At 37.7% G+C, this 576,716-nt stretch overlaps 2 protein-coding genes and 1 long non-coding RNA gene across 3 annotated transcripts; 1 reads left to right on the forward strand and 2 right to left on the reverse strand.

Moving 5' to 3' along the window:
* The first annotated feature begins 63,968 nt into the window (after nt 1–63,968).
* Nucleotides 63,969–451,672, forward strand: CACNA2D3 (calcium voltage-gated channel auxiliary subunit alpha2delta 3). The gene is made up of 37 exons (XM_088061797.1): nt 63,969–64,923; nt 65,531–65,612; nt 150,266–150,382; nt 186,898–186,957; nt 220,902–221,064; nt 238,785–238,916; nt 240,284–240,344; nt 240,431–240,581; nt 247,483–247,557; nt 258,214–258,303; nt 261,972–262,085; nt 310,550–310,628; nt 315,101–315,234; nt 343,544–343,615; nt 344,402–344,482; nt 348,333–348,407; nt 358,710–358,793; nt 363,748–363,819; nt 364,055–364,116; nt 365,965–366,032; nt 367,734–367,779; nt 367,930–368,021; nt 368,840–368,933; nt 370,529–370,624; nt 371,750–371,871; nt 372,424–372,504; nt 410,298–410,359; nt 411,230–411,274; nt 414,552–414,614; nt 417,146–417,216; nt 425,458–425,533; nt 428,932–428,984; nt 430,548–430,603; nt 433,947–434,058; nt 449,577–449,689; nt 450,459–450,541; nt 451,374–451,672. Exons 1-37 carry the CDS (start codon nt 64,805–64,807, stop codon nt 451,464–451,466), a joined length of 3,249 nt encoding a protein of 1,082 aa, XP_087917923.1. The 5' UTR covers nt 63,969–64,804; the 3' UTR covers nt 451,467–451,672.
* Nucleotides 383,859–388,966, reverse strand: LRTM1 (leucine rich repeat transmembrane protein 1). Its single transcript, XM_088061796.1, has 3 exons — nt 388,839–388,966; nt 386,840–387,436; nt 383,859–384,292 (listed from the first exon to the last, which is right to left on the reverse strand). Exons 1-3 carry the CDS (start codon nt 388,843–388,845, stop codon nt 383,859–383,861), a joined length of 1,038 nt encoding a protein of 345 aa, XP_087917922.1. The 5' UTR covers nt 388,846–388,966.
* On the reverse strand, nt 412,989–415,192 carry LOC148183220 (uncharacterized). Its single transcript, XR_015773657.1, has 3 exons — nt 415,135–415,192; nt 414,113–414,247; nt 412,989–413,280 (listed from the first exon to the last, which is right to left on the reverse strand). It is a non-coding gene; the product is annotated as an uncharacterized LOC148183220 (long non-coding RNA).
* Nucleotides 451,673–576,716: the final 125,044 nt, after the last annotated feature.

The following is a 576,716-nucleotide window of genomic DNA, read 5'->3' on the forward strand; positions in this document are numbered from 1 at the left end:
GCTGTTCAAAACATGCTCCTGGGAGCAAGAGAAAAAGAAAAAATAAATCAATAGAGAGCAGTTTTGGCTATCACTTGCTTTTCTGCTGCAATGTGACTGATCCCATCAGAATTCACTTGTTCAATGCTGAGAAGCAGAATGCAGGTTCTGGAACCATGAGCTGTGTTTTTTCAGGTTGCTTTCTTTTGTCAATTACAGCTGTTTTGAAGACACAGAAACTTCACTAATAGCCTAAAGTTCCTTCTGGTACTTTGGGTTAGTAGCTTTCCATATGTGGAAAACTGACACTGTTGCCTTCAAATTTAAGCTGTGTTCCATTGTTTGACAGTTTCATGTGTTGATTTTGAGATTTCTTATTTTTTTCCTCCCATGGCTTGTTTTTTAAATCTCTTTTTCAGATGACACCTGATTACACTAATAAATCTTTTTTAAAAAATAAACATTCAATAGAAGCTCATGCAACCTATGCTTTTGCATGGAAATGGCATAATTGGACAGTAAATAACCTGATTTGCATAGAAGTCGCAGATTCTTGATAAACTACTGAAAGCATGTGTCCTTTGGGAACACAAATGCAGAGATTGCTTCTGAGTGTTTTCTTACCAACAATGCAAAATGTGGAGGTCTCTCCCAATGGGTAAATTGCTTATATGGTTCTGTATCTTCCTTGCTTCAGTAATTTCTGGTCCATTTACAAATGCTGCAGTGATAACATATCCAGGGGGTGATTATATCCAGTGTTTGGGTATCCAGAAAGTGATGTGTCTGCAAAGTGATCAAGCACAGAGGAGTAATTTGTTATTGAACTTATATAAAAGAAAAACTAGAAGACAACTTCTTCCTTTGAGTCTCTGAAGCCATTATGTGAATCTCTTAATGTTAATATCTCAGTCTTTTTCTAGTCATTCTTTCTGTTTGATGGACTTGAGACAACTCTTGATGCTTTTACAGACAGAAGCAGGGACAGTGTGCAGACTTGAAGATGTGAGTGCATTTCAAGATCTGAGTTTTTGGTCACAGCATTCTTCACTCCCTTTCCATTAACTTTCTGATTAGATTTACATTACAGTTTTCATTATTACTATCACTGAAATGCCTATAGTCAGCTCAAGCTATGTATAAAATAAAGACAGAATATTTAACTACACTGCATATTTCATTTTAAGCATGAAACTGAATAAACTTGATACTTCTGGCAAAACCAGTTCCCTTAATAAGAATAATCAATTACATTTTCCTTTCTGCCACATGGCCAGACATGCAGAGCGATTCTTTCCACCTGGGTTCTTCATGTCATTTGAAAAGCCAGAATTAAAAGGGACAGAGCAGGGATTGCAGCCCCCTCCATGTCATTACATAAACTTTCCATCTGTGCAGCTGGTACACTGAAAACAAAACTGCTTCAGGATAGACTCAACAGATCTTAACTGTGAAAGCAAAAGAACTTTAATTCTACACTGTGATTTTTGTCCTAGAGAATTAGTATTAATGTTATTGTGGGAATCCATAATCACCTCAGTACATCAATGTGAAATGCACCTATATTTTTCTGTAAGTTTTGTGGTTGTTCTTCCCCTCCCTCTTGCTGCCCTCCCTGAACCTGCCATCCCCTGGCTGTGTAGATTTTCTTTTTGCAATATGTGGTCTGTAGTAAGAAAAACCCTGAAAATAATGCACTTACCCTCATCACAGCAATTAATTCCTTCAGTATTTTATGGCATCTCTACAGCCACTGGTAAGTTCAAAATAGTTGGGATAAGCAGGAATTAGAGGAAGTATATAAATAAGCAATTAAATATAGAAACAAGGGAGAAAAGTGTTTTCTGTGCAAGTGGGTTTTTATGTACAAGCTGCAGCTACTTGTTTCCTTGCTGAGAAAACTCAGATCATCTTCAGAGGTGTGAAGACCCTACTTAGGAAGGAAATGTCTTTGTGACTCTTTCTCTAATGCTGTGTTGTTGCTTCTACCAGCTAGAGCAAGGCAGAAGCCTCTCTCTAGGCTCAAGAGGTTACTGTATGTGTTGTACACAAAGAGTTTTCCCAACCTGTATTCTGAAGCCAGTTTAATTTCACTGATTCATAAATCTTCATGCATAGTCTTTACAGAGCTTCTTGAGCTTGGCCAGTCCTTTATTAGAATTTATTGTATTTGAAATTATCAGGTTCTTTGAGGTCCTAGGCCTGCTGTGACTCTGCAAAATTTCAACAGATCGTTGCTAATTTTTTTGCAGGAGCTTTCCTATTCTTTGCATATTGATACACTGTGCTCATCTCTCATATAACTAGTGCAGCATTTTGTTGTAAAATATTATTGTAAATCACTTTTATGTTTTAAAATGTCTTTGCAAGGTGGTGGAATGACTTAGCAGAAAATATTGCAGCTGCTGACAGCAGATTCTTTCCCTTAAGAGATAATGCTTGCAAATAAAAAAAAAAAGAAAAAAAAAAAGATAGTGTAAGCAGAAAAAAAAAAAGGGAGTCTCATTGTCCACTTTGGTTCCATGACCTTGGATGTAATTAGAAGACTTCTTAGCTTTGTTGCTCAAGCAATGTGTAGATAGCCCTATACACAAACTTGACTTATTTTATGGAAGAAAATTATCTAATCTAGGAGCTTGAAATTAAGGGTAACTAAATTGATTTTCCTTTTCCTAAGAAATTTTTATTAAAAATTGATCTCTCTGAGATCTGAACAAATACAGATTCTTTAGGTTTTTTATGTTAGTTCCATCTACTAAGGAAAAAAAAGTTGGTTTTTTTCCCCTGAAAACCTTTATCTAATTAAAAAGGTGTGACTATTGCCTTTATTCTGCAAGGTTATTTTATTAATTATATGGTCTATTTTACTAGAGAATATGGTCCTTAGACATTTTTGAATGAAAATAGGACTTTTAAATCTGACTGTATTCATTGCATCACAGGAAATCCTATTCCAGTTTTTTATCTTTCTCTTTTGTCAATGATCCTGTTTTAAATATCTGATGTCTGTGATAGCAGCTGTTATGTGAATTCTGATTTTTGTAACACACATCCTTTTTTACATCCCTTTATTTTATTATTGTTAACCAGTCAGACTGATGATGTGTTTTATAGCATCCTGTCTTAGTTCACGTCTTTCTTGCCATGTTTGTCTTTTCTATTGCTTGTGTAGAAGTGAGAAAGACAGTGTGACAGTGCTGTATATTTATTTATTTATATTTTCTTTAGTCTACTTATTCCCTGTTTCTGGACCTCTGGAGGAATAATGGGAAGGCTTATGCATTGCCAGCCAGTTGTGAGGGAGGGATGTCTGAGGGCCAATGAATTAACTGATGTACTTAGACTGAGACTGTGGGAAAAAGAGCCCCCCCCAGCCCAGCAGAGGCTGTTCAGGTGGCTGTGAGCAGCATGAGACTGCAGTGGCACTTGGACTGCTCTAGAAGCACAGTGCAGCTACTCTTCATCACCTTGAAACTTCACATAAAAAAAGGCTCTGTCAACTTCCCAGGCTCCTGACCATGGCAGAGCTGAGGTTACTTTTGGGGGAATGGCTGTTGGTGCTTTCTGACAAGTCCAGTTCCTTCCTGGTGAATTTTTTTAGGAAAGGGAAGAGGACACATACTGAAAACTGAGTGCCAATCATCTTAGGGCAGTAGCACCAGATGACATTCTCTCTCCTCACCATTTTATCCTCAAACCGGTAATAGTCTTTGACATGCATTGCTGTGATTAAGTAAAGAGAGAGATTGCCTTGTTAAAGGAACTTCACAGAGTAGGAAAAAAATACTTTGAAGACTGATTAGATTAATAATTCATAGTTAGCTGATGTAGCAGGACAAACAAAGTACACTCAAAGTTCCAGTTACTTGGAGATCATGAATGTCACTGCATCCTTAACAAAATGGACAAGATGCTGCTTCAGGACTTCCAGGGACAATGTATTCATTGTTCTCCACTTTGTCCAATGTGGCAATTAATGTGATTAAGCTAGCGCCAAATCTGTTTTAAATACTATTGCGCTGGGTCGTTAACTTTAACACTGTCATCATGTTCTCCCTAGTGCATTTGCCTTATTTAAGGAGGTATTAATGCTTAGCATTCACTTGAATCAAGTCTATATTAATGCTTCTCTAGTTTTCAAGATATTACTCAGTGTTCCTGTATTAGGAATTATATTGGAATAACAGGAAAAAAATTCAGCCCTATATCCCTAAACCTCTTGAAACTCCCACTGGCATAACAGCAAGCATCTTTATACCCATAGTCTGGAAACCTATTGGTGTTTAGCTAGTTGTGTGTGTTGTTTTTATCTTTTATCTTTAATCTTCAAGGCTACCTAGAATAAAAGAAAACTGAAGCTGTTCATAGGTCCTATAAAGGACGTGATGCAGTGCAGCTAAGCATTACTTGGTAATATTCAAGGAGTTCCTTTTATTCAAAAGATCCATCAAGCTGTGCTGGATTTTCTAGGGAGTGCTATTGGGATTGGCTGGACACTACTACAAGGGCTGCCTGAAGATGTGGCAGTAGATCTAGACACCAGTGAAGTGGCTTTTAGAAATAACTTAAATAGAGGCACAAACTGCATGTAAAACTGGTCAGGTTTGGAGAACTGACTTATGTTTAAAAGAGTCCCAGTGATCAGAGTGAAGTAAAATGCATACTGCAGAGACTTGAGAAAAGGTTCTGGTGCCAGTTCCACAGCCATGAACCCACAGAAACACTTATTCAGGCAGCAGTTGGTGCAGGTGGCTTCTAGCGTTTTCTTGAAATTCCTCATATACTTGAAACAATGAAGTGATTTAATATCACATGTAACAGTATCTCTGTGCTAGCAACTTAATGGAACAAAAGAAGAAAAAAGAACGCATGGATTTTTTTTATTAAAGGTATCAGTCTGTCACTGCGCTCATTGTTCACTTGTGGGAGCAAGGGTAAGAAAAATGTCTAAAATAAATTCTTATTATGTAATTGTCAAGTATTTGACTTTAGGAGAATGAGTCCTTGGCCTTGAGCTTAAAGTGAAGAGGAAATGCACTCATGTGGGTCTATGTCTGAAAAATTCCTAGAGAAGTGTTGAATAAACACATGTATCTGCTTCAGACATGCTTTTTAAATGTTCATGTTGCTTTACTTGGGAGAGTTTTAAAAGTAGTCAGGTATTAAATTGCAACCATGTTGGGTTCACCAACACGTGAAAGTGATATGTGAAAGTCTGTTAGGAGCTATGGTAGAAACTGATCTGTGAACTCAGTTCCAGTGAGATTAGAATACATTCACAACTTAGGGTGCACAGTTCCATGTGCAGAAAAGCATGTGGCTGTCCAAGGGCTTGTATACCTAGGAACAATTACTGAATTAAGGTAACTTTGCTGAATAAAGTTAAGACCTCCATTAAGTGAGATTTGAACCACACTAAATACAAGAGGGGCTCTCATCAAAGTGTAAATGTTAAAACATTTATTTTTACTTTTGTGACTACTTTTTAAAGATGTGCAACCTTCTCTGAAGTATATAAAGCACTCAGAGCTCTCTTTCTGGAACAGGCAATGCTGTATTTTTATGAACCAATCTATATGAACAGCTACATGTCCATAATTATGCTTGCTTTTAACCTCTTGGTTATTCTTTTCTTCTGAGTTCTTGTAATTTTCAGAACAATTCTCTATGCTTTGCAGTTTGACCTGAAAGGTCAACCTGAAAGTAGCAAGCTACTCCTATAGAGCTGCTAAAGAATGTAGTGGATTCCATCTCCCTCGAGTACAGCAGGAGCTGTGTTGTATTAATTAACTCTTTTCATTGCTGCATCATTTCCTAAAAGAAGTTTTGGAGAACTGGTTGTGGCTGTGGATAGAAGTTAACTTCTTCATTTTCAGTCCTGGTACATGCCATAAACTGAATTACCTCTAATAGCCCTTCTGTTCCAAAATTGTTAAATTTTTGTCTCGGCAGCCTTTGAAAGCATATGTCTGCAGCACTTGCTATCTTGAAATAAACTGAGGGAACTTTCACACTACTGAAGAATCATCTGACTTGATAAGTACCAAGGAAGATGGAATTTTTCTTGTGCACTAAGCAGATGGATCCCACAGATTCCATACTGCACAGTCTGGTCCATAGTCTTGGCAATAGTTAGTTGCTAATGTACCTTTGAGCTTCATTGTTTAATTTGTGGTGACCTTCACTTCATTAGTAAATGATTTTAAAGTGTGTAATCCACTACCTGTTTTTCTTTTATTCAATAGCCATGAACTTCTTGAAATTGCTTCCCAACAGAGTCTCTTAGGAGGGTGGCTGGGAAGACCACTTCTTCCTTCTTGGACACTTTCAGAATTTTTACAAAGTTGGGGTTGAGAATGTATAATGCTTAAGAAAATTTCCTTTTAATGACCTAGTCAACTTCCTTGTGAGAAAATTAGACCTCCTCTGTGCAAAATCCTACACAAAATATAATTTTGGGCATTGCAGTGTATCTGCACTTCCATCCTTTGCATCTTCCTCAAATACTGATTATTTTTTCTATTTTTAAAATGGTAAAACACAGTCAATGTTCTTTGGACATTCCCTTTTCCAGGTACTTGGGAAGATACATGCCTGTTTATCAGCTGTTTTATGTGTGCATTGCTCCTGCCCAGTTCCCCAGAGGATTTCCTAACTTGACCTCACACTCTTATTATGGTGTGTGCCTGTCAGGAGGAACTTAGGGGGCAGGTGGGAGGTGAGAAGATACTTCTCTAAATAAGGCACCCTGTGAAATCCTCACCTGAGATGAAAGAAAGACAGATTTGTGTGAAGCTACCGTGGGATTTGTTTATGGATGAAAAGAGGGGAATCGTTTCAAAATGTATCCCTCCAAGATAAAATGGTAGCAGCCTGTTCTGACTGCATTCCAAAGGACTTGTGGCATATTATATCAACTCAAGGAAGAGGGAACCCAAGAGCCTTAGGTGTTATTTCATGTAGGCTCATGTAAAAAAGTTCCAAATTTTGTGGTTGTATTTTTTCCATATATGATGGACTCATTTGTTCCTCAGAGAAAACAGAGCTATCTGAGGATAAGAAATGTTAGCTCCCAAACTGGTGTAAAATAATTCCCAGGATGACTTTTTCAATCCTTTCAGATGAAAATCATACAAATTTAAAAACAAAAAAGTGCATTTCAAAGTTAAGAGATTATTGCAATGAGATGAATATACAAGAACATGCATAAATGATGCCTATTAGATGAAACCTTTTAAGCTATTATTCTTACAAGTGTTGCATTCAGTATTTGTAATATAGAATCTAAGGAATTCTGCCTGATTATTGGTATTTAAATTAAGGTGGAGTAGTTTATAAGCAGAATAAAATGCTCAGTGTTTTGTATTAACAAGTAAAATAAAATATCTGCCATAAAAGGGGATGAAAGAGACATAGAATCTAAATTGTGTACATTGTCCCTTCATTGGGAAGATCATCACTCCTTAGGGGATTTGCTTAGTTCACAGCAATTGCTAGCACTTTGAACTGCATTTTGACTTTGGTATAAAATATATTGGACTATTTAGAGCTTAGTGACCATGTCATGTAAAACCTACATTCAGTAAATGGCATGCAAGGACAGTATAAATATCAGTGTGTATGTATAGATAGCTAGCACATAATTATCAGTAAGCTGTCATCATGAATACAAAATTACGGTGATTACGAGAACAGAAAATAACTACCTTTCTGCGTCTCTTTTTAATACTAGTACATATTCTCATGTCAAAGACACTCAAAACCACAAGTTCTTTTCCAGGTCACTTCTGTGTGTGCTGTTCCTTTCTGTGAAAATCTTGAGAAAAAAGAATTCTGAAAAATGGAGATTTTTTTCAAGCCCTCTTGGACTATCCAAATTTGACATTTTCCAGCAAGATAATCTCCTTTGCAAAGCAGATTCATTATTGATTAGACAGTTTTAAGCATGAAATACAGTAAAGCCAGTGCAGAATCTATAATAGGTTTCCAGAAAATTAGCAAGAGAGGGGTAGCGTGAAACAAATCAAGTACACCTTGTGGTCATTTGTTGCTTTTCCAAAGAAGAAATAGATATTTTTTTTTTGCAGTAATGGAAAATTCTCCCATAGCATGGCTTGCCTAGCATGTGTTTCCAGAGGATATCATTACAGGTAATTGACTTTGGTTTGCCCTTCCTTGGGATGCCAGAATTTTGCAGAGCTCCAAATTTGATTGCTACATTCTCAGTTCATCCTTGAAAAGTTCATGATCAAAGCAGTATCAAAACTGTCAAAAGACCCAAGGAAACAAAACTCATAACAAGTGTTAAAAGGCAAAGTATGTGTTTGTGTAAGTGATACTGAACTTCAGGATTTCATCTGCAAAATATCCTGCTGCTTGTGGGCTGTAATGCAGAATAACAGTTACAGAAAAATTGCAGAATGGTCAGTAAGGCAAAATTGTCAGCCCTTGGTGTTATTTGAACAGGCCTGTTGTAATGATGCTCTTTCATGAAGCATTTAGATGTAACGTGAAGCACTTGTGGATGTTGGATATACATTACAAACATGAATATCCTCTTCCTTATCTACTCTGAAATGACCTTTCACACTATCCTAATCTCATTAGTCTTTTTGCTGAAAGGATTTGCAGGATTTGCTGAAATACATCTCTGTATTTCAGACTGTGGTTAATGCATATGCATTACCTGCTTTGGCAGGTGCAGGTGCAGTTCCCGATCTCAAGGACAGTGATCCAGTTATGTGCTAAATGTGCAGGTCAGCTGTGGCACCACTTATCCAACTGAGTCCTGGCAGATTCTGTACAACAGGTTTTCATTGCAGAGATCATCTCCAGATTACTGATTGAAAATTTGTGTATGGTACATGCTGTAATAGTTCCATTATAATATACACTGCAGAAGGAACTCCAATCAGTTTCAGGTTTTTGGCACAGAAGAGCTGCAAAGCTGTATGTGGTTCTCACCATGGAATTAGGCTGTGGAGCCCTTCTACCATGTTGTAGATTCTCTGTGAATTCAAAAAGTGGCTATGGAAATTTGTGAAAGTAAAGTTCTTGAAGAATGGGGAAGCACAAATATATCAACTCTGTGTCAAGATGTCTAAGGTGCAAGCTGGTGGAAGTTGTGAGAATATACTCTAGTGTTATCATTCCAAGTTATTTTTCTTTTTTTTTTTCCTTTACCTTCACACTTGGTATCTGTTGGAGCTGGAGCACTGAGTCGGGCTGGCTGGCTTAATGAAGAGATACTTATAATAAGTTGTTAAAATCTTTAAGGATTTTTTCACTAGAAAAAATGATTTAGCAACAGTCTTTTTCAAAAGTCTTAAGGGTGCTTCAGCCCTTTTCAGATAGGGGGGAGTTGATGATAACCTCCAAACTGAGGTCAAATATGTTTGTATCTTCTTGAACCTAAATCTCTTTGTTGCTGTCTCCCTGATGGCTGTGCCTGCTAGGGTTCTAGCAGCAAGCTTAGGCTACCTGTTAAAACTGATGTTCTCCTGTTTTTAAAGTGGTAGATGAGTTACTACCCTGGTGTGGGATGGGAAATAATGTGAATAATTCACTGTATTATGTAGAAAAACCAAAAAATTGTAACACAGATGGAACTCAACTATATCATTCCATTTCATTCCCTATAGGTGCTTGGACTTGTCTCAGCATATTGCCTGGTTTCATCAGAGTAACAAATCCAAAAAACTGTCAGGTTTCCATTATCACCATGTCTTTGGCACATGAGGTAGATTTTAAGTAGATGATTCATGAGAATACATTGTTGGAAAGAGCTCTGCTGAAATGTGTGTGACAGATGTCAAAGAAATATTGCTGATATATTTTAAGTGCTGCTCCCAATTGAGGCATTCCCAAAAGTGTAAATATCCTATAGCAACAAGGAAAAAATCCTTATGTTCTCATCAGGAAGTGCTTTGTATATGGTTTTCTGGAGCCAGGCTGAACATTTATGATGTTGACAATAGACAGATACAGAACAACAATATTAAAGTCATCCTTCAGGATAGCATTCTGGGACACATGGCTGTGCTCCCATGCTACTTTCCAGCTTTGTGTAAAGGTGGTTTCCTCTTCACTGCCTTTTGTAATTTCTTAGTGCTGTAAACAGAACACTTATTTTTCAGCTTGCAAAAAAGTTTGTGTAAAATGCACAAAAATTCACGAGTGCCTTGTAAATGGCAATTACAATAGCAGATATGCAAGCACATCAGCGGAATTTCCTTGTGTGTGAGTAGGACCAGCTTGGGAGAGTTATTCAGGGGGAAAATTTGCCACAGATGCAAATGGAGCATTGGCATGCAGGGGAGTGCGTGCCAAGCTTAGGACAAGGACAGCCTCTTGCTCTTGTGGCTGCTCTCTAAGAACCATGAGAGGAAAAAACTGAAATTAATAATTTTGACCAGAAAGATGCGAATGGCTGTGAGACCACAGCTGTTGGCAAGGATGTTCCCAGGAAATCTAACAGCATCTAAGGAAAGTGGCAATAAAAGGGAAAGAGCCACCAAAACTCTGCCAAGACTTTGTGACTCCATGAACTGAGTGTGTTCAGTTTCTGTTTTTATTGCAAGACATCCTTGCAAGTTAACAGATCTGAAATTTTTTTATACTTAACAATATTTACCAATCATTTTGGCTGAAATGACACTGAAATTAAACTTTTGTTTTGTTTTGTTTTCTGAGTCAAATAAAGTTGCTGGGAATTTTTTTTGCACTGCAAAGTATTGAGGGACTTTAGTGGACTGAAATACAAAACTACTTTCAACTGCAGTGATACCAAGGAGAAAATATGAATAAAGATGTATTAAAGTGAAAATAAGCATAATAACCAGATACTAAAAAATCCCCAATTAAATATACAGTTAAATCACAATTGAAATTTTAAAAAGTATTTTCCTGATTATAATTTATGTTAACAACTTGGTATCTTTACTCTGTGCTACAGAATCAGGTTTGTCTCAGGACAACAAGCAAATGACAAATTTGAGATGTGTTAGTCCCCCTCCTAAGGAAAATCAGAAATGTGGCTTTGTCATCTGAAATTTTCCTCTTCTGCACAAATTATAAATGATATAAAGAAATATGTGCCTTAAGCACAGGGAACTTAAGCATATACTAACATCAGAATCAATGATTTCTGCCTAGAGAAGTGACCTTTTCTACAGCAGCCAGTGTTCTGTTTTATAAATATTTGATGAAACACTTTAGATTGTGCTTGTTGTTAACAGAGGGGATAAGTGGGGTAAGTGTGCTGTGCTCACTGTGGGCTCGCTGAGCAGAGCTGTCCTTACCAGCTGCTGGACTTTCTAAGAGGCCGTGTGAGGCTGTGAATTTGGCTTACACACCTTGCTGTAGCAGTAAAATAACCAGTGAAAAATATATGTGTGTGCCTATGTGTGTGTCTATTTCTATTCAGAAGACTTAATTTTGGCTTTGTGTCTGATTCTATAACTATGGAGTTAAAAATCCATTTCTGTGTTTGCATCCAGTATAGGCCATGCTCCAAGCAATGGCCACAGAAATTGTCTTTCCTCTTGGTCTGTCTGCAGGTTCAAATGAATTCCATGATGTGATACTGTCTGCTAGTTCTGTGCTTTCATGTATTTGCTCAAAAAGAAGTGCACTTTTGATGTTGTTCTACTTATGTCTCATCAAAGGTTTCGTAGCAGCTGCATTTCATGGTTCTGTGCAAAACCACCTGGAAAACATCCATCGTCTGAAAGTGATATTCTTAAGAGCGCCTTGCAGACTCAGATTTGCAGGTTGCTGAATGCTGGTAAATTGAAAACGACCCTATTTGAAAGGAAATGGATGCCGTCAATCCTTTAAGAATATCAAAAGCTACAGTACAAACAGCTCACAAAATGTAATGGGTGTCTTGAGATCCAACTGTAAAGCTGCAGTGTAGTACAATCTGTTAAATTTTAGTTATATAGAGTAAGATTTTGCATATCTCTCCTAAAATGATTTTATAGTGAATGGCTATTTTAAACATTTACTGAATATATGATTACCTGTGCTTATTGAAAGAGACAAGACCTATATTTAAAGGAATTGTAGTTAAATTCCCTGTTACCTTCATGTCTTCCCCTATCAAGTTGTCAAAGGGAAAAAGCATGTGCTTTATGTCTGCCTATCCAAAAGTAAATGCATTTAAAGATAATTGAAAAAGGGTCATTGCTGCAGTTCTGAAATGGTTAGAAGAGTACTTGAAATACTATTTTTAAAAGAGAGATGAGAAATAAATTATGCATGTTCATGATGAAGTTACCCTTGAGGTCCTCAAGGAACTGTTTGTGTACTTGTGCTGGTTTATATATTCTATATATGCATAAATTATTAATAAAAAAGGTAAATAGTACTATCAACAACAAATTTTGTTTCCTCAATGATCTTAAACAGTGAAAAACTTAATTGGACAGCAGAGAGTTTGAGAAGGATCTTTTAGAATTGTATGGTGCAGTAATATGATAACAATTTTTAAAAACATGCCAGATAGTAAGCAGAGGAAGTTTTAATATGATTCTACAGTGATCTCTCAATTGGCTATTGCTATTTAGAGGAAAAAAAAAATCTCAGACATATTCTTGATGGTTCTCTAGGAATGCCAGCTGAAGGTTTACACTGGATTATTCCAAGTGACTTTGGAAAATATGCATTTTTTTAGCAAATCCATTTTGAAAAAAAAATCTTTATTAAAAATGTTCTCATGTCCACCTTGTTCCTTTGAAGTAGATCAGTCAGATGAAATTAAGATCCTTAAGGAACCAAAATAACAGAAAATACTAAGTTAAAGGAGAAGCTCTGTTGTCCCTTTTTATTTGTTGATTGCTATTATTCTGTAGCAATCTGCTATCCCTTTCTATCAATAATTTGTAGTGGCAGCTAATGCTGTGATTCATACCATTAATTTATTCCAAGAGTTACATAGCTAGTGTGCAATTATTAACTACTACATGCTGTAGTATGGGTTTTACTAAGTGCTACATGGAAGGACAGATATCTCCATAGTGGTCTGACATTTTTTGCTGTTCAGGTGAAACAGAGGAGCCAGATGCTGGTTGTAATTAATCAGGAGAGAATTGTTCTGTTGATGGAGAGCTCTCAGCTGGAATAAAGCACTCAGAACTGACTTGTGCACCAAACACTTCTGCCTCTCTGACATCAGAAGAGGGAGAACATTTTGATCCATTAATCCATCTGATATGTAATGTTTTATGGAAAACATGTGTTTCTAGGACATTAGGTTGCTGTTGGCTTGCCTGCAGAATTGTGGAGCTGTAATTATTTCCTTGTTTTTCATCTGCTGCACTGGTCAGATGAAAAATTTCAGGAGATAGCATAATGAAAGAAGAATTTGGACTCTAGAATTTTTTTTGAGTAATGGTTATCCTCTTAAAAACAATTCCAAGAGGTATTAGAATGATGTGAAACTAAGTCCTTTAAACTATTTTCCCTACTACATTGACAAAGATTTGTCAGGATCTCATTAGTCACAAGAAGTACAATAAAAGAGTACTCACTCAAAGAAAAATGTTTCTTTAAAAAAGAGAATTTATTGTTTCGGATTTACACAAGCAGCAGAGGGTGAGGTGCCCTTCTCTCAGGGTCACTCATGTAAGTAGCATGCATGTTTTTTGTTGAGCTGCTTCCCCTGTTTCTGCACTTATAGTATATTTTAAGGAAAGGAAGATAAATTAGTACCAAGAAATAGAATACAAAATGAAGTCTTTATTCAAAGTATAAAACCAAAATATTTTGTGGAGATTTTTTTTATGATTGCTAAAAATTTGCTAAAAAAGGAAATTACGGGTTTTAACTCTTCCTTAGTTTTGTATAATCTCCTATTCCATCCAAATCACAGCAAAAACGAAATCTCCGAGAAGAAATCTCCACGGGGACGACGCAGACGGGTGTTTTTGTGGGGTTTAGGGGGTAATGATGCGCGTTTGTGTGCGGAGCGAGGGCCGCGCTTGTGTGCGGTACACGCTGGAACACACCCGGGGTGCCCGGGCCGCGCCCGCGCTGCGCCCCGCGCTCCACCAGGGGGCGCCGCAGTACGCGGGAAGCGCCGGCCGTGAGGGCGGCTCGGGAACGGGCCGGGAGGGCGGGCCGGGAGCGGTCGGGAACGGGCCCCGCGGCACAGCCCGGAACGGGAGTCCCTAAAGCTGCCCTCCCTCCCTCCCAGAGCTGAGCTTTCTGCCGCTCACCCGGGAGTTCAAAAATACGTGCTGATAATTATTCTTTCTGTGCCGATCCAGCGCTGGGGAGTGCCAGTCCCAGTGGAGTACCGAAGTGGCTAGGGCTGGTGGGAAGAGAAATAGGGAAATTCACAAATCCTGCTTTCTCTCTCTCCCCGCCCCCTCCCCCCCTTTATTATTTTTTTATTTTATTTTATTTTTATTTTTTTCTTAATCCTCTGTACATTAGTTACAGAATTTCGGTCCGGACCCATCTTTTGAATTTGCTTGTGCTTTCTGAACTTGTTTCACCTTTGGCTACACAGTCACTCCCGCTTCACAGTCCAGTGACAATGACCGATTGCTTTGAAATGAAGCAAACACCTGCACCCCGTTTCTCCCAGGTATAGGTGCTGACCACATTTAACCGCAGTCCTCATGCCTACACCAGCACTGCTCTTTAATGTTCTCTAGAGATCCATGGAAGAGAGACTGCTGATTTTTTTTCTCTTGGCATCAACACCATCAGGACTCACAGCATCCTTATGCTGGCCACAGGGAGGTGCCAAACCACCTACCACGTTATTCATCCACTTCAGCTTTTCGCTTGGGATCACAAAAAGTTGGCATTGCCTCTTCAGGATGTGGTGAAACCGAAGTGCATGGGTGTGGCAAACAGGATGCTGTTGTAATCCAGTTTCTCTTTGTGGTAATCAATAATTCTGGTCATTAGAAAAGGTATAATTTCATTATAGTTGCCAAACACAGTGGAATTCTTACAGACTTTCCTGATGGGTTTGACCCTGGCATCAGCTGGGTTACTGTTGATATAGTGAATTTCACAGTCAGTGAAACACTTTGCACCTGGGAATCCCTCCAGCCCTGTGATGAAAGGGGGCAGCTGTGTCCTGGAAGGCCTCTTAAAGCAGCATTAATCCCCACTGCACCTTGAGGACATTTTTGGGCAAAAGAGCCCACTCAAAACACCTGTGTGGATAAGAAGCTTATGCCAAACACCTCTGAGGAGAGTAAATCTTTCCATGTCTTGATGTATTCATATGAGTACTGGATGCTTTTAAAAAAATTGTGATTTTTTTTTTTTTTTAGCTATAATTAGAGCTCCTTAAAGAGCTAAGTGGATCAAAACCTATGGGCTATGATACACTTACAGACCATGTGTGTGGTAGTCTAAGAATCTATATTCAGTTCTTGACTACACAGACTCAACAGTTTCTGTGCTTTCACTCCCACTTGCTATAAATACACAATGGAAAAATCTAAGTGTTAGATTTCCCAGGCTGTTCCTGCCATGAAATGAATGTGCCAAAGTGGGTCACAGGTGAGAGTGGAGAATGGGCTCTGCTGTTCTATGATCTTACTGGCTTGTAGTAATGTTAAAGGTCAGTGTTGTCACAGTGATACTTCACATCCTGACAGGCCAAACAAGTGAGAGCAGTGCAAAGAAAACCACAACTCATTTCATTATTGAGATTTAAAAAGTATTAAAAGTAGGGTTTTGTTTTTTTAAATTGAAAGGTTTTTGAACTGCCTTTGTAGTTATTTCAATTTTGTTTTATACATTTACCTACCTGCCAAGCAGCTCACAGATGTAGGGGCACAGCTGGGCAGCACTTTTGGTTTTGCCTCTGAGGAAAGTCTGTCTTAGAGCTGGCAAAGCAGTAAACCCTTGAGTAGCTATTGAACATTTGAACTTCTAATACTGAGCAAAGGAATCCTTCAGTTCTGCAGGACTTTGTCCATAGTTTCTGCATGGAATTTCATGTTTTAAAAAAATCTACTAGAAGAAGAAGGTTATCTCTACATGACTCCCCATAAGAAGAACAAATGATTTCTGATGTAGGTGTTTTCCTCATCCCTTGTTGACCAGTTTTCATCAGCCTTTTTTGTAATAGACAATCTGCTATGTATTAACTTCCCTTTGGGGTCTGCCATCTTTCCCCCTCCCTAATGCCAGGTACAAATTTAATGTGTAGAGGTGCTCCCACAGTCCAATGGAACTTGCAACAGAGTTGGTGGTAAGAAATGTCCAATCCTCTCTCTTACAAGTATACATTATGTGTTTTTCATTATCTATTTTTGCAAGGATGGTAAAATACAGTTTAAAAATTACTTGCTCAGCACAAAATCACTTCCCTATTGATTTGGTTACTTTCTAGCTGCTGTTGCCATGCAGGCCAGCAAGCAGTTTTGTTTCCTTTCATGAACTTAATCAATGAGGAGAGAGAACATGGAAGAAAATATACTTGTTCATATCAAAAAACTTCCCATGCGTTTCAGCAATGTTCATACAAAAACAATTACTCTTCTTTTTCATGAATATTCCTGTAGGAAAAAAGCAGTTTTCATCTAATCATGATTATTGATCTTCCTCATGAAAGTTTGGAATACATTTATCAGGAATATTCAAAGATATGCAACTGGTAGTAGTGTTGTGAACCATTGGGAAGCCCTTAATGATTGGTTCCTGAGAGAGGAATCTCTGTGCTGTGAATTGGCATGGGTGAGAATAATTATTGGTTTCAGTGCAATGTGTACCAGTGCCCTTTTGAGCAGAGGGTTCAGGATGCAGTGTGTAAAGCTGGATAGATGGATTTATAGTGAGTTGTGGTCTACAGGGCACAACTCTTACCTGGCACACCACCCCTGCTTCTGCACAGCTCTGCAGCTGCATGCTCCCAACTTTATTTTTACAGAAGTTGGATGCTGCCATTCTCTGAATGAATCAAAAAGGAAAAAAAAACTTGCCATTAGTCCCATTATTAGTTTCTGACTCTCTTATTTGATACACTGGAATTATTTTAAGCTTTTTTTTTTTTCCCAAGATACTTTTTTGCCCATATTCAGTTCAGAGTCCCACAAGACACCTTAAATGCAAAAACTTTTATGTACTTCAGAGTGTCAATAAGGCTTTGTTTATTACTGTATCACTTTGTTATCTCACCAAGAACGTGTTATGACATTTTACATGCCTGGTATTTTCTAAAAATATAGAAATACATCTGAAGAATAATTTTTTAATTCCCCTTTCTCAGATAGGAAAGCTGAAGCATAAAACCAGAAAGATTCACTCAGGGTCCACAAAAAGGCTGCTGTTAAGATAGAAATAACCTGAAGTCTGGGCTCTTAGAATCCTACTTTTTTATTCATTACTGATCCATATCATGCCCTATTTGAATTATATGGGAATCAGGATTTCATTTTCTGTTACTTTAAACAGAAAATATTTCTCCTAATAGAGGACCCTGTGCTAAATACAAATGATTGTAAGTTACTGAATCCACAGCAACTGAGTTCTTTCCTTGTTTGGTTTGGAATGATTTTTTTTTTTTGTTCCATGAAATTACAAATGATTTGATATGTACATGTTCATAAAAAAGCATTCTCCCTTAAATAGTTCTTGTTTGCATTTCGCTGTTAATTAATGTGAAATGCTTATATTAGTCTTTAAACAGCTGTTTCCTCAAGTCTTTTTTGCATACCTCCACATTTTTATGATGTGCTCATAAAGTGTTTGAGGTTACAGGTAACTGTCATGTTAGATCTTGAATCTTCAGTTTCTGACAGCACCGTGCAGTCAGCTGCCAGCTTTTATTAATTATTTCAATTTATTCTTTCCTTAATATTTCAGCTTTCTCAGCTTATAGCTCAAACTTCTGAGAAAGTTTGGTTTGCAACTCCAGCAAGTTCTTCAAAAGCTGCTGCTGGTTAGTCAGCATTTTATAGGTGATTGTCATTGTATAGTACAACAATAAAAATGCTGTACTGAATAATACCATATATTTAATAAACTTAAAATTTTTGCAAGCAACATAAACCTTAAAATTATTCCTAAAAGAGGGATCTTTCTTAATACCTTTTCATCTGTAATACCTAGAAAATATAGTGCATAGTATTTTCTGAGGCTTCTTTTAGAAATTTCTGTGGTCAACAACCATAACGGTGAAGTTCTGCTTTGCTGGGTATGAAGCTGCTCTGTGTTGAGGTGAGAATGCTTTCATTTCCAGCTTTTATCATGGGGCAGGGTTTTATTTCACAAGAAGGTTATTTGTGTGGTGCTTCCGTAATGAGCTGTGAAAGTAACTCTGAAATTTCTCTTTGAGAGCTTTCTTTTCCCAACCTTAGGATCTGATCTGACAACGCCTTGGCCCTAGTCCTGACTGCACTGCAGGCTCTTTGCACCATCCAGAGCACAAGGTGACTCTGGAGCCGGTTTAATTGGCCATGGAGGGATGTGCACAACAGAAGGAGCCTCCCTGGAGGCTCTGCTCTGTGTGGCTGGGCCATGCTCAGGTAGCTGCCAAGCTGATGGTGCAGAAGCCTTTGGGAATGTTGGCAGCCAGGGAAAATCCGATTAGACTTTGGACAGCTATGATTTATGTGAAAAGACTACACCAATAAATGTGCAGCCAGTCCACTTGCCAGCCAGGGTGTGGGGAAAAGTGTTTACAGTGAACTCGTGTTCACAGACTGGTTTGCAGTTTTAATGTATCTCATGTATCTCATAAAGACATGATAGTTTCAGTTAAAAGTCTAAGACAAATAATTTAATCAATGTACTTATGGTATTTTTTTTCCTGCATAATTATCATTGTGACAGAAATGTCCCAGGCTGTGGATTTAACTTTATGCCTAGGCTCATGTATGACCCAGTGTAAAGAGCTCCTCATGGTACTGGAAAGGGTTAACAGGAGATGAAGAATAAGGGATGTGCAGTTAAGGTATTTGCATGAAATTGTTAGGGGAGTTGTGGGAAGCATTTTAATCTTCTAATTTTTCACCAATTATTCCTTTTTTAAAATAACATCACAAATTTGAACACAGCTAAAAGGCCCCAGGCTTTACCACACATCCCAACTTTTGCAATCACAAGAGAAAATGTACCCTTTCAGATTTTTATGTTTTCTACAGCCATCTCTTCACTTAAAAAGTAAAGGGAAATAATATATAAGCTTTTCTCTTTTCTTTCTCATTGTCCTACCCTAGAAAATGATGGTACTGAGTCAGGTGGGTAATTCAGAATAAAAGGAATAGCTCTTGTTTACATTCTTGCATCTAGTTTTCAGAGCTCTTTTTATATTTCAAAATTATTTTCTCTGATAGTTCTGGGTGTAAATTTGGCAGACTATTCACACTGATTCAATACTAATTGTCCTCTGAGAAGGTAGCAATGATTTTTCATGCTTTTTCTTCTTTCTTTTGCCCTTTTTTTTTTTAATATTCAAATCCTGGCAACAATTGCATCATTTCTCCACTAAATTTTGAAAAATATTCATTACCATAAGGGAACTATAGTTAAGGATCCCTTTGTGACTTTTTATAATAGAAATGCACAAAAATAATAGGGCTATTACATGTGTAAAAGGCTATGTTCATCCTGTATGTGTCTTAGAATTTGAATAGATGAAGTATCTATGATGACTCAATGAGTTGTCATCTTCCCCACTACTGAGTCAAAATAGCAACAATGGAATTTTTGGGATGGCCATAGGATACCCAGGATGCCACTGTTTGAACTGCTTTTACTTTGGCTTGAGTTGGGCACTGGCTCACTGGAGTGTCAAGTAATAACCAAATCGGTGGTTTGCACCACACTGTGGCAAAAAGAGAAAATCCTTTGGATTACCAAATCCTTTTTGCATTAGGCAAATTACATGTTTATTTTAGCAGAAAGAGCAAGTAATTAAATAGGCTCAGAGACACAGTTACCCTGGGTAACTTGCTACTCAAAGTACCTCTAGTATAATTTATGTTTGTATTTTTTAAAAGTTTATTTATTACTGAGAAAAAGAAAATTGTTAGATATTGTATATTTAGGAAAAACAAGGGCTTAACCACATTGGAATATTTGCTAATCATCAAATGGTCAGTATTTTACATCCCTGCTTGAGTAAAGATGTGAAATATGCTTTCTGCAAGAGGTACAAAGGCAGACATGAGGTGGAGAGCAGGTGATGTTTAAAGAAACAAATTCATAAAAAGGCGTTTGAGAATAGCCTGTGTTATTTACATATCATGTTATGTAACATTTCAAAGCCAAGTGATATAGATATTTCTTGTCTTTTTTAGAAGTGTCCTGTCAAAAACTTTGTTTCACAACTTTGTGTTTCAACTATATGCTTGTGACTGTAGTTGGAAATTTTTAAATTTGAGTGTCCTAACATGAAGGATTATTTCTGTGATTGCAGTGATGGCACTGTATCCCTTTGGTATTTCTGCTATTGTCATAGGTTTCTTAAGCAGTCTTGTTCTGTGTATTTTGTCATTTTCATAGGAAAACCTAACACATTTCTGGAAGTTTTGATACTATACTAAGATATATATATATATGTATGTATGTATGTGTGTTTGTGTGTTAAAACATGTATTTTGTTGATTTCTGTATAAAGGACATATAGTACCTTTTGCCATTTTGTTCTGGTTTTGACTTCTGCCAGAAAAAAAATTTGTCGAGGTTTCTCTCATGTATTTACCATGTGTCTTATTTGTTAGTTCAATTCAGAAAATTAATTTATCTGCTGGACAAAAAATAAATGATGGTAGCAATGGTGCTTAGCATTATGAGATTAAAAACAGCCTCCAATGAAAGTGTCCCATTCAAACAGCTCGGCTAACATTTCTTCTCTCATCCCAAATGCTAATTGGACTTCAATCTGGAGCAAATAGTCCAGCAAAACAATGTAACATCACATGAAAAATATGCCCCTGCAACATTTCACAGTGGGGGACGCAGCCATGCTTGGCATGTGAAATTAGAGGTATGTCACATCCTGGCACATCAGCCGTGTCATTTCACCCACGCCGTAGCAGTGCAGACTCGAGGTGACACGCCACAGCTGAAAAGCCAGTGTATGACAAGCTCTTCACTTAAACGGGGTGCCAGATGCCAGGAAATTCTGCAGTCTCCACTGATGTTCTGTAAAATCAATCTTCAAGTCACTGTGCTCTCTCCAGTGTGGTATTTTGAAGCAGCACTTAGGCAGAACAATGATTATCTACACTTTAGGTGTGCATTTGGAATAAAATAATGGCAATAACCCTCTCCCCACTATCCTGCCCCTATGTCTGTAAATCATTTAAATATAGCCCTTTATTTCAGAACTCCACATTTGCCAAGGAATATCAGAATTCCACATAAAGTCCCAAGTGCCAGATTTTGTGTCTGGATCTCTGATTTAGATGAATAATGTGTAAAAGTTCATGAGGTGTGAAACTGCATATAGATAGCTCCTACTGCTTTATGCACATGAGGACATTAAGGTTTCTTCCAAGGTCAGTTTAATTTATGCTCACCAAATCCTATCAGAAATGTCACCTGCCTTCAGACAAAGCAGATGACTAAGAATTTTGTTAATATTAGATTACTGTCCCACCATACTCACTTTTGAAACCCTCATATTGAAAGGGGGATGATGTGAAGACCATACCTTCTTAAAGATGTCATAATATATTGTAATTGTAATTAAAAAGTAAGGACTGCTAGCTACTCTCACAATCTTCATCTTCCATATGCTTAAGAGCTATGAGCTAGGTTTAATATTAAATTTGGTTCTAAGACTTGTTTAAAAAATAACCACAATGGCTGCAGATGTACCTATATTTTTTTTACAAGTTTCAAATATACTTACCTATTATTTATTTGGACTCATCCATTCCATTATTGGAAATCATGTTTACAACAAAATGTTTTTTTTTCCCCTTTCAAAACAATTAGTTGATATTATAAATTGGGCAGTGAAATTTTTTACTAAAAGTTGTATTGCAATTAATAGAACTGTCAGTCCTTGTAACTGTGAATTGTTGATAACTGCAGGCTATTGTTAATGCCACAAAAGAGTTGTTTTTACAGCATACAGCTACATGCTAAAGAACTTACTGGATTTGATTAAACTGTTTTGGATAAAGAGTAGGCTTACGCAAAAAGGAAACTGACCAGAAGGTGTGATCACTGAAAAACATGAGATAAATAAAACTACCTGTTAGAGTGGTCCAAGGTGAAGAATTCATACCTGTTATTTAATGTTTATTTATTATTTATTATATTTCATTTATAGCTCATTTGTTCAAATATATTCCAGAAACAGAAAGTTATTTACATTTGAAAATGTCGAGCTATACAGTGCAAAATGATGCCTCTGTTCATGTGCTTTGTGTCATAATAACTCCCACATTTAAGTTTTAGAGCCGGTAGCTCATCAAAAAGTGTAAGGATTAGCATGAGTAATACAGATTTATGTCTACCGTGATCCAGGAATGTTCTTTTGTGGAAGAGGATAAGACATGTCATGTCTTACTTTCCATCAAAGCTTTTCTTTGTACCCAATCAGGTCTGGGTGTTACTGAACCTGAATACTAGCAGAATTCTAAAATGATACTCTTAATCCTTAGTCACTCATTCTTCTTTGTGACTGCTAATAACTTGCAAAATTAACTGTTAGTCTTTGCTACGTTAGGATTAAATCAGTAGCTAACACAACAAATGACCAAATGAGGCATTATTTATATCTTGTGTTGACATAAAGATAAGCTGCTACCTGCTGTATTATTTCTGCACTGGAATTTCTACAGCACTTTCAAACCCACACTAAAGTGAGGAGCCATAGATATGGAAACTTTAAAGTCCAACACAATCCATGACTTGATAATAAGTACCCTTGAAGTGCTTCAACTTTAGGGTAAGACAAAAAATCGTAATCATGGTGGTTAGACAAATTTACTTCACTTTTAGTGCTATTTGGATAGTCAGGGAGCTGTAAGCTGCATAACTTCCTAGAAGCCATAAGGCAACAGTGGATTGAGAGAACTTTCCTGTTCCAGTTATTGGTGTGGCCCATCCCTTATGTGCAGTACTTATGAGTAAGGTCCACCAGGCACACTTGAAGACAGGAAGTTTTCCATGTATCTGTGATCCCGATTTTTCAGATTTATCTATGGATTCTTTCTGGGCTTTTCTTCCCCTCCCTGAAAGTGTCTTTGTATTTCTAAAGCACAAATATACTATATTTCTAGTCAGGAGATTAAAAATGTAAATGTGTTGTTCCCTGAGATGTTCCTATCTTTTTGTAGGTTTACTGGTGGTAGAGAAAAGCTGCCTAGAGTTTTAAGAAATATTTACATATGTGAGTTGAAATGTTGCTAACTACTTGAAGAGAGACTCTGCTTTCAGCTTACAAGAGACATTTTAAAAGCCAACTTTAAGTACATTTTGCAAATGCTATATTACTAAGGAACACAAGTTTCTGATAAGAGGGAAAGTTTTTTAAGGCTGGAATGATTCTTTAAAGTCTTCAACATTTGAATAATTAGTAAAACATATATTGTTACAAAATAAGTATCAGTGCTGTCCCTTTGAAGATCACAACAAGAAATATCTTCAAATTCCTGCAAAAGTAAAGCATACTTCTTTTGATCAGAAAATATATATGCATAGACTTTGTTTAATAAATAATATCTGTGCTAACCACAGTGAATTTAGAGCTGTCAGAATTTCTGCAAAAAACCCCAACATTGGCTCTACTTGCTTGACCATTTGAATGAAATTTCAGATATGTATTTCCTGTTATAGCTGTATAGGATATAAACTTTTCCCGTTTTACCTTAAGTCAAATTTCACAAGGATGAGCTTTGCATGCCTAATTAAGAACAGCTCAGAAGATTAGGAACAAAGCATTTTTGTAGAACTAACACAAACTTCAGATATGTGAGTGCAGAAACTGTTGCTTAGCCACAAATGGTTTCTGTCAGATTTAACTTTTATCTTGGATATTCCTGAAGGAATCTGGATTAATATACTGAAAATGTTCATGAACCATCTCATCATAATTTTAGAAATTTCAGTGCTGAATAGTACACTAGGCTTCATTATAAAACTTTGTGACTGAGTCTTTTTATTTTATAAAATACATTTGCCCTGTACAGTTTCATTTTTATTTATTTTTCTGTTTGTCAGCTATTTTTTTGTTGTCTAGAATTTGAAAAAAGGAGACAAAGTACCTGTAAAATTCTGATCACCAATGTTGATGATTATATCATCCAAAATGGCAAACAGGCAATACAGGTTCTCTGTCTTTCCAGTGCCCTTTGTACTGGACCTGTCTAAGGGGATGTTCATTACATAATTTGGGAGTTACAAGTATTTACAATTAATTCCAAGAATTAATGGATGGAATTGAAAATATTCTTCATCTGGATTTAGTGTAGGATGAGAAGCTGTGCATCACTTTTAAATTTGGCAATCAAAAGAAATCAATCATAAAGGAGTAAGCACATATAATATGCATTAGTCTTTGATGAAACTATCTGGAAGGAAGTGTTTTTAAAATATGAAATATTTGCAGTGATACAGAAAATCTGCTAAGATTTTTCATAGACAGGCTTTTTTCCTTTCCCACATCAAAAACACAGAGCAAATGTGATATAGTTGAAGAACTGATGATAAAGGGGTTTTTCTGTTTCATTCAAGTTATTGACAGCTTCTATTGCAGCTTTATATCTCTACATGAGTGTGCAGCATTTCTCTTTATTCTTGCTCTTCTGATAGCTTTTAAGCTATTTTCCTTCATGTAGGCTATGATTCCACTACTCTTCTAAAGGTGGAGACTGATCCTTCACAAGGGAAGCAGGGTTTTTTTATTACAATTTCTTTAAATGTTTCTGTTAGTAATATTAAAAATATTTTCTATAAAAGAGTTTATTTTGTGAAAGAACTCTTTTGGAAATTCATCTGTCCTCCAGCTCAAATATGTCCTTACCTCCTTTTCTTATTTATAGAGGAATTGTAACTCACCTTTCTCTAGGCCCTTGTGGATAAAAGTAGCATTACTTGTTGCTGATTTTTTTGAATGATGTTGTGGATTTAAACAAAACAAACTCTCTCTGAAACATTTAAGAATTTACAGGGCATGGAGGGGTTTTAATTCTTACCTTGACTTGTGTATCTCAGCAGAAACAATGTATTTAATGAAGATGTCAACATGATTTGCACAGACAGCAGTGAAGTAGATTTTTCCCATTGTGAAACTGATGGCAAGTCCTTCCTCCTTGCTGTCGTCTGCAAATTACTCCCCCTTCCTAAACCCTTGATTCTTCTTGCTGTGAGAAATGTATGACGTTACTTACCTAATATTTAGTGACATGGATAAAAGCACACATGGAATTTTGGAGGTGTAGGTGAGCTCTGTCACAGACACAGCGGGAAGAGAGGAGCCTCAGAAAGCAGAGTATGCTGTAACACAAGTCTATGAAATTATGTCCTTAGAGTATTAAAGGTCTGTGGTGACTGAATTTTTGAATTTCTTTAGTAATTATACTAGTTGGCAAGGATATTAAGGGGACATTGGTGAATATTGAAGTAAATTTAAATTTGGAAGTCTGAAATCTGTTCCAAGTCCATAGATAGGTGCATAAATATAACTGGCCTGATTTTTAAGAGGATGAATATCAGGTAAGTCATACTGAAGCAATGGGAATTGTTCCCAAGGGATGGACACCAGAGACTGGTTTTAGATGTCAGTTTGGAAAACAGACTTTGGGCTTTAAATTCTAAAATGTATACAACAACTCTTTTTTGTCACATCTAAATTTTACTATTGATCTTTGTTAAATGCTGTGAATGAGAAGTTGTTAATGAACTTTTTATGTACTTTTGAATTGTGTAACTGAAATTCCTGTTCTCAGATGACCAGGTGTTTAAATCCAGGTGCTCTGTAAGTGCCACTTTACTGAATATTTATGAATTTCTCAAGATGTAAACTGAGCTAAATGGAATAAATGCCAGTTTGGCTTAGCACACAAGTAAATCTGGACAGGAATTGTCTCATATATCCCTATTCTGTTGGAAAATGCTTAGTAATGAAATGATACACCATAATTTAGTGATTTAATATTATTGTTACTGTGCAAAGACTTAAAATGTTAGTCACTGTTGTGGTTCCATATTTTACAAAATACAAATTACAAAACATAAAACATACAATGCTGCACCAGTTTCTATCCATCCATTTTCATCTAGAATTTTCTAGGTTTTTTTCTTAGCAAGATTTTGGGAGCAAAGAAAAGATCATACATAGAAAATCCTTTCTGAATTTTAACTTAGTCTGATGGCTCTTGAAAGCAAGCTTTGAGAGGTTAATGAGGGTTCTGTGACTTTTCACAGAGTGATAGCCATTAAAAAGATGACAACTGATGTGTAATTATATCTTTTTATGGAAAATTCTCTCTGCTTATCTGATCATTACAGAATTCATAAGTTTCTGAACCTCAGATCAAGAAGGTTTTAGAAGCTGAGGACCCATGACTGAATGCCTTGTTCCTGTTGCATTGTCTCCAATGCTTGCATTTTTCAGTGAGTACCTGCACAGCAATGGAAAAGCATATTATTGTTTTATCCTTTAATAGTTGCTTCTCCAGAAATTTGTGTTAAGTTGGAAATATGCTAATTTGATGTATCTTTTGGGCATATGCAGGCAACTCTGTGGAAGTTTGGGAGGCTGTGGAAAAATAGAAATTTTGAAAAAAATAGATTTATAATGTGAGCACAACACATGGAGATTTCACCCAACCCCCAGCTTCCCCCCTGCCCCACCAAAGTTTTCCTGCACAAGTTTAAAAATACTTGAATGCAGATATTATTAACTATCTATTCAGTATTTGGCTGCATTTTTCCCCTTGCTGTTGTGAAACAGTCACATGTAATGAAACCCAGCCAAACAGTACAGGGAGGTTGCTAGAAAATGGAGGTCTTTACATAAGTAACATATGTAGATGAATATGTAATTATTTAAGAGTGTATGAGAGGCTACATCCTCCGTAAATCTGCAATATATTATTCATTTTTGTTTGCCTTTTCATTAGTTAACCTATTACTGTAATTATCACTCATCTTTTGTGGCAAGCTTTTTATATTAGTGTTACTCTAAAAACAATGCAGTCACCTAAAATATTCACATCATCTAAGATGAATTCCTTTCGTGGTGCTGCAACCTGATACATCTTGGTGAAAATTTGTAGATGTGGCATTTTATATACGTTAGGGAAAAACAGGCTGACTGCATGAGAAAAGGAGTGGTGAGTCAGAGGAGGGAGATAGGAGTGACCTTTTCCTTTTTTGTTCTTTGTCTTCGTCTTGCACTTGTGGTAGGTAGTCATCATTTTCAGAGCAGAAAAAAATGCCAGGCTAATTAATTCAGTATAATGTATGAATGCTTTCTGAAGTTAATCAACAATATTATGTCATTTTAAAAAATAATTGGGATGCAAGATCTTTATCTGTATTCAGATTATCAACAAATAATATTCACAAGTCACATAAAAATTCCTCCTTAGTGTCTGTCAATCAGTTATCCAACAGTTTTTGGCCAAGAAGTTGTCTGATGTTCTTTGAATTGAGTTTCTGCAGTATCCAAATGTACAAAAAAACCCCTAAGTGATGCAAAATATGTCTGCATTTCCTTCTCATTTTTTCTTGTAGTGGTATAATGTTGTGCTCTCAAGAAGTCATTATGACATCTGAGACTGGATTTAGAGGTGTAAAAGCCCTAAATTAACATTACTTGTAAAAAGGGACTGAGGACTGTATGTAATTTTCTTCTGTGTTAATTCTTTTAGAAGGTGGGTGAGTGAATCAGCCCCAGTTGGAGAGGTCAGCCTTGCAATGTTTCCACCATCACTTGCACTTGGAATACTTGTGACAAGAGAAGTGGTTTACGTGGAAAAATATTGGAAGGAAATTATTTTGGATCATATAGCGTGATATCTTTGTGCATGATGGGTAATCCTGGTGAGTGGGCTGTCAGCCAGGAATTCTTTTCCACTGCTGAAGCTTCAGACTGTGGCAGGACTTGAATTAGGTGCAGTCTACAGAAATATGATTTAAGATTAGATTTTCAGCTGTTTGCCCAGTGGAAGAAAGATCTTTCACATTTACAACTCTCTCATATCCAACAGGTCACAGCTTCCCCAGGGAGGAAGAAACATGGCCAACCTCTTTTCTTTTATCAAAGGTGCCATCAACGAGCTAATTGTCTAATTTGATTAACACTTTTATTGTGTCTGTTTGTGCCAGCTTTTATGTCCAGCTGGGAAATAAGACACTTGTCCTTTTTCAAGTTGCTTTGGAAAAGTCAGCAGAAGACAAGTTCTAATTTGAGCTCCTGTTCATCTTATATTTAAGAGCAGAGCAGGACACTTCCCGTATATCCTTGTCACAGCACCTCCCAGTCTGTTGGCCTGCAGACACAAACACTCTATAGAAAAGTGTAGGTAATTAATGCAAGTAGTGAAAGTTGTTCTCTGATTTGCCTTTATATCAATCATTTCAAGTTCAATCACCTCAGTAAACATTGCAAAATGGCAGATTTTTAAAAACTCTTCTGTGTGATGACTAAAGTGGTAGAACAACTTTGAATTCCTGGTAGTTGTAGTAGTACTTGCCTTTCTAAATATTGCATATTCCACATTAGGAATAACTTAGAGAAGGTATTTGGTATGAGTAAGTCAATCTGTAGAAAAAGATGTAAGAGGTGAGGTATCAGGTTCAAGGTAAATTTATGAAGCCTTTACTTGCTCATGTTTCAGCAGGAATCCACAGGGGTAGATTTTTTGTAGCATGCATTAAATTAGTTTTTTGCCTTAGTGCAATGAAAGATTGTTCAAATCATTGTTAATAAACCATCTGTCCCTGTGTAACTGTAAATGTTTGGTCATGAAATCTTTTGCAAAATCGTCTAGCTGCATCATTTGATGATTATGACAGAACTCTTTCACTGGTGCCTCTGATTTCTGTGGCAGCAGTTTGTATCCAAATCCATCATCAAAATATCTGTCCTGTGTCTCTTACTGACCTAATCAATCTGACTAATTTTGACCATGTTATTTCTTCTTAATATCTGTGAATATTCTATTTTCTAGAAGAGAAAAGCAGCTGCTTGGTACTTGTTTTGCTCCAAATGGATGTTTGAGTAGTGTAGTTCAGGCATATTGGCCCTGGAGGTTTTAACTTATTTTGAAATCAGGCAGATTTCCAAAACTGAATTTCTTTTCATTTAGACACAACTTTCAGTATAAGAGATGAAATAACAAGGTGAGAAAGAATAAATGTTGATAGGTGAATTGATGTATTTTTCCCTTGCTTAGGGACAAAAGGGAAATGTAAGGAAATAAAAGTTACCATTTGCCATGTCTCAGGAAAATGAAGCATTTCATGTTCACCTGTTCACAGACTCATCTACAATACCATTTGCAGTGTGTGAAAGGTGCTTGGAGGCCTTTTCCTATGAAATGCACTAGCTTTTACTACTCCTAGTGAAGAGGTAGGTAATGAAGAGAAAGTTTGGAACAATTAAATGAACTGCAGCCCCTTGTTCCCTTATCCATTAAGGAAAGAGTATTACAGGAAGCAACTATGGTGAATAATAACTCTGGAAAACTCAGAAGAGAGCTGACATTAGTGATAATGCACTTTCTGCCTCTGGAAGGTAATATGTCTGCAAAGCAAACAATTTGAAATACACTCAAAAGCAAGGGAATACTGAGAGTGGAAATGCTGGATAGCAGATTGAAGTAAAACATGGGTTTGAAATGCAGTCATTGACAGTAGGAAAAGACATCAATTGGTATATAAGTGCTACTGGGATTTTCATAGAACATGAAAAAGTTTGGGAAAAGCAAAAAAGCATAGCTCATATGTCAAAAACATTGGAAACAATTTACAGAAGAAAACAATGCAGCTATTGATTCCCCAAAATGCCGTGTAAAACTTTAGGGTACTGGAATTTGAATGGGAACATTCAAATGGTTCTGTAGGCTGGATTTTGTCCTGCATTCAGTTCTTTGGGCTTTATGGTCACCTCTAAATTTACAAACAGGTCAGGCTAAATCTTACTACACCTGCTTCTGTAGAATTGAAGTTGCAAAGGGGGAATGACAGAATGGCTGCATATGAATGACCAAAATGACACACCTGAATGGTCTACTGAAGGAAAGCAGGAAATGCTGAATACATTTATGTCCTGATCATGGAGATTAGATTATATTCCCTGTAACAGTGGATTTTTGATTTTACAATTATTTAATACACCAGAAATAAGTAGATGACTGAAACAAACTTTAAAACTTAGGTACTTCAGAAATGAATTTTTGCTGGATAGTTGCATCCTCTAATTAATTGCAAATCTAATGTAACAGCAATTCACATCTGTGTTCTGTGTGTGTGTTTATCTATTTCTGTTTCTCATTTTCTCAGTTACTCTGAATGCAGAAAGTGAATTACTGTCACAATGTTGCCTCTATTCTGTAAGTTGTTTCCCAAGCTACCATAAGGCTATGTTTTTTTGATAACTCACATGGAACTCCACATTTCTGTGGATGCAGCTAATACACGCAGGGTATGCATGTGTTCATGTCTACCTCTGCACATAGCACACACTGAGACATCCAGGGGAGCATCTGAAGTATGTGTGAATAACTCATTCGATCTTTCAAACAGTATAGCTGCTGTATTCTGACTAGCTTGAATGTTTAATTTAGAAAGAACTGATTAATTTTTTAAATTGATATAGTAATTTTCCTTTTAAGTGTGTGTTTTGTATTCATAGGGAAATACATGGAGTTGCCAGGGTTACCATGACTTTTCTTGAAGTCCTAGGGTGATTAAACACCTACAGTTCATGGATATGTGTTTCTGTGTTGGGTGAAAAGGTTTCTGTCCAGGGCCATTTTGACAAAGTTGGGATGAATGGCATCTGGTATCCCAGGGAAGCCTTTAACTAGAACTGACCTTGGGATTCCTTTTACAAGCTTGTGCAGCACACACAGGAACCACTTTACTGTGCAGCAGCATTTATCACTTGCAGGGAAAAAGTAAAGACAACACTAAAGGTGCCTGGGTGGTGAAGACTCAATGCCAGAAATTGTGACCCATAAATGTGTCTTGCCACCGGAGCAGTAAGTCAGGATCACAACTCTCCTTGACTGGGAGCTGTGATGCAGATGTGGCTGTGAATTCAGGGACAGGCTGCAGCCAGTAAATATAAGATCAACTGCTGCTGTAGATCTTCCTGATAATTAATCCCACAGAGACGATGAGACTTTCCACATTCCATAATATTAGGTTTCCCCAAACCATATAGAGATTAAGCTTGTAACATTTACATATGGATGTATGAAGTTATACCTGTAGCAGGTATAACTATGTTTGCAACTTCTGCCTAAGAAACATAGACATAGTTATTTAAAAGTCAAATGTTATTATATATCATCACAAAAAAAGCTCTGTAGAAGTAAAAATCAAGGCTAAGAAAGGTAATATTTAATATATTATAAAAATTTGCTTTATTTTTTGTGGCTTTAACAAAAATATCCATCATGAAGCTTTACACTGAGTACATGTGAGTAACTGTTCTCATTATCTCTGGTTATCATGTACTAAGGTTGCAAGTTGGAGATGTAGACCCAAGCTCAGTTTTTTAAGAGTGAAATGAGTACTATTTATAATATATATTTCTATGTATATATGTATATATAAATACATAAAATATTAGTTGCACTTAGACTCAAGTATGATATGATTCTATGGTCTAGACGAAGGGAATTATTTTATTTATTTTAATGAAAAATTTGTCTCAAGCTGATGTGAATTCTTCTGTTTGTCTCATTCTCTTCAAACAGCTTCATTGTGCCTAGGTTAGAAACTAATTTACTGTTTTGTTCAAACCTTAAAACTACAGTGGTGCTGTTTTACTGTTATTTTCCTTGCTTTTTTCCTCTTTCTTTTGAGGGATGGAAGTCTTTTTCTCTGCTGCTAAGCAATGAATGACACTGACAAAACATGGCTATTTTCAATAAAATAGAACAAGGTCAATTTGAATGAAGAATATCTTATGCTAGTCAAAATGCTCAAGGACAGTGGAGAAGGGGAAAGAAACTGGGTGGAGAAAGGAATTCAGTTACACTTTGTTCAGGGAAAGTCCAGTACCTCTGCAAGTCTAAAATTAGAAATTTGTGCTGTATTAAGAAATTAGTAGTAAGAAAGGTGGACAATCTAACAGAACTGTAATAAAATTATTTGTCAAGATCTTAATTTAATGCTGCTTGAAATATCTGTAAAGTACCTAAGTGAAGCTGTGTGCAAATCTGAAAACACTTCAGTCCCACAGTGAAGATTTTACAGTGAAACAGAAGATCAGCCAGTGGGAGAAAGCACATCATGAAGAACATGTATAGAACATAGTTGTGGATTTTTATGGCTGGAACATGTAGTGAGTACTAGGAGGACCTGATAAAAAGGAACCTTCTCTTTAGATGTTCTCAGTTCCCAAGCTGGTTTTGCATGACTGGTTCCAATGGCTATTACATTCAAACACTTTCAGGTGTTTGGGCTGAACCTGAAGTCCACTGATGCAGCACTTAACTGAATTCTGTCACAGGTGGTCATGCAATTAAATGCAGACCTTTACTCAAGAGATTCCACCTGTGTTCACTCCTGGGTCATTCACTCTCTGTGAGCTTGTACATGAACTTAATGCCGTAATTGCATGCACTTCTTATCATAATATAAACATAAAATAAATATTTTGCACTGTCACAGGATCGTGCTCTCAAGAAACTTCAAAACAATAGATTGAAGTCAGGTTAAATGGATGTGTTCCCTGAGCAGCTGAATATAATGCAGTGAATGCCATCCAGGCTGATAACTCTTCATAGAGCAGGACAGGGTGAAGGTTTTGTTTCCACTACTAATCTAAACTCCTTGTTGAGACCAACCACCTTGCAGTATGCCAGTAGAGCTGATGAAAGTCCTGGGAGAGATCTCAGGTGGAACTTTTGATTGGGAGTTGTTTCTTTGCATGCCTGGTGCTCAGAATTCTTTGGATATGTGGGATTCTCTTGGACAGTCCCTGGATTAAATCACAATATTGATGTGAATAAGTAGACACAAATCCCTGTTTTGACTAATTTGATGTCAAGAAATTGACCCTACAATAAGAAACGTCAGACTGCAGTATCTGTGTTTCCTTTCAGGATTTCCTTGCAAACGGAGGTAAACAGTGTAACCATGAGAGAAGTTTTGGGTCTGTGTATCCTACAAAGAGGAAAGACAAAAGTGTTTGTCTTTGGACACCTTAGCACATAAACCTCGCAGGGATTTCTTTAGTTTAGTGGGTTCACAAGAAAGATGGTCATCAGGGAAATCTTGCTGCCACCTGCTCATGCTCAGAGAGTTGAGAGTTTTCTCAGAGTACAGACTTCTTTCTCCAAGCTGGTTCTTCTTACCAATGTCATGTTTGCTAAGCAGCTGAAGGCACCTGTGCTAAATGTACCTCCTCAGCTCCTTCAAGGCCACCAAAGCAGTTTGATTTAGATCATTACTTCAGGGAAGAAAATGCCCTATTAGTTTGCCAATGTAATCCTGGTTTCAACAGCACAGAGCATGAGTATTAAAACATACCAATGCCCATTTAAGTTTAGATATAAGTGTGAAAAAGAAGGGAAATTGCATGGGGGACAGAGACATGGACCTCCTTATGAATCTGAAAAAGATCTTTTATTGTAGAAATCAGCTCCCTTTATACCTTTAACCTCAACCAGACAAAACCAAAACTCAACAGAAGAAGGGCACCCACGGGCTGGCTGAGCTGCAGTGCTGCTCTCCACGAGTCACAATTGCCTCTCACCCCCAGCCCACTGCCAACCATCCAGCCTGCAGCTGTGCCCTCCCACAGGGCCTTCTGGTGAGCATGAACCTTAACAACTTCAACAATTATAGCCCATATCCCACAGAAAATGAGGATAAAATATACTTCTATATATTTAACAAACAGTGCCTGTTGATTTGTGTCGCTCATCTGGAGCACCTTGGGCATATCTTCCAAGCCTAGAGTTTGTAGAAATCACAAAATAAAAGCTGAAATTACTTTTAAGATCTGGTTGAATTCATTCCCATTTATGTTACCATTTATCCCTCAAGGAGTTAGATTTTGGATACAAATGGAAATGCCCTGGCTGCTATGCCTGACTAGGGGCAGAACGCAAACAAAAATTAAAACACATTGGAAAGAATGAAGGATTTCCAAAATCTTCCCCCACAAAGGATTTAGTGGACAAAAGGAGGAGAAATAATGTGGGAGATTTAATTCCTCAGTAACTTCTGTCTCTGCCTTCTCTCCTATGACACAGGGTAGGTGTTGGCTTCTGGCACTCTAGCCTGCAGTATCTCCTGAGGAACCAAAGGCTACAAAGCCTTGTGTAAGAAACTGAGAGCAGACTAGTGTAGCACGTGCACCCCTTTCATCTGGCTCAGGTCAATCCCTCACCCATCCCTTTGGTCAAACATTTTTTCAGTGTTTACATCAAAGTACCTGAATATCGTATTTTAACAAATATTTTCCAAGGATGGGTTAAAATTATGGCCACTGATATTATAGGTCTCTCGTGTTTCATGAAGTGCATGAGACTAACTGTGATATAATCAGATCTTTCTTTCCTAATGCATTGGTTTGCGCAGAGATAGTTCCCATCTGTGCATCTTTTATTTTTGCCTTAGGGAATTTAGCAGGAAACCTAGTACACAGTCAAACAGTGCAGCATAGTTTAGTGATTTGTATTCTGGTCACTTCATAAATAATCCTCCCAATGCTTGTTCCAATATGTAGTAAACACATTTGGGAAAAAATACACACAACTGTGTTGAGTGGAGTTGATTTGGGATCACTAAAGTAGTATTAGACCAGTATGTTGGTAGTTCCTTCTTGAAATTTTAACCATGTGGGAGAGATTTCTGAAACTATCTGATAGATAATAGTGAGCACTAATATTTCTTTTCCTTGAATAGACAATCCTTTTTTTGATATTGTAAATTAATTTTATTTCTTATCTTTGTGCCTTGCAAGCAGACAAAGAAGCCATAAACTGAAGCAGCAAAAAGAATCAAGTGCTTGAACACATTCTGAAAAGGCAAATACATTGTTCATAACAACAGCCAGAGCTGAGCAGTAAAAGTCTCCATACTTTTTGAAAAGCAAGGCTGTTAACAAAGAATTTAAAATTTGTTTTTAGTACCTTTAATTACAGGTAGGTTTTTTAATGTCAAACCCATTAGCTGATCAAAGAGTAAAGTAAGTCAGAGGGAATTAAATGAAGATTCCTTATGCTGTCATGGGCCCAGCCAGCTAAACAACTTAAATGTTTGTACCTGACTATCTTGAGAGAAGCATGAAAGCCACTGTAACCTCAAATTCCTTCCTTTCACATCCTGCTCCAGATAGAAGACTCAATCCTGTTTCCAATGCCATGTACTTGTTGCCAGTACAATGTGGTTTCCTATCTACTCATGACCACTGTTTCACACTTGTTCCTCTGGATATCTTGATTCACCAGGAATTTGCAAGGGTATAAAATCCCTGAAATGCCAAAGGTGTTTTTTAGTTGCTGAAGGCTGATTAGGTTCTTAGAAATCAACTTCTTACTTTAAAAAAAGGTGGAAAAATGTCTATTACCTCCAAGATATGTTGCAATTATGTGTGCCATACATGGTAATTATTTTAATGCTTAATAAAAAATAGAGATATAAGTTAATATATGAAGAAGACTAGGCAGCATGGGGCAGATAGCAAGGCAGCTGCAAGACCAAGTAGTCCTCAATTCAAATCAAGGCTGGATTGAACCTCTCTATTTTATGGACAAAAATATAGTTTTTTGAGCCAGAACCTTACAAAAACATCTCATTTATAGATCTATTCAATAGATGAACAGTATTTTTGCAATGTCATTTTGAATACTTACACTCCATTGGATGTCCTTCTGTGCAGGGCAGGTCTCTTCTAAAATCCATGACAACATTTTGAAAAAAAACCAACCAAATAATCTTTACAGCAAATATCTTTTCTTCTAAAACCAGACATGAAAGGAGAACAAAGAAGAAGAAGCAAAGAGGCGCAGGCTTGAATAACTCCAAATGCCTCTTGGCAGCTGAAATATTCAAGTGTTTAACAGAATCATAGAATAATTTATGTTGGAATGGACCTTTAAAGATTATCCAGTCCAAAGCCCCTGCCATGGGCTGGAGCATCTTTCAGCAGAGTAGGTTGATAGATGTAAATACTTTGTGATGTTTAAGGTCTTGCTTTAATGGTTCTGGCAGTTGCATTTGGAAGACTGAGCCTTATTAAGGGTCAGAGCAGTGGCTTTGGGCAGGTGCTTGTTCTCTGACCTTTTCCTCACAGACATGCATCTCTCTGGATCTAAATAAACTAGTTAACTCCTGCATTTCCTTTACAATAAGCCTCAGAAAGAAATGAAAAATTTATTCTGTAAGGTGACCAGCATTTGCTAAAACAATAAGCTTGTTTTAATGCAATAGTACTTCGGAGAGAATTGTGGAAGATTTAGGGTAGGACACGCATGTAAACTTGTGCTTAGGCAACTTGTAATGTTGCTTAACATTCACATGTTGCACAGAAAGGCTTCTTATTCAAGCCAGGAGACCTGAACACTGCTGAAATATTGGGACATGCATGTTGTGTGTTTAGACATGGGGCTCTGTGCTGACATACAGCAATAATGGCTTCAGATATTTTAATTAGAACACCCACAGCTGAAAAGTATTTACAATTTACTCAGTTTATTTGGACCCAATCTGTATCTGTTATGCATTTTTAGCACTTCCCATTATCACATGGTGATGTGTTGGGATAATCCACATTCTCAAGCTCAGATTACTTATGTCTATGACAATAGTGCCTAGGGAACAACACAAATCAGGGGTAATGGTAGAGATAATGTATTTTGATATTTTATCACACATAACAGTTGTCTGTCTATGCCCCCAAAGCACCTCATCTGTCTCTTCTGTGAGACATAAGTTTTTTTTTAGTAAAGAAATAGGAGAGATCTAATTTTGCAGGACAGTCCAATTACACTTCTCTGGAGTCATAAAATGAAACACTATTACAAACAAAATCATCACCTAAAGAAAAAATAACAATAAAAATGTTTTTTTAAAACCAAAAGCAATTCTTCTTTGTTGTAAATCATGGATGCAGTAATTCCTGAAGGTTAATGCGTAATTTCTTGAGCACTCACAGTAACATATTCATTTATGTATTGGTTTTGCACGTCCTGGTTTTTGGTAGCGGGGGCCACAGCGGTGGCTCCTGTGAGGAGCTGCTGAAAGCTTCCACCATGTCCAGCAGAGCCAAGCCCTGATGGCTCTGAAGTTGGACATGCTGCTGGCCAAGGCTGGGCCAATGAGAGAGGTTGGTGATGCCTCTGTGGTGACTTATTTAAGAAGAAAATCAAAACTAAGTCTCAGTTTTGCTCCTAGTCAAGAGGAGAGGAGGAGGTGAGAATGTGTGAGGGAAACAACATGGAGACACCAAGGTCTGTGGAGAAGGAGGGGCAGGAAGTGCTCCAGGTGCCAGAGCTGAGGTTCCTCTGCAGGTGAGGACCATGGCAAAGCAGCTGTGCCCTGCAGCAGGGATGCAGAGATCCACCCACAGCCCGTGGGGGAGGTGCCCATCTGAAAATGACTGATCTAAACAATAATGCACCTGTGTGAACTTCCTCTGTAACTTCTTCATAACCCCTTGTATGCTGCTTGGCTTAGATCAGAATCCCTGAGGGGATCTTGTCCTCCTGCCTGTAACATTCCTGCTGAATCATGTAAGTGCTTGTTTTCTGACTTAGCAGTCAATGCCCTTCTGGTCTCCAAATTCAGTTCTGAGACCTTTTTTTTCCTCCTTTACAAAGCTTTTGTATGGCAGGTTTGCTCTGAAGGTCTGAGGCCCATCCAGATGGTTATGTGGTTACTCCCTTGGAGTTCCAATATGAAAAACTTGTCTTGCAATTAGTGGGAATGACTTGCACAGTGGCATCTTGCTGGAATACATCACTCAAGATTTAAGAACTGAAGTCAAGTCTTGGTTGCTTATAGCAATCTCTTGTGTCACTATGAAGATGAGTGTTTTTCACTCCTTTTTGTGATGTTTAGTAAGTCTGCAGTCAGACATGGGCACACCTGAATTCCAAGTGTTTGAAAATTTCAGTGGTATAACAACTTCAAGTTCATCACAAGCCATACAATGCAGTTGGGGAAGAAGCTGTTTTCTCCCCTCATCCCCATGCTAATTATGTCTCCTCCTAGAAAGATCTATTCCATTTTGGGTCCTACTGATGTGGCAATTCAGCCTGGATTGCTGCGTTATTGTTACGTTCAGTTATTATCCTCTGACTCTGTACTGCTGAATCACCCTATCTCACCTCAGAGTGTCTTTGCTTGTGATCAGGTGGTTTAGTGACCTTGGTACCTACAAGAGTTTGCTTTGGGTTGCTGTAAGAAATATGATGTTAAATAGATGTTAAAGGTTCTTCAGAACAAAACTGTAAAGCTGTGACTCACTGAGCAATACAGACTGGACAAAGAATAGGATTTGAAAACAAGGTTTAATAATACCTTGTTTATGCCTGGCATTTCACTCCAGCCCTTAGATAAATATGACTTATCTTTGGCATCCCTTGCCCAGTTCTCTTGGGGCCCAAATTACAATCTGCTTGCTGCAGCCTCTGCCTCTGTGAGATTGCTGCAGCTGACAGCTGCAGAACTCAGCACTGGCCAGCGAGCCAACAGCAGTGAGTTTGCAGACGTGCTTGTGCTCTGCCTCTTGCAAACTTAAAATAAAATTCTGTGGGCAGATGATACTGGTGGTGACTGAGTTTACACATATCTGCTTTTGGTATGTCAGATAAATGCATCTATATACATCTATATAGATTTAATAACCTGTTAAAAGAAAAGTGATGCTGATTTTGTCTTGTTTTCCCTTGCCCTTTTATTGTTGTCTCTTTTCTGTTATATGAAAGAATGGCTTGGGGGGACCATGGGGGGAGACAAACAAGAAAAGTATGATTTTTTTAAAGTTATGGCAGTAACTTTAGGAGTACATGCTAACATATTTCGCTGTCTTAACTCCTCTCTATTGACCCTCTACTGCTCAGAAATCAACGGTGACATTCCACATGTCTAAAATTGTAGATAAAAGCCCACCTGGAGCACAACCAGCAATTGCAAGAACTAGATTTAATAATATGCTTCAAACCTATGGATTTTCTTTGCTGACTGTATTGGAGTATTTATCAAGTCCTGTTTTTGTAAGGTTGATCTTCAGCTCTTGTGCCTCTGGAAATGTGTAAACCACAGGCGTTACTGACTTTTAAATTACAAAGTAGTAAAATACTTTTGTTCTACTTCAGGGCTTGAATAGTTGTGTGTGTGCTGAAAGTATGGTGAGCAGCTTTGTTGAAGAAACCTTTGGCTTGCTTGAAAAGAAAACAAGACATATTAATAAATGCAATGAAACTTTGCAGACTAAACCTTTATATTGTTTAGCCATGTAGTGGTGGAGCCATTAGCTTTTTTTTTCCTTTTCAGGAACCATCACATTTTGTAGAGCAGGATAGTACTTTTCCAGGTGCAAAAATGACTGGCTAGTTTTATTCCATTGCTTCCAATTTTTTGCTACCCAGAAAATACTCTTCAATTTTTATTTTTTTTAATAAGTGGTAGTCTATGGACCAACATTAACCAGAGCTGAAAAAGTGATTTTTTTTTTAAGTACAAGAGGGAAAAAGTGTTATAGGCTGTAATTTTCTTTGAAAAGCAAGTAGGTTAAAAAAGTTACAATATGCTCTTTTATTGTCACTCATAAAAGCTAAATTGTTACTGGGAGTTATGTGAAAAATCATGTTTTAGTTTGGCAAACAGTATTATCAATTTGTTGAGGTTTTGCAAAAATTTTTCTGGGTCATAATTAACCAGATTAATTAATATTAATCTTGGCAACCTTGCACATATATAGCTTCATTTTTATTTTTGTGTCTATTTTTAAAGTAAAAGCGTCATCTGCAGTGCTGGTAGCCTGCTTTTCTTTAATCTAGACCTGGGACACAGGATGCACAGACATCACACTTTGGTGGTGGGTAAATATTTTTGGTCTACAGTACTCATGAGAAATTTCTACTTGTTAGAATTTTGTGAATAAAAATTGGGGTGTACCTCCTTAACAAGGAATTATAAAAAGAGAATGAAAACAAAGAAGACTGGGAAAAGGAATTAGGGCATATCTTCAAATGTCTTTGGGGATTTCTCAAGACTAATATGTAAAGACCCCACATAATAAACAGTGCCTTTTGTAAAGCTCTTGGACCTGCAAGTGTCAGCATAGTTGTGTTTCCCACTCAGTTAAACAGTGTATTCCTGAAATTGCTCTTTATGCAGAGAAGAGAGCAATGGCCAATAACTGTAATTATTATAATTAACATTATTTCAAAGCCCCCATGGCTGCTGTTACTGATACAAATTTACAAATTCTTTTATATGTACAGCATTATACTATTAACACCACCTGCTCGATATTCCTATTTATAGTCTGCATACTGTATGGTGTGATAGGTGATAACAGGGCTGTGTCCCTTCACAGAAAGAAACTGTGAGATGGTTTTGTTTGGGAAGTTCCACATAATTTATGTAATTGGTTAATATGTGGAAACTACAGCCTTATACCAAGAACTGTGTTGAATCATTCAAGACCCTTGGTCATTAATAAAGATAGTTAGAGCTAAACTATTAATGGCCAGTATAGAACAAAAAAAAAAAACAAAACAAGAAATATAGTAGTATTTTATGCTAACTCCTTGGAACTAATGATTGAAAACAGAGTTTGCAGATGGCACTGAAACAGAAAGAAATATTGAGCAATGCAACGAGACATGAGAAGGTTTTTGTTCACAACCACCATGTGTGGACTGTTCATTTGATACAAATGCAACAACAGATGCTGAAAATGTCTCTCTATTATGGGATTATCACAATGAAACAATATTTTTAGTCTTGGTGTGTGCAAATGACTTGCATTTTAATAATTATAATTTGTATCATGGTGAGTTATTACAATACACAATCCTCACGTTCCTTCAGTACCCACAAATTTTTAGTTCCATTGATATCAATGTATTAATAGTGCTTGAAATTTTACAGCAGCTCAAAAAGCCCCTTGTCATTCTGAAAGATGACTCTAATTTGCATGAATTCTGTTCTTTGGTTCAATGTGTTACTTGGAGACATTGTATCTTGACATTTTATTTCTTAAATCCACAAAATCAAAGAAATCAAGGACTCTTAGCTAATCATAATTATTTTTAATATATATATATATATTGTTTTGAGTGCAATTAAACAGTATAATTTGTGTTTAAGAGCCTGAGGATAAAAAAATCCTTGCTCCACATTAGGTATTTTCACTTGTTATAACCCAGTGGCATTGTGCAGATCTTCTGCTGGGTGGCTTTTTTGTTTAACTGCTTGATATAAGATACCCATTTAAATATCAACTGCTTCTGGAGCTACCTCTTGCTCATGTCTGACTACTTGAAGCTTGCCTGTTTTCAAGTTCTTGTATTGCTGTAACTCACAGAAATAACAACAGAACTAATGTTGTCTATTAATTTTCTGTTTTGCATATACTATTATATTTAATACAAAAATGCTATATATGAACCGTGTTGCTTACAGAACACTTGTTCTATAAATAACCATTTGTTCTTTGACTGGAATAGATGCTGTTCCAGACTTTGCCAGTTCATTTGAGGTCTAGAGTAAAGTTTTAAGGGAAGCTGAATGACATCCTGAAATCCATCACTGATTTCTATGTTAAATGTGCAAGGCGATATTAAAACAAGAGCTGGCACCTTCTGACCTCCCTTATGCAGCTACATTAACAGTTTAAATTAAAAAGATTTACCATTAGTGTCAGTCTTTGGGCTGGAGGCAATGGGTCACAACACTCTGTATCTGCCTTGCAGAAAGAGACAGAAAAGACATTGATATTGAAAAACTGCTTTTAAATTCCTGCATCTGGATGGTGGCAATCTAAAAAAAAAACTAAAATGAAACACAGTGTAAGAGCTGTGGGGCCAAGGTTACCAAAGTGACATGTTTTGTCCATTTCCTACACAGAAAATGAAGCCAAGAGAATTGGTTGCTTACCTCGTTTTTCTTCCAGCTGCAGTTTTGAGTTTCTCTTATCCCTGCTTTTGTTTTGTACACTGTAGAGATTCTTCCCAGATGAAATGGTTCTGATTTTTCAATAGGGCTTACTTTTGCTTCTGAGATTACTGCTGTTCAAAAATGAATGCACCTGGTAACTTTTATGACTGCTGTCTTTAATTTGAACTCAAAGTTAACTGCTCTTAAATTAGTAATTCCACTGCAAACTTGAAGAGTCTTTTTGAAGCTATGAATAAGTGAAAATGGCAGGAAATGAAGTGTGGGCTTGTGCTTGGAGATAACAGCACTGTTTTTCTTGCAATCCCAGGTTTTGGGTCCTTGCTCCTAAATTCTATTTCCCATTTTGCACAAATTATAGACCTCAGTTCTGAAGTCTTTAAGTTGGTGATAAGAATTTCTGCCTAAATAAAATATCTCTGATCTTCTTCCTCCCTCTGAGTGTTATGGGAATGTAATAAGGGCTATTAAAATAAATTAGATCACATTTTTGATTAAAGTTTCTGTTTTGAATACTCAATAGTCCCAATGTCCTTTTGAATGATCACAGAAGCTGCTTGTTTGATGTCTCCTCAGAGGTATAATCTCAGCCACCACCTCTTGCCCAAGAAAGGGACACTAAGCCACCATTTGATGGAGAAATGAAGGATTTTGTGTTATGCAGTTGTTGTGTGACAACAAGAGCATGTCCTGTTCCAGATACCACTGAGGTGTGGTGTGACTTGTGCTGCCTGTTTTTGCCTTTCCCTGCTCCCTTTTAAAATTTTGCCCTTGTCCAGTGTCCAGTGACCTCTAGTAGCCTCTTGTTTCAGTAGCCCTATTTAAAATTAAGAAAAAGGTTTCAAAATATGGTGTGACTACAAATGGAAAGTACTGATTTTTGTTTATATTTCTTAATGCTCTTTGTGACAAAGGTTCTGAAATATGTTTAAAAAACTCCAGTGACAAGCACACGTTAACAATACAGTGAATCACTAAGCGTTTTCTAATGGTACAGATTGTCAGTGATTACTGAATTTTCTGGCTCCTGCTGCTTTGGACAATTCCTGCTTTGTGTTATCAAGGGCCAGGAGAAAATGGTGGTGTTTCTTTTGTGCTGCTGAACAAAGTGCCATGTTTCTTGACTTCTGAAATTAAATCATTTTAAATTGTCTTTTTTTTTTTTCCTTCATTTCTTCTTATTCACCTTCTTTTGCACAGTAGTTCAAATTCCCACTAGAGAAAAGAACGTTACTAACAGGCTTTCAGCTTCCCAGCACTTGCAAGGCAATCATTAATGGAGGTATTTTGATATACTTCTTGCCATGACAACCTTAAGCTACAGCCACAAATAGCTTTTCAGACTTATTTGAACTCTTGTCTTTAGTTTTCATGTTTTTGATGAATGGATGCTACCTTTAAAGTTTCTAAATGTATGTTGGACATATGAAAACATATTCAAGGTCTCTTAAGTGAAAAGAAAGAGTAAAGCCCATAAATAAACCATCAGAGCATTGCTTTCAGAGACATGTCACACCTGTTGTAGAATTAGCATTCTGAATCTTCAGAATGTCAGACTGTTTTTGGAAATATTCTTCCTAATGAAGAGAAAAAAAAAATAAAAGAAAAACAAGGAAGAAAAAATATGACTTCAAAGAGCTACTTGCCTGATTGAGTTGGGGTGAAAAAATGACTTGATGGCTTTGATCCTTCCATCAAATGAAGCAACATGAGGGAGGAGGGGGGAGGAAAATGTGTGGCTTTGCAGAGTAATGTTATGCTATCAGCAAGGACCACTAAAGATATTGATTGGCTTCAGCAGTCTGTATCATTTTCAGTCAGAAAAAGAATTTTCAGTCACTGTAGGGCTACCAATTTCCTCTGCATAAAAATTTGGTGGCAGAATGTTAATAAATCAACAGTGGTTATCTAACCAACACTAGGTGAGTGGAGATTGATTCAGCATTACTCTCCAAAGAATAAGGGCTGACTACTATGCAAGGCTTATTTCCAGTATAAACAAACATTGTATTGGATAAATATAAACACATTCGTCTAAATATGCTGTGAATATTTTATGCATAGCTCCTACTGGGGAAGGAAAAAAATCTATCAGACCTACAGTCTGAATTTCATTGAAGAAAAATGCTACAATTTCCATATCTGCCAGCAAACTTGAGCTAAGTCTTACTGAGAACAATTGCGGGGGGAGAGGGATTGATCTTGGGCATCTGGTTGGTGTTTTACATCCTGTATTCACCATTTATGATTTGCATGAAACAACTGAGGACTTTGAGGACGGATGGGTTGTAGGAAGGATAACAACATGAATTGGTTGGGAGAGGAACCCCTGGGTGCTGAGTGGTGTCAGGAGCTGGCAGCTGTCACAGGAGAGGTGTCAGCACAGGGTGTGAGCACTCAGAGCTCTGGTGAGAGAGCCACAGGCGGTGAGCAGGGAAAATGCGTCCTGTTCCTTAGTTCTTGCTATCTTCAGGGAAATGGGACTTTATTCTGTCTCACTGAAGATGGGCAGGGTTGCATCAGGAGATATTTGGCTCTATCATCAGTTTTACCTGAAAACAATCATCTCCAGGATTCTGTGCTCATTTCTGGCCCAGGAATAGTTATTTCCGTTCTCTGATGTTGTGATTGTGAGCTGCTTTTGAAGCCAAGCTTTGCAGCTGACCTTTCAAATGTGAAGTGCTATCTCCTGTAGCAGAATACAACACTGTTTTCCAAGTAATGCTAGAGCATTCAAGGTCTGCTTTTTTCTATTTTGAGACTTTGTTTTTCCAACCTTCCTTTTAGTCTTCCATAAAGATGATAGAAAAAGGAGGAGGGAAGAGAATAGTAGCAAATGTTTTAAAGATTCAAAGAAACAGCAATGCAAAATTATTTTTAAGGGGTAGTCAAATCTAGGCACAATTGCTTTCTCCTCATCTTTATTGTAAGGCTGTAATAAATAATTAAGTTGGATGCACTACTTATGGACAGGTTGGTATAAAGTATAAACAGCTGCTCTCTGGTATTTCAATCTCATTTTATTTACTCCCTTTAGTGAAAATGCTGACCTAGAAATTGTCATCTCTGACTGGAGCAGTGCTGCTTCTGCTCCACTACCTACATCTGATAGTGATCAGTGGCAGCTGTTTGGGAAAAAAAGTAGGATAAAAAAAGTCTATACTGGGAATATGTAGAATAACTTTTGCATTTGGAGAACATTTCTGTATACGATGGTGTGGGAAACAAAAGAAGACCCTACAGAGTCAAGTAGCAAGATGTGTTCTCATGCCAAACAATAAAACATTGATTTAAAAAATAAACTAATAAAATTTGTGAAAGATCTGGTTATTGGATTATGGTAAACTTTTTTCTTTTTTTACAATCCAGTTACTATTTAGCTAAAACTAGTGCATAATTGGTACACCTTGCAATCAAAATCTTAGTATAAGATCAAGATTCAAATCTTTAGTACTTTCAGAGGTTGATCCTGGTAACATACAAATTTGGCTCACTGTTAGTAAGGTAATAGCTCTGTCATTACATGCTCTGGGAACATCTCATGCTGACTCAGTTACTTGTCTAAAAGATGTATGAGTGAATAAATGTATTTTCCTGCATTATGTGGGTACAGGATGTACAGGACATGCAGGTCTGGAAGTGGAGGCTGGTACAGTTTGTGGTTGGGGCTGCTCAGATGTGTTTTGTATGTTCAAAACATTTCATTCATGCCAGTGTATTGTTTTGGAAATGGATATTGACTTTAGAGCCTGTTACTGTTTTTGTGTAGCACTTCAGATGAATAGAATATGAATTATTACTCTGTTGGGTTGGAAATGCTGGCTGCTGGTTTTGAGTGGAAAGCAATTGTAGCCAGTTCTAGCCAAGCCAGGCATCTGAAGTGCTAGATGCTTTTGAAAACTCTAGCAGATGTCTTACTCTATTTTTAGGTGCTTGAACAACATTTTGGAATCTGGTCTGAAAAAGTGGAAAACCTCCTGTAGCTAGCACTAGGATTTTCATGGCAGATTCAGGTACATAGATTATCTGGCTTATTAATATATTTTCTGTGAATGCTTTGCAAGACTTGTAGGATGTTTTACTTGTGAGATCACCAGACACCTTCTGTTCACTGAAATAGTAATAAAGGTCCTTTTTCATGGCATTGATGGATATAAACACTCATAAAAGTGATTTCTGATTTTACTTTGATTTTTACCTTTGGTGCCACCACCAAAGAAGCTCTGGCTCTTCCTGCATGTTACCTGTCTAGGCTATGTGTACCTTCTTTGAGTAAAAAGTAGGTCTTCATTTTTATCATGATAGAAGTGTGAACCTTAAAGCCTCAGACATTTTTCTTTCCTTGACAGCTCTTTCCATGAGCATCTTGTGAGGCTTTTTGCATTCTTTTTCTATGAGAAAAATAATTAGGGTATTTTCAGAAATGCTTCTGAACTTAAAAAAAAAAAAAATTAATCAAAGCCTGCTTGAGTCTAGGTTTTCTTATTATGCTGGAAACTTCGGATAGAATATCTCCAAAGAGGTTTGTCCAGGACCAGAAAGATCTTATTACAGAATCACAGAATATGCTGAGTTGGAAGGGATCCACAAGGATCATTGTGTCCAACTGCAGGCCCTGCACAGAACCATCCCCAGGGGTCACACCATGTGCCTGACAGTATTTTCCAAAGGCTGCTTGAGCTTTGTCAGACTTTGGTGCTGTGACCACTGCCCTGGGGAGCCTGTTCCAGTGCCCAAAGGTTAGGGAACTTTCTCCAATATCCAGCCTAAACTCCCCTGACACAAATTCAGGCCATTCCCTTGGGTCCTGTCACTCACCACTAGAAAAGAGCTGTGAGTCTGTCCACTTTCTCTGTTTTGGTTAGCAGAGATTTAAAGAGGAATTCTGGAATGAGGGTAAAAGTGCCAAGCATCTACAATATAAATGTAAGTTAGTGAATATTTCAAATGGTGGTTGTAACTCCCGAGCCTTTTTTACTAACTCTATTTTCTCTTTTCCTATTGAGGGTTTCTCAAAATAATTTCTGTACTTAATCTTCCCGTAGATGCTCTTGGTTATATTTGGGGACTAAGAGTGGTTAGGTGACAGCTGAAAGACTTTTGTTTTTGTTTGGAGGGGTGTTTTTTATTCTTCCTTAAATTCACAGAGAAAGTGGTAAGGAATAACTGAGGAAGTACTTACAGCATAATTTGGGAAGGTATTTTGGCAGATACATTCTTTGTTTCTTTAGCTGAAACTCCTTTTTGGGATGTGAAAGAAGGCTTATCAGTGAAATGGAAAATTTCTGGATCTTGGCATGTGGTGACTCTGACCTTTATGATGACATTGATTGATGTTCTGGATGACACTCTCCAGAACACTCTGCCAAGCAACCTTGGCCATTGTTCCCCAGAAGAAAAAGCCAGAAAAAATGTGGGGGTTGGGTTGGAGCAGTGAGCTTGGTTAGCCAAGAGACAGCCCTGAAGCTGCTGCTCACCTCTATACCGGGGGCTCAAAGCTTTGGGCCCTCAGTGATGTCTGTACTACAGTAATTATTTGTTTTAAGCCCTTTTTCTGGGAGATTAACAAAATAATTATGTGTTTATCCAGACAGATCAATTGAGAATCTGGAGGGGGGATGAGGCCTTCAAGTGAGCTGCTGTTCAGCATCTGTTTCCATCTTATTCCCTCCACATTCACTTGTTAACTTGTTTAAATTCTATCCCACCAGCACTGTTGGCCATTCAGATGTGCTGCCACCTGGACTTCTCATTCTTAATAGAATAATTGGTTTACCCATGGAGATTAAAGTCTGGGTTAGTGCAACTTGTCTTGAGAAGGTAGGAATGGCCTGAGCTCTCCTTGCTACTGTGCTGCCATCAAAGCACACTTGTGGGGTACCCCTGGCTGTTATTTCCCCAGAGTCTCCTGCAAACCTGGTGCACAGCTGCATGGCCAGAAGTTTGATGCCCTAAAAAGAGCAGAGTTATCTGTGTGGTGTGGAAAAGACATAGACAAAGCTAAGGCAATTTGCCTGGCTGATGTGATATCAGATGTTAGCAGGTTGTTCTTGAGCAGAAATGAAGAGTTAATGACTGTGTTACACACAGGTTTGTGGTACCTAGGTTTAAAGAACTCTAGAACTCTTTGTTATGAAGACATTTTCTTGGGAAGATGATTATTTATTAAAAGTAGCAGAGATTCTTGTGTTTTGTTTTCAGTTTCTTCTGGGTTTCTCTGTAGTGTTTGGAGCAGAGACGCTGCATTGTTTGAGTGCTCTACTGCGGAGACAATTTAATGATTCAATTGTGTTTTGTTCCTGTGAAAATGTGGAAATCTGGGAAAAAAAGTCACTTAGTCATGTTAAAAGTGTTTTTGATAAATATTTACTGTCTTGTAAAAAAGCTGGCCTCATCTAGGACTTTTCTCTACCTTTACTTCCAATAAAGGAAGGGGAATGTTGAGGCAGACTTTATAAATAAAAATGGATTTTGGTTACACTAGAAGCAGCTCCTTTCAAGCATCCTTTGTTCAGCAGCTTCATATAATATGGAGCTACAGTTTCTAGTTCTAGCTTGGTGTTTTTTAATAGAAAGTCTATTATTATATTGTTTAATATAGTTAAATCAGAGTCCACAAATTGGCAAGTTTTGGAATGAACATTATATGTGGAAAACACAAACTGGCTATATACCCTTAAAACCACAACAAGCTGGTGTCAAATAATCTGTACTCCTCCCCTTTGGCTTGCTCAGTTTGTAGGAAGAATCTGATTTACAAGCTGTGCTTATAACCAGCTGATTTCTAAAGGTCTTGTAGTGTAATATTTTTTGCTTGTGACTGTTTGCATGACTTAACAGTGAATGAGATAATCTTTACAGGTTGTTAAAAGTATATAATGGATTTTGTGTTTTATATTTTAGAAGGAATTTTCCCAGTATAGCATGTGAAACTAACAGCTTGGTAGTTAAATAATCTGCAAGGAGCTTAGTGTGTGTTGGGTGGTGGTTTGTGGGCTAGGTTTTTTTGTAGCTGTAGTAAACAGAGAAGATCTGAAACAGACTGAAATAGGGAGGAGCATGCAGATGATAATAGATCAAAGCTTTTTCAAAATACTGTTTAATTTTCCAAAAGTATTCTTTGAACACATTGTCTCAGCAGAAAAGGGAAAACCACATTGTACAGCAGGAAAAATTGAACAAAAGTCTAGGTAATTAAAAGTGTAGCCAGATTATTTGATAACAAGTTAGGTAGCATATAGGAAAAACAGAGAAGAATCTTGCACCAAAAGATGAGTGGTGGATCCAGGGGTTAATAAAACAATCCAATGTCTGAGAAGTAGGAAAGCTGGTAGGAATGATGCAGCTGGTTCAGTTAAAACCAAGACTCTGAGCATGTCCTGTGCAGTGTGCTGAGCCAGGTGATGATATGGACTTACCCTGGCAGAAAGCATTTCAGCGAGGTTTGGCTGTTACTGGATCTCGAGAGCTGCTGTTGCTCTGTGTCAATTCATTTTCCTCAATCCTGACAGGTTGGGTTCTCTGTGCACGAGGAATTTGCTGTGAAGGGTTGAACTCTGTGCCCCTTCAGTGCCCAGAGGTGGGGATTTTGTTGGGCAACCTGTTAAGTAAATATTTCTTAATCTTCCCAGTATACACCATCAGGAAAGAGATATTTTCACAAACAAAAGCCAGCCACAGCTCTCCAAGCCATCCTGTAGCACAGATGGGCACTTGGCATGGAGGCAGTGATGTTTAACGGGCAAATTTGTATCCTGGAGATTTGAATGCCCTTTCCCAAAAGGTTCATATGGTATAATTATTTTTTATTTTTTTTTCCATGCTGGGAGTGGGGGGATGGTTAGGGAACAGGCTGTGGTGCCTCCCTGAGGGCCTGTGAGCTACTGTTCTTTTGATGCCTTACTGGATCTACTGTGCTGTAGGATGGGTGCTGTCTGGAACATGGGTGTGCACAGAACTCTTCCTGCTTTTAACAGGATTTTCCTACATTGCACAGTATTTCCTTTTTCTATTTCACTCCCAGAATAGGTGTGAAAACATCTACAAAGCATGCATTCTCTTTCTGAGTCTTTGGTACCAAAAGTTTGAAATAAATCACAGGTAATGTGAGGAAAGAATAACTTAATCTTTCTATGCAAGTCCTGGGGGACTGTACTAATATCTCAGTAATTACAGAGCAAGTATAATATGGCACAGAATAAAATCTGAAATCCATGAAAAAGAATCAAATAGCTCTTTTTTAGTTTGCTGCCTTGCTTGGATTTTACCTTGTAATGGCAAGTTTTCCAGCAGTAAAGATCTTTTCAATTAGTGGCTTCAAAGCCTTGCAAGTTTTAAATAATATTTCCTTTTTATTGATATGTGAACTCCTGCTTACACAATAAAATGTTTATCCTAAGTAGCTGTGTATTGATCTGGCACTTCTGGTTCACATATTTAACACGAACTGAGAGGTTATTCTATATCTTTTATAGTCTCATTCTAGAATAATTCCATTCTGAAGGGACTCAGCTGTTGAAACTGGAAAGTACAGCATATTTCTGACTAGGAAGTAATAGGCTTTTCTTGATTTGAAGGTTTACCAGCCTGCTTCCTTAGAGACTGACACGTTTGATTTGTCTCCTGTGGGCATGTAACTCTTACTAGTACTGCTATTTGCCACTTTACAATTTAATTAACTCATAGTTGCCAAGTTTTTTTTTGAAGTAGCCTAAGGCTTCAGCTAAGAAACATGTAAAATATGCTCTGCTAATGCCACCTGCTGATGCTGAGAGTACATATCTGCCTGCAGTTTCATTTTATGCAAAGTTTTTCTGTCCCATCCTGTATACATGCAATGAATAACTTCTCATATGCTTTGTCAGAGTGTTATTTTAGATCCATAATAATGAATTAGTTCTGGCTCTTACTCCTGTGTGCAGTAATTTCACTTTAACTCTTGTCCAACTCATAAAGTGCAATTCTTGTTGCTAAAAACAAACAAAAGAACCCAACTTAGTCCTTGTTCTCACTGTTGTGTACTAGTTCCATGCACAGTTAAACTGCAGATTGAAAATAAGTCATTCTTTACATTTTAATAAAATGTGTCTTACTGTCTCAAAAATTTCATGTGTCTGTGGAGGTATAAACTCTTGGGCTTGTGTGTCCCACAGTGCAGTTGAACTTCATTTTTCTGCCCCAACTTCTTGCTGCCTTTCTCTGCTGCAGAGAACACGTGTACACAGTGACCCTGGTGATGAGGATCAAAGGGGAGGTAAATAAACCTCCTTTGCTGGAAGAAATCTTCACTTTTCTCATTGATGGCAGGCAGGCTTGCCAGCAGCACTGAGAGACAGGGTGCACGTATGCTCCCCACTTTTTGGATGGGTTTAGCAGTGGATCATTTTTGTTTCAAGCCTTGTGTTTGGTTTTCCCTCCTTGTTCAGTGGGATGCAAACAACTGAAATAATCAGTGCTGGAATAACTTTGTGCCAACCTGTACATAAACAGTAATTGAGTGATTTTGAACAGGGCAGTGCAAAAGCAGGGGGACATTGAAAGTTTAAGTTACTGAAAACGTGCTTTTCCCATTCCCCTCCACTAAAGGCATGGTTTGGGAGTTGGGGAGGGAGAATTGCATTAGACTAGAGCGTGCCAGGCATGAGCTCTGAACTGCTGAAACAGAACTAATACCACTTCAGGGAAGAAGAAAAAAAAAAAGCTGAGTTATTAGCACCATTAATTTCTTTCTGCAGTAGCATCTCCTCCTTTGACAGACAGCTCTGTATATTTTGTATCTGCTTGTTTCATTCCCAATCATATCCTCACCTTTGTAATTATGGACATAGCACCTGGAGCAAGGTCTGCTTTTTGGGTTTAGTGGGATTTAAAAAATATTTAATTACTGTTTATGATTACATTTTCTCTGGTCAGTCTTAATTGTGTGCTCTGTTCCTCTCATAGGACCCATTTCTTTAGCTCAACTGATTCAAATAGTTGTCATCAAAATAATTGTGGATTTAATGTTTATATAATTTTTTTTCACTGTGTGTTTTTACTCAGAGTTGCAAACATCCCAAATTTCTCTTTATCCATAAGAAAAGAATGGATCTCTCTCACCTTCTCCCTGTGTTCCTTTGTGGGTATCAGGGCAGGTATCTTTGCCTTCCCTCAGGCACTGTGCTCCAACCCTGTGGGACAGTCCATTTGTTGTTTTGGGATCCTGGCTCTTATCTCCCATGGCTGTGACAAAATTCTGTTCCTGTAGAATGTAATTCCTTTTGATTGTTCCTCATCGTTCTTGCTCTGTGTTAGTTTTTTCACTAATTTACAGTAAGAAAAATGTTCGGACTCCTGACTTTTCTTATGTATTATTTCAGAAATACTTGTTTTGTGGTTTAAAGTAAAAAAACTGAGTCAGGACCTCTGACTGGCATTGTACAAACCCCTTCAGCAAATGCAATTGCTCTTACATAGATTGGTCTTCCTATGCAGAAAGGTGGGTCTATTTAGCAGGGATGATGAAGTTGCTTATATTATTTATGTACTTATGAAAGTGAAAAATGTCACTGACAAAAAATGCATCATTCATTTAATTGTTCGTATGCAAATTGTAATTTACTTTGTTGGGTATTTTTTGAGAAAAGTGAATTTTTTTTAACTGAAGGTATTGTGAACAAAGATGAACTTTTATTTTGGTAGACAAGTGCTTATCTGTAAGTTAAATTTTAAAGTCATCTTTTAATCCCTGAAAAAGAAGCAGCTAAGGAAAGGAAGACTGATGAGTTGAAGCTGTTTATCTTGTGTGTGCAGGGGATTTGAGAATGTGATTCTGATGCATTTTAATTTTTGAAATTGTTGCTGCAGTAATGCTTTTCTATTTTTAATTTTGGATGGTGCATGTGTACATAGAACCAACAGAGTAAGTTTCTGAATTTAAAAGTCCCTGGTTGCAGCTTCTTGAAGTCCACTTTGCTTTGTAATAAAACAGGTGCTTAACTTGTCTGTCTGCCTCTTATCCTGTCCTCCACCCCACATGGCTCTGAAGTGGACTGTGAAATGCTGTAGCAGCAGTTGAATATAGTTGTTAAAGGAAATGTAAGGAGAGAGACTCTTGCTTTAGCACAGCAGGAATCTTTATATGTTGTGGAGACCTGCTGTACTCACACAGCTACCATGCAAAGATCACGTATTTTAAAATACCATCATAAAGGAAAATAGTCCTAAATGATGGACTTTGCTAATATTGAGGAGTAGAAATAAGAAATGTTACAAAAGATCTAAACATACCTGGGTTTTTATTTCAGTCTAATAGGGGCTGATTATTGTTGTTTTGGGGCACTTAAGAACAGTCCCATTCTGACAAGTCAAATGAATGGGTTTTGTAGTTTCCCAATATTTAATTTTGAGGAGAAAGGCTCAAAAGTGTGGTGCAGATCTGACATGCAAGTACTCCTCCTGAGTGATACTTCATGTATGAATGTACTATTAGAAGTCTAAGGTGTAGCAAAAATGTGCATACCTGAAACTGACAACGTTCAGATGCGTGCAAAAATCAATCAAATTCCTTCTAATCCAGAAATCAGGGTCCAGTTTGCTGGCTGCTCTTGTAGGCATTTTTGAATGTTGCATGCTCACCAACACAAGGCTCAGCCAGCCTCACTTAGCCTGTGAACTCTGAACTCAGTAAGTAGAGCAGACTTTTCATCTGTCAAGTTTTCATTAAATTTTAAAATACATATGCAGGTTTGTGCTGTCAGCAAAGAAGAGAATTTCTTCTGGCAGGATTCAGCTCCAGGACTTTGTGCTCTAGGATAACCCTTGAGCAGGGAGCTTGAGCCACTGCAGTCCCTTCTAGCCTGACCCATTCTGCGACTCCAGAACTTCAGTACCTGTGTTGGTACACTGCAACTTTCTGTGGTGTTATTTCTATAACATGAAACCTGTTAGCCAGGAGCTGAGGGCCCTGCTGCAGTGAAGGCAGATTTAGTGTGTGCATACACTGTAAACCTTGTGACGATCATTGTCACAGCCCTTTCAACACAAAGGGTTTCCCTGCCCGCAACAAACCACTCAAGCTCGCTGCACATCTCTTCCTAACCTCTTGCTGAGCCTTGACAGTCTGGCACAATGGCAGATTCTGCAGCTGGTTTCCTTTAATGAACTGGAAATGGCATTACAGGGGTGCAGGCTTGGTGTTAACCCATGATTGATGTGTTATTTCACCAGGTAACTTCCTCTGTGCGTGTATTAGTGCAGAGCAGACACGTTCCACTGCACACAATGGGTTCATTCTTCACTAGATAAATATAATGTGAGTAATTGCAGTTCATTATGCAAATACCTCTGTATGAGACTTTTATGGGGTAGTAATGGATTTTGCAGAATCTTTTTCTCCTACATAGAATGCTGTTTTTAAAAACAATGTAACAGTGTCCATCAGGAAGGAGGCTTCTAAACCTGCAATTTAGAACATTTTGTTATAACTTAGTCTGACTTGACTTGGAGAGAACAATCCTGACTATACAAATGTCTTACTACCTACTACTGAAAGGTGAAAGGCTGTTTGGTAACTGTATTGTTATTTTGCTGTTTATTAAGCATCTACATCATAGAAAGGGAACATGTGTGGAATTTAAAAAGAAAGAAGCATGCAGCCCTAAATAAAGGGAAAGAGATGGGAGGGTTAAGAGGATTTAAAGGAAAAGAGGAGAAATTGAGGTCTAGAGGCACCATTGCTTGTGCTACTACTGGAAAAATGTCTAAAACATAGGAAACCTCTTGGTAAATCCTACATTTATAGTGTTTATTATAAGTATCTCTCTCCCTGTGTGTGTTAGTACTGGTACAGAGATAACAACAAATATTTGAATGTAATAATAGAAGAGCATTCTAGTGTGAAAAATAGGAACAGATCTTCTGTTGGTAAAGGATCATTAAGAATGAAATATTAAAGAACTGAAAGATATCCCTGTTAACTTGATATTATTTTTTTTCTGTCAGTATGGTTTAAATCCCATCTTATATTTGACTGCAGATTTCTGCCTAAGTTTTGCATCCTGGCATGTAGAAAAAAACCCAAATGAATAAAGGAGCTGGCAACTCTTATGCCTCCGATTGCAGGAGGTTTTAATGAATCTTTTCTATTTGGACTAATGTGGAATGCCCTTTCTTTCTGGGAAATAATACCTGAATGTGTGAAAATCCTGCATTTTATTTCTGTTGGGCTATTCTGTTTTGCAAATAGAGGAGAGAGTCTTTGATCCTTACATTGACTGATAACACCAAGATGTAGTCGTGTCAGTGAGCTCTGTGGAAAAATGGTTGTCCAAGTTTGTGAAGTCAGATCTTTCTGTTGTGTCCTGGTGAATTCCAGCCAATACTGTAACATATCTGGAGGGCCCTGACAGGCTTCCAATCTAACAATGTCCCTAAAATATTGACATATACAGGATGGAAACCTTTGTGTATTTCTGCTATAGCTGAGTTCCCTGCATACTGAACAAATCCTGTTAATGAGGGAAATAGTTTCAACATAGAAAACCAGCTCAATTCTATAAATGAATGAAAGGAAAAGCCAGATAACACAGCTGCTCTATGTAATGGCTAGCCTGTCTTCAAACAACTCGACTGTGAAATGATGCAAGCCTTGAGATTATTACTTTTCCCCGTTGGCAATTTGTATGCCTGAGCAGCCTGTGCTCTACTGTATTTCAGTCTCAGGATGGGGGTGGCAGGATGCTGGGGGGTGCATATTTTGCCAGTTGTGGTAAAAAAAGGGCAATTAGGGCACTCAATTTTTAAAAAATAAATCCCTAGTCACTTCATCTACAATTCTTCAAAATGCATAACACCGGCTCTCTGGGTAGTACAGCTAAGGCAAGATGCCCAGAAAGATGACATGTGTTGTCTTCAACTACTGCAGTTTCCTGGTCTTACTGCTTCAAGAAATATGCAACTGCTGCTCTAAAAAGTGCTCCTTGAAGTGTTGGCTGTTGTCAGATCTGCCTCTCGCTGCCAACAGGCTGTGGGATCAGATGTTACCCAGGGTGCTGTGGAAGAGTTCAGCTTGGCTGAAGGACTGCAGTTGACTCTGTGCATCAGTAGGTTAAAGACTGGGCATGTCCTGATTGTGTGCAGAGTAGCTAAATGTTGTCTTGGGAAGCTGAAGTTTTTTATTTACTCGGTTTGGGAGTATCTCTTCAGAGCTCTACAATTTCTCAGCTGTGTGTTATGACTGTCTTGCTTTGCTTGGGAGTAATTAGTTTGGTTCAGCAAACCTACCAGACTACTGACTACTAGGACAAAGCTGTTAAAAAGAAGAGCCATTGAACTGTTGCAGTTTTCCTTGATAACAAAAATATCATAGCATTGCTTTCCCTTCATAACTAAAAAAAGGTCTGACTTTAGATTTTAAAGCTTGAAACAAAGTAAGGAGCTTCTTAGAACAGCTGCTTGGGAAGAGGATTTTAAGCAGTGAGAGTAGATGACACCTCAGGTGGGATTCCCTGGGGAGAAGTAACACCCCAGAGGATCAGCAGTGCTCTGGTGAGTGGGTCAGGGGGCTCATGGTTGATGGATGGATGGCAGTGGTGCCCTCAGGGGCTTGTGGCTGCACCCCTTGATTGTGAGGGAAGTGTCACAGGAGCACAGGCCACTTCAGATGGCTTCTCATGGAGTTCTGGCACCTCCTGTTATGCAGGCTGAGCAGCTTTTGCAGTTCAGGGTTATGGCAATTTGTAGCAGAATAGATTGTGAGAAATTAAAAATGGGGCTGTGGCCGAGACTTGTTCCTAATGGAAGATTAAGCAAAAGTATTTTCACAGCAAAAGGCCCTGAATCAAACCAAACCCCCAAACTCCAGCCCACAAAACCACAAAAATATTGGGGTGAGAAAAATGTGATGACAAGTTTGACTCAGAACTTTTCTTCTTTTTTCTGTGTTTTTCTAAAATCCTTCTCATATTGTGTGTTAATAAGTGAAACTGTAGTATGAACTGGCATTTGGGTGGCAATTTTTTCCTTTTATTTTATGGATAGGAAGGATGACTATATTATAGCCTGAACTTGTTAGTATTAATGTTTAAAATGGAGTGATGCATTAAAAAGTAATAAGCACAGCAGTGTGAGTGTGTCTGTTGCAATGTTAGTGACACTATGATGGATTAACAGCCTGTAAAATAGAAATGCATGCTCTGGCAAATATTTTACCTAACACTTATTAGTATATTTATGGGTATCAATTTTGCTTTTATTTTGCATCTTTTAAGCATAATCATGCTTTAATCTATTTTAAAAACCCACAAGCCTATAAATCTGCTATTTTTCTGCAGGTGTGAACTTTGATTACATGATATTTAATGTTAAGTTATATTATTAAAGCAGAAGTAGAATTTGAGCATTATACACAAGCCAGAATTTGAAACCCTAGAATAAGAAACTGTCTTCTTGTTTTGGTGTTTTTTCCTGTGGTGGCATATTTTGTGTGATGTAGGAATCATTCATTATGCCCAAATCCAAGTCTCCACTTTAGAATGTTATAGAAGTGCCCTGATAATAGATGGTTTCATCTGTCTACATCAACCAGGTTTCAATTAATGCTCACCAGAACAAGAAGGCACTTGCACTGGGAAAAAAATGCAGTCTTAAATTTGATTCTTACCCAAGGTGACAGTAACCCCTTAAGAAATGAAACTTGATTTGCATAAACCAGCAACTCTTAAATAGGTTTATCAGGTTGCTATTGTGACCTTAAGACAAATAATGACTTGCTTACATTCTTCTTGAAGTTAAATCAATTTCAAACTCTGAAAAGTCAAGAAATTTGCTTAGTGCTTCCTGGTATTATTTTAGACCTTATTGAAATCTGTTTGCCTTTTGGTAGTTCCTGGTGGCCTTTCTCTGCAATTGAGATCCGATATGGCAGTCTAATAACTTCACAGGATGCTTTATTCTGTTGATATATATTATTTTTCCTTATGCAAAAATTTAATGGAATTCATTACCACAGTGCATTACTTTTTAATACATGCTATTTCCAATTTGAGATAACTTTGATTTTCAGGATCAGTCAATCTTCACAATAAATGAAAAGGGCTCAACAAAGTGATAGAGCAGAGGTGGATCTCAGGTTAGCAACTGCTGCCATGGAATTATACAAAATTCATTTTTTGTTACATCAAGAAGCAGAACTATGGTGAATATCAGATCAAGAAACTGGCATTTTAGTCAAGACTTCATAAAAGTCACATTCCCACCACAAAATTCATACTTGTGATGTAGGAATTTATTGGAGAGTGACAGAATTATGGGCCTCTGAAGTACGTTATTGCTCTATGTAATTACTTGACATGGCACTATTTCTTGGATTAAAAGCCATGTTGTATTTTCCACTCGGCAACAAGGATGTTATTTTGAAAATAATTGCATGCCAATTTAAAGTGTGCAGGTTGCTTTCAGCTGAGTGGCTGGAACCTTGACCTCCCTGATGACTGTGGGTCCACAGATGTCCCTTCATCTCCTGCTGCAGAAGGTGTCCCTTTGACAGTGGCTGCTCAGGACTGTTGCTTCTCCTTCCCCCATTGAATACAACATTTTTGGCACCCAGTGTTTGTGACACCAAGCCTGCCAAGGTCAGAAGTAAAGGCAATGCATTCCCTAACCCTTGAAGTCTGTGCTTAGAGCTGCAACAAGGATCCCTTCAAGTGACTCTGAGGAATTTGTTAGTTTTGGGGTAAACATTCACAGGCCATTATAGACGTGACCAGGGGTTCATTCTAGAGTGTAGACAGTAATAGATAATAGTAATAGAACACTTAAATACTCTGTGACCTCTAGTCATGTTTTTCTTTTTTATTGTCAGAGAAAGAATACTAGATAGGTTTGTTTCCATAGCATTCTGTCCATTATATCAGAGCTCTTAATTACAGTTTCTCATTTTTAAATTTTATCTTCAGTTTGCAGGTATTTTGAATTCATTGAAAGCATTAACATTTAAAACCTAGCATCAGCTTTGGGAGTAAAAAAAATAGTTTATTTGCTTAGAGAAGTGTTCATTTCCCAGCATGAAACTCTTGAAAGAAACCAAAGGCAGACTTTGTCTTAATAGTTGAAAATTCAAAATAAATGAAGCTTATGTTAAATGGCAGTAACAGACTAGATCTACAGTGGACTGCTGAAATTGGATTTGGGTAGCTATAAACATAATTAGCTTAAAGCATTCTAGCTTGCCATGCAGTGTGAGCTCTCATAGGCTGGGATGTGATAATGCTTTGCTCTTTTGCATTTTAACTCCTTGTGGAGATTCAAAAGCCAGCTGATCTTAGGCTTTGTGGAAGCGAAATTAACCACGCGTTCCTTGGGGGGTTATGGCAAACTGTGAGGTTTATTGGCTGTTGAAGTGTGCTGAAGATAACGTGACAGTAACCTAAAATGCTGTATTCCCAACATACTAATTAGGATTGTATATTAGTATTTTTAAAAATCTTTAGAGATTTGTATTTCTAGTTGTGTAAATGACTGATTATATGTAAACATTGGTTGTGTATGCTCTTAACACTCTCATGGATAAAATACTAGTGCTTGATTTGACCTGAACAATATACACAAACAAGATGATAATACTGTAAAGTTGCATATAGAAAATACTGATGTGGTTCAGAATTTCTGCAGGACTTTTTTTGCTCCAGGACACTAGCTCATGCCCATTATGTGAAGTTGTGTTCATTTAAGCCAGTGAGTAATGTAACCTCAATCTTTGCTGCAAGTGGGTTGGAATCGGTCGATAACTTGGCATTCCCACACCAGTGGAACACAGATTTATACACCTGAGACCTCCATAAAATTCTAGGGATACATGTTCAGCCTCTCCAGAACAGGCTGCATGTGCATTCTCCTGCTCTTCCTCAGATGTACAGATCACTTGAAACAAGTGAGCCTGTGTTCTCACAGCAGGCAAATTGATGAGTGCTTCCACCAGTGGGTTGTTTCCAAATAATAAATTCAGAACCTTCAGATTTTGCCTTTTATCTGAAAGTCTCAAGCTTTGCAAGCTGTGATAACTTTTGTTATCCCTCTACTTCTCCTGTTTCTATTTTCCATGAGTAAGTGTATGTGAAACATTATGCTTGCACAGAAATAAGGAAAAGTTTCATAGAGTTGTTAAAAGCTGGAAGGATTTTCACCATGGGACATTATATTGAATTGTTTACTGTATGAGGTGACTCTATATCCTTTCACATTTTCCTTTTTATTCTCCTACTGCCTTTATTTAAGGGAGATTTTTTTAAAATGAAGTATTTCAAACAAGAGTGAGAATGGACAGTTTAGTCTGTTAAATACTAAAAAAAAAAACACTGTGGAGAACACATCTGAGAATTATAATCTCAGTATTTAGAAGTGCAGAGGAATGAAGTACAAAGCAAATATTAACACCACATCATGCAGAGTAGTTACAGCTTTTCTATTTTTGCAGTATCTGAATCTTCTAATATGTGTGGAATACAGATAAACTGACATATTTCCTTTATTGCGTTCTTTTTTAAATATTAATTTCCAGTGGAGGTGGCTTACATCTTCAGCAAGGCTTTTAGTACTTCAGCCTTCTGCATTTATTACTTCTGTTTAGAACTCATTGTAGATAAGCATTTGAAGAAAGAAATACAATAAACATTTGTGTTAATTAAATATAATTCCTTCCTACCCTTCTCCCATGCACCATATTTTCTCTTCTCTGTATGCTTCTCAATTGACTTTTATTAGGGTTTGATACATGTCTAATCAGAGACCTCGAAGTACAGGCAATTGTGACCCTATTTCTGCACCCTTTCATAAGTGTAAATATACCTGGAGGTAGAAGAAAAGAACAATGGGATTAATTAATCAGGTTGGTTATTATGTATATTTATATGTGGGGCTTTGCCTTAGTCTGTACTTGCTGTTTCAGCCTTTGTGTCATATCTCATGTTACCCTTGACCTGGATTTTTTGTTTGTTTATTTGTGGGTTGGTTTGATTGGATTTTTTCCTCCAATGCCTTGGTTATTTTACTGAATGTGGTTCTGAAAAACCTTGGGGGATTCATCAAGTTTCTCTGCCCCTGTCTGTGACTTTGTTACAAGATTTTATTCACATATCCAAATTTTATTTTTGCTTTCATGGGGAAAACAGCTTCTTTCATTTTCTGTGAGATACTGAAATGCACCATTGCGCTTGATCATCAAGGACACAGCAGAAAATTAGTTGCCATTTTTTATCCCTTAAAAACGAGAGGCCAGAAGCAGGGAAATGCAGCTTAATACACTTCTATGGGGAGCTCTGCTTCAAAGACCAGTGGCATGTAAGGAACTTACCTGCACTTTCTGCTGAGATGCACTTTGGTTTCAGAATGTATTTTTGCTATGTGTATAAATGCTTTCCTTCTCTGGTCAGTTATCTGTGCATACACTTTTCTAGTGGGACCAGAAATTATTCCAGAGTCAGCAGTTGTCTATAATAGCATAAGGACATGATAGAAATGCCACATTACTTCCAAAAGATAAATTTATTACTATGCTTTGAAACTTAGCTTTCTTCTGCCTTTGGTCCAGGACATCACAAGGTGTAGCAAATAATGAAATACACAGCTCTATCCCCAGTAAAAAGGACTGAAACTCTTCAGCAAAACTTACCACTTCTTTTTCCTGTGTTTTCCTTGGTCCTTCATTATGCAATACCACTCAGGAAAAGTTTCTGCATCCGATGGGAGCAACATGGGAGAAATGCTGACATGAATTTTGAATCGGGTGTCACGGCTGCAGCGATCTGCATAGCAGGAATAGTCAGCAGTGGCCAGGCCAGGCCACAGCTGCAGACAGATTGTGGTGTCACCTGTAGTGGTTTGTGAATGTTATGGTTCAGCCTTGCTTTCCATTCACAGAATGGTCGGGAGGAGGTGATTTCCTGCTCGGACATACCCAGTGTGCATTAATGAAATCTGCTGAGAGCACTCTGTGGTATGGTGTACACAAGTGTTTGTTAACACAAAAGAAGATTGTTCTTTCAAGCAAAAATTTCTTTTCCAAGTGAATTTAGTTTCTTAGACTAGCAATAGTACAAATACAATTTTTATATTGAGCAAGTGTGCGTGTCCAGTTTTGGACAGACCGGATGCATAAACTGCAGGTCTGATATAGTGTTGAATGATAAATGTAAATAAAACCAAGGTTTGATGAATTACTTTATCATCTTTTCTTACCAATTATTAAGAATGGGTTAAATCTATTTTAGATTTTGCTGGCCTCTTGAACATAAGCATACTGTGTGCTTTCACAAAGTTTCTAGGGCTTCCAGGATTGCTCTCAAAAATGAAGGTAACTGTTACTTGTCCACCAGGTCACTTGAAGCAGCTAAGAATCTTTGTTAACATAAGAAGTGTTTGAATCTCACAAAATGAGCTTATGAATTTACTGCCTAACACTGTTTGGCTTGTAAAAAGAAGTAAAGAGCACAAGTATTGAGACAATCAACCATTTCTGTTTCATTCCTGGCTTTGGAAAGATACTATTGTTTATGTAATATGTTCAAAGGAGCACATAATTGATTATATACTGTTAGTCAGCCATGTGCATTTTTACATTTCTGCCTGTAGGTAAGCTGAACACCTGGTGACATGGTAGCGTGTTTAAAACACTGCTTAGGAAACCCACAGTAACAGCAGATAACATGACTTTCAAAATGGTTCAGTAATACACAAAATAAATGTTCCTTTTAAGAAATTTTTTATTTATTGTCTTCATAAAAAGGTATTAGTACAGAGAGAAATATGATCTATTTACTGTTCCTGATGGGGATGCCTGGTGGGTGGTGAAAGTTGCAGGGTGCTGTGCTACTCTGTTCTCCACAGTTCCCCTGTTAGTCTTTCTATCTTTAAACTTCTCGTTTCTTCTGAGAAAGCAGGAAGCTTTTGTCAGCTAGGTATTGAATAGAGGTTTTGATATTTAAAGCAAACTGTTCAGTGCTCTTAGAGATGCTAATGTGCAAAGAAATACAGGTACTACATCTCGAGCTTCGAGACAGAAAATGTTAAGATAAGAACAGTGTACAAAGGCAGAGCGAATATTTTGAGGTCTTAATTATAACTACTGAGGGAAGAAACTAGAATTCTGGAGCGGACACCGGAGCTATATTGTAGGATGCAAGGATGACTCAGCCCATGCTCAGATCATGGTCTTGCCATACTTGTTTACATTAAAGTTCACTTGCTATTTTAAGTCTGCACATTTAGTGGAGAAGAAGGTGAGAAAAAAGCACAGGGAGAAGAATAAAAGCAAAAGAGGGGTGGGGTATATTTTAAAATGCAACAACAAAAAATACCTGGACCAATCCCTCCTGCTCGGTACGCTGCTCTCTCAGTGGAGGAGCTTGTAATCCTATATTTGCTATATCAAGAGGATTCTTCTTTGAGCACAAATTAATAATTTATTCATAGGCTGGAGTCAGCCCGCATTGATTTACTTATGCTGCATTTCTTTTCATTCATAAGCCTTTGCTGGTCCCGAGCTCTCGGCGAGTGACTTGCTGCAGTGCTCCGGCGTGGGAGGAAGCAGCAAACGTGCCTTTATGCCCAAGGACGCGCTCGCCAGGAGCCGGTGAAATGTGCGAGCCTGGCCGAGAGCCGGGGCTCGCTGCCGCTGCCGCCCGATGCTCCGGGAGCCGGGGCCGCCGCTCCGCTCCCTCCGCCCGCCCCGGGATGCTGCTGCCGGCAGCCGAGCTCCGGCCAGCCCTCGCCTCTCCGGGCTGTGTGACAGACAGGTGCTTGTCACCAGCTCTGCCCTGCCCGAAGCTGGCTCCGGTGGGTGTGCGCGGCCCCACGCCCCCGCCCCTGCCAGCCCCGCCGAGCCCTCCCAGGCTCAGCCCCCGGCAATGTGCAGCGCTCTCTTCTCGCCTCCCTGGAAGGGCTCAACTACACTTTCAGCTCCTCCAGACTTTCTCTGCTTTTGCCGTGCCCTCCCTCTGGTCCAGCTCCTCCCGTGCCTGCCTCTCTGTCTCGGCGCTATCCCGTTAAAAGGCTGCTGCTCCCGCTCCGCCGAACCAATGCACTGGCTGCCTGCACCCGGGATGAAGGCTGGAGCTTATCGGCGAGGGAAAGGAGAACTCTAGGCAGCTTTCCATTTGCAAAGTGAGCAGTAATTGCAAGAAGACAGCCTCCCCAGTTGGAATCAATAGTCTGCTTTCTTGCTGCTAAGGGCACTTTGGAGCAGCAGTAGGTCACTGAAGTAACTTCAGCACACTGCTGACTGCGGAGTTGTAAAGAACTACATGCAAGTGGCTGCAGTAGTGCTGGAAAACGCTTTGCTGTTACCAGGGACACAATAGTTTTCAAGTCATTAGAGCTTCGCTTCTGGTCTGCTCCTTCCATTACACAGAGAGGGTCATACTTTGGAGGAATGAGGATGGAGCTTTGAATTTTTCTTTTCCGGTGTTCCAGTGTCCCCTTCTAGTGGAAGAGGGTAGGAGTGGGGGAAAAGAAGCTTTTAAAAGCAAAATCCCACTGCTGCTGAACTCAGCTTCACTTGAATTTCCCCAAACCTTTCCAGGCACAGAGAGGCACAATGCCAGAGAACCTAAATCTTCTTCGGGCTTTTGGGGGTTTTTTCTTGATCTTCTGGACAGCTTTTAACACAGCCTTAGTGGATGTGGTTGGATCGGAGCAGCAGATCCCCTTGTCAGTGTAAGTGCTTTCATGCTATTCCTCTCAGGACCACGTTCAAGGATGAGAACTTGGCTGCTCAAGTTCTCCTGTTTTTGTACTGCAGATATTTGACTGTTCCAGGGCGCCTTTGCTCCTCTGTCAGCTGTGTTTGAAGTGGTTGTCTCCAAGATGCTTGGCACTACTTTGATTTTATTGTAGGAGCATGTGTTGGTGGAGCATGTGGCCACTGAGTTTTAAGTGCTTGCATTTACTGAAATTGATGCTGTTAACTCTTTATCATGTGGGAACTGATCATTCAGAACTGTTTTGCCATTTTATCTGCTGTTTTCCTTTCAATTGATATGTGTCACGTTGTACCAAAGGACATTTCTGTGCAAGTTAATTCCTTAAATTTTAATGGTTCAGGTTGGTAGTTTCATATCAGAGGCCTTACCTTAGCATGGGGTCTAGTTTGTGCTTATACTTGTACAGCTTCACTGATCTTTTGCTGTGCTTAGGTTCCTTAGTGAGCTCTCTAATGCAAAATTGCTCGGCTCCTTCTGAGTGCAGCTGAAGCTGTTACAGTCTCTGTTGCTTGCTATGACATGTGTATTACATTTCTTCCTGTCTCTTTTTTTCTTCACAGTGTAAAGCTCTGGGCCTCAGCATTTGGTGGAGAGATCAAATCTATTGCAGCCAAATACTCAGGTTCCCAGCTCCTACAGAAGGTAAGGATTTCTTCGGTTGTAATAAGGAAGGTTTTAACAGAGAAAATGGAGGCAGATTTAATTTTTTAAATGAACAAGAAAGCAGTGCTGTACGTGCTTTTGTCCATGATCTATTTTTGTATGGCATACTAGTCCCTGATGACTCTTTGCATTGCACTGCACTATCTGTAGAGTCCTTGCTTAACCTGATATTTTTCTGTTTGGATGACTGTTTTTTTTCTCTGGAAAGTAAACTCCAACACTCATTTCTTGTAGCCTAGGCTTCAGCCCAGGTTGCGGGTGTTCAGTCTGGTTGCTGCATTGTGGTGATGATGATGATGATGTTTCTGTGCAGAAACAGCTGTTTCTTATGAAAAATGTTAACTTCATCCAAGGAGCAGAATTAGTGCATATTGTATTATTTTCACCCTGGGCTGTGTGTACACAATGCACTGTATCAGGAGAAGGCGGCTGCACTGCTGTTTGCCATCTCTGCAGTTTTTACAATGCTATTATTCCCCCAATCATCTCAACCCAGTGCTGAGATGTATTACATCATTACAGATAAGAGGAATGAATGTGGTTATCTTCCTGCTCAGCTGCACAGCTGGGTAATAAGGTAGTGAAGTATAGCAAAAAACTTGAGAAATTGGTATAAGTCTGAATAACTGGGGCAGAGGGTAATGAAAAAGCAGATTTGAGTATTAGCTATATATCAAGGACTCTGTTTAATTTAAATATGCAACCTAGAGTAAACTTTTGTATTGTGGACAGTTTATTTTTACAACAGTTACAAAAAAAATGAAAGACTAAATAATATGTTAGATTGAGACTGCAATTTTGGGACATTTATTATACGGGATTCTCAAAATGCAATATGTAAATGGAAAAACATTGAGACATTCACTGATCAAAACACTCATTCAAGCCATGTATTAAATTTCTGCTGAATTTTGTAGACGTGATTTTTATTTCTGAGTAGCACTAATTTTATTTTTTGTCTGATTGTGAAAGAAATTATTCCTTGAGCTTGTAGCATTTATTTCGGAAGGCTTATATATGTGTGAAATTATATAACTGTACGTGTAGCAGCTGAAATAAAAAGCTTGTGCTATCCTTTAAAATGAAACCAACTGGCTTTAGTAATTACTAAAGACATAAGAGTTCTATAGCAGCTTATCTTTTCAGATTTGTATACCCAGGACTGTAAAATATGAATTTCACTAAGCGAAAATACAGAGCTATTAAGAACAAAAATATTTGCGGTTTCTTACTGCCTTTCAAGGCCTTTAAATGGCTTCACTTCAGTATGTTGGGAAAACTTTGATTTTATTATGAAAATCTGGACACTCAATATTTATTATACTTCCAGCTCACATTCTTCAAAGTCTGTGTAGTCTTACATTGTCACTGTTTTTTATGAGCACCTTAAATTCATAAAGCAGATGGAGCTTTCAGTTTGAATTAATTTGTAATCAAGTATTATTAAAAAGCTTTTTTTTTTTTTATTTTTATTGGGCCATAACAAACTAGCATCTTTATTTAACTTTGGAACTATTCCATGCGCAGCCATTTTTGCACAAAAATGGCTTTAGGACTGAAACCTACCCAGCACTGAGCCCAACACTTGCTGGAAGAATATGGAATGTACTGTATGTGGCAATTGAGCTAAAATCCACAAAGAATCAATATGGAATCCTTAATCCTCCTTCTCTTCCTCATAGTAGATGCTGCTGTCATCCCTTCTGTAATGTGTTTTTTCCCTCTGAAGTAGCAAGATTGCTTCCTATTGGTTGTTATAATTGTAGCTAATTGGAAGCTATTCATTTTACCTTTTCATCAGCATCCTTTCTGTTTCACTAACCAGTCTGTGCTCCTGTTTTTGAAGGTGCACAGTGTATGTTCTTTCCAAGCTATTTTGTTTTTCTTTCTTGCTTATATTATATTTCATTATTTAATGAAAAAGAAAAGACAAAACACAGGTTTGACAGGTATTTAGAGCATTTTTATTACTCTGTCACATAGGCTATTTTTTTTTTTTTTCTTCTTTCTGGTTACAGTAGTTTTTATGTCTGTCACTTTTTCTTTTATTTAGAATTCCAAAATGTCTCTGTCCATTTAAGCTTGCTGTATCCTGGTGCTGATTGTGGCAAACAAGCCTGGATGACAGCTGACTTTAGCATGTACTATTTTGTATTGTTATAAAGTATATTTCTTCTGTGAGCTTCTGTGAATAGAAGCATACCAAACTTCAAGAGTGCAAGTATTTTTAACATGCAAAGTCAGTGACAGAGGTTGTCACAACAGTTAAGGAGGTGATAGCACAGGAGAACTCTAAAAACAAATGCCTTTCTTTCCCACCCTCTCCCTCCCCACTAGCCAGGCATCAAGAATATGTTTGGTATTTACTATGATCTCTGGGTGATCAGAATCCATGCCATTTTAAAGTCAAGATTCCACTTTTAGAAGCAGTGAGACTTCTGATATTACCGGAGGAGCCCACATTTCCTGATTATGAATTAAGCATCCTTAAAGAAGTGAAGATGTAAAATGTGTGTATGATTATGGATCTGGGCAGTATAGATTCCTCAACTGTCAACTGCTTGGGAGTGCCATTTAGCTTAATACAGGCTTGCTAAATGAAAAATTAATGTAAAGGTTACTTGATTCATTTTGTCAGCACACACGGTGAGTTCCGCTTTCAGAGGGATGCGCTCACAGTCGAGGCGTGATTGACAGTCTCTACTGCCCAAATGTTTTGCACATTGAGTCACTTGACCCACGCTAAAATTTCATTGAGCAAATTAATTCAAGTGAGATACTCAGTAAAGAATTTTTTTGCCAGTTTACAGTTGTGAATATTGATGGAGCTATTGCAATTCTTAAGGTCTTTCTGTACTGTGACCATCAAATGGGTGACCAGCACCGGTGTCCTCTTGAGTTTGTAAAAGATGTATAAGAATATTTTGGTTACTTTTTAAAAGTATTTTTTTTTAAAATCCACCACTTCCCATATCTTAATTGAATGTTTCATTATTTTATGTCATTTTGATAATCTTATTCAAGTATTTTGTTATGCCTCCTAGAAGTATCCGGGGTATAGGACTTTTCCCAAAACTGACTTTAGATGAAATACAGATGCTTCAAATTGCTTGGAAAATAATAGTTCAGTAAGTTATTTCAGAAATTGTGATGAGGTTTTATGCAAAATTAGCACTTAAAAAATGTTCTACTCCTTGCTTTCTAAGAAATGGAACACCGTTAAGTGTACAAGAAAACATCCAGAAGCAAATTGGACTGTATTATTCTTAATTTGCCTGGTTTCTGGAGGCTTTACAGTTTCCATATAGATTTGGAGAAACTCCTTGATGCTGTAGAGATGTTCATACTCTTCACCTACTTAGCAAATACTACTGGGGCCTAAGAATTAATTTTAATCCTCTCTTAGGTGCTGTTTTTTTGCTTAGACTGTCAAAAGACATCTGCCTTATTTGAATCCTGAAATCTTAGATTTTTTTTTTTTTGTTTTGTAGACACTCTGTGCTTAGTGGTCCTGTACTGAATGTGAGAGTGTAGCCCACTGGCAAAGCCAGGCTTCTAATATGGGATGCAAAACAAGGGTTAGGTGCCAGGAACACATTCACTTCAGCTGCTGCAATTAGAGTTTTGGAAAACAGGCTTTGGGGAATGCTGTTGTGATACAGGAAAGCTCTTAAATCAGTGCTGTGTCTGTTTGTGTGAAAGTGCAGCGTGGTCTGTGCTTTCTCAGGTTCCTTTTGATGAGACTACTCTTCTTAAAAAAATATTCTGAGCTATGATAATACTTCATTTCCTCCTGAATCATCAATATTATTTATTGCAAATGTAGGAATGGTTTCCAGGTGAAAATACCCTTAATTTCTTGGGTCTTCCACAGTGGTTTAATCCTGATGAGAAGCTTGTTTAAGGCCCCTTCAGATTTTCCTTATGTAAGCTGTCTGCTGGAGCCCTCAGTGTTATGTAAGCACTGCCTGCCTTGGTCTGAAGCAGGCTGGAGTCTGCATCTGCCTGCCTCTCTCAACACATCCTTCCTTGTGTTGGGGGTCCTCAAACCATTGTTTTCCCAGAGCAGGTTTTCCAGGCAGGAGAGCATTCCTGTTTTTAAAGATGCAGAATTGCATTTTATCTCCCTGAGTAGGATGGGGTGCTGGATCTTGGTAGTTTCTTGCAACTGTGGAAATGTCAGCACAAAATTAATCTAATGGGGTGATTTAGATCAATTAGCATTCAGCTGGTGGATCTGATTCATACAGTACATCTATCTTTAGTTTAAATTGTATAATAGTGACTTAAATTCTTAGGCAAGTTTAGTGCAATCATCTTGACATTAATTGCCTTTCTTTTATTCAGCCTTATGTTGGTTTTGGTTTTTGTAGGTTGTTTTTTCACTTGAGACACTGCAATGACTGCTTTGAAGGAAGGGTCAAGTAGGACTGAGACATGCAGGTTAAAGGATAGGCATGGACCATTTTTTTGATATCAGTTTAAACTTTTGCCAGCTGAACAATTCTGAATAGCAAAAATAATACATTCTATCAAAAAGGGAAAAATTATCAATGAAATCTATAGGCATATGGCTGTAAATCAAAAATACAAAAAAACCCATCAAAGGAAATGCCACCACCCCCTGCAAAGAAACCAAATCAACAGCAACAACCCCCTTCTCCCCACCAACCAAAGCTGACACCTACCCCAAAACCCAAATTCAAAACCTACCACCCAGGTAAATGGTGTAGAACTTACCAAAAACTGTATTCAGAGTTAATTCATCATAATTTGGACTCCTGAAGTCTGGTTTATGCAATATGTATCTCCTAGCACTGACTTAAAACCAAACCTTAGAAAATAAAATAAATATATGTCTGAGAATCCTAAGCCAGTGTAATTCTGATGATTAATGGAAATGATGTTTTAGAACTTGCAGAGCTTGAATCTCCATCCCCTTTAATTCCTACAGATCTTTGGGCTACATGAATGACAAGATTATTCTCCATGCCAAACTAGGTACAGAACATTTCAGTGTGCTTTGAAATGTTTATTGTTATCTGCAGACGTAAAGATGTGCAAATTATTCTGGACAGATATTTTAACTTTGTTCAAGAATTAAAGAAATCAAACACATTGTTATGTTAATAATGCATTTGGTGGGAAAACCTGGTGGGTTCCATGCTAATGTGCAGGTAGTAGGTTGATCTGTAAAGGAAAGGGTTAGTTTTATCAAACTTTGAATGCTATATTCTCTCTTTCTCCTTGGCTTTCTTTTTTTATAATAAATTTCTGCCTTTTCTGGAGGTACTTGAAAATTTTATTTCTCTTCTGTGAAGCTAGAACTGGACCTTGAATTGTACTCTTCCCTCCTGTTTGAACGTTATGGCAGGAGTAATAATTTTTTTGGTGTTGGTAATGGTTTTAAAATGTAGTCAAAGCAGCTTGAATGTCAAACATCATGTTTTAGATTTTACTTAGTCTAAAAGGAAAGCAATGCTGGATTCATGTTTTGTTTCCTTCAGCACTCTCTATTTTGCACTGTGCTCTGTGTCTTTCTGGGTTTTGCAAGCAGAGTGTTATCCTCTTGTATTATTGAAAGTAAAAAAGTTCTGTTGTTAGTATGTGAGAAGAATACGAGATGGCTTTAGTAAGTTCGTGATACCTGCATTACACTTTCAGTAATGTCTTTTAATATGGAAATTATTGAGCAGACAATCCAACTGGAAAACGTCAGATCTTGGAAGGAGGTGAATGCTAATTCCCTTGCTTAATGCATTTATGGTTGTTTGTTTTCACACCCTGTACTGGAAAAATGCTTACGTTTCAAGGTGAAAGGAGCTGCTCTCCATGCAAATTATCTCGACAGTGAAGGTATGTAGAGCATGAATAGATGCTGTATGGTAGTGGTGATTCACTCTTAACTGCTAATCAATACTCCACACTTTCAAATGTCATTACTGTTCTGTAGGGGACAGTTTTTTGTTGCTGATAATAAGTGCTAACACATTTTACAGCACAAATTATATATTGATAGGGTAGATGGTATTTTACTTTCTGTAGAAGCTTCACTGACAGGTTTTAATGAAATACAATAATTAAAATGTAGTTCTTGTGAAGTTCCATCTTGCTTTTTTTACATATAATGTTTTTGCAAAATTACATGGATGTTTTTATGATCCTGCTTAGCATCCACCAAGTTAATTTGTGTAAAGCTGGAGTACTTTTTTAGAGTGTGTGATCAAATAATTGCAAGATTTGTATTTAAAAAGGAAATCTTTGCAAAGCCACTTCTTTTAAAATCATAGTTGGAAAGAAGTCTATAAGGGTCTTGGTAGCCTAAGTGATTAATTCCAGAGACACATAATTATGAAAATATCCTGCCCTCAGTTCTCCCAGGAGTTTCCACGAGAAGTTACCCATGTAATAAATGAGAACCAGAACACTGGTTTTAAAGACAATGATATAAGACATGAGGGGATTGTGACTGCTCAAGACACCCCATATAGGAGTGTACAGATTCTGCATCCAGCATATCAAAAATAGGGCAGTAAATATTTGTTCTCCATATCCATGGTAGATGACCAAGAACTGGTCTTAAAACACAAGATTAATTTTTCTGCTACTATCACTTTATTTATTTATTGATTTGATTTAATTAATTAATTTATTTATTTTACTGAGAGAAAACCCTAGAACAGTGTGGATCTCTTGCAGGTTGGCTGTTCAGAACAGGTTCCTGGCCGTTATGTAGACTGTGATGAACTGCCTTATGTTAGGAAGATGAGCTACATCCTTGATTTTGGACTATCATCAATAACAGTAGTTGTATATCTTCTTTGATGTCTGTATCTACGTGCTATTAATCTTTGTGTCTATATCTCCTTAAGGCATAGCTGGGGTGTCCTTCACTTTTCAGAGCAGAAACAGGTTATAAACACTGTTGTCAGTGCTGTACAGGGTAGCCAGGGAGCCAGGCTGGATGAAGGTTTGCTGGTTTTCCCCTCCCCTTTTAAGCACACAAACAAATGATCTTAATAAAATACAATTTTACCACAGAGGAATAAATATGTCAGCTATAATAGACGGAAATGATCAGAGGTAAACTTCTGGTTGATTCCTTATGTACCTGCCACAGCTTCTAGTGCTTTGTTAGCAGCAGCTGATACTTGTTGGTTTGTTCTTCACTGTTTTTATTCTTGAGAATTTTCCTGAAGGATTGCTTTTCTTTGTGGAGCCTGGTTGGTTGGTTGGATGGAGTCTTCAAAGCATATAGGCTCTTGTAGTGATTCTTCATGAAAAGAGTTTGACAAGTGATTTCTTCTAAACATATTTTCTGTCTGTCAAGATTTCCGAAAGAACTGTAGAGTCAAACCAATGCATTTCACTGAGGTGATAAAAAAAAATTTATGAACTCTCAGAAGGTGTTTTCTTTCTCAAAGTACCTACCCCTACTTGTGTATTTTGCTTTAACTTTTCTTAACTTGACACATTTAATTGTTGTCTTTGTTTCTCTCCCTCTTTCTGAACCACCTTATTTATCTTTCATTTTAATTTTTCTGTTTTTATATGGGCATGTTTTCTAGAGAGAAATGTTTTCTTCTGAACCTGATGCCAAATGTTTTGCATAAATAATTTCATAGCACAGGAGGCACTTAGAGACAGTTATTTGTATTTATCCTTCTTGATTGAGATCTTAGAGCACCAAAGTTAAGGATTTAAAAGATAAAGGAAAAAATTGTTCTCAGGTCCATTAACAAACCAAACTAAAAGGTGGCTTAATCTACATCATAAGATTGGGGATATAAAGTGAGAAGTGTGTGTGTAATTAATTCAGAATATCAGGGCTTAATGTGTGGATCCTGTGGATTAGTAAAGTTTCTCATATGTATGGCTGACAGTAATTTCCTTGAAGCATTCCTCTTAGTTTTTAGGAAAGGGTGGAAGAGCTTCTAATAGTCTTATAAAATGTTTTTCCTCGGTGCTCTCAAAATGTGGATTTGACAGGCTTCCCTGAATTTTGTGCAGCTGATGGATTATATGTCCTGTTGATACCATGCCTCTACAGTGTGCAAGTTGAGTAGATTTCTTTTGGTTAATGTTGTTCTGAATATAGTGATACTGAATTAAAAAATTCTAATTATGCTCTAAGAATTGAGACTTTTGCATTGGACACTAATGACTCCACAAAACTGGTTCTGGAAACCAACACCCATCATCCTCTCTATACAAAGTCTTCCTGACTTCCACCATGGAACTCTGTTTTTCATTATTTCTGGACTCATGGAACAACTACTTCTGGAACAGGATTTACAAGGTCTTTTAACTTGGATTCCTGTTCAAAGTAGGGTCAAAGCTAAAATCAACGTGGATTTCTTGGGTCTTTGAGTCTGATCTTCAAAACCCTCAAGGACAGCATCACCACAACCTCTTTGGTTCCAATGCTTGTCTCTAGCCTGGACAAGAAGTTACTTGAGCTGGAACTTCCCATTTTGATTTGACTGCTGAGTGTCACTTCTACCTCCCTAAATATCGTTGGCTTATCGTCTTCATAATCTCCTGGAAGGCAGGGAAAGGCACAGCCCTTTGTCAGGCATTCCTCAGGCCCCAGTCATAGACAACATTATGGAATTTTTTAGTTGCTTCATCCGGTCTCAACACTTTTTCTGACCTATTATTTAAAAATAGTTCTCAGTAGCTTTATGGACTCTTAAACTGAGCTCTCTGCTGTTTGACATTCAGGTGGGCTTTTTAACACTCACAATAGGAATATGTAACAGTTCTCATAATTATGAAGTCTCAAGAGTAATTTCCACTTAGCTGATTGCATGAATAGGAGAAGACTTTTTAATTTGTCGTGGTAACACAGGAATTTATTTTCTAATCTAGGGCTAAGAAAAGCCATTTAGCTCCCAGTTGCTTTATTAGCCAGTTCTTTTATTATCTTTATCCCCTCCCTGTATCTTAAGTGAACTTACTATTGTACAGGAGGAGTCTGTCAGCTGGCAAAAGGTTTTATGTCTTATTGTCTATTTTAACTTTCTTCTACAGTGGCTGTCAAGGGATTTCTTTGTGCTTTCATACACAAACAAGGATTTGACTTGCTTTCATAAAAAGTGGGATTCAAAATTATGCAGTCATAATACGTGTAGCCTGTTAGGTAATAGCACAGTGAAAATGCTGTTTGGATGCATTGTGAAAACTCTGGTCAGGGCCCCAGCATGTAGTGCTCTTATTGTTCCTCCAGGTCCCATTTTAATACTTGGCTATTCAATATACTTTGAAGATTTTGTCTCAAGCTATCTAAAATTGCTAACTTTCAAAACACACACAAAAAAATATCTGCATACTATGGGTATTAAAATTTGATGTGTTGTGAGCACATCATTGGTCACAAAATTAGATAATTATCTTCTAAAGTAACAAAGCTTCAGAGATAAAAAGCAGGAACATTCAAACTTTGGCTTTACCTTGAAGCTAAATGTCTATCATCTTCTGACAGCTGTATGAAATGTATGAGTGCAGAGCTGTTTGGACATGATGCTATCGAATTACATTAATAGCAATTTTCACTGATAATGAAAACTGGTAGGAGGCTAAGAGCAAAGCTTTAGATTATGACTTGCAGCCATTGACTATCTGCATCCAGCAGATTTATTACCCCCTACGCACATTGTGCCTTTTATAATGTTTTCTGCCGTTTCTTCATCAAAGTACAACAAGAAAGAGATTATAGATGGCATGAAACGGAAAAAATCTGGGTACTCACTTCACATTTCAGACATACACTGCCATTACAAACTGCAATGCAGTTTTACAGTACAAGCAGGAATAAATTCTGGCATCCCCCATGAAACCTTTGTGAGGGAGAGGAGTGCAAATGAAAGAAAACTGGAGCATTTCTGTTTGTCAACTCTAATTTCCAATGTATAGATATATCTGGCTTTTATCCTGGGACTGTGATAACTATTTCTTGATGGTCTGCTTAAGTCCTGTAATCTTGGTGGCCAAAACTCAGTGCAGTCCTTAAGCACAATGCTAATTTAACCTGTAACGTGCATGCAGTGGTGGCAGGATTTCATGGACAGTGACAGAAACCTTAAATTGAAAATGAAAACTGCAAGTGAAACTCTCCTCTCTCCCCAACTGCAGGCATCTTTTCCTAATTTTTTGTGTAAAATGGGCCTAGTAATACTTCCTTTTCCCTCAAATTTTAAAACTTTGAGATTAGAATTAGGGGCAGTGCTTCATTATAGAGAGTTTAGCATATAGAGGGAATTGGCTGGTGAAGAACACCCTTAGCATATGGATATGGAAATAGAGGGAAGTGGAACGGAATGGATCAGCTCTGAGAGATACGAGGCATTAATTTTAACACATTATTTAGATATAACTTCATGCACTACTGAAAAATAAGTGGTTTCCTGTAACAGCCAGCCCTCAAAAACTACAAAATTGATAAAATCTCGCTTATTCCTGTTGTTGATATTTGGTGTCTGTAGCTGGCAATAAATCTCCATATGGCATTGCACTGGCAAGTGAGATTGAGCCCTTTTTTGTCAGAAGATGAATCCCTCCTGTGGTTTGAATATAAGGTGATATGCTCTGCTGATATCAGAAAGTAATTTGCAAATTTGCAAGCCTTTTCTTCTTTCCCTTATAATCTTTTCCATGCTGGTATTTCTCTCTTATTCTCCATTTTCCACATAACTACAGTTCTGCACTACTTTTCCCGTCTAGATCCTTCAGATGTTTTCTGACCTATTCTGGTTTTCTTCCAAGTAAATCCAACCAACAAGACTCTCATTAGAGTAAAATTCACAATTGTTAAATGCAGCTAAATTGGGAATTGAGCAATTTTATTTATCATTTTATGAGTGTCTGATTATTTCTGTCTACATTTCAATTACCATAGAAATTTATTTTCATGTGTTCTTTGTCACTTTGTCCTTAACTTTCCTCCCACTTGTTTATAGCCATTGCTTTTTTCCTTTGGAAATTTTTGCCGTTAATGTGATTTTTCTGTTCCTTCAGCAGCTGTAATCATAATGCTGCAGTAAGGATCTGATCACCTAAGAAAATGATGCAGAAATAAAATGGGTAATAGCCTAGTAATACTTCTATACCTAAGAATGGGAGAAGAAGCTGCTTTTCTTAAAATCTTTTAATTAAATTATGATGCATGAGCCCTTAAAAAAGGAAGAATAAATAGATTAGGATCTATTGGTGCACTGTATACATTGTGTATGTTGTTGGAAAGAGAGGGTGGTTATTTCCCCACTAACAGCCAATATAATGTGTTGTGCCTTGGATGACATGTGCAGGAAATGGGGTGGGAGGGACAGAATTCCCTCCAAAACCAAAGGGAAATTCTGTCATGGAGTGGGAGGCAAGTTTTGCAGAAAGCAGAGTCAGCATCAGGAAGCTGCTGCAGGCTCAAAAACCAGGGACACATGAAGGTAGCAAAATGAAGAGGAATGGAACACATTGGGAGCAAAGAAGCAGAATGACAGAAGAATGTTGGTTTTTACTCTGTATTTTAAGACAATTGGAAAATAAATACATTTGTATGAAATGCAGGCAATATCTGTATTCTGGTGATTATTTTTGACAAATGTACTAAATAAATAACATATTAAAAATATATGTCATAGAAGGTCAAGCTTACTTTTTTGAGTGCATGAGTACCACATGATTTAAAACTTTAGCCAAGAACTAAAAATAAGAAGAAATTATATTCTAAGAAATGTAAAATTCAATTCAGGAAAGGCACCTGAAATTAAACTGGATTTAGTAATGGTGTAATTCTGACTTCTGTAGTTTGCTTCTCAGATGCTTAAAATTGGAATGCTTAAACATTTTAAAAAATTTGTAGTTTGCTTTGCCAAAGTCCTTTATTCTGTAAAACCCCAGTGTAATAGGAATATAGTTCAGCTACCTTCATTAATTGGCACTGCTCCTGTCCAGTCCACCTTAAGCATGATATTAATGTAGATATATATTTGTTCAGTAGAACTTCCTCAGCATTGCAAGATGTCTAGGGAATTTTGTCTGGAAAAGGATGGCAGAACACAGCATTGTATGAGGGACCTATACTTGTATAGGGACCTATATTTATGTGTTGGAATAATTCAAACTTTAGTGTATAGTATTATGTCATGTGGAGCATATTTATCTGATTGCATGCTGCTTATTTATCTTGGTTTATAAATATACAGGAGTCGAATTACTGAAAGCTCTAATTATTCTGAACATGATTTGTCAGACAAAACCAGCTGCTAACTCAGCTCTTCTCAAGAATCTTCAGTAAAATGCACAACCTAAATAATGGTGTCTTGAAAAGTACAGAATTCCCATTCTTCACACAAATCACCTCTGCCTGTTGGGGACCTTCCTCTCCAGAGTCTAGTAAAAGCCTGGGTGTTTCTGATGTGGCTGAAAGGACAAGAAATCCAGGCAGACTCTACTGTGGCTTGCATGGCCTGGACTTCACTCACAGCAAATTTTTCAACATTATTTAACCTGTAGGTTGGCAGAGATGATTCTTTCCCATCTTGGCTGAAATGTTGATGTGTTCATTGTCTAGTGCAGCCATTAAGCTGAATTAAATCATTCTCCTGCTTTCAAAGCCTTCAAAAAACCTACAGTTCTAGTTTGCCCCTGACCTGGTGATTAACCTTATGCAATTCCATTCTGAAATGTATTTTTCCATGTGTATAAAGATGTGGAAAGTCCTCCTTTCTGTCTGCAGTTTAAAAATGTTTTGATGGGAATTTCCGTGCAAAGTTTGCTTCTGTGGGGTGTGTTTTAATAGGTGTGGTACTCTTTGTTTTGTAAGTTGGGTTTTATTTTAATAAAGTGGGGTCAAATATCATTAGTAGGTATGGATGAATGATTGATCTAGTTGACTAAACAGGTCAATTATCTGTAATTTTGCATATATAACAATGCTGTCAAAAAAAGGGAACCATCTACGTGGCATTTATAGCACCTGTTTCCAAAGGCTTAGGAGCTTGAATGAAAATAAGGTGTGTGCAGGATTAATGTTATTATTTCAGTCTCATTTGGAAGTAAACTAATTACCATAACATTTGAATGCACAACAGTTCAGGGTCGATTAAGGCCAACGCAGATGGGAGTGTGATGTGAGTGGCACCTCTGCAGCAGACTTGTGCCTGAAGTAAGGTCGTTTTGGGGTAGCTTTTAATGAAAAGTTTTTTCCTAAAGTGTTGTGGACTCAATTATTGTCAAAAAATTGCAGGTTCTCTGTTGAGGGTCTAGGGCTAAAATCATCACTGTTGATGAGAAATTATGTAAAGAAGAAAATAAAGAAAAGAATTGCTGTTGACTGGCAGGTAGTTAAGGCAGAAAAACAAAATCTGCATATATCTAGGATATATGAGCAGGTCTGCATCTCCTGTGGCTGTATGCTGCCTTGTAAGCCTTTAAACCAGTTCTTGGAATGCTGAATTTTGTATAAATTTAAACAGAATTGGATCTGCAGTCTGGTAGTTTTCTTTTATATTCACAATAGTCATACACAATAATGAGACTGTTATCTGTAATGAAACCGTATTCTCTTGGAAAAGAGATGGAGAATGTTTGAGGGGGCAATGTTCTTCAGACTAGAAAAACATTATGGTTTAAATATGAAAAGTAATTATAAATCTTCTTGATGGCTTCACATTAAGTCGAGCTGTAATTTATTTCACTGCAAAAGGGTATGTACTTCACTGATTACTATTTTTCTTCTTGGTGGGTAGGAGGTTAGAATTAAAAATGGTTTTTGTTTCCTTGTTTAGTTGCCTAAAAGGAAAAGTGACTGGAATAGAATCCCGTTTCTTGTAGGGGAACAATAAAATGATATTCTCTCACCTACTGATTTCAAAATATGCACTTCTTAATTCTTCTGCTCATTGCCTCTCACAGGAGCTGGCAATCCTTCTGTGACATCAACTCTTCTCTGTCCTTGTGTCACGTAGAAGGAATTGCTTTTTTCCCTTTTTAATGAGTGGCTTGATATACAGCATATCTTGTGCCTTAAGCATTTAGTTCTATTCTCCTTTCTAATACATTTAATTTCCTTTCCCCCACAACCCTCTGCCCTTGCTTCAGCCTTCTGATATTATTTGATAATTGGCTTTTTCATAATGCAGTTTATTTAATCCTGTTTTCAGATTTACTTCCGTGTATTAACTTAAAATTTTTGATATACATACACATATAGTAAAGCTGTTAGTACCTTCTCAGCCTGTGGAAATACCCCAATACCTATCTCTGAAGAAATTTATGTACATAAATTCTCTATGGGTGTGGTGACTCCACCCTGGACACCCTGTGCCAGTGCTTGACCACCCTTTCAGTGATGAAATTTTTCCTATTATCCAATCTAGCCCTCCCTTGGTGCAACTTGAGGCTGTTTCCTTTTGCCTTATCACTTGTTAACATGGACCTCTCTGTCTCTGCCAGTGTCATTCAGCCTCTTAAATGTCCCTTGGCTTTGACTGCATTCAGTCTAGAACTTCTCCTTGGTTGTAGAATGTGATTTCACCTGGAAAGTGTAAATTATTCTCTGCTTGTTCATTGTGCATGAAACAGCTCAAGGTCATGATTTGCTATAGTTGCAGAAAGAAACTGATCTAGTTGGCTGTTTTTTAATGGCAACCATCTTAGAGGGAGACACTCTGTAGAGGATTTTAAAACTGCAAGCTAACTACTGTGCTAGAAAGGGGTAACAACAGCATTTGTGTAGTTTTTATGTCTCTTTTTTGACTGCATGTTTAAAATTCCATTTTTACGACCTTTTACCTGTTCCATCTTAACTTTTCTCTCATTGCTGTTGATAGATTTTACAAGATATGTTCTATATATAAATACATAGTCATATGACATCCTTAAAAAAAAAACCTCCCCAAAAACTCAGAAAACCTTGTATTACATTTGACTGTACTATGGAGCTGTATGAAGCATTATGAGGCTTGGTAAACAAAAGGTGCAGAACCATTTGAATACACCTTATTGTCTGAGATGGTGAAATTTATCCCTAGGGAGTTATACACTGTGTTGTCTATTCTTTGTTTACTCTGTCTAAATAGTCCTTAAAAATCATATAGTAGAATTGTGATATGGTTCCAAGTCTGGATAAGGTTGAGAGGGTAAACTTTTTTAATTTTCATAACATGGTTCTCCAGGAGAACAAGAAAAAGGCTGATAAGAAAAAAACCACCCGTACAGATCCCCCCTGCCACGTATTCATTATACATTCAAGGATTGCACTACCTGTGCAGAGATAAAAATACCCAAGCACTGCAGCAAGATGTTGTATTGCAGGTGGTGTTTGTCCAGGCATGAAAAAACCCTTCCTTACTCTGGTTTTCTGAAACGTGGAAAAACTGTGAACAGAGATTGACTTTGTTGTGCTACACAAGTATTAAATTGTCTATTATGAATTAGAGAGGTGAAGGAGGAAGACAGTAGGTGAAGTTGGATGCCATTGTTCATTCTCCTAAACAAGCCAAGACTCTTGTCTGATGTTCTAAGAGTTGGATTTTTTTGGTAAGATGCCATCTGGATTATTTCTTGACCTTTCAAAGAAACGAATCCTTTCCATATAAAAGTATCCTTTGCAACTTCCTTACCATAAAGTTGTTGCATACTTGTAAAAGAAAAATAGAAAGAATGAGAGTTAAAAAATAAACTTCACCCCCAAGGACATCTGATTTGCCCAGAGCATGCTGTGAATGAGATCTTAGCTTTACCTAGTTATTTTTGGTGTGTGTTTCTTTTGTTTGAGGTTTATTTTTGTTTTAACCCAAAGTTTAATAAGCTATTGGCCAAAGTAGTGATTTGGTACTTAAACCATGTACATAGACACTTCTACAGTCCCATGTAGAAGTGATATTTTAGTAGTGCTTGGCTGCTGTCTGGGGAACTGCATAGCCCAGAGCTGCTGTTATGTCAGGTGTTCAGGAGGAAAGAACACTAAAAATAGAAATCCTAAAAACAATCACTGGTATATTTTGGGGGAGGACTGGGTATAGGTATAAAAAGCTCTCACTTTGTTTGGTGTGGTTAAAGAAATACAAAGCAAACCAGAAAACTGCTGAGGAAACTTGACTTGTGGAATCGTCTTATTACTAAGGTTGGGTGTGTAACTGACACCACAGGGAAAATAATGGAATAGAGCTGGAAATGAAGGAGTTTGTGGGTTGGCCTGGGAGCCAGGTGTAGAGGCAGCTGTGTCACGGTGACCATGTCTTGCCTCAAATCTGCTGAGCTGCCTTCTGAGGAGTCTTTGCCACAAATGCTTTTGAAACAGAATATAAAGCAACTGCTCAAAGGGAAGTAACTATTGATTAAAACTTTAATAAAATTAAGATTGAAGTTTTAATCAAAGGGGGATTTTTTAATGATGTATCCCATATCTTTTGATGTGTGCTGGCTATTGTGTGTCAGACACGTAGACAAATGTGTTTCTGAAGATCAGTGTTGCTTGGGTGCTCATTGCCTCAGCTTTTCTGTTCTGGGACTGGCAGCACAGCAAGAAAACTGTAGTTGTTTATCCCTTTGTCTAGGCATAGAGCAGTCCCTTTTTTTTTTTGTTTTTCCTCTCACCAAAGGTAAATTTATTCCTGTTGCAAGCAATTGGTTTTATTAGTTGGCTGATACTAAAAAATAAACTGCCAAAGTGCCAGAGGTCATTAAGTCACACTGGGAATCTCGGTTGTATGGGCTAAAAGTCCCAGCAAGGAATCTTTGGGGCACAGCTCAGTCCAGACCACACTTGTTCTGTGAGCAGATCCTTACCTGGACTTCATTAAGTTTAATTCTTCCTACCTGGAATTAAATTAATAACAAACCCCTCCTCCCCACCACCCACTTCAGCCCTGCTTCTTTGTGGGTAAGCTGCCTGAAAAGCTCCTGTATTCAGATTCCACTCTCTTATGTGTTTCTCTGCTTTCTTTGTGTTTCTTTCTCATCTGGTTGGAATAATAAGCTATTAGATATTTTTTAACAAGCAAATTAGAGCAATTGCAAACAGGCAAAATACACTGATCAATATTTCATTTTCTACCATTTTATTAACGTGTTTGGGTTGCTGATGATAATTTGCCCTCCTCCTCCAGCTAAGAGGATGCAAATATTCAGGCAAATGATTCCACCCTTCAGAAGGTTCTCTTTAACCAGTGCCATGTGCAACCCAGAGCTTTTTGGTGATCTAGCTCAACTCTTAAAAATAAAGCTTTTGACATTCCTGCCTAAATGTATCTATGGCATATGCTTTCTTAATAAATTTATTGCCCTATTTCACACAATAAACTTGGTCAACACAGAAAAAAACAACCAAATCTCATGAAGCTCTCTTATCTTTCTGGGATTTATTACCCTTAGGAATAATTGAAACACCTTGAGGATATTCAGTCGAGCTTTGACTCTGTATGCTTCTGTCCTCAAGAGTGCTCAGCGTAATGAGGGGATTTTCCAGTTCCATCTCATTTTATGTGTTATGGGTACTTCATTTCATCAGGTCAGGAGAAGCATTTTAACCTCCTGATACCCTGCCACGAGGCAGGATGTTTCAAGAAAATTCTACCTCTTACATTGTTATAGCAGACAAAAAAAAATAATCATACTAGATCCATAATAAGATTTTATTAGCTTGACCTATTTAGTAGTTTTTCTTCCTTTTTGTGACAATTTCTGTAATAGAGATCAGGAGAAGTGTCAGTTTTTCATGTCAAAATGGTAAAGCAATTACACACACCTTTAAGGCATTGCATTTTGAAGTTTTATGTTTAATGCAAGACTTTCTTCTAAGCTTTAAAAATGGGAAAGAATTTCACAAGTGTTTTGATAACGGTCTGGGATTTTTCTGAGGAACTTTTTTCTTGCGTTTACTGCTTTTTGTCACAGGATGGCAGCATGAGTAAGACCCTAAGAAGGTACAGCAGGGAGTCCTTTTGGATGTATTTTATAGATTTCTAGAGGGTTAGATTTGTTGTCCTTCAAAGGGAGACATCAGCTATTATTTTGCATCCTAAGGACTGATTAACTAACTTTGCAATGCTAGTGCATCACCTTATGATCTGGAGAGCAAACTATTTGAATAGTATTGACTTTTATACAATAGCCTTTTATTTTCCAGATTAGAATCCAGGGCTCATTTTTAGCATTCTTGTATATGACTTGGAAATGTTTTCTTTTTTTACTGGACTAACAACTTTTGGCTTGTCAGAGTATTTCACAAAACATATACTTGAGGCTGAACCAAATGCCTGGATCCCTAAACCATGATGCATCTTAGCTATTAGAACTTTGTAGGCCAAACCCATTTTTAAAATGAGTTATTTGATGATTGGTTTAACCAGATCCTGGACAAGATCTCTCACAAAATGACTGGTTTTTGCAGGACAGCTACTATGACTAGACATCCCTCTGTCAAGTGAAGTGATTGTGTCTCAAATATCTCACCTGGAAAAGTACCTGTTTTTCAGATTAAGTGGTTCTCAAACATGTACATATGTTCTCATTTGTACAAAATTATGGATTGACTTTTCTTGCCATGTGTTGCCTTTATCCTCAAGACTATTTGCTTAAAAAGGTAGAATATAAATGGAGAAAACCCAACTTCTATTTGTGATCTAATGCTTTCACATTTTATTTCTGTTACTCAAATCTAAACTCTCCAAATTTTACAGCCTTAGTTTCCCCTGAATTACATTCTCTGATAGTTTCGTGTCCTGCTCCACTGTTATATTTAGGAATTTTTAAACTGATGATTCAGACTTTCAGTACTTGTTCCAACACTGAGAGATATGAAGAAAAATCTTTTCTTACTGAAGACTCTCTGCGTGGTAGACTGAATTCTTCACTCTCTTTCCCTAGGTTAATTTGATACAAAAATCCTAGGATGTATCTTCATGACCAACTGCTAAGCCTTGGAAGTTTATGGCTTGGGTACCGAGAGCAGTTTGGTTTCAGATAGGAAGCAAAAAATTTCAGTCTGAGATAAACCCAGTATTAGCCACCATATTTATACAACTTACAGCTATTAGTAGTAAATGCAGAATGGTCAGAGGCAATACATGGAGACTTATTCAATATTTTTCTGTTTAACAAGAATTGTTATTATAGGGCATTGCCAATAGAAAGGCAGAATACAAGAGGAGGGGGGATGAGTTTTGGGTGGCACATGTGCTGAGGTATCACTTGGTGTGATTCTGACCATGTAATCTCTCTTTCCCTGCAGACTTCTTTCATTTTGGATCTTAATTTGCCACTGCAGATAATTCTGTTATAAACCACTTAGAGTCATCATATGCTCTCACATAATGCGATGTCAACCACAAAGCCAGCAATGTCTTTGATCACTTCTATGGTGTTTATTAGTCACTTTCCTTTCAGGAATTTCTGGGCCCTTTTGAAAGCTTCAAAGAATTCTACTCCAATCCTGCATCAAACCAAGACACCCTTCAGCTGAAGAGGGCTCTGCATTATCCCTGCAGATGCCATTAGTGCTGGTTCTGAGTCTGCAGAGAAGTTCATGAACAGCAGTGTAGTGCTTTTCTGCTACTGCTGGGGAGCTAAGCAAACTTATGCTGTAGTGCTCCCAGCTGCCAGTAATTTTAGAGGCTTTAAGTATAATGCTCACTATGCAGATTTACATTTACAAATTCTATTACTTTGTCCATTTTATTCTGTGAGTGGTTCGTGTCCTTCCTATTCATTTTGCTGTGTATCGAGTGTTATTTCAGCTCTAATTTGTTTGACATTCTTGGTAGTAGTATATTTGTATTCACAGGAAAGCATGTGAACAATTTCATCTATTGATGCTGTACAATGTGCCTATTAGATATACAAGTAGCAGTTGAATATATCCCCCGACCATTGTTAGGCCTCTTCAAATGATAATGTGCCCACGTTCCTCTGTGAGGCTGATGCAGCATAAGAATGAGTCTGCAATCTTCAAGGACCTGTATGTTGTGCTAGCAGTGACCAGAAATCGAAAGTAATTACTTCCATTACTTATGCAGTGAATAGCAGGGAATATGTGTAGTTTCATTATGTTCATTAGTTTTACTTGTAGTTCGCAGCCATTAGCAAATCACAGTGTTGCTGTTCACCTGGCTCAGCTGGGAGCTCATCCCGTTCCCGTGGTGGCCTCATGAGTAGAAATAGAGTGAAGGGTTCTTGGTTGTTCTCCAGATATTTCCACATGAAGTGTGGAATCAGCCAGAGAGTGACTTTTAAAATCTCTAGTTATTCAATACCAGCTCCTTCAATAAAAATGCCTTTGTAGAGTGAGACTTATGCAATGATAAAAATACATACAAAATCTCCTTATTGGCCTCTTTCTACATATTTGGCCTATTTCTGCATATTTGGAAGAAGTATGAGCATAAGGAGATTTGCTTTCAATATCCCAGGAAAGAGAAATTCTGCTTATTTTGTCCTTTTTGGTTAAAGGTTCTAATAGTAATAAGTGATATTACATAAAGGGATCTCAGCGTAGCATAACTAGAGAGCTGTCAATTCCATGTTCTAAGATCCCCTTGAAGGCAAGAATTAAGAATGACAACTTGTTAACATTTATTTCCTGAGTTGAGTTTTAGGCAAGTCTACGTGTTTTACACAAGCAACTGTATAGAACAGTGAGCATGTGGGTGTTCTCAGCAGGATCACAGTGTGCTGCTACCAGCAATCTCACTAAAAAATAGTAATGAAACAAGAAGGAAAACAAGTATCTGCTAGTAATGTATATGCTAGTGAATGAGCTGCTTGATATAAATAGCTCAAATACATCACAGTTGCAAAATGGAGCAAGATCATCCTAAAGTGGAATGTTAATCGGGCAGCTTCTTTAGGCTTTGTAGCTTCTCACTCTTCAGAGAGAACTGGGGAAATTCATGATGCAGAGTTCTTGAAATGTCTGCTTTGACGTGGTTCTGGCTTAATGCATTCTTTGGAAAAGATAAACTTAATAGAGAAGGCAAGCTCATGGGTGGCTGAATATGGGACTTTGTCATGCTATTTTGGCATGACAGCATTTTTTAAGCACTTACGGACTTCAAGAAGCAAAGTGAGTAGAAATCATGTGACTTCTTTGCGTCAGGCTTTTTGAATTTTCTGTCAAACTCAGAATTTGCATAGAAAAAATGTTATTTGGTTTGAATTACTGAAACAGCATGCTCAGCTAATCATAAAAATAATAAATGGTGCAGTAGGTCCTTGCTGTGCTGTTGAGGGTAGAAGCACTGGATTGCCATCTCTGTTAACTACTGCATAAATGATCCGAAGTGTAGAGGTGAATGAAAGTTCTGTGCATGAATAGAGTTTGCACTGACCATCTTTTATTCCAAAGGGCACGCACAAGGTTGGAAAAATCATTTCTTGGTACCATGTGTGTGTCCCACGGACCACTGGCAGGACTTTTTTATTGTGTTTGTTCACCCATATGTCCTGTGAGGAATTACAGCACCAAACTGTTATACTTTGCATTCAATACCATCAATCTAAAGTGTGTTATTTAACTTATTCTGGGCTATTAGCTTGTAACCTTGAAAAGCAGTGAATGAAAAATGAAAAGTGTCCTGAAGCCAAACATTATTTCTTGAAAATGCAGTGCTTGGATTCAGTAATTATCATTAACAACAGAAAGGAGACAATTCCAGCTAAAGTATCGGTCTAGATCACCTGTTTTGTAGTAAACAAAGTAAATAATAATATTATACAATCTGGGAGCTTGAAGGACTTTCTGCCTCCTACTTTTTTTTCCCCCCTCATCCTCACACACACCAAGATACTTTGGGGTTTAATTAGCAAGTGGGCCTCCCCCCCACAGCCACCATTCTCTTTGTTTATCATAGTACTGTAGCTTGGATTCTGGAAATTAAATGTTTACCGAATTCAGGCTGTTAGGAAAAGGATTTTTGACTCTTATGTGTGTATTGCTTAGTTGTGGGCACAGGAAGAGTTTATCATTGTCATTATCAACCTTCAAATTTTTCTTTGGAAAGAATGAATTGGGGTTATGTGCACCTGACATGCCTATTGATTCAAAGCATGATGGGGAATTCTGATAAGATAATTGATTTCTTAATATGGCAGGTAATTGAAAAGGGGAACCCATCAAGCAAGATGGGCTTTGCATTAAACAAAATGTCTTGCTATGTATAATTTTAATTATTTTACACATATCTTTTCAAAGTAACTTTTTCTGAGGTTTTTATTTAAATCTAGAAGTGGCTTTTTTAAAACGAATTTTAACTTTGGAGCTATGATTTTTTTGGTTTTTAATTAAAACTTTGAATTTAAAAGGTCTTGTGTTTTCTCTATTTGCAGTTTAATTTCTGTCAAACTGTGTAATGTCTTTCACATAATTTAAATTCATGAGTTCTGAAACTCATGATCATGTGAATCTTTCAGTAATATGGTCTATAACTGTACTGAAATAACTGCATAAAGGAATAGGAACTCTGAGCTTACAGTCTTTAAATAAGTGAGAAAAAATTAATGTTTGAAGAGCAGGGGGGTTTTTGTTTCTCTGTTTTGGGAGAGTAGGAAATGGTGAAGGAAAGAGATTCAAGTATGGTGCTACATCCCACACCTCCATCCATTATTTCTCTCCCATCATGAGAATGCACTCTCTTGGCTACTCCTTGTCATTATGTACTCTGTCTTGAGGCAGAAAAATAGAATATCTCTTGGCTGGCATTATGGCAGTGACTGCAGTTAGTGGACACCAGCTTCAGCTGGAAGGATTTTGTAAAAGCTATTTATTTAAGGTTATTAAATTTTTTTCTTATCTGTTTTGTGGATATGGGCACATTAATGTTCATAAAATACTTTCTGAAAATTGAGGGAAGGTGTGTTTGAAAAGCATAAAGCAGAGCCTGTCTCCTGTTCTCTGCCATAGTTTTCAAAAGGGATTAAACTTAAAGGCTGCCTGGTAGGATCAGTTCTGGGAAAGTAGCACGGTCCTTCAGCTCGTTTCACATGGCTCAAAACTGGGGAGAGGCTTTTAAAATCAGTTGTATTTGCAGAGCCAGGCTTAGCCATATTTGTTTGCTGTCTTTTACACCGAGCCATAAAATATTCTTTCACCATAGAGAGTTGACACACAATTTCATATTTTTGAGTATAAGAAGGGTCTGTTATCACTAATAAAACTAAATTCCAACTTTTTGCAAAATGTCATTCTCCTGAAAAGTTTTCCCTAATGGATACCATTCCATTTCTGTAAAGCAATTTTTTTGTTATTTCTGAATACATTCTATTCCCACAGAATAGTCTGATGACCTGGGGGTGCTGAGAATCCTCCCAAGATGACCTGGAAGTTATTACTATTTTGCCCTCTTTGGAAAGAAGTTTCTGGTGTACTCTAGGCCTAGTATTTGGTACGTTGTAGGTCAAGTTAGTGGTTTAAGTTTTTTCAAAGAAAAGTGGGACTAAATATAGAGAATATCTAGAATATGTAGAATATTATGGGAAGAAAACTGATTTTGAAGCACAGGGTTGGGGTTTCTAAAAATCACCCCCAACCTCCCCATTCTGGTGAGAGTTATGGGTCCTCTGTAAAGTGGATTATGTTGTAAGAAGGAAACTACTAGTGCTCGGAAAAACTTTCCTTTTCAGGATTCCTACTTGCCATGAAGTCAGAGCCCTTCCAGGACAGGCACTATAGGTGAAAAAAGAGGTTTACACTTAATAGTTGTTGGTGAACCCAAGGAAACATGACTGTGCTGCTGGCATTGCAGATGGATGGCTACAGGATATAGGAAATGTAGCTTGAAATTTCCAGGCAGAATACAGACTGTGCATTTGGGTTATCCTGTTGGTGTTCTTCACTTGCCAATGGAATCTATGCTTTCTGAAAATATTTATATATTTTTAAGAAAAGCTTGTGATACAGTGGTTGAGATATGTTGCTACAGCAATTTAAATAGTTTGGACATCTGAGGAAAATGGTGTAACAATTATGGATAGTGTTGGGCAAACTTTAATGCAAGCAAGCTTTTGTATGGTACAGATAACTCTGCTAGGGATATGTTCTCAAAGTGGTGTTTTTGTGGTTTCTCTTCAAGATGGAAAGTGCTTCAAAGGCACTTCTTTAGTAGGATTTCCTAAAACTTATCTTGCATCAATTGGGAATTTGCCCCAAAATATTATTCTACTCCAAAATGTAGTTACACTATTTTTGTTCTTTGTGTTGTGTATCAGAAACTGATAAAACTTGCTGAGTTTGATTAAAATGAGAAAATCTTTGCTAGGGCAAAAGCTGTTTAGGCATTTAATGGAATGTGTGCAGGGAATGTTGCAGCTGAAACATCTGAGAACTTTTACCAGGCCGTCAGGCTGAGACTTTGAGAAGCCCTGCACAATTTAAATAATTCTGAGGACAATCAGTTGTTCCTTTGTTTTTGCCCTTCTTAAACCAAATTTTTCTGTTTAAAAAAGAAAATGTGTTGATTTTCTTTTTCCTAGTCACTTGATGTAATGTTTTCATTTTTTTTCCTTAAATTTGTAATGTAGCCTCTGTCAAAGAGCAGGGAACTGTCCATGGTACTGACACACCAGTACAACTTAAAGCAGCAGTTCCCAGGACTGCTGTCTGTTTTCAGACTTCTATCTTTAGCTGTATCAGCCATTGAATTTGAGTGGTACTGTGGGAATAAAGCACTGCTTGCACAAATCAGACATTCTGTATTCAGTCATAATCATAGTGGTCCTGTTCTGGTTCCAGCTTCATATTATTAGTTCTTCTTATTTCTTCTTTATTGTCTGCTCTAGAAGTGAGATCCAGTCAGATGTGGACCATGTGCAGGAAAGAATCAGGCTTATTTTATGTAATATTTTAAATCTTTTGCTATTTTTTCTGGATTCAAGATATGCCTCTATAGAAATGGAAATAAGGCCCAGCAACTGAGTGGTATTGTGGAGTGAGTTCCATCAGCTGCATGAGTAAGTGAATGAAAAGATGAGAAAATATGAAATGAGCTTAAAAATATCTCTTCCTATTACTTTGTCCCTTCTAGTTTTGAAATCTGTCATATTTTATATTTAAAAACTGAATTAAAACAGTACTCTTCCTTAGGATGGTACATTTTAGTGGATTCTTAAATTTGAAAGATTTAAAAGGCAAATGGTTTTCTTTTGTGAGCTTAAGATTACTCTTGAAAGCAGTAACTCCTTCAAGAAATGTAGTTAAATGGATAATATTCATGTGACCAGGAGCAATTTTAAATGTGCAATTGGTTATATGCCTTACAGTTGGAAAGGAGAATAATACAGAAATTTTACAATCCACCAGTATATCCTAATACATTCAGCATGACCTAATTCATATAGCTACAATTTCTTAGAGTCCAGGAACTTGCTGAAAAACCAGAGTAGTGGAGTGCTACATTGCAGTTGTATTTGGCTTAATCTCAGTGTTGGCTTTCTAGCACTGAGCTGGATCTTGCAGGCTTTGTGCTGCTCCATTCAATAAATGACATGACCAGTCTTGGTCTCTGCATTCTTATAAAAAGCATCTCTATTTTACAGCAAAACAGCAAGATTGGTGGTACGACTGGGTCCTGTAGAATCATGCTTTGTGCAGAGTGGAAGTCCAAATTGAAAAAGAGAACAGTAAGAATTGCTGGGTACGGAACGGAATGAAACCAATTTTTATGCTAGGCTATTAATGCATTTTGGTCTCAAATCTTGAATAAATATGCAGGGCTGATTTTCCATACCAAAAAGGTTGCAGTAGGATGAGAAAAGGTAGAGGCAAATCTTTAATATGCTGAAATGTACAAGACACCTTTGCAGGGTAGAATTAAGACCAGCATACGAAAGAAATGAAAAGCAGAGAAAGGTTTGAAAGCTGTGTAAAATCACTGGTGACATGAAAGAAGTGATGAAGAAATTATTCACAGTTTCTTTTAACAAAGGAGTTGACAAGCATCATATGAAATTCAGTTAAAAGTTTTGATATAAAGGAGATGTTGTTTTCATTAGACATAATTAATATATGCAATTCATTGTCATGGGATATTATAAATACCAAAGTATAAATAAGTTCAAAAAGCAATTAAGCAAGTGCACAGAGGAAAGGTTTACCAAAGAGCATGAAAAATTAAGTGTTGCAGATGCTACTTTTGTCTTGAAGTTCTTACATCACAGGTTTTTAATGCCTGGGAGAATATATGTGGAGCATATTAACACCTACGTCTTTCCTCTTTATAGCATTTAAGCATCTGCTGCTGGACACCGTAGCAGTGAATATTGTGTTCATCCAATGTGACTATTCTTGTGTCCATAATGATTATTGTAGGCTACATAAAGCATACCTTGTTCATTTATGCTAATTAAGGGTGACAGAATAAATCGTGGTGGCTTCAGGGCGATGAAGTTTAGGCATAACTTCCTGTGCTGAACAGAAAATATCAGATGTGTCATCAGAGCTCTCACAAATAACCTGGCTGTTTTGCTTTCCATTGTGGGCGTGTTTTGTGTGTTACTTCCTTGTTGAATACAGTGTGTGACTTCAGCTCGGTGCTGTGAGTTTTGGTACCATTCTAGGAGAAGTAATCTTTGATCTCTGCACACTAGGCTAAAGGAATGATTTATTTACAGTGCTTGTCTCCTGAACTGGATGTGGCATCTTCAATACACATAAAAGGAAGACAGTAAAAGAGGTACCTGACAGCAATATCAACCACACCAAACAGTTTCCTCCTGCTGGTTCCTCACATAATTTGCTGTGTCATTGTAGATTATATTTGTTAGTTCAATTACTATTAAATGCCTTGATAAAATAATTTGTTAGTGTGACTATTTATAAAGGTCAATTAAAATTGCTTAGCCCAGAGAAACCAATTTGCGTCAGGAAAAATGTTTGAAGACACCATTAAGTGCCTGATTCACTGACAAAACTGGATATGCAGTTAGATTTGAACTCCAGATGTGGGGGCCTCCCATCTACAATGAACTTGCACTTTTAAGTATGAATGCTGAAGTATATGAAAGACTTAATGAGTTAGGAGTTCCATGGCTGAATGTTTGCTCTTGTGCCATTTCACTACAGTTCCTTCTTATTTATTGCTTTCAATTAATTTTTTTTTTGTTGTAAAACAGCTAAAAAGAAAATGAGAAACATAACCTGTCATAGTAAATCTTTGCTACACAGTCAGCGTGGCTTGTAGTCTATTGCAGTAAATAAACTGTTCAACTGATTAGGCATCAGTAGCTTCTTTGTGTTTTGTCTTTACAGCTAAAATAGCAGAAATGGGAACAGCTAAAATTAATTTTAAAAGAACACATTACAATATATACACCTCCTTCTCACCTCTTTTACCCTTTGTTAATGGTGAAGAGCAGTAAATTGACTTGAAATTGGGCCGAACTGACACCTACAATTCTTATGCTACTTATTGTGTGAGAAACTAACTGTAGCATCATTAATCAAGCTGTCAGGTACAATGTGAAAGTCCTACATTCATTACATAAAGAGGAACTCCACGAAGAAATGGAACCCCTATGATGAATAGTCACTGGACACCAATTATTGTGGTGCTATTAATCATTACAACCAAAGTTAACATAGACTGGGGACTGCAAACTTAAACCACTGAGGGGAAGAAATGCACATATGCTCACATTCATATATATGGTTTTGTGAGCTTTATAATCTTAAACATTCACTTGATGAGATGACAACTAGGAGTGTTGCCAAGTTAACTTAGAAACACTTCTAAAGGCAAGTATGATGGATGAGGAATGTTCTTGCCACGCATGCTCTGGGAACACATGAATCACACTGACTGTTGCTGCCTCTCACGGTCTTCCTCGGAGCTTGGATGTGATTTCCCAGAGAGATTTCTTATATTTAACCTTAAGGTGATTTTCTTGCTTCTAGAGCTGGAAAGTTTCTCATCATATGAGACTATGAAGAGGATACACTTGCAAATGACAGGAGTGGTGTGTAATATCTAAAGAATGTGTTCCCACTGATGGAAGTCTTTGCACATCTATGTAATGAATATCTATGATTGAAGTATCTAAAAAAATGTTTCCTTGGATGGCAGACATCATCCTGATTTACAGTTTTTCACATAAGTTTCTGTAAGTAGTTTTGTGGCAGGTACTTTTTGGGGGTATTATTCCTACTTCCTGTAATTCCTGAAATTTTCTGTCTGAAATCAAACTTAATGAATTTGATGCAAGTGTGAAAAAAAGCAAACCCTAAAACTGTAGAGGCAGTGGATCTCAAAGTACTTTATTGCTGTGTAGCACCTGTGCAAAGCAGCATCTGTCATTGAAGTGATGTGCAGCATGAACAGTGTACACTCCTATTGGGGCTGCAAAAAAAAATTCAGTCAAATTGAAGGTTTTTTAGAAAATGCTGTAAAATCATTAATTTTTTTTTTTTTTGGAAAATAGAGACTTCCCTCTGGAATAGAAACTAGAAAATGGGTTTGATCCTATATGTATTTGAAGCTCTTAATGAAATTATTGAATCTACAAAATAGTATTTCTTTTATAGTCTTTTGCTTCAACTTACCTTTTGAAAGTATTCTTTTGTGTTAATTCCCATCTCTGGATTAATTCTCATCTCTCATTCATTTCAGATGTTTTGAACACAAAGTAGATATAGTTATTTGGTTGATCAGTGACTTAAACCGAATAGTGAGAATTAAACTCTTCAGCTCATCTGCTTTACCATTCTCTTGCATTTTCATAGATAATACTAAGCTGTGGCAGAAATCTAAAGTTCATTTTTACCCTGATTCATAAGAGAACTGTACTCTTCCATTCTTTCTTTTTCAGTAGAATTTGAGTGGAAACCCTGCCTGCTGCTTTGCTTGGACTTCTCAAATTATCACTTGAATCCTAAAGAGCCTTAAGGATTTCTTGACCTTTTTTTAGGCTGAGAGCAAATGTTGCCATCTCAATGTTTCACTGTAGAGAGGAAAGGAATTGCATGAGGCCACTTTCTGTACAATCATCACAGAACATTCAATCAGAATTAATTGCTAAAATTATATAATTACAGCTGCAATGAATGAGACTAGACCACAGCATCTGTTCCAGTCCCAACTGCATTTGCTCTCGCTTTTGGGGGAAAAGTGAAAATTAGGATATTGCCTTTTCTGTGCCATTTTATGAATACCTAAATAAAATAGTGGTTTATTTAATGGGATACTTTAAAGTGAAATATATATTTTAAAACCATCATATGGTAATAATGTTACCATCAGAAGACAAGAATTATGACTTACAATATGAATTAAATCCTGAAGGGTTTTTAGGTTTGGTTTTCTTATCTTATGGTAAGCTATCTGAAGAATTATCATAAAAGAAAACAGTAACTTGAATGGAAGCTCTCTACATTAAGTCCAAATAAATTGTGTTAATGAATGCATGAGAAACAGTAAGCTTACCTCTAAACATCAAGCAATCTTTAGAAGGGGAAGGTGTACAGGTTTTGACAAAGCAGGAAGAGGAATTGAAGCTTCAAAAGACACAGTGTGAAAGGTAAAAGTCACATTAGAGTTTCTTGCTCGTGTAACTGGTCTTGGTGTCCTGTCCACTGAATTTACTTCTATTGGCTATTGATGAAACAGCAAGGAAATATTTCCTTTTTGCCACTTCTAAGCCATCAAAATTGTTGAGACAGTCGCCTTAAAACAAGAGATGGGCTTGAACAGAGAGAGAACCAATACATTCCATCTACTTGCTCCACAAGTTCGTATTCTTGAAGTTGACCAACTTTCAAAATTTACTCTAAAATCATGAAATTGGTATAGATACTTTTTCATCAGAACTCAATTTGTATGTAATAACTTTTCCCTCAGAAAATAAACATTTAAAAAAGCATAAACAGCTTGAGATTTGCAATCATGAGTAAGGAAATGTAGCAGACACTGTTCTGTTATGGATATTCTAGGAGTTCAGGGTTATAACTGAGCATTTATTAAAGCTAATTTACTGTCAAACATTTCAGAAAACTTAGATACATCAGAATGACAAGGAAAATAAGAGTCATATTCCAGACTAAAAGGTATCTCTGTGTGTATTTCACAAACATTTAGTTCATAAATTGTGTTCTTTGGTATCTCATCCTTTTCAGAAATCTAGTAGCACATCACTGAATCCTTGCTGCTCCCCCTTTTTATCTATAAGTCACTAGTTTTGAGCATGTTCTTTGCACATATTAGATTTGTTAATACATAAGAATGATTTAAATGTTCTTTCCTAAAACAACCAGGCATCATGTCTGAGGCTTTTATTGAATACAAAATATCAACTAAAAACTGCTGCATGCATCAGTCCTGTAAGTTCATTTACTGCTCTGTCTTTGCTAAGAAGGTAGGGTTGGGTTTTTTTCATATTTCACAGATATAATAAATGTTGACAATTTTTGTAGATCTTTTTATTAAATGAGACAGAGATAAAATTGGATTTCATGATAAAAAGAGCACTCAAACAATTTCATTTAGAACGTGTAGTCTTTTTTGCAGTACCAGTCTGCAAAGCTGTTTGGTGATGAGTTCTGGTTTTATGAACAAAATATTTTACTGATTGAATTGTTAATGTGCTTAATTTCCAGCAGCCTTTGCAGATGCATGGAAGCATATTGTGATAATTGCTAAAATGACATTATAACATATTTTCTTGTTTCAGAACTTATTTTATGTTCAAGTGTTAACTTCTGTCTTCGCTCTGAGTAAGACCACATTTATTTATGACCAGCTGTTATACAACAACACAACTTAAACTGAAGTCAGAAAGTAATATTAAGGTGATGAATAAACAAGAGGTTTAATATAGTAATAATATTTCTATGTTTTTCCTTCCTCGTTCTAACTACTATACCTGGTATGTGCATGTGGTTTCCGTGTAAGGGGTAAAGGCACATGAAATCAGGTTTTATGTGGACTGGACAACCTGACAGTAGGAATTTCTACTGGAAAAGTGGTTTCTTTCTTGGTCAGGAGACTGAAGCTGGATATGGGCCTTTGACTTAGTAAAATGCCATGATAGAAAAATGAAATTTGTATTGTTTTGCATGTACTAACTTAGGTGTCTGCAGTTTAATTTGGTTCATAATAGTAGCTTCAGATGAAATAGAGGTATTCAAGGAAGTATTTTCTGCATTGTAAATACCTAGTAGTTAAACTTCAGATGCAGCTCCTTAATTGGCATTGATAATTAAAGGTAAATCAAATAAGGAAGTGTTAAGGAACTGCTTACAACTAACTGGGATTTTTGTGCTGTTGAGGTTCATGGCTGAAAGATATTTTGATGAAAACCTTGCTATGGCATTATGTGTGATTAAATTACACAGTGTCAGCTGAGCACTTCAACAGTATCTCTATAAATTACCTTTATGCTCTTTGCTCTGAGAGTTTTTGGAGCACTGTATTTATGCTGCTGTCTGTTCTTAAGGGTCCTTCTTTCATAATGAAGATGCAGCTCTCCTCACATGGTGTTTGATGCAGGCATGATTACAGACAGGATTCAGAAGGCTCATATGATTTGCTTTATTTATTCTACTGCTAAAGATACATATTTCCATTTTAAAGATATCCTCTTGTGGTTTCTTTATGGAAACTTAAAGATTTCAGTAAGCAAGTATAATTTGAATTTCTTTCCAATTCAAACAGTGATATTCCTGTTGGTGGGTGTTTTTTTTAAAAGTGTGTCTGGTGGTTATTACATGCCAGTGCTCCCATGTATATATTTAACCAGGTTGAATTCAAGTCTCCTTGACCTGGGGTCTTAACACACTGAAGACTCTGGCTTTGGTCCTACAAAACTTTATTACCTTGATGTCAAAAGGAAAATTTCCGGTGTTGAGCAGCAGGAAAAGCAGGGATAGGGAATATCAGGGTAAGCAGGCAATTTTTGTTCATGCATTCCTTTTGTAACTGGAACAGGTTGTGCAAGGAAGGTCTTCTCCATCCTGCTGAGCTGCCACTGAGGCTTTGTCCTCTGTTGAGTTGCTGATGTGTCACTGGGGGGTTTGCTCAGCAGCATTCTGGTGCCCTGCTCTGTGCAGTCTGAGTCATGTTAAAGTGACCTGTCTGCACCTAAGCTTTGAAGAAACTGAGACACATTTGGAAAGCACAGATATTTAACTTTTTCATGGTCTGTCAACATGCAGGTAAATAGAAAAGAAAAATTTATTATGACAATTTGCACTGGCATTTTTTTTTTTAAGCTAATTTAGATGGTTAGTATAGTGATTTAATGTGTAAGAAGCAACTGTTCTTGAAATCGTTCTTGTAGGCTGGCTCATTTCACAGGAGATATGTAAAGTGCTACTATTTGGGACACGAGACTTAACAAAAGCATCATACAAGAAGATATGCTGTAATTAAAGTGAGACATTCTAACTACTTTTACAACTAAAAATCTCTCTTTTGAATGGTGAAATGATGAAATAAGACTAGGAGGTGAGTGAAGAAATATGTGGCTGTGGTGTGTACTGGTGTTATACCTGCACAGGGAATAAAGGTAATCTAAACAAATTAACATAAACGTGCTTGAAAATTACAGAAAATCCTTCTGAATGCGCTCCAAGCTTAATGTAAGCTTCTTGGACATCTCAGATAGCACTTGTTAAGGAGTGTGACATTAGGTCACTTAATTTAGCTGCTTAATGTCCTGGATTTCTGTGAGAAAATATGATCTTGATTTCACTCAAATCATTCATATAAAACCTTATATTTAAGTACATATATTTCAGAATGTGAGAATTGTGTAGCAAAGCCCTGGGCATGCCCAAAACTAAAAATCCATATGAAGAAGTGCCCAGTGTTTTCAAGGATTCTGCTTATGTTATTTTGATTATGTGTTAAACGCATTGCAAAAAGTTGGGAAAAAACCCAAACAAACAGGGAAGTGAGCTGTAAAATAGCTGTAGAACCAGTAATCCTCCCTTTAAGCACATATTGTACACTGTATACTGTATTCTGTATTCTTACTGGCAGGTGAGGTCCAGATGTGGCTGATCAGTCAGTGTAGTTGCACTAGAGTGTTCCTTAATTCTGGGGAGATGTATTTGTGACAAATACAAATTCTCTGTTATTAGAAAATGTGCAAGTTTCAGAAGAGTTTAAATAATTTCAGATTTAAGAGGCAACACCAGGAAATAATTGAAAGCTTAGAGAAAATCCCATTGCCTGGCTATGTCTGTGTATATGGTGCCATTTACTGGGAACTGGGAGCTGCCGGTGTGGAAGAAAGGGACCGTGGTGCTTCAGGCAAACCTGCAAACAAAAGCACCCTGAGCCTGGACAGCACCAGAACTCACATTTCTGTCCTGCCAAGGTAGCTGCAGTGGTTTCAGTGTAATGGTGGGTGATTTCTTGAAAATGTTAGCAAAGAGAAGGCTTTTGAGATGTTAATTTGCTCTTATGCAAATTAACCTGTCAATGGCACACTGAATGTGGAAGACCCAACTTCTTTTCCTAGAGTGGTTCCTATGGTTTCAGAGGTATGCCTTCTCGGTTGGGAAGATATGAATATTTATGGTACACAAAAAACCCTCATCTGTGTTGCAGTTTCTATGATTTTTATTTAATTTTACATTAAAAGATGTCGTTTCTATCCATTGCATAGGTAAATGGCTTCATCAGCAATCATTTTATGCATGCAAGAGCTGGCCTGATTTACAGAATGCTAAACACAGATGGGTTTGTTCCTAATGCTCTCTAGTAGCTACTGTAGGAAAGAGTGCACAGTATATGCCTAATACATTATTTACTGAAGATAAATGCCAGACATGATTATGGTAAATTAGACCTTTTGAATTATTTATGAGACTCAGTGCTAAATGTTTTTCTCCTCCTTGTGTTACTATAAAAGCTGTTATATAATTGTTGGTAAACACTTTTTTTGTTAATTATTCAAGATACAGGAAATAAAATGTTTGGTTAAGTGAATCTCTTATTCACTTAAAGCCATCTGTTTTGTTTTGTTTTGTTTTTTCCAAATGTATTTCAACATTTATCTCTGCTTTCTGAGGTAAAAAATTCATGCGTTTTCAGATAACATACCTTGTAGTCCTTTTGTTACCTAGGTGGAGAAACTGAAAAGCAGAGTATGTATGGAAAAACTTGTTATTATTATTATTATTATTACTTTTTTTGCCATCACACTTCACTTTCTAATATTTCCCAAATACCTGAGTGGAAATGTGTCCCATGATATGTGGCTATTCTCAACTGAGTGGATTTGTGGCTAAAGTTGGATATTTTAGCTCATGCCCTGACTTGCACAATGACTGTTCTCTTTCCTATTGAAATATTTGAGTTTCTGAGGAGAGCAGGTCTGTGCACTACTGGTGTAATATTTTGTATGGTCCAATCTCTAGCTTTTTCATTGGTTTCTGGTAAAACACCAAATAAAAAAAATCTGAACCTGAATTAAGTATTCTATACAAGGAATTCCTCCTCCAGCCATTTTAATGTTTGTGGAGTTCTTTTTTTTTTTCTAATTATATTTTGAAATTGAAATTCTAAGATGCTGTCATTCCCAAAGGCCAAATGAACATAATCTATTTGACAGCAGACTGGCTTTTGGCAGGGAGGAACACACTGACAATGTGGGCATATACATCTTTTGTCAGTTTTTATTTAGCATGCAAAATATATTTCCCATGCTGTGAGATACTGCACCAGTTTTAAAGCTGTGCTGGCAATTATGTGTTAAACTCTCCTTCTGCATTTTTCACAGAGACAATGCCCATTTATTTATTCCAACTGGAGAATCTTTGAAGCAATTAGTATTTATTTTGATACATTTTCTCTATTACTTTTTTCACTCAGTTGGGTTAGCAAAACCTCTAGATTGTAGTTGTTGGGGCAGCACATTTGAATGTGATGTAAAACATAGCAGTTCTTAGACAAGGAGATGTCATGTGGTTTTGGGAGAATTAATTCCAGGAAGATTTTCTCCGTGCTTTGTGTGTGCCTTCTGAAACACCTTGTTGAACTGAGATGTATGAATGGAGAAATGCTGGAAACACATTCAAGACTGTTCTGTAATATGTGCCCAGTTTCACCCTGTTTCTCACATGTTTCTGAGCCTGGAAATGAAAACAGTGAATTTGTGGAAGGTGGAGAAAGTTTGGTTAGGAAATTTTAAGGATAATGCACTTCTGCCATCATGTATTTCTTAACAGTCTTTCTTACAAAATTAAGAATTAGACGACTTTCTTATCAACTGGGATATTTTGGAAAGCTGTTACCATTTCTTCTTTCTTGCAGTGGATCAAATTTCTCTCCTCCACACATCTCTCTTGGATTCAGCAAGAAAAAAATAATGCTATTTTGTGTTACCTTTTACTGACAACTGTTTTTTGAATTGTTTCACTTTCCTCTATTTATAGAGCTTTATGAGAACTGTGGTTTGTTTGTTTTGTTAGTTTTTTCTGGAAAGTTTATTCTTCTGTAAAAGGAGAATGGACAATTCAGGCCCAAATCAAAGCTATACTTTTGTTTCAGGAAAGCTTTTGTCAATAATGTTAATATATGCATTTTGTTCCATTAAAGGGGTAAAGTATAAAATTCTTAGCACTTAAATCTGTGAGGAAGAAAGGAAAAAAGCAGCTTTAATTTAAATTAAATAAATTTTAAGATAAATTTCTACATGGGTTCAAATTCTATCTGTTTGGTTTTCCACCTATAAACTGATGAGTTTAAGGAAGCAGCCCCAGTGTGGTTTGGCCTAATCCTGTGTGCACATTTCTTCAGAGTGCTTTTCGATGTGTGAGTCAAGGCAAGCTGGCTCAGAACATGCTGAGCACTGATTTATGTTTCTCCTCTACCCATTTACCAAAGGAATAGGAGAAGAACAGATAACCGTTTGTCCATGCATATTCACATCACTTGACCTATTCAAATTTTTTCATTCCCTGTGATCTTTTCATAAATGCAGGGAGTTGAATTTCAGATGTAATTAAAAAGAATAGTTATAAACCCTCAGCTAATATACAGTAGAGAACAAAATACCTGCAAGGCTATAGAAACATTTCATATCACTCCTGAAAAGCAAACTCAGACAGCCAGGGTTAAAAGTTGTTGCTAGTGAGGTAGTAATTAGTGTTAGAAAAAAAAATCTGAAAGCACTGTAATGGGTAGAGCACTGGATTTCAGTTTCAAATGGTGTGATGGACTATTTATCATCTCTAACACTGCTTGTTTAGGTATCAAAGCCCAAGATTCTGCTCCAGCTTTTACAATTTCTTAATTTCTATTTCCAAGGTAAATATAATTGTGGGGCTGGTGTGGGTGCAAGTAGTGAAACAGGTGTCAGCTTAAAAATTTCTGATGACGACCTTTGAAGAAGGCATATGAAAATGTTGCTACAGTATAAAAAATGCAGTTGAATACTACTGGCCCAAGTTTCACTGAATTTCATGCCAGATGTGCCTGATTTACCGGAAGAAAATAAAAAGGGGTTTGGGACTGTATAATTCCCTTGGTTTGTGGCCTTTCTTTCTCAAACAACAGTTTTATACATCCTGACACAGTAAAAACCACTGTATTTATAATTTCATTGGTATAATTTCATTAATTTCATAAAAACTATGAATTCAAATGATTTCTAGATTTTCACTCTACAGTTAGCTGTAGGAAAAAGCTGAAAAAATCCTGTTATAAAGTAAATATTCTGAGCAAAAGTCAGTTTGGAATCCATACTGTATTTTAAGATAATTAGTCACATTTCAATATTTGCTTATTAGAATTTGTATTTTGTCATAAAAATTAGTTTGGAAAATGTCCTCATTCATTCCATTTAAATTTTGATCCTATGGAGAAAAATTAAGCGTAACTTTTCATTAAAATTTTTCATAAAAATTTTTTGCCCTTTGAGTTCTATCAAGTGGAATTAAATATGGCCCCTTTGTTTTCTCCTAATCCACTGGCAGTCTGCAGTTTTCTGATAAACAATTAGACTAATGATTTATCTAGAGGGAAAACTCAAACATTTAAAAGTTACATTATCTGGAAAATTATTTTAAAACTAAATGGTGAAGCAATGGACCCAGAGGGCATGATGATTCAAAACACCACCGAGGAATACTTACAGTGAGGTTTGTAAACTAAACAGCCATCAATATTTACAGGTTCAGACAAATGGTGATTTATTGTACACAATTAACTTGTGCTGTAGCAGAAACCCAGTTGCCAAGACAAAAAGGGACTCTGTGTGCCATTTTATTGAAATAGGACAAATGAAATTTTTATGGCTGAGAATTACAAAAATGTCTGCAAAATTTGGATAGCTCATCTCTAGCTTGAAAAAACCAACCAAACAAACCCACCACGTGCTTAAAAACAACCCCAAAATAAAACAAACTTGAATTAACCAATCAACAACCCCAAAAGACCAAAACCCAGGGACTGTGTAGCGAGATACTGAGGATCACACATGAGAGGCTGATTTTTCTAAACTTTCTTATATTTAACAAGATGTTGCAGGCACCCAGCATGGTGTGTGTTTGGAAACACAGGTATTGATGGCTAGCAACAAATTAACAAGTATTTTGAATTGGAAAACCATTATAATGCACTGGAATACTGTTTATTGATACTCCTGCTTACCCCAAAGGGTTAACATCTTTACACCCCCAGCCCTCCCCGAAGTACATCAATAACGCATTTAAAATTCATTACTGGTAATTTTATCATGGGTAGCCCTTTACTGTGCTTTAATGGGAGTGTTGATAAGAGCCTGTCTGCAGATGATAACAGACTTTTCCCTTTCCTGTCCCCGTGCCCGGAATCAGGGCTGTGTTTGTTTACTCGCAGCTCAGGAGTCTCAGCCGAATTCAGGAGCTCCTGGAGCTGAGCAGCAGCTCTCACCCGCAGCCCCAATCCAGCTGGTATTCCATGAACTGACTGCAGGAATTAGGATTTAGTTCTCAGTGTTCCCCAAATCCTAGGGAAAAAATGGCTTTGGGAGCATCCTGTTGTAACAGGGTTGGCACAGAAATGGTTTGTAGATGAATAGAGTTGGGTACTTTCAGAAAACACTTTTGCAAGGGTATTTCACCTATAGAGCAGCATAAAACAAATTTTATGAAAAAGCCAAATTATTTTGCGAGATATTTTAATCCTAATGTTGTGATTTCCACCTGCTCATAGGAGACAGGCTTGGGCAGGTAATGGCCTTACAGAGTCACCAGAATCCCAAGCATCCCTTTGCTGCCTGCAGGTGCCCACTGGCTGCTGTGCAGGGGGATGATGAAGGCTGCTGGGAGCACAGGCAGCAGCAGCTCTTTGTCTCCCTGGTGCTCCATTCATCATTTCCTAAGAAAGGAATGAGCTTCCTAATTCTCTTGCAGTCCATGTGGCAAAACATTTTCCTTGTCATATGGGGTCCTTCCTTGGGAAACAAATGCTCTGCCTCTGCCTCTCCTGTGCTATGAGAGAGGAGGTAGAAAAGGTTTTTAAGCAGGGGTGAGTTCGACACAGTTCTGCTTCAGTAGTGGCTTCTGCTGGCTGTTGCAGGGAAAAATTGTTGTGGATTCTTTATTACTCTGAGACCTCAATGCCTCAAACTTCTAAGCAAGTGCTGCTGCACAGTGGGCACTGTTTAGCTCTGGCAGACTCTGAGTTTTTCCCTATCTGATATTCAAGCACAAGTTTGGAACCAGCATCAGGAAGGGTGGTTCTTGTGCAGAGCCTGAGAACGCAATAGAACCGAGGGCAGCCTGGCTGTGACTCTACTAACACTCTGCTTCATGACTTTCATCTTTTAGCTGCTCACGGTGTACTTTTGTAGGGTGGCAAAGCCTGCCTTTGGCTATTTTTAAGTGCTGATTTGTGTTTTGGCTATATCCAAGTATAAAACATATGTCAATGGAAGAACTGCATGTGTCATATATTCTATGATTCAAATTAATTTAATTAAATATGTCAAAGTGCCAGTGTAAACAAATCTCTAGATGTATTTGGAATGCTTCTTCTTCAATGAGAGGAAAATTGGGCTGCTGTGTATTAAGTTCTGTTTCTTAAACAGTCATGGAAATGCACAATTTTCTGAACATAAACAGTCTCATTGGCCTCAGCAGAAATGTTTAAAGTGACTAAACTGATTAGGAGCTGACTGATAAAACTGGAAGGCTACAGGCACTACAGAGGTCTATGCTTGGTCCTGAAAAACCTGCTGGCAAGCATTGTCAGCTCTCTAAGAGCATCTGTATTCTGGCATTCTGAACCCATTGCAGTATTAAATAAGTTGCAGATCAACCTAAACCCTAAAAATCTAAGATAGCAAAAAAAATATTTGTACTATAGAAACAGGACTCAAGCTGGCAAGACACATCAAGTGCCCTGTAGTTTAACACAGATGAGAATATGTGGAAAACGTGCACAGCCTATCAAGAGGAATGGGAACATAAAATAAGAAGAGACAAGACCTTTCCTACTATGTCTTGAATTGATTTCAACAAAATGAACCTATTATAGAATTACCTTTGGGGTTTATTAATTGCATGCTTTCATTTCTATGTAAATACAAAAATGTGTGAGAAAAGAAAAAATAAATCCCAAATCTCTTTAGGGAGATTCATCTCAGGCTTCCCAGATTTCCTCAGTGTGCTCAGCTTTTCATAGCTGGTCAGTGGCCCCTGTGTGGAATTGGCCGTAGCTGCAGTACCAGCACAGTGCCAGGCAGATGGGGGTCTCTGTGCCAGTGGGCAGTGCTGGACCTTTAACATCAGATATCCCTTTGAAGTGTTCTTATGGAAAAGATTGAAACCTGCAGAAAGAAGCTGCTGGTGATAAAACACTACCTGCAAGGTGGCCTGTAGGGACAGCAGGATGAATAAAATATACTATGATGTCCATGCAAAATGTGCTCTAATAGAAACACAATTTAAAAAAAATATTTTTTTTGAACTTATATTTTTGCTAAAATATTATCAGTGTGATGCAATGGTAGCATTTGAAGATCTTCTTAAATTGTGCCTGGTATTTTTAGCAATGTGCAATGTTTTCTTTAATCCCTTTTAATAGGATTTGCAGTCCTTTTTTTTGATCAGAAGCTTCAAGCCTTTCTGAAGCTTTACTAAAGCAATAATTGTGGTAAAGCCAACAGGGTGGTATGAATTTGGCTTGCAGTCTCTTGATGCAATTTATATACATTCTTACTAAGGGAAAAAGCCCAACACAATATCTGTAGTCTGGGTCACACCTGTTGTAAATCAGTGGTCTTTTGTAGAGGTTTACAGTTAACATATTTTCTATATACTTGTATTATATCCTTAGAGAGTTTATTTAAAAACATTTTGAGATTCATCAGTATATAAAATTCATTTCCAGGTCTGAAGCACCAAAACTGGATCCTCTTCAGTGCACTTTGTTGTATCACACATAATGAAGTGTTAGCCAAATATTTTCTTTCACCATTACCTTGTTTTAAATCTGCTTAATCTGGTGTGAGCACACAGTCCCCTTTCAAGCCAGGTGACTGGACCACATGCAGACCCCTCCCATCAGTGAAATCAGAGGCAATTAGATCATTTTAGAAATAAGGCACAGAATCAATAGTCCTGATGATCAGATTTGCACAGTACATAAACTTGCAATTGTTATATAGATGTATTAGCAAAAATATGCTCTCAATATCATGCAAAACTATCCCAGCCATGTGGTTATATAACTTGATCTCAACACGTTTCTTTTTACACAGTTTGCTTGGTGTAGAAAATGGGTTTTTTAAAGCAAGGATTAGTAGTAGTGTTTAAAGAATGCATTTTTCACCCTTTTGCTCACAAAGAGGATTATATTTAAGATATCTGACTTGACCTGATTTTCCTACATGGGAGAAGCAAGCCTTCTTTTCCTGAAATGCTGTGAAGATGTCTTTGGCCCTTCACCCACATAGGACAACCTTGGTCTAAATGGTAAGTCCTGTGGAGTCCTCTTTCCACAGAGCCTGCTGGAATTATGTTTAGAATCTTAAATAATTTTCTCTTTGTATACTTATTTCTCTTATCCCCTTAAATATTTTTCCCTGTTCTATCTGAGAAAAACACAAAGTATTACAACTGAGCTTTCCTTATTAGCTGATTAAAATCTTAGTTTTTTGTAATTATGTCTGTCAAAGTTGATCACTGATAACATCAGAACAGCAAAAGCAGAGAATTTATTATAACTCTCTGCTTCCTCTGAAATGCACTAAGTAGCAGAGACAGAGGCTTTGGAACAGCAGTAGTGCAAGAAAAAGATATGGTAATTACAGTGGTGATGGTTTATAAAACTACTTTCTGCTATTATTTTCTGCATATCCTTGGGCTGAAAAAGCACTGAGATGAATGTCATTAAAGACAGTGTATTCCCAGCTGTGCCAAGTACAGTGTTCAGGAAATTCCTCCTGTGCCTTTTGAAAAGTGTTTCAACTTGTATAAAATCTATTTACAGAAAGGATGAACCAGAAGACTGAGTGAGGGAAATACTTTGGGAAAAAAAAGATTGTAAACAAAAATGAATACCTATTTTCCAAAGAATTTTAGAATATCTGCAAGGTAATTACAATAGTTCAGACAGAAAAGTGTCTACTCTGAAATAGGGCTTTACTCTGACCTGTCCTATTTATCAATTTTAGGGGAAAAGTTAAATAGGTAATCACTGAGAGGGTTTTTTTTTTAATCTGGACTCTGTAAAGTGCATTCTTGTATTGCAGGTCACTGCAATAAATTAGAAATTCCCTGTACCTTTTGACATATTTCCTGTTGAGCTCTAGTCACATGAAGGCTGGGTATGTTAGGTATTTTTTTAGTTGAAGCCATGTTAAAATTCCATGAATGACAGATATCTGATACAATTGAATTTTATTGCATATTTAGGTAAATCCATCCACAGTATGTTGTGCTTTAAAGTATTTTTCTTACTGATGGTAGAAGAGACTACAGACATTTGACCTCATTAAACATGTGTTAGTTGAGAATAGCCTGTGTGAAAGAATGGCATTCAATACCTGGCATTGTATCGTCTCAAAAAATTTCCCTTTTTGCAAAGGAAGGAGTTCTAGATTGTCACTGCACTCAAGGTTCTATTTTTCACAGTTATAGTATTGTGTATCTATTACTTTTTAATGTGCTATTTATCCACTTTGTAAAATTCTATAGTCAAATGTTTTAATTTGCCATCCTGTTTAAAAATCATAAATTGAATAATTGCAGAATATAACCCAGTGTAGAATTGGATAATCTTGGTTTAAAAGGTCTATTTTATACTGCCCGTGATTACTGAAAAGTTTTTTAGAAAAGGTAAATGCTGAGAAATTCCAAATTCTGAATCAGTAAAATGGCAGTCAAAGCAGTGTCCACCCCCACCCCGATCCCAGAGCCAGAATAAAACTGAATAAATGGGTCTGCAGGATTCTATTGGGAAGGCAATTAATCCCTTGAGAGAGAGATCTATTAATATGCAAATGAAGATCATGACACGGTCAGCATATTTTAAAGGGTTTTGTGTCACTGACAGGCATTTACATTGAAACAAAGCAATTTTCAAGAATTTGCAGGAAAAATAGTTTTTAAAAGGTCTGAAAAAAGGAGTTTTTAGAGGGTTATAGTTCTATTAGTGCCCCTTTGCCGCTGGTTTCTGACAGAAGCTGCAGCAGCGCAGGCCCCGAGGCCTGAGGCGCCGCAGCCCAGGGCGCTGCGCGTTGGCCACCACAGCAGCGGGCACTGGACATCCCGAGGTCTCTCCGTGTGTTTCTGTCATGGCAGGGCACAGACCATGCTGTTCCAAGGGCCAGCACATCTCCAGGCAGCTGTGGGAGGGAGCCAGGGACGCCGTGCAGAGCGATCAGGGCGTTTGCAGCGCAGGCAGACAGAACAGGCACCTGCCCGTGGTTTTGGCTGGCAGTGGCAGTGCCTCATCCCTCTGCTCTCCTCTGCTCTCCTCTCCTCTCCTCTCCTCCATCCCCACAATGCTTTCCTCTGCACTGGGCTTTAGTTTTCCTCTGGATAATTCCTGTCCCAGACCCTCATAGCTATCTTTGCAGCGTGCTTTTCCTCTGTAGTGCATGTTCTGCCCCTTATTTTCATCCAGAAATTTGAGGCAAACATCCTTCCCCCAAATATGTGACCCAGAACAGGAGCATCAACTGCCTTTTAAAGAGGGTTTGACCCCAGCTCTTGAGAACCTCAGTGTTCCTGAGCCAGTCTTCCAAAATCACCAAAATGTTCTTAATCTAGATTGTTATGAAGGGGCTCTGATGTATTCTGGCAGTTGAATCCTCTATAAATTTCACTAAAGGGAGGCGGTCCCTCTCAGCGTTATCCTTGCTTAGGCTGGAGGCCACCGGATCTTTGCTGAAACCACCTTGGGCCTCCACTCACAACCTCCTACACAGTGAGGGTAGCAGAGCTGCTTTTGGCTTTCCTGAGAGGAACCACCCCATGTCTGCAGGATGTGTCTCCCTAAGAGGAACCACCCCATGTCTGCAGGATGTGTCTCCCTAAGAGGAACCACCCCATGTCTGCAGGATGTGTCTCCCTAAGAGGAACCACCCCATGTCTGCAGGATGTGTCTCCCTAAGAGGAACCACCCCATGTCTGCAGGATGTGTCTCCCACTGTCTGGAGGGTCAGTTGTGCTGACAGAGGACCCACCCAAGGACCACTGGCCCTTGCAGAAGAGACAGTGCTGGAGTGCAGTGCTGGGGAGAGAGTGCTGGACAGAGAACCTGTTCGGAGTGTGCAGTGGGAGTGCTGGACTGCAAATCTTTGAGGAAGTGTCGCCCTGAGAATCAGGCCTTTTGATATTGTTTTCATAATTTCTAGCCACTTTCCCAGGAAAGTAACTATAAACATAGGTGTTTATACATTCCATTAAAGATATGCCTTTTGATGGATGTCTCTCACGGCCAGTGTGGTTGGGAAGGTGGTGACCTGACTATCCAATCCCTGGTTGTTGTCAAAAATCTATAAATACTGAAAGGACAGAATGAACCTTCTTCTTCTTTCATCACACTTCGAGCTGTGTCTGTGTGAATCATTTTGTGTCTGACAGTGACAAGTAAGCATTGAAAATTATTTTAAAATGCTGGATCTAGTACTGCAGACCAGGAGTCAGGCCAGATCCTTTGATAGATAAACACTCAAAGAGACTCTAAGGCTGGAAGAAAATTGAGTTGCTAGTGGTCTCTTAAAAGGCTTTGACCTACTTAAAATCTTTGTGGAAACAAACACATAGTTGTGGGATGTTATGTTTTGTTTCATTTGTAAATTTATTTTATATTTATGGCTCCAAGGCACTTTCTGAAAAGCAAGGGAAAAAACTTACTGTGTGAGGTATGAAAGACATTGTTTTTGTGTGGAAAATCCCAGTGCTTCTAGTAAGCATGGCAAAGCAGAAAGTAATAGCACATGAAGGATTTTAAGTTGAGAGATTAAAGAAAATAACCATTCTGTGCTGCAATACACTAACAGTAATAGTTTTGCTCATAATAAAACACTTTTTGCTAAAGTAGCACTGCAAGAAACTCAGTACATTTTAAATTCTTCAGAGAAAATGTCATGAGAGAATGAAATATTGAGATTGTGCAAATTAGCATTGGAAAATAGTTTGTCAACCTGATTTTATGATTATAAAATAACAAAAATATTTTTGTGATAGCCTGCAGCTTACATTGGGACTAGAGTCTCAGGAAAAAAGACACCAATACTTCAAGTATCTCTTTAGCTTGTGAACAGCAGCAAAACTAACTTTTTATTATGAAAATAAGGGAGGTGCTGAGAAACTATTGAGTGTCCAAAAGTGCTTGACCCAGTACAATAGTTGTGAATTTGTGTAAAATGCAAAAATTTGTGTAAATTGGGCTAATTATTTACTAGGGGCTTACAAAAACCTTGTTTGTGACATAAAGTACTTAATGTGCTTATTTTGTAGGTTAGACATAACATTTATTTTCAAATCCTCAAAAGTTGGAGAGTCTTTGAAAAGGTTTTCATAAAGATCAGTTTTTAATGAGAGAAAATTCTTCCCTGTGAGGGTGGGCAGGCCCTGGCCCCGGCTGCCCAGAGAAGCTGAGTGCCCCATTCCTGGAGGCATTCCTGTTCTAGGCCAGGTTGGATGGGGCTTTGAGCACTCTGGGATGGTGGAAGCTGTCCCTGCCCATGGCAGTGGGGCTGGAACAAGATTATCTTAAAGGTCCTTTCCAGCCCAAACCTCTGTGAGGTTTTTAAAGCGGTGCATAACTAATGTAAAAGATTTGATTTCATTTTCCCTTAACACTTGCCTTTTGATTTTTTTCTTTGCCTTGCTGTTTAAGTCATATTTTGATATGAAATGACAATTTTGTGACAGAACATAGTTCAATAATACTCAGCCATATCTAGTTGAGGAATATTGCTTATTTAATATGCTATTTGATGAACATTTGCCACTATTCCTATGTTTTATAAAAGGAACAGAGGTATTTTAGTTTATCAAACAATGAAAATGTAAGAAGGAAGAAAAAGTCATTTGAATTATAATGAAGTGGTATAAAATTCACAGCACATTAGTTTTCATCTGTGGGATCTTATAATGAGTATTATTCTGCCAGGCTAAAAATTAATGTTGTGAGGAACTCCCCTCAAGTGCTTTGTGATGTTTCATATCTTTTCACTGTGTTAACCATCATAGGGTTTGACCCTGAGTTCCCAAATGTATCTCATTAACACAGAGATTTCTGCTTTAGCTTAGATAATAAAATCGCTGTAGCTGATTTTCTCTGTCAGTTTGTCAGTGGGATGGAAATCTCTAAACCTCTACTTTCTATAAAAGTACCTCGAGAGCACCAATACTTGCCAAAGAACCTTTGCTGACATTTCCTGTGGTATTGTACAAATATAACAGTTTCAAGCTGCATTTTCTGCAGCCCTATGAGCACAAATCTACTTGACAGAACTGGGAGCCTGCACCAGAAAACAAATCACTGTCAGGTTGCACGTTAAGTGTTGGATTAGAAGAGCACAGAAACATTTTTTTGGCTACTTCTACATTCTTGGATTAGTTGTGCATGCTATCTTTTGAAACTGAAGTACAACCCCTTTACCTTCACACAGGTTGTAGAAGGCTCTTTTTCTGAAAGTCACAATTGATTTTAGGGGATGATCTCAGTGGGTAGAATCAAAACACTAAGCATTTCTTTTTCAAACCAAAGATGCAAAGGCAAGTCTTTTTAGGAGTGTATTTTCTTAAGAGGTTTATAGGAATGCATAGGATGCAGCTTTTGCTTTTATTCACACTGTTTCAGCTGTTGGATTTAGTGTCTGGTGTTCTGAGGTTCAGTTAATGATTCAGATCTACATCTGGAGTTATAAAATGCTGCTGCATCCATAGAAATGTTTCCTTGATGTAAAACATTAGAACTGAATAGAAATAAAATAGCAATTAAATATAATAATTTTGCATAAAAAGCATCATCACAATTGCAAAATTGCACATTTGAAATCTTAATTTGTGAGACTGGGAGACCATCCTGTGCACTGGAAGTCACTGATCTCATGAAGAAAGTTAAGTTTACATCATAAAGTGTTTGAACATGCAAGCTAAAATGCCTTTGCTTTTGAAACTGTAAATCGAGTTTCTTTTAGTTTACAAATGCTTGAGTTTGTCAGATAAATTGTTTTACTTAGCATAACTTGTTCATTTGTTACTCCCTTGAGGGTTTTTGTTTGTTTGTTTTTAAAGACAAAGCCTCAAAGAGCTTCTGGTGTTTCTAGTTGCGAACATCCTTGGGGATGGGTGGATCCGAATGCTGCTGTGGCTGTGAGCACTTCATCTTTGGGGCTGAGGGTGGTGGCCCATGGCTTGAGAGGGTGATGAGCCTAGGAAACAGATGGATGGGATGTTACCTGGGCATTAAAACTGCCCCTGGCCTCTGCCTGCCCTTCTTCAGCTGCCCTGGTGCCTCCCAAATGTTTCCACCCCTTTGTGGCAGTGCTGATGCTGTTGGCAATGATCTCAGTGGCCACTGCCCAAGAGCTGTGCAGTTCTCATCTCCTGGTGTCAGCTTTGGTAGGGTAACAAAGCAAATGCTCCTGAAAATCCAAGAAAGTGAAAGGAGAAGCTCTTCCCATATTACTAACACAAAGTATATCAGTGAAAACAAGCACTTATAGACTGTTTTCTTGTCCTTTGAGAATATTAACAGTTTTGGCAGCAGAAAAAATGCTGTTCTAACAGAAAAGATCAAGCTGAACATAGGGGTTGCTGTCTTTTTCCCCTCCACAGACTTGGATTTTGTTTGTACTATCTCCTATTTGTACCCAGGAGATTATTAATTCAGTAATGGTATAGTGTCCTAGAAATGTAATATATTTAATTGTTGCATTTTCAGAATCTTTTTGAAAGTCAAAATTCAAACTCTGAGCTGTCTCTGGACTCCACTTCTGTTTCCCAATTGACACCTCTTTTTTCTTTTCAAAATGAAAGGGCATAGCTGCTCTTGACAAAAGCTAAAGTAATTTATTTATCCACTGGGATAAGAAGTCTAGTGTTTTTATAATTTCTGTAATATAAATAACAATACTGGCAACAAATCTGGGGGAGAATGAAAATCAAACTTTTCACACTGTGTACGTTTTACTGAGTAATTTTTCCTTCTTTATTTTAGAACATCCCAGCATTCAATTGTGTATAGTTACATGTGGGCAATGAAAAGACAATTGCAGCCCAAGAAGTCTGCAGTGTAAATACAGCATGAGAGAACAGCTGGACACTGCAGCAGCACAGGTGCTCTAGGAATGAGTGAAATAATTGGGATTGCTGTAATAAGGGGTGGTCACAGCACACCAGCTGTCTCACCAACGTGAAGCAAACTTTCAACTGGATCAGGTATTCATGAGTTTAGCTTCTCTGCTTTACTCTCCTGAGGCCTGCAAGTAAATTTTTTACTTGTCAGAGAGGTAAATTATTATTGGCTGAAATAACAAGAGGATGTATCTTGGCAATGTGGTTGAGAAGAGGCTGAATATAAGAGGATGACAACAAATAAAACTGTTTTTAGAAGAAGTGTGATCTTTAAACTAGTTTAGTTAATCTGCATTTATGTGTGCTTCATGGTAAAAACATGGTAACAAACATGGTAAAAACTGGAATGGGAGAGATTTAGAGTAAAATTAAGGGAACAGCTTATTTAACATAATGCTCTGGGTATGGAAGGATTAACAAAATACTTTCCAGACAAAGCTTTGTTGCCATTCAGGGTTCAGCTTGCAGTGCAGTGCTTGCAGGTTCCTTGGTTGGCCATGTCCTGTACAATTGATGCTGGAATAAATTGTATTTGTCTATGTCAGATGAAGGCTAAATTTAGTACTGAATTAGTCTAATTCTCTGTCTCCCCTGTCTGATCTGCAAACACCCATATGTAATCAGAGTTAAATGCAGTGCAGAACCATGTCTTTTGTGTCACGGAGAGCGATTATTAGTTTTTGCTTTCACAATTTTTGAGACAATCTTTGTATAGCAGACGAATAAGACTCATAAATCCAGAATATAGCACCAGGTAACTTGCTTAACTATTCCTGGAAGTGTTTAACTTTAGGCATCTTATTTATTTACTATTAGTTTAGTAATTTAATTACTTTAATGAGTAAAATGCCTTAAATTTTATGATTGCATGTCTAATGAGGCATTTGGATGAAGAAGTCTTGCAGTCTTCTGAAAGCACAGACACTTCTGTCTCTCATGTCTGCAAATAATGTTGCATCTACAGTCTTAGAGAGGTATTAATTTATTTCCTTTCAAATAACTCTGATTCAACAGACAAAATATTTTGTGGCAAGTGCATATTAGAAGACAAACGGAATGTGGATTTTTTGGTGTGTTTTTTTCTTTTTGTTTTGTTTTTTGTTTGTTTTTTTTTAACAGCCGTTTTAGGACAAGATATTTCAGCCTCAAACCCTTGAATTTATTCAGATAAGTCTCATGCCTTAAAAATGAACACTGACATTTATCTTATAAATTTCAGTAGATTATTTGACCATTCTAATATCATACAATTTGAAGTGTAAAACATTAACACAAGCATTCCAAACAAAAATCCTGAATTACAATGTTTGCTTCTCTCAAACTAAAAGTTGTAAAGACTTCATGTGACTGTAGGGATAAAAAGCAGAACACTTAACTGCTACAAGCTATTTCTACTGAAGACTGTTATTTTCCTCTTGTAAGTCAAAGCAAGCAAGACTGCAGATCCCTCAGTGAAATCTGAATTCCAGGGATCTACAGCTTTCTAATGCACCTCTCCTTTAACCAAAAGGAGGAAGGCAGGAACATTGTGGTAAAGGGCAAGGTCTTGGTGGACAGAGAATTTCTCATGATGTGGCTGAGTTGGGAGAGTAACCTGTTTTATTCCAAATACTTTTGAAAAGTTTTATAAAAAAACTCATTATTTTAATAATATGGAAAATCAGGCTATGACTGGTTGAGTGTGCATTCCTGCTATCCTGAATTCTAAAATTTTTGTACTGATTGTGGTAAACAAGTTAATAAAGTTAAGCCTTTCACTGTAAACTTTCAGACATTTTCAATTTTAACTTCCCTGGGTTTGCTACTCTGTATTTTTCAATGATTTTCAAAATGCTGTGACATTTGAGAACAGTTGGAGGAAAAAAGTATTATGTTGCCCTTTATTCCAAACCAGTAATTTTGCACTTTTGCTTATGTTTATGTTTGTGTTAAGAGAAATGTTAATGCTTACATTGAAAGCTGGACCATTCTGAAACTGCAAATGCACTGTAAGCAGGAGAGAAAGATTATATAACTGGACAGAAAAGGGAGAAATGGCTTTGAAATTGCAGGTGCACTGAAGAGGTGAAGCTTCCAAACTGAAATTGTATTGACATTTAGCAGTGGAACAATGGGCTTGCATCATGATTTGCTTTTATATAAGCAGACTTTAAAGTTATTTCTCTGAATCTTTTTTCTAAAATTGGATTTGATGGCCCCCTTATTTATAAACATAAACTGCCTTAATAACTGAAGAGTAATTAATGGAGTGAGCAGATCCTCCCAAACTTTATACAAAACTTCAGCAGTTCCAATGAAATTGTTTGAATTGAGGCTATCATCTTTCTTAGATACTTGACTGATGGAGAAACAAACATCCCAGCAGGCAGTTTAAGAAGAGAAAAATATTTGTTTTATAATAATTATTGTATTAAAAAACTAAAAGTAAATTTTACCCCTCTTTATTGGTTTGGTTCCTCTGTAGATTAGTGTGCTGTCCTTAAAAAGGGAAAAGTTTCTGTGAGGATCAAGTGAAATGGGAAACTAGAAGATGGTGTTTAATATATTTCAGGGCAGAATAAAATATTGTAGAACTTCATCATTTTTTCTGCATAAAAACTCCTGATAGGTTTCAGTCTCTTGTAACTGTTATCAATATCTGACAGCTGTATTTACTGCACACTCTTCTGCTTAATTTTCATGAAGGTAAGGTATAAAATCTGTATATCTCCTCCATTCAGTGCGTTTTTCCAACAAGGCTTGCTCCATGCATGTGAAGCAAGAATCCTTAAAAAACATACAAAACCACAAATTTCTTTGCACTTGTTAGTATAAATATAGTTTAAAAAAAAAATTGAGTGTATGAAGATCTATGTTAAATCTGCCAAAATGCATTAACCATACTGGCAGGAGCACAAATGCTAAAGAACTTAATGCTGGTTGCAATAATTGGCTAATTAGGTGTGCAGCCTCAGCTCTGGGAAATGGTTGAGAGTGGTTTGCAATTATCAGTAGGTTTCTGTGCGTGTACTACGTGTTACTTGCACACAGAGTAGCTACTCTGCCTTTGATCTCCATGTTTCTGATGGAGAGAAAGCTGGTTGCAATGGTAAATGTTTATGTAAAAGCTGACACTTGTTTAAATACAGTACATTTTTGCTGACTTTAATGGTGACTCTACTATAAAATGCTGGTGACATTGCATTTTAGCATTTGTGTATGGTTAAATAATAATTTATGGTTTTAATATTCAGGCTCTTTATATCTTACCTGGTCATCCATTTAAACTCTCTCTTGCCTCTTTGTCCCTTCCTGGTATACCTGGACATATGAAACAAGACCTTGGAAGATATTTTTACTCTGATGTAACAGTGCCACATCTGCTGTGCCAAGTCTTTAACCTTTTACCACAACTTAGTTCTCATATAAGAGGCATTTTATGCCCATTTTACAAGAGATTAATTTTGCTCTGCTTGTTGTCAGAGAACTGTTGGGTCTCACAGTGCTTGCAGTCACAGTGCCAGCAAATTTCTCAGTTTTGAAAGTTGCTTATGCTATGGCTGAGCAGAGATGTGTCACACATCCTGCCTTGCTGTAACAACATGATGTGTTTATTACAACACAGAGTTGTGTTGTGAGGCTCGAGCCTCAAGGAAGCAGTTTTTACCAACTCCATTCATGCAGTGCTGTGGATTTTCTTGTGTATGTAATAGGCTGCTGTTTAATCAGCATGAAATCCAAATCAGCAGTCAGTGTTAGTGTGTGTGCCTCCACAGGAACTGTGTCATTAAACAAAGGTTAAATCAACAAAATATGGGAAGAGAAAATCACAATTATTAAACATTGTCTGTTTTGGCCAGAGCAATAATATGAAACTGAATCTATAACATGAAATCCATAGAAGCAAGACAATAATTTGGAATAATATTCAATCCAAAATGCCTAAAAACTCTTAAATATTTTCCTGGCTATTTGTTACAAATTCTGCATATCTGTGCGTAGGTGGGAGTTTCTCAGAGCATATCCTTTGATGTGTTACAGGAGACTCAGCAGCTGGATTGCTTCCTGTTGGTAAAATCTTCAGGTAGGAAAGTGTAAATAGGTGGCTTGTAACCTGCTTACAAGCCGTGGTCTAAGCTGAACTGCAGTCCAGCAGGAGGTTTTAACACCAGCAAATTGTCTCTAAGCATAAAGTACCTACAAAGGTTTCTGGTCCTTTGAAGGGAGCCCAAACTGGGAACATCATGGCAGAAAGAGTTGCTTCAAATCTATAGAGAAAAACTGAATTCCTTTGCCACTTTTTAGTGAAGGTGGTTGATTATCAGAGTAAAATGTTCAAATAATTGCAAATTATTGAAAGTCTCTCTCCTTGCTTAATAACATTTTCTGTCTTTATCAAGAATAAATGTCACTTTCAACATTTTAATGATTGTTAATATGTAGCTTTAAATGATAGTCATGTAAACAATGCAGAGGATTGAGATGCGCTTTCTTTTTTTTTCCTATGGTTTATCAAGCAACTATCTCACTGGCATTTTAAAATTCTATTTCAAAAGCATGATTTGTTGAAATAGAATGGACTAGCTCAGTGTTAATGGTGGCACACAGGCACCTCAGGCAGTATTGGCTATTTTACTCTGTCAGCTATTTTCAGAGGGCAAGGGTTTTATGACATTTCATTCACCAGCTGTGCATAGCTTTTGCTCAAGGAAGTTTTCTAAAACAGATAATATTATGATGAATTAAAATTATAAATTATGAAGATATAAGGATGTATATCCTGAGTGCAGACCATGCATTTGGTTTAGAGGAGCTCTGCCTCTGTGGGAATTTTCCTGTAGGCTCTAAGTGACCTATAATTTATAGTTATCTCATAAATACTCTTCACTGTAATATTTTAAAAACATACTGTCATAAAAATTCACTTGCATTTTCAGAATACACAATTCTGTTTAGGCTGCTTTTATTCCTGTATCTGGATCCTGGGCTTGTAGTAGCTTGTCCTGTTATGCTCCTTAGCACAGGATAAAAATATTTGTATGGAAGGAAACCACCTGTTCTCTAAAGATGTGCAATCTACTTTGTCTGTTTTTGTTTTCTGGCATTATGTGGGTAGTTTTTAACCTCAGTTTTGTAAATTTTAGACATACTGTTTGGAAAATCTTTTCCCCAAGATTTCCTTTTTTGGAAGATGCAAAATGTGCAGTAACAGTACAAGCTGCTGGTCATTCACCCCTCATGGATGAATCCATCATTCATCATGCTGGTGATGGGTTAAAATACGTTGGGGCACATCAAGAAGTCAGTATTTATCAGAAGTGGTTTGGTAGTATCTGGTGATTGTAGTTCTTTCATGATTAAACTTTACAAAACTCTGACAGTCATAGTGTCAGGTGGCTCGTGCGCCAAGATTTCTTGAGCTTTAGGATAACTTCATTTGACAGACTTTTCCAGCTGTTAATCCAAGTAATGATTAAAGCATCTTGGATGAGCATAGATAAACTTTCTGATGATATCATTAGTGTGGAAATGTAATCCCCTTGGGGAAAAAAACCATGGCAGCATTAGTGACATGGAATTATGTCGTGCACAGCTTAGAGAGTATAGACAATATAGAGAAAAATATTTTGCTATCTAAAGGCTTAAAATATTTGATGTTCTCATTCTGTTGGTATTCATGAAGACCTCTGGATTATGAGACCTGATCCAAAATATAGCAGGGTAAAAAAGAAAGTTTTTCTTGTCTTCAGAGGGGTGTGAAACAGGTTGTATATCAACTTCTGGAGTTTCCTCATTACTACAGATCACAGAATAAATATGGGTTGTTATTTAATATAATAATTGTTCCTTGTTTTTCTTACTCTGCAAAATTTCATTTCTTTTGCCCTAAGCTTTTGTCTTCAAAATGTTCCATATGATTAAGTCTGGTTCTGAGACCTTCAAGGATTTGTAAAATATATTCTTAGCAATTAGACTGTGGTAGTCAGGATTCAACCACACTGTTTTCATGTTTCAGCTTACCTTTTCATCTGAGATACCCAAATATTTATGCTAATCTAATCAGGAAAATAATTTTTAAAAATTCTTCCAGTTGACTGTTTACCATTGAGGATACTGTAGCACTGAACTCAGCCTCTGTGTTTAGCCAGAGCAAAAGTGGAATGTTTAAGGTCGACCGCTGTATCAGATTCTGGGAAATCTATTATCAGACAGAACATTTCACACTTCAGTAAACTCCAAATTAATTGCATTGATGGTACATGAATACCAAAAGAATTTGAGCGTAATTAATGCTACTTCAGCAAACATCAGAGGAAATATTAGAGATTTCCAATTGATGAGAATGCTAATGTGTTACATAAAAGCATTTTATTAGAAATGGTATAATGCTGTCTCTTGCAGTGCCTGTGTAATGTGCCAGGTTATTAATTTAAACATGTTTTTATTGGCAATTTAAGATTATATCAGCATGCAAATATATTTTAATATAGTCCTAATTACAAGCAGTTCCCTTGCAGGACAGTTTAGGTGTGACAAATCTGAAATGAAACAGGAACATGTATGAAGATACTGGAAGACAGCAAACCTGCTGCCTTAGACTCATGAAGGGCAGACTTTGGCCTCTTTTGGAGACTGGTTGATGCATGGAAGGCATTGGAATGCTTTGGAAGGCATTCCTGAAGGACAAGGAAGTCCAGGAAGGCTGGACATTCTTCAAGAAGGAAATCTTAAAGGCTCAGGAGCTGGCAGACCCCATGTGCTAAAAGATGGGCGAGTGGGGAAGAATGTCCTGGCTGAAGAGAGAGCTTTGGCTGGAATGAAGGAAAAAGTAATAAAAGAGGGTTTATGACCTTTGGAAAATGGGATAGCAAACTCAGGAGAACTGCAAGGAATGTCATGAGGTTATGCAGGGAGAAAATTGATGGGTCAAATCCTAATCTGGCTACTGCCATAAAAGATAATTAAAGCATGTTTCTGTAAAGATGTTGACTACAAAAAGGAAGAACCTCCATCCTTTACTGCCCTTGGGGAGAACACAGTGAACAAGTGTGAGGAAAAGCAGAAGTACTGAATGCCTTCTTTGCCTGTCTTTAATAATAAGACCATTTGTTCCCCACGTACCCAGGCCCCTGAGCTGGAAAAGAGGGTTGGGGAACAGAGTGAAGTGCCCATAATCCAAGGGAAATGTTCAGCAACCAGCAACCTCCCACACCCCTGAAACACACAGGTCCAGGTGGGACCAAGGGAATGGAGAGAGCTGGTGGAAGCAGTCATTGGGCTGTTTCCATTTTTTATCAGGGACAGGACAGGTCCTAGTCGAGTGCAAGTTGCCAAATGTGATGCCCATCCACAAGATGGGTAGGAATGAGGATCCCAGGAAGGTCAGGATTGTCAGTGTGACCTTGGAGCTGGGGAAGGTCATAGAGCAGATCATCTCAAACATCCTCACATGGCACATTCAGGACAACCAGGGATCAGGACCAGTCAGCGTGGGCCAGGTTATACAAGGAGGTCCTGCTTGACCAACCAGATCTCCTTCTGTGACAAAGCAGTTCCTTAGTGAATGAGGGAAAGGTGGTGGTTGTTGTCTCTCTGGACTTCAGGAAAGCCTTTGACACCATTTCCTGTGGAATTCTCCTGGACAAACTGTCTGCTCTCAGCTAGGAAGGGTGTATTCTTTGCTCGAAAAACTGGCTGCGTGGCTGGGCCCAGAAGGGGTGGGAATGGAGTTACCTCCAGCTGGGGCTGGTCACCAGTGCTGTGTTCCAGGGATCTGTGGTGCAGCCAGTCATTTATCAATGATCTAATGAGAGGGCTGAGGGTACCTCAGTCAGTTGCAGATGACTCCAGGGTGGGTGGGAATGTTGGTTTTCTGGAGGGCAGGAGGCTCTGCAGAGGGGTCTGGTGAAGGAGCACAAGTCTTATAGGGGAGCTGGGGGTGTTTAACCTGAAGAAAAGGAAACTCAGGGGGGACCTTATGGCTCTCTACAACTACTTGACAGGACGGTGTAGCCAAGTGGGCATTGGTATTTTATCTTCTCTCATGTGACAAGAGACAGAATGAGAGGAAATGGCTTCAAGTGGTGGTGTGGGAGGTTTAGATGGCTATTAGGAAAAATTTCTTCAGTAAAAGGGCTGCAAAGCTCCCTGGGATCAGGTTGCCCATGGAAAAGATGGAGTTGCCATTCCTGGAGGTATTTAAAGGATGTGTAGATGTGGCACCGAGGGATGTGCATTAGTGGTGGCTTGGACAGTACTGGGTTAATGGTTGGACTCAATGACATTAAAAGTATTTTGCAACCTAAACTATTCTATGATTCTCTATCTTCTAGGGTTTATAGTGCAACATTAAGAGCTGATGCTATCTCAAAACACCATCTGTAATTCAGTGACATTTACACAAAAATATGCCATTAATGGTATTATGCCTTCTATTGTTTACAATCTGAGCTGTAATGAATTCCACCCTGCCTATTGTAGAGTACTGTAAGAGCAGCCACTGTAAAACAAGCTGTCGGCATCCAGAATGCAGTTTCTCACCCAGAAACAATGTAATAAGAAAAATAATTAGATTCTGTGATTAACAGAACACAGTGAAATTATATAAGGTGGTTTTGAATTTTTTTGCAGATGTTAGCACTTTATAAATTTGCATTGGAATCTTATTTCAGCCACTAAGACTGACTTTCAGGCAACAGTAAGCAGGCTATAGTTAACCACTGAAGCAGAAATTTAGTCAATGAGTAATTATTAAGAGCTTTCCAGAATATTAGCTGTTTCAGTTGCTGCAGTGATGGAATAGTCCATTAGATATTTCTGTTTCTGGCAACTCCTGAGAATTGATTCTGATATGAAACAACGAGCCATTTTGATCAATACTGTAATTACTCTTATTGATGGATTGTTTTACAATGATAGTCATCATTGCAATGTGTCTGCTCAGGAGGCATCAGGGCTGTCCGCTGCATGCAGTAATGCACCACAAATATCGGATTCAAATCAACACACTATTGAGACTGGGCTGACAACCGTGAAATTAATTGTTCCACTTCATGTAAGACCTGCATTCTTCTTTTGAGAGAGTAATTTGTTGCTGTGTGTAGCCTGGGAACAGTACAGCTTCGGTGCCATGTTAGGTGTGGCTTTCTTGGTCTTTGTCTTTTCCCTGCAAGATCAATTCTTTTACCCTTTTTAAGCAAAATCAAAGGAATTTGTGACTAAAGGGTTCTGGCAAAGTTCATATTCTTTCAAGTTTGTGAGGATGGAATTGCATATCTTGGTAAGAGAAAAATAGGCTTTATCATCCAAGCTATGGGAAGGTTTTAAAGAGGCAAGGAAATTCAAAATCCTTGTATATGAAAGTATAGTAGAACAAGATAATGTTTCAAAAGCTGAAGTTGTTTGTTTGTTTGTTTTTTTAAAATCTGAAATGTTGCATCATTACTAGTGTGGTTTTTTTTAATAGATATTTATACTGAAAATGTTACTTCAAATTGCCTTGGTGGAAAAAAAGAGACTACTTTCAGGGAGAGAAAATATTTAGAAATATTAATATAGACGTACTGTGCCACTCTACTACGGTCTGTTCATGGTTGGTTGGACAAATGGCTTATTAATAAATGAAAATTAAGTAATTAATGTATTGTGATAATGATGTGACAGTTATTAGCACAGTTCCCAAAACTGTGTTACCCTTACACTTGCGTGTTTGTACTTTGAGGATGTTAACTTTCACCTTCAGGTTTCTTAAAAGAATATTCATGATAATAAAATACTTAAAGGTTTTTAACTAGCCTATTCTGCTTTGTCATTTTCTTCTCTTTTGTATGAGCTTTTCTTTTTCAAATTAAAGGCAAGGATTGTTTGTTGCCAACTGGCATGGCATGTGTGCACCCATGCATGTGTAATTTGACTGCATCTGTGTAAGTTATAACAAAATAAATTCATAGTTGGCTATGAGTATACTGGTTTGAATATGGAAAATAGAGAAATAGCTGTGGAACTGAATGGACATTTCTCAATCTACTATTCTGTCCAATAGTGTCTGACTTAAATATTTGAGGATGATATTTCTGTTGTGAACAGCTGAGAATAACCTTCTTGCAGGAGTGAAGAGCCTAGCACAGAGTCCCTGATATTTCATAAATAGAAAGGCTCCTGTCACTTGCTGAGAAAGAGTCCTGCCCTAGAGCCTCTATTCTCTCATCAGCACAGGAGACTGTCAATCTTTTTAAATACTGCTTATCTAGTTGACTGCAGTGGGTTTTTTGTGATGGCAATTTCAGGGCTTTAGAGATACCTTGTGTAAAGTGATGGCGCTGAGAGGATTTTACTTCTGAAGGGACCTGTTCATTCTGTCTGTGTTACAACTGCTTTCTTAAGCTCTTCCCAGGGAATCTTCCAGTGATGGAACACTACCAACAGGTTTTTAGTGTACCCTAAGCAGATGCACAGATGGTTTATTTTTCAAGAATACCACTTAACAGACAAACATTTGCCTCTTGCCCGAAAAGAATCTGTTGAAGGGCTTGAATTGTACTCTGACAGGATTTATCTCACTGATATCATATCTCCTCTGTGTCCCATGTTTCACGTTTGGGACATTTCTTCGAGAATCACAGAATGGTTTGGGTGGGGAGGAACCTTAAAGACCGTCCTGGTCCAACCCCATTGCCATGGGCAGGGAGACCTCCCACTAGCCCAGGCTGCCCCAAGCACTGCCCAGCCTGGCCTGGCTTTATGCTTTGGTGCAGAGCAGGAGCACAGAGCAGTACCACACAGTGCTTGTCTACTGTACTGATTACCAAAATTCTTAGCCAGTGATAATCTCAGTATTATCTGTCAACAAACATCACAGATCCTGTGTCCCTGAATCACTCTGGCCTCACCTTGTACCATGTAGGTGTTAGTAGTGTGTATCAGCAAGACTAAATAATCAGGTATCATTTAGAAGTGGAAAAAGTGCTTTTTTTTTTAAAATAAACTTTCCCATATGGAAATAAAGAAATATTTTGAGTTGAATAAAATAACAGAAAAAAAATTCAAATCTTTAATGAAACTTTTGGCTCAAGATCTGTCCTGTGCTAATTGAGGTTTGTTTTTGTTTTTTTTTAACTTGTTTGGATGTTTGGTTCTTTTCCACCTGAACCACATGAAGTTTATACTGTGATCTGAATTTCAAGTTGCATTTCCAGGATGAAAGCATGAATCAAACACAAATGAAGGAAGCCCTGGTCCAGTTGTGGCTCAACTCTAGCAAATACAAAAAACCTGTCAGGGATATTTAGCTTTGTTTTCTCTTTTTCTCATGTATCTGTACTACAGCTGACAGCAGGGAGCTTACTTAAGCTTTCAAATATATCTTGAGACAAAACTCTTGAATTTCAATTGATTTTTTTACTTTGTTACAAAATTCACATTTATATATCTATCAAAAATAATGCACAAAAGTTTGCATACAAATTCATCAACTACAGTGTTTCTTCCATGAATTAAAACAAAAAATGGAAGACACCTTCCCCCTAAACACCAAACTTTCTTTTTTTGAAGCTCATAATTTTTTTGTTGAGTTTTGATTTGTTCTTTGAAATTGTTTTTTGCAATGAACTCACTGAAATCTAGCATTTATCTTTAATCCATCCCTAGGCAAAACATACAACAAAGCTCTTTGCTGAAGATAGGTCATGCCAGAACAACAGAAATGTATCAGACAGTTCTCTAGGTCAGAAACTCAAAGAATTGCTACTTGCTGACTTTCCAAAATATAACAGATATTTTAATGATCTGTCTCCTTCTTAATTACTATAATCCTGTCTGCTTTATTGCTATTATGGTGTGTGATCTGTGATCACTCGAGTTTGATTTTATCTAGGGTATCAAATATAATACACCCTCAGTCACAGTTTTGAGATTGTTTCTACATGTATTGATTTTTCAGCTTGTTTTATTAAATTGCAAGGAGAATAAACTCCAAAGCTTGCTTGCTTGATAGATGTTTACAAGCTTAGTTTCTTGTAGGACAGAAATCTCAGTGACACAAAGAAGGAAAAGACAATGACAGTGCATGGTTTGCTTTTAGAGGTGAAAGGAGGGAGGGCAGAGTAGTGGGTTGGTAGGACCAGGCATCCTGAGGTGTGCTGCTGTTGCCCCACAAATGTAGATAACAGCTACTTATCTTCAGTCTGGACAGCTTCACCTGAGCCAGAAGTTTTCTGGGCAGAGAACATAATCCCCCTGATTGAATTTCAAGCAATGCTTTCCATTTCTGAATGGCAGAAATAAGTTTTCTTCTTAAAACTCTCTGAGATGCTTGATTTGGTGGCTCTTATTTGCTCCACAGCTCATTTGCTACTTCTCTTTTGTGTAAGGTTTTGTGCTGGTGTGTGTGTGGAGAAGTTGATGAACCCAGGGTTTTTTTTTTCAGTATTCTTTTAAAAACAAAATATTGTATTATTTTATGCCTAAACATTGATATGTACAGTTTTTAAAAAAATAAAATGGTTAATTATTCTTAATTAAAATCAAACCAAATTTAGAAGAAAAAAACTCTAGAGCTTGCTTTTTTCTGAGTCTTAGCAGGCAAATGCATTTACCTTCGTGCTGATTTTTAAAAGAAAAAAAGTATTAAAAAGTACTAAAACATTAAAACTTCCATTTATTTGATGCTCTTTGCTAGGTAAAAATTCCATTATCATTTGTAGCTAGTGTTAATGTAACTACTGTTAGGAAAATATTTATGCAGACTTTCATGGGATAAATCACCCAATATTTTATAGACTTAACAATGATTCTTTTTATTTGCTAATGTTTTGTATCTGTTCTATAGTGAAGGCTATGTATTTATCTGCTTAACATCATAAAAAAAAAAATATTACATGAACCTGAATTTGTGAGTGGTTATTTTTTTTGTGTACTGCCCAAATCTTATTGATAATTTAAAGAAATAAAGATTCTCTGTCCAAGAGGTTTTCCAGGTGTACCTTGGCTCTTTTTCCCTTTGCAATGTTATTCTACAGCTGAAGTCTATTTTACACTTTGTTGCACAGTGGAAATTCACCCTTGCATAAAAAATTGCCTACTTGGAGCAGGTTGCTTTAAAAAAAATAAAGGAAGGAAGCAGCTACAAAGAAAAACAGCAGAGTACTTCTGAGTGGGAGATACTTGGACAGAGGGAAGTTGTGGCTATTGACACCCTGGATCTGGTACATTTTGAACCTGAGTGTATTACTGAAACTGAACCAAATGCTGCCTTTAAAACCAGAATTTTTTCTCCATTCCCAGCAGACATATCTGAAGTAGCAAGTGCTCAGTATATAAATGCTTTGATTGGATTAGCAGATTTGAGGATTAAGTTTGTCTGTTTCAGGAATGGAAATCACTTTTTCTAAAAAACTTATATATCTGCATATGTATGCTAGTTTTCAGAAATTCTCCTTTCTTTCCTTATTTATACTTTAATCCTGAATAAGATAAATGTAGGCACATATAACACATTGTATGATTAAGACTTGTGAGAAAAATTGATAAAAAGTCTGCTTTCATTCACTTGAGTCAATGGTGCTAAATTTGTCTCTCACAGGTACTGGTTATTCATCTGACATGGTCACAAAATACCCCCTGTCAGCTGACAATTGTCTGCCTAAAGCTTAGTCTATAAGTAGGAATTACTTTATTCCTCCTCCTGCCCCTTTTGGGGGATAAAGCTGAATTGACTTAATTTTGAAAATCTGGAGTGCTTGCTGAAAGCAATTGGGCATGTTAGGACTGTAAAACGAAATGGACACTGGAGTGTTCTGCTGGCATTTGCTCTGTCCACAGTAGGAATTCATTTTCCTCGCTGTTTTATTCCAGGGCTTTGTCCTTGGGCTCTCTCTAAGATGGATTGTGGCCCTGGTGCGCTGCGGATCCCGGCTGGGAGAGCCGGGAGTTATCCCGTGAGCACCGTGCTGAGACCAAAGCCCTCAAAGGCATCACCACAGCTCCTGTGTGCCCAAAGCACTCAGCACACAGCCTCAGCCTTATGCTAGAAAATTCCTGGTTGGATTTCCTGAGTCAGAGCTAGTGGATGGTATAACCTGTCAGGGGCCAAGGAGCGGTGAGCAGCTGGAGCACAACTGCAGGAGGGAGCTGCTGGGCAGATGGGCCAGCTGTGGCTGGCTGGCTGAGCTCTGCTCACCACACACTGACCCAGGCTGAGGGCTCCTTGCCTTGTCTGACCCACCAAGACAGCAGGACAGAGCTGTCTTGGCTCTCCTGGCTCCACAAGAGCTCCTGGGCTGCCTTTGGCTGGGATGGACCCGCACAGGTGGGACAGCCACAGGTGCAGTTACGGTGACACGGGGCCCAGTCAGCAGCTGGGAGAGCCTGGGTAGAATGGCAATGCTCTGTGCCACAGAAGTATATCAAGATTTGATATGCTTTTATTTTCATCCTCCTGATTCAGTTTACCACTGACATTCCTGAATCTGATTGATTTATATGTGGATAGCTGAAGGTAATCCATAATACCTAATGTTCTGCTCTATGTAATTTGTAAATCTTTAATGGACTTAGTGTCAGACTTGAAAATAATAGTGAAACAGGTTCATGTGTGTGTATACACACACACACACATACACATATATATATATACTGCATTATGTGTCTGTAGTTTTCAAAACATTTCAAAACTGAGACCACCATTTCTCCTTTTTTGTGGGAAAGCATAAAGATTTAGTACACAAAATGGACAATTTACACAGGAAGGATGAGGAAATACATAAAAAACTGTATGTGGAAATGAATCTGGTGGTTGTGGTTTGAAAAGCGGCCATCCTGCCTGTGTGTGGATTTGTTTCCAACAAGAAAGTTTCAGTGGCAGATTTATGGAGCAGGTAACCAAATTGTCATGGTAAAGTATAGTCACTCTGGATCTGGATCAAGACTCCACAGGGTAAATACAGATTAATTTCTGTATACAGATGACTGAAATTTCAAGCTAGAATTTAAAGATTCTGTATTTTCAGAGGTTTTTCAAGGAGAAATGGGTTTGGTGCACTTTCAGACTTGTAGCTCTCAAGCAAAATTGCAAGTGAGAGGACTGCAGCTTGTATAGCAATTGGAAATGCAGTATCAGCTCCTAAAAAAGTGCATGATTTCCACTAGATTTATAACTGTTGGATGAATTCTTAAAATAATAATAAAACTGATTTTTATGTTTTGATTAAATAGAACACGTCTGAAATAAATAGTTCAGTGAAGGTTTCTTAATGTATTATATTTTTAGATTAATAGGAATTGATGACAGCAGTTAAGTCAAATTACTGTCCTCTGCTTATAGGATTTTATAGGAGACCTGTGTTTTGAAACCTCTTACCTTTTTCATAAACTGCAGTAAGTAAAAACTTCAGATGGGGTCAATTGTATTTTAAAGATTTAGCAAATAAAAGCAATATTAAGCATTCTCATTATCCCTCAGTGAAGTGCTATGGAATGCTGTTTGCTGTAGTACCTCTGCAGGTTTGGGGCTTCATGTAGATCACTCACAGCCTTTATTTGGTTTCAGTAGCATCCTCCTCTCTCTATATTATATCTTATATTGCATTTGGATTGTATACAAATCTGATACTTGCTGATGCTTGAATTACAGATTATTGTATTTCACACTATAACTGTTGTGGACTTTTTATTTTGTGCTATCTACATAGGCTTTAAAGTGTAATATCCTTTTCTAGCAACTGCTCCTCCTGTGATCACTGTTTGCACAAGTAGGAGCTGCACTGATGGCAGTTTGATCAAGTAGGTGAAGGAGGATTTGCAGGAATGTTTCATGTACTGTATGCAAATTTCTTTTGGTTTAAAATTATTTGGAACACTTGCATACAATGCACTGAGCCATTACCCTCAGATTTATGGGGGAAAAAACTCTAAAAAAAGATTCATCCATTCCTACCCGAAGGTTTTTTTGGGCTAATTAAATGCCTTTTTTTCAGGTCCCTTCCCCTCTCCCCCCACATTAGCATTATGAAAGAGGTTAGTAAAGTCACGGTTTCTTTCAAGCTATTTTAATAACATTAACTTTACTTTGGTACCTCATTTTCACAGAGGTTTTTGCTGCGGTTAATAAAAAAGTTTGATCTGTTAATATTGTGGCTTGATTTGGTAGACAACGTGAATATTTTGTCCCTTTTTGGTTTGTTTATTACAACTTCCAAGAAACTGAATATTGACATTTTGTACTTCTGAATGGAGAATTGAAGGAGAAGCAAACAGTTTGTGTGGAACTCTCTGTATTATTTTTGGACTAGAGGAACCTGACATCCAAGAAAATTGCTTATGCAGTTAGATTTTGTTGTTTTTCCATTGGGGTAGATTACACACTCAGCTTTAGAACAAAAGAAATGATGATTTATGCTGTACATAATGGTCCAGAGGTAATGAGTGTGTCAGTGCATGCTTTGTGAAAAGGAAATTCGAGGAACCATAATGTATAGAATAAATAGTGACAACTGTGAATTAGAGACCCATAAATCCACTGAGGAGTTCTGAGCATGACATAAACTTCAGATGCGAAGCTTGGGTGGTTTCTGGTGCTCCATCACTGGAGCTCAGAAGAATTAATTCCTGTTCGAGCTCCCTAATTCCAAATTCATGAGATTTTCTTTTCTTGTTCAACACGTGAACCTTACCTTCTTTACCATTTTAATCAGTGTGTCCCCACATCTTTCTATCAGGACACCTCTTGTGCTCCCAGTATGTTCCCTCTTTCTTGCAAGCTTATGGAAAGGAGAAATAACACCTTTCATTTTCAAACTACTGCAAACTGACATCTGAGCCGTACTTAGAATGGTTTTATTGTTGTCTTGTTTAAATGTCCAAAGCTGCTTATCAGTCAGGCTTCAAATCCATGACCTTGTGTTAGATAAAGGCTCTTAGCTCGATATGTGTATGCTTTTATGGAATTTAAAAAGAAAAAAAAGTGTGTTGTGCAGTTAATTTCTTGTGGAGTTGTGTGCAGCTTTTAAATAAAGAGTTGGAAATTGTTTTTTTATGCAGCTCATCTCTTAAGAGTTCTTTGGGAAAAATAAAAATAAGGGGATTTAAACAGAAAAGTTTTCTTTTTTATTTTTAAGTTATAGAAAGTACTTGTGATGCTTTATGATAAATATTTATCATAGGCTGAGAAGTGGTTAACTTTTTACAAATTGAGTAACAGATTATGTACATAAGCATTTCATGGAAGATAATAAAGATTTTCTTATGTTCATTTCAATGTATCAGCTCTTCAGGATCACAGATATGCAGTGCTCTTGCTACATGAAGAATGTTGCTTCTTAGGCTGTGTATGTCTCTCTTGCATATGAATTATGAAAAGTACATTTTATTTAATCAGATTCAAGTTTTAATCAAAATTCTGTATTATTTCAATTTTTAAAACCTGTATACACACAGAGTGTATGTGGTGAAACTACAGTAATGTATTATAAAAATCCCAACTTGTATTTTTTTATTAGATTTGAAGTTTGCTTGTGTTGTTTTAACAATCAATGTTAAAATAGCATAGCCTTTTATGCTATTTAGCCTTTGTCTTTTATGCAGATACAGTACAGATGACACAAATATTATTGCTGGCATTCTATTATTATTGATTCTTTTTTTACTGTAGTTCCGAGGATTTTTGGTGTTTGGGATCCCACAATGCAAACTGAGACTGATGCCAAGGCTTTGGAACAGAAACTTAGTCCTGAAACAAATTATTCTTGGGGCTAAACTACTGGGGTCTTTCACAGTTTTTTGTTTTCTTCCTGATTTTACAGAAAACAAGGTGAAGCTGACCATGGAAATATTATTATCTGTGTTTAATACCTTGAGAAGAGAAGCACCAAGTAATTAAGTGACTAATTCAAGGTTATGCAAAACTCTGTGACAAAGCTGGGACTTGAGCCCAGTTCTTTCAAGTCCAAGGTTAATATCTCAACCACCAGACTGTTCTTCCTCTAAAAATGTAGCTTTCATTTTTACCCAAAATTTCGCTTATGCTAATTTTACTGCAAAACCAAAACCCCTTTGACTTAAATTTTCTGTAGTTAATCTCAAGTAACAAGGGACTTAAAAGCTGCTTCTGCAAAGTCTGGCTGTTATTAAGGTGTATTTGTTGGTAAAATAACTGATATTTGAAAACATGTTTAAGCTTATATAGTAAGACATTTCATGCTTTCTTTGAGTTTTTCTTTCCTCTGCCACCTAATACTATAGATAATTTTATTATTTACTATAACTGTTTCTGGCAACTAGACAGATTATGTCTATCTCAGCAATATTTGAACTACAAAGCATAGTTGTTATATTTCTTATCTCTCTCAAAATATATTTATAAAATAGAAGCTGAATTCTGAAGGAATTATTAATAATGTGACAGTTCAATGTTCTAAAATTTAAAGCTGCTGTAGAGGGATAATTGACATCACACTCGATTTATATTGTAGCTCTCACTTTAAAGAATTAAAAGTATAGTATTCAAGACAAAAAAATGAAGTATGAGTATGTGCTGCCTGTCTAGAAGATGTTTTATCATAGAGGAAAATGATTTCTTCTAATGCAACTTGTGAAACTCCATCTGGAATAATATGGGAATTGTTTTATTGTTCAGCCCTGAAAAAGCGTGACAAACCAGGACCAGTAAGTGGAAGAGCAATAAATAATTAGGAGTGTAATCATGGATGCTATAAATTATTGGGAAAGAAATGGAACATTAGAGAAGTCTGAAGTACTGTATATCTAATGTGTGTGCTGCTTTAGGAAAGACATGAGCCTTTTATTTGCCAAAATATTTTCAGGGAAACTCAATCTTCAGATGCAGCTTCAATGATCTGGTTTGTTAAGGTGACAACTGGGGTAGAAATAGTGACAACTGGGGTAGAAATAAATGTGATGGTACTTTAGGATATTATTAATTCTATTCAGTTTCCTCTGTGCTTTATGGTAATACCTGGTCCTCTTAAACTAATTCAGAAGATTCCGTAAATATTTTACTGAATGAACAAATAATGCATTATAAAGGTTTATGCATCTTATCTATACAAGGATATTGAAGAATGATAACAATTTCAGCATCAAACTACTCCTGAAACATAAATTTAATTTTTTTTATGAGTGAAGAAATGAAGACACAGAGAAGTTAAAATAATTCCATCAGACGCCTGCTGCAGTGCAGGGAAGACAGCTGCAGTGCTCAGGAGATTTGTGTTGTCTTCCCAATTGTCATTTAGCAAGTGCTTTGTTCTGACTCAGTGTACTGTGCAAAAGAGGACCTTTTTATCCTTTCTCCTGGTGCAGATATACAACCTTTAAACACACCTATACCTTCTTACCACAGAAGGGAATGTTGAAATTTTATGGAAAATATGCAAAAGTTAGGCTCTAATAGTCATGGAATTGTATATATTTTCTAAACCTATTGATACTTTCATATGCTGTTAACTGATAATATAGAATTTGGGTTATGGAAGAATTCCAAGGAAAGGCAGAGATGGCCAGCTGATTATGACCTTTACTCATTTGTTGTTATAAAATATGTGAAATGTTTCTGCTTGTTAGTGAAATTATTATCTAGGAACAAAGACTTTTTCTGGGCAGGATTATAGCCATTGCATGCTAATTAATGGAACAAAGGGATGAGGATTACAGAAGCAATAACAGTAAAATATCCAGGAACAGTTGCACTGGGACATTATCTTTCTGTCAGCTGTGCTGTTGTGTGCTTTGGCACATCTCCTCTTGTCATCCCACAGTAACCAGAGACTTTTAGGAGGGCCTCACAGAAACATGCCTCGTTCCATCCATGTGGCTTTTCTTTTCCAGAAGAAATCCTACCCACTGGGTCAGCAGAACCAGATGGGGAGGAGAAAATAATCTGATGCTGGCATTCAGAGTGAGATGTCAATGGTTCACCAAAAGGAATAGAGGATGGGTGATTTCTGTAACCACTAATTGTGAGAGAAATTGTTTAGGGTAAAATGATTCACTCTTCAAAAAATACATGGTGGCAATTTGAGAATCCTCAGTCTCTTCTGGAATGAGATCCTAACGTATAGAGAGATTTTCTCAAGCTGTCAGGGTCATCAAAGAGTTCTAAATCTGGTAACTGATAGTTAAGTTTTTACTGGAAAGCATGGCAGTATGATAAAAGGTTAGTTTGCTGAAGAATGTTTTCATTTCTAGTACTGAGTACAAGAGATCAGATATTCTTAGTATGTTCTCTAGATATTCTGCATTTTCTTCAATTTCTACTCTGGTGTTTTATTTAGAAATATTGTCTTGTCAGGGCTTCTAGTGGTTCTTTTTAAAATTTATCCTATCCCTCACCTTGAGGTCCCTAAACCCTGATTTTTAGATAGTTTTGATAGTTAACCAAGTGGGTTCATTTGTGATTTTTCTATTTGTTGTTTTGGGAAGAAGTTTCTGCTAACTAAAAATCTCTTCTAAAGCAATCACAAAGTACTCTTCATTTTAACCAAGACTATAAAAGGGCTAGGGGTGTGACTGGAATATTTTATGCCTATTTCTTGACCTTTTTTTTTCAAATGCAGTATTGACAGAAAAGCTGTAAAACTGACAAAAATCAAAGTAACATTCTTTAATGTAAATGTTGAAAAAATTTCTAATTTATTGCAATAAACGCTCCCTTTCACTGTTCCCTATAAATGCATAATTTTATTTTTCTGACTTGCATGGGTGTACTGATGAAGTGATTGGCAGTATTTTTGTGGTTTGACTTTTCATCACCAGTTGGAACAGGAAAACTTTGAAGAACGATCCAGAAGCAAATTATGAGCAGTGCAGTTTTTTGTTTGTTTTGAAGGCTGGAAAACATTCCCTTATCAGCTAAGGCATCATTCAGCATCCATCTGATTAGGGTGTTCTAGAGACTTCTAGAGAGGTATGATGGCACCATTAAAGCCAAAAAATAAAGCTCAGGAATCCACACAAGCTATGTGTTATTGAAATATTGCAGGCAGGCTTGGGCTGTTGTTGTAAAATGATCTTTTCCATGTTCAAAGGAGCTTTAGGAGAATTTGGGTGTAGGTATCTGTTATGTTCCACTGTGGGAAACTGCGAGGAGTTATTTTAAAAATGGATGGTTGGGAATGAAATTAAGCCAAACGAGGCAAACGTATCTGAGAACTGTTTGAGGGTAACGAAAATGAGAAGGAAAGGGGATTTCCCAAATGAAAGAGGTCTAGAAAAGAGAGAAAAGAAGGAAAGAAGAGAGACAAGAGAGAGAAGACAGACAAAGGGCATTAGCAGCAGAGGCTGGGGAGCGCCACCCGTGTCCCCAGGCAGGGCTGTCCCCGCTGCCGGCCTGCAGACAGCACCCAGCCTGCCGGACATGAGGTGAGGCTGCTCGGGCCACCAGCCTGGGCAGGGGCACGGTGAGGATCATGGCCATGGGCTGGCTTGGACACAGGTGGCTCAGGCAGGGACACAGAGACGGAGCAGGCAGGGCTCTGGTCAGGGACACAGGGAGGCAGGACAGATATGAGGACAAGCAGGAGCCAGCGAGGGCAGGAGAGCCAAAAGAGAGGCTGGCGCCAGGGCAGGACGCGTAGGATTCAAAAAGCCCCCCAAAAGACGAAAGCATAATGTCCAAAAGCTCCAAAAGCCCTAATCCAAAAGCCCACACTCAAAAAGTAAGTTCAAAAAAGCTCCCAAGGCTTGTGATGCAGTTACTTTTTATGCCCCTGTTGCTTCCCAAAGTCTGTCTGCTGACAGGAGACCATTGGCCCAATGTTCCTCTGCAATCCATGGGAGGAGACCTTTGGCCATCGATTGCAGACTGTCTCTGGAGGGCTCAGTGTCTTTAGTGTTCCCCTGCTGACTGCCTGTCCCATGGGAGACATGAACTGGCTGCCAGGCAAAGTCACCTGTCTTAGTTTAGGGCAAATTAGGAAGGAAAACTCTAAATGGGGATTTTCCCAGGGAAATGCCCCTCCTCACTAACTGGTCCGGGAAAAAAAAAAATTCCTTGGAGAGAAGTGGAAAAAGCTGTTTATTTAACAGAAATTGAGTAATATTAAATAATAAAACCTCTTGCTGTTCGATGGGATGGTAAATCTAGGAAGAAAAAGTCCTTTTCATGTGGTGTAGCTCGGCTCGCTCAGGTTCTTATCAGTCCCTCTGGCGCTGGAAAGTGCCGAGGCCCAGGCCCCGGTGGGCCACAGGCGTGAGCTCCCGGGGCTTGGCTGGGTGTTCAGTCCAGAGCAGGCTTGCACAGATCCAAGGAAATTGGGAAAAAAACAAACAAAGTTCCAGGGAACTCCTCTGCCTCAGCTAGCTAAAACTAACTAAAAGCCAGAGAGAAGCTCTGTCTTGCTGTCTGTCCGTGCTGCAGACACCACAGTCCAGGAGTGAGATGTGGGGGAGTGATGTTTTTCTTTAACACAAACTGCGCGCTTCTTCTTTCCCCTCTCTTGCTCTCAAAGCCAGTCTTAAAGGTGCAGAACTTAATATATAACATAAACCAGACGATTGGGGATACCAGTATCATAAAGTCACCCCAGGACATCACCCCAGAGACAAAGTCTCCCTCCATCTAATCCTGGCTGCCCCCTGGCCATGGCACACGTGCAGCCCCTCCCCACATGCCTCTGACAGCCAGGCTTGAGACAAATAAATTGGCTCCTCATGGTATGGAGGTTAGTTTGGGTGTAGGTACCAGAGGTGCTGCTCTGTTTGTGCAGGGCTGTGTGGGGATAAGCAATGTTCTGCTTGTGCTTTGGCAGCACACCAGAGACTGAGTGCAGCTGGAATGGGTCTGTTCCCTGTTTGTGCTGCCAGCTATCTGTGACCACAGCTCTGCAGTGATATCCCTGTCTCCTCATGCACCTCAGAGGTACCTGCACAGTCTCTGCAGGGTATGTTAAAGCAGGAGGAGATGGGGTGCCTGCCTTGCTCACAATCTAATCAAACTGGCTCACCTGTCCTCCCACCACAGCTGGGGGTGACGGGAGGTGTCTCCTTCAGCTGCGGACTAGGAACCTCCTGAAATCAGCAGCATGACTTGGATCTGAAGGCATTCGAGCCAGCCCAGAGGCTTAGATGTCCTGTGGGTGCAGTTGCTCATCTGTAAAGTTTTGCACCTTATTCCTGAAATAAAAATTCATAAGGTATCATGGTTTTGAAAACATGGTTGTGTTACTAAAAACAAATGGTTAAAAAGGGAGTGTATTTTGAATGAATTAAAGGCAACCTTTTTTGATTAATTCTTTAAAGGCACTGAAGATTAATCCTTATTTTGACACTGAAACAAAACTGTTCATTTGCTTGATGATGCCCAAAATGAACAGTTGAATATATAGTTGGTTTTATTATGCTGTAGGATTTTCAGTTATCAAAACCCTTCCCGATTTTGATACTGTGATAGGAATACAAGCTTTCTCAGAGTCAGGAATTTCTATGCAAACATTGAGAGTAAATATAAAATAAATTAATAGCACTATATAACAGATTATGTGGTGATAGTACAAGTTAAAATTCTAGAGCAAGAAGAAATGCATGTAGCACATCCCATGATTAAAATGGTCCTTGTGAATTGTTTCCAGCCTGTGTTTAAAAAAAATTGTAGGTGGTGTTCTATTGAAGTCTTTAAAGATATCTTGCATCTTTTGCCAGTGGCTATTATGCATTCAGGCACCTCAGGAACAAAGAAATGACAGAGAAATGGATGGCCTGGGTTTAACTAAGTAGGTGATGGTACAGATGAGGCCTGATAAGCTTAACACTCCATCTCTGTGCTGCCACTGTGGTTTGCAAGGAGATTAGAACTGTCTGACTGTGAGGAGGGCAAGCTCCACAAATTCACTCATACATGGCAGTTCTGTAATGAGGTGATACTTCATTCCTTAAACTACTGAACTAGAACTGCACAAACAGATGTGTGCCTCTGGCAGTGCTCTGCAGGCGGCACAGGCTCTGCCCTGCCTCCAAATGCAAACACAATGTCCACTCACCACAACTGTATTTTATTGGTGTACACTATTCTTTGTATGTTTGTAATAATAAGGGACAAATTATGTTGTTGTGAAAAAGGGAAAGTAAATATAAGGGTGTTTATAATGCATGGTAGAGTATGAAGAGGATCTAAATAATTATTATGATTTTCAGTATGTTAACATGGCAAGGTTTGGTGTTGGAAATTGAGAGTACCTTTCCCTTGGTTATTTGCATTATGTTGTTTCACAGCAAAACTTTCAGAAAGCTCACAAGATGGAGATGTGGCCTCACTTTGAGTGTTTTACACGGTGAAAAGCCCAAGGTCAGCTCAGACTCAGAACTCAGCTTTTCTGTGATTGGGGGCAGCAGTTTTGCAGAACCAGGGAAGGATGTGAAATGACCACTGAGACCCTAATTCACTTAGAGTTATCTTTATGTGCTGACTTGTTCTGCCTGCTTTAATAGCACCACTTGTGATTTTAACTTCAGTATATGTTAATTACTCTGCTGCTTAGAGGACTGAATGCAGTTCACCAAGGTCATTGCTTTGTGGTGTGCACTGAGGAATTTATCAATAGGTCGCCTTGCAGTGATGACCAGTGATTGTGGTGCCTTAGTTTGATGGTCTGAGGTTTAGTGAAATTGTGTATTTTTATTAAGCAATGAAATAGCAGCAATCTGCTGATGGCAGTTTTCTGAACATTGTCATGAAGAATATATTTTAAAAATGGAAACTTTAATTTCCATGTCTGTGAAAATGCACTGTTAATTATAGCAGCCTAAGGTTTACTTTATACAAAAATAGTACTTAGAAGAATTTTAACAAAATGAATATTAAAATTATGCTCTTTAGAAAGCAGCAGCACTCTCTTTAAAACCAGTGAACTAGTAACTTTGTTTCCTCTCCTAGAAGCTTGCTGGCCCAGAGACAGTCCAGCAGATTAACAAGACCTCCAAATATTTTTTTTCCTAAGAAGGGGACATCAGTATTAGACACTGATCACTTAAACCTTGCCTTTTTTTTTCAATTGCAAGGAAAGGGCATTATTTAATTAACAGTGGAGTTGAATTAAAAAAACTAATCTTCAGCATAAGCAAATGTAGTTTTCAGTGATAAGGCTTTCTATTATATGGGGTATTGAACCACACAAGGCTTAGAACATTTCTATAGGCACATTCACTAGGAGAGTATTTACACTGCAGAAACATGATTTTAGGCATTGGTCATTTATACTAATGAACAACCCAACCAGAGCAAGATCTCTTATTTAAGAAACAAACTTCCAAATTGCAGTACTTGAAAATATCAGCTGGTGCATGCATATGCTCCCAAAAACACAAGCTGTTTTCTGTATGTGCAAATAAAGTAATATTTTTTAAGTGCTCTAAACATATGAACAGAAAGGATACAGTAAGGAGATAATATGTGTTCATTTTATAATTAATAATTTTTATGTGATTACCTTTTTCTTCTACTTCCTTCCTCTCATGTGTGAAGACAGCAAAAGTAAATTAATTACCATTAGCCTGAAGGAGAGCACACTGTATTCTTTACAACTTCATAGTATTGATTTGGCTGTTATTCATGGCTTCTATTCTCTGCTATGCAGATTGATGCATCTTTAATTCATAGATACATTATCATTAATGGTGGTTTATTGACCAAGCAAAACAAAGCTGTTGTTGGGTTCTTTCTAGTGCCAAAGCACTGGACTTTTCTGATAAATGTATTAGTTTGTGCAGTTTATTACAGACTCTGCAGTTAGAAGGTTTATTTCTATACACTAGGGTGATGATCTGGTGTGGTGCTATAGGTAATATGCATTTTTTTGTGAGATGAACTCTGTTAGTAATGTAATGAATTCCTAACTTACAAAAAACCCTTTCTGGTCCTTTGGAGAATCAGAAAAAAGCTGAATGAGCATCTCCATGTTTGTGTATGTATTTTGCAGCTAACTGAACATAGCAACTCTCTAAGTAATATAAAAAAAGAATGTGCCCTGCAATTTTAACTTGAAATAGGTTTGGTTCAGATTTAATTTGGGCAAATTTCTTTAAAGTTTTCAAAAACAGCATTAAACTGATGGTTTGTTGCAATGCTTCCAATCTGATCAGATACTGACAGGTGGGATACACAAAAATAAATCTACTCTAGCTTGGTAGCCAACTTATTTTGTTGTTACGTTTTGTGGGATTTTTGAGAGAGGAAAAAAATACAGGTTTGTAATACAGGCATGAGATTATACAAATTTCTCAGTAGAGGGTCTGAATCTGGTTCATTTTTGATGATAGGTTTTGATGAAGGTGGTATCATTAGGCATCTATGTAAACTTAATAAAAATGTTTTGAGTTTTCAGTTTTGGAGGAAATAAAGGCAGATCTCTATTGGGGCTGCTGCAACATTTGAAATTGCTCAGTGTTTATTTACTCTTTGCAGTGATGTTTGAGCATACCTATGTGTGGGTACAATATGGTACCAAGTTTATTATTGTCTAGATTATTCATCCAATTTTCATAAAAACCCAAAACAAAACTAAACAAACCCACAAAAAGAACCCCACAAAAAACCACAACCAACAAACCAAGCAAAAACCACCCCAAAACAAAAAACAACAAAAACCCACAAACAAACAAACAAACAACCCAACAAAGAAAGAGCTACAAACAGAACTCTGGCTGGGATTTTGATGCTCAGGACTTTTCCTTAACGAAGTTTCAAGTGTCATTTTTAAAAGTGTGAGAGAGAAAAAACCCTGCTGGGGGAAAAACATATTGAGAGCCAGCATGCCAGATGCCAGTCTAAGACTCTCATAGCCAAATGGTCCAAAGAGAAAAGGATCTGCACATGTTCTGCTGTGCAGGGCATTAGTTTCTATCATATTACAGCCTTTCTAAGGCAGTTATTAAACATTGGATTAAGGGTGGTTTGGCAGTTGAACTTTGACCCTTTGTTTGTCCTTGGCTGTTCACCAGTTTGTTTTAGGAAGCTTTGAAGGAAATCACGATGGAGATATGCTCTCCAGAGGGTACAGAAAGGCTGGCCATCCTCTACTCTTTCTTGTGAAGTTTTCTAAGTGACTGGGAATCACATATGGAAGTGAAAAGCATTAGCTTGTGTGGCAAAACCACAAATATGTTTTCACACTTCCAGGCAGTGCCAAACGCTATAGTTAGGTTTCCAAAGTTTTATTTTTTTTTTTATTTTTTTTTAATGGGTAATTTGCTGAATTCTTCTCAAGACATCTGCACTCAGACCACATGCAGGTGGTCTGATTTTCAGAGATGCTGAGACTGGACTGACATTACGGGCTTTGATGTGACTAAGGGGAGTTCAGATTTCTGAAAACATTATAATTTTTAACGTTCAGTGGTGAGATGAAGTATTGGGAGCCTAATTTAGGTGCCCAAATTCAGGTATTCAGATGTTATGCTTTTTCTTGTTATTACAAGTCCCCTTTGATCTGTAGTGTTCTGACACTCGTCTGGAACCCTAAATCAATATAAATACTTTTATCAGGTGAGTACAGAAAAGCGCAGTGATGAGCCAGAGCAGAAAGGATCAATGCCATGTCCTTCAGAGTGACAAACAATGGAATATAAAGCTCATTGAAGAGTTAATGAGTTAACTCTAAGAGTTAAACACAAAGGTTTAGAGGTATCCAAGCAGACAAATGTTCATGATAGAGAACATTGCAAAACATAATTTGTGTCCTGAGGAGACTATGTTTCTTTTTCTGAGGAACAAAACCCATTAGTGATTCTTAAAAGCAGTGCTTTTGGACCTTCTCAAAAGGCATGGATATTGCTAAGCAAAGATTTGTCTTGGAACACATTTCTTTTTTTCTTTTTTTCCCAGCATACATTCCACTTTATTTCAAGTTTTCTTGGCTGCTCATTTTATTTTATTGCTCATTTAGGAGCAACCATGAAGGATGGAAAGACAATTGTGTAATTTTTCTTAGATGGAAAATAAGTGTTGTCTAATAAAGTCTATAGAAATAGCAAAACCCAGTACAAGAGCTGGGTATAAGGCAGGCATAGGTTGAGGGGGAACAATAAGGAGAGAAGGAGACATTCAGTGATAAGAGGAGTGTAAAGACAAAAAAAAAAAACATTACCAGAATGTCTGATTTTAAAATTAGTTTGTGGCTGTATCCTGTGACCTTACAGCACAAAGTAAGCTGTCTCTTTTGGCTGTTCTTGTTTCCAGCCACCATAGAGGCTTTTGGAGAAGACTAATTCAGCTTTGAGTACAAAAGAAAATGTTGTAGTATCTTATCCCTGCTGAGAACTGGTGATAGCAGTGAGTTGTCAGGTTCCTTCCTTCTGAGTCTTCAGTGGCTTAGAATAAGTGTCCAGGGCAAAAAGATTGCATTCTCAGATTGCTTCAGTGTTTTGGAAGGAGCAGATTAGTTGTACATGCTTTTAATATACTTACTTTCACCTGAAAGTACAGTGAAGGCTTTACCTTGGATGAACATGCCCTCTGGATCATGTTTAATTCTGCAGATTTATACTGATAGGTGTTCTGTTCCTCATGTAAAGCGGTTCATATGAAATACTGTTAGTGAGTTTTCAAGAGTATTGAGAACAGCCTTATCGAAAAAGGAGTCTCCAGGGCAGTTCCAGAACGTTCTTTTTCAGTTTAAATGAGGGCTTTATGTTCTTTTCTAAAATAGAAGCAAAAGTGTGGGTAATTGTATAGAGAGTTTCTGTGAAATATATTTCCAAAGCAGCTTTTAATAGCCTTTGTTAACTGGCTTTTGAAACATCCTTGCTGGCCTGTGGAGATGTTTCAGGTGTCTGAAAGAATTTGCAAGACAATAGTTTGCTTTTTCAGCTGTTTTAAATTATGATTAAATTAATATTCAGGAAAGCTGGTGAGGTGACCCTCCTGCAAAAGTCCTAAGTGCCCTTGGCCTCTGCCATGGGGCTCTGGAGGCAGCAGCCAGGCAAACCTTCCCAAACATTTGTTACTCTGCTTACCACTGACCAAAGCAACTTTGTTAAAGGGAAAGGTGACAATGTATTTCCAATTTCTGTTTGCTTGGAATTAGATTGCCTAACTAGTTATTTGGATCACCCTTTTGTGGTGATTTTTTTTTTTTGTTAGCTACTTAGAGTAAAATTTAAAATACCTAATTAATCTCAGAGAGCACGCATTTGTACCTCCTGGAGTGTACTTCTTTATATTTTTTATTTATTAGCTGTTATAATTTATGCATTGCCAATGTGAATGCTTTTCTAAAATTGTATTTGTCATGAGAAATACTCTGTGGTAGAGTAGCTTTTATCTTCTGCACTAGCTCAGCTGTTTTAACCAGGCTTGTATTGAGGACTCCTCCAATTTATGCTGTTTACATTCTCGGTTATTTAGATGCTATATATGTTTATATATAGATAGATATAAACATATCTAGTTGTGAAAGGTTCAAGGAGACACCTTGTGTGGCATTTCACATGGGGCAGAGGAATATTGCTGAATCAGGAGTTGGGTTGTTTGGTTTTGATGATCATTCAGCTTAATGTTTTAATGGATTTGATTTAGTAGAATTAACATATATAGCCATGAGGTAAAAATAGGTCAGAAGTAAATATCTTTGTAAAGATTAAATATGCTGGGGGTATAGTGCCCTTGCAGTGATTTTAATGTGTAAATTATTTTGCAAGGAAAGCAGTAACTATCCTTGTCAAGTCTGCTGATGTTAACAAATTTCCCAGGACAGCTGATCTTTGGCTACAGTATACCAAGTACAGAGTTGAGTAGCTAATCACAGTAAAATAGTATGCAAAAAATATTTCAATATTTTGTTTTTAAAGTGTATTTTGTGAAGTAATCAAGCTGGGCTTTGAGGCGACAGGAATTCCTCAGACACCAGTGTGTGCAAGAGTCAAGTGCGACAGGCTAATCCAGAGCTCCTAGGAGCTGTTTGATGAAGTGAGTGAGAATTTCTCTGCAGAAAATGAGTGTGCCATCACTGTGGGCATTGCTGATGGATTTCATCAACACAAAGAGGTTCAGGAAAGGTTAATAGGAGTGTGTAATGTGGTGTAACACAAACTCTCAATTACTAAGGAGTTCTGTAATGTCAAGGTGAGGAGAAGTGTGCTGTTGTGACTCATCTTGCCATGCAGATCAAGAGTTAGTTATCTCAGTTGTCTGTGGTTTATTGAGCAGGGCACTGGAAGAATAAACCAAGAGAGCTTGTTCTCATTGTGGTTCTGAACTGTTGTGTGACATTGGGCACATGAATTTAAGGATAGCCCAATATCCTCTTCCACATGAAGATTTTGATAGATATATGCTTTATAAAGTCTTTGAAACTCTGTGGATGAAAAACTTTATACCAACTCTAAACTAAAATAACTTCATTCAACAGCAACAAAATAAAAACCCCATAGTTGTTTATTTTGTTAAAGTTGCTCCACTGAATGGATACATTTTGGAGTCAGGAGGACCAGACAGCAGCATAACAGTGGCACTCTAACAAAACCACCCCACCATGGGGTCAGTGTGATAAGGGGAAAAGACAAATCTTGTAGGAATAAGAGATTCACAGATGAGTCTATCGGAGGCGTGCACCATCTGTATTTGATATCTCTGCTGTGTCTGTGCCATCTGAGTACCCTTCTGCTCAGTGGAAAAGCTCCCACTCACAGGCACATGTGATGCTGGAGAAGGTTTCTTATTTGGCTTCAGTCAGGTTTATTCCAGCAGTGCATACATGGTTAGTGACCCCTCAGCTCTAATGAGGCATTCAGAGGCTGTGCTGGATAGTTTTAAATCTTCTGCTGGGAATTGCTCTACCATCTCCCACATGCAGAAGGGACGTGTGCTGTACTGTAAAGCACTGCAAAGCCACGTAAGCTTTGACCGGTCACCGCTTTTGTACCATCGATTTGAACATAGATATTGGCTTATAAAATGCTGTGATAGACTTTCCAGATGAAGAGTAATTTATATTTGTTTTGATTCAAAAACTCAAAGCCATGTTGTCTATAGTCCCTGCTATGTGCAAAGCTTTTTAAATTTCAATAGAACTTAATGGGGTAAGGCAGCAACTAATGAGATATTTTGAGTTTGCTCCATGTATATGGCAGGTTTTGGGTTTTATAATTTAAAAAGCCCACAAAACTGAAACCTACATAAAGTGCAAAGAGGAAGAGGTATTTTTTTAAACACTCTGAATGAATTACATTTAAAAAAAATTTGTGCAGTTGTGCTAAAAAAAAGTACATGTAAAAAATCATTATATGGTGCAGTAGTAAGCTGGTGGGACTCAGTTTCTTCATGCAGGAAAAGACAATTCTTTATTCACATAACTAATTTTTATGGAGTTTTCAAAGACTTCGTGTTTAACTCTAATTGGATAGTAGTTTTTCTTGGCATTCAATTTATTGGTTAGTAAATGGTATTTCACATGTCCATCAAGTTTCTCTATTCTTGGATTGTTTACATATCTTCTTCACTGATTCTTGTGGGATTAATTTTTTGTTTTTGCAGGTGCAAACTTATTTTCCTCACAAGAATAACTCGTTGTGCTGACTGACTTTAATTTTTACTATTTTTTCTCATGGGAACAAACAGATTAACTGTTAGCGGCACCTAGCCAAATTAGCAGGCCTAAGCCATGATATTATAAGGCCTTTCTTTTACAAGATTTTTGCCTATATGTAGCAGTTATACATTAAGAGAAGCAAAGAAAAATGAAGGGGCTTAATGTTAGATTGCCATGAAGAATAAATTATTGAAAGAAAAAAAGAATTTCTTCATGCATAGAAAAGTAGTTTATTATCAACCTTCTGATCCCTACAATTTAAAAGAACTTGACATAAAAATTCAAGGCTACTTCAGTTAGGAAAGTCAACTTGAGTGATAAATTAATGTGTTTAGGGGTAAAGAATATGGTCAGAACTGTGGCATAACTTTTGACTCGGTAACTAAAGAAACTGCTTTAAGAGCTGCAAATTGTACCAGCTGCGAGCTTTTTTGCAGCCTTTCAGTCTCATTAATTACATCTGATTGTTGGGGCATCTCAAGTATAGAATCAAAATAATTCTAATCAGTTTATTAACTCCTGTGGCCCTTCAGTCCAGCACTGAAGGGAGTCACTGTTAGGAGTTGCATGGCAGAGGGAGTGAAACGAGTCTAAACAGTTCAACCACTGCACAGCACAGCCTTTCTACTGGGCCAGAGATATTAATTGAAATCAAAAGTTGATGATTTAATCAAAAGTGTATGTTTCTGTAATCTCACTTTACATTCACAATGTTGAGGCTTGAACATCTGAAAGTGGTTTTTTGAAAATGGCATGGAGTAAACACACATTTAATTTTTTCATGGAAACAATGGAGAGATTGGATATTTGATCTGCCATATGCATGCTGGTTCTGCTTTTTCATTATAAAACATAAAATGTATATATGCACATATAGTTTTAGCATGCCTCTGACAAAATCTCTCAACCAGCAACATTTGAAATGTCTGCAATAGAGCTATGAATGCACCTTGGAGGCAAATAACCGTTCCAAATACGCAACACAGAGAGATGACTTTTAAAGTATTATTACAAGATTCCTGTTGAATTCCTTTCTTTAATCAGGATGGTAGTGGTATTTACTGGCTCTGAAAATCCCAGGGAGTGGGAAGAATTTTCATCATAAATGAGTGTAGTGTTCTGCAGATGTACAGAGCAACCAGAGCCCTTTTGAAAGACTGAGACTGAGGACGATGTGCACACGTGTAAGTAACTTGAAATATTTTTGTATACAGCACTAAGGTGAATATCTTGATTTTGATAAAACTTGATAGAAGTAGATACAAATAGGAACACAAAGATCATGTTTCTCTTTAGACTAAAAACAAAGAGAAAAAAATTCGACACGTAGCCAACAGTCTTGCTTCGAGAGTGGACTTCTTTTCCTGCCTTGTTCGCTCAAACTCTGTGGGTTTTGGTGTGGTTTGGCTTTGTTTTGCTTTTGTTTGTTTGGGGGGTTCTCTGGGTTTCTTTTGCTAGCACTTTTTGGTTTGTGTGTGTTTGTGTTGTTATTTCAGTGCCAAATATTTAGATTGCATTAAACACTTCTGATCTGAGTTTTGTACAGATTGCTTTTTGGTTTGTTATTTCTAGATGATCATTTACCAAGAAAAAACCCCCACACCTAAACCAGTGGAAAACATAAAAGCATTAAGGGTTCTGACAGTGAAATACTGTCTGTCTTCCCCCAGTGCTTATGTGAAATGATCTGGCAAAACAGATACTGAAGAAATAATGTATTTTTTGTGGGCTTTCTCAAATGATAAATGTTCTTGTCTCTCTAGAGAATTTTTTACCAAATGCTGATTTTTGCAAGCAGACAGAATCAGCATTTCAAGTATTTTTTTTTTATAATGCAGGAAATCAGAAGTTGTATCTGCTTCATCATCTAGACAATTGGAAATTCAATTATCAGAAGAAATTTCCAACTATGACTCTAATATTTCATGCTCTTTTTTAAGCAAGTAAATTGTTTACAGCAAAGTTAGAGCTGTTTTCTCTCCTTTTAATAACAAGACACATGTATTATTGCCTATGTTACAAATGATGAGAATTATCAGTATCTTTTAATGAAGTAAAATTAGGGAATATTAAAAAAACTTAAGGGTTGAATTTTTTTATTTAATAAAACAAAATAACAGCTTTAACATCAGCTTCATTATTGTTACAGGGAAGGGAAATGGCAATTTAAGGCATTGCTTGTATGAGCACCTTCACAGTAGCAGTACAACAAAGCAGTTTGCAACTCTTGCAAGAACCTGGCCCAAAAGCTTGTTTTTTTCACCACTCATTTTGGTTAACTGGAACAATAGTGTCATGCTGCTTTCTCAAGATGACATCAAAATAAAATATATTCATTTAAAAACAAATTCAAATTTATTTCAAAGGGACTATGTCTTTGCTGTTTTAATTTATTGAAACTAAATCCAAATTTAATATGTAAAAATTTAGTGGTGGGGAAAGGATGCAAGTCTGGAGGTTAGACAGCCTCTGCAGTGAAAGGAAGAGAATGCAGTATTAATGATTGCCTTTGTTGTGGTTTTATTGTGGTTTTGTGTTGTTTCACTATCCTGTGTGGTTCAGGTTTCTTGCATTGAGAGCTGTTACAAAATCAGGTTCTTTATAGATGGAATTGAAATCCCCAGCATCCTGCAGAGTGAGAGCAGGGCACAGACACACCCAGTCAGGCTTGCACCTCTCCCCTCCAGGCACGAGGAGAGCAAAAACAGCTGGAAGTTTTTTCCAACCACATAATTTTCCTGTTTTGGAAACTTCCAATGATGGCTGAAAAAATGAGAGAAGTACTTTTTTATGACAATGGAATGCCAAATATAAAATACATATTACATAAACCTCTTCGTTGCCAGGGTCTTGCAGGCCGAGCTCTCCTAGTTTTGTTGCAAATGTTCTTGAAGTTTTCCAGCAAGTGAGTAGACTTGCATCATGCAAGATGTGGGGTCTTTTCAAATGGATCTGAAATAATATCTTCTGTTTATTCCAATGTATTCTTTTGTGTTGGAACTTTGGCATTTGATTTATGAAGAAATGTGTTTATTTACTATAAACTAGCATAATTATAAGATCATAAATTATGAGTTAAGAAATCATTCACATCTATTTTGAGTGCAAGATATTTTTAGCTTTCAAAAGCACCAGTTACTCAACATTGAGAAGCGTGGCTTTTTAATATGCTTTCACAAGAGCCTAATAGACCACGTGGTAGGATTCTGCGTGCCTAGAAAATGTGGATTTCAACAGCACCATTCAGTTTTCAGGCAAACACAGTGAATAATTGCCTGGCTTTCTTCACTCGATGGCAAAGCTTAAATCAATAAATCTGATGACCTGAAAGCTGTCTCTTCAAGTGATGCATTTTAGAATACTTTCTAAAAACTCAAAGGTCAAGTCTAAAGGAAATATTTTTATCAAGAGGTGATATGTTGAACATGATCTGGGCAGCTGGAAATAAGTGATTCAAATTTGTACTTGATTTGTTTTAAATTCTCCAAAGCTTCAAATCCTGTGGGATGTGGACAGACATTGACATCATTAATTAACTTGCTGTGTTTTCAATTTACTGATCATTTACTGCATTTTATCATGGTATTTGTTACAATAGTGTTTGCCTCTATTGTCTCTTGTTTTCTTTTATTTTCTCCAGTGAATAAAAAATAAAAGTGTATTTTTCTATTTTAGAAAAATCACTTTTATCTCTAGTAATGACATAAATGGACTTCAAGAATTGAAATCAGAACTCTGTTATTGGTATCTAAGTGCAGATCAAAGAGGGCAAAAACCCCAAATCTCCCTGCCTGTCTCGAGGGAGAAAAATGCAAGGGGTTTGTTTGAGGTTTCTTAGGTTGCTATATTGCTACTGAGGTCTCAGACTAGAGGCTCATGAGAGGTAATAATGTGGAAAAATTCAATTATTGCTGAAATTACATAGATATATATATAAAATGCTATAAATATTAACTGACAACTTTGTCTTTTTAACTTTGTTCTGAAATTGTCTGCAAATTATGTTTTATTAAATACTGTTTCATTATCAAAACAAGTTTTTACAGAGAAGTGTAAATTTTAAAGGAAGTATGAAGTGTCAGTCTACCTTGAAAATTAGTTTTATTAGGGGAAATGGGTACAACATGTGCAGGCATTCTCTTAACAAAAGAGTTCTTGCATCACCAGCCAGGACATAACTGGTCCTGACTTATTCACTGTTTTGAACATTTAAATATTCACCCAGGTGCTTTGAACCACTGTTTTTGGTCACCTTACTCTTCATTTTCTCTCTGGGGTTCTATAAGAATCATCATTCTGCAGGCAAATTTCAATGATTTTTTTTTTTTTTTTTAATGATACCATTTAATTTTCTTCACTCAAATACTGTGGGTTGACCCAAGAGTCTCCTGTAGAGGTTTGGGAGATACTTTTGGCACACAGGGCTAATTGGCAGGAGGCAGGTGTGCCTTCCTTCTCCCTTACTGTGTCGTGGAGGTGCAGGGTTGTGATGAGGTGAGGGGTTTGGTGATGGACAGTGATTAGTTCAACACAACTGTGCATGTTTTAGAGAGAGAGAAGCAAACGACAGCCAGAGTGGAAGCCAACATTTCTTAGAGTAGAGGCTGCAGTGGAATAATGTGGGGAAGAAGAATGTCCTCAGCATTAAATTCTTTTTAATAATTAATTTTTACAAAGCTTCCTTGTAAACACTAATGAGGAAAAAAGAAAGTACTGATGTGCAAAAAATAGAGGGTAAAAATTGTTTTGAATATATTTTTAGTTCTTAGGCATTCTGAGTTATTCGCATTGTGAAATGCAGCACTCATCACATTGGATAAAGGATGCTTTGATGCTTGTGTTTGGATGAAGGCTCATGTTCTTGTGCTTTTCTTAGGCTTTTCCTTGCATGAAAAGTTAAGCATGTCTAGATAAGCTTGTAGTGTAAGTATTCATAATGTAAGCATTGTATAAAGCTTGTGAAATAGGCATCTACAGGAAGTTCAGCTGAGGAGGAGGAGGATTCTAGGTTGCTAAGGCACAGGGATTGCCAATTGTATCACTGTTTTTACATGATTTTTGGAGGAGATATAAGATTTTGTTACTTTTTTTTGGCTCTTGTTTAGTTGTGGGGAAAAGTAATTTAAACATTGTGAAGGGGAGCTATCGTTTTCCTACAGTGCATGAGATAAATATTTTTATTATTTTTTAAACAGAGTTCTGGTTCTAATCCAGTTGTTCTCTCCCCATGACAGCATCTTGGCACAAAGCAGCCTTCTGTCACGCAAATAAAGATCAAATAAATGAAGAATGTCAGCAAAGTGTAATATAAAACGAATAATTAGTTGTCAAAATTTCAGCTGGTTCCCTGTGAGTAACTTTTCCCTATTTTTCTTTTCCTCTTCCAGAAATACAAAGAATATGAGAAGGATGTTGCAATAGAAGAAATTGATGGCCTTCAGCTTGTGAAAAAGTTAGCAAAGAATATGGAAGAAATGTTTCATAAGAAGTCTGAAGCCGTACGGGTAAGCAGCAGATCAATCTGCTATTTCCTTCCGTGATGTAAAATTAAATATATAGTTTAGGCTCTGCTCTGAAGGCTGTACTAGCAATTGAAGGTGCTGAAGTGGAAATGCTAAAGCATTCAGAAGTAGTTTAGGATCACTGTTCAAGAGAATAGATTTATATTATTTATACCATCAATAGATAAAGGTAAGGGTGTGCAACGAGATTAGGACTGCCAAGTTCCAATATGAGTTTGTAACATATCACTTGTGTGCAGTAAAACCTAACTACATATGGTTAAGATGGTAGATTTTAAAATATCCAACCAAAGCAGACTTAATTTCAGTGCTCACTATTATAAAAATAGTGTTGCAGGGAAATGTCTGAGTTCAGTAACTGTCCTTTAGTTCGGAAAAAGATGCGAACACTTCAAATGGTAAACACTTTAATTGTGGTAAGTACTACATCATTCTTCAGGCAGCTTATTAATGATCACTGAATAACTAGACAGCTCTCTGGATGTCTGTAAATTTTTGTGCTTTTCTGTTTTTTTTTCTCCCATCTCCATTCTGATCCTTCTTTTGTAATAGCTTTGGTGTCTATTAGACTTACTATAAAACCTAGAAAAAGTTCAGAATTTTATGTTTATTATATCAAATAGGAGTTTGCTGTAACACGTGTTCTAAAGAGTAACAAATCTTCCTTTTGCATTATTCTTTGCTTGAAATTGAGGTGACTGCCTGGAACAATAGCTCCTGTGGCATCACCCCTGTCAGCAAACTCACAGGACATTATAGTGATGCTGTTTACCATCAGCTGCTCTATTTCAGCCAGACTGATCTGCTCAGTTGAGTTGAAGATCCTCATGTCTCCACCGTGGAGCTGGAGGTATCACCCGAGGACAGGGATTCCTTTTGTGTGGCTGAGGCTACAATTCTGCCTTCAGCCTTGTATTATTTGTTATGGTGCAAAGGGAGGAAAGAATTTGGCTACGTTTAAGAGGTTGAATTTTCAGGGTTGGCAGTGAAGTAAAACATTTCAGCTTGTAAAACTGAGCACACTTGGCAGGGAAGCAGAGAAAGACAATAAACATGGAACCCCGCAATGCTATTTTTACAGTGTGTTTTTCAGAGGAAAAACTACACTTTAATATGTGTGCAACAGCTTCCAGAAGCCTGAAGAATATTGACTGGGGGAAGGGGGAGGACTCTTTTCCTTGTTTCTTAACAGAGAAAACTGCTCCCCTGAGATGATAATGGGAACAAAGCATTTTGGAGCAGCACTTGTTTAGAGCTAGAAGTGACCAGCGAGCTGCACACTTGGCTGGTGAGGGAATAGAATTCCATCAATGAGGAGTGCAGGTGGGGAAGAGCAGTTTGAGTCTCAATTAGAGCTTCATAACAAATGTTTAGAACAGGTTTCGTCTCTCTTCATACAGATTGTGTTTTTATCTAAGGAGGAAAATACAGGATCAATATAGACCACCATGCTCTGAGTAAAAACAAGCCCGAATTCTGTGAAGTTAAATCGTGCATGTAATCTTGAGTGAATGGATTTTAGTGCCAGAAAAAGTTACTGAAATCCAGAGCCTTCCCTGGAAGGTTTCCATCTTTGGAAAGGAAGCTAAAAGTGTGGTTTGGACAGGTCACTTCTTTTAAGAAATGATCTTAAATGATGTTTAGTATACTTTCCAATTAAGTTCTTAATTTTTGCATAATTTTATAAATTGGTCCTTTTTGATGCTAGAGATGTAATGAATGACCTGTTCTGTTCTGGTACGATGTAGTGCTTAGTAATTTGCATTCTGAGAAGGACAAAATCCTTTTGTACAATGCAGGTTTTGTATAAATTTCATCCTTGGTTTGTCATAACTAATTTCCCCCTTGTATCTGGGGAGGTGAGATGGGAATTAGTAAAATCGTGTACACTTAAGAGCTCTGTTCCATCCTGATACTGGATCATCTTGTCTCTAAAATAACTGAATTTTGACAAAAGTTTTTGATGGAAATTTGTGCAAGAGCACTGAAACATAGAATACAGAGTTATGTCAGGTGGTGATGTTGGAGGAAGTACTAAATGAAGAATAACTTAAAAAATACCCCTCAACCTTAGAAATAATGGGAACATTGTTGTGAGGCTGCAAATCCAAGGACTCAGAAAATGTGTTCCAATATTAACCCAAATTGTTACCCTACACCACTGAGTGAATTAGTTTCAAATGGACATCAAAATCCATGGTTGATTAAAATGTTTTATCCAAATGCGTTTTGGATTAAAAATACTTCTTCAACATCTGCTAGAAGTTCAGAAATTCATAGTACATAAAGTGTTTGATTTGTAGAATAGGCCAAGAAGAATTATCTGGATTTATAAAAATAGGACAGCTGGGATAGGCCTCAGTTGGCTTTTTTTTGTTTGGTTTTTTTTTTTTTTTTGTGGTTCTGCTTGATGCTTTCAAACATATGAACTTATTTGAAGGTACTAATCATATGTGAACTCTTTTCCCTCCTCCCCCTTAATATTCTGGATGAATTTTTATCTTTCTGTCTCATCGCTTTTCATAGTGATTAGTTGGTTCAGTGTGATTTTTATCATATTCATTCCCTGTTTGAATTACCCTTCAGTATGCAATTATCCTATCACAGATTGTCCTATTTTTGTTCTGTCAGATACATATGATAAATGGAAAACTGAAAGTACTAAACCAATTATATAACCTTTTGTCATCTACTTACTGATGGAAAACCTTGCAAGCAACATTTTTCCTCCCCTCCTTCTCCCAGTGTTCACTATTTACCTTGGGTTTATATCAGTTCAGGATATTCCTGTTAACCATTTCCTTCCTAATGCTGCCCTACCTGATTGAATTTCAGGCAGGCAACTTTGTATTTTATTTTGAAGTACTTGTGACATGAATTAAGTTAAAATCCCTGATCTATGGTTTTGATTCAATGCTGCTGGTGTTTTGTTTCTATCTGTGACAAAGGTAAATGTATCCATTTACTTTTAATATGATGATGCTTGAGATGGGAAAAATTTTACTGCCCATAAGGTGACAGACACAGAAATGTTTCCTGCACCGTTCAGTAGTTGTTTTAATTTTACAGCCAAACACAAATAATCCCTTTGAGACCCTTGTGTAGTCTGCTGTCACTTGAGGTATTGCTGCTTTTCCTGGACTTTCAGTTATTTCATTCATAGGAAGTTTGCTTGAACAGTCTTAAAGTTATCTGTGATTTTTTTTTAATATAATTTTTAGAAGGTTTTATGATACTTCAGTGACCTGAGTAATTTGAAACTGAACGGGAATGAAGCACTGTGACAATGCTCAGTAACAAATGACCACGGCAACAAACCTGATAGTGAAAAAGAGGTGGAGTTAAAATTGTCCATTTGGTGCTTTTACTTTTCCTAGTTATTGGCATATTGGTAAATAATTGAATCCTAGGGAGAAGAGAAAGATAGCAAAATGAAAGATAACCAACTTATTAGGTAATATTTGAAAAGCAATTATTATAACTTTAGCTTTCTACTAAAATTTTGATTTTCATTAATATTTCCTTGCAAATAAAGAGGTGCTATAAAAATGATTGTTGATTCACTGCTATGATGGCAAATCAAGTGTTAAGGATGGTTTTTCTTTAAGGCAACTACACTTGCTGCAGTGGAAAATGCAAATAAGAGGCTTCTTTTTATTAACTTTTCCTTCTATAGCTACCTGGTGTTCATTGTGAAGCTGATTCTCATTATAACTGTACTGTGAAAAGTAATTGCTGTTGTACAGTAATTCAATTTCAGTGCATTCATGCATCAGTAAACCAGTGGGGTTTATCTAGAGAAACCTGGGACTCTAAAGCTTTTTATCATGAAATTCCACATGCGGACAAATGTTCTTCTAAGGAGTAGAATATCAGCATTTACATTTAACAAACATTTGCAATGAAGAGAAATGGATTTTTTTTTCCAATGATGATTTTTACACCAGTCTTTAAGCTTTTTTCAGATACTATTAAGATGATACTGTTTATGCACAGTTAAAATAATGTATGTGTTTGAGATGTTTGAGCTTAGTAATATGCATATGCAATTTTTTACTGTTTTTCTGCACATATATGTACATATATATGTAAGCAAAATATTAAACAACATGTACTGCATTCAGATATTTCCAAGAAAATATTGGTAAATTTGTGTTCTGGCCAATAAATTAATTTTTATTTAAAGTGATGTGTTAATGAGTGAAAAATTAACTTGATTTGATGAGCACAAAGATCGGGGCAAGTAATTCAAAGCTGAGAGTGAAAGTTGCTAAAGAGTACTTCTGTATTCAGAGCACTAAAAAATATTTCCATAGGGTGTATGAAAGCTCAGTAAAAAATTCATACAGAATACTGTAGTCAAGAATTGTAGCCTTTATTTACAAACCACCTCCAAGTACTTTAATGTTTCCTTGAGTGTACCTGGAATTTAACTCATTTTAGTGTGTAACTTAGTGGTGAGTCCATTCCTATTCAAGGCAATAGTGAGGAATATTCCAGGTGAATTTTGAACTGTTTTTTTTTTTTTTTTTGAGACTGTTTTAAATGTGCACTGACTTGAATGCCCACTGTGTTTTTTGTTGCACTGTATTTTCATTCTGATTTTATATCACTTTGATCAAGGCTAGATCGGGAATGGCATTCTTGAGAAGAGAAGCAAACAATCATTCATATTTTATATTCATATAATTTAATAGAAATAGATCTTTAATGTCAAAACATATTACTTTTCTAGGCTCACTATGTCAGAGACAAAATAAATGAAGTTCCTTCATCGAGCTAATTTGCATCTGAAGAATTAGAAGAAAAATGAATATCAGTGTTCACTCTTTACAGCTGCAGCTCAATGGGGGCTGTATTGACCCCTGTTTTTTTTTTTTTATAAATATAGTGTGAAAGATTTTTTTTAATCTGCAGATGGAAATGAGAAAAAAAAAAGAACCTCAACATTAAGTTTATAAAATTACTGAGGGAAAAAATTATAGATGGTTGTGGGTGGAAGGAAATTATGGTGAATCAACCCAGTATCACTATAAATAGTTTTAACTGACAGAATAAAGACATAATGAATAAAGCAGAGATGGCTACAGTTGTGTTAATTACTGCTAACAAATTAAAGGTTTTCAGCAATATTTTTGTATTCACATTTAGTATTTTAACTGTAATTGTTGCTATTTAATTTTGGTGTCATTTAAACTTGCTCATAGGTTTACTTGTCTCCTTCATGTGTCAGTAATAAATTTGTGTTCTTGAAAGTGTGAAGAGCTTTATTTTTACTTTCTTGAAAATTAGAATACACTGGAAAATGAAAAGATGGATAGAAATCCACCGGCAGTGAAGTATTCAATAGCATAATATATAACTTTGATAGTCATAATTTGGGGAATATTTAAAGGCACAGTAAATATCTTTCTTCTTTATTGCTATTGGGCTTGAAGACTGCTTTTGGTAAATGTGTAGAATTTAAGATTTCAAGAAATGAGGGATTGGCAAACCTATTCTAGTGTGGATCAACTAAATCCTACATTGCTACTTTGTTTTTTAGTTCTTTGAGCTTGCCAAGAAATTTGTGTATTTATAAACAGATAGTGCTGTGAGCTCTGAAAGGGGGAAAAAAGTCCATTTTTATTGGAGTGTGGGTGGGATTCTTTTCTCCTTAACCTTCATTCCCATCCCATGGCTGTGGTGGGAGAGCTCAGACTGTCCTCAAGTGCATTTTCTGGTCAACAGGAGGAATGAATGAAATAGGGACAACCAGTTTACCTCACACCTGCTCTGTGTGTGTAATGGGAGAAATATGGAATAGACAGCTTTAATGGAAGTTAGTTTTTCTGTCTGTAGACCTCTCTGAATCACTGCAGGGAGCCCAAGTGCATTGATTCTGTATTTAACTCTCATATGTCCTAAAACCCAGGTTAGCTGAGTTATCAGAACAGGTCCTGGTAGGGGTGAAGAGGTGAAACTTAGAAAAGCTCAGTGGGAGAGAATGAAAAGAAAACCAGTGAAAACTTCAGGGAGATGTTTCAAGGGATGTGTGTTTGCCAGAATTTCCAGGGAGTCATGTACAGGATATGCAGTATCCAGGAATTCCTGCTCCCAGCTCATCACTGCTGTAGCACACTCTGCTACAGCTCTGCAAACGTGGAGCTTTCATTGTCTGGGTACAATGGGAAATAAGTATCTACAAAAAATAAAGCAATTTGAACCATCTTTGAATTTTGTCTGTCTTTAAAACATTGGAATGTTTGTATGCTGAAAGAAAAAAAAGTCCATGATCTAGTCATTCTTAGGAAATTTAGTGAATTTCCTGAAGTTCAAATTTAGAAAAAAAGAAAAAAATACTCATAAGATAAAAAGGAGGAAAATTAGGACTTGTAGAGAAAACTTCAAAGAATTTGCTGCTGGAGACAATTACAATGATCTCACCTCCAGTGCCAAGAAAAGTAGGAAAAAGTATTTAAAGATAGTGCATTCAACTGTGAAGCATTTATGTGAAAATACAGCGAGGTAATCCAGCCACTTCACAGATTAGTTCCTGTATTGGACTTCACTGCAGCAGTACATAATATTCAGATTTTGCAATCAACATATAATAGTTTTTCAGACAGCAGGAAAAAAAACAGTAAAGTAATTTTGGAAGAATGAAGTCGGATAAATTAGTTTCATTTGTCCTTTCTTATCAGTGTTTTAAGCTACTAGCATATTTTAGTGCTTTACATTAACATTAATTATTTTAATAAAATTAGTCATATTGTCCAACTTTCTTTTCAGTGTGGTATTCAAACTAGTCACTTCAAATAGTAATGTTTTAATTGAAACTTAATTTCACTTGCACAACTGTCATCTTCTCAATTTTCAATTAGGATTCTGATCTCATGTTGTAAATAAGGATAATTGAATCTATTTGTTGGAATTATAAAAATAAATACTGGTACTTTTATGTCAAAGAAACGATAGATGTTCAGTGTCATATCAATTTTAGAGGGTTTATTGATACTTATTTTTAATTGATTATAAATATTCTTTTGAGAAGATGTGCTGTAACTTGCTGTTCATGTAACAGTAGCCTGTTTTCTGAAACCTTGAGTTCATTTACTTTAATGCTTAGGTAATAAAAAAGACCTCTTCCTTTAGAGATTGCTCAGCCTGCATCTGTGCAGAGCAGGTTTCCATTCTGCTGCCTCCTTTTGCCATTCCATGAACGATGCCAGCTCCTGTGCTCTGTGTGTGGAGCGTGAGGGAGCACCAGGAGCAGCAGCCAGGAGGAGCCTGTTAATAGCATTCTTGGAGGGATTTAATGAATAGTCATTTATCAATATTTTGAGGAGGAGAGACTATAATCTCTGTGTGATTCTTCATTTTGAAGTGCTCAGAAGCATTTCAATGAAAAGAGGTGTAAAGAGAACTCATTAATGTTTTTTATGAGCATTAACTCTTCCCTCATCTGTGTGATGGAGCCTCCAGCAGGGACCGTGCTCAGTCAGGTGTGCTGGCTCAGCCTGACCTGCCACTGCACCAGAAGAGCCTCCTGCACAGATAACTGAGGGCAAATACCCCATTTATCCTCTTCACTCCCACCTTTCTTGAGTTTGACTCTAGTGGAATTAGGTAGGAAGAGGCCTGTTTAATCTAAAATACTTCTAGCTTAGTTGAGTTTTTATGTCTCTAAAAATTATGTATTCCATACGTGACAAACAGTGGTCAGAGCGTTTCCTTGCTCTGCCACCTTTTGGATTTTTAACACCTATTGCTTCAAAAGTTATTCTTCCTCATCTTGCTTTCTCTGGACACTAGTTTATCTCCTAATTTGAATAGAATTATAATTTAAAGGTTTATAAAATAAACCCACCATGCTCCTCCCAGCTGAACATTTTCTTTAAGACTGGAGAGCTGCACAACCTCCACAGTGTGCTCTTTCAGCTCATGGGTTCTCTGATCATTCCAGGGAGCTGCTGACATGGGTGGGGGTAAAGAAACTCTTCCCAGAAGCATTGAATATCAGGTGGCCACAATTTCTGCTGGAATTAAATCAGAACATCAGGATTATCACTACTGGTGGTATGTGAAACTGTTTTGGGAGACAAAAGCAGACCAAGAATGAGATAAGCTGCTTTCTTTTCTTTTTTTCCCCTGGAAAAAGCCAGGGTTTATTATTTTTTCCCTGGAAAAGCCAGGGAGAGTGAATTAACCACACATTTAGTTAATGTTTTTGTTTTGAACTGTATTTTAACAGCTGTCGAAATACAACTGCAATAAAACATCAGATTCGATACTGTAACTAGAATTTCAGTTCAAAATTAATCTTCCTTTTGATAAAAGGCTGAAGTTTTTTTTGCTAATATTAGATTTCTGGATTGTCCTGGTCTGTAATTTGATGGGCTTACAAACTGGCAATGGCTCTTAAAAAAGAAATCTCTCTTCTGGCTTCCACAGGTACTTGCTAACCTCTCTTTTCTCCTTTACTTTTGCTCCACTGAGCTGTGGCAAAGCTGTGCAGAACAGTCTGAGAATTTTAAGACCGAAGAATTATCCAGTTCAGAAACCCCAAAACAAAACGCTAAGAGAAGCTTTCTTTCCCTTAGATTAATTAGGATCTGATTCATTGCATGACATGAAAAACACTTGTTTAGGCCCGGGAAAGAGATGGGAGACAGGAATGAGCTGGATCTTATGATGGACATTACTCTTTTTATTTTCTCCTGGGAGGGGTGGTGATGACTTAGGACTATATTGAACTGTCTCCCCATTTGTATGATTTTTTTAAATTCTGGTGACTCTGCAGCTGTTTAGGGAAATTGTCTAATTACTTATAGGTTACTTCAGGTCTCGTATTTTGTATGTTGCTGGGCTAAATGTGCTTTGCTGTTGCATGCTGTACTAGAGAGTGAGAATCTCTTCCTCTGCCTGTAGGTGATCAGTTCCTTATTGCATGGTAGCTGCAGAAAGCTGAGCTCCTTGCTCAAGCTGTGGGTGTCTGAGGAAAAATGTTTCAAATCAGTAACCTGAATCTCTAGAGCTTCAGTAAAATATAAACTTCATTTTCCTAGGGAATAAGGCAAGGTGGCTCACACATTGCACATATTGATAGATTTGAGATTTTGCTGGACAAAAAGGCTCATCCTGAGTCCTCTGCACAAATTCTCTGGTACTTCAGTCTGTGACACTGGAGACCAACCAGCTTTAGGGCTGATAGGAAGGGTGGAAAGACTCTTACTAAAATACTAGTCTTGCTGTTGATCAATTTAACTAATTGATCAAATTATGCTGAAAATTAAAATGTTAATGGATTTCAAACTATTTCCAAAGATGGACTCTGAATGTGAGGTTTCACAAAAATGTCTAGGCAAAGGTTTCCATGTACACAGCCAAAAGTATCCTAACACATTTCTGTTGTAGATTTAGGATTTGTGGCAGGAACAGCTGAGGCCCACAGCTCTGGCAAGAACCGCAGCACACTTGGGTGAGAGCAGGTGCAGAGCCTGACACCTGGGCTGGAGTTTGTTTTTCTCTTTTGAGAAGACACAAAGTTAAAAATCACTGTGTGGGGGAGAAAAAGTGGCACCTTTGATTTTATTTTATGTTTGGAAGGAAGAATATTGTGTGGCTCACATTATCCTAATCACTGTGTCATTTGGTGCTGGGGCCACGGTAAGAACAAGTGTAGTCATTTATTTTGTGAGCATCTTGATTTCAATGCCATGTAATTATGCCACGTTACCTTTGGTACGTATTTTAAAATTATTTGCAGTGAAGGGAACAAACAATAAATTATAGAGGTCACTTTATAATTTCTTTTACTTTCACATAAGTAGATACACAGCCATGTATTCTTGGCCCAAATGCTCTGCCATTTAAGCTAGCACAGCATCTCTTGGATGATTGCTTCTTGTGCTGTGCAAGTACTCCAGGAGGACAAATTGTTTGAGTAAATTGTAACCAAAAAGGTGTTTCATGTAAGAAATAAACAGTTCCAAACTAACACTATGAATTGAAATGTTATTGATTTGTCTGTTTGGTTTTTTTTTAATATAAAGTTTAAATTACAGCAATCATTGTGGCACAAAGCACTACAGAAATGCTACATTATAGAAAAATCTTGTGCCCTGTATTTTCAATGGGTCATTTAAAAGCAATAGTTTTGCAAGCAAAAAAGAAAGTATGGCTCTGTACCCATGAGTCTTTGTTTTAAAAAGAAGCTGGAACTGGAGAAGCAAGGTATGTTGCAGCAAAAGGCACAGCAAAATCTGTGTGCAGAAAAAGAGTTAAGGGAGCATTTAGAGATTTCACGTAGCTTCACATCACCCTTGCCAGGTGTATCAGAACATGGACTGTACACTACAGCCTCCCCAAGAGGATTACAGGGCAACTTTCTAGACCTCAGAAAAAAGTTCAGGGACATCTCAGGTTAATTCTTCCATTCTGAAGTGTGAGGATAAGAGAGTGTTTAAAACCACTGTAACTGGTAAAGCTTTGGCACAGGATAAGGGAGAACCCTGGTAAACATCTTTATTTGCTGGTTTATACCTTGGTTTCTTTCATCAATGGGGTTTCTGGTTTTGATACCCCTTGGGGCTAGCACAACACAGGGATTTTCTCCTTTTTTAACACAACTGAGCAGGCTAGAATGACATCTATTATTAAAAAAGATTGGCTTATATTTACATATAATTTTCCATTATATTGAAAAAACTGGGTTTTTTCAGTAAAATAATACTTTTATCACGCATTTCCCACAACTTGTAGTAAGACAGTAATTTAGCACTTTGTAAATGTGCCAGTAAATTAGTAATTCTTGAGTCATTAATTTTGCATTTATCTTAATTGTGTTACATCTATGGATATTTATGGAGTTTCACTTCTTTACACTTGAAAAAATCACTACGGTGTTACTTTTGAGATGGTTTTACGAAAACTAAATTATCTTAATGGAAATATTTTTGACATATAAAAATGGAAATTTTGCCTTGATTTGCAAGTTAAGCAATTTTCATTTAAATGTCACTATGAATCGTTATAGAAATGGGAATAGCTATTTTCCTTTTGCTTTTAGATAACTCCATGCTCATGATCTAGTAATTAAATCCCTAACCTCTTGATCTTTATTTATGACTGAAGTTCAATAAGGAATTGGATAAATTCATAAAAGATGAGTCCATAGGTGGCTAATTAATATACTAATGGACAATCTTTAAATCAGGAAGCCCAGAAAGCGCTGATTGCCATAAGCTGAAATAATTTACTGGGAAAACAGACAAAGGCTTTCATCCTATTTCTCATATTCTTTCCTCCAGCAATCACTGCTGGCCACTGCTGGAGAAAGTTTGGGAGCTCTCTTGTGTCTCTCTGTGCTGACAATCTCATCTCTGAGATTCTGTTAACGACTTGAAGAGTTGAACTCTAGAAAGTTATTAGATGAAAGCCATGTTTTTGAAAGATCAGGTAGTTTGAGCTTATGACACAGTTCTTTGGGTGTTGCTGTATTCTTATTTTAAAAATGGTATTTTATTTGAAAAAATGCTGCATGCTCATGGATTTTTTTTCTCCTTATCTATCACCTTGTTTTCCCAGCTCGAAGAGTGAACCATGCAGGTGGCACTGGCCAGGCTGCCTTGTGCAAACCCAAAGCAATGTTTAGGAGAAACTCAGAGCTTTGCATGATAAAAGTGAAATAAAAGTCCCTCAGAAGTAGGTCAACACAACCCCAAAACATAAAAAAAAATTAATAAACCCCTAGAGAGATGCCTTGGGTTTAAAATAGTCTGGGGTCTTCAGTGGATATTTTACTGTCTTCTCTTTGCATGTTGAAAGAACTTTGTTACATGTGAATGTTGATGGATGTGAGCAGAAAGAAAAGAGGTGAATTTTACTCCAATAACAATCAAATAATGCTCACCTCTTTTGGCAGGATCTACATCTCTGTAGTAGTACAGAGATACAGGCAGTACCCTGCATTCTGTTCCTGGCTGCAGGTGGCAGTTTTGAACTCTTCCCCAGTACCTCGTCCTCCACTGGAGGACACGATTAATTGGGAGAAATACATTTTATTGCCTCATTTCTCTCCTGATGATATAATGCTATATATCAAAAAACTACTCCAACAAATGGCTTGCAGTTTTTCATGGTGAAGGAGTAGGCCTGTGTGGCTAGGAAGCTGCAGCAATGGGGATTAGTTAATTGTTGTAGGCAATTCCAAGTGAGAGTGAGCACCAAAGGGATTATCAGTGCCTTGATAGAACTTTTGAAGCCAGAATCTATTGTAACTCTTGCTTTTGGAGTTTCATTGAAATTATTTAATTACCTTGCTTCTTTATTTTTTATTATTTTTTAAGCATATGTTCTCATTAAAAACACTATAAAATTCCTGATCACTGCTTTGTAGCTTTTGTTCTGAACTCTGAGACAATTAATTTGCTTGTTCCATGCTGTATCAATACTGCCTGACCCTTCCCATATCTTGTGTGGTCTGGCTGTCTTCTTGCCATTTGCTACTTCAAAAGAATTTCTCCTGCTTTTCTAATATTTTATTGCATGTTTTAATTTTGCTTCTTGAGTTTCTTCCCTCTTTATGTTTAATCCTTTGTAAATTATGTTTCCTTAATCATGGTTAAGTCTACTTTGCACTGCTGGGTTATTCATCGTGTGGTGCTTCATCTTGCATTCTACTGTTCAGCCTCTGCCTTGCTCCTGAGATAATTTTAAACTGTGATGGTGGATTTTTTTTTATTTTCTCCCATAATTAAATTATTTATCTTTGCCATTGGAAACCCGTTGAAATCAATATTGACCTGATTTCACCTTTCAATTGTACATTTATCAATGTAACATATCAGACTTACATGCTCATTGTGAGCATGTAAGGAAAACACAAAGGGATTGTTTTGTGATTGACTTGAGGTGAAATTCCAGGAACATTTTCCATTTCTCTTGTCTGAGTGTGCAGTTTGCTGAAGAGCCAATGGCTGTAAGCCCTTATGGGCTCTGCTTCCAGCACAAGGGTTTTCTGGGACCTTTCCTTGGAAGAAAAAAAGACAAAGGGAACTTTACAGCTGTCAGTAACAATGAAAGAGATAGAAGGTCACAAGATACAGTGTGGGTATAAATGAGGTATTTATTTTGAAGGTAAGGATTTGAAAACAAGACTCCTACTCTTTCAGAATGCCAGAAATTATTGAAATAAAACAAGTTAAATTAATCAATTGTAGCTAAAGCTACTGGCATTTTCTTCTACAAAATACTCAAAATGAAGGTATAGCAGTTTGGTTTAGTCTGGTATAACTAGCTTTTATATTTTATCTATCCCCTAAGAGAGCAAGAAATTTGCAATGATTCCAGTCCTTCCCCATGGCTAGAACCAGGTTGCTTTAATTTTCTTTTGCACTCTGAATTTATGAATACACATTTTAAGCATCAATTACTTAAGAGTTGTGTTACCACACTGAAAAAGCTTTGGTGAAAAAAGTCATTCTGAAGAAATATTAAGAATTATTATGTTGCAATAAAGGAAGGAAGAACAGAGCAGTTTACTAGAAGATCTTAAAAAAATAATTTTCTAATGACTGGATTTGAAGTCAGTTTTTGTCATGCAGGTACAACACTGAGTTTTGCAAGACTTCTTTCTGTATATATATATAGAATATGAGTGGAACATGTGAGAGAATGTAGTTGCATCTCCATAATCTCTAATGATACAGTCAGGTGATGGCACAGAAAGGATGTGGTTTTATTACAATACCAGCAGAGAAATAGAGCACACTTTAAAAATAATTAAAAAGTGAAGTACAGAACAATGACTTTTATATTATATGTTCTTAAAACATTTTTATAACACATATTATTGTGACAATCTGTAGGCCTATGTGTTTTTACTGTTGGCAGCTCATTAGAATGTGGCAGGTGAAGGAGAAACATGATCTTCTGTAATTGCAAAATTGTAAAAGTCCAGCTGCCCCTGCTGAGGATTCCCCAAATTAAAGGGAATAGGATGCAGTGAACACAAACTCTAGGTTTTCTAAATGACATAACTAAAATGTTTCATCTAAAATGGCAGAGCTAAGACAAACATAGATATAGCCTTTCATATATTATGCATGAATGAATGGACTCTTTAATAGCTTCACTCTGCAGCAAAGATGAGAATTGTGGTGTAACGTGGTGCTTCCTCTCATAGACACAAATTGATCTTGCATTATTCTGACTGTGCTGCAGAGCAGGACTCAGGAGGATGTTCAGCATTTCAGGTGGAAGTATAACGTTGTTCTGGAATTCAGAGACTTGGCATTTATAAGTAGGCATACACACTGCATTTCTTCCAGGAGAATTTCGTGCCAGTCCTGGGCCAGATGCTCCATTGGTGTAGCCCTACACTTACTGTGCTCCCACACAAGATAATTCCATGCTGTTCATGCAAATCTTGAAAGGCAGGGACCCCTGTGCGTGCTGATGTGGATTGTACACTTGATTTCTGGTGAATTTTAATTTGTTGAAGTAAGTCTTCCAAGGCACTTACAGGACAAGTTAAACTCACAGTCACTCATTGCAACCCTGTAAAAGTTTAAAGCTGTGATGTAGAAAAACTTGTGATGCCATATGTAAAATATATTCAAATAAAAAAACCCTCAAACAATTAAAAGGGTTTTTTCTTTATATCACATAAAATGCTTTTTTTGTGTCATCATTGCTGTTGGTACAAAGGAAAACATCTTGGACATAAATTTGGCTGTTTTTCTTTCAATCTACGTGTGTGGTGACAAAAATAATTTAGTTTCAAAACCTGCTTAATCCCCTGCATTCAGTCTGTCACAGTTAACATATTGACTGAGACATCCTGATTGCAATAGGGACCTTTGTCCAGACAGAAATTATTAGCACCAGCAACTGAATTCACAGAAAGCTTGGACCAGCCTGCAACGGCACATTTGAATTATTGCTAATGGGACTGAATTTAAGAAAGAGTTTTGCAGGACAAATGTCTTCATTAACTGTTATAAATGTCTGTTATTTATTTCCCCTTATTTGTGTTACAAAGCACTAATGCTTTAAGAAATGAAATGAGAAAGTGCTGTGGTGATTTTTACTCCAGAAATTAATTGTACTGCAATCCTCAGTGACTGAACATTTAATTTCAGACCAAAGTAAAAGAACATAAAATTAAATCCTGGATGAAATTTCATTCAGTCTGATTTCAGTATTAGTTTCTTATAATGCTTTTTGGGAGACAAACAAGCATTACCTACTGGCATGAAAAGAGCCTATAAAATTTTAAAAAAACACAAAGTGGTTAATATACTTTTTTAATGGGGTAAGACTTCATTTTGTTCTTGTATTTATTTTATTTCTATTTTTCCTTCAAAAAGGGCATTTTAAACTCAGTATTTCCTTCTGTACAATTCTGCTTCTTTTGAAAATACAGCCTTCCTTTTCTAGTAGTTTTCTTATGTTGTTAATTTATGAAGAGTTGAGAATAGACAAATCAAACATGACTTTTATTCCTTTCTCTAAGTGCTGTAATGTTAGTAAGCTAGTTTAGGCTGCTGATATATTACATCATATATGAATTAGATAATGAAAATAATTTTAACTTTTTTATGCAGTAATCATAATAAAATTAAAATGGATAGGAAAATGATAATTGAATATCCTAAATCAAATAAATGTTTGATTTAAAATAAAAAAGAAAAATGTAGCTGAACACTTTTAATGTGCAGTGTTGTATTTCACTTGCCTACTCTCACTTCTACACAGCTCCCAATATATTTTCAAATGTTTTACATATTATCACATTTATGGCTAAAAGCTGTGAAATTGTTCCCCTTTCCCTTTCTCTCACTGGGGAATTCGAGTACTCTGAGCCAAAATTAGCGTTCAGGTCATTACAAAGACACTGCTGATATTGTATTTCATACTTAATGAATCTTTATTGGCATCTGGGTCTAACCTTGACTCTGCTTAGTGAATCATAACTTGGCAGTCTCTGAGTAGGTGCTCCACTGTCCTATCAAATTCCAGCAGAGATAACTTGGTCTTTCCCAGCGATTTCATTATAAATGCAGCACTGTGATTTAAAAATAATAATAATGATAAAAGCAAACTAAAAATAAATGCAAAATAAAACTTGAAAATAAAAGTTATATTAGATTTAAACTTTGTAAACTTAATATGATCATATTGTTAATAAAGGTGATCTCATCTTTTATAATATTCTGCTAAAACCAAGCTTCTCCATCTCATCATCCCTAAGGATCTCAAGCTTGGTATGAACCTCAGAGGTAGAAGAGAATAGAGAAACTCAAGCATCCTCTATGTGCAACAACTGAGAAGGAGCTCATTTCCAAGTCTTAACTTCTAGTATCTTAAGGCAGATCTGGAGAGCTCCCCATCCCCTTCATGGGGTGTGGAAAGCCCTTTCAGTGTTTCAGGTGTCTTAACCAGTGCTCTCTCCTGCAGCTGCTTCTCCTCCTTGCCCAGTAATGCTATATGGCACTTCCAGTATTTCTGTTCTAATTCCTTTTCATCACAAAATAAGTAGTACAGAAGAGGAAAATCAATTAAAAAAAAAAATTATGCTGGGATTCTGAACTGATAGTAAATAGAGAGTCAAATATGTTTTTAAAATGTAAAAAACACTGAGAAGAATCCAATTTTTATATAAGTAGAAACTCAGGGAAGGCATTTGCAATCCTTGAACACAGATTAATATTTTTCATCAAAAAGCATGTATCTACCTGGTAGCTGAGTGCAAATGATACTGTGATGTGTAATGATTGGCACCAGGAAATATCATGAGCTTTTACCTGGTGGTGACCAAAATCTCATGGTCCAGGCAAGTGGTGCAGCAGGAGCAGCCACCTGGCTCAGGTGTTCACCCTTCAGCCTTTATCACATCTCATCTGAGGCCTCAAAGCCTCACTCATGGTTTGGTAGCTGAATTCAGGTTCATGCTGAGGATTTTCACTTTGTGCTTTTGGGTGTAATAAAGGCCCCCGTGAACTCTCTCATTTCTGTGTCAGCTGTTTGCTAGTATCATCCACAGCACAGCTGCAACTTCAGCAGTGCGGGGCTCAGGTCTGAGGAAAGCAATAATGGACTTAAAAAGCTCAGAGAAGAGAAGCAAAGACAATTGCAGGTTGGAATGTCTTTGCTGCATGAGGATTCTATGCATGTGAGTTCCTCTTTCTTGAGAAAAAGAGCCAAGGGTGGGAGTGAGGAGCATCACAAACAGTGGGGAGGACTGGAGAGCAAGCAGCTGCTCTGTTTTCCATTGCAATGCCTAAGGGAGGCTGCTCAGCTCCTGTGAAGTCCCAGAGCTGCAGGCTGGAAGCTTGGCAAGGTACCCCTGGAATGTTATAATCTATACTGGATGGTTACTTTGTATTTGGATTTTCTGTGAGACAGCTGTGGTCGAGATGGGCTCTGTGCTCGGAATGCACACACCTGCTCTCAGGTGTAGGAAGGGAATTCCAGACTAGCTCTGGAGTGAGTGCTTAGAGCCTGAAAAGGACAGACTCAGCAACTTCCTAGCATGGGGAGAGATTTCTGTGTAGAAAGCTAATTAAACAAAACTGAAGTAAGAAAATGTCAGTGCTCAACAGTTTCTGTTGAAGGGAGGCTGTTTTTTAAGGTCAGCTCAAATCTAGAATCCATCTATCCAAATAAAGGTTTATCAATGCAGTTACCCAGATCTTCGGCTGTCATGTATTCAGAGGTCTCTCTCACTTGTACCAGACTTGGCCTTCTCTCCTGGCACACACACACAAAAGCCTGACAAGTTTTTAATCTAGCTAATCTTTGAAAAATAGCTTTGTGCTTTTTGTTTCTATTTGAAATCACGCTCTATTTCTAAACCTGAGGGCCATTTAGTTTTCTTAGTTTTGATGTATGTGCAGCTCTTGCACTGACAGTTTTGAGGGTTCATAAAGGACCATCTTTTTGCTCAGAAACTTGCCTTTGGCAAGAGACACTGTTGCAAAGTGGTCCCCAAGCAGTGTTTTTTTATCTCTTTCTCATTTTAGCAATTAATCTGAATTTTGCCATAGGGAATACCTGGTATTTCTGCTCTGTGGATGCTCCTCACAATTCAAAATATGTCGTGATAGGTACTGTGTGATATAGGAGGAAAAGGTTGAGAGCAATGGATTTTGTGGGATGTAGGTGAAATGTGGAACACTGCAATCGAGAGAGAATATTTAAATGTCTCACTTAAACTGTCAGGCTAAGTAGATATGCAGTGAATGCATATGTTCTGAGAATATCAAATCTGCTTATCTGCTACCTTCAAAGAGAGACTTTGAAATAGGAATTGCAGTTGAAATTAATTCTGTATGGCATTTTCCCCATCTTCTGGAATTGGCATCAAATTTGCCTCAGAACAAGACAAAAACTAGTTAGACATATAGAGAGCTTCTGGAAATGGTAAAATTCTCACTGGAATTGTGGAACAGAAAAACTAGTAATAAGATTTGGTGTATGCTTTAATTTTAATACTTCTGTCTACTCTATCTGGATGCCACTTAATTAAAAAAGAAGGAATGGAACACCACTAAGGCATTTATTAATTTTGGGGTAAGCTGTGTGAAATCTGTCAATCTTAGTTCACCGTATCCCTGAGATTCATTTTCTTTGGATTTGAAAATAAACCTTAAACCTCAAGGATGAAATGCCACTATGGCTCATTTCATTACATCCAGCAGACAATAAACCAGCCCAGAATCAGCTTCCCCCCACAGCTGTGCCCCTCTCCCCTGTAGCCTTCTGTGCAGGGAGGTTGATGAGCAGAGGTCTCTCCCATTTCTGTAGCTCTCTGGCTGGTTTAGCCCTTTTATGCCCAGGAAGGATCTACAGACCTTGGCACTCAGTCTCTGGCTGGTCCCTGATAATTCCATGAACGCAAATACAGAGATGTACCTGGGATATTAATCTTCCTGCATGTTAACAAGCAAGGCAGAGTATTCCTAAACCTCCCCCCTCCCCAGTGCACTTCCTCTATCACCTGAAGGAGCAGCTTGTTTGATTTTGTTTTCCTCTCTCCGTGGTCAGGCTGTAGACACAGTAAGCTTTGTGGTTCTCTCAGACTGAAGGACAGAATTAATTGGCTTTGAAGTTTCCAAATCTGTGTTTCTGAAGAGGTTTGCAACGAGTGACTGTGAAAGGGAGCTTCTGTGGAAGCCAAATCACTCTGGAACCAGAGCAGTGCTGGCTGGGTCAGACACCTGCTCTAAAATCCTCTGTTAGCACTTGATGTGAAATTGAAATTGGAATGATTTCCATCCCTCTGATGAAACTGGCTTCTCTCGCTGCTGTTCAAGCATCTGTGCAGATGATGATTTTTTTCCTGGTATCTCTTAGAAAGTACTCTGAAATTGAAGAGTATTTGCTTATTACCTTCTTAGGAAACCAAAATGAACAAAGCAACCCAAACACCACTGATTTCTCCAAAAAGACTTGCCAGCAGTGTCTGTGCTCAGACAGCATGTGCTGATTCCTTGTGCCAGGGGCTGCCCAGCCCTGGTGATACACAACTCTCTGCTGCCCATCAGACAAATTCCTTCCCTGTTACTCTACATAAGTTGGGAACTTGTAAAAACCAAAGATTTGCAATAATTTTTGAGAGAGTGGTATTAAGTTTGGCTTTCTTGAGCAAAGATTTTTAATCAGTAGGCAATATGAATAATGGGAAGGGACTCATTCTCTTGATCCCAGAGCAAGGGGGTTCTTGGTGGTGTTTTGTCTGGTGCTCCAAAACTTCTAAATTCTGATTTGCTAAAGGATGAATTTAAACTTCTTGAATGAACATGTGCTGTAGCTGATCCTGACCACTTTCTACTTGCCCTTTAAACTCTTGGAATGGCAAAGTACAGGTTCTACTGGATACCATTCCTGAGATCCATTCTTGGGGACCCTGGCAGAAATAGCTATTGGAGACCTGAAATGGGTTTGAGTGAATTTGTGATTCCATTGTGAAGAGCATCATTAATTGCTTCCTTTCTGTGGTGCAGTGGGACATTCCCCAGCCTGTGGAAGGTAGGTTTACCTTTCACAGGATTAGAATGAACTCTAACAGGAATGCACAGCAAATAACATCACATTTTCCCTTTGGCCTCTCCACATAAAAAGCACATTCCTTCTTTCTTGCTCTCCCCACGCATGCAACATTAATATATAGGATAAAAAATATTATTGACTGAAGAGTAATAGTTAAAAATCAACACCTTCTCAGGCAACATTACTAAAATTAAAAATAAGCAGTGCATATTTATCATCTTTTGGGACAAATAAAAGGTTTTATTTGTGACAAGATGGAGACTGGTACACTGCTGACACTCCTGAATAGTGTCAGGGCTGGCAAAGTCTCGAGTCAGGTCTGAGACATTCAGTTCGGGCCTATCCATAATGTAAGGCAAGCTTGCTACTAATTAACATCTCTTGTAGTTTTGGTTTAAGACAAATGAGTCAGTAGATATAAAATTCTCATTCTTAGAGTTGTTCAAAAGTCTGTGCCATAATAATATTAATATGTGGCTTGAAAATGCAAGGTTCCTCTTTGTTTGAACTTTAATAAAGCTTTTTAAAACAGTTGCCTTACAATCATGTGCAAAGACAAAGTAGGCTGAATAAAGTAGGATTTCTGATTGCAAAATGGGAAGTGATGTGCAGAGTCTGTGATGTTTCATAATGCAAATGTGATAATTGCTAGATGCAGGTTAGTTGGAAATGTTTCAAATATTTGATTTGTCTTTACATGAAAGAATTTAATAATTTATAATGTTTTAGACAATATTAATTGATGTGGAAGAAATCTGTGTAAAATCTGTTAAATGAGCTGAGAACTAAATGACTCCAAGTTACTTTGGGGACGTCAATAGTTAGACATCTCAGCAGAGCAAACCACATAATTTTTAATGGTTTGATCTTTATATGTAAACAATATTTGAATATAGCAGTTGCCACACAGAACTCAAGAATTTAATACTGTAATGTGAGGTGACTGAACAGCTATTTTTATGGAGTTTTACCAGAATACCTGCAGCAAACAATCAGCTATCTTACAGAGCTAAGATCTCTTGTTTTGTCCTTTTGACTCTTGAACCTGAAACAAAACACTATCCATTTCAAAGAAGTGATACTTCAAAATAAAACTTAGCTCTAGATATATTAAACCCAAAAGAGAAAAAAAAAAACAAATCTGAGGTTTATTTCTTAATTTCTGAGGCTGACTAATGTGATGCAAAAAGAGTGGCTTTGCACTGTGTTTCAGGGAAGATGAGTATCCTACCAAAGTTATTAGAGAATTATGCATTTCACCTTTCAAGTGTTATCTGGCACTGCCACTATGGCTTATCATTAGTGTATCCTTTGATACTTCCATGGCATCAGGAAAGACATAAAACCAAAATAGAGACGGGACTCATAAACATAATATTCTTACTGCATTGGCTCACTCAGAGGGTAAATTTTTCTTTACCTTTTCTGCTGTCCTTTAAAATGGAGATAAAATTGTTTTAAAACAGTGCAAACATGTATCACAATGTAAATGATTTGGGAAATGAGACCAAGCCAGTGCAGTCTGCATAAATGAAAGTGTTACCTGTGAAACTGCTTATAAGGCTGGGACAGAAAATGGTCAGAAAAAATACTGGACTTTCTATTAGTTTCTAACCTATCTTCTTGACAATCTTTATTTAATATTCTTTTTTTAATTGATTCAGAAGTAGATTTGAAGACAAAGTAGCTGTCTGGTGAAATACTGTGGGACAAAAACTTTCTTCCTTTGGAGCTCACCCTTCCTGTATGGGCCCAAGTAAACAGGGTAAGGGCTGGAGCTGCATATTTCCCTGACTGTTCCTTTGCAGAGGTTAAATTTAATATACACAACTCACATATAAAAGGGTAAAAAATTAAGACATTGTATTATTCTTCCTTTTACCTTGCCTCAGCAGACAGTTAAAAGTGATGGTGGTCAGTGCAACTTTTGTACCAAAATAGGATCTGAATTAATCAATACCCATATTTATACACAGGAGTGATCCACTGTGGTATTTACAGCTACCATACTATTTTACTACTCTAAAAGGACTTTTTCTTTGGCTTTTTGCTGCTTCTCTTAATGAAGAACTGAAATACTTTCCTAGATATATCAGTAGAGATCCCTGGGGTTCAATGCCTGCTTTTGGAAATCCCTACTGAATGTCTGAAGAAAAAAGCAATATCCCAACTTTCAAAAATTGAGGATTTAATTGCCATTTGCACGGTCTGTTACACATTTGTGTAATAAAATTGACCTTGCAAGTTTCATTAGTGTATGACTTAGCCATCATTCATACTTCTTACAGATTCATGGGAAACATCTTACACATTTTTATTTGAATATCCTTTGGCAAACAGTTCAAAAACCTATTGAAAAAAGACTTGAGCAGAGTAAGCAGCCTCTGCAAAACAACTCCTCAAAATCCCAAAACAACAATAATCTCCCCCTCCCTCCACCCCAAAAAAATGTCTCCCAAAATTCTGCACCAAAGGAATTCAGCGTAGAGGCTGCCAAGATGATTCTTTTTTACAACCCTAAGCCCAAGCCTTTATACCTAGGAGTTCTAAAAAAATGTTTTCCTTTGCTTTCTCAGTCAGTTGAAAGCTATCAAGGCCGAGGGTATTGCAGACATTAAGCCTGACCACGAGGACATGATTTTGAGGAGCCTGGAAATGGCACATTCTTCAGCAAGCCGTGTAATTCGTGCAGTGGGAACATGGCAGTCCCCATATGGAAGCCCTGCTGACAGGAGCAAAACAGTTTTTAAGCAGCATGTACTGTTATCCTGCTCCAAAGGGCTGTGAATTGTGTGATGTGGAAGCCTGGAAGGCTGTGCCATATCCCTCCTCCATCTGTGCAGGATGGCTATGGTGCCAGACAGGTAGTAGACTCTGCTGTGCTCTGCTACCCTTCATCTGCTTTCATGACTCCCACTAGTAAAAGCAGAATTATACTGCTGAAATTCAGTTAAATCAATGAAATTCCATATGGCAAGGGGTTAGTCACTTGTTTTCAATGCACTCTTTAAAGGGGGCGAGCTTTTAATTTCGATGATATTTAGGTTCTTAAAATCAGGAGTAGAGTGCTGTTCAAGTTCCTGGCTTTAATAGATTATACAATTAAAAAGCTACCACCACCACACCAAACAAAACAGAACAAAAAAATCCAACAAAAACCAAACCACCACCAAAAAAGCCCCCCACCATTTGTAGAAGAAAGATATGTTTTTAAAATGCTGGAAATGTAACTGATTTTGAAAACAGCTAAAATATCAAAATTCTATTCTCCAACGTAAGACTAGTTTTCTAGATTATTTATGTTAGATTAAATTATTTAGATTATTTTTTTAAAATTTTTTAATACAGCATATGTGTCTTTCTTAGTGTTGAAAATTTTCCCCTAACTCAAACTAACCAAATGCCCCTAAAAAATGTTTGACTTCCTTTTCTCCTCTTGTTCTTGATAATTCAGTGCCAAGATTACTCACACCTGGTGCTTTTGTTTCTCCTCACTATTCTGATTGCCTCTTGAAGCTTTTCACAATTTCATTCTTCTACAAATGGCTCAGCTGTCTGGAAAAAGGCTGATTGTTTTTGTGAATTTCAGCATTGAGAAGCTCAGTAAAATACTCTTTTGATCTTCCTATAATTGTTTTAACAAAAATATATCTGCATTTCTGTGTTCATTCTTCAACTTTGATTTCTTCTCCTAGTGAAGTTGCAAATTAATCTGGCTCTATCAGTGTTGTCTTCGTTCATCTTCTCAGCTGCTCTGTGTGAGATCTGGCTTTAACATTATCTGATGAAAATAAAAACTTGGATAATTTTTTCCCCATGCTGCTGATTTACAAGCTTTTCCCAGGCCCTCTGTTGTCCAGTTTTGGCCCTTCCTTTGTCCTCTGTATCACTGTTTACTTTTGGATCTCAGCATATTTCATACTCACAGCATATTTCATTTGCTATGAGTATTTTCTGGAACCTCTAAGGACTCTTATGAAGCCATTCTTGAATTATTCCTCAAGAGTTGCTGTCCATGTTTTAGAAAAATCCTACCTGTACCCTTTTCTCAAATGGAATCCAAACATTTCATACACTCTATTTATTTCAGTAATTCTTTTGCCTTGCTCTATCAAGATGGTGCTTGTGACTTTGTGACCAACACTGCTGGTTGGTGATTCCACCATCCCTGACGTTTTTTTGCATCAGATACTTTTCCTAATACAATATTTTTCCTGTTGAATCCCTGAGGGTATACTCCTTGTGCTTTATGATGGAATCTGGTTTTACCTCTTTTTATTTCAGCTACCAAAAAAGCCCCAATATTCTAAATATCGTGAAAAATCCTTGTTTCCAAGGTCAAGCATTGAAAAAGTAGAAAATACCATTTAAGGTAGGCAGTAGATTATTTATATTCTGACACATTCTAATTATTTAATAATTTTTCTTTAGGCCTTCTGACCTAATGAATAGAGCAGACTTACTCAATGGTTAAATCAGCACTGCATAGAAAAGAAAACTGTCCATAAAAAATATATATATTTTTATGTTTAAAAAGTGAATTTTCCTATGTAATATTCAACTTTGTGTACCAGGGCTATCTACTCAGAGTGGCCTCCAGGCAAAAACAACTCCTAGGTCTGATTTCTCTGATTCCATGCTGAAAAACCTATGTTGCTATGCAAAACTCCTAAAAACTGGAATTCTTTCAGGTTGGCTTCAGTTAAACACAATTTTTTGTTCTTAACTTTGCTGGATATAAGATGCTAAAATAATATAATAAAGATGTTCACTAGAAAACGATAATTTACATAAGAAAACTGGGGTTTTTTGTTACATACTATTGCCAAAAGGTGGCAGTCTTTGTCCCCAAAATCCTGTGCTCTCTAGGAAATGTAATATATGGCAAACATAATTTATTCCTAGCTACACCAGATAATAAAAATTACTTTTTAAGCAGACATAGAGGGTAAAACCTCCTATATTTGAAAGTCTAAGGGTGACCTAGCTATAGTTATATTTTATTTTGACAGTGGAATGTTAAATAACACAGCTTGGAAGGGAGCAGTGATGGGGAAAGAGCTTCACATGTAGACTGCTAATGAGCAAGAACGACTTAGGTCTCAGGTTTGGTTAGTGCCTGCAGTTGCTGTTAGGATCTGATGCTTTAGATCAGTAGGTTGCTGTGCTCATCAATCAACCCAATGACATGAATAGAAACAATCCACTTCCATTAAAATTCATGGTCAAGTTGTTGATTTTTGTTACAAGTGCTTCAGTTAGATCCAAGCAAAGCACAGGATGGTTTCTTACAAAATAGCCTAGAAAAGGCAACTGATGCTAAATGATAGCCTTACTAAATATGTGCAGAAAATTTGGCTATATATTTTGTGTTTTAGTATTTCTTTAGGTTTTGTTGTTGTGGTTTTGGGGTTTTTTACAGTGAGAGCTTCTCAGGCTGTGAGGGGAAGATGGGATGAGTTTTTTGGTAGGGCTCTGTCAGACCTGTAGTAAAGCAAGGGCTTCTTCTACTTAGCTGAGGAAATACCTGGGTAGTCCAAGAAGGTAACAGTAACAGGTCAACATGTATTATATTATTGAGTTAACAGTGAAAAAATGAAGGTGTTTTTGAACTTACCAGTGTTATACTTCTGAATTCCAAGGGGTGGCATGAAAATTGCTTGTCACCAATTGAAGAGCATGGAAGGAGTGTAAACTGAGCTTCACCTTGTACTTATAATATATGAAATATCTCTGTATACTCTGTCTAATTTTCTGAATCCTTCTCCCAAGGTTTTTCAGTCAATGGTTATCTCAGATCTTCTGCCAATAGTTACAGCAGACCACTGAGATGTTTTCAGATGAAAGAAGTAATTTCTTTGTCTTTTTAAAAATTTTATGTCTATTTATTGATGTTGGAGTACATTTTCTAGTTGTAGATAAATGCATAGTGGGAGAACCATTGGTGAGGGATTTCAGACGGTAGAGGAAGCCAGCAGTGTGTGGTGGTTCACAATTCTGCAATAATCCAAGATAAATGGAGAGCTATTGTTATAATTTACTTGCTGCCTCTGCAAACTTAATAGTTTTTGTTGGCTTGGTTGTAGTCTTAGTTGTTACTTTTTGAACCTGCAGGTGTTGGTAGCTCTGTGAAGACTCAGTGTTCCCCAGGTGCATTTTAGAAGCATTTTGAGACTCAGGAGAAAAAAAAAATAGCAAGAAAAATGGGAGTATTCTATGAAATTAGTTCCCTAGGTCATACCAAAATCTAGAGGTGTGTCAGACTTAATGGAAATTATGTGCTGTGTTGCATACTTTACTTCGTTTTCCAAATAAATCTGCATACGATAATTAAATGGTGAATGTTTCAGTTGATAAAAACTAATTAAGAGGTGAAAGTATAGCAATCTTTTAGTCACTAGGAGAATACAAGTTACAAGACTCTTCTTAATAAGGAACAAAACACCCACTGGATTTGAACTCATTACCTTTACAAAGCAAAGCAGATAAGGTTTTGACTATGCAATGCAGCCTTTCTTTTGGGTTTGGGAATTTGCAATTTTCCATTGATTACAAGGACAGTTTAATATTTTTCTTGAGATAGAATGAAAAATGCTACTATTACAAAAAATATTTATTTTAAAAAATAAGTAAATGCATAGGTGGGATGGAGTCTGTACCTGAATACAGGTTTGCCAGTCTGTATTTAATCATGGCTTTGGCAAAGTGATACCTCTATACTCTCTGGGACTTCAGCATTAATCCATAGGGTACCAGCAAAATCTCTCAGGTACATGAAGTTGATGTCCATTTACAAGGACAAGTCTGTACAAATGCCCACACCAGAGAGTTTTTCCAAAATGTCCAAAACCAAAAAGTTGCAATATGATATTTTTCTCCTTCTTTATACCAGACCAGCCAGACTATACTAAAGTATGAAAATACTAAATTATCACTTAGTCTGAAAGTTGATTTTATAATTATTTCCAGCATTCTCAGCAACCAAGTCTCCAGAACTATAAAGTATTGTTAAGGAGACCAAAGAATCTTGGAATTTTATCTTTGAACTTCATCTTTTTACAAGAGAGAAAGTGGGGGAAATGCATTGGTTTACTCATTTAAACATAATACTGATGTTCTTTTCATTAAGCCTCTGTAGCACTTCTGTGCTTGGGAACCAGCTCTTGAAATTGGCAGGGCTGGGGCCTTGACACAAGGTTTTTTTGAAATTCTGTTCCAGCTGGATCAAGTTTTTAGCATTTGGAAACTCCGCACATGGAGGCATATGGCCATTAGAAATGTATCACAGCAAGACTGTCTGCAAGTGAAATCTTTGAGAGTTCTTTGCACTGTGAATTTTCTGTACAGGGTTGAAGAAGACTTTCCCCCAGCTGGATTGTTACTTCCTTATTGCTTGAGGCAGCAGCAGGCAGGGGAAACAGCGTCTTTCTCTCCTGAGGCACTGTCAGGGGCCCTTGTGCCTTCTGGACCCAGGAGAGAGATCTCAGCTCCCTGGGCTCACATTGGGGCACTGGAAAATGGGAGGGTCAGCAGCCAAGGGGGTCTGTTGATGGCCTTAGGAGAGGCTGAGGAAGGTACTGCCACCAGGAGAGCAGAGACTGCAGAATAATGAGATCTTGGTCTAAAGAGACAAAGACAACAGAACTAGACTGTGCAAGTGTAAGATACTCTAGATGTGCTTAATGAGAGTGCAAAGGGAATAGGGAAAATTGGAAATGGAAGTCGGCAGAGTGAGGAATTGGTAGGGACCTAGAAAAGCCTGGTCATGAACATGCTTGACACTGTGCTTGACACCAAAGCTGTTATGAAGAAGAAGAAATAATTGGTAGGTGCAACAGAAGTGAAGAGTAGTATGAAAAACTTTAACAGTGGAGTTTGGGACACCTAATGTGATATTAATGAGCTCAGGATATGGAGAGAGGATGGTAAAGAAATACAAGTAGGTATAGGACTGTGCTCAGTAAGGGAAGGAACAGCACTAAGCCATGGCTGTTTAAAGGCAGAATTTGGTACTTCTAGTATTGAATCCATGCCTGTTTAACTTGAGATATAACAATGGATTTCTAAGTCTTTGGTGAATGCTTGCAAAATCTACTACTGATGCACCTAGAAATGGATACCAACTGCCTTCTCCGCATCTTCACAATAATGTTCTATTTCCCTCAATATCTGTCTTAGAGAATTCTACTTGGATGAGGAAGCTGAAAAATTTTTAGTTGAAAACTTGGTGTTTAATTTTCTTTCAGTTTTTTAGAATTTTCCTTTTCAGTTAATCTATTGGCAACTGACATCCTGACCCTGTGAGAATTAAAAAACAGTCCAAGGGACATTGCATTGCTTGGTTTGAAAGTGAAGACAAGGCTCTGTGCCTTGTGATCGAGTGCTGGGCTAGACAATGGAAGTAAGTCCCTGCAAACTCTGGAACTGACCTTTGTTTTGAGTAATATATCTTGAGGGGTTTTTTTTCTGCTGTTGTGTGACAGTAATCTGGTTGGAAACTGAAAGGAGGACAGTATATCATGACTGGTTTGGTTGAAGTAGACCACAAATTGCACACTGAATTTGAATTAACTTGGGGGACTGAGCCTTAGAGCAGAGGTGAAGAAAAAGCTGAGTGAGGGAACAAAGGAAAGACAATTGATTTCACTTGGTTCTTCTAAACATAAACAGAACAGAAACACCTTGACTCATCCCAGGACTGCTGTCAGGACAAAGTGTTGCTTCAAGTGTCCTTTCCCCTGTTGTGTGAACAAGGGAATATTTCCATTTCACTTTAGCTCATTTGTGTTGCACATATGGGGTGGGATTCATCTCCCTTAGTTTCAAACATATCAGTTAAACATCTAGCGAAGAAAAGGGCAAAGGAAAAGTTCCAAAGGTCTTTCTGTATCTTATGAGCTACTTTAGAATGGAACGTGCAGCACCTTTGCAGTTTTCTGTCTCTACATGTGAAAGATGTTTAGGAAACTTCATTGGAGAGATGATTAACTTTGAAATAGATGAGGTTAGGTGAGATAAATCCTGCCAAAGGAGAATTTTGCATTAAAAGAATTAGCATGAAAGCAGTTATCCCAAATCTTTCTCAAGCAAGACCTGCCAAGCATCCAGCAGTGGTGCTGAGAGCTGTCAGAGCTGAGAGAGAGCTATTTTTGCTCAACCATGTACATCCTCACGGTCCTCAAATGCAGAAAAGACAGTCTGCCATTATCTAAGCAGGAGAGCAATTGTGACAGGCAGGTAAAGAATATGACCAATGGCACCCTAAATGTGTGAAAAATATTAATAAATCAGATGTTTCAATATAGGAGAGGGGAAAAAGGATCACAGTGATACAGCTTAGTGTTGACAACATATTTAAAGGTGTGTGTAAACAGCTGGGTCTAGGGACTCATACACAGGCCTGCTTCCCTTGCTGTTGGAAGGTGTTTTACAACGTAACATTTTGATTAAATTTTTAAATTTATGTGGAAGAGAAAAATGCACTGGTTGTAAATTATTCATTGAAAGTAAAATTTTACAAATTGTATTGCCATGTTACAAGTGAAATTAAAAGGATGCATAAAGGTATTGCCAAAGAATTACACAACCTTGAGTGGAAGTGTGGTTGGTGCAGAATGCTGAAGAATCTTCCTCTTGGCCCTGAGGCAGGAGAGGTGGCTGAAGGAGCTGGTTGTTGCTGTACCCCAGCCAGGCAAATCACATTTTAAATATCCCTGGAACAGCTCTAAGTTGTGTCTGCAGCTGAATTGATTCCTTGATGTCTGGGACATAGGGAATTAAAAGCATGGAATAAAACCCTATTTAGCACCTCATTCTGCTCTGTGCTAGACATAATAACATGGTAGGAGCAGATTTGATAATCTGCATATTTTATATCTGATATATTGGCTTTGAGCTGCCTTTGAGCGCTGAAGAACTTGGTAGAAGACAAATGTGTTATCTTCCTCATATGGAGTCTTCCTTCAATGCCCTGGCAAACTCCAGATGCCATAATTAAATATAGGGTTGGCCTAGTTAAGTAGAAATGCATCTAATTACTCCAGGATTGTCTTAGCCACTGTTATGCAATGTGTGAATTTCATGTACTTTAATCCACTTACAGTTTCATTTCTGTTTTGTCCAGCACTGTGCCAAGCTGAACTCTTGTTGCTTCAAAAAACCAGCTAGCACTCTAACAATCAACCTGAATATCTGCCAGTTTTCAATGAATATAAGTGGATAATTGAAGTTATTTGTGATAATTTAATATGCTAAGCTTTTAATTTATTTTTATCCTTTATTTATAATTTCTACTTTGATTGTGCTTTGCTGCACTTAGTGTGGCTGAGCATTGTCTGGCTGGGTTGCAGTGGAATTTGCTAGTAGTCACAGAGCAGTCAGCTTTTGTATGGCACCAGTTGTGAGCACCAGGAATTTGAGTAGCAAGGTAACAGGCACTAAATAGTTTTCAGTGCATCTTAGTCACAGCAACAGCAATTTTAATGCTAAAATTTCCTGGAAAATACCACACAGTTGAGGAGAACAATCTGGGGTATAAAATACACTGCCAGGCTTTCTGAAAAGAGAAAACCTGTGGTGTGTTTGTGTGTCCCCATCCTCAAGGATTGAACCTGCCAGTCTGGTGTCATTGTCCTGTCAAAACCTCCTGAGAGGAGCAAATATTCCTTCAAGGTCGGCACCAGTGTCTGATGTTTCTCCAGGGGTTATGGCAAACATGTGCAAAGCTTTTTGGGATAAAACATTGAGATTGGAAAGCTTGTTTGCATGTCAGGGCATTCGTTGCTGTCTGACATGATACTGGGTTTGGGCATGGGAAATAAAAGTGAGACTGAGGAACAATGTCAAAATCTCTCTTGGCTTCTTTACCTTGGCCAGTAAATGAGCTGTGAAAGGAGCAAACCCTGGAACCCTGAGGGAAGTAGGGAGGACCTGCAGCAGAATTAGCACCATGCCAGAATATTACCTAAGCTCACTTAATGCTAATAAATTTTACTCTCTCTCTCAAAACAGCCCGGCCTTTTCAGAAGTTTTCAAAGCACCTGCAGCCTTACAGATTTCCTGGAGAGGAAAAGCCCCTTTTTTACATCTGAAATGAACCCCAAAATGGGGAAGTCACAGGAAGGTACCTGGGTAATGTTTTTAAAGTTTAGTGATCTATTGCTGAGTGCTCCCACATGCACGGCGTAGGCTTCTCACAGAGAAGCCGGTGAAAATTGCTGTGATGATGGAAACACAATCTCGTTTCTCTCCCAGGAATACTTTCAACTGCTGAACTATGTTTAAATAGTTATCTGGCAGCACTTTAGGAAATATTTTTGGCATATTCACAGCTCAATTACTGTAAATTTTGACTGGAAATTAGACATGCAAATCAGTAGTAAGGTTATTAAAATGGCACTGAATATTCCACCTGAAGAAAGGTAACTATTGGTAGTTTGTAAGTATTTTCTGCACACAGAAGAGTGATATTTCAGCATACAGAATGCTGCTGGTTTTTTGGCTGGTAATGTACCAGAGACCTTGCTACAAGATATTAAAGAAATAAGCTTTTAAAAACAGGCATAGGTTTTCCTTTCTTGTTATCTGCTGGCTTTCTTTACAAAGCTCATTATATTTGATTAAGATAGAAATCTTGGTTACAATTCCATACGTAGGAGTCAGAGAGACAAGCCTGTTAAAGTTATACAGATTATTATTATTATTTTTTCTTCCAAAACACATCTCAAATCAAGCTCGAAGTTATTTCCAAGTTTTTTAAGAACCTCAAACAGATCTGATGCCATGGGAAATAATGAGAAAGCTTGTTTGAGTTCAGGGCTATTTTTTGCTGTTGGTTGAATGCATTTGATGCTAGAATATAAGAACAGCCTACAGGTTTGTCTATGCTTCTATAATGACTGTCATATGCCAGTGCATTTTCTGAATGAAATGTTATTAAATTGATATTATGGAATATAAACTATTTATGTTACGGACTGAGATGATACCAGTACCTAGCTGATACTAGTTATAATTTAATTAGAGCCATCTTCAGTCCTTTTCTGTGATTTGTAACAGTTTGGTTTTGAGAAGAGCAATTTTGAGAAATTTTTATGTGTTGCAATTGGTTCATCCTAGAAAAATACAAAGGAAACAATAAAATATAATTATTTTTTTTAAGATTTTGTGGCTGAAAAGCGAGAAAGGCATAACTTCAGTCAGCATTTATGGATAAAAGATTAGTTAGCCTCCACAGTTCAGGAGTTCAGAAACTGTTTCAAATTTGGTTATGCTTAGGAATTTATTTAATCTAACTTCAAAATGGGATTCTAATGAAGAAAAATCATTGAGAAGTAATCTGAAATCCTTAAAAAGAGCATGAAAAAAGTTCTCAGAAGCTAAAATAACTGCCCTACCCTCTGGATGCTTGTGTGATGTTTTTTTCTTGAAATTGTTATCTGCAACTTTTATTTTCACCTTTCTTTCCATTTCTGTTCCTTTCCCCCCTTACTATTTGTGTGATTCTTTTTTTTCTTCTTTTTTTTTCTCATCCATCTGTTTCACCTTTCCTTTGCTCTATCTATAACAACCTAACTTGAAACAGAATTTATCTGGGAATATCAGTTCACTCAAATTATAATATCATTTTTTCAAGAAAATTACCTTATTAGATAATTTGAGAGATAGCTCAGTGATTTATTAAAAAAGTAAAAAAAAATTACTGTGAGGTAACAAACATTTATTTTTCATCTCTCAAGTTTTTCTATGTTATTTATTATATCAGTTCCACTGACTGTACATTCAATAAAACATTGACCTTATGTTTTGGTGACCATTTTGAGGTTTTTTGTGGTTATGTTATTTGTTCATCTCCTGCTCCATGCCCTTTTTTTATCCATATTGTATTGTGATATCCTGGATCAGGCAGATCATCTTTCTCATATTTATGTGTATTGGGAAAGTTCTAAGGATTAGTTCCTTAACTGGGGGGACCTCAAAAGAACTGTGCCTTACAACATTAATAATTGCTTTATCTAAAGATTGTGGGCAGGTCCTGCCCTTGACCTGCCTGTTTATGTGCACACAGACACTTTCTCTTCACTTTCTTCTTTCACCTCACATTTAGGACTAAATTTTTCTAAAAACAACCTTGAATGGTGTGAGTGTACCAATTCTCACTCTGTGTTCATAATTCATTCCATGTTAAGTGCATGCAGATAACTCACAATTCCCTTCAGGATAACCACAGCTTGGGAAGCATTTACTTGCTACAGCAAGGATTTGAGAGTATGGCTACTCAAATGAAAATATATTGGCATTTCTATTAAGAGTGTCATTATAAACTATTAAGGTAAAATTGTTAATCGTGCTAATGTTGAGACTCATTGCTAGATAACTGCTCAGTCATTAAAATATTTTAAAAGAGATTTTTTGCCTCCATATAAAAAACTTGCAGTATTACATGTGGTTTTTATATTTTTGCCTGCAGAGTGTAAAGGAATTTCTTCCATTGTGCTTCATCCCTTTGGGGACCTCTTTAAAAAAAATCCAACCAAACACCCCCTACCCTCCCCAAAACACAACAAAACCCCCTGAAACATTTGTATTCAATTTCTTCATTCCAATATAATTTGTGTATATCCACTAATATGTCATTTTGTGGAGTTGGGCTTATTATTGGCTCTCCTTTTCTGTAGCTCTCCCCAATTTCTCATGGTTTCCTTCATAATGGTGTTGAGATACTGGAAGCAAACTGTGGTTGAAGACTGATACACAGAAAATACAGCATGCTTGTAATTTTTTCATTTCATGTACCAAAAGTTTAATTTTTATTTAGTTTTGTGAGGGTAAAGCACAAAATATGCTTACATATTTGATTCTACAGCTTCAAGGAAAAAATCCTGTCAGTAGACACTTCACTTCTTTGTCATTGAGTTTCTTGTAGAGAATGTTGCTGAAATGTACATTAAAAAAGAAAAAAGTAACAACTGAAATCTTAATGAATAATTCAATAAAATAACAAGCAGTACTTTTCATTTCTGAGCTGCCCTTGTTACCAGATGTTTCTACTATTGCACATCTTATGATTATCTAGTTATTTCTTACACGTGGGGATAAATCTTAGTTTAAATTTATTTCACTGAGGCAAAAATGTAATTGAAACACGTTGGGATCAATACAAACTATATAAGAAGCCATGAATTATTTTTCTAGCCCGCTAGGTACTAATATCTAATATCACTGGTATCTCATGAAATACTATAATAATTTTTCTTTTGATGATTAAGTATCTCAGCACAGAAAGAAAAACATGGTTTTCTTTTCCTTGTATTCTTTTCTGTATGAAGAATTTTTTTGATCCTTTCACTTTTTTACTCTCAGACTCATCAGTCATGAACTTTTGTATCAGGTGAGCATGGAGTAGTAATACACCTATGGCTTTATAATAAGGAAAAACACATCTGCAGTAATGCATTGAATTAGAGTAGTTATTTTACATAAAAGGCCTTTTTCATGTTTGAAAAATGAGGGCTGTATTTGTAAAATCCTTTCAGCGGGTCACTAGCATGCTGAATAGAGGTGGGCTGCTGAGAATGTTCAAATATGTGTGGATTTGTTTCAGTTGATATAAGGCTTCCCCCTCAGAGGAAGAAATTTGTGTTACTTCCCTTTTTAGAGTCTAAAGACAAAAATTTGTGGCTCAAATGAATGTTCATTAATGTTTCACACTGCAAGGTCTGCTCTTGGTAATATTCAAAGAGCTCAGGAGTAGTGGGAACAACAACACAGAAGTTCACAATTTCATTTGAAACATCCTCCAGGGATCCCTCTCCTGCAGTGGGTTGGGATGTGTTGTTATTTTTGGGTTCTTTTACCCCTGTATGTAGGAAGGTGAGCTGGGATATTTTGCCAGTTTGGCTCTGGTTTGATTTGCCCAGTGTCAGAACCAGTCCAGCCCAGTTCCAGTTTGGGTCAAATGGGTTTGCTGTGAGCAGCTGGGTTTTCACAGGACAAGACGTTTAAAGCTGGAGCCAGTCAGGTGTCAGGGAGGGCTGTGGTGACCTTTTGCTACCAGGAGCATCTCCCATTTTTAATTGTATGGTTGAGATTGCAATTCTGCACCAAAGAGAAGTCTGAAGAGCCTCCCCATGGGGTGTGCAGGGCATGAGGAGGAAGAAGCCCAGCAGAAGCCCCGGGTTTTGGGGCTGGTGCTGGCCGTGGATGAGTGTGGGGGAGATGGGATGGAGCAGTGAGGAGGGGCTGGGACTCGCTGCTGCTCTGAGAGCCCAAACCCTCCCTGCAGCCACCGCAGCTCTGCTCAAACTGTCAGCATTCTGCTCAACCATTTGTTCTGCATTGGCAACCAGAATTATTTTTCTTGGTTCAGTTTCCATTATAGCTCAAACTTTATAGCAATCAATATGAATTCTGATTTCATTTTGATTTATATCCAAAGACTTGATAAATGTGCAAACTGTTATGAAAAGGGAGAAAAAAATGTGTGCATGGCTGCCCACTCTGCGTATTGTTAATGAGAGTCTGGACCTCGCTTTAGGATGTAAAATATATGAAAATATCTATGTGTACCAGTGTCTGATAGAGCAAAGAAAATAAAAGACACAGAGTATTCTTTGTTTGATTTTGGCTTGGATATATATGAATGCTCAGGTAGATTAAATGAGAACTAGAAGGAGTCTCTTCCATGGCTAAAATACTCTGAAGTATAAAGAACCCTGAGAAAAACCTTAGAAAGGGTATAATGCCTTTTCCCAATAGAAAATCTGCAGCAAATCCCTCTATGAATTAAATGGTTCTGGTAGCTGTTTTTTGGTGCAACTGTGTTTTTTTTCCTGTCAGATGATAATGGTGAGGAACAATTACTACTACAATGAGTTCTGGATATTGTTAAGAGGGAAAAAATACTATTGAATTGCTACCATTCAGTAAATGTTTGTAGTTGAACAAAAATCTTGTGGTAATGTACCACATTAAGGTAGTATTTCAGTCTGTTCTGTAAACAAACCTAGTCTCTGTTTTTCTTATCATTTATAGTTGATGTGTAACTTAGAAATTCATTTTTATGTCAGTTTCTTGAAATCAAGTGCATTAGGGGATACCTCCTGTTTTGATGTTAAGGAAGATTTGGAGGGCTCCTATGTGCAAAATAAAGTCCATGTGAAATCAACTTTATTTTTGTTCTCTCAGAAATAATTTCAGAATAGGAGCTATGGGAAGCAGAACACTGGTGAAAAAGAGACTTATTTATTTATTAGTAAGTGAGCTGTTTTTAGAGTTTTATACCACCGACAGTGGGTACTGAGGGTTAAAAAAATTATTTCTTTTTTTATATCTGGATCATTATTTCTATTCAATGAATATGAGAGCAGTTAAATTGCACAATGCTCAAACAATCTCTGTTTTCCACCAGGTTATAAAGTTGTTATCCATTATTTCAAACCACGCCTTTTTTTCCTTTTCAGCGCCTTGTTGAAGCTGCAGAAGATGCTTACCTGAAACATGAATTTGATGCTGACTTACAGGTAGTAAATAATTACTTTCTTGGATGTTTATCATCAGAGTATATATAATGTTTTATACAATAGCCTGCATGAAGAGCTGCTATAGAAAGCCAAACATGTAAAAGAAGGATGCTGATTACAGAAAATGGAATTAATGAAGGCTGGCTCAGTATTTTGACAGGTTATGTAGTTAGTGCTTGTGTGTTGGGACACCAAGCAGGTGGATTTTGCTCTTTCAGAGATTTCATTTAAATTCCCTTGCATATCCGCGCAGGTCACATTTTTAACCACAGCAATTAGCCTCGTGTTGTGTTGCTGCAGTGTGCTGGTAAGGAACTGCTCTGCAGAGAGTCGAATTTACAGATGGGGTGGGACCCACAGGGATGGGATTAGCATGACTTTGATTTGTGCAAGTGGTTTATGTTTGGATCTGTGTCTCGAGCAGACGCTGGTTTTTCCTAGGAGCCCTTAGAGCTGCAGCACTGTTGTGTCTTGCCCTTAGGCACAACAGAGGAGGGAGCAGCACCGTGGCAGCTCACTGCCAAAAATGTTTAAAACAAAAGCCTTTGCCTAAATAAGACACATAGTTTAAAAAAAACACAAACAAACCAAAAAATAAAAAACTGATTTTAGAAACCAAGTAATTTAACCTGACATTGAAAGTTTAACAGAAAGTCTTACTCAATAGATGGGTAAATACCTCCTTACCTTTAATTGAATTCCTCTATTGATCGTTTCTTGAATGCCATGTTAGGTGGAGTTTTGTCTACTTCGCCTCTACCTAGTTTTAATTTTAAAACCTTCTGTGAATATTTGCCATAAGTCTATTTGAATTTTGGGCTTAAAGAATTAAAGGAAACAGAGACGTTTTCCATAGACATTTTCCCATACGTGTATCTAAGAAATAAACAGATCTGTTAAGATCTGTTTTCACATTTTGCCATGGTTACTTCCAGTAATCACAAACCACTTTATTTTAATGAAAATGTGATGCAAATTACTGATTTCTATGCAGAAAGGAATTAAAAATAGGGTCAACTTATCAGAACCAAGCATAAAAAAACAGAGTTTAGAAAGCAGTGATACTGAGATCTGTCAGCCCAGGTTGGAGCAAGGATAAAACGAGCCCACTGAAAATGATAATTCACATTATTGTTGTATATTTGCGGAGTGCTGGGTTCTGTATTCGAATGCTTTAGAGTTCTGTTATACTCCAGCCTTGTAGAAGTGTGCTGTGTTTCATTTTATTGAACTTTAAGCCTTGGAGAAATAGGAACTATGGTCTGAATAAATCAGAAACACACTTTATAGAAGATGTTTTAGAGGGCTGCAGTAAATGCTTCTTCACTGCAGGACAGGTCTCACTTTGACAAAGTCCTTCATTTGCTGAGGCTCTGGTGATATTAACACTTTCAGGAAGCCAGTTAAAAGCCATTTGTGTCAGCAGCATTAACAGGACAATCAAATCTTTGTATGGAGCTCTGTTGTTTATTACTGTCACAGTCCATTAAAGCTAATCAATTGTTAATCTGGGTTTCAGCGACCCCTTTGCAACCCTTGCTGGGTGATTGTTGTTCTTTATCAAAAATCTCATAATACCATCTGCTCAATACAAAGTAATGGCCAGGATGATTTGATAGTGTACATTCATGTGGAAGGGGACAGAAGGCTTATATAACGTATGGTGTGTACAATTCTGCCATCAAAGACGAATTTTTGGCATTTGTATTGCTTTGGCTGATGTGTGGAGGGCAGGATTAAATGCTTTGAATTAGTGACATGTGATACAGCACCAGCCTGTGCTCTTTGTGCTCAGATATTCTGGAAATTCAGAAAGCACATTTATAATTATTATTAACTGAAATTTGGCCTCCTGATCTTTTACTACCTCTGTGCTTGGGAGTGTGTTTCCTAAGATATGAACTGCCTTGTTATGGTTCACAGAAACACTGTGGTGGATTTGGTCTTCTGTGTCCTGAGGACAGCATAGATAATATTAGTACATAAAAATGATAAAAGGGAGAAATAAAATAATATTAATATTTTTATTGACTGCAGAAAAGCGCCAACTTAAAGCAAATAATAACTGTAAGAGTTCACCTTTTAGACTGCTGGTATTCTCTTCAGCAATGCTGAAACTGTATTACTTGGTTACACTAAACCTGATCCCTTCAGGGCATTTTTCTTAGTAACGTTATTAGTTTTGTCCTTAGTTATTCCATAGGTATTCTAATCAATGCACTGTAATTCTGTGTAATGGTCTAAGCACTCAACTATCTATCCTTGAATTGAATCTATTGGCACCACCAGCCTTGTAGTTCTAAACATAAATAAAATTCTCAGAGAATTGAAAGGAATAAATCAAAATGGGTGATGCGATGTTTAACTCATCAGCATTACATGTTTGAGTAATGGCCAAACTATGAATCACTGAAAGCAGACTTTAAAGATTTACCTTGCAATATTTGGGGTTTGGGAGAGTTTTTTCCCTTTTCTGTTAGGGATGTGAGGTTATAAGGAAATAACTATCAAAATACTACCTATATTTGAGTCTCAGGCCAGGGTTTTCTTACCTCATGGGTATGGGTGCAAGCCATTCTGTGTTATTAAATATTATTTTCAAGTAAGTGTAATTTCTTTAGTCATGCCTAATATATTTGGGGATGTTAAACAAGTTACCATTTGTATTACTACAGCAAGTTGCCCCGTCACAATATATTCACAGGTGTAAAGAATTGCTTCAGTTCCTTTAGATGGGAATGTCTCTGTGCTCACCTTTGCTTAAAATTATCATTCCCCTGATTTTTAACATAACATTTTAACATTAACATTTTTAATTTTAACATAATGGAAAACCCCCAGTACAGAGGTCAACTGCCATCCTCATATACCCAGCAAGAGTACAAGAGTATTGGCTGTTGCTGGCTTTGATTCTACAACTACCCTTTAGTTTTCTTGGCTTAGTCATTTGCCAGAGAAAAAAAAATTGGAGAACGATAATAAAAGAGGATAACATCTTCTGCTAGGAGATGATATTTAAAAAAAAAAAATAAAAATATATATATAATTATTGTTAACTGAAATTTTTCTTCCTGATCTTTTACTACCTCTGTGCTTGGGGGTGTGTTTCCTAAGATGTGAACTGCCTTGTTATGGCTCACAGAAACACTGGTGGGTTTGGTGTTCAGAACCCTGTAAGAGGCTCTGAAGTGGAAAACTCTTCCCTGGAGCTGCCCTGTACGTAAGAATTTGTTGCATATGCAGCTGATACAACCACATAGGTTTAGAGGCTCTCTCCTCCCACCACACTTCATCAAAGCACTGGAAGCCAGACTTTTGAAGGGTAAAACCACACCAAGGTGACGGGCAGCTGCTGCCTCCTGCAGTGGGTGGTGGAGCAGCCTCAGCCGGCAGTCTCTGGGCTGGGGTGGCTCCGTGTCCCTGGAACTGAGCTCTGTGCACACAAACCTGGGCAGAGGGAGGGCAGGATCCCCTGGCAGGACTGGACTCTGTCTGGGTTTCCCATAATCTCAGGAGGAGGATGCTCAGCTCTGGGGCTGGTGCCCATTGAGTTCTCAATGCAGCAGTAAAGATACCTTGAGCTTTGTTTCTTACAAACAAACAAAAAACCCCATTAATTTTAGAAGAAAGATTTATAAAAACTTAGTTCCTATCCAGTTTTAATACTTCTGAGCCCAGTTACAGGAGGAAGTCATATAAAATTTTGTCATGCTACTTGTTCATTTGCTGACTGATTTCACTACAAATACACATCTGTAGGGTAGTTCTTTCATTTTCTCTGTGTTAATTAAGTTCATTAGTTCATTTGCTTTACATTCCTGCCGAGTTTTCTCTGCATGAGTGTGATGTGATGATAAAAAAGCAAGGTTATTTCTTTCTGCTAGAATCAAAACCAGTGCACAGTTGGTGCACCAGAACTACCAAATTTTATTTTTCTGATTGTCATTGTAATTTTACTTCCTGCATAAGATAGGAAAGGTTCAAGTGCCAATGTGTTAAGACGGTTGACCTTATTCCAGTTCTATGCCCAAAGACTATAAGAGGATTAATCAAATAGTTTTTAGGAAAAGATTTGTTTCTTTTAAGAATACTCTTAAAGTTAATTCAGTGGGATAAAAAAAGGAATACTGTTGTAAGGCTGTTTTTCATTATTCATTTTTCTAAGATCTGTAATACATGGCTGGGCCTTACAGAAAAGGTTTACAAAACTATAGCAGAGTTAGGTACCCAACTGCCAGATTTTGCTGTCTGTTAACTCTAAATTGTATTTTGTGTCCTTGAAAAATCACATCCTTACTCTCAGACTATGTGTGTTGGCTACATAAAAAAATCTTGTGAAATCAGCAGATGAATAGTTAAGGGGTTTCTAGTGGTTTACACATGTGAACAATGCACTTTTTTATACATATTTTGAAAATCTACAAAAAGTAAGATTTCTGATGTTTAGGAGAAAGCGTAAAAGAGGTAAAAGAAGTCTGAGGAACACAATTAGTCCACACAGTTCATGTGGTTTACAGCTTCTAGGTCTAATCCTCCAACTGTTAATATTACTCAATAGTTTATTATTTAAGGGGAGCTGCCTGACTTTTTCTGTCTGACTTTTCTAATTTAATCTAATCTAATTCTTTCTGACTTTTTCTAATTTTGCAATTTAGCTGTTACATATGGAGCTTAAACATAGATATAAAATCATAAACTAAATTGATGCTACTTTAAAAAAAAAAGTGACCTAAATGTTTATTTAGTGTATACTTAGTATTTTCCAGGCAAAAATTTATAAGGATGGGTTATTAAATTCTTAGGGATTTAATAAAAATTTAAACAAATAGATAATAAAGACATTGACATCAGGTACTGAGAAATAAAAGGACAAAAGATAACTGAGAACTGAGCTATTCCACATAATCTTATGAAACTCCTATTATAACTCATGCATTACTTTTATGTTAGTATTTCAGACAAGTCTGTTTGTGTATTTATCTCACTAGTATTGCATGAGACACATGATAGCTAGATTTAGTCTATTAATATTTTTCTGGCTGTTAGAATTATGCCCTCTGAAGTCAGCTCTTGAAGGGTACTGAACATCCACAATGGGAAAAGGAAGCCTGTTGGACATGAAGCACTTGTAACCAGCAATTGAAATGACTTTTTGAAAAGTGCATTTACAATAGCAGTGCAACATCTGAAGTTTGACGTACTTCTTGGATTATTTATCCAAGCTGCTTATTTTCTACATCAGAATTAATTAAACTCCAAGCCTGGAAACAGCCTAAATTCCTTTTCAGACTTTCCTTGACACATTTTGCAGGCCCATGTGCTCTCAGCTCTGTTTGGGTGGGATGTGGACACTGCAGCTGGAGCTTCCAACAAGGCAAGAGGAGGAAGAGATCCCTAGCTCACACAAATCTAAGCTGTAAACTTCTGCACAGCTCCTTCAGAAGTAGCTGCAGAGCACTACAACCTATACATCTGTAAGATCTGCCTCTGGAGCTCTTTACTGAGGTGCTTCACCCAGGCTCTGCTCTCAAGGGGTTCGTCTCCATCTCACTCTGACACTCAGCATCTCTGTGCTTTTGTTCATCCAGCTGGAGCTGGCATAGTTTGGATACAGCTAGGGTGTAAAATGCTGCCAGGACCTGCAAAGGTGTGGTTCTTATTCTGAATAGTCTGAATAGTCTGAATTTTTCCATACCAATCAAAAGATGAGGGAGATTAAGGGAAGACAGTAAGCATAGAATTTAGAATGTCCTTAAAAACTGACTCCTCCACCAAAGGCCTAAACTCTTAAGAATTACAGGGAAGTTTAAAACCTAAATGGAAGGAAAAAGTGCACAGAAATGTGAGTGTCTAGTGAGCTAATGAACTACAATACCCAGCAGGCCACATTTAAATCATAAAAGCATCTGTTAGTTTTTCCTTTGGTATTTTTTTCTTTCATAAAATACTTTCCTTTTTTTTTTTTCCTGAAAGAGATAAAAGATTCCTCTTTGAAGTTCTTAGTTTTGTATTATTCTTATTGATTTCTGTGAGCTTAGATTAAGGACTTCCTAAATGCTTTAACACCGCAACAATTTGATTTTCAGATTTTTAGCCCTTTTAGTTGAGAACATTTTAGCTTGTCTATTCTTTCCTATTTATTTGTTGAGTTTGCCAAGAGGAAAATTGAAATATTTTGAAACTATCGAGACATCAGTAAATTCAGATGTAACTGGTTAAAAAATGCAGCAGAATTCATACACAAAGTAATCTTCAGAGGAAAACTTCCATCTGGCCTTCGCTCTGCATACATGGCAGGGAATAAGTATCAGAAAGAGAGTCCAGAGAAAGAGGGGCCATGCACCTTTTTGGTTATTTTAATTTCAAAGCTTTTATGTTTTCTGACTCTGTGACAAGTGAAGAGAAAAAGAGAAACAAGGTTCTGTGAAGCCAGGCTAGCAATATTTTAGCTCATCTTCTAATGATAAATGACTTCATTATTTTTTTGCACTTTGGAGTTTTGTAGTTTGGAGATTTTTAAGCACTGAGGGAATATTTTTGATATTTTAAGACAATTATGATCCGTAGATAATTTATATTACTTTTCCTCCTTCCACGCATTTATCTTGTTAGGGATTATGTTCTCTTACTACAAACAAATCAAATGTAAATAACTAGAGTATTTTTATTTTTGTTTGTTCATAACTTCTGTTGACAAGGAGTGACTGAGCACAGAAGAGCAGGGTTTAACTCGCTGTCTCAGAAGCAGAGAGGCAGGAGAGATGATTTTTCAGCTATTTGTGATTTTGGTGCAGTTCTGCCTTATGTTATAGATGGGCGGTGCGATGGTTGGCTCCCACAATTAAGGCATGAATATTGCGTGTATGTTAAGAGCAGCTTTATTGATGTACGGTTACGTTATTGTGATTTGTTGTTTGGATGTCCCCTGTTCTCCCCACAGTCCCTTTTCCCCGCAGGGTTGCCAAGGGCGAGCTTTGGTAGCCGGAACCGTGAGGGAAGGCGCCCACGCGGGCCCGAGGCTGGGGCAGCTGGGCTGGGCAAGGCCGGCACGGGGGCGTGGCACAGCAACACCTGGCCTCCAATCACATTGCAGGAAAGTAGCCTTCACCAATGAGCGGCGAGGAAGAGTTGACTGACAGGCAATGGGAGGGGCCAGGGCTGCCTGAGGCGCCCCCCCCAGGACTATAAAAGCTGGAGCAACCATTTTGTAGATGAGCTGGTGGCTGGTGTCGGTAGTTCTCAGTGCGCTGTCCTTTTTATTTATTTTGTTCTTCATTGTATTTTGTTAAGGTCTAATAAACCTTTACAATTTTAAGACTGAGGGTCGTTTCCTACATTCATAGAATTCCAAAAAGAACAGTAATTCTCTGCCTGTCTGGTTCAATAGCTATCCTGTGTACATGGGGATTGACAGAAGTGGAACCAGGAGCTCTGGTCTGAATTTGTTACTGCAAATGATGTTCTCTGTTTCCGAGGAAGTTTGGCATGGATTTCTGGAGATTGGTTTTTCTCACTTCAGCTACAGGACTTGTCCTCTTGGTACCCTTAAGCCAGAAGTAGTTTCCAGACATTTCTGGATTTATTCTTGCCAACCTCTTGCAGAGCACCAGTCTCTATCTGAAGTGTGTGAGGTGTGTGCTGAAAAACACTCTATAAATACAGTTCTACCCATCAAATATGGACACAATCCTTTTGCCTCGTGATACCTGCTGTAAATAATTGCAGAAATCTGAAACCTGGAGTTGTCAAAGAACTGTATGACTGGGCTGATAATGCTGTTTTTCATGAGATTTTACCTCTTACATTTATTTGGTCCTTTATTATATTTGCTTGCTACCAGCAATAAGAAGGAAATAGCTTTATCATCCCATGAGTGTTTTCAAAATTTCAAGTTCTCTGGTTAAATATTGAGACACCCCAAAGGTTTTCATGAGCAAGTGAAACCTCTGCTTTGGGGCAACTCATAATCACATAGGTGGGGCTCTCAGGATATGAGTAACCTGTTCAAATTGCTTCTCTAGTGAATATTAAATTATTTGTTTTATGTGAAACAATTCAGTAGAAGAGTTAGTGAGAAACTCAGCTCAGAAAAGCCTGATGGATGGGGCAGTTGTTTTGGATCTCAGAGGCACTAGTCTGAGTGTCTCTCCTACTTGATTCAGAGGATAGCTTTGAACAGCAGCATAAATATTTTCCTTTCTGGCACAATTCTGCAAAAAAAGAAATGTGTTTTCCAAAACTAAGAAGATTAACAGGTCCCATCTAAAAGCACCAACAAGATGGAGCAGCAAGTATTTACATACAGATAGTACCTATACAGTTTTTCCTTTTCCATTCTCAAGTCATTAATTATCTCCAGGTTGCTTTTTATTGCTCTTTGTATGCATCTTGTAAGTATTAGAGACATGTTTAAAAGAACTGAAAGCTTAGATTCTTGCGTGTTCACACAAGCTTATGGGTTTTGTAAATAAAACTGAAATCCTGTTTAGAATAGTGATAAAATTCATTGTTTGCAACATGTAATTCTCTCATTTATTGTTTTTTCAAGGCAATTCTTTAACTTATTCCAATAGAACAGAGGAATAAACGAGTATTGTTCAGATAAAGGGATAATGACGTACCAGAAGAAATCAGTCACATGAATACAGATATGTTCATTTTCAAGCAGGTAATAGGAAGAAAAAGGAGCAAGACAGTATGAAATGAACATTTACCAGAAAATCAAAAACATTACATAATCCTTAAACTTTGAGTGAAACTTGTCATATAAAACTGGGAGTGAGGGTAAACTTGAAAGAACTTTACCCGAGACTCCAAAACAATTTACTCTCCAAAATGCCCAACGTTCCTTCCAGGATTGCCCAAACCAGAATAGTTTCAGCCAATGCTTTTGCTTTTCCATCCAGTGAGAACAGTGTGTGTACCGTGCATGCCAGGGTTTACAACTGAGCAGTTGGAGGTTTTCCCACATTTCAAAGCAGACTGTCCTGTGGGAAGAGGTGATTCCAGCCTGCCCCCAGCCCTGCCCTGGGCAGGGATGTACCGTTGGTTGGCAGAACAGGTTAAACAAACCTGTCCTAAAGGGACAAACTTTGCTTTGTCAAAGGAGGGATGTGGAGGATGCAGAAGAAAGCAGAAACAGTGCAGAAAAAGGTTAGACGTCAGAAGACTGTAAAGTGCAAGAAGGAGAAATACCTAAGTAGTGTGTAAAGGCAGAGCTGTTAAGTGTTAATATCTTAGTGTTTCAAGAGTACTGACAGTAATCTTTTTGCAAGTCTCTCTAAGAGCCATTACCTTTGCTTAAAGTGAGGCTAAAATGGAGAAACCATTTTCAACTACTTAAAAAAAAACAACCTTTAGAGAGAGTAGAAGAGTAGGTCACATTCAAATAAAATTTTAAAACAGGTTTCAGAGAAGTCAGGCAAAACAAGTATGCACTGGAAGTGAGGGAGAAAAGCTGCGTAGATGAGGAAAAAAGATCACAATGTTATTGAAAAACATGCACTCCTTGACATTTCTGTAAACCTTAGAGAACTTGGCTTATTGTTGTCACAGCAGACAGAGATGATGTGTTTAATAATGTGTCTCTTGTAGATGTTTATGGGCCTATCAATTTCCAATTCTAACTAACCAAGAAAGCAGCTAAAGAGCCAGAGAAATGACATACAAGGTGAAGTTAGAGTTGCCAGTGCTTAATGTTTGGCATAGTGGTGATAGCAAACAGGAATTTGACATTGAAATTCACTTCATAGTAGGCAGTTTTTTGACTTCTTTTGTTCAGATTTGTGGCCTTGAAAGTACTGGATATCCCTTTCCCACAGGAAAAAAAAAAAGAAAGAAAAAAGAAAAAAAAACAAAAAAAGAAAAATCTTGTCATCTTCTGAAAATGCTTTTTAATTAGCTTTTAGCTTTGTGCTGCAGACAAGGTCAGCAGGACTCCGAGCCCTGTGTCTTTGCCCTGGCCTCAGCACTGGGCAGGGTTCACACTGGGAGTCAGACTTACTCCTACATTCCCAGTCCTGTCAAGATCTCGGAGAATGTTTTAAGAAAATGACACTCCTTGGTTTAAGTGATGCCAAAGGCAAGTGACAGAACTGAGGAGTTTGATCCTATCAAGATTCATTTTGAAAAATGCTGCTCTGGCTTAGCTTTCCTTTATCTGTGGATATTCAGTACGTATCTGACAGCACAAGGAGGAGGTGATGTTCAGGGATTGTTGTTTTCTGATTTGTTAAGTCTTCTACAAAGGCACACTCAGTCTCTCATCAAAGCTGTGTGTCTGAGATGTGTGTTCTGCCAGGATCATGTATTTTCTGATTTCTCTGGAAAGTATATTTTAAAATAATCTATTTGAAACGTCTATTTAATTCTGTATGTACTTCTATTTATATCAGAAACTAAAAGCAGGTACAGAATGTTGAAAGTGCAAGATGCTGAGGTGCTTAGGGGAACAGACAGTGCTGGAGTTAATGCTTTTATTTATAAGGCTCATTGGTCAATGATACTGAGCTCTCCTCCAGGAAAGAAAGATCCTTAATTCACTCTTACAAAATTCAATGCCCTATTGTTCTCACTTTTCTGAAGTCACTGTTTATAACATTGCTCTCCTCTCCCCTCTGAGGAATAATATAATTTATTGGAGCAGTTCATTCATAGTCTATGTGATATCTATCTTTTGGGACAGAGATACCTTTTGCATGATGTACACACTGTTAACTTCAAACTCTTCCTGTTTGCTTTATGTGCAAGGGTTCGTAATCAGGAATATTTATGCATCCTGGTACCCAGTTGTGCTGTGCTTGCTGTTTTCTGCTCTTCATAGAAAATTAAACTTTTTTTCTTTTTGGCTCACACCTACCTGAAAAGCAAAAGATTTGAGAATATTACCCAATGGATTTATGATTACTAGGCAGATAGCCAGTAATAAGCAGTGATATCTGATACTACAGCCCAGACATTCTCTGCTTTTTTCCACCTTTTTCCTATTATCTCTAGGTTTAATAAACTATAAATGGGAGACATAAATGGCAGACCATCTTTTCTCTTTTTGTGCCTTTTTTTTTTCTTTGGAGGTGCTTGGTGATGAGATTAAGTTAAGGGTCATATATTCTTCCAGCCGAGTATTTAGGAATAGGCAAATTATTGAAAAGGGTGGAAGTGATCTAGGCTTATTCATTTTTGTGGGAGAGCAGCTTTTTTGCTACACAACAATCATTTTAAATGGAAATAGCAGTATTATAGATAGAGATTTAATGAATATATATGAGAAAGGCACGATAGGAGTCACTAAGCAGTTCAAGGCTTTAGATGAGGTCACGTTTCTGACTTGTGTAGTATGAAAGTGAGTAAATCTTAGATGATCATAGTCGAAATATTTCCAGGGTATTGTACATACTGCTTATTGTAGGAAAAAAAATTGTTTTCTTGCCTCTGGCTTATAAGAAAGATATTGAGTGAAAACCAGCTGCATTTGTTCCTTAACTTTTCCATTGCATGTATTGTGTCTTTGTTTCTGGATCTCACGTAATTGCTGACTGTGAAATTAAAATACCAAGCTCATTATTTCAATCCTGAAATATAACTTGCTTTAGACTTATGCTTTTGTCTCTAATTGTAGTGTCCATGTGTTGAGCTTCATTAACTTGAAACAGAAGGAGTCCCCACTTTTGTGTTAAAGTTAATTAAACCTGGTAATGGTTATTGTCTAAAAATTTTCTGGGTTCAAGGAGGTTATTTTGCCTCTGTCTCTATTTTCATGCATCATTTCATCAGTTGTGGTTTGTCAATTCATAATATACAGGATTTTCCTGGACTCAGTGGACTATGGGGATTTTCAGTCATAAAAATACATTTGCATGTTTAATTAATGCATAGTTGGAAGCTTCTCCTTGTGAAGTAGTCACTGGTGACTTTTAAACTCAGATTTAAAAAAAAAAAATATTTGGAAAAACAAAAAGCAATTATTTTTCCATGAATAATAGGTGACAGCACAGCATGCAATAGATAGATATCAAGGGCCACAGTTAATGACTTTCAGGTCTTTTTAATATAAAAACTGAAGATTTCAAAATTTGACATATCTATGATGTGTAAAACCTTTAGACTTAGAAATACATCCTTCTGAGCTGTACTCGACATAGACTTGTGGCTGTGACTGAGAGGATGAATTAACTATGCACATTTAAATACATGTATAGTTTAGTATTTATGTTTTAATCATTTTGTTTGAAGTTCTGCAATTCACCTTTAAGTATAATGCATGATGTGTTCATCTTTATCACTGGTTTTGTAGGTTATGCTATGGGAGATGTCCTCCTTAAAAAATACTCCAAAAAACCTCCCAGTGAAAGACCATGTCTAAGATCAGGCTGTGGATTTTGCTCTACAAAGCTCAGTGATTAAGTGCATGAAATAAAAGATTAGAAGATGTACTTGCCTATGGGAAAAGCTTGGGAAAAAAGCAATGATCTCTTCCTTGAAAAATCATGCAGGCCAAGTTTAAACAAGTGTTTTGTTTATGATTCATTAAACAAGAAAAAGAAGGACATTTAAATAACTGTGATTTTGTTTAATATTACTTTTCATACATTTTAGATTTCAGATTTAAATAATCAACTGTTTAGCTAAAGCTTTCAGACTATTAAATTGAGATGTAAAAAAATAAGGATTTTAAATCTTATTCTGTGTCCAGCTAGCTTTTTGAAACAAGGAGCATGTGTTCAGAGCAGTACTGCTGTGCATCCAAAAGGTGCCAATCAGAGATATTAGTGAAAGGTTTAATGGATATTCTGTGCTGTGTGAAGCTCCTGCTGACAAAGTCAGCTCAAGAGCTTTCAGCCTCGCATGCAAACCAGAATTTTGCAGCAAAGAAGAGGTGAGTAGAGGGGGATGTGCTGTGTTGGAATGGACCATGGAGGTTTTGGGTATAGGGATGGCAAAGGCCCAGATGTTTGACAGCAAGGTGAGGAGATTCAGTACATTTTTTATGGCTTGTGGAAGCTTATGTTGGATTTGTGATTATTTTTCTTTTTTTGACAGTGTGTATAGAGTTGTGATGAGGTAAGATGGTCTGGACAGAGGCCATCTGAGGTTATGAAAAGCTGTGGGAGGTTTTGGAGGCTGTGAGGTCTTTCCAAGCCTTTCTGCCCAGCCCAGTGGCCTTGCTGCCCTTGTACAGTTCTGAACTGCTGCCACGGTCTTCTGTCCTTTCAGTCACGCTCTCCTCACCGGGAGGCTTGACTCAACTCTCCCCTCTCCTGCTTCAAATTCTGCCCCTCTGCAGCAGCAGAGAGGGCTGGGGCAGAGAGGCTGGGGACCTGCTGTGGGCAAGTGCTGCTCTAACTCATCCTCACTGCCTTGCCACCGGAGCACGGACTGCTGCCTGGGGCTGTCTGGCTGCTGTTCCACACAGCCCTGGCTGCTGGTTGATCTCACCTTACACACAGGACATCTCACAGAAGGCCCAGCAACATTTCAGGTCCCTGTGTCTTTCCCCATCACAAGTGTCACATCTTCCAATGCATTCATTAAGTAGCTGGGGAAGCAGTTGTTTCCTGCAAACACTTGGGAAATTAATAGACCCACTAAGTTTAATCTGTGGCTCTTGCCATGGTTGCCTGGCTCCCCAGGAACGCTCAGCCGTGCGCAGGCACCTCTGCTCCCATCTCCAGATAAACCCTGACATTAACAGGAAAATTAGGGGAGCGTTGCCTTCAGCCCGTGTGTGAGGGAACGCCAGAAGGACAGTGTAAAATCTGGGTTTTCTGATTTGGACTTCACAGTGCCATAAACAGTGACATCATTGTATATACACACAAATATATAATGATGAATACAGCAAATGCAATCTTGCACGTTGGCTGGAAAATGCATGCTCCAGGCCCAGATTTAATATGAGCTTTCATATTCCATTCTTGGAATATAAAGCCAGCACTTTTGTCTATTTTGACTTTTGCATTAATAAAATGAGGTCAGGAAATCTGTTAAAGTTTATCTTTAAAAATGTTTTCAACCCAGTCACCTTGTTTTAAAAATCATTTCCGTTTGTTATCTGCACATTTAAGTAGATTGTGTTTCCTTGTGATTGAGTCTCTGAAGGAAAGCACTAACAGATTCCTGTAATTGATTATACTTTAATGATACATAATGGCAAGTTCTGTTTTCCATTATTGTTACCCTACACGCTGAACTGTAACTGCTGCAATACCAGAATGTATATTGATATACAGTAGATTTAGTAACATTTTGCCAGTTAAAATGTCCTGCATTAACTAAAACCATGTCTCCAGAACTTCAGGAACAGTGGCCATTCACACGTCCAGGGCAGGTGCTGTACAAACCTGCAGAGGGTCAGCTCCCCCAGCTCGCTGCTTGGCAAGGGACAGCGCTGCTGGGGAGCGCTGCAATCACTGTCTCTGGGTTCCGTGGGCGATTACAGATGGGACTTGGCTGTTCTTACATTTGCAATGCTTCGCTAATTACATTCTCTTCTTTTTCTACAAGTGATCCACTGCTTCTCCCTCCTGCTCCCACCCCTGCAAACCCTCGATGGCGAATAAAGTGGTTGATGATCTGAAGGTGTTGCTTATCTTCTGGATTGGTATTACCTAATTATTTATGGATGTCCCCTGACAGTATAAATCTCCTTCCTTGTGCTTAGGTGGAAGACTCGAGAGCAGGGATTGCTTTGCATGGCTGTGTGTGATGTATGTGGATGTGTAAGGGCAGCGAGCACACCCGAGTCCCGATCTGTGGCTCACACTCCTGCTCTTTGCTCACAGAAATCAAAGGTGCAGTTCTGCTCCCGCTTAGCTGGGGCTGTAACCCCTGGATATTCAGCCTGTCCTAACAGAAGGGTCACAGGGAAGTTCTGGTGACTGATCCAGAACACAGAAATGGCCTACGTGGGAAAAACAAATTTTGAAAACCTAATTTAAATGTTGCATTTTGCAGACGCTGCAAAAAGCCATAGGACTGTTTTCTTCTCAATAATCATAGAATATGGAAAATATAATGGCTAGAACATTATAATGATGTAAAATTGGTGATATATGTTCAAAGCACTGGATAGAATCACACAGTGTAGTCAGATAAGGCATTAACTTAGGCTTTGTTTTGCCTTGACTTTTAATTTTCTTTACTGGGAAGAGGATGGTGCTTAAAGCTTGCAACTCTGGCAAGTTGTGCCAACAAATCTCATTTATTGTATTGCAAGTCAGCAGCTATATTATCAAAATCCTTTATTTTCCAGGAATTTAAATCTAAGCTTTCTCATAGCATTCATCATACTAAGTCAGTGACTGTTCTTAACCAAAATGCAGGGGGAAAAAAGGAGGCAAAAAACTGTTGTTTGAACTTGGTGAATGTCAGTGTTTGGCAGAATCAAAACACTTTCTAAAAATTTGAAATAATTTTGTATTTCAGTTTCAAAACTGAAATTTTAGCTTTAAATTTCACTTCAAATTCTGAAAACTAAAAAAAAGAAAGTAATTTCTGAAGTAAATAGACACTTTGGAAAGTTGAGCTTGAACACAATGTCTTGCCACACACACAGATCTTTTTCTGCTAACATACATTTTATAACGCTTTAAATTACATCACTCTATATATATGTATTAACGTTCAACACTTGGATTCTGCTTAATATAGTTAAATATTAGTTTAATGGCTTTGTGTCTGACACTGATTGCAATTCAAATCCTCCTTGAATGCTGTTCTGCTGATAGTAATAGCAGCATTTGTAACGTTCAGTCATTGCCATCCAAGTCATAAACAGTAATATCAATTAATATATACTTATGCTTGTGTGGTTACTCTGTGCATGGATTAATAGAGAAATTATTTTTACTATCAGAAAACCGTTTCAAAGAGATAAGAATGGCAAATGCAAAGCAGATGAAGTTACTTAAATGGCCTTTTCAGTGATGATATTTAGATGTTTGTAGTGTCTCACAGCAGTTTTGGAATATAACACACAATTTAATTTCCTGTATATTTGTGTTGAAGAGGAACAGTTTTTGCACTGTGAAGGAAAATTTATGCTCTAGTGCAATGTATTCTCAGCTCAACCCCACATTGCAAAAAAGCCTCTACACATTTCTTTAATTTAAGAAACATGAGTTCCTAATTAGTTATACATAGACAATGGTGGATTTTTCCAACTGCAAAATGATTAATAATACGTAATTAAAATGGAACCTGGATCAAAAACTCATCAAGTCTCCCTAATGCCATAATACTGTACCCTTTTCCTAGACAAGTGATCCTCCCCCAGGGGATCTGAATGATTCTCTGGAAATACTTTCCTGCAAATGCACTGTCTACTCTCATAAGGAACTTCCAAAATTTTCAGTTGGGGAACACTTTTCTATATTTTAATGTTAAAAATATGTAACTCATGAGTATTAAGTAGATTTTGGAAAGTATGGCCAAATGTGTATGCAAGGTATGAACATGCTCTGTTAATTTGCCTTATGGTTGGAAGTCAGGTGTAAGTAAACAAGCACACCTGAAGAGCAAACCAGTATTAGTCCTATAGCTTTATTGAATATTTTCTTAAAGAGTGTAAAATTTATTCCTGCCAGATTAAAGCAAAAATCCCATCTACTTGCTCCTAAACAAAGTTCCTAACAAAGCACAGATTAACCGAGAATAAAATCTCTTTACTTTGTTCCTTTACTTGTTAACCTCCCCACGTCCCTGTTCCCCATTTTTGCTATCAAGGGCTCACCAGATCCTCAGTTCCAGCCCAGAGGGTTGGAATGAACACTGCAGAGAGGCAGATCTGGGCAGTATCCCAGCTCTTCAATGGGGAGAGGCACCGTAACACTGGGAGCCACTAGATGCCACTCTTGTCTCATCCCAGTACAAGTCCGAGAATATTTATGGTTGTTTAAAAAACCCAACTGTGTCCTCCCACTGCCAAAGTCCCTTTAAAGATGTTCCTTTGATATTTCAGATATTTTGCCTTTTATTTTTTTCTTAATTAAACTTACAATATGACCCTATTGTTTATAGTTTTCCTTCCCTCTGCTGTAATGCTACACTTATTTATAAATATTTCAAAGCTATCTCTAGACTATATTTTTTGTTGCTGGACTCTTGCATAGCTGCGTTGTGCTCTATCTCATTTTTCTGTTTGGGTGTGATTCACAAAATTCTGACAAAAGTATTCATTTATGTTTGATTGTTTTCATAGCCACTTACGGTGTAAGAACCTCTAAATCTAATTTTTAAAAAAAGTTTTCCAAAAAACTTCACCTTTGCATTTTTTTTTTTTTTCTATACCAGATACAGTAGGAAGCTCTTGAACTTGCTATGTATTCAGATTTTGCCACTGATGACCTTTTGACTACATTTGTCATGGTATTTCCAAGCGAGTTGCCTGACTGTAGATTCCCCAGTTTTCAGGATATTCTTAGCCAGGTAGCTGAGGAAGAATAAGTGTAAAAATGTTCAGGTTATTTAAGACAATAGAGGAAAAAAAAAAAAATTAATAAATAAATAAAATTAAAAAGAAAGTAATCCCTACAACCTTCAGCATAACAAAATTGTGATGTTCTATCCACACAACAGAAACCTTCAATTTTTTTTCTGGCAAGACTGAAGGTTTTCTCTTGTTTGTGTGAATTTGATGTAGATCTTGTGATTTACTGTTTTCCACACATAATCAAATGTTCTTTTTCAGTTTTTAATGAATATATAAGATGAATTCTATATACTGCAAGCTACCTGCATGGCAGCCAGAGCTGATGAAGTCACTTGCTTGAAAGATAGACAGTATAGATTTTATAGGTAACCTGCAAAAGCTTGCGAATAACATGGCTAAATAATGATGGAAGATTGTACGCATATAAAGATCTCCTGCACCTTCAATTAAGTTAGATTTAGATTTATCTGAGGTTTTTCTTGCACATTTGAAATGCTGTGAATTAACACAAAAATGCAGAGGGATAGACCAGGGAGAAAACCTTTTGTACCCTGCCTAGTTTCTTAGAGGTGAGGGTTGTTGGTGGAGCTCCATGGAGAGAAATGTGATTTTGGGACATCAAAATGTGAGAATAGAGGGAAAAGATGTTAGTGCATAGAAATATGTCAGTAAAAAGGAGACTGGATAATTTAAATATAGAAGAGCTACCTTTATTGAGAGTTTATAGACTGTATGCCAATGAAAACTATTATTCTGTTATTTTTAAGAAAAAACCCAAAACTATTAGTGGTTTATGGAATTAACCAACCACACTACATGCAGACCAAAGTCCAGAGCTGAGGTTGCCTGTGGAACCTTAACTTTATTGCTTCCATATCTCTGAATAATAACTGTGCAACTTGAAAGTTCCCTTTTTGTCATTTGCAATGGAATGATTTAATTTATTTAAGTTTCTGTGATGAACACTTAATGCCTTACACATGTAGGGAAGGGTATAGTCCGTGACTCAGCGCCTGAGTCTGTAACTACAGCCTGTCTGCACTGCTGTGCTGAGGAAGCTTTTTGTGGTCATTAGCAAAGGCTGACCTCTCTGTTTGTATACAATGTCTTGACCATGCAATTGTTGAAGGGCAAGTTTAGGGATGTGGTTAAACTACTCTGTAATTTTATTAACTCGCCTGGGACCGTAGCAGTTATTTATTAAAGGTCACTCTGTAGTTCTGCTCTCCTCTACTGTCAGATATTTCCTTTGTAATCTCTTCCCATTAAGCTCCCCATTACTTCCCTTTCCTATGAATATTTAAGTGGTGGTGGTGAAAAGAGGGTCTGTATCAGCTTTTCCAAAGCATGTCCTCATGTGGTGTATCTGGACAGTATAAATCCCTCACAGAGCTATACTGGCTCTCAGAAATGGGAGGAAGTGTTGAGTTTCCTTCTTCTCAAGGGACAATGGCTGGAAGTTCTCTTTGTCAAGAGTAATTCCATGCTCTTGCTTGGAGTGCTCCATTTCAAGGGTTTGCAGATGCCAGTTTTGCTCAAGAGCCACCATCTGCAGGATCAGCAGCTCCTGGGACTGACACATCCTCTGACCCCACAGCAGCTCCCTCACACCACATCCATCTCACCCCTTGTGCTTCCCGAGAAGTGTCCATCTCCCATGGGAGCCCTGCTCCCCACAGTGTCCATCCTCACCTCTTCCAGCAGCTGGAGCACAAGGACACCACACCTCTTACATTTGCTAGAAATAAAGCATCCAGTACAGTACACCTCTGTGGTGATCTTCAGGTGATGTCTCCTTACCCTGATGTGGGCAAGTTGCCAGTGTCAGGGAATGTCTTGTCTGGCAATAAATGACCTTGCTCATTCCAACTTTGGGGTAACCACAAAGGAGAAGGGGCAACTCTTCCAATCCTGAAGTTGCATCCCAACTCCTGCAATATTTCTTGCAGTCTGGAGAAGTGCAGGCACAGGCTGGGCCTGGGAGCAGGATGAGCTGCCTGCAGGATCTGCAGCAGGGGCCAGGCCAGCACAGGGGTTCCTTGTGGGAAACCTCGGACACAGCTCGTGGGGAGCAGATTCTGCCATACAGGGATGAGGATGTCTGTTGTAATGATGCTGGGGGCTCAGTGCCTGTTTTTCCCCCTAATTAACCAGGGCTTTTTCCCCTCTCTTCCAATATTAAGTCAGGATGTTTTCCTCAGATGAAGAAGGGCAGACATTTTGAAGGAAATTAGTTTTAATCTAATAAAGTCTGTTCCAGGACAGAATTTGCAGTAAGCATAACCTTTTATAAATAAAGCTGAAAAAGTACAAAACCACTGAATTTAAGAGAAGAGAGAGTACATGACATTTTTTTTTTTTTTTTTTTGAGTAAATATTGGGACAAGGAGGTTTATTCCCCCATTAGTGTAGGTATATAACTTGGAGACCAATAAATGCCAGATAAATATGGACTAAAAATATAAAGTGTAGTTAAGAGAGAGATTTTATTTTCAGTTTTTACACCCCTTCATATGTGGAACCTCGTTGAAAAATAGTTACTACAGAATAACAATATAATAATCAATGAACTTACGGATATAACCAATGAACTACATGATTTTCAGCTGACAAAAATGATAACCTTGATAGAAAAGAATTAGGGAGAATTTATATTAAAGTCAATGTGATGATAGTTATTATCAGAGTAGGAAGTTATGATTAGAATGAGGAATGTGTTATGAGAACTTTTAGTGTTATGTCATTTATAATATAATTTGTTTATTCATGTTTTTTTCTGTTTTCAAGGTATGTAATACTTTTTTTTTTTAATAAATCACAGTAAGAAATGGGTAGCTCAGGACAGTTTAATGCAAGCCTTGTAACTTACTGTTGAGTAAAATGATCAGAAAAACCCAAATCCAGTTTTTCTCTGACATCCTTTGTGGTGCTGTAAGGTGCTGGTCTGTGTGTTCACCCCCAGGGCCGTGAGGAAGTTGCTGGCTGGGGTTTTGATAGCAGGTGATCTGTGTAGGATAAGGCTGACTCCAAGGTCAAAGGCTCTCCTCATAATAATTCTAATTAATTTGGGCACAGTACAGTGTAGGCAAGGTAATACAGCTTCCAGCTCACTTGTTTCAGCCTCTGCATTTAGAGAGTTGCTGCCCTGGCTTGTGCTGTACAGCTTAGTTGTACATAATCACAGCAGAAGTCACACCAAATTTAAAGCCAATGTAAGATTTGAGAATGAGAATTAAATATTTAAGTCACCCAGGCATTTATTTTTTCCCTTTCACTTATCTTTTTGGGAGGCATGTGGAATTTTGGGCAGAGAATAACTAAAGTAATAATTCCTTTTCCCATGCTTTATTCCCTAAATCACTTTTTTCCTCTGTCATCTTGCTTTCACTTAAATTTAATTTTAGCATGGTGAAATACACACCAAATTCAGAAACTGAGCATACATTAGGAATGTCTTATTCTTGCTGATTGCAGGTGAGTAAACACCAGTGAAGGATTGTGCTTGCCAGCGCTTTCCAAACCTTATGTTAGAACTTGTGGAACCATGCCAAGCACTGATGGACTTCAGCTATCATTAAAAGCTAAATTTCCATGAGATTTTTGCTAAGGTTCACAGAACTCCTCAAGCAAATTCGAGCCTCATGGCAGTAGTCTAAGGATTGATTTATTGTTGTGTATCAAACTCTAAAATGGTTTGTGTTTCATGTTTTCAGCATTACAAGTAAACTTGGAAGCTCTGATCCTGATGCATAGCTGAGTGCAAAATGCAGAGTGAGCCAGAGTAGAAATCAAAACTCATTCTTGTCAAACCATGCCGATGAAACCTGCAGATTTTTTTCCTAGAAGTCTGTATTATGTGCCTTTCAAAGGACTGATAATAGCTTGTTTTTATTTTACAAATATAGACAAGCAAGAGTTGGTGAACACTCTTGAGAGAAAGAAAAGAGAATGAAGGAAAATAGGTACGAAGAAGCTGTGAGCCAACCAGCCCCAGAACCATACTGTGAAATGATATGACTAAAATATGTGCATGGTAAATAGTGTGACAGTGAAAAATGAAACATTCAATATTACAGCCAGAGGAGAAAACTGCCAGCTCCCGAAATTGGGTTCTGGCAGTATGTTCAGAGAGTCAAGTAGGCATATGCTTGATTGCAGTTTGGGTGGAGAGAAAGGACATTCACAGAGCTCTATTTCAGTTCTTTCTGTATTTTCCCACACTATGAATTAATCACATCTAATACTAATTATATACTTGCAACATACTGAATTCCTGCATAAACTGTGGAAAAATGTGGAGATGTTTCCAAGACTGGAGCAGCTCTAACAATGAATCCCTATTTGTGCTTTTGCAACTATTTGCTGTGCGTCATATTCAAACCCAGTTATGTTCTGCAGATTTACTCTTCTGTACTTTGATGGTGATTTTCACTCCTAGGGAAGCAGTTGGGTGAAACCATGTCTCAGAAATGTGGAAGCTTAATATAAATAAATTAAACACAGGCGCTTGATTTCAGTGAATCACAGCCTTTTGACGTTTATAATTTCAACACATGATTGTCCCCAGCTACTCAACCTCTTTGACTCACGGTGATGCTTCAGCTATTGGCTTGATAGAAAATGTAGAATGTAAGGCTGGGTGTTTTTAGCTATTCTAGGGTGCTAAAAGATCTGGATCCACGCAAGTGGGACAAATTCATACATACTAACAGCATGTTAGGAAATCATTCTGAATTAATGATGCTCTGATTATTTGGCCTGTAACCCTTGGGTGAAATGAAAAGTTTTCTCCAAGCTTTTTGAGTTACAGGCTGGTGTACTTATTTTGCTGCTGTTGAAAATAGAAGCATGGCCTGACTGCAGAGGTGAAATTATTTCAGGAGGTACATCTGAGAGTTAAATTCTTCATGTTGCTAGGGTTGCTCTTGTCTGGAGTTAGACAGTGTTATGTAAGCTGCTGTGGGAAGGTTTCATCCAAAAGGAGCACATTGGGGAGCTGAAGTGTGATCAGGAGGTGCAGGTGCTGTGCTCAGGAATGGGGAGTTTGAGCTGTTCTGTGTCAGTGTGGTCTGTGGGGAGCTCGGGCAGGGGCTCTGCAGTGCTGCTCTGTGTCCTTCAGGTGGGATACATCAGACAGAGCATCTGAGGGCACAGAAGTACCAGTGATGCTCTGAGGGGCAGGTAATGCTGTGGGGATTTTTCATCAGGCAGTTTCAGTTCTGCAGGTATGACAAATGGGATAATTCCTATCTTGCAGCTCAGGAATCAAGACTGATCTCTCTCATGAGATACACATAATTCTAAGTTTTGGTTTTTCTTCCTGAACTTTAAACGAAGTGATTAAAGAACAGTATCTAATGAAAAATTGATTAAGTTTCAGCAAGATTTTGTTGTAGAAATATGTAGATAAGCTTGATATTATGATTTGAAGTAAAAGAATTTGCTTTTGGGGGCAAGAAAAATTGAAGTGGGAGGAAAAATTTTGAGTTTCAGAAACAAGATTAAAGTTTCCCATCTTCATTAACCTACTAAATTGCAGTTAATAGCAGAGACACAATTAGTAAGACTCCAATGAGGCTGGTGTAAAATAAGAAGTCTCATTTTTATCTGATTTGCTCAATTTTTAACTTCTGGTAGCCTGGTGATAGTTACATTTACTGTTTCAGTTTCCTCTGCATTCATTTATTATAAAGTAAATTTAAGAAAAATAGAAACAAACAAAGAATTAATAGGATACAAATACAGAGGGTGAAGCTCCTCACCTGTCATCATGCAGCACTTCAGCAGATCTGCCTAGTGTGATCAGGCGTACAAAGGCTGTCTTTGGAAATACTCTAAAGATTTGAGAAACAGTAATATCAGGGCTAATTGGGAAAGACATTGGTGAACTAATCTTTCCTTGCTGCTTTCCATGGAGAACTGTAAAGCTGGTTGTATTTTCAGGGCTCTTTTCTCTTTTGCTATTTGTTAGTATTTCCCTGACTGAGCCTTTCAGTGATTACTGTGAGGCTCAGGTAGGAGAAACCCCAACTTAGCATTTGAACTTTGTCTGGACAATGCCATTGTTGTGCACTGATCCTTGGAGCTGGGAGCACAAGAAAATGTATTGGATTTGTGGGTCATGAACTCTCAGGTCTCTGATCTCTTTCTGAGGTGTCCTTAGTGCAGACCAGGCAGGTGATTTGCTCTTTGGCCACTGCTCACAGGCGTGCCTGGGAGCTGAACTCTGCCAGAACAACTGCTGCGGAGAAGCACTAAAAACCAGACTTACTTCACCTTCTCTGGCACTGTCATACACAGGATTTGGGGAGTGGGTATTAAAATGTGCAGACACAAACCCTCCTAATTCTTCTGTACATAAAAGTAGTATTGTATCAGATTAACTTCTTAGTCCTGTGTATGCTCCAAGATAAATGGACAGCTATTGTTTTCAGCTGCAGCACCCACCATTCACATCAAAGTCTCTGCATAGCTGTCGCAGAGATGAGAAGCTTTTTTTAATCGAATGTGTCTCATTTCCTTCAAGTATTTATGGCTTGTCACTGTCTAACTGAACCCAAGATGCTGACAAATATGCAAGTCATTTGTAAAGCAGTTAAAGTACAGGATATATATAAGTAGAGACATTTTTCTGATTGGAAAATAATCTTGTATTAATAATAAGTCTTCCTGTTGTAAAATTCTTTCTAAATACAGTAATATTCGGATTGGGAATTAGAGATATTTCAGGGATGACATTTCATTATTTCCAATCAGCTTTACTATAAACAAACCCTGCAAATTTTCAGTGTCAGCATATAGCTCAGGTAAAGCTAAGCTCATATTTGTGCTCTGAGTACCAGAATGTTTGCTGAGGATTTATTCATGGCGTATTTCTGTTTCAGAATGATGTGTGTTACATTAGGCATTTTGAATGGTATCCATTAGAATAAGCCCTTCTGTCTTTGAAAATATTTTTGTCACTAAAGTTTATGAGTCTGCTTTAGGTCTCTAAATGTTTGTTTAAACTACAGATCAGTAAATGGCTGAGATGTGTGTTGCATTTCAGGGTTTCTCCATGATACGTTGTATGTATTGTTGTTCAGACCCCTGTGTGGTCCAGTCATGCCTTATATTATTTCAATAAAATAGCTAATGACAAGCTGTTGCTTAATGAAGTGCTTTTATGGCACCTTATTTAGGAGGGAGGATCTTTTTTTCCTGGCAGTTGGAGGCTTTTGTAACAATATCTACTGTAATTTCTCCCTTGGAATCTACACAGAGTAAGTCATCTGTGCAGTAAACTTATGTCCAGGAAGCCTGAATTAATAACCTCTGGGTCAGCTTCACAAATTTCTCATTATTCCATATACCTTTTCCTGTTGGCTAAGCCTTTTGTTCAAGATGACACTGAACTGCAGTGGTTATAGATGGCTTATGACCTGGAAAAGGCTATTGGCAATGCAGGTACATTTTGTTACAGACTTAAAATGAAGCAAGCATGGAAGTAAAAGACATTAAACATAGTAATTATCCATGAAAATAGCCATTACAAACAGTAAATATGTTTATATTTTATGAATATTGTTTTAGCTGTGGCAATAAGCTCAGAGCCAACATATTCAAAACTGATACATCTTTTTATAAGGGAGTATATTATATTAGCACTAATCTTTATTTCTACAATAAATATTTAAAGGCAATGGAGGATTTTCCTGTCACAAACAACAAATTTATATAATATTTTATATATATGTTCAGCTCTTCTCTTTCAGTGTGGACAAATGCAGTGGAATTTGTATATCAGTATATGATCTTTTCCATTAAGAAGAAACAATTAAGAAAAAATGCTATTTGTCCTTAAAAATGTAATTTTTCAGATGATGTTCTGGTAACAAAAGATGCAGGATCTCAGATAAACATCTGGTAGGAATGAGGGCTTCTTCATGTTTTTTGTTAGATGAGCATTTCAGACTCATTTGTGACTGAATGATACTGTATTTTCTCTTGTTATTTCAATTTATCCTTTACCAGAGAGACAGGAAGGAGCAGTGAAATAGGAAATTAGGATGTTTAGAGAGAGTAATTAGAGAGAGCTAAAAAATGTTTTTTTAAACTGTTTAGATGGCTGAGAGGCCCCTGTGTGTGATCTTTCCTGCTGAGCTGAGGGAAATGCATAAATACAAGATGTACCCAGTCTGGGCTGCCACTGTCTGCTGGGGGCTTCCTTAGCTCTCAGCAGATGTTTCATGCAAAGCCCATCCTATGAATGTTTCTTGAATTCTTCAGAGTCTTTGGGAGATGTTATCTCTCCTGCTTCTTGAACCTAAACTTCTAATGATTTAAACAAGACAGAGCAGCAAGCTGGATTGTGGGGTAAATGATTCATAAAACTACCAGTTATCCCATCCCCCAGATGGATTTCAAACTAGAAACTTGCTTCTGGTTGACTTCATTTGCCTGATCAGCTTTTCTAAAAGCGTTTATCCATTTTAATTTAGAATAGATACAATTGCCATAGGAGCTAGAACTGGAATATGGAAATGGTGGTAGTGTTTCTGAAAATCTCAGTCATTTCTCTGTTGACTATAACATTGAAGATGTGTGTAGGATTCTGATAGCAACACAGTCTACAGCTCAGTGAGAGTCCCAGTAAATTGTTCTGTGAGTATCTGAGAATTTAATATAGTGAAGAAATAGTTGTCCAGACTCCAGATAGCTTCATGATGTTGCTCTGACAAGTTCAGTTTATGTAATGTGTTCTTCTATTGCTGCTGTTATATTTATCATTGTTGGCCTGTCTTTGCTTGGTGTGAAAAATGGTTAGAAGTTGAAAGCATAAAAGAGACTGTTTTTGTATTCCACAAACTTAACTCTTGGGCTCTACCACTCACTTATTCACACAAATTCAGGATGGGAATAGTGTACAGATGTTCATTTTACCCACACAGATATTTTTCAATATCCAGGTTCTTAACTTGCCCCTCTTTCCAACCTCCCTTGTCTCCCAGCTCAGTCCTAGGGCAAATAAAAACTCATATTTGATGTAAACCTGCTTCAGCTGGTTTATGTGGATTCTGAATTTCCATATCTAGGACTCACTCTTGCTGAATGGAATCAAGAAAAAACTTAGTGTGTGACATGAAAAAGTATTTTCTTTGTGTCTTTTTTAAACTTTATTCGTACAATCAGTACAAAGCAAAATTGTAAAGAATCAGAGAAGTATACTCTGTGAGATGTTTTAAACACTTCAGACTTATTTTATGAATAAAATAGATGCCATTGTTCTTCTCTCTTTTACTCTAGAGACATGTTTTTCTTTTATTAAATTAACTCATCATCATGATTTTGTTATTTCAACTGTGGGCTTAGCTGACCAAATTTCTATATTGCTTGAGAGAGTCATTAATCATTTGAAGAGGATTTGTATATGTTCGGTTGCTCAACATCTCATCTCTCACTTTACCCCCAAATAAGTTCAATAATGTTGCACGTGTTCCGCTTTCCTTTTTGTAGTCAATAACATTAATTTAACCTCCTGTGTGTTGGTGGGTGGTTGGAAGTAACTCAACAAAGATGGGATTGTAGTGAGCACCATGAAATTCTGTTCTGTTCTAGTTCTTCACTCTTTAATTATTTTGATTATCCCCTGTTGGTCTGAAAAAAATAAATCTGGTAAAGTACATGTTTAATTCACCATTCAGGGCCACGGTTAGTGTTCAGATGTTGACTGCTGGATAGGAACTGCTTGTTGCTTTCTGTATTTTTGGGAACAGCTATTAACCCCCAGCCCAGCACAAGGTTATATATAGGCTGGCCTGTCCCTGAGCGTGTCGTGCTGGGGAGGCTGCGCAGCCCTCACTGAGCACAGAGCAGCGATATATGCATGCTTTAGACTGAAGAGTCTGGGTTAAAGTTGCTTCTCATGGGAGACAGAGAAGATGCAGAGCTCGAGAAATATTTTTTTCTTCCTGCTTGGAAGTAGGAATGAGGCACTTAGGGCATATGATTGCAGAAAGGCACAGAGAAGTCACATAACGTCTCCACCGATAATTAGAAGCAGCCTTGAGGTTGTCATCAACCTGAATGTGTCAGATGAGCTGAATACACACAGAACAACGCTGATTTAACTTTAAAAGTTTTTATCTTGTCTGTTTGTGAAATAGTTTGCTTTTCTATCTCTATAGCACGTTTTAAACAGTATGGGTGGAGTTTTTTTAATGTACTATATTGAAAACCGTTTACTGGTTACCTCATGGTGAAATGAAAAACAAAATACATTTTATTATATATATATATTAGTGCATTGATTTTAAAGCAAGTCTGGCATTTTGCTCTTCTCTTTTAAAGAATTATTTTGCAGAAGTTGTTGATCCTGCTTGTTCATTAGCTTGGTATTAGCTGTAGGGCTTTCAAGAGAAATGAAGAAATCCTGTGGTTCTAGCTAGTAATAAAAATGGTATTAAAATGAATTAAAATCTTGCAGTTTTTTTGCATCTGTGATGATAGACATATGGTATAATTTGTTTAAAAAGATCAGCCCCATAAAACTGGTTTGGGTTTTTTGAGTTAGTGGAATTTAGAAGACATCCTGACAACCTGTTGGCATGTGTTTTGCTCTAAGTATCCTGCATTTGTATATAGGCCACACCTATATCAGTGCAATACTACTTCTAACCTAAAAATAAAATGAGACATAGTGAAGGTTTTCAATGCTCTGAAAATATTATGAATCAAAACATGGCTTACTGTGTAATGCTTTATCTTGGTTTTCCTAGTTTGAAAAGGGAGGATCAACCCTGCTGCAGGATGGAAGTAATTACAAACTTGATACAAGTGTGTTCAAAAATGTTTTAACATCCTTAAGCCCTCAGATGTACCTGTTAGTCTTCCCTTGTTTTCTTTGATCTTGTACAGTTTGTCCTTTGGGAGGGACAAGTTTTAGGCTAATTGCTGCTGCTTCCAAAGTATTGTTTAGATAAAGCCCAACAAACCTCTCATGTTTATTAGAAAGGAAATTGAGCCACTTCTATCAGTCTGTTTCTGAACTGGAAGGAGTAAGTGTAGAGCCCGTGTCCGTGTCCGTGTCCATCAGGAATGGGAATTCAGCATCCTCAGCTGAACACAGAGCCCAGGGAGCTCTGCCTGTGGGGGGCCCAAGTGGAAGAGCAGGAGGGAGCTGAGAAGGGGCTGCCCCAGCCCCAAAGTGTTCCTGTCCTGCTCACACAGCAGTGTCTGCAAGAGATGATAAACCTCAGCAAAGGGCCACACTACCATAGGGATAGATTTGCCAGGTTGGGGATTTTTGCCCTTTCACCCTTTCCCAGTGCTTGACAGTAACTGGGCTGCAGGCTTTGCCTGTTCATTGACTGGACCATAGGCTCTCTGGGGACTGAGGGTCATTTTGTGTGTTTGAAATGCTCAACCTCCACAAATGCACAGACTCTACAATTATTGTGCTCTGGTTGCAAGATGATTCCCTTAAGTCATGAAAGTCTTGTTTAACGTCGCTCTAGAAATTTTCATTAAATTTATTCCATGGTTTGCTGCGTCTCTAGGATCATGATCTCTGGCTCGGAACTCACTTAGTATGCAACTGGAATCTTTTTAACTTACACACACTGGGAGAAGGGAAAAATTCTGATGTCACCAGAGTAGGGATTTGTTTTGGTCTTTAGCAGAAAGCATTCCTTGGAGGTTTCTTATGTGTATGAAAATGAATGCTCTGAATATTTGTTCTTCTAGACCTAACAAAAATGATAGATATCCAGTAAGGCTTGTCAAGGTGACCAAAATATCAAACTAAAAGCCTGTAACATAAGTGTTTTCTCCTTCCTTGTTTTATTTACTAAATCTTACTGTCCAAAGAGTTTTTGTTCAGTCTTGTGACAAAGAAGAGACTCTTAAGAGCTTTTGCATGTAAAAGTAAATAGTTTTGAAGTTATTTATCTGTAAAGGAAAAGGAGGCTTCATCTGAAACTTGTAACCTAAAGTGATGTTTTTTAATGGATGATGTAGAATAGCCATCATAATAACTTTTTACATTTAGTGAATCAGTTAATCCTTACAAATCTGAGAGCTTGATGTCTTTTCAATTTTCTGCTATAATAGATTTTATACTATAATAAAATATTACTTATTTACACTCTTTTATGGCAATTTTAATAGGGTAATCATATTGGGAAGGAATGTATAGCCTGGGGGAAGGTCATCTTAATTTGATTGTGTAGAAAACAGATCAGTTGTTTTTTCAAGGATGCAAGTAATGTTTTTGTACTACTTCCATAATTAAAGCAGGACTGATGACAACTTTTCAAATCCAAGGTGTTTTTTGAGCCTTGCTGCTGAATAAAGACATAAAAAAGAGGGGGGAAAAGTGCTGGATGTTCCTACAGAGGAGCAAGGAGGAATCTTCAGAGAATAATTGGAAATTATAATCTCTTAGAACAAGATGCTGCTTTCTCAAACATAAAAGCTTTTTAAAATTCAAAAGTTTTTATTGAAATGTGAACTTTGCTTTTTTGACCTTTTATACTTGCTAAATAGAACAAGTTATTGAATACAAGAGCTTTAATCATATGCTTGAAAACATAGATTCTCCTTACTGGACAACTGCCAGAAGAGATTTGTTTGAGCCTTAGAAACAGGTATGCATTCAGATGTTTGCCCCTTTAATTTGAGTACCAGAATGGGGACCTCTGTCTCTAATGTATTCTTAGTGGGACAGCCTCCTTCAGAGTAGATAACTTTCCTCATTGTGCTTTTCACATACCATGAACCTTTCTGTTCTCCTTAGAGATGTCTCTTATTTATCAGTCTTCAGAAATAAACTTTTTGTCTTTTTTGTTTAAACTCTGATGATAATAGCTATTTTGCTGCAACTGTCATAGATGTTTCAAATATTGTGCATTTCTAACCTTCTGTGCTATTCCATAGTAGGTTTTCTTTCCACTTAATTTTCCATGTTATTTGCTACTAATTAATTTTCTCTGATGCTCTAGCATTTTGAGGCTCAATGCAAATGCCATAAACTTTCCTTAATTTCATCTTTCAGACACATTTAACTTTCTCTTTAGATGAGCTGCAAAGTTACGGAAACAATGAAAATGGTTCTTGAGCAGTTAAGAATTATCAGTGTAATCCAAATATTGCTCTAATGCTGGCTCATTAGTACAAATCACTCCCATTGACACCTTTCTGGTCCTCATTGCTCTGTGAATGAGACTTCTTTTGCTGTCTCGGTAAAAATAATTTTTATAGTTTAGAAAAAAAATATAGCAAACTAAAATTGTGGCTTGCATTCTTTCATGCTGTTAAAAACCAAAATACTTAATTTTAAAATATAATGATAAAAACTAATACTTGTTTATTCTTATGTGCCAAATACTCTCCAAGTTGCAAAGGCAGTTTGCATTATAATGTATCTTTAAAGTTGAATAACAAACATTTATGTGTAAATAAATATTCTGTTTACAGTGTTAACAAATACTTGCTAAAAATATTTAGGCATCACTGGATATCTATTTACAGAATGATAAATGTAAAAGGCAGTATCGGTCTTGTACCACATGGGAATTATGCGAGATGTGTGCAGTACTTATCAAAACTGCATCTAAATTACTGAAGTTTGTTTCAGACAAGTATCTATTGTTATCAAGGTGATTGTTTAGCTGAGACATTATGCCAAAATAGATGGTTAAGCTGGAACAGAGAACTTTGAAGAAGTTTCCTTCTTACCTTGCAGATCAGTTCTCACCTCCAGCCTACCTATCCCTGTGGTTCTCATCGCAGGCCACAAACTTTTACACTTCCGCGATTTTTCTGTTACATATTTTGAATAAATTAATTTTTGTCATGATTAACATTCATCTTTTACATCTAACTAATCACACAACACATCTTTTTTAATTGTGGCTGAAGGTATCTTTTGTTCTGAAACAAACTTGCTTTTGCCTGTCAGCGTGAATGATGCTGTAAAGCAATTTTGTGATCAGTTCTGTAACAGCCCCATAGGACTCTGTCTCCTGTGCTTACAGGGTTTGGCAGAGCAGCCCAGAGTTCTGCAGACTGTCAGCAAAAGGATTATTTGGGGTGTCTTAAATATGGTCAGCTCCCTGCTGGGGCAGAATGGTCCAGTGCTTGTTCTTCTGGGCACTGATCCCATTATACTGGCTTGCACTAGGAAAACTTTACAGGAATAAAACTGAAAACTGAGATTCCTATTTACCTTGTCTTATTATTATGATACAGTGTGGGCTTTCAAAATGTCAGATCAAACATGCAGAATGATGCAGATACTGCGAAGAAATTTACAAGCAAAAAAACCAACCCCAATGTATTTACTTGAGCAAATCTAAATGCACAAAGGTCTAAAAGTTGATTTTTAATTCTAATGATTCATATAACAGCTGGCATGAAGGAGATTTCCTCATTCACCTGCAGGTCTCTAGGTAAGGTTGGAGTAAACTCTTCTGTTGGACAAGTCACCGTAGAGCTGAGTCTGCTCCTAACCTGGATAATTATCTTGTTATTTATTAGACTAATAACTGTCTGGTGTGTTACATTGTCTGCACTCAGAACTCACCTAGTTAAGGTTATATCAAAGACTGACCTCCATTGACAAGATTAAATTGAAGTCATTTTCTCTAAGAGCTCAGGTAGAGTATTTGTGTTGTCAGCAAACAGGACTTTATCCTCTTTCCCTTGGGCTTTATCTCAAATGCAGTGTCAGAATGCCAGATGGATTTACTTTAATATTTTTTCTTCAATTTTTAATATTCTTTCTATCACCTTTCAGCTGTCACACTAAATAATTTCCTTGGAAAGGAAGAGCCCAAAAGAAGCCATTGTATAACAGCTCTGCTTAAATGCTCATCTTTTTCAGTAGTATTTTTGAGCTGCATGCATTACCTGATGTTCAGTCCTTACAACTTGCAGGACTGTCTTAAATGTCCTATTTGTGTAGGCTTCTCACTTGCAAAAAACCCCTCAACAAGCCAAAGCCAACACCACCCCCCACCCAGATCAAACAGAATAAACCCCCAAAGTAAACAGGAAAATATTAATAATCTGCAATAGCATAAGGACTACTTCATGCTACAATTTGCTTTTAAAAAAACCCCAAAATAAATCATATTATTGTGTATACACTGGTAGATTTGAGAAGAGAAAATACAGACTCAGACTAATAAATCAATGAATACTAAATCAACTGAAGAAACAATCAGTCCTAAATATCTGTTATTATAAAATAAGTGGTTTCTTTCTTATTTTTTTTTTTTTTTACTATAGCAGATTTTAGTGGTTGGCTAGCCTTGCCAGTTACAGAACTTGATGAAAGAGGTTGCCTACACTGAATAAAATTAAATAATGCTTTTTGAGAGCTGATTTCAAGTATCCTGACATCCTTATTTGAAATTTGTCCATTTTAAAAAAAGTATTATAAAAGCCTTGGGCAAATAAAATTTACATCTTGAAATTACTGAGTCTGTACATGAATTTCTGTAGAAATGATTCCATGATATGTACCTTAAGTTCAGTTCAAGAAGAACAGTATATTGCTGCATATTTCAGCACAGAATAATTTATCCTCAAATAAACTTAGATTTATGATTAAATATTATATGCATTTACTCTCAAATGGATATTAGGGCATGGACTCAAATTAATGTGATTCTTCAAAAGCACTAAACTTTGGCCTTCTCCAGTTAGGAAGCACATCACAAATTGTTGCCAATGGTTAAGGTATTTAAGAGGTTAAAAAGTAGTCTGTACTGTTTGCTGCTTTCAAGGCTTAGTAAAATTTCTGGTTAAACTAGGTCATAAAGATATCAATAATTTCATCTAAATTGCTTTTGCTTATCTGGTTATACTTCTGTACATAATAGGCCAAATAGTTTTCAGGAATCTTTAACAGGCAGACAACAATTCCTTGTTCAGAATAAGTCACTGTTAAGTTTATATGTCCATATTAAAGTACACATGATTTACAAGGCCAGCTATGATGTGCATTTCTAAAATTCAGTATAAAGCAAATAATTTTAGGAGATGTCAGTCTGTACACATTGAGTACACATATACAGCTGTAGTTAATACTCCTGTGAAGTAAAAACACTTTTAGTTTGTCAGGGACTAAGTTCAACACTGACAGCAGCTCTTGATCTGGTGGAAATAAGGTAAACAGAGATCATAATTAAGTAATCATCCTGAAAAATATTTAAATTTAGAAAGCCTTGTATTAAAAATAGTACATATATTGTTTATGATTAGAGATTTTCTTGGACTGTCCGTAGTATTTTCAGGGCAGCCAGAGAACTGAAACAATCTGGGGTTTTCTTGAGATGTATTGACAAATCTGTTTTCATAAATGTACCTGTATGAAGAGTATAGAGGGAAACTGAGAAAGGATAAAAATTTCTTGTTCTACTCTTCTAGCTGCAGATGTTAATCAGTGGATTGACAGATGCATTAAACTGTTCAAACCTCATTTTTATGCTGAATGTGCGTTCTGAATAGAGAATGTGGGTTTCTGTTGCAGTATGAATACTTCAATGCTGTGCTCATAAATGAACGAGACGAAGAAGGAAACTATCTGGAGCTGGGGAAGGAGTTCATTCTGGTGCCAAACGACCACTTCAACAACTTGCCTGTGAACATCAGTCTGAGTGATGTCCAAGTACCCACCAATATGTACAATAAGGGTAAGAAAAGGCTGCTTTATTTCGTCATTCCACTGGCCAAACAAAAGCACACCCTTGCTTAAAAATGAAGCTGTTGATTAACTGTGTATTATCTGTGTTTTCCAGTTGGCAATAATACTGAAATTTTCTATGGAAGAATGTTTTAAGTATGACAGTTATATAATATCTTTTATTTTGTAGAAATTTATCAGTTTAATGAGGTTAATGATTTGCACATGAGGCTTGCAGGAGTTCTGCCATAGACTATGGCAGAATATGTTTACTCTAGTGAATTATTTTCCAGAATCTTCAAATTATTTGAACAGAGCTTACATTGTCACCAGTTTTATTCTATCTTCGCTGAGATCTAGAATTGTCTTTGAAAGATACAGGATAGGTGGAAGGGAGTACTTTATTAGATTTATGCTTTCATAAATCTAATCATAAATTTCTAAGAATATTTGTAGCAGTATATGTGTTATTCTGGCTCGGTACAAAAACTCTGCTGTGAGTTTGCAGATAATATTTAGAAGGAATAATTTCTACTCCCCTATTTGATGTAAGTGCTGGATAACACATTGTACTAGCAAACAGCAACATGAGGTATTAGAAGTGATGGACTTGGATCTAGAAATTTGGAATGTAAACAAACTCAGATATACATTTACTCATTTTCCTTTTGCCACTTCCCTTTAATCAGACAGCAGGAATTTGTATTTTTGCAGTGCTTGTGCAGCACCTATCTATTTATTTTTCTCAAGCCAATAATAAAAGAAAACTCAAGAAGGAAAGCACCGAAGTTTCCTAACATCTACAGTATATTTGTCATTGGTCTGTAGGAAACTGCCTAATCTCATTATCTGGTTTCTCTTCTGTGTTTTAACTATACTAAAAGACATCTAAAAGGACATTAAATGCTTTCCTCTTAATGCATTCCAGGCTAGCAATTGTTGTAATTCATGCAAGGATATTGTGTAATAAGGCAAATTAGTTCAGATAAGTTGGTCTGGTGACAGAAGCAGAGGATGTGGCAGCTCCTTTTCAAAGTTAGGATTCTGACTTGAGGATCCTGAGAAGCCAAAACTCCTACAATAAAGTCTTAAGCTAGGGATGAAAAATAAATCTTCCTAGAGAGTATTTGAAAGGTTGTGAAATGATTACTGCAGGATATTTTTAAAAGACTTGGAAAATGCTTAAAGCTTGTAAAGATACCAAATGACTTTTTTTGTTCAAGTGGTAATATTTATTTAATCAAGCCTGTCTAGAAATTAATTCATTCCAGAATTGCTAAGGAGGAAAAAGAAAAAGAGGGAATATAGAGGTCAGGCAACTGTGCTTTTCTGGAGGAGGAAATTATCCTGAGTAGTTAGTGAGAACAGTAGAACTAAAGAACCCTCAGGTATGTGATGGGTGCTGCTGCTATGTATTGAATGCATCTTATATACTGGACTTAAAGGCCAAAGTCAAAGGGCTTGCTACATCTTGGTTTGGCTTCTCATACAGGGATTTTCTGTAGAGATGGGGAAGATAGAGTTCTGTGATGATTCCTGTTTCTACTTTGTGTAATCCAGACCATCCAAAATTGTCACTTTATGCAGCTGCAGAGAAAAAAGCATTTTTTAATCATTTAAATGTATTCCAACTGCAGAAATATGGTTTGTTATTAGCATTTTCCTTGCACATGGACATAATAAACTTGTTTGGAGCCTGTCAATGTTTCGAAATGGTCCTCTTACCAAGAAGAGATCTGTATACTTAATTTTTTTGTTCCCCAGTTCTGTAATGCAGAGGGGTGATAACAAGTTAATTTAGTCCTAACCTGAGGGTAAAAGCAGTAAATATTGATAGGTTTACAACCAAGTGTCTGCAGAATACCATTTCTCTATAAAGGGCCTGTTGTTCATTTCCAGGTTATGTTTTATTTTATTGAATTACTAGGGAGAACCACAGCCAGAACTCACAGTTGAAAACAGAAAAACACAAAAAAGTTGAAAACAAGTGTGATACAGAATAGTTAAACACAGGGCTTTTGAGTAAACGTAGGAAAAAAAGATCCATATTTGTAAGCTAATTCTAAACTTTTTCCTTCATTTTGCTTTTTTTAGTTGTACACATATTGATAATTTGCAGTAGGTTCAGAGAAGAGTCACAGGACTCATCAAAGAACTGACAAATGTGCTATGGACTGAGACCATAGGAGCTCAGTTCATTTAGCTTATTCAAGAGATGATTAAAGGCTTAATTAGTTGTTTTGTAGTTAATTACTATTACCAGGCTCTATAATCTGGTTGCCAAAGATTGTAAAAATCCCATGGCTGAAATCAGGTTCCATTATTTTGCAAATTGCACTACAGTGGGCTCAGTTAAGCTTTGGGAAAGTTTTGGCCTGGTCAGCTTCCATCATCACAGTGATCTTGCCCAGCTATAGAATCACTGAAGTTCACAGTCCCTAAAGTGGGCACTAAATGAGATTGGCTTAAAAATCTTGGCACATAAACATATTGCTGTTCTTCATATATCTTCTGGCTCTTTCAGCCTCTTCATAGAAAAACTTTAAGATACTGATGGTAACAACAGGATTAAATAATTCCTATTTTAAGGACACCTTCATGTTTGGAATCTGAAAATAGAGAGCAAAACCAAATTTCATTACATTTATGATTTTGAAAAGAGAGTTAAAAAAAAAAGTATGTCAACCTAATTTGTAAGTATACACTAGTGGCATCTTGGAGTATGGAGTATGGAGTTCATACACATAACATAGAAGGAAAGACAAATGAATGAATTTAACAAAGAATTGCCACTTTGTATTTACAGTGCTCTTTATCATCATTGTAAAATACAAAGAGCTGATCTGGTTATTGATGTGCTTTTATACTTTTCATTCCCCTCTTTGCACACCTTCGTTCCCTGCTTTCTCCATATCTTAGAATGCTGTATTGGTTTTGCATGTCCTGGTTTTTGGTAGCAGGGGGCCACAGCGGTGGCTCCTGTGAGGAGCTGCTGAAAGCTTCCACCATGTCCAGCAGAGCCAAGCCTTGATGGCTCTGAAGTTGGACATGCTGCTGGCCAAGGCTGGGCCAATGAGAGAGGTTGGTGATGCCTCTGTGGTGACTTATTTAAGAAGAAAATCAAAACTAAGTCTCAGTTTTGCTCCTAGTCAAGAGGAGAGGAGGAGGTGAGAACGTGTGAGGGAAACAACATGGAGACACCAAGGTCTGTGGAGAAGGAGGGGCAGGAAGTGCTCCAGGTGCCAGAGCTGAGGTTCCTCTGCAGGTGAGGACCATGGCAAAGCAGCTGTGCCCTGCAGCCCATGGGGGTCCACAGGGGATGCAGAGATCACCTTTAGGATGTTTTGCAGAAAAGCTGATGGTCCTCTTAAACTGCACAACATTCTCCTGGTCTCCTTCATTTTTTTTTGAAGAAACTTCTCATTATAATGTTTTGTTTTAGAAATGCTTAAGCATACTTTGGGAATCTAAACCTGTCTCTGCATTCTGTTTCTTCTCTTTGAATGCAAATTGTGCTTATTGCCCATGGCCTCATTGCCCACAGCCACAGGATCTGCAAGGCAGTATCTTTTTAAACAATGAATAATTAATTAATTAAGACATTTTGCAATAACTATCTTAGCAAGCAGTACCTCTTCCATCCACAAATTTGGCAACTATCAACTGTGTATAGATTTCTGATAGAAAGCAGGGAAGAGGTTCTCAGTGAATTAGTCTTATAAAAATATTCATAGAGGAAAAAGAAGGGAAGAATGAAGGTATGTTTTTCACATTAGAAGGAAAGTTTAATATTTGGAAGACAGAATCAGTCTGAATGCAGTTTGGACAATGCAAAGGCAGAGTCCAGTTGTGTATAAGGCACTGTCTCATTTAGCTGCTGAGCTCTTTTATTAAAAAAATTTACATGGGTTACATAGAGGCACCAAATGAGTTCTCATAGGTCTTATTTTTTATGTCTTCCTGTTAATGTAGAATGTAAATGATTTGGGACGTGCTGCTGTCTGGGACATATCTTGCATGTTAGACTTCCACAGCTACACATTCCTAAGATACTCAGATACAACTTTCTATATATCAATCAGTCTATTTTAAACAGCTATTGTAGAAGACATTAGTAATAATGAAAAAATGATGAATAATTTAAGTTTGTATGGTTTCAGCATTTGATTTATTACTTTCTGAGATGGCAGTAGTATATTTAGAAGAATCTAGGAACGTGACATATAATTAAAAAGTAACATTTGGAATGTGGGCTAGGCTTTCTGGCAGCCATCCACGGGAGCATGGTGGTACGAATGCCACTGGGGAGAGTAAGATTCTATAATGGATTTATATGTACACAAGGAAATGATAAAAGTAGACTCAAAACTGATCTTGCAGATGTTGACAGTGTACAAAAGAAAAATAGAGTAGCATTTTACCTTTTGTTATTATGAGAATATAGGTAGCCAAGATCCCATATTCTTTGTCCAAAATATGTGTTGTATCTGGTATAAAGAACCTACTCCAGTTTTTGGTTTTTTCCCCTAAATCTGTCACCTCATATTTACCCCTACTTGTGGACAGCAATGAAATATTTTCTGCTATTGAGTTTTCACTCAGCAGTTTTTCCATGGAAGAGGCTTATGAATATTTGAATAAATGTGGTTTTCAGAGGAATGTAGATGAAAACCAAAGCCAAGGTGCGGGTCAGTGTGTCTTGGTGATTCATGCTCAGGCAGTTCTAGGTTATGGCACCTGTTGAAAAGCAAAGCCTACCATAGTACAGTACCAGAGGTGACACACAGCATGATCACATCCACTTATAGTAGTGGCTTTGCATAAAATCTAGGAAACCCATGAGGAAATACATTGTCTCAGTATTAACTGAAAACAACTCCCGGTTTTGAGAATTTACAGATGGTCTTTGTTTATATGGCAAGGTAAGTGTTACGTTTCTAGAAAGGTGAAGAGCCCAGGTTCTCTTCAATGATTCAAAAATACCAGGATGCAAGCGCTTCTCCTTGCCTTTTAAACTCTATTTCTCAGTGTAACAGTTTCTTCACAGTAAGAAATTTAGAACTAAAGAGAGACTCCTGTGCCTGAGAGCTTTTTCATATATAAAATTATTCTTTTCTAACCCCCTAATATTTCATAAAATCTTACAATATCTCTGCCACCATATTTGGTCTAAGATTGAAATTTTGGACTAAAATATTGCACACCTGAAGACAACATTTCTAAATGTTTTTAAAAATAAAAATGCCTTGCAGAATAAGCCAAGTTTGACTTTCCTCATTGGGTGTTTTGACAGAAGTAGGGTAAGGGTGACCATCTGTGAACCTATCTAGCAGCCCTGGACAGTATCTCTGAGATATGGTGAAGGAGGCAGACATGTGCCAATAGAGGTAGATTGGAGAAAGGATAATTTCTTTATTTGGATCAAATCAGATGCATCTTGAGAAGTGTGCTTGATTTTGCCTTAAAAAAACCCAAAGAACAAAGTAAACCAATTTATCTTTGCAATAGAATGGAAGTAGGCTTGTATAAGTTGATTTAAAGTAATGGGAGGTTTTTCCTTTGTTGTCATTTCTAGTTTACTGAATATATAATCTTGTTTTACTGCTTAGTTTTATAATGGAGAAACACTTTCTAGAGGATAAACCTTCAACCCATTAACACAGCTGACAGTGCAATTAAGTGCATTCTACAGCTTTGCAAGGCTTAGTTATCCACTGAATTTGTTGTATTTATTAAAAGTCATTGAGCAAAAAGTCCAAACTTAACTACTGGATAAAACCCCCAGATTTTCCAATTTTAAATACTCTTAATTATCTTAAGTGTATATTTGTTTTCCTCACCAGTGGATGTCTGAGGAAAAGACACATGTATATAGACATATATGAAAATATATATTTATATATATCTATATCTATATGTGTGTATATATATATTTCCTGCGTGGTGGAGGGTGATGCAGTCTGTTCTCACACCAAAGGCTGTTGACATATATGTGTGATTCACTGAAGTATTGCAGGAAATATTATGGACACAAGATAGTTTTGTGACCATGGTTCTGCAGCTAAGTTGTCAAGTTCTGCATCAGAAGAATTTTAATTTAAGCTGTAGTACAAGGATAATGTCTCTGTTTTCCTGCCCATGCAGAGACAGTCAGATCACAGCTCTGCACTGCCTGCTGTTTGTACAGCACACAGATCACTTCTGAGAGCCAGGATGATATTGTAACCAGTATTTTAGTGCTTGCCTGCTTTCCCAGAGTTTGTTTCCAGTGAGATTCCATTGTATAGCCCGAGGCACAGCTTCTCACTTTAAGCTCTGTGACTATTGAAGCATTTCAGAGCTGGCTCAGCACTTTGGTCTCTTCAGCATAGCCCCAAGTGCCACTGTCACACACACAGAGTTACATTTTCATGGTCCTGAAATTCAACGCGTGCTCAACTACTGTGCTCCGTGTGGGGAGATTGAAGCCTGTGCTTCAGAATTCTGTGGAACTGACACCTGCGTCTTTTAGCTTGGGCTTTTTGCCCTTTACTCCTAGTAAAGCCCTGGGGTGAATATCACATTAACTCTTAAATGCCATTCAGAGGTGCACACACAGCAGCACCATGCTGTTACAAATGAATAGGCTTGTTCTGAACAGACTCAGTTTTGGAAGCTTTTCTTCCCAGGATGATTTACAGTGATGTCTGTTCAAATTAGTTTGAACACGGAAACGTCCACTCCTGCCGTGGAACTCTGTGAAAAGAATTGATGTCTTTGAAGTGCCCATGGTGAAATGTTGACTGGTGTGTGGAAAAGTGAGATGTAGTGGGCAATGCACGAAAGGACCGTATTAACTTGTGAAGTCTACAGCAATGACTGTCTTTCATCCATGGCTTTCTTGGTCCCTTCCTGTTTTCCCTCGTTGCTGCAGCTGAATTGAAATGCCAGTGTCTGGGCATGTTGCAGGGGTTATTCAGGTGCATTTTCTCCTTAGAGAAACTCGATACCAATACCTGCCTCACCTAAAAGGCATTAGCTCTGCTTCAGGGAGGATGTGTGCTCTCTGCAGGGAGAAGAAAATATGTTAAAATTAGTGATCTAATAATGATATGTCAAAATAAAGCATAAAATTTCCCCAAAAGTGTTGGGTCTGGGAAGTTCTCTCCAGTTTTCATTATACTGGAGGATGGGGCTTGTAATAATGAACAATGTTTCAGTTTTTCCTTATATGAATACATTTTAAACTCAGGAAGATAGATGAACTTTTAGCCCAGTGCTTACACTGATTTCTTTTTAATGTTGACATGATTTATACTGAATACATTTCTTATAATTTACCTAGAACTATTTCTGACATTTCATCATGTCTACCACTATGTGTAGTGTACACATGTACACATGTACTGCCATGTGATCATGTGATTTAGAATTATATTTTGAGTTCACCGTCATGTTTTTGTGAATTTTGTAATTAAATCTCTATTCCTTACTATAATATATTTTAGAGGGGAGCAACTGAATAATATGGATTAAATATAATTGTAATTAATGTCCAAAACTCTCTCCTTTATAAGAACTCCCTCTTTCCTACCCTGGCATTAGACTGTGATCCATGCATTCTGCTAGTTGCAGTTTTGGCACTGGGGAGGATTTTTTTATCAGATTGGCTGTCTTTGGCAAATACCTACCAGCAGCCCAGTGGTTGGTTAGTTTATAAAATCTCAACTATCATAAACTTCCAGGTTCTTTATAATTATGCCTCAGTAAATTACTTCTGCATTTTTACATTGTCAGGCCTGGTTCTCTGTTAAGTTAGGAAATACATGTATGTTACAGGAAAGATCTTTTTTTAAGGCAGCTGGAGAACAGTTTGTGCATGGTCAGGTGAAAAATTATTTTCTCCAAATCCTTTTTTTGATTGAGAATAAAGAAGAAAAAAACCAAATCAAACAAAACAAAGCCCAAAAGAAAAATATTCCACTGGATTACAGATTATCAGGTATCTATCCAGATATATTTAGATAATGAAGTAGAAGCCTTTATGTAAGATATTGCTTTGTCTTTAGTGACAGAGTAGAAAGAATCAAGCTGGAAAATAAAATTTGATGATCAATCATACAGTCTGAAGTTAATCTGCTGCTTTGAAAACTAAAAGCAATAATATAAATTTTAATTTAGAGAATCTGTTTTAAGTGTCTTCCGTCTGTTCTTCTCATCTTGATACTGTGATAGAGATGCTGTTCTGGAGTTTTTGAAGTACAGGAAGCAATTTTATCAGTGCTTTCCATAAGTGCAGAGTTTTTCAGTGATGGATGCCGAAGTCCATGAATATTTTCAAGCGTTTCTGTCAACAGGAGATATGGTTTATGTCAACTCAACTAACAAACATAAGGCACACAATATATTGCTGAGAGTCTCAAACTGTGTAAATCAAGCTGTAAAATCCATGTTTTTTAAAACTGGTTCATGACTGTAAAATACACTTTAAAGTTCAATAATTAGTAAAAAGATAAAGAAGTCTTCATTAACAATAGTCTAAATTCATTTTTCCTTAAATTAATGGCACACTAATACTAATTCCATGTATTTCATGGATTTGGAACACATTCAAATATTAACAACCATTTTGACTCTGTAGCCATGACCACGCTGCGTAAATATGGATTTATAAAAAAAAGTTATTAAAAAGTATCTTACAGCTCTTAAGGTATATTTGGACTTCATTTATTTCAAGGACAAGATGACTGTCAATATTTTCCTACGGATTTAAATTCAATTCTTATAATTGCTCACATTTTCACAATTCAATTTCTTTCCATGGGTTTTTTTTACAAGGTTGCAATACTGTTTTGAAGAAAGAGGCTTTATCTCTTTGTCTTACAGCTTTGCTCATGACATGATTCTTAGCAGCACATGTGCACTGTCTTTTGTGCCTCCCTTTGTCTCTGTCATCTATAATTTTACTGGCTGTTGAAATTTTATCATGTGACTTAAACCTTTGTTTAAAAGCTTTCTGTTGGGATTATTGTTATTTCTGCCGTGGAAAGTTTGCAATCAATTATTTGTGTGCTCTTTTATTGTTTTGTGGATTGTAGATTGTGTAGTAGTTTGGGTTGGAAGAGACCTTTAAAGGTCATCTACTCTAATTCTTCTTCATGGAGCAGGGACATCTTCACCTCAATCGTTGTGCTCAGAGCCTGACCAGGGAGGGGACACCAAGCAACTCTGAGTAACCTGTTCCAGTGCCTCACCAACTTCATCGTAAAAAATTTCATCCTTATCTCTAGTCTGAACCTGCCATCTTTTAAATTAAAACCTTTATCTGTTTCCATCCTTCACCTCTTTCTACATTTATAATCACCAATACTTTTAAAATTATTTGCAAACAATATGAATAGAATGCAACTGTGAATAATTCTGACCTCAATATCTTTAGTACAAAAGACTACAGGTGTAGCCTGTGTTTTTCTGCATACCATATTTACTTCTTGAATGCTGAAAACATTGCAAAAGGAGATCTTGGACTTAGACTTCACAAATATTCTTTAAGTTTTGCTTGAACAGTTTAGAGACTGGTAAAGAATATTACCTGTGTCAAATGGCATTTCCATTGCATGCTGCTCACTGCATGTTAAAAGATGAGTTTATGCACTATAAGTCAATAAATGCAGACTCTAATCAAAAGTTTTGCTTGCATAGGAAAAAAAATCTGCTGCATGTAATAGAGCCTTCTCGAAAAGATATTGAAATGTGATGAACCACAACCATTTTTTGATTGAGGTTTTTTCAATTTGATACTTAAAAAGAGCTATGAATATCATTCAGTCATACTTTCCTATCAATGCCTTCCAACTGGCTGCCAAAATTGAGATTACCTATTTTCTGGAATATTAGAACCAAAAAAATCATTTCTCAAGTGATGCAGAAAGATTATAATCTGCAGCTAGCACATATGCAAAACGGTTTTCCTGTAAAGTGTGAAATTAAGAAATAAAATCTTGTCTGTCACTGTCATATATGATTTTATGGACTTTGGTTCTGAACATTCAGCATCCTGGAGTTGTTATTTAAATATTTATGGTCACATACTGTCCTGGAGCACTGTATTTATATTTTGTAATCTTTCACCTGGATTGTTTGTCTTCACATTTTAAGGTCTCTAGGACAGTGTTTGCACTGTCTTCCTAACACTGGACATGGTTTAATTTAAAAGGAGTTTTCTTAGTCCAACAGATTTAATCAAAGTTGCAGAGAATGTCCTATCTTACCATATTTCTTTGTTTTAACTCTTGTTGCCTGTTGGACAGAGATGCACAGACTTCTCTGCTTCTTCCATCTGGTTTTGTTTAAATTCTGCCTCAAATCTGATTCCCAGAATTTACTCAGGCTGCTGCTTTGTTCTTGAAAAGGGCTTTAGCTTCACAGATTTTTTTTTTTAATTTTTTTACTCTCAAGCCTCTGTCTTTAACAGCAAGCCTTTTGGAAATGTTGGCATGGCCAGGCAAGATGTGTACTGTGCTTTATCTTTGCTGTGTTCTAGTCTGTCTCTGGCTGTGGATCTAATCTGTGTGTTTCTAATACATCCTCATCACCATGGCAACTAGATGTCAGATCCAGGCTACATGGAAACATAAAGTATTTCCTCTAGAAAGCCCCAGTCTCTCCCACTCCTGATCCAGCAGCTGTTGCTTAGTTACTCAACATTGGGCTTTTTCCTTTGACAAATGCGAGCCAGTGACTGTTTGTTACTGAACACTATCTCAGGTACAATATTAAGAAGCTTTTTGACCTGACACACCTCTGTCAATCATGATGCCACCCCTACTTCCTTGTTGCTTTTAAGGACAAGAAAGTGACAATAATAATGGGTTTCTGAAAACCTTTAGGAGTGAATATGCATTAATTAGATGGTTGTCTGGCAGACTAAAAACTGTAACTTTACTATGTAGTGAAGAAGATTGACATTTGACAAAGAAAAATAATAGTTTATCTAAATATACATATTCATTTTGTCTACTGTTTTAGAATCCTGTAATAATTTGTTTCTCCATGCTGCCACATTACACAGACCCTTTGCTTTTTCTAGGGTATGTGTTGTGTGAAGAGAAAGGCGGCTTACTCTTCTGGTTAAGCATTAGAATGCTTGGCTGGAATATAAACTGTTTCAAAATATTGTTTGGCTAAAAACTTACAAAGACATTTTTACACTATACTTTGTTTATTTAGGTGTCTTACAGCTTTTATTTGGCACATTCCTGAAGGAGTAAATAGTGTTTAAGAACACATAACAGATTTTGCAATGTGCTCATCCCAAGATACATTTTTACATCTGCTCATTGTTTTTAATGCTATCTTCAGAAGCTTTAGGACCAGCTGAACATTTTCATATATTGTATGAGTAAAACTTCCATTTTACTCAGATTGTGCAAACAGTCTTTTGTGCAAGGAGGGGCTACACAAGGATTATAAAACACAGGAGAAGTAAGGGCCCGTTGATTTGAGAGGATAAGAGATGGTGACTTGCCATGGTAGATAAGTGTGCTGTTATATCCAACACTTGCACATTCATACTCTGTTGATGCTCCCAGGAATGGAGCAGTAGAGATTTAATTTATTATAGCCCAGTACAACAGTGATGCATTTTACTTGCTAAAACATTTCTCTCTGAAGGTTCTCATGCCTCCATTTGCTGCCTGCAAGAAGCATGATGTGTTGATAAACACAGGCTGACTTTGAAACCTCCTTCGAAGCATTATTTGTTGGTCCCAACTGCACCGTGCTGTGCTGTTAAGGCAGCCTGCTTCTGTAACTCCGTGTCTCTGAATGTCTGTGCAATAGGAATGGGACATTTTAAGTGCTAGTTAACAGGTTTGCATGGTCTTGTGTTTCAAATGGCTTTCGTAAAGACTGGTGGATGGATCTGCTCCTGAGAAATTTCTGTAAGGATGACTTTTATTTCCAAGACTGTGCCTTGCCTTTGTCATACATCACTTTGACAATAGCACTGATAAAATTGTCCCTTTTGGTATGTTGTGCATTAAATATTTTACAACATGGCTGGCTGGATTTAACAGCAGTCACATTTGCTTTCTTTTCCCCTGATTTGCAGTGTGTTCCACTAGCTTCCTCTATTGCTCATTGGGACGCTTTTCGTGGTCTGCCACTTGCCAGAGGTTTGAATTTCCTGGCTGCTGATAGTTACTTTTCTATTAGACTGTGCAGAAGTTTCTTCTTGCCATGTGTTAGAACTGGCTCCTTTTATTTGCAGTATTCATGACTAATTTCACTTCTGTGGTGAAAATACAGTGGATATAAGGCCTCTGTTCAATTTGCTTAATTCCTGTGTTCTCAGAATTTGTTTTCTGTTTTCCACTTGGAAAACCCTTTCTATCAGTGGTTTTCTATCTTGTTCACCCTTTCTCTTTACATTATGCCACCTTAAAGTTCTGTGGTGTGGTGTTTTCTTACTATCCTTTCATTTTTCACATTCTTCAATTTGTATCATGGGGAATTGTGGAAATGAGCATGTTTCACTGAAAATACAGAAATATACTATCTGCAGTAACATGAATTAATATATCTGTCAGGATTACTGGGTTTGGACTTTAGCTCTCAGCTCAAAGCAATTGCTGGGTGGACAATCCCATCTATTAGGATCATGTTAGAGACAGGTCTAACTGCCTCAAATACCTTCGCTTCTGGGACACCAGCTCTATTAAAGCTGCATCTTTCAACTTTGTCCTGGGATGCCCTTGACTTCTGCTCTGAGTTTCTCCTTTAATTTAAAACAGAAGATAATATTCTCTTTTCATAGATGGTGCCTATATACTGTTTCCAGAGCTTGCTCTAAACTGCCCTCTGGTCAGTCCCCACACTGATTGCTTTTAGCTGTTACATCTAAGTGAAGTCCAGCCAGGCCAGTACCAAATGGGTGAAGTGGGCTCAAATCTCTGCTGATTTGCTGCAGGAAATTTTCTATAACTAATGAAAAGGCAAGCCCTTAGGAGACAGCAATGAATCTCTGTCCCAGAATAGTGATAGTGAGGACATTGCAGCTGTAATTCTGGCTTTCAAATGAGCTAAAGTTGAATCTCAGTCCATCTTGTTAATTAAAAAAAAAATTACACCCCCCCCCAAAACAAAAAAAAAGAACACTGTCCCCCCCCCCCCCCATAAAACAATACAAAGCATCACCCAAAAGCACTCATGAAACTCAACATAAATATAAACACATCTGGCCATACTCCAGTTCTTCTGCTGCCACTTCAAAGGAGAAGGGTAAAGTTATTAGGGAAATGTTGGAAGATGAAGGCACTAAATGCCTACTGCTATGCCTTTATACAGTCACGTACTTGAAGTCTTTACCATCCCATACTCTTGCAAGGAGGGAATGTGATTTCTGACATTGGTGAACAGTTCCCAGCACATGAAGCAAAATGGACAAACACCTTCTTTTATGTCTACAGATGGCCAGATGCTTTGATCTGTGAGCTGATGCATCCACATTACCCTGGAGTCAGACAGAGGGGAAGAGAGAGAAAAAAGTGAAGGCAGTTGCCAAAACTGGCATCCAGCCCCCGCTCTTGAATATGCTGGACCACCCTGAAAAGCATTCATATTAGTGTTGAACAGTGTAATTATTGGATTGTTGTTATATGTCCCAGCAAAGTATGTGATTTTGTTATTCTTTAAAATAAAACCAGACTAAATATGTTGTCAATGTCATAAAAACTAAGCTAATATTGTTGCTATCTCTGAGCCAGAAAGAGTGCTGGATTTTGCATTCCTTTTCCAGTGCTTGGGCCCATAAGCTGTGCTTGTATTGCTTCTTGGTATGAGAGAACTGTTCTGCAGTTTGGGGCTGCCCTCGAGGCTCTCAGGCATTACAGGAGGGAAGATCATTTTCAATGCCAGCACCTCTGACAACTTTCCAGGAGAAAATAATGATTATATCACAAAAGGAATAGAATAAGGGGAAAATACTAGGGATCATCAGTAACTTTTTTCTTGATGATAAAGCAGAGTATGGCAAGAAAGAAAAGTATTTCACACTTTCTTCATAGTTACTGAGTTCCTCAGTGGTTTCCCTTATTTTCTGTAAAACACATTGCAATAATTGAAATGCAGAATGGGTTGTGTAGGTATTAGTTTTGTGCTATAGATTTAGCATAATCTAGATACTTTTATGTGAACATAAAAAAAAAGTCATTACCTTTGGCTGTTGCACATATTTAGTCTGTGCACCTTCCTTGCCTTTTTTGAGACTTCAGTCCTTTTCGGGCCAGCAGGATCTGTGACAGCCACTTAATTACAACACGCATTTGTACTGTTCTTTGGAAATCTCATTTCAGTTTCGTGTCACTCTACCTATTTTCCTGGAGGTTGGTTTTATGTTAAATGTCAGTAAAAACAGGTAACAACTGCACAAACAATGGTGGAGAAAAATCCCATATAATTGCAAACCAGCTCATCTAAAAGACAAGGGAAAGGGAATATTTTAATTATATTTTATCTGCCAGGAAGCAAAAGCAGAAATTATATTTCAAGAACTGTGGTGAAAGCTATTTACATTTATCATCTTTGAGCCCCATAACATCACATTAATGATTTTGCATTTATATTAAGCTTTACCTTTTATTTTTTTTTCTCCCTCACCAAATTTCTGAATATTCACACAGATTAATTTACCACTATTGACATTTAACTATCTGGGGGATGCAGATGATGTTCTCCAGTAATTGAAAAACTTAAGGATACTGTTTCTAAATGAAGTACTGGGGGAATTTAAACAGTTTAGTGTAATTAGAAATTGCCCAGAACAAGTTTAACATACAGGTTATTAGATGATGACAGTGTAAAATTTTAATGAGAACATGTGGTCAGAAATGCAGTTGTATTTGGGATGGTGCATGTGGACAGAGATGCACCCACACAGCAGCATCTTAAAGTTCAGAACAAAGAGCTCCAGTGTGAAATCCTTCTGCCTGAAGGTACAGCAGCCAGTAGAGACTCAGGATTTCCAGGTCTGCTGTTTTGTGCTGTGCCTATATTTGTCCCCACACCACTTCTCCTTGTATTACAGGGATCAAACTGATTGTAGCCCTATTTACTTCTTTTATTAAAGTGGTTGATGCCTAAAACATAACTGGATATATTGTTAAAAGAACAGCCATGCAGGGTGTGGGAAGGCAGGGAATTGTCATCAGCTTTCATTTTTGAAGGAACACAGTGAACACAGGTCACATTTTAATTGTGCCCTCTTATTTAAAGTGCCTGCTTTATGCTCCTTCCAGCTAAAAAAATAAACCTATTAGTTTCAGTCATTGGATTAATGTTTAGAGTGATCAGCAGTTGGATGATTAGTGTTGTCAGCCTAATGCAGAATATAGTCTCCACCAGTCTCGTTCAGGGAAAATTTCCTGATTTTATTTCGATGGAGTTCTCTAACATCTGTAATATGAATATATAAACATGTTAAGTGGCTCTTCACAGATGGTCTAAAAAAGGTCATTCCAAATATCCATAGATATTTCAATATGATTTTTAAAAAGTGATTTATATTTTTATATTTTATATACAAAAATATATTTTATATACTACTGGAAGGACTTCAGTTCAGAACTTAAGAGGTGAATGACTAAAGTTGTGCCATGACCCTATGGAACTGGAATGCCTATAGAATTCAAAGAAAATTGTCATTGGGTTGGGAGGCAGAGAGCTCAGATTCATTAGGAAAGGGCATTAAAAATTAGGCCCTGAGGAACCCAGGATAGGAGATAGCCAATTAATTGATAGAACTGTAAAATACCATGGTACAGTGGGCAGTCTTGGAATGACATCCAAATTTAAGTTGCTAAAGAGCACTGAAGGTTATTTTGAATATAAATTAATATAAAATTATTCTGTTTGATTTTTTTGGCTTTTCACTAATCCTGATGACTGAAGGGCATATAATGAGCCTACAGCTCTCTAGAGACTTGAGAAGTGGTGCCTTGTCTTTTTCTCTAAACAGACTTTTCTAGCAACACCAGGAAAAGTGAAAGAACAAAACCCAAAACCAACCCTCTGAATTTGGTTGCTCTTTTCAAAGATGAATTAAACTATTGCCTTATCTCAGGATTGTGATGCTGAGTCAACAATGCATCTTGCAATTTTTAGTGATTTGGATACTCCACTAGAAATGAAGCATAGGAGCAGAATCAGAATATGAGTGTTTGAACTGGTACTGGGAAGTTCCTGTGGGCTGAGGAATAGAACTCTCGTTTTAGTGCTTCACATCTCAGGTAATGTCTGAATGCTGAACAATATTGTGGTTGATATTTTGGAATGCTGACATAGGAGAATATTTTTACAAACCAATGATAGAGTTCGGTCTTGAGAGCTGATTTGTGATGTTTTTGTCACAGCTCATTATTGGGGTAACTACAGATTGGGAAACGACTGGACAATGGGTTTTGCCAGCCAGGCAGGACTGGAGTAGTGCCCTTGGACCAGTGAGATCAGTTTGTTTGATGCGTGTCTGGTGTGGCAGATTTTAAGTGTATATTGCATCCTTTAGAAAAACAAGTAGCTACACTCCACGTGTTTTAAAAATATCTGTTTTGTTGACTTACTTTTTCATAATTTCATCTATATATAAACCTAAATATTTAGGTGAAAGCAACATGCAAACTTGTGTAGCTGAGACATTTCCATTTTTCTGCTGTTTTTCTTGATGAATGCAGGGGAAGATAACAATTTTCCTTTTTTCCACTCCATTAAAATCACATTTCAAGCAGTCTTCTGAAATCAGTACAATGACATTATTTTGCAGTCTAATGACTGCTTTATTTCAAATGCTTGAGCAAATGTTACTGTGTATTCATGTATGCACACTTTTGCAAATTAAAGAATACATCTGTGCTTACAGTTCTGTTTTTTCCTTTCTATTCTGCTGACTTCACATAAGGTTGAACAGAGAATATCCTGTATCTTAATTGTTACTCACCTTTCAAAATTCATGGTTTGAAATCCAGTAACTTTCTAAGACGTGTTCATTGATTTCTCATTTCCCACTATTGAACCAAATCTGCAGCTTAAAAACTTACTTGTGCAGTCTGGGGTTTTAGGGATTGATAGATGGGGATGTCTTAAACAGAACAGTTTTAGCATCAAAGATTTGCTTTGTAGTTCTTTTTCTATGGAAATAAAACCTGATTGGGTAACTGTTGTGGAATGTGGGTTCAATGTTTGCCAAATAACGACTAGTGGTATTTGTCATGAGATGTTGTGTTTTTATGCATATCATAATTCAAGTGTGAAATAAAAGGTATTTCACTTTCTGTTCCAACATGAAAACTTTCAAACATTACCAAATTTAATGTTTCAAAAAATGAAGTGTTGCCACAAGACATTCCATGCATTTAGGGAAGGTACATTGAGTAAATAATCTAAATTAGATTGGCTTATTTATTTTCTCCAGAACAAGCAATGTGGTGTTTCAAGACAGATGCTCTAAAGAGCAATTTTAAATTACCCAAAAAGTAGTACCAGGTTTATCTGCTCTATTTGAGCCATACTTCTGTTCTTTAAGTGAATTATTTATTTTGGATCACTTATTTGACAAAGGAAACTGAAATAATTTTGCAACAGTTTTCAGTCAATAGATTTTTGGGTATCGAATAAGCTGAAGATGTTAGAGTTCATGGGATTCTACTTAGATAAAACCACTTTTAATTGTGTGTGTATATTCTCTATTTTTTTTTCCAGATCCAGCCATTGTAAATGGAGTTTATTGGTCAGAATCTTTAAATAAGGTGTTTGTTGATAACTTTGATCGTGACCCATCTCTCATCTGGCAGTACTTTGGAAGTGCAAAAGGATTTTTCAGGCAATATCCAGGTAGGAAGAAGAGAAGTTCTTAAAATACAGTAAAGAATGCTGTGTACAGTATTGTGGCAAATCCTGACTGCCACAGATACTTGCAGATTTGATTTTACTTCATTTAGATCTCAGAGAGATTTTCAATCAACATTTTGAAAATTTTGAGCTTTTTCAACCAATTTCTATTTGAAGGTGGAACTCTCATGATATCTCAAGTACTCATAAAAATTTCTATTCAGATTGACATATACACACATGTGAAAAATAACTTCTAAACAGGTTGTGAGGAAGGAGGGCAAAAGGATTAGAGCCTTCATGTAGTACTAAACTTAAATGGTGTGCTCTATTGCTGCATACGGTAAGACTTCATCATTATTTGTTCTATTTTTAAATTTCCACTTAACCTGGCAGATTTGCATTTAAAGATTAAAAAAGCTTGTTTGAAAGTTTATTTTCATACCAGTTGTAATAAAATGCTATCACATTACTTGTATTATTTCTATAGAAATAGGTTGAAACTTATATTGTTGTCTATTAAGTTTTATGTTTCATCCTATATGTACTGTACCACATTATAATAAACTATGAAGTTAAATAAACTTTAACATTTAACAGATTCTCAGCTCCTGTGACTTTGAATCAGGCTCATAGTGGGTATTGTTCCTTGGGCTGATGTGGTTTAGCAAGTCTTGATTCTCTTAGTCTTGAGTTTAAGCAAGTTCACTATAAGCCTGTATGTCTGAAAGTGGCTGAGAGTAATGGCTACTACATCTGTGTTAGTTTTAGATTGTATTTCAGTTCCCAAGCTCCATGACCTTTCAAATATCAGTCCTTTTCAAGGCTATCTCTTGTTTTGTGCTAGAAAATGAGTGTAAAAAGCAGGAAGAATTCCCCTGTCATTTTTTTCCTTGGAGATATTTTTTATCATATTTCTTCTGACTTACAACCAGGACATATTACCTCTTCCCAGTGATGTGAGTGAAAATTCAGAGTATGACCTGTGAGTGAAGCAGGTGGTGTAACAGGAGCTGCTGGAGTTCACCATGGGTAGGAACTGCTCAAGGGCTGGAAAGGACATGGCAAGAGAAAGTTTGCCAGCACCAAAGACCAAGAATGGAAAGAATTTTATGAAAATCGTGCAATGAGCATAGTAGGCCTGAAGAGGTTTCACCTAACAATAGACTAAAAAGAAGTGAGGAAAAAAATTATTTCTGGTTGTTCTATTTTAGGAACTTTTCTTCCCCCCAGTATTTCCTATGTTATGATGGCACTGCTTGTTAAAGTATTTTCATACTCCATCAACTGCTCCAATAGCACAGATACTTTTTGAACAGATACTGTGAAAATTAAATTTAATATTTTATTCTCTATTTTTTTTTAAACAGGAATTAAATGGGAACCTGATGAGAATGGAGTCATTGCATTTGACTGCAGAAACAGGAAGTGGTAGGCAATTGATGACTGCCAGTGCTTAAGAAATTTGAAATGATGAAAAATTCAGTGTTTGAAAGAAGTTTTTTCTTTCATCTCAGGTACATCCAGGCAGCAACTTCTCCAAAAGATGTGGTAATTTTAGTGGATGTCAGTGGCAGTATGAAAGGCCTTCGCTTGACTATTGCAAAACAGACAGTTTCATCTATTTTGGATACCCTTGGAGATGATGACTTCTTCAATATAATTGCTGTGAGTGTCTCAGCATTTATTTTTATTTTACTATTTTTCTTCCATCATTTCTTGCTATTTGTCATGTTTTACTTCACACAAGCCACTTGAAAAATGTTTCAAACAGGTGATGGATAAGGTGACATCTGAAGCCACTGGAAAGATACTGTGTTTTTTCAGAGTGAAATTCTTCAAGTATTTTGAAGATTCAGTCAAGTATCAATCATTTGAGTATTCAGTCAAGACATTTCAGACTGTTTGTCTATGACTTACAATTTGAAACCCTTTAAAGAAGTAGTCTTCAGTCTGGTGTTGCAAAGAATAGTAATTTATTTTTTTTTTAAATTTGCTTGAACTCTGTATATTACCTTAACTTATTACTTTGGGGTGTGTCTGCCTTCCCCCCTGCTTTTCCCCCTCAGCTTCTGCAATACAATGCAAATTACAAAATGGATGAAATGTAAGCATTAATAGATTCAGATTTTAGCTTTTGCTAAGGCTTGCATGGCATGATAAAATGCCAGCATAACTCCTCAATGTTCATGTTTTGGTCTGAAATGTATGTATGTGTAATTTGTGTAGAGAGATTGCTGGTGTTTACTAACAGTGAGAAATCAGATCCTCAGTAGCTCCTCTTGTGTATAGTGAATTTTCTTGTGTACTGAGTTTTCCATGGCACAGGTACAAGAGGCTGGTTTTACTGTACTTAAGAGTAATGGGAGTAATCTTGTGGGTAAGGATGACTTCAACAAATCCAAAACTGACATCAGAACTACGGTTTGCAGGGGAGGGAAGGGAGGAGTAATTGGTTGTCACATAAATTTTCTTTTGCTGATATTCTCTTGCTGATACTTTATGAAGAAATAATTTTCTCCAATGTGCAAATTTCTTCAACTTCTTGAATATAAAGAAGATTTTGGCCTCTTTTTTTTTTCGCTACAAGGGAAATGTCCTTTGTGTACTAATTAAATGACCCCAGAGACACAAGTGTAAATCACTGAGATTGCATAGAAAATTAAGTCTATGTGCATAAAATATATGTAAATATACTGTATTTTTAATGTATAGCAAGCAGTTCAAACTATCTTTCATATTAATATCTTTGCATGATAATTGCATAATTAGCAGAAACTCATGTTGTATAAAGATATAATTACATACTTTATCATAAAAAGATTTACTGTCCTTAAAAAAAAATGTGATTAACTGTGATCTAAATAACTTCTGTAAGTTGAAAGAATGTTTCAACTAAAATAATTACTGAAATGCCTGACCAGCCGTTTTTTGGTGCATAATCTCTGCTTATCAGTAGTTGTAACAGTTACTCTGAATTATGTAGGAAGAAAAAAGAAAAGTTGGTTTTTTAAGTGAAAATTTTACTTTGGGAAAATCAAAAGGCTTACCTATAACAAAGAAAAAAAAGTAAAAACATACATAGTTCGAATCCAAACTAATGATTTTGCCTAAGTAGTACACCAGAAATACTGTGCAAATACTTTTAAAAAAGGCAAGCATGAAAAAGCTAATCATCACTTTTTCCAATTTAAAGTTTATTTGAAAATTAACTGAGCTGTGTGTAAAACACTATGGAGTCACAGAATTTTTACATAACTTATTGTCAAATTACACGGGCTTCTGATCACTGAATTTGCATTGAGAAAAAGAAAGAATCACCCACCTGAGCCTTTCCTCCCAGCTGCCCAGGCTGAAATGGTGCCCGACACCTCCCTGGGGCCAGCCCCAGCACCTTTGCTGCCCTTGCAGTCCCTCAGGGTGAGGCAGCTGAGCCAAGGGCTGGTTTCCAGCAGCACTTCTGTCTTTGGAGCTTCTCATTGTCGCTCCTGGCTGTGCCTTCACCGCTCGCTGTTGTCCCCTTCAGCTGGGTCACCCATGGCCTGGTCCCTCGGGGTGTCCTCGCTCAGCCCGGCTCCCTCAGGGGTGTCCTCACCCTGGTGTGGCTTGTGTGACCCTGGCCTGGCTCCCCACAGCTGTCCAGCAGCACACCCCTTTTACCATGACATTTTCCCAGCTGTGTTTCCAGATGTTTCCAGCTGCTGATGGCTCTTTCCAAGCACTACAGCCCCCAGCCTGCTGCGTGTCCATTTGGGCACCTTGCAGTGTCTCTGGCCACAGCTGGTGCTGACGGGAGCTGGCTGTGAGGGCACAGGGCACTTTGTGGCCCTCTCCCACACTGCAGCCCCCCTGCACTGCATGGCTGGGATCAGAAATTCTGAATTTTTAGAAAGAAACCTAATTACTGTGCTAATTACAGCATTTGTCTGAGGTAATTTGTTCCTCTGTAGGTTCTCTTCTCTCTAGAATATCTTGTAGGATGGATACGTGTGTGTTTGTTTAAATAAGTAGAAATAGCAATGGAGAATGTGTTTTTATGCTTACCAGCTCAGCTGTTTAATTTCAGTAGGACATTGATGTGCAAACATGAACCTGAAGGTGTTCGTGCACTGAGAGAGGTACCACAGAAATGTGGGAGGAACGAGAGCATGAGAGGAGTGGCAGTGAGGGGCTGAAGCACTGTCCTCTTGCCTTGGGGTCCTGCAGGAAGAGTTTGGAGGGAGTTGTTTTGTACTAGGTCATGGAATCATGGAATGTGCCGAGTTAGGAGGGATCCATCAGCATCATCAAGTCCAGCTCCTGGTCCTGCACTGGGCACCTCAATAGTCCTACCATGCACCTGAGAGCATTGTCCACACATTCCTCGAGCTCTGTCAGGGTTGGTGCTGTGACCACTCCCCTGGGGAGTCTGTTCCACTCTTCACCTTCTGGGTGAAAAATGTTTTCCTGGCATATAATGTAAACCTCCCCTGAGTCAGTTTCCTCTTGCTGTCTCACAAGGCAAAAAAAATAACAGTGTAAGCAAACAAAAAAATTTGTTTGCTTGAAAATGGAACAAACTGGCAAGAGAGACCTGTGCTGTGGAGAAGGGAGTGGGCCTTTCAATGAGGAATGGCACAGGTAGGCTGGGGCTGAACCATGAACTGCTTTCAAATTGTGGTGTGTGAAAGACATAGCGAGGGGACACAGTAAAGCCAGTCACTGTGATTTATGTTATCTGCAGAAATTGCTTCTGAAGCATTACTTTGACCAAGTGCCAGCAGGGCAAATGAAATTTGTCAAGAACGGAGATGTTTCAGTGATCAAAACAGGAGACAACAAAGCCCACACAAGAGGCTGCCTGGTGAGAAAGCAATGAAAATCCCATACAACTTTTATCTATAGACAAATGTTTGAGGGAGATTATATCTTACTCTTTGTCATTCAGGCATAGGCTGCTGATGTGACAGCAGTTTCATTTGTAGGTAAGATACACGTATGTCAGCTCAAGAAATCCCCTCTGTACAAGCAGATGCCTCTGTTTCCAGAGCTGTCCAGCTGTGCATAGTGTGCAAAAATAGATCAGCTGTGTCCAGGTGCTGGAGACTGCACCTTCCCGCAGCACATGGCTGATCCTCACTCAGACTGACTGCCCACTCCAAATTGTTGCTCTCTGGGGGCTCCTGGGCATCTGGAAGTCTCAGACAAATGGCCAAGTACATCCCTCGTTCCCCAGACCAAAATTTGAGGTGGAATAAGAGCTTTTTTTAGTGGGGGAAATCTGGACAAACAATGTGTGCTTGATGAAACAAAGTTTTGAACTTGAATGACTGTGGCTGTCAGGATGGCTTTATAATCCATACTGTATGGATTCCACAGAATGGATACTCGTATGTATTTCTGTATATCTGTATAGATATAAATGTATATATATATATCAGAAAGCAGAATTCGCTGCAGGTCTTTCCAGAGAATAAACATAAAAAGATAATATTAAAGACCATTTTAGCTTTCATGGGTAGGTTGTTGCAATATCCATCTGAAATTGATGGACTAGATGATTGAATTGCAAATAAAATTATTGAAATACAAGAGCGATTTTGTGCTGCCTATGTTAAATTTTAAGGTCAGTTCACTGGTGCATGAACAGAGATATCTGGCACAACAAGAGAATAGGCATATTTTTGCAATTCACTTTGAAGTATAATTCCAAGTCAAGCATTAAATTAACAATATTATCATAAATTGAGTACTAATTTTGTCAAATGATGAAATTTTTAAAATGCTTTTATCCAAACTCTACATTGAATTAACAAAATATTCACCGAGCCAAGAACGTTAAATGAATTTTACTGCTTCAGACACACCCTTTTAGCAAAATTGATTAGAATAAAAGTATTTTTTAATTCAAAGCACAGTAGTATTTCTTCCAGTATTAATATGTAGAACTATCTAATATAAGTAGTCTTCTTTTTTTAATTTGTTTTTATTTTTTTTTATTATTCCTACAGAATAGACCATGGATAAATTTGCTTTTCAGCCTACCTGAATAATCAGATTCTGTAGAGCTGGTGTGTGAGCAGGCTGACAGAGAGGCAGCCAAAATGAGCCTCCATATGAAGCCTCCAAGCAGTGGGCTGTGCTTGTGTGCCACTTGTTCAGCCCAGTAAACTACAGAAACACCAATTCCTTTGGTTCTGTTTCTGGATTGGCTTCTTAGGCTGAGCTGAATTGAATATTTGAATATGCTCTAATATAATATGACATCTTTTATATGTGTATTTTTGTACAACAAAATAGGAATTTAATTTATTTCTGTGGGCCTTGAACCAGGCAGCTTAAATGTGACAAAGAAGAAATATGGAAAATGCTAAGGAAAATACATACTACTTGTGTAGGTGTGCTAAAACCATATATATCTCATTTTCAGAATGTGAATAGTATCTTATTATAGAATGTAGACCAGCAGCTCTCTAAATAACTATATGGTTTCTCTTAGTCCACATTTTAGCCCACCTACATTTTTATGGCTATTGTGCAAAGAAACAAGAAGAGGGACAAAGTAATGGGAACTAATAGGGCAGATAACAATAAATATGTAAATAAAATAATAAATATCAGTGTAATTGCATGGTATGATATAAAAATAAATATGTATGCTATTGTAGTTTCCAATGACTACAGAGATAAAACTAAGAACAGGCTTAACTTGAAAATATCTTGATTAAAGAAAATATTGAGAAAAACCTGTGTATAACTAGAAAAAGCTTGGGAGTAGGGGCTGGTGTGCCAGAGTCTGTCACAGATTTTCAGTATTTTATTTTTTAAAATAGAATGGACTATGGTCTTGACTTTGGACTATAATAAGAGTTGCTGTGTAGATTTGGAGTTATTATTTTGCAATGACTCTCAGGAGATAGATTGGAAAGTGGTCTGAAGAGAGAAACTACAGGGGAAAGGACATCATTTATCAGATCAATAAACTGCTATGAGGCTGAGATGCACATGGGACTCTCAGTGAGTCTAACCTGTTCTAGCAGCCTTTGCCTTGTACTTTGTATTACCTACGGAACAGGAGAGAAGTCCACACACTCTCATACATTGAAATAACATTGATGACTATAAAACAATTAGGGAAGTAAGCAAATCTGCTGCAGAATTTATGTGTATATATCTTTCAAGTATTTTTTGCTTGTTTCTACATAACCATTTCCTGTGCTGATGCTGATATAAATCATCTGTATATCCAGCAATAGCAAGTTACTCTGGGTTTATATTCTCTTATAGCTGAGGACTGAGTCTGGCACAGTGCCTTCATGCAGTTCAAATTAAATACTCTTCCCTATGCAAGAGTAATTATGTGGTGATGAATGTGGTGAGTAGTGCACTGCTGGAATGAATGGTGACGACAGGTGTCCAAAGTGGATCAGGTTGCAGGGGTCTGTGGTGTAGAGAGAGGAGTGGTGTTAAACTGAAGGGAGTAGGGCAAATTTGGAGCTACAGGCAGAGAGAGACAGGGAGAACTCACAGTGACAGAGACCCCTGTCAAAGCAGCTTTTTGTTACGAGTCATTCATTGGAGGGCTTTCTTTATTCCCACTGAGCTGGAGGAAGAAGGAAGTAAATGCTCACATTAATCTAATCAAGTGTTTTCCCTGATTGTTTTTGTGTTGTTTACTGTGGATGTTCTAATTCACTTTATCCTTTATGAAAGGAGGAAACCACCTAAACCCAGATGCAAAGTCCTGACAGTTTGATCTGTGATGACTTATAAAGTTACCTACTTCTAAAGGAGATTAAATTAGCAAGACAAGGAATTCAGTTAAGGCTCTATCTAGAAAAATATCTGTTGAAGCTACTGCTTTATTAATTTGACCTGTGTTGAAAGGTTTAAAAGATTGAAACAAGTACAAATTTCAAATTTCAATCAATCATTCATTACAAGTTCTACTGACTGCACGAGACTTCATTTTTTTTAATGCTTAGGATGCTTCTGAATGTAGAACTAGGCTTTCTAACTTACCTACACCTTGTGAGCAAAACAGATAATTCCTTTAAGATCTGTCACATATTCATGACTTTGTGTATAATAAGCCACTCTGCTCAACTGAAATGTTGAAAATTGTCAGTCATTTATAGGATTGATTCAATTTATAGATTTTTTTTGGTGTAGTTGTTCCAGTATTGGCCTTTTAAAATGTTAGACAGTGCCACAAATATTTTTCAGGACTTTTCTTATATGTAGAAGAGAATTATGAGTTCAGTTTGTGTTGTATCAAACATGATCTCTTAATATTATCCAGATTTCAACTGGAGGAATATTTTTGCCAACTAGTGGTATATAGTACCCTTAAGTCCACCTGAGTTTTGGCATCCATTCAATGCTCCTTTGGAACTCTAAACCTCTGAAAAATTAAGAATCATATAAAAGGAAAAGGAATACTACAGCCAGTTTTTAAAAATGAACAAAATCCTTTTGTTCTTGCTTTCTGTGTATATTTCATTCACTGTAGTTCTAAGTCATTAAATTGACTTGTATCTTCCAAGCTTTTAATTAAATTTTTCATCATACTTTGTATTTCCCTCTGTAGTATAATGAAGAACTCCACTATGTAGAGCCGTGTCTGAATGGAACATTAGTTCAAGCAGACAGAGCCAACAAAGAGGTAAGGAATGAAAGTAACAAAACAGTGAAGAGCTGGGATGCAGTGGGTAACAATGTGCTATAATGACCTTTTCCTAGTACAATGCATTCCATTATTAAAATTTATTAATTATTCTACTCATGCCATTTCAAAGGAGTTTTATTTGACTCCATAGAAAGAAAGAAATAATCTCCTACTCAGTTTGGTTGAATAAACTTAATGGAAAATTGCAGGAGTCATTGAAAATTTACTATTAATAAAGTTTGGTAATTATTTTAAGTAAAATATTTCAACCACTTTAAATTGAACTATCATTCTGTTAACAGAAATTACTGAGGAAGAGATTGCATTCTTAACTCAAAGTAACACTAAAGCTGAAGCAAAATCTCCAAACAAATGTAATACTATAAGAATAAAAGAATTTTTCATTCCAAACAGGTCTGTCAATGTAATAATGCACTCATTCAAGAATGTTCTGTGAAAATGTTCCAATTAGCTTCATCTTGCTAGAACTTTTAGGAAAAAAACCCCATTATGGTGACTACAGTGCAAATTTTATTTGAAAAGAGATTGCGATATGAATCTGTAGCTTGAAGTTTAGTTTATTGCCTGAGAGTTTTCTGCAGTGGTTCTGTGCAGGCACACTTTAGGAGCTGAGGTAAGATTGTTATGCCATGTGAAATTATGAAATAGCATGACTGAAAAGCCCTGTGATTCTTGTAGAGGGAAAGGCCTGGTAGAATGAGCTGTGTCTGTTATTATGGAGCTTCTTCCTTGCTAAGGCTTCCTCTCTCCTTAAAGTGGTTTGTCCCTCTGCCCTGAATGCTGCCTATGGCTGGAGAGGGCAGCAGCTATACATCTCTCTCTAAGCAGCTTCTATTTTCACTAAAAGAAGGTAAACAGAAAAGTTTCAGCTCAACACTGAATTCTGCTCAACACCCAATGTGGTAATTCATTTGTGCTCATGTTGGCATTGATCTGTTACAGGAAGTAGAGAACACAGCTCTGAAAACACCCTTTGAAGTGTGTCAGTGCTGGGTTGCTTTATGTTCACCAAGACAAAATGGTTTTTGATGTTGTTATGCTGATCTTTACTCCCTTGCATTACTCCCAAGAGTTCTTTGCATTTTATCTCTGTCCTACAGAAATGATTCTTCATGGGCTTCTTCTTTTATATATTTGATATTTACCACTGTAGGTATCTAAATATCGTTTGGTTGCTATGTGGGCATGAATTGTTTCTACTAATTTAATGTTGAAGTCACTTATTTGTGAGTTGTGATGCAGGTCTCTAAATGAGCACATTCTAAATGAACCACATGAAATCTGTGCAAGTTCTAGATGCAGACCTGAAAAGTCATCTGTATTGCCCAGATGTCCTGTCTGGAATTAATTCTACATTTAACCTTTCCATCATTTTACAACTTATCAAAATGCAGATTTCCCCACACCCATATGTTACTTAATGTCAGATTTATTTTAATTTAATTGATGAAAAAGTTTTTATGCCACCCAGATGATGCTCAGATTTTACAGAGCTCAGTTTTTCAAAACAACTAAGTTCATATTTTGTTTTCTCAGAGTAAATGTTCATATAATTTCTGATTAGCAAAAGTATTTTATTTATTTATTTACAGAATAACTTTGTCCTTTGTCTATAAACTGAATAATATATGCAAGATTTGGGGGAATAATTAAATATGACCTTTTTCCTAGTTGATTATATTAGTGAGGTAGTTTATGTTCCTTCCTTGAAGGGCCAGAACTAGAGAAAAAAACTGAGATAGGTAGCATGTAATAATTTGGTGCATTTGTATATATCATGACTTTGCCAATCTTCATTTCTTTCTTACATGAGCTTATATGTTCTTATATCATTTTTCTAGACACTGTAATGAAGTTAAAAATTTATTTGCCCAAACACTAGAAGGCACAAAAGTTCCTTTGTCCCCAGTATAGCTCAGAGTACAAAGTAAAGATTGTCCAAGGAGGTGGACAGCCACTTAATCCTGCATGAGTAATTCAGTTATCTTGCTCCTGAACCCAGTTAAAAACAGCTTTCTGAAATATCTGATACTGTTGTAAGATGTGATACAGTGTGATTTGACTGTACTGACACAGCAAATTCACCTGGGGGCCTCATCAAAAACTCAGTGAATTAACTAGAAAAGTTCTCTTGAATTCATAGCTCTTTGGTCAGCCCCATAGAAAAAAGATGTCCTAAAATGTTCATCTGCTCATTCCAAAATTGATCCAGAGCCATCAGAGTATTTAGCTGTGGTTTGGAACTCATCAAAAGTATTCAGCTCTTTGGGTTATAACTTTTATTTCTGTGAGTCTCACAGATACACCAGACTACTCCTGTAGGTTTTTTTTGGTGCATTGTAATAGCAGAAAAAAAGTAGATAAAATTAAACTTTCTCATCCAGTCTTACAAGGTAAATTCTCCTTTTCAAGTTCACTGGTAATAATAATAACTGTTTCCTTTTTTTTGTTTATTAAATGAGAAAAAACCCAAGAAAAATATCAAGACAAACACTGTGTTTTGTAGCTTTTCCGAAGAGTCATTGTCAGCGTGTGACCATGTTTCTGTACTGGCAAAGTAGAGCAGGATATTGACAGGCAATGTTTTGATGTAATCTATTGTTTCAGTTTACATGTACCTCATTTTTTTGAATTCCAACCTGGATCTGAAAATGTAGCTATATATTTGGTTCAGAACTTTCTATCCTTCATTTTTATATCAAATATTCTCCTCAACTGAATGGGTGCAAGGATGATCACACCTGTTGCTAACAGTATAACCTTTACTAGCATCAAAAGAAATTCAAGTGTTTAAAAAAAGTTAGAACACTTTTTCTTTAGCTGGCAAATATCTACTCTCAAATGATAACTTTAAATAGAAACACTTAAATTTGCTGTAGTGGTATTTCATGTTGCTACAGTTTTCTTTTATGTGGAACGTGGATATGTATGATGTTGATGATTGCAGGGACTGAATTTTTAACAGTTCACTGTACCACAGTTTTATATTGCTATTCATAGTCCTGACCTTAATACACGAATCACTTAATGCAGTGCTGTGGCTGGAAAAATGCATGGAACCAAACTATTACCAACTTTTACCAAACTATTAGCTTATGCTGGATAAACTTGGATTTCTCCCATTTTGGCAGGATAGTTCTCTCTCTCTCTCTCTCTCTCTCTCTTTTGTTATTTTATTATTTTGTTTTATTTTATTTTATTTTATTTTATTTTATTTTATTTTATTTTATTTTATTTTAATCATAATACCTGAGTTTCAACATAAAAAAATCCCATTAAATGACCCTTGGGGGAAAAATCCCCCCTGTGACATGCACAGATGCACACCCCAGTTCTTGGGTTCATCTTGCTAGGTTCATCTGACATCACTTCTACCAAATACAGGCAGTTCTTAGAACCAGAGATAAGGAACTACTCTGAGATGTTTGGAGCTTTTAATCTCACGAGGAAAGCAGCTGCCTCAATAACTCCAAATAAAAATTCTCCCACAGGATCAGTACCACAGTCTATATTTGTCTTGAAAATTTTTTTTGAAGAAGTGCTGCCTTTCTGCGAGGCTCAGATGTTTTCAAATGGCATCTTTCCACTCAGGATGTCACTTAAACATGCTGAATGGCGTTTGTATTTAATGTCTCAGTTTTAACGACATAAAGGAACAGAATCTAGAGGAATAGCTGTCCTTATCACTTGCACTTCATTTGTAGAGAGCTAAAGGGCAAACCACTCTTTCGGCAGGAGAAGTAGGGTTAAATTAAACTAATTCCGAGGTGCCAGCAGAGTCAGCCCCGCTCACCCCAAGCCCTGGCCCGGGCACAGCCTTGGCTCGCCAAGCTCAGGCAGGGGTGGATACTGAGCTTGCCTCCTGCCCCAGGCAGCTGGGCTCCAGCCTCTGTTTACTCTGTGGGTAAAACCACACCTGGGAGCATCTTCAGGGAATGGAAGGATTCTTTTGTAGGCTGCAGGATACAGCTTCAGGGCTTCTAGCAGCCTGGGAAATGAGTGCTTCTTAGTGGTGTTGGTGCTGAATGTTCAGTGGGATTACAGGTAGCAAATGAGCATGCTCTTGCACATTCAGGGATGGGCTACAAGAGCTCTTATCCATAATGTTCAGGGAATGTAAAAGGCTCCACAGAGCCAGACTTTCAGAAAATTAAATTAGTTTTAGGAAAGAAAAAAAAAGAGAAAAAAACCACTGTCTGGTTTATACATTTTCTCATTGAAACACTGTCACTCTTGATTGCCTCCCCACCTCTTCTCATTTTGGGATGGAAATAGTATTGTAAACACAGTGTTAACTCCACACATTGGCTCTAGAACACTTAGAGAACACATCAATTTCTGGATCATAGTAGTAGGGGAATTACTCACCTAAAAGAAAAAATCCACTCTCATTTAAGTATGAAAAAGCATTTAAAGCATTGTAGCTCTCTTATATCCACTCTGTGGTGACACTCTCCCTTCAGTAATGTATTTTAGTTTCCTCTAGCAAGCACCAGGAAAGATATTACAAAGCCAAATTCAGTTCCATCCCTTTCCTTTCATTTTTCTCTCTTTCAGGTAAGAACACGTACCTGACATTGCAGTAAATCTGTACAAAGTGCACACAGGGGAAGGAAGCTACATTTCTCTTTGAGTAACACCTCAGTTACTATTGATGAAGCATTCTTTTCCTCTAGAATATGCAGTCTTTATTCCATTTGCATCTTAAATTAAGAGTTAAGAATCAGTTAATGACTTGAACTCTCTCTCAGAACTATATTATTAGTAAGGGGTGAAAAGTTAGACTTCTTCATTTGTGTGATAATGGAACTCAAGCTAGCCAAAGACTCTTGATCCTGCATCATTTTGTTAAGTAAGGAGAGCAGTCAGACAGAAAACAAAATATAGCATGAGTACTGTTACCTTTGCAATGTTCAGCCTTGCAAAATGAATGTCTTGAAGACTGGTACAGATTTCATAGTGATTGGTGTAGCAAAAGCAGGACTGTTTTTTGAACAAGCCTAACCCCTAACAAGTTAGGGGTTACTTTATCAAGACCACTCCTTTGTTAAAGCATTAATAAATACCTGGTGTATTGCAGTAGATTTTTGAGGTACACCAAATACATTTAGTATCACTAAGCATTTTAATGTTTAACACATCCACTCATCTTTGTGATGGGAACAGAACAAAGGTAGGAGAAAACACATTTTCAACCCCGAACCTCCAGCATCTAATGTGCTTTTCTTCAAGAAGGTGTGAAGATACTTTGAAAGAAATAATAGTTCTAAGCATCTGGATTTCTTCCCTGCCAGCTTAAAGAACAGCCAAATAATACAGACTTGAGTTGTAAATCTTCTTTTAACTTTAGGTTTTTTTTACTGCTAGCAACAACCTACAAGGAGGAGATACTAGTATAATTTGTATAATCTGTTTAGAAACTTCCCCAGGTTTTGAGCGAGTTGTTCTATTAATTTTCTGCAAAATTGCTGGTTCTGTAAGTGCTTCTTGTGTGTAGCTTTCAGAGCAATGAGGATCTAACTCAACCTTGAATTTCTGTCAGGTACACTTCAGAAAGCATTCTTCTTTTCAGCAGCTTAATTAAATGGAGTTTGCTTGTTGTATTTGTAAAAGACAAAGTTACAACTTTGAATATGACAGTGATGTGAGTGGTATTAATATATTTGCCACCAGTTTTCCTAGGACACACGTAGGCATCCCAGTACTAGAATTCTTCCAAGATAGAGTTTCACTTTACAACAGGAGAATATAGTAATGTGTTTTTGGAATAATTATAATGTCAGGTGGTATGGCAGGTGTCACTGTGCCTCCACTTATTTCTAAAAGTTTTCACAGCCTAGTGATTGTCATAAATTTTTGTGTTGGCACACACCTACAGTGGAGTTCAGTTTAGATATGTGGATATTGTAAACTGTCCCTAATTTGCAAAACTTGCTTTAAGTTTTGTTTATCACAAAAATTAAATCTGTAATTATATTGGGTAGCATAACTGAGGTTGAAATTAATCTGTGATCCTAAATGTGGTTTAATAATATAAAGTATGCAAGGGATATTTGAATTTTACCAGACTATTTTATAATTTGGCATTAGTGTTAAACAGCTGCTACCTTGAAGTGTATCAATTTGCTATACACAAATTTAAAGAAGAGTGGGAAATAGTTCAGACACTATTCTGTCACCGTCTGCACTTTCTCCACAAATTACAAACATGTGGCATTGCCTATTTTAATACTAGTTTTCTTGGGCCAAGAGGTTTTCATCTTTGAGAAACTCCATGTTACAATTTACCTACCCCAAAGGAATCGAATGACAATCTGATTTAATGTAACTTCAGATTTAAAGTAACAATATTACAATATACATTCCTCTTTTATATGTTTTTTTAATGTACTATATATGGGTTGAGGACATTTCTCTGTAAATGTTTCCAGATGAAATATATCATCTTCTAGATGCACAGATAGGCACAGTAACTCCAAACTAAATCAAGAACTTACCCCAGCGTAAATTCGAATGACAGAAATAGACAGATGTAATGTATAAGTTCCAAAAAGCTTTTGTTTTTCTATGCAATTACCAGAAATTAAATAACCAGAAAACTGATTCAGCAAAGAAGCTGAGTGAAATTGCCAATAAGAGGTTGGTAAATACAGATTTTGCATATTGAATTTTATTTAAGCAAATTACTTTTGCATATTTATCTCTCCATCTCTGTCTCAAAAAAAAAAAGAATCAACTGCATTGCTTAGCTGTTAAAAACCCCAAAATAGTGAATTCTCACTGAAGTCTGCTCTTATTTTAAAACTGTCGAGCTGTTATAGACCCTCAAAACTTTCAGTGAGCCCCTGACCACTGAAATTTGGTCTGATGTTTTCTATTGCAGTAACTAATTTGCTTAAGAAGAATTTGGTTTTAATCTGAGTATATTGAATCTTGAGCTCTTCATTCAGCTCTTCATTGTTTTTATGATTATTTTTTCCAAAAAAAGCCCCTTCTTTTCCAACACAACGTCTTAGGAAGCAGAAGGGGTTGGATAATCATTACAGTGAGGTAATCTGTAATTGCCCTGACAAAGGATTTAGAAAGGGCTGATGCCTGAATGCATTTTACACATGTGATGCACATTCATCTGTCAGTACATGTGGGTAAACCTCCCCGTGACACACAAGTGAACATCACTATCCCACCTCACAAAGTCCTCTGATTGGTTTTCTTCCCTGTTTGTGTGCTAGTCCACCTTCACAAATCTGATAAATCTTTGCCAAGTATGTCCCAGGACCATTTGGAGTTATAGCATGCGTCAATAGACATGGCAAATAATTCTAGAAGTAGCAAGGACTTGCAGTAAAGCTGACAAAGAAACCTGGAGGAATGTTGAACACATTAATGATGCTTTTCTGTAGGAAGCTCAACCTTGTCAGACAGTTAATAGCAAATATCATGTTTTTCCAGTGTAACTGTATAACCTCTGTGCATATATTAGCTGGGAGCTGTTCCTTTTTGGAATCAGTAGAAAATGCTTTATTCATTGGCTTGAATCCATGGTCTTATACCCAATCTAATTTGGGTATTCCTACACATCAAAAGCGGTACCTTATTTCTGGTAAACATTAGTAGGCTCTAATAAAATATTTTCAAGGTACTGGGAACTTGCTGGGACATATATCTGCAGCATATTGGCTTAACAAGAATGAAATCCAAACTTTGGTGGTTGTAAAAAAAAGAACTAAACTCAATTTTGAAGCCCTAAAGTAAATAAAAAATAATGTTAAAAATGCTTTTTTTTCTAGATAAGTGGGAAGAGTAGAGATGGGCACTTGATTTGGTCAGATTATGAGAGTAAGCATGCTATTGGTTTCCTTCCATTTTGTCAGTGCCAGAGAGATAATATAAAGGGAAACAGGTTTCCAGGACTTCCAGGAGAGGGATTTGATATAAACCATGGCAAGTTCAATGTATTGAGTGATATATCTCTATGTGTGAGACTTTAGGTGGTCTCATGTTAAAATGCATTAAAGCAACCTGTGAGGTCTTGCCATCTGTGTACCAATTAAAAGGTGAGCCAAGCTCACTGTTGTGACAAGCTTTGTCATGATACTGGGGCAAAAAACTCATTGGTATAATTCTGAAAATGTTTGCTACAGTAAACATGAATGCTGAGCATTTGGAATTGCCTCAGCTGGCATCTTCTGTGTTTTTTTGTGTGTGTCTGAGATGGGCTGGCTGTCACAGCTCTTACCTGGAACTGGAGAATTGGAACTCGGTTCTCTGTGTTAAGGTATCATTGCCTGCTTTCCCACATGTTTGTTTCCTCAGACGTCAAATGAAGGTTGTTCTTTTCTTTTTATTCTTATTTGGAAAGGATAAAACTTTGAAGGCTATGGAGTATTCTTATGTTATTTTAATGGAGGCCAAAGAATTTCCCCGATGCATGTGCAGACAGTGGACTCTGCTGTTTGCTTGGAGGGTGACCACTTTCCATATGCTTGCAGGATGTAAAGATTTGTTGTCTTCTTGTGATCATAGATACAATTCAGCTTGTCTAATCTCAATAAACTTGTGAGGACTCTAGAACAGCCTCTAAGATAAGAGAACAGTAAAAGGAGTTGCCTTGGAATTTCCTGAGAATTGCCACCAAATTTTCAAATTATTCTTCAGGTTTTGTATGGGCTAGATAAATCAGAGTCTCATTTTGGCTACGAATTTGACATCTTCTGCCACAAAGGAAAAATGCAGTTTCTGGCCTTCATCTCAGAAGAGTTTTTAAATTGCCTGCAGTGACCTGGAATCGGGAAAGGAAAATCAAAGTCTTGCCTTGTGTTCAGATTTCCCCCTCTACCTCCCTAACTTTGCCTGTGCTCTGGATCATGAAAAGTGTTCTGAATATGTGTCAACTCCCAAGCACAGATTTGCTGAAATAAATTGCTTGTGTTATTTGAATTCATTAACTCTTAAATCCTAGTAAACCAAAAAAGTAGGAAACTAAGAAGAGAAGTAACAAAAATGCAAGTTGCTATCATATTTTGAGAGACAATTTTACCTAATCCCTGAAGTATGAAAACTTAATGTAATCATCTAACCAAGTATGATCCCAAATCCCTACACTTGTTCATTAAACTGTGAGGCTAGAAAAGAGGAACGCACTAAGGTGTACCAAAAATGCTTCCAACAACCTCATTATAAGAGAAATTCCAAGTTCAATTACGTTAATTGGTTATGAATTTGTCCTCTTGTTCAGTTAGGCCAAAGCCATATGCAACAGTGGTGTGATTTTAATGTTCTGGGCTAACTGCTCCATGACACATAGAATATGAAGGACATTAAAAACCATCCTGGATTTCTTCTCATGTGGGTTCTGGCAGATCTCATCCTGACTTACCTGCACATGTGGATTTGTACCCTCATTCTCTTCAGCTCATGTCTTTCAGACACTTCTGGATGATCACAGACACCTCCCCAGCTGAACACTTCTGTGCTTCCTCACACAGCGGCTGTCGAGCTCTGACCCTATAATTTTGTAATCAGACATCAATGTCTGATTGTCATAATTGTGTGCCTAATTTGCATTCAGAATTACCAAGATTATGCATGTCAATTAGGTATATGAGTCTACAATTAGATACTGCACATTCTGATATTTGCACATGGAAATTAAGTGTATAGTTGCCTGGGAATGTTTGTGCACACAGTTGGACAGACACCCCAGTCAAACAAGTCCAAAATGATAGCAAAAAGAGACTGAAACAAACCAGTTTATTAATAAAAAGAACTCTTTAAGTTGTAAAGTTGAAGTATAAAGGAGCAGGTGACTCCAGCTTTTTGAGATCTCTTTAGTTTCTGAAAGTTATTGAAAGTGGAATTAAAGTGATTTTAATCTCATTCTGAAATAATGTATTCTTTTTCTTTGAACTGATATTTCAGTGGTATGTCTTGCCCTGACATTTTTTCTCTACTAGTTGGGTTGAAATAACCTTTTCTGTTTTGCAGTTCTTTAGAACTTTTTAGCCAGTTGTGAAGACTGAAACAGCACTTCACAAAAGCATTGCCTCCCCTGTTATTTCTCACTACACTGGTTGCATTTTCTTCTTACAAATTAATAGTCTTGTCTTCTTGTGTAGAACAGTTTTTAATAAGTCTAATATTAAGATTGACACTGATAAATGGTATTTATACTTCAATGACCTAATGATTAGAGTCTACCATCTTTTACAGCTATGTACTCTCAAAGCTAAATTTCAGAAAGAATTATTTTTATTAAGTATCAGATTCCAAAAACCTAGAGGGAAAATAGTTAGAAATTATATAAAATTACTATGAAGTGAAAGAAAACATGAAATGAAAATATGAAGATCTCTAAATAGAAACACAAAAAACCAAAACAAAATTATTTGATTGAATAAGTGGCCAAAAGTGTATCAAAAATGTGATGCCTTTGCCTTATTGTTGTACTAACACATCCTTAGTTTAGTGTTACTTAAAGTCAAAAAGGTTAACTGGAAATTATTTAGTTAATTAGTTGATGTGGTCATTTAAGCCTAAGAAGTAGGTCTAAAGTATTCAGAAATCTTTAATCGTCGACAGGTCTGTTGCAAAAACATTCTGACAAGTGAAACTTTCTTGTTCTTGTTTCAGCATTTCAGGGAACACCTTGACAAACTTTTTGCAAAAGGAATTGGAATGCTGGACATAGCTTTAAATGAAGCTTTCAACATGCTCAATGAAGTAAGTTCATGTTTTTCAGATTCTTTTTTTTTGCATCTCCTTCTTTTCCCTTTTTTCAATTGTCTATTTTTGTGAAAATGTTTTAAAATGTTTCCTGCAATATAATCAAGTATTTTCTGTAAAAAATATTAAAGTGTATTAGTCTGCTGGAACATGAAAAAAACTCATCTAAACTAAGTAGCAAAATGTCTTTTGATTGAAGGATGTACCTTGGAAAAAAGAGCTCAAATCCAAATATTATCCAAAAAAGTTTGACTTGACAAGTGTGCCTGCCTTTATGCTGTGTGATCCTAGATTAATTAATGGTTCTAATTCCTGTGTATTCATCTTGAAGGGCAATATTGATTGATTCTTTTCCAGGCATAAAATCCTAAAATGAGAAAAGGAGTATCTTCTTCCACCCACTGCTCATGTGTTCAGTTAGACAGTGTGGAACTAATGCCTTCATGTGGTGCATGCCAAAAATGACAATGAGAAAAGGTGCATGAAGTGAAGGACACTGTAGGCTGTTTGTAGAGGTTTTATTAAGGATTTTGGCCACTAAATAGAGTCTTTGGAACCAGAAAAAACAGTATGAATGCCTCAGTGCAAGAGATATTCTATGCTAGTCCTCCAAATCTATGTAGACTGAAAAAAAAATCCCATTGCAGGAAGTGAAGGAGAAGACCTGAAACAAGATCTGTTTTGCTTTTGTTTAAAACCTGTGAGGTAACTGAAGTTATAATGATGTATGAGGTATAAAAATCTCATTAGATAATCTGATAGTTCTGAGGATAAAGGGATGTGACATCCCATGTGCTGAATTGTACCCACGATGAGAGATCTGTAAGATCATGATGAGCTATGCTACATGTATGTTCAGCTCTCTTCAAGGTGCTGCATTGATTGTTTCTATTTATACTTTAAAAGGAAGTATAATAGGTTCAATCTTTCTGGCATATAAACTTCCAGAAATGCCATCATAAAAATATTTTCCATTTTATAAAGGCATATCTGCAGAGTCTCTGGGAGATTCAATTAATCAGCCTAGGCCAGAGGAAAAGCTACTAAATCTCCCCCTAGAAGAGTACAGCAAACCATTTTCCACTTTGTCTACAGGATGTGAACTTTATGTGCCAGAAGCCTATTCTTTGAATTATAGGTTAACTAAGGATGCCTTTTCTTTATTAAAAAAAAAAAGTAAAAAAAAAAAAAAAAAAGTGTGTGAATGGGGACGGGAAAGGAGTAGGTGGTGGTGTAGAAAAGGAAAAAATAAAATAGAGAAAGCTTTGTGTTACTGAAATAGTCTATAAAGATTCTGGTTGGATTTTAAAATGGTTCAGGGGTTACACTAATTAAACTCAGTCAATTTTGCCTTGCAATTACCTTTCAATATTTGCTATGGTTGTCAAGACCTGAAGATGTTTGCTACTGATATCTTTGAAAAGCATGTTTGAAAATCCACTTCCAAATTCTTTCCAGTCGTCAATTTAGGCAGTGTACATTATACAGGGTAAGAATACAGAAGTGCTTGGTACAGTGGTTAGACACCTACTATGTCATGTGACAACTGCAATTATCTCTTTTGGTGACAAATGTGTTCTTTGCAGTGATTACCTTTAAAAAAAATCATAGCCAATTAAATAAAATTCTGTGACATTTCAAAGACTGTTAATCACAACCAAATGCTGTAAATGTCAGGATGCATTGAAATTTTTGCTGCTAACTGATGAATCACTGAGTTAATTGTAGTTCATCATAAGCCCCTTGTCATTGTTATTATTATGGAAAACACTTTCATCACTCTTGCTATTCAACAAAATTAAAAGTTTTAGACAAATATGAGAAGATATTACTCATCAAAGTATTTGAATTTGATCTCATTCTTCAAAATATTCAGATAACTGTGTAGAATAATGAAGATGCATACAGAGTGGTGTTTTAAAATAAATGTACAAAGGCATTTCCCCTTCATTAATTCCTCTTTTAAGATACCTTGCCACTTTTAAAATATATTGTCCATGTCAGGAAGATATCCCTAGACAAAGTAACTTCACCTTTATAAGAAAATAATGGCTGTAAGATCATGAAGGAATCCTACTTTAATAATTCTGGTTCTGGTTAAGACTGGAAATCCTGTCATGATGGGAGAATTTTAAGGAGTGACTGCCTTACAAATCTCACAGAGAAGAGTTTTCAGCCAGGCAGTGATCACAACACAGTTAACTCTGTAAATCCACATTAGCTGTCTTTTAAGGCAGAGTGTTTTTGTTACTGTTTGCTGAGGTTTCTGTTTGATGAAAAGGAAGCTGATCTTGAGGAGTGATGCAGGTGATAGGAATGGTTCTTGAATGTGGGTGTGGTTACTCGTAGAAAAATGTGAAGGCAGAAAAACCAGAGGACTTCTGGAACCCACCACCCACCCTTTTCTACTGCAGGCATTTCTACAAAGATGAAATTTTTAGGGCTTTCTTAGAAAAAGTGGGTTTTAGAGTTTTGAAGAACAGTGAATATGTAAGGGTGAGTAGAATGCTTAAAAAGCTTGCAGAAAGCTTAAAAGACAGAGCTGTTGGTAGTCCAAATCAAACCAGAATACTCTGAATAATTTTTCATGACTGCAGGACCAATCAGAGTCCCTGCAAGGTAATTCACCTATGAACATAGGTACTGCTTTTTAAAAGGGACCACCCAATTCTGGGGCACAGCAAGGCTGGTGAGGTGGGACAAGGTAATTCTTGCTTGGATTTCTCAGAATTGGGAGAGGTGAAAGGACGTCAAATGTGATACTGTGCATGAAAACTACAAGTGATTGTAGTATCCCATTTATTATCATTTTCATAGATTTTTTAAAGTGTTCATACAGAGCAATTAAAAATCAAATAATTTTACAACTTTGCTTTGTTTTTTTTTGCTAAAAGATGGATGTTTCACCAAAGTTCCTTGAATACATAAGGTAATGCACAGACAAATAAGAACTTATCTGCAGCCAAAGCAAATGGAGACACATGGATTCAAAGTCAGAGCACCAGCTCCAGAGTGAAGAGATCAAAGCTCATATAATGACTCAGTCCAATGTGTTTGCTCTGTGACAGGAGAAAATCCCATTTGTATAATGATGAACCTTCCTTTGCATATGCCAGAGGATTGCTGATTGCTGTCTGAGTACCTGTGCTCCAGTACTGCACTTCAGCAGCCTGAATTACTTATATGTATTCATTTTGGGTAGTAGGAGGATCTCAGAATATATAAATATGAACTGGGTTCTCCCAGATAAATATTTTAAGGAAAATAGCATATGGAATGTAATCCTGAGTGAATATGAATGAATGCCATATGAATAGTCATATGTCTCTCTATGAGTTGTGTATCTCCTGTATTTCACAGAAAAATCATCATTCATTACTTCTTTCTGTGTAATGTGTTCTTTTAAAATGATACTTAAATCAAAGCAAACCCAGATGCATCAGTACTTATCAAACCAGGGGAGTACCATTTGAATTTTGGGTAGTGCTATATTTACGGATGTTTCTTATTTTTCAATTCACCAAGAACATAAAATCTAAGTTAAAATGTTTTCAGCCTGAATATTTTCTACTTCTTCTAGGACACTAAAAATCCATGTTTATCCAGTGTGATCTTATCTATCTTCATATAACAGGAATGTGCTGTTCCTATGCTTCCTTCTGCAGTTCAATCACACAGGACAAGGAAGCATTTGCAGCCAAGCCATAATGTTGATCACTGATGGAGCTGTGGACACATATGATACAATATTTGCAAAATACAATTGGCCAGATAGAAAAGTAAGTATGTTATCACCTTTACTGAATGGAAAACCCAAAGCTTCATATCCAATCTAAAGTGTATGTCTATTGAAGTCAGTAACAATCTTTCTAATGATCTATAAATTATTTTGGATCACTTATTTAAAAAAGAAAAATGATTCTTATATTGTATTGCCTGAGGATAGAGATGGCCTTTTACTGTGGTAATGAACTTAGGTTAATAAGATATAAAGGCACTATTTCCCTCCAGGTTACATTTTTGAGCATTATGTAATCCTTCCCCTGAGACACATCATTAAGCATGAAAAAAAATTTCTTTTTTCTCCCAAAAACCACATTAATAATTCAATGCTTTTTCAAGCTAAAGATGAGTATGTACTATGGACAAGTGAGCAGCTTATTATGACAGGAGAAAGAACAGATGTAGTACTCAGTATTTTTAATTTCTTCATTTGGCAGAGTGAGGGATAGAGCTGATGGTAAGATTTTATTAAAAATGTATTTGGCTCTATTGATCTGTAGAAAGAAATTTGCCCAGAGTTAAATTACTTTGTTGTATAACACATGGAAATTTCACAGTAGGGAAGAAACGCCTTGAATTTACCTGATGAGGAAGCTCTAGTGGGCCTTGTGTCTCTATGTCAAATAATTTTCTTCTACATTTTATCTTCTGCTAAAGCAAGTTTTGGGACTATTTTAGGATATTTTTGTAGTTTTTAGCCATGTGGAAGCAACAACCATGCATTTTGAAGTACAGTTTGAGCAAGTAATTGATGAATATGACTGTGCTGCATGGGGTTGTGTATTCTGTGGAAAAAAGTAGTTTTAATTTTCAGCTTTTAGTCAAGTTTCTCCATTATAAAATTCTGTTTGTTTTCTCAGTGTCTTCTCTAGCTCTGTTTTAGGCAAATGTAATGTCGTTCCACAGGACAGAATGCCTGAAAGCTAAAACATTTGTGACCAGTCTTTCCTCTCTTACTCAATGGCATACCATCTAATTTAAGTTCTTAAGTCCTCAAATATTCCATGAGAACGTTTCACTTTATCTAGCAAAAACATGATGTTGAAGGAGATTCACAGAATCTCTCAGAAGGATGTGCTTCTGATGTGCTGTATTTTCTTACTCTTTGGAGTTAGTTCCTCTCTTAAGAAGAAGAGACTGTGGGGAATCTCTTATCGTAAGAAATCGGCAAGGAAAGAATTCTCTGAAAGAGTCAGCTAAGTATTTTCATGAAAACATGTGCTGTGTATCTTTCATGTGCTAATCCACAGCTCTGTCTGAGATAACAACGCTCAGCACAGCTGTTGCAAAAAGCAGCCGGAGAGGTTTCCATTGGGAATTCTTCTGCAAAAGCCTAGCATGAAGGGTCCTGCCTTGTTCAGCAAGGACGTGGTGTCTGGGGAGCAGCTTTTCGTTAATATGCAATATTCTACTCAACTCTTCTGAAAATATTGAATGTGTTAATACAGCCTTGTAAATTTTATTTTAAGAAACATGGATGGGAAAAAAATCTAATCGGTTTTTCCTCTTTTCAGCCTGAAATATTTCAGTATGAAAAATGTAAAAGATTTCCATATGTATGCTTTAATGCATTAGAGCTTTGAATGTCTTTGTTGGATTTGTTATTCTAGAAAGGAAGGCTTATTGAAAATGCAATATCCTGCATCTTTGCAGTGTCAGTGTGCCTAGACATTATGCATGCCATGCACTTGAAATTAACTGCCTTTGCATTGCATCCCCTTTTTACTCTCCAAAGCTGGTTTTTATATTTATAAATCACACCTTTGAACTGCTTGATAGTTTTTTTTAATGTACATTTCCCCCCCCCTATTATCTATGTATTGCCCTGCCATCTTTCTTATAATTTATGTTTTTCTTGCATTTTGATACTGTGGTGGGCAGTGGTAGAAAAGGCAATAGGTCTAATTGAGGTAAATTCTGAAGTTTCTGTTTACCTCAATTTCCTGGTCAGCAAAGTAGCAATTTCAGTTATAGTTGATCTAATGTTAGATAATAGTAAATAGTTTCTAATTAGTTGCAAGCATCTTGCTCTCTTATAGAAGGGAAAAAAACACCTTTTATACAACTATGAGGACTTTAAAAGTTTGTCAGTGAGAATCTCTAAAAATGGAGAGTGAATACAAACTTCCAGGATATAAACAACAATTCATATTTCCTTCCTTTTTCTAAACCATTTATATATTTTCAAAACTAGTCTTAAATATATATATATATATAAATCATGTAAACAGGGAAAAGAGCACTTTATTAAGTATTATTTGAGATATATTCTTTCTTAACTGATTAATTATCAGTTTCTTAACTGATATTTTAATCTTAAATGATTAAAAATCATCTTCCTTCTGATAATGCATTAAAATAAAATTGTGTTGCAATGATTAGGAAAGGGAATAAAAAGGCTCCAGTTAAATCCCCAAAGTAGCTTAAATTAAGCAATTGAGTTTTTTGAAGGAAATCAGCCTGATATTTTGTATGAACTAGGAAATTATGACCATCAAAAGACAATTAAAAATTATCTTCTGGACTGTTTCTTTGAAAGAAGGAATGCTTCCATTTTACTGGGTTTTTTAGGAGTCTCTGTCTCCCTCAGCAAATGAAAAAAAAAAATCAAAATATTTCCCCATGTTTACTTAGTATCTTCTGCTACTTTAAATGTAAATCTAGTAGATGCTATTTTTATAACACACTATATTTTATTTATATGACTAGTTGTTAACATCTATTTCCTTTTTTTTATGAGGCCATATGGGCAATCTTAAGGAGCTGATTCTCACACATTAGAGATGAGTTTGTGTTATATACATAATTTTTCTCATTCATGAAACTTACATTCAGTACTTTCAAATTTCTGTAGTTCATTCAAAGCAACTCTGCCACGTGAAGTACCAAAAAGGGAATAATTAATCCACAAGAATAAATAAATCTACACATCTCATAGAAAAGCCCAGCTTTTCATCACGTAGCAGAAATAAGTATTTGAAAGGAATAGTACCAAGGAAGTGTTTGTTTAGAATGAGAGCTATAATGCAGTTACAATAATTTTGGTTTTTTAAGATGTCCTATTTCAGGAGAAAGCCTTTTAAGTCTCAAAATACCTTTTTTATGTCAGTCGTACCAGAATCATGCTTTTATTCTGTATTATTGCTCCTATTGTGAGACCCAAATGCATTATCAGAAACCAAGCAAAATACTGCACTTAGGTGTTTCTCTAGGTCCCTTATTCTAATTTAAAAGGATGCAATGCCATGGGTAGGGGAGGCAGACAGATAGATGTGACTACATGGAAAGAGAGCACCTCAAGTCTGCTCCCAGAAGATAGTACCAATAATGACCTTTTCTTAAATAAAACTGTCCTACTTCCTTTCTAGTGGAAAATTCCAACAATAACTAATGGAAAATTCCATGAAGATTAACCTTGTAAATGTTGCTGAAATGCCTTAGCGCTTCAAAAAATGAATTTATTATGAGATTTGAGAAATTAACAGAGCTTCAAGCTTTGTCAGGTTCTCAGCTGAACGACATTTTAATCACTAATTGAAAATTAGTAAAATTGGAATGGAAAGTATCTATTTAAATATTATTTAACATATTTTGTCATTTTAAATATAACAAGGCTGTTCTCAGAACTTGTGATATTGCAGAGGAAAATATTGCAGTAAATTCGCTTGCATGAATGTGTAAGAGAACAGTTTTAAGCCCTGTTAACTCACTGGCAATTCCATGAAGTCTCGTGATGTTTTTTTCTCCACTGGCTAAAATGATCCAGTGCCTGCATATTTGAGGGTCTTTTCCTCTCCTCCATTTCCCTGTGGTTTTTATGTGGGTGTCAAGTTCTATACTTCTACAAAACCCATCTACTCCAAGTTTTGGAGAAACCCAAAAACATTTCTTCCATAACCACGACTGAGAGCAGAGTCTGAAATCTCACTGAGATCGAGGGGAAATCAGAACTTCAGTTTGGGTACAGATTTTTAGTATTCTTTTCTCATGTGGGTCAGTGCAGCACTCAGGGGATGAAGGAGAATGTCAACTTTGTGACTTTTCATGACTTGTGACAGCCAGAAAGAGATGTTCTGCTCCCTTGGCCTGAGAGGTCTTTGCTTTATGATATTGTGCCATATGTAAAATCTGGAAAAGAAAGCAAAAGAATCATTGAATCATTTGAACTTTGCCCTCCCCTTTGGGTGTGTCTTTGAGTCAGAAAAGCATTTGCTTTCGTAATTATGTGAAATAACTATATGCTATGGTAAATATATGCAAAACCAGAAGCACTAATTCCTCATTAAGTCAAGTCAAATGGAAACCAAAATCCCACCTAAAATTTCCTCATTTTCTAGAATCAAATCCAGCTAGACAATCTGGGCTAAAAATACTTCTGTGTCCAGTTACCTTGTTAGTTATTCTGCAGCCTTTCTTTCTCTGGGCAAGTAACAGGGAATAGAACTTCATCTGTCTGTCTCCTGTTACTCTGAGGGTTCTGGGTAGAATTAATTTTGTATGGCACAGAAATATTTTCTTCATGCTTATGAACCATTGCAGAGATTGCAGAGATTTAAGATGTTTTCTATCACTGCTAAGACTTCAAGTATGGTGAATATAAAGCATAACTGCAATAATATCTTTATTCCAAATGCTAAATGATTATGGTGTAGAAAGACCTAACAGCCAATGCTGCCCATGTCTGAATGGAACTGTTGAAATTACAGTATAAATAGTTCCATGACTTTTAAGTGTTTATACTTACATCTGCTTTATAGGAAAAAGTTCACAGTCTGGCAGGTCTCTGGATCTATATATAGTACTTAAAATTATAATTGAATCCAGAGAGCAACACCTTAAAATTTGCTGGATTTAGATTTGATTTCATAATGGTATGCTAGATTTGCAGGCAATAATAATCAATATATAGCTGCTTAATTATGTGGGACTTTCATGCATACTTTTAAAGGGTCAGTATTTATAGTACATTTAATAATATATGGCTTTCTTATCTATTTAAGAAAATACTTGGTCATTCCTGGTGAGAACTGGTCACTTGGTCACTAAAGCTCTTAATTTCAATCCACTAATTTATATTAGAGATCTTTGAAATAAATATTTACATTTAATTGTTCTGCCTTTTTATTTATTTATTTATTTATTTTAAACTAGAAACCTATTTAGTGAGTTTATTTAGTGATCCATAATCTATTGGCTTCAATTGCTGTATATATAAAATAAATGTCTGAGTTTTGGGTATATGTCAAATTCCCCAAATATTTAGATTCTGCCATAGGAGAGGAAAGGAGGCTTTCCTTATGCTCCTTTAGCAAAGGAAGATGAAGACATTTCCTTTGTCTGAAAACTATCCCAGAGAAATGAAGGGCTGCTGTGAAAACAGCTACAAGGGAATGGGTGGCTGCGTCGTGGCACCGCAGTGGTGGCAAATCACCTTTCTCTTCATGTGTGCCATCCCCAGGGTCACAAACCTTCCTGCAAATCTTTAGCCAAGTCTGTAGCCCAGGAACGTGGCACTGTTGGCAACACAGAGCGTTCGTAGAGCAAATTGAATTTCTCGTGTGCAGTCCTGTCTGGATGTTATTAAAGAGATGTTTTTTCTGAGAAGTCTGACGTACTTTGGAGGCGGATGCCATTACTGCTACACAAACCTGGGGCTTTATTACTGGTTATCTCAAGAACAAAAGAAGGTCCAGACACTTTACAGGCCTTTCAAGCTATGACGTAACTTATATTAATTACTTAGCTTTTTAGGCACTCCTGTAGTATGATGAAAGATGGGGTATGAGATCAAACAGAAGTTTTTGATTTCAGGATAAAGGGAAACAACTCCTCACAGCTAGATTCCTGCCCCGAGTGTGATTTCATTTTGAAAGAAAAGTTTAAAAAAGGTTTTATTTTGCCTTATTACTTCTCCTCTTACAGAGAAAAATAGGCTGGTAGGTCCTGTTGCAGTGAATATTTTTTTTTGGTCATACCTACAATAATGATTTCTACAAATTTGTCACTAGTATTTTTACTTGAATCCTTTTACATGACACTCAGAGTAGATAAGACCTCTTTTTCAGTCACTTGTCAATTTAATTTGCCATGAAGAAACTTAGCCTGCAGTGTTTAAGTTGAAAAATGGAGAGATGTTTTCTGTGAAGATAAGGGTAATTAAATATTATTCTCAGGGTACACATGGATTGCCAGAGGAAGGATTATTACTTCTTGTCTACAGTCACTTGTTGGTTAGAATCATGGAGGGACTGATGCTTCCTGAATGTTTGAAGAATTTTGATGGAATTATAATTGATACCCAATGAAAAATGCATATTCAAAGTGCCCTTACCATGCTAATATTTCTCATATAATCAAATTATATGAAAATTTGTATATTATATATACAAATGTAATTCAGAAGTGAATCAGCCATGAATCATACAGAACACCTTATAAACAAGCGACAGTCTAAATGGCAAATAATTCACAATTTGAAATGGATTATCTCTTTGGGAACTCATGAGTATCAGTAACACAAAAAACATTCCTTTTCCTTGTAAGTTAACTTTTATGTAGTATGTAGACAGAGAGAGATCCAAAATTTGAGATAAAATAGGTGTCCATAAAATGTGCCTAGATGACTACAAGTAATCACTATTTGCCACTGGCACAGAGCTCCTTGTTGCTGAAATGTTTGGCTGATGGCCCTTATTAGCAAGAGAGACCAAAACATAATAAGTTAATACCATAATAAGAAGCTGATATATTATGGACTCTGTTTACTAAAAGAAACCCAAACAAGCAAACCTTTTCCTGATATTTTATGTGCTGTAAGGTCTTAGTTTTTAAAAACTAAGTTATCATGCCAGAAGCAAGGCAGTTAAAGTGGGCATGGTAATTGCACAAATATGCCTATTTTGTTCTTTGGACTATGTCTATTCTTGAGGTAATGTTTTTTTCTGAAGAATTGTGTCATCTGCTTAAGGAAATGGTGAGATCATTTATTTCTTGAAGTTCTTTAACAGCATAATAAAAACTGTATTTTAGTTTGTGTGGTTTAAAGTGAGAAATGCTGCAGTTATCCTAAAAGCTAGGATTCAGTTTATAGACTGTTTTTAATTCTCTTTATAATGTGTGCATCTTCTTAAACTTTATAGACAGAAAAGAGATGTTGAAGTTTGTCAAAGTTGTTCTATTTTAGATGAGTATCAACATCCTTTGTAAAATATCAAGAATGAATATTGTTAATTGTGAGTGACCCACCACCAAAAAGGTGACCATAACTGCATATATAAAACCCATTTTGTTGCATTGGACAATAAAGGGATAATACACTATTCCAAACAATTATTTTGGATTAATATAATTTAAAAAATAAATATAGATAGTAAAAAATAGTTATGGTTATGTTGGATTGAATGTCTTAAGTTTTCTGTTTAAAGCTTGCCTTTTAGAAAGAGTTGAAATAATGTGATTTTATATTAAACCTTACATTACAGCCAAGAGTCATGCTGAAAACTAAGTTGGTGCAAGAGATAAAACTAGTGTTATGTTCACTAATCTCTGGTTCCTCCACCAATAGCCTGAAATTAGGATATAATAGATCTCCAGACTTGCTTAATAGGTATTTTCTGACCTGTAGACCATGAGTTACTAAGTGAAAACTTTTCACTGAGTGTTCAAATGGGGAAGGATGAAAAATTCACATGTATTTTGGAATAAGTTATTAAAAACTGCACTTAGGATGTCCTGTTACAACCCCATTGTTTTTTAATGTAAGATTAAGCTTGATTCAAAACCAGTATTGAGTAGTGGACAAGCACTCTGAAAGGATTAAAGATTTTTTTATGACTAAGAATGTCCTCAGTTTGATGTAGGAGTACGAGCAGAGGAGACAGTGCAATTGTGAGGCTTAAATAGGAAAATGCAGGTAATTGCATCTTTTCCTAACCAATAGGTCAGATTCCTTGCTGGTTCTGGTGGGGTATGGCAATTCCAACAGCCTGTAAGCAATTGGCAAGTACCCTGGAAAACTATGGACCACACAAAAAAATAACTGTTTTCAGACATTTTCCTCTGAGTTCTGAACTATATTTCTACCTAGTTTGTATGATCCATTCTTAGTTCATTCCTGTATCATTTTCCCCTTAATGAAATCTTCATACACTCCTATTTTCTGTAACTCTCACTGTATTAAAATAAGCCAGTGTGTTGTTTCATTACACAGGGAAACTTTAACTTCTGTTAGATATTTACATTAAGTTGAGAAGGTTGGTAAATTGCATGTTTAAATATCAAATCTCAGGAGATGTTTGGAAAGGGAATGTTACAAAGAGAGGAAGTTAAATGTTTGGTATAGTATTCTCTTGCTGGCATCCCATTACATACAGCAAATGGTATTTCTTGCTCATTTTACTCTGAGAGGCCAAATTCTGCTGGTTTGGAAGTACAACAGACGTTGTTTATATGAAATTATTATTCATATATACCATTTTCCCAGAGTACCTCTGTTATCCTTCGTGGTGTCTGGCTGTGGAACAGTCCCTCAATGCATGCACATATATCAAGGCAGTATGAAGGATTCATTCCATGCAGGGGCTCATATATGTCTAGTTTAGTATTCATTTCAGTGAAATGCTTACATATGTGAGTTACTACATCCCTGCTAACCAAAGCAATGGATTCAGGCAAACATTAAAGTGCTTTACTGAATTAAGAACTAAACAAGTTATCCAAACAATCCCATCTTTAGAACTCTGTTGTGGGTCTGCAGATTCTTTCAGAGTGGTTGAATCTTTAACTTTGTTAGTGGTTATGCATTTTTTAGGATACCCATTTAAAGAGCACTGTTTGTTTATCTCCCTGTATTTATACCTACTTTTTCTAAACTGGCCTAACAGCATTAACTGCATTCTGAGACTTCTGCAAAACATGGCAGCCTCTGTAGACTTAACTTTTGTGTTGTCTTCCCATGTGCAGACATCTGCTACAAAACTGATAAAAACCTATCCTTTTCTATGAGGTTCTAAATTCCATCATCCCGTAATCCTCTCTACTACTATTACTATAATTGTCTGTGTGCAGAACTGACAGAATGGGATTTGCACATCTGAATAAATATGTTCTTTTTCTGTGGGATATCATTTGTGCACTGACTTCTGTTAAGATTTCAGTTCAGTCACAGAGGTTTCCCCTTACAGTTTCTTGAAAGCTTTTTGCTGGATCTTAACATTGAAGCTGAGTTTAGTGCATTGTTGTAAGACAGAAGTCTTTATTCTGCCATCTTATGTCATTAGACATATCTTGAACAAACATGAAGGATTTTGAATCATCTGGGACTTGAAGAAGGCTTTAAAATCCATTTTAGTAGTAAAACGTATATGCTAATGACTGCTGTTTGGCATGTTATTATGAAAATAGAAACAGCTATAAATATTTATAAAACATTTTGAAATATGTGTTATGTGGAGGTTCATAAAATAGAACACCTACAGAGTCTGGACTATTCAAGACAGAAGCTACTCAAGGGTTGTTTTTCCTGGAAAATTGCTTCTTTCTCAGATTGTACAGTCAAGTTCCTTAGCTCTCATATTGAAGCTCTCCAGCTTCAATAGGATCTGGAAATATTAATCAACTTCTGGTAATATTTTTAGGTTCAATCACCTATTTTAAAAATAAGAAGAAAAAAGTTATCCTTGTGTGAGGAAAAATACCACCAACACCCTTAGAAATATGACTATTCTTTGTTGTCATGATACCTAAAGGAATATTTGGAAGTTTGCATGAATGGAGACAAGAGACAAATCTCCTAGGCAAGCTGGGTAATCCTCTTGGCAAGAATAAAATATGATGGTGTTGTAAAATAAAGTAATTTTTTCTAAGAGTTTTCAATTAAATGGTTCAGTATTTCAGTCTCTGACGAAGGAGAATTCTTTGGGGTTTTAATAATGTCTAAGATAGTATTAGATATTGTCTGTTTTTGTACTTATTAACTGATTTAATAATACAAGATAGTAGTAGAACCACAAAGAAATTTTCCTAAGAATAAAAAGCAAAAGATAGAACAATACTGGCCTTTCAATGAATCATATTTCAGTCTAAATCTTTAACTATTGAAAAAAAAATAAATTCCCAGACATTTTGTGTATTCTATTAACTTTATCTCCAAGAGTGAAATTAATTGAGTATACATTTACTGAGTTTGCTCATCTTGTGAAAAAGAAATGGCTGAATTTTTCATAGAATGAGCGTTTTGTCCAAATACTGAAACATCTGTGGTAGGGATGGGTGCAAACTGTAAACATTTGCTTTGGCTAAGTTTGCCTCACGTTAGGGGATGAGTTTTCATAAAATATTCATGCTACCAAGTTTTGTAGGCACAAACATTCATGGAAGATGACTTTCAACCTGCAATAGTGACTGTGGTTAGACTATCCTTCTGTCCATCCATTTCTTGTCACTTGCAGTCAAAAAGCAGTCCCCCATCAGTCCCCAGTTTGTGGGAGCACAACCTTTTTGCAGTTGTACTGCTGGCAATTTTGAGTGGGGAATGTGTCTAGGGAAGATAGTTAGTGTGAGGTTCTCATCATTTTCTAGTGCAGAATTTAAGTACTGATCTTACGGTTTGTGTTGTACTGGAAAGGTATAAACAGCCCACCTTTCAGAAATTATTCTGGACTTTCACTGAGACCGAATCCATTTCTCCTCATTGTCCCAGTGCCTCTGTTCCAGTGCTGTGGGGTCAGCACCACTCGCATTTGTTCAGTGTTGGTGGCACAGCAGCAGGGTCACACCTGGTGAATCGCGAGGATATCAACGTGTCTCCTCCCAGCTTGGGTGGGCTCTGCTCATCAGAGGCTTTCAGAGTGCTTTAAGCACAGAGTTTCTGTCCCTGCTGGGCCCATGTTTGAGACACCCAGTACCTGAGCTGGGTGTGCCTTGCTTTAGCAGCAGATCTGTGCTCGTGGCTCTGCGGGCAGCGCACACTGCCCGAGACTGGGTCGATACGTCAATACTGGGTGTTCCGCTCTCCTGGAGGAGTTTCTTTAGAAAATAGCTCTAAGTGGAGATCAATAGCAGTTTTCTCTTTGTATCTCACACAGAGGGCAATATTTGCCAAGACAAAAAATCCTGTTGCTGCCTTGCAAAAGAAGTTTTTCTTTTCCTTGCTGGAGGTAGTTTCAAGCACTGTCTTGTGCGTTTTTCAGTATAATCCTGTCAAAATAGGAGTTATGTTCTATTCTGGGGCTATGTCCCTGACTTATCACTGATTCCATGATGAGTAGTACCCACAGTATTTATATAGCCAATGGAACTGTTTAGAATTTTTTTGGAAAGGGTGACAAAACTCAATCCATAATATAAACTTACCTTACAAATTATTTTAACAAAAAATTATATCAGCATAATTCTAATAACTCTGACAGTGATTTTTAAAGGGTATTTTGATACATTTAAGCAACCAAACCCAAATTTTTAAAAAATATTCAAATGTGTACACAAACAGCATGAGAAAACTATGAGTAGAGTTTTTAGCACCATATCTGATAATAATGAATTTTTGGCTAAAAAATTTACTGGCTAAGTACATTTTGACATGTGACACCCCATTTTGAAACGAATTGTTTTATTTTGGCTGACCTAAATTCTCCTTAAAAGGCCATGTGTTGAAACTAGAGATGAGCCAGACGTCTGAGGATGCCTTTGTGGTACGTCATGTTTGTGCCATTTCAGACAGAAAAATGCACTTGGCTTTGAATTTGTGTGCAGCAAGCAATAATGAATAAGCCATTGGACCACCAATACAATTGATGGGTGCTTCCCGATGGTTTTAACAGTGTTATATACAATAATCAGTTGTATGCAAAGGTGAGTATCAAAATGAAGTCTTTGACTGTGCTCTGCTTGCATTAGCAATAGGAAATAATAGATAAAATTTTTAAAATCATAGTTTGGTTCACAGTGAAATCCTCACATACCTTCCCCAAATTAGTAGACATGGCTAGACTGAGGTCAGGCCATTTTTGGTAACATAGCAGCAAGGATGTATGGAATATCTTTTAATCCTCCTGCCCCTTCACAGCCCTCACAAAAGTAGCTCAAAATGGTCTCTTCTCCCAGCAAGCAGGTGACAGTCATTAATCACTGGCAACCAGTCAGAACACACTTCTCAGCTGACAAATACTGAACCTTTAAGGGCATTATCAAATTCCTTTCCTGAATCTCTCCATCAGGCTCCTGAATCCATCGAGGGAACTCTGGTAAGGATTGTGCCACTCTGCACCAGAGCAACTTTCAGATGTACTCTTCCAGAGACTCACTTCCACAACTACTAAAAATTCTCTTTAAAGATAACTGGTTAGCAGGGATGGACAGGATCTGTGCACAATGTAAACCACAGGGTCTCTCAGGAAAAGGTGTGGAATTCATCACAAAAATGTTCATGGTGTGTAAATAACCACAGCTGCTTTTGCTGAGGAGGGGAAAAATAGTTGAACTTGAGCTCAGCTCTAAGGGTTGTAATATTGCCATATTCCATGCATTTTCAAGACTTCATAATTCATTAGAAAACTGTCCATCAGTTAGTGAGAAATAAATGAGTAAATACCTGGTTTACTTATGGTTTAGTGTGCTGCTTTTTAAATGTTGGAACATTTAGTAGCCATAAGGGAGTATTACTGTAAAGGAAGCCACACAGGTATGTGTACAAATACCTGTAATGAACTTTATGTTAATTTATGTACATATGAATACTAATAAACTTTATTTTTTTACTACTGTACAGGCCTAGCCTTTCCAAGGGATAGTGGCTCAGCAGAAGAGGTGTATTTTCCTCCTTTCTCCAAAGTGATTTATTAATGGGTTGTTGAGTGGCAAAAGAGCCTGGTGTTCACTTCCACATCAATATTGAATCAAGTGTTAACAGCCCTGCAGCATCTACAGATCCAGAGCTGGTCACAGGAGCTGCTCACACAAGTGTAGTTGCTCTCGCAGTGAGGCAGGATTAGATGTGAGGCAGGACATTAGAAAGATGGGCAAGATTATCATGCCATCATAAGCAGATATCTTTCTATTTTTCTCCATTAATTTTGCTGATTTAATAGTAGAAAGTTCTACGTGGGTTTAATTGTCTATGTAGGACTGCTCAGACGTGATATAGTTCCCACTAGAGAAGTTTCCTCTGTGGCATAGCTTCTTGCAAAAAGTTTTCTGAAATAGCATTCAGAAAAGAGACTTTTGAAAATTAGTCTACACTGTGCATGTATGTCTCTAAGTTTTGGAAAGCGTGCATGGAAAATTAAGATTTTAGAATGAACTTCCGTACAACAGTGTAATTTTATAGCTGGATGTTTTTATTAATTCTCTAATGTGTTGACTGAATGTAAACATAACGTGGAACATTCTTTCTGAACATGCAGAGGAGTTTTTACCATGGGTGCAAATTTAGACCTAGTTTTATGTTGTGCCATATTTTTGTTATTTTGGTTTATTTTGGTTTTTGCTGTTGTTACATTTCGGGTTTTGGTTGTTGTGTGCTTCATTGGTTTAACTATCTGATGAATCTGTAACTGATAGAAACACAGAATCCTAAGGGCTGGACTGTGACAGCCTCTCCAGCTCCTCATGCCCACGTTAGAAGCCCTTTGTCAACGGAATATTAAATTATTTCTGTATTGCTGAAGTGCTCTTTACATGCTCTCAGTGTGGATTAAGTAGCTGATGTATTCTGTTCAAATAATGCCTGTACTTCATGGCAGACACAAACAAGCAGTTCTAGTGTTTCTTTGACACTTGTTTGTTGTCATAAACACTTGTGATATTTTATGAGCTTAATTTAATAATTTAATTAAATTTTAAGTTTAATTTAATAATTACAAAATTAGGCAAGATTCTATGATACAAATAAAAATGTAAGAGAATCTGGACTGCCTCAAAAAATGTAGGCCTTAAAAAAATCTAGAACACTCTAAAGTTGATCAGGGAATCATTTCCCTTCAAAATATCTTGAGTCTTAAGCTTCCTTATCCTATGATTTATAAATCTGGTTCATAATCTCAACATTAAACAGAATCTGAGAGATGCTAATATTTTATCATACTTATCAATTCCACTGCATTTCACCTGTCAGCACTGAACAAATTTCAGGAAAAAATAGAAGAGATTCTTTTATGTAAACATGTCATTGGCAAATCTCTTACATTTTTTTCCTTTAACTGCCACAGTCAGTGCTGCTTGTATGACAGAAGCTGTTAATAAATTAGGCCCCAGCCTCTTGATGGCAGTGTATTTCCTTCTTGAGTTCATAGGCTTTACAGAACATTTATGTCTCATTACAGCCAGTACAGCAGTTTATGCCCTAATAAATCAAGGGAGCTTTGCCGAGATGATCCTGACAGTAATGAATCTTTCTGTTGGCATTTCCACTTCACAGACACAAATAATGAAGCAAAACTGCCCCATCTGGCCACTCAGTAAGAGTCAAATCGCAGTGGGAAGCTGTTTTCTCAAGCATGACAAAGGTCATTGTGTGCAGCAGCAGTGAGCGATTGCAGGTTGTGCCGTGAGTGACAGTGTAGAATGAAGCCATTTGTGAGCTTTTATCATTATAATTACATTTATTAGCCGTGCTGCCAAGATTCAATCCGCCCTTCTACCAAGTCTGTGTGCTCTTGCATCAAAAGCTGCCTTAACTGATTCCTGCAGCTTATTTGGAGAGCTGTTGGTTGGTTGTTGCACAGGAATTGATTTCATCAGCTCAATCAGCCGGTGAAGTGGTGTGACTGAAGTCATCTCTCAGAGTAATATTTTTTTTAAAAATTCTGTAAATGTACTGCCTTGAAAGAGCAAAAACTGGCAAAATATGCTGTATGCTATTTGTAAATGAGCAGATATACCAGGATCACTCTGCTTTAGGAACATATGGAGAAAATGCAGGAAATGTCATCTCAGATTGGCTGGTGGCTCCACTGAGTCTCCCGTGCAGCCTTTGGCAGAATGTGAGCAGGTGACCTTTCCACCTGTTCTAAAATCCTCAGTTCTTGGGACTGACATTATTGTTATACTATTAATTTGTTAATAAAGTCCTTGCAGCACAGAGCTTGGATATACACCATGAATCCTTGAAGCTTTTTTTCCCAGGGCCCATCACAGAGCATCTTCCCCATTTTGGTTTTCCACAGCTCAACATTAAACAGTATCCCCCAACATCTCTATTTTACAGCATATTTCTCTCATTTTGATATTTTCCTGCTTGATAAGACAGTTGGGTCTGATTTCTTCCTTTGGTAAGATAAAGTAATTTCTCCTGGCTTAGTTTGTAGTTCTTACACAACATCAAACAACAGAATTGAAAATAGAGTCTTCTGTCAGATTGGAGTTTTGGGCTGTTTTTATTTGTTAACTTTTTTTTTTATTTTTTCCCCCTTCTATTTCATGCACCCTTGCTTTCCAGCAGTGTGTTGTTCCTGCACACGTGGTGCGTGGCTCTGGCTTGCTGCCATTCCAAACAGAGCCACTGAGGAGATGCCACCCAGTCCCTGCATGGCTCAGTGCTCTTCATGTCCTGGGTTTGCACACAGAAAAATTCAAGTGTCTGTAGGTGCATACAGTCATTGTTCTGCCTTGAATATTTTTGAGTTCTGAAATGCTGTTGTTTCTGTGGGCGTGAGTCAGTAAGTAATTTGATTTCAATTTGCGTATGGCAACTCTCCCTTCACCTACAGTACAAAATGTAGGCCTTAAAAAAATCTAGAGCACTGTAAAGTTGATCAGGGAATCATCTCCCTTCAAGATAACTTGAGTCTTAAACTTCCTTATCCTATGATTTATAAGTCTGGATCATAATCTCAACATTAAACAGAATCTGAGAGATGTTAATATTTTATCATACTTATCAATTCCTATACACACCTGTACTATAAAGTACAGGTGTACTTACAGGCTGCATATTTAGGGTGTCTCATCCTTCTCAGGAATGCAGGTATCCATTCTGTATTAGCAACATGACACAACAGGATTTTTATTTGGAAAGTTTAAAAGTTATTTTTTCCAGTTGATACAAGGGTTATGTTGCACTGTGAGAATGCAGTTTGTACAGCCTGAGTACAAAGCTGTCGAGAATACAGCCACAGTCACAGCCTTGTGGGAAGTACCAAGTGTTCTTAATGAACACAGGTCAGTAGGGACTCACTTCTATTTTAAAGAATATTAATAATTAAGTTGAAGGAAAAAGTATATTTTCAATGAGATTGAGGTGCCAGGTAGATGACATCTCTCAACAATAACGTCTAAGTGTGAGTAGCTTAGGTTTATATTTACAGTTCAGACAGGAGATGCCAAATTCCCATACAGAAGAAATCAAAAATTTAAAATATTTTCTTTTTCAGTTGAGAGTAAAGGTAGATGTGAATGAATGTACAACAGCAAGTGATGTAATACTCCTCTTAGATGTGGTAAGACTCCTCATGGAGATGATGAAATCAGTGATCTCCTTTGTAAAAGAGGAGCTGGCGTTCCAAGAAAATACTGGAGGTGGCACACTTGTTGTTACAGACTGGCTGTAAGCTGTGCTGCACTGCACCAGTGTTGGTGTGGGAGATCTCACTCCTTTCCACCTTTGGATGCAAACTTTGCTTTGCCTTCCTCACCTCTGTCCTGAGCTCAGTGATTGATTGCCCTCTCATCCTGTTCTACCCCTGAACTCCCCAATGCCTGGGATTCTTCTCTTCCTGCTGCTTCCTGTTGGAATCTTGTTTCTACCTGGCAGAATTGCACATTGATATTTCTTCCTGTCTCTCCTCATACTGTGTCTTTTTGGGAAGTCTTTTCTGATTCAGGCAATTATTCTTTTTACTTTTCTTTTTGGTAAAAATCTGTTAATTTGTTGTTTGTTTTTCTTCTTCCCAAAGACCTCCAACAATCACACCTTTATTCAGATTTCTCCAAATTTATTCCAAAGTAAAGTATTTTTGCAGGACAGAGGAAAATCGAGTGCTGAAGTTCCTTTTTAGTAGCAGCATACAAATTTTCTCAATTGATATCAGCATTGAAAAGCTTCAGGTAACTCTCTTGCTCTTTAAGAACAAGAATCAAATGTACAAATCCTAGGCTCTTTGTATGCTTTTCCTGTTCTGTCCTTTCTGTTTTCCATTTTCTTTCCATACATGAAGACTGACAGGTTAAAAGATTATACCTTTCAACTGCAGTCTTGACAGATATTTATCTGTGGCTTTTATTTTGTCTGTCTTGTGGTGGGACTCACTACCAAAATCTCAATAACTTGCCAGCATCTGTGAAATGGAGGGAAGGAAAAATACTTCTGCAGTTTTGTGGCATAACAACAATTTTGACTGCTGATATCCAAGCTACCTTTTGTAGTACAGCATCACTTCAGTCTGCTTTTTCTTACATTCAAGTGTTTTTATCCGCTGAGTGCTAAAACTGGCATGTGGGAAATGTATGGAACTGGTGCTGCTTGTTTCATCAGCTGTGATGGTTATGAAGTTTCTCTGTAAATTCAGCTATTCTTTTTTTTAGTTCTTTCAGTATAGTCACCTTTATTCCTCACATGAGATACAGGAGATATATCCCTAGAAACACCCAGGTGCATTCAAGAACTGTGAGTGTGCAAGTATGGTGATCTCAGATGCTGGGCTAATGAGACACTCAAACCTGAATTTTTCTGTTTGGTACCATGCCTCAAACCATGCTGAACGTTACTAGTAAATGCTACACTAATTTTACATACTAACTGGAGTGCATACTGGTTGCACAAGCCAAATTGTTTTTCAGTTCAAAGATAATATTTCCATTTAAATTAGCAGGATTTGTACAATGTGACCTTCGGAAAGAGGTTTATACCATACTAATCTCTGTTATCAAATGTTAGTCTTAATATTCTAGTTGTTTAAAATATACATTGGTTTGAGTGGGTTTTTATTAGCAGTATTTATTCCAAGTTAGAAAGTGAATGTCTAACAAAACTCTCACTGTAAGAATGTTTGGAAATGTATGCAAAGGTTTTCACAACAGCACTGTGTTTTTGTATATCCTATTTAAAGTGCCTGCTGGCAGGAAAACCATTCCATTCATCTTCAGGAGATCAGGAAGTCAGTATTCCTTCCCTTATAACACACATTCTGAACATGGTTTGAGGTTATTAGGTTAATCACACCGAATCTTGGAGAAATTTCAGTGTTCAGAGCTCTTTTAATTAGATATTTGTGATATTCTTTACATTATGGTGTACCTAGGACATCTAAAAATCCACAGTAGCTTCAATCAATTTTACTTTCCAGCTGGCAAGAAAATTTGTATTAGGAAAAGCAGTAATTGCAATTAAGCTAAGATCAAATTATGACTAATTTGAAATATTGGCAACCTAAAAATATTTCTCCCTTTCCCTGTTTAAATTGCACGATAACTAAATTATTTGCTCTGCTTACAGTTCAATAATTTGTATTTGCTTGCAAAAAAGCTAAATTTGTTTGCTTCTAGTTCTTCTACGATAGAAAAAATATGACATTTCCTCACTATCTCCTAATAGATGCTCCCTGTATGTAATTTAGGGCTAAAAATACAGAAATTCTGTGTTACACAAAATCCTTGAGATATGTGTAGATTTGTCAAACTTGAAATGCAGAAATGATCCATTAAATTTGTAAATTGAGTTTGGGCTGTGAAATACTTATAAATCATCAAGTTTTAGTTTATAATGCTGCTATTATAATTTCTCTGAACTATGAATTATATATATATATATATATATAAATATATATATATAATATATATTATTTACTGCATTTAAAAAAATTTCTTTTATATATTTTTCAAGTCAAAGAGACTTTTAAAAATCCTTTTATCCCAAGAGAAATTTTTGAAAACTGCTAGAAACCTCTCCAAATTCACAGAACATTACATAAATCCCTTAGTATTAGAAGTTATCAACAACTGAGTAAGATGTTACAGGTAGGAGGTTTTTGCCTTATTTATGCCAGGTCCCAGCTCTCTGTTTTAGATGTTCTGCTTGCTAGTTGGAGCAGATGGGGTATTCTGCTGGTTTAGTTTTTCATCCTACCACCCTGCTTAGGAAGTTTCTGAAAGCATCCAAGTTCTTTGTTTCCCATTTCTGACTGGCCCTGTATTCTCTGAGCTGTTACTTGGATATGGCCTCAGAGAGGTGAAGGTTTTTTGGATAAATTGCCTGATCAGTAGAACAATTCTACAAAGATGCCTGGAATAAAAAGGAAGATGGTGCACTTCTTCATATTCAGCTGGAAAATCTTCCTTGGTGATTACCATTAGCATATTCCTGAAAGCAAACTTTCTGCAGAACTGATGCTCATAATCTCTGGTTCAAAGCATGTATTAAAATAACATTAATAGAAGTTAATATACTAAGGCAAATGCACTGCTTGCATATCAGAGGGCTTGCTGCTGCATCTAATTAGAACAGCTTTTTAAAATTTTAATCTATTAATAAATTTCTTTGCATGCACATTAAGATGTTAATATTCAAACTTGATTTGATTTTCTGTTGTTAACACTCATAAAGCTTTTTTGCAAAATTGATTGAAGGAGATGAGTATGTCTGCATCTCACCATTATTTAATTAAAGCATAAGTTTAATTAATAGAAGTAAAATTGCTCGTTATATATACAGGAATACTTTCAGTGGGTTTTTTACATCTGTTTTCTTGCATGGTTTTTCAGACTCGAAACTTTTGTTCCAGTCCTTTTTTTTCAGATGAGTTTTGTTTGCTTTTCCATTTATACACGTTCATGATCATCAAGGGGGATGCATGATAAAGGGAAAAATTAAACTGAGCAATAAATAAGGAGTATGTACATTAGAAGATCACATTAGCATATAAACTTCATCAGCCTTTCTTTGATGTGACCTGTAAATGCTTCCCTTGGCACCCAAGTGAGAACACTCAAGGATGCAGCCCAGGCAGGTCCTCTCAAGAATCTAAAAGTATCCACAAGAACAGATGTGCAGGTTCTGCTGTTTGTCCTCCCACATCAGAATAAGCTGGAAATGTGACTGGATTACTTCGTGTTAACTGAAGTTGCCATCTCCTTTACTTGGTAGCTCAGGTGAGCACTTGGGAAGTTGCTGCACCCTGTAAAGGGCAAGGCTCTTAAAGCATTCTGTTGATGCTTCTCTTTTTGAGTGGTACCTTCTCATCTTATACAAGTTTAGAGAAAGTTTGATGCACAAAAAGTTTTGCACCTTGGTCTGCTTTTATTGTAAATTGATGTAGCTCCAATTTCTTTTGGATTATATACTTTGCAAGAGACAGACTTTTAACACTGGGACTAACTGCAGTCATAAAACAAACTAAAGGAGGAACCAGTGCCAGCTGTGAAATAACACATGAATACAACATCCATCTTAATAGAGGAGTCCTCAAACCTTATCCATTTTCCTTAAGTTTTGGACCCAAGGGTACATACAGAAGTAGTAACACTCATAAATGTCAGCAGGCTGAAGAGCCACTGTGCAGTGTGAGAACCTTAAACATGGCTTTGAGCACTGCTGTGCAGTACAAGCCTGGAAATGAGATGACAGGCTGCTGGTTCTTCATGTATAGTCCTATCTTACATTTTGAACTGATTTCTACTCTGTTTGGCTGGCTTTGGAATATAGAGTACAGACTTAACCATAAAGTGTATTTTTGAGGTCTTGAAAGAAAGTGAATAATAGAATTTTTTTATATTTTTGTTGAGTATGCCAAGCTTCACTCTGTGCTGTGTGATATCACTGTAGTATAAGATATCAATAGCTGCACCTTACTCCTTAAAGGTTTGCTCAGCTTTTTAAAATGGTTTAGGTACCATGACATCTGTTTAGGGATCAGAAGCCAAAAGAGACAGTGTTGACTTACCCCTATTTCTTTTTCCTAGAAAACTCACTTCCCTCTGCTGCATCAGAAAGGAGTGAGAGGAGTGTTCCTCCCTGACTGCTGGAGCCCTGGGCTAACAGCAGCCATTTCCCAGCTGACCTGTGTGGAGCAGTTATGATGGTGTTTAGGAATTATGAATGCTTAACATGTTCACAGTTCTGCACAGTGCCTAATTAGTCCTTTTATGTGTGTTTAGTGGCATTTTTAAAAGCTCTCAGGAATTCTACACAGTGGATTCTGTTTTCAAGGGTCACAATGTCACTTATGTGTACCTTCAGGTACCTCTGAAAAGCAGTTCTTAATTCAGAGTGGAAAATCTTACTCTTCCATCTTTTTCTTGTAAGTCAAGTGGAAAAAAACCCCTTTCTTTTCATAACATATAATTACGATACTGATGCATTTTTAACTGCACGTTTCAAGTGTCTGCAGCTTCACAATTTCTGTGTACATTATAATTTTTTAGAACATACTGTATTAATTGACAGCGGTGTATTTTCTATTCTTTTTGCAAAGGCATCAAACTATAGAGAAGAATCCTGTACCTTATCACATGCTGTTTTAATAATATACATGTATTTGAATATTCAAAGTTTCCATGTCTTGTGGCATGGTTTGATGTTTATCCCAATCTACTGTGTAGGAAGCTATATATAAAAGATAAAAGTAAATATATGCATGCCATTAGATGTGCTAGAAATGGACTGGAATGGCTGTACAAAAGTTGAAAGAGAAGTGCTGAAATGTGAAAAGAGGGAGAGAAGAATCCAAAAAAGGGAATAAGAAAGTCATCATGACTGTTAGGAAAGGATTGAACATACAGTCATTGCTTTGTTGACAATGAGAGCTCCAGAAAGGAATTCCAAACAAGCTGTCCCATCTGTGCAACATTAACAAGAGAAAAGGCAACAAAAAGAATGGAAAATGCATTAAAAAAGGGACTTTTATTTTTACTTAGATGTGTGTGTTTCTTGGAAAACCAGTGCACTACATGCCCTCAGTGCCGCTGCACTGAGGCCAGAGGGCAAAAGTGGTCCTTGAAAATGTCTTTTTTTATCACTTTCCATGTAAAACAAAGTATGAGCAAAACGGAATGAGATACCATAAAGTTTTGGTGAGAGGGATGTGATAGGGTACAGCTCCTTTTCATGTGTTTCTTAATAAGCATGAGGCTTGCAACAATAATATTATCAATGCCAACGGCTTCAAAGAGCTCCCTTCTGTCTATTCTCCATTTTACTATGGCCAGAATTCATTTCATCCTGATGGAGAGCAAGCCAGCACTGTCTATTTTTTTCATCTATAAACCAGAGAATTATTTAAAGAAAATGACACTAACTTGCCATTACTAAGCTATTATTTGTAGGACTTTATTAGAAATTGCTAGTTAGTAATTGAATTGTTAATAATTAGCTGATATTTTTAAAGAAAATTGAGCAGTTAAAGGATTGATAACATGTAAAGGACTTATTGTGTGAGGCAGCACAAATGTGTAGCTCTTCAAGGAAAACCCATTTAGTATTTACCTTTGTCTCACAGTTAGCTGGACCATGGGGCATAGAATGAAAAGAGGTTTTTTTACAGCTTAGTTCCTCCCTTTGACAACAGAGGAGGTTAGATTCACATATTTTGTATTTGTAGATTCACATACTTTCACATTCTCAACTGGCATTTTTCTTAGCATGAACAAAATTGAGCTTAATAGGGGGATAATAGGGGGAAAATGTTGTCCTATGCTGGAAAACAATATTTCTTCATTTATATAGTAATAAAATATTTAAGTAATGCTATATTTAATAGCTTAAATTTCCATGTGATGCTGTACTGTGGCAAAGAAACAGAATTTGGTAACCTATGGTATTGCATTTACTTTGACATTGTCATGTTTCATTGAGTAATTTTTATAGAATCTGTTACATCCATAATGTATTAACTACAACTTTGCAATCTATTGAAAATGAGAATTTATTACTCTGTTCATTCTAGTCTTGCTGGAGCCTGGGGTAGTATAAGTAAAATAAAAATAAGGTATCAGGAACTCAAGAAATGGAGCACCAGATGAATATATAAATTATTTTCAATGATTTCTTATATTAGAAATTCAAGAAGGGAGAAGTTTAATTTTGACACACACAGGTGCTGGGGACTTGGGATGCATTTAAGGATGAGTCAGAACTCATCTTGCCCTTGGGAATATTGAAGGGAATCGCTATCTTACCTAAAAAGAATAGAATGAAGACTATTTATCTGTTTTAATAACATTTCTACTCACTTTTTTGCTATATTTGCTAGTAAAAAGTTATGTTAAGAATCTCAAATTCTTCTAGTAATTTTTTGATAATTCCACTTGTAATTTTTAATATACATAAAACTTTGAATATATATATAAATATTCACATATATCAATATTAAAAAATTATTTAGGAAATGTAAAGCTTTTCTAGTTCTTCACAGTATGCAAAATCAGTGACTTGTTTCTCTAATAATTTTATGTTTTTCCTAAGTTGAAATAATGCTTTTAGTTCTTGTGGTGGGTTTTGTTTTAGTTTCATATACATCAAAAAGATCCAAGATTTACAACCATCCAAAAGCAGCATATTCTTGTCAGTAGCCTGATTTGAAATGTCACAATGGAGCTGTTCCTGCATTAGTCTAAATTTGCTTAGTTTCATGAGTGAGGTGCTCGGAGTTGAAAGGAAAGGCTGCTCATTGCCCATGAGTGCAAAATTCCACTGTTCTGTACAACATTTGGAGCACTTCTCACTGTCAAAGAATTTTTCAATTTGTATTTGTTCTCCATTAGTTTATAGTGTTACAATTATGTTCAGGACAAACACATGTTTTATTTGGCTTACCATCATTCTTTCTCATGTTTCTGATTTCGTCTGTTTGATATACATGCAGTTTTAAAAAGAGAAACATATTTATACTGACGGTAAAAGTCAAATGCTTCAAATTTTAATAGGGATGTCAAAATTAAAATAAGAATGAAATGCTCTGGTTCTGAATGTCACATAGAAAACTGTCTTCTTTAAAAGAGCACTGGAATTAATCAATAAGAATTATATTCTCTGTACAACTGAAGTTTTGTGCATATTATGCATTTTTATTAGAAGCATTTTTCTTTTTAGGTTTTTATATAAATGTATTAAAATACATCTTCTAAATGGTCTAAAATATCTTCTAAATGTTTTGATTGCTGTTGAAATCTTCACAGTTGACCAGATCATAGTGACAATAATGAATGACTGTTCAGTTTTATGGAATGTTTGTATCTGAAGTCCTCAAAATATTTTTTTTTTTAATTTATTTCTGGCTTATGGATAAAGAAAATGCATTGCAGAGAGTTAGAAACTCATGATATTTAAAATTCATGAAGTGGCAGTATAGCCAGGATCACATTCCATTTGTAATGACTACACAATAATAATAATAATAGAGCTAGAGGTGCAACACGACTGCAGCTTTGATCCCAGAGCTAAGGAAACTCTCCAGGAGACAGTGGAGCTGTTGAAGTGCATTACTCATAGGTTCTTCTTGGAACTCTTTGTACTTAAGTGATTCAATCCTAAAGTTTGCTGAACTCTGCAGCCTAATGGACCCCTTTAACTCTGGCAATCTGCCTTCAGTCCCAAGGGATCAGGAGTGTGCCAAAGGTGATTCTCGGGTGCCCACAAGCACAGCAGAGAGCAGAGAGAATGCTCAGGAGGGATAGACATCATTCCCTTGGGACAGCTGTGCTTCTGGAGGAGCCCTGCTATCCTACCTGAGCAAGCCAGGTGCTCCTCCATCCCCTGGAGAACCTGGCACTGCCTGCTGCAGCTGCAGGTCACCCACTGGACTTTATTGCTGCTTCCCTGCTGTGGCAATGACACCACTCCAAACAGATCCTTGTGGCATGCCATGACATGTTTGATGTTTAGGAGAGGACCTGGGCTATTTTCTAAGAGTACAGGCAATGGCAGCAGTGCAGAGGCAGTGCAGGGCAGGCTGAAAGCCCTGGCAGGGTGGCAGTGTCACATCAGGTGTCCAAGAGTTGGTGCAAATCCCGTGGGGAACCCAGGGTTGACTCTCACAGCTGCTCTGCATTTGTGTTTCTACAGTGGTTTTGCTACTACTGTGCTTTGACCTTGCTAGATTAAAAAGCACTGGAGTATTTCTGTCTATGTGCAGCTCCTTCTGCTCTGCCTGAAGCAGAAATCTGCTCTGGCCCTTTTTTGACTTTTGATTGGAGAAGAAGGCAGCTCTAGTGGGTAATGACGGGGGGATAGGTGACTTTCTGTTGACCTCTCCTCAAAACCCAGCAACAGGTTCTGATTGAGCTCAAAGGCTTTAAGAGGGTATGCCTGTTAGTTTTCAGTATTTTGCATTTTCTGCAATGCTTGATTTATTTTTAATTAGTTGTTTAGACTTAGAGGGTTTATGTATTTTATTCATTTATAGCAGTAATGGGGGAGCCCAGAGCAGACACGTCTCACTCCTTTGGCATGGAGTGTGGCACTGGGGTTTTTCCTGCCACAGCCACATGCTGCTGCTCTCTCCAGCTGATTTATCATCCCTTCCTCTGCGTGGCCTCAGCCCAGCCTGAGCCCATGTCTGTGAACAGGGTTAACTCGAGCAAGCCAGGTTTGTGAGGAGACTGTCAGGCATTTGATGATCAACTCAGAATTCCTTGTAATGCTCTCTGTTCAGCACCTCGTGTTCCCTCAGCAGCCTTGAGCATGTTCAGCTGCCAGGATATTGATTGGAGAGTTTCCACTGGCTGCTGCAAGTGCTGTGATACTGTAATTTCCAGCTTCTGTTTTTCTGCTGTCCTTTAGAAAACTGTGCACAGTCCAGATTGGGATTTTATGGTCTGCTGCCCCCTTGGACAGTTTTTTTCTATTTTGATGGAGAAAACCTTTGAAAATGCCTGTAATCTAGAAAGCATATAGTTGGTACATGGCAGTGATGCTATCGCAGTAAGTGAAGAATTGATAGGGGTCATTGCTCCCTCGATAACAGATGGAAATAACCCAAACTTGCACAGGGCAGAGGAGGAGAAAATAGCCCAAACTACATATAACAGATAAGAAGTTTTCACTGGTGTGTTAATGTAGAGCTCAAGTTTTACATTGCATGCTTGATGTTTTGAAGGAGTAAGAGGGCAGAAGGAAGTGCCTGGCTTAAGATTTATCAGCTGGTGATGGGGAGCCTTATCCTTATCCTGCTCATAAAGGGTGGAGGAAGAACCAAATTTTCCAGTGGCTCCCTGAAATACATGGACAGGAGCCTGTTTAAAAGGTTTTTGTGATAATAAAATAATAGTAGGAAATTTTTCAAAACGAATGTTCTTGCGATTGGATGCAAAGCAGTTTTGGCTAATTCTTTAAGCTGTAAATTGGTCACCAGGTAAATACTGTCAGTGAAGCAAGCAGTGTTTTGTCACATTGGGAAAGTGGGATGAAGAAGTGAAGGGGGTTTGCAGAGTAGTGGGAAGGGTTGTAGGCTGGATAGGCAGGTAATTTTCAACATTTGTGGGTTTGATTCATGCTGGTATGTATTAAGCCTTTACTCAGCTTTCAAATTATGTTTCTATTTTTTTTTCCATACTTCAAACTGTTTCTTCTGTAAAGTTACAAAAAAAGAGGAAAAATAGTGCCTCTATCTTTTATGTGACTTTTACATATTTTGTTTCTAAATTTTTTTATTCATATTACTTACAGGTTTTACTTGAATAGTTATTAAATATTTACATATGTTGTTTGCTTAAAAGGCATTATTCAGAAATTAAGAACCCTTTATAGCAGATGTCATTAAAAAATTGTGGCTCACTAATCCAAAATGAAGTGAAGATATATCTAAAAAGATATTGCTACATTGCTGCGGTCAATGGAAGATTACCCAATGTTCACATATTAATGTCCACTGTAAATTCAATTAATTAGAAAGTAATTTGGAGAGAAATGCAATTACTGTCCATTAATTACTCTTGATTGTGAAGCATACACTAAATACAAAACCAAGTGCAATTGATTCAGTTTTAACTTCCTTTTTATTTTTCTTTTGACATTGTTTCTGTTTTATGTCAGGATGCAGCTGTGATCCTGAAAAGGCTTAAGGATGTGCTTAGCTTTGTGCACTGGGAATATTCTGAGAGTCTTCCGTGAAAAGCATTTTAATGACCTTGTCTGTTTACTTGTGTTTGAGTTTGCCACTTCCATAAGTAATTTCACTAAGTCCTGATGCCTTTTAACCTTACTGCCCTCATGAATTGCCCAAATTTTATTTGAGCTCAGGGTGCCTAGAAATAAAATCTGGTACCACATGCTCGTGATGGAAGGAGAGTGTTAGGGGAAACCATTTGAATCTTCCACATAATTTTTAGAAATAATATTGTGGTATTAACAAACCTTTAGGACGAGACTGTGTGTAAGGAGACTATGAATTTCTCATTGGCTCATGTATCACTAGCGTGATGATGGCACTGGAAGATGTATCCCCTCAGGATGCAGAGATTGCATCAAAAAATGATGCAGGATCTGGGATCTTTTTTCACCAGCTGCCCAGCATATGGAGTACCTGAAGCCAACTTAAGGCTTTTCTCTGCTTGTTCTTTGCAGGGAAAAATAAAATCAGAAAGAAGATGTGACATTTCTGTCTAACTATAAGAGTAGGTGAAAAACCAGGCACATAACAGGCATATACAGCTCAGTGGCCTTAAAGTGTGCCTGGAAAACTTCCTTGATTAACAGACAAGGAAGGAGTGGGTGGAGAATTTGGGTTTGTACAGTGTATTTGTGAAAAAAAATCCAGGAGATTAAATGAAATATTTGCCTATATCTGTGCAAAATCTCAGGACCCAGGTTTGTGAATTCTGGTATAAAGACAATGTCCCACTGTCTCTGAAGCAAGCAGCACTGTTGTCAATATTTGGAATAATGATTTGATACATGTAGTTGCCAGCTAGAAAAGAAGTTTCTATTTTGCAGAAATCTTCCCAACATTCTTTGTCTTTAATGATCTGTTTCCTGCAAAAAATTCTGTGGATATCTATCTATATATTTATCTAAGTTTATTTGGGAGCCTAATACCACAACCTGTAGATTTTTAGAGAAATTTCTCATTCAAGTTTCCCTGTGATACTTTGTGACTCCAATCTATCTTGTAAATTCAAATAAAAATTTGTCAGGAGAGTTTGTGATGAGGAGCTTTGATCATTAAAAACTTCACACTATCCCCTTTATGTGTTCTGCTCCTTGGCTTCACCCAAATGTTGTGTTTTGTGAATTTTGTGGATTGCAAACACTCTGTAAATGAAATCTGCTCCATGCTTAAAACACAGAGTATTTGAACAAATAAAAGGCATTAAAGATCCTGGATTAGAAATGAGATCTTCTGGATTCTATTCCTGCCTTTTTTTCAGGGCAACACACTGCTTAGAGCCTTTGAGCTTTTGCATATCTTGGCTTTCTTTTAAATGAAGGGATGAATAAACCCACCAACTTTGCACATTTTTTGCAGCTCTGTCTGTATAAGTTCATTTTATTTAACTTCTTGGTACCCCAGTTGAATGGGCAACATCTGGGGTGTCTGACCTGTTGCAAATGAAGTGGTACATGCAGGCAATGTCAGTGGAGCCAAAGTTTTGCATGGGGGTTTTAATATACTATGGAAATGCATAAATAGTTGGCTGTAGAGTTTAGATTAGTGGCCCATTTGATTCTGAGATCTCTACAGCTACCAGAGACAAAAATCACCATAAAAAATAACAAAAATAAACCTGACACTGAATGGATAAACCTGAACAAAATGTCTTTGATTGGAGCATTTGGGATAGCTGCCAGGCTGGACTTTGAGATGTTTATAATGGGATATGTGTTGATTGAGGAGAGGAGCATGAAAGGTGCAGTTTTAGCACCCCCAACCTATGCCAAAGTATGCAAGAAGGTGGGGACTGCTGTTTGGACAGGGGACAGATCAATTAAATCTTTTAGGACAGGATGCTTTAAAATGCATGTTTGTAAGTTAAGACATAACCTAAACATTTTATTCACAGGAGATTCTGAAGTTTTATCCAGCTGGTGAGTTCTTGGTGGGGAATCAGCATTGGAATAGACTCTCCCAGGTCTTCAGCAACTCATTTATTTTCAACCTTGTAGCTTTTGAATTGATTGAGCATTTAAAATTCTTTACCCCTGCTAATTAGAGACCATAAGGAGATGTGGTGATGCAGGTTTTCTTTCAATTTCAGATCAGACACAGTTTAACTTTGATTTATTCAAACACATTTTGAATCCTTTTCCTGGAATAAATAAATCCTGACAAAATGTTATGGTTGAATTGTAATCTTAACTAGAAATACAGTTTTAACCTACTGATTCTCCAACTCCTAAAAAATAAATCAAAGGTTAAAAAAGGCTTATTATTTAAAGAAAGAGATAGACACTGGCAAAGGAAAAACCAAGAGCAGATACATTATTTCCTCTAGCCCTTAGAGATAAACAATTCATATATTTCTCTAGTTTTCTCAAACAGTGAAACCTTGACTGAAAATCAGCTGTTACCCTGTTTGTAAAGTGGCTCTGGAGTCAGTAAATTCAAGCCTGTTGGTAAACTAAAGTGTTGATCAATGGCTATTTTTATATGGAAATAATCTGTAGTATTCTAGGTGGGAGAAATGGTGTGGAATAGCAGTGGTGATTTTAATCCTGAAGAAATAAAGTAAAATTTGACATAAAATATTTGACATGAAATGTACACGTGAAAAATTGCTTGCTTTGTTTTATAATTTAAACCCTGATTATCTGGCTTTGAGTTATCTTTTGGAAACTGAATTTCTTTTTTTAAGAACCATAATTTTGACTGTGAATTTTATTCCTAAAAAACTTTAGGACATTTATGTAGCTTTCTAATGTGAGACATATTGTTTTGTTGTAATTTTCCTATTTAGAGGTTTGTTTTTTTGTGAAGTTTTGCATTGTGCCACCCAGGTCAGTACAGCAAACAGTTAAGCAGATAAATAATTCTAGTGAGTACTCAAGGGCAGAAATATCGTGAGTGCCAACAGAGAGTTACCTCAGTGGAAAAAAAGGGCTTTATCAAGGTGAGACAATAGAGCTTGTACAAAAACAGGTGAAGAAAATGTCTGTCCTGATAAACGTAAATCCAGGTACAGCAATTGCAATTTTTTGTCAGTAAAATTAGAGTTTATAATTTCAGAAGAATGGACTGGACAGAAACAAAGTTTTAAAACAATTGAACAGTCTGCTTTGAGATCCTGGAAATAAATATGAGGAATGGGTGAAAAGTCAATTGAATTAAAGATTTCTTTTTAAGAGTTTGGAAGAAAATGCCACATATTCATGCAGTCAGATAGTAAGCTCAATTCTGCTTTATTAGACAGCTTAAAGGCTAAAGTAGCCCTATAAAATTCAATGGAAATAAAATTTACCAGATAAATTATTATGCTGAAAACAAATTTCAGTAAGTGAGTCCATGACTGCTTGCTTAAAATAGCTGTCAAAACAATAGAACACACAATATTTTGAATTTTTTTTGTAGCAAATTCACATATAGTTTCACTGGTCAGTACTTAGTACCAGTATCTAGGCATAGGTCAGACTACAGTTCAAACACTGAAGTATTTTCTCTTTCACTATTTTCATTTGCTTAAATCCTTTCAAGTAGAACCATATTTTTTAATTTTTCTGTGAAGAATGTTGGCATCTTAATTTTAAAATAATGATTATCTATAAAACCCATTAGTTATTATTTTGGTTTTATTTGCCATGCATGAAAGTGGATCAGTGTTAGCATGAAGTAAGCCAGAAATAGCACCAACTACTTAAATTATATTTCTCTCTTGTAGTGACTCACTGGTTAATGTTCATACCCACATGCTGCTCTGATAGTCACAAATGTTCCTGGTAGACACAAATTCTGTTTTCATGCCATTCTTTGTTTCTGTGATGTTTAGTAATAATGTGTATTCATATAAAAAGACAGCCCCAAATGGAAAAATTTGCTCTTCATTTTCTGAGTCACTGTGAATAGGATATTAGACAGACCTGTGCAGACACTTTCTGTACATTACCATTTCACTAAAATGAACAGATTTTAGGCCTTGGAATCCCAGATCCCTGCATTATTCTTTATTGTCTGGTATCAGTTTTCTGAGTGGTGTAAAATTCAATCAGTATCTCCTGAGGCAAAATGTCAATGAATTCACCTATCCAATTATTGAGCCTTCTATAAATTTGTTATTACATTTTCATTATATAGGTAATAGTAAAATGCCTTGGGCATCCTTGCATAAAATAGCTAAACCAATATTAAGTTGCCAGCAGAACAGAAAACTCTTTTCCTATCTGTGAGTGTTTGAGGGACCTGCTTTCTCAAAGTCTCCATAATAAGGTGGCTCTTCTATTATGTTTTTATGGAGGTCATTGGTTCTGGACAATTTCAGCAGATGGTGGAACAAGAGTTTCTAAAGTAAAACGCTCTATTGCAAACCTCTTTTGAATTAAGGTCAGGGCAGCTTCAACACTTTTATAAGTGGAGTAATCCTGATGAGACTCTCAAATAGACATTGTTCAAATTATTGGGATTGAAAGATTCGACCTTCATTTTGAAGTTAATGTAGAAATCATATTCTGTATTGTCCTGTACTGTTGAACTGAGCCAAGATACTTTTCGGTGCGGATTATGTTGCCACAACCCGTGAGTGGTAGCAGGAAGGGGAACATCTGAAAGAAATGGTTGCAGTCTCTGGCTAGCTGCCCGTGCAGAAAGCTTTCTTTGCCTGGGCTCAGCTGTGGCTGCAGGGAAGCTGGGGGAGCTGGTGCAGCTCCCACGGCAGTGATGTGTATGACAAACGCAGGAATACACCCTGCAGGGAAAGGGAAGAGATCCTTTTCAGTACACAAGCTTGAAGTGTACTGGCATCATGTGAGTTTGCTCCTGATTCAACATCAGCCAGCAAACTGTCAGCCTTGTCCTAATCTCCCTGTGACAGGGGTGCAGATAATCAATATCAGTGGCTGGCTGAGGAGAGAGTTGAGACGACTGACTGAGACTAATGGCTCCATGTGCACAATCACAACAAATAAAGGAAAGTACTTTAGTAGTCCATGTGCAGCTCCCCTGCAGTACTGACATTTTTGGGATGTTTAGAGGCCTCTTGTACACCTCTTGTCTAAGGAATGCATTGAATTTTGTTTTACACTTATATGCTTAATCTATTTCTAGTGATGCTTTCAGAAAAATATGACTTGAGACTTGCTGTAATGGGAAATTACAGAATTCTAGGAACATACCTCATCTTAGAAAATGTCTGACAGTGAGCAACTGCACTGAAAAATGGTAAGAGTTAAGAACAGGAACACTGTAGGAGAAGGCACTTTTCAGAGAGAGCTCTTCAGTAGTTTTCCAGGACAAAAAAGGGATTTGGAAAGGACATGCAGATTGGTGTGTGGCTTGTATTTGCAGTAAGAGTCACCTGAATATGGTGGGTGCTTCATGTCCACTCTAAAATGCATCATCAGGGCCATTGGGTTGATCTGAAAATGAAATCTGCAGTGTCAAAGTTGGCAGCTATAAACTGAGAGATGACAGTGTCTGTGTGCTGTTCAAAATAAATGCACTGTTATTTGAAAGCTGTATTTATTCTTCTGTGATATTCCTGTACTTGACTGAGCTTTATAGGTGTTCTAGTTCAGCAAAACACTGGGCCTCTATCTCATTTATTGGATTTCAGCATGGTGGAGCTTAAATAGATAAAAAGTTTTATTAAAGTGAATAATCTTCAAGTATTTTTCTTTTTTACTTTGAATAAATGAATAAAAATTAGTTGTCAAGAAAAATCTGAGAAAACAAATTCTGATTTCAGTGACAGTAATGGTAACAGAATTGTGTCCTTCACATCAACAGTATGGCTGATGTCAGAGTAAATGTTACAAGGACTAAATAATAAAGGTGCTTTTCTATCCATGGCCTCTTTTCATTCCTCCATTCCTCCTTCTTCCAGGGAACATATGGAGGATTTACAAATACATGTTGTATCTTTGTAGCACAGAGAGCACCACAGCCTAAGCATGGTGATATTGAAAAGTGTCTGTTAGTAAGAATTTGAATTTTTTGGAATTTCACATGCAGGTATCCTTATCCTCATACCTTCCAAGGAGATTAAACTGATAAGATCAGAATTGTACTCTGAGTTAAGTTTCCATGCATGGGTTTAATTCAATAGCTGTTGTTTTCAGCTCAGATATCTTTATTTCAGATCAGTGTTTAAATATAGCAGTCCTTAAATGCTGTGTGTGATGCTGACAGGGAAAGTACAGACACCAAATGTTTTTCCTGTGGAGGGAAAGGCAGTGGCCAACCCGAAGGAATTGTGGTGTTGGACACAAGAACAAGAAAGGGATGATGGACAGATTGGCAAGCAATTTTAGTGGAGCTGCATTTGTTTCCTTGCTCTGGCATGAGCCAGGGTTCCTGGAGTTTCATTGCCCCCAGCTGGCCATTCCTGTTCCTCTGGTACCCACCTGCATTTCTTTTCTCTCTGGGCCAGGGTGAAGGATCCATCCTGGGGATCCACCCTCCCTCTGTGCCAGCTGGCCCAACTGCAGAGCCCCTGGCTCTGCTGGACCTTCAGATTCAGCTGGGCAGAGTTTAATAATTCCATATGTTCAGTGTTGTCTGGCTTAATTAACCTAATTCTACCTTTGATTGAATAATCCCCTTTTTCTCTTTTGACTGTCTCATTAAAGTGTTGAATAAAATCTCTGTCTATTTGCTGCACACTAGTTTTTCCTTTCCTGAGGCATGCTTTTTAGAAAAAGCTTGCATGCCCAAATGTTGTTCTCTCTTTTGTGTTTTAGTGTTTGCTTGTTGCTCTCATTTTATATGAAGTCATATGTAGATATATATATGAGATATATAGATATATATAGATATATATAGATATATAGATATAGAGATATATATATATATATATATATATAACATTGAGAATAAGATATCATTTGAAGCTCATATCTTGACTTCCTAATCTTTTCTCTTACTGCATTTGGTTTGTGTCTCAGTTGGGCACTGTGTCCCTGTGTGGCCTGACATTCACAATGTTTATTCTTTTCATCACACTAAGAGCTCTCAATGTCTCATTTTCAGTGCAATTTGCAATTTTTACAACTCTGCCCTTTACAGTTCTCAGAAGTACTGTCTTCCTGCAGTAAGCTATTTTATTCTTTAATCCTGTCTTTGTCCTGTTTTCCAACTTTCATTCTTTCTCTTGTCTTCTTGGCACTGAGGACATTATTCTGTTCTTTTGTCCTTACATCCCTACTCCAAGAGTTTCTACTCTACTTTTTCTGCAGCATTAAGCCACTGCATTAAAAATTATAGAATGATTAGAGGGATTTTAGATACTTAAAATGATTCCATGTGTTAAAAATGTTCTAGACTTTGGAACTGCTGATTTGATTTTAGATCTTGTAAATGGGCATTGTGGTGGAGGCAGTAAAATGTCAGAAAAGGGGGCTTTAGATTCAGTTTTATTCTCCAGAAAAGATTGCTCGAAGGAAAAATAAATACAGTGATGTAGCATCTCAGGAAGATTTTTAAGAAATCAGTTGCTCAGCATCAAAAATCTTCCTGCAAAATGAATTATTTTTATCCTTTAATTTTGGAGTTCCCCATTTTTCACCACTAACTTAACTTTCTTGTTTTTCCTAATGTCAAATGCAAGTTCAGTGTAAGTGTGCTGGTGCTCATTGTCCTCATTTTGGTTCTCAGGTCTCCCTCTTCCCATGTTGCTCTAAAAGGAGGAGGAAGCCTTTTGTTTAGGCTACATGCTTTAAGAACGAAGAGTGTTTACAGAATATTCATCTGTTTTTTCTTCTCCATGATACATATGGTGACATCACTGCATACTTTTAGATGGTTTGGACAATGCAGAAGCAGCAGTGAAAATGGAGAGAGCAAACAGAGCATGTTTTTATAATTAACTACAGGGCTTAGAGCATAGATTGTGAGTCACGTCAGAGAAAAAACCTGACTTAGTTCTGAACTCAGAGGATGGACCTCTCTAGGCTTTGTTTCATATTTAATGTCCACAGTAGTTCAGGACTTCATTCTTTGTTCTCTCAAGTATCAAGTATGTCTTTCTTTACAAGCACCTCAACTGCTGTTGTTGATGTTTAGCAAGCAAATATTGGAACATGGATGAATTCAAACTGACAGGTGAAACCCCTCAGTGTTTGTTAACATTCTGAGAGGGTTAACCACAGTACCTGGTGTCACCCACAGATAAATTCCTTAAATGAGCTGTCCAGGATGCAGTCAGAGAAGAATGATTGAGGAAATATGTTTTTTTAATTTAACTAAGACTAACATGTTACAATGTCTGTAGCCTTAAAATCAGTAACTGCAATAAATGCAGTAAAATGCATTTTGCTGCTGGATGACATTCTCAGTTTAGTGCTTTTAAAATTACCTAGGATAGCTAACGGTTAGTAAAAAATCCCAGTTCTTGTGTACATGCAGGTTTCCTCCTTTATCACAGACTTTTCTGCAGTACACACCAAGTTCAGCTAAAGCTTTTTTCAATTTAATATTTTAATATATAAATTTAATATATAAATTTCATATTTTCATATATATTTCATATTTCATATTTCAATTTTCATATATATTCCAGGGGGCATGAAATTACTTCCAGTTTCAGTCATTTGACAAACTTTTAAGGATTCTCTTCATCTAAATCCTCAATCAGATTATTGAATTGCACATGGTACTGGCCAGATCTTTCCCTGCTCTTCCAAATTCTCTTCCTAACATGACAATAATAAATCCACTTTGAGAACACATCTGTCTGAGAAGTGCTTTCACTTCATGTTCATTTCAGCAGGCTTGGAGTCCTTAGAAGGAAACAGTATCACTGAGCACGTAATATGCTGTGCCTTATTTTTGTCAGGCTCAGCTGGAAGCTCTCATGGATGGTCTGCTGCCTGTGAGCCCAGGATTGGTCAGGATGGCCATGCTTCCCCTAAAAGTATTTAGAGAATTTAATCAGGATATCTTTCTCCTCCTCTTTTCATGTTCAAAAGACACTTGTTTTGAAAGGAAATAAGATTGGTTAAACAGAATCACTGTTGTTGATGTTAGCTCTTTCTTTCCACATTATTGTGTGGTATATGATTGCGAATTAATTGCTTAATCAGTTTTGCTAATGTCTTTTCGGGTAGTAAAATCTAGCAGGTGATTCTACAGATTTTTTCCTTGGTTTTGAAAATATTTAAGAATAAGTTTCCCTTTTCTTGTCCTTGGCATTTCCTTTGCTACCCACAGATCTTAAAAAATATTCACTAATATTTTAAAGATTATTTGATTAGTTTCTCCAACACTACATGGGAGATTTTATCGGACTTCATTGATTGAAATGCATATTATTTATCTACCATTTTTTCCAAATATGATCTCAGCTCCTAATTCCATGGTTATAAATGCTTGTGTCATAGTAACTACTCAAATTAAACTGTCTGGTGAAGGCTGAAATAAATAAACCTTTGACTGACTGAACTTTCTCTACAGTTGGGATCTGTACAATTCTTGTTAGGATTTGCTTGCACACACATTTTGCTATGGCTTGGGCCTCACATGTTCTTGCTGAACAAAGCAAATGTTTTTGACTGTAAAAATTTGAATTTAGATTATGGTCCTAGATCCAAGATGTCCTCTGGCCAAGTATTCCTGATTAGGAAAGAGAAACTTTGCATTGGCCCCAATTATTCCAAGGTATATGGATATATTCAACTGGCACGGCTGTTCAGGTCAGCTGGGTTACAGTCATGGTTTATAAAACATTTAAAAATGTGGCCTATGAATCACAGCATCCTAGAGTATTTTAGCATACAGTTAACTCTTACAGAACAGAGTTCTTAACACTATTTAGTGTTTTAAAGATGATGCCTGGTATCCTCTTCATGTGATCCTGTTATCAGCTTCATGTGGAAGTGAGTGGACAGCCTGTGTAGATTAAGGCAAAAAAAAAAAAAAAGTAATAGTAGCTTTTCAGCTTCCACAAGTCTGTGTGAATTCTCTGCAAGTATCATTTTCCATCCTGCTGCCTCAAAGATCATGCTTATTGTCACACTGTACATGTTTGGAGAGCAGGAGATGGAGTACAGAATACTTTCTGTATTTTTCTCAAGTAGGGTTGTTTTGAAAAATCAGCTGTCCTTTCTCTCATGGGAATTCTACTCTTTAATGTGATTCCTCTAAATTTACCTGTTTTGCAGAAGAAAATCAGAATTTTTCCAAGATTTGGCAAATTGGGAGAAATAAATCATGAGGTCAAAAGATCATGTACTTACGTATAGCCTGTAAATGATGCTGCAAATTTTGGTGACCTGGTTAAATTCAAGGGTTAAACAAAGTGCTGTACACTGTTTCTGTCTTTAGACATTTGTTCTGTATCCATGGACTTATTTTAATGTAAATAGTCACCTCGACAGCTGTGTCCCCTTAAGCACATTTTATTTAGCAGCTGGGTTATACACGTCACTTGGCAGCCATGGATTTTCAATTTTTCTCCGTGCCAAGGGGGCAGCTGGAATAATTTGAGTGCTCATTAATTTGGGAGAAATATGAGCTGCAAGTCAGACAACATGATTCTTCTGTGTGGTGTTGTACAAGGATAAGCGGATCAGGGTAGAAGCAATTTGCCCTGTCCCAAGGGGGTGTTCGTTTTTTAATAAGCTGGTTATGAAAATTCTATTTCTTTGCAGTTTAAAGAGTCTAATTAGAGCCTGTAATTTCTCTCATATAACTGGAGTGGATGAAGGTTAACATTAGGCCTCCAGAGTCTTTTCACATTCATTTACAGACTTAAATCAAGTAATAGTTTGTAGCTAATTAGAATGGTGTATTAAATATTTAGTTAGACTTCATTTAACTGTGAGAACACATGGATGCTGTAGGGCTACAAGAATTATAAAGAAGAAGTACATTAAATTTTTAATCAAAGATAAACTTAAAGGCATAGCAGTTTTAATACTGACTGGTGTACTGTGACAGTCTGAGCAGCAATTGCCTTCAGTTGGTTAAAATGTTGAGATAAAGGAATTTCATGTCTATTTTATGCTCTTGCTGTTGCATTTTGAAGGTTCAAACAATTCATGGGTATATATACATAATGTCTGAAAGATTAAATATTTTTTGGCATAGCAGACAGTTTTTGTGTAAAATCTCATTCATTTTTCTATCCACTAATTCAACACTTTCAGAAAGATTTCCTTAAAGAAGTTGTAGTGTTTCTACTCACAGGAAGTCCAACAATAAACACACATTCCTGCCAGAGTTTGCCAAACAGTGTGTCTGCTGTTCCATCAGAGCAGCATCTGCATTTCCAGCTTCTTCTGCTTTGGCTGATTTTGTATTTCAATGAACAAGTAAAGTAATCCTAAAATTCTACGCACAAACTTTTTCCTGCTCTTGTAAGCCTTCAGCTTTATTCTCGGGCACATGCTGTGATTCTTGGGGCTGTCCTGTGCAGGCTCAGGGCTTGGACTCTGGTAATCCTTGTGGATCCCTTCCAACTCACATTCTATGATTCTGTCACATCTACAATTCACAAAATTCTTTGCATTCTCTCTGAGTAGACCTCAAACTGTTTTCTGTACTACTTTATGAAAATCTTCCTGTTACAAGTTGGATTCTTAGAACCTGAACTTTTTGCCACTGATCTCAGTATAAAACCTATCAGAAAATTCAGCTGTACAGAACCAAACATAGGCTTACGAAGTGGAGATCAGCACCACATTGACTTTTACCTAAAGCGTTTGGTTCAAAGCACAGGCCAGGGGGATTTACATCCCCTTGTAGTAAAGGAAATCTTGCTCAATTCAAGCCTGAATGAAAAAAGACAGATATCCTGAGCCATGAAATACAGAATCTTATTTCAAAACAATTCTGTGAAGCTTCCGCAAATGGATCATATTTTATTAAACTGGACATTTTAGTAATGCCTCTTGGTCAGAGCAGGAATGGCTACAGATTGAATTTCCCTGGCTTTATTTTATTGATTTTTTTTGTGTGTGAAATTTATTCTACAAAGCAATTTTGTTGATTAAATATAGACCATCCAACTATTGCTAGACACCTGCATGATACAAAATGACATTGCACAGATGTAGATGTGATGTACCAGAGAGCCCAGAAGCACCTTACACCTTTTATAATTATCCTTCTACAGTCTGATGTCTACCAAACAAAAATGACATCCTGTAAACGTTTATCTGGTGAAATTTTTCATGCCTTTTTACCACTTTGCAGGACCCATACTTATTTCCAGTGGGAGCTGTGTGTGTTAATTCCCCTGACTATGAGTACCTTGGTACTATTGCCTGTTTGCTTGTGTGTTAATACCATTTAAGTTTAGACTGGATCCTCAGCTGCTCATCTTCCCAAGCTTTCCCACAGTTTCAGTGAGCTGATTTCTTGTCCTATAAATGGAGTACAGCTCCCCTTTTCTTGTCTCATGGATCACTCATATCAGTGATTGGTCTGGATAGCAGTGAAATGCCTTGTTCATTTGTGAAAAAAGCTGAGTAGCTTTTGGAATACCAGAAGTGGTCAAATATTTCAAATTGAAAAGGGAAGAATCCTGATAAAGTGAAGAGGTGAAAAAATAATTGAGGCAAAATAAAGAAGAAATATGCTGTATATTTGAAAGAGAAAAAAAAATAAAGACAAAAGTCATCTGTAACCTCAAAACAGTCAAACCTTTCTGACTATCAGCTTCTTCAGGCCTCAGATTCTTGGCTCATGATCTGTAGCTTTAATCTCAAGTTTCCTCTCCAGCATTTTTTGGATGCTAGAAAGTCCATTAGAGATTGGTAGAAAATCAGTGATAAAACTTCTAAATATCACCTTATTTTCTTACACTGCTTTCCCAGTTGCCAATTTTTATAAAATGGTTTATGACTGCAATAATCCCCTCAAAATCAGCTGTTATGGGAGATAATAGTCGGTTGTCAGAGCATTAACCACCCTTGACTTCACTTTGGGCCATTATGTAACAAAAGAATGAACTGCTGGTAAAGTTGCCAGGTGTATTACATTATATGATGAATTATAGAGACTCTGTAGAGGGGATTAGTGTCCAAAAGAGACTAGTGGAGATTGCCAAACCCATTATCTGATAGGACTGCAGGCTGGACAAAATCCCAAGGGTGAAAGGCCAGTGCTTTATCCATTATGTCATCCTCTAATCTGTGTCTGCACCATGCACGGTGAAGCACACTGTAAGTGAGTTACCATTGTTCTGTGTTACATCCTGGAACTGTGTAATAGCCAAAAGTGGAGACATTGGCAGTATTTGGTTACTTAGAATTTAGTCTGATTTTGATCTTTTCTCATGGATTCCTGCAAAAAATTAATTGATACACAAGAAAGTTGAGTAGAGTAGTAGCAGAAATTGTATGAGCCTGTTTTTTCCACAGGAGTTTCGGTTAGGTCCAAGAAAGTTGGTTATGTCACAGCTTCTGCTCTAATCCCTTCCCCTTCCCTCCATTCAGAGAAATTAATTTGTTTAGGCTGCTATTTTGCATTTAAGGAAGAAAATGTATGTTCTACATTTCAGCAAATCCTCCAGGATTTTGAAGAATGTCATTATGTATAGCTGAATTATGCTTGAGTAGCTCATTTAGGCTTGACTTGGTAATGGTTTGTAATGACTGACCTGGAATCTTGCAAATCAATAATGGAATAAAAAAAAATTTCACTTGCTTTTCAAATGATAGCACAGAATTGGTTCCTTGCTCCAATAAATCTATTGAATTTTATTTTGAAATAATAACATTGTTATGATAGAAAACTGATGTCAGGCAACATTTGAAAGTTTAAAAAACAAGTTAAAATTTTCCTCTTCCTCCTATATGCCATGTAATTGAAGTCATTGTACCATGGTTGGATGTACTAGTTAAATTATATAAAAAGCAGAATAAATAAATATTTTTTTAAACTCAGGAAAATATTTCTAAAATAGTTCATCAGTAATAATTTGTAGTACTTACTATTAGAAGGTGCTGTATAAAGATTTTATTCACAATATATATCTGAAATATTTATAACACAATCCATTGGGCTCAAAGTAATTTGTTACAGATAAAGCTCATGCTGAAAACAGAAGTTACATTGAAGGCAACAAGTTGGTTTAGGGTCATTCAGGTTTTTGGGGTTTTTTGTAGAGTAGTCTTTGGGATGTAATTTCCTAGACATGGTTTTAACCAAAAGTTTAATATTCTCAAAATCTGTGAAAATTGTCTTTGCTGAACTGACTTGTTAAAATGCTAAGAAGAATTCAGTATGTTCAAGCTCCACACTGTTGTACCATACCTAGTACATTATTGGTTGCCTATTTGGCATCATTAACATGTGCTGCACACTAAGCAGGAAAGAGAGCTAGAAAGGATAATGTTTATTAGACCTATTTTGTGAAAGTTTTTCGTTTAGATTTTAAATGCCATCTCTTAAGTAGTTATTTAATACCATTTAACCTATTTACTCTGCCATATCTTTACATGATATTTATTGTTAAGGTCCTGCTGTGCTGTTTGTGCCACCTGTGAAGGGACTGATCTTATTCAGTGCTGTGTGACCAAAAATTGAGGATGTGTAAAATGGCTAAAACTTGTGTCCCATGTACAAATCCTGTCTTGTTTTTTTGAACAGCTATGTCAATCATCAAACTCTTTTAGAGAAACAATAAGTTCTGTGCTAATAAGCCTTGAGCTGGACACTTTCTCATCACCTCCTCTGTCCTTGCACAGTGTAAAACAGCATAATCTCATCTCTCCCTGATAGCAATATTTCTTCTGTATTTGGATGAATTTTCATGGGAAATTATTCTTTGTAAATCCTCAGTTGCATTATAATTTTCTGTAAATCAGCAAAGCATGTCAGCACATTTTCAGGGATAGAAGAAATATCCTCACTTGATGTCTCATGTAAAACATGTGGCTTGTTTGAGTTTTCCAAAAGAAACTCCCAGCTGCCCTAGAGAGCAAATCCAGAAACGCTCCTCACAGGTGAGTGTGACAGTGCTGCTGTCCCCTGAGCCCAAGGGATTCACTGCAGCACCCATTTCCTTTTTTCCTGCACAGGTTTTCTGAGGTAGGTCTATTCTAAGAGCTGTTTGGGATGTGGATGTTTGGGGAAGCAGGGCTCAGCTTTTTGATGAGTGCTTTTCTCACAATCTTTGCTTACAACATCTTGTTTTCCTGTGACGTAGACATTTAAATTATTTGGGGCTTGTTTTTGCTAACTGTCCCATCAGTTTTTAGGGTAAATATATGGAGTTTCAATAGCACTATAATAAAAAACATTATTATAAAATTGTCTGGGTATAGTGTGCAATTGCAGGAAGGAAAAAACATGAGGAAATTTATAAATGTAAACTTTCCCAAAAGAGGTATTTTGACTACTACAGGAGGAAAATTAACAATGAAGAGCCTTTTACTGAGTAACTTAACATTTCAGGATTCAATTTCATGAGGTAATGTCTTCAATTTCATGGTTTCCTTGCTCTGAGTGCACTGTAAGTTGAGGCTTTCAGCACCTCACAGGGCAAAGGTCTAATAGGACAGAAGATATTGAGGTAGTGCTGCCTTACATTGCATCACAGGGCTTCACACCCCTCCTCAACAGAACTTTGTGTGTTCATTAAGATCACTGTCTTCATGGAATTTTGTTAACTTATCAATTGTTAACTTATCAATGCAAATAGATCCTCAGGTTTGTTTGTTTGGTTATCCTACCTCATAATAAAAAATGAACTGAAGTTAAAAAAAGCTATGGAAACATTTAGAGATAAATGTGAAGGTTCAAGAGTGACTTTATATTTCTATTTCTCTTTTCCCAACATTGTTCACTGCTCTGTATGTTATGCCCTTTGCAATAACCAGATGCTCTGAATACACTTGGAATTTGTGTTTATTTTGGATTGATTTGTGTGTGTATCAGTTAAAGTTAGTACCTATAATACATCTCACATTGATACATTTTACAAGGTCAACATTTTTCCCTTTTCAGATTTGGAAATGTTTCTTGGGCAAAGATCTGGGGTCTGTTCAGACTTTTTTTGTTGCAGATCTTACTGATTATGATGAATGAATCCAGTATGACTCTCAAAATCCTTTATGGCTGCATCCAGACTATTCCTCACAGGAATATGTGGGGTTGTGCCATCTGCTTAACACAGGGACCAACAGAAACATCAATTCCCCCTTTTCCCACTGGTGCCTTCTGAGGTGAGGTGTACAAAAGGATTCTGCAGAGAGGGGACTAAGGAGGATGAGATTATGTGAAGAAGAGTGATACTGAAGACTAATCTGGAGGTGGTGACAAGCACAGTGTAATGTTGGGTAGGAAGCATGGGGTGCCTATGAAAAACTGCCTTGAGAGCTCTCACCTTGAGAGCCCTTGTAACAGTTGAATCAATTATTTTTTGTGAGGCTGCTTAGGAGTTCAGACAATCACTCAGTCTCACATTGATCCATTGTTCCCAGTCAGTCCATTTGCTCCTCCATGCAGAGAGTAGCTGCGGTGTTCCTGGGCCACCATAGATTATAACTATGGGAACTTCAATTTTGTCCCTACATCTCTCTTAAATTCCATAGCTCTTGCCACAGGATTATTTTTATTTCTTGCTGAGCCAGAAAGGAAAGACTATTTTGCTGAAGGTGTCCATGAAATAGTTTGCAGCTGCAAACAGAGGTCTGCACTGTCAGCTTCAAGCACAAGTCCCATTTCCCCTCCCACACGGTATTTTAAGTTTCTGGAAATACTGTTTTACCAGCTGTTTGGCACAAAGATATGAATTCACAGTTTCATTGTGTAGAGTCTTGCAGATTGACTTGCCTTGCTTAACAGAGATGGGAGAAGGTCCCTGTTCTCTTCCCTACGCTGCCAGTTTAATGAAGTTTCAGAGGTGAGGACAGTTCAGGGACTGCAGATTAGCCCACACATAATGGATAAACCCTTAAGTGGCTATTTCAGATGAAGTGGTTTGCACTGAATAGCTGTCATTTAAGTCATCATTCTTAGCTTTCCTCACTAATGCTTGAGTGTGTGCATCTCTGAAATTTTATATAAACCTTCTGTCTGGAGTTTAAAGGTTCAAACTACAGAATATTCCCTGGCTGTAAAAGCAAGAAACTTACAATACTCTTTTATTCTTCAAAATTTGAGGGGCTGCAACAAAGAGTAGAGAGCAACCCCTTATATAGTCTAAACCATGGTCTGTGCCCAGGAAAAGCAACAAGAACGTGAAAAACCAGAGACTGGAAAACCAGAGAGAAAGCAAGATAAAAATACCAGTAATGTATGCAGTTATATATCTGTTTTTGATTTAAGTGTAAGATTTGCGTACAGTTTTGTCTGAACTACTGAGCTTGGAGGTTTGATGCCATAATATTGGTTTATTCTGCTGTGTAGATGGGAGTAGCTTGTGACAGCAGCTGATGTGTTGTGCTCCTCACTAGTTTACCGTGGACTGCTGGTTTGTACCAGAGTTCACAGTCTCACACACAGGAGCTAACCACCACAAAATGCACCCTTGAATTTAGTTGGTTGCATAATATGAATTTGATTCCATAGTTTGGAACCATTTGAGTTTTTGCTGCAATCTTTTGGTGAGAAGAGGAACTGAATGGAGTCTCTTTCCAGGAAGTGACCCTTCCAGGTCAGGAATGAGACATAATAAGAAGGTAACATCTGGGAGGTTTCCACAGCTGCTTTAAGTATAATTAAAATACATCAATCTCAAATGGTATTCTTTGCCGTTCAACGCTTGCTTGAGAAAAATATGAAGTGAGAAAGGCCCAAACTCTATTAAAGTTTCTACTTCCACTGTCCTTTCAGTTTCTTTCAGCTCTCACTCCATATTCTGTGAACATTGGCTTAAAAATAGCAGTCTAGAGCACCTACTGCACAGAAACAGCAAGTATAATTGAAAAGGTTAAAGGTTAAAGTTTTTGCTCTTGGAGTAAGCTTTGCTTTGTTTTCAGTGAATCTGACATCTACAATTTTCAGTTTTGTAGATAGGATATAGAAATTCAAGACTACTGCATCTGCCTGAGAATATTTTCTTTCTCCAAACCAAACTGTTCATGATAAGCCTTAATATAGTTGATATAATACTTTGCAGGTCAGACACAGAAAATATTTTTATTCAGGTGTCTCTTTCAAGTATCCTGTAAAGCTTTCAAAATTATCCAGAACTGAAGGGCTCTCTTTCTATAATGTTTTTTGCCAGAGATGTACTTACATTCTCTGAGGCTGATTCCTGCTTTGTTGGAAGTGGTCTCTTGATTCAGTCACAGCACTTGGATATTCAAAGGTGTTTTTCTCATTTGGCTTATACTCAGCCAGAGCATATGCAGACTACATAAATGTTGTTACTGGATCTTCTGGGATGTGCCCATAACAACTTTGAATTAACTCAGTCTCCCTTGACTGAAACATTCTCTCCATATGGATTCAAAGGAATTTTTAGTGTCCTAAATTTATGCTGTACCATAAGGCACTGACATAGGTGCATCAGTGTGTGTCTGCATAGTGCACATATCTATTAAAGCTAATAGTTTTATTTTGTTCTTTTCTTCAAGGTCCAATACAAACAACAGAATGAGACAGGCATGCCTTATTCTTCCTAATCTTTTATTAATTACAGAAATTTCAGTCATATACCTCAGTAGTATACATATTTATCAGCAGACTGCACAATATTAGTGTGATATGTGGGTTGTTTGAGTAAAATAAACATTTCATGCAATCATTTTGCAGAGCAGGAGAGATTTGACACACTTCCCATTCAGTTACCTCACATATACCAGAAGAAAATTTGATGATCACTGTTAACAGCTTTACCTACCAACATATTTCTTGCCTGGGATCTGAGAATATGTATGGATGGATATTAAATCTGGTCCCTAATGTCTAATCAATATACAGTGACAATTTCAGTGGTTATTACAATGTTGTGTGTCCTGTTTTGCTCCATACATAGCCCATCACTGCACAGGTCTCGTCCATGGGCAGCAGTTGAACTAGTTTGAACTTCCCTTGCCAAATTCATGTAGTATTTCTGTAATACTGACTTATATCTTATGTATCTGCAGTAAACAAATCTGAGCTCAGAATTTTTCTGAATACATATCCAGAAGAGTAAAACTAATATAAAAGGTGTGTAGAACCAAGCTTGTTTTGAAAAATGGGATTTAGAATGTAGAATTATTCATGCAAGTTCAAATTCTAATAAATTATTACCTAAGCTACTGCTGTGGTCTTGGAAAGCAGAAAATAATATGCCAAATTTTTGTTTTATAAGAATTGGCTGCCCAGGGTGGTGGAGTCTCCATCCCTGGAGGTGTTTAAGCAAAGCCTGGATGTGGCACTCGGTGCCATGGTCTGATTCACAAGGTGATGTTGGGCCAGAGGTTGGACTCAATGATCTCAAAGGTCTTTTCCAGCCTCCTTAATTCTGTGATTCTGTGATACTTCTGCAGTGTATGGTTACTGCTTTTCACTACAACTTAATTCACAGTGAATTAAGTTTATGCTGATGGGTTCAATGACCTGATCAAATGAAACTTTTAGAAGTAGAGAAATAATCAGATTTTTTTTTCCATCAGAACTGACCTTGAGGATTTTTCTCGCTATTCTGAATGAAGTATTAAACAGTATTTGCGACACCTATTGCTCAGTCTTTAAGGTCAATGTAGAAGGAAAATTTTAAAGTATTAGTAGCTTTAAGTTTAACTAAAATACCTTCCTGTGGTTCTGTCATAGCTATTTTCTTACAATACTACCATGAATAATAGTCACTCAATTAATGAGCAATATAGAAAGGGTATTTTAAAATTATAGTGTAACTTGTATTTCACTGTATAAAAGACTTTTTACTTCATGGTGACCTTGGTAAACATCACTTGTATAACATGTACCATGGAAAGAGTGTAGAGAAAAATACACAATACCTTGGGACAGGGAAGGAAACAGCACTTCATAAATTTGGATCACTCACCTTCTAGCTCTCTGTTTTATAGATTCCTTTGTTTTTTCAAGTAACTACAATTAACAGTATTTTTATCATGCTTAAAATATTTTCTAGCAAAACTGCTAGATACTAAGTAAACTAGATATAGAAAATATACTCAGTGAAAAATCATTAAAATCCTTGCAGCACTATCCCAGAGACAGCCCATTCCTCATGATGATCCATGTTACCAGTTTGTTGAAATTTCATTTTTTGTAGGTTATTTTGCTGCCTGTGCCTGTTATCATGCTTACTGCTCATCTGTTTAGATAAGGCTGGTCTCCTTTTATTAGGAACACAGTCTAGTTTGATTCATTATAGATTAAAGCAGATCATTAAATATAAATCTCACAGAGTATTCAGTCTCATCATAGGCTATTTTCAAGCATCATTTGCAGGAAGATAAAATGTGACAGTGATTTATGCTGTATTTTGAGAGTATAAATCTCTCTGTGCACTTTCATGTCTCTTTGCAGAACAAAGAATTTCTTTATTAATGCTTTCATAGTAATCAACAAAATATAAAAGCACCATTCTTTTGTTTAATGTTGTACTCTTTAGAGTCTTAGAGCTGGATTATGCAGGCTGTTGGACTCAGGCTTGCAACACTACGCCATCAGTGTGTAGACTTTTTAAACCATATAAATCACAATTCAGTTCTGTGCATATTTTATGTTTGAGAGACTGGGAAAGTTTTGTGATTGGAATCTGGTCTCTAGGCATGATGATAACACAAAGCACTATGTATGCCTAGAAACAGGATGTGGCCATTAAGAAAATGGATAAAAGGGCAGTGAGAAAATAGTGTGTCACAGCTGACAGTAAAGAGCCAGACTTTCAGAATATTTTAAAACTATTTCTGTGGGGAAAAAAAAAATCTATGGGAACTTAGTATAAAGTTGGTTTATTTTACAAATATTACCACCTGTGAATGAGGAAAAACGCTAATGGGAAAAATTATAAGTTGTTGTTTTTAACTGAAAATGAATTAAATGTTATTAAAGTGCTACCTCTGAGTACGTGTCTCTGTGTTGGCAATGATATTGTGTCACATGAGCTTTGAAAACTAGGGGAATTTGCTTGCCTGGTGTTGCAGATTCTTTCTCTGCAGAAGTATTTGCTAGTTAAGTGCCTCTTCCCCTGATGATAACAATTCTCTGAATTCATAAGTGCGAACAGATTAGTCTGAGACATACCATTTTGTACTCCAATGGTTTTTGTTTATTCTTAATTACACTTTAAGCATAACTGTAGTTTAAGGTCAGATATTAAACACATTCAAAAAGATCAACCATTCTATTACACAGAACAAAAGCCACATTTTGTCAGGAAGACATTACTGGCAGAATTTTTTTTTTACCCTACTGTACTGCTTAACCAGTAATAGTTTTTTAGAAAAGGTTTGTCCTGTGAATTACACATCTGTATCTGAAGTTCCACTGGATATGTTTTAAATGCAGTATTAATTGATTTGTCTGTTGCATTTTACTTTCAGGTCCGTATTTTTACCTATCTGATTGGAAGAGAAGCTGCATTTGCAGATAACCTGAAGTGGATGGCCTGTGCTAACAAAGGTTTGTTAACCTTCTGTGAAATCCTTGTTTTCACAATCCCTGAGCTGAGCCTTCCTGCACATCTGACCCTTCTACAGATATGGTGTCATTGGCAACTCATCACAGAGGATGGGTTGTTTCCTTTTTCCCAAAAAATGAAAATACTTCATTATCTTGTAACATACAATTTCAAGAGCAAAAAACTCCAATCTGAAATTTTCTTCCTTTAAATATATATGAAGCTTTTAAACTATGTGGTCTTAAATTTTTGTTCAGAGAACAAACTATTTCCAAAGCATTTGTTCTCTTCTATCTGTTATTACTCAGAGTGAGTTTGGTTTCTAAGAACATTGGGTACAAATCCTGTTGAGTTAGGCATGGTATGTAAAACACCAGACATCCTGTCCCTTGAGGAACTGACAGTGTAATTGAAAAAAACTGGTTTATATCCTTGAAGGAAAAGAGAATTAAAACATTTAAGATGCTGAGACGCTGCAGTAAAAGGATTGACTAGTACAAGCAGGAATGATTCAGGAAAAAAACAGCCCCAAACCCTAATTAATCTTCAGGTTTTCCTTTTTCTTTCCTTTTGTAAAAAAAAAAAAAAAAAGTTCTTTTTTTTCCATTGTGCCACATTACATTATGATGAATTGCATCAGGTGCTATCCATTTAGTCATTATTTCTTTAACTACTGTTATGCCCAGCTGATGGAAATTACTCAGTTTGAAGTCTTGTCTTAATCAGCTAATATTACACCGTAATTTAGTTTAAATAATAGTATAAGAATCCTTTGAAGCATCTTTTTTGAAGACAATTTAATCAACGAAATCTTTTAACTTTTTAGCCCAGCTTCACAAATTCATAAAGATCTAAGAAGAGCAACTCAGAAATTAGGACCAGGCAATGGAGGCTGCCTTAGTAGATCATCTGGTCCACGTCTTCCTTATTCCCAGAGGGGGAAAGTGGCCACCTTTGTCATTCTTCAGGACTACTTTGTTCTTTTCAGAGACATGTTGCTTTGAGTCAGAGTCTTACTCATATAAATCAACTGAACAGCTTAATGACTGTTACTTCTATAAATTTATTTCCCTCTCAGTTTAATAGTTACAATACCTGCTCTCTGATAGCATATAATGTAAAAATCTTCTACCTCTAATCATTAATTAAATATTTTTTTTCAGCTTTGAAACTTACAATTGGAAACAGCATGTCATGGTCAGACAGTTCAGATTTAGATTTTTCCTTGCAGTTTCCACTTGCAGCTTGTCCGTTTTATTTCAGTGAAATGAGGGATTACAGCACAACAGATGAGGAGTGTAGCAAAGCTGGTCTAAAGACTGGCTGAACAGCAGAACTGCAGTTTACTCCTTGTGTGGGCGGGCCAAAATATGTTGTTGTCACTGAGGGTGAATGACCCTAAAATCAATTTTCTTTGCAGTGATTTTCCCCTTGGAAGCACAGCATAGATGAAGGCTGTTTGCAGGGTTTCCAGCTGACTGGACTGTGCCCAGCAGCCCTTTCCTTTAAAACAGGTCACAGGGGAAATTCACACCACCTTGCAAAACTTCTTTAGCTTCTAGGTTCTGATTGTGAAGCCTTGAAAAACTCCAAGCATGTTTTTCTGTTACATTTTTCCATATAAGTAGGGCGAATCTAGAGGGAGCTTGCCTAATGAAGCAAAACACCAAACCATTTTAAATACATTAAAACATTCAAGATCCCCAAAATCCCTCTAGACGGGTTTGTGAAAATTGCAGTGATTTACTCTTCTGTATCATCAGTAAGTGCATATTAAGGAAAACAAAATTTACTAAAATTCTGAAGTGAGCAAAGGTGAAAATTTCCTAGTGCTTAGTGTGCATGTGCCAGATGTAAGCAGTAACATCTAGAACTTAAAAATGACAGGCCCTGCCCTGCTCTCAGCCCCACTTCCAGCAGAAAACTGTAGAGATAGAACTGGGAGTTAATGCATTGCTTGCTAACAAAACATCTGGGATAATTAGTTTGGTTTTTTTCAGTAAAATTGACTATTACAGTAGCAATTTGACAGCCTCTGGTTTACATACTTAATTTTCTTAAGCATTTTGTCCCGGGCCATCACTGTGGTTTGGCATCTTATAAAATGGACAAAGGGTCGGATCCATCAGTCCAAAGGAGCAGAGGCTGAGGAAGCAACGTAGAGAAAATGCTTTGTGTATGGGAGAGCTGATAGCGGCTCCAGCCTGGCAGAGGACAGATCAGCCCTGAGGCAGGTTTGGCCCAGCTGGAGCAGTTTCTGGACTGTTGTATCAGCAGAGGAGAGCTCTGTGCAGGAAGCCCCCATCACATCCATTCCCGTTATTCCTCCTGCACTGGGGCTGTGGGTGGCGGGCGGCCAGTAACCGAGAGCCTGCTCACCTGCTCGGGAGCCTCCTGGGGACAGGGGGAAACCTCCAGGGGAGCTTTACAGCAGCACTCAAACAATGGATTATCTCCTTAGCGCTTACCCTGAGGATTTTTAAATTCTGCTGTTTTATTAGTTGCAATAGTATTGCGTCTCTTTTGCACAGTCCCCAGGAAACGAAAAGTACTGCACTCCATGTAAAAATCAGTTAGAGGCATTTTGCAAATTAATCAGTCTAATGGTGGACATTTTAGAGAAAAACAAGCCAAACAGGGAGGGACTGGGTAATGGGGAAAGGCAGAGCATAAGTGTCTGTCTTTTACCACATTATTATACATCTCTCATGCTTGTCATTACCAAATCTTACCCATTTCCTTCACGAGTCTTTTCCTGCTGGGGAGGGAAAAAAGGTAGTGCTGACTGTGAGGGGGCTCTGAGGTGGCATAATTCACACACCAGGGAACCGAGAAGCAGGTGTTGGAATGCAAAAACTGAAGCATGGGTTTGCTGCCATTGCTGACATGGCCCCAGCAGCTGCACTCTTGCCTTTATCTGGTGATTAAACCTGGCTAAAGGAACAGTAAGGGTTTAATTCCATGGGGTATCTCTGACCTCTAGATAAGAGATGTAAAGTTAGCATTGTAGGAAGGTAATCCTTGTGAGATACATATAGCTAGAAACACATGAATCAAAACTCTAAATTTAAATTAAAAGATAACTAAAAGCATGTTACCTAATGTTGTTCCTAGCTATAATATATATATATATATATATATATATATATATATATATATATATATATATATATATATTTATATATTTATATTTATATATTGATATATATAATATAATATAACTTTTGGTAGAGTTTTCCCATTAGGACCAGATCGACAAATATTTTCACTTGTCTTTGAAACCTTTATTTATTTACTAAGTTTATACAAAATTATTTCAGACTTATTGTTTCTTTTGTCTTAGAAAATTAGGCTAAAACCTGTTTTCTCTATTGTGTAGTTGAAACATACGATTTGCAAAACTACAACATGGAAAGAATCCTTTGTAACATGCTGAATTATGGGCTGGTGTATTAATTCGGAAAGTTCTAGATTCAGAAAGACCACCTTTACTGTCTTGTCAAAATTTGCCTCATCTACAAAAACACAGCTCAAAAGTTCTTTGCAGATGCCATGTTTTTGCTAAAGCTTAATAAAGCTTAATATTGGAGCTCCACAGAAATTGTGATCTTGTCAAATGATTAAAATTGTAGTGAGGCCTCTTTCATGTTGGTCTTTTCTCATTAACAGGAGCTAAATGAAGGCAAGTGATGCATTTAAATAAGGCCTGATGAAATTTTAGCCTTGAAATTTGTCAGCCCTTCATCACTCTTGCATGATGTGGGCTCCAGATGCCAAGTTTGTGATGTATAAAGATTCTTGACATCTAAGCACTGAAAAGGGAGTGGTGACAACTTGAATAGCTGAGGCCTCTGCTGTTCTCAATCCTGTCAGGTTGGAAGAGATGCTTTAAAGGATTAACAAGGCTGTGATCACCTAACCAAGCAATTCTAGCTGTAATCGACGTTTTCTGTGACCTGCCATATTTGTAAATTACATATTGCTTTTTTAATCTCAGTCACATTGTGTAGGGATGAGTGTTTCAGAGCAAATGCAAAGACTATTCTGTGACTGTAGTTCTACTCCATCATATTTCTTGAAGCTGGACAAAGTGGGTGAGATACAGTTGGGCAAAGATAATACCAGTTCTAAATTTTAAAGCAGAGAACATTAAAAGAAAAAAAGCCCAAACCATTAAACAAAAACAAGTGGTCTTGCAATCACACTTTAGTACAGACAGTGTGGTGTTTCATAGCAGTGTTGGAAACCCTGTCCTTGAGGGCTGGCCAAAGATTTCACAGACATCTGTTTTCACCAGTTATTACTGTTTGAGGCTGCTTCTGATGAAACATTCCTCTTTTGTATTTTTTTCTTTGGAAATAAGCAAAAAACATGACAGACATAAACCACATCTTCTGGGTGGTTCAATTTCTTCTTGAAAACTTCCTGTATTTGTTCTCTCTGGTTTATAACTTGGAATGATGTGTTTTCACAGGGTTTTTTACTCAGATCTCTACCTTGGCTGATGTGCAAGAGAACGTTATGGAATATCTCCATGTTCTCAGCCGACCAAAGGTTATTGACCAGGAGCACGATGTAGTGTGGACTGAAGCGTACATTGACAGCACTGTAAGTCTGCATGATAAAGAAAAACTACTGGGGTAGAAACACTCATGAATCTGCTTTCTGTTGCTGGAATGTGCTAACTCAGTGTAAGAATTTTGATAAACTTCATGCTACAAGCAAATAATTCAGCATTACTGAACTTTAGCAGATACTTATATATTGTAATTACGTATTATATAAATACTGAAACAAACGTAAGTTACAGAATAATTTTGAAGTTAATTATGTACAAACCTACATTTAGTAAACAAAAATGGGCATTGAACAGATATAGATAATATTGAACAATTTTTTTTTAATATGTTTTAAAACATGTCAGTGAATATGTAGGTATAAACGCAGATTGACAAGAATCAATAATTTTAGTGTAAAAAGGCAAGTCAACAACCAGGGGTCAACTGTGATATCTTGGGGAACAATATTGAGAAGATTCTGCCTTTTAAAGTGTACTGAATGGGTGATATGTTAAAATAATTGTCATAAATATCCAATTTTAAATTGACATCCCTCTGAAATATTAGTTAAAGCACAACTTTCTATTATGCAGTGACTGAGATCTTGTGATACTTCTGTAGCATGTGTGGTAAATCATCAGATTTGCAGGTAAAGGTTGTTCATTTCCATGGATTGGTCTGAAATAGAGTTTTATCAATTTTCTTTTTCTTATTATATTCCCTTTGGTCCAATTAAAATATTTGTTTAGTATATTATCTGTAGAACAAGAGTTTGTACAAATGCCTGCCATTTAGTACAGGAGATGCCAAGTATTGAGTATAATGGATAGAAGATCACAAATTACTCATGACACAAATGTTTCTTTCTTTCTGTTTTAAATTTTTACTTAATGGGTAAGGTGGGACAATCTCACCAGCTTCACTCTGATATTTGGTGGGTTTTGTTTGTTTTGAGTCTCTGTTGCTTCTAGATGGTTCAGTCTTAAATCTATACTAAACCACCCTAGGAAGAGAGCTTTTATTTCATTTTCACAATTGTTTAGGCCTTTTCTAGTCTCCATTTGTGGACATGGCTAATGTAAAATAAATTCTTAAACTGCAGTTATAAAGGAGAAACAAAAAGTTAATTGAATTAAAGGGAATGAATTTATCTCTGTTTCCTTTTTAAAAACAACCTATTAATCCAGTCTTCCCTTTGTTCTCTTCCTTTTATTGAACCATAAGATGAGATGAACAGGAAATATGTGTTATTACTGTGCCTTCAGGGCATCCCACAAAATGGGGAGATGACCAGGAGAATCTTGTCCTCATTCACTTTTTTTTTTAAAAAAAAAGTAATCACTGTGTGAATGTTGCAGGGAGTTTGTGTATTTGCTAGAGGCAGTGGCAGGAAGACACTCAGGTAAGTGGTGTCCTGGTGCAACTCTTTTCCTTTACCTATGCATCGTTCATTAAAAGTATTGCAAACAAAATCTTCCTCCTTTCTCAATACCAAGTCATCCCCTCTACCCACCAACAAAGTACAAATTGCTGTCTCAGAATTAATTTGACACTTTAGTCTTGCTTTTGCCTGTTAATCTGTATTTCCTCGATCTTTGCAGGGAGAAAAATACTCATAAAAATTAGTCTAACTTTCAGTGATTCTTCTGTAGGTTATGGAAAAGCTAAGGGAAATTAACAACTTAATGTTGTGTGAAATACTAAGTGAATACAGCAGGGGTGAGTAAATGCAAGTGAATTTAGGACACTAGAGGGAGTGTAGAGAGGGAATGAGGGAATCTTGAGAAAACCAGAAAATCAAAGACAATGGAGCTGTTACAATCCTGAATAATAGAACTGCTTAAATCCAAACAATAGGTCTTTTGATGCAGTCAAAACACTTCCAGGTTCTTATCTTTATCTTCTCTTGTTTTCCTCCTCTCTTGACTAAACTAATCAATGTCACTGTGAACACACACACACACACACACACATATATGTATATACACACACATGCACTCATGTACATATATGCACACATATATTTTAAGTGTATGAAAGCTCCATTAAGGACCCCGATGGGTTGGATTCTGTAAGACTGAAAAATAAAATACCATTATCTGCTTAGCTGCAAACTGCTTTTTTCCTTCCTCCTCCATCATTCTTCCCATACAAAAAAAAAAAAAACCCAACCAACCAACCAAAAAAAACCCAAAAAACAAACTAACTAACTAACTAAAAGCCCCAAACAGGCAAAGGAACAGGACAAATTAGGGTAGTCACATACAAATCTTGAAAACAGGAATGAAGGGAACCTTTCACCAAATCAGACTTGCTGCTGCCCCAGCTAAAGCTGCCTGAGTGCTATTTTCCGAGACAGATTCCCTGGCCATCTCTAGTGCTTTGACATTGGAAGTGCTGTTAAAATAATCCTCTCCATCCCATAACTTGTTGATTTTCACCAACAGTTTTTTGTGGCTGCTGCTTGGACCTGTCCCGATTCAAAATATTAGTGTATTTCCAGATAGTGAAATGTCCTTATCACCCAGCAGTGTCTGAACAGCCAGGGTTAGATTCCCAGGGCTACATTTGCATGGTTGCACTCAGTGTCACTGTGCCCTAACAGCATGGAATATACTTTTCTGTTCCCTTCTCACCAAACAGCAGAGCTAATTGGCCAGCTGTTTCTGAGCAAGCAACATTAGGCTGGAACATTCTAGGATGCAGACAGAAAGAAGCTGGAAAGTAATAATAACCTTAGGCTACAAAATACTTCCCCTGTCACCCCAGACAGTTCTCATCCAGTATTTGTGCAGGACAAAGTCATCTGTGAAAGCCAGAAGTTAGTTCATTTAAGTGTTTGATACCATTTAGGAATATTCCCGGAAGAATTTTGCTACTAAAACAAAGCATCTAATTCCTGTGTCTGTTCACCTTTCCTGTAGAAGGATGTCTGCAAAATGTTCATACAGCTGCATCTTCAACATGACTTTGGCACTCCTGAGGAGCTTCACATACTATCAGAAAAAATACGACATTTATAGAATTCTCTGGCAAGATGTCATATGCAGAAAGCATGACATGTAACTTCTATATATGTCAGGGCTGTGTCCTTTGGCACTGTCAGGATTGATAGCTGATGTAAAGCAACTGAGCCAAGGCCTCTCTGGTGACTCCTTGCTTCCCTTTTCCCTGTCCCTAGACTTTTTCTCTTCCCAGTGTTTCCTGTCTTTCCAGACAGCTTCTACAGTAATTTTTAGTTACCCTTCATCAGAAAATCATTTGTGTTTTTTTCCTTTAAATCCAGGATTTCATGTTGGAAAGGTGATCATCACTGTGTAAAGCCTCATTTCTTTCAAAACCAGGACTTTTGTCATAGGAGTGATACAATTTTAAGACATGTTACTGGCTCCTGGAGAAACAACCGATTTCTGAAAACATTTGAATTTAGGTCTGTGGGGAACTGAACTGATTGTACTTGGTTTTGGTACTCACTTACAAAACAGTCTTTAGAGGATTATCATGGGCTAATTCTAAAGTCAGCTTCAGAATAGGAGAATTCAGAATTGGGAATGCTAGTCTGTAACAGCCCAGTAGCTTAAGTGCTGCCAATACCTTCAGGCTAAAACGTTGGAATTGCAGTTTGTGATATGTACCAGCCAGCCTCCTATCTTCTGGTTCAGAGTCCTCTGGTTCCAGATCACACCTTTCCTTAGAATTGTTCTCTTTTCCATCTGTACTTCTCTGCTCAGCAGTTTGATACACAGTACAAGTGGGTGAGCTTTGTTGGATCTATGGATTTCTGTGAGAAAGGGTGTTTGGGCTGTCAGGAGCGAGCGGTCAGGTGAAAGATTCTTAATTGTGGAGTTTAACAGGAGAAGAAATGGTCTTGCTGCCTGCTCCTGTTCAGCTGTACAGCACAGAGATGCTGTAGGAAATAGTTCTAAAGGTTGCAGATGGAATACATGGGCCCTAGACAGTGAGGTCTGGACATCACTCCTGCAGAACAATCTCAGCATAACTTTTCTGCTCAAAAATGGGTCACAGTTGGATCTGATATCAGTCCTTCAATATTGCTAATATTCAATATTCACAAGCATGTAATAGTTCAGAAAATAAAATAGCCTAATGAATACTTAAAAAGGAGATTTTTAAGTGATAGCTTTCAAATGTAAGCAGAAAATAATTCTAAAACTATCATAGTATTTCAGGGAGGCAACAGTTTTAAAGTACTCAATGACTTTTAAGCATGCATCTATAGCAAGTCAGTGAAAGTGAATATTTTGGAAGGAAAAGAAATATGGGCTGGGCACCAGAATATTCAAGTGCAGAAATACATAAAGGTCATCTCTTGGTATTGTGGATAATCATCTGTCAACTACAGAAGCCTTTAACTCATTCTTATGGTCACATTTGGAATGTGATGAAACATACCTTTTTTTTCCCGCAGCAAATAAGAAAAGACTGGCCTGGCCCCTGAGTTCCTACTGTTTAAAAGTTTGTGATTGAGAATTTGTTTATTGGGGTGTCCAATTTGACCTACTTGGACCTTTCTTAACTCTTCCTGGTGGAATTTGCTCCTCATAAGTGTACCTGAATATATCCTCTGGATCTAATGTACCGTTGAGTTCATCTCCAGGCTGTTGGTCTCCAGCTGTGAGCAGACTGAGGCAAACTACCACATCGTCTCTATTCAGTTTCCAATCAGAGGAGTTCTTTGCTTAAAAAGAGCAAATTATTGTTTCACTGAATATTTTGAGAAGAGTGTCTGGTGCTCCAGAATTTAAGAGTTCATTTAAAACAGCAGTACTCTGAGTCATTACAGGTCATGGTTCATCATAATGTGAATGGTGAGTGCTTTTGCTCCTTGTAATTTCCTTCTGTGTTAGAGTAATTACCATGTGTTGATTCTTCATTTTCATTATCCCCACATTATCACAGACATACATTCTATTATGGCTTTTAGTTCAATTCTACAGTTTCTGCTATGTATGTGCATATTTGTAAATATAAATATATTTTCCTCATTTCTTTCCTCTTTTCAAGGAGGTAATATTTGAAAGTATTTCCTGATCAAGAGACTGATGCTGTCCTAGGCAGGCAATGAGAAACCTTATTTCTCTTTATGGGCAGTAAATTGAGATAGTTTCACTGAAGTAAAGCCTTTAGTAATGATTTTTAAAATACTTTTGATGGGTGTTACAATTACATTATTACGTATATGGTAAAAAAAATCAGTTTATTCATCTTCATTCTTAAAAAAAAAATCAAGTATTCTGCAGGCATACTTTTTACTCTGATCCAAATTCTTTGCAGAAATGTTCCAGCAATTATAGGAAGCTCTTGCCTCTCAACTGTCACATCAGAATCCAAATATTTAGTGTGTGAAAATTTAAATTCTAGCATACAGTTCTTCTGACAGAGGGGGATTATGACCCAGTTACAGAGAGGCTATATATATCTATATATCTATATCTATATCTATATCTATATCTATATCTATATCTATATCTATATCTATATCTATATCATCTATATCTATATCTATATCTATATCTATATCTATATCTATATCTAGACAGAGTTATAAGAGAAGGTTCTCCAGACTGAAAGCTGCTACATTAGGAATATTCTTCTATCCAGGACTTTCTGGTGGGGTATTAAAATGCTGTTTAGTGCTTCTTCCACTCACACAGCTTACTTTGTGTTCAATTCACAGAAGAGCTTTTATGAAGTAACAAAGATAAAATAGCGCCCCATTTCCACTAGCTTCTATTCCCAGAGATATCTTCAAATACTTTTGGTGGCACGAGTTAATTGTGCTATTATTATAAGTGGGTATACTTAGCATTTCTGTAACAGTAAAGGTTCCCTGGGCCTCTGTTTCAAGAAACTTCTAGATTGCAGAACTGGTAGGCATTAAAATGCATTGGTACGTTCAGAACATTCACATGCATCTAAAGTAAGTAAATATTGGTAATCACTGCAGAGTTGAATGTCAGGAAGTGTCATTAACCAGCAGCTGAGATAAGAAAATTTACACACAGTAATTTTATTTTTTTTTAATACACTGCAAACTAGAAATCTGTGTTGCTTCTTTTCCAGTCCCACTTTGGATTTGGTTATATGCTCTAGCCTTCCCTTTGTGGCCAGCATTTCTTAATCTCTAAGAATTTACAGCTCTTTATCAGAGAATGTCATCGCCTCCAAGTGCCTCTGAGGTTCCCATGGGAATTTCCTTTTCTTGCTTTGACATTTGAGTGAATTGGGTTAGGAAAGAAAATCTCATGTATGGATATCAGGCCTTCCATCAGATAGGTAGGCTTGTTCATAAAATAAGGTTGTTCAAGCTCTGCTTCATCTTCTACAGATCTCAGTGGTCTTTTGAAGGCTCTGATAGGGGAGAAAAGTCAGAAGCAGCCCAGGAAATGCCTTTGTATCAGCACTTCGGTTTGGATTCATTTTCCTGGAAAAGTACAACAGTTCTGACCATTTCACCTTGAAGCTTCCACAGGAGCCCAATTGCAGTTCCAAGCTGCAGCAGTGACAGTCTGATGTGTCTGCACTGGGACCTCGTAGATCTGGGACAGTGCTGGAGCCACTGACAGTGCTGATCAATGCAGCTGCTTGTGCACTCATTTAAAAACCTGCAAAAACAGGTTATGCACACATTTCTAGGGAGGTGCAATATCCCCTTATGCTGATGATTAGTGTACTGCCTGTGGAAATCTTCACTGACTGCCTCATAAAAAAAGGATGCATTTGAGCCAAGGCTTTTATGAGTTCTGTGGCCCAAATTTTTCAGTTGCTATAATTAAGTACTCTCATTTTCTCCCAAACAGTTCTAATCTGTTTGTTTTACTGCTGGATCTAGAATAAATGAATTATCATGAAACATATGAACTGTTTCAAATTCAGTAAGATCTGTGTCAACTGTCAAAACATAATGAGTTCTGGAGATAGTCAATGAATGAACCTCTAAACTGAATAAAATTCATGAACTCCAATTGTCTTTCAGATGCAATTGAAAACAACAATGAATGTTGTTTTTTTATGAAATGAACATCTGATTTACTCCTGCTCAGGAGCAGGGTGTTCATCAGTGCAGGGAATGTTGTGCCATTTCTATTTGTGCTCAGATCCCGCATTCACACACCAAGACAAGAGTCTGAGTGCAGTGTGTCCCAATAAAACACACAAATTGGGACCCCTGAAATCAATTCTGGGGCATGCACAGGAAAATAAATCCCATAAGGACCTAATGGGGATATGGACACTTAAAATAAAATGATTATTCCATGGAAACAGAGTAAAAGCAAGTAAAGTTTCATCACAGGGAGCACCTATGCATGCATTATGTACACAAGAATATGTATATTTAAGCTTTGTGAAGGAAACTGCTTCTTTTGATAAATTACATGTTTGTTTTCCTCCACTGCTAATGCTGGAACTTACAGTATTAGGGCAATTTCCAGTGATTGCATTAAGCAAAGAATATTACTACAGAGAGCTAATTGCTAGTTGTCAAAGTCACAGAAAAACTGTTGTAAGGAAATAGCAATAATTAGTTTAATGAATTAACACTTTTCATGTGTATTGCACTACATAGTATTTACACTGTAAAATGCTATAAGTAATACATCAAAAAGATGTTTAAAACATCAAAACCAAAACCAAGAATCCTGCACTTAAATAGGAACATAAAATTTCCTGCTGGGGATGCGGAACATGGAATGCCATCTGTATTACATGGCACTGAGAAAACAGATTATGTTTGGACCTCTATTTCATAGCAGATGGGTTCATTAAATTTAATAGCCTCCAGAGCCTTTAGAAACAGTGTTAAAAACATGTGGAACATGCTGAGACACTTCACTTCTCGCCCCACAGTCATTATAACTCTGGCACAGACTATAAATATTACACTACTTTATTTCCATTGAATCGGATTACTATTATAATTATTTTTCATAGGGTACATTTACATGAGAAATGCAGAATGCAAATTGTTCTTCCTCAAAGTCTGAGATATGCAGTTGATGTCTTTAAATGCATTTTACAGTTCTTTGCACTTGGAGGCTTTTATATAGAACTTATTTTTATCTTCCTGCGACATCAGCAAGTAGCTGTAATGCCACAGCAAAGCTGGGTCCTAAGCAGCTCTGCTCCCTGTGTGGTTCAAATGAGACAAGTATTATGTTAAACCATTGAAGGGAAATCACAGGAGTATTACATCTTGGCTTTTAGCTGTATATTGCCAAAATATTCTCTTTTCTAATACTTTATTATTTTATATAATGGGGTAACTTCAGTATGACCTTGGTCTCTGCTCATCTTTTATCACTGGATGAAAGAGAGATTAAATATCTAATTTTGAATCAGATTAGTTCCTACAGAAATATTGCTTTAAACAAAGTAAAGTCTCCTCTCTTTTTGAAATATTCTCAGTATTTGATAGAGGATTATTTTACTATTTCGTTTTTTATTTTAAATAATACTTCCAATGAGAATAAGTCAGCTTTACCATGTTTAAGTGCTGTGACACCTATCTAACCTTCCAAATCTTCATTTACTACATGTTCTGATGTTTAAACTAAATCACACTTGAAGAAATTGTCATCCTTGATCATGATTCTTTAAAAAAAAAATAACTGTTTCCCAATAACCATATCAGCTTGTTCTTGTACAATGTAATTATCTTCTCTTTCCACTTTCCTGCAGAATGCTGTGATGTCCACGCTGGCTTTTACTGTTTCCTAAGGTCACTCTTGCTTTTGGGTTGTACTGATTGTTTTAATGTGTATTTTCTTCTTCATATCCCTGACTTCAATTTTGCCACTGACCACTGCTGATATTATTATCATGACCTGCCAATTTTAATAAATCACCAAAGTCCTACTGCAGTAGATGATGGATGATGACAGGATTAAATAGCAATTCCTTCCTCATATGATTTACATTTAAAGTAATAGGTAGGAATCACCAATTGCTTAGAAAGGGCAGAGAATGAAGGGACACGGTAAGACAGGGTAGGTTAATGCAAAAATTGATTACCGGTCTTTCAAATGATAGTGTTCAGTTCTACAGATTTCCCACACAAGTGTCTGGGTCTCGAGAATCACGGAGTGATTGCTTGTGTTTGGTTAAACTTGATTTCATGGAATTCTGTTCGGAAGAAATTTTTCCTAATATCCCATATAAACCTTCCCAGGTTCAACTTGAGGCTGCTTCCTCTTGTCCTGTCTCTTGTTACACCTGGGAGAAGAGCCAACCCCCACCTGGCTGTAATCTCCTTTCAGGTGTTGAAGAGCCATAAGGTCCCCCCTGATCCTCCTTTTCTCCAGGCTAAACACTCCCAGCTACTGCCAAGGAGACTTGTGCTCCAGCCCCTTCCCCAGCTCCAGTGCCCTTCTCTGGGCACACTCCAGCACCTCAATGTCTTTTGTGTACTGAGGGGCCCAAATCTGAACCCAGGATTTGAGCTGTGGCCTCAACAGTGCCCAGTGCAGGGGGACAATCGCTGCCCTGGTCCTGCTGGCCACACATTGCTGATACAGCCAGGATGCCACTGGCCTTCTTGGCCACCTGGGCACATCTGGGCTCATGGTCAGCTGCTGTCAAGCAGCACCCCCAGATCTTTTCCTGCCAGGCAGCTTTCCAGCCACTCTGCCTCCAGTCTGGAGATGCAGGGGGTTGTGACCCAAAGGCAGGATCCACCTTTACCTTGTTGAACCTCACACCACTGGTCTTGGCCCATTGATCCACCCTATCCAGACCTCTCTGCAAAGCCCTTCTACCCTCCAGCAGCTCAACACTCCCACCCAGCTTGGAGCCATCTGCAAATTTACTGAGGGTGCCCTCGATCCCCTCACAATATCACTGATAAAGACATTAAACAAGACTGGCCCTAGTACTGATCCCAGGGGAACAGCACTGATGACCAGCTGCCAGGTGGATGTAACCCCATTACCACTCTCTGGGCCCAGTCATCCAGCCATTTTTTTACCCAGCAAACAGTGCACTTGTCCAAGCCATGAGCAGCCCACTTCTCCAGGAGAATGCTGTGGGAAACAGCATCAAAGGCTTTTCCTCATTGACCCTTGTTCTAGAGGGGTGTAATGTTTTCTAACTTGCAGTCAACTGGATCCCCTCTGGTAAGCCAGCACTGCTGATAAATAATGAAAACTGTTTCCTGAGATGAAAACTGATTGGATGTATTTGAATAAGAATCCATAGAATTACAAATGTCAGTAGGTTTCACCTGCTGGATGTTCTCCCACCAGTTACTACGTACAAATTACAAAGAATTGCTCTGTTGTTGAATTTGATTAACAGGCATATTCATGACAAAAGGGTATTGGTCCCATTTGCAGACACCTGCACACTGGAGATAGAGCAGCTTGGGACCACTTCCAGCTGGGATGTGCCAATGACTTACAATGCCTTCGACCAAGAGGACAAAAAATGCTTTGCGTCTCCACCTTGTTTCACAGGGAATTTTCTGGTTTTGTTGTGACACAGAAATAAGATCCAAAGACGGCAAATCACTAACTAGAGAAAGAATTTGTTTCTTCCCTACATGCTATGGTGAATCCAGCATTTAGGAGAACAGGTTTATCCTTAGTGGAAATTACTTAATGACATTCACAACTGATATCTGCCCATCTTTTATTTTACTGCCTCTACTCTGAGTGACGTTGAGTTAATTATAAGGAGATTGTAGGTATTTTGTCAGATATATTACCTTTTTCCAGTGTGTTTCTGTCTATAGTTTTCATGTAATAGATTTTTTAGGGTAAATGATAATGTAGGAAAGCAATGAATTTAGTATAATGTACTAAATCCCATCCTTTGATCTCATATTTATCATTCTTTGACTTTCTGGAAGGAAGAGGGCAGTGAAGATGAAATGTAATTTATCTGCACTGTTGGAGTAAAAACCTGCAATAATAAGAAAGGCTTATTAAATGATTGGTACTATTTGAGCTTTGCTGCAGTGACAGAATTCAGTGGAAAAAAAGAGAAGAACAGAGAATAAAAGGAAATAATTTTCTCTTTTGTCTATTATTCTGTAGATATGGAAGTCTAGTTATTTATAGCTCTTTTTGTATAATCAGGAGTTTTCACATACAACTCAGTCATGTGTACAATAAGCATAAACGTTGGAGTTCATGTTTATCACAGTCATTATGACAAGTATTTTCTTTAAAGTTAGTAATTTGCAGAGAAATTATTCAGAAATATACAAGGAATTAAAGGATGTTTCTTACTGAAGTTTTTGCTGCTTGACAACAAGGTGTTTGGCCTTGGTCTACACCGCTGTATTTTGCCAGATCAGATTTTTCCAAGCAGGGATTTTCACGAAGGATTAGTTTAAAGATGATCTATCCAGTTGGTAAATGATCTTCAGCAACATCAGTGCCATCAGGGGAAAGTTTAGAACTCATAAGTATTTTCCCTGGAATTTATAACAACCATTTCACCTGCCTTGATGTCAGTTTTTGGGGAATAGGGAAATGTATTCACCATAAATACTAGTTTATATTTGCTAGTTCTAGGAAAATCATTAAAATGTGCAAGGGCTCTCAAGTAAGCATTGTCACAAGGACTATACAGGGCCATTGCATTTAAGAACTTTTACAGAATAAGATTTTTCTCTTTTTTTACACTACCTTTTATTTAGTGGCACATAAATACTAAAACAGCATACACATTAGAAAGTGTATACTAATAGCAAAAACCAGCACAAATTACAGAGCTTTCTAATGTCTTTTTGTTCTTTTGCAGCCAATGAACTCTGAGTAGTAATAAAGGCCTCAGATTTGTATGTTGACAGTTTTATTCCATAAAACTGTCCAAAAAGTAGAAGTAAACTACCTAAGTCAGCTATATGCTTGTATTCCACATGGGTTACATTTATTGATTATTATTCTTCCTTATTTTACTCTCTAGTAAATCAGTAGTATCTGTTTTATGTAACCTGGAGTTATGCTGATGTAAACCAGAACAAATATTCATTGTGTCAGTTAAAAATAAAAATAAAAAAAAAAATCTTAGTTTAAGGTGCTGGGATTATACTTCTGTTGACTGAGGGAACATTCTAACATTTTGTATAAAACCTCAGAAATCTGAGTTACAGTGGACAACAAATTGTCTCTGTAAAAAAACAAGTTTAGCCTTTACCTCCTTCACCTTGTCCTTTTTGTGTTATAATCTAGTTTAAGAAAATGAAGATAGTGAAATCTGATTTTGCAATAATCAGGGGGTTTATGCTCATGAAAATGTTGCCATGTACTACAAGATGATGGTATTTATTCTATTTTAGGTTCTACTATGCTTAAAAACAACCTTAGTGTCTGCAAACAGCTCTAGCTCTGAGACAGGTGAAAGAATTTTGAGACCTTTTTTCATGAGTTCTTGTAGTGAAGGAGGGGTAAGGTTTTCTTGACCTGCTGGATAATGCAATAAAGGAGAAGAGAGGAGAAGGTGATGGGTAACTTTACCTTAGGCCAAAATGTTTCCTTGATCTAGATTTCACGTGCAGTGTATTAAAAAATGAAAAACTGCATGGTTGAATGTAACTTAGATCATCTAGAAATGCTGTCAGATTTGTTAGCTTCCAACAAATCAGAGCCTTCGTTACTGGCCATCAGGTCACACAGGCCTTTGGGAAGCTTTGAACTTTCAATATGTGCAGAGTAACAACAAAAAACTTCTTCCAAAATACAACAGCAAGAGAACTGTAGCTCTTTCTCCAGAGTGAGTGAACCTTTATAGGACCTGATGAATTCATCCTGCAGTATGAGGAGTCCATAAAATGCTCCATGGCTGTTTCAATAAAGCTATAAAATCTCAATGTGAAACTAGAATGGTGAGGTGCATTAGCTTGGGCTTGTTAGGGGGGGTGTGAAGACAGAACCTGGTCCTCAAAGCAGAGTCAGTGAACAGGATGCAGCATTGATGGTGTCATTTTGTCATTTCTGATGGCAGCACTAACAACGTGTGTAATACCAACCTCCCCACAAGATGATAGAAAAATTTTATAGAAAAAGGAATCTATTTTTAGATTAGGAGCTTAAAAATAATGCTTTTAACAGTTAGAGACTTAAACGTGCCTTCTGCTCTTGTACATCTCTGTTAGCTGATAAAATCAGTTGCTTTGCCTGGCATGTCAGCCTGAAACCACATGTTGCTAATTTGGAAACCACCTGGTGGTCATCTTGATATTAGAGCATAGTATTTTAGCATAATGTTAATTTATTTCCAAAACACACACTGAGCATTTGATTCTTAAATTTGTATACAAAACCTGGACAAAATTTTTATGGAGATTTATTCCTGGTTTCTGAGAGCATCCCTCTTCCCTGACAAAGCAGAACAGCACTTTTAAACATCTACCTGAGCCCAGTGCCTGGGCTTCATGTAGTATTTTTATATTTTTATAAACATAATTTGTTCCTTCTTTTTCTTTATGATTCATCTGAACTTTTTCAGATGTGTCTTGGATGGACTCATCAGTGTTTATCCCTTTCAGAGTCAAATAGATAAATGAGACAAAAGATGATTGTCTTTGAAAGGGAATAAATTTTTTTGAAAGGTTTGAAGCTTCTCAGTTAATTGTTGTGCACAAGCTGCCTTTCCTGCTGGTTTCTGGTGCCCTTGATCTATTACCATATCTGTGGATTTCTTCTTCTCAGGAAATGAAATGATCCTAATATTTTTGTGCAGCCTTTCTTCCTTTGAAATAATCTCTTGTTGTTTATCAGCTCAAATGATCTCATGAGTGTGTGGTGTCTATCTTGTTCTGCCCTCCAGCCTCCTGCTCCACACAGAGCAGTTCTGGGCCATTGCTTACTGACATTGCCTTCAAGGTGTTTTGTGCCAGCTGAATATAAAATCTGTAAAAAATTTCTGCTCATTCAGAAGCAATCAGTGGGGGAGGAAAAAAACCCTAATAAAATACAATAATTCTGAATGTATTTATTAGGCAGCTGAGCAGATTGTTCCCTCTGAAAATGTCCAGTATTTTAATTCTAAAAGATAATTGGTTCCAGCACTTAGAGCCTTATACTGATTCCAGTCTTTGCCTCAAACTTCTAGAATCAAGAAGTCAATTTCAAAATTAAAATTTCGAAGGACTTAAAGCAAGTAAGAGAAAGAGTAAAGTCCCATTAATTACAACCTTCCCTCCTCCAAACCCAACTCCAATTTCCTTCACTTTGATATTCCTAGAATCTTTTGCACCCAAGATTAATTTCCTACAAGATAAATTTAGTCCTCTAGTTAGCAAAAGTAGACAGATTCATTACACACTCTTACTGATGAGATTCTCAGTGATGATTTTTTTCCCTGTGCCTGATTTTTCTGGTCATGTTCTTGTATGCTGAATTTCAGACATTTGAAATCAATCAGTTATTTTTCTATTTTTCCCCAAGTGTTGTGTGCTAAACATTTCACAGTAGTTTTACAGGTGCCTTGTTTGGTCCTGGTATTAGCTGAAGCTTGTTTTTTCAATTACAAGTTCATTGATTTCATCATAAAGTAAAAAAAAAAAACAAAACCAAAACCAAACAGAACAAACAAACAAAACCCCAAAACAACTGCCACAATAAGAAGCTTAAATGAAGAAAAAGGAAAGCAAAATCATCTTGATTTGCAAATATTGCAAATAAGTCCTGTCAGTCCTCTGATGTCAGGGCAGTTTTTTTACAGAATACAAATATTTTTATTCTTAACCCTGAATCCTTGACACAAAATTAGTTGTGAACTTCATAATGGGTCAGTCTTGTCTCCATACCTGTAAATAGTGTCCCCTGCAAATAAGAAAACGTTTGCTTCTACAGAAAACTGCTTGACATAAGTAACTTCCTACCTGTTTCTTTATTGCACATTTTGTGGTCCTAGTCCAAAATGCTGGGAACCTGAAATGATGCTGTTTGCACATAAATGCCAGCAAAAGACTCTTCATTAAATGCAAGATCCATGAGGTAAAACTGGTATGAATTGTGCTTAATTCCATAGTTAAGTCATGGCAGAAACCTTCACTCCTGTGAGGTTGTGAACCCCACCACAGCAAAGCAGCAATGGTCTCAGGTTTCTAAGAGCCCTTAAATGCACAGATTGTTTGTGACAGTAGGGGAGAGGGACAGAGGAATGGAAAATGAGTCTGGATACACCTTCCACTGCTTCTGCCTGAGCAGTGCTCTGGACATGCAGAAGAAATGGTATTGCTTTGTGGTAAAGAGATGGAGAAAAGACCAATGGTTTGGGATAATTCAGCTATACAGGTTCTTATAGCCATTCCCTTCTTAGGCTGTGTTGGATGATCGCAAAACAGACTATAGAGCCACACATCTCTTCTAGAAGTACAATCCCATTTAATACAATCAGAGTAACACGCTAAAAATCACAAACACAATTAGTAAATCTGATTTTTTAGGAGACATTCTGGCTTGCTTTACACATTCAGTAGATCAAACACACTTTCATCTATCTTCAGAAAGGAGTTATCTTTAGATGTTGGTCTTACATTGATATGTAGAGCAAGATTTAATACAGTGCAAGATCAAAACCCCACTAAACTCACTGCAGCATCCTTGTTGACTCTAACAGATAATGTGTGAGGCTGTTGCTTGGGTCGGCTTTGAGGACAGAGTTGATTTTACCATGAGAGAAAGAGGATGTGTGATTGGCTCCTAAGAGGATTTATGATCAAGAAATGATTTTTTGTCTGTAGGAGGACTGTCAAAGAACCTGCCCTTTTCCCAAATGTGGAAGAGCATTTATGTGAGATGAGCAAATCAATGAGTGTGTGTGTATGCACCTGTCTTTCCTTCCTTCTCTTCCTCCCTTTCTTTTTTTGTAAGAGATAAAAAGACTAGATATACAAATTTGAATGTGAATTGAATCCTTTAGTATCAGTGATGTGTATCTTACAACCATTAAGTTACAAATATTAAGTTTTGCCTGGACTTGTCTATATTTAGAAAATTATTCCAATTCCATGAATGAATATTTGTACAGCTCTTAATTAGGAAGGATAGACCTACTCTACAGCAGACAAGAAAATGGTTGTATCAATAATTTCTATAGGAAAATATAAATATAGTAATGTTTATATGGAATATATGTTTGCATATATAAGCAGAATTGACTATGGATAAATATTTCATGCTTAGGAGTATTTAGTTATTGGAGTAATAATGAAAATAAGACTTGCTCCCTTTAAACACAAAAGCATGAGGCCAAAATTTTGGTCATGGTGTGTGGAATATTCATGGAGTGTCTGGTTGTGCTACTTTGATTTGTAGTCATGTGGCTTATCCGTACAATTAGTAGAATTCTATAAAAAAATATTTATTAATAAAGTTTCTAACAAAACCTCATGTTTAAAGTAATCACTTGGTTTAATTTAAGTATAATCTTTTCTGTAAATATTTTTCATTCATTAAAAAGAGAGAACAGTTTATACAAATGAAAGAGTCACAGGCATAGACTCACAGAATATATGAGTATTCTTGTCTGAATATATGGATTCCACAGAATATATGGATTTCTTGTCTGTTCATTTCCACATGAAGCTCAGAGAGCAGATGCAGACAGATATGATTTAAATAACCATTTTAAAAGTTGAGAATATTTAGATCCTTTTTGTGCTGATTCTCATTTTATGAAAAGATTCATAGACTTCTTTAGGATTTCTTCAGTCATTTGCATTAATAAGCAGATAATGTATTTTACAAAATGTATCAAATCTTCAAAGAGTGGAGCCATTTTATTAAAAGTTCTTCAGTTTATGTAACTTTTTATTTTGCTATTTCTTAATTCCATTCCAATGCCTTTACAGCTCCTGTGTGTTCTCTTTTTCATATTTCACAGGAGCTAAATTCTTTCCTTTCTATCATCTATAGGGATTCTTTTTAAAGAGAAGTAGAATTGTAATTTTCATCTATGTTTTATAACTCTCTTCTCCATAGCAACATTTAAATTTCCTCTGATGGGTGTACTTTGTATGCAGAGCACAGTCTATCCTTGACTAAAATGCTGTAGCTACTGAAAAATATGTGGTAGCACAGTAAAACAATTATGTGAACAATGAAGGATTTGGTGTTAAATCCCTTGAAAAATCAAGTGTATTTTCTTAGAGATGTTGGCCTAGTAAGCTGCAGGTTAATGTCACTCGTTTAATAATTATACTGGAGTCTTAATGTCAGGAACATCCCAGTAGGAGGCTGAATTTTATTTCTTCCTCAGCGTGTGCATACAATTTTCTATGATGCCTGTAGTACTTAGATGGGGGGGAATAAGTGCACAGATTGCAAAAGAGAAATTGTCAAAATCATAATATTTAAATGCTATATCTTATAGCAACTGAGTAAGTAGATTTTAAAGCAGAGAGTTTAAATTTTCTGCTCTAAAATAGAGAATTGGAATATTATTTCTATTCTTTCCCAAGCTTTTGCTATTTATAGGAAGAACCAAGGAAACCTGCTAGCAAAGTATGAAATGATTTGCATTTCTCCATGTTTGCCACAGCACTTCATATCTTTCCTGAAAATGTATTTTTGAAAAGTAAAAGTTCTAAGCCATACATCCCATGTCAAATAAAGTCAGTATGTGACATGGATGGGATGAACATGAACATTAAAAACACCATAAATTTAGCAAGGCATTAAGGTTAAATTTAGTGCAGCTCAGAAAGTATTTATAGAAATGTCTTTATTATCAAAACCATATCCAGACTTACTGATTATTTACTGATATGTTTGCAGTTACTTTTTGTTGATTTGTATTGTATCCGATTGTGGAACAATCAAGTCTGTAGGGCTGTTTTTCTGTGACTTTTAAAAGCTTGGCGGGAGAAAAGGACTGTGGAAATGAGGCCAGTGAATGTAAAATAAGAGTCTTTATTTTTTTCCAGTGTTTAAACATAAGTAATTGCAAAAGTATACTTTTTATAACAGTAATTCCATGAAATCATTAGAAAAATAGAAATAGAAAGTTGATATCATAATTATATATGTTATTTTTGTTTCATTAGTAATAGAACCCATGGTTTTAGATACAGTAAGAAACTACTGAGTACAATTTACTCTTGCAGAAGATTTTTTTTTGCTGTTCTTCAAACAAACATCAGGTTGAATTCTGATCCAACAGAACAATAAGTCTATAATTCTACTGTGTTTTCCTTTAAAACTTTTGGACTTGGTTTCTTGGAAATCTAGGGCATGCAGCTACAAAATGTTTTGAATAAATTGTTGAAACAGCTCTAAAATATTTTAACCTTTTTCTTTTCAATTATTATTAAATCAATTGCAAAATCAGTCTTTACAAACTTCTTTTGATGAGGGTGAAAGGAGATGGCCTTTTACGAGGTACTTATGAGAAGTGCTGGTCTAGACTCATTCCTGCTCTAAAGACAGTATTTCAGATCTCTGCAGTTTTGTCTGGTTCAATCATGTCGGTGTCACAGGTATCTGATCCAAAAATTTGTGCAAAGTCCTTAATGTTGTATCCCTTTGCCTGTCTTGTGTTTTTTTACCACGTTAGTAGTGTCTAATTTTTCTTTTTCTGGTAATACCAAACACATTTCCACAAAGGGCTCAAAACAATGCTAGATTATTTGCAAATGTGGAAAGCATGACAGTGTGTGCACACCAGTATTGAAAAACCTCCTGCAGTTATTTATTCTGTGTTAGATGGTGTGATGGGACCCCAAGTTGACCTGAATTTAGACGTGGAATTCTCAACATGTCTTACTGACATCAAGCATATTATGAACCTCAGGGGGCCTCCACTTTCTGAGTAATTTTTTTACAATACAAAATAGAATAAGAAAATGTTTTTAGTAAAGATTTTTTTTTTTCTGGTTAAAAGGAGTTTGAAAACAAATCCCACTACTTTTTTACCTGTACTGTTGCAATGCTCCATTGCTTTAGTCTTGCTCTTTAATCTAAGAAATTTTTTTAACTTGCAGCAAAATCTTTGTATTTCCATCAAGATCCCTAAGTCTGCATTTTCTAAATCAGAAAACCAGGAAATTCTCTTGTGTTTCCCCTGGTACTCACAGGTTTGCAGGCTCCTGTCTCTGCTCTGCCTGGCAGTACAGCAAAGGTCTCTTCCTCAGCAGCTTTGTGCAGTAAGGTCCATTTTCCTTCAGTTGGCTCCTCCTGACCCACAGCTCCATGAACCAGGAGGCAGCAAATGGCCAGGGATCCTCCCTGAGCTCCAGTCACAATAATTTTAACAAAACCTGCTTTACCCAGATGGCAAACTAGGAGCAAGTAAAACAGATCTGTATCATGTGTATTGTTTAGGGACAAGGACCTGAGGGAAGAAGAGGCACTACAGGAAAGCAGGAAGAGGGGGCACTTTGGTGTGGCTGGAGCTGAATAAAAGCACCAAAAGGGCACCATTTACCAGGGGTGAAGGTAAAATAGAAATACCTGCAGTGCTGGAGGGCCAGGGAAGGATCAGAGTTTGCTCTGCAGCTGCCTCTTGGCAGGGTGTGAAGCAAACACACCCATCAGAGGTACCTGCTGGCTTTTACACACAGACAGGCAGCTCTTACTCTGTTCAATAAAGGGTCAGACCAGAGGACTATTACTGTTATTGTTAGCAAAATTATTTGTTTCCTATGGCCTCCCAGAAGGGGTCATGTCAGACAAAACTCCACAGTTTATTTCAGAGGAACTTGTAGCAAGTATTAAACTGAATTGCTGACATATAGGACGTTCTATCAGCCATAGGATGAAAATTTACCTGATGGGAACAAAGACTTTTTTTTTTTTTCCCACTGTTTTTTATTGAGGAAAGACCTTGAACCTGGATTTTGAAGCCTAGGTGAAATGTGTTGAGAATTCCAGCCCCAGAAAAACATGATGCTCTCATCTACTGACTTTATTATTCTTAATCAGGGTTGTGACTATTGATATTTCAGAGAATGGAAATACTCTTGATTTTAGAAAAGGTTATAAATCGAATTCACCAGCAGATAATAAAGAACTCTAGTTTGTAAATGCTTATTTATGCGCTCATGAAAAAAATCTGAGTGAAAGCAATAGGGGTCACTTTGTCTTCAAAAGTGTGAAGCATCTCGTTTGTGTGGTAGTTATTAATATGAAATCCTCATTTCAATCCATCTGACTGTAACTCCCTCACTTGACAAAACTTGACCTGACTGTATTCAGCAAATTAAAAAAAAAAAAAATAAAAAAAAAAGTTGCAACTTTCTCCTCTTGTTTGTTTGAATGTAAAAAAGAAAAAGTTTCCACTTCTCAGAGTCAAGGTAATTAGCCAAGTCAGAGGCTAACTAGTTAAACTTTCAGAAAGGCTTTAAACTGCTCTAACCTGTTATACAGGATTTAGGTCATGTATTTACAATTCACAGATATCTGCAATTTCTGCAGCAACTCTTTTATAGTGTTCATTGTAGAAATTTAATTTTTAAAAAGGGCTTGCTTTGAAATACATATAGGTCATACTCAAATGTGATCATAGTTTGTATTTTGATATTGGATCACTGCAGTTTTAGGATGAGAGAATTTTACTTGTAGAAATTCTTCCTGACATTAATTTTGTTACCATTTTATGTTGTGAAAATGGAGAAATTGTGGCTGCTTGCTCCCAGTATTTGTGAATTAGAGATCATGTGAGACAGCTCCCTTTCATGACATATACCATGTGGATATTAGCTTTTAACAGAGGACTGTGTTCAAGTTTGGTGTTGTTTTTTTCTCTATTTGTTTTCATTCAGAGGAAGGGCAAAAGGTCAGTCAGAAGCTCACTAGAGATCTTGAAAGTCTTTTTGCATTTGGCATCGATTCACCTGCCCGTTTCCGTGTTCAGATGATGCCTTTAAAGAAAACATTTGAGTTGGACTAAGAAATTTTCTGAGGAGGTGGACTTCGCTCAAGGCTAAAGTGCTACGTGTGTGAATTTCTCCACAAGTGTGGAGTAAGAGGAGAAGAATTCAGAAAAAGGGAAAACTGTATTGTGCCTGTAACAGTTTGGTTTTCTGACTTCCTCCGCTACAATGGGTTTTCTTTTTTCTGAAGTGAAAACAGAACCCATCTTTCAGCTCTTGATAATTAATGTCTTTTATTTGTGATGGAGTCTGCTGCCTGCTCTCAGTGCCTTTATACATGAGTTGTTGCTTACAGTAAATACTGTGCACACAACCAGGTATGGCTACTCTTGTCTGATAACATTTGTGTGGTACAAATATGCATATATGCATAAACACTTGCATTTGATTTACATATATGCACATATAATCATACTTGTGTTTACAGCACAGAAATGTATTGTTCTATGCATATATTATTGTATATTATGCATGTATTGTAATCTGTTTGCATAAGCAGTTACTAACTTTCTATTCCCATTTTGGTTTTCTTTCCTCTGTTATGGAGGATGCAACCTTCTACTTTAATATGATAATCTCCTCTTAATGTCTGTTTCATTTAAAACTAAATCTGTCTTTCTGTTGAATTATATTTGTGTACAGGAAGATGGAACTACTTCACAGTTCAGGTGTGATACCATATCTGATGAGAAAACAATCCCTTTTTTGGTGTGGTAGTATTTAACAAATTAAATGGTGCTTTTGTGACACCTCGTAGAGAAGCTGTCAAATCATAAAGTCAGCCCTCAATAAGTTGAATCAATTGGCAATGTAAACCTAGTTCCTCTAGTTTCTTTCCTTTACACTTTGTTCTATATTATGATTATGCTTTTATTAATACAGCAGCTAAAGTAGCTGTTCAAATTAATTTAATGTATAATTACTTGTTCTGTTTTGTTGTTTTCCAGCTCCCTCAGGCACAAAAGGTAAAATATTTTAATCAAATCCTAGTCATTCCAAGTAGTCACCAGTGCTTCATGTTTCCATGGTGGTGTGAGTGCGGTACAGGTGGTGATCAGTGAAACACTTCACTGTCACGGGGGCTCTGAGCTCGGCCCCAGGAAGGAGCCTGGCTTTGAGCCCAGCTGAGGTACCTGCTGGGAGCAGCTCTTCAAACATATGAGCTATTTTAACATGCCAGGTGTCCAGTAGCTTGGAAATAACAACTTGGAAACAACTTGGAAACGACAGGGAGGCTATTTTATCAGCAATTTGAAATAATAGTAGGGATTAAAAAAAAAAGCCAACCCACTCCATTAATCCATGTGAAATATTTCCGGATCTGTTGTAGAGACTGCAGAATCCATGGCATAGCTGGTACCCTTTCACTGCTCCCCACTGTATCTACCAACACACCCCTGAACATTCAGCATTTGACTTCTCTAGCAGGTTTCACACTTTTCATACAACGTGCTCTTGCCTTTAAACCACTTCTGCATCGATATGGTGTTACCAGAGTCAGCACCGCGCGTAGGACAGCACAGTCAGTGTGCCAAAGAATTGCTTGATGCCTGTTGCATCGTCCTTATGTATCTCACAAATATAATCAAGGCTTCCAGAAACTAAAAAATCTAGCTGGCATTTTGTGGTTTTGGTAAAAAAGTATTAAAATGATAAAAAATAATAGAATATGCTGGGCAATTGCAACCCTCACTTGTCCAAGTCATTCTTATTCTTGGTAAAGCACCTTCAATAAGAAATGTCACAGCAATTAGTTTGAAGCCACTGCTATTAACATTCATGGATGATGATAGAAGTTCAGTTTTTAATGAAAGCGATAAGAGAAGTGATCTTTCACTTCATAGCTTTTGAAGAATGGTGAGGGCATCCACAGAACTTAGAACTTCACTAACATATCTCAGCCACTTTTTAGTTTAAAAAGAGAGAAATATGAGGATGGGAGGCTTTATTTTTATGATGTATTTGAAAATCCCTTGCTTGTGGAGCTCAGAAAATTCTATTTCAAATCTCAAAGTAATATGCTATTTTATGACACTGGACTATGTCCGTGGTTTGTTCATGCTTTGATAGTTGCAGAACATGGTACCAAAAAAATGTTTGGTTTGTGTTGTTTGTTTTTGTTTTTTTTTATCTTCTTGAAATAAAAGGTTTCAATAAATATTTTGTGTACAGCTTTCTGGAAAAGTAGAAGGACCAAAAGAGTGGCTAGGGTAGCTAACTTTGGCTTTTTCATTTTCACCTGCTTGTCTAAATGTTTGTGCCAAATGCTTCTCTTAACAGTTTGCAGAAAGAAGAGAGAGTCAGACTGTGATGTGCTGGTGCAGGAAGTACAAGCTGTTTGTCAGCTTGTGCCATGTGGTTCTGTATTACCTGTTCTGATGGCCACATTCTGAATAATCTGTTACAAATTACTCAAGTTTGTGGTTAACAAACACAATTTTCATAAATGGTCCAAGTTGCCAATTTTCAGTGGTTTTTACCCCTGGATCAAACAAATGCAGAACTAAAGCCACATATTTTTATTTGCACACATAGCTGACTACAGTCTAGTTGACTGTGTGTTACTTTTGTGCAGAGAAAGAGGATAGGGGTAGGAAGGAATGGGATGGGGAGGGGGGACAGGTACAAGTAATCCTCCTGGGCTTTCGATAACTTCAGGCAAGAAATATGCCTTTTAATAAGGGTGGCCAGACAGCTTATGAACAAACCAAGAGAATCTCTCTTGCTCTCTGCAAGGTGAAGGGAAGCAGCACAGGGCTAGTGCATGCCTTTATGAATGACTTAGTCACTGTTTTGCCATGTGGTGTCTGAACTTGTACTGTATTTTTGTTGGAATCTATGTATCATCTTGCATATGTTTTCTCTATAAACATTTCAAACAGTCATGTCTCTCTAAACATGTTCACTTTAATCTTTGAGTGATCTGAAGAAAAATGTGGAATTTCAAGTTTACCTTTAATATTTCATATCTATTATAAATACTTCACCATCTTGATGAAATGTGTTTTCTCTTATATGTGGGACAATTTGGCTTTAGTCTTTTCAGTGTTTAATCACTGTTCTGTGGTGATTAGCTATTGAGTTTGAAGACCTGTAGGTTTTCAACTGTCTACAGCAGTTAAATAACAATTAAACCTGTTACTCTTATGCCATCTGCTCTTAGTCAAACTGGTGCAAATTCAGAATTGGAGAGCAGGTGAAATGAATAATGATGGGTTTAAGGTGGATACGTCTGTTGCACCATGATATTTGTCTTGAAAAGATCTTTGTGATATGCCCTATAGTTAAAATAGAAAATACCACAAAACCAAATCAAACCAACAACCCACCCAACCAGACAAAAAACACCAACCAAAAACTCACCAGTTTCAAGGAATACTTTGATTTAAGAGTTAATGTATCTAAAAGGAAGAATTGCTACCAGACAAATGAAACAAATTCATACAAATTTTACTTGTCCTTTGTGTTTCTTTTATGCATGTTTTTACGTAGCCATCCCACAGGGCTGTGAAAATAGCAGTAAGATAAAATAATAACTCAAATTTACCACTTTTCAAATTTTTTCATTTTGATTTCCAAAATGACCTTTATCTTTGAAACTGTTATGTTAAACAGCTTTTTGTATGCACTGAAGAGCAAAAGCCATTTTTCCTTAATAGTTCAAAAAGGTGTTTTGTTTCCAAGTAGGAAAGCTTTACTTGCTTTCCTGAGCAAACACAGCAGGATTCAAAAGCTTTTGCCCTACTCCTGCTGTGATGTTTTGTTCTACTTAGCTTGAGTGAAAAGGTAGATGTGAATAAATTAGGTGCACAAATCAGAAGCAGAGAGTTGTGTTTAGGAATATTTAAGAATTTTTTTTAATGTTCTCTCATGAATGGAACCATACTTCCTCAATATAGAAATGTTTTAATGATATTTATTGCACAGAAGTTCCTGACAGCTTTCTTCTCTCTTTCTGTGTTATCCTTAACTTCTATGAGTAGTTCTGTGCCCTCCTCATATCTTGATGCTTTCAGCCTTTTGGAAGGATCATTTATCATTCCCTGCATCGTTTACATTTTACTTTGAAGAGTTGAATTAACTGTCATTGGGAATAGAAAATTTGGAAAGCTGTGGTTTCACTGAAGTGCGTGACTAGTGATTTTAGCACTTTTGTAAAATTATAACATTTAAGTGGAATCTAATGGAGTAAAAAATAATCATAAAGTAAACAGTTTGATTTAGCATTCCTTTGGATCTATTTTCTCCTCATGAGATGCTATTGTCTTTGTTTAGTAACGCATATTTAGTTTCTAATCAGAAAACCACATTAAAATTTTCACTTGCATGTTAATTACAGTCTTTAGTTTCCAAATTTCTCTCACACATTCCTCAACAAGCAAACTGACTTTTAATAACATTTTTGAATTGGCAGTTTACAAACTCCAAGTAACTATTTTGCAATAAAGGGTTTTTTAGCATTTACTCTGTGTGTCAAACACAGAAATATCTTTTTAACATAAGATGCTCACACAGGTTTCTATATTGTCCCAGATCGTAACTTGAGTCTATGCCAAAATAACAGCTATTCCTTATTCTTTTAGTCCATATAAAACACAAATTCCAAATCTCTGAGGCTTCCAGCCTGCCTCATGACTTTGATCAGCACATAAAAGTGCAGTGGCCACAGAAGATGGAACATTGTGAACCAAATCTATAGAGAGTGGGCAAAGGAAGAAGGGGGAGTGGGTTGGGCAGGTATGTCAGAAGTTCTGGACAACCCACTGTAACTCTTCTTGACTATACACTCCCAAGGAAGACATTTCAGTTTTCAAATTCCTCTTTCTGTAATGGGAACACCTCAGAAAATGTTTATATTCTTTCCTGTATGTGTGTCTGGTTTAATTCTGGAGCCTGCCTCACTCATTGCCCTGAGAGATGGATGGGTGGGAGGCTAAACTCTAAGTGGCTTCATGCTAAGAGGATGATTTTTAATTGTTTTTGGGAAGATCTGCTTGGGGTTGTTCTGAAGGGGGGTAACTGTGTACAGTGAGGAATTAAAAGGAAAACTGTTGTAGTTAAATCTATTTCTAAAGGGAATTTTCTCTCCAATTATAAAACTATTATCACTAGGCATTAGAGATCTGCACCTTTTTCAGAGAGTATGTTTTGTTTCTTTATTCTAAACAGCCAAGAGACATTTAGCCTGGGAACACATTTTTTCCTCATTCTTGAGATTTATTTTCTTTCAAAGGTTTGTTATTTTTTGCTCAGCATTTTATCAACTTAGTGTCCATAGCCCTTGAGTAGTTGCCCACCTAAAACTGTTACCACTCTGGGGCAAATCATTGATGCTGTCTCCTACATTCATCATTTTAAACTAGATACTAACTACATTACGATGAGCAGTGACTCAGGAAAACATTGTAAATATGAGTCCCTGCTCATCCAGCTATTTGCTGACTCCACTTATGGAAGTGGTCAACACCCTGTTCATCTGCCAAACAAATAAAAAATCAAACATGCTGGATTATACAGTTGCAATTCTATAGAAATGATTGCAGCAGCCAACTCTAGTTGGTACTTGTAGATAACAAAATTATAGAGCAATCACTCTTGCCTGCTTCCATAGTCAGTTTTGAGAGTTAATGAGCAGTTCTTTCATAAATTCCCAGGAGCTCCAGACTGTGTTTTTTTTTTCCTCCATGTAAAGAATTTCAAACACCCTAAAACTCTACTGACAGTCCCTTGGCTTTACCCTATCCATTGAATTGTTTTTAGTAATATCTTGAGAGTGAGGGGGACTCGTAAATTAATACTGTCCTGGCACTTGACAAAAACATGATGTCAGAGAAGACTACCCAGGGCAATCATATAAAATCATGAAGTGCTCCAAAATATCACCTCGTAATCAGCAGAATGCTTTTCCTCTTCCTGGGCTCCTCTCCACACAAATCATGTCAGTGTGCTTGACTCTACTACTCTGGCCAAGAAGAGGAAATTCCTACATTGGTTTGGCTGCATTTGAGTTTTAAGTGCAACCTTTGAACCCACAATATTTTGCCAAGTGTTTGGTTTTTTTCTTGTTTGTTTAATAATTTACTATTCCTTGATAGATCAAGGATTATATTGGGGTTAGAATTATCTCTTCTTGCTAACAAGGAAAACAAAACAAAAAAAAAGGAAATATGATCATAAGTTTGTTCCACCTCATATCCCTACTGATTCCTTATCAGATGTAAACCTTCTTGACTCTAAACCCCATTTGTGTTTCTCTCTAATGTCTGCAAACATTCCTTCTCACCATGAGATAGTGCAATGCCTCAGGAAATATACTTGTTTAAGAAACTTAAAATCCTCCTGAAGAAGATTGGGAGATGCAGAACATATAATTTTCTAGATTTTGTTTGTCTGATTTGTTAACGTGAAATATGCATCATCAGGTATCTTTCTCATAAAGTAGGAATTGTTTTCTGAGAATGTGGGGAGCCAATTTCTATTCCTTCATTGTAAGAAAACCTTTGTAAACACAAACAAAGAAAAAAAAAATTTCAAAAGTTCTAAAAAGAACAAGAATTAGAAGTTTTACCTGAGTGCAGAAAACGCGATAGAAATATGAGTGATAGGAGAATGTCACAGCCACAATTAGGCATGACTGTCACCTACAGTATTGCTCAGCAAGATCATCCCTGTTGCTGCATCCAGCTGGCTGAATACAGCTGCAGCAAAGCAGAATTTGTGCTCTACAAAATCTCCACTTGAGATCAGAACTGTGTCACACTTTCAATTTTTGGATAAACCTCTTCAGCTATAATATCTGTCCCTGGGGACAGAAAGGGTTGGACAATAACTCTCCACCTCCTGCTTGAGCTGCCTCGGGGCAGAGCTGCAGTCTGAGCAGGGAGGAGTCAATCTAAGCACTCTCATCGTGGCCAGTGCTAAACATCCTACGTGCTTCTCTTGAATGGAACCAAGGTCAGGAGATCTGTTTTCTCCCTAATCTGGAAAAATGAGTTGACACCTGATGTGCAGAATCAACTAATGCTTCATGGCACCTCTTTGTCCAGCAAACCGAAAGCAGCTGGAGCAAAGGTGCTCTTGGGATCCTTACTGGCTGTCATCCTCTGTGCTGCCGTGGGAACTGAGATCTCAGATCTCCATTCTGGTCTCTGCACCACAACAAAGCACACACACCTCATGACCTCTTGCTCTTTGCTGGGAGAAAACAGCCCTAGGCAGCTTTGGCAGAGCTGACAGTGGGAGGGATGTGGAGCAGAGCTCCAGCTGCTTTGCTGCTGCTCTTGGTGCTCCTCAGAGCAGACTGCAGTAGGACAGAGGATGAGGAGGCATCTTGCCTGCATTGGGATGGGCACAGCTGCTTTCGGGCTGGGCTGGGCTGCAAGTAAAGCATCAGTGACATCTGGATAAACTGCCTTGTCTCGTTTAAAATGGAAATAATGTCATTGAAAACTGCAATCACATGCTTGTAATTGCCCTGTAGTTCTCAGAGATAGTGTTTCTTTTTCAAATATAGCTTGCTGATGATCAGGGATTGGTGTTGATGACAACTGTTGCCATGCCTGTATTTAGTAAGCAAAATGAGACTGTAAGTACTCAGATTATTTCTGTTATGTGATAATGGTGTGACCGATGTGAAGTTGCTTTCAGGGATCTAATAAGATTTTAGCCAACTCTAATTTTTTTTCTTCTAATTTTGTCTGCAGTTACTATCCCTTTACTACCATAAAAATGTGGACAAATAATATCAAATACCTATACTCTAGAAACCATGGTAAAATGATGAAACCCCATGTCGAAGTGAAAATCTCAGATGACACTGGGCCTTGCAGCTTTCTTACTTCTATATTACTTTTTTGTAGCAAATATTCTATATAATTTTCCTCTTTGCTCCAATATAATTGAGAACTTAATTAGTTTTATGTCTATTATAGATGTATCTATTTATCTTTAGTAACTCAAAAGATTGTTAAAGAAACTGAAGTATACTTTCCCCTTAATGCTTGCTTCATCTTTCTCTTTTGTTCATCAAATGGTATGAGAAATTGGGAAAGAGAGAAGTAACATATTTTTAAAGTAGTTTTTAATTTAAAACCTATTTGCATGTGAAAGATTTCAGTAGAGGGACTCACCAGTTATCAAAACCTTGCATGCCTTTTCTATATGAATTGTCAATAAAGCTGAAAGGAGCAATATTATTGATTTAATTACTGCTTGATCAGCTGAGTTGTACCAGTGTCTGCCTTCCCCACTTTTTAAATCATTTGTCTGTTATCTGTTCAGCTCTGCAGTGTAGCTGCAAGGTGAAATAAGTGGTGAGAATGTTTATTATTATTATTGTGGTTCTGAGTGCATCTTTTATTGTTCTTTTCAGAGGTCTAAAGGGATTCTCCTGGGAGTAGTTGGCACAGATGTTCCTGTTAAAGAGCTTTTAAAAACTATTCCAAAGTACAAGGTAATACACAAATGGTGTATATATAATTTCTATTCAGTATAATGTCTCAAATATAACATAATTAATTTAATACGTTGTTATTGTTTATACTTACATAGCTCCATTATTTCACCCATTTTCCTCAGGAATTTTACCACTGTAGTGTCTGAGAGCAAGTGCCATTTTTAAAACTTAAGTTAAAATATGGCCTGATCTTCACATTGTTGTGAATCAGTGTGGTTTAAATGGTAGTATTAAATACTGCCCATATTAAAATCAATGTAATTATAAAATTAATGAAGTTATCAAACTAGTCAGAAATTAGTCAAAATATTAATAAAAAAAAGCTAAAAAATTGCATAACTTTAAATGAAAACCTATCCTTAATGTGGCTTTAGGCTTTCTGTTTGTGTGTAATTCTTCTTGTCCCAGTGACAACTCTACAATAAAATTCTTAAAAATGAATTATCATAGAAATTTTCAAAATTTGAACCACTATATATCTTGTGAAATGTGTTTCATTCAGTAAAACACAAAATGTAATTACTTTTCTTTTAAATTTGATGCAGTACATTAGTATTTCATTACTTCTCCATGTCTGAAATATTTTACTATAGTACTCTTCTATTCACAAATTAAAATTAAATTAATATTTTGCAGTTCATTCCTAGTGGATTTTTTCTGCATGACTAACAAGCATGTAACACAATATTGTAGACAGCCTTTGCTAAAGAGGCCACTGGAATAGTTGCAGTTTGACAGCACCTGTACTGATCATAAATTTGTGTATCATACAAATTGTCTCTTAATTGTCTGACATGTTATCATTTTGTGATTTCTAACAGAGTGTAGGAAGAAACTGACTTGCGAGTGCCTTCCAATATTCTTACATAAAATTCCTCCTATCAATTTTAATTCTAGTTTGAATACATTAGGATTCACCAAATGATTTTCTGGATCAATATACAGTAACTGGGAAGTTTAAATTAAACAAGAACTTGATAAAAATGATGCCTAAAAAAGAGTGACAATAATATTGACAAGGTAAATTGGAGTAAATTCCTGCAACCTGGATCCCACCAGCACAGGGGCTGTGCAAACCCAGCACAGAAAGGCTGTCCCAGATGGAAAAAAGCTGCAGGGAAGAGGCAGCAGGTGACTCCACACTGATATCAAAGCACAGTGACAGAGACATTGCTGCTCAGAATAAATAGCAGGGAGCTCTCTCAGTGCACACACCACCACCATTTGCTAACAGAAACTTATGCTATACTTCTGTGCATGCAGAAATACCGAATCAGTAAATGGTAGAGGAGAAAGGAGAAAGATTTGTTCCTTTGCTAAATTTGGAGCAATGGCCACAATCTTTGGAGCTGCCTGTAGGGAGCTGTGGGGAAAGCAAGTTTCATTTGTAGTGAGAAGGAAGAACAACGTTGTAGTACCTGCAGAAATAAAAGCTTGGCTGTACATGGCTGGATAGGAAAGGCCAAGTAACAGTGATGTTACTCCTAAATAATCTGTAAGATTTGGACATAGTCTGAATATGAGAATCTAGAAAGAGTAGGAGGCCCAAATAATGGATATTGGAACAGATTGAGACTGATTCAGAAAATAATTTTTTTAAGAATTAGTTTTCTATGGAAGTAATATATGATCCTCTTGCTGAATATTAGAGTTTTATTTGAAGGTATGTTTTATATTGCAGGATGTACTGAAAGAGAGGATTATTACAGGAGGCCCCAATATCATGCAATGCAGTTGGGTTAGTGAGATCACTTGAGTTATAACTTCCAGTCCCACATGCCCTAAACAAAGACTCTGCAATTGCAAGAGCATAATCACTCCCGGGACCCATTCCTGCAGAGGCAACACGTGACAAAAAATTCACACAGGGATATAAAATGATGGTTGAAAATAGAAGTCTGCTGGCCTGGAATCCTCTCAGCTTGGATGAGGTGGATTTTATGCTGAGGAAGATGAATAATAGCAATAAGCTCTTTGCAGCAGTTGTTACCTTGACTAAACATCCCCAGATGTCAGTGGCAGTTTCTCCTGAATAAGGTGGGGTTGGATTTGGTAATACTTGACTTACATGTGACATTTTACAACAGTTAAAAGAAGGTATTTTTGTTTCTGAATCTGTGATTTAGAGACAGAATTCAAGGTTTTAAATGGCAGTGCTGCTGTAAGTGGTAACATCTCTCAGATACTGCAGAGACTGTGCAGTTTCACACATTGCACACAACATGATAAAATGGTACCCTCAGATCCTGTGTAGGCCTCAAACAGGCAAATTCTTTTTTCCTGTGAAATATACCACCCACATTTGTTTCCTTACCTGACTTCCATTGCATGGATGTCATTCTGCAGTTATCAACACAGACAATTACACTTGAGATCTGATATTTAGCCAACAGCTCGTTCCCTTGTCACACTATAATAGTTAAAATATGTCCACTGTTATTATTTTGGTTATCCCTCCTTTATGAAGAGATGCCAAGAACGTATAACCTTCTATTGCTCTCACTGAAGTTTATTGCTATAGGAAAACCACTAATTTATGAAGCAATCCTCTGTGTGGCAGATACAGTTGACCATACACAACCATTCACACGGAGACACTATAAATTAATCTGGAATGTTTTACCTGTGACCTTGCCATAATATCACACTCTGGTTTCTATTTCCAGAAAAATCACAGAATACAATAGGCTTGCTCTCCCTTTTGCCTCTTAGAAAGGATTCAGACTTTTCAGCCTTGCTCAAGTTACTTTGTGTCAGACAAACTCCTAAAGACCCACTTCAGCAAAGCATTTAAGAAAGCACTTAAGTAAAATAACAAGATTTAGTAGTGAGAACTGTAAATATCAAAGCAAGATAGTGCTGGAGTTTCAAGTTGTTTTTTTTTTTTTTTTTATTAATACCATAGTGTATTGATGTGGTTGAATAAAAAATACACCGGATATTCTATTGTCTGAGGAATTGAAAAAATTGCTAAATAAGGATAGGAAGATGCTCTTTGCATGGCAAAAGATACATAGTGAACCTGTAGAAAAAGTCTACATTAGCAGCAAGGTTATGCTAAGAGGGGATGTTTGCATAACCACATGAAGGATTTAAAGGTACATTTATTGCATTCAGTGGATGCAATCAGCTGTGTAATAAGCATATTGTTAAACAGACCAATATTTTTATTTAAATAAGTACAGTGCTAAATTGGGCACTGTTGGGCCTCATCAAGCATCTCATTGCTCTCAAGGAATCTCCCACAGTTCCACTCGGTACAAAGACATAAACTTAGAGGAAATTCTTTAGCAGAAAGAGCTGCCTTCTGTGGCTCAAGCTGAACTGGAAATAACAGAGATCCTTTAAGATGGGAAGATGTAACTATCACATATGACAGGTTACTGTTGCTCACTGTAGCTGCACTTTCCTCACCTTTATGTGGCTCTTTAACAACAAGTGAGGAAAACTGTGCACTCCTGGGAACAGGGGAATTTATGATATTCCAGCACCCCTTTGCCCTGGCCCATGTTCTGTATTGCCACATGCTAAGGCATCTCATACATAGCTATATTATATATTATATATATGTATATAACGACTGACTCAGTCACACACCCTGTGCCCCAGACAGCAGAGTTTGTGACAGTGTAAAATTGTGCTCTACGCTGAATTCATCACAATGACAGGTTCTCATTTGCATAAAATGTCAAGGATCTTTGCCTATGTTATAGCATATGTGTGGATAAAGGCTGTGCTGTGTTTGGATATCCAGGTGCCCTGGACAGCTGAATTATTGCCTGATTTTTTGTTCAAGGGTTTACTGGGACCATGCTAATTAGTATTTCTTTCTCATTTACTTTTACAGTTAGGTATTCATGGATATGCTTTTGCAATTACAAACAATGGATATATTTTGACTCATCCAGAACTTAGGCCTTTGGTAAGAATGCTCTTTACTGATCTATTTTATTTAGCTGTATGTGTTGCATTTGGTTTTTTTTCCTAGTGTGAATAGCCTTCATTAAAAATTAAGTACAATGGAGCAGATACTTTCTATTTCATAACCCATCAGAGTTATTGGTAAATTTACCTCTGGAAACAACAGTTAGCATGAAAAAAAACCCCTAGGAAAATAAATATACAAGCTGCTTCTGCAAAACATGCAGACGTCCATTACTGTAAAATAGCAAAGCCAAAAATTGCTATAATTATGTTCATTTTACATTGAAATTGAATGTTGGAATGCTCTAGTGTTGTGTAATAACCCCTATTTGTCATGCTAAAGTGTTAAAGTTAATTTAATATATGTGCAGAAATTTCAGTAAAGCATATTTTTAAGCAAAATAGGAGCACTAGGGATTTTCTGTACTAAAAGAGAAATAGCAGCAAATTTTGCCTTTAGTTTCCCTTATCACCATGTTTGCACTAATCACAGCAAGAAAAATAAAGTTACTGTTTTGCAAATGTTTATCAAGTTAACACCCCAGAGGGCTGGTACATTCCTGGTTGCATCATTGTTTAGGAACAGCACTGTCAAGTGTTCCATCACCACTGGCTCCTAGCAAAGCACTGGCATTAATGGTTCCACTGCTGTGTCCACATGGCTGCCACGTGTGTTCCTCATGGTGCAATTCCTGGCAACCTCCAATTTCAACGATATTTCAGTAGAAAACAGAAATATTAACCGGGTGGATAATTTAATTTGAAAATAAAATTATTGACAAGCTTGATTTATTAAGTCATTAGCATATCTGAAGTCTTCACCAGGCAAAATAATTTGTCTTTCTAAGATTCGGGCTAGGAATTACACACTAAATTAACATTTATATTTGCATTTAGTTTGGTTTTTAACTGGAGTAGAGCTTAATGAAAAGTCCAACAAGGAAGCTTTAATGGGTGAATCTGACATCCCAGGTTTGCAAGCCACAGGAATGTATTTGAAAGTTCTCTCTCTATGTCACAAGAGTTTGATAACTCTTGTCTTTGCTGTAGTGTCCCTTTTTCTTCAGGAAAATTACTTATTTCAAAATTATTAGTATTTATTCACTATATAATAGTTATTTTATAAAACAGAAGGTAGTGAGGTCCAGGAACTCTGGATAGCTCTAAGTTAGGTGGACAGAGGGTCTCACCCTCTTCCTAATTTCTGGTGTTTTGATTTACTGAGGCAAAGCTGGTTTGCTTTACTATCCCTCACCAAATGTACATCTTGAAGGCACTTACTTCATTACCTTATACATCGGAATCTCTTTTTAAAATCAAAATGTTGGTCAGTAGCCCATAAGCTGTCAGCTAGGGGAACTTACTGTGATATATTCATGGTCTGTTCATTTCAGGTTTTTGGAAGAGTCATTTTTACCTCTGGGTTCTGTCAGTGGTGGGTAATGAGAGTCTCCTGTTGACTTCAGTGGAGTTTTTGAGAGTGAAGTGATTGCTGGCCTGGGCCCTTGGTTTAATATTGCAGGCCAAATCCTGATACCATTGCAAAATTCCACAAAATTTGCGACAATATCTGTGTGAAAATAGGTCTGTAGATCTGGAATTAGATAATTCACAAAATATACTCTCCAGAAGTATTTCTGTCTTAGATTTACATTCAAGTCTCATTGATTACTGACTTGATCCACTCTGGTTTATCCTGTGGTTATATTTTCTGGCAGTGATGTAAAACTAGAATTGATGTAAAACTAGAATATTACTGAATTCCTGAGTTCCTAACCCCCTATCTATTAGCTCTGGAGCTGATGTACTGCTTTTTAAGGCATTGTCTTCTGGGACACAGAGCAGAGAAGCAGGATAGCAAACAACACAGAACACTTCCCGCTACACCAGATTTTTATCTAACACTGTGCAGTGTGTGTAGTCATTCAGCCGGCTGCATTTTTTGTGCTGATTATTCTATTGGGTTTATATTTAAAAATGCTTTTCGGGGGGATTTCGTCTCCTGTTTCTGCTGGTTTTTTGAATAAATTTGGCTTTCGGTGAGGCTGGCGGGTTGGGTGCTCACGGCAGGGATTGCAGGGAGGGGAGGAAGCTGCTCCCCAGTGCTCAGCGGGGCTGCCTGCGGCGGCTGCAGCAGCACCTTCCACCAGTCCCACAGAGAGACCAGAGAGAACCTTTCCCTTCCGGCATCAGTAGGGCCATGAGTGGTGGCACACAAGCCAACAACAGAGCCCGGCAGCGGGGCCGGGGATCCCGGGCAGCGGCTCTGAGGCCCGCGGGCCTTTCCCGCCCGCTGCCCGTGGTCCCGCGGCTGCAGCGCGGGGCGGCGGCCGGCAGGGGGCGCCACAGCCCCGCCCAGGCTCGGGGCCCGCGGAGCTCCGGGGTCCGCCTGCGCACCCGCCTGTCCTCCAGGCCTCTCGCTCTTAACCATTCGCTTAATTTTACTTGAATTTTTAGTTTAATTTTTTTTCCTCTCTCTTTCTTTCTCTCTCGCGCTCTCTCTCTTTTTTTTTTTTTTTTTTTTAATTATGCCCTTTTCAAGTCTTCTTTCCTATCCCAGTGGCAACTCTGTAGACTGTAGCTCATGGAATTTTTTATTTTTTATTTTTTTTATTTAAATACTATTGTATCAGAATGCTCCTCTATACTGACTTTGACTAAAAGTCTATATTTTTACAGAGTTGTATTTTATTTTCCACAAGAGAATATTTTCAGTTGTGTGATGTAATCTGGAATTTTATATTCCATTGAAAACCACGACCAACTGCTAATAAAAAAATAATAAATTTTTTGGGAGTTCAAAAGTGAATTTACAGATTTTTCTTGACTTGGTGCTGAGGCTCCTTACCTGTATTGAAATGTGAGCGTGAGGACACAGTCTTTCTCATTTTTGATCATGGCAGATTTAATCTGCTTTTCAGGAGCCTCTTAACACTTGTGGTGTGTGCCAGGTGTTACACTGTTAGATTTTAAAATGAAAATATGTCATGGTGATGATGTTGCCGTTTGCCAGAGAAATGAGTTTACTGATTGCAAAGGAAGAATGAGAAACGGGATAAATACATTTTATCCCTTAGATATGCCCTTAGAAACAACCACCACATTAATTGTGGCTGACTGGTCATTGCTGCAACTATCACCCTGCAGCCTGTTCAAGGCTGGTGCCAGGGGAAAACTGCTGTCTTAGGGAAGTGTAGCGGGATTGCAGAGAAATTAAGGAATGTCGCTGGAAGATGAATGTCTGCCACAGTCACAGATCCCCACCATGGTGACCCTTATCTGGTATTAGGGGTTTGTGCTGTTGCCTCTCGGCCCTAACGTTTGTGTGGTTTTCAATAAATAATAGCAAGGTTGCTACCAGTTTTTCTGAGGTCCGTGGCTTTTTTGATTCATAGCTAGCAATGGGATTTGTATTTTTGTTCAGGGAGTGGAACTGGGTTGGGTTTTTTTCAGTAATTACTAGGTTCATTTAGAGTAGAATACTCAGAGTTCCTGAACAAGGACCATGAGTTTCTTAATTAAAGAAAATATGCATTTAAAGACAAATGCATATGTTCTTGAATAAAGTTGCATCTTTTATTTATATTCTACCATTATTAAAAATAAATCTGAGGTTAAAAATGTGTTCTGATTTATGAATTAATTTAATAATATCCCTGATTACTGAAGATTTTGTAATATTTCTGGTTTTAAATCAAAATCCTCTGTCTCTAAGAAGATTGGGACATTTATTCTTACTCAATATAAGCTCTGGAAGGCTTGTAATGGGGTTTATGAATGGTTGTTTGTGAATGCTCTTAGCTGTAAATTAATTCAGTTGATGCCTTGCTTCCTATAGAAGGATACACATTTTTAATTTGATCAGTCTTGATTGGGAAAGTTACAGCTAGAAATCAAAGCCTTTATACAATATTGAAATGCCCTCACCAAAATATATTGGTGGTTCAGGTGCCTGAGTAAGTTCCCATTTCAGCCTTAGAATGTGAACTGTCACCATGTGTTGTGTTAAGCTGAAGGACCTGGGGTGTTGGAAGATTCTAGATCAGTATTAAGTCTTTTGTAGCTGTAAATTTTGAGAAAATTTGTTTCTCCTACTATAGAAAAACAGAGAAATCTGAGTGTCAGGGGAAACATTAATGCTCCACTTAAGCAGTGTTAGCCTTTCAGAAGCAGCAAATCTCATTTCTCTCTGGGGAGTCCTGCCTGGAACGTAAGATAACCTACACTTACCCTTGCTTTATTCATTGACTCCATAAAACTCTACAGCTGTAGCTGACAGCAGAATATTTAAATGATTTGAGCAGTGTAAATGCCTCACGTTCATTTAAATAACTGAAGAATTCAATCACTTGAATGCCAGTGATTATTCCTATTGGAGTTTACATTTCAAAAAAGACAGCCCATCTGAATCCCTGTGAGAGCATTAAATTGCTATCTAATTAGAAGTGCAAAATTACATATATTTAAAAGATAATTAAAGGTTTGAAGGCTGTTGAATAACTGGTCGTACATATAAATGAATCGCTGAAAATTTGTTAGCAATATGCGAAGCTTTCTTTTATTCTTTGCTTTCAGCTTTGAAGTTAGGTATAACTGAGCTCATGGGTTTAAGTCTGGTAGTATTAAGATAAAGGCAGATGTTTTTAATTATTTCTACTCAAACCCCAAATAATTATAAGCAGCTGCCAGTTTTACATAATCCCAAATGATAAATCCCAAGAATGCAAAGAAAATCCCAAATAAAGGGGTTGTTTTCTTCAGTGGAGTAAATCACATCCATGTTGCTGTGATAATTAACTGCAATCCACCTGAGAATGTGTGCTCAGCGATGAACTTCTTGGCCAGGCTCAAGGTGTGGGACCTAAAGCTGGAGTTTGGTATTGACTTTTACTTCACCCTGTATATTTCCATATTGCTTTATCATTTTAAATATTACTGCACCACTTGAAAAGCAAACACACATTAGGAGGGTAAGTAGACAGGGTTAGTTAAATACCTGTGGCGTAAGAACTATTTTCTTCTGTTGTTTTGTCAGATGGTTCTCCTGTGTACATGGCACATCTAATAGTTCCTACTTTTTCTCTGCCTGGAAATTTAGAACTAAGTTATTCTCTTTTCCCTAGCAAATGACATGACTCCTGTTTTCAGCTTTTCTCTGCAGTATTTCTGCAAATTTTATAGTGCAGCAACTCTTCATTGCCATCTGTCATGGAGAACCCATCCAGAATAACTGTTTTTTACTACCAACCATAACCTAGGAACTTCTAGATTAACATCTTAAATAATAGGTTGGTCATGAAAACCTGTCTTTGCACAGGGAAGTTCTTTTTCCTATTTTCCTGAGAGAATCAAGGTATCACCTTTTTTTAATATTAAACTAAGGAGGTGTGTGTAGAAAGAAACTTTGGTTTCTGACTGAACAGCTCTTAGTGTTCTACAGATTCAAGGCTAAGTGCAGGTCAGTAAGAGATCATTTGAGGTTGCAAACTGGATGGAAACCATGAAATTAAAGTATCAGAAATGACAAATCAGGATCATGTGAGCAGAGAAATGAAGTATTCCAAATGAAATAAAGAGCTTAAAGGCCAAGCAGCAGTGATTTAGATTAAAATGCTGCTTCACATGTATCCCCAGGCAGAATGTTTTGGAGCTGAGTAGCATGTGGAGAATGAAAGCTCAGTCACTGTGGGTGATGTTGTATTATCAGGTTATAAGCAGGTGAAGCAGGGAAAGGGATTTTTTCGCTACTACTGTAGTTTGGTTTGTTTGTTTGGGGTTTTTTGTTGTTTTGTTTGTTTTTAAATCACACTTTCCCCTCGCACAGTCCCCACAGTGGGAGCGGTGGGACAGAACAACAGCTTGTGCTGGGGGAGCTGGTGAAGGTTGTATTGACCATGGGAAGTCAGGTCTGATGCAGTTTCCACCCCAAAAGCTGTAGGTTTTTGCATGACAGTCAAAGCCACCCCAGACAATAAATAAGTGGTAGCTTTAGTGTGCAGAGTCTGAGAGAAGGGAGGGAGCTGAATAACTGCCCAGACCAGGAATTGCAATACATACAGCGTATACAATCTCTGCCTGTTTATTTTAAACTGCATGGAAAAGTGTGCAATTTTAGTTAATTTTGCTTTTCCTCTGATATTTGTTCATTCAAGCTTTCCAATCAGACTTTGTAGATAAGTATACTTTTGCAGGATGGCTTAGTGCAAATTACAGTTATAGAAACAATTATATTGCATATTTTATTATGAAAAACTCAAGCTCAGAAAAATATTTTTGCATAAATACACTTGTCTCCTCTAAACAAAAGAAAAGGGGGTCATTCTCAAAGCCTGATGATATTAATAAACCCAATGAGTATAATACATTATCTAAATTTTGAAGTACTCTTCATCAAAAATATGAAACTTTGTTGAATGATTCTGTTTTAAGATTGGAAGAGTTTTTTCAGTACCTAATTCCTTACTTTTGTACACATCAGTAGTGTGGCAATGGAGAGCTGTTCCTTGAAGTTATTTTACCTCTCTAGGTTTTGGTTGTGTTTTAGTAGGTGCTTTCTTACCACAATATTTTCTCACAGATGATCTCACATTTTGGCTTAGCAAGTTCACTAAGATCTGGTGATGCTTCCAAGGATGCTATCACAGCAACTTCCCCTCTGCCACCTCCCCATTATCCAGATGGAGCACGTCTGAGAAATTCCAATCACCTTAGACCCAAGATTGCAGCTGTTAAGGAGTAGCTTGCTCTGTCCTTGATCAGATTGCTACACTCTGACTCCATAAACATGTGGCTGGTCATATTCAATGCAGATGGTTTGGGACTGCTTGTGTTAAAAAAAAAAAAAAGAAAATCAAAGCAAAGTTTTTAATAATGGCACATGTAAATGGTTGTGTACAGGGTGGTGAAAAAATGTGGTTCAGTCTTTAAACAACACACGTCACACATTGTTTGAATCACCCAGTGCTTTAAGAGTCTGGCCTCATCTCAAACAAAAGATACTGAGTAAGATATAGCTCATTCTAATGGAAAAACCAAATTATGTGTTTTTCTCACAAACAACAAGTTAGAACTATCCTGTAGTTTTGAGTGGACCAAAAGTTTCTTCTTTTGCAGTCCAGATATTTAACACTTTTCAGTGTCTATTTTTGTCCTCCCTGGGGTTAACTGCTATATAATACCACCTCATATTTTATACTAGCCAAAGATTAACAGCACACATTCTAAATCTAGCTCTTTTTCTCCTGTACTTAAATCAGAGTAATTTGGTAGAATTCCTAGTTTCTATCTTTCCCAATGGGTCCCTTAATGATTTTTTTCAATGTTTTATAGTAATCTCGCAGATGGGTTTGGCATCAGGCTTCAATCAAGATTTTATACTTTACCCAGGAAATCAGAGATAAAAGGTTGGATTAGGTTTGCTACGGGAGAAGAAGATATAGATGAATGATATTTTTAAAACCTGGGGAATTGCTTCAGTGTCCATGAATAACTTTTACCAAGAAATTAGTCAAGCAATAAAACCAGAAAGAAGCTAGAGAAGAATAGACATTTTAACATTACTTTTATGAAGTATTTTTTATCTCATCTGCGTGCATTGATGTTTGATGTTTGATGCCCTGGTTACATAAGCATAATGTAAATTTACTGCTGAGAATAAAGTGATATCTTTGTGAAGAATAAATACAAATAAGTTTTGTATCCCATCCTTCCTGCAAGTTGGTTTTGTTTTCTCTTGTCCTTTTCTGAGCTATTGAATTCCTGTGTAGGCAATTAAAGAGTAGCCCCTAAAGTGTGATTGCTGAATAAGGAGTTAGACATCTCAATACTTTATTAGTTCCTGTCCTAAATGCATTTAAGTGCATTTGCCATTCCTTTGAATGCTTGAAGAGCCTAACTCTTGCTTGACCATTGGGGTTTTGGCTTTGTGACTTGTATAAATTTTTAAGACATGAATGCTTCAGATTCTTTTCTGCAGAACTTTTTTGGGTGTTTTATCCAGATCTTCATTTGTTTGCTTTTGGGTTTTGTTTTTTCTCTCTGAGTGTAAGGTGTGGAATCTATATGATTAAAATAAATACAAACTCCATAATCAGTATGATGCTAATGGTTTGCCTTGGGCTTGAAGCCTACTTCTGCTGTCAGACACACAAGATGAACTTCTCTTGGCCTAAGGATCTGCACATGTCTGAGGATGCAGTATAGCCCAGAAGCTCTTCAACATCTGTGAGGGAGGATGTAATTAAACATTGGAATCAGTACAGGAGCTGTTTGCTCTACTCAAATGATCCCAGCTAATGTCTCTGTAACACTGTTCCGCTCTCAGCATTTCAGAGCTTGACTGTAACCATTTCTATACTAGAATGACTAAATCAAATCAAAGATTTATTCAGTTAATTGGTGCAGCCACAGAGAATAGATGTAGTTACTCCCTGTAAAGATTAAAGATAATATTGATATAGCTGCAGCCATAGTGAAAGGCTTGCAAAACACAGCTACAGAAATCAAGCCCTGGCAATGACTGGGATGTTATCCTCTCATATGTTATTCTTCTGAGATTTAATTAGATTGCCTGCAAATTTTGTACTTCAGTATTTGGCTATAGTTATCTCTCTAGCTATCAGGGCTGTCACACAGCAAGAACTAATTGTAGAACTGAGCTGCCTGAATTCAAAATCTGGGGTGTGCTAAAAGCAGAAGTTCTTTGCATCTCTCTACCCGTCTGTTGAATAGTAGTAGATGAGAATTAGACAACCTTGTTACAAGAATAGTGGTTTCTAGCAGAGGGCAAGAAAAGTGCATGAAAATATTTTTCAATTGCATCTTTATCACTTCTCAGAACTTACACCAATCACTGGGATTTTTTTTATTCAAAAGACGAGAGTTGACTCAGGATTTTATCCCATAGAATTTCCTGGAAGAACTGTCTTTAAGAAAATATAGGGTATCCAATTCTTTATGAGCAAAAATTAAGGAAGCTCAGTGAAGCCTGTACTAGGAGAAACTTTACAGTGCTACCAATATCTCAAAATCTCTTTGTGATTATGGTATTGTAGTCAAGATTTGTAAAATTTTGCTGTTCAGGAAGATTTTTGTTGTTCCTATTTTTAAGTAATGTCTACAAAAGCAACTGTGGGATTTATATGAGAATTTTTAATTCAGAGAGGAAAAAGTCAGGATGGAAATAACCTTCTTAGTGCTCAGAGAGCAAGGCTTTCCCTTGGTCTTTGTGTAATCTGCAGAACATGACTGAAAGTGCCTGCAGCACTGGCTGTGGTGATGAATGGCTTGTCTCAAACACTGACAGGTTTGGTTTATGGTCTACTTGGTCCTGGCCTGAGGGAGGAGAATCAGCCATATATATTGCCTTACAGGTACAGCTTCTATCCTCTGCTGAGTAGTCACAAAAGCAGTTTGGGGATATTTCACAGCATCACAATGTCTCCTGTCATACCTCATAAACAGACTTGTGGTTTCTCTTGATCAAAGACCGGATTTCATGTTATGCTGATTCTTTCCCAAATTTACTTTTTTTTCAAGTGTACTCTCCTAATTTTACTTAACCAGTCAGATTCTTTATTCATAGGTCTTCCTAAGCACTCCTTTCTTCCACTGAGCCAGGTTCGTGTGGTTGCACTAATAGGCTGATTTTGAATGTTCAGCAGAGGGCAGAATTTCCCACGTTATAAACACTTCGGTGTCAAATTAATTTGTCACAAGAATGTTTATTTTAAATGTGTGATTTACAGCGTAACAGTGAGTAGTGATAAAACACCCTACATTATCATTATTACTATGTTACTTTTCCCCATGAAGTTGTAGATAAAATGCAATATCAGCAAACATTAACACCATACTTCCCAAAGACTTGCATTTTATCTTGTTTGGAATGAAATGGATAAACATTTTGTTGATAAGATTATAGTAAATATAACTTTCTGTACAGCTGAAAGAGCCAGTTGGAGATATTTAACAAAAACTGCAAGATCCAAGGTCTTGTGTATTTTCCATATGGGGAGAAGAAGGTACAGCAGCTGAAGTTGTCCACCCTGTGTGTCCATCAAGAAAAGCACTGCATCATGGCAAGAGATCATGCAAATAATCATGAGATATAGGGTTTTAGTTCACAAGGAGCATTTATGCAGCAGTATGGTGCACTTTGTGTGAATTAAGCCACCTATTGCTAAATGTATTGCCGACCATCAGCATGCATTTAGAATTTTTTTTAATTTTCTGATACAAAATCAAATTTGTTTTGCAAATAAAACAGGATGTGCTAACAATTTCACCTTTTTGATACCAGTATGAAGAGGGAAAGAAACGAAGGAAGCCCAACTACAGTAGTGTGGACCTTTCTGAAGTGGAGTGGGAAGACAGAGATGATGTGGTAAGTGATGTGTTTTAAAACCCTGTCAGAAGACATTGCTGCATCCCACTAGTGTACCTGGAAACTGTTTAAGTAGTCATTAGAGAGGCCACCTGACTGCTCTCAGGAGGGGAAGGACAATAGTCCCTTTTATTTCATTCAGATTTTTATAACTGTTTTGCATTGCTTCTTCCTTACATATGCATGTACCACAAACACAGATTCTTTGTATTTTTGGTAAAACTCATCACCCTTACAGTCTCCATGCATCCCATTGTGTATTTGTGCTGGATAGCAAATATAGCACTAGAAACAGGAATAGAATGTTTCCCTAGGGCTGGTCCAGACAACTGCTGAAACTCAGAAATGAGCTGAACTTCTTTCCTTAATGGAAGTAATGTGAGGTTTTTACTTAATATACAAAGTCAAAAAAACATCAGATGGATAAACAAAACGGGATTATTTGACCTACATGCAGAGCAGAGTTTCACTCCAAACTCTAATTTCAGATAGATGGGTAGCTGCAGGAGCATGAGTTCTGTGTCTATCACACAATGTTTTCCATTAACCTCATTTTTCAGTGCTCCATCTACTCTGTAGTTCACTCTTATTCTTTCTTACCTTTCAGGCTTAGCCTTTTCTGCAGTACTGTATCAAAAGCTTTCCTTATGTCCATGGCTTAACCTTTGCCTGTTCTTTCTGTCACTTCCTCTATAAATCTGATTTGTTAGGCATGATTCGTTTTGTGTGAATCTGTGCTGACTGTCCCTAATTAAATCGTAACTTTCCAGGTGTTCACCTTTCTGTCCCGTAATTTTGTTTTTCCCATAAGGTCCCTCCTGCCAAAGTCACGACTGCATGTCTGTATTTTTCATAGATGTCTCCTCGATCCCTTCTCAAATATCAGTCCTGTGTTAGCTTCTCTCAAGTCCCTCATACCTCTACTTTTCCAGAGAGGTTTGAATACATCCACTGAAGGTTCCCATATTTACTTTGTCATGTCCTTCTGAAATCTGGGATGGATCACGTACAGCAGCCCCTGGAGTCTTGTCAGTCTTCAGATGTCCTAATTTCTTGATCCCTGTTCTGACATAAGTCTATATTTTCTTTCTCCCTTACAAAATATATATCTTGCATTCCTCGTTCTCCACCCCCTTGGTGAATAGTGAAACAGTTCATCTATGTTTTAAGCAGGGTCTGTTTCACCAGGTGATAGATTGTCCTTGGCCTCTCCTCAGAGGCCATTTCACTTCCTAAGTTGAAGTTTTGTGTTGGAGTGCACACACAAACTTTTTCAGCGTTTTTATAGCTTTGTGTCATTTTCTATGCACGCACTATTTAAGGTCTCCCCATAAGATTTTCATATATTGTAGCAACCTTCTGCAATCTTGGCAATCCCATTGGCTTCATGTTTTATACCCTGCTTTTTCTGTTATCTTTGATCACATATTACTCAACCAGTTTCTCTGCTAATGACCTTTTAAAATTTCCTCTCTCCTTTCAAATGTTATTGCATCTACACATAGATTTTAAACGTTCATGACTTTTCTTCTTTAAACTTTCATGAGTTTTCGTCTTTAAATCTTCATGATTTTTCTTCTTGTTATTTGTCCTTGCTTTGTTTTCTTTTTTTTCCCTTATATTTCTTCTATTACTTCCTCTGCTTAATTTTCACATTTTAGTCCCTTTTTTCAATCATATCTTAGTAGAAGTTCAGTGGTTCAGATTACGGAACACTGAGCTATTTCTGTGACATTGAAAATCAAGTTTTATTTATAATTGAGATTCTATCTGAGCACACAGAAAAGTCCAGATTCAGCTCTCTCTAAGTACTGCCTTTGATTGAGACCCCTAAGGTCCATCACTTTTTCTGAAAATTCCTTACAAAAATTGAGTTTCCTTATATGAAGGCTGCAAAAATCTTATTTCACATTTTGATGAAAAAGGCCTTGGATTTGATGTTCTTGATTTTTTCCAAGCTCGGGTAGTAAAGCATTGTTTATTTAACTGCAGAGAGAAAGAATTAATGTATTCATATAGCTACTTTTAATAACATAGACTACTACTGGTTTTTCTCCCATGAAACACTTATGTAGAAGCTGATTAAGACATTTTCTTACGTTTTGCCACATTAATTTAATGGTTACATAGTTTTCCAAGAATACAGAATGATCTCATACTGCAACAGTGAAACTGAGTTGTTAGGAATTGATTGAAAGATATTTTGTTGAAGGAGCAATAATGCTTATTACTCTGAAAGGTGAAGACATGGGTTTTCTCCAATGATCCAATGAGGAAAAGGTGGCCAAACTAAGGTTAGAATTTTTTTCACCATGAAATACTGTTGTCATAAATATATCAGCTCATTTTCCAGGTTAACAATACCTGCTATCTTGCAGTTAAGGCATTTTATTAGAAACAGAAATTTTAGCATAAGCTTGTTAAGTTAACAGTGTCTTCCAGCAAGGTTTGCAAATGCACAGTACCAGAGAGGAGAAGTTTCAATTTGAATGGAGACCTTTTCCTCATTAACTCACTTAAAATTCTTCTGGTAAAATTTCTAGCTGAATGAATTGAGGTTTTTTCCAAATTAAAAAAAAAAAAAGACCATGAATGAACGTTTTGGGGCCTGAAGCCAACTGAGGCAGTGCTTACTTTATGCATTTGAGGAGGGAGATGAAACTGCAGAAGAGCTGAGAAACTGGATTACAAAGCCAAGAAATGCAATCACAGCAAGCAGGGAAAAAAAAAAAAAAAGAGAGAGAAAACTCTAAATCCCACATGCAGACTTGATCTTAAACACTACTGAGAGTTTGGAGATTCTTTTAGTAAATCTATGACTTGCCTGAGGCTTGTGGGAGGAATGGGACTTAGACAACTGGAGGCACCAATAGGAGAAAAATGAAAACCATGTTAAAGATAAATGGAACTGTTCTGTAAATGTTAGAAAGTAGATGGTTAATTAAGACCAGCTCTCCAAGTCCAAAACCACAAAACTTAAAATAGGAAACTATTTCCAGAATTGCCTATTATGTCTTGGTAAAAAAAAAAAAATCTACAGTAAAATATATTCTTTATTTTACATATACTTCCTGCTAAAAATTATTCTTTTGCACTCACTGACAGAAGAGTAAGACTGTTAATTCAAATCTAGAATTAAATTTAAAGAGCTGCAAAGTTTTCTGTTTTTGATAGGTCAGCCATGCTCAACTTGTTTGTGAGAATAAAGCTAGATATTTCACTGGCCAGTTTGGTAATTCTCTTTTCCCTCCATACTAACTCAGCCTGCAGAGCACATTGATATGTCTGTTTTCACAACTTCTCATTAAAACTTGACTGAACTGCTCAGTCTGGCATGAGGTACTGTAGAACAGGAGATATTTATTCAGCAGGAATCCAAAATTGTGTTTAGATAGATATGCAATAGAAGAGACATATAAGTGCTTATTTTGTCAATATTTTCCTGCATTTTAAATTCTGAATTGATTAGCAATAGTGGAATTTTCAAATTGTGATGAAAATTACAGCTGTAAAAAATCTATAGTTGCTTTTTCCTCACAAAATAACTCACGTCATCCATTAGTAAATCTAAGTGTTCCAATTAAAAATTTCCATTTATGAATGGTGTAAGTTAAACAGCAACTTTTTTTTTTCTTCCCTAAAGTGAACTGATAAATAGGCAAATTCAAAACCCGAAGGCTGAGGATTTCTCAACAAACCTGTCTTGTCTTTCCTCAGTTATAGCCCAGAGACCCTGCCCTCAGACCAGCTGTGCAGGGGTGGCCTGTCCTCATCCTTGGGGACTCTGATGGTCACTTTGGCTTACAGGCCTGGGCTCTGGTTGTTGGGTTTTTTCACTCTTTTCCTCATCATGGTGCATTCACCTAAGAAAGAGATGGTGTGTCTTCAGGGAGGAAGGCAGGGAGCACCAAGGCGTGCTATGGGCAAAGTTTTTAGGAGTGATCAGAGTTTTTAGGAATGATGGGCCAGGAACTCTGCTGCCCCCAGGCCTGGTAGTCTGTATCTCATGCAGAAAGTAAAATTACAGGACAAGAGTGTTTGTTTGTAGTGGTGATCTAAAAAGTAACAGATTTAACTTGCAGAAGCAGCAGTTAAATCACTGTGTATAAACCCTTTTCCATTTGTTTTCTGTTTTCCCTAGCTTCTCTGATTTTTTTGGCTTATAAAGCAATAAAACACATTTTTGAAGGGGATTTAAAATATCTTATAGGAAAACTTGGAGAGGTCCAGGCCAATTGTTAAAGCTTTGACTGGCTTAGGGCTTCCACCACAGAGCTAAAATTTAATACCTTGCAAGGGGTGTCTGGACACCAATGAACAAGCAGAGGGAATTACAGAGCACTGTGGCTCTGTGTTCCCACTGGATCACGTTACTGATCAAATGGGCTGTCATTCTAGTTTTCATGGGCTAGTGTTAATTTTTGATGCAGTTAGGATGAGGTTTCTGGTGCTCATTAAGGATGCAGCCCAATGTAGACTCTTAAGCAGAATAAATAGCGCAAGATAAGCGGGGTTTTCTCTTTTTTTTTTTGCTTTCTTCTTATCCATGTCATTGTTGATGTATTTCATCACTGGGCCCGGTCTAACCAACTAAATCCAGCTAGGAATCTAGCCCTTGCCTTGCCATGCAGTAAATGCAGAATAGCAGTCAGTTACACTGTTCATACCGAATAAAATCCAGATTACTACACAAAAAGGTATTTTACTATGAAGGATGCAGAGAGCTCCTATCTTATGTACCTTAGCTTGAAACTGTATGGCAGGAGCCTTGGCCTATACAGTCACTAATAAAATCTGTAAATGGGCTCTCCAGGGTGTAGTAGAATTGTTGAAAATGAAGAAATGAAGAAACTTGAGTGCTACTTAGGCCAAATGAGTGTATTACAGGGCTCAGAGTTAAAGGGATTAGAGGAAAAGCAAATAAAGGAATTGACACACATTTCCTTCATTTCAGCTTCGAAATGCAATGGTGAACCGAAAAACAGGAAAATTCTCCATGGAAGTGAAGAAGACAGTGGACAAAGGGGTACCATGTCTAAAATACTATTCCAACTAAATGTAAAGCAAGCAGATAGTTTTTAAACTATTTTTAAGGTTGCTATAAATATGGCTCCCTGCAGTATATATATTCTTTTTCACTCACTGAATGTAAACTTTGCTTCTAATTATATCAGTGACTAACCACTTGATCTTTTATACATTTCTTATAGCAAAGTAACTTCTTCTCCTCTCCTCTTCTGACTTTCTTGTTCTGAATCTAGAAGCGGGTCCTGGTGATGACAAATGACTACTATTATACAGACATCAAGGGTACTCCATTCAGGTAGAGCTGGCCATAACAAATGGACATTTCATCCAACTCATTGGATTTGTGCTTATACAGAGCTTGTGAACTCATTAAAAGCTCATCAGCAAAAGCTGACAATGAAATATCCCTGGACAATGCTGAAAATAGCAAGGAAAAGGAGCCTACCAGCATTCCTTTCAGCTTTTCCAGGGATGGAAAGTTTGTGCAAGCGCACACAGGCAAACTCACAGTGTTTGTCATGGCTTACATTTCATTGAAAAAATATTCAGTTGAGGTTTACACTGAACGAAAGGCTTTCGCAAGTACTTGGAGAGCTATAAATACTATAATCCATTTAAGTAACTACATCTTGAGCCCCATTTTATTTTTTTTTTCCACAACAAGAATGTAATGTAAAATGAGATAGTATTTCACTTCTAATTTGAGGTTTGGATGTTTTCTTTCTCTGAACTACCTTCAGTGTATTTCTATAACTAAAACCAAGTAAGCCGGTAATTTTGGCATGTATTTTAGGAGGAAAAAAAAAAAAGGAGAAGAAAAACAGGTAGCCACTTTAGAAATGCTCATATATGAACTAGAAATAAACTGCTAACAAAAGAGCCCTAACTGTACTTTGCACTTAAGGCAGGAGTTTGGCAGTTGCAATACTCAACTGAAATCTTCTTCAATAGAAGAATTTCACATAACTTGAGCTACATTACCACACAGAGACACTACAGGCACATTTTCTCTGACGTCTAATGCATCTTCAAATTTATTCATGGGTGGTAATACTTAGTGGGTTTCTTGTTTTGTTTTTATTTTGTGGAGGTTTTTTTTGTTGCTGTTTGTTTTTCTTTTTTGTTTGTTTTTCTTTGGCACTGGCACTCTTGCACTATCAGGTAAACAGAAATGGGGTTACATACATGGATGTAGTGTGAGTTATGGCTCTGAGGAGAGAAATATAGTTAGGAAAACTATCCTTTTTCAATATGGTATGTATCTAGTTTCAGGTTGTTGTGTAGATTCAGGAGAACTGCACACTGTAGTGTCAAAGATGTTTTGTGTTCAGCCCTTTCCCAGACTGAGCTGTTGATTGCAGCTTGTGTGCTCTTGAGTTTGGTGCCTCTCCAGGTACTTCAAGTACTAGCCCATGCATTTGCAGTCTTGCTGATTACTGCAGATTGCTAGCTCAAGATAATCCTCTTCAATGAATGGATGAATGGCAGAAGGTGTTCTGTGCTTGTGTTCAATAGCAAGAGGCAGAGGATCCCCCAGCCACTTGAGTAAACTTGGATGTGTTAGATGGTAGACTGAAAACCAGACCAAAGCACAGGGTATAACTGTTGAGAATTTATGAAGCTGAAGTTAATACAAAAGAGCTATACTAGCTAAAAATATGAAACACAGAAAAATTACTCCAGGAGGAGACATGATGCTGTTGTCACATTTGAAATTCTTTTCCTCTTAGTAGCTCCATCAATTCCCACACTTCTGTAGCTTCTCAACAGCTTAGTCTGATTTACAAAAAACTGTCTCCTTTATTGTAAGGCCATAGTCATGTTCAAGGCTCAGCTGAAGAAATCTCATGCTGGGTAAACAGCAGTAAGCTTGGAGGGGCTCATTTATTAGTTTGCCAGGGAATAATGGTTTACTACACCTCTAAGCACACATAAATACAGCCAATTGTTGCAGGCACATCAGTACTGAGACATCATTGAAGCAACTAATTGAACAATAAATATAATTGGTGAGGGTCTGGAAACAAAAAAGTTTAAGTTAATCATAGTACATGAGCTGGAAATGTTAAAAATGAAAATAGCTCTGAATGTCTGCTATTGTTTGCCTCACAGATTTCAAGGTCTGCTTTATTTCTCTGCACAGTTTAGGTGTGGCTCTCTCTAGAGGACATGGAAAATACTTCTTCAGAGGGAATGTAACTGTAGAAGAAGGTAAGGTACCTACCTTCTCATGTAGCTTACACAGTAGTTTTATTGTTAATTTGGTAGTTCCTTGTCTGCAGATTCCATAAGGGAATTAGATTTTTTTCTTTAAAAATCACTTACTTCACAGGGTTTTAAGCACAGTCAGACTATTTGTGAATCTTCTTTAGATAGGATCATCCTCCATCCTCCTCTCTCATTGTTCCAGAGAACAACTCATAGCCCAGTGTTAATTATTTGTGGTGTTTCTTGAATGAAGTAACCACTAAGAGCACTATAATGGCTGTTGGTTTTGTTCACAGACTATACATTGTGAAATCTTTCAGAGCTATAACTGGTTCATGCATTAGGTACAAGGATTTACATGTCAATAGTAGTAGAGGTAGCCAGGGAAAGAACTGCTCTTTGGTTTTGCTTTTTGAGAAGTCCCTGACTAAATGAGTTGAGGAGTCAACTGTGTGTGGTGATAAAGTTGTTTGGCAAGAAGGTTTCTAAAGATGAAGGAAGAGTGGAAACATTTCAGAAGGTTGAAGGAAAGGTTGAAAATTTTAGAACCTGCTGAACAAAAAGTGTTTCAATAGAGGAATGCTTTCAGATTTTATGCTGAAGTCTCTATTTCTGATTCTTCTTGTTTAGTCAGTGATGTTAAACAAGACAGTTAATTTCTTCAGGCTTTTGTTCTTCAGCTGTATTTTGGGACATGAATATGTTCTCGTACTCAGGAGAGATAGTTATAACGAGAAGTTCCTTGGGTTCCTGCACAGCAGCTACAAAGAGGACACAACAGGAGACTTGGAGCTACTCTCTCCCTAGACTGTTCCAAACATCCTTCTCACCAATGTTCTTTAATGCAGCCACACATCTCAGTCAGTCTGAGTCCCAGGTGCACCCCCAGAAGAGTTAACAGAACCATAACTAACAGTTCCCACTCTTACCTTCACTGATTCTCTCTCACTTCACCTCACTGTCCTCCCCAGGGAGCACAGTTTTAGTTCCAGTTTTGGCTTCCCTGCCCTCCTTTGTCACAGTTACTCTGTTCTTGTTCATTATGTGCTCCGGGGGGTTAAACTGTTGCCTTCTGAACCCTATGTGCTTATTGTCTATTGATAAGTATTTTAAGAGTTTTTAAAATTGCCAAAGTACATTTTTATTGTGCTATGTAACTAATGATATAGTTCTTATTTACAAGGATTTGTGTGACCTGTTGGTACAAAAAACATTTCTCAATAATCCCATAAATTGCTGCTTGTGTTCATGGCCCGTGTGCTTAGGTTTTGAGGGAATTGTTCTTAATAATTTTTTTCTTTATAAGAGAGGAGAACAACTCTCATGAAATGAGAAGTGTGTATTTTAGCATAAAGAACTTTACTGGCCAAAGAGAACAAGGGAGTATGACCAGGAGTCCTTTACCATTTTGCATTTGTCTTTGTTCAAATTGTCTTCTAAATTTTAAATACATTATGTGAGTAACTTGTATAAGTTAAACATATCAGCACAATTTTTTTTTCTTACCTTTTCAGTTTTAGATCTGATTTAACTAGTTTTGACAGTTTGTTAAACCCTAAAGCATATTTGAACATGGTTTACTGTGATTTATTTCATTATGGTAATAATGCACTTCCAAGAAGGGTTTATATTATGGAGTGTATGCAAATAACCATCTGTTACCCAGACTTCTCCCTAAATAACCCATTTTTATTCCTGTTACAGGTTTACATGATTTAGAACACCCTGATGTATCCTTAGCAGACGAATGGTAAGCCTTAAATAAAGCATGAAATTAGTGTCTGTTGCCCCTCTTGGTTTCATATTGTTTGTGCTTGCGGAGCCCAATCTTTAGTCCAAAGACAAAGAAAGATTGTGCTTGTACATATAACTTTTTCCTGTTTTGACAACGTGTTCACAGGTCCTACTGCAACACTGACTTACACCCTGAGCACCGGCAGATGACTCAGTTAGAAGCAATTAAACGCTACCTCACAGGAAAAGAGCTCCAATGCAAGTACTTTGTTCAACATGGATTTGCAGGCTTTATCTCAGCTAAAAACTGTCATAATTTACCTTCTACAAAATGCAAAGCTACTTCGTTTAGCCTGTGATGATTTGAGATAGGATTGCTTAACTGATGTTGCTTTGCAATTTTATTTGGTTTTAAGCTTTTTCTGGGGTATCAATAAAGATATAATTACTTATTAGAATGAATGATGTATTATTAGTAGTAGTACTAATTATGTTACAAATTTTTTACCAAACATTCAAGTTTCTGTTCAGATGGTGTAGCTGTACTATTCAAAATTACCGCTCCATCTGTTTTTATAAATTGAACAAGACTGAAGGGAACCAATCCCTGAATTGCACCTCTAAAGAATATACTGGATATTTCATGAGTATTTTAGGGAGGATGCGTATGTAATAAGCATTTCTGAACTGGAAATTAGAATAAAAAATTCAGATAGGTGCTTATTCTGTATGTTTGCAGAAATGCAGAGATTTTGTGACTGTTACTAGACCTACTTGTATCCTTATGGCATATGCAAACATGAGCATTAGATAGTGTATACATGAAGAATATACATGAATATACATGAAGTGGAGTATCACTGGGTTTTGACTTAAATTGTTGCTAATGCAATGAAATTATATGTGAAAAACTGCACTGTGGTAAAATACAGTGTAATATTATGTAGTAAATGCTGTGGTGCAAAATGTTTGAATGCATATCACAGATAAAATAAAATGTAAAAAAATATTGTTTAGTCATCTAAAAGAAGTCTTTATATGTACATACATTTACTGATTTTATTGTACTGTGGTAGGTGATAAAGAATTGATCCAGGAAGTTTTGTTTGATGCAGTTGTGAGTGCACCAATTGAAGCTTATTGGACCAGTCTAGCATTGAATAAATCAGAGTAAGTGGTCTTTGTGTCCATCATTATTCAAGAGTCATGGCTGTATTTTTATTTATTTATGTTAATGAACTGGTGGAATGTCTAACAAATAATGGTATGCATGAAAATACTCTACTAAGTACTTGATCCTAAATACCACCAAATTTGAGTTCAATCTGAAGTGTTTATCTTGCACGGTATGTCATGATGATTAACTGAAAGGTTACCCAATTTCCACAATAGAACTGGTGAAATTGTACCCTAATTGCAGTTTATCATTCTGTGTATTTTTAACAAAGGGTACTTGAGAAATTTAGTGCAAAACTTACTAAAATTATTGATGCAATTGGTATCTTGTCTCAGAATAAATTATATATATAAAAACTAGCACTGCAAATAATTTCTTTAATCCTTGATTTGTTTATTTTCCAGAACTACTTGGGATCCAGATTCCTGTTAGGGAGAGTTAGGAGATTAGTCAGTCCTTTTCAGAGTTTTATCTTCTACTTTATTCATTTATGCTATGATGTACTAAGGTGTTAAGTAACAAGTTTTTATCCATATTAGAGTAAACAGGTGTTAAGCTTAGCAGTTTACATGAAATACAGTGGTTGAAAGGCAGTTCTGGAGATTATCCCGATTCGATTTTCCTAAATTCCAACCATTTTCTAAAAGTTGAATGAAAAAATACCTTGCTGTACATCATGAACTCCTGAATGAATAAGAGCAACATGATAAGATCTGGTTTATCAAAACATCAGCCAGCCTTCTCTGAGAAGATAAAGATAAGAAATTCTTGCATGCTGATATACTGTGGCCATTGAGAGGTGTAAGGTGTCATCCCACACAGTGAAATAACAGATCCAAAGCACAAGGACAGCTGTGGAATGATGCCAGTGGGAGACTTTTGAAGCCCTTTCAGATTTTTACTTTGCTTCACTGTCTCATTAATGAAACAATAAAATGGCTCTGGTCCCTGGTTTTGTGGTAATGGGACTGAAGTTTTTGCAGCCATACAAGAATTCGTTTTAAAATAGCTTGGTACTGATAACAGTGCAGCAAAAGAGTTCAGTCTGAGCTGCCTGCCATGTTTTTTTTCCCAAATTCTAGAGGCTAAAGCTTGTCCTGATGGCAGCTAAGTTTGACACTCCACTACCTGTTTTAAATCTGTTTGCTTACCTGAGCAATAGTCACACCTATGACTTGAAGCATAAATACAGCACAGAAATGCTGAATGGATTGGGAGTGAGATCTGGAATTCCTGCCCATCTCAGAATCACTATGTCAGTGGTTATTAAATAGTTTATATACAGCTATGCCATACCTCTTTATTCTATTATTCTGTCCATATAATCCCTTCCTACAAATCCTACAAAATTTATTGTGTTTGGCTTTTTAGGGGTTCTTAGTCTAAATAGCATTTCTACATTGCAGACTATTCAAAATCCAGATGACTATAACTTAAAAAATAGCATTTAAAAGTAAATCAATAAACAAGGGAATTATGCTTACAATAATCTTTCTCCAGAAATGTGTACACTTGTGCTTTCTGAGACAGTGATGCAGCTCTGTTTACTGTCTGAAGCATTCTTTGCTTGTGTTCTGCACTGTTTCAGAAACTCTGACAAGGGAGTGGAAGTTGCCTTCCTTGGGACACGGACTGGGCTCTCTCGTATCAACCTGTTTGTGGGCCCAGAACAGCTGACCAACCAGTAAGTAACAAACTCTGCAGGGCAGCCAGGTAAGAAAAGAGAGTCAAAAGTTTGTTTTTATGAAGCCCATCTACTGTTTCTTCAAACAGAACAAGTTAGAAAGATATCCTAAGATCCCTTAAGTTCTTTCTTTGACTGGAACATCTGGAACAATGAACTATTTTACACTTGTAGCCTATAAATTTGCTTCGCCTGCACACATCTCACATCTCTTTTCTTCAGAGAACAATTATGATCATGCTACACCTTTTACTACACCACCTGAAAACAAATACCTGTAGGCTTTTTCAGGGACTTTGTGTCATTGTGGAAAATACTTTTGGTGTTGAAATAAAGCCAAGTGGCAGAATTGGACTGGGTGAAAGAGGAGTAAGATCTCATCATAAAAGAGTTTCCCATTTTCCTTGGAGAACATGTAATCTAGTGGAGGTATTATGCATATAAAAGAAAATCTGTGCTTGATATTCATGATAAATAAAGTTGATTGAATATAAAGTTCTATGTGCTTATCTGAGGACAGGTATTGCTGTATAAGCAGGTGACATCAACAGTGCTACAATTTGTTACTGTCACACAGAGCTCCAGAACAGCAGACTGGACATTATACTTGCTCTTGCCATAAATTTTCTTCTGTCAACATTCCCTGACATTATTGAGGAACAAAATAATTAGTTGTCCACTACCACCCCCTAGGTAATATTTTGAACATAAACTGTAAAATTACTTTTATTTTTTCACTAGCTAGGAGTGAATGCCAGTGGCAACAGGAAAATCTCCAGTGCCTTTTCCACTTTGTGTAGCTCACAGCTCTTACACTGTGCTGAAAAATATATGCTTTTTAGACTAAGCATTTTTAGTTGTACAAATCAGTAAAAATAATTTTAGTGGTACTTAGAGGTACTAGTTTTTGGTGCTTTTAATGTCTTTCACAGCAAAAGTTATTGTGTATCACAAATAATTATTAGTAACTAAATTAACTTTTCTGTTGAAAAAGTATTATTAGAAAAATTGTGCCAAACCATTTTCTTTTGTAAAAGACTGCATTTTTTTTGTCTTCCAATACTAGAAACTATTGTGTGCCATGCAATTAACAACAATTGTTTTCTTTCTCTCTTTTTTATCAAGAGACTTCCTGACAGCTGAAGATAAGGAGAACATTTTTAATGCTGACCATTTTCCACTCTGGTACAGAAGAGCTGCTGAACAAATACCTGGGAGTTTTGTCTACTCAATCCCATTCAGCACAGGTCTGCCATTTGTCATTCCTTAAATTCTGAAGCATGCACGCTGCTGAAAGGATCCCAAGTGTGTCAGTACAATGGCTTTGGAGCTAATCTCAAATATTGATGTGAAATAGGCATTGAAATTTGCAGCTACTTCACTGGTCCTTTGACCAGGTGTGTCTTTCTGGGGGCTGCAAGTGAAACCCCAAGATGTGCCGTGACACTTTTAATATTTGCCCAGGTAGAATTACATTTTAACAAGTACTTTAAGCAGGGAAAGCCCAACAGAGTAAATGTCCACATTATTGGGAAGCCCTGCCAGTTGTCAGCTTCACTGTCCCTTTTAGCAGGGGAGGCAAAACCTGATGAATCATTTCAGTGTTTTAAGCCTGGTTTTTTTTGGTGTGCTGGGGAGTTTAAAATGGCTGTGGCAGTATGTTCTGTGCATATGTGATGTTCCCTGTTTTATTTTCTGAACACTATAGCCACATAGACTGTTATCTAAAATCAGGGAAAAAATCCTCATTATGCAATACATTGTTTAAATTTTTTTTTCTCCCTTAATACACCCCACAGAAACTGCCAACAAGAGCAATGTGGTGACAGCCAGTACTGCTATTCAGCTTCTGGATGACAGGAAATCTCCAGTGGTTGCAGGTACAGTTGTAGTTTATTCGTTTTGTTAATTTTTTAAATCAGTTTATGAGTTCCTCACTTTCTCTTTTGGGTTAGCAGGTGTAGATATCCAATCTTGTAAAAGGAGATAGACAAGGATGCAGCTGCACTTCTAAGATATAATTGGATGACTAAGTGTAGAGAGCATTTAATGCTTCCTCTCCCCAAGAACTTGATCCTTTAGTAATTTACTCTCAAACCTCCCTGTCAGCTATTGAGTTTCACTTTATGGAAACAGCCATTATCTGTAAAGCATTTTTGTTAGACACAATTCTATATCATCCTAAATCAGATTATATTATGATAAGGAAAAAGAAATATAAGAAAGGACTATTTGTTGTGTAAATGTTCCACCCAGGCTTCAAGTTTGAAAATTCTGTGCTGTAACAGGATTGTTTTATAACAGGATAAAATGTGGTGATTTTGTCTAGATTATCAGAGATGTGATTTGTTCAGAGCACAGAAACTGAATAACAGAGATCTACTGTCAGCCAAGAGTATAATAGTACCTAAAGACTGAAAGGTGACGTGTGACAACTACAGAATAGAGATAAAACAAACTGATTTTAAAACTAGAGTAAGTAATTTTGAAATTGTTGGATGTTGTAACTTTGTTGAACATCCAACTGTTATTACTGGATGTTCCTCACTCAAGTTCAGATGCTTATCTGACCAGTTTTTCTCTAGTTCCCAATGGTTACTGACTTTGAAGAAGGAAAGAATTTTGATAAATCTTATTATTTATTTTGCCAGAAACCAAACTCTCTTATCTCAAGAAAAATGACATACCTTCCACAAAATCAAGAACCCACTTACTTTTTCTTGTATTTAAAATACTATTAAAAATGCAGTGAATACAATACTAAAATAACAAGAATGTGCCAGAAAAACAGAAAATCTCAAATATTTTTCCTCAAACACAGAATATTTCCACTGATAAGGAATAGGAAATAGGAAAGCAGCTGTCTGACTCCAATCTACAGAATCTATTCTTCAGAAATTATTGAACTCTTCTATAGCATTTCATGAAATCTTAATTTTGACTTCATATTCATGTTAAAGCATAAAGCAGCATTTTTTAAACTGAAGTCAATGCAGCTACCTGCAAAGTGCTGAAGATGTAATTGAGAGTTTTCACTGTACAAGGAAGAAGGTTGAATGTTATTTCTAGAACGCTCTGTTGTTTGGAGTTAGCAAAAGTTTCACCATGAACTTTTACATCATCTCCAAACTGTGTACTGTTAATAGGCAACCTGACATTTCTTATTTTCTCACAAGTATTGGCAATTTGGTTTTGACTTTGAGGAGGTATCACATGTAATTACTTCTAATACACTGTCAACAAGCTTCGGGGTTTTTAATTTTTCAGTAATTGTAAAAGAGGATAGCAGGTATTGCTTCCATTCTGCCAACAATTCTGTTTATTATTGAACATTTAAAATTGTTTGGATCCCATAATTTCTATGTAAAATAAACATAGGGTCTTGAAAGCTTTTTAATGTCAAAGCATGTAGAAGAGTTCCATGGCATCTGTAAAAGCATAATGCCACGAAAGGTAAGAGCAGTGTACCTACACTCTGAAACACATCAGTGTTTTTTTTATTTCTAGTTCTGTAAACTTTAAAAACTGTGTGTTAGATATTTTTTTTTTTATAATATGAAGCATTTTTAAGGGTTTGTTTTGAATAATTTTTCCTTTCCCTCTTATATGCTGCATGTACTCAGGTGATTTTCTTTTTGGTGGGAAGCCACCGTGGGTCTGTACAAACTTTTTTCTATGAAAGTATCACTCACCCAGCTCAGAGACAAATAAGTATATGCACTGTTCTTGTTCTCATTAAGATCATGAATGGGACATGTCAGTCCTAATTTCCCTCAGAAAACTTTCAAGAAAGTACCCAGCATCTAGTTCAATTTTTAGGTTTTATTATAAGGCTGACAATATCCTATGTTAAGCAAAATGGATTTGGAGGCAGAAACTGGAGCAGTGATAAAATGGAGAAGTTTGAAGTTTTTATTCGCCAGACTTGGGAGACTAAAGTAAGATTATGGGTAATGTTTTCAAATATCTCCATTGGAGTTCAAATTTGGCCAAAACATCTCATTTTAATTTGTGTGAAGTAAGTATTGCTTATCCCCATTTGGTCTGAGTAGATTACAGTAAGCAGCAGGACGGGATACACATTTCATGTTAAATCACTCTGTTCCCTAGAGGGATTTGACTGAAAATTAAGCTGTGCCAGAATGCTGTTTATTACAGATCACTACAAGAGTTTAAATCTGGCAAAAAGAAACAAGAATATTGTTATAAAATGGAAACTCGAGTTATTCCTGCCCATAAGAGGGGAAAAAAGGAACAAAACCAACTCTTACTGCAAAATCCATAGAGTAGGTTTTGGGTTTTTTGTTTTATTTTGGGTTTTTTGTTGTTGTTTTGTTTTTTGGGTTTTTTTTTGTTGTAGTTGTTTGTTTGTAGTGGGATTTTTTTTGTTTGTTGTTGTCAGGGGTTTGTGTTTTTTATTTAGAAACCCATCACTTATGACAGATTTCATATAAAAGTCTAAGGCTTATTGCAAATAGCAAAGACTCAACTGTATAAAATAGACAAAAAATCCTGAAGTCAGTGAGTCTGCAGACTGTTTCTACAGAACAATTGTGTTGCTGCTGTTTCACCATCTGTACCTACTAATACCAGTTCCCTGTCAGAATGTCTTTGCTTCTTGGCAAAAAGCCCATGTCATTTTTTTCTAAAACCTCTCCTGCTTCTTCCAATTGAGACTGTGATTTTTTTTTTGTTTGTTTACTTAAATGAATGCAAATTTCTATAGAAGGTGTGCAGATAAATCTTTTATATAATTGTAGTGGCATCATATTTACAGCTGTGTGTACAGAGTTCAGTTCAGTTGCAGGAGGGAAGTGACAGTACTACTGCAGGCAGGGCTTTCTTTAGATTTAAACACATTTATGCTCAAAATTATTTTAGCTGAGTGGTTTCTGTCATCATATCTTCTATATCAAGATTACATTGAAATGTTGAGCATCTTCAAACTGCCCCAGTTACACTGTGAAGAGTAAAAGATGGTGGAGTTTTCTTTTCTTAACAAGAACTAAAAATAGGAGAATGACCCCAGACCCCAGTCTTGAAATTTAGGGGGTTTCCTGGAATATTAGTATTCCTCTGGGCAGCAAAGATGAAGCTAATATAGAATATCTGAATTTAGATACTGATTTAGCTATTAAAATTGATGCATGTTAAGATGGAACTGTGTTTTATGGTGCTCATGTGAAGGGCATTACATTTCTGCTGAATGTTGGTAGAATTCAGCATTCCAGTCTTGTATTTGAGATTGTGTGAGGAGTTGGATGTTGACTTTCAAGTAGCAAACATATGGGCATCCGGATGAGTGCAGCATAGGATTTCTGCATGCTATGTATGTGTTTATATCTGTTTTTTGGTAAGAGATGATGGTTTCATCATTATGATTTTAAAAATTTATTAAAGGTACTGCTCACCTAGAAATTCTGAACAAGCTACGGGGATGGAAGTAGACAAACGAGTCATCATGGAGCAAAGCAGGGTCTAAAAGGAGAAAAATTGCTTTCTTGAGATTTTGAGAGGGTTAAAAAAATGTGAACCCTCAAAAATGTACTTCCCTGTTGAGGCCTTTTAGTTCAAAATCTGCAGTACAATATCGGACCTTAAAAGCCCCTCTTGTTGAAAGAGGCCATCACTGTTCACAGAAAACATAAAAATTAGCTCCTTGATATGTTTAATTAAAGGCAACAGAACTGACATAATCTTCTTAGGGAAAAGAAAATATATTAAAGAATGCTGAATAAAATGTCTGATGAAAGTTGTCAAGTCCTCTTAAGTTTTCTTCATTGAACAAGTGGAACCTGGATTTCAGGCCTCAAAGGAAAAGTCCATAACAGGCTTAGTAAAAAACTCTGGACGCTGAGTCAGAATGAACGATTAAATCACACACAGCCAAAGTCTTTAGACTCACAGTCACTGGAAACTTAGAATTTGAAGGAGGTGAGGAGAAATATTCCATTTTTGTTTAATGTAAGGCTGCTTAGAAAAGCTGAAATTACAATTTCATATAAATTACAATTTCTAACAAAAATGAATAAAAATTATTTTTTGTAATATTTTTTGCCTCTTTTTATGCAGACCACTAAAATAAATTAATTTTAGAGGCTGGAATTGATCTCTTAAACTCATCTAGTCCAATCCTAGTGGACTAGATCTTGAGAGAATCTGAGATAGAGCTGATTACCCAGAACTGTGTCCAGTCAGATCTTAAATGTTTCCCAAGTTGAGAGGCCATGCCCTCTGTGGCTGTGTTATATTAGATGGAAATAGACAGAAAAACAGGTGGAGTTCTATAACTGTTGCCACCAATTGTTGAAAATGTAGAATTGCAAAACTGTTTTGTTTCTATGGTACCTAAGTGCAAGCAAGGAATATCTAAGGAAGGATTTTCTTCCTTCCTTTTTTTTTTTTTTTTGGTCAGTTTTGTACTGGACTTCCTATTTATTAAAGCTGAAATTAGTAGATAGAAAACACTAAATGAGCTCTCCTTGCACATGCCCTTCTGTGGCCTGTCAATTCAAATCAAGTAGTAGCAGAATTTGTTTGTTTTAAGGATAAAAAGCTTTACCAGTATTTCATATTTGTAGTTTTTGAAAATGAGCAAGTCTTCAATGCTTTATGTCAGCTCACCTAAAATACTATACTAAGAGAAACTCCCTTTAGCTAAATTATTGAGAAATGAAAGTATTCCAGTTCTGTGAGGATGAAGGCAAGTTTACAGTCATTTCCTATCAAAGAGGGGTGATTGCCTGGGATGGGCATTTCAGCATTGCCATAGCTCTGACTCTACCCTTTATGAACCTTTGTATCTGGTATAGGAGGTGTTACTGAAACTGAAGCAAAGGCAGTCCTCTTCTGTTCACTGACAGTGGGATTTTAAGTGCTCTTACCAAAAATACTCATTATGCAAACAAGAATACAATGTTTTATTCTCCCAAAGAAATTGTTCCAAGTAATGCTATGATCCAGTATTTAACTTTTCCAGTATTTAACTTTTCAAACTTGATCCTTTATTTTTATAACCAGCCCATATACAAATTCAAGGATTTTTTTCTCCAAACCCCGGTTAGAGAGAGATTTTTTCATAAGTGACCTCATCCATTGCTTTCTTTGTTCTCCCTTTTATATAACTTCGAAATCCAATTTTAGTATAACAATAAATTTAGTTATTTCATGTTAAATATTCCTAGTCAAAATGCTGAAAGGCCTCAGGTATTTTGAACTAATCAGCTTGAAGATTTAGAATCTTTTTCTAGGTTTGTATCCATAAGCTAAGCAAAGAAATAGTAAGGACTTAATTTAATCACTGATTTGTTAAAAATGACACACAATTTTGAATGGTTCTATTCTGGCCAGAGGAAAGTGACTCTGATGATCCTGCTGTTTAAGATAGTCAAACAGTGCCTTGAAATTAGGAAAGATCCAAAATCTCATATTACTTTTAAAATACAAATCAGTCATATTGAGGCTGGTCACACTTCAGGTATTCATTCTTCCTGTTTAGATCAGACTCTCCAGGACAGCAATTTAAAAGGAAAATTTGTGAATATATCAGTTTTGCTGTAGCTGAGACTTCTGCTGATCTAAGCTCTAAGTATGGAAGATTCTTTTAAAAACTCATGGAGGAAAATGTGCACCTTATTTCTGAAAATATATACATTTTTGACACAAAAAAAATTGGTTTGCACCCCCTTTTCCCTTTTTTTTTTTTTTTTGGTGTGTTAATATTTGTATACACATGACCTGAACCAGTTTTTGGGGTTTTTTTAAGTGAATTTAACCCGGGTTTACATGCACATCTCTCTTGTAACAAAGTGACTCTCAAGTACTTAATCAAAAGTAAGTTGAACTATTGATATTTCTAGAAGTGACACAGATACTGTAAAAGTTTCCTAAATACTGAAATCTGCTGATGTTACAGTTGTACATAGAGCAAATATATCTGCTCTGTTCTTCTTGGACTTTTTTTTCCTATTTTTTCTCACATATATTGCTTTCCTATTATTATTAAGAACATTCAGGCAAATTTCAATGCCATATAGAGTCCTTAAAATTTATGATGCCATCTATAAAACTGCATTTTAATATGAAGGCCTAGGGGAAAATGAATATGTCATCATAATGACACACCAACCAAATTTTTGAGGCACTCTAAAATAGATGTTTTCCTTGTCAGGCAAGAGAGTGATTTACCTAATCTTTACTCCCCATTATAAGCCACAGAATATTATATTCAGCAGTAGCTTTTAGCAAATCCCTCAAAATGTTTTTCAGGCTTTGGTAGAAAACCACGATTTTATGTTTTTCTAGAGTTTCTTGTTCATTTTGAATATTGTTTTTGTATTCATAAATCTAATATTGGTATACAGACTCATGTTTCCAGCTTCAGGAAAACTGAGATGTGTATTTCTACAGCCTAACATTAAGCAACTCACATGGAGCTGGGAGCCATTGCTTGGGAACGATGGTTTGGAGGAAAAATGTGGAGAGAGGTAAATTCTTCCCCTGGCTGCTTTGGAGATGTGGCAAAGTACTGTCCCTTTCCATTGGCTGAGCAGGGAAGCTGAAGTTAGTGACATATTCAAAATTCAGATCTTTACATTCATTTGCATCTGTTCTCAGTTCATTTCACCACACAGAATCTGTGTGTTGAATGGTTTAATAGTGTTTTTATTTTTTTGAGGTAGTTCTCTACTGGTGTTAACTTGAGAATTTAATCTCTATTTATCTCATTCTTGGGCTTTCCTCACCACTTGTTCTTAGAGTATCCAGGACTTTGACAGATGCATCCCAACTTGTTTAATATTAATATGTATAGTAAATGGCAGAGAGCATCTGCTCTTTGCTTCTGCACTTCTGCTTTGTTGTTGGGATTTGTTGGTTGGTGGGTTGGGTTTCAGTTCTACATAATTTGTGGAGGAGGAAGATCCTTGTGATCTAATAGTATTCAGATTCTAGGGGCATTTTGCTAAAGAATTCTGCTGCCAGAAAAATAAATCCCTGATTGCAGATCAAGCAGAACAAGGCAGCAGGCGAGTTGCTGGATCCTTTGCATAACTGCAAATAAAGCTGTGCAAGGTTGAAGCTGCAATCATAAATATGAATAAATTCCTATCATTTTAAAACCCAAAGACTGATTAATTAATTTTCCCTTCAGTGGACTATATTTCCAAACATCAACAGTGTTTTCTCATGTGTTTTATCTTGAAATGAGGATGACACCTTTTCAAAAAATTTGAGCACATAGTATACATAGCCCTAAAACAGGGAGGAATCCCTCTGCAGTCAGTACCACTGGAGAAAGGAGTCAAGTTTGTATTTGTTGGTTTGTTTATTATGGGCTTTTGATTCCTACACCTTTTCCCTCTCCTGTTGTGGTTTACTGTGGCTGGTGTTGCTGCCCATTTCCCCTGATCTGGGGAACTTGCAGCCACATTTCAGGTAATATAAACTCAGGACATACCAAGATTGCGGTTACTATCCAAATTAAACAGATCCAGGTTGTAAAAGTAGGCATCCTTTCTGAATGCTTGACTAAAGCCTGTGTGTCCTTGTCTCCTGGGCAGGAAAGACAGATTGTTGTAATGGTTATTATTTTCCTGTTAATTGTTCATGAGAGATAAGCTGTGTGTAGTGTCACTAAATGTGCTACTTTGATATTCAGGAAGAGGGATACAGATTTTGTTTGGACATTGTATTACTAGAAAATAATGAAGCTGAATTTTGATTGACTTTTTTGCTCAATGGAAAGACAAATATGGCAAGCAATTATGTTTAAACTTAAACTTTGTGTCTTTCAATATAGATAATATTGGTAATTTTCTGTAAAAAACATGGATGTATTATAGTCTTCAATTTTTGTTCTAAAATGAAATTTAGGAAGTTTTTCTGCAAACAAAGCAATATAGTGAGCCTTGATAAGAAAGACAGGAATGCAACAATATGTGTGCTTTCCCTGTCCTTGCAAATGCCTTGCAGAGTGGCATGTCCTGATATTTTGTTGGCTTTCAGCAGGAAGAGTGTTTTCACAGAGATTAGAAAAAACACTGTGTTTGCTATAATACTCTCATGAGATTGCTGGAAGGACAATAAAGCGTTCTCAGGATCCTTTATCTGAAAAATAAATCTGTGCAGACAAATAATCTCAGTGGCAGATGTCCATTGCTAAGCTTTATAAATTAAGGGCAGTGCTTTTGGGGATTCCCTATATTCAGGCTTCCACTTGTAGTCAATAATTTTTATAGACAACAAATTGTGGCTTTTATCTCTGTTTTTCAGTAGCTGAAAATTGTTTCCTCTACTGAAAAATAATTATTTTACCTTTATTAAATAATTGAATCAATACTTTTCTCTGTTCATTTTCTGCTATTACCTTATCTTTAGAAATGTCTGAATTTGTTAATTGCAAACATTTTTACTGTGGTAACCATAATAAACACTAAATGGAATATTTCCCTGTGATTTTTTTCCTTTTTTTTTTTGTTTGTTTGTTTGTTTGTTTTATTTGTTTGGTTGTTGTTTTTTTTTTCCTTTGGCAAACAGCACATTAGAAAGTATAGCACCAGATTTTGCATGGATTAGCTCTCTCTGTTCCCAGAGCAGAGGGAACTAATGGAAATATTTAATACTTTGCTTTCTGGCAGAACTCCATATCAATTTACAGCCTTGTGTGTGCATGAAAATCCCCAAAGCATCTTCAGTGTGACTCAGAATGAGTTTCTTTAAATGTTGTGTCCTTCATTGACTCTTCCTCAACTTTTTCTTTTTTCCTTCTGTTTTTTTAACTATATGAATGATGATACAAAGAGGAAAGTCTGTTTTTGGTGCTAGGACTGCCTCTTTATGGACTAGGAAGATGTTCTAGTTGATCCCTGACTAGGAAATACCAAGTTGATTCTTGTTTTTCTTTTGCTTGAAAATAGCAGGAGTGTGAAGTGATTTGTGACAGAAGCTGTGCTGCTGTGTCTGAGCCTGTTAGAAACATTGAGGGTGAAATCTCTCTGGAGGTTGGAAGTTTATTAGCTTTCATCTCAGGATCTACACTTTGAGTACAACTGTGCTGATTTTAGGTCTTTGCTGTGGAAAAAGAGTGATTTGGCATAGCCCCAAACCCATTTTTGGGCCAATAGGCAGTAAGATCCAATCCTATCTTACTTTCATCTTCTGTATCTGAAAAACAATGTTTTGCTTTGCAAAATGTTATGGCAGTAAATGGATAAAAGAGTGAAAAAATGTAGATTTACATATTTAAATTACTTAGTTCTGAAAGTAGATTAGATTATTCATTAAGCTTTACCAAATATTTACAAGGAAAAAAAGTAAACATCAAGAGATCAGATTAAAGAGCCTGAATACATATGTTCCACATATTAGGATATTGTAAAAAATATAAATATTCTAAAAACATTGTGCTGATGATGTCTCAGCTGAAGCAATGTTCCCAGTCTAGGGTACCACATTTTAAACAAAATGTAAAAGAACTGAAAAGGCTCCAAGGAATGCAGGAGGAAAAACTTTTCGAGAATGTGGTCTTGCAGGAAAAATTTGAAACAGCTTGGTTTATTTAGTTCAGGACAGAGAAGAATGAACAGAGCCTAATAATGATATGAAGTACTTAGCAGTTAAAAAAAAGAAAGAAAAAAAGAACAGACAGTAATTGATTGTTTTCAATAGCTGCTAGATTTAGATTAAGACTGAGATGCTTAATTTTCTCTAGACATGAAAGTAACTGCAGATGCAGGAATGAGCTTTAATATTTAGGTTGCAATTATTACAAAGTAGATAAGAGCAAGGGTTACATGACTGCTGCCACAGAGCCCATTACTCAGTTGAGGCTGTTACTGGAACAGCTACAGAGATTCATTTCAGAATCCATCTGCTGGAAGGAGCGTGCAGATCTCCAAATGCCACAGCTTCCCCTTGCCCTTAATGCAGATTGTGGCATGGCCTTTTTCCTCAATACTATAAACATTGCTGATTTCTGCACTGGCTACCTGGGCAGGTCTTTATCCCTGTCACTGGGGACAGTTAGAGGATGCATGAGGTGTCTGTCACAAACAGCCTAAAATGTATTTTATCTAGTCTTGGAAAAGGGGAATGGAGCTCCTGATGGCTGTTGCTTGCCTTAAAATAATTTCTAAGAACCATTAAAATAACTTGCTCTGCACACTCAAAATATTCATGGAATTTTAAACTTATGATATTCAAATGCTTTTGGCTCTGATTTCCTCTGATGGCAAAACAGCTCTGCAGAGAGTAGGGATGGACCCCTGAGTGAATGCAGCTGAGTGTTCCCCCGACAGGGAGGATGTGTGAACATGCAGCTGCGTTATCCTCCTGCTGAAGGGCAGCACTGTGATGGGAGCTGCATCCGCTGGCATGGTGTTTGCAAAATGGAGCATTTGTGTGAGGATTTGGGAATAAGTGGCTTCAGAAAAGTCTGTAGCAAGCCTGTAAATCAGCAGGGTATCAGGCAGTGTCTTCAGGTACGCTCTGTGTACTCCTTTTGGGGTTTGTATCCAAAGCACTGTAACATCTCTTCCTTCAACATTTGCTCAGCTCTCTTCTTTCGTCCCTATTAAGTAATTAAAATATTATATGCAATAGTTACCAAGGTGCTTCCTATTTTCTAAGTTAGGAAATGGATGTAATATTGAATTGCTGCTTCCTGGGGCACACTGGAAAGTTGGAAACACATTTTTGGAAATCCTTTTAACACATTTATGTTATCCCTGGCAGTGCACAGAGTGGCTGGTTTGAAAACTGCTTGTGAATTATGCACATCTTGAATTAAATAGTAATTTGTACTCTCTAAGATAGTTTAATTAGTTAAATTTGTACTAAGTTAGATGGCTATTTTCTGTTTTTCTTTGCAGACCATCACTCCTGTCATCCACTGACTGTAGGTGCACCATAGATCATGTCTTGGTCTAACACTGCATCAAGGGTTAGTAAAGGATGGTGAAATACTTTAAACTCACTATGTCAAGATTTGGTGACCTCAAACACACAGCCCTAAATAGTGGCTTTGGAATGTACATACACAAATAAATTTCTGTTGTCTTAGTGGATACTCCAAACAATATATATGCTTACATTTTTAAAAAAGTATGAAAAAGGGGAAAAAAAAAAAAGAAATTAAATAACCCCAGTAATTTCTATGAAAAAAATGCTATTGAGATTCCAGGCTTTTCAACTGCAGTGAAGGCTTTATTTTCAGGAAGCCAAAGACAGGAGCAACTCAAGCCAAGGAGCTCTCAAACGGTTCCTTTCCCTTGGGGGTCCCGTGCTGCTTGGCCGGGGCCAAATGTTCTTTGTGGTATTTGGCGGTGATTGCAGCATAAGCACAGCCGTAGACAGCAGCTGCCAGCATCATCAGGCACACGATGCCGCACACCACGCCGGTGATGACCACGGTGGCGATGGCGTGGCGCAGGCTGACCGGCCTGGCCTTGGCCTTGGGCTCGCAGCTGGCGCGGCCGCTGTCCCCGAGCTCGCCGGGGTGGCCGTGCTTCAGCGGGCCCCGGTGCTCCAAGCTGTGGTGGTGGCTGCTGGCCAGGTGCACCTGAGCTGTCCTCAGAGGACAAGCCCCAAAGAGCTCGTAGGGAACTTTGAGGAGGTCCTTCCCCTTCCGAATCCCTGGCGCTGAGCAGATAATGCCATCGCTTATTCCTCCTGGGGAAAAAAAACAATGGTCTCAATATCTGACCATTTCTGGATCACCTTAATGTAAAATTATTATAAACCTGAAGTAAATTTATCATGAGTTTCAACTTCATACTTCTAAAGATTTATGCTTTAAAGGCTTTTGTTCAGTTAGGTCAGTGGTGAGATTATTACACTTCAGAACTCACATAAGAAAGCATTTTCAAGAAGCTGTTCATCAGGAATTAGGTTTATCTGTGTTTTTATGGATGTTAGTATTAAAAAAAACCCCATGTTGGTAGAAAAATAAGAATTCTCATAGATAAACAAAGAAGTATTGTTCACTGCAAATTCAGTTTGTTCAGCTTCCAACCACTGCTAATTTTTATGGTGAGAAATGGAAACAATGTATTTACACAATATTTCCCTCTTGATTGAAATATCCCATGAAATTGTTCTGACATCGTATGTTTACTGTAACAGAGCAAAGAGAACCCGTGAGTAGCCGTGAGTGATTTTTTGAAGCAAGGCTTGTGATAAGACAATATACACAGGTAGATAGAATGGAGTTGAGTTTAATCAATCTATTACTTCTCAAATGCTAAATTTCATGATTACTTAGAGCCAGCTTCCCAAAGGAGATTTTTAGTACAATGGGGAGAGAAGTAGGAACCCACATTCCTGGTAAATCACATGGTTGTTCCTCAGTGTGTAGAGGAAAATACAGCAAATGTAGCCCTCATGTACCTAGTTAGAGCACAGGGCTTTAGGGGTGTGGTGTGTCAAGAAGTCCACAAGGCCAACACCAATGTTGACATATTTTAAAAAATTAACTAATCAAATCAACTGAATTTTCTTTCTCTTCTCCATCCAAAACAATTCACCTTTCATCTGAAGCCAGGCACAGAAATTTTCATCCTGAAAAGACTTTGAGAAAGTAGTAAATACAGATGGAGCCAAACTGAAATCTGGAGACTATTCCACAAATAATGCTGATATTCCAGGACAGATGTGAATATAGCAGGTCTCTTGGTCTTTACTGGTGAAACCCAAAGGTTCCAGACATCTTCAATGTGTTTGACTATGGATATAGATCATATGTGTGTCATATAAGTAGTGGGAAACATTAATGTGTAATGTAACTAACTTTTCTTAATGTGATTCAGACAAGTCATTTTAGAAAACTACAAACACGGAACAGAACATAACACTTGAGCTTCCTTTAAAGCTTGTTGTTAAAATTAATTTGTAAATTCCATGTCACTTCATTTAATTAATCTTTACAGAGTTCAGAAAGATGAAAGGACATCACTGAACTTCTAGAAAATTGTTTTTTGAAATAAATGATAATCCTTATGATGCTGGCAGAGTAATTAAGATAATCTGATATGTTGGATCATTTCATTCTTCTTCACAGAGAAGTCAACCCCTGCTGAATTTCCAGCATAATAGACTAAAGCCCTGTGATAAAGTAATATTTTACCCATTCAAGATATTAAGATTTTATTGCTGAGAGGAGTTTATTCTTTTCTAAAAGGTGGCTCATAGAAGTAAATTTACTGAAGACCACTGCAGTAGTAATTGTGTCCCTGCATGGCCTGTATGGTTTTCCAGCTGGCCTGCAGAGTTCTGGTCCCTGCAAAAGGCAGTCCATCAGTCTCAGGCCACATGGGCCATCTCCACATCTCCTGTGCTGCAGTGGGCTCTGTTCTGGCACAGAGACAGGTAATCAGTGGTTTGGTCACATGCAAGCATCAAAGCCTGAGGTAGAAGAAAGAAAATTGCCCTGCTGTTCCGATTTCTCAGTATGAACAAACCTCCTGGGAGAAATAAATTAATTTCTTTTTATACTTAATTCCTTTAGAATGAAATAATATTCTCTTTTTCACAGCATAACTCATGAATATATTTAAAAGCAGGTGTGACCAAAATACTGACACTACTATTTATAAACTTCACTTTTCCTTGTGTGATGCCATGTCACATTTCTGTCAGGAAATTGCCAATGAATTGAGTTCCTTTTCTGGTTAACAGCAAATTAGGAAGTGATACTAGGCATTTGTAAAATATTAAAAAACTACTAAGTCATAATTAATGGAAAAACTAGAATCCTGGGCTCTCTAAAGTTTGTTCAGTACTGATATCTGTCTTGATGTTTGCCATCATGCAACAGGGAAAAAGCTTTAAAAGAGTAGGTTGGTTTCCAGCAAAAATACATTGGTAGAATTAAAACAGGTGTATGTGCACAAGCATTTTTATATTCAGAAATATCTGTATCTGAATTCACACGCTAGAGAACACACCTGTACCTGCTGCATGATTGTGTGTGCATCATTGCTCTTTCTCTGGGCACTAATATGAAACCCCTCTCTGATTCTAGTTTGCAATAAAAGCCCTTTTTTTATATTTATAAAAGCACTTACATTCTGAGCTATGCATAAGAATATAGTTTAGTGTGTTTATTTGAGGAAGTGACCTACTGTGTGGGGTAAATTTTGAAGCCATAGAAGGGAAGATCGGTTAGATGCTGCTTAAATGTTCCCATGTACACCATATGTAATGAGAAAAATTCCTTACCTCTGTATAGAAAACTCTCCAGCCACAGTTTCATGCCAAAGATATTGCAATTGCATTGCCAGGGATTATCTTTGAAGAGAACCACTTTCAGATTTGGAAGTGACTCCAGCAGAATTCTTTCCATTTTCTGAAGTTTGTTATGCTTCACAGAGAGCAATGTTATATTCCCTGTGCTGTTTCCAAATGTCTCAGGCAATCGAATAATGCTGTTGGATGACAAGTCCAGTTCTTTTAGGTGTGGGAGGAAACTGAAAGTCTTGTTTTCTATATAATGAATCAAATTTCTGGTTAGGTTTAAAACCTGTAGATACCTCAGTTTTTGGAAAGCACCGGGTGCCACACTTGAGAGAGAATTATTAGACAAGTCTAAGATTTTGAGTAACGGCGTTGCAGTGAATGCATTTTGGTTGATCCTCCAGATACGGTTGTTCTGCAACTGCAGTATCTGAATTTCAGGAGGTAAACGGGCAGGAATTTCAGTAAATCCTCTGTTCTTGCAGTCTGCAGTCTTTGAGGCTGTGTAGCAGAGGCATTTGTCAGGGCAGCCGTGAGCTGTGTGTGCCAACAAGATGACACTACAAACCAAAAGCCAGTTACCTGTATCACAAGTGAAAGAAGGTGCTAAATGAGTTTAAAATGATTTGTCTTTGGGCAGTGCACAGGCCATAAACACAGCCAGAAGGTACACAGTTCCACAATAAACAATAATGTAGATACCACAGGGTGTGGTCTTTTATAATACAGAAATAAATGATAGGTGTTAAGCACTTCTGTAGTGCAGAGTGACAATAATGCTAATATGAATGCTTAAAATGAAGTACTTCCCATGTTTTTTTCTTAAGTATAAATGGGTTTCAAGAGGATTTGCCATCAGCAGAGCAGTGATGTTTGAAGGGAATGTGACAGTTTCTAAAATTATTAAATTGAAATGTCTCTCTTTCTGTGGTAGTAACAACTTTAAGACATCTTGTGTCAGAAGAATTACAAGCAGAACTTTTATTTTCCATTGGTTTTACTAATATTACTGCCTGGAAGAACTGAGCCAATGTAACATTAAAATAATTACAAGCTTCAAAGACATAGCTATAGAAACTATTGGCAGTACTTTTTCAGCAATCCAGATTCTGTAATTTTCTCCTTTAAAATATCTGTTTATTCTTTTCCCTTTAGTTCCATTCTCTGAATGCCAGCTGTACTTCCCATAGATGCAGGTTTCTACACAGTCACCAGACATTTGTCAATAAGCATCTGAAAATAGAAATTAGTTTACAGGAGTACTTAGTAATATTTAGTATTTAGAATTATCTGCTGCTCCCTGATGTTCAGGTGGTTTTAACTGAAAAAAAAAAAAAGTTTTTACCTTTTATGTCTTGCTAATGATCTTAACTTTGAGAACAAGGTACTTAAAGCTATGCTTGTATGCATATAATGAAACACTAAAAAACCCAGTATTGAAGAATTAGATTTTCTTTGACTAAAGAAAGTTAGAATGATGAATCCTTTTCTAACATCACTTTTGAGATGCTTCAAATCATTTTTACTATTTACTGTTTCAAAATGCAAAACATTTTAGTTAGTTGCTACTTGATACCTTTTGAAAATATAGTAATTGATGTTTACTGACTTACAGAGATCAAATGTGAATTACAGGGAATATCTATTGATGGAATATTGTATGATTATAGTATGAAATATGATAAATATATAAATGAAAGTTGTATTTTGAGACTACAGTTTAAGGCACAAATTAAGAATTAATTTTCACTCAGAAATTAAATATTTATATTAAAATTATACATAATCTTCTGTAATACTGAATTTTGCATCAAAAAATTGCCATGAAAGAATCCAGCATTCCTGCATGCATGATGAGCAATACTTTCAGACCTGCAACAGTTGGCTTCAGAAACACAGCTTCCAAAACAAACTCTTGCTTGGGGAGTAAATGCTTTGCAAAGAGGAAAATTGTATTATTAATCTGAATGCTTCAGTATCTCACCTTTCATTCTGCTCTGCTTGTTCTTCCCCTGGTGGAAGATTCAGTCCAGATTTCTGATGTAGAACAGTATCAGACACTGTTCTGATTCCCACTTCAACTCTGTAACATGCTCATCCAGTTTCCTTTCTTGAGGGTTTTTTCAGGTGGCTGTGACTTGTGTAGAAGGCAACTATTTCTACTTGGTTACTCTATCAGCCTTTGGCTTTTTTCTCAATCACAACCTTCTCCCCCCTCCCCCCTTTATGACTCTCAGAGACTTATTCTGCCTCTTAATCAGACAACAAGCCGTGCAAACAGTGTCTGTACAGCTCTGGCTGGACAGCTGTAATGTACAAATAATGACTTGATAACCTCGCCTATTCAATTTGTTTAATCTCCATCAAAAGCAAAGCACAAAAAAATAAAGCCGCATTTTTTATATCCAGTATGGTTTCTGAATTCTGGTGGGTTATTAGCCAGACTGGATCAATTTTTGCAAGATCTGAACATGGATTTTGAGTATCCTGGGCTGTGACTGGAGGCAGTGGAGTGTATAATATCACTACAAATAGTCCTCTGGGTTAATGACATGGTTTTGACAGTGCCCTTGTTTGCTCTTCTAAGCTTATTCATCTGACATTCATTAGTTGTGCTGACAGGATTTTATTGCTTGGGAATACAGGACCAGTGGCTCCTTCCATAAAAATGGCTCACATCCTGGTATAGTCACCATGAATATTGAACAAATTAATTTATTTTCAAAGAAAGATGTAGCAGATGATACTAAAATTGTAATGTGTGATGCCTTGACTTGTTTCTTTGTTATTTCTTCAGTAGGACTCATACTGTGCCATCTACACCAATAAAAGGATTAATGACTTGTGACAGTGAAGGAACTCAAAGGTGTTGAAAGGAATGAGAGATCTGGTATATAATTGAGTCTTTCCAGGGCATATGATCACTCCATCTATGAGCTGTCCTATGGAGAAGGAAGTTGTACAACCAAAACATTTCAGAACTATAATATGGCTTTCTTGGGTACAAATTCTGCTTTTAAGTGCTTTTAAAAAGATCACATGACTCTCACTTTCTAGGTCAAAATTTATATGATGTAGGCAATGTTCTAGAAGGGGTTGTATAAAAACCATAAGGTCCAAACTGCTGTTGAAAGCAGGGTCTTTACCAGAAGTTATCCAGGGTCCTTTCAAGTTGAGACTTGATATTTCCCATAACAGATTCTATCTTTTCTGGGCAGCCTTCTCCACTGTGTAACTGTCCTCAGAATCAACAATTCTTTCTTGCATCCAGTTAGAGTTTTCCTTGGAGCAGCTTGTGTCCTTCCCCTCTTGTCCTGTCACTAGGAATCCTTTCAAAGAGAGTAACCCCATCTTTTCCATAGGCACTTTTGGTTTCCAGAAGCTCGTGCTGAGCTCTCTGTTCCCCTGGCTCCCAGGGCAGAGCTGTGCCTGTCAGGATCGTGTGCTTCGCTCAGTTGTTTCTGACACCAGGCAAAGGAGCAATGGATACATGGAAACGGTGAAGGACAACATAGGAAAGTTGTCATTCTGTAAAGTAAATGTGATTGTTCATCTTGAGGATGCCAGGATTACTGCTGTGAGTGGCAGACCTTACTGCCCCTACATTCTTGATGGATGACACATTGTCCTGATACAGGGTGAAGCCTGGGATTTAGTGTGGAGGAGCACTGCAGATGTAGATAACCTGGTACCACAGTCATCCTGGTTAACCCAAACTTTACAAAAAAAGGGGAGAGAAGCTTAAAAATCAACTGCAGTGTACTATAGATTAATGTCAGGTAAATGCAAAAAGCTTTTTTAACTTCTGTAGCATGATACATTTATTTGCTATTTCTATGTCCCATCTTAAAAAATACTCATGGATCATTTTAGTGAAAACACAATTAAATGTAAAAAGGTCTTTTATAAAATAACATCTTCCTTAGGAGCTGTAGCCATGGATACATAGAGTTAAGTCAGGTACTTTTTTCTTAAGATAACTTCCCACTCTCCTTGCATTAACTCATCCCTTGTATCAGTGGTGGCTCTTTTCATGACTTTTGATTATCTTGCAGGAGGTAATAGCTATTATGTTATTGGGTTTTTGTGTGATAAGATGCTATTAAATTCTCTCTGGTATCTATAATTTTATTTGGCTTGTGAATTCAAAGGCTTATATGGCTTATGAATTCAATTTAAGTTATTTTTTCATCTGAACTAATATTTGCTGACCAGATGGGTATCCACATCCCACTGCAGTTTATTTCATGTAACAGTGGGCTTAAAGAACGTCTCTTAAATGCCTGTCCTATTTTAGGTAAGTCTTTGCAACTATAATTGTATTATTTTTAGTATTCCCCATATTACAGAGATGTTCACAGGACAAGGTCACAGAAAGTTAAGCACTGTGGGAGGTTCAGGTCCTACAATAATGCAGAGGTTGTTTTATTTACTCGGAATCATGGTATAAGAAGTTATTACTTTTTAAAACATCTTCATGCTGGGTTCAGATTTGGAAACATATGATTAAATCTGTCAATTTGCTTTTCATGTAGATGTGGCTATTTCTTCCTTATATTGAGAACTCTGAATGAACATATTTTGTAAACAGAAGTTTCCCCAACCTATAATCCATGTCCTATTCCCATTTATTAGGAATAATACTTTGGTTGTGACAGAGAAGTCTGATGTGGTGAAAATTATAGTCGTGTCACAGGTAGAGATTTGCCAGAAACAGGATAACCATGAAACCTACCCTACTTCTGGCCTTTTGAACCACCAGCAGGATACTTTTCAGCTGTCTGATGTGGTGCAGCAACTGTTATTGCAACCTCTTAAATTAGCCTGTGCCTTGTTGCAGCAAGGTATGTTTCCCATTGCAAATAGCAAGAAAGCCCCATGAATTAATATCTGATCCCTGCTGGCTGAGGGGGGCAGCTCTGTCTTTGCTTTGCCAGCAAACTCTTTGTTGCAGCAATTACTGCCATCTGCCTTAAAGGAGTTCTATGTGTAAGAATCATCTCTTTTACAGAAGAGCATTATGTTAATTAAACTCTAGCAGAAAGGAAACAATTTAAATATTTCAAATATTTAAAAGCTACAGGATTTGGATTCCACTGCATTGTATATTGAGTCCAGGCAGACACAATTACATTAAAAAAATGTTCCCAAGACCACAGCAAACAATTCCTATACATACTCTTTATTAGATTTATTTTCCTTGTGCTGTTGAGTGGGAAGGAATTAAAACTGAGATACTTTCAGTGAAATGGAATGCGCTTTCTCTTTCCTAAAGTGTGTTTCCAGATTGGTAAAACAGCTAAGCTCTGTAAACTCAAGAACCCAAATTAAACTTTGGGTAAATGCAAACCCCTCTTCATTTTGGCTCAGGACAAAGAAAAAATTTGTATTTGTTGGTGAAATAGCCCATACCTTTATTGTTAAAATTCTTCCCCTTTAACTGGCACTTTAAAAACTACGGTAGTGCATGGTGGAGAAGTGTTGTGCCCTTTCCCATGACTCAGAGCCCTGTGCAAAGGTGACAGGGCAAAGGAGACCTGGGAGTCCCTCATGCTTTTCTTTCTACAAGGGCACTCCTCGTACTCTGAGAACTCAGGACTCTCTCAAATTTTTCCTGGCAGGGTACAAGGTTTTCAAAAGTTGACATAACTTAGAGGAAGGCCCTGGATCCTATTTCTGCTTGCTTTTCACAACGGAAGTATAAGCCAATGCATCAAACTAAATTTGGCTCGAGGAAGATTTATACCTTAAAAATCTGTCCATATTTTCCAGAGAAGTGGGCTTATGGATTTCTTCAGACATCCTTTGCTTAGACAAGATAAGAGGGGAGGAATATCAGCTAGAATTTAGTAGTATCAAATGCTGTTTATGACACAGCATAATGAGACACCATGATTTCTTTGTGTCTGAGTTGTTATGAGTTATTTGGTGGTGTCCCTTTCAGGTGGGAAGTAATGTTGTGCAGCTCTAGAAACAAGAAACCAGGCAGAGAGTTGTGATTTTGTACAGGGGAAGAGCCCAGTTTTTCTCTTCCAGTGGCTTGTTTTGCCTTACTTAGATACATCTGGTACTTGTTTATGTAGCGAGTAATTAATCTATGAAATGCATTGTTGGAAGTTATCCTTGGGCCAGAAGATTAGTAGGATTCATATATAATCTGGAGCCATAGTTACCTCATGGGGCAAAAAAAAAAAAAAAGAAGGGATATAAACTTTCACTCTTAAGGGCTTTAATCAACCACTAATGACACAACTTCTGGAGAAAAACCTTTCCCTGTGGCATTCTTTTTCCATAATTATTATTTATGGGAATTTTTACACCTTCCTCTGACACCTCTTGGAGTGGCCAGAGTATGAGATGTAATAGTGGAGGAGATGAACTGGAACTTGCCGTGTTCCAGGTGGAGATTTACGGTGGGGAAGGGGTGGCTGGGCAGCCTGGCAGTGGCAGGAAGCTGCTGGCTGGGGAGGTGTGAGCTGCAGTGTCTGGGCAGCACAGGACAGCCAGGCTGAGCACTTTCTCTGTCTAGGTCAGAACTCTGTTCTTGCCCACATTGCTGTTCTGATCTGGACTGGAAAATTATTTCAGTGGTCGTATCCAGGTCTTTGTTACCAGGTCTGTTCATAACCTATAAAAAGCAGTCTTTTGTCTGCACTTCCCTTCCCTTCCCTTCCCTTCCCTTCCCTTCCCTTCCCTTCCCTTCCCTTCCCTTCCCTTCCCTTCCCTTCCCTTCCCTTCCCTTCCCTTCCCTTCCCTTCCCTTCCCTTCCCTTCCCTTCCCTTCCCTTCCCTTCCTTCCCTTCCCTTCCCTTCCCTTCCCTTCCCTTCCCTTCCCTTCCCTTCCCTTCCCTTCCCTTCCCTTCCCTTCCCTTCCCTTCCCTTCCCTTCCCTTCCCTTCCCTTCCCTTCCCTTCCCTTCCCTTCCCTTCCCTTCCCTTCCCTTCCCTTCCCTCTGAAGATTTTCAATCCCTAGGCAGTGCAGTCAGCGATTTTCTGGGGTATTATAACTCCAGTATAATGCTCTTAGAAGTTAGTGTGGCTTCTACTCTTTTCCCATAACTAAATAAGAAGAAATATATGAAGGTGAGAAGGGCTTAGCTGGAAAATGCTGAAACACCAGCCCTACAGTGTGCTTTGGTAGGTAGAAAAATTACCAGGATGGATGCAAGGCCATCAGAATGAAGAGAAGCACAGGGAATAAAGATTCTGGGCCTCTTTACCTTAATTGCAAGTTAGATGAAGTTGCAGCAAGGGGCAGATTAAGTGTCAGCAGAGTATTTGTTCCATCACAAATAGCAGCAGGGGGTGCAGATTCAATTTTCAATCATTTCCTGACTAATGTCAACCACCTGTTACACATGCTGAGCATCCATAGATAGAATGTATCTCCAGTAGGAGTAAATTAATGAACTCACTGTGCCATTATTGCAAATAGAAAAAACTATTGCTTGACATCAAGCTAAGAGAAATGAAAGAAATAAAAGTGGTGAGAAAAAACACATGCAAAAATAACTACAGGTGTACACTGTGTTTCATCTTGACATTTTAGATGCTTTTTGTTCTGTCTTAAACATATTAAAACTGAGATCTCTTGCTATTTTTCTTGATAACTTATTCTTCATCAAAGTTTTTCTAAGCTTTTACGTAGTGATTTTGTTTCCTGTTTGTATTTAATGAGAATTTCTATTCATGGTCACAGCTCACCCTGGACTCAGACTTAAGACCAGGATATAAATCTCCTGTGCATTCTGAGTGGTTGATTTACTAGGGCAGCTCTTGTAAGAATTGGAAGTATTTTTTTGAACAACATCTGTGAAAGGGTTTTGAAATGTTGACAGTGTATGAGGAAATATTTTAAAGTGCAGTAAAAGTTTCTTATACTGCTGCTCACCAATTGTGCTACAAAGTAGAACTCATACTTCATTGATTCCTTTTGTGATTTTAAGGCAAATTGTAGTAATTCAGTAAGAGTCACTGGTAAATGTTGGGAACTCCTGTGTTTATGGGCTCAAAAGGACTCTTTCTCTTTGCCCTGGTAGTCACTTGAACACAGAAACTTGCAGAAGCGGGGATGACATTTCCTGCAGTGAAAAGTTAAACCTCTGTAATCCTTGCAACACTTTGGTAATATCCACAGGAGGCTTTTTTGGCTTTTTTTTTTTTCATTAATTTTTCAAGGTACTAAATAACCTTACTTTAAAATTATGCATCTGATAAATGCTAAATACATAATTTTGGTGGATTTACTCATCAGTAGAATGTAATTTCATTGGTTCAGGACTGCCATGCTCAGTAGCTTTGGATTGAAGCTGGGATGGAACACTTCCATTAGATGATGTGTTGCTACAAGGGAAAAGGTAACTCCTGACAGGATCTCAATTGTCCTGCAGCAGGTGAAGTGTGAAGGACCAGCTCCTTTAAAATGTCCATGTAGGCAGCAGGGCTCTGGGCAGGAGCGATGGGCAGCACCCACAATGTCCCTGCTTGTTGCTCACGGGAACACCTCGTGAACAGAATACGGATGTTGTAAAATTCCCCCTGTGGCTCCAGTGAACAAGAATGAGCCAGAAACCATTACCTGTTGCCACTGTTCTTCATTTCAATAGCAGATAAGTTTTACAAGGCAGTTCAGAGTTAGCTGCTTTTCCAGTTTCCTTGTTCTCTCTGGATTTCTGTCATCCCTACTGCTTGAGCTGCTGCAGCTGCAGGCACCAACAGTCCTCTGACAACATCACAGAGATCCCCTAGCACGCTCCTATCCTTTTCTCACCCTCTACATTTTAATCTGTCAGCAGGTTTTAAACACCAAGCATGTTTTTAAAATACCTTTTTTTCTCCATAGAATGTTTTAAATGAAGTAACAGGGCAAGTCAGGTATATGGATAGACATCTCATCCCTCAAGTTTAGTTAGTTCTGCTGTTTTCAGACAGGATAAATCCCTGGGAAACTTAGCTAGTATACAGGATAATAATGCTTCTGTTTAGAATTTGCAAAATAGGCCACTGAGAAGACTTTTGTTTAAAAAATAGAAAGAAAATACTCTTTCACAGGGCATTTTATTAATGAGAATTACAATACTGGAAAATCTGTTATGGATTAGTGAAAAACAGTAACAGTGTATCCAAATGGAACTGGTTGGATAATTAAATTCGTTTAATAGGTACTGAAATTTAAACCTCTTGATCCCTCTGACGTAAACATAACTCTTAAAAGCCGTGGAACTTGATTCTAAAAGTGTAATGTGGGAGAGAAACACTGGGACGATGATTACAGATTTCAGATACCCTGGGAGGAAATGTATTCAGGAGTTAAAGAACAGGCATTCAAATTAAAAGAAAAAAAAAAAAAAAGAAAGTAAAGAGGAAAACCCCCAGAAGTGTAGCTATGAAATATAAAAAGAAGCTTTAATAAAACCCTGTTTATGTAGGTGTGCAACTTACATGAGCAGTATCGAAGCAACATGACTGGGAAAACCAAGTGACAAAAAAGGGGATACTATAGATTGAAATAATGAAGGAACATCGTGTTTTCACTATTCTTACACTCTTTTTACCTGTCCTGTATTATCATGTCTTTTTGGCTATATGTCCTTCTGTATGTCTGTTTTGGTTTCCTGTTTTCATGCTGAGAATTCCCAAAGATCTTCAATCTATGGTTTCTCCTCTCAATAGATTTTTTTTTCCAATATTGATTACAATTTATAAAGTATGTCTAATGTATAATTGTCTTTTCTTGATTTGGTGAAAAGGAAAATTATTTACTGAGTTTTAACACATCTTTTAGGAGGATCATCCCAAATGGCTGACAGGCTGTCTGCTAAGTAGGCAGGAAAATACTTTAGGATTTGTATAAATTATGAAGTCCTGACAGTCGTAACACTGAGCTATGCCTTGTTTTTGTTTGTACTACCTGAAGTTATTGTTAGGCTGTTTCCCTGTCCCCTAAGGTGCTCAAGGATGAACTTTCTCTCAAGCTGAGAGGATAACAAATTTAAGACAACAGCTGGAATGCCTGTGAGAAAATAAATTTTTAAAAAGTACAGCATAAAAGTAGATTATTAGCCCTGAAGTTCAGACAACATTTAAATGTTGATCTCATCTTTTTGTCTTCCATGTTATATCTGACTTCTGTATCAACACTGGGTGATGCTGAAGTATAGAGGTAATATATATTATCATTTAATACAATGACTTTTAATCTAAAAGCCCTTCTATTTGACTATTCTTTAATTTATGGTAGGATCTCAAAGGTACCCAGCCTAGCTGAGCTTTCTCTATCCATAAAGCTATAGCTGTCTTAAGCAAAAAGGGTATGTTTTCATCTTTATTTGCTTTTATTTCCTTCAGTGGTCTGTTATTTTGGAATATAATGGCAGGGCTGAGCTTGGTTACTCATATTTTGGCTGAAACTTTTTATCCTTTTCCCTTTTCAAAATGACAGTGTCTATTTCCTCTCCATCTCTGTGTTTCAGCAGAGTTAGAATAGATGTGTTCAAAGAACAGCACTGCTGACTTCTCCCTTCTCAAAGTGCTCTGTGGGAGAAGTGGGCTGACTGCTTCTAGAGGGTGAAGTTTATGCATCATGTGCCTACTTTAGTGAAATAATAATTTCCATACCTCGAGTTTTTCTGGGGTCATTAGGACCTTAAATGGTTTTCTTTAGTTACTGCTACAAGCATCTTTTCTATAAACTTGTTAGAAAGAAGAAAGAGCAGAGAACTCTGTAATTTGTAGTTTGTGGTGATTTGGAGATGTGTTCAAACATAGGCACTAAAGTGAACATTTGGATTTCCAGCAGTTGTAGTACAGGCTTTCTTTGGAAATTAAACGCTCTCTATTTTTCTATATGCCATCAGCTGGTCATACTTTTACATATTGCTCTCTTAGCTTTGGAGTAAAGAAATGTTTTAGAACTTCTGCAGACTTTCTTACATTGAAAACATGAAAAAATTTTGAGAAAGAAATGGGAGTTACCTAATGCTTGATTTTCTGTAATAATTTGTCTAAATGGAACTTGGGTGAAATTATTCATGTAGAACAACATTTCACTTGCATCATAGTGCAGATTTAAACATAAAAAGTAAAAAGCCTTGTTTATTACAGTCCTCTTCATTGTACTGTCACAGCACTCTTGCTATGGCATCTCTAAACATTCCTAATTAGGACTTTGAAGCTGGTTCTTCTCCTAAAATCTTAGGGAAATGTATCACCCTTCCATCAACACAGGATGTAAACTGCAAGTGTGAATACAGCACATCCTTTCTGGTGTTCTATATAAGAATATTATGAAATGGTGAACAAAGTACACCACTCAAAGCTCCAAAATGTTTTACACCTTTTTGGAGAGATTGATGGCACCTGTCAGATTTGGGTTTCTAGAGTTCTTGTTAGGCTAAACTTATGGGGAAAAAATCTCTCTGAAGAAGAGAATCTGGTTGATTTTAATTCCTATTTATAGGGTATGTTTAGACCAGGAACAGCCCTAAGCCTTTGGTGCTTCAGATCCTGGGCCTACCTTGTCTTCATGGACAGATGCTCTCTGATGGAAGTGTCACAGAAGTCCAGATTCCATGCCATACTTTCCTTGTATGTGAATATTATAAAATATGAGAAATACTGTAATTTTATGAAAGAGATTATTTTATACATGAAAGACCACTTAACACATTTTAAGCAATGGCCATGCTGATATTTGCTGTTTTTCAGAGATGGGCTGAACAATGGAAGGTTTCCCATGGCAGAAGCTTTGCTGTAAATGTTTCTTCTGGTAATGTAATTAGGAAGTATTGGCTCCAGTTAATGTCACTTAAACAAAACATGTTGTCCTCAGCAAACTTGTTAAACAGGCATAGCCTTGTCTAAAAGGAAAACAGGGACATATAGTGTTTCCATGGAAACTCAGTTAAAATTCTGATTTGTGGATATGGGCATAATCAGCAGTAATCTGAACTCAATTAATTAAATGAGTCTTAGTTGTGAAGTCAACACAGTATAAAAGTATCTGTACACATGCAGGAGTCAGAGCCTTTCATCCCCATAGATGCTTTCTACCTGCACTTTAGAACAGAATAAAGCAGGGAAACTTGTGTGAGACCCTTCTTTTTTTGCCTTCTGAGGCCATTTGTGCCATTTTAGTACAAAAATTTATATAGGAATATAAACTAAATCTGTTTAAATCCACTTTATGGGAGTTTGTTATAATTTACTGAATCTCTAATGTGTGGTTTTGATTTCCTTTTATTTCAAGTAAAAGTAAGTAAGGCTTTTCCAGTAGTGTAGGGCATATCAGCCAGTGAGAGAATGGAGAAGATAGTATTTGCTTCCATTTTAGATGTGCTGAGATTTGTTAATTCTGGAAATTATGCTCAAGCATTCTTTTTGTAAAACAGCAGAAAAAGAAAGAATTGATTGAATTTGCATTAATTAGAAAATTAAATATGTTTTATAGATGTATTTTAGCAGAACTTTTAGGAGAACCTCTGTCACTTATAAATGTCTACATTTTGGAAAGTGGCATTTCAAAGTTATTTCAATGCCTAGAAATATGATAGAGACTTCAGAATTACAGCCCAACCTTTACTGATTGCAGTGTGAAGTGTGTGCTCCTGGAAAGCCCATCAGGATCAGCCTGCCTTTGGTATGTGCCACAACAGCTGTAAAAACCTGGCCTTTGCAAGGTTCACTTTCCCTGTACATCAAGAATAGGTTTGCCTCTATACAGCAGCACAATCTCTGGGTAGTCCTGCCAAGAGTCCTTTCTTTGTGCAGAGTTTTGAGGGGTTTTGTGTTCTCCAGAGCTCCATTCTGGAAGTGGCTTTGTGTTCTCATCCTGTGCTGGGCATCCCTTAACGCTCCCAGACTCCAGTGGGCATTAGCAGCGCTCAACACCTTCCAGGCAAAAGCCTCAGCTGAGTTTGCACATATCAGGCAACTAATTAGGATGAGTAGCTATTTTGTATGATAAATCCTTAGTTTAATGTATAATCAGACAGCTCCCTTTCAGAAACCTTCCTGATTTATTTCAAAGCTATTACATTAAAGAGGATTACATTTGGTGCCCATTATATTGATTTCCCTCAAAACGTACCAATTTATACTTCTAAAATATGCCTTAAGACTGCATTGACAGCTAAATCCTGCTAATCATTAGTATATAAATTATAATAGACTACTTGTTGAAGCATCTGGATAGCAGTTTATGTGAAGTAAGTATGGTCCATTTGTACTTTTATTGTGAAAGTCATGTCAGCACTTACACTATTTCCAGAAGTTAATAACTCACCCAGAGGAGTTCACTTATGGCCATAACTTGGCACACAGATCTCGGACAATGTTGACATTTTATTAAAAACTTTAAAAGTGTGTCAGTGCCTTTTAATTTTATCAGTCTCAACGTTTTTTACAAGCCTTATTTCTTTGGGTTTTTTTTCTTGAAGTATCAATTAAAAACATTTATTAATTTTGTATTTGGTCATAAGTTGGTCAATATATTGTTCTTTGTATTTTTTGGCTTTAAAGAGGTGATTTCAACTCTTTCTAATGAAGAAAAGAAGCTGTTGGCTAATTTTCAGCAATATGAAAACACTTCTTAATACACGAATAATCACCAGATCAGCCACAAGCAACCATTTTTGCTGGCACCTATGCAGGCTTATGTAGAAATTCTGAAAATGTTGAGTTCTTATTTTTCCTGAAATCTGGTAAGGCAAGTAAATAGAACACTGTCATTCCACCCCTGATTGCTTGGCCTCTTGGATGGCATTAGCCGCTTTCCAGTTCATGGGCGTGAACTTCTACACATTAAATAAAGCAAAAGATAAATTGTTTTCCCCAATACAGAGGGAAATTTATTTCCCCAGTACAAGTCATTGCTGAGAGGTCTAGTTAATATTTCTTGGCCGTGTTTCAAAATTGTGACAATAAAATTTTCTTATGAAAGAAATTTAATTAAATATGAAAATGTTCCAATTACAGCCAGTGTTAATCCTTAATTTTAGAAATTGACATTCAAAAGGTGTCTGTTATATACTGAACACATCTTGAAAGATGGCATTTCTTTTTATTTAAAAAGTAGGAGAATATGAAAGAGAAAAAAAAGTTGTATTTCAGTATACTGGAAAATCTCAGTGTTATTAGTCTAAGATTGCTTTCCGTTCCTGACATGGTTTAAACCTCCAGTTCAGGAGTTTTCAAGAATGCCAGCTTACAGCTCAAATGCTAACTCCTATTTTGCTGAATCCACATGCAACTGTGTTCTTTTCTACACAGATATTTAATAAAAATACAATTTTGATCCCAAAATGAAAAAAGCAGGCAAACAAATCTGTTTTTGCTGGTAATACCATTCATGGAAAAGTTTAACATCTGTATCTTTTTGCTGTTACTGCTTTTTAAAAATTGTTCAGTAAAAGACACGAACGGAAATGAGTTTGCAAATCCACCAGTGTTATTTTCTTTGTACTTGCAACTGCAGAATACCATGGTATTACCCAATTTCAAACACATAAAAATATGTGCACTGAATCTTTGGGACATGTAATTTTTTTATCCTTTTCTAAAGCTGTAGATTATCACCACGTGGTTGAACAACAAAAGCATGATTAAAGTAGTGATCTTAGAAAAATAAAAACATGAGAACTATTCTGGAGCATTACAGTAAACATTTGACTTATGAATCATCCAGTAGATATGGTGTTGAAAGGCTGGAGAGTTTTATTCATTATGAGGTCCTTCTGATGTATTATTTGACTTCAAGTAACATGACTCATATTTTCAGTAATTCAAAGTAATTTGCCAATCACAGTATAGCACAAACAGTTTGTAGGGATTATCACCATTATTGTTATTATAGCTCAGTAAATGAGAGATCCAAGACTTATTTCCAAATGATGTGGTTTCATAAAATGTCAGTGTTTGCTCATTCAGTGTCCCAGGCCTGCTTTGACTAATGAGACTTCATATATTCATAGACCTTGTATGGACACAAATCCCCCTGTGACAGCAGCAGAGAGGGAGTGGTTGGTGCTCTGTGTGTTCTGTAGGTAGGAAATATCGGATTTGGTCATATCCCTCCCCTGCAAGGATTGGTACCAGGAGAATCTGGGGCCAAAATCTGTCTGGGGCCCAGGTCTGTGGAGGGGGCATTGAACCGTCAGGAGACAAACAGGACAGAGAACTCGTGAGTTCACTTTGCAGTGGATGCCATAATATTTATCTTTAATGTCTCATCTAAAGTATTCTGTGTCTGGCAATAGAACAACTTGTACTCTTTCTGCTATGACAGGATTTCAGTTTGGGAGGGGTAAACCACTTTGGAAATTACAATAGAAGCTTTGCCCATGTCTGACATCAGACTCCTCACAATGCTGAGAAATGTAGAAACATATTTTTTTTGTTAACCTGCTCAGGTAGTAGCCAGAATCAAGTCTGCAAATAAAATATGATTAAGGCTTGAATGTGTTGTGTTTTAGTCACAAGTGGAAGCAGAAAGTCTTATATATCCTAAGAGAATCCGGTCACAGGATATTCAGATAAACATCCTAATTTCTGGCTGTTAGTCTGGACTTTGAACCTCTTAGGGTTCCTTAATTGCCAGCTTGAAACCACAGCCCTTTGGCTGAGGTGGAAAGGTAGTCTGGCTATGCTCCTCTAGACTAGGACGTCAGCTGTGAGAAGTAAAGCTTTTTCTGAGACCTTGACAAGTCCTGGATCTTCCCTTAAGATTTATAAAAGTGCTTACGAATACATACTGTTCCTATTTTTCGTTTCAGTCATGGGTTGTACTCAAATAGCAAGGAAACCCTATAAAACTAAAAAATGGTTAGGGAGTTATAAAAATACCCTGACTGCTTCATTATTTTATCATTACTATGGTCAGATTTCAATCTTCACATGCTTCCTATAGCGTTGGAATTCAGAATTATTTGTCAGAGCAGTGGCTGTGCTAGGAGATACTGGAAGAAAGTTGAAGGCTCATAGGAATTCATAAAAGCTCTGCCACCAGCACAGTTTTCTCTGTGATGATTCTTGCCTTGTTTCTGCAGGCTGCTGAAACTTCATGAGGCTAAAAGTAGTACTGCTCAGCTTTTTTTTTTTTATTTTTTTTACTTCCTTTCTATTTTTTTTTTAGAAAAGCTTCTTTTCTATTTTTCTTTTGATAATGGAATGAGCCAGGTGTCAGTAGGTGTCAGGCATTTTCTAAAAGTCATAGGAAGGATCCTCCAGACACCAGGTAGGGCTCAGCTGTGCCCTGCCTCTCCCTTTTCAAATTGGGCCACCTCAGTCACTCCCTTTTGCTGTCACTGTGCTCCTTGTACTCCTCAGGACCAAGGCACCTGCCTTTCCAGCAAAGTGTAAATTCATACTTAGTGTAAATTTGCATGCCCAGGGGTTACCTTCCTCCAGGCTTATGGAAGGTTTGTTTTAGGGTTTTGGGTTTTTTTTATTAGTTACAGATGGAAGTAAAGTCCCTCCCTTGAGCTTTGCTCCTGAACACAGAGTTTTTCATGGGGTAAGTGAGCAGATTGCTGTGGGAGCCTTTGTCACAATGTTGGCATTACATTGGCTGCTGTCCTGTAAAGTTTGATTGTCTCAATGATGATTTACAGATAACCTATTTCCCTCCAAGATCCCCTCTGAAGATTCCTGCAAAGGAAATGTACTTCCTGTCACCAGTGTCTATAGTTTTTTCTGTTTACACTCAATTTATATCCTTTTTGTGTTTCCTCCTGCTCCTGCTGCTGCTTCATTAGTCCTCCAGAAGGAAGATGTGTGTCAGGGAGTCAGAGGGAGTCTGGTTTATGATGATGTTCACAGACTGCCCTCCACAGTTGGGTTTGTCAGGGCTTGGCTGCAAACCAAGCCCTTCAGCTTTCCCTGGTGGTTTGAGTTTGGATGAACTTGGGCCTCCCAGCAATCATCATCCTGCTCCCCTTTCAGCCTGGCCTCACATCAATTTCCCAGCATCTCCTCCCGTTCTGCCTGAGCTTGGCCTCCAGGAAACACCACTTGCTGCTGCTTCCCTCTGTCTTGGTAGTCTCCATGTGCCCAATCATCTCCATCACTAATTCTAAAAGTCTTCTGGAAGAAAGTAGCAGACTTGAGGTTTGTGAGTATAGAGACAGAGCTTCAGCTTTCCACTGCCCACTTAAAGACAATTCACTCATTTACATTCTGCATCACAATAGCTCTGACGAGGGAAGCAGTCTTTGTGTTGTGTGTTCAAACTGTCTCACATAAAAAAACAGTAATTAAATAGGACTTGAAAATGTTTCTGTATGTGCAGTCATTCCACTCACTTGATGACAAAAAGGTAAAGGGTAAGATACCATAAATAATACAAGATTTTTTTCCAGCTTATTGTTTAGAATCCAAAACTAGGTGACAGTTTGCACTTTGAGATATTTTGTATTTGACACTATACCAGGCTCTGTAGCTCAAACTGAGATGGAAAAGGTAGGTGCACATTTATATGGATTTCAAAGGGTTTAATAATGAAATATTTGTAAAGTGCTTTTTACAGTATTTTAAAATTATTCTAAAAGTAATTTTAAAGTATTTAAATATGCAATACACATATAGTAGAGAAAACAAGAAGGTTCCATGTCAAGAAACAACAAAGAAAGTTGTGAAATCATTATAAATTGTCCCTGAGTTAAATAATAAACTATGAGTTAAATAATAAACTATAAGAAAAGCACAACACAACAAACCAGCACATTGCAAAGGACAGTTTCTGAAAAATAATAACATCTTATCCAAATGAATAACAGACACTTGAGTTTTGCTGAGGTAGGAACCATACTTTGTCATAAGAAAAACAGAAGAAAGTGTAGAATTTCTCAATAGTTTGGCCCATTTTTTGTCAGCTTTGCCCTTTTATCACAGACTACTCATAACAGTTCACTATGAGGATGGCTGGTGTCACTACCCAGGACTGAGACTGCCCAATGTTTTCAGGCATAAGTTTGTGTTTTCAGTGCATTAAAAAATATCCAGACTTAAACTGACAGGCTGACTTTTTATTTATTTAAATTTTTTGGGGTGTTTGCATCAGGGTCAGCCATTCCAGGTAATAAAGCTAATAAATTTTTCATGTTATAATATAATTCTGAAGATCTTCTCTTTGAAGAGAGGAACTGAAAACAATGAGCAGGGTTGAGAGGAGGAAGTTATAGATAACAGGGGTCACTGAGAAGGAAACTAAATGAAGTGTGAAGTTTGGAAAGGTGAGACTTCATTTTACTGTGCAAAAAAACTGAACCTGGGATCAGAAGCAGTCTGGGAAGTGCCCAATTCACAAGTGCTGGTTCACATTTTTATATATCCTGCATATGATTTAGGAATGACTGCCACTGAGAGTGCAGCTTTGTTGGGTGATACTGAAGCATAACTATGGTATTTATTACATAATTGTATTATTGTCTATCATAATGTCTACATAACTATATTACAGAGAGTTCCTGTTGGAATACCTCTAATTTGTTAGCTAAGACTTCCTGGAATTGAGGGGAGAAAAATATCTAGATTTTATTTATAACCATGCTACATAAAACAGCAATGTCTTACAAGGTTTTTTGCCACCTTTAGTGGTGGGCATCTTCTATTAATCTGTATTGGCTGTTCTTGACAGTTATGGTGTTTATTTTTGAGGACTGTGCATTGGGGTGTAGACTCAGTGTCTCCTTTCCCTGAGCTAAATGCTGAAGATGGATTTTGAACTGAAACAGATTTGTAGTATAAATAGAAGTGAAAAAATAGAAGTGAAATCAACTTTTAAAAAATATTTAAATGTGTTAATGTGTTCTGGAATATTTCACATGTAGTTATTTTATATTTTAAAAGATTATAATCAGAGCTGATACTGGTAGGGAGAAAGAAGAGGATCTTAAAGAGTTTAAGCTCAATACTCAAAGGTGATACAGATTGAAAAATAATCCTGCTACAAGTCTGTGTCCGACATTTCTTATTTTGAAGCCAAGTTAAACCTCATTTAAGATAATTCCATCAGAAATAGGAGGCCAAAATGTCCTTAAGATTTTAGGCATCTTTTATGTATGAGAGAGAGTCTTAATCTCTACTGTATTCTGTGGGAAAAGGAATGGAGACCTTAAGATATTTTTGTAACCTTGCTGATCTAGTGCTTATATATAGTGTTATAGTGTATAGATATTTCAGAGAATGCAAATCCCTTTAGCTTTTGCTACTTTTTCCTATAATCATGTATTTGGAATCCATTTGTCAGGTTTGTAGGGAGACTCAGCTCCTCTCTTGCCTGAAATAAATCACTCTAATCTATTTTCCTCTCTTATTTTAAGTAGGAAATTTTTCTTTTTACTTAGAACCTAAGAAGGATTCCAATTCTTTGCACAGAAGTAATTTGTTGAGGAAGGATTTCCTTATCTTCCTGTCTGTTTGCTCAACCATGGAGACTGAAATGAACACAACCCTGATCTATTCTGAGTAGTTATTTGTTTTCCTTCATGTTTGCCTTGATACTAAGCAGCCCTGAGCCATGTACCATTTCAGCACTTCCCAGTACTTCCATCCTGAAAGCAACCCACTGAGAGAGTAAAATATTACCTTCAGCCATGGAATCAATGCACAAGGAAATTACTTATTTAACAATAATTATCACTGAGCCCAGAATTTAACTTTGTCGTTTTCAACCATCTGTTATTTCATAGGGTCTGCACTACAAAAATAGCAGCCACTTTATTAAGCAGAGAGAAGAAATCTCAGGGAGTTAATAACTGTTTTCCATAGGCAGAATTAAAGGGTTTTATTTGCATCACCTAAGTAAATTTGTTATTGTGATTAAAACAGAAAATTGGATTTGCAATATTCGTTTGAAATGATACATTTTGTGTTCCATAACACAAAATACCCCTCTATCAACTCCCATCAATCTCAGGTTCTCCTGCCTGCCCTCAGCTCCAGCCCACCCTCCTCAGTGACATTAGAGAAAAGGCAGCAGTGAACACAAAACTCATTTTTCCCTGTCTGAACAATTTTAATCCTTTGGCCATTTTGGTTGAACCAAGCCTGCAAATGTGGAAGAAAACTTTATACTTTGAAGTCTATGTTCCACACAAAGGCCAGTTAGAGTTTTTGTTATTTGTGGCAATTATCTGGATACTTTCCCAAACAATATTTAGAAAATTTTCAGTGCAATTTTAGTTTTTTAATCTAAATCTCTGTGGTAGCTGTTACACCCAGAAGGCTAAAACAGGAATTGGTGACATGGGAGATATAATTTTGAAGTTTTCCTGTTTCCTTTTCCCCCTTCATGTAGCCAGTTGGTAAAACACAGATTTAAATATTGTGTGGTTTGGAGCGCAGATATTTTATTCTGAAGTTCTCAAGTGATGAAGGATTAGGGATTGCTCAGGAGAATATATTGGCTCAAAAACCTTTTGAAGTATATTTGAATAGCTCTTATGGCATTAAATGACCAGACCAAAAAAATAAAAAGGTAATCTTCTAGTCACAAAGTCCTTGAAAAGCTCAGGAGGGAAAAACCTGCAAAAGTGCTTTAGTATCACATAAGGGGTTGAAAAGAAAATAATTTTCTTATACCTTAACACTGTTAATTCTTTCAAATCTGGAGGCATTAAAATAATTTTCAGCTGAATTTTAGGAACTGTTATTAATTTTCCTTTATTATATATTATGTAGGATATTGAATATTTAGAAGCTATTCATTCAGGGAAGGGACGTTCCTGTGTGAAATTGTGCAGGGAACAATGTGTAAATAAAACAAAACTGTGAGATTAAAATCTCATATTAATGTAGACCTCTAAAAAACCTGTCTAATGCTGCTTTCAGCGTGCCATGTTTGTGAGATGTGTTCTCTCCTCCTGCCCTGCAGGCACAGGTAGAGATCATGGAATCATTTCGATGGGAAAAGACCCTTTAGATCATCAGGCCCAACCATAAATCAAGTGCAGCCATCATGCAGTTGACATCGTGTAGTAGTTCATTATTTAATACCAAGCCAAAGGATTTCAAAACTATAATTGAAGAATTGCAACAGGAATATGTTAAAATGTTGCTGTTGTCGTGCTGTATTACCTTGACCAGAGTGGATTGTTTCTGTTTTACCATCTTTAATGGCATTGTACCTCAGAGATGAGTGATACAACTCTTTTCAAAGTTAGGTAGAAAAATAAACTGATTTCTTTTTTGAGGTCTGGCAGTAGCTAAATTAATAATGCCTGTACTTTCAGTTTCTGCACAAGTTACCCTGCTGCTGAAATTTTCAATCTGCTCAAGTGGAAGCAACCCCAATATTCCTCACTGTCTTTTATTTTCCCTCACAGTCTGTCCAAGAAAGCATCAAAATCTTAGAGCTGCTACTATGAAACCAAACCTGCAGCTGCCCATTCTCATGCTCATGGAAAGGGATGCTCTGCATTTCATAGAAATCAATCCCAGCATTTCTATGAAATGAAATTTCCATAGCATTGCTATGCTGCAACATTCCATTGTGACTCAGTGAAACATGCACACAATTTACAAATGAGTTTTGCTGTAATTAGCTTGTTCCTGTTTCAGATTCTTTTATGTAGTAGGTTTTGTACAGGACACAGAAAACTTTCTGTGCATATTGACTCTCTTTGTAAGGAAGGTTCTGAACTGTAAAGTTACCACTTATCAACAAAACATTTACACTTAAATCAGAATCATAAGATAATTTAGAGTGGGTGGGAACTCATGAGCTTACCTAGTTCAAAACCTATATATACATATAATTTCATTAGGGGAGAACAAGAGTTTTAACTCTTTAATTAATGTTTATTATGCTTTCATTAACTTTCATTAACACTTTTCAAGAACAGCAGTTTTCTGGGTGCTGATGTCTCTAACAGAGTGAACTCCAAAGGGCTGAGCTTATCAGGACCTTAAATGAGCAATATCTGAGTACAGTCCACACATCTCTGCCTGTTACAGGCACACGAGATTGACCCTTCCCATGCTGACACAGCATCCAGGAGTGATGTGATTTCCTTGTGGAAAGTTCCTGAAAGTGTGTGTGTGTGTTTTCTGCCTGCGTTTCAGAAGAAGCAGGTAGGGTGTGCTAGGAATGTGCCCAAAGGCAAGCAATAGATGAAGCAAATGTGCTGCTTGGCTGTCAGAGAGCATCTTCTCATGGACCATAACATTAATTCCTAGATAATAAAATGGAGCTGGAGAGTCTCCTCTGGTGTTTATTCAAAAGGAGAACTGGATTTTTTCTACTTACTCTCTGAAGCAAAACCATCCACGAATTACAGATATCAGAAAAATATTTATAACCTGCTCTAATATGAAAATTCCTTATGTAATTTCACATCCCATTGTATCAGTCCATTACAGATTTCATTTCACATACTTTTCCCTACCTGCTAACACAAAATCAAATAAGTGCATGACATCAGTGTGTGTGCATTTGCAAAAGCAAGTACCAATAATCTAAATGTAAATGTTTTCAAATGATTCCTGCTGTAGGCCCTAGAGGAGGAAATGAATAAATGAAATTTCATTCAGTTTTCCTAAACAACTAAAGGCTTTGTTTTTTAAAAAACCCCATGAATTTGCTAGGAGTTAGATCTTCAGACTTCTAAAGTTTTTTTTTAATTCTCTCAGCTTAGGCAGGTGAAACCAGAAGAATCAATTGCTTTTGTATCTTCTGCAAACCTCAGTGCTTTATATTGCTCTTCAGTAGAAACAACGATAGGAACATCAGACTAGGCTGGATGAAATGTTCACTGATATTTGACAAAACATAATCCCACCTGAGATAATGAGAAACATGTAATTTAAACCAGTAGTATCTTGAGTAATGATTTTTAAAAATTGCAATCCATTTATCATTAATATACTTTTTTAAAAAAAATTATAGCCAGTAATATTTGTCAGATGCTTCCTTTTAAGAGAATACACATAATACACTTAACTTTCATTTTTTCAAATATATTTTTAATGCTTCTTGTGTTCCACTGATAATTTGTGGACTAAATTACCTCAAAACAAATCATCACTTGAAGTGTTAACCAACATTTTCATGTTAGTTCAGCAAATCTTCATGAGTTTCAGTAGAAAACACATTGTGTGGGTTCCCTACAGCTTTTATATTGGTACCAGTAAAATATAAATGAGATTGGTGTGAACATAAAGAAGTTCAGCTTGTGGTTCTTTGATGTTAAGTATGGAGACATGCAATTTGAATGATTTTTTTCTTTTTTTGCCATGTGTATTCTTCACATTATACAAGCAGCATCTTTCTGTTTAAATGGTTTAAAATATGACTGTGTTGTCTCTTCTATTTAATTAGTTGTGGTTTTATATTTTAGAGCTTAACTTTCTCTTTTCATTATGGAACCTTTTCTTCCTGACTAATTTGAAAGAATCATTTTAAAGGAATTGAGCCTGCTGGGTTCATTTATTTATTTTTGTCTTTCCCAGCTGTAGGTATCCAGATGAAACTTGAATTTTTCCAGCGGAAATTTTGGACTGCAAGCAGACAGGTATATTTTAAATTGAAGTTTTCTTTGTCATTGAATTTGCAACAGGTTTTTAACTGTGGAAGTAATGATCTTGTCACAAGTAAACTATTGTAAAGAAACAATGTATTTGGAGACTTGTTCTGTTTTTACATTTGGATATAGAAGAGGAGAATTCAGAGATGGAGAGCAGTTGCTTGATTTTTGGAAGCAAGTAGGAAGTTAATTAATTTTAGGACCCAATACATAAGGAGTTACTTTGCTGGCATGTGGTTTTTCTCCCCTAGAAAAAGTGTAAGCAGTAACCAAAAGTGTGGTATTTGTTTCCAGCTATAGCAGAATCACGAGTTCTCACGTAGGTTTTCTCTCTAAGGAACTGTAGGATCACACAGATTAATTGACAAAACTACATTCTGAATGATGGTTGGTACTCATAGAGTTCAATAAGCTTCACCTAAACCATTCAGGGATAGAATTTGTACTCACTGGAGAGGATAATCAGGTACTTTCTAAAGATTAGGAGATACCATCCCTGGTTTGAGAATCGATTGGAACTGTGCTGTTGCAGAAAATAAACCCTGGCCCCACCCCTACTGGAGAATCTTCTCTCATCTATGAATGGTCTCAAAGATTTAGAGTGTGGAGGAGATTGTGGTGTTTAAAGCAGCTGAAATTACCGTGTGAATGAGCCCTTTCTCTGCAGGGAGGAATGGAACACATTTGGTGACCGATTCAGAAGTTTGCTGGTCATTTTTAGAATTAATTTAGATAAAGATGTAATCAATATCAACTCCTTTAAAATTTTGCTCATATGAATTTATATATTTTTTTTATTTTGTAGTCATCCAATAAATATTGAAAATATTTCATTGATTTTTTTTATATCATCTCTAGTGTGCATCTCTCGATGGCAGATGTGCTATAAGTTGTGATGATGAAGTAAGTATTTAACAGATTTTTTCCATGTATACCTCTACTGCAGTAGAAGATACAATTGATGAATTTAATTTGAAAATCTCATTGTACATCATGGTCTTTATCACCTTGCAAATATTTTACTGTTTAGATACTGAGACTTTTGTTATGCCTGTTACAGACACCCACTGAATTACAAGGTTGAGTCCAGTACCTCAAACACGTGTTGCAATAATTTCTGCTCTGTGAATCCAGTTTGGGAAATAATTTGAAGCACTGCTAAGGCATTTGTTTACTACTTTATTGTTGATGAAGAAAAGAAAACCACTAGCAGTTTAAAGTGTTCAGCTGGACACAGCAGGAACCATACAACCATATGTAGAAATTTAATAATAGTGTGAACATTGCTGATTTAGAGATTCCAGACTCTTCCTTAATGACAAAACACACTGTTGGTAGGACTCGAACAAAAATCACAGCTCCTCTGGTGAGTCCCTTGACTTTCACAGCTTCTCTCAATGGCAAGAAAATACCTGCTGAACATTTACAGTATAAATTAAAGCATTTAAAAGTAAACATGAAGAAATTAATGCAAATTGAGTGGCACAATAGTCAATAAATGTTAGTGATTCAGTAATAACATGTTAATTATAAGAATAATTAAAACTAAAGTGAATCAGTTGATGAGTGTGGGATACCTTTGACCCTAAAATAGAGAAAACCCATTAATTAAAAATACTTTTTTTTTTCTTGAGAGCTTTGAATTTGCTCATTTATTCTTGTTTTCCTGATGCCTCACATTTTATTTTAATGTTCTGTTTTCTTTCTTTTTTATTTCTGGTTTCTTAACCCATGTTACATTCCATTACTGTTATTGTATACTGGAGCTGTGAAAAATACATAGAGGACTTGAACTGGATCAAAGTTACTGTAGTTCAGATGTGTTCTCAGACCTCAGTTAACATTCTTGCTGTGTTTATTCTGGACTTCATGCCTACAGTTTTACAAGCTCAGGGACTCTTCACCTATGGAACGTTCCCCTTGAAATCTGAAATTCACTGAACTTGAACCTTTGGGCAAACCTGAGCCTAGTCCACTTCCAGTACCTGTGAAACATTGTGAATTAGACCTCTTTCAAACAGCTGTAGTCTATGCAAATGCTATTACCCCATGCATAAATCTCATATCAGAAATCTGTTTGAGATTTGCTAGTAATGAATAAATGCATTCTTCTGCCCTTTGTCCGTGTGAAAGTTAAATTACGAGCTGCTTCTTTAACACAGTAGTGATACTGAAAGTTGTTTATCTTGCTGGCAAGTGGTGAATGAACGGTCCTGAATGAATATTTTTTTTCCTGGTTAATATTTCTAAAATGGATTGAAATAGAAACCCTCTTATCTTCACTTTCCATAATGTACTATTTATTGTATTATGTCTGTTTCCAATAACAGTGCTAAAAAATTAGTATCTTTTAAAGTTCTGAACTGTGCTAGAGAATAACTAAATCTTAGAGATTTGAGACAGGGCCACTAATTCTTGAGTCGAGCCAGTCTTTTCCCAACAGCACATAAGCCATAAACTATGAAATTAAGCCTACACTTTTTTTTTTGTCCAGCATGACTTCTTTTATTTATTTTGTATACTATGGAGAAATATTGTTTCTAAAGCAGTATCTTTAGATTAATCTTTCATGCATGAGGACTGCAAATATGTATCCTCAAAAGATCTCTGTGTTGACTTAGCTCCTGTCCTCATCCAGTCGGTGGGAGGTTTCTGGATGACTTTGGGGAGAGCAGTGTTGTGCTGTTAGAGCCTGCTTCTGAAATTCCATCCTTCACACACCACCAAGGTTAAGGAGCTGCCTCTTCTGAGTGCGTCAGTCTGCTCAGTTCTTTGCCAGCATCATCAGCTTTTCACATTGCATTTGCCAACTTTGGGCTTTCTAGCAGATCAAAGGTTGAAATTGAGTTGTTCCAACTTCCTTTCTGACAGGTTTTCTGTCACTGGGGGTGTCTGTAGCCTGGTTTCTCCTGTTAGAATGAATATCCTGCATTTGCATTAGGGAATGATGGTCATTCTGAACTTTTGCCTGATTTCAGCTTTTGCTTTTTTTAAACACTCCAAGCTATCATTTCTGCAAATTTCTCTGCTTTGGCCCCACAGAACAGTAATAATATGTGGATGGAATGAGACTCAGGCGCATCTAAGCAACTCTGGAAGTATCAGACTGCATTTTCACATCTTGCACAGCTACTACTTCATGGGGCTGCTTTCCTCCCTAAATCAGCACGGAGACCTTGCTGGATGTGCAGTGTGCAGCAGAAAGCATATTTTGTCATATTTCTGTACAGTCCATTTGCAGCAGGAAAGGTTTTGAATTCAAAACAAAGCCAGGAGGATTCCTGTATTGAAAGCCATTCTTATTTTTTCCTTTCATGCAAATGTCATATAAAATTCAATAAGCAAGGATAAAAATGTTGTTGATTTAGACCAACAATAGAAATACAATAAAGATTTAACACTGAGATAGGTATTTGGCAATACTGAGGAGAAGCTGAGTTCTATCAAGGTTTCAGGGTTTGAGTTGAACCTTATGTTTAAACTCTGAAGTGCAGTAATTAAAACTTTGCCTGTAGCAAGTAATTCTGTGAGGTTAAAATGGTGCATGTGTGTGTGGAGGGAAGCGCTGATTTTCCTTGTTTTATATAGTTCAGATGTCTGACCTACAGAAAGCTAACAGTCCTACCTCTAAACCCAGTTCCCAATTAAAAATACAATTTGAAAAGCTTTAGGAGACCTTTGGGGCCTCTTTTACAGAAGTCTCTGGTCCCATCCCCCAATGAACAAATTAAAAAATATTACCTGGTCCCCTGTTGGTTCTGCAGGCTGACACTGTGTTTTCATTAATACATCGTTAGGGTAATGACACTGTGCTGATGTTTTTCTCCAAATACAGGAGCAGCCATCAGGAACGCTGAAGTTCTGTGCCTTTGCCAACTTTGTTACAAGGAAAACATTCAAGAATGAATTATAAAAATTTTGGGGTTTATGTTTGCTTATCATTATCTTATATCCACCCATTCTGTACACATCTTCATTTTGTTTTGCATGGAAAAGAAGCATAAAAATGAAATTGGTTAATACAACATTACCAAGACTACACTCATTTTGAATTTATGTAAAATCTTATAGCAACCTGAAAGTTTTACCCATTTACAATTGAATTAGAATTAAAGTATATAATTAACTTATTGCTGTGTCCTAAAATCAAAATTTAAAATAATATTTTGTTATTTTTCAGACAATCAACTGTTACCTAATAGATAACAATGGATTTATTTTAGTGTCTGAAGACTATCAACAGGTAAGTGGAAGATTTTTTTTTGAGTCTTCTCATGTAACATATTAATCTAAAATTACTTTTTTTAAATAGGCCACAATCTGAAAATGGTAAAGAATTAGTAACAGAAAATTAAAAAAAAAAAAAATCCTTCTACAAAGAATGTGAGTTTTTTTCTCACAGGAGCTCAGTTTCTGTCTCCCATTGGAGCAGGGTCTGTTCTTAAGCTCATAAATGTTCTCTTAAAAGACCTTTCTCTCACACTGCAGAAGTGTCTGTCTTCCGTAAGAGGCTTTTACTCCAAGAAAAAAAAAAAAATCCCTGTGCCATTTTTGTCACAAGGAAAGATTGGGAAGGCGGGGGAAGGACACAGAGCTTTTACATTCAAACTTAAGATAATGAGGTTTTACAGAGCTGTTGGCTGAGGAGTTTGTTTTCTGAAGTGGATTAAAGTCATTGAAGGATTAAGACTAAACACTCAGCATCACAATGGAGAGGACAAGAAATATGATTATCACAGAATGTTTTACTCAGTCCTTCAAACCTTGTGACCATCACCATTCTCATTAACTTTTGCCTGAAAACTGCTGGGCTGGTGCTGCAGTCACGCGAGAATTGTCTGAAGTTGAAATGTTTTTATGTGTTGGGATTGTGAATAGGAATAGCCACACTCCTATTAGCCCTCAGCTGAATTAAATTTGTTCCAATGAGCATGACCTGAGAAATACACTCATTATTGAATGATCTTCATACACCTAAAACATGTTTGTCTATTTCCCCTTTTGTTGTTACAATTTACGGGTGCACAGCTGTGACTTGTGTCAGTGATTTGTCAGCTCATAGCTGGCTATGGCCAATAATTATTAGGAAGAGATTTTTCTTTTGATAGTCACCTGATAAAAGCCATTACATATTCCTGTGAATAGTTTGGACAACTGTTGCACCAGAAATAGGCTGGAAATGGGTTCTGACCTGTTTTATTAGTTACATCAATCTAAGTCTAAGAGGGACAGCAGAGAAGTCTCTATGTTTATGTAAATTTATAATAAGATTTCATAGCGTATGCCAGTTTTATATATATAAAGTGTGTATACAGGCTATTCTGAATAGAGAAGGGGTGGAGAAGTGGGATGATGCCTTATCAATTCCTGACCTATCTGGGGTTGCTTCAGCACTGTTTTTCTATCAGCTTTCCATACATGACCTGAACTGCTCCCAGAATCAGGTTTGTGGGGTAGAATAATTCTCCTGAATTGCAACTAAATCCTGATGTATTAAAAACCAGTGATAACCTGGGTGAGGCTGCTTTTGGGGGAGAGCTGGCATTTACAAAGGGAGCTTTTGTGGAGAGAACTGTCACTGAAATGTCTTCATAAGACTGGAGCACAACTTGACAAATCAGGTTTATTACTATCTAAGGTTATATGAGGCATTTATGGTTTGGAGTTTCTTGACGTTGCCTGCCTCTCCAATCATTAGGGTAATCTTTCTTCATCAGTCAGCCAAGGCTATTGAAGCTGGTATTTTTAGTCATGTTCCTTGTGTTTCTAGGAGACTTTACATACCCATATGTTTTGGAAAATGTTCCAAGATTCCCCTGAGGAAAGAAAAAAAAAAAAAAGGCAATACTTGCCTTTTAGGTGGAGGAATGCCTTTTTATAGCCAGGGCTGTAACTTTTCTGCCTGCAAACTCCCAGGTGCATACTTGAGGTCAGCTAAGTTCCTTGTAATGGAATTGGGGTTTAGTTCGTACAAAACCTATGGAATCCCTGCAATTTGAGAGTGTAGTGCCCTTTCCCCCTCATAAATTGTGGGATTTTTTTCCCTTTAAACAATGAAGAGAAATATCCAATCCTCCTGGGAGTTGAGGCTCTAAAATAAAACAGGTCTTCCCAAGGTAGAAAAGTGCTGTACTTGCAAGATTTTCCACTGTCACATGAATGGCTGCAGATGACGGAGTCACTTCCATCCTACGGACCAAATTCATTGCAGCAATGTTTGTTTTCTCAACAGAGATTTATTTTTATTAGTCCACAAGTACTGAATAGGGACAAAATGAGTAATTCATCAAGCTGAGTGGTTTTAAGTATGAAATGACTCTGAATGGAGTTAAAATTTATAGGATTGATGAAATGTACTGTTCCAGCTCCTTAAACAGGTCATACAGGAATTATAAACAAGGTTTTTTAATGACTGTTTATGAAATCCTCTCACAACCTGTTTATATCTTTTTTGAGCAACATTTTAATCACAAGAGTTTGTGATCAGATTAGTGTGTTTTCTTTACAAGCTTTAGGTTTGGAAGGCTTTTATTTTTGATATTAGATGTTATATAATGTACCTCAATATATTGTTTAAGCTCTCACATCTGCTCAGGGGTAATAATATAATCCCAACAACTTGCCATAACTGGGAAGTCCTCTTCAGGTTTTATGTAGCAGCAGTCCTGAAAATCTGTCTATGTAACTGTCAAAGCCACTCTCATCAAATCCCAGAATATGCCAGTTTAAATTGCATCCATGCTTTTGGTAATTCCTTGCATTTTCCCCTTACAGACTGGTTACTTTTTTGGGGAGGTTGAAGGGGCTGTGATGAACAAGTTACTAACAATGGGCTCTTTTAAGAGGTAAGAATTAACATTTTATCTCTTAAAAAATGTTTTAACAAAAAATCAGTCATGTGAAAGAAAGCCAAGACTGGTGGTGTGGCTGGATTCTCATCTATGCCTCTTTTCTGTACATGAGCATAATTTGATTCCATACACAACAAGTACTGAGAGTATTGGAGTCAGCCTACTGTGAGTTTCTTAGTGAAAGAATGGTTTATTTGACTACAATGCTAAAACTGTGTCCCTTTCTTCTTTCCACTGGGCTCAGGTGGAGGAGGGATTGGGCCATATCCCCATTGAGCAGTTCTAACCAGCTCTAAAGCAAAACATTTATGCCACGTTATCATCTTGACCTGTAAAAAGTTGGAGGTTGCTAAAGCTAGACAGTTGAAAATGCCCTGCTATTGAAGGGAAAAATGTGTTCTCCCAGTAATCCATTTCCATTCACATGCTAACTTACCTTTGAATGTGGTTGTGACTATTGACCCAGTCTCACTGTCATGATGACATTAAAAACTAACAGTGATTTTATGTGTTATCCCTTGAAATAAATTGTGCACTCTGAGGAATTAAGAATAAAATTTCCCTTTAACCTGTAACTCACCACTGGAGTCTTCATGGCTTTCACCTGGTCTAAGAGCTGTTCACATGGTCTAAGAACTGTTCTGTACTCCTTTGTCCTCTTACAGCACAAGAAAACTGCTTTTATACTTTTCCTTTTTATTTTCCTGTATTCTAGTATGAATAAAGAGACATATCACAGATGCCATCCATCACTGAGTTATTACCTGTGAGGGTGTGTACAGAGGCTCTCTGAGCAGGTGGTTTGTGGGCTTGCTTGGTAAACCTGCTCCTTTATGGCAGAAGCTTTCTGTGCTGACCTGAAATGTGAGGATCTAGCACTCACAGAAACATCCCCAATCCTAGATTTCTGAGGGTGGCAACTTTTTCTCATTTAGCACTGCATTTTTAACAAATGCTGTACAAGGAAGTGAAGTAATACCTGTTTATAGACTGGATTTGGCAATGAAAGGATCTGTTTGTACAAGAGATGAAGCATTTTATTTAATGTCAAAACTAAGGGATAATGCCTTAACTCGTCCCAGTTTGTGTTGTCCTGCCCAACAAAGCATTTCAGTCAGAACATCTGCTCGGTGATTGGCAGTGGTGGGTTCCACCATTGAGAAAACATAGCTTGAGAGTTCCATCTAAAATGCACTTGGTGGATCTTTGGACTGGAGCGTTGGTTAGGATTTTGCTGGGCTTTGACTTCGTTATTAGAGATAACAAAGACATAAGGTCAGTGCAACTGAGCTGCATACTAAGGAAAATGTAAACACAATGAGCCAATTATTCAACCATGATAAACTGACCACTGCAAATCAGTTAAAGACAGAATCAAAGTGGAGTAATTGCAAGTGATCAACTTCCCACATAGCAGCAGCAAAAAAAAAACCAAACCCAAACTGTGTTTGAGCTGTGTTAGATAAGGCCTTTAAATAAATTATTCCAACAATATGAAGAAGAAATATTTGCTGCTTCTTACAAAAAATAGTGAGATGCATTTACAATATTTTTAAGATTATTAATTTGTCTGGGTGGGGATTGTGTTTTGCTTTTCCAAAATTTATTTAAATTAAATATGAAGAAAAGAAAAAGAATGCTTGGTGCAGTGGCAGGATCTGTCAGCAGCACCATTTCCCTGAGAGCACAGTGTGGGCATTGCATACATTATATTGTCACTTCTGCTCTTACACGGAGGCAAAGCAGAGAGCGCGCTCTGTTCATTGCATTTCATTCCCATAATATCCAGAGCCATCCTTCCCTGCCATGTGCTTCTGACATGGCATGTGCAGTCCAGCAGGTGAATTTTATAACCCTGCCCTGCTTGAGGTGGTGGTGCTCCCTTTTGGGTGGGTTTAGAAGGTTCTGTGGAGCCAGATCCCCCCTGCAGCAGAGTTTGGTGACAGCTCCAGGGCGGCGTGGCCGGGGTCCCCAGCGAGCTGAGTGGCGGTGCCAGCGCCTGCTCCCTCCTCATGATTCCTGCCAGCTGCCAGGCTCTGCAGCCACAAAAGGAATGAAACAACTCTTTGTCTGATCTCCCAACTACTGCACATTTGGAGTGATATAGAAGTGCTTTGTAGGATTGAGATGGAAGTGCTAAACAAAAGGGGGTTGTTTGCTGCTGACTGTATTTCTTTTCAACATGAAGCAGGATGAAATTCAATTTTTATGTTCGCTGTTTATTTTTTAAAGTGAACTTAAATACCTCCTTCCCTCCTCAATTTCTTTAAACTCAGTACTTCTTTTGAATAAAGTGTGCATATGTATGTATGTATATTTTCTTAGTTTATGGGGTTTATAATTAGGGAGAAAAATTATATCAGTGCCTGCACAGCAACGTGACATGCTCTATGATTTCATTTAGCAAAATTATGTTTATCTTATACCTTAAGTATTGCACACAGTTAAATAATTTAAATATGATTTAAATGTATTATTAAATAAATTAGGATGTGCTTATGGAAAAGTATCTGCTTCACATAACTTAGAAAAGTTTCTTTATGGTTTTCTCAGCGCTTTGTTTATATAAAAACAGTGAAAAAAATTTCAACAGCTCAAACCATGAAAATCTAAAAAACCAACACTAGCATCAGGAAAATTAAAGGCTATCAAAGCAATGAGATCCCTAAAGAAATAAACATAATAAACCTGTAAGAGAAAACGACACATCTCTTGACTTCAAAACACCTTCACCCTTTCCAGTAGGAGGAAAACTAAGCAATTCTGTATGACAAATATGGAAGCTGCATCATTTCCTCTCACAGTTCTCTTTCCACCAGGCATCCTCTTACATAGAAGAGTCTATGCATTGATATTTGGTATTTAGTAATTTTGTGATTTCGGTGTTTGGCAATATTGGTATTTGATCAGTTGTCAGGATGTATGACTGAAGTGGCACACCCCTGAAATGCAGCTTTCCCAGGAGCTAAGGCTCCCCCTATCAAGTTCTTGTTGCTCTGAGAGCTTCTCTTGTTTCCCAGTTTTTCTTGTAGTGCAGATCCTTCACCTGTTCTCTCCACATGCACAGAGGCACTTTCATCTATCTGTCTTGATCTGCTTTATTAGCAAAACCTAGCAAGTGTTTTGCCCCCAGGTTATGAGTATAAAAGAAATTCAGAACTTTGTTCTTCTAGAAAGTAGTTTAGTAAATTCTTAAAGTCAAATCATGAGATCAGTAGTTGCTTAACAACAGGACAGAGTTTTCACTGAGGCAGCACAGCCTCCAGATGAAGGATGTTTTTCTGTTGTAGCCAGTATTACATATTTAAGTATTTTATTAAGACATTCTCTTTCTTTGTGCTAAACTGACACATTTAAAATTTGGGTTCATATTCATGTGGATTTTTACATTCATGGATTTAGCTGCCTATTAATTGGGCAAATTGCACATGTTTGCTTTGGAGAAGATCAGACTGAAGGAACATTCCAAATTGCAGTTGTTAGTCTTGGCATTGAACAAATTGTCATTACCAACAAGGTTTACTTTTTACAAGGTTTATTTGTCATTTACTAAATGTGAATTTGGTATCTGCACACTGAAACTCCCACACTGATGTGGGGTATGTTTCCTGCTCATATTTTGTTCACGTGATATCTAAAATTAATGTCTTTAGTCTGAGTTTTAGGCATTGTTTGACTTTATGTCTCTAAATATTACCTTTAATGCGGTGTATTCATATACAGAATTAGTTTATACACTTAAGGAGAAACACAGGCATGTTACATAAATGAGTTCTCATTCCATATTCTGTAAATACAGGTTGAGTTGCAGTTTTTATACAGGTTATTAGTTGAGAACCTTGGCAATGGGAATAGCTGAGCAATAAAAGCAAAGATACATGATGACAAGTTTGTTCTGTCAAAATGCTGTACTTTAGTTTTAATCTTTCCATTGATTTTGGTGAAAGGTATTATCCTGGCAGCTTTTGGACACTAACAATCTGTCAGTGCAGGTATGAGAGGCAGAGCAGCAACAGTCTAGGGTTTCCTACGGTGTCCTGCTATGTCCCCACAGGAACCTCTCTAGACTTAGAAACTGGTTTGCTCCTCACACCATTCAACACCATCCGTCTTTCCCCTCCTTGCCAGAATGTCAGACAGGCTGCACAGACTTCTTCTGCTTCAGACTTCTGTATTATTGGCTTCCTTTGCCCAGCTCTTTAGAGCATATTTTCTTTTCCTGTAGACTTGACATTTACTTCCATGGTAAAAAGCTTATTATTCCTACACATTATCTGAAACCCACCAAATCTTGAACTGCTGACAAAACATTTGAAATTTTATGCATTGAAGACCTTTCAGCTGCTACAATTGTCAGTGGTGGTATTTTATACTACCAAGTAGAAATCCATGGCTGTGATGAAAACCTGGCTGAAAGCAATAGAGAGTACATCTGCCAATATATCCTGTGCTGCTGTAGGTCTTGGAAGTTTAATTTTCTTGAACCAGATTTGTACTCAATTGTAAGTACATTGCAAAGTAGAAGAGTGGGATTTACTGTATCAGGAAATTGACAATAAAGGGTTTTCACTAAGATGTGTTTGGCCCCTGAAGTTACATAAACTGACTATATGCATTTTGTTGTGCTAAATAGCTGATGCTGAACACAATCGGTCTGGGACTTCAGGCGTGGAAATTGACAGTGTGGTGGTGTCAGGAAGTCTCAGGAATGTCCTCTGTATTAAGAGCAGAGCTCCCTTGGGAGGTGCTGTGATGCAGAGCATGGACTTGGCACATGGATGGGCTTAGAAGTTATGTTCCCTGACCATGGTCAGCTGGACAGGATATGGTCAGCTGCAAGCTACTTAAAGCTGAAATACAGTCACTTCAGAAAGGGTGATCTGGAAGCCTTTCTTCAGTAACAATGCGTTAAATCTTTCTGAGTGAGAAGAAAGTCTATTTTCTAAAATCCCAGAGAGATTTTAGCAGGGAAAAAACACCCTGTAAATGACACCTGAACACAGAAACACTGCAGCGTCTTGGGCAATGCTTTGACTACAAATGCTATAATACCTTTTATACAGAATAGGGCTGGAAGGCTTTTGCTTTCATATTACATTTATAAGAATAAAACAAAAACAACTGGATTTGAAATTGCAAATGCCTTGGAACCAATATAATAACGTTCATAGTGACAGAGAATCAAGAACTGGTTCAATATGTTGCAGTGTTCAGATTTCAGTGTGGCTATCAGCTTCACCCACTGGTCTTTGAAGTGTTACACAATTCTTACTTGTTTCTAGCACAAAACAATCAGGTATTTTAAGAACGTTTTGCACTAATGCTTTCACTGATATATTTGGCACATCCTGTGCTATAATAGTGTGAATCATCTTTAGAAACTTTGAGCTAGGTGTTGAACAGCCCACTTTGAGACAGCAATGCATTAAACCCAAAAACTCATTCCAGGCTTTTTTCAGAAAACTATGTACCTTTCCAAACATTTGCTCCTTTTGTTTTTTATTTTTCCTTTTTTTAAACCTGGATACATTAGCTGATTTCTCATTTTTTCCTGAACCAGAACCTTCACACTAGAAGACTCAAATATATTTACTTAAACTAAACTAACTAAAACCAACATATTCCAGAGATGATATCTGCCTTTCCAAGTTCTACAGTGTTCCACATGATTTTGAGGTTGTTTATGAAAACTCTTCCTTTCTGCCATCACTCTAAGATTTATTAATTATTTCCCTGTTAAATGAAGAGTGCTTTAACTGCATTTATTTATTGGTTTTCTTTCTCTTAATCGTAGCGCATTCTTAGATTGCTGAATACTCCCGACAATAAAATAACACAACCTACAAAAAATATAACCTAGCATGTTGGGGTGAAGTATTAAATATATTTCTGTTTATTTGTGGGAGTAAACATTTCAGTCTTTTAATGCATTTTTATCTTTGAGCATTTAAAGAAACTATTGAGTCTACCAGAATGCAATAATTACATAAGAAATGCAATAGAAGTTCAAATACTGAGGGGGGGAAGGCTTTTAACAATATCAAAAATTAAATTCAAATTATAATAGATCTTTCACATGACATTATAATAGTATATATATTCTATATAGAATAGTATAATAGTGCATATATATATATATATCTACACCAGCATATATATAATAGTATTATAATAGTATTTGGTTAAGACTGCTTAGCAGAATAATGGAGTCCACTGTTTGATCAGGAAGTTCTGCTATGTGAAACTGAAAGCTGAGACATTGATTTCACTTTTAAACATGGAATGGTCACCAAACTTAAAAAATATATTGAAAAAACATTTACAGTGAATATAGACAAAACAATGAATTCTGCTTCTAATGCTAGATATTAAATAATGCAGGATGTGACTCTTTCATTCATACAGAATTTCTTGATACTCTGCAGAGAGCACATTAACATCTCTAAACTGCCCTTTTCTATGCATTTATCTCTTGCCTCCATCACTGGGTGGTCCAAGTGCACACACAACAACACCGTGCTCGGACCCCGAGGAGTAAAATAGTCCAAGGCTGGAAAGGCTGAGCTTTAGAAATTCCTACTCAGGGGCTGGATCCTGACCACGGTTAAAGGATGAAAAAGAAGGAAGGGAAAAGCTAGGGAAAGTGGTGTATTTCTGCATGCCACAGAGGCAGCACAGCTTACACCATGTACTGCTCTGTTTGTCTTGGCAGATCTGGGTGCGCGGATCTGGCTGTGGGCGGGATTCTGCCAAGGATGGTCAGTGTTCGACTCACACCATGTTTAGGTCTCTAGTTATGCGTTTGTCTCCCATGTGCCTCTCTCTGCCAGTCCACAAAACAATGGCTTCCTAGGCATTTCTATGCTCAACATAAGAGAAAAACAATAATGTAAGCAGTATGACCATGTGCTAAATGTCTAGCTGAAGCTGCGACATCCGATATATTAGAGATTTTGTTTGTAAGCTAGGAAGAAATAATAGACATAATAAAGAAGTTTTAGTGATGATTGCTGTCACAAAATTAGATCAGAAAAAAAAAAATAAAAATATACCCTTTACCACAATGGAATACAACATTTTATTGGTACAGGTTGCAGGGTTTCATGGCATGCAGTGCAGGATGCCTCGTGGTGATGCTGAATGCATTTCATGACCTGGTTTTGGCAGCTTCTGGGACAACCTCTCTGTAGCTGAATTTGTGTGCTCTTCTTTCCTCTTCATTTAGAAGCAAGGCACACATTGCAAAACATTGAAGTCCCATCTCATACCTCTATTAACCATCTCTGTCCAGTTGTGTTCCCTCGTCCCTCTGATGATGCAAAAGTCAAATGGAAATGTTCAATTAACAATAGTGAGTTCTATATATTTACACTTGTTACAAATTATCAGCTAAAGATTCCTTACATCTGCTACAGATTTTAAATGTTTTGTTTATGTCGATGGATAAAGTTAACTGATTGTTCTATGGACAGACAGATTTAGAGAAATAATCACAATAATTCCATGTTCTAGCTCTGAGTTCTGGATTTTGCATTTAGATCTCTGAAGTGTTTTGATGATAAGTAAAATTGCAAGCATAAGTAAATTTCCCTGTTTATTATGCATCTGAGGAGGCTTCTAGCATGAGTTGATTACAGCAGGTACCTGGGATATTTTGCCTTCGTGAAAAGAAGCAAAGGTAAACCCATACTGCTTCAAATATCTGTACTGTCAATGCACTGAAATTCCACCTCTGTCTCCTTCAGGGAGCTTCAGAAGCAATGCCACATTACAAAGCAGTTGTGCACTGAGATGCTGGGACTGTAGAAACTGAAGTTTGAGTTGTCTGTTGTGAGAAGCCTCTCAAATGCATAGGCTCTTTCACTTTCTGGGGCTAAATGTGCTGACCTGAGTCCAGAACCAGTTGTTTAAGCATTGTGTTGGATGTGTATTCTCCTCCTCCCCACATTGTTTATGCCATTACGTGTTACACTCTCTGTGTACCTTCTCTGGTTCCTCCCAGTTATGCTTTTGCTTTGTTCTGTAGTCTGCTAAAATCCTTACAAAGTTTTCACAGCATTTCTTACACTCTTTCCTGTAACCTGTATTCTAATGATCCCATTCCCTTTTTCCCCCACCCTGCTGTTACAATTCTTATTTTCCTGTCCACTTTGTGAGCAGAATGTTCCATATCATCATCTTTATTCCACTGTGTTTTCTTCTTTTAGTCAAGCAGTTTTCTGTTCTTCCCTGTAGAATTACACTTTATGACTACCAGGCCATGTGTAGGACAAACAAAGAGAGTAGCGACAGTGCCCGTAGCTTACTGGACGTAAGTACAGCTCATCCTATCAGCATCTTTCCATGCAATCATCAAAGAAAATTGTTGCAAGTATCTCATGGTCATTGTAAGACTGTTCTTTTGATCTGGAATGCTTATAGCTCTCGTGTTTATCCCAGAGCATACAAAGGGTGCTTCATTACAAAATAATGCAAAGTGTTCCGATTTTTCAAGTTCATTTTAATGCTGGGCCATCATTTCTGAGGTTCTGTCAGAATGTTTTTTGCACTATATGAATCTGCCTTCTTAGGAATTTGTAAATTTGGCAGTAGATTGTGTTTTGTCTGGGGGACTGGAATCACATATGCCTTTTCTGTACATAAACATGTAATTCAAATTAAAAATTGAGTTGTCTTTTTTTTTTTTATATGAAAGGAATGGTTCATTGACAAGGCATGCAAGTCAGTGATTTTAGCAATTGCTTTTGCTTAGTATTTAAACATGTCTTTTAAAGTAGAATTTCAATGCATTTAAACCCTTGTGTTGCAATTTGAGTACAAATCCTGTCCTTCTGCTAGACTTGATTAGAGACAATCTGGGTCTTGCCAAAGCAACACTTTATTGCTAAATCCTATGTCTGGGTAATAATCCCAAGGATGCTTTGTAACCATTCACTGATTGCTACAGTGATCTATCAGAACTGATCAGGTGTTAGATAGAGGTTTTACATACAAAAAAGGAACCATTTTCACAAATAGATGACAGTAATAGCATGAAAAAATTCTTAAGTGAACAACCATAAAACACTGGCAATTTTGCCAGTCAGGAAAAGTTGACTGATAGCATTTCTAAGTGCACTTCTAACTAGAAAAATATAGATCTATCTAGGAAAAAAAATAACCCCTTAATAATTCTGTTCTTTTGGGGATGTTTTCATTTACATATTTACATGACTGTTTTTCATATGCCTGGACTTATGGCATTTATCAGTTTGTTATCCACTAAGGTCTGAGCCCAAAAAAGACCATCTCCACATCATCAAAACTAGACTGCAATGAGATTTAAATTATTAGTGAAATAGAACAGGGTGCTGTGAAACACATTTGCATGAAAAATCTTAAAATATATTTCAACTCTTAACAAAAGCCCTCTGTCCAAAGACTTGGGGCTTCAGTCCGGTTTGACTAAGCACTCAGCATGTAGAGCTGAAGCATTATCCCTTAAAAAGTGGGCTCTATTCCAAAAGATATTTTTTTTATTATTCCAAATTTTGTCCAGGATATTCAGGATAAAAAAACCCCTGCATCTGTTTTGGGATACACTGAGACATGTCAAAGATTTTTTTTATTTAAAGATAGTTAAGCTCTTTAAACCTCAAGCGAGTTTTGGCGATCCTCAGTATGAAAGATGAACAGAGTTTTAGGTTATTATTTTCCTGTTGCTTCAGTCACTCCTATCAACCATGACTATTGAAAAAGTACAAAGGGAGCTTGCATTAAGGACAGGTAGGGCTGATCCCTCATGTTTCTTGTTTTGTGCCCAGTTTTTTACTTATCAGGTTATTAGGCAGTATCCAGTATAATTTCTTCTTAAGCAAAAGGTTTGCTCACAAAAGTTTATCCTTCCTTTTGAGAATTATGGTTTTATAAATACAGAGACAGGGACAGGGACAAGATGGAAACTCCATGAGAAGTTCCTGTTCTAAACAGCACAGGCAAGGAGAAGAGGCATCAGAGACTCAACTCCAGCCTTTTAAACTGTGGGAGTGAGATGATAAATTAGGGATGGATTAGATTTAGAGATCTCCTTGTCCATTTCTTTAATAGTATTTCTTCCTAACAGCTGTCCAGACACTGTGTTATTTGAACTTTTGTTTTAATTGGTCCAAGACCTACATGGTTCTCCATAGAACCACCTTGTTGCAAATGTAGTGGTGCCATGGAGCCACAGAACTAAATTATTTTGGCTCTCAGTGTTGGTTTAAATATGTAGAAAGAATGAAATTCCTGCAGTTTTTGTTGCAGTTTTTGAAGGAACCATCTGTGAGTGGAAAAGGCTCTTGAGTAAAATCACATTTCATGAGAATGTATTTATATCATTGAAATGACATGTTTTTCCCACTGGAATTTCAAAACAAAATATTTTTTCATTTTCTGTAGAAATTAATAAATTTTTCAGATACATTGGGGTTTTAAATTTTAATTAATTTCTAATATTAAAAGAGTTACTAAAACACATGGTGTATTTTACACTAAATAAGTATTCTTCATAAGTAATAACGAATACATTGTTTTACACTAAATTTGGCATTATGAAAACAAAAGTATACAGAAAATTGAATTACCTGGTCATGAAATTTCAGGTTTTCTGATTTGGAATCAAAATTAATAAGATGTCCCACAGGGATGATATTTTCTTTTCTTTCATCTCCAGGAAAGTTTTGTAGTTTTTATAATTTCCTATAAGACAGGGTTTCACAGGTGAAAATCTTTCCAGTCTCAGACACGGCACTAAGTGAGTTCTTTGGATCTGTGAGTCCTCAGCCCTGCACAGAAACTTTCTCTGTGGCCCCTGAAAATTTTAGATGTCCTGTTACTGCTCTGCCAAACAGCATTGCTTCATTGAGTGCTGATTTGGGGTGGTTAAACATGATTTAAGAGATCTGAGGAGTTCTGCCATTATGATTTCTATTTGTTAAAATACTCTGTTTTATCTCTGTCTAAAAGAGTCTGCAGAATTTTATGCAACTAGGACATCTTAACAAAGATAAGGGAGACAAGGAGAAATTCCAAATTTCTGGAAGCTGACTTTTCTGCCTGGCTTTCTTTCATGAAAGATTAATCCTATTAATAGTCTTTTCAAAAATGAAATATTCAGAATGTATTAGAAATACTGTAAACAGAGGATTTTCAAAGGATTTGCTGTATTTGCTGTATTTGTGATCCAGAAAAACAGGAGGAGGAGGGAAAAAACTTCTTAAAGTGCTTACAACTGGACTGTCAAATGTCAGATAAACATTTAGGTAAATTCAGACTTCAGAAGCTTTTCTGAGCCTAATGAGGCTGAGGTAATGAATAGAGATTTGCATTATAGAAAGGCAAATCTGTGAACTGCAGCCCAAGAAAAGCTCATATTATCTACCCAAGCTGTTCCTCCAGCAATAGCCTGGGAAATAGGAACCCCTAGAGGTTAAAGATTTAAGAATCATTTGCAAAAACTTTCCTTTTCCCACCGATAATCTGTGCATATGGCCAAGTATGCTATAAAGGAAATTTCGTTACTATACATTTTATAATCAATACAATAATATTTCTTGATCATTAAAAAGGGGGGTTTTATGCTCCACATGCATTTGAATGTCCAAAGCATTGTTTTTTACATGAAGAGTTCAGTTAAGATATAAATGCTGCATGTTTTGCCTTTATATTAAATGAGTTGCTTCTCTTCAGCCTTATAATGCCTTCTTTGCTGCAGTAAAGTGGATTATGACTGAACTTGTTCTGTAAGTAGATTTCATCAAGAATATAACGAATATTTCTATGAATTACTAAATATTTTTACTTTTGAATATTAATTTGTACCTTTTGCATTTTACATGCATTGTGCTGCTTTTATTACATGATTTTAAACATAGTAATATTTGTCAATATTTTTTTTCCCAATTTTGCTTTTTTTTTAAATCTGAGAAAATTTTGGCTGTATAACTGCAGTTTCACTTTTATTGCATTCATGGTCTTCACTTATATCTGCATGTCTTTGTTTAGCAGATCACAACACACAACCCAAATTTCTTTCTGTGGGTACTGTTAAGTTTTAGATACATGACTGGCTGTTTGTGATGCTGCTTGGGTGGGCTGCTGCCAGAAGAGAAACTTGTTACTCACTGTATTGTTTGTCACTTCATAAAATTCTGTAAGATGGACCCATTACAATGCCAGATAAGGTGTACTTGAATGTTGCTGAATTTTTCTATCTCCATTAATTCTTCTAAAACTCCCAGTTAATTCATAATGATGCTTATCTTTAAGAGAAGGTGCCTAAGAAACAGCAATATCATTTGGAGAAGAGGAAGCCTTAAAATGTGTCATGTTATTAAGCTATATGATTTATTATTCTTCTTATCTGAAAGCAGAGCTGCAGATATAAGTGAATTTTATCTTTTCTGACATAGAACTGATTTTTTTCTTGTAGTCATTTTGTTTAATTGTAAATTGTATGGGTTTTTTTTCAAGGCTCAGAATAAGAGTTAAGGAGAATTAACTGAATGGCTGCTGCCAGAGGGCAGAGACTGATCTGCCATGCAGCTTTCCAAGTGAATATAAGAGAAAGAAATTGTGTTAAAATGAGTCTGATGCTACATATCACAGCTTTGAAAATGTTAAGAAGAATTCTATGTTTATAAGTATTGCAGATTCATGGGCATATGATGAACTTATGATATACATATATAAGTTATAACTTATATATATTGGTTTCACATTCTTTACTCTTACAACAACTGATTGACTGACAATTTTCAGTCCATTCTTCCAAATAAATCATGGTGTATTTTAGTGTTCTCTACAATTTAGTTAGAGTTGATTAGACAGTGGTTAATCTTTTCTGCTCTTAGAAATAAAACAGCTTTATTATTTCAGTTTGAGAATTAATAAAAGAAACTATTTTATGCATACTCCTGTATGGTAGCCTGGACAGTTACATTCTCATTTTGCTAGGATCAAAATACCCACATGATGAAGAAATAATGTTCAACAGCAAAAATAGTGTGTGCTGCCATGCTTTGAAAATTTTAATGGACACTTCAAATACAATCAATATTTTCAGTTAAAACTGGCTAAAACTGTGATTTATTGATGAAGTTAATTTCAGAATAAATTTTAGATGTTAAAATATTAAAAATATGAGAATAGCAGTGGTTGTTAATCCCAGAGTTATGCCAGTAATTTGAATTTCAGTTCTGTGTTAGCTTTTATCTAAAATAGGATTAATGTTATCAAGCTACTGCCAGTTTAGTGTTTTGAAAACATTCTGTGGGGTAATGTGAAAACTCTAATAATTTCTCCAGGTTCCTCGTGGAATTTAATCTATGCAGTTGGTGGCACTCTGATCTAACAGCTAAAGGTGAGTGTGATTTTTTTCCTGGCATAATGGCAAAAATCTCTAAAGTAAATTGGACTTTTGAAATTTAGATGTGTGTACACTGTTTTAGATTAAATAATAAACATCTGATGATAGTTTTCCTCCCATGCAAACATCCTCTTCTTTGTTAATGTTTCCTAAAACACAGGAAAATTGACATCTTCTATGAATAACTAAGTGCTTGTGTGCACTCTAGGAAAAAGTATACTACTATAACAGAAAAGTTAAAATAGTAGATAATGATTAAATATGTTTTTTAAAAGCATTTCTCTTCCTTCCAAAACAATCTTTGTGAATAAAGCAATTACACTGAGCTGTTTTATTTATACAGCTTCTTTTTTTTCCTAGAGCTGCCATAAAATACAGTGGAGTTTTTGTGCTGGAAAATGCCATTTCAAAAAAAAAGTGTAAAGAAATATGACCATCTCTCTTATTTCATACAAAACTAATTTTTAAAGCTTAAGTTAGTGTATTTTATGCTAAAGGCTGATCTGCGTTTTGTTTTACCATTCCATTCAAAACAGACATATAAATGTAGTAAAATTCAATTTATTCAAATTTTTTTTTTTAAATGCAGAAGCTTCATTTGAAATAATGGAGATTTTTAATAGTTCCACTAAGAACGGGAAGTTTCAGTGTAAGCTCTCTTTTTATATTTTAACAGACTTTTACTCAGAAGTAAATGGCCACTTTACAAGAGCAGTGCTCTTGAAGTGACAATTTAATAGGCAAATTGTGTGTCACTGACTGGTGTAAAGTCTTAAACTGAATTCTTCAGCTTCATATTTGCATATTTCTTAGCAAAGCAGGGGATAAAATTGCTGCTCTAGGCTTCATTTAATATTTGCATTGCCTGGATACTAGGCTGTCTTTATGCCAAAATAATATCCTGTCTGAAGCTAAAATATCAGTCAGGCCCCTAAAAACCGAGACCAACTGTTCAGTGATTTCCCTAAGCTTGAAGAGAACCATCTCTAACACTGAGGCTGTGCAGGACAGTCAGGTTTGCTGTGCTAGAACCAGAAAATGCAAAACTATTCCTTGAGGAATGGCAGCTGTGCCTGTCCTAGTCCTTGGTGTTTGCAGAGCAGCCAAAGCAGCCAGTGGAGGAAATAAATAATTTTTCTTTCAAGTGTGCTCTACAAATATGCTTTAATATATCCTGATGTGAAACATCCAGTCTCACTTGCGTTTTATGCTAGAGAAAATATCTTTCAAACACAACATCCCTCTTCATCTCATGAAAATGAATGTCTGATGTGTATTTTGAGAGTTCACTAATTGCAGAAGAGGCAATAATAGCTTGCAAACTTCCTTGTATTTAAAACAAAATATCAGTGCAGCACCTTGATGGACCAGTATTATTGAGAAATTTCCATTCATGTTTTAGTTGACAATGAAGTTTTAATTTCACAAGTCACTTGCTCCCTTTCTTTGATGAGTTAAGAGTATGAGACATACCCACTCTTCACACTCATTGGAATGTCAATACTTTTAGGTAGTTCTTGCCCAGCTCATGTCTGGTTTGGTAGCAAGGGATGGTTGTTTGGAAGGAGCATATTTTAGGAAGAAAAAGCAGAAGATATTTTACAAAAGAGCAGGAGAGAAAAGCACATGCTTAGGTATGTTCTTCTGTAAATGTTGTATTACAACTAAGGGTTGGAATATTTATTGATATTTATTATTTATTGATATTTATTAATATTTATTGACTGCACTTCATTAAATTAAAATTAATAAACCTGCACATTTATTTCTTACTTAACAATGCTTAACAAAGCTCAGAAAAAATATATATCAGTTCCTTGAGTGGAGAAATTGCTTCCTACTCAAATTGTGACATTAATAGAATATGATATACTATGAAGATGCTGGAGGGTCCACATACACCTGCCCATTTGCCAAACCCTACTATGGAAAATACTTCTGCCCAAGATCTTTTAATTGCAATCACATTTGTAAATGAGAAAGAGGAAACCTGAAACCTTGGGCAACCCCATCATCTTCTGGACTCTAGTGAGGTGCAGAAAATGTGAGACTAATGAATCTTTGTCAGCCTCTTTGTGACACAAGCCATATGTTGATACATGTGAGGCTAGACTCAAAACACAGGTGAGAAACTCCCAACAGATTGGGAGAGCAGAAGAGAAAGGGAAGAGGTGTAGTAGAGCTAGCAAGGCAATTTTCTAGAAAACACTGAACGATTAAATATGCCACAACCACAGTGAGAACATGGAAACATCAGAAATAACAACTTTTCTGACCAGCTTTAGTACCTCTTTTGAGATCTATGCATTTGGTGGAACATATATATATATTTATTATATACAAAAGCTGTGACCAGTTCAGAAATGCATGCCCTGGTGTGATTGGAAATGCTCCCCTGGCACTGCTCAGTGGATGCATCACTCACTGAAACAGATCATCACCAGGGGAAGGGCTGTCGAGCCCAAGAGCCTGTTCAGTGTAATCTATTTCTGTCATACCTCATCTTGTTTTCTCACTTAACAATTAGTTTAAGATAGGGTTAACATTTGTGCTGATGTGCAAAGTGTATCTCTGTGTTAAGGAACAATGAAGGGGTGGGAAGGAAAAAGAAAGGGAATGAGGGAGAAACGTTGTATGACAGATACTTTGGTGTGAGAGTCAGAAGAGCTGCTGTCCTGTAGTTTGACCTTGAACCAGCCCCACTGCTTCCTGGTAACTCAGTTTCCCAGTCTTTAAGATGGAAATAATGACACTTTTTTTTTTCAGATTAAAGGTGCTATGGAGTCGTTTAATTACTATTTTGGGAAGCAGATAACAAGCATTGCTGTTGGGTAAAGTAACTCTTCTGACTCTCCCACCCACAGTTATTTTAACTCATGAAACCCTCCAAAGATTCCCAAGCTGTAATATATAATAGATATTTTGGCTTCAGTAAAATATACCACAATTTACATATCAAATAAATGTAAACTCACATGAATAAAGTTTAATGATGCACCGCACCACAGAGATAAAAATGACAGTAAATCCATCTTGGATCTACACAGAAAGAGTAGAAACTCATGCATAAATGTAAAGTAGGTTGGCAATGGCTAAACCATTAATAACTACTTTAACAGTGATGTCTTGCAAAATTACATTCCATGGATAAACTTTCTTTTTTTATTTAATTGAAAAAATAGTGTTATGCACTGCCTAGGAAATCTCACAGGGTGGCAGAAGCTGAGTAACATTTCCGTTCTTTGCGAGCTCTGTAATACAGCATCTCATGTTGTTCACAATTTTGTGTGCTGTTCTTCTCATGTTAACATCAAGATGTTTTTTGCTGTGCCTATAGCGCAGAGGTTGAAACAAACCCTAGAGCCCTGTGATACCGAATATCCAGCCTTTGTTTCCGAGCGCACTATAAAGGAGACCACGGGGAATATTGCTTGCGATGACTGTTTCAAGTAAGCCCTTTCAATTTTTTTTTTTATACAACTGTTTGTGACAAAGCAATAAAACTGAATTATTCAAGGCTGTGTTGAAGATCGTACAAGTCTGTTGTGTTTTATCCTATGTAGTGACCTCTGTCAAGGTGCCGTTTCTCCTGTTACAGGGGTCACTTAAAAGTTTGATGCTCTTAAATTAAAGCCGTGCCTATTCTTTTCTACCAAAAAAATGTAGAAGCAGTAGAGGCTTATGTTAATTTCAAATAGTGAATGTTTTCATATTTTTCCTAAGTACAGGCAGCATTCTAAGGGTATAGGCTGTAAGATTTAGATCCAAAAGGTAAGTGTTGTTCAGTCTCCTGTCCAGGAGTGAAACCCTTCTGGATAAGTTAGGAGTTCCCTTCTCCTACGGTGAGATCTGGGTGTTTTACTGGAATGCCAAAGAGAGTTTCCTTCTTGGAAGTGCTAGTCTGAAAGAGTGGGAGATGATTAAATCTATTCTCCAAACTTTTGGTGCTGGGAAGCTGTGTTAATAATAACAAATCTCACATGACAGTGCTGTAATGTCATTTCTACCAGTGCTGATGGAAACTTGTCCCTTATAGAGCTAAAAGAAGAGGAATACTTCAATCTAGCTTTCCTCTTTCACACTGAAAATGTATTTTCTCTGCATTTGGTGCCCATGTGCTGTGTGTGACATTTTGACTGTAGTTCTGGTACATTTTAACTGTGGAATTGCATAGGTATTGCTTATGAAAATTTCTGTACTTTGATAAGTCTCTTAATTGGATTTCCTTTATGCTGAGAGGTTGTCATCGCCAGGGAGATTAGTATTTACAACAATAATTTGTCTATCAATATTGATGCCAGGAAGAATTTATAACTTAAACAAAAACTGTTGCAGCTCTTCCTTTCCAGGATAAATCAATATGCAATTAGCAAATAAAGGTGAAAACTTCACTTTGAAGTCAATAGGTGTGCTTCTGGACTTACTCCTAAATTTTCTCCTTGATATTTTCATTACTTTAAAACAGGAAATAAGAGTAAGTACACTGGAGATAAATTTTAAGTGCTGATATTCACTTTTCATTTGCTACTGACCAACTTTTAAGTAGAAGGAAATTGTTAATGTCTAGTATGAATAATTGGTTTTATATGGCTTTGTGGAATAGAAGTATGAGAGTGCTTTGTAAATTGATGCTCTGGAACCCTTTAAGTGCAACAATAGGTCCCACTGCCTGAAAAGTACAAACTCAACAAAACCAAGCCGTGATTTTTCCACTTGACATATCAAATACAATGAAGTTACACTGCTGCAAGTGCTTTGTGCCAGCATTGTAGAATTTAAGCAGCCTTATTTTGTGATAATTTAGCAGAAGGTTACTGAGAAGTTGTGAAACAAATGAGCATGCAGTCCTGGAGGTGTTCCAGGCCAGGTTGGATGGGGTTTTCAGCATCCTGGTCTAGTGGAAGGTGTCCCTGCCATGGCTGGAGGGCTGGAACCAGATCGTCTTTAAGGTCCCTTCAAACCCTAACCATTGTATGATTCTGTTTAAATATTGCAAACAGACACATGCAAAGAAGATTAATTTAACAGGACTAGGTTTTCTCAGAGGAATGCAGATTTTAGTCTGTGTTCCTAGGTAACTTCAGGTCAAAGGAAATAAGTTTCAAAAATAATACAATTCTGCAATACTTGGAAAGCATGAAGTTGGAAGCTGAGTTTAGTGAAAATTATAGTATTTCAAAAATAATGCACTGAGATCTTTTTCATAGAAAAACATTTTGTGTTCCACAGTGGAAAAAAAAATAAAATAAAACCCTGTAAGTTGCAAACTGATCTCAAGGCACCCATTATTTTTCTCCACAAGCAACGGCAAAACCTAAAGAAATAATCCAGAAGAACTATTAGATTCTCATGGGAAAGTTGTTCATTATACCATTTACCCACTGTCATTAACAATCTACAAATTGCATCTAAGATTGCAGACTGCATTGGATTCCAAATATTTTTGTTATAACCCAGGACACTTTCCCGCAGAACAGCTAAGGAATTTGACCCAAAGTCCTTTGTAGACCTACATCTTCTGACCCAGTTTTCTGCTTCATAGCCTCAGTACCAATAAATATTTTTCAAGCAAGTGTATTGCTTAATATTTGTAATTTAAGAATGATGGGCTCAATCAGAATTTATATTCAATGTTTTATCCAGTAAGTCTGGAGCTGACACTGTGTCAGATGCTTAATCTGTGCAGTGTCACTTTGAGCCAGTGGGATTCTTTTCTGCATCCTCCTTGGATCATGTTAGGGGTTAATCTGTGATATATAATTGCAAGTATTTATTGCAAATAGAAGAAGATAATTGTAAATATTCATCTGATGATGCACCCCATGGAATACTGAAAAACTGCTTGAAAGACACTAGAAAAGTCAGTATATTGTGAACAGGTTTGCAAACAAAAGTTGTGCAGATACTCTGCTTTAAGCAGGTTTGAGTCAAAAGATACCCCAGTCCCTGGCTTTTGTTCCTGCAGTGTCAGGCACTACTATGGAGCCCTTGTCTGAAAAGGAGACTAAAACCAGTCTCTTAGTAGAAGTAAAAATGATGACTGATGTTAATTGAAACCATATAATGTTACTTAGAGAAGACATTTTGGGGCATAAATACTGTGTTTTTACTAACAAAGTCACAGTCATAGCCAGCAAGGTCACAGGGTGAGGGGCAGAGGCTCAATTTTATTCTGTCCTGGGTGTGCTGTTACTGATCTTGTAGAAATACCCTGCCCATGCTAAAAGGGACAGTCACCAAATACATTAATGAAAATTCATAAACATTTCCAGTCACAAATTCAATCATGGGTACTCGGATTTAAATTGAAGTATACTAAAATAAGTCACACAGTAGAAAGGACTACCTGCTAATTACTTTTTAATAGCTGGCTCACATTTTCAGCCATCTCTGGGAACTCCTTCAATGGAAGGACACCTATGCACTTAAGCAGGCACTAAAAATATACCAACATATAAAATGCACCCCCTAGATGTAAACTTATCTCTTACAAGAAAACTACTTTGAGATAAATTGCAACGTTTAAAAACGATTTTCAAAAATATAGGTTTTATTAAGAAAGCAGGAGCCTAAAAGAAAATAAGAATTAACATAAGAATGTCATTAGGGTCAGGGTTTGGCTGTCCCACCCCATAATTTGTTGTTATTCAATATCCCAATGATTATTAAATTAATCTGTTATTTAAACAGCAATCAAAAACAAGTCAACCCACATTTTCTAAGCACCATCAACAAGAGAGAAAAACTGGGATTTTTTGAAAAATCTGAAATGGTTTCATATTTTCCAGTAAGCAATTCCTTTTTACAGCAAAAAAAACCTAAAAAAAATATAAACCCCATTACTTCTGAAAACTTATATCATAGACTGTTCTATCACAGCCTCAAGATTGAAAGTAATTAATTGCTAAAGAGAAATATTTTTTCTTTATCAGTCTTAACTGGCACTCTTTCTGTGGAGTCAGAACTGCACTAATGACAGATGTACTTGGTATGGGCTTTAAAGGTGTTCTGCTGCTCAGAGACGAATTTCTGATTAGACATCAAGCTTGAAGTTTTAGACTATATAAATTGATTAGTGATGTTTGTAGTTTTATGAATACTGCACCAATATTTCAACTAATTTTAAATATAAGTGTGTTAACCAATGCTTTTTAGCAATGCTCACTGGGTACCTCACCAGGTTTTGCCTTTTGGGGATCTCATCACAACAAATTTTACTTGAACTAAAGGTGTCTAAGAAAAACATCACTAGAATGCCAAAGCTGTTATAAATTAGGAAAGATGATGGCTGTTAAGATATTTGATCAGAAAATGTTTGCCAGTCTTTTTATTATATCCTCCCATCTCTTTGTAGAACAAACAAAAATGATTTTGTCTAATAGCAAATCTCATTTATTCATGAAAATTCAAATGTTTTCATTAAGCTTCATTTATTAAAATAACATCAGTTTCAGCTATACCTGCTAAGAAGGTGAGTATAGAAATTTAGTTGTCTGACTATTTATACTTTAAGCACATATGTTAAAATTTCAAATTTGCAAGGAGCCAGTTGGGTGCCTAGTTGCCAAATTTGTGTGTTTGCTGTAAAAACTGTGGTTATACAGATTAGGCAGCAGTTGCACAGTCAAATGCTTTAAAATTTGCCCTTTTAACCTCTCCTGTTCATGTGTGATGACATATTGGACTTGGATGAAGATCAAAAATCTGGCCTTACTTCCAAAAAAATCCCCCTTCTCTTTTAATTGCAGCACTCATGGGTCTACAGGGTCAATACCAAAACCCCAAAGAAACTGTTTTGTTTCCAGTTGATCCTTTGTTCACAATCTTAAGACACAAGGAGGAAAGTAAATATAAGAAAGCCATATTGTCACCAGGGAAGCAAGGAAGTATTTAGCTACAATCATCCTAACCCTGGGCAAGACTTATGTGTGTTTTAGTTATGCCAGATATGAAAGATGAATGCATTTACTTTACCCTGGTGGGCATCACATGGAAGTTGCCTGTTAAAATGTATAAGAACTGCTTCTTTGAATAAACACCGTCCCATGTATCATCTATTTGCTCACACAGAGTGTTAGTAAGCAGACATTTGCAAGGAAAATCATCAAGAAATCATCAAAGATAATTGCTTCTCTTGCTTTCTCATAGACTGGGCATTGAATGCTGTTTATTGTCAATAAAAGAGGTAAATGGTAATGGCAACGTAGTTCATGATGACCCTGAACCCTTCATGTGGACTTATAATGGCAAATTTCAGACTTGTCCACTAAATGCACAGATTTGGCAGGAGCAGATAAATAACAACACAAATTAGACACAGACTGCTCAGGGCATGAGTATATTAGTGTCATGAGTAGTGCAATCTGCAGACATTAAAATGGTAATGGTTTTAAAACCCGCTTAATCTCGAGACATGCCACCATTTGCTAAAATATTTCCGCATTTCTTTCGCAGTAGAAGCTTGCCAAACTGCTGTACTTGATCATGTTTAAAATGTATAAATAAATACACAGTTCAATTTCCCATGAAATAAATAATCATTTGCCTTTTCAGATGTAGTTAGTTTACTGCTAAACAAACCAGCTTGCCACATAAACCAGCCAAAGCATCAAGGGCCAATTTCTTCTCTTTGGGAGCTCTATCAATGTGTATCAGAATGTCCCTGTGTCTGTCCTGGAGCTGTTAGGGCAGAAAATTATAGTCAGTCTTCTAAATGACATTTTGGATTGTATTCTTTTTCCTGTATCCACCTTTTCTGGTGCTGAGGGAAATGCTCTCTCTGTTTCCCCACCCTTTGTTCAGCCCGTATGTTTTGCACTGCTCCTTGTCCAGCAGCTGTGCCCGGTACCCGCGTGGCGATGTGCACACCGAGGGTTTTGACCCGTGTTGGGTCGCAGGTGTGCTGCAGCCAAACCTCTCAGGACTGGTCTTTACAGTGCTGAACAGACCTTCATTTCAGAGCTTGCTTGGATGTGCTTGGAGCTAAAGGAATATCTTCAAGGGAAACTCTGTATTTTTCATGCCTCAGCGGTTCATTGTTGAAGTCTCAAGGGTCACAATCTAAGTATATGGAATTATCTTGCACCTCTCTTTTGAAAAGCAGATCTTCCAGGCTTCCAGATTACTTATGGCTGTTAAAAGGTCTTTAAATTTGAGGCAACAGTGGTATTTCTAGAAACTTATTTTAGCCAAAACCCCAAAACTCTAGAAGATCCAAAAATATTTTTTCCTTGTTCTTTCCTAGTAAAAAGTATCAAATTATGCAATTTAAACTGCTAGAATTGTTTATTAAAGGTCTTTATACTTAGCTGAAAATGTTATATTGTGTGTTACCCACACTTCTCCATTTGCAGGCTGAGTAACTTTCTCTTCACTTCAAAGGCACCAATGATTATAATGTTTGTCATGCAGGTGTAATTTAAAGTCACTATATGGGCAATTTAACTCTACCCTTTGATAATGTATATTTTGAATGTCCAGTTCAGGAAACACTGTAAATTACTATTTTCATTTAAGAAAAAAGGTATATAAAATAATAGGGCAAGACATATCTAAGTTACCAGGCAGGTCTGTGCCTGCCAGTCATCAGTTTAACAATCCCTGGGACAGTTTTCAAGGCTGGAGAATTTCTGTTTGCTTGGAGGTTTTTGTTTTTTTCTGTTTCAGAACTTTTTTAGTATCGTTGTTCTGAAACATTTTAGTTGTCTATACACAGACTGCCACCCTATGTCTCCCTCTGTAAGCACTGTAAAATCTTGGAATTTTAGTGAAAATTAAGTTTAGCTGTAGGTTTTTTTCTCACCAGTAGGATGAGATGTGCACTCCTACTCTTGACTCCCCACTTCCAAGAAAAGCTCTGCAGGGAAACTTGATGATCTGCACCCATTCACTCTTCATAGTTAAAATCAGTACTCCATTAAAATATAAATCATAATCCACTTAAAAGCTAGTTTAATTTTACATTTTGAACAAGTATTAATAAATATTAATGAAATTAATAAATATTATTGAAATGGTAGATTCATAGATTGCTGATGCAATAAAAGCATGCTTTGTAATGACAAGATTTAAAAGGTTGTATGTATGCCATAATATATAGAGCTGAGTAATAACATATATTAGTTTTATATACAATGGCTTGAGAAAGGAAAAAAAAATTGAAATTGAGAAATGTGATGAATTTTTAAAGCCAGGCACATTTATGAAGAATTGCTAATATTAGAACATTAATTTTAGTTTGTAATATATTCATATTATAGGCAGATGAAAAACAATACAAACATGGCTTAGACATCTTTACATGGAACACTTTCTTTTTTAAAGGGTTTGGGATAGCTTACAGAATATTTTAAAGCCTTTAACTTAGGAAAACAACATGAATCTTAAGATTTGAGCGCCATGCAAAGAACTTTTGTATATTATATTAAACAAAAGAGAGTTTTATCTGGCTATGGAAAAGATGGCACATAATGCACTTAAATATTTCAGATGTGGCCTTCTCAATCATTGCTAAAGTTTATGTTAACAGAAATAAATTAACATTTAAAATATTAAATTTTGTTAATAAATTAACAAAAAACACACTGTGGACCCATCCAATGAGCAGTTTCGCTCCAGGATTTATTACTATTTTTATGTGACTCTCCTGGTCATTTCTGTATTTTCTGTTGTGCAGCTCTCCTTGCTAGAGTCATATTGTACATGAGACTTGACCTAAAGTCGTGGAAAAGAGTAATTCCAATTCTTGCCATTCAAAAGTTACTTTTACAATGTCGTATATCTGTGAGCCTTCCTAAACCAGAATATATCAACAGGCTTTTTCATCTTAAAGTTATATATAGAACCTAGCTTAGAAATCATATAGCATTTTAAAAAACACAATCTGAGATGTCTCTCAATACAAACCACAACTACTTGTGTAGAGCTAAAGAACTCTGCTAAAAACACATATTTGCTAACATGCTGTATTGGAAGTGTATTTTTCAGCCTGGATATCTTCTCTGACCTCTCTGTTGTGGTCTTGTTACCCAGGTGTCACTGTCAAGGGAAAAGGCTTTAGGAGACCTCTGATGTGATTTGCTTTGTGCCAATTACTGTGTCTCCTCTGTTGGTCGCTGTGAGCACAGAGCCAGGCACCCACCCTGCTTGTGGAGACCCACCTATGTCACACTCAGCTCAGGGTTGTGCAGGGGTGTGAATGCTGACAAACATTCAAAGCTTGTGGGGTGTCTGGTCTTGATTTCTTTGAAAAAAAAAAGCCAGTACATTTTCAGCCTGGATGTCTGAAACTCTCCATTACCCTACACTTCATATGGAGGGGTGGCTGCACCAGAAGGGTTATGAGCAGTCCAGCGCCTCATTACACTAAGGATCTTTTGTCATCCTAAAGGCTGTACACTCTTAAATTTTTGGGTGTTTGCAGCATTCCTAACATGCAGTTGGTCAAGTGCTCTTGTCTGAGCATCAGTTATTTGAGAAAGAATCCCCTCCTGGTGGGGAGTGAGCAAGGATGGGCACTTCTGGGGGATCCTGTCTGAAGCTGAGGGGTTTCCAGCCATGGCACAGCTCTGTGGGGCTCTGAGTGTTCAACAGGCACAGGAATGGTGAGGATGACACTGCTCACCTAAATCCTCAGCACTGAATTTTGCTCTATGTTTGCACTGATACCAAACTGTACTACACGCAGGCAGGCTGTATGTGGTGGCAATATTTTGCTCACATGAGGTCAGGATACAATTACAAGCCTGAGGCTGGGAGTTTATCTGCCCCTCTTCATGTGAGAGAACCATTAGCTGTGAGAGAACCATTTATATACTGCTCCAGCTCTCAGAAATGTTGTTATTGGCATATATGTTATTTTTACAAATTGCATTAGATATTTCATTCTCTGTCATCAATTATTTTAGGAAAAAAACCCACAAAAAACCAAAAAAACAAGTAGCACAACTTGACTGTGATATAAACATTTCATTCATTCTTTGCAAAAATGTGATAAGCGAGAGAGACGTAGGTTGGAAATGTGGCCAGCAGCCTGGAAAGCACATGACAGGAGTTGGGAAACAGCAAAGTGGATATCTGCACTTCAGTTGAATGCTTAAAGTTTGTTCCAGACCATTAGGGTTGAACGTTTGCAACCAACAGTTATGTGAGTAACACATATTTGAGGGCACAATATTTTCCATTTACTCTGCCCTCTTGCTGGTATTTTTTTTTTGTGTGTGCCTCCAAAAAATAGAAAAGATCACATTTGACAGATGTGAAATGTAATCCCAAAGTTACAACTCATCTTAATCCAAAATACTCCAAGTTCATTAATGGAGGTTTACAAGGAAAAAAAATAACACTGAAAAGCCCAGGGGGAAAAGGCTGAGTTTACAGTGATGCTCAAGAGCCAGAGTGGCCACTGAGGGCTGAGTTCCATGGAAATTTAGACACTTCCTCACATCTTTGTACATTTGTTTAAGTTGCCAATTTGAAAATATTGCCCTATGTTTATTTCAGTTCAAACTACTCACAGTGAAATTCTTCCAAGCTTTGAAGGATTTGTCTGCCTGAGCAACACAAGTAGTATTTAAAGGATCTTTCCTGTTGTCACATAAAAATGATTAATATGATCATGTATGTTCAGGAGTGACATTTGCCAACACAATACTCTGATATTCTACTCATAATTTGATTTTAAGTTCCACAGTAATCACTGTGACATTAAATGATAGTAAAAGTGTTCCAATGGTCATTAAGGAAATGGAAAATACATACACAGATTTTTTTTCCCTTAAATCAGGCTGCTAAACCTCCTGAGCAAGGAATTAAAAGTGAATCCAAACAGTGATTTAAATATTTATATGACTAAAATCCTGCCTAAGCCATGTGTTTGTCGTGACCACATATTCTACTGCAGTGTCTGTTATAAGTACAGATATAACAGCAGGGTATTTTTTATAATCAAAAGAGGACACTGGTTGTAAAATACAGCATATAGATCAGCAATTATTACTTATGAACAAGGTTTTTTTTTAAGCAAAGTGCAATAATGAAGTATTTCTGTGAGAAAACAAGAATTAATTTTTAACAGGAAACACACAGCATTATTTTTAAACAAGCTGAATTGCTTTTAGTGTTGTTGCTGTGTTCAAATCCTCCCCAAATAACAAAGAAATATCTTCCATTTTTCAGTACAATGGGAAGATACTCTCTCTAAATGTTCTGGTCCCACAAGCATAGTTTTATCCTGCGTCTTCTGAATTCCATGCTGCTTGACATCTGTTCTGTTCCCTCTGACACTTTTCAGCCTTTGCAGCTGTTTGAAGAAAATAAGGAGCCGTGGATCTGAAAACCAGAGATTTCTGAGTGCTCTCAGGAGGTTCCCTGCCGTTCTTTGTTGCTGAAACAAATCTTGTAGCAGTGTCAGCAGCCACCAGCTAATGGCAACAGGGCTGCAGGCCAGGAAGAGGAAAGTAGTTCAATTCAAATGACCAAGAAATGGTGGTGGTGTTTGGGATCCTCAGTCTGAACAACCCATTAGCACTGTGCCCTCTCCTACAGCTGGCTCACCCTCAGACCCATACCAAACATGCTGTGTTGAACCATTTTCCTTCAGATTCACTGGGCTGGGTGGAAGTGGCTGCTTATTAGCAGGGAAACCTCACGTCTATGTTCAGTTTATATCCTGTCCAAAATTTAACACCAGTGGACAAGGAAATGGATTACCTCTCCTGCATGGAAATACAGAGACTAAGCTGCTCAACTGTAATATTGATTTCCTTCAACAGCAGATGCTGTAGTCAAATAGGGGAGAGTAAACAACTTAAAGGTTAGATTTGCTTAGCTGGACGAGGCACATCTCTGGCATGTCTGAAATAAATTTACCTTAGCTTTGCCTGTTATTGATCCAGCTATGCTAGGAATAGAAAGGTGAAGCCAACAGCATTTCAGAGACAAGAGGTTAAGCCTTCCACATACAGATTTTGCACCGTATGATTGAGGTATTTGTAGTGAAACAATGACCTGCATTAAGAAGGGAGGACAGTGGCTTACAGAAGTGCATGATCTTCAAGCTGGACTTGGTCTGTCAGGAGATACAGCAGCCAGGAAGGAAAAAGGGCACAGCTCTGCCTTGGTCCTGCTGTGCCTGTTTTCATCAACATGGGAAATGCTCCAAAATCTCTAAGGAGACAGAATGCAGAGGCCTCATGGCAAAGGCACCTCCTGCAGCAGAGGATAACCTGCTTCCCTGTATCCTGTCCCACAGGGCACTGCTTGTCCTGGCATCCCTGTCCTTTCCTCCATCCCAAAGGTTCAGAGACAGAAAGAGAAAGAAGCACAGAGTGAAGGCAGTGCTGCAAGGGTATTGTCAGCTCAGTCCCTGCTCCTCTACTGTATATATTCTTTCTCCTTACAGAAGAAAACGATTCTTATAATATGAAAAAGAAGTGACATATGGGAATTAGGTGGAGGTTTTGATTTCTTTGTTTGGGTTTTCTAAAACATAGTCTGGGGGGGAAATTATAACAATAGAATATATATTATAACTCTTTAAAGACTTTTACATATACAAATAAAAGGGAGAGATTCTGATTTAAATTTAAACCAAAAAGAACCAACAAACAAACCAAAAAAATACCCCAACAAATCAGATTTGAATGGAATGTGCTGGCTCTCTAAGAACAAGTGTTGTAGCTCACACTTAGCTTTAGGTACCAGGTTTCACCCTGCTCAGGATGCATTTCTCTGCAGGTTCACTGTCCACCCCTTAGAGAGAAGGACCCTCCTGCAGAGGATGGCTCAGATCCCCAAAGCCAAGCTCCTGTCTGAATTACCCTTGAATAGTCTGTGTCTCTGCATGTCCAGAGTTGGAGGTGATCTCCCTTCTAATGCAGGAACCTGAGTTATATATGCTTAAAGGCAGCAGGTGTGATTGCAGCCCAGCATTTGCACTACAGTGCTGTTGTGATGCTTTCCAAGTTAAAGGGTGTCTAAGAGAGTTAGAAAGAACTGAAGGAACTGTGGGAAGAGTCATTTAGCCATCAGACACATATTAAAAATGTGCTTTCTTACCATGCCTTCAGAAGAATGACTACCAAATATAATTATGAACACAGCAGTACTTGAAGTCCAAATCTCTTTCTTTTTAATTGCAGATTAATAAGTATTGCTTTTTTGACCAAATATTTTCTACTTCCAATTAAAATATTAAGCTGGGTTTTTTTCCCAAATCAATTTGCATTTTATTTGTGCACACGTTTTCATATGGACCAAAACCAAAAGCTGTTAAAAAAAAACAGATAGTGTACGCAATGTGACAAAATTGTCATGTAACACTCTGACTCAAAATACAGAGTTCCTTGCAGACTTAGTCTCTGTCATTATTTTCTGTTCATTAACAAAATAGTTTGGCATAACTAGATTTTCTTCCTCCCTCTCTGTCTACCCCTTTCAAGCATGAAACTTCTTCCTTCCTCACCTTCCCCACAAAGTCAAGAAACAGTTTGTTTTCAGGTCTGTTTTAAGCCTCCGAACCTGCACATCAAATAAACCAAGCTAGTTCCTCAGTGGATGAAAGATGGAGAAGAAATTATTAATAAGCTTCTTATTGACTCAATGTAGCTTCAACAGGAACCCAGTTTATTCTGGTTTATATTTGCAGATATGTGGAAGCCTATTCCTCTGCTGCCCCTATCGAATGATGGTGATGATACTGCAGTAAAGGAAAAGGATTTAGATCAAAAGACTTACACTACTTAAAACAAAAAGAGCTTTATCCTTTAAATGTGAAATATTTTCCATAATAATAGGGCACTTAAACATAGACTTTCTTTTGATTGTTAAAGCAGCAATAAAGTTCAGCCAAACCCCTTACTCAGTCCTTGAGAGTTGGTTTCCATTTTACCAGGGAAATGCCAGCTTAAGCCAGCAGGTGTTCAGAACTGGTTATTGTAAGAGAAACTTTAGAGACTCACAGTGGATCTCACGAAAAGATAATACCATTTTCCCTACTTTGTCAGAGACTTCATTTCTCACTGCAGCCATGGAAGCTGTTTGCTGGAGGTTTTTTCCCTTGCAACAGAGCCTTGGCGTACACAGTGAAGTATTTTGGTGGAATGTCTCAGTCTCTGAAAGGCTTTGGTCTGACTGTGTTCACTCACCTTTTGTTTTCTCTGAATGTTTGGTTCCTGAGACTTACTGGCATGAATGTTCAAAATGATTTTCAAAGATGCCTATGCATGTCACCATGGGAACTGAAGGCTGATCTCAAACAGCAGAGCTGCTGCTGGGCTGATTGTGTGCTTTATCCAGTTTGGGCATGGAAGCAGTGCCATGTGAATTATCTGAATAGTCACACAGCAACTGTGGTGGTTGTGACTGGCACAAACTCCTTTGCCACTGATCTGGTGAGGGTAACAATATCTCATGACTATGAAATGATCTTAAATTACAGGGGCTGAAAGAAGTATATTTTGTTTGTGGAAACTATTAATAGAAAAGAAAGCTAAACTGGACATTTTTTGCCCTTATTTATTTACTCGGCTCAATCTCGGTCCTGAATCCTCTGTCTTCACTTGTTGGTATGTTGGCTTTAGAACTTCATTTCCAGATTATATTTGAGAATTTTGTAAGGGGGAATACCCATATACTGCTTGATAGAAGAAAACATTTTCTTTTAAAAGTATTTTTAGTGGGAGGATAAGAAGCCAATTGTTTCACTTTTCAAGATATCAGTTAAGTTGTTATTGTGCATTAAGGAAAAAAAAAATGCTGCAGTGAGCTAAAAGTTTCACTGTTTTATGGTTCTTTATACTAGTCCCATGCTCTGTGGCAGCTACCATAAGATCAGACTATTCACAAACTTCTGTACTAGCTAAACAGACTGTAGGTCTGCAAGAATATTCAGTGTTTGGTAAACAGTCAGTGTGATCAGCTGGTACTTATGATATAATTCCTAAGATAGAAAAGAGGGTTTTTTACTTAACTAATCTATTGCTCTTTGAATTGCCTTTAATTCATAATTTCCATCAATCAGTGCAGATACAGTGCATTCCCTGAATTGATGAAGTCAAAAATTCTGAAGGCTTGCAGTAATAAAGCAATACAGAAAACTTTGCTAGACCTTGTAGTTTGGCTGTAATTTAATTCAGCATCATAATTCTGTAGTTGAAACATTCTTCTGGATTAAGAGCTTTCATCCCAGCTAGGTGAAGTGATAGGAATTTTTCTTGCCTCCTCTCTAGTTTGAGGAAGGAATAGCCTTATTATACTGCACAGCCCTCAAAGTGGCTGAAAGAAGAAGCAGAATGGGAAATTGCCCAGCTTTCATGACCTGGCACCTTTAAACCTGGCTCTAGGGTACATGATTTCCACATGGGGCTCACAAAAAGGGGTACCACAAAAGGGCTTGAAGTTGGGCACATCACAGGTAAAACAAAAGAGTAATTACTCCCTTCTCAGCAAAAAAAAATCAATCATTTAGCATCCAATTAATTGTTAAAGCACTTTATGCCCATCAGGTTATTTGCTAAGCTAGTTTTAAAGATAAAATGAATGTAAATGAATGTAAGTTTCAGATAGCACAAAATGCAAATTGTGCCAATTTCTGGCAATGAAAGTAATGGTTTTTTCTATCCTTTACTGTTTGATTTATTCATGGCTGTTTTGAGAAATTCATGCAGTACAATTTTGGTGCTATTGCCTGCTAAAGATTTTCCCTCCTTTCCTTTTATTGGCCCCACTTCTCCCACACACAAATCCACAAAGCCACAGATGCTCCATTACAATGATGTCAGTCTTGCTACATGCTCCAGCTGTTTGGTAGGTACATTTATAAAGTTCAGCCTTTTACATTATGCCATAAATGTATATTTCATGTATAAACATAAAGTTAACATATTGCAGATCACTCTAAGTGTAATTTTAATGGAGGTTCAGTAAGTTTAAAAAATACTGAAAAGCATTTAATCTTTCCGTTGGCAACAATTTTATAGTAAGTTTTCCAAATTTTTTTTCTTAGTCTAGGTTTAAATATTCCCTGCCCTCTCTGCTATTTCATCTTCTGTGATCTTTGGAAAAGCAGGGAGTTATTATAGTAAGACAATATGTATTTTAAAGAAAGATGTCTGAGGAAAAATATGTTTCTCTCCACATCTTCTTGGTGCTCAAACCCTCACTTAGCATTCTGTACATTTACCAGCAAACCACGCTGCAAAACACCTAATTCTTGGAATTGCCAGATTTCAGTGATATTTGATATGGCCAATACGCTGCTGATAGTATTCTATCTATTATTTCTAACAGATTGTTTTAAAATTTCATAAAGAATTTGAAAGCCATTAAATTTATTTTTAAATTTAATTTTAAAGCCATTCTTTGTACTGTGTCCTGAGTTTCAAAGGAAAGGCTAAATAGTGTCTATTTGGCTCTGCCTTTTGCCCCTCTTCTCTTTGGTATGTGCTTAAGGGCTCAGCTCACTGAAACTGTGCATCATTGACTGGTGCCCAGAGGAGCCTTCCCTGGTCTCCCCTGGGTGCTTTCCTTCTTAGAAAAAATGTCTTTATTTATTTGCTCTCCCTTTGAGTTGCCTACTTTGTCTTCATTTGAATGTGGTGCTGAGTTATCACCATATTTATACCAGAGAGTCATTATTCTAAAATAAATCGCTTTGGAAGATTTTGAGGGCTAATCTCTGTTTTGTTGGCTCAGTAATAAAATGGCTCTCAAGAGGACAGATGAAAGCTGAGAGCAGGAGTTGCTGTTGCTTCAGGCGAGACCCAGAGTGCACAAAGGCCATAATAAAACTGTAGAGACTCAAGTTTGGGACTGTGAGCTACCAGTGTGTGGCTGCAGAAGAACCTTCATTGCAGTCTGCTCCATTCCAGACTGCAAATACATAAAAGTCTGATAAACTCCTAACAAGAGCCACTGGTTCAGAAATGCTGATAATGTCACCATTATTTGTTTTCTTTTTAATTTTCAGGTCTTTTGTTATCCAGCAGATCCCAAGTAGCAACCTCTTCATGGTGGTGGTAGATAATGAATGCTTCTGTGATTCTATCCCACCAATTACCATGGCACCTATAGAAATAAGGTATATCCTTTTATTTACAAACTGGTCAGAAAGAGATTCGAGATGCAAATATTGAAAAACATCTTTTCATGTAAAACTTGCATTGCATGACATCATCACCCATTATATGTGCTGTTTGGAATTAAGCCATCTTGGGGATATGTCCTCACTATTTTTTCAATGAGAACTCACTTTTGTTTTTCTTTTTTGAACAGCCATTATGTGGATCTTATGCTGCATAAGGTCATGCAGCTTAGCTTTAGACAGCTGAGCATCTTTCAGATTAACCACTAAGTATGTAATTTTCTTATAAGGATGAACCTCATTATATTGGAACATATAGAACTCCTTCTAATACAGATATCTCTTTATTCAAGGTTTGACTGGAGCATTGAAAATGTTTCAGAATCCTTCTTTCCAAAATTACAAAAATCTAGCAAAAAAAATATATCACTTGGTTTTTGGTTGCCCCACTTCCTATTTTTTGCTGTTCTGTAGTTCAGGTAGTTCAGGATTAGTTTTTCCCATAAATTGGAATTTGTCAAAAGCAGCCTGCAGTGTGTTTTTATTGCAGAATTATGGAAAGACATGTCAGCAGATGAGCTGTTGAAAACACAGATCACAGAGAGGAAATCACTAGAATCACTTTCATTTTCTTGTGCTGACCACACATATCACCTTGGGGTTTTAATGGAGAGAAAGAACGGAGCTGAAAGGTTTTCATTGTATCAATTTCAAAACACTCCCATGAGAATGCAATGCTCAGAGCATCTCTCCTTAACTGCCTTGTACATAATGAATCCCTCAAATGTGAACGATTAAAATCTCAGAAGATAAGAAGACGCCCAGAATCTTGTCATGGATTTCACCCTGAAGTGAGTTTCTACTTTTCATTTCTTTTTGACTCTGGTAAATTTTTTATTTCTTTAAAAATTATTAATAGGAAAACTATCTTCCAAGACAAAATGTTGGGAAATATTCAGAAGACTCGGTAGTCAGGGAAGTGAGGGATATTGTAAGTGCTACAAGTCATTTTGTGCTCACACAGACAATGTCTTGAGCGGCTGCTTTTGCAGACTGGTTTGTGTCATGTCAGAGAACGTGGTAGGATGTGAGCACTGGCAGCCAGGAATATCTGAGAACCTTGTCTCAAGCAGTGACCACAGAATTCCTTGTTAGAGATGGCTGGGAACTTGGTGCTCTTAAGGTTTGCCTCAGTAATTAGCTTCAGCATCATCCCTGTCATGCTGTAGGCATTATGCTCACACATGATGTGGCTTGGGAGGGACAGTGACCCCTCCAGTACACGTATTTACTGCTCTGTGTTCTACATAACACTGTCACATTGTGCCAGGGAGAGCTATAGAGACCAGGATGTGGTTACAGTGGCTTGTACAGCATAGGTTCATAGACATCCTTTTTACTCTGGAGTAACTTTCTTTTCTGCTTCTGATGGTGTAATGCAATGTAGGAAAAGACCTGAAGTATGAAGTGGAGGGGAGGGTGTAGTGCTTGTTGTTTCAGTCTACAACCTAAACCTGTTCAACTCAAAACATGTACTTGTATTACCTCCCAAGTATATTTAATTTATGGGCTTTGTTGTTTGCAGCAGTGCTCTTATGCCTATGTTTGATAAAAAATAATGTGTCATAATTGATTATAGTGGCTTGTATTTATTTTCCTTTGTTGTTGTTTTATTTTCTTTAGGAAAATGCAAGAGAATGTGGTGGTGTCTCAGGCCTTAGTGCTAAACCTTCTCTTGTTCTTCTTCCTCTGCTATTGAAGATTTTCTCCAGGTGACATTGACTGATGTGTTCAACTGGCATGCTAAAACATGGATAAACTGTGAACTGAGAAATGGTGCAACATAGAGGACATGAAATATAGTCAGAGCATCAGCATTTCATGATTTTAAACTGTTGGTGATATAAATTCTTAAAGATATGTTGAAGAAAGATTTATCTTTTTACTTTGCAAGTCATGCAGATGTGAATTTGGCATATGGCAGTCATGATTCATCAAAAAAGGACTTGGTAGATAGAGGTGATCATTGCTTTGTCCCATTGAAAACAATTTAAACTGTGTACTTTTTTCAATAAAGTATATTAAAATCACAGTTTCAGAGTGTATTTTAAGTATGCTAATATATTTGTTCAAATAATGAATGATGGGAAGAAAATAAAATAAATGGATGATATTTTATTATGCTTCTAGCCTCTTTCTGAAAAAACTCAGAGAAAAAAATGGGGGCTTGGATTTTACAATGAGGCAGAATAGCTTTCAGTCACAAGTTAAGGAAACACCTGTGTGTATGAAGCTGAACAGGTATGTTGCTGAATTATAGAGCAGGTTTGGTTTCTGGAAATAGCTATAAAATATCTTACCTGCATTTGCAAAGTGAGACAAAGCCTTATTAAAGCCTTGGTTCTAACTTAGGCAAGCTTTGGGTCAAATCGGTTGATTTGGCTGCAGATGGCAAAAATCAAATTCTTTTCAAGTAAAGGAATAGAAAGCTGTGTAGAATAGCCCACATCAAAGGGTGACAGTGCTCTGCTGGTGCTCTGCCCTCCAGATCTCATGTCAGACAGGAGAAGCTTGTTATGAGGAAAGTGATAAGCAGAGAAAGTCTGAATTGCAACACATCGGTGTCAGCAGAACCCATTATTGGTTTTCCTTGAGTGTCCCTGTTGGTTGGCAAAGATCTAGACCAGAATGGTTTTATTCCAGGCCTTACATTCTTCTTTGTAAGGGAAATGAGGTAATAAAGATGAGCATTTTCCTTTTGCAATTGGCAGCAAATTCCCTGCTGTGGATATGTTTGCTGAAGATCTTGATCTTTGATCTATGATAGTCTCAGTTTGTCTTTGGAGTTTTATACAAAGTGGAATGCTATCAAAGGGTAACCTGTCCTCCTGACAATATAATACATGAAATGCAAAATAAATCACCACTGTTTGAAATCTGGTGCTTGGAGACTGCAGTTTTCTGATTTCTGTGTAAGTTTGCTTTCAGCCTTGGATAAATGCTAAGCAGATTTGCTGTGTATCTTGTTTGGTAACAGGGAGCTAGGCCACTGAGAGGGGCTTTGTTTTAAAGAATACTATCCAGCTTGTAAGGGGAAGAACTAGTAAAAAAAATTTCCACTCCAATGCTTTAATGGGTTTAAATGCACTGGTACTCCCTCTGATTCTGAAACCATACAGGTCTTTGTACTCATAAATTTCTTTTCCACATGTTTTTGGTTGTTTTTTTTTGGAGTGTCTTCCTACAGACTTCTCTGTCCTTGCTTATGGGTCTCAAAATTTCTCACTATGGAATAATTTTCCATCTGACATTCAGTCAAATTGTTGTCCTAGTGATATGCTCTGTTTACTAAGCAAATTGGGAACCCAAGGCATTTTCTCTGCTTGGGATGACATGGATATCCTGCTGTTCTTTGCTTGTTTTTTCTCTGAGCTCCATTCCCCCTTACCATCCATCACTCTCACAAAAAATTAATGTCAATTCTATATAAATAAACTATTTTAGTTTCTGATTCTCCTTCTGAGTTTCCAGAATTCATGGCACTGCAGCCTCATAACACTTTTGTATATGCGATTACATTCTTCTGTAATGATATTTAATGGATATAGCCAACACAATACAGGTGATTATCCACGTTAGTAGAAAGTGGAAAAAAAATCTTCCTTTTTAGAGCTATTGAAAAGCTCTGCATACAACTGTCTGATGTGTTAATCATCATTGCTTACAAAGAAAGGAAATACATTAATGGAGAAAGTTTATTTCTACAGAGCCTAGGTGAAAATCCATAAGAGTAATTCATTGTTGATTTTGGAAAAGGGTGGGTGGTTTTTTAATTGCAAAGGAGCCAGGGAGTGACAAGAAAGATTAAAGTATGACAATCTAAATTAATCCTGAGAAAGATTAAAATATGGGTATGTAAATTAATATTGCTCAGAGAAATGTGACAATTCATTTTCATACACGAACACAAAGTTATGAAGGCAGAATGCATTGGTGTACCCAAACAAGTCACTGTGTGGAACAGAGCAATCCAAACCAATTGCTAAGTGTAAAAACATTTTTATGAGTTACCATTTCTCATATTGAAGCCATCTTTTTAATTTTGTATCTATTCCTTAGAAGTTTCTGGTGCAGTGTGAATCCAGGTTGATAAAGCCAGTCAGGAAAAATGGACACAAGGCCAAGGGACTGCAGGGTGTGAGTGTGCACCAGCCAGTCCCTTTCCAGAGGGAATGGCCACAACAGGAACAGCCTGGGCTGAACACAGAAATGATGGCCATGAGTTTCATGGGACAGAGCTCTCTGACAGGGGCTGGTTGAAACAGATTTCCAGAGAAGCTGATTTCATGGTAATGCTGTTCCTGACTATGCTTGAGTTTGCTGGCCTCTGTGTCATTAGCTCTGAAGGTGTGAAGATGTCATGCCATGAAGTGGGTCTGTGCTGTCATTCCATAGCCTGTGGCAGGCCATAGCAGGTTATGGAATTTAATTCCATTACCTCACTAATCTGAGATGTTATTCCTCTGAAATACTAAATTATTATGCAAGGTCTAATGCAAAGCCAATTGCAGTAAATAGCAAAACAAATATGTGTCCATGTGTATACATACAACAGCATATGTGTGAGCTACATATATCCACATATATTTTTAATAAATGGGAAATTCAGACATTTTCTGTGTCTTTTATCTCCCTGAATCTGAGGACAAATCCAAGGAGAGCTGGGACAACTGTACAATCATTTTCTGCACAGCAAGAGGCAGAGCTAAAAGCTTTAGCTTTTGCAGGGCTCCGATCTTTTTTCTTCTTTACTCTCTTTGCTAATGGCGTTGATTTGCAACTTATTAGCCCCAGCTGCCTCCTCTTCCTTTAATCTTGATAAAGTAAAAGCTGTCTGGGGGCTCAGGGCTGGCCATGGACACACCATTTTCTAATAGTTTTGTGTGGGAAAACTGTCCATAACTGTCAGTGCTGCAAACACTCCTTTAAAATCCTGTAAGCCGGAGAGCCCCAGGCAGGTTTCCACAGCTGTGCTATCTCCTCTCATTGTTTTTGTGACACTGAGACTGCCTGACCCACTGTGTTTTGCTGCCAGGGCCAACTCTGCAATATGTGTGCTCAGCGACACAGGTGGTTGCCCAGGGCAAGAAGATATTAAAAGCAGCAGTAATTGTTTCATTGCCTAAATGGCTTCAAGAGACTGTTTCAGTTTACTTCTGATAGCAGGAGCCCCAGAACAAGGCACTGGACTGTTTAGCCCTTTGAGCTCACCAGGCAAAATAGAAGATTGGCTCAGAAGGTTTGTGGCTGGAAGCCTCCAGTTATTTCCATGTGTTTCCTGAGCCCTTTATGGCCTTCAAGGACTTTTGTATCTTGGTACATTCTGTGCCTCAGAAATTCCAGCTCGTGCAGATTTAATGTAAATAGACACAATTGGAAAGTCTTCTGCATAAGAGTGCATCAAAACTTTTCACTAGTGGAAAATATTTATATTTATTTTTCCTATTTGATTATTCTTTTCCCTGAACTGCCCCAGATACTCCCAATAATATGCAGCTTTTTTTCTACTTGTTCAAATCCCTCCCCATGTTTTTAGCTGCCTTGCTATTTATCTGGTGTAAAACAACATATTCCCTGTGACAGGTCTAGCTCCCATGTATCTCCTGAGAGAGAAGTGGTTCCCACGTACAGAGTCCAGGAGGTCTCACTGGAGTTTATCACAACCCAGTCTCAAGGCAATTTTCTTCTCTCTTGTCTTTAGCCTTTGGCCCTTAAGCTCAGATCATATTTCTTCCAATATAATAATATTCTTGCTATAGTTCCTTGGCAGGATTTATGTCCTCTTCAACATTCAGTTCTATGTTTCTTCACATGAATAATTTTTGGAACTGGATGTTAGAACTTGGATATACCAACTCAGTCTATTCCTGTGATGCTCTGAGTGGAAGGATATGTCTCCAACTCTTCCAGACATTTTTTTCCTTCTTCCCATGGTAACTGTGCAAACCACAGCAGAAAAAAATGTAACTAAGCAAATGTTATTTTATTGTTTGCACTTCAGTACAAATTATTTTTGAAGTTCACAGCTCTGCCTAGCAGATGCTTTGAAGAATTTCAAAGCACAGTGTTAATTTAGGAAGGGCTCATTGATTGTTCTTGCATTAGACATTTTTTATTATTTTCTCCTAAGTCTCATGGTGTCTTAATTAATAGTAGGCAGTCAAACTGTGGATTGATCCAGCCATCCAAGTGATGAGAGGCTAAAACCTTAAGACAATTTCCTTTTCAACAGTTTTAGCAGATTTGATTGCTCATCACTGTGGCAGGAATAACCAGGTAATTATGTTTGTGCCACACTACCCTCTAACACCTCACCAGGTGTCAAAAGCTCAAGTGTGAGCTTTGTTCTGCTGCTAACAGTTTCTGGCAGCAAATGGGGTTTGTTGACTATGTAGAAGCATTCAAGTAATTCACACAAAATTGACAAAATAGTATTGAAAAAAAAAAAATCAATACAATGTCACAATAAGTGGCATGAAAGCAGCTGTGTTCCCTGTAGTATTTTCCTTATTAAATTACAAGTCCTTCAAATGAAATTGAGGCTAAATTTCCAGTCTGTCATGCCACAGTGCTGTAAAACCCAAGATGCGTTTGAAGAGTTGAGCTCTGGTTCATTCAAATAGTGCAGAATTTGGTTATCTCCTACTTGAATTCTTTTATCAAGAGGTTATAAGGAGTTGACAGCTAGTAGGGCCCCTGTAAGATCAAGCTGGAAAGCTGTTTTTTTCATTCCAGATGTGGTCTTGAACTGCACTTATATGTGTTTAAAGCAGCCTTGTAAGAAAAGGTTACACTTGACAATTCTGAGTCAGATTTGAACCTTAACATCAGAAGTTCAAGTGGTTAATGCTGGGTTTGTTTGACTATGTTAGGATTTAGTTTGCAGCTTTAACATGCTGGGTATTTCACTTCCAGGAGAAAGGGAAGATCAGATTTCAGTTCATGGTGAGAAGTGTTTTGAATCAGCTATTTAAATGTCTTAGGCAAAGTGCTAAATGTTTAACAGAGGAAGCTAGTCGGGACTAGCTGGGATAGCTGAACTAACTGAGAGTGCTTGGGGCCACATGCAAACGTGCAGGCGAATCCTCAAAGAGGAAACACAGAATTGTTCTGGTTTTTTTGTTTGTTATTCATTTGGCATTGGTCAGTTGGGTTGAACTGGAAAAATGAAATATCGTTTTTCATTTGCCCATGTTGTTTGAGGGGTGTGTGTGGGGGAAGAATTAATTTAGAAGCAGTCAGCTGCATTCCTGGATCTTCTAATGCTTCCTCTGAGACATTACTGTGATATGTGCAATAGTTAAGAGAATATCCCAAGTTTCTGGCCATATATTTTTATCTGTTATAGTTAATGAAGCTGTTTAGGTACATCTGATTAATGTCTACAGATGTGAGTGAAATAATTAGGGAAAAAGTTTGATGCTAGTTTCTAAGCATCAAAAACAAACCAGAGCAACAATTAATTTGTAATTCCATTATCTCTAACAGACTGTAAAAAGCAGGACATGAAACCTGGCCATAAAGACTGATGGAGACTCATGATTTCCCATCATCAGATCTTTGTGGGTTTCAGAAAGGCATTTTCCTTTAGAGTAGACATACTTCAAGCTCTTTCTTCTTCAGTCTTTCAAAGTCTAAAGCCAGAGAATTTCAAGAACTCCCAGGAAATCTGTCCTCTGGAGAAACAGTAAACAAAGAGTATTTTGAATTCTGCTTAAAACCTGGAGTTAATGTGATACACTTGAATTCATACAAGTATGGACTCAATAAGGGATATCTAGTTAATATCCTTTAGGTCCACTAGTAATGATATAAACAGAGATCTCTGTAGGAAGATAAATATTTTGCAAGATATAGAAAGGTCAAGAATTTTTATTTTCCACTGATAAAAGTTTTCTTGGCAGAAAACCTCCAGATTTTATTTAAAAGAAAAAAAGCTTTAAAAACTTGGGTTTATGAGAACTCAGAGGGGCATTGTTTAAGTCCAGTTTTTAACCATGAAATCCTTTTGACATATGGCAGTCATTATATATTTGAATCTGTCTATCTTGGAGGATTTTTTCTAATAGAAGATACTTAAAAGTTTCACATTTAACATATTTTTCAATAAACACTTGAGAACTTCTTAACAGTAAACAATGATCCTAAACTGCCTTGCCAAGCATGTAAGTGATCTACAACTTCTAATACACCAAGATTGTTGCATATTTTCAGCCCTGCATTTGGGACCTCTAGGCAATGCTGTTTCAGATTAGGATAAACCATGAATTTCTTAACTGTTTCACTTGAGAGAAGAAGGCTTTATCATTCTGATATTCATGTCAGAAAACCTGGAAATTTGTCCTTCCCATTCCTTTCCAAATACAGCAACCCTATCTTCATTAGCATCTGACAGATTTAAGATTAGTGGAGGATACCTGATTCAAAAAAAATTAAATACTCTGAGTAAAAAACAGGAAACCCCCTTCTATGTTTTATACTGCCTTCCCTGCCTTTCCCTGAGCTTTTGCCTCAGTCTTACACAAGAAGAAAAATCCCTTGTAGTGTGGTAGGCATAGAGGAAAGATTATGGCCTCTTGAAAGGGAACACTGACACATTTTTCCCCCTGTCCTGTTGTAGCTATCAATAGAAATATTCATGCCACATTCTTGGAAATATTCTTCTTTTCATGTAGTCCTACTGGTAAAGCTGGCTATGAACAGGGAGGGCATACAAGATTCAGCTTTTTTTATGTTTTAGAGGGTGAAATGGAATTGTTTTGGACAGCATTTTCATGGCTTCAGTATACAGCAGTTTTTATGAAAAAAAAAAAGAAAATACAACAGCCATCATTGCAGGCAGTGCCTCAGAACTCACTTGCAGAAAAAGCAGTTTGGTGAATATTTGTGTTTGTGATGAGGCAGCTGATCAGGAGCCACGTTTGCTGCTCAAGAGTGAGCACAAGGACAGCACAGACTGAAAGCTGAAGCAGTTGAAGACAAGGGAACAGGGAGTGAAGTTGATTCTGAGTAAATTCTGAAAAAAGGGAAAACAAAAAGACAAGTTACCCACTGAGCTTGGTTTGGTCTCAATTCAAGAGAGATTTCTTCTGGAATTCTTCTACCGTATTGTCCTCTTTTTACAGTTTGGGAGATGAAAATGCAGAGAGCTCGGGATGTAAATCCTTTGAGATTCTGCATTTGAGTTTCAATCAGGAAGTAAGAGTACTCTGCTGCTTGACCTGACTGGGCTGTAAATACTTTGCCCCAGAACTGCTACATTGATCAAATCAGGAAATAAAACTGAGGAGCTCAGGTTTCAGCCAGTTGTGTGCAAACGATGTGAAGATATGGCTCCAAAGAATTTCACCTATCAGCTGCATGTTCAGCCTATTAAACTGCAGTGTCCTGAGAGAAGATCATCTAAATCAATACAGAATAAGAAATCAAGTGTAAAATCACCTATATCTCACAAGTGCTGGTAGAGTCATCCATTTTTTAATGGAAATAACAGTGTATCTTTTCCATGTCTTTAGTGAGTTTTAGCTGGAGTATATAAAGCCCTGCATCTACAGTATCTGTTATTTTAAAATCAGTGCTATAAGTAAAGAAGCTGATTTGAAATATAGCTCTTAAAGTATGTACATTTATCATGCTTATCAGAAGTCACATTTTCTCTCAAAGAGAGAAATCTTGAATGGTGCCTGTAAGCCCTGAAGTGTAATATCCTAAAAAGTCAACTTTCTGGAAGAAGAGAGTATTAAACTAATCTTAAAGCCTTAACATAAGTAAGTAACTGTGAAACATTGCAAAATACTCCCAAAAAGCCTTTTGGCCCATTTGTTACTGAACTCCTAGAAACATAAATTTCTATTACCAGCATTGTCTTCTGGAAGACATTTGCAACTCATATAACTGAAAAAACAGGCGCTTATCAAACAGACAATGCTTTAACATATCAGTAGATCAGGTTCTGGGTTTTTTTAATGGCTGAATAATCACTGAAGAAGCACAATTACAGTATTCATGAAAAAGGAAAGAGAAAGCAAATGGGTCTAAAATTGATCTATCATTCTCTGTTCCAGTCTTCAGAGACTACTGGACTCCACATCTGTTTCTTCTTCATAGTTTTATCATGATGGATCTTTTCTGCTTATAGGGCTCTAGGTCCTTTTAAATCCTTCCATTTTGTGTTTCTATTCCTACTCACTTTTTTCCATAAGTTTTAAAAACAATCCTAAAACACCTAACAAACCACCAAACCCTACTATCATACAGAAGAAGAAAAGGAGCTCAGTGAAGATTTTTTTTGAGTTTTTGTATAGTCTGCTGCCATTAGAAGCAGAAAGATCAGTTTAGCATTGCTATATGGGGTGTGTGTATACATGTATTTGTATATGCTGTAGTTCTGGGAAATGGTTATGCTGTAAAGAGCATTATTTTCTTCATGCAGGTATTGATAAGCAACATGTCATCCAAGCACATCCTCACTTTCTGCTTCTGATTACACCCTCTTAACCCAGCCTATACCTATGCACTGGAGTGCCATAATTCATGGGATATTATGGCCGTGTATATTTCAAGCTGGCTTCTCAAGTGACAGCATAACTTTTGAATCTCCTGGTCCAGTCTTCAACAGAGAAGGTAAAGCCTTGTCTCCTGATGAATTTGAAGAGTGTGGCAGTGTTCCCTCTGTCCATGCTCTGCTCCCGACCCTTCCTTCCAGCTATGCTCCCTATTGACTCTGAAGTGTCTAATGCATGGGCTGGGAGGTAAAATTAGGAAAGAAATCTATTAAGAAGCCCCAAACAACAACTTTTTTGGGTTTTTTTTCCAATTCTCTTTGCTTTTACTTGGTATTTTTCAAGGATTTTTTGGGGAGAATTAGTTTTAGTTCCTGTTTATGCCTTACATAATGTGCTTTTTAACACTTGTGCCCTACTTGAAGTGGCTTGGTAGGACCAAACAAAAATAATTGAATTCCATGGTACATTTTTAAATTATCTTCTTGAATGCAATATAGAGTATAGTACTTTATCTGTCAACGCATCTTTCCTTCAGTTTCAGGAAAAGGAAAGACATTGGTTTAATCTTAAGGCTTGACTTTAACAAAATGCTCTTTTTCCTTCTGTTTCTCTGGAGTTTGCTGGAAGCTGGATTGGAAAGGGCCAGTGACACCTACTCAGAGCAATCTGAGCAGGGAATAAAAGAACATATGGGTCTGATTCTGTGATCCACTGCAAGCATTGCCTGTTTGAAGTGGCCACTGGTGACTGGAACCTCATAGTTTCTGGGCTTCTGCAACTTAAGAGTTTGGGGGTTTTTAGCAGGGTTTTAAATCATGTGTTACCCTCTTGGCTGTTCTTAGGATCTGCAATCCTGTGCTAACTTCTTCAGCTGCAGTGAATTTAACCTTTTAGTTAGCACAACAGAAGAAATGCTGTGCGTATCTGTGCTGCTGCCGTGTTTTTGCCCTTTTTCACCTATACTGTTCTCAGAAACTGACAGTTCTTAAAAGGATTGGAGACCATCATTATTCTTTTTTTTATTCACTTGTCTCAGGTTAATAAATGACCTTTTACCTTTACTGAGGAATTTCCCCATATGTCTGCTCAAAGAATTTCCTTGGATGATTCTCTGTGGATTTCATTCCATGTTTTGTAGAAGTGAATTATGATTGGATTAGAAAGGCATAAATCTTCCTGAGTTTTCAGGAGATTATTTCCTGGATTTCCAAAGTTAGTAGTATGTCATTCTATCTTCACCCATGCCATGGGCCCTGTATCCCTGTTCCAGGTGGAATTGGTTTCTGTCTGGTTGAAATTAATTTGCTTTAAGCTGGAGATCTTAAATTTTAGCAATCAAGAGCAACTGAGATCATGTAAATATAAGCAAATGGCTTTTGAACACAACTTTTAAAGTGATTTGGAAAACTCACTGCTGAGAAAACATAGCCTGGCTAATTTTCTGTCTGTAGAAGGCAGCTCTCTATCAGGTGAGATCTATTTGATCCAGTGGAATACAGTGAAACCTCCAGAGTTTAAGCTAACAATTTGACAGCAAATCATATATTTTTCTTTTCCTTTATTATGGAAGGCTTCTAAGATATTGAATATTGCTTGTTTTATCATTTTGTTATAAAGGGAAATATACATTCTTCAAAAATTCTCTTAAAACATAGCAATTATTTCTGATTATTTTTCTCTTAAGAAATATAATTGATATTTCCCAGTGAAATGTTAGCTTAAATATGTTTCTTTAAAAATTGTAATGAATAGTCTCATAGGTTTTTCAGTCCTCAATGAATTCAAAAATATTCCAGTTTCTGTGCATCTGCTGAAATGAAAGCAACACTAATTGCACCTGGAGGGTCCTGTCAGGACATAAGGATCTGAAACATCAGGAAATTATTAGTGAAAGAAACAAATATTAGAGATGCCAGGTTCACACTGCAGATGCTTCCTAATTTGAGGAAGTAAAATATTAGAGCTGCTTCCTAAGTAAACCCTCTAAGCTCCTATTTTGATGTGAGTGTCCCCAAGGAGCACAGGGCAGCTGGCAGGTTTCCCTGCCCTGAGCCAGTGCTGGGCTGCTGTTACAAGTGCTGCTGTTTCACTGAGGAATGAGCAGAGCTCTTGGTCAATTCTGATTGAAAGCTGGCACTTTGCACAAGTATAATTTTGGCAACTCAAAATGTTTGTAGCTGGTGCTAGCTGTATCACCCATCGCAATTTTAAACATCATCGCCATCCTCAGTCACCATCCCCAGCTGCACAAGCTCAGGAAGTCTGAAGGGCATTTGTCACCAAGCTGACTGTCAGGTGGGACTCCAGGAGCTTCCTTCTGCTTTCTCATCCTGTTAACCTGCACCTGCCTGGAAGGGCTGGAGCACTCGCTGGCTTGGTTGTACTGGTATCATTTTGTACTGGTATAATTATATCAGCTGTAATCACACCAGCCTGGCCAGTACAACTCCACTTTTGGATATATTTAGTATAAAATAAAAAGGTCTTTTTCTCCTCACACAACTTTCATAGTGACATAAACTAAACCAGAGATAAGCACTCATAGTCCATATATGAATGTAGAAACGGAGAGTTGTATTTATATCCCAATTATAACAGTTATAATTAAGCCACTACAGCTGTGCTGGTGGATTTCCCAGCGTAGTGAAGCCCTGAATTAGGAAGCAGATCCTGAAAGGTTTGCAGTTGGCTGATGCCATCCAGCTCTAAAACAACACCATTCCCAGTTCAGCCAGCAGCAGCCTGTGCCTCCTTCAGTGAGGTCAGAGGGGGGGACCTGCACAGGCTGCAGTGTTTTCCTGATCTAAATGAAAACATAGCTGTAGATTGAAGTGGGGGAAGTGGAGGTTTGGAGGGAAAAGAGATGATGTTGCCAACCTGCTGTTTCCCCACCTTTTTAAAAAATGCTTAGTCAGGAGATTTTTTGGTCAGATTTGTGCCCAGCAAAGATCTTTATTGTTTTTGATGTGGACCAGGAGCCTTTGCCTCTTCTAGATAAGGTGTCTGCAGTGCAGCTTTGATTAGGCCAGAGCTCCAGCAGAATAGACTGATAAAGAAGGATGTCTCCTAGTTAATAGATGCTGGTGAAATAGCACAAGGCCCTGCTGCTTTGTAATCTACAGCTGTTAACTCCAGACTGAATTTAAAAGGGCATTAGGTTTGATTTAGAAAGATCCAAACAGCTTTGGACTATCCTGTATGCTGGAATGACTTTCCAGTGTCAGGCTTTTGTAGTAAAAATGAGCAAAAGCATGCCCTTTCACTCTAAAGAGAGGAGACAGGTGTCTATAAACCCTTCCTTAATGTCATCCTTTCCTAGAGAAGCCTCAGGGTGCTGACTGATCTTCAGGGCATTTAGTAAAATAAATCCTTTTCTATTAATTTTAGAGGTTATGTGTTATGATGGTAGTTGGAGCTCTGTGATGGTGGGAAGGTGGGGGAGTCCATCACACGCCTAATCCCTGGTTGTTAAGGAGGGATGTGAATATTTAAATCTTGTCTGGGGAGTTTAGAAGGTACAGAATGATTCTGGGTAAGTTCTCATTCTTTGTGACAATTTCTATAAATATTTAAACACATACTGTCAGATGCACTGATAACCTTTGCCCTCAGAATTGTTTATATTTTAGTTGTACATAGAATAGTTTAATAAACTGTATATATAAATTATATACACTTAGAGAGCTAGCTGTTATGGGAAACACCCTTTGATTTTTTTGATAGTAACAAATCAATCTCTGTTCAGGAACAAACATTGTACTAAGCATGGAAAAATTGCTAGAGGACTTGGATATTTTTTGAACTCTAATCCTGATTTTCTAACATTAGATTTTGGCCACTGAAAGTAGCATAAAATGTCCATAGAGCTTTTCTTTCTACAGAGAGGCCAAAAAAAGTGAATAACTCTTCTAAATTACCAAACACATTCAGAAGAGAAGGACTAATCACACTTCAGCTGCTGCTGCAGACAGCAAGTACTGAATTGGGGAAATCAGACAGAAACTGTAGCAGCACTTGCAGGTAAGATCTGGAGCTGCTGAACAGGCACACACACACCTTGTGCCGCTGCAGAGAGAAGTGTGCTGTTGATGAATTACTGAGATTGATGCAAAAGCTTTAATTGAACTCTCTCGTGTGCTCTCAGCTCCTGAAGCGAGCAGTGACTGCCCTGAGCCCCGGTGCAGGGAGGGGTCTGGCAGTGCCCTGTGCTGCTCTGCAGGGACAACAGGCTCGCTTTCCTTCTCCTGCCACAAGCTCAGCTGCTTCCTCATCCTTCCCCTTCCCTCACTAACACCAAGGCCCAATTCCAGCTGTCTTTGCAAAGGGAAGGAAAGCTGAAAGTAGGAAAAATTTGTTTCTGCTGTGAGATAGTATAGAGTTAGTCTGATAGCTCTTTTAAGTGCTTCAGGATCCCTTGGGATGAGATGTGCTTTATAACCTTCAGTTATTATGTTTTAAACTTTTCATTTAATAACGCCTGCTTCAGTATTTGGCACAGTGAGACAGGACTTGTTGAACCCAAGTTGGAGACCTGTGTAAAAACAAAAGCAAGGGCCTTTAAAGAAATTCTCCCAAGGCTCAACAGCTTGAAGAGCTTCTTAGAGAAGTGTGCACTGCCAGGCTGTTTTTTTCCCAAGCCCTTACAGCTCTGGTAATATGGTTTGAAATGAAAATAAAATACAGAAGCTTAGTTAATGTATGCCTTCCTTTGCTGAGTTTAACACACAGGCTGAGTCCTGAACTTACTTGGTCATTTTGATGATTGGCCAATTATGTATAATACACTGTACACTTTGACTTTTTAGTTCCTGTCTAATTCTGAAAAAAAACAATTACAGTACCTCTCTAAGAAGCAATTGTCTTCTTTTTAAATGTCACAGCATATTAAACATGCTTGTATTTTAGCAATTGCCACAATGCATTACCACTTAAAAAATAATTTATGCACATTACAGATAAAAGACACAATAGATTTTGAGGAAAGACTTCATGCCACAGTAATAAGTGATGGCAGTTGTGCAACAATATGGGTAGCTATTAAATTGTATTAAGATGTGGTTAACATTTTTGGACAAAAAAAAATTTAGTATGGTTTTGCTGTAACCTTTTGCTTTCCATGGAAAATATTTTTTCCTTGAGGGAAAAGAACCAACATATTTTTCTAAAAAAAAAATAAAATAAAAAAAATTAAATTCAAACATGTTTTCTAACATTAAGGAAAAAAGTGAGCAGTTTCTGTTCCACTTAAAGTGTAAAGTTCTGAATTTAATGTAAAAATGTTTATTAGGATTGAAAATACTATCTTTTTGTTGACTACCTGTTCTTTATTCTTGAGAACTGCAAAGCTACATAAAGTTTTAAGTGTATAATAGCACTTTATTTATAAATATTAACACTTTAAGTGTTTAATAGCATCATGTTTCAATAGGGAAATATTATTCAGATACGCCTGATTGTTAACACTGGGAAAAGCAAATGAGGAATGAGGCATTTTCCTGAAAGAAAATGCTGTCTCTGTTCAATAGCTTTTCCCCTTCATATTGCAGCGTAGCAGTCAGTGGCCCTGATCCAACAGGCACTAAACTAGGTTTGCCCAGATTCTTACACAGCTCCATCAGCTTTGGTAGAAGAGCTTTTTTGCTAAAACTTAAGCACATGCACAAATGTCTCCTGGAGCAGAGCCGAACTTAGCAAGGGGCTTTACCCCCTGGCAGGGCAGCGCTGCACAAGCCCAGCTCCGAGGCTGTTTGCACAATGTGTTCCAGAGCCACACTCAGCCACTCATGTATCCTTTTACTTCAATATGGGCTTGTTTTGGATTCTTTGTTCCAAAATGTGGATTTGAATACAAATGAGCCTGAACACAAGCCAACGGAGGAACCTCTTTCTGTCTCAAACTATAAAATGCGTAAGCATCTTCAATTAAAAAAAAACAAAACCCAAAACCTAAACAAGGGACCTGACACACACTGACTGGAGCTGTAAAAGTCATGTACTTATGTGGTTTTATTTATTTTTCACATGTGTGTAATTGAACACTATCAAAGCAAGTCTACAATAAAATACAGTGGGACGTCAGCCTTAACATCTGTCTGCCCCGTGCTGTTCAGTGGAGGCAAACAAAGTCCCCTTTTCCACCACTCTCTCTCACACTCTGCTTTCCTCCTAAGAAAAGAAAGTGGGTGTGGGCCAGGTTTTGGCCATCGTGATCTTGGTTCAAGTAAGGTACAGAGTCCTGGTGAGGGGTGTGCTTTCAGCTAATCTGCTCAAACAGACACCCCTGTGATTTGTGTGCCCAGCCTGAGCTAGAATCTCAGATCAAAGGGAAAGGCAGGCTGCTAATGTCAAAGCACACAGCTCCCAGACTGTGGAAGTGAAGAACAGCACCTTGAGCTGCAGCCGTAAAGGGAACCTGCCATAAATCCTGCTGTGGTATTAGAACAGGATAGGTGAACACCACCCACTGTGTTTGGCTTGTAGCTGCCACTTGGCTTTTAAAAAGCCTGTTCAGTTTCTCTTTAAGATACTTTGGAGGTCTCTGTTATAGCAGCATGTAGTTCTGTACTCTGATAAAACCAGTGACTTGCACACTTTTGCTGGAAGCAGAGAATTTTTGATGACATGCACATTTATGTCAGGGGAGTGACAAGCATTAGTGGCAGTAGCCAGGACTTTCAGTCAAGAAAGGGAGAAGCTCATTTCCACTCCAAGGCCTGGTGCATTATTTGGGCTTTGTGGTTGGACCAAAATCCTGGTCAATAATCAGGATTAGGTAATAAAATTGAAATGGTTTGAGGGATAAAGGTGGATCCTGGGTGTGGAGACAAATTTCCCTCCCAATTTCCATTGAATTAAAGAATCTGGGAAAAGAGGCTGAGTGCCTGAATGAAGACAGAATTATGGAGAAAACAGTAAATGCTGGCCTGAGGGAAGCTGGTCAGTGAACCTGTACTATCAGAGAGACGTGCTCAGCAGGAAATACTTCAGATTTTGTCAACAAGGATTCAGCAGTGTAGGTAGAAGGTGTAAGCTTATCGTGCTACAGCCTGCATCCCCTTGGCAGGAAAATCATTGATCACACTGCAAGAGATCTCCTTGGTGTGGAGCTGAGGCAGGGGGTGGGCTCAGTTAGCGGCTCTGGAACTTCCCCCATCCTCTCCCCTGCCTAAAATCCCACAAGAGTTTTGCCTTGGGCAGAGGAGGCAGACAAGAAGAGAACAAGAAATGTTTTTACTGAGGAAAATCCCACTGGAAGTAGGCTGAAACAAGCTGACGTCTTGATTCTTTGAAGTCCTTTCAGCTTTGCATCAGCCACAGGGAGGAATGGTTATTTCACCACCCTCGGCTCTGCAGTTGAGTGAAGGAGATCCTGATTTCCCTGTTGCTCCAGGGAGTCTCTCTGGTGTCTTGGTGACTTTCCTCGTGTGATCATCACAGACATTCTCTGTAATTCCAGAGATGTAGCAGGACCGTCAGCCAGGCGGCAAAAAGGAACCCTGGAAGTTGTGGTGGACTCCAAATGGTTTCAGTGGTGCCTTGGACAAGAAACTGTTAACCTTGGGAGGGTTGGGTCCTTTCAGAAATGAAATGTGTAAAGATAGTTCCTGCAGTAATTGCCACACTGCAGTGACTTGCTTGAATAATGAAAACAGACGGGCTTTTGTTGTGGGTGCTTTGTAACAGATAATACTCAAATGATTAATGAGTTACTGGAGCACCAGAAGACCTAACTATTATTCTGCATGGCATTCATGAGCTGCATGAACATGGCTCTTTGGCTGGAGAAAAACTCAAAAGTCAGAGATTTGGAAAGCTAAAGCACATAAAAATGTTACACTCTTTTGTGTCTCCAGGAAGCACAGTAATGTGAAACATCCACCACATGTTTAAATTGTGTAGGCTTATTTATACATGTGTGTGTATTTACAGGGAGAGAGAAATAGAATGATGTGATTCTACTGTTTTAAAGCTGTTTGCAGATATTCTGTAGCATTTTTGTAAAAGCAATGTCTAGAATGAAAGAAATGAACACCCAAAGATAAAAAAAATAGGTAAATCAGATTGTCAGATATCATGCTGGTCTAAAAATTCAATCTGCAAGAATTAATTGAGGAACTGGACCATGAAAGCCAAGAAATGGGGCCTGAAAATAAACTTGATTAAGAAGATAATGCTCAAGACATACAAAGGAAGACTGATTAGCATAGACAAGAACATCAGTGAACAAGCAGAGGAATAAATCTCACATAGACAGCTGCTCAGATCGGATCAGAACATATTTAAAAGATGAAAGACAACATAAGGAGCAATTTCTCATCTAGACTGGAGAGGAAGGCCTCCAACTGATCTATTCCTTCTACAAATGGCTTTTGGCCAAGACACAAAGCTCCATCCACAAGAAAATATGGTAGTTGGTTTGCTTTTATCCTGAAAATCTGTAGACAGACCATGACAGGAATTCCATTATGAGAAAGGGACGCAAATGATGAATAAAACAAGCTTAATCAAAAAATACATTTAGAAAGAGAATAGCTAATAGATTTGGGGCATGAGGGTGGGAATGAAGTTATGACTGATAACTTAGGCACTTGTGAAGTAAATGCCCCCTAAATCTCATAGTAAAGCTCTACTGGTTTGTTTTTGGTTTTGTTTTTGGTTTTGTAGTTTTTTAGTGACTAGACCTTCAACCAATCACTGGAGTGCAGACTGCTGCTGTTTATTAATTTATTAACTATTGTGATGAGGGTGTAAGAGTGAGAGGAAGTTTCTATATGATGGGTCATTCTGCCAAAAATCTGAAATTAATCCTCTCTGTTCTTAAAGAGAAAAACAAGACCAGTAGAAGGGTGGCAGATGCATAAGCTATAAGGAAGTACATAAAATGCGGATTAAGCTAAAAGAGCGTTATTTTATTATTTTATTTTATTTTATTATTTTATTTTATTTTATTTTATTTTATTTTATTTTATTTTATTTTATTTTATTTTATTTTATTTTATTTTATTTTAATTGACAATAGAGGCTTAGAGGAAGAGAAAGGAGAAAGACCTGAACGTGTCACCTGCATTTTACCCAGGGTAAGTAAACACACATTCATTTGTCCCAAGAGGAATAAATGAGGAGAGATGGAAGACCTAATCTGTCTAATGCCCCATTTTCATTGTTGTACAGCATTTTGGTGAGCCCAAGTCCAGAGGAACCCTGGCATGGCGTGGCCTCACGAGCTGGATGTGCCTGGAGACGTGCATGGCTGGGTATTTTTGGTCAGGCACAGGCAGTCACAGCTGTTGCTATTTTTGCCCTGACTCCTCTCTAATCACTCAACACATTTTAAAGCAAGATATAATGATAGACTGTGTTGCCAAGACAGAAAAATCAACAGAGTATCTAAGGGAATACGAAAAGAAATGAAAATTCAAAATGTATCCAGAAGAGAAATATAACGGACAAAAAAACTTTTGATAAAGGTTGTTCTACGAACTTGGCAATGTCTCTGCTATAAGTAAATATGACTGTCTGCCTGCCTTGCCTTATGTTCAATATGTCCAAAATTGGTGGGGTGTGGAGGAAATACAAGGAAGTCTCTTCTCTTGGTGTAGCCAGCTGAATTTTCAGGCCTAATCCATTCTGAAATTAAAATTAGCTCAAATGTTTGGATTCTACCAGGAAGTTTAAAATGGAGAATTTCCTTCATAAATATGGATAAGAAGAAGACAACTTTTTGGATGTTCTACTCAGTGACTTCCATTAGAAAAATAAAAGTATCTCTCCCTTTTCCTATCAGTTTACCAATGTTTTCACTGAATTTCAGATATTATTTTATACATGACTTAAGCTAGAACTCCCTGTTACTACTTATGATGTATCTGTGAATCTATAGTGGTACTTTTGGTGGTAACCTTTGAATGTGGCCTTTTATATGGCAGTCAAAGACAAAATTTCATTAAGTTGAACACTGCTGAATCAAACATGAGAAGTAGTGGAAACCCTTTGATATAAACAAGTTAGGATAGACCTTAAATAAAAGTCCCAGTCCAAACCAAAGTGACATAAGTAGAACAATTTGTATTTCTGTTATCAAAAGTGCAAATCATGGTGAATTAGGCATAATCCAACTATGCTTCTCTGTCTTTCATTGTGAATACTGTCTTTCCATCTCCACTGGGGGGTGGAATACATTTTATTAGTATTATTTTTTTGGATAAATAGTAGTGTTTAGAATACCTGGAAGTGTTTCCTGGTAAATAAATTCCATTGTAATGGCAAAAAGAATTCTCCTACTGAATCAAGCACTCTGTCTACCAAGCATTGTAGAAGATAAAATATGTGATTTTCTGGAAACAGACCACTGGTAATTAGTAAAACCTCATCATTTATGCCTGGAAAGCATACACTGCATCTGCATTAGGAAGCTCTGCAGGACAAAGTCTGTCCCTGCAGAGCTCCTCACATCCCAAGGGCCACCCTCCAGCAGCTCCAGTGCTTTCCTGGGCTTCCCAATCCCCTCATTCCCTGGAGGATGACCCAGAGCTCAGCTCCTCCGCAGCCTTGGGTGGAGCCCAGCCAGCAAATTGGGGGTCACACCAACAGGTGCACATTTGGTCCTCAACAAGTGCCAGTGTGAGGGCACACAAAACACCTCTCTCTGCTGTCAGTGCTCCTGTTAGACTTTAAAATAGTTCCTGAAGACAAAACTGCAGTGTGAAATACATCTGTGGATGTTACTTGCCAGAGCTCCTCATGAATAAACTGCACTTCCTCTGAATTACAAATTGCTATAACATAATAGAGGAGGTTGATGGATTGCACTGAAACTATGTGAAAAAGGAGAAAAGGCTGTGGTTTGCAAGCTGTGTAGGAGGTCCATGCTAAGTCAACATGGAAGCTCTTAAATTTTATTTCATAACCAATATATTGGATTGTCTCAAGTGATGCAATCAGAATTGTTTTGCTTCAAACCCACCTGATTTACTAATACTGACTAGAGTTATGACACTACTACATTTCAAACTGGATTCTTCAGATGACATTGATTTTGGATGCTATTATGGGACCTTCTAAATTTTACTGTTGGCCAAAGTGACTTTTTAGGTCCACCTGAATATGTCATGTGAATTATGCTTTTCATGGCTTGGCTGATGCAGGGGGAAAATGTGGGGGTGTTTCCCAGTAAATGCAATTAACACCCTCCTTTTTGGCACAAATGACAAAGGCAAAACCCGGGCAATTTTTACAACTTTGAGTATTTAGAGTATTCATTTCCTTAAAAAACTTCTCTGGTTCATCATAGTACCAGGGACTGTCTTTTTGATTTCTCTATTTAACAGAAATGTATGTTTAAAGAAATAATAATAGCAGTAACTCTTATCACATTTGTAATATTGAGGAAAGACCTTTTAGAGAGGAGATTGCTGCTAAAGATAATTTTAGTACTTGGAAGTATATCCTGAAAGCCTGTTAAAGCTGTTTCTTCAAAGACAAACACATAACAAGTTCTTCTTGTACCTCTGAACCCAGAGGTAACCACTATCAGTTATTATTATATATATATATATATATATATATGTTATTATATCAGTTATCATCAGTGTCATTAAATCTAAGTAATATAATTAAACCTAATGTTATTGAGACTAAATACAGGTAAATAATACACATTTTATACTGTGACATCTCTGCTCTCCCCCAGGTCCCCCATTAAATAGCTGCAGGACAGAACAGGAATGATCTCCTGATCCTGTTTCACTGTTGGGATTTCTTAGCTGCATTTCAGCCTGGGCACAGAAATATTGAGGATCTTCCATTGACTGGGAAGAGTCACTCTTCAGTGGGCAAACATTTGAAGAGTTTCACAGAGTGAAAAATGCTTTCCTTATTTATCCAAAAACTGGGTAAATACTCACACAGCCATGGGGATACAAATTCCAAGTTAACAGCCTTCTGAAGATCTTACAGGTAAGGGGGGGAAAGTGCTGAAATAAGTCAAATACCTCTACATAAAAGTGAATTTCACAGGATTATTCACTGTGGTAATTCTTTCCAGATTCAGCCTTGTTCTAGATCTTGTGCTTTACTTTCCTGTGTAAATTGCTTTTTAAAATGCCATGTTAAAATATTTCTGCTAAGTGTAAGGGTATTAGATTAGTTTCTTTAACTGCTTCATTTATTTGTTTCGGCTTGAAACAAGAAAACTAAAATTCCAGTAACTACTATACACCTACATCTTGCTATGAAAAGTCATCCTCAGGTAATACCTGTGCCCATATAAAATAATAGAAGTTAAGGCAAAAAGGAAAAATGTATTTAAAACAACAACAGCATGTGATACCAATTATGTTACAGCCAAAAATAATAATTTTTGGCATGTTATGCTTAAACTACGTTCTGTTAATGGTCCTTGGATATAGGCACATTTCAATTTACACTTAGAAATATTTCTATTTGAGAACTATTAGGAAAATATTTTGAAATTACAATTTGAAAACATGTGGAATGGGTTACCTCCCACAATTATATGAACTACTGTATAGCAGAGCTGCATTAGCTTCCCTGCAACTAATGAACCATGTCATTAATTACAGACATTCAAAATAGAAATTACTCCAAGGCAAGACAAATATTTACTATAAATATAGGGGTCAAGTAGCCATTTTATTCTAAACCAATTGTGTTTAATTTTTATGCTCTTTCTCCTCAAATTTAATTTGAAGCACATTAACTTGATTTCATATGTCAAATCTGACAGCTGTAGGTGTACCCACAATGAGACTTCCATCAGGAACCGGGATCACTGGAAGACTTTCAGTGAAAGAACTGTATTTAAAGAAGTGTTTATTAAACTCACGTGTCTTGTTCTCAGGATAGGTTTCTCTCAGATATACTTAAAAGGTGTATTTCTAAAGGTTTCCCTTTGGTTATCTCACTGGCAAAACCACCTTCAGCTTCCAACCAGAGCATCAGGCTGAGCAGTCACTGCATCCCCTCAGATGCCAGAGCAGGGGGAGGAGGAGCCCCTGATTCTTTCCAGCCACTAGATTTCTTTCACCCACAGCAGAGAATGGGACCTGCTGGGTCCCAGCAGCTGTCTGACATCTGTAAAGAGCTGCTTCTCAGCCAGGAGCTGGGGTCCTGCAAGTGTCTGCACGGCTGAACCACTGCCCTGGAGCCAGGGTACAGCCAAACACAGCACAGATCCTGGAAATTCAGCTGGAGCCAAAAGCTGAGTGCTGCTCTTGGGTTTGGTTGAAGGTGCTGGGGTGGAACATCCACAAAGCTCCTATAAAAGCCACCATTCCCACCCTGCCTTCAGGGAGCTGGTACCAAAGAATTATTTTCTTATTTCATGGTGCCACTTTGCTGCTGTGTCTGGCTCTGCACAGAGTGGGGAAATCAGTCACATTTTCGTAGAAATCTTGCTGTGGAGGAGAGTTTTCCTCTAAAGGGAAGCCCTCCAAAGTCCCCCATCCTGCAGGGAGAGCAGTGGCTGTCGAAGGTGAGGGCACTCTGACCTGCAACTTCTACCCAGGGCCAAGATCCCTTCCACGCTACTAATATTCTGCTTGTATGTCTACTATTTTGTATAAGGTTATTTTTGCTTTGTTTGGGTAATATATTTATTTTTTACAGATAATATATAGTCCTAAGCAACATAACAGCATTTTCTTTTGTGAACTGATTATAATGGTTTGTGTCAATCCCATGATGTTATGTTATTGCTAGTAACATTGACTATTTTATATTAACCATCATTTTCCCTCCACTTTCTTTTACTTTTCCCCTTTGAATCACCTCTCCAAAAGTCAAGCATGAGGGCAGGCAGATGCACTGACCACATAGATAGCAAGCATGAAGATTCCTCAATGAAAGAGCCACAAAAAACTTCCCCTAATATCTACCCTCATGTTTGTAACTAGAGTGTTTGGCATAATAAAGATAACAGCAGTTAATAAATAGTTTATCTACACATATTGCCAAGAACCAAAGAGGATGATGAAGTATTGCTGCTATCAAGAAAGTGCCACAACTCAACAAGGTTCTGCACCACTTTGAGTCAGCCTCAGTTATGTTCACAGGGGTTTGTAATAAAAAAATGTGAAGAACAATAAGAGGAATTTGGTGGAAGCAAATAGCTCAAGTAGGTTTTTGTGGAATGTGGGAAAGTTGCTAAAAGTCATATTAAAATCAACAAAACCATTCAATACTTGTCTTGGAGAAAAAGGTTGTGTTTAAGAGAAAGGGTCAGCTGTTAAAAAAAAATGTTTGGGCAATATGAAAAATTACAAATCTTTTCATCAGGAATTTGGGACTGAATGCATGAGGGTGTACAGACCTAACAGTGACAACTTTTACAGCTGAACAATGCTTTTGCAATGAAATCCTGGCTCCATTCAACTCAATGGCAAAATTCCCATCCGCTTCAATGGAGCCAGGATTTTGTGTGTATCTGTCTTTTTTCATTCTTCCTTGATATTTGTATCCCAACAATCTGGCAGACTATTGTCTGTACAGGTCAAAATTAAAGCTTTCTATTAATATATGTCAGAGTTTCTTCTGTTTTCTCACCAAAAAAAGAAAAAAGAATGAAAAAGTGTGACACATACTTGCAGTGCTGCATCATTCACTTCATGGCTCAGAGTAAAGAGAATAGTTTGCTGCATCTGCTAGGAGGACAAAATGTCAAGAAAAAAGCTAAATGCTGCCTGTGTGCAATTCCTAACTCCAAGGCTTTTAAAGAGCTCTTATTTTCAGCTCTACATGTATTGAGTTTCGGATATGGGTGTCACGGGATTTAGGCAGGGGCAGAATTACCTTAATGCTGTCTCCTCTTAAAAATGTTTCCTGAATATGGAAAAGTATTGCATGGGCAGGAAGGAAGGTGACTTTCATCAAACAAATCTGTCATGCAGTGAGACTATTTAACTCATCAAGCAAACCCTGGTATTTGTGCCTTTGAATATAAGCATTAACCAAGAAAAAATGAGAGATATTAATGAAAATTCAAATTGAGAGAATGAAAAGAAGAGATAAACTGCTGCTTTGCAGATGAATGAATTTTTAAAAATGCTTAAATCCACAGACCTTGTCAAAATGCACCAAGAAGTGCACTGGTAAGTGAGAAATGACACAGAGACCATAATAAATGTGAATGGGGAGCTTTGTGTTCCCCCAGTGCACTATTTGTACACTACAAAAGCTTTAAAAGAATTGTAATTCTACACTCACTGTTGCTTAACTTGGGGGAAATACATCCAGCCTGCAAAGTGGCTGTGTCTATTCTGCTTTAAAGCCCATCTGAGAGCACGTGGACATTGCAAACATTTCACAAATATAATGGGGAGCCTTGGGAAAGCAAGGAAATATTCAGATGAGTGAAAATCCTATAACCATAGGCAAAGCAAGTTAGAAAAGAGGCAATAAATCAGCTGACTTCAGTCCATGGATGGTGTCATGGTAGATGAAACCAATAAACATGGTAGATAAAATATACATGGTAATACATGTGCAGATATCAGAGAATATGTCAATAGTGAGTGCATCCCACATCAGAAAATGATGATTGCATAGCAGTGATCTCCAAAAAGAATTCAGCTCCAGGCTAGACACAGAGTGAATCCAAGAACTGAACAGTTTTGTACAGTCAGTGAACAGGGGCATGTTCATAGTTCTGACATCCTCCAGTCTCTTAACTCTTCTTGTTGCTGTTATCCCAGACAGAGTAGAAGAAGTTCCATCAGAAACATTGCTGTGTCATTAACTTACTGGACAGCTGATCTGATAAAATATATTTAAAATAAATATGCTCATAAATTCTCAGTTTGGTCATAGTTAAGTCTTGCACAATCCATGACATAGAGGTTACACAGTCCATCCTTTCTGGAGGGGTGCATGAGTGTGGTATTTCCTCTGCAAGTGCTGTTGGAAATACTCATGAGTACATCGTTAATCTTCAGTAGCCAGTGGTCATTTCTGGAGCTGCCTCAGCAAATACTTCTGCTAGCAGTGTCTTTCTGCAGCATATTAGTATAAATTTAACCCACTTGGGAAGTGCAAACAGCAGGGTTGACGAGCCTGGGATCAGTGCCAGGTTAATGCAGCCACACAGCTTTTGTACCAGCTCATATCCTATGAGCTTTGAAAGGAGCAGAGAATGCATCCCTCCATGCAAGATGTACTTATAGCCAGGACATAGACACAAACATCACAATTGCTGATGGTACAGGATGCCAAACGTATCATCTAGATTCTCTTTTCAGCTGGCCAGTGGAAGAAAAAAATCCTTTCAGAGTAAAAAAAAGTCATCCTGCATTTATTTCTCTTTTCAGTTTTTCAAGCTCTCTTTCTCCTGATTCCCTTGTCTTTCTCAAAGTGATGCTGAATGGTGCTTGGCTTACTGCAAATATGGATCATGGAACTGTCTTTTTTCCTTTGGCACATTTTTTAATTTTCTTAGATTTATATCTGTTGGTGATGATCAGAACTGTATTAAACCTAGAGCCTTAAATTCACAGAGAAAAACTGCAACAAACTTTGGAAGCCTGCTGTAAATCTCATTGACTGCACAGATTTAACCTGGAAGCTATAGAGAGGCAATACACATGGTAACCCCTGTTGCCAATTAATTTGTTACTTTTAAAACTACAATACAATCCTAGCTTAATTTGATTTACCTCCTGAATCTCTTTGTGATATTTCTGTGAAATTCAAGACAGTGAAAGTTAGTAACTCTGGTTTAGGAGCACAAGTTGTTGCCAAAGAATTGTGTCCTGCTTCATTGAGTTTTGATGTTCTTGCTGCTATCTACTAACCAAATTTTTCCACATGGCTTTGTGATGAGATCTAAATCTCTGTATCAAATGTTATAACCCTTGGCACTTGAAAAACAGAAAAATTTATGTAATTAGCAGTGGCTGAGGAAAATAAGGTTATTCTCACTAGGGAGACATTTTGGTTTTCTAATTGATGCTTTTCCTCATGCAGCAGACTGATAAAATTGACTTAGACAAAATTTTCCCACTGTCAAAATCACAAAACCAAGATGACATAATCCATATCCTAGGAAATTAGGTGTGGAAACTTAACAGGATTTCATCCAAAGGAAAATAAACACACTGAATGGATTAGAAGAAATGTCCTTTAAGAGTGGCAAAATCAATTCTTTTAAGTGATAGTTAAAGAAATTGTAGAAAGAAGTGATTGAAAAGCATTGGAAAATGAGAGTCTTTAAATGGAGAAAGAGGCAAAAAAGTTTATTCCTTCGGTTTCCACATACCTTGAATTTCTGGTTTTGAAAAGGTACTAGTTCAGAACAACAAAAGCAGGAAATTATGTACTGAGATATTTCAAGTCTAACATCCTAACTCTGAAATGCACTATCCAATTATACACAAATATATTCAATAGGTCTTGAATGGACCTATATGGTCCTTGTGTGTAGGGAAAGCCAGCCTTCAACTGGAACAGGACAGGAGTTCTAACCAGTTTCAGACAGCAGAGTCTTTCTTGAAACTCAGAAGTACAGAGGTACAGAGAGCCCATTTAAAGGTGGTGAAAGTGTGACCCTAGAAATTAAATTCCTACTGTTCTGATTTTTAATCAGGTTGCAATCTATTGAATGTAATTTGAATATTTTGACTGAATTTAATTAGGTCAAAATGAACTTCATTTGACTTTAATGTTTCCTATGGCCATGGATCTTTCTTCCAGCTTCAAAGATGCATATTTGTAAGCGCTGCTAACACGTAAATTAGATCAGAAGGAATGTGCAGAGTGAATAACATAATTTAGTAGTTTGTAACATAAATTAGCATAACATAATTTAACAATTTGTCTTCTCTGACAAAACATTGCACCCAGTCTTTCTGAAATCAAGGCTGATAAGTGTGCTTTTGTTATTTTGTTAAATTTTGTTAGAGTTGTTGGGTGAGAAAGCACTGTGCAGCAAGGGAAAGGGAGGAAAATCCTAGCTTAAAGAAGAACTTCTTGAAAAGAGTCAAGAATCTGGAAGGATAAAATGTGTATCTATCTTCTGTTGCTGAGTTGAGTCCTTGTACTACTTTTTGAAGTTGTTTATCTTCATTTCCCTCCAGTGTCCAATGCCCCTGGGAAGGAGAAGCGAAGAGTTTTTCTTTTGAAGCAGCACCACCAGGCCCCACTGGGCAGGGTGAGCCAGCAAAAATGCCATGAACACTTCCCCAAAGGACCTGTGTGCTATGCACTAGAGAACCTGTGCAAAACACACCTCAGGAGGCAAGAATGAGGTGAAGGAGCATCACTGCTGCCTGCTCAGGTCAAAGGGAATAAATCAGAGAGCATCTAACGCGGCTTCCTCATCAGGGCCATTCCCACTCTAACAGCTGGGAGGTTACTGCACATGGAGGAATAAATTTACAAAAAGAAGCATGTGTTTCCTTGCTTCACTGATGAATCAGAGCCTCAGCACCTGAAGCAGCAGGACATGCCGTGAAAGCTGACTATTTCTTGCCTTTTCTGTATCTGCTTGTGGATACAGTGTGTTAACACCCGCAATTAATTACAGGAAATTAAAAAGAAGATCACAGCCCTAAGAAGAAAATATTTCTCTTTCTTACTCTGTGTTAAGGCTTCCCTGGCAAGGAATTCTGTTTTTCTGCAGTTCTGGCAGACTGTTTGACACTGAGAAACTGCATTAGCACTTCTGGAGCAAGGAATAAGAGATGGAAGTGTGAAAAAGCATTGTGGAAGCCATCCTGCTTGAGACATTTAAAAATAAAATGACTGAAGCTTTTGGAAATTTAGTGTAGTAGACTGATGCCTAACTAACAGGGAAATAAAGCAGATTACCTAAGAGAATTTGGAAGTTTCAGTTTTGCCCTGCTCCTGGCTTGGGTGTTTGGCTGAACTCTCCCCAGGTAAATGAGTCTGTTCCTGATTCTAAGCAGGCTCCAGGCAGGAATTGGCAGGAAGAGAAGAAAAAGGTCTTAGAGGGCACAAGTCTCTGAAGGAATGAGCTCAGCTTGTTCCTGGGGTACAGTGGTCAGCAAGAGCAGCGCTCCAACCACCAAATGGTGCAATCCAGCTTTCAGTCAAGGCTGACAGAAATTGAACCTTCCCCCTGCCCCCAGTCTTCTTAGCATAGAAGGGAAGGTAAAATAGGAAAAGTATCTGAATAATTCACCACAGTGCAAGAGGAATCAGTCCCCTGAGAGCCTCTGGGTGCAGGTCCAGCACAGGACTGTGACAGCTGAGGGCCAGGCTGCAGCAGGTCAGAGCTGGGCAGGTCAAATATCTGCTGGAGGCAGTGGAGACCTCCAGGTCCATTAACACTCTCCATTCACATAAATCTCCATATTTCAAAAACAATTTTCTAGGGATTCTGGTATAACCACATATTCTGGCCCTGGACATTGCTCATGACAGTCATATTTTGAAGAGTGACAAGAAAACCTTCACCCTGCTTTTAGCCTCATCTGCTGTGTCTTGCCTTGTCTTGTCTGTGCATCTGAGCCAACAATGAGGGAACTTTCTTTCTTGCTTAAGCAGATGTTTACCTTTCAGCACCTGAGATGACCTTTTGACTTGGGCCTGAAATTCTGGCCTTGCTGAAATGGGTGGAAGTTCTGGCACTGCTTTTGACAGAGGCAGTATTTCATTCAAGGTGCTTTGCTCAATAAAGCATATAAAATTACAAAACATGGGCCTTCCCTCTTGCTCAATTTCTCAGTCATCCCAGGTATCACTGAGCGATGAACACAAAAACCTGGAGGAAACAAAATGGCATCTGAAAAAAGGCTCCTACATGAATAATTAAAATACCTTTCAATATATATAATAGGTATGCCTATACACACAAGCACACACATACAGAAGATGTCAATGGGATCAAAGCTTTTCTCCAATACTTTAATAGGTGGCATGCACCCTCACTTATCTGCTAAAATCAAAACCTGTACGTGCACGTGCAGGTGCTGGGAGCTGCTTTTTCATATTGTTGGCACAGGGCCACATAGTAGAACCATGCACCTTCATTTTTTAACAAGCCTGTGTTTTCTCAGGTGTTCATTTATCTCTGTGAAGAAGTTTCTCAGACCTGTAACCTCAAGTTTAGCACGCTAATAGGAAGAGGTGCTCTTGCTGCCAGTAAACAGGCCTTACTCTGTCTTAGATCCAAGAATATAAAACCAGATTTTTTCATTTTTTATAAATATTTTTTTCAAATATAGGAATTGTGAGCGTAGAATTGTAACAATTGGCATTTGAAACAGACTGCAAAAGAATGTGGTAGGTTTTCTACCATTGGGAGTTCAAATTTGGATAACTTTCTAAAAGAAAAGTTTAGGTTGAACCTGCAAAATGCAGTTCCAGGGGCATGAACCAGTATATGAAAAATATGGTCTGTGTTGTAATGGCTCTTTCTGGCTTCAAAAGTCTGTAAGTCCGTGCTGGTTTTGGTAACAGAGATACCATGAACAAAGGCAGAATGTAATTAAGGATTGTCTTAGGAAAAAATATTGCTTTGAACAATAAAGCAGAGCTAAGGAAGGTGCAAATAACTATCCATGTGATTAATACAAACACTGCTCCAGAGTGGAACAGCCTTTTAATTCACTGTGAAGTTTTAAAATTGCAGCATGGATTGCCTGAATTTTTGAGTGATTGAATTGTTTATATTGAATATCTTTTTGGCAGTTTAGGAAGTGACTCTGCTCTTGCTACTTAAGCCCTATTAGAACACTTGTGATTTTTCTGCAGGCAATATTGTCAGTTCCCATTTCTCTCAATTCTCTGCATTTTGACAGCAATGAGTCAAATTACGGATTTTTTTCATTGTCTGAAAGGCATTTGCTTTTCTGCAGCTGTCTACTTCAAGGGTTTCATTTCTTCTCCTTTGCAGTCACTAGAGTTTTATTGTTGTTTCTCACAGGCTAGAAACAGCTCTGGTTTTTCTTTTGTGCATTTATTTGATCCAAAGAGCTGGCTCTTGTTATCTAAATTGAAAGTCACTTTCTCATCCATTAGTCATTTTATGTTAAAGATCAAAAGTTCGGGGGATTTGTTGTTGATTCTAATCTCACAGCATTTTTCTTTATTTACTGTTCTTGTAGATTCTGTATTTGAGAATTTGCAAAACTTGCTTTCAGTGTCAACATTCAAGTACTTCCCATAAATAAAAATGCTGGAGTCACTTAAAATAGTTCCAAAGACTTCCCCACACAATCTCAGATGGAACAGCCCATGGTTTCCTGTTATCAATCTATGCTTTCATATTACATCGTAGTATTATATTGCCACTTGTTTTTTGTTGGGTTTTTTTCTAGGTCTTTTGGATCACCGCTGAAATGTGTAAGGTTATGAAAAGGAATTTAAATCTTTAAAGAATTCCAAAACCTAATTCCTGCTTACTTTTATGGGTACTCTTGAAGATGTGCTGTTTTCAAACTTTATTAGAATCAAAAATGTTTAACTGCTACCCACTTCAGAGTTTCCTGGCTGAGCCTGAAAAGGCTTTTTTTTTGAAGTTTGTTGGTTTATTTCAGTGTTTTCAACCAGATACTTTCTTCAGACTTTCACAAAAGATATTTAGAAATTGTTAATATTAATTAATGATATTTGGCATAGGGGTGAGAAGAAAAAAAGACTGTAAATATGTGCTAGGCAAAATATTTCCCAGCAATTCCATATCTGGTTACTTTGGATATAGTATCTGAATTAGGGCTCTCTAGTCTGGAGAGGGATTGACAGCATGGGGCTCAGGTGGACTCACACCTGATTATTCAGGTTATTATTAACCTGATAAATGTCACACACAAGTGTGTGAAATATTGCCCATTGCCAGTAGCTTTTCAGCAGTCCCTGATGTGGGTTGTACTTTCATACAGCTAATAGGGGATGTTTAAAGAAATGTTTTTGTAAAATTGCTGAAGTTAAATTGGAAATAATTTGTTGACCAGAGGGGCTGTGACTGTCTTTGAAACATCTGTCAGGAATAACTAGCCCAAGGTCTAGTATTGATGATTTTTAAGCTCTGATACAGAAAAGCTTCCTTTTTAAAGAGGAAATTTCATTTAATCCTCTTTAAACTTCCCCTAAATTTTGTTTATGTGCTGATTTGGGCTGGGGTAGAGTTAATCTTATTCACACAAGCTGGCATGGAGCTGTGTTTTGAAACATCTATTTGTATTTTTAAGGTAGTACCTTCACAATGTGCTTTATTCCTTCACTAATATGTGTCCCTCCACAATGAAAACCACAAAGCAAACTAGATTTCTAAATGCATGACCTCTGAAGCACTTTCCTAGGAATTTTGCTGAGCTTAAATGTCTTCACCGTGTGTGAGAAAGTAAATATACTTGTAACAAAGAGTTCTTCCTTCCCCGGGCACGAGTGTATACTATCAGGGAAAAAACATTATTCTTGGCATGATAATTAAATGAACTAAGACATTTGAATAGTACCAGCCCACAAAACCCAGGGCTTGAAGCTGGCAAGGCAAATAGCAGCATTCTAGGATGACATTTCTTTTCCACTCTTGTAGCAGTTACATGAGTGCTGTGTCAGGAGCCTTTGGCTTTGGTTACTTTCTGTAGTTACATTATTACAAGTGAAACCATAAAATCGTATTTTCCATGTTAATTCTGCAGGATTAGTTTTCTTCTCATTTTAACTGGACAGTAACAAGTGAAGTATATAAATATCTAATCCAGAATAATTTAATGTAATAATTTAGTAACATTTTGTGTGTGTGTGTGTATCTATATATAAAATAACAATTGAACAACTTTAGAATGTTTTCTATATCTTTTATATGAGATTTCTTATAACAACCCCAGCATATTAGAGATTATATGTTTATGCACTTGCTTTCCTTGTCCTTCTTTCTCATTTTGTACCTCTGCAAGGCTTGTCCAGGTTTCTCCTTTCCCCCCTGGCAGAATGGCCCTGGCTGGAGATACCATTCTGAGCACTGAAGTATCTGCCACTTCCAGGGGTAATCTTTACTTTTATTAAAGATCCATAAAAAAGTGAACATTTGGAATCCTGAAAGTTAAACATAGAGCCTTGGGGAATCTGTGAAGTTCTGAAACCAAATGTTTGGGGTTTTCTCTTATTTTTTCTTTTTTTTTCTGACACGTGGATTTTCTGACTCGCAATGACCTCGGTATTGGGACATGGATAAATAGCAGAATCTTGCTTTAAAAAGCTCTATCCCCAGAGAGCAGTCAGTACCAAGGCCCTTCTGGAGGAAACCTGTTGAGGGAATGGAGAGAACCAGAAAGAGCCAGCCTCTGTACTTTTCTACTTTTTCTGCACTACATTCTCATGTCCCCCTAATGCAAGTGTGAGCAAAATATGCCCCTAAGGGAACATCTGTCACAGAAAGGAAAAGTTTGCTTAACTCAAATCCATTAATTTCAGTTCCAGCGTGCCCCCTCTTCTCCCAGCAGTGGCTGGGAGCTGGGATGTGCCAGTGGGCACACTGGGGAGGGGAGACTGGCAAGGGCATTCCCCAGGTGCTCTGGAATGAGTATGTGGAAGGAGGTGCTGGTCACAGCTGCCTGCAGCCTCAGCAGAGGTTCAGCTCTACCTGCTGGCAAGGTGGGGGCTCTTCCTGCTCTACACTGACATCGTGTCTCCCACAACTCTTTATTGCAAGTAGTCCACAAGACAAGAAAGACCAATATGAAACCCTTCTGATGAGGTAAAAATTGTAAAAACATTCTCCTCCACTCCATTAAATAACAGTGTAGTGTGTTGCTGAGGATACCAGGGATACTGGGAGCAAGAGAAGGGGAAGCACATGTCACCACCCTGTGCAATCTTTCTGCCCCCTCACCGCAAGCAGGGTGAGCTGGGCTCACAGCAGCCTGTGCAGGGCTCAGGACTTCCAAGACAAGGAAACCTGGAGAGGGATGGTATGTGATGGAAACCTGTGGAAGCCCCAGCCTGCAGATCTTGTAAGGGCTGCTATTTCCCTGTGTGCACCAGGCATGCACGAGGCTGGTGGGTTCCTTAGGGACCAAGAGCCTTTTGCAGGTCACAGTGTATTTTAGAAGGTTTGCTTTTGACATCATGTGGCCAGAGTGATTTGGAGCCTGATCATGCACTAAAGAACATGTCAGGAAACCACAAGGCATAATTTCTCTGTGTGGCAATATTCTGCAGGGAGCCTGGATAGCTGTAATGGTACATTGCTGCTTGCTTTAAGTCTGCCTTTGCATTAACTCTTTGATTTGCTTGCTTTGGCTTCCCTGACTCTTAAATACATACACACAGGATCACTTTGACATAGTAAAAATTCAGTTTCTGGAACTGGCTCCTTAGTCTCCAAACCATGGAGCTCCTCGTGCCAGTCCTGCTCCCACAAGCTGCATGGGGTAAGTCTCCATCTCACCTTCCTTTCCTAATTTGCTGTGACAGTGACTAATTCCAAAGGCATTGGTAATGAGCTAGGGATTTTCATCTAAATAAAATTTACTATAAAATTTACAGGGACTATTTTTAACTGATATCAAATGAAAAATAGTTTTTAAAAGATCTCTCTCTACCACTCCTGGCTTTTCTGTGCCAAACTCCAGCAAGCAGAGGGAAGCTGGCTGTTAAACCCTTTTTACAGTTTTCTACTTTTACAATCCTCTTCTACTAATGCAGAAGCTTTGGCATTCCCAGCAGGCCTGGAGTAATCCACTCCCCATTTCCCTGGTTCTCTTTTTTGATCATTTAGGGTTAAAGAGACTGGACAAACACAGAGAGATGAAGCATCCAAAATCTCTCTTTGGAAGAGGGGTTTGTTGTCCTCCTCTACACACAAATCAAGATGATGCTTGCAAGGCTGCAGAAGCATCGTTTCTTCTTCCATCCTCAAAAATTTTCGATAATAGAGTCCCTCAGTCCCAAGAGAAGCAAAATATATTGACCTGGGAAATAACTTAAGTAACCATGAACTTATGGTACTGTAGGAGACAGTGTGTAGCTGTTGCTAGATCTAGTTTTTGTTAATATCTACTACCGCTTTTATTTAAGAAAATGTGCCTTGTGTACTTTATATTCCTTGCTTTCATCTTGTAAGAACAACCAGAATTGTATTTTATAAAAGCAGTCTGTTACTTGAAATACATTTTTCTTGAATGACTATCATCAAAAGTAAGCGAACTTTAAAAAAATTGATTCTGTACTTTTCCATACTGAAACCATCCAATCTCGGATTTATGATCTCTTTGACTTTAAAATTAGATTGAAGAGAAGCAAGCAAAGATGAACCAAATATTAACAGCAGCAGGAAAATAAATCAAGTGTCTGGCAGAGAGCACGACAGATAAACACCTTCCTACCTGACCTGCCCTTTCACCTCCACTCATAGAATGGGATCTGGCCTGAGAGCTGGGTGACCTGTAGATAAAGAAAGATATAGAATAGAAAAAAAAAAAAAAAAATAATCAGAGCAGTGATGTAGCTACGTATAGCTGAAAATATTTGGCTTGGCTGGAGTGTCAGCTTAAAGCTTAAGCAGTTCTTGATTTTTGTTCAGGTTGGTTTCCGCATCATTACCAAGGACTGTACTCCAGTTAGCTCAGTCACACAGAAGCTGCTCCCAGGATCTCAATATCTTGAACTATGCTGAAGGTACAAGTCAGAATAAATACACGATGTTTATAACTTGTACTCGAAGCGAATAACGCCACATTGTCCAATCTCAATTAGCCATGGTCGCTTATTTGGTCTAAGGATTATCTTTGCCATGGACCCTGAGATCTTGGATTTGGCAGATTTCTTAACTGAGATAAAGTGTTGTGCAAACAGGGCTCCCCTGCCCTCCGGGCCAGCCTGGCTCTGGCAGCAGCTCATCCAGCTGGCTCTGGCCAGAGGGTCCCGCTCCTGCAGGCTCCCACCCTCACCCCACTCCCACCCTGCTCCTGCAGGCTCCCACCCTCACCCCACTCCCACCCTGCTCCTGCAGGCTCCCACCCTCACCCCAGTCCCACCCTGCTCCCCACAGCTCCCCTGAGCCTCCTGCCCTGTGGAAGGCTGGGACCTCACCAATTCTTATTTTGTATTCCACCAGGACATCTCTCTTTGCAATTTTGGATTGGGTTCTTCATAATTCTACTCCTTAGAGATTTTTCTCCCAGTTCTTTATGGAAACGTGATTGAGGATGAAATAATGATCGGCAATCATTGCTTTATTATTGGGGAAAGAAGCAATATATCTCATAAGTAATAAATTATCCTCCCTGTCATGGTCTGTCAGGGTTAGAGGATGCTCAGGGAGCTACAGGGCACCCTGTATCATCATCATCCCAGATTTGTGTGTGGCACACTGTGCTGTTACTCACACTACAGGGTCTCTGCATACTATGAATGTTTGCAACTAAATGTAAAATAGGTGCAAGAACACACATCAGAAATCCATATCCCCTTAGCATATGAGAGAGAAAAGGTTTTCCCTTGTAAACAGGGACCTGAATTAGAAGTTTAAAATTCCTTCTGTAAAATACTGACAAAATGTGAATGTTTTTCTTCAGGTAATGCAGATGCTTTAAGACAAAACAAAACAAAACAAAAGTAAATAAAACCCCCAAATGAAAAACGAGCAAACAATATTTTTAAAAGCCCTTTTTTTGAATTCTGTGGACAGGTATAATAATAAATGATGTTTCTGCAGTGAGAACGGGTTAAGCAAGCTCAGCTCTGATGGCTTTATTTCCAACTCCAATAAAATATTCCAGTGTGTCTTGCAAAATATCCTATAAATGTGAATACAGAAAAAAACTGAACATTCTTTTACACAGGCAGGTCTTTTCCTCAAGCATAAATATTCTTAGTCTGTTTTTTGGAGATAAAGACTATATCATTACCAGACCAATGGCTGGAATTTCTCTTTGAAAAGGAATCCTTGTAAATGCTCTGTCTCTGAAGCCAAATGCTCATAACTTCCAGTGAAAATTTCACTGAATATTCCATACAAAGGGCAGCTTGCACTAACTAGGACTTTTCAAAGTTTATTCAAAGTTAATACTATATAATATTGAAAAGACAGAAGCTATAAAGCTACTTTCTGATTTTCAATATTCATGAATACAATAAAAGTGGCCTCAAGATTTTTGAAATTATTTATGCACCTAAATCCCATTGATTTAATAGATGTTAGGGTGATAAATATAAATATTTATTTTTATTCTACATTTTAAATTTCAATCTGAACATTTTTATAACTTTTTTAATTTCTTGAACTTTTTTAATTTAAAAGGAGAAAAGTGACTATGCAAGCAGTCATGTGTGTGAAAACAAATCCACTAGCTAAAATTTCATTAAAAGACAGCGCTATAGCGTATTACTATCATGTAAAACATACAATAATATCTTATAGTTGCTTTAGAAGATTGTTTTCAAGCAGCACTGGTGTTTAAAACTACACAGGAAAATAAATGAAAATTCCATCAGATCTGAATTTTTTTAAGTTGTTTGTTTGAAGATGTTTGGCTTGAGTTAAAGAGCTTTAATATATTATCTTCCTTTTCTTATGACAAGTAACATAAAAAAAGAAAATATTTCCCCAGTAGCCGCTGGTGTCCTGTGTCAGGGTATTAACCTTTTTAACCCTGTCAGTTGGCTGGGGCCAGGAAATATGGACTAGTCTTTTACTACTCTTCTGTGTGTCACAACTTTATTATGCATGACACTTTTGCTCTTCTGAAGCACTAAAAAAAAATCGTCCTGTAAAGAGAATGCAGTGTTCCAAGGCTGAAAAGGTATGTAGGACTGAATATCAGATATTTTATCAAAGCCATGTCCCTCTTCATCCAGAGCACGTTATTGTTTCTCTGTAAAACCTTAACATCAAAGAAAGACTCAGGGTTCTGTTTCATATTTTGTAAAGGTGATCTCTGAGCATTTCTAGTTGAATTATCCCATAGTTTGCTGTATATCATTTTGCTGATGACAAGAAAGCTGTCTCATACCCTTACTGGTGTCTGTACAGAGTTGGCTTGTCTCTCAAGTTACTGTAAAGCCATATAGAGCTGATTAGCAATAAATATTTCATCTGCTTACAAAGAAATGTTAGTTCCTACAGGCACTATTATTGTCCATTGCTTATACAGACTATAATCTCTTCAGGGAGCTTGTACACATCCTCCATTAAGAATAATATTGAAAATTATACAACCACTTAAAATTCTTGTCAAGGCAAGATGGCATCGTATTGCGAGGAGAATCAAAGACACTCTTTAATTCACAGACATCCATAAACATTGCTTTATCTCTTAATTGTAAATCTTCAGAGATTTACACGTTATTTTCAGCAATCCAGATGGTGGTAGAAGAACGTTATCTTCCACTAAACATCATTTTGTTAAATACATAAGAGCTTTGGTCATTAATGGCAAGCTGCATCCAATTCTCTCCCCTTTGCTGGGGTTACGGCTGATGTAATAACGTGGCTCCCTGCTCCTTCCTCACATGTCCATTTTTTTCCAGATTGGCACCCATAATTCACTATTAACTTTTATGCAAAATGTTCACCTCCCAGCATTGTTCCTTCTGACAGCCATGGCAGCAACCGGTTGCTTAGAGAGAGCATCCCCCAACTGCAGCAGGATCTGCCGGCAGGGGCACAGCATTCCAGGGACAGGAGAGCCTTCTCCTGCTTGGACACGGAGCTCGTGGGGCAGGCAGGCATCCCCAGCATCACCCTGGACTAGGGAGAGCTGCTCTCCATCCTGTGCTCCTGCCTGCACTTCCATTGGATCCCTGCCTTTGCTTGCCCCTCTGTCACCACCCTCCTCCCTTGGAGCTGGGAATTGCAAGGATTCAAATCCACCTCTGCTGCAGTCTGTGCTCTTTGGTGGAGTAACCTGAGCAGCCTGCAGGGCACCAGGTGAGCTTCCACTTCCCAGGTCAGATTTTCTTTTTTTCCCCGTGTCTGTGTGTGTGTTTCTGCCTCAGCAGCCTGCTTTGACTTCATTCCAGTGTCACACAGATAACCTGAGGGAACTGTGACATTTATTCCCCGTAACTCTGTCATCCTCCACAGTGGGGTATTGCTGATGGGAAACTTAAATACGATCCAGGGAGCATTCAAATGAGATTTCACCACAATTAAATGGAATTTTGTTCCCAAAATCATTCAGTTTCTCCTTAGCAACTTTAGTACTTTAGAAAACAGTGGCAAAGACCATGGCAACACTCCCTGCAAGGCAGTTTTGTGTGCTACAGTGGGATTTTGGCTCCATTCCAATCCCTCTGTGCACCTCTGGCAGGCTTTGGTAGACAGCTTTTTGGGCAATGGAAGCTTTGGGGATGAATTCAATCAGGAGAGCAGTAAAAACTAAAGTGAAGAGAAGTTTTCCTATTTGGTGAGATTATGCAGCACTGCAATAATCGAGAAATAGGTGGACTGAATAGCCTTTTACTTGCCTGATTTATAAGTGAAGTAGACAAAATAAAGTAGAATATACTTTCATGAATAATTCTGCCTCAGATTTTCATCTGAAACCAGTTTGAGTTGTTCACTATTCACATTTTCCATTTCTAAAGCTAATCAGAATTCACAGTTTCCAGGGGTTTTTTTTTGTGCTTAGTATTCAAAAGGCCAGATTCATAACAAGCTCTAACTCATTATGATCTGCAATAAGCATTTTTCACATTTTACACAAAATAAAAATTCTGGGGGCAAAAAGGCTTTTTTTCCCCAGCATCTTTATTCCATCCTTGTAAAAATGTTCCTAGTCTTTAACTGATGATTTAGCAATGTTTTTGCTGTTATGAGCCAGTTTGGTTCCTCACTAGTTTGTGTTGTGTCAGTAATAGCAAACTGATCATATAGTAATACGGTTTGTTCATTTTTAGTTAAGGAGAAGGACTCAGCTGGGATTCAGAGTGGGTGTATCCTACCCACACCTGACAGAACTTTGCATCACCAGAACTCCACAGTGCTGGGTACGTCTGTATGGTCCAGAGCAGAGCAACACCAAGAGCTTCAAGGGAGGTCCAGATCTCACCTGAGTTTGGACAGAGAAGTTGCTGAGTCACAACCACTCTGAAATATTTGGACTTCTTTTAAGTCTTCTCCACTTTACTATCTTTTGTGGATGCCTTGAAAGTGGTGCAAAGGCTTCTGAGGATACGTGTGGAATTCAGGTTTGTGTGTTTTTACCTTTGATGTTTGTGCAGTACATTTCCTTCCATGCCAAGGAGGCCGAGTGATCGTGGTTGCTTTGTGTTGTGCCAGGCTTCAGTAGTTTGGTACACCTGGAGCTTCCACTGACCTGCCAGAAACCAAAATTTGAGAAGAGGGCAGAGAGAGAGAAGGAACAGGCATATCTGGACTAAATAGATTGCAAATAGAGATATAATTTAGCTGAAATTTCTGATCTCAGGAGTACTCCTTTTGCATTGATTTGGTGGGGAGGAAAATTCGTTACCCTTATTTTTTTCTGTATCACAGAGCTTGTTTACTCGGGAAATATGCTTTAAACCCTCGTATTACTTTTAAGGTACAAGAGTTTTTAGGTTTTATTGAACGCCATACATGCTGTATAAGTAAATATTGCCCTATTTTACTATGATAATCAATTTTACCCATGCCAAAAATGGAATTTCCCTGATCAACATTTGTAGCTGAAATATTTTTTTAAATTTTAAGATTTTGCTTTCATTTTTTAACCAAGTAAGTTTTATGGTGAGAGCAATTAAAACTGGAACACATTCGGTTCCAGCAGCCCCTTGGATGCATTTCAGGCATTACAGTCCCTGGCCTTACCTTGCCCTCCTTTCCTTTCCCTATTATCTTTTTTTTTTACTACAGAAAATATAATAGATTTATAACAAATATCACAGATAATTTTTTTATTTTTACAAAGGTTATTCCTCTTTGGCATATTTTTCTAATTTTTTATATATTTGTCTATCTTCATTTTACTTTTATTGCTGGTATAACTGAGAGTCTGGAACTTGGTTTTAGATTTTTGTCTATATGCAATTAGATGCAATCAACTTTCAGTAGTAAAGTTTTGGTCACTTAGTTCTAAATGCTGAAATAACATATCCTGTTTTAAGGTTTTGGGTTTTCTTCAAGACACTAATATGGTGTTCATTATCAAAGGACAAAGGGCACTCTGAATTGTAATAAGGACTTTCTGGTTTTAAATTCCATTACTTACATTAAAACCACTTACTGCCAGTAAGAAAAATGAGTATAACCTTGTGCAGTTTGTGGCAAATAGGCAGTCTTTTGATATCTTATAGCAGAATGTTTCAGTTAATAGGCCTGTACTTGAAAGTCCCTTTCACACCAATGCTCACAAGTGCGTTCTGTGTTTTTGTTTAAGTCTGACATCCATGAAAAGACAACCAAGATCTGTTTCTTATTGTGCATTAAAGAAGATCCTTTGGAAATTGCTGAATAACTTAGCAATATGCTCTGTATCATTTTTACTGATGACAGGACAGATGTCATCTCTGGTACATCTGTCTAGAGAATCCTCTTGGATAACTTCTGTGTATTGCAATCTGCTTCTTTTCTTCAAATAGAAAGCACTTCCAAAAGCCCTGTTAATTGGCAAATGCCTAAATATTTCACTTATTTGCAAGAAAAAAATATGGAGCATGCTGACTCTTGGGAAATAAATCCCAATAATAATGTGTATTCCATTTATCAAAAAAAAACAAACCAAAACCCCACAGCACTCCGACTCTTAATTCAAGAGCAAGGCCGCTGCTTTTTCAACAGAAATGTGTTGACTCATTTTAAGCTTTCAGGTCTTTGCCATGTTGTGTTTAATGGCCACAGCTGTACAAAGTTGGTTTCTCCTCCAGACAAGGTCAGGACAGATGGTCAGACTTGGAGACTCACTTTAATTGTATTTTCACGTTTGGAATAATTTTATTCCATTTATTGCTTTTGTACTTGAAACAAAATGGGGTCCTTTCCAACTAGTACCCTTTCAAATGAAGATGTAGGTTCCCTCTCCTGCCTGTGAGGCCAGCATCTCATCAGGCTGTGTCTGCAGAGCAGACCTGTGCAGCCCTGGTGGTGCTGAGCACAGGCAGCTCCTGACCCTGCTGGGGTCTGCTGGGCTTCAGCCACTCGTGTCTCTCATGGAGAAAACTGCCAGTCTGCATAAAAACTTGGTGTAATGTGTGCTTCAGGGGCAGCCCAACATAAACAAGTGCTCCAGCTGCCTGCTGGTAAACTCAGCATAGAGACATAGGTGAAAAAAGGGAAAGTTTTCCCACTGTTGAATAGTTCTAGGAAAATATGAATTTCCTGTAAATATTCCTCTTCTTAGAAACAAAACAGCAAAAAGAGCTGGGCAGAAGAGGAGGGAGAGAGACAGCAGGGAGGAGAGCAAAGAGGGAGGCTGTGCATCAGCCCAACACCACTGAGACAGGCTCAGCTACCAGGGGCTTTCAAATACAGAAGGGACACATGGGTGGAGGGCAGTGGCAAAAAGAAACCTGCCCTAATTGGGAAAATGGCCTTTACCAAAAGTGAAGTAATTTTCAACATGTTTGAGTCAATGGTGCTACTGATGATGCTCACTTGACACATTTGTGTAGTGTTTAGCCTGCAAGTATTCCTTCTGGCCATCTCATGATATCTCAGGGAAGACTGGCTCTTTCCTAATCAAAAAGTCTCAGTTTTAGGGTATCCCTGTTACATTTGGGGTGGGGGGGAGCAAGAGGCTGCTTTTCCTTATACACATACACTTTGTTTTCTTTTTTAACAGCCAGTTCAGGCAACATCTCTGTCATCCTGACTTACACTGTGATTTTCAGATGTCATCAGAAGCATTTCTTTTAGTGACTGCCAATTGTTAATTGCTTCTCCTGTATACCTCCATAAACACTACATGTAGATATATTGGTATATAATATTCATGTGTTTTATGTTTGTATAAACATACTGCTAATACTGTGTTTTTCCGATAGAGAGCTCTATAAATCTAGACCTCCAGAGATACCTTATAATGACTTAAACATTACACCAAACAAGAGATTCCAAGGGGACATGATCAGGATGTAATAATGGGCCAATGTCAAAAAGGATTTATGATTATTATTCATATGACTCAACCATATGCTCCAGCTACTGCTGTAATCTTGCTAGTCTTGGTCTGACATCTGTAGTGATAATGAGTAAAATTGCATTACGCCACAGAAAAAAAAATCAAGACACTTAAAAAATAACTAGTGGGCTGCCAGGAGAAACATTGACCTCCTCTGTAGGGTCAAGAGATGGTTTTAAAATATGCTGGATGCTCCTGACAAAGTTGAAGCACTCTGAGGATCTGGCAACCAGCTGTTCTAGCTTTATTAGAGAAGAACTTAAATATAATTGAATTCCTAAACCATCTGTATTTATCACTCCAGTTAAACACCATGCATGATCCAACTGAATTTACTTTAAAAAAAGGATGTTACCAGTTTCATTTTATGTAGGAGGACAAGCAGAGATTGGGGAATATACTTAAATTATGTGTATTTCCAGGATCACCTGGACAGCCATGGTACCTGTCTGCCTTTCCTGGTTAAGCATCAGGTGTTTGAGCAACTACAGTGAAAACACATATATTTTTGGTTTGTTTCCCTCCAACAGTGTCTTGGTCTTGCATGGAGCAGCCCTCATCTCTGGCTGTATCTGAACCTGGTGCTGGCTGGGAAACAGTAACTTATTTGTGTCACTTCCAGGCTTCCCTGTTCAGTAGGAATTTAGCAAATATTCTTCTGGAGAGATGTGGAGAGACTGAAAACTCCTTCCTGCTTCTGGATTAATATATAGTGTTGTGCAAGGTAAATATGAGTGCAGACCAATTTAGTTTCTGTCAAAGTCCATTAATGTTCTGTTAGTGGCTGCAGCATTAACAGAGGGAGGAGGGAGGTGAAAACTCATTTGTTTCTCACTGAGAAAGAGAAAACTCAGGTGAAATGGCCTGATGTCAACCCCTGTAATCCTGCAGCAGTGGTTAGCAGATGGGCAGCAAGCAAAAGCCAGAGCAGCTCATGCATAAAGTGGGCTAAATCACAAACCACCAAAGTTGCTGTAAAATCACGGCCAAACATAGCAGTAAAGGACAAATATTTAGGCAGTGTCAGTCAGTCAGCTAATGTATGTATCAGCATATTAGTGAGGAAATCCCCAGAAGCTCTGTGGGAGTTTTTCTTTTTGATCTGCCAGCACCTGCCCGGCTGCTGGCACCGGCACGGCAGCCACCAGGCAGGCGGGAGCGGCTCTCCTGGGAGCCCAACAAGTTCTCCTTAAGGCAAATAACCACTTCATTAATGCACAGGCAGACCGAGCAATCAGCAGCAGGTGAGGAGCAAAAGGGAACCAGACTAGAGACAAGCTTGTCTCTCCCAGAACAGCAAAGCTGCTTCTCTGCTGCTTAGCAGCAGCAAATGTTCTCCGCTGCTGTCAGGCTTGTGCAGGCTCCATTCTGCTCACACCAAGCTCTGGTGCCTCTCCTCATCCTGCTGAGACCCTCAGCCAAGAGACACGTTTGACATCTGTGAAGCCTCAAGTCTTGGCTCACATGAACACTAGCACAGGTAGACTTGAGATGTTGTTTTAAGCACCTGACATCCTCCATCTGTCTTCTTTATTTTTAATTATTTCTTGTCTATAGAGTGACCTAATCAAACAAGCTCCTGTCTGATGTTAAGGCTCTTTTTTTTTGCTTTAATCTCTTCACATTTCTATATAATTTCTTTTTCCTCTGGAACTATCAAAGAATTTTCTTTAACAAGCCCATCAATGAAAAACAAAGTCTGCATTCTTGAATTCTAAGTCACACATAAACCGTAAAGATGCTGTTTGCTCAGTGTTGACAGAAGCAGTCGTCTGCCCTAATTTACCTTCATCGTATGTTTTTATTAGAGCTGTGGGAGCATGCATAAACTCACCAGGGGGACATGCACATTACAGGGCTCTTTTCTTAAACTCTCAGCTCTAATAAAAACACACAGGCAACAGCTCTGTCCTATATTGGACAGCAATACCTCTCTGTTCTGTGCTCTTTTCATACCAGAGCAATTGTCTCTGAGAATATTCACTTACTGCAAGTCATCACAACATGAGGGAGGAATGGTCTTTGAGGAATGATCTTGGGGGATTGTCTCTTCCTTGATGTTCTTCTGGTCAGTCCTGCAGAAGACCTTAATGATGTTTTACCCCTAACTCAGGTGTCAAGGCTGATGCCCTTATTTTAACCAAGTTATTTTTCATGTCCTTCTGGGGAGAGGGGTTCCACTCTACTACCACTAATGGGCCTCCAACAGTAACTAAAATGGCCATATTGCTACAGGCTCACATTATTCTAGACAGGATTGCCATCCCCACTGCAACATTTTTGAGGCCCTACTTATATCAGTATTAGATATGGATGTATACATCCACATGCCTACATATCAAATGGAGACAATCTGAGCTCCACAGTAGAGTGGCTATCACTGTGGCTGATTGGGATGCTTCATATTTAACTTGCAGAAATCACCTAGATTAGAGAAAGGTATCACTTGATCTTCCATTTTTCCACAGATGCTGCCAAATAGTTTTCTAAATCAGTCCCAAATGTGGCCTGGTCTCTGTGTTGGGCCAGTGTGAATATAGTAGTGGTTTTGTTCCTCCTTGCTACCTTTTATTCTCCCCCCACGCTTCCTCCCAGACTTTGGGGCGAGAGTACTGAGCCCCAGAATATCGCTCGAGTTAGACAAAACAAAGCTCCAATGTATGCTAGATACAATAACCTGCAATGTCTCCCCTGTCATCCCAAATTACTGGAACACACTGTGTTCCAGCCCTGCCTGCCTACCTTCCTGCCTGCTGGAGAGCCGTGCTCCCTCCTCCTCAGCCAGCCTGGTGCGGGGTCAGTGTCGGCTCCTGCTTGCCGAAACGTGCCGGCACAGCTCTCCGCTTTCCTTGGGGACCACGGGAGTGCTGCTTGCCCTGATCACCTGCAGGGACCTCCAGGAGTCACACAGCTTCTCAGAAAGGTTTGGGGCTTGCTGGAAATTGTCTCTGCCAACAAGTGAGTCAGGCAGACCAGGCTCCCCAATACCTGCCTTCAGCCTTCTCACTGCAAGTCGGGGGGAAAATTTTCCTTCCCTGACAGTCTGGCAATGCTGCAGGTTTGGGAACTTTGTTTCAAAAATAGCTCTTTTGTGACGTTATGCAAGCCATTTCTGTTAAGATCCTGTCTATGCATTCAGAAAGCTCTCTGCTATCATGGGGAGACAGGTCTTTGGCAAGAAGGGTCATCAATTGTTTGCTTTCTTACTGAAGCTAGTTGTCTTTTGCCTTGTGTTTTCTGGTGGTTGTTGAGAAACAGCTACAGTCCAAATAGATACATTCCTGGCTCTCCTGTGCAAGACACATGTTGCTGCAGTCTCAGGTGCCTGAGAGAGCTGATGTGCTGTTTCAGCCTTACAGTTCTTAACAGTCCTCAAAAAAATCAGGTCCATTGAAGCAGCCTTTGAAGAATCATCTCAAATATGCAGGAGCAGCTTAGAAAGCCCTCAACAAAAAGTGCAGCAAGTGCCAACAGCCAAGTCACCACAGGTACTTGAAGATAGTAGACTCTTCCATTCAATTTGGTGGAGCAGAATAAAATGCTTTCCAGGACCACATGGTGAGGGAATCCACACCTACCACCTTATTGCAGTGTCTGAAAGAGGGTTGAGTGTACACAGTGACACATCTGTAATCCCTCCTGGTGAATTCATTGGCATAAGCAGAAATATAAAGATGTAAAACTAAGATTTAGGGTAAATCAATGAAAATATGGCCCAAAGTGGTAAAAGAGATGCTCTCCCATAAATCAGTGAAATGCAATATAACATGTATTTTTTCTCCACCTTTCCCCTCATACACTACATACTGAATCCATCATAGGGCTGGAGCCTCTAAGAGCTCTGAGACTGTGTACGTGATGTTTTTAATCAGTGATGTTTTGTGCTCTATTTCACTTACTGCTGCCTTGCTCTAACATCTACCTGTCTTTTTTAAGAAAGTTAATGATAGAAGGGATTTTATTTTGTAGGATGCCCTTTGCTCTCCTTTCCACATAATTTTTCTTCTCTGTACCTGATTGAAAAAATCAGTAAACATGGCAGAATCCCAAAGGTATGATCTGACACAGAGCCAGCAAAGACCCACCCACCCAGCAAACCAGATTTTTTACAGTTCTTTCTTAAAGCGTGAGTATATGAATCTGGAACTCTAAGGGATCAAAAGGGCTTGTTTTGGTTTTATTTGGTTTGCACAATGTAATTTTTTGCTTGCAGCAACAGATATTTAATGATCATGGCAGAAGTAATTCCTATGTCAAGCAGACTCCTGCCAGACACTAGGAAAAAAATGTCCTGTTTAATGTTGCTTTGCCTTGTGTATAGGAATGATTGGGTGCTGTCAAAGGTGATGGAAGGACAACATCATTTAAAAGTGCATTTGCACACTGTTAATAAAGATCTTTTGGTACAATTCAACCTCTATTGTTGCCACTCTACCTAAGATTTCAGTCCAGTTTCAGTTTCCTCAGGAAAGCATCCCGAGGAAATTACCTCCCAGTGTGACAGTGTGAGAATAGCCACTGCCACACTCACATCATAGGGATTTCATATCATTTCAAAGACCTTTCTCTCATCTTTGCAGTACTGGTTTGTGAAACAAATGAAGTCCTGTAAGTGAAAACATCAATAGAGAAATGACCTTCATACACAGAACTATAAAATAAAAATCCAGCATCAAGCCAGCAGTGCAGGGCACACAGATGGAAGCAGATAAAACAAAATTAAAACAATGTTGATATCTGCTGTATTCCTCAGTATCTCAGAGGATATGAAAAGTCTCCACACATTTTTGATTTTTCTAGTTGTTTATATTCAAGTTTTTACAAGCCCAGAACCTACTTTATAGATGTTTTCCCTGTCATTAGTAACAAATTAAGGGAAGGAATACTGTAACTTCAGTGACTAATTGAGTAGTAATTTGATCATAAGTTAGATGGCAAAAGGGTTTTATCTGTTGTTTTCAGTAATAATTTTTGCTCTTTTTTGTGCCCTTTAATTTAAGATTAAAACCACTTTTTAAAACAGCCACCTTAAAACTCGAAACAAAAAAAATCTTAGAAAAGGAAGTAGATGAATACTAGTTTCAGGATGTTTTTATTAGAATAGTTTTAGAAGAAATTGTTGGTGAAATATTGTTCTTGTAACTCAGTTTTCCTTACTACTGAGGAAAATCAGAAGCAGAAAAGGAGGTGGTTTCTGGTCACACCACAAGCCTACAGAATTAGGGCTCAGTTTGACTGTTTAAACTCGTAAAATGTGTAGGCCCATGATATAATTCAGGGGATTTCAGCCCCACTGGGCTGGAAGTTGCCCCAGCCCGCTCACCCAGGCTCCCTCTAACCAGAAGCCGCAGCCAGCGTCCCTCCCTCCCATCCCCGTGTCCCAGATTTCATACCTGTGTCCTCAGGAGAGGTTTCTGTCACCCAGAGAATGATGTGTTTTGTAGTGGTAACAGAAATGTCATTCCATGTAAATTCTAGCAGTGACACACTGAGATCAACAGATTTAACTCAGGAAAGAATTTGAACAATGCCTCTAAAGTAGAAAAGGCAGGAATGAAAAAACAGAGTGGTTTTGCTTACCTCTGGATTCTCACTATTTTAGTTTTACTGTTTTATGTGCTCGGTTCCCAGAGTTTCTGGAAGTTTGAATGCCTCTTCCATGGGAAGAGGACCCAGCAGAGGCAGAAACGAGGTACTTTTGCATACCAGGTCCCATGTTTTCACCTAATGCAGGTGTGACATCTGACATACAGAGCTACACAGCCAGCCAGCTGTGCAAGCAGCATGGCGAGAACATTTTTGCTTTCTGTGTTTATTATGCATCCTTCCAACACCTGGGCACCTTAAACCAAAGTTATAAAACTACTACTGCTGCACAAATCAGACAAAACTCCAAAACAGGGAAAAAAGTAGTGTTGCCTTAACAATTCAACCAGCTGAAATATTTTCTCTCTGCAGTGAAATGGGCCTCTCCCATTACCACACTTAACAAAGAGCAGATTAATAGGTGGCTCAGTGCAGAGTGTCCATCTCACTGTAAGAAACTCCTTTGTATCCTGCTTCATGGGGAGCAAAACATAGATTACGCCTGGAAGTTGTTTACAAAATTTCTCTCAGTCTGACCTGAAGGTCAGGTTGTTTCCAGCCTTAGCAGCCTTCTGGAATCACCCATTCTCACTCCTGTGCTGCCCAGAGCTCGGCTTTGCCGGAGCAGTGAGCGTGTCCTCTGGTGGCTGCTGTACCCCTGGGACTCACCCCAGGGAATGGGGACAGAGGGGCTGCAGGGATGGAGCTGCTGAACCAGATAATTCTATTTTTGTTTGCTAGATACTCTCTTTTTGCCATGCAGTTTCTTATTTTCCTCGGAGGTATCCTTCTTATTGAAAATGTCCTGTGATTAATGAACCTGCTGGAGCAGATCCCACAGAGCCTCTCCAGTCTTGGTGCCCTCACCGGTGCAGCTGTGGCACTTGTCCTGCTGCAAAGGGCCAGGACTGGAGGGGTTAAATGGCTTCTGCCATGGATTTTCCTAAGGAGGGGGTGTGCCTGTGGGAGCTTGTAACCCAGCTGGTGTGCACCCACATCACTCGGGGCTGTGGGAGCCGCCTTTGCCGCCGGGGCTGAGATTACAGAGCAGTTTCCTCCCCGGCCCTGTGACCATGCACACGCACGTGCACATTTCCAAAATAACCCACTCTGGGGCATGAGGGCTTTTCTGGTGACCTTGCCACATGACAGAATGTGCAGCAAAATCTTTTGAGCTTTTCAGGGTTATGAGGGGATAGCAACGATGTGCTTCCCATTAGTCAAAAAATTCCAGCCTCCCTCTATTCCAGTGACAGAAAATACAGCTGCAGTCAGTCACTTGGTGTGTCTCTTCCCAAGCCTCCTCTTCAGTCATCCATCTCTTTCCAGAAGGCATTGCTTTCACTTCTCTCACTGCAAAGGCAAAAACTATTGCCCTCTCTCCCTTCTAATCTAACCTGTTCTTCCTTTCCTAGAAAATCCTTGCTTCTCATTTCCCTCTCCATCCTTTTAATACGACTGCTCCTCTGGTTGGACCAAGCAATGAGTGGAATTTGGCCCCGTGTTGTACCAAACTACTACAACCACCTAGACAGGATCCCAAACTCAGTGTTCCCAGGGAAGACCCCCTGAGGATTTCCATGCAAAAAGCACTGTTTTATTCTCTCCCACACCACTGTAAGCAAAGGGCTGAATTACCCAGTTACAACAATATTTCAGCCCTCATGGTCCCACAGTTTCCGTGAAGCATTGGCTGGAGTATCCCTGAGAACACTCCTTTGCTAAGGCCCCTACACTGGTTATTCTTTTCTTCCATTACCATGATATTTTCATTCAGAGAAGTCAAACCTTCCGTCTTCACTCTGTCACTCACATGAGCAGAGCTGGCTCATCTGGGCCTCAGGGTAAGATCTGGTCCTGTTATTTTTTTGGTATCTTAATTTTGTCTTCTGCATTTAAGGCTGCATGAAGACATCTGACATTTTAAAGAAATCTCTGTAATATCTCTAAATTAAACACTCTGTCTTGTTTGTTAGTTTGGTTTATCTTTGCCATCATGTACCATGAAGCTGCAAGCTCTACGTCTTTTCAGAAAACAAACATGACTGACAGCAATCCTTATACAGAAAAGCTGAAGCAAACCAGGCTTTGAAGGATTTTCTGTTGGGATTCATAATAGCATGGAGTTAAAAGAGGGAAAATAGGTTCCTTGGAGCATAAGATCGTAAAATGCTAATTTCAGTGACACAGTGGTGGACTGAGTAAATATAGAAAGGATTTATTATGAAGTTCTTCAGTGTTGTTGGCACTAACAGCAAATTGCTGGGCAACATTATATTGCCAAAATCCAGGAAATAGCACAAACATTGAACCACTGTATTTTCAATGACAATAATGACTGAAGCTTTGGTATTGGTTGGCATCCCCACAAAAGGCACATGTTGGCATGTTCAGGAATGTAAATGATAGATCTGTTGCTTGAAGTTTATAATTATTTAATCAAACCCAGACTGCAGAACCTGGAGGGACACCGTGTATCCTTAAAGGAGAAGAAAGAGGGAGAAAGAGAGAGAGAGAGAGAGAAAGGGAAGTCGTGCTTTGCAAATGACGGAATGTGCTGGTCCTCTGGGTGTGCCCACCAGGCATCTGGGACCGCTGCAGAGTTCGTGGGTGATCTTTCCTGCTCGCCACATCACCATGTATTTAAGTAGCCCTTCAGAAAACAAATTGCCGACAATCTCTTTTATGTGCTGATGGAAGTCAGATCAATTATCTCCATTTCCTTTCATGGGAGAAAGAAAATCTACAGATCAGGACAGGAAACCACTCATTTGATGAACTATTTCTACACTACTGTACACAGACACACAACCTCCCTCCTTCCCTCCTGCAGACAGACACGCACAGAGCTACAAGGCCTCTCTCTTCTAGACACACACAGAGAGGCAAGTTATTTTCAGCTCACATTTCACGTTTAGATTACTATTATGGAATTTCAAGAAGACTTATTTTGTTTCCATTTCTTGCTTTTTTTTTAAAAAAAAAAAAAAAAGAAAAAAGGAGATAATGAACATTCCATTTTGAGAAATAAATCTCCCTGCACTCTGTGTTCTGGCTGTAAGAGCCTGAGTAGCAGAGCTCTTCTATGTTCCCAGCCCAGGCTTTGCTGCCGACTCAGTTTTCAATTTAGTCCTAGCGTGATGGAAAAAGAAAAAAGTCTTTCAAAAGCAGTAATTGTGTGTTTCTGGGGAGAGAGAACAAATTACTAAATCAAATTAGCATTACATTTCATTCCTAGACCCTAGGAGATTCAAGGATTTACATAATATACTTTCTTAAATTACGTTGTTAGTGTAAACATTAAGATTCTGCACAAAATCCCTGAGAAGTGATGCAGAGTTAGCTGATGTCATCATGCAATGTTTAAAAAAAGAAGAAAAGGGAAGAATTGCCTTAGCTCCACATATAAACACATGATTGCACTATTTTTAAAAATGAAGTTCAGGATTTAATTATATTCTGAATAATATAATGTCATTAATCCATTCACTCTGTATGCTAGGAATACTTAAATTGTTTTTTCCTTTTCTGTCTTCACAGATGAAAATTTTTGCTGTAGGGTATTCCTGGCTGTTGAAGATGAAATCCAGGCTCCACATAAGGCTGTGGAAGAGTTACTGTGGATTTCTATGGAGTCATCATTTGACGCCAAAAGGCAATTATTTGGAACATAATTGACTTATATCTTCTCAATAGGCTTCTCAATATCACTCTGTTTCCCACCCCAGATTTTTTTCATATCTAGTAATTTTCTCACACTGTATTGATTTTATTTTTAAAACAGTAATTTAGGGCCAAATTTCCATGTGGGTCTCCGCAGCCCATTACTCCCCCATGGGCAGCTGTGCTCTCACAGGCTGCCACAACCAGCCAGTGGTACCAGGCTGCTGCCAGTTCAAGTTTTAAAATTCACTCTGACAAAAAAACAAAAACCCTGCAGTGACGGAAATAAAATGAAAAAATGGCTTCCAAGTCTGGAGTATGTGCATTTGATAATTAATCAGAGTATAATGTAAAGAATGTTATTGTTAATTCTCTAAGTTTCAGGTTCACCAGAACTGAAATCGTAACAGGGGAGATGAACTAAAATTGTATTTGTCTCTTAAGACCACATAAAGAATAGTCTGTACTGTTGTTGGATTAGAACTACCCATTCGAGGAGCTAAGCCACAACAGCATAAAGAAATGCACAATTTATGTTTAATTCTTTGTAGTTTAAAGACGACTTGAAAAGCAGTACAAAACAAAGACAGCATTGAAACATACATGAGTCAAAAAGCTTCATAATTTTAAAAACTTTACTTTAGTGTTGGGTTTTTGCATTGGGCTATGCAGTTCTGTCAATCCTAGAGTGCTCTGTTTGTGTTCTCTGTGTTTTGTACAACAAATGCTCCCCACAAATTTCTGCAGTGATACACAATATATTCAGGAAAACTAATTACTGAAGCAGAGTAGAAAGGAAAGTTATCTCAAAAGCCAGAGGGATAGGAACATTTTATATAATGACAGCTCACAGTCCACACACAATTTTTTATTGTTCATAGAAGCCTATTATTTTAAAAGAAATAATAATTGGAAGAATAAATTCAGCAGCTGAAAGACATACCAAAAATATGCAAATTGTGAAACATAGAGGTAAATTTGCAGGCATTTAAAAACTTGAAGGGTGCATTTAGAGCAGTACCATATTATGCTACATTCTAGCATATGCCCATTCTAGCTGGCAAATGGGCATTTTTATTAAAAGAGAATTAGGAAAAAATGGACAATGACCCCTTCTTATCTTTTCTTTTAGGTTTCTTTTCTTGACAAGGGATGTGAAATTTGCTTTTAAATTTCCTGGGGTTTGTATGTTTGTCGGCATCAAGGCCATCTCTATGATGTGTACAGGTTTTGCATTTAATGATTTTCTCAAACAAAACGAAAAACTTTCTTTTATAGTCCTCTTTTTGAAATCACCAGTACTAACATTAGATTTTAAATTAAATATATGACAAATGAAAGATGTGTGTTGATTTTTCAATTCAGAGCTCTTTTGAAAAATAAATTAGTTATATATAAAAACCAAAATAAACCAAAACAGAATCACTTGGGAAAGTCTTCACTCACTAAGTAATTTGTGAGGATCAGCTGGACAGGTGAAGGAATATTTACAATATCTGATTATACTCATATGAAAGACATAACCTATGCAATTTTTTTTCCGCTGTTTTTCAAAATATTTCATTTCCTGCTGAATATTCTGGGTATGCTGCTGTCTTTCTCAAAGCCTGAATTTTCAAGTGAGGCAGCTCCATTACCCAAATCCTCTGCAGCTGATCCCAAATCCAGTGAAATCGAGGGGAGGCCATGTGTGTAGCTCAGACCTGCCACCTGCTCCCCTGGAGGAGCTGAAGGGGCCAGGTCCCTCCAGCAGGATAACACTGCTCACAGGGTGGTTTTAGCTGGCATTTCAAAACTGCCTCTATTTCTCAACACGCATAAGTCTCAGTGTTTGACTCATTTAGAACGTATATTTTGCTTATCAATAGGTTCATTACTAATATATCAGACTGTATCCCCAGTGCTGAAGACACTCCCTGGACAGCTCTAGTTAAGCATTAATACAAATCCAGAGAATCCAGGTTTAGTTATTAGCTCACTTTTGCTCCAAAAGTGTATTTCCATCTCAGCACTTCCTTTTTTCTTTCTTACATTTCCCAAATGACCTTTTTCTTTCCCAAATGCTATTGCAGTCTGTGCCAGAGGACAGACAAGGTCAGGATCATGGGCTGCTTTTTACCAAAAAATGTGTGAGCATCGGGCAGCACAAACCTACTCCTTTACTTTGGAAGTGTCTCAAATACAAAGTGTAACTAAAAGTGCAGTACTGCTCTGATTGCTTATTGGAGATGCTTTGCTACCTGCTTAGAACAAGCCCTGTTGATGAACTGAATGCTACCGGATGAACCAGTTTGCACAGCCAACCCTTGGAGATTTTGGCTATGCTCTTGCCCTGGAAGGTAGCATTGCATGGAACTGAGCAACCCAACACCATAGTGCCGAGGGTATCTGGGAATATCCAGAGCCCTGGGAGGAGAGGTGCAAAGCATTTGAAAATCTTACAAGGTTGCGGTTAAAACTGGAAAAATACCAAAATTGTTGTTGAAGTCTTATTTAAATTCTATTCTACGCTGTTTTCCATTATGTTTGAAAACCTGATAATAGTTTAGCAGCCTACCTGAGAAAAAAAATTACTTTTCTGCAAGTGGGAGTACTGACAAGATTAGAGCAGCTAGGTGTCTCTTACCCTAAGCTACATTGCACAGAGCTAAAATGGATCTTAGTACAGAAAGCTAATCAAGGTGGAAGAGAAAAATTGGGTTCATTAACAATCCCTGTCACTGAAAAGTCAAATCATTTCTCACTCTTTAGTTGAGTCCAATTACAGAGATATCTCTAGAAATTGTTTTTCTGTGACAGAGAGCTTTGACAGTGGTTTTTCTTTTTTGGCACTTTGCTTATTGCTCACTCTCATTGCACCCATTGCTGAGTGGAGATTAACACCTGTTCCTGTTTTAACAGAAAATGATGGATGTTGCCATTGCTGGCACAACTCTCTGTGAACAAAATTAACTTTGCATGCATTAACTTTGCAGTTACAGCAATTAACACAATTACTTTTGAATCATAGCTTGCACAGACCCTGCACCAAAACTGAAATGCTGTGAACTCCCATTTTCTTGGAGAGGGTTGGAGGCAAAATGCAAGCTTGCTCCATGCCTCCCTTGAGCCAAGGGAAAGTTATAAAGTACCACCACCTCTTTTTGCCCTCTCAGCTAGTGATTTTCATAACACTCCTCTCAAATATATATGAGGTTCTCACATTTCATTTTGTAGCTACATTTGACACAAATATGAAATGGATATTTATAAAGCCTAGTCAAATCTCCAGTGCTTATCTGGAATTTTGAAACCTGACCCATGTGGCTAAATTAATGGGCACAGTTGTACTTTGGCTTTCAATATATGTATCAGAGGTACCACTCGATGTAATTCACCTCACCTGGTGTTGGCTGTTGCAGGGTTGAGTTCCAGGCTAAGCTGCTCATCAAGGTTCCCTCTAGAGCCATTGGGGATCAAGACATGTCACTCCAGCAAAGACAGACTGCTGGCATTCACTGCCATTCAGAATTACCTATTTCTTCCCTGGACTATAGAGGGAGCAATTGGTTTGGACCAGGAGCCCAGCTGTTATTTGGGATTAAATTCACAGCCATCTGATGAGGAGAAGGAAGATTGCCGTCCCTAGACAGTCACTTACTGCCTCTGAGCTGGACCAGCCAGATAAGCAGCTGTCTGTCCCACAGCAGCACGTTCTGCTGGATGAACTTCTCTAGCCAGGTAGAGGAGTCCCTGAAAGTATCTTTTATTTTTCTCTTGTTAGTAGGCTAAGCTCCTTAAAGTGAGATGTACAAAACTCTTAACCCATGCTTTCCAAAATGTGATACTTAAAGAATGCAGTTGTAAAGAGATCTAATAGTCTTTTGGATTATTAAATCTATAGTTAATAAAAACATTATTTTTTAATAATCTTTTCTGGTGCTGTGAAACTCAACATCCTTTCTTTGTTTTGTGGTGAGACCAGAAAAAGTATCTTTGAGATTTAATCTGATATAAAATATTCTCTAAAACACTTTTCATAAAAACTGTTCTCACAAATATATATATTTTCCAGAAAGAAAAAACCAAAACAATTTCCATATCACATTTCAACTAATTATCCCCATTCATACAAACTAACCCTTATATCTTCCTGTTGACAGCACTGCCTTTTCTTTTCTTCTCTGTGTTTTCTAGTACATTTGTAGCATGTGGATCAAAGGTGTATGGATTCTTGTCTTTTCTTGAACCCACAAGCAAGGCAGCAACACAGCCAAGTTTTAAAAGTTTGCAAATCATTAAGAAACAAAACAGACAAAACACATGGTGTTCCCAAGAGACTTGAGACATGAAAGCATCTGTGTTGTGATGAACGTACACAAAATCTGTTGGGACTAGACTTAGTTGTTTAATGGGGCTTGGAATGCACTATGATTCAGTTCTCCTGTTGCAACTTTCAGGAATCAGTCTATATATTTTGCCACAAATCCCCCAAATGCTCTCTCTGTAATGGAATTGAACCTGTCCATTAGTCTGGACTAAACCTCAAAGTTTTGGATAGTCTGATCTCCATCCAGATTTTAAATCTGTGTCTCATAATATGTGCTCTACTTGAGGCTCTGCAGAATTTTCCTGGGTTTGGGGTTCTTTACAGGCTCTATATGAAAAGCTTGGTTATTGAAGTTAGGGGGGCTTTGCCACTGCTCTCAGGATTTCCTGTTGCTGTTTCCTTGCCATGGCCTCTGGTGACAGGCTGCTCCTGCTCTCCTGTGCCTCTGTCTGACACTGGTTAGCCTGGCAGGAGCAGCGCCAGGCAGGAATCTGAACGTGCTACCTCATACTGGTACTGCCCTCGTTTGCCACTCTGCTATAACCTGCAGCTCTTTAATCAGGCTACACAGAGGGAATAAGCCAAATTTCTCATGCAAGATTTACACCTGTGTAGTTGAGTTCATCAAAATGTTTGGCAAGACTCACTTTTCCATATAGCCACCTTGACTGGCACTAGCTATATTGTCATCCTTTAATTTTATACTAATTGAAGCCCTTATCAGCTTTTCCATTGTTTTGCTTAGGACTGATGCCAGAATAACTGACCTGTAATTACTGTGATCCTTCTGCTTCCTCACTTTGGCTTCTGGCAGCATTACATATTTCTACTGCTCCCTAACAACCTTTGGATTTTTGGACTCTTTGATATAAAAATATTAATCTCTAATAGAAGGATTTTAACAGTGACTTGTCAGACAATGTGATGCAAGGGAGTTTATTATCTTTGGGCCATTGATTGGATCTTTTTTTGTCTTCAAATACTAAACAGTATGTGTGTATCTGCATGTGTCTATTACAATATATATTATTTCTGTCTTATCTATAGTGTAAATAACACTGTTGTTTTAAACAATTCTTGTGTCTGTTGATACCATCTTAATGAATTACATGGGAGACAATATACTCCTGAAGAAACTTCTTATTTTTCTTAGCAACATATATTTCCCTAGATTTCTTTCTCATATCTATATTTCTTTCATTGCTAATTTATAGTAGCACTGTTTAATTTGAGAAACGTGTACTTACATCTGAATAAGCAAGAGAAGGTTTTCCATGGTATGCACCAATGTCATGGTACATTTTGATGCTTTCTGCCAAAAACGGGAGTCATGGTCACAAACATTGCTCATATGTAGCCAAAGGATCAGAAAAGATGTTCTGACTGAATTTAATCAATTCTGTGCTGAATAGTGTTATTTTACACCCCAGAGCGTTTATTCTACCGTGTTCCAGCAAAGACATAAGAACAATAAAATACCTTGCACTGAAACTCTTTTTTTTTTTTTCCTTTTCCATTGGCCTTTTCTTCCCTGTGTTTAAACAAGAGCTGTTCAGCAATTCTACTTGTTCCTCTGAACTCATTCACTTTGCTTCAAATGGTCAGTGTACATCTGTCACTGCACCAATGCACACCAACAGAGCAGCTTGAAGCTTCCCAATGACATCCTGACAGCTGAAGCCTGCATTCTCAATTTGCAGGGGTTTGGATCTCTCTTGTTTACTGTAATTCCACAAGAGAATATTTTATAAACACCTGGTAGTTTAATTAAAATAAGGAGCTGGACTTTTAACAAGAGAGTGGTTTTTTTAAGGTTTAGCATTCAGAAGTAAAACAGATGTTTATTGTGCTTTTTAAGTGTCCAAGAGATCAAAACTTGTCAAAGTTGTCTGGCTTGTACAGTTATTTTTATTTTATATCTAAGTGTATAGTATTCTTTGTTTTCATGCATTAGTATTATTTCATAAATGAGTTTTGTTTTCTTATTATGGAGCAGTACTTTTGGTAATTGCCCAAAGCTCTGCATATAAATGTGCTCTACAAAAGTGTTTGGATTAAAGATGTCTGGCTGTACCTTCATTAAACTGTTAATTAATCTCAAATATTATCTAGGATGCCAAAGGCTTTTCCTTTGTAGACAATGAAGGTTTATCTGTGGAATCTCCAGCCACTGGGGCTTTCTCCCCTCCTGTATGTGCCAAGCCCATGAAGTTTTTCCCCCATACAGAGCCCTGGCCATGGTGGTACAAGTGCAGCCAAGCACTAAAGCCTTTCCCTGCAGCTTTGGGCTGCCAGATCATGTTCTCCACCTGGACTGAACTCCTGTCCTCACACTGTGGAATGCAGATCTCATCTTTAAAGTTCCATCAAGGGAAAACACAAGATCAGCTTGTCTCTTAGGACATCAACCTTTTCCAAACATCATTCTTAGAACATTTGTTAAGAAAGGAAAACTCCAGGAAGAGTAACCATACCCACAAAATTTTTCCCACTAGATCCTGCAGAGTTCACCAGTTTCTGATCTCTTGGCTCAACTCTTACAGCTGAATAAAGATGGACAAAAGCAAGAGGGATCAGTCCTTAAGACCTGTCAGAAGACAAAGTTTAGGGCTAGACTAACCATCTAGTGTGCTAGCCTCACCCTTAGTCAGATCTTGACTCTGGTTTTGCAAGACTGTTGGCTTCAATAATGTTCTAACCAAGGAAATTACATCCTGAATTTTGACCTATTTTTCTTTATTATATCATCTCTGCTCTCTTTAATCTGTTTTGTACCAGAGTATGTCTTTTTTTGCATCACCTGCTGAGTCCCATCTGCAGCTTTACTTCAGCTTCTTTTTGCCTCTGATCTTATCATTCTTCTAATGAACATACCAAAAGGTGGTAGAAAAGGTATTTTTTTCTGGAATAAGCATAAATATCATAAAGAAGAATATTATAATTCTTTCTGTCTCCTCTGATTACAAAAACAAACAGAAAAAGTGATGGAGCAGTTAGAGGAGGAAAAAGAACAATTACAAGTGAATCTAAATTTAGAATTACAAGTTTGAGCCAAAGCCCTCTGAGGACCATGAGTCTTTCCACCCACTTCAAAAGGATGTGGAGCACACCTCATCCTACCTCACTACTTAGCACAGCTTTGGGTAAGAACTGTGTTAACAACCCAGGGAACTGTTATTGAAGGTTAAACCCATGCTATTTTCAAAGGGAAAGTTTGACAAATTTTGCCACTCTGGACCTTAATTAAAACACTGGAATATTTCAAAGTGACAACTATGTTAAGACCTTTTTCTTCTATACTCCTTCTTGGGTGGATCAAGAAAAGTAAAGGAAAAAAGACCGTCTCTGCTGGAAGTTTTTCTTTCATTCAGATGCCTACCCACACCCCAGTCACAGAGAGGAAAAAGGATTGCTTTGACCTCCTCAATATCTTATGCAGAGCTGAAGTTTTTTATATATGTTGCCCTGTTATTACACAAAGAACACGTCTGCTGACTTTAAAAAAATATTATTGTCAGTCGTACTCTTCCTGTGATGATCTCGTGTATCAGAACTATGTTTAGAACCTTCTGCTCCAAATAAATGCAAAATGAGTCTGTAAGTACAGTTTAAATCAAATTTAGTGAAAAATTGATTACTCTGACCCATTATAAAGATTTCAGGTCTACTCGTGCTCTCTCCTTTTGACAGGACCAGACACACATAGTCTGTACCACTTGTAAGGTGGAGGTGGTGCTGCTCCTTTGGTGTCATTGGGTACTTTGGGTCAAGACAATTGGAATTTTCTACTTCCATGAAAATCACTTTTTTAAATAAAAAAACTGAGGGTTGTTGTGCTCCAAAGCAATGACCATTTTCCGAAGTTTCTGAGGAAACTGGGGTTGTGGAAGAACACTGGCTGGAAAGCAATGCCCCATGGCACTGCCAAAGCACAGTGTGCACCTGGAGCTCCAGAAAGCATCAGGGGAGGTGACCTGGATCACACTGGCTGTGCTTCCTTCTGCCATACCCAGGTTTCCTCTCCAAAGTTCTCAGCCTGTGTGTGCTGGGTTTGTGTCCCCAGAATGCAGGTCTGATGGGCCACCTGGGGAGCCCTGGGCAGTTTCATGCTTCAGCTTTTTCCTCTTTCAGTATTGTATGCCATTCCCTGTGATCTTGAACTTTGTTGTGAGATGTGCATGAATCTTGCATATAGCAATGTATGTAAATGTAGATTTTTATATATTAAAAAAAGAAAAGCTTGTATATAGAGAGGTATTTAACTATATTTATATTTAGAACTATTTTTTAGCTTTGGGCTAAATTTTCAAGCATTTCTCTCTGTTTAGATTCCCCTTATCCCATGTTCAGATTCATTATTTTCCTGAATCAGGAAATCAAAAGCAAAATCAAGAGTAAATTTTTTTTTCATCTTACTTTATACAGTCATCTGATAAAAAGGAAATTTCTGCTCCAGATGAACTGTACAAAAAGTGAGCCTTTTGCCAGGATCGATAGAGTGCCTGTAAAATACTTAACAGAAGGCTTGTTTTGACAAAAGGAAGTCACCCCTAATTGTCAAATCCATTCCAAACAAAGGTGGGAGAAGATGGGTGAGTACTGGATTTCGTTAGCAGTCAGGATTTTGGGAGCTTCATTGTGAGCCATCAAATCTAATTTTGAACTTTTTTGTCTTGTTAGTCACAGTTTTATGGATTTCATTATTTGCATGGGTTGCTTTTTTTTTTCCAACACTTTAAGCATGATGCTTGACTCATGGCGAAGTTGGATGTGACAGGACAGTGCTGGGGAAGAGGAGGGCAGAGCTGATCCCCACCAGGAGTGTGCAGGTCTGGAGCAGCCCTGGCTGGACAGGGGCAGGGCTGGGCAGCAGAGGCATTCCTGACAGGAAGGTCCAGACCCAACAGCCCAAGTACAACTGGGATTCTTGGAGTTTGTGGAGTAGCATCTGTCAGGAATGATGTTCCTTCACCCTCTTGCACTGCCCACAAGGCATCATCTTCTGTGCTCTTTGTCTCAACTCCTTCACATTTTGTTTGGAATTCCTTCAAGACTTGTTCTCCACACTCTTTTCTTTCTTCAGTACTGTGTTGCTTAGAGGAATTGTCTTCCTTTCTCTAAGGTCTTTGCACTTTTAACTGGAATTAATGGCATTTGGGCCAGACAGCCAAGAGAAAACTGGATCCTTCCAGCTTAGGGACCAACTCTGTAGAACAACCAGCCATGGGGATTGTTGAAATAAAGGGAGGCCACACACCCATCTCTGCCTGGATATTTTAAAGCCTTTATTTTCAAACAACTCTGTTTTTGGAGAAAAGAAAAAAACCACAGGATACACTTATGAGGGAAATAATTTCTAAAGCTGTGCCAGATCCCCAGCTCTTTCCTCTGGCCTGGCACTGAGAAGCAATCTTTAGGCTGCCTGCAGAGGACATCTGGTGATCCTGTGGTGTAGGGGAGTCATCATGCTGCTTTAGCCACTTCAGGACATCTGCTCTTTTGAGCTTTTGGAGAGTGATGGGACACAGCCAGAATTTGCAGTATTTTGAAATGGATCTGTCAGCAGAATAGTCCCTGGAGAATTTTATTCCTGTGGTGTAATTTCAGGTTGGTCTCTGCTATTTTCAAATCAGCCAGAAAGAACCCAGTGTATCTCCAGCTGAGAACTCAGAGAGGAGTTTCCAAGCATCTTTTACCACCTCTGTGGACTCTGCCCAAAAAGTAAGTTTTCAGGCAGGAGAAACCTCTTCTGAACACTGACTAATTTTTTTTTCCCAAGAAACATCTTAGCCAATAATAAGGACAAGAATTGTGTAGCTTTATAGTCAGCAGAAATCCAGAGCTAGGGAACCTCCTGAGCCATTGAGAGCTCAAGGCAGTCAGTACAGCTCTGAACTTCCCTGGCCACCAACTCAGTGTGAGATGACTGCAAGAGCTTGATGTGCTGGTGATGTTTCTGTCAGAAATGTCAAAACTCCAAACATCAGCACCGCCCCCCTGGACCCTTTTGCCACCTTCTGCTCCACTATTCTTGGATTCGAAGCATCAAGGACTGGCTGCATGGAATTATGCTTTATTTGCTACAAAGCATGGATGTAGACTTGGTCTTACTGTTCCTACTTGAAGAAAAAAGCAGAGTAAATAATTCACAAATCCGTTGTGATGGAATCAGAAAGAGGTAAATCTACCTGAAAAGTGGGTGGATCATGAGTTAGTTGCCTTCTCCCATTCTCTGCTGCCCTCTCTTTTGGTAAAAGTTGGCCCAACTCTTACCAAGAAAATAGGATAATAAAAAGATAACAGAAGATAAACTCATTTGGTATGAGGTCAAGGGGGATGATGCAGAGTTTTACATCCACTCCCAAGCTATACACAGCAGATGAAGAATTAGACAATTTATTTTGTCACATTTCTAACAAATTATTCCATTTTGTAATTCTCATAAGTGCTTAAAACATAATCTGTTAATCAGGATTGACTCCTCAAAGTCTGAAGGTTTTGACTTCTAGACAAGTTAGCACTCTTGGAGAGCACACTGTAACTTCTGTATGGATGAGATCGACTGGGACCTACGGAATGGTCTCTATTATCTCTAAACTCAGTTGGTATGTACCAAAAAATTAAGGCTATTTCTATATTTATAATCTAGAATGGCAGCAAGGGAGTTCTAGGAAAATTGTTAGGAAGATTGTATCTGACTTTTATGATATTCATTTAACCCTGTCCTAAACAGATAAAAATTTCTTGTCTGTTTTTAAAACATGTTTTGGTTATAATGCAAAAGACTAGATTTTCCCAGATAGGTATCAAGATGTTTTTTGTGTGTCCATTAAAGTATGACATTGAAATTAGAAGGAACAACAGTTTGTGTAAATGTGAATTCCTCTTCAAGCCTCTTAAGCACTGAGAAATAAACTGAGCTGTGGAATAATGACCACTGCCTTCAGAAAAGATTTGCGTTGTTTATGCAGTCACTGAATTTAGTGCAGAATCATTTAATCCAGTAGATCTGATCTCCTGAAATCTTCTTTAGATTTAAGCCTCTTCTGCAGGTCTTCTAGGGACAAATACATTTCTAGAGACATAAACTTCAGAATTTTAATCACTTTTTAAGACTGCTGGCTCCAGTGATATGCATAATTCACAAGTTTCACATTGCAGACATGTTGAGGCAAATGAGCTGTTGCAAACATGTAACTGGTTACTGTGTACCTACAAATCCCATAGTAAATAATATTCATACTTCATACACAGTGCAAAATGCCTTTTTGCTATTGAAAAAGAAAGACAGCATTTTATGATTACCATGGCCACTAAGAGGTACAAGGGTAATTAGTGAATTTCAGTATTTTTGTCGTGATGGAGAAGACCACATATTTTCCTTTCCACAAGTCTTAATTTTTAAAATACATAAATATAAGAAGTGATTAGAATTTTAAATAGAAACACACATTTTAATGAAGTTTCTCCTCTACTTTCTGAACTGACTAACAAATGCAGCAGAAGTTTTTGAAGCACTTCTTTTGCAAATAACCACAAAAGGGAAGCAGCCACCTCTCAGGTTCCTGAACTGCCTCAAGGAAAATGGCAACATCAACATTTACAGGTGAGCTGACACAAAATTTTTTATACAGGGAACCCCTGCATTATTAAAGATCCCTTTGTGTCTCCAGTGCCTGTAAAGGGAGACAAGATGCTGGTTGTTATTCTTTGCCTACTGCTCATCAGTTCATTACCATTTTTCTGCTTCACAGCATTATCCACTCCATGGAGCAACACTCCCTGTGCTTCTCACATCACAAAAAGCCACCCATGCTTCTGAGAGATGCTCCTGGCTTTCATGGTAGTGCAGGGCAGCAAATTGGACAAAAGACTTCAAAGCAGGCAAATTAAGAGTGATCTCTAAGATAAACATCGTTATTATTCAGTAATGTCTGAAGTCCATACCTCTTGCCTTGTGTTGCCCAGAGCCTGCTCTTTGTCTGCTGTCAGGTTTTCAGTGTACGACTGGGGGTGATTGACTTTTCCATTCATTTCCAGGCATAAATGTTTTCTCACTATTCAGTCAAGCTTTGTGACATTCTCATGAATTCCACCAGGTCTGAGAAAGAGAAAGATGTTGCACATTTCCAGCCAGACAACCCAAATCACTGTTCTATTATTTCTGCCACACTCCTCTGTCCCTGTCCAAAGTAATAAAAACACTTTACCTTTTGCACCTTTCTGTAGCCTCAGTGATACCTTTTGTACCTGTTGATTCACAATTTCTGAATTTTGCTTTATTTTTGTATTTTATGTACACTCTTCCTTTTTAACAAAGGAGATGGAGGAAGGAAAAAATAACTGCCTTCAGTCATTCTTCTGGGACTGAAGATGAGTAAGTTTTAGATTTTACATACCAGTGGCATGAGGAAGGGTGCAGGGAGCGTGAAGATTTCATTTATTGAATATGAAAATATGAATGATTGATATAAAGCACAAGTTTACTGCATTTTTCACTTGAGTGGAGCTCACTTTTGACAAGGCTCAGTGAGAAGAGCAGGGGAACCTTTGTTTACTCTTTGGGTTTTTTCCCATTCATAGTAGAAAAAAATGACAATTAGAGCCCTGTCAAACATAGGAGATCCATCTCATGCAGGGTCTTGAAATATGGCTTTGTTTCAAACTGGAACAAAGCTCCAAAATTTCCAAATGTTCAATGAAGAAAATTGTCAGAGAAAAACAATCTAACCCATGTTCACAGAATTAGTTCACTTTGTCAGAATTGAAGTGCTCTGTTTTCACTTTGATTATTTCAAATTTTTTAGATAATGCATCTAATCTGATGCTAAATAAAATACCTCATGTAAAACTTTCAAATCCAACAACACTGGAAAACGGCATCATCCAAGAACCCCACTTTGAAAGAAGAGTTACCAAAATCTACACAGATGTCTACTGAGATGGCTGAGAAGTGAATTTCAGTCATTTATTGGTTTGTACTTGCTCATTCAAATGAGCAATATTCAACCATGTTGAACAAGTCACCCACCACAGAACACCAAGAAGCAGGGAGGGCAGCAGACATACACCCAGCCCTGCCCAGCAATTCCAGCTGAGAAGGATCCCAGCAGTGCCTAAAGAACCCCAGGAAGATGTGAGGAGGGTCATCACAGACTGTGTGCCTCTAACCCACTGCTCCAGGTCCCAAACCTTTTCAGATCAGGGATGAACAGTCCTGGCAGACAATATTAACAAGTTCCCTTCCTGATTTGAGTCATGATGGACTGTAAGCTGAGTTTCCATAACCGTGGAAGATAGCCCTGCCAATTAACTTTGGTTTGGAACCAGCAGCAGCAAGGTCAGCAGATGTGTCCAGCCCACACCAGGTGGGGGTTATGAGTCCTAGAACAGCCATTGGCTATAATAAAATATTTAATGGATGCATTATCCTTTCTGTAATTTATTTCCAGTACCTACCTAGAACGTGAGCTGGGTGTGTAAGTGGGAATACGTGCTTTGAAATGACTGAAGCCAGCCCTGGGAAAAGGGCTGTGCTGCCCCTTCTCAGCTGCCATAGTGTTGATCCTGTGGGGCTTGTTGGGTTTTGTTTGTTTAGAAATCAAGCAGGGGTCTTTTTAGTCATTGTGTAATCACTGGGGCATAACTTGCTCACATGTGGTCATGACACAGCTCCCTCCCAATCCCTCCCTACTGAGCACATGAGGTGTGAGCTCGGCACAGCCTTGGGGGGCATTGTTCACCCCTTGTTCCACGCTGCACTCACAGCTCGGCCCGCGTGGTTTAATCACTGATGTATAACTGTGTGGGACCTCAAACCACCACATTTCTCAAAGTAACTTGGTGGTACAGAACAGACCTCTAAAATGCAAAGCATTAGGGTGGAGAGTTGGTTGATGCCTGCCATTCATTTATTTTTTACAGAGCTTTGATGCACTGAAACTCCCATCACAAGGAACTCTCATTAACTAGTGTACACGTATTTGCTTAAAGAGTCTAATAATCAATCATCAAATTTTTCCACTTGTTTTCTGGCATTGTATTTCATCACTTGGTAAAGTATGAAACATTATCATTCTTTACACAAGTTTGTTAACGGAATATTTATTTGAAGAAGTTTCAATATAAATTAAGATTTTCTACATATATCCCTTTAAACAGATTTATTTTCATTTCAACTATTTGCTTTCCTATGAAAAATTTATGTGAAAAAATAATCCAAAAATGTAAATGGAATGAAAATGGAACTATCCATCAGATGGAAGGGGTGATCACTCCAAGCCAGGTATGCGGGTTTGGGTGGAGTACAGCAAATAGCTTCATTGGTTTATATGTTTGGGGGATTTCTCTGCAAGCCCCTCTATCCCCACTACTGTGGTTCATTTATTCTTTGGGAAAGAAAAGGAAGGCTGGTATAAATTAGGAATGGTAATGTAAAAGCTTATACCCACTGCATAGAAGTTTTTCAAATTATTGCAAGCATTAAATTGCCAAACTCTTTTCCATATACTGCCAGTATTAAACATGACATGCCTGCTAGGGTTGGTATAAAGTTTTGTCAACATTTTTGGTGTACAAGGTCTCAGCCTGGGGTCAATATTTTCTTGACCAAATTTTGTTGTTTCAGTTGCCTTTTTACACTCATATTTTGTAACTCAAACATTTCAAAAAAAATGGAATTTGGCAGGCTATTAGTCCATAATGTGGTCTGATGCCTTTGGGTATTTTTTTAAATGTAAATCACTGAGATATTTAAGGCTTGAGGTTTAAGAACTGTGCACACACTTTAACAACTTCTTTTAAAAATATTTAGTATGCATATTTACTACATATGTATCTTATAGAGACTAGAGATTAAACTGGAGATTACTTGCTAAAATATGCAAACTGCTGTCCATGAATAAACATCCTCATGAACTTCTATTGAAAGTTTCTTATTTAAAAAAAAAAAAAATTGTTTAAAGCTACAATAAAAGCAAAGGGAAGTAAGATGAGGGGAGAAAATAATCAATGTTTAAATAATTTTAATGGTTTAAGTTGGCCACAGAAAATAAAGAAGTTAATTTTTTTTTCTCCTGGGATCTAATCCAAAGGCCACTGAGGCCAAAAGAAGGCATTCCACCTATTCCCATGTGTTCTGGATCTATTCTCTGCTCCGCTGCTCCCTCACTGTGTTGTGCTGATGGACTGAAGCAGCAGCTCCCACAACATTCCCATCCATCTGCCTTTGCAGTAGGTAAGTTTGGGGTCAGCTACTGGTGGCAGAGGAACTCTCCTCTGGAGTGTTCTTTCTCTGTAAATTTGAATTAGATTTCCACTTTTGCATTAATGCTTTAGTGCTTCCCAGTCATTTGTTACATCCTCACGCAGTAAAGTGTGGGAGAAAATATTTTAGAATCCTGCAAAGGCCCAAATGTCCCTGTGCCCACATCAGTGTTATATCCCACACAGCATCCCCAGCCCAAGAGCCCTAGGTATTAACCTCATTTCAAAGTAATTTTTAGCATCAGCCAGGGAATACATTCCATAATTTTTGTTAGTTACAAATGACAGGATTTGTGTAATCAACGAGCACTGGCGCCATCACATGCAATGCTCGTTAGAGTGCAATTCCTGCAGTTCCTGGACAATCTGTTCCTTATGGGGATTTCTGGGAGCTTGCAAACTCTCACTAAGACGCTGGCAACATCAACCAAACATCTCAGACACATTGTCTTCTGAACCTGAACTTTTTTAATGGTGGTTAAACATGTTGTCTGCTTTAGTTTCCTGTCTATCTTCATCATAAGCCAGCACCTGTTTCCAATAAATTATACACAGAGCTGTATCAGCAACACCTTGGCAGCAGCTGCCACCCTGAAAAGCAAAATGCCCTGGAGGACAATACACCTGTGAACACATACAGTGTTTATTTAGCTGAAAGGCAAAACTTTAAGTTACATAAAGCAATTATCTAAAGCCTAATGCATGGCCATTATTAACACAAAATAACCTTGTTCTTTAAAACCAATAAAAATCTATTTAAAGGCTTTTTCCAAATCCCAGGGAAACATGTACTAGCACCATGGATCTGCTATTAGCCTAGGACTTCAATGTCTGATGGTGGGAACACGTGTGGGGGAGGCTACAAAGAAATAAGGCACAGATTTGGAGTTTTTTATGCACAGAGATGAGAGAAGAAGCCAAATCATTTTCAGAAAGACTGTGGAACAACAGACTTATTTTTTTTTTCACTTGCACATTATAAAGAAGCATTTTGTTGCTAAAGTATAGAACTACTGTGTTTAAAATAGTGTTTGATCTTTCCATCACTATGAGACAGTAGAAAAAAGTAGTTCTAAGAAAAAGGTTTTCTTATTACTAGAACAAACCTTTCATTTCCAGTTCACTGCTAGCACTGGCCTTTCATGTAAGAGCAGTCTATTTTAGCAGCAGTAAGTAGACTTGGTTGTTTGCAGCAGATCACAGGATAATGGAAATGAAAAAAACTTATGATTAAAATAGAATACAAATCTGAGAAAAGTTCTCAATTTCTGATAAAGCAAGAAGTAACACTAGAAACGCTGTAGTTCAAGTAAAGTGTAACATACATTTTCAGTTTAACATGCATACTTTAAAGATTATTTGGCACATGAACCTTATAAATCATTTAAAAGGGAAGATATTTTCTACCTGGTGTGTTCTTAAAATAGCGCTAAATATGAAAAGTTTATATATGTGCATGCATGTATGTATCTATTGTATTAAATGACCATAAAATACTTTTAAAGGCATATTTTAGAATAATTTCATTTCTTGTCTTCTGCCTCTTGATGCCATTTAAGTGATCAATAGGAATGCTCTTAGGTGAAAATGTGTTTTTACACTTCTGTTTGGCCAGACCTGAAAGCTGTGGAAGGACTTGTTAATGGGTATTACAGCCTTCTTAAGTGTCATTTTCCTAAGCCCTTACAATGCTGAATACAAATACAGGTACAGTGGTGATGCCAGCATGTAGATATTCTCCCACCAATAATACTGGAGAACTAGGTTCTCAAGGGTTATGCCACACTTTATGATACGTAAAATAAGTAAATAAAAGAAGTTTAATAAAAGTCAAAGAGAATAGCATTAGCTTAACCTCACAATAAATACCTTGTCTTTCGAATGTTGCTAGTAGACCTATTTTGTTTCATGTTTTGTTATTATACAGTCCAAAGTTTAACATGTCTATATTTTTTTACAGTTGACTTCCTTAAAACTGCTCTATTTTCATCTCAGAATAAGCATGGTACATTTCAGAGATCTGAGCTAAAACATATGGATTAAGTCAATGATTCAATTTCTAAGCCTCTAAATGACTGTTCTGATTACTCATGCAAATCTATATTTTTGCCAGATTTCCTAAAGACTTTAATATGAGTAAAATTAATATGAATATATTTTCTTCTCCTGATGCATGTGAGAATATGATGGGATGATGGTCTCCATGCCCAGATACAAACCTGTGTCTTGATTCCAATTTTCTTGGCTGTGTTTGATTCTAATTGAATATAAATGCTATGAGCACCCAGCTAAGATTCCAACCAAAAGGAAATCCAGCTATGGCTACAGAACAAAAACTATTTATTTTCCCCTGGAGTGTCTAGCTTTTATTAAATATCAACAAAGCCAAAACCAGGCTTTAGTAATCTATGGTGTGCATGGGAAATAAGTCACAAGCACAAGTCACTGAAGATAATGTTTGCTTTGGTTTAGATAAACAGGTTCCAGTGAACCGAAATCTCACACAAGCATTTAAAACCCACCCCCTATTTTCCCTTAACATTTGTGAGATCTCCCACTGGTGCAGAAGAATGCCAAGATGGATACAGCGTGGGGGCTGGAAACAGACCTACATTTGGGATTGTTTACTGCCCTCTGTGATGAGTTTATCCATTAGTTTCCTTCCTGTTGACTTTCGTGCATGCTATTAACCCAGGATGTTACATGTTCTTAAACAGAAAATGGAATTACAAGTGGAAGATGGTGCCACCTGCAAGGTCTGCCTTTGTTCTGCTCACTGGAATTTCCTTGGGAGTGAGGACTGCAGATGCAGCTTTGTGCTGGGACCTGCAGGGACCCCCCACCTTTCCACAGGGTGCACTGGTTCCTTCTGACCTCCCATCTGTGCTCACACACATTTGGCTGACATTGGGACATTAGGGTGGAAATAAACCCTGTAATACGAGAAAAAGTTACGAAATAGAGCTCACAGCCACGGTGCTGCCCCTGGCATGGCCTTTCAGAGATTCAAGGAGGGCAGCAGGAGTGCAGGGCTGTGTGGGGCAGTCTCGTCCCACACAAGGGGTACCGAGTGTGCTTTGATTTGGTGAAGAGGTTTTGTAAAGCTCAGTTACCCTGTGGAAGGATTGGACAGGGCAAACCATGACTGATACATGGCATTGCAGCTGATATGGCCAGGAGAGACATTCTGAGACAAAGAAAGGGACAGTGGAGCTGTGGAAACCTGTCTCCCCCTCAGCAACATCCTTGCTGCTGTGTGGTCTCTTTGCATTGGCTGTCATCGCTGGATTTCTCGTGGTGTGGTGACTGAGCCAGGTAGATGCAGGGCTTGGCTTTGCTCTCCAGTCAGGTGGCATCCAAAAAAAAAGATATCAAAAGACATACACATCTTTCTAAAAAGGCAAACAGAAGTACAAGTGACAAGACAGTTTGGGTATGGAAAACAAGCAACCACCAATAAGGTTAAGTATGTATCAAATAATCTTGGGGAACCTTTTATCTCAGGCACAGTAAGGTGGCAAAAGAGCTGCTGGAATGAGTTTGCTTTGTTGAAATGCCTCTTTATGATTTTAATTAAGTTTCTTTCCACTCAAGAAGATACAAAGAACAATAAAAGAAAGCAATATGAAAGTTCACAGTATGCAAGATTCATCTTGTATTCACAGGTTTTGTGTAACTCATTTTAAACTGATGTTTGCTTGTTTAAGAATGCACACCTGCACATTACCACTTGTGGTAAATAAGTTTATTAGCCAAGGAATGTCTGAATTCTTACTGGAAAACCCATATAAATGCAATTATGTTTTCTTTCAAGATCCCATTTTGGTAAAACATGCTATCCCACTTTCATACTCCAGAGGAAAAAGGCAGTAAATGATGTACAAACATGCAGGAGAGATGCAGGTGAAGAGATTCACAGGGCTTAAAACTGTCATATGCTTTATGATTCAGTGTGTCTTTCCATGTATAATTTAAGCACTTGGTTTCATATTATACTCATGTCAGATCAAATGTTCCTCTCAGAGACTAGGACTTTATTAGTGTCTCATTTGTATTTGTTTTTACTTTGAATTAAAACCTAAAGGTGGTGACAGAAGAAATTCTGATGCTTGGCATAGGATTAATACTTGAGAGCCATTCAACTTTGTTAATCATCCATTTGAAGAGAATTTCCTTATGCAAAGAGTTTGCTCCTCTTTGGACAAAACCATTTTTTCATCTCTGAACTCTGAAGAGCAGAAGGGTGGAAAGAAAGTGAGGGGAGGCAAAGGAGCAAAGGGAGACGGAGCAAAGTGTGAAGCTTTGATCCTTTCACAGAGAGGCTGAGGCAGTTCAAAATGAAAGAATCTCTCACCATTTTAAAAAAAAAAAAAAAAAAAGAAAAAGGAAGAGAAACAGAGAGAGCAGTATGACAGGAGACAAAAAGTGAAGCAGGAAGAAAAGCCTCAAAGTAAAAGAGTCATGCCAGGCTCTGAAGGGGAAGCTTAGCAAGGAACAGAAGAAGAAACACCTTGGCTTTCTGAACACAAAGAACTTCCAAAAGAAATAAAGGAATAGCAGCAATTAAAGATGTTCAAGCAACTTCTGATTTTACATTTCTCATTACATTTCTAACCCTATCTAAATTATAAAACAACTGTGTCATAACTGACTGAACAGTCTGAACCTGTAGGTATAAAACATGCCAAAGCAATTGGGGCAGTGCAGGAGGAGAACAGCCCCAAATCCTTCAGCAGTGGGAATGAAAACCCCTATTTCTAAAGCAGAGATGCCTGGGTGTGTAACAGAGTTTGGAGAAGGTGCAGTGCTGGTCAGGGTAAACTCAGGAGAAAAGTGATCCAGCAGCAGGTCAATAACTACTGTGTGTAAGTAATTTTAAACTGTGCATGAATTCAGTGCCTGAAGACCTGCCATCTTTTTTTCTCTACAAACAGCAGTCACTGTTCATGAATTTAAGTAATAGAAATAGAATACACACCTACCCACTGTAATTTATGTCATCCATTTTCAACACGGTGTCCCTTTTGCAAAAAAACCTTGAAAAATCCACGTCAATCCATCATCTCTCCTCTGAGGAATGTGTATTTATTTATTCTTCAGCCAAGAATGGATCATCATTCACAATCCTAAAGAAACATTATATTTCTTACAGAGTTTGGCCAATCTTGTTTTTTTCCTTTTTGCTTCATTTTTGTGCAGCGTTATCCTTTAAACCGGTGCCTCTGCTGAGTTTTATGAGTACCTAGAACCTTTCACAGAAAGGAGTGCTAAGAGACTGGGTACAAATTTCTGCTGCTTTTATAAAGGAATAATATAAGGAGAGTCTTGGGCAAGTTATAGCAAGGTGCTGTTTTTCTGAATCCTTCTGGAAATACTATCTACAAACAAGCCAGACCTTTTCTGTCTCATTCAATGCCCATGCTCAAAGAGAACAGGATTTCACATTTATTTAGCTGTACATCTTTGTTATTTCACACAAAACTCTCCAATCATCAAAAAGTCTGTATACATGAGGTATTTCAAGAAAGCAGACACAGGCATACCAGATCAAAGATGCAGAATACAGTCTGATTAGACTAATTGTTTTCAAGTGCATCTGAAGAAATTTTCTTTAATTCAGGGAACATGAAAACCAGGTAGTTACCTTTGAATAAAAAGTTCCAATGAAACACAATATTTTTTTTATAATTTAAGAAATTCAGGGGTTTTAATGTTTCTCTGCTTTTGCCTTCTTATATGTCAATTAGAGTGGGACAGAACTGTTGCATGAAATATACATGGGGTCAAAACCTAAAGCAGAGACATCAATAAAAACATCTGCAGGACATCTGAGTTTTCTTTGAATTTCATGCCACTTTAGAACAAAATTGCTTGCAAAAGCCCTAGCAAGTAGTGACATTTTAGATTATTAAAAAATAAACAGAGGTCAAACCTTTAAAAGGTGCACTTTATATACTTTTATAATTACTCCTTTTAATTAATTTGAAAACTTCTCTTCAGTATTTATCGTGTCCAGCCACCCCATGGCTGGTCTCAATTCCATCCTGCCAGTCTCACAAGTCTCATAAAACATCCCCAACACCCAGGACATGAGAAACATCATGGAAAAGCACATACAGATTGTGACTTATGAAAGCAGTTAGACATGAGTCTTCTCTTATGTCTTATTTTAGGTAGAATTGTGGTATCTGCTCACTATGTGCTCAGCTTTAAAATTTAGCTCCATTCCTCCATATTCACATGCTGCTATAGTTTCTTACACTTTTTCATTGAGAAAAATGAAGAAACATCTCCCTGAAGGTCTGAAGATCTGGGATTTTTTGTCTTTTCCATTGCAAAAAGGCAGCTAAGGGCTGAAAGTACCCAGCCCTCACCAGCTTCATTCCTGAGCCGTGCCAACAGCAGCACACCTCATTGTCACACTTTCAGTATCTACTTCTGAGTGGTAGGACCTCCAATATCTAGTTTCCAGTCTGTCCAGTGCTGTCCTCCTAATTTATAATTTTTTCTTTCTCCTGTGAGAAATTGCTCATAAATTGTTTGTCTCTCCATCAGCTTTGGTTTCCTGCCTGCCTAGCTGGGTTTCCTCAATCCTCTTTCACACAACTCTGTTCTCTTGTCTCTCACTTCCACAGCCTCTCAACTGTCATCTTCAAACCATCCTTCAGAAGCTCCTGAATTCTCTGAACAGTCTTTCTCCTGGCATTTGTGCATTCCTGAACCCAACTCTTACTTATTGGTGAACACATCTTCTGCACAGATCCTGCTCCTCTAGAATAAACAGTATGGTGTCTGCTGGAAGTACTGAATATAAAGTCACCAAATCCATCTATTTTCCTACTTTCTGTGGATGCCCAGATCTTGTTTTGAAAACTGTTAGGTGAAAGCCAAGATTATGAAAAGTTTTCCCAGGAGCATGTAAACTTTACTAGTTATGCTTATAAAGATGTGATAACTATAACCATCATGAAGGCTATGAGCTTTCAGCACTGGCAAGCACAAAAAATGCAGATGAGTAGGTGTCAGTGGCTGTTAATGGATTTCTTGGCATAATGACAGAAATAAGAAAATGTCTGTTTAACAGTTGAATTTACCTGTTTGATATGTGTCTAGTGGAGTCACCTTGACCACCTGCTGCACGGTTCTTGCTCATTTCCAGGATATTGATGCAAACACTGACTTTGGTGATTGCAATAATCAAAAACCTAAAGACTCACCAAGTGATTGAGTGCAAAGGGGCTGAAGAAGCTGTCAGACATTCCCATACATGTCTGTGCTGTAATTGTTTCCAGTGGTCAGCAAAACCTGAAACAGAACCAGAAGGTTTTGAAGATTAGGTTCAATGTCTCCCGCATAGTCTCATACATGATATGGCCCTTTCCTGGAACACTGCAGCACTGAAAGAGAGTGATGAAGCAGAAGAATGGGCACTATGCCATTGCATCAGATGAAAGGGACACTGGTGGATACTTGCCATGGGAATACTTGACTGGAAAGCGCTTGATCTACTGTCTGTTAGCTCATGGGAATGGAACTTGTAAACTTGGGAAACCTCAAATAAATTCCCATTGTATATATAATATAATCCAAAACAGAATCTTCTCGGGAACAATTGCTAATGATACTGGAAGTCATCCTTTTTTAGTGAAGAAGAGACAATTTCCTAGTATACATTTCAGTACAGACTTTTCCATTGAAAAATTTTACCCAATATTTACAAGATGGGAAGTCTGTCATTTGTGAAATCTTCTTGCCAAGCACCATCTTACCAGGGATTACAGAAAATATTTTTTAAAAAGCCTGTATCTGCCACCCTTGTAATGACATTTAGAAGAACTTTTAAAATTACCTAGATGATAAATTACCATTTCAGAAGAATTCTTGAATGAGCTCATCATTGTACCCTATCCACTGTAGTCATGGTTTCTGTTACAAACTAGACAAGCAGAACATTTACTTTAGATCTTTTTTCTAATTTATGAAACAAATGTGTAATAAAGACTAAGTTTCACATACAAGCATTTTCACTGACATACAGTGATTTGTCAGACAATCCAATGATTTTGTCACTCTGTGTTCACAGATGAAATTATTTTAAAATTCTTCCTTAGTCCAAAGTTTTCCTTAGCCTGTAAAGGTTTTTTTAATCATCTGCAGATACCTCACACTGAATAAGTCATGCATTTCTAAATAGCTTTCCTAGAGGGTTTTTATTCAGTGTTTAATAGAAACCATTAAGTGACTAGAATCAGAATACACAGCTAACATATTAAGAAGTCTAGAATTAAATATCTGAAGTCAATCTGTAAAGAATTTCTTTTACTTACTAGACCCCAAACAATGAATTGACATAGACTATTGATTGATATATCAAATATAACTCATTTGTAAGATATATATGAATACTTAAATAATGTGGTGCTGAAGTTTGGGACATGAAATATAATGGAAATTTTACATATGTTCATTTAGAAAGTAAATCAACTGGTGCATGTTTAATAACTCTTTTCTGTTTTAATAGCAGTCTAGTAACAATATAATAATAATTTTTTTCTCCCTTGCAGATTTGCTCTTAAGTTTTCATCTCTATCCCTTGAAAGCAAGTTTCTGTACTTGCTGTCTAAAACCCATTCAGATTTTATCTCAAAACATCATTTTTTTTCCCCTCTTCTTTTACTTTCACAGGACATAGCCAGAAAGTAATGTGTCTCAGCTGCCACAGAATGCATTCCACCAAAAGAATGCACCCAAATTTGACCCAGGGAACAAGATACACCCCACAGTATATAAAAACCTTAATACTGAGTTGCCAGAAGGGTATCTGGCAAGCTCCAAATTAAATGTCTTTTCAGACAACTCTAGCTACTCTGTTACTCCATAACCTTCCCATGGCCCATTACTTCTATGTACTGAAAAAAAACCCCATTTTTCGGGAAGACAAGTCTTTCCACAATAAATCCAAGGTGCAGGGGAAACTCAGTTTTCCTATTTAAATTATGCTCAATTTTCATTCCCCTCTCTGTCTACATTCTTCTCCCTTTCCCTTTCTTTTTCTGTTCTTATTTCCAAATGGATTGAAATTAAATTAAGCTCTTTAGAAAAGAAGGGAGAAAAAAGACACATGTGTGTCTTCTCAGCTGTTTTTTTTAAATTCTCTCAGCCCTAATAAAAATACTATATACCTATGCATTGCAAAAAAACATTATTTTTGCTGTAAAAACACCACGTGCATGTTCTTAGACATGAGTCCTCTGTGCAAGATCTTCTCACACGTGGAAAAACAGCTGACATTTCATCACTTTCATGAAGGAATAAATAGAGGAACCGTGGAAGAGAAATCCACCGCTGTTCTTGCCTGTTTTTCTAATCACAGATGCTGCTTCTTCAGCATCAGGGTTGTGCATATTGATATTAATCATGAAAGTATTTTTCTTATATAGTTTCTACTCCAGTGTCTCTTGCATCAAAAATTTAAATTATTTCAATGTGCCCTGAAGTTGTCACAAACTCCCTACAAAATGAGGAGAAAACCTCACTTCCTAAAGCTATCTCCGGCTGAACCTAATGCAAGAACTGACCACTATTCTGTTTCAAGAATCACAGAATGGCTGAAGTTGAAAGGGATTGTGGAGGCAATTTCACCCAACCCCCTGCTCAAGCAGGACAACCGAGGGCTGGTCACCTCAATGGATTTGGAACTCCCCAAAGGATGGAGACTCTACAACCTCTCCGTCCAACCTGTACTAGTGCTTGGTAAAACTCAGAGAAAAGTGTTTCCTGGTGTTCTGCCAGATCCTTCTGTGTTCAGTTTGTGTCCACTGCCTGTCCTGTCACTGGGCACCACTGACAAAAGCCTGGCTGCATCTTCCTTAATCCACCTTTCAGAGGTTTATTGGTGATACATCAATGATGGTTTATTATTGATGATATTCCTCAGTCTTTCCTCATATGAGAGGTGCTCCAGCCCCTTACTCATCTTTATTGTGCTTTATGGTCTCTCCAGTACGTGTAATATCTGCAGGTAAGGATGGGTTCAAAGAAAAGCAGAGCCTTTGTTAAACACACTTGAGCAGGACAGCAACACAGGCAGTGAAACAGAAGGCAAAAAAGCTGTGCAAATATAAAATATCAAAGGTAATCTGTTACACCTTGGATTTTGTACATAAAACCTCAGCACGCAGGAATACAACTTGCCTGGGGCATGTTCTGTTTTGTTTCTGGTAGGGAACAAAGAGGAAATACTAGGCATTACAGAGAGCCAGGAGGTTCAGGGAGAGAGCAGAGATGTTTAGAGGAACCGTGTTCTCTAAACATTGCATTTCTCCACATGCATCTCTGGGTGCACACGTCTGTGTGTCTGTCTGTGTGGGTGCCTACAGACAGAGTCTGCTACTGCTGAGGCTCTGTAATCTGATGCAAACTGTTTCACATATTAAAAAGCTGTAGTAGTAAGAAGACCTTTGCAGAAATAGACAGATGTGGTATCTATGCCAAAAAATGACATTACAAAGGGATTAACTGTTTAAGTGGTCAAATTAAACACGACAGAAATAGTTAGCTTCCCTTGGCCTGTAGCTCCTCTGCATGAGGCAGCTTGTCTCAAGTTGCCAATAGCTCATTTTTGCTAAGGCTAGGAGACAGTAATGATAGGAATTGGGACATTTCCCAGTCTTTCCCTGTCTGAACTTATGCCTTGTACTCTTATCTGTGCTGGGGCAGAATCCCCCAATCTGCCCGTGCCTGAACCTGGGCCACAGCGGAGTGCAGCTCCCAGTGCAGCTCTTTCAGAGCACTGTCCCAGATCTTGGCACAGACATGTTTATTCTGGCAGGACTGAACTTGTGCTGTGTAATATGGGTGAAATAAGCTGCCCTGGTGCATACAGAGTTTTGTCATAACTAAGAAGTCCCACAGCAGGGACTTCTGCTGACACAACAAGGGATAATGCTCATCAACTGACACTGTAGTTTGTAGTGGAAGTCCGGCCAAAATCCAGGACTGGGGCTTATAACAGGCTTATTATTATTATTCTTATTAGCAGTCTTATTTAGATTAAAGCCTTGTCTTGATACTTAATTCAGGATATTAGGAATAGCAGCGGGAGAAAGCACAGGGGCAAGCAGAGGTGCTCCAGCCAGCTCCATGGCTGTCCCAACACCATTGTGGTGTTTCTTGCATTTGACTTTACTCTTTCAAAGTTCAGCTATTTTTGGACAGTTCTCCCTAAAATTAATTAACTATTATTAGTCAGTGTCAGAGAACATCAGCTGGTTGGGTTTTTTTCTTCTTTTAAGTAGAAAAAAACTGCTTTATAAATATCTCCCTAGTTCCTTCATTCTCAAGTTCCATAGCAAAGTGTGTGAGACCTGCTTTAGTCTTAGATTAGCAATATCAGTTTATAGTACGAAATGAATGAATCTGTGTACTCAAAGTCAGCTTAATCATTCCAAAGACTATACCTGGCCCCTTTCTCCAGCCTCTGTGTGCACACATCCTGTCACTTCACTGCTTGCTGCACCAATGCATGGCATCTCTCACTGGATTAACAAATGTCCACACTGCCATCATTTTTCTGTTCCAACATTTTTCACTTCTAACTGGGATAACACCTTTGCAGCAAACCTGACCTGAGCTGCACATTTCCTGGGCTGCTCCTGCCACAACCCAATGCCAGGAATTTTGAACACTGTAACTTATCACAGGTATGTCCTGGCACAGCTCTTGGAGAGTCTTGGGTTAGGTTATTCGGACTGGAACACCTATAAGCACGAGGCTTAACCATAATCATGGGAAAGTGCTCTCCTTTCCACCCCCATTTCACCTCTCAGTTGCAGCAATCCAGTGCCATTGTGGTGTTTTAGGATAGACACGGGCATTTCCCTGCTTCTCACATAGGGTATTTTAAATGGTTCACTGACCCTACTCTGGACCACACAATCACCGTGCCAGAGAGATCAACTGAAGTCTGCCAGACTTTTTACTACTAAAACCTCCTGCAGCTCCTGAGGAAAGTGCCAGAGATTGTTAAAGGCCCTAACTAATGAAAATTGGCTTTGCAACCACCGTAAGTTGGAAAGGGGACAGCAAATGAGCTGGCAACACTTGCTGCTGATACCAGGTTATGAAAAATAAAAGGATTTTCAGAAGAATTGTATGGCAATGAACACATAGTCCCACACAGAGCAAAAGGTGAGGTACTTACCAGCACTCCCAAGGAATGAGATCTGGGGCCATAACAGATGTGTTTGGGAAAACACCACTTCACAGCAAGTCAGACTGAGGAATTATTGGGAAAACAATTAAGGAATTATTGGGAAAGAAAAAACTGAGGACTACCCTGTGCCTACATTTTAAATACCGGGTACAAACTTGGTGTCCTACATTGCAAAAACAGTGGAACTAGGGAAGGTCCATAAAAAGATAACAAAAACTGGCCAGTCCTGTGGAGTGGCAGGGATAGAAATATGAGCTGAGCATGGCATGATCCCCTTGCTATCAGTGGCATCAGAGGCACAGACCAGCTCTTGCTGGATCTCTGATCAGCTTCTGCCTTTTGGGATTTTTTACATGTAAGTCCTTCATGGAGCTAAATCTGGATGGCCTTGAGACAAAATGTCAAGAATTTCTGAAAGAGACAGTCAACACAGCTGGTAAAAATGTTCTGGATAAGGAATTGCAGGCAGTAGAAGTGCTGAAGTGTAGTTAGATTAAGCTAGAGCTGTTCTGAGCAGAATGACAAACATGCCTGCACAGGCAGTATCTTCAGTGTCATTCACAAAGCTGCCAGTGTCAGTGAATCTGACTTTACCCAGAATAAATATGCATTTTTCTACTTCTATCTAGATTTACAAAAACAGCAGCTCTAATCTGCTACAGTGTCTATCTGGAAGTCAGCTGGACAAACAGACAGAGATTCACACATGCAGTCACTGGAGTTGCACCCAGAGTCTGGTGACTTTGCAAACAGAGCAGCTGCAGAGCCTGCCATGATCCAGGGGTTGCCCAGGTGTCAGATGGCCAAAGTACTAATACAGCAAATTACTGGAAAAATGCTAAGTACAATACATCACTGTGTTATTTGTGCTACATTTCTCATTCATGGTGTCATGTCTGACTGTTGCTGCAGCTTTGATCATAGAGGGACCTGGCAAAGGACCATTCTAACTACAGCTTGGATTGTTCTTTCTGGGAGCAGGCTCAGCATGGTCATATCTCCCTGTGCAGGTTGCCTGTTTGCCACGTGTTATCCTCATACCTCATATCCTTCATAGACACATGTACACACTGATTAATAAGTTAATTTAACACAAGAATTTGATGGTGAGACAGAGGACCCCAAGAGGAAAGTTCTTTCCTGTTCTTTCCTGTTGAGATAAAGCAGTTACTCTATTAGCTTAAGCCAGCAGTGACTTTTTTTTTATGTTACCCAGAATTGCTTAGACTGAGATTTTCTGAACATCTATGCATTCAAAAAAGACTAAACTATTTGAAAGGAGCTATTAGCATGCATGCTTTAACTTCACTTCTTTTTCATGTTAGGCTCTTATGGAAAAATACCAGATTTTGATATGAACATCTGTTTCATGTTTTTCTAAATGTGAGCTTAGTATGAAAATTAACCCCTGAATTTTTGGTTTCAGCAGCCTTCTAGCTCTTCAGAGTACACTCAGGAGCCTTGTCTTTCTAGTACTGCTAGGAACTCAGGTCAGCCTATGGCTGTTTTGTCTTCTGAAAATGGCCAACACTGGACGTGTTCAGATGTTTAACGACCTTTTTTTTTGTCAATTAGTCTCCATTAGCAGTTGTTACTTTTTTTTGCTGAGGCACATCAGGAGAAGTTACTCAGTTCTCAGTCTCATGCAACCTCATTTAGCTTTTATCCAAGGAAAACGCAAGGAAATAACAAACATATTTGCTCTTTCCAGAAATGTGTTTTAGTTACCAACAGGCCCAGCAGATGTTTAGCAATTGGGAAATCACTGTAGAGAGCACAAGTCTGAGCTTGATTTAGTGAGTAATTCTTCTCCCCACCCCAGAGGATGAAGGCATTAGACACCACCACACTTTCATCTACAAAACCAAAGGCAATTTTCTATTCTACCAGATGAGGGGACATTAGCTAAAGGTAGTGACAACTGGCAAATGTCCCCAAATGCAGGAGTTCCTTCAGTGTGGGTGAGCACCCAAAAGCCAGAGGATTTTCTGAGTTATCCAAACTCACACATCAACAAAACCAGACCTTTGGTACTTCCTGCTTCAGGCTGGCTCAGAAATTGCTCAAATGTGCTTCCTTATTGACAGATCAACAGTTCCAAATCGGGGTTAAAGGGGATATACAAGGAGGAAGAAAAGAACTAAATCAGAAGAAAATATTTTACTCACTTTAAACTCCTCAGAATGCTTGACCTCGACCTGGGTGAGTTTCAGGTACAATTCATCTCTCACAAGTTTGCCTGTCTGAGATCAGAATGAGGTTCTGCTTCAGTTTATGAAAACTGTGGGTATTTTATTCTGTTACTACATGAAGAAATATTCTCACCAGATGAGACAGTTCTGCACACATTTACACTGAGAACCTAAAAATTCCAGCAGTGGCATCTTTCAAAGCTGCTGAGACACTGTTAATTTCCCCTTCAAATGTGTGGATGATGTACAGGCTTTGCTTTTAATACCTGTTCATGCTTTTTTGTTGTTTTTTTTTACATGCTACCATTGTATTTCTGAGGCCATCAGTGACATCCAGTGGCCAACTAGATTAAGCCTAGACATGTTTTATAGACATCTGCCCACTGCTTTCCTTAGTAAAAAAAATCAATATAAATGTTAACCATGCAGTTGACTTCTTTAGTTTAATTCTTTCACAGGTGTGATGGGAATCTTCCTGAAGAAGACTCTCAGGACTGGATGCTCACTCTGTTCCCTCCCTTTGAAATGGTGAACACCATGGCAGGCACAAGGATGTGGTTCCAGCTCTGTGCTCTGTGCCAGTATCAGTCAAAATTAAAGCTGCAGTATTTCAGGATTTGAATTGGTATGCAACTATAAATAGGCAGGTTTTGGTTTTGATGCAGGCAGACATGAATCTAAATATAAGTGTGTCCTGTCCTCTCCATTTCATTAATGAAATTTTATTTGTAGTAGATTATTTTAAATTAGCTACTCTAAAAGAAGCTGTGGTAAATGCATGGGAAATACTAATATTTATTCAGTCCAAATCATACATCTGAATAAAAAATGAGTACGAAACACTACAGAACAGGTAGTCATACTGTATCTAACAAAAAATGCAAAAATAAAATGTGATAACAAATTTTCAATACCAAATTTTAGGCTTCCTTGCAGTGAGTGACTGTGTTAACTCAAACAACCTTTACTGGCTTACAAAGAGCTGTTCTGGAGGAGATGGTTGATGATGTTCAGCCCCTCCAGTGGGGACAGCATGGGGGTTTATCTGGCCCTAGCAGTGCAGCCCCTCCTCCTGCCCCTCCCTGGGGCACTGAGCTTGGGGCAGCTGTCCCATCCCCAGATGAATTGTCCCATCCCCAGAGGAGTTCCATCCCCAGAGAAGCTGTCCCATCCCCACAGGAGTTGTCCCATCCCCAGAGGAGTTGTTCCATCTCCAGAGGACCTGTCCCATCCCCAGAGGAGTTTCTCATCCCCCAGTGAGTGTGTCACACGTGGTGAAAGCCAATGTTTGCCCTCCCCTGGGTAACCCATGCAAAGCACAAAACCATTATATTTTCTTATTATATTTAAAGATCTCTTTAAATATAAGAGGGCATGAAAAGAAGTTGAGGAGCAAACTTTAACCAGGGTTCAGCTGCTGGTTTAACAAAGCACAAACAGTGCCATGTTTGCTCCCATCATGTTCCATCAGCAGTAGTACTCATCACTGTGCTACTCACATGTCTGTTCTTTGCTGCCTCTCATCTTTTAGTAGACAGCCAATTTCGCTGTGACCTGCTTCAATAAACTATTATGTCTGCAATTTGCAAAAAAATTAGAGCTAAATGCAGTGCTTTGGAAATGGACATTCATGCCAGCTATTACCATTGTCATATTTGTGATTTATTTTCCCCCCATTATCCTTTTTCCATAGCTGGCATAAACTAAAGAAATGGGGTGGCCTATGAAAAACAGTTGCAGTCATCAGAAACAAGGAGAAAAAATAATAAATTCCAGAACTCTAGTTTAGAATAAAGTGGCTCACTTCTGGGAAACATAGTATAAGTATGAAGTAGCAGTGAATAAAAATTAAATGTCTGTTGTTCATTAGTCCACCAGATAACGAACTAGCAATACTTCATGGATTAGGGCATGCAAAGATGGAATTGTGCTCATCTGTGCAACTGACAAGAGGGAATAGCATCAATGAAACTAAAATTTACTCCCCATTTAGGCTGACACTGCTGAAGAAAGAACCAAAACTTAGTTTACAGTACTTTAAATTCCTTTAAATATGTAAATAATATGCATTTAATTGGTCAGGAAAGGTCAAACCCAAATCTGTGGTTTCAAAAGCTTGCATGTTTGAAGTGCACTAAATAGACTTTAATATCAAAGGTAAATGATGTTTACTAAGCTTTCTTGATTTTTGCCAAAGACAGGCTGACTTACAGGACAGACACTCAGAGCAAATATTCACCTTCTCCCCATAGGCAGAAATTTTTCATCATCTCAACAATCCTGACTACACTTCTGCCTCTCCTTTTTCCACAGTAACCAGCAGCCACTGAAATGGCAGCCCTGTGCACCTGGCTGTGAGCAATAGGGAGGGACTGCAAATATGTACATTTAAATACTCATAGAGAATTTATATATTTATATATATATATATATATATATATATATATATATATATATATAATATAATATACTATATATTATATAATGGCCAAATATGCCTTTTTTCATGCCAAGCACTTGTTCAGAAACAGCACTTTAATGAGTCTGTTGAAGGTGTCGTTACAAATATCCATGCTCAGTTCCAGGCTATGAGTGCCTTCATTTTTCTCAGTGGGGGATCAACAGTTTCCTCCAATTTCACAGCAAAGAGAAAGGGCAAAGCTTGGGAAGCTGCTGCAAATGAAATACAGAAAAATGTTGTGGATCATTTCTGTAGTAATTCCCTGTGAAAGCCAGTAATACATTTATAAACTTACAATTATACATGCAAGGCATCGTTACTGGCAAGTAGCACTGCAATGAAAGGCTGTACAGTTGCTATTGCGGTCACTGACAGTTTGCTCTGTTCTGCTATATGGTTTCCTTTTTATGTATCATGTAAAGATATTTTGATGATGTTTCACCACTGTAATATGCAAACAGCATTTTCTATGAGGCAGAAAATTAAAATCAAAGGTGGATACCCAAAGGCATTGAGAAAGTATGTTAGTTTCTTTATTTATGCAGTTATTTAAAGAATCTCGTATGAAAACTGGCATAGCTAAGCCACAAGAGTATTCATTTGGATAGCTGAGCTCAAGGTCTTCAACTCATTATCAGCTCCATATTCTGCTCATTGCAAGAAGCTTTTGCCATGTTTGCTGTGAAAGGTGCTGATAACCCACAGTATAAAAATGCCACTTCTTCAGTTAGTGTGGAGCATTTGCTAATTTTTTTCAGGGAAAGTAATCATAGCTACATTTTGGAAATCTAACTTTCAAAAGGCTGCTTTTCACTTCTAATTTTGGGGGTCAGGTCTGCTAAGCTGTTTCTCTTTGCTGAACCCATTTTCATTAACATTTCCTGGCTCCTCAGAGAGCTGGTCACAGCCCTGCCAGCACTGTTTCCATCTAAGGTTTGTCTCAGTTTTGGTCTAGATTAGAGCAATTATGGATTTAATTATTGGCTGTACAGCTGTTCTCCCTGTACCCTGCCAAAAGGCAGCCTAGCAAAAAGTCTTCCCTGCAAAAAACGCTGGTGACAAAGCAAATCTGGTGTGCTCAGTCTGATACAGTCACAGCAACTCCCATCACAGAGCCAAACCAGAGCATTACAGAAACTGCTGCCGTGCCCCCAGCATGCCTGACCCTCTGCAGGCTTTGGGCAGGGGTTCTGAACACCTCTCTGGGATCTGGAACACATAATAGCTGAGGATCAGGCATGCAGACAAGTCTGCACATAAAAGGTTTTTGTCCCCTGTTTAGACCACCAAATCCTCCATCCAGTTATCCTAATACTGAACCTGCTTCATCAGTTGTAGGAGAGTTATTTCTCAAGGGCATTGTTTGAACTTTTGTGCATTTCAGTATGCCAGTAGAGTCATGTTTGGTCCACTGCTTTTGTTGACATCAACACATTTTCCCTAAGGGCTAGAAATAAAATTACCAATACTTCAGCGTAACTGGTGGTACTTTCCCTTTTCCATCTGCTCCCCTGCACCCTGCCCAAGCACCAGCTCACACCATCCCTCAAGTGCTTAAACTGAGGGTCAATTATTGTTACAAAACATCTTTTAAAATCCTGAATAATAATGAGTGTCCTTGGAAATTCGTGCTCCAGCATGGTCCAGCATGATTTCATTTCTCTTGCAAGATTGGCTGTTGGGCAGCTGCTGCTATCAAAGCCACATCTTGCCTGCTTCTCTGCTTGGCACAGGGATTATGAACTAACCAAGTGAATTTAATTATTGGTTTAACCTTTGAGGATTTAGGTGATTTCCAGCTTTTTCACCTCTGCTTACACACTGATGAGCCATCCTGTGCTTTAGGTGGCACAGAAACTGAGGTGAGGTGCCAGGAGGAGAAGGGAGGGCACTCTGAGACAAGTGTGTGGTGTCCCGGTGTCAGGGCAGGGTGGTGGGGCTGCAGGATCCTCTAAGCTGCCTGCCACTGCTGCCCAGAGCCAGGGAGGGGCACAGCAGTCCCTGCCCCAGCACAGGAGCTCACAGGAGCTCACAGGAGCCCACAGGAGCTCACAGGGGTTCACAGGAGCTCACAGGAGCTCACAGGGACTCACAGGAGCTCACAGGGGTTCACAGGAGCCCACAGGAGCCCACAGGAGCTCACAGGGGTTCACAGGAGCTCACAGGAGCTCACAGGAGCTCACAGGAGCTCACAGGGGTTCACAGGAGCTCACAGGAGCTCACAGGAGCTCACAGGAGCTCACAGGGGTTCACAGGAGCTCACAGGAGCTCACAGGAGCTCACAGGAGCTCACAGGAGCCCACAGGAGCTCACAGGAGCCCACAGGGGCTCACAGGGGCTCACAGGAGCCCACAGGAGCTCACAGGAGCTCACAGGGGCTCTCAGGGGTTCACAGGAGCCCACAGGAGCTCACAGGGGCTCACAGGAGCTCACAGGAGCCCACAGGAGCTCACAGATCTCACAGCTCCTCTGCAGGTGTGAGGCGTGGGCACAGCTCTCACGTGTGGCCCTTGATTTCACGTCCCCAGCTCCTTTGCTGTAATCAAACAGCCGACACGCTCCTCTTCCTGCTGAGACCCAGCAGAAGTGGCAAGCAACTTTGATGTTCTAAGAAAAATTCAAGAGCCTGTAGGACAAAACACAGCTGCCACAAAGAAGCCACCTGGGCTGAATTCAAAGCTGCATCCTGAACAAAAGTCATCTGCAATGGCTACAGCTCAGCAGAGCTCTTCCCGGGGTTCTCACCAAAGACATCATCTCAATCCACAATTCCCAAGGCAGCTCAGTCTGAAAGCATCCACTGTGCTGCATGCTATTGTCACCATTGGAGACTGGGAGAGCTTGAGGCCTACAAGGATAAATCACACTTTCAAAGATAGCCCTAATTCTCCATTGTTGTACTTGCAATTTGCAATTCATTGGATCACATAAATCACCCATTACCAACCCGAAACATTCCCAAATTGCTTCAGAAGCCAACCACACCAAGGCTTCTGACATTTGAATAGTGAACCCTTACAGTGAATTGCTTGTGTGCTATTTAAAAAGCAAAACAATATTTTGAAGAAACGGCAAGTAATTTTTGACAAATAGAATGGATAATTTTAAAACATCTCTGAGCCAAAAAAATAACTTGTTGTAGGTAATGCTTTCAGCCTGAACATCTTCAAAACCAAATCCCATAGCCACGTGTTTGCACCCTGATGTCCTCCTCACAACAGATTTACTCAGCAGCTAGCAGAATTGTGAGGATTTTTTTGTTTTCATCTGGAAGCATTACATTAAGTATAAAAAGCAGTAATAAGATCTTTTTGGAATCATATATTTATTTACTAATGAATTATATTTCTATTGTTTTCATGTTCCTCTGTAAGTGAGATCTGAATTGGCCCAGTAATATCTGTGAAACTGCTTCCATGTTGAGCCCTCACATTGCTTTCAGCTTTCAGTGACTTTCAGTAAGTTGTCCAGTGGCTCCCTGCCAATCTGAAAGTCTCTGCAATACAAAGCAATTCTCTGAGGAGCATTTTGGAAGCACAAGTGCATTTGGTTTCAGTAACAGACAAGGCAGAATCTAAAAAAACATTTTTGGATATTTATTTATACAGCATAAATGGGTATAACACTGTGTATGATGCTGTTGGCATTTTAATTCCCAAACTGCATTTTAGAAATTCAGAGCTTTTCCTCTCCTACAGTGAAGCCTGAACACTGCAGAAACAGAGAGAAAAAAATGAAATTTTTGGAACCAGATGATCTTTCCAGTACCTTCCAACCCAAACCATTCTATGATTATCAATAACTGAGCTATCAAATTTCACCCCTCCAGTCCACATAAGCCTGAAAAAGCTTCAGCTGCATCACTTCCAAACATATCTGACCCTGGAATTTTGCTTCTCCATGATGTTCATCAGCTGCTTTTCTACCTGTGCTCTTCATCCCAGGCACAGAGACAGGACCACACAGCTCAGGGCACAGGACCTGCAACCTGAGCACTGTCCAGGAAAACAGAACAAGCTTTTGAAGAAGTTTGTGCTCAGGACTGGATGTGTAGTCCAGCACTCCTGGCTCGAACAGCCAAGATCACAGGCAAGGTCTGTAGGTGGTAACACCTCCTTTCAGTGGCTGTTGGTGGTGGAGGACTGGACCAGCAGGCAATTAAGCCTGGGGTTTGCTATAGTTGGTCAGCTGAGTGGTTGGGGTTTTTTTACATCTCTGAAAAATGTTAAAAATTTGCAAAGCAGAACTGGGCAAAGAGTTTGCTGGAAAAACAGGATAATTATAGGAATGACCAGATGTTAGGACTGAATTTTCATCTACCCCAAAACAAGCAAGAATTAAGTTGGATTGAATTCTCTTTTTGGGGCCAGACAAGTTTCATTCCAACTGAAGTGTTCAGGGGTTTGTTTCTATTTTGAATGAGATTACTTCTGGCTTGCTTTTATTGATCTGATTGATTTTTTTTATTTGTTTTTTTTTTAATTTTTTTTTTTGGTAAAACAAACTTTCTAAAATCTTCATCCACCTCAGCTGTAGAGGTCATTTTTACACAGAACTGCTCACTGCAGAGCAATGGAAGTTCATGTATCATTTCTCCCCACCAACATAAGAGAAATGGTGGATGCCACCATGCTTGGGATGGCAAAGACCCAGACTGTGAGTCTGAGGAGGTGTGAGTATAGACACTTGCTACTTGCTGGGTGATCAATAGGGCTGGGCATCCCCCCCTGCCCTCTCACTTGTTTTTTCAGTCATAAAGTACTGTACCATTTTCACTGATCTCAGGAAGAATAATCTCTCTCTAATCCATGGAGATTCTGGGACTGAAAAGCAGAGGTAGGGATTCTTTCCCTAACAACCACTCACAACCAGTCCTTTCTCACTAGTATGCTCAATTAATCACACTGTCTTCTCTGAGGTTTACTGATTTAGTAAATGCATGAGATTGAATCATCAGCTTGAGTAAAGGGACATCTGACCCAATTTTTTCCCTTAAAAAACTGCTGTGAGAATGTATGTACAGAAAATACACAAATACAAAAAACACACCGAATACACTGAATGTTTTCTTTCTCACCAGGTAACACCAAGTTGTCATTGGTGTAAATAAATATGCAAAATCAGGAGACGTGCAGAAAGAGTTCATTCTCCTGCAAAAAAAGTTGTTTGCCTACTAAACCTATTCCTAAAGACAGGAATCAGACCTGACTGATGATGGCAGGAGACACAAGAGTAAGTTGTACTCAAAGCCCACCAAGGAGGATGACCAACTGACCTCAGTGGTGATTCTTTTTGCTTTACACTCCAGAATGACTCCACAGGCACTGATTATAATAAACCAAATATTGGTGCTTGCCACACCATGTCAGATAGCAGGTGCATCCTAAAAGACAAGTAATTATAACATTCCAAGATTATTAGATTAGCAAAAATACAGCTGCAAAACAACACAGAAGCAAATTTAATTACCATGGTAATTTTCTCTTGGTATGAGAAATACTGACTATATTCCTGTGATTGCTTATTTTATACATCAATCAAGTCTTGGCACCACTATTGTTTAAGTTACTAAAGCACTTAAAAATATGAAACTGCATTTCACAAGTGAAGTTTTATGCTGGAGTGAGTATTATAGCCTGTGAGTATTGTGCCATCCTAGGATCTTAAAAGATGCTTTTCATCTTTTTAGGGCAAATAAAAGCTGGAGCTTCTAAGCACTAGGTAGAACACAAATATATTTGTTCAAACTGTGTCTCCTATTAAGAAATTCTAAACTTTTTAATATTTAATACAAAATGAAATAGTTCTGTGAAAAATCTGGGTATTTTCTCCTTTGCCAATTAGCACTTTAGCATTGCTTATAAAAGAGTCTTTCTAATGAAAGGCTAGTATGAATCAGCAGGATATTCACTAGGAAAATGCTCAGACTGGGCCCAGACCCCTGAATTTGCTGACACTTCTACTAAGAAAAAGTGGAACTTGACACTGAGACCTGTATGATTCCAATCATTCAGTCTTTAACATCGAAACAGTTCTCCATATCTTCAGTGTCATGGGATCAAAGTTTAAAAAGAAAATAATATCAAGAAAAGAGTGTTTATGCTTACTTTGCTGCCTGATAGATGTAGACAATGCTGCTGATGGGAGATTGGAAAATGCCATTGTTCAGGTACCAAAGGAGACTTTCGATCAGGTTCCCTAGAAGACAATTCCTTTTAGACATCAGAAATATTTACCAGTCTTTTTTTTTTCCTGTTCTGTTTTAGAGAATACTATTAATACCTCTTGTTCAGTTTATATTTACTTTAGATAGCAACAAGTACCTATTTCTATTTGACAATATTTGCTGCAGCTGGGGTTTGTGTTCAGGAGCAAAGAACTGTGCAACATAAGCCTTCAAGAAACAATCTGCCCTCAGATGTTCATGGACAAGTCCCATTGAAGCTAGGACATAGCTTCATCTTATAAACTGGTTTTATCAGCAGAATAATGTTTCTCTGTAAAGTGTTCTGGATTTCTAGAGCGAATGTAAAGTGCTATTTCTGAATACTAGTTCTATTTCTACAAAAGTATAATATGCTTCAATTTTTGGCAGGAAACTCCCTCTCTACCCTGGGATACATTGCGTGAGTAAAAGGAACAAGCCACTATGAACTGAATACTCTAAAAAGAAAGAAAGAAAGAAAGAAAGAGAAAGGAAAGAAAACTCTCCTCCTGGTTGCAAACAGAAGATTGGTTCATTCGTGCATGCTGTGCAAAACTTGCCACAAAGTCCTTTGTGCCATCAGCATGAAAAGAATCCTTTGCCCAAGCGGGAGATTAGGGTGGCCAGCAGGAATCCCTGCACCCGAAATTCAGATCAGAATGGGTAAGTTCATGGGAAGTTGGGATTTTAAAGGGATTGCTCTGATGATGCCAAAAGAGCAGCAGGAAGAGCCAACTCCACAGGTCCATCCAAATCTCCGTTTTCTCTCTCAGTAATCGTGGGGAACCGAGCGGGAGGGGCTGGTTTTGCTCACCTTCAGGTGCGTTGTGCAGGGGTGAAGCACAAAGGTGCCAGCAGGTACACGGGGCACCCCCTCTGAGCCCCCCCCGCCGCAGCCTCTCCCTCCCCGGCACCAGCAATGCCTGCCAGCTTGCTGCCTGTGCCGGCGGCAGCTGAAGGCTGCGGTGCCCCGCAGCACAATCCCCGCATCAATCTTGCTTCCAGAGGGCTCTTCCCCGGGCTCCCAGCGCAGGCACCCCCAGCCCCGAGCACCGGGGAGCGGCCGCGGGCCCGCAGCTGCCTCTCCCCTCCTGTGCCGGCAATTGTGCCGCCGCCTCGGAGCGCCGCCGGGGCCCGGCCCGGGCTAAGGACCTCTGAATTAACCTTTTCACTGGAAAAGACATTGTGGCCCTATAGAAAAGTATGAATTCAGAGCAAAGCCTTTCTGCGGGATTAGTCCATTAGAGGCAAAAGAGAATGGTTTTTTTGTTGTTCTGCAAAATATAAGTGATTACGGGATTTAAAGGGGAAAAATAATGGTCTGTCTATAGTAGGGAGTATCAGTGCTGGAACAATGAGTGCTCTTATCCTCTGCCTAAGTCCTTGTACTGTCCTTATCTCCACCTCATCGGCCTGGCTGCCAGGAGAGTGAGCTAAGAGAGAGATAGAGTAACCACTGTCCTGTGTGGTCCTTCCCTCCTTCCTGCCTCCAGAAAAAAAGGTGTGTGAGAGATGGGGATCTGCTTCCACACAGTTTTTTAGAGAAGGGGGAGGGCTGTGCTAAGCTTTTATATCAGAGGGGGAAAAAAAAAAATCACCTGATTTCGTGACAGTTTCTTCTTGTTTACTTTTTTGACTTTTTTTTGGGGTGGTGTTTTCTTCCCCCATCCTCCTGCTTTTCCAAGTTTTTCCAAGTCAGTTATTCATCACCAAAGCACCACCAGCTGCTCATCTCACCTTTGGGAGAAGGGTAAAACACTGTGGACTGTGGATTTATCATTGCCTTAAAAACAATGGATTATAATGTATTTTCTTTCTAAGAGATCCATGCACATGTGGTTAGTAAAAAGGATTTTTTTTTTTTTTAAATCAGTTAATTGTGGGGGGCATTTTCAGTCTGGTCACAAATCTGAACAATCTTAAAAGAGCAAGAATTTTTTTTCTTCGCAAGAGCTGGAAAACAGCACTTAATAAATAGGAAATCTGTTCCCTGTTCAGTATCTGGTAGAAAGAGTGAACACCCCTCTTTAAATTCATCATACAACCTGAAAAAAGGTGGAGCTCCTATAGGCCCCATAGTAACCAAAGGTAAAAGGATTTCAAACTTCAGACCTTGCAGTCCTTACGTCAAAACTATGCAGTCCAGACCTTATGATCAGACTTTCAAATAGATTCTGATCTTTCTTTGGAAACCATCTGGCCAAAGAAAAATAGCCAACTGTTTCAGCTCTTTTTCTTTTTTTTTTTTCCTTTTTTTCACCTCATCCCAAAAATGTATTTTGCGAGCAGCATTCCACTTTTCATCCCTATGTGTCAAATGTGATAAAGGACTTTTAAATATCCAGTGCATGTTCTTTACACATAACAAAGTCTGTGTAATCACATGCTTGTAGCAGTAAAATTCCATATTCCTTCCCTTTACAGATGGTGCAGTAATTATCATACAGCTCTCAGAATACAACTCAGGGTGTGGAAAAGACGCACAAAGTTTACATGCATGCTAGCCCACCCTTTTACAGAATTTCAAATGTAACCAGTTTTTTGGTTGTACGGTCACATTAAAATTCCCCTCTTGCAACACTTTATACAAAAAACAAACACCTGGATTCAGAGTTTCCTAAAGGAGTCATCTGAAAATAGGTACTTTCTGCCAAAATGTCACAAAGATTTATGTGCTTACATTCATGGATTAAATTGAGGACAGGTGGGAGAACATTCAACTATGAGAAGGAATGATAGCAAATTTATGTGTAAAAAAGGGTTGGGGGAGGAGGGTAGTTATTATGATTTCTGGTGGTTTAGATAAAACAGACATAGATTTTGTAAAAGGGAAGGTACCATGCCTGGAAAGCCATCCTTCAACAGTGAAATAATTACCTATGGGATTGTATTTCCTTAAAGTGAAGAGAGAGGCATTCTGGAATTCCAAACACTCTGTCTCAACCACCAGCACGGCGCTGAATGGCACCGGGATGCTGCATGGGGCACGGGAACAGATGTTTGTGGGGCAGAGCCACTGCACACCAGCACGGGGCAGGCAGGCACCAAAACCCTGCAGCTGCTTCCCTTCCCTGGCCAGGGCAATTGTGCCTCTCCCAAGGACACAAGGACACCCCTTCCACCCCAGAGGAGAACTGGAGGGTCACTGCCCTTCCCTGGAAGCCCTCAGATGTGGTGGCCCCCGAGCCTTCTGCAGGGAGCCCCAGAGTAGGGGAGCCCCAGTACAACACCAGAGCAGAGGAGACTCACACTCAGGAAGCTGCAGTGAAAGCACAAAGAACACCAAGCTGTTTGTGAAAATTAGGTTTTTTAAAGCTGATCCTCATTTCAGTCCCTTTTCTAATCCCTAAGTAGTCTTGAAGTAGGACCACATGATGCCTGGCCTGCTAGGAAGGGTTGTTGGATTCTGACAAATTTCTTATCTGGATTTTAGTAGGGGTGGGCTGGTGGCATCCATTAAAAGCCTGTGTTGGGTCTGGCTACCAAAACAAACCCAGATGCAAACCCAAAACAAGTCCTGCTGTGCTCAGATCCTATATAAGACACTTTCAAACTAAATTTTACACTGAAAAAACAGTAAAATAGCTCAATAGTCAGCCAAGCCAGCTGCAGTTCTAGCCTCTCTAAAATACCATCCCAACTATTATTAGGATCCATAGCTGATATGTGGTAAATCAAACTGTTCAGTGCCCATTAAATTCCTTTCAGAATAAAACTAGCTTGATTCCAATCCATCCAAAGCTGGCTGTTGTATACATTATCATTCCTTTAAAGCAGTGATGTAATGAAGATAAACATATATCCACCTTTTAAATCACAGAAGATGATTACATGGAGGCAAATGAAAACTGAAGCATATTGACAAGATTGGGGGTTCCCCCCCCCACCCCCCTGCAGGAAATGATTGTAGGCAGTCTAGTGTTTCACAGAAGTACTGTGTTTAATGTAAATAAATATATAGCTAGGAACAGTCACAGAGGTTAAAGGGCATCTGTAAAGAGAAAACTATGATTCCTAGGCTCTGTTAAATTTATTTAGTAGAGGGACTAAAGAAAGTTTCAGACTGTGCTGTAAGGTGCTAATAGCCCAACCAGATAAATGTTAGCTTCCCAAGTCTGGATGCCAGAAGAAACTGTAAATGGCTAAGAGCTGACACAAAATTCTTCTATCCAAGAAAAACATGTTATTCTGCACAAAAAAAAATAGGGCATAGAGTATTATATCTCAGTATAACATTGATGTATTATTCTTTCTCAACCTCTGGCCTTCAGGAGGGTGCAGTGTTATTGTTCTATATTAATCCTCCCATGCATAAATTTAGCTTTAAAATTATTTAGTGGAAGCCATCAACCTATGCTTCATAATTTAATATTTGTTTTTAATCACTGTTGCCTACAATTACTTCTTAGAAATTTAAAGCTGAATTGGATTTTCTCTCTAAATTTATTTTTCCTGTATCACACATGCATAAGGATTTATCAACATGGAGCACTTGCATGCTGAACCACCAGAATTGTTTTTCTCTCTAGAACTGAATTAAATTATTTAGATGGTGACTTTTGGATTAGACCTTAATTGCAGCCACATTTATGCAAGCAAAACAGGCTGAATTTAGCAAGCTTATAATTGATAAGCTGATCACTAATAATAACCTGCACAGTGAGAATTTCACTATAAGTTTAACAACATGCTTCAGGGGGTGCTCCAAACCCAGGGGCATTTCTGACTCTTCAGCTACCCTGTAACTACAGAGTTTGATTCCCAACCATAATGAGGGTAAAACTGACTCATCTGGATCTTTCTCTAAAATCTGAAAGGTTACTTTAAAAAATGATGACTTGTCATTTCATTTTGTGAGGTACAACTGAAGCTTCTAGAAATTCATTATTCTTCAGATAACATGGAGTTTCCTGGCTATGGTTCACCAGTTCAGCAGAGCCGCTGGATAGATTTAAGTTACACTAATATGTTATAGCCACGTTGTTTGCAACCCTTGGAAAAGTGGCAGATTCAACATATGCTCTTTTCCCAGTAGGCTGTTAAATTTTGGTACCTATTTACATGGTTGGATCAAGTTCTGTCCTCATTTTCACCTGTACAACCACACTGAAACCAGTGGAAAAAGACAAGTGGAAAAGAAAGCAAATGTAAAGTGAGTTCACCACTCCCTTTTTCTCAAAGATAAGAAGTTTTCACATAGCAGCAGCCTTGGGAAACAATCCATTTTAGACCAGATTAGTCCCAGTGGTTATGTCGATTTTTAGCAACTGTGTTACACCAGGGATACATTTAATTCCACTGTGCTTTGTTGTTCTCATTAATAAGTCACTTTATGTCACTCAGTCTGCATGCAAAAGTATCATTTCTGCCATTTAATTATTTTGTTTTTGAAAGAAAAACTATCCAGCTGGACTGAGTATAACCAGCAATGTGGCCAAATTAAAGTTGTGCACTCCAACCCAAATATTTTTTTCTTTGTTTCTGTACATATAATTGCATGTAATTTTTAGTTGTGTACAGAATTTTTACGATAAAACTCCATTAAACACAAATTCATCAATGCAGAAAAAATATATCCAAAGAAATGTGGTATAATGTTACAAACATAAGACATTTTAGGATGGAAAGAGGCCAGGATTCCCATCTTCATCTATCCCCTAATGTTACATAAATGACTAAGTCATCATATCCGTGGTTTTCACATGGAAATATAAACACCGCTGAAATTCCATACACTATAAATGGCTATGACTCTCGAGCGCTAAAAATTGCCAAGAGAACCATAAGAGCAGCGTGCACAATATGCACTGAATGATGAGAGCAGCCAGGGCAGGGCTGGCACTGGGTGCTGCTCACTGATTGCCACCCAGGCTCTCTCTCTTGTCTGTGTTGTCACCTTCCCTGTGCCCTCACACAAAGGTCGCTCCAGATCTCGGGATATTCGGCTCTCCCCAGCTCCTGAAGTGGTTTTTGTTATGCTTCTGTCGCTCAGATTAGCTCTGAAGGCCTGGCATGTATGCTATGGCTCCTGAGAGAATAGGGGCTCAAAGTTTATTTAGCTCCTGAAGGCCTGTTCTAGCACTAATTAAAAGTAACCTTTCATGTAGGGCACTGTGGGCCCAGCTTCTGCACAGCCTAGGAGCTGAAGTCAGGGAACTTGCTCCAAATGTAAAGCAGCATCCAGGTGAGAAAAATTTCTCTCTCTCTCTGTGCTTTTGCAACTAAACCAAAGCCAGGCGATGTTCTAATCTAATTACAGTCCTTAAATCAGCAGTGTGTTACCAGCTCAGGGTCTTTTTATCTCCAGAGCGTCAAGAAGACAATACATAAACAAACAGTGGTTGTGAAATCCAGTCAGGCAAGAGATGCCTCTGATTTCAGAGCAGAAATCCATGTTATGTTGATGGCACTACTGGCTCAAATATCATATTTACATTCTAGTTTTTAATGGCTTGCAGTTAGGAATCAGACAAGCTGTTCTGTAGGTGGTCTAAATTATATCCTGTGTGCACGCTGCACGCTGAGAGGAGTTTGCTGATCTAACAAATGATAAAAGACTGAGCAATCACCCACTGTAAGTCCAAATCTTTACCCTGGCAAAACTTAGGCTGATTTTTCATAGGGGTTTTGCCTGAGTAATGGCTGTAGAATTTGGCCCATTTTGACCACAGCAGTGATTAACAGTCAGCTACCAGGACCCCTGTCCCTCTGGTCCATTTTAGGTATTTAAAGCTGATTCACACTATTGCAATAACAAAAAAAAATATTACTATCTTCTAGCCCTTTTTGACCTCCAATTTCTATGTGATGAAGATATTTTCTCCATTTAATGTTAATATGTTTTTTTAGACATATCTGATTACCTAAATATGCATGTGTGTGACTTGTTGTATTTTTAAGAATACCTGAGTACCTGTCTCTCACTAAAATCAAGGTGAATTAACAGTTAAATGTCTTTAATGAGTGATACCAAACTGATTGATTAAAAAAAATATCATATTAGAAAGCTTTAACAAAGCAGGATATTTATGCTGCCACCCATATGTCAAATCACTGCTCAGGTCCTTGCTAAGACACTCAGTCTCCTTTTTCTTTAACTCACTACATTTCATGTCCTTTAAAAAGGGGGTCTCTAAGATATGACCTGGTCTTTCAATCTGTGCATAACTCAGCATCAAAGATCTTAAAATTGATTGAGACTGGATATTAAAGAATCACAGAATAGTCTGAGCTGGACATGACCCACAATGGGTCCAACTTCCTAAGCCAATGGCCCATGTGAACCCACAGCCTTGGGGTCATTAGCAGCATGCTCCAGGCAACTGAGCTGATCTCAGTGAACTGGATTAATTTAACTCTAATGAAAGGTAAAACATAGAAATTGTAGTGGCACCAGTGGAGAGTTGACACTCCAGTTTTGGTTTCAGTGTATTTGAAACAAAAAGCTTACAAAAAGGGAGGGCTCCTATTAGGGAGGGTGGGTGAGAAGAACTCAAAACAACAATTCTACAACAGGCCCCTAAATGATATCCAAAATTAACACCTTTGTATTATAAAAGGCAGGAAAGATGCTCTGCTCCCTCCCTCTGCTCCAAGGTTTGGGCACATCTTTTCCCTGCAGCTGCCGAGGGCAGGCTGGTCCGGAGTGAGGCCCCAAGCCCTTGTGCACATTCCCAGCCCCGTCTGGGGCAGCAAGGAGCAGTGCAGGCATGGTGGGTTCCATCCTGTGGGCCCCAGAACAGCACTGGCTGCTTTCCTGGGGGAAAAGGGATTCAGCTCCAGGACAACCCTGTGGCCCAGGCTCACAGCGATGGCAGCAGCCCAGGAGGTGTCTTGGAGCACACCTCCCAGGAATCTGTACTCTGGAAACACACTGGCTAGAGGGAACAATTGGGAGATTTACCTCCAAATCCCAAGTAACATGAGACATCATGTAAAAATAAGATTAAAATTATTAATTTGAGGCAATTGCAGGAGAAACAGCCCTTCTTTATGTCACTTTTTCATAATCCTGAAATAACCCCTGGAAGTAGGTGAATTTGAGTTTCCTTCAACACCTGCTAATATGTTTGAGATAAAAGTTATAACCCTTATTTCTCCTTCCTGTATCTTGTGGACTGTGACTTTTGGGGGGAGATTTCTGTCTCTGTCCTTGAATAGAGCTCTGCTTGCAGCAACGAATAAAGTCTCTACTCCCAGCACTCCAGCAGGTTTGGGGACATTTTAGCAGATAAGATGCTTGCTTCCCCACTTTATCCCATTGCCTTCCTCCAGAGCCAATAAACAGGGCTTAGGAACACCAGGACTCGTGTTTATGAATTCCCATGGAAGGACAGGAGGGGAACGCCCCAGCAAGTCAAACTCACTGCCAGGCTTGATGGTCAGGCAGAGGAGGGAGCTGCTGGGACCCAGTGGGGTGGGGCAAGAGGAGCAGGCAGCGATCCCTGTGCAGGTCTCATCTGTGGGAGCTGCTGCCACAGTTCATGCACGGGCCATGGAATGCAGCCCCCAATCCTTCTTGTAGTAGTTATTAGCAGTATAAGAGTAAATATTTTCATTTACAGGCAAAAAATTACTCTTTCCTTTTTCTTTTTTTTTTTTCTGCAGGAAAAACACTGCTGAAAGCTGATTTGTAGTATATTGATCTGAATGGTATTTTCCACCTGAGTGCAACTGCCTTGAAAAAGGTGGGACACCTGCACCATGTCAGGTGGGTGCAGTCCCACAGGAGGGTCAGAACCTGTGGAGGGAAGGAAGAGCTTCTTCTCCAGAAGCAACACCCTCATCTCCATGCCTTGCAGGCCCTCAGCAGCAGAAATTCCAATTCTCCATGGTCATGCTTTCCCCCTTTCCCTCCCTGGAGGCTGTCCACAGCTCTGCCTGCAGGATACTCCCTGCTCCCAGTGCCCTGGATTGAACCATGAGCTGCTGAACTCTCAAATGTGTTTTTGGTGGGTGCACACAGTGTTGTTTTGTCTGCCGCTCCTTTATCTTGACTTCATTTGTCTTGGTGTTTCCCACAGATGGTTACAATAAGACTGAAAATGGTTTCCCTGCTTTATTAAAAAAAAAAAAAAAAAAAAAAAAAAAAAGCAACTCCCCTCTTTCCTTTCTTCCTTTCTATTTTCTTATGTGAAACTTAGATGTCTTAGTTAGGAATTAAAGTCTGGATATAAACTTAAACTGTGTTGTGCAGTCATTTTAGTTTGGGTCACCTGGATTTTTAAGCAGTTGAATCTCTTCCAGCTGGAAGCATTCTCTCTCTACTACCCAGGAAAGAAGACTCTGTTCTGCAGTGGTTTAGGTAGTAAAGGGCATAGATAATAAATAACAACATGGTCATATTTTCAACACTATCCTTGGTCATGGCATTAATCATTCCTATGCATAAAGGTAGGCTTTGTCATCTGCATATATATTGTTCTGCATATTTGTTCCTCATTTGTGGGTTTTTTCCTCTAGCTTGCTAGATTGTGATGAGATAACTTCAAGAAGGCTACAGCCAAATTCCCTCCTGCCTGCCCTGACTTTGCTCTGAATAGCAGAACATCCGCTCCAAACTAATAGAAGAAAAATAAGAGCAAGTTTTCACTGTGAGAGGTTCCTCTTGTACTTCATTCAGACTTTCTGGGAGAAGGGATGAAAATGGCTTTTGAAATATAAATGCTGCTCTAGCTGACTCTTCACTAGGATTTGTCATGTCCCATTAGCAGTGATCTAGAAATACCAGAGTCATAACTTGTTGGCAATCACTCACCTTCACCAGTAGCATGTGAATGCCCATCCATGGTAATGGTCAACCTGCCACTCGAACAGCTCCAAAGACAGATTCTATAACAGGAGAGATTGTTAATGCATATGGGCTTTTCTGGGATGAGTCAGAGTGAAGGAATAACCTGCTTTATCCTGTAGAGACAGTGCACACTAGGCAGAAAACATCCCCAGCACAGGCGTTTTACCTCTTCTGAAGATTTTACATTTTAGATACTATTTTATCTCAATTAAAATCCCTTGCTATGCATGTATTTCAAGTCCATGATGTTCATTGAGTTTTAGATCTAAAATATAGCCTCTTTGTTTAATAAAACTGCATTTTCTGCACTTGTGTTCAATTAGGTCCATTTTATTACAGAATTAGGTCAATTTTATTACTGAAACCTATATGTTCAGTCATTGTAAGGGATTACTATTATATATTCCAATAAAAAATTGTTCACTTTAAGGATAAACTGAGTAGGAATTTGCTTCCAAAGCATTTCATCAATATACTGTCAGCTTAAGGCTGATACCTTTCAATTACATGGTATTTTTTTCTGGAGATTTATCCTTAAGTCTCTCAATAACCCCAGCAAAATCTTCATGTCAGCTAATTGACCACTCCTCTTACAGTGCAACTGCATCAGGCAAAGAAAAAGATCTGAACACTCCCTTTCCTTTTTCCTCAATTTAATATTGTTAAATGGGAATTGAATGTAGAAGACAGTCCACAAACAAGAAAACTGGGTAATGTGTACTGCTGTGAACAGAAAAGATTCAGCTGCAAGCCTGTGGCATGCAATTTCATCTTCCAGGAACTTTCCTCATACTCGGAAATGAACACACATTATTCAGCTTTTGTCTGCAAATGATAAAACAAAGCCAGCACGAGTTCAGAACAGGAGACGGCCAAGGAGAATAGCCTTGAATACGCAACAAAACGTAGCTCGAGCTGGCTGAGCTGTTTGAAATATAATTGCAGCTGCAGATATTCCAGGCTGGCTGGGCAGAACCGGGTAAATAAATAAGGAATTGGGTGCGAAGGCGCCGGTGATGCGGGCAGCGGGCGAGGTGCCATCTCTGGCAGAGGCGCGCAGTTCTGTGCGCGCACCGCGAGCGAGCGCGGCTCTCGGCGCTGGGAGCGCGGCGCGGGCTGCCAGGGATCATTCATCAGCCCCACGCAGAAAGGGCTGTCAGCCCGCTGCAGGCCCTGCGCCAGCCTGTCAAGTGTTGGGCTCGCAGCCAGTCTGTCATGGTTTGGGGCTGGTAGCCAAGCAGTAACTTTGATGTTTAAGGGGTTAGCCAACTGGTATGTGAGGGTGGCCTATCAGCTCAGAAATAATATACCGCACTCAAAGGTCATGAGTTCTGAAACTAATCTGGCTGTTATAATATTTCTAATAAAAACTGAGGTAGACCTTTTATATTGTAAAAAGTGTTCAAATTATTTCAGTATTTGTTTTGATTAAAATTTCCATTACACGTGCTTTTCATTACGCAACTCAATTAGTATATAAAAGATTTTCTGTTTAAAATGTTCAAATGAGCATAATTGTTCAGTTTGGAAAGATTACAATGCTTTTATTTAATTAACACTGCAATAAATACTTCATTTTGTAATGAACCCCATACTTTTGGGCCATTAACCATTCAATAAATTTACAGTATGGAAGGTTCTTTTTGGAGAAGAAGATAAATAAAGCAATTTAAATGAATGTGCAACAGTTCTGATACTAAGCAGCAAATTATAGCTTTTTGCTTCCCATCTAATAGAGACATACCTTGATTGCAAACATATGGGAACTTAATAAACACTATACATTTCAATTACTATTTTGAACGTGAGTTACACACTTTCAAATTTGCTACGTAGAAATGCATGTCCACATTTGTAGCATCTTCCCAGATACAGAAGATGAAATAAATTTTCATCTGCTTTTCGCCTGCCCCTCCTCCCACCTCATGCACCACCTCTTCGGTTCTGAAAATCTGTGTGGGAATTTCCTGCTTTAGAGCTGATCATTTGTTTCTTCATGAGAGTAAAATGAATCAAAAAACATCCCAGCTATTCTAATAATAGTTTGTTATTTGAATACAAGGGAGGACAGTCCCCTGGTCCTAGTGTGGCATGGTGTGCTTAAACGCTCCAATGAAATCACAGAGAGCAGAGTTGTGGCAGAAAAAAAGGAATACATTGTGAACCCCAGTGCTGGATCATGTCCATCCATCCCTCCGTTCTGAGGTGTACAAGCGTGTCTAAATTCACAGATCAGAAAGAGGCTCAAGGGGTAAAAGTGCCTGTGTCAGGTAGTGGAAGTACTGCTCCAAGTTGGATGGGAAGCAAGAGCTTGGAGGCACCAAATCATTTAGGTTGGAAAAGAGCTCCAAGATCATTGAGTTCAACCATGAACCTACTGGTCCCCACAGGCTGGGTGATCCGAGCCCCCAGGCCTGACTGAGGTGTTAAATGCCTTCAAATCCCAACAAAATCCGTGGAGCTGGGAGCTGTGGGCACGTGCAGGAGCTGTGCAGAATCCTGCTTCACCCGGGCTGCTGAGGAGCTGCTGCCAGGGCTGCCATGCCACCCACCTGCCAGGGAGCTCTCATGGAAAAGGGGCTCACTTCTGTCAATATTTTGTGTCATTTCATGGTTGGATGCATGGAGGGCAAAGCTATTTCAGATTTACAGGGCTTCTCAGCCAAAAATGCTTATAAAACTCCAGTTTGCCAGAAATGGTAACATTACCAGTAACAAAATTTAATTTGTGAACTTCACTAGGAAAAAGGGCTCCTTGTGAAGCTATGATTTCATCTAGGAATATGGATTCAAAAGATTTTATTATTTCATTAACCAAACCTCTCTTTGGCTATTCCAAAAATTGCAATCCAGAATCTTTAAGTGAAAACCATAAAAACATACCCAAAAAACCCCAAACCAAACCAAACCAAACCAACAAGACAATAACCCAAGAAAATACCTTTGAAATTATTAGACTTTTACTTTTCACACTTTTAAAATAGATTGGACAGCATTTTTCCACAATGTCCACTGATGTCGTTTCAGGTGTTGTGCTGTGTTTACAGTAGCAATAGTTTACAATAATTATAAAATTAAATTATGCCACATAAGATTATATTTAGGCATTCCCTGTGAACTGAGCAAACTACTTGAAAAACGTTTACCGCATATTGTATTTCTCAACTGCTATAAACTGAAAATAATACATAAGTAGCACAGACATAAAATGCATAAAATCTAGATTTCAAAAATATTTAAAACTACAGGTGAAAAGAAAAAGTATTACTAAAATGTGACTTAATAAAAATTTTTTCTTGGGCTCATTTAAGATTCCTAAGTGTACCTTAAAACAAGTAAACATTTCAAATAGCTTTTTCTCAGGAAATATAGCCACCTGCTTTTGTATATTTTCTGGAGAGGGAAAAAAATAGATTCCTGTTGTGCAAAAATAAATTGTGCAGTTTGTGGTAACTTTAATAAAGATTAACAATTTTTAAAGCTAGCAGTGAGACACAAATGTTTAACACAAGAGTTTCTTACAGAAGCTTTGAATAAGGACATGCCTGTTTTAAACTATAGATTTACAGGCAGAGAAGGAGCAAAATATTTTAAAACATTAACTGTATAGTCTGGTCAATGGAAGTGTTAAAATCAGATTAAAAACTCAACAAGCCACAAGCTGTCCTGTAGTAGTTTCTTAGTCCCTGGCACTTGCAAACCTGGTGAATTCGGATATGGCCTCACTAGGAGACTGCTTTCCCTGTCATAACAGATTTTCCATTGCTAGGAGAAGAAAAGATATATCCCTTAAAGTCTATTTTGTGGGCCTAGTTTAAGGACATGATTAATAATTGAGACACTTAAGCATGTGCTACATTTCATGGTACTTGAACAGAAGTTTATGAAGTAGTTTAGTTTATCTCTGATAGTGATCTCTATCTGATTACCAGTTTTTTTCCAAATGTCCGACTATTTGAACTGCTGTTTTCTTGTCTAACTGCAGGATTTCAGGTCAGCTAGATTGAGAAATTATAAAAGATTCCTTCATAATTAACTGATTTTATCAAACTCCAGACATAAAATTCAAATATTCTGAAAAAAACGGCCCTCCAGTGCATTTCTGAAGTGAAGTTTCTGAACCTTCTACCTGTGAAGGGAGGCACCTCTGGTTTAGAGCTCATGTACCAAGGAAATAGGATATTCCTACCTTTCATCTAAATTGCAAGTAAGAATTAAAAGAAACAGACATAATAGTCTAAGGGATAAATTATTAATTTCCTGATTTTGACTGTTCTGGTAAAATTACTTCTCTTTACTCAAAGGAAGTTGATTTTGTTTTGAAACACCTTCTTGTTTCCTGTTCTTATCCCAGTCCTGAAAACTCTTCACCCTTCTCCTTTTATGGCAATATAAACAGTGAAAGTAACAATGATTCTCTCGCCATGCTGTCTTCACTCCTACCTAAACACCTTAATCTATCTATTTAGAGCATCTCAAGAAAAAAATTTAAATCACCAGAGCAGTGTTTCTTCCACTCATTCAATACACAAATATGAACCAAATATATTCCTTTGTGAAATATGTGTTGGTAAGACCCTGGCACTGTCCTGAGGGGTAAGATGGGAATATAATCAAGAATCAATGTTTTGACCAAGCTGTCTCATAATAGCAATAGAAAGGGCTGGGGCTTTATAGGCCTCTTTTTTTTAGCTTTGCAGTGTCTGAAACGATATGCCATTAAGACACTTCTGAATTATATGACCAACAGACAGTCTTGTCTGGTGCCTTAAATGAAAGTCTTCTTTATTATATGGATCAGAAGTTGAAGTATTGCATGTCTCATATGCACAGCACTCAGCACTCAGTGTGAGCTCTTCTGAGATCCTTATCTCTAAACCAGTTTTTCTTCAAAGTCATAAACATCTGGAAATTGTGCACTATTCTTGCTATAGAAATCAAACACTCTAGTCCTCATTTGATCTCCCAGAGAACATTCCCATTGCTTTCTTCTGTTGTGTAGGTGCCACAGGATTTGGCTTTCTATTTGACAGCTTCTTTTCTTAGGTGGCTGGGAATCAGACAGACAAGGATAAATTAGGTCTTTTTCGGCCAGCTTTTTGCCTTATTTAGCTGACTAAATACTGCAATGTTCAAGATACAGTTGGAGGTTTTATATTGAGATGAAATTGTTACAAGAGAAAATTTGAAGTCAGAGTGCTGGTGCCATTCAGGATTTACCTAGAAAGCTGTGGGCCACTGTGAAATCCAAACTTTAAATGTGCTCCTGCTTGTGGGTGAGACATATGCCTAGCAGTGTTTTCCCTGGCTAAGGAAAAGAAATAACCAGAGTATGTATACAGTGATTTCTTCCTCCAGAAGCCCTTGCAGCTTCTGACAGTGTCTGACTTTGGGACTTCCTAAGTTGTTTTCTAAGAGATAACATTCAATACTCTCACCTAATTGAGACATTAATAGTTTTTCCAAAAGAGACAGATCTTTCTTCATCTGAATCCAGCAAGAGCTGAGCTTGGTCTGATGTTTCAGAATGGAAATTTCCATAGCAGCTTCTAAAACCAGGTTTGAAAAGGCTCTCGTGTACGGCCACAGCTCAGGTTTAAAAGGAAGAGCTTTAAAGGATTGTTGGAAAGTTTTTACTATCTCATCCTGATTTTCCTATTCTCTCTGTTACTACCATCAGGCAATCTCAGTAGCTTCATAAGGAACTGAGGATGTTTTCCTAATTTGTGGAAATAAAATATATACAAATATATATATTTGTATATATGCAAATGTAAATATATGTGAATATAATTTTTAAAGTATATGTTACACCCCTGCTTCATCTTTAGAACTAGAGATTACCATGCCCTTTATCATAGTGATCCTATAGGCTTTACAGTTGAAAACCTGCTCCCATCAAAGCAGAGCAGCCAATATAACGTTTTATTTGTAGCTCTTCATTTAGAGAGATTCAGTGTGTCTCACATATCTCAGGAAAAAACAAGCATGAGCTAAATCTTACATGAAAAATACAGTCTGAATAAAACAACATGAAAACAAAGTATGAACTGCACATCAGAGAAACAAATCTTCCATCTTTGGTGTATAACACAAAATTCCTCGCAAAAAAAATTTCCACCTGTGTTTTCTCTCCCAAAGAGTATGTGAATTCCCTTCCACTCTTGTTTTTATTTTTATTTTTATTTTTCTTTAATGCTTCTTTCAAGAAAAAAACTATTCTGACTGGGACTCCTTTTCTGAATGCTCAAAGATAAAATTTCCTGGCAGCTTTGTGTCTGCAGGACATGGCCCCTTGCATGGGGTGGGAGTTGCTGGAGGAGCTGGGCCATCAGACCACCTCATACATGGGAGAGACCAGCAGAAGGTGAGAAAACATGCCATGTTCAGATCTCTGAAACGTGTGTCTTTGTGCCCTAAAAGCCTGAAACTGTTTTATATAAATGCCTTAATAGTAAGGCTGTAAATAAAGTGCACAAGATTCTGGGAGGGAAGTTATGAAAATATATTTTCTTTACATGTTGCCCCTACATCATTAAAATCTCTGAAGGATTATCTGTATTTCTTCAACCTTTCTTTTTGCAGAACCCTTTGCAGAACTTTTAAGTATTAAAACTCATTTGGAGGATATTTATAGCTATGGTGAAGGATAAAAAGTTTTGTGTGGGCATCTGAATATTTAGGAAAAAAAGCAGCAAGTGTGAGTGACTATACACTGGTGAAGCATCAGAAATGTACTTACTTCCATGAGTTCAGGATGCCAAGCTAATTTATGAGCAGCTGAAAGAAACAGAGCCATAAGTGAGTTCAAGTTAGTGGTCATTCCATATCAGTAGAAAATCCTACACTACTACCCTTGGATTTAACTACTGGAGGTGTTCCCTGTCATGTTGGGCCATGTATATTATCTGCACAATAAGGCTCTTCAAGGGGTCTAAAATGTACATTTAGTGGTATTAGTAAGCAATTGTGCTGCAGGAATCTTCGTGGCTGTCTGTCTTGTTCTGGTCTGGGAATTGTCAATCTCTCTACAGCACGTGAGAATAACATGTTGGGATGCCACAAGAATGTGGGTAACATTTATGTAACCTTCAGCCTTTGTGGGAAAATAAAATCCTTTGTTACTTGGAGTTGACTCTGTACCAGATGGTATGAATAAATGTTTGCAATGCCAGTGCTGTTCAGCTTGGCTGATCGATTCTGTCATACTCCCAAGGAGGTAGAGAGGCCTTAAATAACTGCTTCAGGATGTAGAAAATATTTTCCTTTTCCTGTTGCAGTAGTATTATGCAGAAGTGATGCTATTCTGACTGCCAGCTTCTCACTCAGCAGGATGAATGAATTATGTAAATATTGATCAGCCTTTTAGCAAAGCTGACACAGCTCATTGCTAACACTTTTATGTATTTTAATTAATTCCAAAGATGCTTAAAGCACAATAGCCACTACCTTACTTTTTTATTTTTATTTTCTGTTCTGGTGTTATTGTTGCCTGAAGAAACCAAAGCTGATGCAAAACTTCTGCTGGGTTCTTTATGAAATTCTCTCTTGTTTGCAGTCTGGCCAACAAGTGCATTCTTATGGCGGAACAATTTGGCAAACCTCTCCCGGCCAGTAGGAGCCTGATGACAGCAATCTCCTTATTTTTATGTGTGGAATATAGTGCCTAGTGCTGGCCTGAAGCTGACTCAGGGCTTCTAGGTGCACACTATGAACAAAATCAACAAAGTGATTCGTTTCTAGAGTTTGCATAACAACTTTTCTCCTTCTTCAAATTTTCCCCTTTTTTTCACAGCCAAGGTGGTGGAACTCAAAAACACAGGCAGCAGAGCTTTTTATGGAGGGTTCAATCCCTTATGTCACACATTCTCTAAAGGCTTCTGCCCATAAAGTTTGATCCTGTGCCAAGCTTTATGTGGACCTTGCTAAACTAAGTCACAGGGCCCAAACTGTTAATTTTTTTTTTTATGAAAAATTGCAAGCAAAAAATCTCACTGAAACTACCTAAAACCCGTGCTACCTGTGGGAAAAATTACTTTCTGCATGTTTCTGGTTTTTATTTTGTCAGTGTCAGAGAAACAGCTTTATGGCTGTTTTGTTCTTCAAACTCCCAGTCTATTTTAACTCATCTCTTTCATTTACACTGCATTGTGTCAATTAGAAAACTGTGAAACCTCCAAGGGGTTTTCAGCCCTTTTATATCCTTACCACAGCATGTATCAGACTTGCTCCTGCAGATAATTCCCTCTGCTCTTATCAGACCACAGGAAAGATAATCTTTCTCTATGTCTACAAGTGGGACAGATAAATAATTTACATATTGGTGTCTACAAAATTATTATTCCAAGGAAAAGAAAAACCTCTAGGACAAATTCACATATGAAGAGTTTCTTTGATACCAACAGAGCACAGTTGCATTTACAATATTGTAACTTAGAAAGAAATTCCCCTATACCTGTCCTACCTGAATTTATAGACACACAAGTACACTTTTGGATATATACATTATGAACAAAGAGCTGTCATCACAGCACTTGGGACTAGATTTTAACCTGTACATGTGGTGTACACCTGTACTTTGTATGACAAGTCACTTGATTTGCACTGTGGAGACTCCCAGGATCAAAGTTAACCTGGTGTCTTTTTTTTATCTTTCTCTCACAAGATTGTTTTAAGATTTCCTCTATAATTCTCACACAGCTTCTGAGGTAACTTTAGTTCCACATAGTATGAAACTTATTTTCACTAATGCAGAATTAACTACTATGAAACGAACACCAAGGATTATGATATGTCACAGCAGTGTTGCTGTTCAAATATCCTACTCTATATATTTTCTCTTAAAGCCAATAATTTTCAAGAAGAAATCAATTTCAGCAAATTAAAAAACAAAAGGACAGAAAGCCAAACCCACAGGTAAATGTAGAGTTCACTGCTTCACTTCAGAAACCATAATCACAGTCTCTGCTATATTCACCCTCCAAGCAGCCCTTGCACCTTCCTGGGATGAGCATTATGGAGGCATTTATAAAACTACTTTTCTTTCCATTTTACTCTTTCAAAGAAAGATCACCAGCCACATCTCTTTCTCCCAGGCCAGACTTCTTGTGGACCCAACTGGGATCATCGACCTCTCTTTCCTTTCCCTTCCTCTCTCTCCCTTACTCTGCTCCAGGCAGCTGCTGCATCCTAAACAGAGGTTGGCTATCTCGACTTTTCCAGGCAAAATGGCCATATCCCATATATGGAGCATACTAGCCTCTTTGTAATTTAATGCTGGCATCCTTGACAAGGTAGCTGCATTCTGTCTCACAGCATGTTGTATATTTTAAATGCTGTTGTACAACTGCTGCCCAGACCGCACAGTATAAAGTAACGGCTGAACAAAAAAGAAATTCACTACTAACAGGCAAACCGCAGAAGTTTTGGCTGAGCATCCAAAACTGCTAATGCTTATCGAGACCTCCTGAGAGCCCCCCTCCTTCCTGCAGCCTGAAACCTCCTCCGCCAACTGTCCTGATCCTCATTAACTTCACATCACTGTCATTTGCTAGGTTTTTTTGCAGCAGCAGCCTCCACGAGCTGCTTGGCACTTCCCAAACACAGTAAGAGACATGCTTTCCTATTGTTTTCTCCTCTTTTTTTATATTCTATTTTATTTTATTTTTGGGGACAGCAGGAGACATGAGCTGTGCTGGAGAAATGACAGAATTAGTGCAAGCCCTGCCCTGTGTCTGTGCAGCAATGAGGTGCCATCTGATGAGAGCTGGAATCCGGCCTCCCCAGCCCTTCAGGGGTCCTTTGCTATTTGTCACACCATCAGGCCTCCAATCCTGCCAGCTCAGTCTGAAGCATGGAGGCAACTCCATTAAGTTCAAAAAGACATCCATTTTAAAAGTTCTGCCAGAGAATTTACATCTGAGCAGAGACAAGGGCTCTTACACACGTGATATGAGAGTGCATCAAAGTGCAGCAAAGGAAAGGTTGAACACAGCTCTTTACATAAATGCCTACAACACATGTTTACCTGCCAGGCAGCAACTTCTCAAGCTTTCCCTTCCCCTCTCCATTCCTGCTCAGCCTGTGTCTGCAGCAGGGTGACAGCTGCCATCCTCAGCACAGCTGTCAAATGCAGTGCTCAGACTCCACGCATTTCTCCTGACAGAAATACCATCACTGAACCTTTCCTCTGCCAACAAGCACTTCTGTGAGAATGGGAGTTTTGCAATTTCTTAGAAATGTCCTGGGACCACAGCTGAGTGTCAGGATGCACCATGTAACCACAACTCCTGCTATTCTACTGCTATTTTACCCATTTGGATTCTCATTACAAGCTTCTCTGCTTCCTGCCCCTTAGTTTCCTCTCTTTGCTTCTCCCATGGTTTGTAGTGCATTATTCCTACATCACAATTAATGAGTTCTATCTGTACTCACAGGATCCAGTGTGTGAATGGCCCATCAGCAGAAAGATTAGCAAAACTAATTTTTCTACCTACAGTTAAGAGTCACAATTTTTTGGGAAAGAAAACACTTTAATGAATCTGTGACCTGCCAGTGCCCTGAGGAATATCTGTTAGGTGTCACCAACACTCAGATAAAAACCTGCTAACATGATTTCACTCACTCAGTGTGATAATATGACGTTACCCCATGGATCTGATCCATAGCACCAAAAGGGTGAGTATGCATTGGGAGGTTTTGTTTGTTTTTTTTTTAACAACAGCGAACATGGCTTCTGGCTTCCTTGTGGGTGGTATATTAAACTTGAATTTTTTCCCCCTAAAGTGGTTCAGCTATGAATTTATTTTCTCCCCACCTTGCTTGAACCATAATATTGTGGTGATATTAGTTACATATTTGGATTGCTACGAATCAGATATGCTGATTTTAAGACTTTCTTCTTGTTTTGTGCCAAGCGTTAGAAATAATTAATTAGCATATAATGTAGGACCAAAAAGATCCTGATTCCCAGGATTTTTATAACATATGCAATATCTTCTTACAGACATAATCTTGCTGTTGATAATAAAATATATGTTCAGTACTTGTGGGGGTATTCCTTAGCAAAGGGCAGCAGTGTAGATTAAAACAGCAAATTCTCAGAGTTATGATTAGAAAATTCTCTTGATCCCACAGACAAGTCTTCCTGGGACATAAAGTGGTACAAGCACCTGTGAAATGGCTCTAATTAACAAAGTAGCTCTGGTTAGCAGTTGAAATATTAAATAAGCCTTTAACTTAGCAAAGAAGCTGAGTCTAAACAATAATTGTCTGAGGAAAAAAAAGTCCATCCAGTACACCCTTCATTGCTGTTTCATTTCTCACATTTATAAGGAGATGGGCTTTTCTTTCCTCTTCTGGTGAAGAAGAAATTAATGCACATATCACACATCAGATCTGTTTTTTTAACTGTATGTTAGAATTATCCAAATCATATAACACACTGCATAATTACCAAGAGATTGAACTTGTGGATATAGCTGAGTGGGTGTGTTACAAAAGAAGAAAAAATCCCTACCTGAAAACATTCTGCTAAAGGTTGGATATTGATTGTATGAAGTTATGACATTACACTTACTGCTATCAGTGGACACCTGGTCTGGCCTAGGATTACACACCAATTGCATATGTATTTTGTAATTACATATGGTTGTATAGATCCTTCACATCGTCTCAACTGCTTCCCTCACTCTGCTGGATAACCCCACAGTGGAGAAGAACAAGGGCTTTACTCCATGCTTCACTGAAATTTGGTTTTACTTGAGCTAAAAATATGTGTTCAAAATGGCTTGAGAAGTTTCACAAGCAAGAAACTAGACACCATGCCTTCTAACCCATCTCTCAGAACCATCAGATATAGTGGTTTCCCACTAAGAAATCACTTCCAAGCACTTTGGCTCACTGGTTGGGCAGTGTAAGAGGCGTTTATGTATACATTGGATTATATACAATCTTTGTCTGGCTAAGTCGTTTGCTTTTAAGTTTGTTAATCCTGGTATCTTTGGGTTCTGACTCACAAGTCAGATAGTTATCTTTGGATGTCTGCAGTGACTCCTGCTCTTTGGAGTCTGGACCACCCGTCTCTCGGAGCTCTCTCTCAAGCCCACCTTCCTCCCTCTGCAACAGGACTAAGGCTGAGACTGACCCACCATGCCCATGGACCAGCTGGCCCTGACTCTGCAAGGAGGGAATGGCAGCAACCCTCACCAGCCCCAGCTCAGTGCTCATCTGGAACATGGGCACTGCACTTTGTGCTCTCTGCCCTTTAAAGTGCTTACACTCAGTTTAGCTGAATTAATCAGAAATCTGGGCAAATGGTAGAAGGACTTCTCCTTACCTCCTTCTCCAGAGGATTCCTCAGCTCTCACTCATCCCCACTCTGTGTAAGACCCTTTTCTATTACATCAGGTCTTGCCCTGCTCAGAAGCAGATCCTCAGGGGCTTGAGGATATTTAGGTGTTTAGAGATATTTGCAGTTACAAATATGCAGGAATTCAATCAAACTGAGGTAATAGCTACAGGGAAATATTTCAATACCAAAAATTTAAAGTGCCCAGGCCCCTAAAGAGAGCCTTACATGCTAGTTAGTGACTGTTTCAGTGCCAATGGGGAAGTGAGCAAGAAAATAAAGATTGCTGAAACATGGATGTGTGGCACAGAGTTTGAAAGACCATGGTAAACAATGTAAGAGTGACAAGAGCAGAGCTCTCTTTTGACACATGCTGCTTTGGGTTGCATATGATGTGGAGTTCCTTTTCCATGATGATGGAATTTAATAAGGATAACGTTTTGTCTCGTAATCCACTTCCCTAAAATGGACAACCCACTGGTTGTGAAGAGATGGACAAATATCACAAATTTGTGTGAAATGTTAGAAACTGGGTCTGAGACCAGTTCACGGTACAAAGTTAATCATTATTCTGTGGGGGAAAAAAATCCACATTTTGGGGAGCACTGACCTCTCTGAAAGAAAACCTTTTCTAAAAGCTGCCAGTGCTGATTTTGATCCCAGAGAATAACAAAAAGTTGTATGTTGTTATACAAATCTTCCCAGTATTTTCTCTTGGTAATGGAATGATTATTAATATAAAGTCTTCCATGTTGTTACTTGGAACAAATCATCTCTAGTACTGACATTCAACCTGGGAAAAATGTATTAGCACCCTGACTAGTGCCTAGCAAGGCACCAAGTACTAGTCTATTCGTGAATTTTTGAGTGCAAACTTTGTTTCAGCTCTTCATGTCATGGTTCTCTGTCACCTGTCGAAACAATATTATTTAACAGGGCTTTTTTATCCTCAGACAGTTCTTCACAGAATTTTACCATCTGGCTATCATGGCCTGTTTTTCTGCATGTCATCTGTTCTCCATTTAAAAATTCTGGTTTGCGGTTTAGAAACTCTGTCTGTGACCTCTGTATCTTGAATATTCTTGCAAGTCACCTTCTTCATTACTGTCTTCTAATTCCTCTCATTTCTTCTGATCTCCTCTTATTATACCTGACTAAATAGATTTGTTTATTTTGGCCCTAGTCTAGCCTCTGATCTTGTGCTTATTTAATCCTTAATCCTCTTAACGCTCCAATTGAGAGAGACACATTTTTCTTTTTGGGGCATCTGTTCTTTCTAAATTAATTCTTAACTAAAATAGTGTATCAAGCAGACACTTAATATTTAGATATTCCTCCTTCTTCAACATTAATGGTATTCAAAATTTGTTATTACTGTCAGTAATGCAGTGCTCAAGCAGTAGGTGGAGGACAGAGCTCAATTAAACCAGGGCTCCTGTAACATTTTCATTGCTCACATAAATGCAGCCACACACGTAAGCTTAGGCTCTGAGACAGAATTTCCTCCAATATACATTTTGCAGCTGGCAAGAGGAGGTACAAGGCTTTCATTGGTTTGGCATTTTATCCTACAGTAAACTGATGTCCAGGTCTCCCTCTATCACTTGTGAAATCTTTTCCATACAAGATTCTGAAGGTTTCTGGCCACCTTTGATAGACTTTCCTGTTACAAAAAGGATGAGCCACCCTTAATATTTCTTCAGTACTCCTCTATGAAGAAATAATTTCATAAAAATTGCATGTACACCCGCTGAAGGGGAACAAAGACTGAAGTCACATGTATTGATTCACAGATTTATTGTACTTCTTCCACAAGACTAGTGATCAGGATAAAAGGTGGATCAACAATATAGTGATTGGAGACAATAATTTAGCTTTTCTCTTTTTACTAAATATAGCTTCTCTGGAAATCTTGCCTGCTTTGCCTAATTGCTTTACTTTGAGATTGTCTGAGGTAGCTGTCAGCATCTATGGTAGGAGCATTACCCAGCACATCTGTGCCATCTTTTTGGTTTTCAGTTTTACACTATTATTTGTCATGAATTCACAGAAATGCAGCAGATTCTGGGCATATTGATTGCTGTCCTGTTCCTGGAGTTCTCTCACACTGCTGACCTGGCTGGCTAAGCAAGCCCTCAGCTAGACCTTGGCACTTTGGTCTCTCCTACAGAGAGCTGCTCTTAGCACCTTCTGCATTAATCAGTGCAACTCTCTGAGGGTGGCTCTCTGAATATCTCCTACACCATCTGCTCCTGCCAGTGGAAAACATTTCTTCATAAAAACTGAGCTGTCATGGTTGAAACATGGCTGTGCCATGGGCACAAGAAACAATTGGATTCGTGTTTCAGCTGTACATCTTCTTTAGCCTATCATAAACCCAATTCAACAACATGTATTGAAGAAGAGTCAGGAATAAAAGCAGAGTCTTCCATATGTACCAGTCTGGATGCTCTTCATCACCACACAACTCTTAGAGCAATATCAGAGAAAACACCAATCAGTATTTCTTGTTCAATATCACATTCAATACACAAAACCCTTGCTGAAACTACTACTGAATACAGCCTTGGCAAAATGATGGGGCTGTCCAATTTACCTGTACTTAGAAGTGCTTTTCAGGGAAAGAAACTTAAGGGAAAACTTAAACAATCCAACTTTTAACAATAGATAAAAAGTCATTAAAACTTCAGTCTTTGACTACTGTGGCCTTTTCTCAGTTTTGGAGCTTTTACCAGTTTTCCTATCAAACCCCCCTAATTCATGACCCTTTGCTGACAACAGTGTCTCATATATGAGAGGTCTTGGTTAAGGAGAAAAGCCACACTTAAAATATTTGCTTTGCTTAATATACATGCTGGAAAAAGTATTTAATTACTAGAGACGTAAATACAACTGAAATGGTATTTAATACAGATAGTTCCTGAAAATTTAGGAACATAATCTGACAGTAAATTGCTTTGTTAGAGAAATATCTTTTTTTTAACATCCCTTTCCTTTTTGAGCTTTTTTGTTCATGTTTTGCAAGGGCTTCATACAAGCATTTTGTACGTGGCTGAACATTTAAAGAACAACAGCTGAGATCAAAAATTAGAAATTCTGTATGATATATGAAATAGGACCAGTATCACATTAATTTCTGTCTTCATTATGGACATTAAAGAATTTTACTTAGTTTACAAACACTTTCCATGCTTAGCTACAATATTAGTGATTAATAAAAGCTGTGTCTGTGTTTCAAACAGACAGAGATCTCTTTTTCTGCCTCGAATTAAAGCTGACTTCTGGAACGTGACTAATTTACATTTGCTAATGTGGTGGTAAAACAACATGCTCATCCACAGCTCAGTGAATGTCAGCAAACATGCCTTGCCATGCCTGGCCACCGTCAGAACTGCATTTGCAGTCAAGTTGAACTCGACAGACCCAGACCTTGGCTGCAACCTGGCAGAGGGACAGTATATAGACATGTGTGGATAATTTTATTATTCCATCATCTGTGGCCTTGGTAATGGTGATGTAAAAGCAATGATAAATCACATCTCTGTGTGAAATTGTCTCTGCACTGTCTCCTGACTGCTGTGGTTTTGGAGTAGGGCAGCATAAATCCATTGCTTCTGTACCGAACTGATATCTTTAGCAAGGAAAGGACAAAACTTGTCCTCAAAAGCTCCTGTTTCACACTTCAGTTGGCATTTGAGTTCTTTGAAAGAACACATTTCTCAAAGAGGTGTGTACAGTTTGATACTGCTTGGCTCTGTCATATAATATGAAACATATATGGGAAATATAAATTCTGCTGGTCTCTTCTAGCTCTGCTAATTCACAGGGAGCTGCTGGCAAATTTCAGGTCTTCTGCTTTGGTTTAAGCTTTCCCTCTCCCCAACTAAGAACAATGATGCAGAGATACTTGTCTCTGGACCTTTGGAAATTGGCTGGAAGCAAATACAGAAATGTGTAGTTACTATGCCTTTAAGAGAGCAGACTGTCACATTTGTGTAGCTTTTCTAAAAGAGCTGCTGAAAAACTGGTGATCATTTCTCTGCTCTGACAACTGCTTCGTAACTTCAAAAATATTATCTCTGTTCTCATCTCCTTATTAGGTAATTTTAACCACTTTGAAGACCTGGCAAATTCACCTTATTAGTGAGAAAAAAAAAATCCCATGCATAGTTTTCACAGTTCAAATGTTTCAACATAAAAGCAAATATTTCCCTCAGAAAGATAATTTGCTATCCAAACAAACATAATTAGAAACAATCTGGTGAAATAACACTCACAGTCCAATTAGTGTCAAAGAAACTAAGAGAAAATACAAAACTAAATAGTACCTAAAATCTTTTCTGAGTGTTCTTGTCTGATTTATTCTAATTCATCCATTATCCACATTTTAGACATGAACAAGGCAATCTTGAAGTAATCTTGCTATCCAAAGTACAGACCAAGTCTGGACTGTAATTATGTCTCTTCCTTGAAAAATATAGTAAACAATTTTGCAGTGCATATTACTTAGTTTATCATTGGCCATGCTAATTGGTATATACTTTACTCTTGCCAGCTCAAAGGAAAAACATTACAAAAGTGAAAGATGCAGAAATAGCTCTCGTTGGTATAAGTTATATACATGAATAAATGTACCAGTTTGCAGCAATAACAGATCCAACCCTCCAGGGAGCATTCAGTGTTTGTGAACTGTTCAAGCACTCACTAGTTGTTGACATTCTCCAGAAATGAATAATTTATTTGAGTTTAGGAGAGTAGCACATGATCTAATAAAATAAACAAGTCATTGTCATCTGCAGGTACTGTGCCAGATATATGACTTAAGCCTTGGTGGAAGCTCTAGTGCTATTTGCATAGAATACTCATTTGGTGCTAATGTTCAGAAAGCTCTGCTGACAGCTCTGGCCTCTGCAGGGAGATATGAATCTTCACCTGCTGTCTGCTCCCACCTGCTGCTGAGGTCTCTTGTAAACTTAAAGACAGTCCTTGGCTAATCTAAAAAAAAATTATTCATTCCATATATAAGTATCAACACCAGTCATTTAAAGCATAACTTGCAGCCTCAACCTTTTTATCAGTACTTATATGAGCAAGTTAGGCTGTGTCTTTTGTGAAAATAAATACAAGGGGAGTGATTTGTGATTGGTGCCTTCTGCTCTGCTCGGGCTGAGGACAAGGATTGCACACGACATCCTGTTCCCAGGCAGCCCCTCCTGGCTGAGCAGACTCCAGCTGGCAGGTTCTGGGCTTCGTGGTGAAAGGGTGTCCCACCCGAGAGGCAGCCACTCCTGTGCTTCATCCTTACCTCCAGAGACAGCTGCCAGGGCCTACGGAGCTGACTTGGACTTGGCAGAGTTATCTTTACCACTATCACAGAAAACTGCATCAGCTCCCTCAAGCACATTACGTTTACTCAAATGCTTGTTATTTACCACACTCAAGGGTTTTGTTTTGCCCAAAGGACATGAACAGAGCACCAGCTAGAAGGAACATTTTAAAAGTTCATGGATTTGTAATAAAGTTGCAGATTACACCAACTGTTACACCATGGGAACTGACAAAATGCATAATATCAAATTTAACCAACTTGCTAGCTGTAATACAAAAAAAAGCACGAATTTTTAAATGTGCTAAGCATCAGCTCACAGAGCAGGAACTAATTAAGCATGCACTTATGAGCTATGGTCCTATGAAGCAAGAATTAATGAAACTTCAAAGTGTTACCTTTTGAAGTACACAGCTGGCAAAAACAGCTCCAGATAATTGCCTAAGTACTCAGAGACAGGACCGAGTCTAGGCTCCAAGACTGGTTTAAAAATCCATCACCACCCTCTCCCGTAGCCACAAGGAAGTGGACAATCAATCTGGACTAACTTCTGATAGTGGCATTTAAGGACTTGCTCCCCAACATATATATTTATATAATATGGACGACCTCCAGCAGGAAGCAAGGAATACCATCACCTCGCCAAGAGGAAACAGCTGGGGGCTAAACTACACAAAGCCGTTCAGTCCTGTGTCTGCAAGAGAGTGTTTTGAAGTTAACACAGAGAAGACAAATTCCTGATTTTGGCAGCTGGAGCTTTACAGCTTTGCTATCAGGAACTTCATAAACCAGTGTTTAGGAGTTTCTCTAGATAATGTACCAAGGGAGTGACAAAACCAAGGGCTGGAGTGTCCAACTCCTGTTGCTTCCCCTCCCTGCCTAGTGAAGAGCTAGTTAATACAAAGCAGGACAGCTAGAAAATGAAAATCAGGGACACATCCAGAAATAACAAATAGTCTGGTAGCTAAGGATGCGTGCCAGACGTGCAGAAGACTGCCTTGTAGGTCCTGGCTCTGAACCAAGGCCACGCAAGGACTTGGGTTTGGTATCCAGCACTTGTATCAGCAGGTTACAGAGGTCACACAAGGAGCACTTGTATCCTCCATCAGCAAAAATATTTTACTAGGCTAGAAAAACACTGTAAAAAATTACTTGGTTTGGAATTTTTCACAATTTGTCAGTATAAGATGTGCCACTTCAAAAAATCCAGAGATGAGGCTACCTGGGACAGAGAACTAATGCTGATGTACTTTTTCAGTTCAGCCTTATCATCTAACCTGAACTTCCAAGGCTTCAGTAACAAATGAGAAACCATCATTTGCTACTGTTTAGACAGTTTCAAGATGTGCTTAATCCAAAAGATGCTGTTACTGATTTTTACTTTGACCAGAAATCGCATTTTACAAGAACCAGTTGCTATCTGGCTTGCAGGACCATGAGCAGAATGCATGTAATAAAAAAATGGTTTATGCCCTGGTGAGAAAAATACAGCAATTCTCACATTCTAACTTCCAATTGCTCCAGGGTCACTTACATGAAATATAACTCTGTAACATTCAATATGTTCCCTCCACCCAAAATTCAGATTATCACTGACTTTCACCAAAAGGACTTTAATCCCTTGTGTCAGGGAAAGCCTTTATAGGAACTGTGTCAAAGACTTCATTGGAACTACACACTCTAGACACTCTTACAAATGTCTCTATAAGTATGAATACAGTTTGCATACTACCAGTATTTAATATGTGCCTTGAGGAAGAATTTCGCAGTCTAACACATTAAATGCACTTTCTTCCTCCAGGTACTGTGGGAGAGCAGTAAGTGACATTCCTAGCATCTTAGGTGAAGTTTATGATTTTAATAGAGCTCAGGTGTCTGCGTGTGAAGCACGAACAACTTAGGGATTTCAGCCTGTGTTTGTTTCACACAACACCAGAAAATGGAGCTGTGCAACAACATAGCTCAAACTTCCCAAAGTCTGCACACTGATTTTAGACATAAAGAGATAACTTTCAACATCCCATAGCTTGCTCATGCACCCCAAGCTAGGATTTAGGATATTTTACTGTTGACCTACTCTACTATATCTTGTCATCCACTCCACCTCTTGCTGTGTGAATTGCTGCCTCCCCACATTTCACACTGTGTATCATAAAGACTTTGAACCACATCTGAGATGTCTGGAGTTTTAGTCTCTCCCAAATGACTGTGACTTTAGCTTCTTCAACAGCTCTGGTTTTGATCTGATTTACGAGTACTTGTCCTTTTACTGTGCTATCTAAGAAGAAAACTAAAACTGTCATACAAATTATTGTTCTCGTATATATACTGGAAATCCAGATAAGGACACTGGATGTAGATGTAAAGCTTCATCCTTTTATTAAAAACTAGTAGGACTATTTTCATTAGAACATCTATTAAACTTTGCTCAACTTTTTGTAGATATGCTTTTGCCCTTTTCACTTCAGATGGAAAAATAGTTTCCAAGGACATTTGGATATATTTCAAACATATCCATAACCATTGGACAAAATATGCAGGATCGTATCCTCAGCTGGCATAAACTGATGACAATCCATTTCTTTCAAAGCTAGCTTTGTGCAACCACCCTGTTTTTTGTCAGCTGTGGCTCAAAAACTATCTGGAAAACAACAATCTTGGAAATGTTTGTGTGGCTGGCTGATCTCATTCTATCTTTTTTGTTTATATCTTAAATATTTTGGACCAGATATATAATTAATTCAGTGGAAATTTTACCCTGGTTACTCACGAGTTTCTTTACAGTGGTTTGATTTCACTTCAGGGAGTGGAGAGATTGTGTTTACTGATGGAGGAGAACAAAACAGCAGCGATAAACTCCACTCTTTGACACTGCCGATGTGCAGGAATGCTGCATTCCACCCTGTCAGCATAGCACCATGCTCTCATACTTCTCTCACAGCTTACCAGGGAGATTCAAGATTCCTGCAACTCCCAAAGTACCCAAATCTTCAAGACTGAGGCCAAAATCAAGTTATCACTGTAAACTTCAATAAACTGTTATAGCTTTTCAAACTGTATTTATAGGTCAAGAGGAGGATTTGGTTTGTTTTTTCCTCTTTGAAGCCTTAGAACATATACTTTTTAACAAGATATTATCTTCTAATTAGAAAAAAAGAAAAGGCTTTCTGGCCCTAAAATCTATGGCGTGCAAAATAAACATGCAAGCTTTCTTCTTTCATGTTTTCCAGACCAGACATCTTTACACTCCTGGGAAGATGCACCTCCTGCTCCTGTCAAAAGGAGACAGTGAGGAGGGGGATAGGGGAAGCCGGGGATTTCAAAATTGGTTTATTGGGGGTTCAATTGTAGACTCTGTAATGCTGCTTTTGTTTTACACAGACATCAGGACTCATGGCTTCCTTCCTTCCACAGACTTCAAACCTCCCTTGTCCTCCCCAGCCCTTCTGTGGCTATCAGAGCTTTCAGCTGCACAGAAGCTGTTATATGCAGATCCAATCTCCAACAAAGCCCATCTAGCTGGGGAAGTAACTTTCATAAAAAGCTAATTTGAACACAAGCTATTCTCCCAGCTTTTCCAGCAGCTCTTCCTGCCACTTCCTACTCTTGAAAGACTGGGCAAAAACCACTTCCTTTTCCACTGCAAGGAGAAGTTTTAACATCATGATACCAGCATTGGAAATGATCTTTACACGGGCATCTTAAAAATACTTCACTGTATGAAACAGGCTGAGAGAATATCCTGTAGTTAACTGAATGGATAGGGAGAAGATGAGCATGTGAATTTAACTCCCACAATGCTGCTCAAGGCACGGTAGTTGCTCATGAGTGACAGGAATACAGTCAAAACACATCAAGTGTTTTCAGCTCTCTTTTAATGAGAAATAGCAGGTAAAAATAGGCAGCGAAGAGAAGCAGCAGCTCACCACAGCCCACCAGAGCACCAGAGAGACCTCTTGTCAGGAGGGTTTCATTCCGTAAAGCTGAATTAAATTTGTGGTATAACCAGATCTACGCACCCAGAAGTTATGAATGAGACCCCCAAAATCAGGAGAATGGTTTAATGTGAGATTTAAGACTGTTTTATTTGCTTTCTGGGTGTTCAGCCTCCAGGGCTAGCATTTCCAAGCTTCTGTTTGTAATCACAAGCTCTAGAAACTCTGTTTAACTTAGATTTGTACATGCCTCAAGAACTGAGGTGTGAAGAAAAATCCTGAGCCTTGTAAGAGATGTGATGAAGTCATCATAGTTGGCAGTGCTGGGGATATTATATAGTTTGGCCCTGCCCAGGATTAAAAAACTCTCTCCAGCTGCTGATCTTACAAATTCTCATGGTCTCTACTGGAGATATGGCTCAATCTCAGGCAGTTCCTACACCTCTGCACAAGTCTGCTGAATTCTGAAATGTTTAGAGTTTTATTCCACAGTAAACTGAGCTCAACCCTGAAGGGGCTGACCAGCCAAGAAGCCAACAGCAACAGCTTTTCACAGTTGGTTGGCCCCAGGGGTGCCAAATATACCATAGTAGATATAAATCTGAAACATATAATATTATTGCAAAAAGAGAGCTAATTTTCTCAGCATCTAATTGAATTCTCTAGTAGTTTCACTGAGAAGTGCTGTGCTGGTTTCATCTCAACATTTAATGAATACTGATTTTTTAAAGAAACTGTTTATTTGCATTAAAAATTTACTTCCCCACACTCCCCAAAGTATCAAAAGAAATTGAATGCTAGATTTATAATTAATGTGGTTTGTATTTTAAAAGAAATTTTTTACAGCAAAGAACATTTCCATAAATCATGTCCATGATTGAAAAAACATGGTCATAACTGAAGACAAAACTGCTTCATTTTGCATCTGTTTCACATATATAAATATGTCAGGTTTACTTAGAACACACTGATAAAGATGAGGAAGAAGGGAAGAAAATAATAAAAATAGCCCAGGTTGTATCTGTACCTTTTCTATTATAATTCTCTGATATTATTGTGACCACTCATTACTTTTCTTGCCTGGTTTAGTCAATTAAGCTATTAAAAAGTTAAAAGAAAAACAACTTTTATGGAATTAAGATCTCAGTTAAACCCTAGAAAAAAGCTGGCATGCACAATGTGTCATTGCCTTGTTTTCTTCTGACCATTTCAGAGATAACAACCCTAAATTAGTTCATCATAGAACTGATTTCTTTCTGCTCACACCAGCTGTGGGCCTGTTGGTCGCTGTGACTTCAGGATCAGTGTTGGTAGGGCACTGGCAGTTTGCACCATGAGAGAATCCCCCCAGTGCTCCGACACAGCAGAAGTGAAGTGAAGAAGTTTGCCAACAGAACCACTTATCAAATGCAATGTCCTACTTGGAGTATTACTCCATAGCATAACATATGTTTTCCAAATAAATACCTTCACTGCCTCGTCAGCCAACAATCTGCTGTTAATAAAAAAAGGGAACACTAATATGTTTCTTCTAATATTTTTAATTAAAATATACATCTTTAATATATTTGACTTCTTTTTACCACAGCAGTTTGGCATGAAGCATCAGAGAGAACAAGAGTATAGAGCAAAAATAAATTAAGTGTTTAACCTACTACTATCTTGGTAGGAAAACATATGAAGCAAATTATTCAAACAGAGGTGAGCAATGTGCTACATAATTCTTTTCTCCTAACAAGTGTGTAGTTGGTGTGGTTAATGTGAAGTCATCTTTCACACATTAAGTCCCTTTAAAGTTATTTCTAGGCTCTTTCCATTTATAGTGGAATCTCCTTCTGTTTATTTAGGACTTAAGGATTTAACTTTGTGCTTAAAAAAATAAGCATTTCTTATTTGCTACAGCTTATTTTAGGAACAATTCATTGTTTAGGGAAAAAACCCATCTGCTTTGAGAAATTTCTGCCAAAAGATATCCTGTCCTTCAGTGGTAAGGTATATTTCTTTCTATGATACATCCATTTAATAGGGATGGAATCTTTAAACATTTTCAAGAAATGGTAGTGAGGGAGTGAAGAAGTAAAACTAACACTAAGTTTTCAAGTGTTTAGGTAAATTTGCAAGCAGTTTGGAGCTCAAAGGGATCTAAAAGAGACTCCAGCCCTTACACTGCTCCCCCAGTCCAGCCTCCAGAGGCTCCGACAGCCAGCGCGTGGCAGCCTCATTATTGCTTTGTGCTTCCTTTTTATTTTAGTTGGCGTTTATTTACTTGCTGAGGGCAAGGTATCTTCCAAACTAAGGCAAACCACACTTTTAGAGGCACAGGGAGCAAGAAGTGGTGCAATTTGTGCTGACGAAATGGAAAGCGGATTGTGTTTCCCCACAGCCCCAGCAGCCGCTCCTGTGGCCCTGACATGGCCACCCGGCGGGGCCAGGCCTGCGCTGCAGCCTTGGCTGCCAGGCCTCACGGCATCACCCAGCACAAGCATGGGGAACATTGTGTCCCTTTGGGATCAGCTGTCTCCACCCATCCCGATGTCCTGGCTGATGTAAAAGGGCTTTAAAGGTCTCCCCACAGGCCAAAGCGGGGCTGGGAGTAGCTCATAACCAAGGCTGTGCTCCAAGGGGCTTCTTGGCCAAAAAAGCCTCGTGGCAGGGAAGGACCTGGCCCCGCTCCCTTCCCGGGGCCAGGAAGCATCGAGCCGAGAGCCAAAATGGAACTGACCTCGCTGGTGTCACCAGGGGTCCCCGAGACCCTGCCGGCCCCAGCCACCACCACAGCCAGCCCAGTGCAGCCACACTGGCACTGCCCTGTCCCATTCTGAGACTGAGGGAACACAAAACCAGACAAAAAAAGGCCATGGGGAGGAAGAGCAGGACAAGGGAAAGTGGCAGAGTTAGAAATAAGTAAAAATAAGACAATGGAACAGAAATGGGGGCTGAATCTGGTAAAAGCCTGGGCTGCTGGCAGCCAGCCTGGCACAGGATACAGCCCAGAGCAGAAGGTTGTCCATGCACCAGGGCTGCGAGGACTTTGGGAGAGCCGTGTGTGTGCTTTACTCTGGGTCCTGAGCAAACCTGAGCCCTCTGCACCTTCGTGCTGACCAACCTGTGATTTCAACAGGCAGAAACAGCCCAGTGACGACATGCCAGGGGCCCAAACAGCTGGAGAAATACTGTTGATCCTGACAAGCAAATGGCCCAATCATGAGATCTTCCCCCTAATATGAATAAGTTGTTTGCGGTGTTGGTTTTGCATGAGCAAGGCTTCAGGACTGAGCCTAGGGACCACCTTATGAAGATGAAATATTTCTTCTGATTTGGTTTCTATATTCCAAGTTCTTGCATTAGCCAATCTTCTAAATAGCAGCAATGCCAAACTTCCTTCCAGACTCAGTCAGATGGCTTTAGGTGCCCAGCCAAAACCAAAAAAGAATTTATTGTGTGCTGCTATCTCCAGTTCCTAGCAATATATTACTCAAAACCTGAAAATTTTAACTGTGCCAAACATTCTTTATCAAGGAGGTACCTGGATAGGAACCTTAATTTTTGAGTGTTTCTGCAAAGAATAAACTACTGCTAAATGGTAGGAACATTACAAGATGGAAATATTCTGTCTCTAGAAATTTGAATTCTGTGCTGATTTAACCCCATATACACAGGAACATAAGAAGAGCCATACTAGGGTGGATCTAACCACCTTCAGCCTGCAGCAGTCTTTCAGCTGGCACACAGGGAAATAAAAATTAGAAAACAAACCAAAACAAACAAAAATCACTAAACAAATAAACAAGAAAAACAAACAAACAAACAAAAAGGGGAAAGTGCTGAATACTCCCAGTTCTTGGAGCATTCTCCCAGTCTCCATTTTCAGCCCCCTAATTTCTCAACCCAGTGAAGTTTGCTCCCTAACTCCTATAGGGTCTCTCTCATGAGTCTTTCTCCAGTGGTGACTGGAGCCCATGTGAAAGAACCCTGACACCTAAAATATTTTGAGTCCAGAGGATCTTCTGCTCGTCTCATGGATAATTTGGGGTTTTGGGCCTTGGTCCCCACATTCCCTCACCTGAGAAGCCTTTTTCTCCTGTTAGAGATAGGCAAGAATCAATCCCAGTCCACCCAGTT

The sequence above is a fragment of the Pseudopodoces humilis genome, chromosome 13 (genome assembly GCF_049639895.1).
Source record: "Pseudopodoces humilis isolate 2021_Gansu_Grassland_sample_001 chromosome 13, ASM4963989v1, whole genome shotgun sequence".
NCBI lineage: Eukaryota > Metazoa > Chordata > Aves > Passeriformes > Paridae > Pseudopodoces > Pseudopodoces humilis.

Coding starts and splice junctions, on each gene's coding strand:
- LRTM1 (XM_088061796.1), bottom strand. Junction 384,293..386,839: donor GGAGAGTTTTCTATACAGAG/GTAAGGAATTTT, acceptor TTTTTTCCCCAG/GAGGAATAAGCGATGGCATT.
- CACNA2D3 (XM_088061797.1), top strand. CDS start 64,805: ATGCCAGAGAACCTAAATCTTCTTCGGGCTTTTGGGGGTTTTTTCTTG. Junction 371,872..372,423: donor CTCAATCCCATTCAGCACAG/GTCTGCCATTTG, acceptor TACACCCCACAG/AAACTGCCAACAAGAGCAAT. Junction 417,217..425,457: donor ACAATGGGCTCTTTTAAGAG/GTAAGAATTAAC, acceptor TCTTCCCTGTAG/AATTACACTTTATGACTACC.